This window comes from Acomys minous, assembly GCF_964271855.1.
Source record: "Acomys minous genome assembly, chromosome: 6".
NCBI classification, from domain to species: domain Eukaryota; kingdom Metazoa; phylum Chordata; class Mammalia; order Rodentia; family Muridae; genus Acomys; species Acomys minous.
The window spans coordinates 99,030,356-99,579,055 of NC_140487.1; the positions used below are offsets into that span (position 1 = coordinate 99,030,356).

Consider the following 548,700-nt stretch of genomic DNA (forward strand, 5'->3'; position numbering starts at 1 on the left):
TGCTGCTGACTTTTCCTGCTCTGGGCTGTTTTTATTCTGTCTGCATAGTGGGTCTTAACCCTGGAGGGGAAAGGCAGAAATAGATGTTTTGGGGCTTTAAAGAATGGTTTAATTTGGGGCCAGTAAGATGGCTTAGCAAGTAAAGGCACTTGCTGCCAAGCCTGAGGGCCTGAGTTCGATCCCCGGAACTCCCATGGCAAAAAGAATCAACTGCAAGTTGTTCTTTCACCTCCACACACTGTGCACTTGCACATGCATGCACGCGCGTGCACGCACCCACCCACCCACATACCCACATACCCCATAAAAAGTAAGAAAGGAAGGAAGGAAGATTCCTGAGTGGTCTGGGGATGGAGCTCAGTTTGTACTTAACAGATGTGCCTAAAGCCCTGTGTTTGGTCACAGGCATAAAACAAGGTCTGGTGGTACATGCCTTTAATTTTGTTACTTTCGAGGTGGACGCAGGAGGATCACAAATTCAAGGTCATCTTCAGCTACATGGTGAGTTAGAGGCCAGCCTGGGTTACCTGAGACCCTGTTCCTTCTACCACCACCACCACCACCACCCCAAAAAAAAGAAAGGAAAGAAAAAGGATTTAATTATGGTGGCAGGACTTAATTATTGTGGTGATGCACACCTACAATCCCAGCTCTCAGGGATGCTGAGAAGGAGGGAATGATGAGTGTAAAGCTGGCCCTGAGCAAAATCCTGTGTGAGAAAAAAACAAAAACAAACAAGAAAGGACCAGACCAGAGAGATGTCCATGCACGGAAAGCGTCTCTCCTCCCGTGCCCCATCCAGTAAGGCCCAGGTCTGAGGGCAACTTTCTGGGACCCAGTTAGGTCGGAGAGCCGGGGAATAAACCACGCTGTCCTCGTGTACGAGCATGGCAAGGGCCCGGTTTGTCCCTCTATCCCTGACCCACTCCCACAGCCATCTGACTTCAGGAAGCTAAGCCCTTCCCAGCCTCCCACAGCATCCCGGTCCTGCTGACATCATGCACACAAGGAAGAGAAATCTGTGAGATTCCAGCGGGGCCAGAGTGTGGGAACCAGGACAGATGTTACTGGCACTGCCCCAGGCCGAGACTACTCCAGAGCCCCTGGGTGCTGCCAAGGGGGCTCTGGAATGTGTCTGCAGCCTCTGGCTTCCTCCACAGAAGGCTGTCCCCGAGGGCCTGGGAAAGCTGGGGAGGTTCTGAAGGCCATTGCAGCTCCGAGCAGCCATTTCAAGACTTGTGTTATCTCAACATGGGAGTAGGGATGGGTGAGCATCCAGCAGCAGGGCAGGAACACTGCCAAGGGACAATATGACCCTCATGACCTCTCTAGTCCAGGGCTTAGAAAAAGTGATCAAGCCCATATTGTGGCCCACATTACAGGGAAAATAAGCAGAGAGTGTGTTTGTCTTTGTTCATGTGCATGTGTCCAGACAGACAAACAGACAAAGACAGATGGTCTCACTCTCAACCCCACCAGCCCCAGGGGAAGCTGTGCACCGCCTGTTCCACACATGTGGCTCCCAGCAGCTGCACATTCCATCAGTGACCAGCTGTGGTGGCAGGTGTGGAGGTGGGGAGTGAGCTCTGATGGGTCCCAGGAGGGAGGCGGCGGACGGAAAGGGCTTGAGATGAGCAAGGGTCAGGGAGTGAGACTAAGAAGCCCATCGCGTTCTCAGGCCCGGGACACAGCAGAAAAGCAGCTGCTAGGAAACTCACATCTGGGCCCTGACGCAGAGAGTCTAGAGAGGTCAGGGCAGCCCCCAGAATGCCCTAACTTGCGCTTGGCATGAGAGTACAAAGAGCTATGTGGGCCTGAATCTCAGGCCTCACAAGCTGCACGGATTGGGGATGACTGCCTTGTAGGAGGTGAAGCCACGGGTATGAATGAGTCACCTAGGGACAGGACAGAGAGACAAAGGCTGGCCGGAAGGTGTACCCTCTCTACACCAGGCACTGCCCTGTGTCTCAGTCATTTCACCCTCACAAGCCCATGGCAACAAGCGCTTCATCGCTTGCCCATTCTATAGGTGTGAAAATCAAATCACTGTGTACACTGGAAAGGCTCCTGACCCTCTGTGGATGCCAGTGCCTCAGACACAAAGGAAGCAGCAGCAAGGCCCTGCAAAGAGGCCACATGGCCCTAAGATGCTCCCAACAAAGGAACAGCCCTGGTTGTGGTTATGCTGTCTTCCCATGATCCCAGCGCTGCCTCCTCCACGGAAAAGGTGGAGACCTTCAGGGTCCCCCCAACTTCTGTCTTATCACTAGACAATTCAGGCAGCCTGTACCAAACACCTACTATGTGTCAGACTCTGCCAGACGGCGGGAGTTAACAGTGACAAGCCTGACACAGTTCCTGCTTTTATGGGGGATTCCAAAGCTGTCCCCAAGACAGACATAAATTATTGCACAATTCTTAGCTTACCAGCTGCTGCCAGAGCATCTCTCACACCCCACCCTGAGAGCCATTTCCTCCACAGCATGAGAGGCCCCGTGGTCAGCTCAGCAGAGGGCTCTGGAACGCCGCTGGTCCTGCGTGTAGCACACATGGAGGCTAACCATTTGGAGCCTGGGCCACAGCTGTTTGGCGATCTGAGAGAAGATGGAACTGACCTAGTATGGCCTCGGGGATTGAGAAAGTACAGTCAGAGCTGAAACCTGTCCCTGAATAACTCCTACTTGCTCAGGGCCAGAGTACAGTGACAAGGGAAGTGGGGAGAATGGCAGTCCTTTCCCTGTCTCCCTTCTCTTAGACTGGGGGTGCCTGACACTCCATCCTTCTCTTCCCCCTGGCTTAGTGTACTGTCCCAGCCAAGCTTCTCAAACTAGTGTTCTGAACGCACATATTTATTGCATACCTGTTACCTGCCAAACATGGCTGCAGGTGCTGGACACTCAGTAGTAGGCATAAGACACATGTCTCTGTCGTTGGTCAATTTACCTTCTTTTTTAAAAAAAAAATATTTATTTTAATTTTTATTATCATTATAGTTTTATTCACATTACATCCAGATTGTAATCCCCTCGCTTCTATCTTCCTGTTCTCACCCTGCCTCCTTCTTCTGCCCTATTCCCCTCCCCTAGACCTCTCACCAGTGGGGTCCTCTTCCTCGACCGTCTGACCACGGCCTATCAGCTCTCATCTGGATAGCCTGCATGCCCTTCCTCTGTGTTCCCACGGGGCCTCTCCGCTAAAGGGCAGTGATCCAATCATGCCCCCCCAGAGATTTTGTCAGAGGTAGTACCCTACTCCCCACCTTCTCTATGTGGAGAATGAGCCGTCTATTGGCTAAACTTGAACAGGGGTCTGGGTTCTCTGCTTCCATTGTCCTTGACTGGTGCATCAGTTTGTGCAGGCTCCCTTGGGTCCAGTTTACCTTCTTAAGGAACAGGGACAATATATATAACACATAATATATATATAACTATATATACTGTATATATATATGATGTAAATTATATATATGATGTTGATGCATGCTGTGAAAAATAATATGGAGAGGTAAGAAGGCAGAAGGCATAGACTGAGGCAGGGCTGGTGGCTACTTTTGGACAGTCAGGGGAGTCCTCTCTGGGGATGTGACAGCAAAGAACTGGATAGAGTGAGATCTGATAAGATCTGACGCAAGGGGAGATTCTGGGAAGGAAAGTCGGCATATTCAAGGCTCAGAGCCCCCGGGGGAGGAAGACAGGAAGGCTGGGGTCGCTGCAGGAGCGAGTCAGAAACAGGCCGGGGATGAAGCCAGAGAGACAGCTGGGCAGTCAAGTACTAACCAGGTGGCCACACCTCTGCTGTACCCTGGACCATTCGGGAATCAATACTAGAATTGTCTCCCTTCGATCCTAAAGATGCTGAGCTTTAGGTCATCAGTTACACACTTACCCCGTGCAGAAGCATGCGGAGCAGCTAGCAGTCGGCTTAAGGTGTGATGTGGCTTAAGATGCCTGCGGGCGATACTGAGCAGGAGGTGACGTGCTCTGACGACATTTTAAAGGATTACAGCCAAGTCCTGGCAGCATTCCTTGGGCTCCAGCTGTGCCTTCTTGGTCCTCCTAGCCTTCTGACTGTCTTCCCCCCTCCCAAGGCTTGCAATCTGCTCTGGTGACTTGTCTCCGGAGCCTTTCAGGTGCGCCCAGCCTTTTACATTACACATGACACTGTCTTCTACAAAGCTCACCCTCAAGAACCGTGCGATAGAGTTGTTTAAACACACAGAGAGAAACCCAATGTTTTAAGTAGGTTTTTGGTTTTGCGTTGGGTGCAAACGGCCCATGATCCGCAGGATGTACACGCCTGTGTGGAGATTCCTTAATGAGTACATCTCAACTGGGGGGCAATGTCTCCCATTTGTATTATCAGCAGATTTTTCTGGAAAATACTACTCACATCTTGTGGGAAGGGGCCAGTGCTTAACATTCTATGGGTCACAGAATAGCCCCCCCACGCAGCAGTTACACAGCCCCAAACGTTGGTAGTATAAAGGTTGTGAAGGCCTGTGGTGGGTTAGCACTAGCTAACAAGAGCATCATGGGAGCTGCAGATACAATTAAAGATGTTCTGGTAGCCACCATGGGGGTAGGAAAAAGGCAGGTATAAGGTACAGTGGCTCACACCTGTACTCTTGGTTCTCAGGAAGCTAAAGAAAGAGACTCCTGAGTTCAACATCAGTTCAACATACTGATATAGGACAGAAGAATAAGGTGGAGACGGGCGTGGTGCCACAGGCCTGTAATCCCAGCACTCTGGGAGGCAGAGGCAGGTGGATCTCTGTGAGTTCGAGGCCAGCCAGGTCTACAAAGTGAAGCCAGGACAGCCAAGGCTACACAGAGAAACCCTGTCTAGAAAAATAAAATAATAATAATAAATAGGGTGATAGGAAGGGAAAGAATGAAAGAAAATAGTTGAATTTATATATATATTCACTTCAAAAAAAAAGGTTCTGGGGCTGGAGAGATGGCTCAGAGGTTAAGAGCACAGCCTGCTCTTCCAAAGGTCTTGAGTTCAATTCTCAGCAACCACATGGTGGCTCACGACCATCTATAATGAGATCTGATGTCCTCTTCTGGCCTGCAGGTGTGCATGCAGGCAAACACACTGTATACATAATAAATAAATACATCTTAAAAGAAGAAAAAAAGAAAAAAAAAGTCTGGTCTGGAGAGATAGCTAACAAGTGAAGTTGCATGCTGTCAAACCTGACCACCTGAGTTGAAACCTTAGGACCCACATGGTAGAAAAGAGAAAATGAATTTCTACAATCTGTGCTCTCCTCTCTGGAGGCACCTCACACATGTGTGCACAGGCGTACATACATGCACATGCTACATACATAAATAGATGTAATTTTTCAAAATTCTGTTTGTGTTACAGCCAGACGTTGAAGCCAACATGGTTTCAAGTTCTTCGTGTTCTTTGTAGCCATGCGGCTCAAAGCCGACCTGTCGAGGGCACAGCACTAGGCTTGCCGCTAGACTGCAGAGCCTAACGTCTGCAAGCGCCATAAGATAGCAAAGCCGGCTTATTCGCCTCTGAAACCAAACTGCCTTGTGCCACCTCAGCTCTTCTCCCTCCGCCTGAGTTACTCTCCCCGTCTCCTCTTGTTTGGTCCGCTAAAAGATGAAATGAATTACAACTCACGGAACACTGAGAACAGTGTGGTTCTCAACCTGCTGGTCGAGACCCCTTTGGGAATTAGTTGAATGACCCTTTCCTGGGGGGGTCGCCTGAGACCATTGGGAAACACAGATGTTTACATTATAACTCATAACAGTAGCCGCGAAAATAGTCTTACGGTTGGAGGTCACCACAACACGAGGAACTGCGTCACAGGTTCCAGTGTTAGGAAGGTTGAGAACCGCTGCCTTGGGCCCTTTCCTGGTGCTGTGGGAAGTACTAGGCTCTGCGCTTCCCCATCCATTTTTTTTTTCTCCTCTCTCTCCCATAGCTTTCAAAGCCATCTATTACGTAGTGACTTTCAAACTTAGATCTCTTTCCCGAACCCCATATGTGACTGCGCAGTATATTTTGAGGGCCTGGAGCATCTCTGGTGAACATGCCTGCCACAGAGCCCTTGCCTCTCCCTGCACATCCGCCTGTCCTTGCTACCTCGGCCAACTACATGGAGCAAGTATCTGCCTTTCTAGGAAATGCGTACATAGTACATGCATTGTGCAACCTCCATGCTGGCTGAGGTTCCCACTGCTTTGGCATGTGCCCACAGAAATTATGTGAGTGCTGAGGGCATTTGGAACAGGAGAGCTGGTACATGTGGCTGGGGGGGGGGGGGGGAGTGGCCAGCAGGTTTTCCTGATGCCGACTGTTCTCGCCAGGCGTTATCTGTTGATCTGGCTGTGTGTGTGAGTTTCTGTACTTGGCCCAGAGGTCGTGTGTGGGTCTGTATGGCGAGAGACCTGTCCTTTCCCATCAGGAGGTGTCTGCAAGCAGATGTCACTATGCAGTGAGAGTTGCAGACAGTTTCAGCTGACTGGCCCCACTTTCCTACACCAAAAGCTTGGTGTCTTCTGTGCCCATCCCAGAGAGCAGGACAAGGGGAAAGGACTTTTCTGGTGCCCCACTCAACCCCCACCATCTCCCCCCTACCCTGCAAGAAGTTCACCTTGGAGGATTTGCCTTCAGGTTTCTACCCCGGCACACTGGGGGCTTCTCTGAGATCGTGACCTAGGAGGATAGCAGCCAAATCTCTAGGGACAGGCCCAGGAACTCTCACTGACTAAATGCTTTTGTCTCTTGTCAGACAGGCTCCCCCAGAAAGAGAAGCCGAAGGCTCCTTTCCTCTGACTCTCCCCGACAACGACGCCTGCCAGGACAGCTCTGTCATTAAGTGAACTGGGAACTGATTCCCAGAGACACCCCGCCAACCACCACCGCACCCAACCTACCTTCGCCCTTCCTGCACCCCCTCCTACAAGTCAGTACCTCAAAGACCTTGGCCACTGTAATGCCAAGCGCTTGGGATGTGGAGGCAGAAGGATCAGTAGCTCAAGATCATCCTCTGCTGCAGAGCAAGTTCAAGGCCACTTTGCGCTCCGTGATACCCTGTCTCCGAGCCTCCTCTCAAAAGCTTCCTTTGCCTGAGTCCAGCCTTCTCAGCTGGTAGGCAGCAGCCCTCCCTCAGGGGTTCACCACAGATCTTCAAGGTTCTGAACATTTGTGCTCCCTACTTACTTTTGTCCCCTATGGAAGGATGACTGAGAAACTACTAAGAGGTCACTGGCACCGCCAGTAACTTTTCCAACCTTATTTGCCTGCCCTGGAGCCCCTGGAGCAGGAAGGTGCAGGTCCTTCCCTTACAAAAAGCTGAGGTACTGCAGAGCGAAGTGTGTCGCACAGAACTAGGGACAGATCCGGAGTCTGGGCTTCCTTGTGGGGCCTCCCAGGGCACCTGCCCAAGGCCACCCAGCGCGCCAGTCCAGGCAGCGCCGGTGGAGCGGAGCCGGACCTCCCAGCGGCCGATGGGGGCGGTGACCGCCCGGGGCCTTCCCACGGTTCGGTGGCGCGTCACCGCGGGGGCGAGGGGGCGCCGGGGCGCCCCGGGCTGCGGTGCAGGAAAGGGCCCTGGGAAAGGGCGGTGTCGGCTCCCGAGCCGGGGCGGGGCCGAGGCGGGGCCCAACGACCAACTCCGCGGATCGCAGGGCTGAGACCCCGCATCCAGCTCTCGCCATGAAGCGGCCCAGGGCGCCCAGTGGCTCCGATGGCGAGTCTGACGGACCCATCGACGTGGGTCGGGAGAACGATCTCAGGTAAGACAGGGTGGGGCTGAGGCCATCGGGTGGGGCAGGGGGGGGGTAAGAGAGAGTCCAGCACACTCAGGTGTGCACCGCAGCCCGCAGGTATCAGCCAAGGTGCGGGGGCGTGTGCAGCGTCTCCAGTGTGTCCATAGCACCAGTGCGGCAGACTCCTGGGTACCCTGAACCAGTTAGAACTCAGGACGCTGGGATGCAAGGACGGTTTCGCTGGGGGATATTACGGATCCCTGGGAAGTTTTCCTGCAGACCTTAGGTACCACATTCCATTGCCCATACCCTGACTACGATGGAGACATCTTCGCTTCCCAAATTTTACCCTTCTTTAGGAGCAGTTTTTACATAGACCACAAAAGGATTGGGGGTGTCTTTTTCCCATTGAGGACAGTGGACGCTGGAATTTGGGTTTAGGTGCTGAAGAAGACAGTTAGCCAACTTGCAAGAGCCTAGACTCCAATCTTCAGCGCCCCTTCTACCAAACCACCCAAGGTGCCAGTGTTGTTCCGTGTTTTTGTTAAATTGTCTAATTTCTAACCTGTGGAAGAACAAACTGAACTTGCACAGTTCTTGCTACTTCTCAGCTCTATGACTCCATAAGCTTCAGTTTTCTGACCTGTAAAATGGGTATAAAATAATAAAGCCAACCTCATAGTGCTTTGGAATGGAAGAGCGTCTGCCAAGGGTTTGGCAGTAGCTCACAGTGAATGCTTAGTGTCAGGCCTACACACTGTGAAAGAGACTTCAGGCCTTTGCCACCCTAGCCCACATCTGCCACCAAGTCCCTTTCTTCTTTCCTTTCCTTCCCCTCCCCCCACTTCTCCTTTATTCAATGCTAGGGATCGGATCTAGAGCCTTGTGCATGCTAGCCAAGTACCCTATCACCATGAAGTTTTGAGCCTTCCGTTTCCCTGCCTGAGCCTATTTCCCCATAGGGAAAGGGATGAGAGCGCAAAGAGAAGAGAGAGCTCCTAAAGTAGCTGGTGTCTCCTGGTCTTCTAAACCATGTCTCTGACCACCATATACCTTCCCTGGCACATGTACACACACACATAGAATAATATTTTGTTATGGTTTTTTTTTTTTTAAGAGCTTCTCTGTGTAGCCGTGGCTGTCCTGGAGCTGCCTCTGTGGACCAGACTGACCTCAAACTCAGAGATCCACCTGCCTCTGCCTCCTGAGTGCTGGAATTAACAGAGTGCACAGCTATTTTATTTTTTTCCTTTTTAAAGCAGCTACAGCCAGCCATGGGGACACGTGCCTTTAATCCTAGCACTTAGGGGGCAGAGGCAGGTGGATCTCTATAAGTAGGTAGGGCTACTTTCTAACATAGTGAGACTCTATCTCAAAATAAAACAAAATAAACAAACAAGCAAAGCACAAGGTAGGAGACTAATGGCAATAGATCCCCCCCCTCTCTCTGTCTGTCTGTCTGTCTGTCTGTCTCTCTCTCTCTCTCTCTCTCTCTCTCTCTCTCTGTCTCCCCCCCCCCCCATCTTGCATGTTTGGTGTAGGGGTGTACAATATAGCTCCTTGTGTAAAGCCTTTAAAAATTACTTAGCAGCAACTGCTATTTAGAGAAATCATTCTCAGAAGCTGTGCGTGCTGATAGGGAGGGGCCTAGCGCCACATGGTAACGGAGAACAGAGGATCTCAAATTCAGTGTCATCAGGTCTCCCAGGACCAGAGTGCAAAGCCAATGCCAGAGAGCTGAGGTGCATCAGTCCGGCCCCCATCCTTCTTGAGTATACAGCCTGGGCAGTAACTGCCAAGGGACACAAAGATTCTGAACAGGATGATGGAAGAAGGATCAGAAGAGAGATCAGAGTGTGGCCTTTGAGGGCCCCCCGAGTGGGGAGAGGCCACTCACAGGCAGAGGCGATGAGTTTCCTGATGGTAGCAGCAGTGGGGCTAAGGTGTAAAGGGTCACGACAGGTTCCCCACCCCCCCCACCTCCCCCCGCATATCTTTTTGTCATTTTTAGCAGGAGCCCATTGTTAGAGACTGGTCTAGAAGCCCAGACCTCTCCAAGGAGGGAAGGCCAGCTGGACATCTGGCAGACTGACTTATAGATGCCTCTTTGTAGCACTTTGCAAAGGGCCCTCCCCCCCAGCAGATATAAATGCTTCGATTCAGACACCACTGAACGATGCCTGCTGTGGCCTAGACCCTGCGCTGGGCATCAGAGCCCAGATGTATCCTGCTCGGCTTCTGCCCTCAGGGGGCTCTCAGGGAAGAAGGGCTTCATGTACAAAGAAAGCCAGATAAACAGTGGCAGGGGCCACAGGCTGGGGCAGCCAGACTCTTGGGGTCAGAAGCAGTACACAATCCCTCACAATTGGAGCCATGAGACCAAAGGAGTGCGGTGTTTTCTGATGTCACCAAGGACATCTGCCTCGTGGTAGTAGCATCCCGCTCCATCCTTGGGAACCGCCCCGCCACCCCACCCCACCCCCGCCCCACAGAGCTCTTATGTGAATTTGGCTCCCTGAAGCAGTCTGGATTCACACAAAATAAAGCATCCCCCTTACTCATCTCCAACTATTTCATGAGCATCCACGAGCAACCCCCACATGTCAGCCTGGGAGTCAGGCCTGTGCGTTGTTCCTTTAAGATTCAAGGCACCTGGTAGTCTTTTTTTTTTTTTTTTTTTTTTTTGAGACAGGGTTTCTCTGTGTAGCCTTGACTGTCCTGGACTCACTCTTTAGACTAGGCTGGCCTCGAACTCTCTAACTCACAGAGATCCACCTGCCTCTGCCTCCCAAGTGCTGGGATTAAAGGTGTGTGCCACCACTGCCTGGCTCTTTCTTTCTTTTTATAAAATGAGTGTGTGCAAATATCTGCTTCTGAGGGTGCGGCTGCATCTACATACAGCACATAGCTTCTTGCTTTGACACAAAGTAACTCCTAATAAGTGCTGTCACCTTGTGGGGAGGTGCTACACTCATGAGGCAGCAAGAGTCAATGGAAAAACTAGAAATCTAGAAAAGGCTGCGTTGCTGGGCATGATTCTCAGCTCTGAATCTGTACCATCCCTCCCCCTAAAATGATTGCTTTTCCTTAGGTCTATTGTGCAATGGACCAGACAAATGGATATATGTACTGCTGCCTAGAGCAGTCAGGGCGGGCTGCAAGAGAGACATGGCAGGATGATGCATGTTCGGGATACACTGGCAAGAGCACAGAATTAAAAAGACAGTGGATGTGGGACCGGAGAGCTGGCTCAGCAGTGAGGGTGAGGAGCTCAGGATGAGTCTTCCAGGTTTGACATCCCCAATGGAAGCTCACAAGTGAAACCCAAGTCCCCGAGGATCTGCTGCATAACTCTTGCACAGACATACACGCAGGCAAAAACATCCATACATATGAAGTGATGCTTTTTAATAGAGCGGTAGATGTGACTCTGATCCTGGATCTTCCTCTTATTTGCTGTGTGGCTGCCCATCATTTAGAGCATTGGAACGCTGCCTTTGCTTGATACAAAATGAGTGGAGAAGCGTTCCCAGGTAGAGCTGGGACCAGGGATGTTCAGGGCGGCCAGGCAGGGCCATTTAGAAAGTCACACCACCGCAGCCCTGGAATTCCAGAGGGGGCTGCAGGAGGCCCATGGAGATCCTGGCGCCCACCTTCTCCTTTCTGGATCCGGGAAGATCTGCCTCAACTCTCAGAGAGAGGCTCCCAGCCCTCCTCCCAGTGTCAGGGCCAGCTCCCAGGCTGCGGTGAGCTCTGGCTGGGAGCCTTGAGGATAAGGGGATTGGAGGCCTAGTCAGGCAGACAGGAAGTCAGACTTAAGAAGGAAAAACAATGCTGAATTGGGAGCCAGCAGATAAGCTCCCATGCTGCTCTGCTCTTCAGCAGCTGTGTGGGGTGGGCAAGCCGCTTTGGCCCCTTGAGGTAGGGGTGGGGGTAGGGGTGGGGGTGAGGGGAGGATGAGCAGCCTCATCTGGAAAATGAACTCTTAAAAAACCCAGAGGAGAGAGATGTTTGGCGGTGGTGCCAAGCAAACTGTGAGGTGAGATTTGCCTGGGAAATTTGGAGGAAGGGGCAGGTCACGTTGGGAGAGGGTGGGTATTGACCATGAGACTGGGGAAAGGTGGAACAGTGTGCACTTGGCCCTGAAGCAGGGTGTTGCTGTGTCAACCTCTGACAGATGGTCCCTGAGGAGGGATCAGACTGAGAGGCAATGACGCGCACAAGGCTAACCCAATACCCGGAGAGACTTTATCCTGCCAGCGAAACAAAGGCTGTGTTTCTTATGTACCTTGGCTCTTAGAGCTTGTCCCCAGTGACCCAGGGAAGCTTTGTAAACAAGCTGCCCTACAGATCTCAGGCCCTGGCTCACAGGCTCCTACCTCCCAGGAGCTTTTACAGGCCTCTTAGCAGCTCTGTTTGTCCAGATGTGAGGGCGAGAGATTCCTTTTTCCAGATGTGCCTGGAACAAGCTGTGGGCATGTGCTACCTGCTCTCTCCTGAAGCCACCTTTCTATAAGGTGTTGATGAAAATGGTCCAACCTTGATAACTAACACATAGGCTAAGACTCTCCTGGAAAGCTGTACAGTCCCCATGTCCACAAGGGCCCAGAACGCATAGTTCAGTGGCATCTACATTCTCTGTGACACTAAAAGTAAGGATGGGAGTAAGAAATCCTACCAAGAGATCTGCCATGGCATGGTGGCGCAGGCCTGTAATCCCAGCACTCAGGAGGCAGAGGCAGGCGGATCACTGTGAGTTCGAGGCCAGCCTGGCCTACACAGCAAGTTCAGGACAGACAAGGCAGAGAACCCCTGTCTGGAAAAAAAAAAACAAAAAAAGGAGAAAGAAACAATAAGCCAGCATAAATGCTGTGGATGGAGGAGCCTTGAAAAGTAAATCGAAGGGGACATCTAGCAGACTAGTAATTGTAAAAAAAATTTTTTTTAAATAAATAAGTAAGTAAAAGGGGGCGTGGGGAGGTGCTCTTAAAGAAGGTGACATTTGAGTGACAGTCTGACGGGTGGTTGGAGTTGTTGGGCTTGTGTAGAGGAAGTGAGGAGACAGGCTGGACCAGAGACTTCTAGACCACGGAACACATACGCAAACGCAGCAGAGTTCGCGCATTCACAGACTGGAGCATGCAGAGCCAGAGAAATGGACTCTGAGAGGTGACAGGAACCAGCTGGACCAACCAAAGGATGGATCTAAAAACCACTGAGAAGCCACAGAAGGAATTTAAGATGACTAAGATCAAGTTGGCATCTGAATGACCACCCCGCTGGTCCTGGCAGTAAAAAGGGGTGCATAGGAGGGACCCAAGGGAAAGCGCTTCTTGTTGTAAGCTTGCTGGTGAGAGACAAGAGGACGGTGAAGATCAAGACAAATGAGTGCTGGGGCGGTGGTAGCACACGCCTTTAATGCCAACACTCGCGGAGGCAGAGGCAGAGGCAGGCAGGATCGCTGTGAGTTCGAGGCCAGCCTGGTCTACAAAAGGAGTCCAGGACAGCCAGGGCTACACAGAGAAACCCTGTCTCAAAAAACCAAGACCAAAACAAACAAACAAACAAAAAAGAAGACAGATATGAAACTATCTAGACATGGAATAGGTAGGTTTTTGACTAGTAGGGTGAAGACAAGAGAGGAACCAAAGAAAGTTCCAGAGAACTAGGAGCTGGGGGTGGCTTTTGCTGAGATGGAAAACCTAGGTGGCCGGGAAGCAGGTGCTGGGCAAGCTCATGGGCCCCGGCTGAGATGCTTGTTGGCATCCCAAAATGGCAGGGGAGGCACGTTGCCCAAAATTTGTGGAGCTAAGCATGGATAGGGTCGGGCCCTTGATGCTCTCCAGTAAAAACCTCTGCCTTCAGAGAGGGCGGCTGGAGCAAAAAGCCTTCCCGAGGGAAATCAATTGGGGTGATTATTCTGGTCAAAATCTGGGCAGGAAACTCCTGCAACTATTGGGTTCAAAGCAAACATCCATCTTCCAGCTTGGGCTGCAGAGGAAGGCATGGACACGGGAAGGAAGGATACAGGGATCCGTGCCTTCTGGGAGGCCAGAGCAATGTCCCGGGAGCGTGCGAGAGGAGCCTGTGACCCAGATGCCTCCTCCGCATCGCCCCCCGGCCGCGCCGCGTGGGAGGAGGCGGCAGCTGCGGGCGGGCGGCGGCGCTCCGGCCCGTGGGAAGCGGCGGCATCTGCGCTTTCCACGCTCCTTCCCAGCGGCTAGCTCTGAAATTCAACCCTCCGGGCCCGGCCCGGCCGCCGCTGGCCCGCGCCCTCAGTCAGCCCGCCCCCAGGATCGGGTTGCAGGGCCCCCGGGAGGGAGCATCTCGGTTCGTGGTTCCCCCGACGGCCTGCTGCCCACGGGGGCAAGGGCTAGACGGAGCTACCAACGGCCACCAGAGGCTAACAGGCCGGAAGCTGGGAGAGCACAGAGGACTTTAGCCCTGGAGAAATGGGTCTCCGGGGAGAAAGGGAGAGCAGGCAACCCCTCCTCATGCTTGCCCCTCGCCCCTTTCTGGCCTTGGAGAACGTGGCCACCTGGGAGCCCCGCCCTCTATGCACCCCCAGTCTTGGCCCGCTGCCAGCTGGGGCCTCCCAGGTCAGCCTAGGCCAGAGAGATGATCCCCTGGCTTTGAGAAACTAGCCTTTCTCTTCCTCCGCAGCCAGATGGCCAGGCCGCTGACCACCCCCAGCCCTTCACAGATGCAAGCCCGGAAGAAGCGCAGAGGGGTGAGTGACCAACAGCCTTTGGGAAGCCCAGGCATGGTGTGTACCGAATCCCAAGAGGCCTTGCCCCACCATTCCAGCCGAGTGGACAGGTTCAAACCCAAGCTCTGCCAGTTGTGATGCTGGAGGCTGGGTGTGCCACCTCCCATCCGATGCCTTGATTCTTCCTCTGAGTGGCAGGTAGCACCTACCTCAAAAGACCCATTTGTTGTTTGTTTTTCAACAACAAATAGCTGAGAATGCCCCCTGAATTTGTAATCCTGCTGTCTCCACCTCCCAAGTTGCTGGGGTAACAGGCACGCATCACTGGTTTTTGCAGCATTGAGGATTGAGTTCAGGGCAAGCGTTAAACTCTGAGCAGCACCTGACAAGAGGCCAGCGATACTTTCGTTGTAGTCTCCGCTCTCCTTATTTTTTTTCTCTAAACCCAGAACTTTCTTTTCCTCTGCCTGTGTTGAGCAGGGAGGTGTGCAGAGGGCTGCTCCCTGCTAACCGCTTTCTGTCTTATCTCAACCCACTTTTTCCTGGGGACCCAACCAGAGCCAGCCACTCACTCACTCACTGGGAGACTTAAGCAAACTGGTTTTTTTTTTTCTCCAACTTCATACTCTGACGGATTCTCATTTCTGCCCAGCTCTGAGGATTCTGCTGCCAGAATTGTAGGCGAGACAGTGGTAGGGTGAAGGAAGGCCTGTGTGACTGAAGAGCGCGAGACCCAGAATTCTTCAGGTGGCCTCATGATTCCATAGCTGACCCAGCAGAGTCCTCCAGGTCTACACCAGTGCTGTGTAGGCTGTGTCTGATGGGCACTGTCCTACAGCCTAGTACAGGAGGCCTGAGCACTTGTCCCAGCGCTAAGCTCTAACTATGAGACATTAATCAAATTATTGTCATTCAGAACTCTCATTCTTGTCCTTCATAATAAAGGATAGATTTAGTGCCTAGAAAAAGAATATCTTGAGGGGAAATATGAGTCAGTATCCACGAGGGCATACTGGAAAAAATGTGATAAAATGCCTACAGGGAACATCCTTTAAAAAAAAAAAAAAAGATATATTTATTTGGGCCGGGCATGGTGGCACATGCCTTTGATCCCAGCACTTGGGAGGCAGATAGCTGTGAGTTCAAGGCCAGCCTGGCCTACAAAGTGAGTCTAGGACAGCCAAGGCTACACAGAGAAACCCTGTCTTGAAAAGAAAAAAAAAAAGATATGTTTATTATGTATATAGTGTTCTGGCTGCATGTACACCTGAAGGCCAGAAGAGGGCATCAGATCACATTAGATGGTTGTGAGCCACCACGTGGTTGCTGGAAATTGAACTCAGGACCTCTGGAAGAGCAGTCAGTGCCCTTAACCTCTGAGCCATCTCTCCAGCCCTATTTTTTATTTTATGTGCATTGGTGTTTTGCCTGTATGTGTGTGTGTGTGATGGTGTCAGATCCCCTGGAATTAGAGTTGCAGACAGTTGTGAGCTGCCACGTAGGCGCTGGGAATTGAACCTGGGTCCTCTGGAAGAGTAGCCAGTGCTCTTAACCACTGAGCCATCTCTCCAGCCCCCTACAGGGAACTTCTTTTTTTTTTTTTTTTTTCAGATCATAGAGAAACGACGCCGAGACCGCATCAACAGCAGCCTTTCTGAATTGCGACGACTGGTCCCCACTGCCTTTGAGAAACAGGTATGTGACGTTGCTGATTGTGTCAGAGGAACTACCAAGTGGTCAGAAAGCAGGGTGTGGCTCTCATGGCATCGCCTACTGCCTGTGGGGCTATGATCCTTTATAAATAGCTGCCCCTGGGGTGTGGGAAGACGGCACAGAGGGTATGGAGAACTTGTTTAAGATCTGAGTTCAAATCCGCAGCAGCTACGTAAAAACTGGACATGGCTGTGCACACCTACAGCAGCAGCAGCGGGAGGCGAAGACAGGCAGTTTAGGAGCTGAAACAGTGTCCAGTCTGGACACTGTTATTATTCAAGGAGGGAAATGACACCAGCAAGCTGTCCTCTGACTTCATACACACACACACACACACACACACACACACACACACACACACACACAATTTATTTATTTATTTATTTATTTATTTAGGTTTTTCGAGACACAATTTCTCTGTTTTAACCTTGGCTGTCCTGGACTCACTTTGTAAACCAGGCCGGCCTCAAACTCACAGCGATCTGTTTGCCTCTGCCTCCCGAGTGCTGGGATTAAAGGAGTGCACCACCACGCCCGGCTACAATTAATTTTTTTAATGTGGGGCTGAAGAGACGATCCAGCAGTTTAAAGCATGTGCTGCTCTCCAGAGAAGGAAAGTTCAGTTCCCAGCCAGCAGCTCACTACTACATATAACTCCAACTCCAGGAGATCTGACGATGGCGTCTAGCCTCTGCAGGCATCTGTCGACACGTAGACATACATCCACACACATCCACACACTACATAGAAACAACAAAAATGTAAGAAAAAAAATGAAGCAATGGAGAATGATACTCTACATTATCTCCTGACCTCCACATGTGTGCACATGGACATCCCACATACACACACACACATGCACATATACAAGGTGTGCATAGGCCACACACCTGTGCACACACATAAACAAATATGTTTAATTATCACTGTCCAGGGGACAGGGGAATGGACGATTGTGCTTAGCAAGGTGTCTCTGATATGGTGGCTTTATAACTTGCATTCCTTTGGAGTAAATCCTGAAAGTGGCCCTGCAAGGCACGGGGTTATTCTGCATATTGCACAGGTGAGGAGAGTGAAGGACAGAGAGGCCGTGAAATGTCTATGGACTACGTTACACAGGTCACACCGCCTTTAAAGGTAGTGACTATCTGAGCAGAAACAGAGCACGTGACTGTATCACGTGTCCCCTGACATTTCCAGAGCTCTTTGAAAGTAAAACAGGCCACTCAGAGTGAGCACGTGCCGTTGAACATGGCTTGGGGGGCAGAGGCAGAGACTACAGTGGAGAGAGAAATGGTTGAATCAGGCTGGCCCAAAGATGCTTGTCCTATGCTCAATGCTCAGGTCACAATCATCTGCCTTCCCTTAGGCCAGTAAGCACAAGCCAGCCATCTCACTGGTGCTCACTGAAACCTTCTCAGAACCAGCCATGAACTAGACTTGGTCTCTGTGTTTAAGGGACTGGCATGGAGCCTTGGACCCTTCCCAGGGGAGCCAAGATTCCCTGGGGATTTAGGGAAACACTTCCCAAGAGAGAACAGAGGAAGGGCAAATACTTGGAGCTTAGAGGATGTGTCTGAGGAAACAGAAGTTGGGTTCCCGGGAGAGCAGGTCTGCCGGGCAGGTTGAGTCCGGTGATGGCGGACCAGGCCTTGGAGGTAGATGAACGTTTCCGGGAAGAACAAACAGAATCAGGAGAGAGGAGGGCCAAGGTTCACTGGGAGCCTTTCAGGAGACAGGCTCCCCAAGAGGCTAGGTGAAGAGAGGCTACAGGAGATGAGGTCTCAATGAAGGCTGTCAAGTTTGGGGAGGAGCTTTATGACGGCAGCCAAGGTCTGCCCAAGTGGTCAGGAACTCGGAGGAAACAGGAAACAGAGGCAGTGAGTGCTGATGGGGCCAGGAGGGTGGTGGGCAACAGCCATGGATTGCAGGTTGCAGCCTCTGCCTTTTCTACCCACAGGGCTCCTCCAAGCTGGAGAAAGCCGAGGTCTTGCAGATGACGGTGGATCACTTGAAGATGCTCCATGCCGCTGGTGGCACAGGTACCTCTGTTCTGCTCTCTTGGGAGTTACACTGCAAGTCCTTCAAAACTGGGCCCTAGGGACCAAAAGGGTGAACTCAGACTGGTGAATGAAGCAGGTTGTCATTGCCTTCTGCCTCGGAGTCTGTAGAAGGACTGAAGTAAACTGTTGTTTGTTTTGAGCAAAGTGTTTCACGCTGTAGCCCCAGCTGACGTCAGATTCACAAATCCTCCTTTGTCAGCCTCTACAGTTCAGAAATTACAGGCATGAGCCACCACACCCAATGATCTTTCTTCTTGCATTGTCTCCCTCACTACTTCCTGTGTCTCCCTTTATTCTAGCACTTTCCACAGTCTGGAGAGGATTGTTCTATTTAACAGGCTTCCAGAAGCTGCACCAGCAAGACCTGGCTAACGGGTAGCTTGGATAAGCAAAGTCTCACTAGAGCCCCCGTCTTCGGCTAATCTGAACCTAAGGAGGAGCCGCCTGAGATTTTTTTTTTAGCCACAGATATCTTGTTAGTGTGTCTACCCACTGGCCTAAGCTCTGGGCTGCTGCTGTATCCTCAGCAGTGCTGGGAGGCAGGCTCACAGCACATGGTAGATTATAGAAAGATATAAGCTACTCCATCATTTTAAGTTAGTGCCTTCCATTAAAATTGTGGCACGCCTGTGACTTTTACAAGACTTCCAGGTGAGCTGGGCGGCGGCAGTACACAGCTCTAATCCCAGCACAGAGGAGGCAGGAGCAGGAGCATCTCTGAGTCCGAGGCCAGCCTGGTCTACAAAGTGAGTTCAGGACAGCCAAGGCTACACAGAGAAACCCTGTCTCGAAAAACAAAAACAGAGTGAGTTCCAGGACAGCCAGAGAAACCCTGTCTCAACAATAATAACAAAATAAACAAAGTGCTTCCAGGTGAATGGATAATTGTCTCAAAGCTTCTCGGTGTGTTTGGGGACTTCGAGATTTGGTGACCTCCCAAAGCCTTCACATTCCACAGGCCTTAGCCACAAAGACTCAAATCCAAAGAGCAGGTTCGGCATCTGGAGGGGAGATGTGGCATTGCAAGTGGTCCAGTTTGGTGATGCTCAGCAGTAGCACCCGGGTGCAGGCAGCATTGCAGGCTTTCCTTGGGAGAGAATCAGTCTGCATTAGATTGTAGGAATTTGCAAATTTAGCAGACCTACCCAATAACTTTAATGCAGAAGTTCCTTTTGAGAAGTCTGTCCCGTGGGCTAGAAAGATGCCTTAGAGTTTAAGAGCACTGTCTGCTCTTCCAGAAGTCCTGAGTTCAATTCTCAGCAACCACATGGTGGCTCACAACCATCTATAATGAGATCTGGTGCCCTCTTCTGGAGTGCAGGTGTATATATGCAGGCAAAACACTGTATGTAAAATAAAAATTTTTTTTTTCCGAGACAGGGTTTCTCTGTGTAGCTTTGGCTGTCCTGGACTCACTCTGTAGACCAGGCTGGCCTTGAACTCACAGAGATCCACCTGCCTCTGCCTCCCGAGTACTGGGAGGTGTGCACCACCACCACCCGGCTAAATAAATAAATCTTAAAACAAAACAAAACAACAAAAAAGAAAGAAAGAAAGCAAAGAAGGAAGGAAGGAAAGTCTGGCCAGGGAACACATCCCTAACAGTGGCATCTAGTAGGGAAATGCTTCAAATGATATCCGTGGTTATCCTATTAAAAGGAAAATAGCGATTACATGTGGGCAGCGCTGTAAAATACATTCACTTATCTCACCTCCTTCTCACAAGAACCAGGAAGGAGGGGGGAAGGGGAGGGCTGTCCTCCCCACTCTGGCTCAGGCTGGTTCTGCTGTTTCTTAACTCCGTGTCTTGAGACAACTGGTTCATCTGCTCCTGGGTGTCTTCAGCTATAAAGTGGGTATGGGGTAGGAGAGTGTTTATAAGTAACAAATTAGACACTGCAGTGAGGCATGTAATAAGAACTCAGCAGACATCTGTTTAAAAGGAACAGCCCAGCCGGGCATAGCGAGGTGTGCGTGTCATCACAGCTCTCCGGAAGAGGAGGAGACAGGAGGACCAGGAATTGCAAGCTGGTCGTAGGCTGTGAGTCCCAGGCCGGTCTGGACCACATGAGTCATTATCTAAAAATTAACTAATTAATTAAGTAAGTAATTAAAAGTGTCTGGGGATGCTGTATAAACCAGGTATGATGGCACAGGCCTGCAATTCCAGTACTTGGAGTTTGGAGACAAGAGCATCAGAAGTTCAAAGTTCAGCCTCATGGTGAGCGGAAGGTCAGCCTGGACCACATTAGACCCGGGTCTCAAAGAATATAGAGAAATAAATGTTTAAGCCAGGCGTGGTGGCGCACACCTTTAATCCCAGCAGTTCTGGAGGCAGAGGCATGCGGATCGCTGTGAGTTCAAGGCCAGCCTAGTCTACAAAGTGAGTCCAGGACAGCCAAGGCTACACAGAGAAACCCTATCTCGAAAATCAAAAAAAAAAAAAAAAAAAAAAAAAAGGAAAAATAAATAAATAAAAGTTTAAAATGAAAGAGTACAGCCAACACAAAGAGATGAGGAGATCACACATCACAGAGCAGAGCAAGGCACAGCCCCAAACTGCTGCGCTGTTCTGCCCCCTCAGAGGGGCCCCAGCCACAAACCAATGATGAGATACTTGCTACCACAGTCAGGAGCCAGTACGGGCAACTCTTTCTCTGTGCAGAAGGTGGTGGGGAAAGGGTCAGGTGTGTAGAGGCAGCAGAGACTCTGATGCCTGTGTGGACAGCCCACCCGGCCCTCCCGTCGGTGACATCAAGCCTAGAGAGACCCCTTGCCTGCAGGGGGGTGAGGTGGGGGGAGTGGGGGGGCCCAGTACATCGCAAACTGTTTTCCAGAGCTGGAGGATGAGCTGATGCCGGGGCTGCTGGGCCAGTGGCATAAGTGGTAGCTAACTTTCCATTCAGGGAATGTTATTTTATTTCACCCTCTCTCCTCACTGCATCGGCTTCTGTTCCTCCCTCATTTTCAGCCTAAGGAAACTGAGGCTAAGGTAGGCTGACCCATGGTCAGGTAGCCAGCTTAAGTGGCAGATCTGGGATTTGAGCCCAGCTCTGGTGGCTTCTAGAGACCCCACCACCACGTAATTGTGCCTTCTCCGAGTGGCCTTCTACTCTAATGGCTGCTGTCGGTCTCTCTTCTCCCTCAGACCTGCCTCCTTTCAGCAGGCAAGGCTATTCTTAATCTTCTGTGTTCGCAGTCTTTTCCCAGGAGTCCACTTAGTGAAATCATTGCTGGCCGCAAGGTTTTCTTCACATTAATCATGAAGTGTGAAGAAAATACATTTTGTGATGCAGTGTGGTTTCTAGTGTTTTGTTTTTGTTTTTGTTTTTGTTTTTTTTTTTTTTTTGGTTTTTTGAGACAGGGTTTCTTTGTGTATCCTTGGCTGTCCTGGACTCACTTTGTAGACCAGGCTGGCCTCGAACTCAGAGATCCACCTGCCTCTGCCTCCCGGGTGCTGGGATTAAAGGCATGTGTCACCGTGCCTGGCTCTAGTGCTTTTTTTAACGACTGGGACTCAGAAGAGACAAGTCCAAAATCACTGGGTCATTGCAGGCTACATAGGCAGGGCAGGTCACATAGGGTATTGTCCCCCAGGCTCTGTGCTTTTCCCCCTAGCATGCCCTCATGGCCCCTTACTGTTTACTTTACAGGGTTCTTTGATGCCCGAGCCCTGGCTGTTGACTTCCGGAGCATTGGTTTTCGGGAATGCCTCACTGAGGTCATCAGGTACCTGGGGGTCCTGGAAGGATCCAGCAGCCACGCAGACCCTGTCCGGACTCGCCTTCTCTCTCACCTCAACAGCTATGCCGCTGAGATGGAACCCTCACCCACACCCACTGGTGCCCTGGCCTTCCCTGTGTGGCCCTGGTCCTTCCTCCATAGCTGTCCAGGGTTGCCTTCCCTGAGCAGCCAGCTCGCCATTCTGGGAAGAGTGCCCGGCCCTGTGCTCCCCAACGTCTCCTCTCCCACTTACCCCATCTCAGCCCTCCGGTCCGCCCCAGTGCACAGAGCTGCCGGTGCCATCCTGCCGGCCCGGCGGAATCTGTTGCCCAGTCGAGGGGCCACTTCCACCCAGAGAGCCCATCCTCCTGAGAGGCCAGCTGCCCCTCCACTCACAGCCCTTGGTGTCAGGGCTGCCAGGAGCAACCACATAGTCCCCGTCCTGACATCTTCCTCCCCAACAGCTCCTGGCGTTGGGAAATCTGATGACAGTGTGTCTGGTTCCGTCTCCAGTTCATCCCCTTTGGGGCCAACTGGGAGGCCTGCAGGAGCAGTGCTTTACCATTCCTGGGTCTCTGAAATCACTGAAATCGGGGCTTTCTGAGGAGCACCCCACAATCATCTAGGAATGAGGAAGGATCTTTTTTTTTTCCCCTCCCAGGAGCTCTGAAAACGATGCCACCTTTTCTGTTTTGTTTTCTAGAATGGCTTCTTTGCAAAGGCAGCTCTCCTCACCCATCCGGGCCCCCCTCTCACCATCCTCGCCGCCAACCCTGCTGCCCACCTGGCTCCTTTGCAGCCTTTTCAGAGCTCAAAGCCTTAGCCTCACTTCCTACTGGCACAGATGAGTTATGTGGTGCCTAGTGACCCCACCCCCACCCCACCCCTGTCCCACCCCCACCCCCACCACCACCCCACCCCAGGCACTGTGGACCTAGTACACACGTACTTTGTGTCTGGGATTGAGGCTTTAACGTAAAGGATTCCATAGCCAGAGGCAGGCTGCCCCCATGAAGAGGTTAGACCCTCAGTCAGGAGGACTAAGTGGCATTCAGCCGTCCCAGGCCAACGGGATGGAATGTACTGTCTCCTCCACTTCCTGAAGACAGAACCGAAGCGGGGGCTACTGAGAAGTCTCTGTTGCCCACCCCATAACAGTGAAACACAGGACAGATCTGTTCTCCAGTGCATTGAAGGCCTGCAGCTACCGTCATCTCAGCTCCAGACACCCACATGACCACCCACTGGCTTGACGTGCCAGGCCAGGAGGATGCTCCACAGCAGTAAAGTTCTGTGGTAGGGAAACCCTGACCACCAGGTTTCCACAGTCCTTCAAACAGGAGCCAGGGCTCAGAGCAATGGGAGAGCCCACACACACACACACACCCCGTTCCCTGTCTCTCGGGTACCATGCTCCAAGACTATGGCCCTTCCCACAGGGTTCCCAGTGTGGAGGACCTGTGGCCCTGACGGGGACACCCCTCAAGAGGCATTCTCTTGGGATTCAGTACAAAACATCTGAGCTGCCTGGTTTGTGTCCGGCTCTCAGAGCCCAGACTCCTGCCACAGCCAAGGGCTGTCAGGCTGGATAAAAATAACTTGGAGGAGGCGGGTGGAGAACAATCGGAGGCGGCTGGGCTCTTCAAGGTCATGCAGTGGGTTGAGGGCCTGAGAGCCTGCTCACCCAGACTTCACACAGCTGGCTCTGCTCAGAGAGCCTCTCACTCCCCAGCCCCGCCTCGGGCCACTTGCCTCTAATGGGAATAAACGGCCAGTGGAACAGCAGAGACTGAGCTAACATTTAGTGGACAGTGTGTGGAAACGTATCTGTCCTCTTTGGTGGACACCTGCTCCCCCATCCCAGTGTCCCTGAAGGCTACCCAACATGACATCTGGAAGCACCCTGGTCAATCCCTGCCAAAGCCACACCTGGGGGGGGGCAGGACCCAGAACTAGCTTTTGACTGCTGCTGGGGCCGCGCTGATCAGGAAATACTTTCAAGGTCACCCTGGAAAGGGCCTGCTTCTCCCGTTTCCCCAGAGCTGTAGGAAGGAGCCTGTGGGCACAAAATTAGAGTTTGCCAAAGCCCTAGAGTGAAAGGGTCAGTTCAGAAAAGTGGAACAGAGGGCAGAGGTCACCTGAGTGACCCAGAAAGCGCTTGTGACTAGGTCACGATGAGAGAAAAGACTCCCTTCACTCCTTAATGAAAGCAAGGGTTATTTTGTTTGGTTGGCTTTGTTTTCTAAGACAGGGTTTCTCTGTGCAGCCTTGGTTATCCTGGACTCGCTTTGTAGACCAGGCTGGCCTCGAACTCACAAAGATCCACCTGCCTCTGCCTCCTGGAACGCTGGGATTAAAGGCATATACCACACTCGCCAAAAGCAAGTTCTTTAATATTGCAGCTGTGTGAGACCCATCTGAGGGCATCTCTGTGGAGTGCATCACCAGCCTACTGAGGGAGACAGACACAGGGACAGCAGGACAGTCCCGCAGACTCCCGAGAGTGGGGCAAGGAGGTAATAGAAGTCCCCAGGTATTAGGGTACACTGCAGGCCTGTAGTTTGGCCATCTCCTAGCCAGGGGTTGAGGGTCCACTCGCAGCCTTGCTGTGGGAAGCGCATTTCCATGCCGCAGGTACTCGAACTGCAGAGCACTCTGTTGACACCATGGAAACCTGCCAGAAGTGGCTGAACCCTTTGAGCATCCATCCTAACTAGCCTTAAGTCCATTCTCCCAGGAGACTGGGCAGATGACACCTCCACCCAGCCGAGAACTCAAGTCCCCTGTCTGTAGTCCCAAGCCTTCCTGGTGGCCTCCAACACTCTCATCCCACCACAGGGTGTTGCAGACAAGCAACAAAGATGTTGACTTCTGGAAACTTCCTCCAAATTTTACTTCCTAAGTATTTCTGGAGACTCTGAACCCGTAGCTCCAGGTTTGGTAATGTCCCCTCATCCCTAGGTTATTGCCCCCCCCCCCAGCTGTCTTGCTTTGCTCTGGCTATGCCATCAGTTCTCAACAGCCACTGCAGGGAGTGTGGCCTGTGCAGGGCACATCATATCAACCCAGCCTGAAACCTACACACCCGCAACACCCTGTTACTCTGAGGATAAAAATCGGAGCACTTTTTTTTAAAACCCTCACCTGACTCCTAGCATTATTTCTTGCTGGCCCCAGACCTGTTCAGTGCTGATGCTACAACTGGCCTGTTCTCATATGCCCAGCAATCTCATCGTAGAGCTTGGTATATGAGGTCCCCAAGGTGCCCCTCCCTTCCCTCGCATGGCCTACTTCAGCTCCTTGGGTCTTGTCTTCCATTGTCACCTCCTCCTAGAGTGCCTTCGTGTAAAAAAAGCCCCTTTGTTCCCCTTCCTGAAGAGTGGGCCGATGCATACCTCCTTATGTGTTTACTTGGTTTGGGTGTATATATTCCCCACTGGACCTTAAGTTCCATGAGGCCAGGGGCCACGCCTGGCCTGTGCTGCCATCTGTACTCTGCACCCAGCACAGTGCAGGCTCATCCTAACTGTCCTATGAACTTTCGCTGAACAGCAAGATCAAGGAGGTGAGAAGGCTGCTGGTTTCCTGCCCACGGCTGGCACAGACCCCACTTGGTGGGGTAGGGGGTGGATTTCACCTCCCACTCCTGCTGGCTGACTTTGAGAGGAGACAGGAGAGCTAGGGCCAAAGGACTAGGGGTTCTGGCAGAACGGTCAGAAGGCCCTGGTCAGAGGAGATGCAAGCGTGTTGGCCCTGGAGTACACGCCGAGAGCGGAGCCTGCCAGCCGGTTTGTTCTTCACTCTTGGCCCGGCTCCTTAAACGCATCCAGCTCCCAACAAATCCAGCATTCATGGAGAGCTGCTCTGTGCCAGCCAGGCCCGGCAGAGCCAAAGGTAACAAACACACGGTCACTCAGAGGGCAGCATATCCTCTGCCTGGGTAACGTGGGCATGAGGTGAATCTCTGGGGAAAGCTGAGGGCTACAGAAGGGGCTGGGCGTGTCTGGCAAGGTAGGATTGTGGGAGGGGCCCTGGAAGGAAGCCCTGCTGGAGGAAGGCCAGGGGACTCCCTTACAGAGATCCGGAGGCTCACCCAGGGAGCTACAGAAGCAAGCTGTGAGCTAGCCTGAGCTCTGAGACTAAGCTTCCTCATTGTGCGCTTGTCAGTGAGAACTCGTTTTCTTCAAGGTCTTTGTCCTTCTTAATGTTTTCAACTGTAAAATGGCTATGAAGTGTACTGGCTACTCACATGCCCATATACGGATAAATAAAAATGTAATAAATTTTAAGGTAAAACAACTTGATGCCACTGAGCTTGGTTGCAGGTGTTTTCTTATCTATTTATTTATTATGTGTACAGTATTCTGCCTGCACACCAGAAGAGGGCACCAGATCTCATTATAGATGGTCGTGAGCCACCATGTGGGAATTGAACTCAGGACCTTTGGAAGAACAGCCAGTGCTCTTAACCTCTGAGCCATCTCTCCAGCCCTGAACCTCGTTTTCTTACAGCCCACAGCCAGTGTGCCAGCAAACCCGAATACTTCTGTCCTTGGAATGCTCTGGCACCCTGTTACACTGGCCCCTGCCATTCCTTGCAGGTTTGTACAGTCCTATCTTGGGGCTTTGGGGCTTTGGGGCTTTCTCTTCCCAGCGGCTCTGCTCCTACATCTCCATGTGGCGCCTGGAAACCCACACAGCTGGGTCTCTGTCTCTTTGGATTTTCTCAGTGCCTGTTTGGTATCAGCTTCTCCAACAACTCCCTCTTTAGTGAATGCTTCCTTAGCCCCTGTGTGCCCAGGTGTCTTCTGTGCTTTTTATACTACAGAGTGAGTCTCTAATAATAATTCCTACAACAAAATAAAAACCTAGATGGCTGTAATCCCAGCACTCTGGGAGGCAGAGACAGGTGGATCGCTGTGAGTTCGAGGCCAGCTTGCTCTACAAAGTGAGTCCAGGACAGCCAAGGCTACACAGAGAAACCATGTCTAAAAACAAACAAACAAACAAAAAAACCCTAGACTGGCGTGGTGGCGCACGCCTGTAATGCCAGCACTCAGGGAGGCAGAGGCAAGCGGATCACTGTTAGTTCAAAGCCAGCCTGGTCTACAAGCAAAACAATCAAAAACAAAAAAAAAAAACAAAAATGAAAACTAAAATTTTATGATTTTTATTTTTCAGTTTCAGGTGATAGGAATTTTCCTTTTCCTTTCTTTTGTTTATCTTGTTGTTCTAGGTTTTGGGGGGGGGGGATTTTGTTTTTTCATTTGGTATGGTTTGTCTTGAGTTTGATTTGTTCAAGACAGGGTTTCTCTGTGTAGCCTTGGCTGTCCTGGACTCACTTTGTAGTCCAGGCTGGCCTCGAACTCACAGAGATCCGCCTGCCTCTGCCTCTGGAGTGCTGGGATTACAGGTGTGTGCCACCACTCCCCCTCCCCCCACCTGTTGTTCTGTTTTTTAAGCCAGGGTCTCACTCTGAAGCCCAAGTTGTCCTGAAAGTTATTGTGTAGCCCAGGTTGGCCTGTCCTCCTGCCTCAGCCTCCCAAGCCCTGGGATTGCAATGAGTCACCAAATCCAGCTAAAGGAAGAGAGATGTGTGTGTGTGTGTGTGTGTGTGTGTGTGTGTGTGTGTGTGTGTGTGTGTAGTAACTGTATTAGAACACAGCAATAGTGTGCGATAGTACCAAACAATTTAGTGTTAACAATAAGTTATAAAAATGGGTTAAGGCTCAAACTCAGGCTTAGCAGAAAATCCTTTAAAACAACTGGAGCAGGTCTCACAGCCTGTGCATCTGTTCTTTATCCATTACTGCCCCCTAGTGGTCCATCAAAATAACATAATTGCTATCCAATTTATAGGCGCTCTTGGTTTATCCTGACGAATGCATTTGAGTGCACTGAGGTGCTTCACACTAGCAGAACACTGGGCACGCTCCTGAGCTCTGCTCTTCACCCTCACAGCAGGATGGATGGACAATAGCTGCAGCTCCCTGTTGTTGTCCAGCATCCCAAGTAACAGGCTGCACACAGCTAGGTCACGAAGAGATGAAACCTCCAAGAACAGTTTTAACTGAGTTCCTATCACCTTCGCATTATGGTGAAGTAGCCAGATATTTGTTCTGGAACTATTCTGGGTGTATCTGAGAGGGCTGTTGGTTTGGCTTTTTGAGATCAAATCTCTAGCTCTGACCGTCCTGGAACTCACTAATGCATAACCAGGCTAGCCTAGAACTTAGAGAGACATGCTCACCGCTGGCTTCCAGACACCTACACACATATGGCATATATTCACACAGATGCATACACTTATACATAAATAAAAAATAAAATCGGGCTGGAGAGATGGCTCAGTGGTTATAGAGGTCCTTCCTGAGTTCAATTCCCTGCAACCACATGGTGGCTCACAACCATCTGTAATGAGATCTGATGCCCTCTTCTGCAGATAAAGCACTCCTGTGCAATAAATAAAATAAATAACCCTATAAAAATAAAATCTATATGAGGAAATAAAGGGAGGGGCTGGTAAGATGGCTCAGCAGGTAAGGAGGCCTGCTGCTAAGCCTGACAGCCTGAATTTGAGTTCAATCTGCAGGAATCACATAGTGGAAGAGAGAGCTAACTCCCTTGAGTTGTTCTCTGGCTTCCACATGTATGCAGTGACATGCACAAATCACCTCAAAACAAAACAAAACATAAATGTAAAAAAATAAAAATTTAAATATGATTTTTTTAAAAAAATCAATGGCTGTTTGAGCTGCTGAGTAGAATTTCATTTTTTATAAAAGCCAGAGAGTTATGGTGCACAACTTTAACCCCAGCACTCAGGAGGCAGAGCAAGGTAGATCTCTGTGAGTTCAAGACCAGCCTGGTCTACATAGGGAGTTTCAGGACAGCCAGGGGTACACAGAAAAACTCTGTCTTAAAAAACAAAACAAAACAAAAAAAGTTCAGCCAGGTTGTATTGGTGTATAACTTTAATCCCAGCATTCTGGAGGCAGAGGCAGCTGGGTCCTTATGAGTTCAAGGACAGCCTTGTTTACAGAGGGAGTTCTGGGACAGCCGGGGCTATACAGGGAAACTCTGTCTTGAAACATAAACAAACAAACAAAAGTTCAATGACCTTTGGTTTGGGGTTAAGATAGAATTTCCAACAATTTCTGAAATAGCCCTAAACATATTTCTGCCTATGTGTATGGCATCCGACATCTTTTAGGGGGGCTGCTCTGGAGGGCTAGCCCCATCTCTCACTGGTGGCAGCACTCAGGAGAGTGGATTTGGTACCTCACCCAGGCAGTAGAGCTGGCCTTGGTGGTGGGGATGGGGGTGAGTGTGGGAGATCTGACCACGACACTTGTCAGCAGTGGGTGGCAGAAGCGCAGAAGTGACTCTCCTTCCCACCGTCCCCACTCCTTGCCACCTCCAGCAGAGCTATTTCTGCACCTTGCTTGGGCAGCACAGTAGAGCTGGCCTTGGTGGAACAGGCACAGGGCTCTCTCAGAAGATGAGAGCCCAGGAGAGCTGGCCTGCCATGAGGTAATGTGGTTTTCGGGGGAGGGGGATGCCCTCCCCGTCCCCGCCTCCTCACCACACCTGTGGTAGGTGGGAGAACTAGCCCAGAGGTCTTGAGAGAAAGAGAGCTAGCCCTAACCCCTCACTGGCTGTAGCACTCTTGGAGAGCCGTCCCTGCACCTTGCCTGAACAACACAGTAGGGGCTGGCCCTGATGGCAAAAAAGCAGGAGAGCTAGCCCAGCCCCTTGCAGGCTGCACCACTTGGGAGAGTGGACCCCATGCCTTGACTGGGGAGCTGGCCCTGGAGGCACGCGCGCGCACATGTGTGTGTGTGTGTGTGTGTGTGTGCGCGCGCGCGCGCCAGCCCCAAGGGCATGAGAGCAGGAGAGCTGACCTTGCCTCCTGCGGATGATGACACAGGGTGGCCTAGCTGGAGCAGTGATGGAAAGCTAGCCCTAGCGGGGTGGATAAGGGAGAACAGGTGTGCTGACCAGCTCAGCTACCACCCAGGCCCAGATCCAAGACTCTGAGTTCACCCACCCCCAAATCTATATCATCTGCAAACAGTTGGCACACATGAAAGGAAGGGCCAGGACAGCTGACCCAAAGCTGCAGGATCTCAATGACACAGGGCAACAACAGGACAACCAGGAAGAGTCCGGATGAGGAGCCACTACTGATGGTGTCACAGAAGCCAGAGATCTCAAACCAGAATAATGACTCATTGCAATGAACATTTGCCGGTGAGGATGTGTGGATAGCGGGGTATGCTATGGGACACACTGTGACACACTACAGCTTCCACAATGAAATGGTTTCTGTGCTTTGGGTTTTGTTGTTGCGTTTTTTGTTTTGGGGGGAGGTTGCAAGGGTGCTACAAGGTGGATACAAGGAGAGAGGGAGACAAATGGGACAGGGGTGCATAATAGGAAACTCATAAAGAATCAATAAGAAGTTTTTAAAAACTGGGACCAACCTGGTCTACAGAGTGAGTTCCAGGACTGCCAGGGCTATACAGAGAAACCCTGTCTTGAAAAACAAAACAAAACAAACAAAAAAAATCCTTTAAAAAATTGAAAAATCATTGGGCAGTGATGGCACACACCTTTAATCCCAGCATTCAGGAGGCAGAGGCAGGCAGATTGCTGTGAGTTCAAGGCCAAACTGGTCTACAAAGAAAGTTCCAGGACAGCCAAGGCTACACAGAGGAACAATGTCAAGAAAAACCCCCCCAAAAAATTGTTTTTTGAAAAATTGAAAAATCATTATTGGGATGGAGAAATTGCTCCGTGAATCAGAGCACTGGCTGTTCCTCCAGAGGTCCTGAGTTCAATTCCCAGCAACCACATGGTGGCTCACAACCATCTATAATGTGAGCTGATGGCCTCTTCTGGCCTGCAGGTATACATGTAGCCAGAGCACTATGTACAGAATAATAAATAAATAAATCTTCTTAAAACTCATTATTTATGCCGGGCGGTGGTGACGCACACCTTTAATCCCTGCACTAGGCAGGCGGATCGCTGTGAGTTCGAGGCCAGCCTGGTCTACATAGCGAGTCCAGGACAGCCAAGGCTACACAGAGAAACCCTGTTTCGAAAATAAAACAAAAACAGTGCATTGACGTCCTTCCATGCCATCACCAGGCCCCACCAAGCCCTCCAGACAGAGCATCTTGTGGACTGTAGCCTCCCCCAAGAACTTCAGGAGCTGTCCGGAAGCATACTGTCAGAAACCGAAAGCCAAGAAGAGCAAGCCTGTCCCACTAAAGCTGTTCACCCCCCCCACACACACCCCCCTCCCACCCCCACCCCCACCCCCGGCTTGTCAAAGTTTGAATGGAAACAAGGCAGCAGTAAGGAAAAGCAGGAAAGGAAGAGACTAATCCACAAACACAAGCGAGAATTTAAAGGCGCAGTCCGGGAGATCTGAAAGGACAATCAGTTCCTGGGCAGAATGCAGCTCTCCGAGATCATGGGACGGGATGCGGAAAGAAAGCGCAAAATAAAGCAGCTTTTCAACAGCCTGGCTGTACGCAAGAAGGTGAATGGAAGGCTCTGAGGAGGAAAAAGTTTAAAAAAATAGTTTTGTAAATGTAAAAAAAAAAAAAAGAAAGAAAGAAAACAAAACCACATTATTTATTTATTTGTATTTATGCACATCTGTGGAAGCATGTGTGCCATAGCACTAGTGTGGCCGTCAGGGGAAAAGTAATGCGAGTCAGTCACGTGGGTCCCTGGGATCACACTCAGAACACTAAGACTAGAAGCACGTTTACCCACGGAGCCCCCTTGCCAATCCTCCTCCTGGCTCTTTTGAGTCAGGGTCTCTCACTGAACCCACGACTTTGCCACTTAGGTCCAATAAGTGCTGTCCTATCCCAAGCTCGTCTCTGTTTCTCAGTGCTGGGGTTCTGGTGTGCCCCTGACTTCCAAGTGAGTGCTAGGGACCTGACTGTAGGCCCTCATACGAGAACAGCAAGGACTATATCGGCCGAGCCATCTTTCTAGCTCCAAATATATTTTTTAATTTTCTGTTTTATTGCTATGAGTAACGCTGCCATGAGCACACATCTGCTTTGGACAGTGGATTACGTGGATGCATGTCCGATTAGTTAAAACAAGTGACCCTGGGAATGAAGGGGAGTGAGCTGGCCTGGCCAGAGGAACAAAAGAGACTTCAGCTTTGTTTATTTTGTATTAAAAAAAAAAAAATGTATCTGAAAGGGCCAGAAAGATAGCTTGTTGCTCTTGCAGAGAACTGGGTTAGGTTCCCAGTGCCTACATAAAGGCTCACAATTCACTGGGGGATCTGATGCCCTTTTCTGGTCTCCACAGGCACCAGGAACACATAATGTATGCACACATACACACAGGCAAGACATTCATACCCATAAAAATAAATAAACATTAAAAAAAAAAGAAAACAAATTTAAATGTATCTGAATCTGGTCTTGGTAGAGCAGGCCTGAAACCCCAGCACTTGGGAGACAGGAACAGGTGGACCTCTATGAGTTTGAGGCCAGCCTGGTGTAGCCAGCCAGAGCTACATCGAGAGCCTCTGTCTCTCATTAACTAACCAACCAGTTAGATTCATGCCTATAATCCCAACCCTTGGGAAGCTGAGGCAGGAAGACTGCCAAGACCCTGTTTTCAAATAAAAAAAAACAGTAACTTGGAAGGCAAAGGAGAGAGGACAGCCCTAGGCCAGCCAAAGCTCCATAGTGAGATCTTATTTCAAAATAACAAACAGGACCAGTGAGATGGTTCAACGAACAAAGGATGCTCACTGTCAAACCTGATGACCCAAGTTCAATCCCCCTGACCCAGGTGACTCCTACAAGCTGTCCTCTAACCAGAATTCACACAGAAAAATAAAAAAAGGAAATATATATATATATATTGAGACATGGTTTCTCTATGTAGCCTTGGCTGTCCTGGACTGACCTTGTAGACCAGGCTGGCCTTACAGAAATCCACCTGCCTCTGCCTCCCCTAGTGCTGGGATCACAGGCATGGGCCACCTCACCTGGCTAAAATGTAATTTTTGTTTGTTCGTTTTTGTTTTTTTCAAGACAAGTTTTCTCTATGTTATCTTGACTGTCCTGGACTTGCTTTGTAGACCAGGCTGGCCTTGAACTCACAGCAATCCACCTGCCTCTGCCTCCTGAGTGCTGGGATTATAGGCGTGCGCTACCACGTCTGACTGTAATTTTTTTTAAATAAAAAGGAACAAACAAAAAAGTCAGATGTGGTGCTGTATATCTAAAATCCCAGCATTTGAGAAGAGGAACATTGGGAGTTCAAGGTCATCCTTGGATCTCTAGAAAACTTGAGGCCAGTTTAGAAAGGTGAGACCCTGCCTTAAAACAAACCAAAACAAAAGTAAGCAAGCAAACAAAACACAAAAAAATAGACATACACAATAGCCAACATGCTAAGAGTTAATTATTATATTCTAAACAATCAGCTCATATATCAGGTTTTTCTGATTTAATTTTTTTCTTCTGAGTACTAGGGTTACAGGTATGTGCCATCACATTTGGTGGGTTTTCTAATTTTAGATCATAATGAAAATAACAGTTTCTGGACCTAAACTTTCCTATAGCAAAAGTCTGGCCCCAGGGGGCTGTGATGTCTGGGTTAGGTGCTGTGGAGGTTCACTGGAAGAAGCCAATTCCGGGCCAGGGAGGAAAGATGTGGGGGTCTTAGAACCTGAGGCCTCAACAGTAGCTGGATGGCTCCCCTGGGGCCGCAGGAACAGGACCCACATCTGAGCTCCATGAGCCCTGTGGCAGAGCCAGAACCAGGTCCAAGTCAGAGAGTCTGTCAGATCGAATGTCTCCTTCCATCTCCTCACACAGAGCAGGGGGTGGGGGCACATGGGGGGGGGCTTAGGGGAGGGCGGATGTAGAGGAATGTTAATTCAGAACATGGCTGCTCTAGCAAGAGATCACATCCCAAGACCTTCTAGGGCTGTGTGATCCCCTGTAAACAGACACAGGAGTCAGAGGCATGTCGGTCTCTGATTCTAGTCAGTGCTGTTCGGTTGAGACAGTGAGTCCAGAGAGGCAGTGCAGTGGAGTGGAGTTCGTGGAATTCACAGGCAGTTTTCACTGGGGCAGTTTTACAGAGACAGGTCAGAGAGAGAGCAAGCTAGACATAGGTGAAGACAGAACGAGCCAGAGAACAAGAAGGAGCCAGAAGATTAGAACAGATTGCCAAAGTTAGCATGAGGCCAAGCAGTGGAATTCAGCCGGAAGCCAAATGAAGCCAATTTGAGTCAGTCAGCTTGGAGAGGCATTTGAGCCAGAACTGCTGAGTTGAAGCAGCCAGCAAGCGTTCAGAAAAAAAGCTGGGCATGGTGGCGCACACCTTTAATCCCAGCACTTGGGAGGCAGAGGCAGGCGGATCGCTGTGAGTTCAAGGCCAGCCTGGTCTACAGAGTGAGTCCAGGACAGCCAAGGCTACACAGAGAAACCCTGTCTCGAAAACAAACAAAAAAAAAAAAAAAAAAAAAAAAGAAAAGAAAAGAAAAATTCAGAAAAAGAACAGGAAAGGGTGGGCTTATCCAGCAGCGAGTCTCAGAGGCTGGGAAAACTCTAGGCCTAGATAAGATTGTGTGAAGGCTAGAACAGGTGGAAGCAGTAAGCCTCTGAGACGACAATTAAAATCCAGCAAATAAAAGATACTTTCATTGGGGGCGGGGACATCTCGGTGCACCATCATCTTCCTCTCTGTTCATCTGACACTGACCTCTACCCAAGATCAGACACATATACTTTTATTGTTGTTTGCTTGTTTGTTTGTGACAAGATTTCTCTGTGTAGCCTTTGCTGTCCTGGACTTGGTAGACCAGGGTGACCTCAAACTCAAGAGATCCACCTGCCCCTGCCTCCTAAATGCTGAGATTAAAGGTGTTTGCCGCCATTGCCACCACATGGCTTCAGATGTGTAATTTCCAAGGCCTCATTCAAATGCACAGTTGGAGTCTCTTGCTGGAAGCTGGCCAATTCCCAACCCACCTCCCTGATCCCACCCCCCCACCCCTCATGCCCCTCCCCAACCCACCTCCCTGATCCCACCCTCCACCCCCCCACCCCTCCTCACCCCCCACTCCCCCCCCATCCCACCCCCCACCCCCACCCCCTGCCCCATGCTAGACACAGATTCATTTGTTTGGCTGGTTGCTTAGTATGTACCTGGCACTGGGGCGGATGCTGGGCCTACGGTGATGAGCAAGACAGAGCCAAGCTTCAAGTCTGCACTCCAGAGCAGGCACCCATGCTGTCACAGGCACAGTAAGAGCACCGAGCCAGTGAAAAGATGGAGGGTGTAGTCTGAACATGGGGAGTGGGAGAACATTTTAGCAGAGGAGCAAGCAGCATCTTCCATTTGCAAGGCCAACATAGTTAGAACCAAAAAAGGAGGAGCAGAGAGTCCTGAAAAGGGGCCCACTGTCCTGAGCCTTGTTTAAGTGGTCACTACATGGGGTCCACCTGTGCTATTATTTCAGTAATTTTTTTTTCATGTCTTCTTGTTTTTGACAGGGTCTCAATATACACCTACAGGTGTCCTGTAACTGGCTATGTAGACCAGGCTGGCCTTGAACTCACAGAGATGCTCTTCCTGCCTTTGCTTCTTGAAGACATGAGTCATGACACGTTCCTTCCTTCCTTTTTTTGGTTTTTAAGGCCAGGGTTTCTCTGTATAGCCTTGGCTGTCCTGGATTCACTCTGTAGACCAGGCTGGCCTCAAACTCACAGAGACTCGTCTGCTTCTGCCTCCCGAGTGCTGGGATTTAAGGTGTATACCACCATGCCCAGCCTTTTTTTTTTTTTAAGATTTATTATTTATTTATTTATTTATTTATTATGTATACAGGATTCTGCCTGCATGTACACCTGCAGGCCAGAAGAGGGCATCAGATCACATTACAGATGGTGAGCTACCATGTGGGTGCTGGGAATTGAACTCAGGACCTCTAGAAGAGCAGGCAGCACTCTTAAACACTGAGCCATCTCTCCAGGCCCCTTCCTTCCTTTCTTACAGCTTATTTAGTGTGTGTGTGTGTGTGTGTGTGTGTGTGTGTGTGTGTGTGTGTGTGTGAGAGAGAGAGAGAGAGACTGTATGAGTTTATATATACCATATACATGCTGGAGTCCCCAGAGGTGCTGGGAACTGAACCTCGGTTCTCTGCAAGAGCAGAAAGTGCTCTTAACCACTGAGCCATCTCTTCAGTCTCAATTTTCATAATTTTTTCTCTGGGTCCTCTTCTAAGCAAAAATATTTTTGAGTTCAAAACACCATCATAGGAACTTGCAAGATGAACCAATCCATGGGTAAAATGCTTGCCCTGCCAGCCTGTCAACTTGAGCTCAGTCCCTGGAGCCCACAGAAGGGTGAAAGCAGAGAACTACTCCACAGAGCTGTCATTCACTTCCACACTCAGCCTGCGTCATACATAAAAAAAAAAATCAATTAAAAAATTTTTAATTTTGGGCCAGGCGATGGTGGCGCACGCCTTTAATCCCAGCATTTGGGAGGCAGAGGCCGGCGGATCACTGTGAATTCGAGGGCAGCCTGGTCTACAAAGCCAGTCCAGGACAGTCAAGGCTACACAGAGAAACCCTGTCTCGAAACCGTGCCCCCCACCCCAAATTTAATTTTGAAGTTAAATTTTAAAAGTTAAGTATAGAGCCCGGCGGTGGCGGCACGTGCCTTTAATCCCAGCACTCGGGAGGTAGGGGCAGAAGGACCTCCGTGAGTTCAAGGCCAGCCTGGTCTATAGAGTGAGTTCCAGGACAGCCAAGGCTAAACAAACAAACAAAACAGAGAAACTCTGTCTCAGAAAAATAAAACGAAAGAAAGAAAGAAAAGAGAAGTAACAAATGACCCACTTGCCACTGGTATTTCACTAAGTCACTCTGAAAATTTAAAACGTTCTGCCAGGCCCGACCTGAAATCATGCCTCGCCCCACCTGTTCGTAGGTACCGTTGCCAGCCCCTATCTTAAGAGCCGTGGGAAGCCTCTAGCCACGGTCCAGCTGGGGGAGGCTGGTGACTGCATCTCGTTTACTTTTTTGATAAATGACTCCGGCTGCCACGTGCAGCCTTCGGCAGGGGTGCGGCAGGAAGGCAGGGGAGGTGGCAGCAGTTGTTACATGGTGGTGGCGGGGCGTAGACAGCCAGCCGTGAGATCCTGTGTCGGGCTGAGGGGGAGCTGGCTGGGGGACCCCACCAGTGCCAGCCTAGGTCCCTTCTTTTATCTCCCTGTGCTGACGCAAGCCCCTATAGATAAGTGAAATTTCCTCAATCCTCCAGTCTCAGTATCAGCCCCAGGGCTGCCTGGATTCAGGGTGCTGTGTCCACTGCACCACAGGAGCCCAGCTCCCTGGCTACCTCAGGCTGAGCACAGAGTGAGAATTTCAGAATGACAGCCAGAGCTAGGCTCTGAGGTCTCTTCCACGGACTGACTTCCCATGTTAGGATACATGATTCATGTCACCTAAACACTGATGGCCTGTCCACCTAATGTGGCTGGAGAGGAAACATGACTGAGAACATTAAGAGGGTGTGTGTAGGAAGAAGAGAAATCTTTTACTTGTTGAAGTCCCTCTCGCCAACAAGAGTCAAGAATCTAACGCAATTAACAGCGTTTGCTGAGAAGGTTGCTGGCACAGAGACAACTTGCCTCTTATATGAGGATATTTCAAGTAAGAACATTGAAATAACAATGAGCCAATGCTTAAAGCTGAAGCATGTCTTTCCCCTTCCCCCAGATGTAAACCTGCAGTTTTCTTGGAATGCCACAAGCCAGGGGGAAAAGTCCATTTATAATAAAGACTCCCTCACCTTCTTGCAAAACCTCTGTGACTATTTGGTTTTATCTGATCAGGTGTGAATCGCATCCACCTTATATTAGGAATCTCCCTAGGATGTTCTTTACCCAAAAGAAGGAAAAATGGAGGGGGGGGGGACATTATGTTGTTATTTCTGACAGTCTCATGAGTTCCAGACTGACCTTAGCTTTACTGCATAGCTGACCATGACCTTGAGCCCCTATCCTCCTGCCTTTGCCTCCAAAACACTAAGACTTCCAGTGTGCACTGCCATGCCTAGTGTATGCAGCCCTGGGAATTGAACCCAGGACTTTCTGCATGCTAGAACTCCATCAGCTGAGCCACACCTCCAACTCAAAAACCTCTTAGCAACTCTTTGATCTAAATTGAGCGGCCACCAAAATCGCCTGTATGAGTATTGTCAAGGTATTCGGTGAACTGGAGAGATGTCTCAGAGGCTAGAGGCACTGGCTGCCTCCCTGGAGGACCCTGCTTCCATTCACAGCACCCACATGGCAGCCTATAACCACCTGTAACTCCAGTCCCAGAGGATCTGACCCCTTCTTCTGGCATGTAAGGCACTGCACACAAATGGTGCACACATACATGTAGGCAAAACACCTGTGCATGGGAGGAGACAAAGCCATTTAAGTGTGATTCTCTCATGAGAACACCAGAGCAACACTCGGGCATGGGAAGGTAGCCCATCCTTTCCTTGAGCGCCTCCCTTTTGTTGTTGTTGTTGTTGTTAATTCCCTGCTTAGATCCATGTGTAACCCTTTCCTTGATAAGCTCCAACTGTGGCTCATGATGAAGCTCTTTGCTGCCTCAGTCAAGAATCCTGCCCTGTCTGCGTGTGCTGACGCACAGGAGGCAGAGGCAGGCGCATCTCCGTGAGTTTCAGGCCGGCCTGGTCTTCCCGTTACTGCACATAGCATCATGGGGCCTTGGGCCCTGCGGCTCACAGCTGCTGACCAGGCCACAGAATGTGCACTGACTGCTTCAGGCACCCTTGTGACCCACCCTCTGGCCTGCCCAACCCCCAAGGTTCCTGTCCAGAAGCTGGTATCCTCCGTCGTGGCCTCCAGCTACTGTCACCCTAGGGAACGACACTTCCTCCTCATTGTTTCTCAACTACCACTGCTCTCCTCTCTTCCCAACCCTGTTGTTATTGCTGTTGCTTTTATGCTTGTTTGCACCCCTATGTAACTCAGGCTGGCCTCAATCCCACGATTCCCAAGTGCTGGGATTGTAGGTATGGGTCGTCAGTCAAACTTGGCTCCCTTTTGTTCTGTTTGAGAAAAGATCTTGGTGTCCCAGGGTGGTCCTCAAACTCGGGATCTTCCTGCCTCAAGCTTCTAAGTTCCGGAATGACAGGCACACAGCACCCCTGGTGCTAACATTCTGGCCCTTTAAAATTCCCACAAGCCTGCACTCTATTCCTCTACTTCACCGACCCTGTGATGGAAGAGATGAGTCAAAGGCATGCTCCAAGATGCTGGAGCTCAGCATGCCAAGGTAAACAAGACTGATGGGGAGGAGGGCAGTGACTCAGCAGGTAAATGTCTGCTGCCAAGCCAGACGTTCTGAGTTCGATTCCCCAGGACCCTTAGGATGGAAGGCAGGAAGCAACTCCTGAAACTCATCCTCAGACTTGTGCTTGTGAATTGTGGCCTGCATGCCCATACACAGAAAAGATGAAATATAGCTTGAAATGTTAAAAAAAACAAAAAAAACAAAAACAGTGATACCTGGCCTGGCCATGATACTTGTAATCTCAGCACTGGGGAAAGCAAAGGCAGGAAGAACTTTAGTTTGAGACCAGCTTACACAGCTGCAAAGCCAAACCTTATCTCAGAAATCAATAAGGCTAGGCGAAGGGGCATAGGCCTTTAACCCCAGCTCAGGAGACAGAGGCAAGCAGATCTCTGTAAATCCAAGACCAGCCTGGTCTACATAGTGAGTTCCAAGCAAAAGGCTACATAGTGAGACCCTGTCCCAAAAGCAAAAATTAATAAACGTTTAAAAAAAAGAAAGAAAGAAAGAAAGAAAGAAACCCTGACCCACCCAAGCGTTCTCCTGGGGAAGGAGGCAGCAGGCAGCTCTGGGGTCCACACAGGAAGACAAGAGGAAAGCTTTCTAGAAAAAGGCAAACTGAAGATTTCAAAATGGCAGAGCTGAACTGGAAGGTGGTGGGAGGGGCTGTGGGAAAGGAGAGAGGGAACCGCAGAGGCTGCTGTCCCAAGCTTTAAAATTTGTTCTGCAACAGTGTGGTGGTGAACACCTGGACTCTTAGCACGCGCAGGACAGGAGGGAAGACTGGAAGTTCATGGCTAGCCTCAGCTACAGAACAAGTCAAAGGTAAGCCTGGGCTACAGGAAACTTTTCTTTAAAATATACTACTTAGTGTGTGTGTGTGTGTGTGTGTGTGTGTGTGTGTGTGTGTGTGTATAGAGATGCATAGAACAGCGCCCACAGATTCTTTCTTTCCTTTTTGGGGGGGAAGGGAGCTGGCGGTAGTCGGAGACAGTTTCTCTGTGTAGTCCTAGCTGTGCTAGACTCAAACTCACAGAGATCTATCTGCCTCTGCCTCCTGGGTGCTGGGATTAAAGGCATGCACCACCGCCAACCTGACAGATTCTTTTTCAAAAGAGAGAGAGAGAGAGAGAAAAAACTAGCCAGATATGTTTGGGCATGCTTATAACTCCAATATTAAGAAGGAGGGAAAGTTCAAGGTCAGGCTAGCTTGGGCTACAAAAGACCCTATTATCAATAAGTAGAAAACAAAAGCAGAGCAATATAAGTTTATTATGGACACAGAAGCCATGAAGGAACTAAGCTAGGTGAACCCTGGACTAGATTTCCTATGGTGGGGGTGTGGGAACCACCAGGTAGGGTCAGGAGCTCTCAGCTGGTAGGGCGGCTGCACAGAACGAAAAGAGAAACAACCGGAAACCAGGTTCTCCTGGTTTAGGCAACTGGTGGATGCTGGAAACTGAGGACACAAAAAGGAATGGGCTCTACCAGGCCCCTAACAGAGCTTGCAAAGCCCATGACAAGTACGTGACAGATTTCTGTACGTGTGGGAAGGTAATGAGCAGAGAACACAGGCGGCACACTCGGGGACGCACGCGGCCTGAAGAGGAAATGTGGAATGGTGCCGGGTGTGGTGGCGCACGCCTGTGATACCAGCACTCAGGGAGGCAGAGGCAGGCGGATCGCTGTGAGTTCAAGGCCAGCCTGGTCTACAAAAGTGAGTCCAGGACAGCCAAGGCTACACAGAGAAACCCTGTCTTGAAAAACCAAAAAAAAAAGAAAAAAAGAAAAAAGAAAAAGAAAAAGAAAAAGAAAGAAAGAAAAGACAAAATGAAAACAAACAATCAGGAGATGGGGAGGACAAATCCTAAGGAGGCTAGACCCAGGACAAAGCTCACCTCCCCCACCCCCCCATCAAGATGGAAGGACCAGTGTAGTTTGGCAAGGCGAGGCAGGAGTTTGCGTTGCTCAAACTGGCCTCCCTCCTACCTGCATTTCCCAAGTGCTGGACGTGCATGCGCGCGCGCGCGCGCGCACACACACACACACACCCCTTTGTGCCTGGTTCCTGCTCAGGGCTTCAGGCAAGGAGCCTGGATGTCATTTTTGAGGGCCTCGAGGAAACACCTATAGTGTTGGACACACCAGGCCCCTAACTAGGGACCTGGACAAAGGCATGGGAGGGGCCCTGGCTCGGTCTGCGGCTTCACAAAATCGAGATGGCCTGTGATTCACTCTGGGTGGGTTGCTCTCCTTCAGGTGGGTCTAAGGTCGAGGGTGGAGCTGTCTGCATAGTTGCTCATCCAGGCCAGGTGAGAAGAGATCGGAGAAGTCAGACAGCAGGAAGTGAATACAGGCCCTGTGGGGGACCTGGAGCCTGCAATGGGATCACCTGAAGGTTCTAGGAAAAAACAGACTGTGGAGCTCCGTGTGCCCCACCCTCAGCTTCCAACTCAGTGGTTTAAGGCTGAGGCCTGCTGACTTCATTTATTTTATTTTATTTTTTATTTTTTGGTTTTTCCGTGACAGGGTTTCTCTGTGTAGCCTTGGCCATCCTAGACTAACTATGTAGACCAGACTGGCCTCGAACTCAGAGCAATCCGCCTGCCTCTGCCTCCCGAGTGCTGGGATTAAAGGTGTGTGCCACCACCACCTGGGGCTGACCCAGAGATCGGGCTTTAAAGAACCTTGATGTTTCATAGCAGGGAGGAGGGCCCAGAACCCAAGGATAAACAGAACCCTGTAAAGCAGACATTCTCTCAACCTATGGGCCATGGACCCCTTTTTTGCAGGGCGGGGAGGGGGTTGGGGGGGGAGGAGAAGAGTGTCAAATACCCTTCTCACAGGGGTTACCTAAGATGATTGGAAAACAGAGATTCACATTATGATTCATAACAGTAGCAAACTTACAGTTATGAGGCGGCAGTGGGGTCGTTTTATTGCTGGAGGTCACCACGAGGAACTGCGTTGAAGGGTTGTAGCATTAGGAGGGTTGAGAACCACGGCTCCACTGGATGGATTGGGCAGGACCAGCCGGTGAACGGAAACTGTGACGATAGCTCCATACCCATCCTCCCCCAGGAGGTTAGAAGCCCAGGGGGTCAGGGGTGGGGCTAATATTTCAGCCTCCATTGTTTTTTTCCAACACTAGTCCTGTCTGGGTTCAGAATGGGATGGAGAACATCACATCACACTGGCTAGCCCAGTCCCTCCATCCGAGTCCCAGGTCCCATCTCTTTTTCGTACGTCTTCATGATCTCCTATGGCAGCAAATGCCGAGTTGCTGTGTCCTGTGATAGATTCATGCTGCACGGAATCCAGCTGGTCCCACTGTGACTGTAGCCACGGCTCTGGCTCTGGGTAGTCCCTGGTCTCCATCACTGACCCTCAGGTGGGGCCACGTCTACCTTCTCTCCTTTGGTGGTCCCCTAACCCTCTGTGTGGCTGCTGTTTCATCCAGATAAAATTTCCGCCGGCAAATATCACACGCTATTGTGCTAGCAATGGGACCCCAGGCACACAGAATGGTTGCTGTCCTGACCGCACCAAGTGCGCACCCTACCTCAGAGCTATAAAGGACAGTGATGGTGACTTGGTGCGGTCCGTCGTCCAAGATGATGGATGTGTGAGAACTGACAGTGGTGCCAAGTGCGAAGGAGAAAAGCAAAGTGGTGTGACTCTCCCTTCAACAGGACTGCCATGAGAAGCCCTCAAAGGGGGGAGAGGGGCAGGAATCATGATCCTAAAGGGCGTTAGAAAAAGGTTCCAAAGCCAGGCGTCATGGCGCTTGCCTTTAATCCCAGCACTAGGGAGGCAGAGGCAGGCGGGTCGCTGTGAGTTCGAGGCCAGCCTGGTCTACAAAGCGAGTCCAGGACAGCCATGGCTACACAGAGACCCTGTCTAGAAAAACCAAAAAAAGAAAAAAGGGTACCACAGTCTGGGGAGATGTCTCGTTGGCAAAATGCTGGTTTTGCAAACATGGAAGACCCCAGTTTGTTTCTGAGAACACATGCCTGGGCGTGGTGGCCTGTGCTTGTGACCCCTGACCTAGGGAGGTAAAGGCAGGGGGAATTCCTAGCCAGCCTAGCCCAGTCTAGTCATAAAGCCCCAGGCCAATAAAGGAAGGTGGACAGTACCTACAGAAGGATAGGAAAGGTTGACCTCTGACCACGCATGCCCTCATGAGCACACCTGCTCCTACGGGAGAGGTCATTATTTTGGATTACTTTGCTTGTTTTTCGAGACAGGGTTTCTCTGTGTGACAGCTCTGGCTGTCCTAGAACTTGCTCTGTAGTCCAGGCTAGCCTCGAACTCACGGAGAGCCGCCTGCCTCTGCCTCCCAGGTGCTGGGATTAAAGGCGGGCACCACCACACCCGGGCTGAGGTCATTATTTTGATCTAAGCTCCTGGAGTGAGCTCCAACAGTCTAGACAAATGTAAAATGGACCACTCATGAAAAGGTCCATATCCCCAAGTTGAAAATAAGCTTTTATTTTTCTTTGTCTAAGATTTAAGAGTCAACAGCCAGCCGGGCAGTGGTGGCGCATGCCTTTAATCCCAGCACTCAGGAGGCAGTGGCAGGCGGATCACTGTGAGTTCAAGGCCAGCCTAGTCTACAAAGCGAGTCTGGGATAGCCCAGGCTAACACAGAGAGAGACCCTGTCTCAAAAACAAACAAACAAACAAACAAACAAAAAAGTGTGCACCACCATTGCCCAGCACAAGTAGCATTTGTTAAAATAGCCCATGAGATTTCATTTCTCTATAGATTTTATCTTTTTTGATAGCCCGGCTTCTTTTTTGAAATAAACAAAATTTGTTTATTATTTTGTGTATGGGTGTTTCTCTGAGTATATGTGTACCATATGTACCACAGAGGCCAGAAGAGGGCATCAGATCTGGAACTGGAGTTGCAGACAGTTGTGAGCCACCAAATGGGTGCTGGGAATTTAACTTGGGTTCTTTGGAAAAACAGCCAGTGCTCCTTAGCTGCTGAGCCATCTCTCCAGTGCCTGTATCTCAGGTCCCTGTAACTTTTATTTATTTAAAGATTCATTTATTTATTATGTGTACAGCGTTCTGCCTGCATGTACACCTGCAGACCAGAAGATCTCATTATAGATGGTTGTGAGCCACCATGTGGCTACTGGGACTTGAACTCAGGACCTTTTGAAGAGCAGCCAGTGCTCTTAACCTCTCAGCCATCTCTCCAGCCCTGTAACTCTTATCTTAAAAATAGGCTACAATGATCTTTACCTTTGACACAAAAGTTTGCTTTTGTTGTTGTTGTTATTTTGAGACAAAGTCTCTCTATGTAGCTCCGACTGTCCTAGAACTCTCTACATAGGACAGGCTGGCCTCTGAGTGCTTAGATTAAAAACATGAGCCCCTCCTCTGCCTCTGCCTCCCAAGCGCTGGGATTAAAGGCGTGCACCACCACGCCCGCCCTTTTTTTTTTTTAAACAGGATAGCACTCCATAAATGTGGCTGTCCTAAAACCCACTGTATAGACTAGGCTGACCTCGAACTCAGAGAGATCTGCCTGATGGGATTAAATGTATGCACCACTACATCAGGCTAGGATGTTTTTAATTTTTCTTTGTTTGTTTGTTTGTTTTTGTTTGTGTTTTTTTCCAAGGCAGGGTTTCTCTGTATAGCTCTGGCTGTCCTGCTCTCTAGACCAGGCTGGTCTCAAAGTCATAGAGATCCATCTTTTTCTGCCTCCCGAGTACTGGGATTAAAGGTGTGCACCACTACGCCCGGCACAAATGTTTTTCTTTTTTGTTTGTTTGTTTAATGTATACAATGCTCTGTCTGCATGTACACCTGCAGGCCAGAAGTGGGCATCAGATCCCATTATGGATGGCTGTGAGCCACCATGTGGGTGCTGGGAATTGAACTCAGGACCTCTGGAAGAGCAGTCAGTGCTCTTAACCACTGAGCCATCTCTCCAGTTAGCAATACAATACAAGACTCTGTGAGCACTTATCTCACTGCCAGTTCAGCAGTTCAAAACCAAATATATTGGGCAGTGGTGGCGCACGCCTTTAATCCCGCACTCCTGAGGAGGCAGAGGCAGGCAGAGCTCTGTGAGTTCAAGGCTAGCCTGGTCTACAAAGAGAGTTCAGGACAGCCAGGGCTACACAGAGAAACTCTGTCTTGGAAAAAAAAAACAAACACAAACCCAAACAAACAAAATCAAATATACAAAGACATACCTCCTTAATACTATCAGAGCCTACTGAGGCATTCTTTTCTCTGGACTTTTTTTTTTTTCAGGATTTGGGCCAGATTACGGGTCAGGAAGCTAAGCCTCCAGTCTGTAGCCCTTAGTCTAGAGCTGTGGTTCTCAGCCTTCCTAATACTGCTGCCATCCCTTCATACAATCCCTCATGTTGTGGTGACCTCCAACCATAAAATTATTTTCATTGCTACTTTAAAACTATAATTTTGCAAACCTGTTATGCTGAGTTGTAATGTAAAAATATCCGTGTTTTCAGATGGTCTGAGGTGAAAGGGTCATCCAACCACCAAAGGGCTCTTGACCCACAGGTTGGGAACTGTTGCTCTAGACTCCTCCCTCTTCTCTCCTGAAAGATATGTCCCTGCTTCTAGACACTAGTCTTTCATGACTGAGAGATCCTGTTCCCAAGGATTCAGGACCAAGTTTTTGAAGAAGTGTTCTCTTTTTGTTGTTGTTGTTGTTGTTGATTTTTGTTTTTCCAGGCAGGGTTTTTCTGTGTAGCCCTGGCTGTCCTGGACTCGCTTTGTAGACCAGGCTGGCCTTGAACTCACAGCGATCCGCCTGCCTCTGCCTCCTGAGTGCTGGGATTAAAGGCGTGCGCCACCACACCTGGCTCAACTTGAAATGCATTTGAGGATATAAATGTATTACCCACTTCAAGGCTGTCCTCTTGAGGCAAAACGGCTAAGACAGCAGCATAGCATATGGCAGGTGTGTTGGTTTGGATCCTCCTAGAAGCCAGCAATCACCTGGGATTAGACACGTGAGAGATTTATTTGAAGAAATGGCTTAGAAGGATACAAAGAGGTGGTTAGAAGTGAGTGGTGCACGCCTTTAATCCCAGCCCTTGGGGAGGCAGAGGCAGGGGGACCTCTGAGTTCGAGGCCAAGCCTGATCTACAGAGTGAGTCCAGGACAGCCAGGGCTGTTACACAGAGAAACTGTCTCAAAAAAACCAAAAAAACAAAAACCAAACCAAACCAACCAAATAAACAAAAAACCCCCAAAACAAAAACAAAACTTAAAAAAGAAGTGGGTAGGGGGAAGACTTCAGATCATGGCCATGAGTAGACCTGAGAGCTAAGCAAGGCAACAGGAAGAAGGAATTGGATACATCCAAATCTAACTCAACTTTGAGATTGCTGCAAGGAAGATGACGGAGTTCACAAGGAAGGCACAGCTAGTAAAAGAGGCCCATTCTGTAAAGAAAAAGCCCCATTCTTATCTCTGCTATGCTCGGCATGGGCTAAGGCAGGCTGGGGGAAGTGTGGCCTCAGCAAGGTCACACACACAGTCAGTCTCAGAAAAGGACAGCTGTCAATCAAGTCTACTCCCCGTGGCAAGTCTACTTCCATGACTGCAGCCTGTTTTCCGCCTGTTGCCTGCCGGTGGTCAGGCCAACACCCTGTTCCTCAGCCCCTTAAGCTGGGGGGTCTGTCCCCGCTGCACAGCAGCGATAACACGACACGCACTGTGCCTGTTGAGAGGATTCAGTGAAATGATGTGCGTGCGGGCGCGATAAATGTCAGCCGTGCTTATTCTTAGCATCACTGTAGGCAGCACGAGAGCAAGAGCTGGGAGACACTTAAGTCTCAGCCACTCTTGTGATCTTGGCCCGTGACTCCCCAGGCTGAGATGAATGCCCAGCATGTGGGCAGCACTCTATTGTCTTACAGATTTGTGTCATTAATTTCAAGGAAAAGGACTAGAGAAATGATTTCTAGAAATGTCATGCTCTAAGAGTGGTGTCGCAGGACCCCTAGGAGGTCTCAACTCTGCTTGGCAGTTTTCTGTTGCAACATAGGTAGGAATGCAAACAGAGAGGGGGGAGAGGGAGATAGCCCTACAGACAGACAGACAGACAGACAGACAGACACACACACACACACACACACACACACATACAGACACACACACACACACACACACACACACACTCTCTCTCTCTCTCTCTCTCTCTCTCTCTCTCTCTCTCTCTCTCTCAGGAGGCACCCACTGTTCCCCTGCCTCTCCAGGGTCCTTTTAAATTCTAGTCTTATTTATCCATTCACAGCAACCTTGAAAATGTTACATTGTAATAACCCAACATTACCCAACTGTCTTGGGAACGCTTACTGTGTGTGTCTGGGACTGGGTGGAGGTTTCCCATAGTCTCTCATCTTTTTGTTTTTTGTTTTTTGGTTTTTTTTGAGACAGGGTCTCTCTGTGTAGCCTTGGCTGTCCTGGACTCCCTTTGTAGACCAGGCTGGCCTCGAACTCACAGCGATCCGCCTGCCTCTGCCTCCTGAGTGCTGGGATTAAAGGCGTGCGCCACCACGCCCGGCACTCTCATCTTATTTCTACTTTACAGAGGAGGAAGTGGAGGCCAAGAACCAGGGAACAGCTTACATGGCTCATATACAGCTCAGTTTCCTCTGGACATCTGTGTGGAGCATCCCTTACCCATTTCATTTCCTTTTTTTAGATTTACTTATTTCATTTCACATGCCTAAGTATTTTATCTACATGTACGCGTGGTATCCACAGAGGTCAGGAGAGGGTTTGGGATCCCCTGGAACTGGAGTTCCAGAGGATTGTGAACTGGGAGAGCTGGGAATTGAGTTCTAGTCTCCTGGAAGAGCAGCAAGCGCTGTTAATTGCTGAGCCACTGCTCCAGGCCCTCACTTCATTTCTACCTTCTAAAATACTGTTTTCTGCTGTTTATTTTCTTTGTGAATTTTTGTTCATTACTATTGCGCACGTGTTTGGTGTCTATGAGGGTGCACACATGTGTGGAGGTCAGAAGGCGGCTGTGTAGAGTCAGTTGTCTCCTTGCAGCTCTCTGTGGGTTCTGGAGAGTTAGCTCCTCGGGTCATTAGGTTTGCATGGCAGGCACTTTCCCTGGGGAGCCATCCCTCAGCCTTTCTTCCAGTCTTTCTTTCTTTCTTTTCTAAATAATGCTGAAATGAACCTATAGCCTTCTGCCTACTAAGAAACCTTCCATGGTGGAGCAGTATGTATCTCTTTCTTTTTTTTTGTTTTTTGGGTTTTTTTTCTGAGACAGGGTCTCTCTGTGTTAACCTTGGCTGTCCTGGACTTGCTTTGTAGACCAGGCTGGCCTTGAACTCACAGAGATCCACCTGCCTCTGCCTCCCGAGTGCTGGGATTAAAGGTGTGCGCCACCACGCCCGGCTCAGTATGTATTTCTAACATAAATACACATAAATAAAGGTGGGTGCTGTGCACACCCATGGAATTCCAGCATAAGAGCCAAGAACACAGGGCCAGTGGGCGGAGGCAGCCGGATCTCTGTAAGTTCAAGGGCAGCCTGGTCTACAAAGAGAGTCCAGGACAGCCAAGATTACTCTGTTTCAAAGACAAACAAGCAAACAAACAAAAAACAAAAACAAAACAAAAAACCTAAATAAATAAATAAGAAATAAAAAGAAGAAGGAACACAGGGCTATTCTTTGCCCACTGTAACTTTAAGGCCAGCCTGGCCTACATGAGACTTTTTTTTTTTTTTTGGTTTTTTGAGACAAGGTTTCTCTGTGTAGCCTTGACTGTCCTGGACTCACTTTGTAGACCAGGCTGGCCTCAAACTCACAGCGGTCTGCCTGCCTCTGCTTCCTGAGTGCTGGGATTAAAGGTGTGCGCCACCACCGCTCGGCTGAGACTTTTAATAAAATAAGATTTTTAAAACATGAAAATATAGCTATTACCACCTTCTCTAGGCTGCCTTTCCCAATCATTACCTCTGTACAGATTACTTTTTCCTTTGCAGGAGGGCCCAACCTGTGGCACTGAACTCCATAAGCCTTGGTGACAGAGAGATGTAATGATCTGGTTATTGCCACTAGATTGTGTCCCGAGGAGGAGATGATGCTATACCTGTTTTGGCAGCCTAGGTCCAGCCTGGGGTCAGCCTGGGTCTCTTCCAGCAGGGGATCAGCAGTTATGAATCCCTTTACCCATGCCTTTGACCTCTACACATGATAGGTTTCACAGGCTACTTCTAGCTTTTTGTGTTTGTTTGTTTGTTTTTCAAGACAGAGTTTCTCTTGTGTATAGCCTTGGCTGTCCTGGATCTCTGTAGACCAGTCTGGCCTCAAACTCACAGAGATCTGCATGTTTCTGCCTCCCTAGTGCTGGGATTAAAGGTGTGCACCGCCATGTCCGGCTTTTTTTTTTTTTAAATTAAAAGCTTATTAAAGCTGTTAGCTTTTGATTGTCTAGTTTTTAGCCAGGTGGTGGTAGTGGTGCACACCTTCAATTCCAGCTCTCAAGTTCTGCTATGAGCCAGGCGTGGTGGTGCACACCTTTAATCCCAGCACAAAGTGATAACAGAGAGAGACCTTGTCTCAAAAACCAAAACAAAAACAAAAACAAAAACCCAGTTCTGTTATGTCTGGGAGAATGTGTTCATGAATGAGACTAGGAAGAAGTAGACGGGATGGCTACACGCAGACCTTTGTGGGTGATTTTGTTCCTTTGTTTTGTTTTGATTTTGATTTTGAGACAGGGTTTCCCTCTGTAGCCTCAGCTGTCCTGGACTCACTTTGTAGACCAGGCCTGCCTCTGCCTCCCAAGAGCTAGGATTAAAGGTGTGTGCCACCACGCCCAGCACTGCGGGTGACATTTATTTATTTATTTATTTACTTATTTTACTTAGAGAAGTATAAAGGCTTTGCCTTCTAGATTCATTTGCTTATTTAGTTAACACTTTTTGTTTGTTTGGTGGGTTGCTTGGTTGGTTGGTTGGTTTTGAGACAAGGTTTCTCTGTGTAGCCTTGGCTGTCTTAAGAGTCACTTTGTAGACCAGGCTGGCCTTGAACTCACAGAGCTCAGCCTGCCTCTGCCTCCCAGAGTGCTGGGATTACAGGGTGTACCGCCCCGCCCGGCTAGCTAACAGATTTTATGTGGCATTCTAAGGGCGGCGCCTCTGTGCTCTGAGTACTGAGGCTAGAGCTACGAGCCGAACACCTATAGTACAGCACGCCTAATGAGGAGACAGTAAAGAAACAAGGAAACACGTACACAAACTAAATTACAGGAGTGCCACTAAAACAAAGCACGGAGGGGGTGGTCAGGTTTTGTTTTTATCAAAGCTTTGCCAAGAGTCGCTCATCTTTTCAGAAAATAAAAATCTCACCACCTCTGAGAGCTCCATTATCTCTAATGACCTCCACAATCCAACCTCAAGGTTATACGTCCTCAGAACTTCCTTAGGTCCTGTGTATTCAGCTTGCCATTTAATAAGCCACCTACTAACTATAATTTAGCGTCCCTTTGTGGAGAAGTAGGCATTTCATGGATGTTTTTAGCATTATGCCTGCGCGTGGGTGTTGGGGAGGCCATGTCTCAATCCATATAACGCAGAGAGAGACTCTTACAGGTGCGAGCCGCCGGTCCTCCAAACGCTAGGGGACGCTGTAGCACCTTGCGGCCGCTCCAGGTCACTCTCGCGTGGCTGCCCCGCCTCGGGCCCCCGGGCGGAGTGGGCGGGTACGACTGCGCCCAGGTCGCGAGGCGCCCTTCGACCAGCAGCGCCCGGGGCGGGCGAGTATAAATGGAGCGGTGGCTGCTCCAGCCACCCCTCTCCGCCCCGGGTCGCAGCGGCCGGTGTTGCGTTTGGGCTCAGCAAGCCTGAAGCAAAAAAAAAAAAAAAAAGAGAAAACCCTTAAAAAAAATTTAAAAGCCTGAAAATTAAAAAAAAAAGGAAGAAAATAGAAAAAAGAAGAAAAAGAGAACAAGACAGCGAGTCCTGCTGGGAGCCCGTGGGGAAGTGATTTTCGCAAGCTTCCGGCCTGCCTGTCCGTCGGCGTCTGTCTGTCCCGTGGTGAGCCGTCCCCAGCCCGGCCCGCCCCCGCACGCCTCCGAGACGCGTGGCAGCCCCGCGCCCCGGCCGGCCGCACCACGTGTCCCTGCTGCCCTTCGCCGGCACCCGCAAAGATTTGGTTTCCCCCTTCCCGGGCCGTTGAAATTGTAAACCGCCGGGAGCCCGAGGCCTATATTTATCGAGAAACGCGTGTCCCCGAGGCCGCCGTGAGCGCAGCATCTGGCTGCCTCTTGAAAAATTTTTTTTGCCCCCTTTGCAAGGGAATTCCCTAGTTCAATTTTTTTTTAAACCTTCAAGCTCCAAACTAGGACAGCTGGAGAGTAGTACAAACTCCAGGAAAGGGCCATATTGTTTTTGAGGACCTTTTGTCTTGGAGCTTTTGCGGTCCCGAGCAAGTCGGCCCGCACTCCCCGTCCCAATTCGGGGCGTCCCTGCTCTAGCCTCTCCTGGTGTCGCTGGTGCCACCCACCTGTGCGCCTCGGCGTGAGCCACTGCTCTTTGGAGCCCCTTTTGTCCTGCTGTGAACCCTGTAAGAAGTCCTGGCGGGGCTCGGGGTGGTGGGGGCTGGGGAGATGAACGCTGCGGCCAGCAGCTACCCCATGGCCTCCTTATACGTGGGCGACCTGCACTCGGACGTCACCGAAGCCATGCTGTATGAAAAGTTCAGCCCCGCGGGGCCTGTGCTGTCCATCCGGGTCTGCCGCGATATGATCACCCGCCGCTCTCTGGGTTATGCCTACGTCAACTTCCAGCAGCCAGCTGACGGTGAGTAGAAGCGCTGCTCACACATGGGGGAGATTCCTGTAGGCAGAGGCCAAGAACTGCCAGGGCTGGGGGACAACATGACAGCACGCTGCCAGAGAAGCCTTAGCGGGAAGCAAGCTACAGTGCTTGAGAGCTGGGTTATGTGGTCATGACCCCGGCTCCAATCTGGCTTCCACCACTTGCTAACCCGATGACCTTGGACTACTGGGTGGGGGTGGGGTTGGGGTGTTGGAAATGGGGATCCCAATAAAGTGACTTGGCTAGTTTAGTCCCCTCAAGCAGAAGTGGGTCTGTTGTAGACCCTGGCAAGGACTGGTCCTCCTCAGTGAATTGAAAAAGCACCTTCTCCAAACGGGAGGTTGCAAAGCTGCTGGCCTTCCCTTACTGTTGGTTAGGGATGGCTTTAGGGCGGTGGGAAGCAAGGAGAGTAAGTTCATACAGTAGACTTGAGGGGCATTGCAGGTGTCCTAGAAGCTTCTGCCAGGCCAGACCCCTACCCCCACCCCGTGTCGTTCGGTATGCTGATTTGGGGACTTCCTCAGCTCTGCATGAAGCCCTAGGGCTGTGGACCTGTGAATGGTGCTTCATGCTTGTCAAAACCTCTTGTGAAGGAAAAAGAACCACATCAAGTTGGGCTCCTTAACCCCGGGTTCCACCAACCCCATATGAAGTGGAGGCTGCAGGCAAGCCACCAATAAGCCCAGAAGAAACCCAGTCAGGGCAGCACGTGACTCCAGACTTAAGTGGGAGCAACTTCAGGAACCAGTGGGGGGGGGGGTGGGCAGGACACCAGCCAATCTGTGGCAAAGGACCGCTAAGCCCCTACCTACTCTTTGGTTTTTGGAGACAAGATTTCTCTGTAGCCTTGGCTGTCCTAGACTCACTTCTGTAGACCAGGCTGGCCTGGAACTCAAGTGATCAGCCTCCCTCTGCCTCTCTGAGTGCTGGGATTAAAGGCCTGCGCCACCACGCCCAGCTTAAGCTCCTACCCTTGTCGCCATTTTGTTGACTGTCTATGAGGGAGAGGCATTTATTTATTTATTTATTTATTTATTGCCCAAGTTACAGCTGAGGTGGGAAAATTGGTCTAGTTGGGAAGCCAGGCATTTCTACTGCCAAAGTGGTGGGAGCCCAGGTCTGCTGGCCACAGGGACATGGCGACGGGGGAGGGTTGGCAATGGAGTCTCATAGCTGTAGCCTGCTCTCTTGACTCCTGAACAAGCCTTGTGTCTCTTAGAGATAGCAGAAGCCGGTTGGTCAGTGTGTCTGCCAACACATACCTCTGTAAGACTTCTCCCTGCTATAAATAAGCGAAGCCCGATTTGTCAGGCCAAGCTGACTCGGCTGGTGCTGTCTTTCTGAAATAGATCAGGAATTGTGTTGGGGAGGGTTCCTGTACTGCTAATATAATGGGAGAGTTTTGAGTTTGCAAACTGTCTTCACGCACAGGCAAGCTCCTACCTGACTTTGACCTGTCTGGTCTCATTCTCTGACCGGCCACGCTCCTCTACCTCCATGTGGACCTACCGGATATGCTGTGGGAAAGGCTGAGAGTATATCCTCTTGGCTGACTGGATAGTTGAATGTGTTGAGCAGTTTTAAGGAGCTTTTCCCTTTTCTTCCTTGGCAGTGCTAAGGATTAAACCCAGGGATTTAGGCATATTGGGCGATTGCCTGGGAATATGCCAGTCCCTGTCCACCTTTGAGGCAAGGGTGGTAAGGTGAGAAGTGGGCTCACCTACTTTGGTTTTTGCTGTTGTTGTTTTTCTTGACAGGGTTTCCCTATGTCCTGTAGACCAAGTTGGCCTAGAACTCACATCCGCCTGCCTCTCCCTCCCCAGTGCTGGGATTAAAGGTGTGGTGGCCCCCAGCTGTTAAAGAGCTTTCTTTAGGATGGAATGTTTTCATTGGCAAGAATTACACCACACTGCTGGGATTAAGAACTTTATACCCCTCAGGGTGGGGTGGTGGTGCACACCTTTAATCCCAGCAGAGGCAGAGGCTGGTGGATCTCAGTGAGTTCAAGACCAGCCTGGACTACAGAGTGAGTTTCAGAACAGCCAGAGCTGTTACACAGTGAAACCCTGTCTGGAAAAACCAAAAACAAAAACAACTGTGTAGCCATGGCTCTCTCTTCGACTCACTTTATAGCCCACGGAGCCTGGCACTGTGATCTTTTAGGCTTGTGCCACCGTACCCTCTTGCCACCTTTGACCCGGTTAGAATCTCCCCATGGAGGGTGTTTAGGTTGTGTCCTTGAGTTAGTGCAGTCACTGATGACAGAGGAAAAGTGGTCATCAGATCTGCACATCTTTGTTGCCATCAATGATGCATCCATGACTTTTCCTTTTGGTCTTCACATTGTCTCTGGGGCTTGGTGGGCTTGGTTGGGCAGTCAAGGAGCAACCCAACCTAGTAGAATTCCTGGGATTCCGTAGAGTTCCGGTTAAATCCCTGAAAGGCCTAGGTATCACAGGCAACAGGGCCTGTCTGTAGTGTCTGCCCTCAGGTAAAGGTGTGGCAGTTTATACTTCCACTTTGAGTTACCCCTTTCTTGTATAAAAATAAGCATGGTGTGGTAGCCCATGCCTTTTGGGGCGGGACTTTTCTAGACAGGGTTTCTCTATATCCTTGGCTGGCCTTGAACTCAACAGTGATCCACCAGCCTCTACGTGCACCACCACATCAGCTGTGGCCCGTGCCTTTCATCCTTGAACTCAGTCAGAGCTATGTAAAGAGACCCTGCCTCAAGAATAAACAAAAATATAAAACACTGGCCTCTGCTTCGTTTTTATTTATTAACTGGCTGCGTGGCCTGAACATGGCTGGCTATGTTAGCTCTGTAACTGAGTCAGGGTGGCTGGTGGGCAGCAAAGTCCCTTACATGGAAGCTTAGTCCATGGCCAGGCTCTTGGTGCCCACAGGACTGTTTTTGTTTTTGTTTTTTGTTTTTGTTTGCTTTGGTTTTTCTTTTTCCAGACAGTTTCTCTGTAGCCTTGGCTGCCCTGGACTCACTTAGGAGACCAGGCTGGCCTTGAACTCAGCCATCTGCTTGCCTCTCGAGTGCTGGGATTAAAGGCATGCGCCACCACACCCAGCCTTGTTCCCAGGCCATATTGATCCTTTTTTTTTTTTCTTTTTTAAATCAGGTATTAATAGTTCATTGATCTCTCTGGCATGGTGGCCTCATCTTAGTCGATGTTTAGCGTCTCAATTAAAACACATTCCTCTTTGACAGCTGAGAGAGCCTTGGACACCATGAACTTCGATGTGATCAAGGGGAAGCCAATCCGAATCATGTGGTCTCAGAGGGATCCCTCTTTGAGGAAGTCTGGTGTGGGAAATGTCTTCATCAAGAACCTGGACAAATCTATAGACAACAAGGCACTTTATGATACGTTTTCAGCCTTTGGAAACATCCTGTCCTGTAAGGTGAGCACCGACTAAATGTTTTTAGCCGAGTAGTTACGGGATCTTGAAAACAAGATAAATACCATAGCTGGGTGTGGTGTGCTCTCGAGGCCCAGCTAGGAGCTATCTAGGGAGTTCAAGGCCAGCCTGGGCAGTGGAAAGACAAACAAGATAGTATCAAAGGGAGGAGGGACGGTGCCTCACTTAGGAAGGGAGGCTATTGGGTAAGGTGGCTTTCTAGATGCCTTCCTTCAGTTCTGGGGACTGAACACAGAACCTGACGCGTGTGAGGCAGGTGATCTACCCCTGAGGGTGGCTTGTTCTGTTTATTTATTAATACATTTTAGTGACTTCTAATGGTTTCATTACGGCATTTTCGTGCATATACATAGTATATCTTCATTATATGTTGGCCATATCTTTCTCTTACGCTGATCCCCATAATCGCATACCCACTTCTTGCTTGTGTCTGAATTTGTGTGGGTCCCAGTGCATCTCATTAGGGTTGTTGTTCACACGCAGCCCCCCTCCCCATTGCTGAGTGAAGCCTGTGATAGGGTGCAACAAGCTATAGCCCCAGCCCTCTTTGCTTCCACCCCCCACCCCCTGTTTGTTTTTTTTCCAGACAGTGTTTCTCTGTGTGTAGCCCTGGAGGTCCTGGAACTTGCTTTGTAGACCAGGCTGGCCTTAAACTTACAGCGATACACCTGCCTCGCAAGTGCTGGGATTAAAGATGTGTGCCACCATGCCCAGCTAAAAGGGAGGGTGCTCACATAGCTAGTTGGACTTCCCCCCAACCCCCATCTGGAGAAAAGGAAAAAAAAGTGTGTAGCCCTGGCTGTCCTGGCATCACTGTAGACCAGGCTGGCCTCAGACTCACAGAGACCTGCCTGCCTCTTCCTCTGAGTTCTGGGATTGAAGGCCTGTCCCAACACACCCAGTGACTTTGAACACTATAGCTTGTAGCCAAGGGCCTTTTGAAAACCACCTGGGCCAAACAGGAAAGTCATTTGATAAAGTGCTTGCTGCGCCCGATTTTGGCCCCTAGAATCCATGTAAAGACTGGGCATGGCCGTGCATATATCATACCAGTGCTGGGGAGGCAGACACAGGCTTCCTAGGGTTTCCATGTCAGGCTGACCAAGAAACTCTGTATCCAAAAATCTACCTGAGGCTGGCCTGGCCAACACAAACACACTTTGGGATAGAAGTAGGCTGTAGTGGGTGCTTGGCAGGTGCTTGCTGCTGCCCAGTGTTGAGTCCAAGTTGGTGCACCTGGCCAGTGGCACCTGGGTGATATGCCTTTCCTTCAACAGGTGGTTTGTGATGAGAACGGCTCTAAGGGTTATGCCTTTGTCCACTTCGAGACCCAAGAGGCCGCCGACAAGGCCATCGAGAAGATGAATGGCATGCTCCTCAATGACCGCAAAGTGTGAGTGTCCCACTCTGGAGCGACAGCCATCGCATGAGCCAGCCATGGCCCCACCTCGGTATTAACTGGCACATACAAGGCGGCTACTGGTTCTCTCGGCCCAAGTGTGGCCTGCTCCTACCTCTCCACTCTCCAGGGCTGGTGAGTCTCCCTGCCCGAGCCATGGCAGCCCTTTTGACTTGCCGAGGTTGGCTCCCTGCCCGAGCCATGGCCTGCCTGCTGCCTCTCCCTTAAAGGCATTCGTCTGTGGGTTTTGTGAGCATCAGCACCTGGGGCTGGCGAGGAGACAGCTCTGAGCCCACTCTGAGCAGGGGTCTCGGCCAGCGGCAGAGTGGAGAGGCCCTGGGCTGACCAGGAGCTGGATACTAGCTATCTGACCTTGGCTTTCCTTTGATGGGGTCTGCCCATGGGTCTCCTGCTAGTTTTTGGCACCAAATTATACTCTAGTTCTTTCCTCTGAGCTGCAACAACAGTTCACTGTGTGTGTGTGAGATCTGCGCACGACATTATTTCACAGAATGCTTAGTTTGCACACAGTGAGAAGTCCAGCCCTTTGCAGAGAGACACCGCATGGCATCTTGTCATTATTGTGGAATGGGGACAGAGCTTAGTAAAACCATGTGGGGGAGAGGCCAAAGACCCGGTTCCATTTTGGGTGTTATAAGCAACAGTTGACCCTGTCCTTTGTGGTATGGATAGACAGGGCGGTGCTTATGTCTGCGTCAGGAAGTGTTTTTCTGCTAAGGATACCAAATGGTACAGCAGGGCAAGGAGGCTCACCCGACGGCAGCTGCCTCACTGCTAGACTAACCACTGCTAACAGCTTGGTTTGTGTCCTTGCAGACGTTTTCTATGCATTTACATAGATGCACAGAAATGAACGTTTTAAAAACATGGTCGTCAGGTTTCTTCACGAAGGCAGTGTCATGTGGTAGGAGGGCTCTGGTCTGAGCCAGGAGCCCTGGGGCTGCTCCGTGCAGGATAGTCCCGCCTCTTTTCTTTTTTCTCCTGGGGACTCGGGCCTCTGAGCTTGTTCTCACGGTGGATGGGATCCTGTATTTTAAACCTCTCCTGTCAGCTTTAATCTGCACTCCTTTGGGCCCCTGGAGATGTCGTTTTGTTCCTTCTGAGTAATCAACTGTTACTCATGGTTTTGTTTTTTTGTAGGTTTGTGGGCAGATTCAAGTCCCGCAAGGAGCGGGAAGCTGAGCTTGGAGCCAAGGCCAAGGAGTTTACCAATGTTTATATCAAAAACTTTGGGGAGGAGGTGGACGATGAGAACCTGAAAGAGCTCTTCAGCCAGTTTGGTAAGTGGTCCACTCTTGTACTGATCATCAGCTCAAGAAATGATCTGTTTTTACTTAAGTAACAAAGGTGCTCACCACAGGGTCAGAGGTGAATGCAGAAGCCAGCCTTTTCCCCAGGCTTCCTCCTAGTGCTTTGCCTTCTGGGTTATCCCAGGTGCTTGGTTGGATTTTTAAATTTTTTTGTTGTTGTTTTTTTTTTTTTTTAAATTTTATTATTTATGCTGTACTCTGCCTGCATGTGAGCCAGCAGGCCAGAAGAGGACAGCAGATCTCATTATAGATGGTTATGAGCCACCATGTAGTTGCTGGGAATTGAACTCAGGACCTTTGGAAGAGCAGCCAGTGCTCTTAACCTCTGAGTCATCTCTCCAGCCGCTTGGTTGGAATTTTTAGACCAGGCATGGTACCTCTTTCTGTCTCAGACCCATCTGGTCCGAGATTTGCTTCAGCCAGTTAGTAGCAAAGTCTTTTTGAGCTGTGGTAGACATGCTGACACTAATCCTTCCATCCTTTGGTGGTAGGTAAGACCCTAAGTGTCAAGGTGATGCGAGATCCAAGTGGGAAATCCAAAGGCTTTGGCTTTGTAAGCTACGAAAAGCACGAGGACGCCAATAAGGTGAGAGAGCTGTGTGTGAAAAGAACCTCAGATGGCACCTGGAGCACAGTGGGGGCTGGGGGTGCGCGGAAGGCAGTCCGCATTCAGTGGATCTGTAGCTGATCACCCAGCATTAGCTCGTGCCTGTTACCTCCTCGGCCACTGTTGGAAAGATTGGGACAGATGGTTCTTCCCGTTCTTGGGTAGGGAAACTGAAGCCTCCTGACTGGGGACAGCAGTGTCCCCGACCGTAACCTACAAAGGGACCTGGAAAGTTGAATACAGATAGAGCATCAGGCAGGCTCATGGCACATGCCTAAATTTATACAAGTATCGATCAGGCTTGGATCCCTCCCCCTAACTAACAAACGCGCGCACACACCCTGTGCCCAATGCACTTGAATCTTTCCCAGTCCTGCTGCTTGGTGCTGGCCTGGGGACAGAAGGTGCTAGAACAGAGCAGAGGAAATCCAGACGGGCTGTTTCCATTTGTGCTGGGGCCTGTCTCTACACCTCTGCCACACTTTTGAGAATGAGGGTGCTTTGAAGATGTTGGAGCTGGGGGTGAGAGGTAATAAGGAAAGATCCACCTGGATGCTAAGCCCACTTTCCAGATGAGCCTGGGATTAGTGTAGCGGCTTTCAGAGGTGGAATGAAGCACATTGGTTCGCGGCCCAGTGGGGAAGGTTTTTCATGGTGTGCTGGACTCGGCTCCAAAAGGTCATGTCCCTGCGTTGCATCTTCCTTCTAGGCCGTGGAAGAAATGAATGGAAAAGAAATGAGTGGGAAAGCTATATTTGTTGGCCGCGCACAGAAGAAAGTGGAACGACAGGCTGAATTAAAGCGGAAATTTGAGCAGCTGAAGCAGGAGAGAATTAGTCGGTACCAGGTGAGGCGGGATGTTTGCAGAGCGCCTGCGCAGTGCGCAGACCTGGAGACTCGGCATCTGTTACTAATTACTAACCTAATTACTGCTGAGCAGGGGTGATGATTCGGGCCTCTGTTCTGAAAATGTACACTTAACTACTCTTTGCTGTGTGGGTTCGTTTTCCTTACATTGATGCCTGATGCCCCTTTTGGAGCAGCGGCCCAGAGAGCCCTGGAGAGTGAGGAGTTGGCCAGAGCAGCTGTGGAGGGGGTGATGCGGCTGTACCCACAGCCCCAGCAGTTTCAGGACAGAGTTGCTCGGCTTGGGCTTGTATCAGAATCCTGCAGTGTGTGGGTGTGGGGTATGTAAGGCCCAGTACCGTAGTCCTTATCAACCCTTTCTCCTTAAAACACAAGGCGCTGGGCCCAGCTCCGGCCGCTGTTCTGGGGTTTGTGCATTTGATGCAGACCCTCACACACAGCAGCCCCTGGCTTGTGGCTTGAGGTTTTGAGTGGTTGGTTGGTTTGGGTGACATCCGCCTGCCTCTGTCTTCCGAGTGCTGGGATTAAAGGTATGCGCCACCTCCTTCCAGCTACAAGCAAGAGCTTTAACTTGACAGGTTCCTAAGTGTGTTGTGGGCCCTACACTTGGGCATGACTGTATAAAGGTGTAATTAACAGTAATCCTTTTTCCAGGGAGTGAATCTCTACATTAAGAACTTGGATGACACCATTGATGATGAGAAGTTAAGGAAAGAGTTTTCTCCTTTTGGGTCAATCACCAGCGCTAAGGTAAGGAGTATGCCAGTGTGGGTTTAGAAACAGTCTGTTGGGTTGTTGGTGTTAGTGAGTGCTGATCTTGAGTACAACACTACTCTGGCATCTACACCTCGGGTCAGAAGCCCCTGAGAGGCTCACTCTGGAGAAGCAGGTTTTGAGGTGTTTACTTGGAGTCTGACCCAGTTTCTCACTGTAGCCTCCACTGCACTTGAATCTTTCCCAGTCCTGCTGCTTGGTGCTGGCCTGGGGACAGAAGGTGCTAGAACAGAGCAGAGGAAATCCAGACGGGCTGTTTCCATTTGTCCTGGGGCCTGTCTCTACACCTCTGCCACATTTCTTGAGAATGAGGGTGCTTTGAAGAGTTAGCAGGCCTTTGACAAAGTTTGGCTGGGCAGCCATGGTTGCGTGGGCATGGTCTGCGGCGTGTCCTTGGCACTTCAGGAGTGTGACAGATGGGTGTCTAGAATGCGCTGACACAGTTCCTGCTTGGTAGAGGTGGCAGCAGTTGCCATAAGGCCTTTAGGTAGTAAGAAAGGAGGCTGGTTGCTAAGTAGGATTTGGTGGCCCTGCCCTAGCCTTTAGTGTAAGATGTTACCACAAGTGTTGGTGTGGAGTTTTTTGTTAGCTTGTTTTGGTTTTTTGAGACAGGGTTTCTCTGTGTAGCCTTGGCTATCCTGAACTAACTTTATAGACCGGGCTGACCTCAAACTCAGAGATCCATCTTCCTCTGCCTCCCTGAGTGCTGGAATTAAAGGCTCGGGCCACCACCGCCCCGCTGGTGTGGGGTTTTTGTTTGTCCAAGACCAGGTCTCTGACTATGTAGCCATGGCTACCTTAGAACTTGCTGCATAGACCAGGCTGACCTAAAACTCAGGGATCCTCCTGCCTCTGCCTCCTGGGTGCTGGGATGTTGTGTTTAAGTGATAGGCCTTTTGGCTTGCTGGCAGAGTGGCTAGTCAGGGTAGGTGTGGAGGTAACATAACTGCTTTGATTGTCCTGACACACTCTGGCTTCCCTAACTTCCTCTTGGTGTCACTATTTGACTGGCCCCGTTGCAGTGTCCCCTACAAAACCCTAGATTGTAAAGTCCCAGGTGCTGTTTTCAGGAGTATGGTGGGCTGTTCCACGGGTAGAGCATTGTAGTCCTTGTTGCTGGCTGAGGGTAATGACACGGAGGTTCTGCACCTGCAATGTGTTTGGAGTTGTCTTACAGAGTGTGGGAATTAAGGTTCAGGGGCCCTGTAAGGCTGATCAGCATCTGGGTCCTTGTCCTCAGGTAACTGCCTCCACCAGCTGGTCTTGAGCATCTGAGCTTCCTAAGTGCTGGCCTAGCCTAGTGCAGGTTTGGTGGTTTCGGTTGTGCCTTCCTTGCCACAAACCTTAGCAACCGTAGCAACCTTAGCAACTGGTCTTTCTCGGTAGGTGATGCTAGAAGACGGGAGGAGCAAAGGGTTTGGCTTTGTCTGTTTCTCATCTCCGGAAGAGGCGACCAAAGCGGTCACCGAGATGAATGGACGCATCGTGGGCTCCAAGCCACTCTACGTCGCCCTGGCCCAGAGGAAGGAAGAGCGGAAGGCTCACCTGACCAACCAGTACATGCAGCGCGTGGCTGGCATGAGAGCGCTCCCCGCCAATGCCATCTTAAATCAGTTCCAGCCTGCAGCTGGCGGCTACTTTGTGCCAGCAGTGCCACCGGTGGGTCTGCTGGGTATTGTGGCAGCTGCTTTGGTACCCTGCAGCTGGGGGAGGGGTTTTTGGGCACTGGTGTTGAAGTAAAGAATGGAGCTATCATTCGCATACATGGTGGAGGAGGTGGAGCAAAACCGCCCATTGATTGGCTTTTGGCTTTGAGTAGAGTGCCCTTCACCCAAATAGTTAGCCTAGTGATCAGTTGAGGGAACAAGACTGTGGGTACAGGCGCTTAAAACATTTGGGGTGCTCTTTCCCCCTCCAGGCCCAGGGAAGACCTCCATATTACACACCTAACCAGTTAGCGCAGATGAGGCCTAATCCACGCTGGCAGCAAGGCGGGAGACCTCAAGGTAGGTAGCGGGAAGTAGGGTTTTGCTCATCAGGGCACCCTACCCGTTCCACACACTTCTGCCCAACCCCTGGCTCGCCCTGGCCGGCCTATGACGCACATCCTTCTCTCTTCACCAGGCTTCCAAGGAATGCCGAGTGCTCTGCGGCAGTCTGGGCCTCGTCCGGCTCTTCGCCATCTGGCTCCAACTGGTAATGCTCCGGCCTCTCGTGGCCTTCCTACTACTGCTCAGAGAGTCGGTGAGCAAACTGGCCTGTAGGAGCCTGGCTGGGGAGGAGGGGATCAGGATGACTGGTCAGCCCGGGGCCTCGGGTTCTTTCCTAAGTCCCGGTTCTGTTTCCTTAGCTGTGTGCTTAGGTGGTATATGTCACCCATTCAGGAGGAGTTGTTGAGTCCTGTTGGTTACTTTGAACATGCTTTGCTCATCGGTGTCATGTGAAAGGTCAACCAGAAGTATTCTATCTGGATCACTATACACACAGCGAGCTGTTGAGAGGGCGGGGGACAAGGAAGCGTTTAGAGTATGTCATATCTAAATGCGCAAAGACTTCCGTGGTGTCCTTTGGCCCTGTGAGGGACATGTGTGATCATGTGCTGGAAATTCTTCTTCCTTGGGACGTGGCCAGTTGGGCGTCTGCTGCCGACACTGATGTGCATTTGCTGGTCTGTTGTAGGGTCTGAGTGCCCGGACCGCTTGGCTATGGACTTTGGTGGGGCTGGTGCCGCCCAGCAAGGGCTGACTGACAGCTGCCAGTCTGGAGGTGGTATTGGATGCACACAGAAGGGGGAAAGCTGGGGTTTGACGGGCCTTTGCCCAGGCTGATGTGCTTTAATTATGCTTGCTCTTTCCACAAGGCGTTCCTGCAGCTGTGCCAAACCTTGCGCCTCGTGCTGCGGTTGCTGCTGCTGCTCCCAGGGCTGTGGCTCCATACAAATACGCCTCCAGCGTCCGCAGCCCTCACCCAGCCATTCAGCCGCTGCAGGTGAGGCCCACCAGAGCCCTGACGGGGCTGGCTGTCCTCAGTTTTAAAGATGCCTTGTTTTCATTCCTCTTAACAGGTGTTACATGCCTGCTCTTCTGTGTCGTGACTGTCAGACACTGTCCCTGGGTGCGACAGCTTGAAAGCCTTCTGATTAGTGTTCAGGAATACACAGAAGCTGCTGCTGGCCCTTCCACGACACACTGTGCTTACTCAGCTCCCCGAGCCTCTGCAGCCCTTTCAGATCTGGTGACCTAACTGATCCTTGGCTGTTGCTCACCAGGCTAATTGGAACATAAATGCGACCTCTAACGGAAATAAAACTCAGCTTCAGGGCTAGGGACTGGCTTAAGCCTAGATGCCTATGGAAGGGCTAGGAAGACCTGAGTTTACCACCCAAGCCGGCGACAGTGGTGGTAATCCCCGGTGCTGTGGGGCCAGAGACAGCCAGATCGGGGCTACTGCGTGTGGCCAAAGTAGTGAGCTCTTGGCTCCATGAGGGGACCAAGTCTTAGGAAGTAAGGTGGGGTGTTAGACAGCTGACTTTTCCCTCTGCCATACACCAGTGCAGATGCCATATACACACAGCACAGAGAGGCAGGGTGGGCCATCTTTGTAACGGTCAGTGTGGGCATGGCAAACCTGGAGGATCCCCGAGGCTTGTTGGCTCGCCATCCTAGCCTACCGGGCAGATTCCAGACCAGGGAGACAGTCTTGTCAAAGAAAAAAGGTTAGTGGGGAGGCGCCTGAGGAACAAGCCAGGGCTGACCTCCCCCACATAGTCAAGTGCACACAAACGCCGGGCTTCCCAGAACCTTGGGGGCTTGAGTTGCCTGACTGTTTACTTCCGCTAACTGTGAGCCAAGGTGCTGCCAGTTTGTTTCCAAGCTTGGCAGGAGTCTGCTGTGGCTGTGCAGATGGCTCAAGAATAAGCTGCTTTGTGAATTCTTCTATGGTGTCTTCATTCTCCACATTCTCTAAAGTGGGGGTTTCTTGGAACTTGGTGCTAATGCGTGAGTTGTCTTTCACCTGTAAGGCCTTTAGGGCTCTGAGCAGCATTACTCTTGCATGCTAATAATCCTCAAGTAATCGCGAATATATTTAAAACATCTGGCCCAGGCCCCGATGCTGTAGGAAAAACTTAAGTTTAGCCAGGATGTTGGCATAGCACATAATCCTGGCACTGGGGTGGCAGACAAGAGGAAGGATTAGGAGTTGAAGTTCAGCACTTACTACACATTGAGTTCAAGGCCAGCCTGGGTTAGAGACTACACAGAAAGCCAAACCTCTGATAAGACGGTAATGAGGTGTATTTAAGACTGTTTTGGTTCTCACACTGGCTCCTGGCTTCACTGTACTGGAAATAACTTTATTTTTTTCCTTAAATGTAGAAGGCTACACGTGCAGACATTAATTTCAGCCCTTGGGAGTTAGAGGCAAGGGGATCAAGAATTCCAGGCCAGCCAAGACCACACAAAAAACACAATTGTTTCCTGTGGCCTGGTTTTTTCTTTCTTTCTTTTTTTTTTTAACTGCACGGCCTTGAATTGTCAGGCAAGTAGACCAGTGGTGAATGCTCACCCAGCATAGCAGGTTGGCTTGGTCAGAGGAGGGTGGCTGCTGCTCCTGATAGCTTGCCACTTGCAGCTAGTTTTTCTTCACCTTGTTCTGCTCTCGCTGTCCTTGTTCCCTAAGGACAGGATTAGGGACAGTTTCTCCCTTTTCACATGTCTTCCTTAGTGCTAACCCTGCCCATCCTGGTTCACAGGCCCCGCAGCCTGCAGTTCATGTCCAGGGTCAGGAACCCCTGACGGCCTCCATGCTGGCCGCAGCACCGCCCCAGGAACAGAAGCAGATGCTGGGTAAGTGTCCTGCAGAGGTGGGGAATGGGGGGAGCGCCAGGGAGTCTGGTGCTAGTTCAGGCTCGCCGGGATTGGACACTGTTGTGATGACAACTGTTCTGCCCACAGGGGAGCGATTGTTCCCACTTATCCAAACAATGCACTCAAATCTGGCTGGAAAGATCACAGGGATGCTGCTGGAGATTGACAACTCTGAGCTGCTGCACATGCTGGAGTCCCCCGAGTCCCTCCGTTCCAAGGTGAGCTGCTCTCTGACGTCAGGGAACGGCGTTGGGCTGTTCAGAGACAAAGGTCTACTCCACTTGGTCTGGGTACTGGAGAGACACTTAGCTCTCCTCGGGGTCACCGAGCACCTGGGGTCTTTCACAGGTGGATGAAGCTGTGGCAGTCCTGCAGGCTCATCATGCCAAGAAAGAAGCTGCCCAGAAGGTGGGCACTGTTGCTGCTGCTGCTGCTACCTCTTAGACAAGGAAAAAGTAAGTGTGCTTGACAGTTGTGGGTTTCAGATGGGTCTCACCTAACTGCACGCACACCCAGGCTGCCCTTCATTTCACTCAGCCTCCAGAATGTTAGTGGGATTATACATGGTATGGCGCAGTACCTACCTGAAATCCCAGCTGCCCTGTCTGAGCAGCATAGAAGGCCCTTAGCACCAAAACAACAAAAGCGCTTCCTTAGGAAGCACGTGATCGCACACTCAGGGCTCTCACAGAGCTCCCTTCCTTAAATAAGAGAATGCTGGACAGAGGTCAGAGCTGGGGGTAGTGGTGGGGGGAGGGGAGGGCGGCGGGAGGCTGCTAGTGCTGACGGAGGAGCACACCTCTGCTTCCCTAGCATGCTTGCTTATTTGTGTTCGTGCTTTTTTAGGAGTCAAAAGCCAAATAACCCCTCATGGCGTTCAGCCGAGGTCTGAGGACGTCCTGGTTTGTCTGTGGACCTTCACACCAGGAACCACACGCTGCAAATTCAATAGGTCATTTTGTATCCAAAGGTCAATTATGAAGCACCTAGACTTTTTCAATTAAAGAATATATTCTCTGGGTTTTGCTATGGCCCAGATGGTGGTAACTTTTTTTTTCTATTGTGGATTCTGATTATTTCCCCCTCCCAGATTTGGTTTTGATGTACCCAAGACTTAAGTTTCTCAATAAAGAAAATAAAATCTCTATAAAACTTGGTGTCTTTGTATGCTACAAATTAATATTACTTTGTAATGTTGGGCTCTTGCTAGAAGTATTGTTGGTCTCTGAATATTATATGGATTTACACTTCCTTATTTTTTAGAATAATTGTGGCTAACAAGGGTGCATGAGTTAAATGTGGGGCTGGGGTGGGGCTTGCCTGGCATAGACCGAGCCCTGGGCGCAAACCTATGGTCCCAGCTGGAGTCAGAATGAGCAGAAGTTAGAGGACAAGGATGCTCTCAGCTAAAGCAACAGAGAACACTGGCTGTGTCGCTGGCAGTCCTCACGCGCGAGTGAGTGGTAAAAGTCTAGGCCTCCTGGGGTTACTGCAAACCCTCCACTAAGGTCAAGGCTTGTCAGTCTCCAGCAGTTACTTCACCCTGTTCCCAGGCCAGCACGTGCAGGCGCCCAGTTCCTGTGCTAGCCAAGGTCAGTTGGTCTGTTTGCCTTTCTGCCTTTCCAGGCCTTCAGTAGGGCTATGGGTAGTTTCCCTTACGAGCTGGTCTCCCACGCAGGTGGCGGCGGCGGCTGGGCGGTGCACACGCCTGTAATTGAGCACCTTGGCCTCCACTGTAAAGTTTTAAAGGTGAAAACCATACCAAGAATTCTACATGAGGCTGGGCGTGGTGGCGCAGGCCTTTAAGGCCGTGGCTACTTCTCACTCCCTCCAGCCCCTGTGAGACCTGCGTTTGTTTTGTCGTGGATGTTAATTCAGAACATGGCTGAGACCACATCCAAAGAAAGACCTAGGTCTGTGTGATCCGGCTGGGATACAAACACGCAATCCAGGAGACAGGCATGCAGATCTGAGTTCAAGGCCAGCCTGATATAGAGCAAGTTTCAGGTAAAGAAAAGCTTAGGTCCAGCACCTAATCCCAAACGAGGGTAAAGTTAGTTTGTAGAAGGAAGCACCCGTGTTTTAAAGTGATGTCTGAGCCGGGTGTGGTGGCGCACACCGTTAATCCCAGCACTCGGGAGGCAGAGGCGGTGGATTGCTGTGAGTTCAAGGCCAGCCTGGTCTACAAAGCAAGTCCAGGACAGCCAAGGCTACACAGAGAAACCCTGTCTCAAAAAACAAACAAAAAAGGGCAGTTTTCAGAGAGAGAGGAGCAGTTTTTTACCAGGAAAGTAATAGATGGATTGCAAAGAGAACTCAGGTGAAGACGGAATGAGCCAGAAAATGAGAAGATTACGTTGTTTGAGTTAGTTTGAGGCCAAGCAGAGCAATTCCAGGCCAAGAAAGAAGCCAAATTAAGTAAGTCATCTGGGAGAAGAGTTTGAGCCAGAACATCTGAGTTAAACCAGCCAGCCCAGAGCTCAGAAAGAACAAGTAAGGGTGAGCTTATTAAGCAGTAAAGTCTCAGAAGCTGAAAACATTCTAGACCTAGGTTAGATTGCAAGGAGGCTAGAAGTTTCCAGGCCTAGGCCTAAGTTAGCAGAAGGAGGCTGTAAGCCTCCCAGACAACAACTGAGCCAGGAGAATAAAAGTTACTTTTACAGGTTTTTTGTTTGTTTGTTTTGTTTTTTTGTGTTTTTGGTTTTTTTGAGGCAGGGTTTCTCTATATTGGCCATCCTTTGGACTCAATTTGTAGACCAGGCAGGCCTCGAACTCACAGTGATCCGCCTGCCTCTGCCTCCCGAGTGCTGGGATTAAAGGCGTGCGCCACCATGCTTGGCTACTTTTACAGTTTTTATTACTTTTTTCATCACTGGAACATAATCTGTGGCAGGGTTATGTCGGGGGAGGAGGCTTTACTCAATTCATCACAGCAGGGAAGGCATGTTCACCGCACAAGAGTGTCTGGTGGGCAGCGCAGCATGAAGCAGGACCAGGGACAGACACCACCTTCAAAAGTCACCCCTAGTGACTCAGCATGCGGGGGTCCCCATACCCTAAAGATCCCCTCACTTCTTAAAACAGCCATTAGCTGAGAAACATGTAACAGGTGGGCGGGGCTTGCCATTCAAACTGTAATAACCAATTGGGCAAATCTTTTTGTTTGTATGTTTGCTTTGGGGTGGGTTGTTTCTTTTTGTTTGTTTTTTGTTTTGTTTGAAACTGGGTTTCTCTGTGTAGTCCTGGCTGTTCTGGACTCGCTTTGTAGACCAGGCTGGCCTTGAACTCACAGTGATCCGCCTGCCTCCCAAGTGCTGGGATTAAAGGTGTATGCCACCACGCCCCAATTCTGGCAAATCTTTAGGGTTTTTTTTTCCCCAGATACAGAAATATATCCTTATTTCTCCTCTATTGCATAAAACCTAAAATATTTTGAAAATATTCTTTTGGAACTTCTCTTTATTCGTGCAGCGGCTTCTAGAATCCAGCCAGCGTCAGATCCTAGGCTTCCTTGCCTTTTCCTAGTCTGTGGGTAGACCGGCCATCATTGACTGAGCTGGGACCCTGTGCGTGGTCTCGTAGGAAGTTTCTGTTATAGTCATGCTTAAAGGTATGAACTTTTAGCCAGAATTCTTCCCCTGAGGAGGCATGAGCAGTGTCCATTCTCTCCTCAAAAAGTTCCTAAACCAAAGGGAAGTAGGATTCGGCCAGTTCCCCCAGTGAGTTTATCAGGCCCCCTTACAGAGCCTAGGCGAGGGATGGGTGTCCCCAGGCAGCTGCCAAGGACTGGATACCAAACATGGACGGATTCCTCACAGCCATCAAGATGGAGCACCCCTCCCCTCTGATAACTTTCCCCAACCTGTACACTCTAGCACCTCTGAGCCCCTGAGCCCACAAGGCCACATTCAGACGTGCTAAAAATGATGTGTGTGTCTGTGTCTGTGTCTGTCTGTCCGTCTGTCCATCTTCCAAGTCCCCTCCAGACTCAAGGTGGCTGGTCCTTGCCACTGATCTGATGAAGGTGGCCGTTATAATGCATTCTCCAACAGTCTTCAGGGTGAATCCTTAGAAATAGAACTGCAGGGTCAAAGGGTCAAATTACTGTAAAGACGCAGGGGGTGGTGGCCCACGCTTTTCACCCCAGTACTCGTGAGGCAGGGGCAGGGGGATCTCTGATTTTCAGACCAGCCTGGTCTACATAATGAGTTCCAGAACAGCCAGGGGTACATAGAACCTGTCTCAAAAAATATTTATTTTCTGCCTTTAATCCCAGCACTCAGGCAGGCAGAGGCAGGTGGATCGCTGTGAATTCGAGGCCAGCCTGGTCTACAGAGCAAGTCCAGGACAGCCAAGGCTACGCACGCACACACGCACTCCCTTTGTAAACCAGGCTGGCCTCGAACTCACAGCGATCCACCTGCCTGCCTCTGCCTCCTGAGTGCTGGGATTAAAGGTGTGCACCACCACCGCCCCACACTTTTATCATTTTTTTAAAGACCTCACTGTGTAGCCCTGGCTGGCCCAGAACTCACTCTGCAGAACAGGCTGGCTTGAACTAACAGACATCTATCTGCCCCTATCTCCAGATTGCTGGAGTTATCACCACCTCTGGCTATTGCTTTTTTGAGATGGAATCTCATAGCCCAGGATGGTCTGAAACTCACTATGGAGCTGAGGATGGCCTTGAACTCCTCATTAGCTCACCTCCATCTCTTAATTTTCTGGGGCTACAAGTATGTGCCTCCATGCCTGGGTTTGTTTTTGTTTTGTTGTTGTTTGGTTGGTTGGTTGGTTGGTTAGTTGTTTTTTTTTCCCCGAGGCAGGATTTCTCTGTATAGCCTTGGCTGTCCTAGACTCACTTTGTAGACCAGGCTGGCCTCAAACTCACAGCGATCCACCTGCCTGCCTCTGCTTCCATAATGCTCTGATTAAAGGATTAAAGACACGGTGATGTTTTGAGACATACCTTGCAGTTTCCCAAGAAGCCTCTAGAGGGCAGTACGACCCCAGTGAGAGCCTCTGTCCCGTCTGGGAACCGTCTAAGTTGAATTTGTCTTCCACCTAATGGCTCTGTGCCGTCCTGCCCCAGCCCAGCTGTCTGTGGTCTTCAGTGGCTCCTACAAAGACCCCTTAGACTTCTCATATCAAAGCCACCCTGGTCCTCCTTCACACTTCCTGTTTTAGTAGACACTACCACCTAGTCAGCTTGAGGCTCAAGGTCTTGGGGCTCATTCTGCGCATCTGGGCCCGGCTGGCTCCTCGCCCTCCCACCTGACCACACAATCCTCCTAGGTACTCTTTCTGTCTCCAGGATGACCTCTGCTTCCTGGTAGTTTGGTCAGAGCCATCATTTTGTTGTTGTTGTCTGTGTAAACATAGGTTCTTTTTACGTTGTCCTGGCTAGCCTGGGACTTACTACATAGCCCAGGCTGGCCATGGATTTGTCATCCTACATCTACTTCCCAAGTCCTAGGATAACAGGGAAGTGCTATCAAGCCTGGACAGATCATTTCTCCTTCCATTTTAATTTTAATTTAAAAATATATTTACAGCTGGGTGGTGGTGGTGCATACCTTTAACCCCAGCACTCGGGAGGCAGAGGCAAGTGGATCTCTCTCTCTCTCTTTTTTTTTTCTTTCCTTCTTTATTGTTTTTTGATACAGGGTTTCTCTGTGTAGCCCTGGCTGTCCTGGAACTCACTCTATATAAAGCTGGCCTCAAACTCAGAGATCCACCTGCCTCTGCCTCCCAAGTGCTGGGATTAAAGGCATGCGCCATCATGCCTGGCAAGAGGCAAGTGGATCTCTGAATCTGAGGACAGCCTGGTCTACAGAGTTAGTTTCAGGACAGCCAGGACTGCATAGAGAAACCCTGTCTTGAAAACCCCCAAAAAAATTAAAAATTAAAAATATGTTTGATTGTTATTAGTGTATGTGTGTGTGAGGTGTGTGTGAGAGAGAGGGGGGAGGGAGGGAGGGAAGGAGGGAGAGAGAGAGAGAGAGAGAGAGAGAGAGAGAGAGAGAGAGGTACCAGGATAGAACTCGGGTCAGCAGGTTTACTCAGCAAGTGTTTTATTCTGAGCCATCTTGTCAGACCTGTACTTTGTTTTGTCTTTTTGTTTTTGTCGTTCAAGACAGAGTTTCTCTGTGTAGCACTGGTCATCCTGGATCTCACTATGGTGACCGGCTGGCCTCAAACTCAGAGATCTGGTTTTCTCTGCCTCCCAGTGCTGGGATTAAAGGTGTGCACCACCATGCCCAATTCAGACCTCTACATTTAAATTTCACTTTATTTTTGTTTTTGAGACAGTCCGGCACTCGGAGCTGCACATCTCCACCTCCTCTAAGAGTTACAGTCAGGGGCTGGAGAGATGGCTCAGAGGTTAAGAGCACTGTCTGCTCTTCCAGAGGTCCTGAGTTCAATTCCCAGCACCCACATGGTGGCTCACAGCCATCTATAATGGGATCTGGTGCCCTCTTCTGGTAGGCAGGTGTACATGGGCAAAATGGCATATACATAATAAATAAATAAATATTAAAAATAAAAGAAAGAAAGAAATAAAAAAGAGTTACAGTCAAGTGTCTGCTTTTTTCACATGGGTGCTGGGCATTCAGACTCCAATCCTTGTGCTGGCAGGCCAGGGAGACTTTACACTGACCTTACCCCGGTCTCTCTAAAGTCATCTTTTGGGCGACTCTTCCCCGCTAGGTTATGAGTGTCCCCAGGCTTGGCACCTCGATGGGAACTTCATTACCACACAAATAGCATTCTCTGAACAGCTGAGAGGAGAAACAGCCGTTAAAAGACTAACACAACCCTCCTTGGCCTGCTTCACGGGTGAGGAAGGACCAGGTGCCACACCTGTGAGGCTGATGCATGCCGGAGCTGGAGCCAGCCTACAGAAGGCTGTTGACAGTCTCCACAGACAGGCTGTAAGGGCTAGCATCAGGGTGCAGGGAGCCCAGCCCTCTCTTCAAGGCTGACTTGGTCCAAACACCAGTGACTTCCAGTTCTTTCTGACTTGTGCAAAGACGACAGACTGGATGATGAGCTCAGGCGTCTGGCATCATCTGAAGGTCTGGCTGCCTCGCAGCAGATGAGGTAGTCACCTGTCTTTGCCCGGCCTGGAAGCTTGTGCAGGGTCTGGAGAAGATGTTCTGTGGTCCAGTTCCAGTTGGAGGGAGGTGAGGCTGAGCCTTTGAGTCTCTCTTTGATCCTTAACTGCTCTGCCTACAAAGGCCCAGTGCAGCAAGGATAAGAAGCCACCAAGCAAGCCGGGCGGTGGTGGCACACGCCTTTAATCCCAGAACTCGAGAAGCAGAGGCAGGTGGATCACTGTGAGTTTGAGGCCAGCCTGGTCTACAAAGTTAGTCCAGGTCAGCCAAGGCTACACAGAGAAACCCTGCCTCGAAAACACAATTAAAAAAAAGAAAGAAAGAAAGAAAAAAAAAAAAAAAACAAAGAAAGAAAGAAGCCACCAGGGCCAGGTGTGGTGGTGCACACCTTTAATCCCAGCACTCGGGAGGCAGAGGCAGGCGGATCTCTGTGAGTTTGAGGCCAGCCTGGTCTACAAGGTGAGTCTAGGACAGCCAAGGTTACACAGAGAAACCCTGTCTCAAAAAACAAAACAAAACAAACAAACAAACAAAGAGAAGCCACCAAGCAGGTAGTCACTGGTGCCTGGACGGAGTACAAGTGATGGGGTAATGCTCTCTATGTGCCTCTGCCTTCGAGCCTTTGAGTTTAGGGAGGAGGGGTAGCCTCAGGGACACTGGTGTGAAACAAACCTGTGTGGCCTGAACCCTTCGCCTTCCTCGGGAACAGTCTGTGCAGCCTGGCCTGTTTTGCTCTGGGCACTTGCTCTTAGGTGTAGCTGGGGCCTGGGAGCCAGGACTGGTGTCCCCTCCTTACTACGGGGAGCTGTGCCTAGCCACCGGGCTCTCCCAGACATGAACTGCCACAGCCTGTCTTGGGCCATCAAGGGCCCCTGAGCAGTTGTTGTTTGTTTGTTTTTGATAAATAAACTGTGGTTTTGTAGTGCACTCCAGGTAGGTCCCAGAAGTGGCACCTGGGACAGCCCTGTCCTCCTGCTCTGTCCCCTGGAGGCTGAGACCTCGGGGAGACACCCCGAGGACTCAGCGCAGGAAGGCTGAAATCGAAAGCGGGCAGGAGCGCCTCTCTGTTCTCCTGCAGGTGACCAGCTTGGCTAGGCCGGTTCTTTCTCTCACACCCTGGTGCTGTGTTTAGTGGCTGTCTATAGTCGGTCTCACGACGCGTCCTTGCTTCAGTCACCCACTGACCTGCCCCAGAATTCTTCTCCTATGGAATGTCCAAGGCTGCTTCTTGATCCAGGTCCCATCCGGAACTGGCGAAACATACGCAAGTCAGATTTGTTCCTACGCCGTCCCTCCCGAGTCCTGCCTGGAAGTGGCAGTTTATAGCAGCCTACGGTAGGCTGGCTTCACTCACTACACAGGATTCTGGCCAGCCGTGCCCCACATGGCACTCCATGTGTGTAGAGGCTGAGCCCCATCGGTTACCGGGAAACCCTGCCCTTACCAGCTGCCCCCTGCCACAGTGTCTGCTTTGAAATCAAGAACCTGTGGGTAGGGCTGTTGCTCTTGGGGTGTGTTCCCATTTGGGGGTCATGCTCGGGATAAATTTGGAGGAAAAGGGAGGGGAAGAAGGAGGGGAAGAAGGGGAGGGGAGAGAGAGGAGAAGCATGCTGTTCCAGACCTAGCAGGGACCCGGCTTTTTGCTTGTTTGCTTTTGTTTTTTGAGACAGGGTTTCTCTGTATAACCTTGGCCGTCCCAGAACTCACTGTGTAGACCAGGCTGGCATTGAACGCAGAGATCTTCCTGCCTCTGTCTCCTGAGTACTGGGATTAAAGGCATGTGCCACCATGCCTGGCTCAACCTGGCTCCTTAAAAAGTTTTTCTTATGGCTGGTCAGTTATAGTGATCAAGGTGGGCAGCTGTGATCCCGGGTAATGTGAGCTTCTGAGGGCGAGTGTGTGAGCGAGAAGATTAGTATCAAGGCCTCCGAGATGCTGACTCCGGGGTGACGAGGCCAGGTAAAGTAGGTTGGACCAAGGCCCCCAGGAAAAAGGGTCGCACAGCCCTTTGAAACATAGATGAAAATAGGTAGTAAGGATTTTGTCTCAGGGTTTCCCTGATCGTCCTGGGGACGTGGGACTAAGAGACAGAGGTCATTCAGTGCTTCTCCAAGGGTTTTCCACTGGCCCACCTGTGACCTCTGTATTCTGAGGTGCCTGCTCTGTGCTGTTATCAGCTCCCTTAACAGAGTCCTACTGTAGCTCTGTGTGTGCCAGATGCTGCACAGAGAGAGAGAGAGAGTGAGCTCCTGGCCTCGGGATCCCTGGGCTTGTAGCTATCCTTGGTTGAGTCCACGCGGGACAAAGCCAAGGCAGCTGCTGCCTGCTGAGTATCCTGTCTTGTGGCGAGGAAGCAGAAATCAGGGCATAGACTGCTGCTAGAATTTGTTTTCAAAAATATTTAATATCATAGCATTTCAAAGTCCATCATATATTGAATAAATCAGTTCACCAGCAGCATACAGTTCTACCCTAACTTTGTAAGTTACCCACAAATCCAGAAAGAGACTGGGAGGATTATTAACCCTGGTTATGCAGGCGGTGGAATGATGGGATTTGTAGTCTATCCTTTTTCTTAATTTTAATTTATTAAAATTTATTCAGATTACATCCAGATTGTTATCCCCTAGGTTGTATCTCCCCATTCCTACCCTACCTCCCTCATGTAGCTTATTCTTTAAGGTGTTTCATTTTGGATTTGGTTTTGTGTGGTTTGGGGTTCTTTGTTTGTTTGTTTGCTTTGAGACAGGTTTTCTCTGTAGCCTTGGCTGTCCTGGATTCACTTTGTGGACCAGGCTGGCCTCAAATTCATAGTGATCTGTCTGCCTCTGCCTTCCTGAGTGCTGGGATTACAGGTGTGAACCACCACACCTGGTTTATCCTTTAAGTTTTTTTCTTTTTCTTTCTTTTTTTTTTTTTTTGTGGTGTGGGGGGGTTCTGAGACAGGGTTTCTCTGTGTAGCCTTGGCTGTCCTAGACTCACTTTATAGACCAGGCTGGCCTTGAACTCACAGAGATCTGCTTGCCTCTGCCTCCCGAGTGCTGGGATTAAAGGCATCCGCCAACACGCCTGGCTTAAGTTTTAAATTTAAAACTAATTAAATTTTTTTCTCCAGTATATATGTAATATTTCCTAAATGGAGAAGACTTTTTTTTTTTTTTTGGTTTTTTGAGACAGGGTTTCTCTGTTTAGCCTTGGCTGTCCTGGAACTGACTCTGTAGGTCGGGCTGACCTAGAACTCACAGTGATCCACCTGCCTCTGCCTCCCGAGTGCTGGGATTAAAGGTGTGCACCACCATGTCTGGCTCTTGTTTTGTTTTGTTTTTTAAAGGCCAAATATCTGCTCAAGCTCCCCTTCTAGCAAACAAACATTGAAAACCCCCTCACCCACACGAGGCCACTGTGGGTACACAACCACTAGCAAGACACAGGGGGGCCTCACCTGCCATCTCCTCACCACAGAGGCTCAGTGCCACAGCTTGGCCCTTCTCAGAGGCAGGAGAGGTGCAGGACCGCCCCTCACTCTGAGCTCTCTGTGGGGATAGCATAACTTTGTTGTCAATACAGCAGCAGCAGGGCACATTCTGGGAAAAGGTGGCATTTCTAGGAAGGCAGGCCAGGGCCACACTGCCAAGTCCTTTTAAAATGATACTGCCATAAATAAGTTATACAAGTTAATTGTTAGTTGACCATATGATGGTCATATCAACTACTAGTCTAGTTTTATACCAAGAATATACACTTTAGGTGCAACAGATAGATATGATTCTATAGAAAGACAAGGTAAAATAGTTAAACAAGGTCTTCAAGAACCTCAGAGACATACAGCATGTGGCATTTTAAAATGCTTTTTATTATTTTAAAGATTCACTGACAATGAGGCAGGTTAACTCCTGGCAACACACAGCCAACCTCAAAGAGGATGATGAGCATCAAAGAACCTCCTTATGGAGATGGCTTCAAATGTGGCAAACAAACTACTGGGCAAAATGCCCTAATTTCTACCACGGACAGAATTCTGCCTAAAAAAGGGCAAGCTTGGACGCAGGCAGAGTCGACAGCCAAATTCTGCCAAGACAGGGTAAACAAGTCCTCAATAGTTCCTGCCTCACAAATATGTCTGTTGGAAATATTGGGCCAGAAGGCTGAAGAAGATGCTCCAACGTTATAGAGAGTTTTGGGTGACTATTTAGGTAGCAAACTGTCACTGTCATCTTCTTATTTGGAAAGCCACTAACCTGCACTCCCAGCATACTCAGGTAATCAAGTTTATTCCTTCTCAAGTCTCTGAGGGAGTTGAAGACCAGGTTGCTTAGTTTTACAATGGAGCTTAGTTGTTTAGGGGTTAAGATGTTTTTAGGTCTAGATTAATGTTTTAAGTTGTTAATGACAAGATGTGATGGAGATTGATTTACATTCAGAATTTTAGACGCACCAAGATAATAGGAAAGATGTCTTCTTCAAGGCTGTCAAATACAAATAGCCAAAACACTAAGAATGTAACATTTATATAATTCCTGACTGTGTCATGGTTCTTCTTGCTATAGGTAGTTTATTGTATATATGTGTGATAATATAAACGTATATGTAAAAAATTTAAAAATGTAAAAAAAAAAAAGAAAAAAGAAAAAAATGAGAGACTGCCTATTTCACGCACCTTCACAGGCGGTGGGCGCTGAGTGTTCTGTGAGCACATCTGAGCCTTGGAGATGGCAGTTCTGCTCTGCTCCATTCCAAACCTGTGCTCTCTGCCTCTCTTCCTGTAAACTCGGGGCGTTTCTCCACCATGGGTCCCCCACATTCCTGCATCTAGGCACAGGAACAGCACTGTACCCAGCTGACATCCAGATGTGCTACACTGCAGCCATGAAGATGTCACCAGCCAGTCCTGTCTTTGTGTCCTTGGATGTTTTCTTATTGCTCTTAGGGGCCCTTGGTGATGGTCGTTTTTGCTTCTGATGTGTAACCTGAGTGGTCAGAGGTAACCAGAAAGGCAGATGGTCTTTGTGACAGTGTTGACACCCCTGGCGCTATGTATCTCTTTTCTCTAAGACCTTTCCATTTGGTGTCATTCATGACTGCTTGGGTGGGTGTCCGAGCACCGGGAAGCTCTGACTGCCAAGCATTTGCTTTGCCGTGGGAGGATGTCACACAGTGGCCCTGTGCTCCTACCCCACACTGTGGCAGTACAGAGGGCGTGTCTCCCAACACACAGGTGCCCCCAACCAAGCCAGGCTACGTGCTGGGCACTGGCAGGCTCAGACATTGATAGTTCAATCTACTGCTTGGGTGCTGGAAGTCTTCGCAATGAAGAAACACTGCTCCCAGTTGAGGAGGATATCCCCAGCAGCCTATGCATCCGAGGCTTAGTCCTGGGCTCGGTGCTGGTGGCGGCTGTGGTTGAGAAGGAGGTTTTCTGGTCCTGGGGGATGTGTCATTGAAGGAGAGTCTGGAATTAATCTGGTCTTTTTCTTTTCTTCAGCTTCCTGCCCATCACGGGATGAGCGGCTTTGCCCTGCCTAGCTCTTCACCACAATTTGTTGCTTCACCATCAGCCAAAAGCAGTGGGGCCAGCTAACCACAGACCCCTGAAACTGTGAGTCAAAATAAACCTTCTCATGCCTCAAATTGATTTTCTCTGGTATTTTGTTACAATGACAGAAAGCCAACCTCATGTTACAGATGGGACATTTAAAGCTTGGGTAAGAAAGGTAATTTGTCCAGACACTAAGCAAGTCAGACTTTGAAGCCAGAAGTTTAGTTGTTTGTTTGTTTTTTTTTTTTTAAGATTTACTTTTATTTTAATGTTTGTGAGTGTCTTGCCTACATGTGTGTCTGTGCACATATACATGCAGGTGCCACTGGAAGCCAGAAGAGGGCACTAGATCCTCTGGAAATGGCGTTACACACAGTTGTCAGCTGCCATGTGGGTGCTGGGAATCGAATCCTGGTCCTCTGGAAGAATAGCTGGTGCTCGTAACTGCTGAACCATGTCTCTCTCCAGCCCACAAAATCCTGAAGCCTTAGGAGAACTCACCATCTCTCAGATATTCTGGGTCCTCTCATTTGTGTACGTAGAAGAGGCCCCCTTCTCTGGCCTCACACAGGAAACCCTCCCAGGTCCAAGGGGAGGGGCTGCTGTCTGACAGCCCGGCCCCAGCATCAGTCACTCCCCCAGCGTCACTCCTCCGGCCTCACTCTGGCTGCTAGTCCCTGCCCTCCCTGAGGCCCATCCAAGGGTGAACTCTATAGAAGTGCATCCCTGGGCACCTGGGTGGGTCCACCTCCGCTGGGTGTGTCTCAAGATGAGGACGGGCCCAGGACCTGCTCTTAATGACACAGTTTGGGCAGCTGGACTCAGTTCCCGCAGGTAAATTACAGGCTTAGCAAGTCAGAAATCAAATAAACACTCCAGCTCCCAGCGCGGCTGCTCCAAGGAGAGCAGTGGTTTCCGAACCTCCCCACCCAACTCAGTCTAATTACCACCCGTCAGTCCCCTGGGACAGGGGCCTTTTCTTTGACTCACAGGTCCCAGAAACAGGATGGGGCTGCTGGGCCCCCAGGGTGACGCCAACTTGGTGACCAACCTGTTCTTAGTTCCCAGACATAAGCAAACACGGACACTCCTCCCCCTTCGCCCCACGCCTGGCTGGAGTGCTGATGGCTCTTCCTGGGGAACGAGGGACGCCAATCCTTTCCTGCGGGGAGCCGAGCGGCCATCCGCAGGTCTGTGCCGAGGATGCATGTGGAGGGCCTGTCCAGGTGCAGCGTGAGACATTCCGAGGTCATCAGCTAGTAGTAGAAGAGGTGGCATCTGACCAGCCACTTCAGCTGTGTTCTTGCTTCAGCTAAGAGTTCATTTTGTCCCAATGCCCAGCCCCAAACTTGTAAGCATCGTAGAAGTGGTAGAGGGAACTGGAAGTTCCCAGAGTCCTTTGCTTCTAGGCAGAAGGGCAGGCCCAGGACCCACGTACTGAAATGTCCCTCTCGCCTTTACTGGAAGCCATGAAGCCCGACCAGATAGTTCTTTTTCTTTTCTTTCTTTCTTTCTTTCTTTCTTTTTTTTTTTTTATGTCAACCTATGTGGCCTTGAACTCATGGAGATCTTTGGGTCTCCGCCTTTCTAGTGCTGGGATTAATGGCATACAATACCACACTTGGCTCTGATTGTTTTTCTTTTTTAGTTTTTTTTTTTTTTTGAGACAGGGTTTCTTGCTTTGTAGACCAGGCTGGCCTCGAACTCATAGTGATCCATCTGCCTCTGCCTCTGCCTCCTAAGTGGTGGGATTAAAAGGAGTATAGTACTGCACTGATCTAAGTGTGTGTATGTGTCTGTTATACCTAAAAATGTCCCTACAGTGAATGGATCAGAGCCCAGATCAGCCAGTTCCAACCTCCAGGGCTTCTTAGGCCATCCGGGGTATGCCATTCGGGCCTGGGGCTGGCCAAGGACCAGTCTTCCTCATGTGACTCCTCAGTGGTGACCCCGGACCCCTCTGTCAGCACAGCTCTGGGAAGCCCTGTGCATTCAGTCTGTGCTTGGGGTAGGGGACTGTGAGGGGAGGGGATGAGGCCACAGGCCCCAAGAAGCGGAAAGAAGAGCTGGGAAAGGACCAAAATTTTAGCAGGAAGTAGCCGGGGGAAGTGAGGTCCCCCCATTGCCCCTGGCTGAGCTATGATAACATGAGGGTTCCCTGCCTCTGGAGAGGGGCCTGACCATATGAACAAGGCAATAGAAGCAGGCTGTCAGCCGGGCCCTCAGTGGCAGCCGCAGGCCTTCACCACCATGTTGCGGTGCTTGCGCAGGATGACGTTGTTGCTGCTGTCGTAGTAGAGCACAGAGGTGGCACTCAGTTTGGTGGGAGCACAGCATGCCTTGGGGACGACATCCGGTTTCATCAGGTGCACCTGGCAGGGAGGTGGGAGACGCAGGCAGGGGCATGAACCTGGTGTCCTCCTCAAAGGCCTGCCTAGCAAAGCCCCAGCTCCCATGAGCTTCCTTTCCAGAGGCCCTTTGCTCCTTTCACCAGGCCATGGTCATTCTCTACCAGTGGCTAGAGGAGGTCCCTCCCTGTACATCTGTCCTGCCCACTGACCTCAGAGCATAGTCTAGGCACCTGGCTCTGCAGGCCTGACACATAAGCCTATTGGCATTCTTTTTTTTTTTTTCTAGACAGGGTTTCTCTGTGTAGCCTTGGCTGTTCTAGACTGGCTTTGTAGACCAGGCTGGCCTCAAACTCACAGCGATCTGCCTGCCTCTGCCTCCTGAGTGCTGGGATTAAAGGCGTGCGCCACCACACCTGGCAAGTCCGTAGGGACTCTTACTTAGTTCCTGGTCCACTGTCACATCTACTTCCCAGACACAGACAATCTTGCTGGTCCCTAGCAACTGGACACCGCTATGGTGCCTCTTCTGGGGCCTCACTGCCCCACACTGCTTGGTGCTCTACAACCCCAATAGGTATAGATCTCTCTCTCTCTCTCTCTCTCTCTCTCTCTCTCTGTGTGTGTGTGTGTGTGTGTGTGTGTGTGTGTGTGTGTGTGTGTCACACTCTGCAACATGGCTATGGCTTAGAAATACTCCTGGAGCCGGGCGTGGTGGTGCACACCTTTAATCCCAGCACCTAGGGAGGCAGAGGCAGGCAGATCTCTGTGAGTTTGAGGCCAGCCTGGTCTACAAAGTGAGTCCAGGACAACCAGGGCTACACAGAGAAACCCTGTCTTGAAAAACCAAACAAGGGCCGGGCGTTGTGGTGCACACCTTTAATCCCAGCACAGGGAGGCAGAGGCAGGTGGATCTCTGTGAGTTCGAGGCCAGCCTGGTCTACAAAGTGAGTCCAGGACTGCAAAAGAAAAGAAAAACCAAACCAAACAAAAAAGTGCTCATGGAACCAATGCTTAAGTTCTGGAACTCTGTCCCACTTCCTGTGGCTCAGCCTCATAGCTTCTGAGATGAGGCTGCCTGTGTAGGTGGTAGACAGAGACAGCGTAGGGCTCCCACTGGCTGTTTGACAGTGCCACCACATGAAACGGGTGCTAATCCAGACACCCTTCCCTTAAGTCTCAGCGGGGAACTGTTGTCAGCCTCTATACATTCTCATCCTGAGACTTGGCAGGACCGGCTGCAGTGCAAGCTGCACTCCTCTTAGGGCCCCCACCAGAGGGGAGGCTGGAGGGAATGAAAACCTACCTCCTCCCTCTGTGTGTGTGTGTGTGTGTTATTAGGCTTTCCGGCTCCTGGGAGTGGGGTCCATGTGAAGCACGCTGATGGGTACCCTCTTCCCACAGCCTGTGCACTGCTGTCCAGCTCTGACTAGGCTAGTATGGGGCAGCAGCTTCACTGAGGCCATGGAGGGAGGACAGGCCTCCGGGGTGACATATAGCCAGACTGGGACCTGGGGACAGGGACAGCTGCTCCACATCTCTTCATTTACAAACTCAGGTGACATACTAGGAGATGCTAGCTGTGTGTGTCTGTGGTGGATGGGTGGGGGGAGGCATGGCTGACATGGCTGGGGTCCAGAAGGGGACTTTTTTGAGGTGGGATCCTGGAGAGAGGGCTGTTGATGCCGTAGGACACCTCTTTCTCTCACTTGCCACAGCCCTAGGCTTCATCAGGTGAAGTGAGCGTGGAGAACAGCTTTTCATTCATTCAGCATCCACAAACTGACTCAAAGTATGCATGGGGCGATCTGCACAGTTGATTTTTTTTTTTTTTTTTTTTTTGGAGACAGTGTCTCACTGTATAGTGCTGGATGTCCTGGAACTTGCTATGTAGAACAGACTGGCCTTGAATTCAGAGAACACTACCTGCCTCTGCCTCCTGAGTGCTGGGATTAAAGGTGTACATCACTGAGACATCTGGCTTGACGCTTCTCCTCCTCCTCCTCTTCCTCCTTCTCTTCCTCTTCCTCTTCTTTGCAGGGGATCGAGGCAGATTTCAAGACAGGGTTTCTCTGTGTTACCCTGACTGTCCTGAAACTAGCTCTGTAGACAAGGCTGACCTTGAACTCAGAGATCTACCTGTCTCTGCCTCCCAAGTGCTGGGATTAAAGGAGTGCACCACCACGCCCGGCTGACTTTTTTTTATCTTTCTGCTGCCATCCTGGATGCTCCTGATGCAGAGGCACAAGCCAGGCTCCCTCAATTAGCAGTGAACTGCTTTCCCCTAGAACACATGGTCCTCCTCTTGCTCAAGGTTGCTTGGCTTACGTGCTTACTTACCACAGCCTCCCCAGGGCACAGAGACTGTCCTGTCTGCTGCTGGGCAGGTAGGTCATGAGCACTTACTTAGCCAAGTCATTGTCAACAGGGGAAACAGAGGCCAGAGAAAAATGGGAAGGCGACAAGACCCAGGAGAAGCAGGTGCACCCATCTGGCCAGGAGTGTGCTTGAGGACTAATGATTGCATATCTCCCTGTCGCCCTGGGCCACTCCTCCATGGACAGTGGCTCCAGAAGCCCAGCAAATGCCAGTGGCCATGGTGAAAGGGCTCCTTAGCATCAGCTCAAAGCAGCCCTTTTAAATTCATGATGTTCACCCCAGGGCATCACTTGGCATAGGCTCTTCCTAGATCAACACAAAGCCATGGGACACCAGGATTCCAGGAAGAATGTTCCAGAAGGCGGCTTCAAGGACAAACTCCTGTCAGCTCAGGCTGCAATGTGGCTCTGACTAGAACCTGCTTCCTCGCTGAGAATGGCCCAGAATCTAAGGCTCGCCAGTGCTACCCACTGAGAGAGCAGTCAGGGAAGAGGTGGGGGGTGGTGTGCCAAAAACCACGGCAGGGGCGGGGCTCTGGATAGCTCTCAGTTGGCTGTGTGCCTGTTTAGTGTGCGGGGAGCCACAACATCACACCAAACTTGGCCTAATAATAATAATGGATACTAGTAGCCCCATCACCCTGGACCATAGGCAGCGGGAGCAGAAGTTCAAAGTCATCCTTGGTTGTGTACCGAGACTTAAGGCAGCCTGGGCTGTATGAGGGAAAGGCATCAGGAATGAGCTGAGGGAAGGCCCACCTGCCAGGCAGGATGGATGAGCATACATGCACACCAGGGAGGTCAGGTCCGCCACGTCCATTGGGCGCCTGTGCACTGAGGTCACACAGGCCCCTGTGGGGTGCCCAGCTGTGGCATGTCAACACAGGCCCACGGGGTCCCGCTTATGCACATGTAGCACATGTCTGCTCATGTGTCTGCACATAGACGCTCCTGTGAGCAACAACTCTTTTTTGGGGGTGGGGTGGGGTTCATGACACGGTTTCTCTGTATAGCCTTGGCTGTCCTGGACTCACTCTTTGTAAGCCAGGCTGTCCTCGAACTCTCAAAGGTCCGCCTGCCTCTGCCTCCCGAGCGCTGGGATTAAAGGCGTGCACCACCATGCCTGGCCGAGCAACAACTCTTACGTTCAAGAATCAAACGCTGAAGCCAAGCCTGCCAGTCTGCAGGGAAAGTTCCTCTTTGCTGCTGGTCTTACCACCCCTCCCCCGCCTGTCGCAGCAGGCCACTGTGGTACTGACCAGCGACTGCAAGATGGCATGGTTGGTGGCGTTCATACACGAGTCCAGTGGAAAGGCACACTCCCCCTCGCAGTAATAGGCTGAGTAGCCCTGGGGGGCAATGACCCAGTCCTGTGGGTGGGAAAAGGTGAGTCACATCACTGTCCTCCCATAGACCATCAGCACAGCACCTGTCACAGGGAGACCTGAGGCCCATGTACTTGCACCCCCTCAGCGACCCTCAGTAAGCGAGGCTGGACCCCAGCTCCGTTCTTTACACTTCCCCCTCCTCTGCTGTCTCCTCCACAGCTGCCCGTGTCTCCTGCAGCAGCAGGCAGAGCCCAGAGGCCCTGCCCACCCAGCCTCACTTTCCCTCCTGGATTGCTGGCAGTTCACTGGGCAGAGAGGGCTCAGGCCGCCTCCGTTTTCATGGCTTCTCTTCATAACTAAAGGCACAGCTGCTCCACCCCACACACAGCAGGCTCTACAGGTGGCGTTCAGAGGAGAGGCAGGAATTACCAGCCAGCCAAGGTCCCGGAAGCTGACGTAGAGCTCGTGTCTGCGGCAAACATCTCTGCCTCGGGAACCGTGGCCATCATCTGCAGGGACAAGAAAGTGCACGCTCTATTCAGGGGTCCTGCTCTATAGAGTTGCCATGGGCACTCCCAGTGTGGGGGTGATGTGACAGGCACATTCGCAATGAAGGACAACAGGAAACTAAAGCATTGGGACCACAAGTTCCACTTCCAGATCCCTGCGCGCGCACATGACCCAGCCCAACAGTCCTCAGTGGCTCTCCTGTCACCACAGGGTCTGGCGGTTCAGCAGGATCTCTCACCTTGCTGCCTGGGGGGAGGGGGGCTCCAGACACCCCAGCGAATACCCCAGCAGGACCCTAGGGCGCACCCAGTTTCTGCTTTCCTTTGCAGACTGCAGCCCACCCTCCCTGCCAGGCACACCCCCCAAAATCAAGGGGCTCCCATCAGATCCATTGGAAGGCCAGCACGTTGTAAAGAGGTGTCGGAGGAGGCTCAACCCCACCCTCACCAAAGATCCCTGGGAGTTTGTTGGGGTGCGGAAGCTCGTTAGTTTTCTTTGGCTGCCTCCTCTTCAGTGGCCTCGCTGCCCGAGGGGCCCGCACAGGACTCAGGCTGGCCCTGAAGAAGGTGACCATGAAAGGCTGTCTGGAGTGTGGTGCGTGTTGTCCCAGCAGACCAGCCAGCCCAGGATCCAAGCTGTGACCTGGGGGACAGAGACGGAGATAACAGAGAGGAAGTGGAGGGGCTTGACTTGTGCTTGGTGGTGTGTCACCTGTGAACTCAGTTTCCTCATCTGGAGACGAACTCAAGCACTATGACCAGCAGGTCTGAGGTGACAGGGACCAGGACCTTGGTAGCCACAGGCATCTGCTGGTGATAACCTGACCCAGGCTTGGGAAACATTTGACGCATGTCAAGGGATTTGTCCATTACCTTCTTCCTTAGTCACTCACTGTAACCTCATATTTCATTCTTTTTCTTTCTTTCTTTCTTTTTTCTAGTTTTTCCAGATAGGGCTTCCTCTCTGTAGCCATGGCTGTCTTGGAACTCACTCTAGACCAGGCTGGCTTCAAACTCACAGAGACCCACCTGTCTCTGCCTCTTGAGTGCTAGGATTAAAGTCATGAGCTACCACCACTGGGCCCATATTTAATTATTTTTTGTTTGTTTGGTTTTTGAGACAGAGTTTCTCTGTATAGCCTTGGCTGTTCTGGACTCACTTTGTAGACCAGGCTGGCCTAAAACTCAAAGAGATCCACCTGTCTCTGCCTCCCTGAGTGATTAGATTACAGGTGTGCCCCCCCCACACCCTGCTCATATTTAATTCTTTATGGAAAAAAAAGTCGTAGGCACTCAGAGATGATCAGAGCCCACTGCTGGAGATGCTCAGGTCTGGGGCTTCCTTGGTCCAGTGACCCAACAAACACCTCTGGAGCCTAGAAGGTGTGGCTCATGACACACCAGCTCACGGCAGCCTCTGCAAGGACAGACATATTCTCCCAGTGCCGCAAGCTTGCTGATCCAAGGGTGGACACTCACTGCCCCTCTGATGCCCACACCAAGGCCACAGGCTGAACAGGGACAGAGGTTGGGACAGTCACAAAGCAGAAGGTTCAGTTCACATCATCCCGGTGGCAACTGTGTGTTCACAGCTTCAAGGAAAGGAGGGGCCTCCGAGAGACAGACCGGGGCCTTGCCCACAGGAAAAGTTTCACCCCAGATCCACTGAGGACTGCAGGTGCTCCCACAGCACAGTCAACCCAGGAGAGCAAGGCCTCCGCCAGCTGTGGCTTTGCTGGTGGGCCCTGCCAGTGGGGCCTGTCCTTTCTAACTGCAGAGGCAGTATGTTAAGCTGGTGAGGTGACCCACTTCTGCAAACCCAGCACTCAGCAGGCAAAGCAGGAGGATGAGGTCATTTGAGGTGATTCTACTCTACATAGTTTGAGGTCAGCCTGGGCCATATAAAAAGCCTGTTTCAAAAAACAAAACAAAACAAAAACAACAGCAGCAAAAACAAACAAAGCTTGGCATGGTAGCACACTCCTTTGATCCCATGCCCAGGAGGCAGAAACAGGTGAATCTCTGAATTTAAGGCGAGCCTGGAATACACATGTGACTTCCAGACCAGCCAAAGCTGTCTCAAAAGGAAAAAAAAAAAGCCTTACAATTAAAAATTAAAAATACAAATCAAATCAACCCAAACAAACAAAACCAGGGAAGCAGTGTACCAACCACAGGGCAGGAGAAGGGGTGGGGGTGAGGGTGGGGGAGCCCCCTTCCACCTAAGGAGAAAGGCTAACCATAAACTCCCTTCCTAGCTCCAGAAACTCCATCTTATATCCTGGACTGCTTCTGCCCTGCTGGTTTAACTTCTAACAATCCTTAGCACCGAGAGCACTGAAAACCTTTCCTGTTGTTAGAGTCAGTCTCCTGAATACCACCCACGTGCAGCAGCTCTATTGGGGTGGGTCACCTCCCATCAGGCATCAGGGGCATGACAGGACTCAGAACCATTTCCCTTTGTGCCTGGGTGAGATTCTTTACACCAAAGCCCGGCAATGCTCACTTCATACGTCATTAAACAGCGCCGTTGTTAGCTGACTTCTTGCAAGCACCAATGCGCGCGCGCGCGCACACACACACACACACACACACACACACACACACACACACGCATGCATGCATGTGCACATATAAACTCAGGCAGTTATGTGGCTCAGGGGACAGGGTCTTGCTTAATCTGCTCAAGGCCCGGCTTCCACTGTCATTGCTGGAAGAAATGTAAAAGAGCCCAGAGGGCTCAGGCCACGGCTCACAAGTAGAGCACTTGCCTAGTAAGTATGACGCCCTAGGGACAATCCCCAACACAAAAGCTAATGCAAGACAACACGCTCGTATGTGCATGCACACGCAGGTCTGTTTACTCTACTTGGACTCTACCAGGCTCTTCATTATACACTGAGGTCAGGGCCACGGACTCCTGTGGTGGACAGTCCACTCGAGTCAGCCCTTCAAGCAGCTGGCTCCATCCCAGGAGTCCACCAGCCACTTGAAAGAAAAACTCATCAATCTAACCTTTGACCTATGACTTCTTCTGCCACCAAAAATGTGTGGTAGCCCTGTGAGACTCCATCCCAGGACTGTGGCTGAGAGCTGTGGGGTGAGGGTGGGGGGTGGCAGGTGTACCCCTGGAAAAGACTCAGATGAGTCTGGCAGGAAGCACTTTACTTTAGTTGTGAGATCACAGATTCAGAAGGGCAGACCCCAGGGCTGCCACACTGGGGTCAGGGAGGCAGGCCAGCTGGACTGGCGGAACAGAATGTCAGTGTGGTGTGGGCAACAGGGGGCGCTGCATTTTACACGCCAAGAATCCATGCACGCCATTGGTTAGATCCTACACTCCACCTGCACTAAGCCCCGGCCTCTTCTGACACACACTGGGACTGCTTGTGCACAGTGGGTCTTCACGGTGGAGTAACAGCACCATCTTCCCAGTTTCATCCCACAGGAACATGCCTGCCTGCCTTCTAGGGACAACCAAGCTGCTCCCAGGAAGAAGTTAGGCACAGGCAGGATTCGGGGAAACAAAACTAGGAACAGAAACCAGGGGACCGGGCAGAGAACCCAGAGGGGCAAAGTGGAGTGAACGCCGCTTCCGGCTCGGAACCCACAGCACAGTGGCAGCAGGCGAGCTCTGGGTGGGCATCTTCCTGCCCTCATGGTTGTCTCTGCATTTCATGACTCAATTATGAGGGGCAGCACTGGCATTGAGACCTGCCAGGGGACCCTCTGCAGCCTTGTGTGCGACTGAGACAGAAAATGGGACAGGGGGAAAGTATCCTCAACGGTTTTAGTGGAAGTCTTTAGTTAGGCACAGGACACGCAGGCTCAACTTGGAGTTTTTAATTAAAATCACTTGGCTCTTGAGAAGAGACCATCGAGCAGCAGGAAGCGGGAGGAGCCAGTGGTACAATGGTCACACGCTGCTCAGGATGCCTCCCAGCTCACTAACTCCTTCATAAAGCAGCCCTGGTGAGAAGGGCCAGGGCTCTTCAGTTGTCAGCTTTGATCTGCTGCATGGGCTTGAGGTTGGGGGACACCTTGAAGGAGCAGGCTGTGGTGGCCTTGATGTCGTCCACCGAGGAGCCCTCCCACAGCTCCACCAGCGTCAGCCCCTTCTTGGGGTCCACGTCAAACACGGCCTTCTCGGTGATGATGAGGTCCACGCAGCGCTTGCCGGTCAGCGGCATGCTGCATTTGTCCACGATTTTGGGCTCCTTTGTCTTGGTGCAGTGTTCCATGGTGACCACCACTTTGGTCTTGTCAGCTGACACCAAGTCCATGGCCCCGCCCATGCCCTTCACCTTCTTGCCTGGCACCATCCAGTTGGCCAGGTCGCCATATTTGGAAACTTGCATGGCACCGAGCATGGTCAGTTGGATGTGTCCCCCGCGGATCATGGCAAAAGAGTCATCGCTGGCAAAGAAACAGCCCCCAGGAATCACGGTCACCGTCTGCTTGCCCGCGTTGATGATGTCAGCATCCACCTCATTTTTCGAGGGGAACGGGCCCAAGCCCAGGATCCCGTTCTCACTGTGCAGGTAGACGGTCATCTTGGGGCTGATGTAGTTGCTGGCCAGGACAGGGATCCCGATGCCCAGATTGGCATACATGCCGTCCTCGAACTCGAGAGCTGCGCGCTTGATGATGCGCGTCCTGGGTGTGTCCTGTTGCTTGCTCTTGGCTGCAGGCTTGCTGTCGCGCGTGGTCAGGCGCTCGATGCGCTTCTCGTACTTCGGCCCCTTGATCACGCGGTCCACATAGATGTTGGGGATGTGGATGTCCTCCTGGCGGAAAGAACCCACGTCCACGATCTCCTCCACCTCCACCACCGCTATGTCCGCGGCCTTGCACATGGGCACGTTGAAGTTGCGTGCGCTGCCCCGGAAGATCACGTTGCCCGAGCGGTCGGCCTTCCAGCCCTTGACCAGAGCGAAGTCTGCGCGGATGGCGTGCTCCAGCAGGTAGTGGCGGCCATTGAACTCGCGTACCTCCCGCGGCTGGCTCAGGGTGACCAGGTGGCCGTCAGGCGAGTACCGAATTGGGGCGCCCCCTTCCTGTACCAGCGTGCCGTAGCCCGTGGGCGTGTAGAAGGCGGGCAGGCCCGCGCCACCCGCGCGGATGCGCTCCGCCAGGGTTCCCTGCGGTGTCATCTCCAGGTCCAGCTCGCCTGCCATGTACAAACGCTCGCATAGCGCGTTTTCCCCCAGGTACGAGCACACCACACGCCTGACCTGCTTGGAGGCCAGCAAGATGCCCAGGCCGAAGTCCTCCACGCCTACGTTGCTGCTGACGATCTTCAGGTCCTTCACGCCCGTCGTCTTCAGCGCGCCGATCAGATTCTCGGGGATGCCACAGAGCCCGAAGCCCCCGAGCATGACGGTCGCCCCGTCCTTGATACCTTCCACCGCCTTCACCGGGTCCGTGTAGAAGTGGACGCGCCCGCAGTGGTCGCTAGCAAAGCGGCGGACAAGGCGGTGGGGCAGCGCGGGCCGCGGAAGCGCCCAAGCCAGATGCCTCAGCGCAGCCATCGTCCACGTCCACGGGCTACGGGGCTCCCAGGTGCCAGACAGAAAGGGAAATCCAGGGTACACCCTGTGAGCGCGCCTCATGTTACCTCTGCGATGCGTCATAGAGCAGGGAGGACACTGTCGGAGATCGCCATGGAGCTCACTCTGCTAAGGACACTCTTGGCCATGCCTGCACGCCTGGCCTGTCGCTCAAGAGCCTTGGACAGACACTCCTACCCTTGGTTAATGCTGCTGACAACTGGCAGTGAGTGCTGGGCCCCATTGCACCCAGGAGAGCTCACCCTGTGCCGGGAGGGCGTTTAGGATATCCCCCCACCTTGAAGGGCTGAAGTTAGCCAGATGTTTTAAAGCCACAGTCCCATCTGTCACCCCTGCTGTTAAACTGCTCTGAACTCTCCAAGCACTTTGCCAGATTTCTCTAACTCAGAGTGACATCTGCCATCTCTCTGGCCTTCTCCTTCCAAGTTATCCCTCCAGCCTCTTGCTGGACCCCAGAGAGGCCAGTCTCCTGCCCTGTTGTCCTTTCTGTCCTCACTGCCCAACATAAAGAAAATGTCCCAGAAAACCCCTGTGAGTGAAGCAGTGGGTGCCAACCTCTGTCGCTGAGGAGACTGAGGCTTAGGCATTGACTTCCAACCCTGCCCAGCTGAGACAGCCCAGGCCTGGCTGGGCTGATAAGACCCCTGAGCCTTTCTTCCTCTCAGAGTGAGGCCTGCTGCCCAGAGAGAGGAGCTTTTTTCCTGGAGAGGATCCCAGAGCTGGCTAAGTATGAGGGACAGGAAGGCATTCCTGGCTGGGGCTTCCTCCTGTCCAGGACCTCACCAGTCTGACCAGCAAGTCCTCAAGAAAGGCCAAGCATGCTCCTCCCAGCCCCCCACCGTGAGAGAGCGCTCTGTGTCCTAGCCTGGCAGCCTTTCCTGGAACCACCTCCCCAGACCCCCAGGGCTGCTCCTTGCTCAGTCCTGGAGCCTCACCATCCTCGGTTTCCACATAGAGGCGCAGTCCCAGGTCCTTGTTCTGGTTCAGCAACCAGCGGTCACTGGCTGCCGTGATGTCCAGCACCAGCCAGCCCTCGTCCCCAGACCGGAGCGTCTGAAGATCCAAAAAGAACAAGTCAGACTCCCTGTGGACATGAAAGAACAGTTAACCGAGGGTCGAGGTCAGCACAGCTGCCTGTATCCTGTGCCTGCCCTGGGGACCACTTTCAGAGCCTCTGCCCTGCCTGGCTCTGGGCTGGCCTCCTTTGGTACCACACTTCACTGATTACCAACCCCCGACGGGGTACTGTGCTCATGTGATGATGGGGACACTGGCTCAGTGGCTCAGTGCTGTGGCCATAGCCACAGCCACAGTAGCAGGACAGGGAGTTCCAGGCCAAACCCTTTCCTCATGACTGAGGCTCCTCTCCCAGGAGACTCCTTCTCCTCTCTTGGAAAGGCACCCTCTGGGCAGGACCCTGGCCAGAGCCTAGGCCGTGAGACTAGGAGGCGGGCATCTGGGCAGAGGGAAGGTACCTGCTGGAGCGCTCTTGGACCACCTCGAACACGCTGACATGGAGGGTGGTGTTGAGTGGGTGGGGGCTGGGCTCTTTATATATCCGGAACTCAGCAGCTGTGACAGCCTCCCCATCAGGAATCTGGCTTAGGTCAAAGCGGAATTCCTTCCAGTGTGGCTCCTGGTAGCCCAGAGTACGGTCACGCTCCACTGGAAGGCAAAGTGGGAGTGGGTCATCACCAGGAGCCAGGATGGCTTGTGCTCAGAGTAGGAGCCCAGGTGGCCTGGGTGTGGCCAGGTCCCACCTACACACACACACACACACACACACACACACACACACAAGCTTCTTCTGGTCTGCCCTGGGTGCACATCTGGCTCCAGAAAGTGGAGTAGTGGGAAACACAGCAAGTGCTCAGCAGGCCCAGGACCCGCGGATGAATCACAGTGCCTCCCAGAGCTTAGGCCAGCGGCCGGATGGACACAGGTCCCAAGGCAGAAAAATCACAGTTGGGGGGGGGGGAAACCCTGTGGACAGGGACATAATTGGATGAATTTCAGTGGGACAGAGGACTCCCAGAGCCTGCCCTGGATCTGACAGCTGAGCTGGGCTGTTGGGGCTGTGTTTACCTCCCCTCAGTGTCCTGGGAGAGGCTGAGCAGAGGGCAGCCATGTCACAAGGTCAGCAGGGGAAGGGACCTTAGGGGAATGAGGGACACCCAGTGCCAGCAACTAGAGGACACAGGGAAGGAGACAGGTGGAAAGCAAGTGGAAAAGGTGACACCTGACGGGATGAACAAGAAGGTGTCCTGGCAGTGCCCAGGCAATACTCTAGGTGCAGGGGAGTTGTCTGTAGACCCAGACTGTGGAGTGTAGCAGCGGCTTTGGCTGGAATCTGTGGCTGGGAGCAAGGCTGTGCTAGTGGGAGCCATATGGCCTAAGGGACCCCTGCAGGGTCTGCTCGAAGTGAGGGTAATGGCAGTCTAAGGTGACAGCTGAGGAAGAGCTTGGGCTGGAAGCTGGCCTTGCTCCCTATGGCAAAGGCCAAGGCTTTAGGGCATGTGCCCAGCTGCACGGATGTGCCAGGATGGGATATTTAGGGTGGCCTCCCTTCAGCCTCTTGTCACTTTCAAATGCCAGAAATCTGTGTTTCCGGAAAGAAGGGGTGGGGAGCCGCCCAGCACCTTCCTCAAAACCCAACAGAGATTTTAATTATATGTTTTAGTCTTTAAAAAAAAAAAACCCTGTGCGGCTATGGGCTCAGTGACCACAAGCACGGTTTAAAAAAGCGCTAGGCAGAGCGGATGTGAGGAACACTTCCTGTCCTCTCCCTAGAGTCCTAGCCCAGTGATGGATAGAATACAGATGTGTTGGGCAGAAGAAGGGACAGGCACATCTGGGCAGAAGCAGGTGGAACGAGACGGGAGGGACAGTGCCCCACAGTGCCTAAGGATGCTGGGCATGCAGCACATTCCCACTCAAAAGTCAAGAGGTGGCATGTGACGGGCAGGTGTTTGTCCCTCACGTAGGCAGACGGCATCAAGGGCGGGCTCTGAACCTTGACTTAGTGCCTTTTCCTTCTGTGAATACCTATCCTGATAGGTCCTCCCTCCTATACAGTACACACCCTCAATGTTGGTGACAATTTCAGTGGGCCCAGCAGCTGCACAGGTACCTCTGCTGCCATGACTGTGCAACAGACACTGATGTGCGGGATAAGGCTGGTTCAGGCAGCTGCCCGTAACAAGAGTGTGGGCATATTCGGTCCCTCAGGTACATCTTCCTCCCTACCTCTTTTAGGAAACAGTGGGGGCACACCAGTGCATCCTGGGAGCTTTATCTGAGGACTGACTGAGCTCTGTGGCCACCCTCCCTTAATGATACGTGTGGCCTCCGCAGGGTGTCTTGAAATACTCTCGGGTTGAACTGGCCTCCACGCCCGCCCAGACTTCTGTGCAATGGGGTCTGTGAAAGCAAGAGCCAGGGGTTCCAGCGCAGGAAACTCTGCCTTGGTTGTTCCAGACCAGCAGGAGAACCAAGAAGTTTCTAGGAAAATGGGTGTGATTTTCCTCTGCAGTGGATCAAAGGTCCACACATCACGCCACAACAGATGTCGCTGCTGGAGGTGGCTCAAGGGAGTGCCCTGTCCCTTTTCAGAATGGTGGATGTAACGTATGTACCCACTGGGGTTTGCAAAGTGGAGGGTTCCGCAGAGCAGTCTCTGGGGCCTTTGTTTTCCCTGTGGGGTTTCTTTTTTTTTTTTTCCTGTGGGGTTTCTTGAACAGCTGTCTCTGCTTTAGTAATAGAGGGGGACACCAAGAAGTGTAGGTCTTGATCCCTGCCATGACCTTGGCAGCTCCCAGGGTCACCCTCTGTGTGAGCATAGCATTTGTACCTGAGCAGGTGGGTGTCCTCTCCATGCAGGGCCACAGACGTGCGGGAGCTGCGGGACAAGTGACAGCCACCTGAGTTCTACACCCTCAACTTTCCCCGTGTAACAACGTTCAGAGAGCTCAATCAGGGGAGTGTGCCTGACGTGCAATGCCACAGAAGGGCAGAGAGACATTCGACTTTGCCTTTGTTCCTTCCTTCCTTCCTTTCCTTCCTTCCTTCCTGTCTGTCTGTCTTTCTGTCTTTTGCTTTCCTGTCTTTTTTGAGATAGGGTCTTACTGTGTAGCTCTGGGTGTCCTGGACCTAGCTATGTAGACCAGGCTGGCCTTGAACTCACAGAGATCTTCCTGCCCCTGCCACCTTAGTACTGAGATCCAAGGTGTGCACCACAACTCCCAGCTCAGTTTCATTTTTCTAAACGAAAGTATAGAACAAAGTGTGTCGTGAAAATCTATGTCAGCCCAAAGGCATACAGAAGGCTTCAAGGTGGCTCCTTTGCACCCGCCTGATGCTGGACAATGCACTGGGATCAGTGTCTGAGGCTTTGTAACGAGCCTCAAAATGAAGCCAGAAGAACATCATAACAACGTTTCCCTTCCCACGAATACCCAGCCTCACCTTCCCATAAATTAGGGTCTGGAATCTCCCAAAGATGCCGAGACTCCTAGAGGCAGCCCCTCAACAATGTTCTGGCTGGGGCAGAGCACTGTGCAGCATTTAGATGTTTCCATGCATATGGGCATGGGACCCAGGAATCCTAGCTCTGGGCAGGAGCTCCTTCCATCACAGCAGCCTAAAGGAAGACGGATGCCCAGGGAGCAGGGGCTGGGGGGTTAAATAAAAGCTGCTGAGCTTCCCGGCCACTAGTTGTAGAGTCCCCCGAGAGGATTTGGGAAACGGCATGGCCTGGCAGATGTGGTTTCTTGGGTTTTCCCAGTGGAAATCCTGTTGCTGGCTGCGATGCTGGCAAAACTCGGTCCCTGGTAGATTCAGATAGACTGGGGGGCACACTGCCGATTTCCTGGTGACTGTCCTGCATCCTGACCATGTAAGATATGCTCTGCTAGGCATTCTCTGAGGTGACTGGTGTCTGGAGCAAGGTCTCCTAGTAGAACATCTCTCTTTGCAATTAATAATGGGTAATTGGAGGGGGAGGTGTCCCAGAATCTCGCCTTGTGGGGTACGTAGGGGAAGGTGATGGACGTTTTCTTCTCACGGTTCTGACAGCTCCATAAAAACCCTTCAATTTCGCTGGCAAACCGGCTCAGAGGTTAAAAGCTCTTGCAGAGAGCCTGGGTACAGTTCCCAGCAGCACTGGTCAGCTCACAAGCGCCCGTAACTTCAGTTCCCATGAATGTGATACCCTCTTCTGACCAGTAGGCTGCAGGGCTCTGCCTGTCTCTGCCTCCCAGTGTTGGGGTTATAGCATCTTACCCCAGAGTGCATTGGGGTTATAGCATCTTACCCCTGAGTGCATTGGGGTGTTGAACGGGAACAGAGACAGGACAAGGGGTTGGAAAAGCAAGTCAGACTACTTGCAAGATCCTTGCTTTACACATTTCATGAAGATTTCACTAAATATGAAGCAAAACCCAATTTAAATACAAGAATAGAGAGCACACCTAGCCAAATTCAAAGCATAGTATTTGAACTAATTGTATATATTGAGTTTGTGGCTTAGTTACAGTGAGAAAAAAAAAACTTGATTAAAAACATCAGAACAATTTGACTATACATTTTTGTTTGTTTGCTTTTCGAGACAATTTGACTATACTTTTTTTTTTTTCCTGAGACAGGGTTTCTCGCTGTGTAGCCCTAGCTGTCCTGAACTCACTTTGTAGACCATGCTGGCCTCGAACTCACAGCGATCCACCTGCCTCTGTCTCCCGAGTGCTGGGATTAGAGGCGTGCGCCACCACACCCGGCTTGACTACACATTCCTAGGGAAGGAGTGCAAGAACAAAACAAAGGGGGCTGGAGAGATGGCTCAGCGGTTAGAGCACTCGCTGCTTTTGCAGAGGATCGACGTTTAGCTCCTAGCACCCCGATTGCAGCTAACAGCTGTCTGTAACTCCAGTTTTAGAGAGTCCAGTGCCCTCTTCTGGCCTCTCTGGGCACTGTGTGTACACGGTGGGCAGTCATACACGCAGGCAAAATATGAAAGCATTTTTTAAAAGAGTACTCAGAAGCCAACATTGAAAGGGCTTCACAGCAGCCAGAGGGACAAAACAAAAACAATAAGCCAGGCAGCGAGAAGGGCTTCTAACCTCAGCTCTGGAGAGGCAGAGACAGGCAGATCCCCCAGGTTCACTTGGCCAACCAACCAGCCTGGCTTCGTCAGTGAATTCCAGGCTAGGGAGAGGCTCTGTCGGAAAAAAGGAGCAATGTGTGACCTCTAAACACACAGGAGCACACGCGCATACATGCGCGCACGCACACATACACGCAGTGCAAACCATATGTTAACACACAGCAGATAAGCAGCTCAGACGTTGCTTGCCTCTCACAGGTGTCTATGCTTACCACTGCTGGGCATTCTTTGCTGTAAGCGTCATTCTTTGCATTCTAGGCTCTTAAGAGGCATCCATGGCCTCCTATCAGATGCTCACACAGACCCCTTCCCAAGCTGCAATGACTGACAATGACTAGATATTGCCCGAGATCCTCGGGGAGGCAAAATTGCTCCTGCTGAGAACCACTGTCTATAGGTGACCCTAGTAACCCACATGCCATTTTAAATCTTGGTGAGCCATGACTGTAGAAAAGGAACTAGATGAAAAACAAACAAACAAAAACCCAAAACCAAACCAAACCCAAAAAATAAAAAAACAAAACAAAACAAAAAACCAGAAAAAGAACTAGACCAATGAGATGGCTTTATCCACAAATCTAATGATCCCAGAACCCACAGTGGAAGGAGAGAACTGCCAAAAGTTGTCCCCTGACCTCCACATGTGCACTGTGACAGGTGTTTACTTGCACTCACATACACGTAAAAAGGTTGTTTTGGAGGGGGAGGGGTGTTTCAAGACAGGGTTTCTTTGTGTTGCCGTGGCTGTCCTGGACTCATTTTGTAGACCAGGCTGGCCTTGAACTCACAGCAATCTGCCTGCCTCTACCTCCCAAGTGCTGGGATTAAAGGCGTGTGCCACCGCACCCCGCTCACATAAAAAGATTTTTAATATTTCAAAAAGATCTGTTTATTTTTAATTATGTGCAGGTGTCTGTGTGGGAGTATGTGCACATGAGTGCAGGTACCCTTGAATGCCACAAGAGGGCATCAGATCCCCTAGAGCTGGGCAGTTGTGATCCACCCAACCTGAGTATTGGGAATAGAACTCAGGTTTCTACAGGAGCGGCACAAGCTCTTAACCGCTGAGACACCCCTCCAGCCCCAATAATAAATAAAAAATTTAAATGAAAAACAAACAACAACAACAAGCATTCAGAGAGGTGAAGGAAGAGAGCTGACCTAACAGAGAAACCCTGAAAAACACAGGGCCTGTGCGTATGAACCCTAAAGAAACTGGCTTGGCTGGAACTCAGTGGCAGGGGCTGAGGTACACAAGAGGACCACAAAACAACAGGAAAGGCCAGGCTTTTCACTGGACACTCCGTTCCTTACCTCAAATAACTCAGCACAGGGATCCCAGCCACCCTGCGACCTAGAAAGAATTATGTTGTTTAACTGTTGATGATTCCGTGACAGTGTGTGGCACTCAGGGGCAAGCCTGCTGCCATCTGCGAGCTATGTATGTCTAGAGTTTCTAGCTGTGGGATCTGAGGAGGGGCTCAGTGTGAACTCACAATCATGAAGACTGGTGTGCAGGTCCCCACAATCCACATGAAGGCTGGGCAGGCTTCTTGCCATCCCAGCACTCGTGAGGCAGAGAAAAGATGCTCAGAGCAGGGTGGCTAGCTAGACTAGCCGGAATTAGCATGTTCTCGGCCCAGGGAGAGACCCTGTTAATATGTAAGGTAGACAGTGATCAATGAACATACCCGATGTCAACTTCAGGCCTACACAAGCCACGCACGCATGCTCGCATGCCACGCACGCACACGCCAAAGAAGAAAATCAAGTTTCCAGCAAGGACTCTGGACAGGCAGCTCCACAACGCTGAGAGACAGGGGTGGGGCAGGGGCTCGGGCTTGGAGGTGGGCATTCTGCCCTCAGCAAAGCTATAAACAGGGACGCTGAGTTTACCATCTGAGCTGCCTGAGGCTTTGAGAAAACAACTCTAGAACCCTTGGCCTCCTTCTCCAGCCCCTGATAAAACCAGCTCCAGATGCCATGCTTTCAGAAAAGGCCCACTGTGGGCAGGAGGCGGCTTCCCTGACCACAGCAGTGTCCACATCCTGCTAGCCTACATCTGGGTTGCTGTGCCCAGCCAGCCAGACTACACCTCCACACGCCAAGCCCTGCGTCGATCAGCAGGACACTCACAAAACGGCCTTTCCCCCGCCCCTCCTAGACAAAGTTAGATTCACTCAGACAACCTAAATTTGTCCTGCTTCTGACCAGAAGTACCACCTCAAAAGTCACCCCTCTCCTCTGTTCCCAGTGGCTGGCAGGAGAAAGGGGTCTTCTGGCCAGGATGAAGCAGCCTGCCCCACCCCTTCACGGCCCCTCAGGGCCCATGTCCTGGGCTTTCCCCTAAGCTGTCAAGCCACCATAGCCTCCTGTGCCTTCTGCCTGAGACCCCCACCCCAACCCCCATGCCAGCCTCTTCTTTGTTTTTGATTTTTTTTTTCCCGAGACAAGGTTTCTCTGTGTAGCCTTGGCTGTCCTGGACTTGCTTTGTAGACCAGGCTGCCCTCAAACTCATAGAGATCTGCCTGCCTCTGCCTCCCGAGTGCTGGGATTAAAGGCGTGTGCCACCACACCCGGCTGCCAGTCTCTTCTTGAGCTTGTTTTCCTAGGTTGCTCTCTCCTGCCTGACACTCTTTCCCCTCAATCCAGCTGAAGAGTATCCTCAACTTCCTCCAGCTCCTTACACAGCAGGCCGTGGGTCTGCCCCGTCCCCTTGTGTCAGTGGGTTCTGTCCTGGCTTAGCTGCCTCTCTAGACGGTGAGCTCTTTGGGGCAGTAGCTGACCGTGTCTGGTGGGTGGATGGCCTGCAGCCACCTGCTCATCAAGGCCCTGTGTTTTGAGGGACAGAGGATGAGCTTAGGCTCAGTGCCCATCACTCACAGCTCCCAGGCCTAGGGTGCTGCTGCTGGTCTGTACGACCACGCTAGACACTGTGATGTCTGTGCTGGTCGTGAGATTTGCTTCCTTTTCTGATGTGGGTGGGGCACCCTTGAGGGTGAGCACAGGCTCCCCGGGTCCTGAGGAAGAGAGGCTGGGCCTGACAGCCCTGTGCTGGTGGCAAAGGCTGAGGAGTCCACCCTGGGCTCCTGCAGGACCTCAGAGGAGGGTGGGGCCCTGGGGTTGGTGACCTGTGCATTCTTCACCTGAAGGAATTTCTCCCACCAGGACATCAGCACTGTGGTGAGGCCAAGGCTGATCCTGAGGTATTTTCAGCCGAGTCTCCGCACTGGCTTTCTTCACAGGCCGTTTCCATAAACGGCTCTGCACACATAATTACCAGCCCAGTCCTCAGCTGGCTCCAGACCCCAAATTAAAAGGGAACACCCGCACAGGCAACCACATCAAGCCTGCCGAGGTAAAAAATAATTCCCAGGAGATGTGAGCAAGGGTGCGATTCCTCCAGAAGAAACTCAAGGAAGAAGGGAACGGTGGGAATGTTCCAGAAAGATGTGGTCATGATGACACACCCCGGCTTGCCTCCCTATCCCATGAGTCACTCTTGGAGAGACCCCTCCATCAATGGGCAGGGTGTGGGCACGGTTTGAGTCAGAACTGGAAAGGTCTTCAGGGTTGGGTTCAGAGACAGGGAAACTGAGGCCCAAAGGGGTTCTGGCTGAGGTCACACACGCACTCGAGTCCCATTCAAAATGGACTTTCAGACTCAGCCATGTGAACCGAGTGGCTCTGGGAGTTCAACAGGTGGCATATGGGATGGAGGTGACTCTCAACATGTTTTTTTTTCCCCACAAGAACCCTAGAATACTGAAGTCACCTTCCTCCCGCTGGGTCTCAGGAACCCGGGGTGTCAGGAGGTGCTCAGATGTGCTCAGTGCTGGCGCCATACAGATGGGGGTGGCTGGCGTCCGTGCCACCTGGTGCAGCTCCTCGTGCTCCCTGACTCCTGCTGGGCTGTCTCCTTCCCCTCTTGCCAGTCTGTCCAGTGCGCCCACCTGCACGCAGCAAGCAGCTGGGGCACGGGGCACATGGTGGGGCGAGGGCCAGGGAGAATCCCATATGAGCCATTTCTAGATTGTTTTCCAAGGACAAGGAGAAAGAAGGCTAACTTTGACCTCCCCCAAGTCAGGCAGAGAAAGCCATGCACCCTAGGAGATGTACCATATGGGCTGGGGGTGCAGCATGACAGAGCTTGCCTGTCAAGGATGGTCAGGTGTCTGAGCATCTTGCCCACCTCTTTTAAAGCAGGAGTAGAGTTTATCTAAAAACGGATGTGGGTGTGGGTGAAGGTCAGTGGTAGGAGCACTCACTTAGGAAGGAAAAGTCCCAATTCTGATGCCCAGGGCATGCCCGTGTATGGAAACACACACACATACAAACACGCGCACACACGCGTGCGCACACACAGCAGCAGTGGGTAAGAATGAGGAAATGTTTTTTAGCACTGGGGCTTGAACTCAGGGCCTAACACACTAGGCAAGCACTCTACCCCTGAGCTACATTTTCTGTCTCTTTCCTTTTAAGAAATGATTTTTACTTGGGTGTGGTGATATACACCTGTAATCCCAGCACTCAGGGAGGCAGAGGCAGGTGGATCTCTGTGAGTTGGAGGCCAGCTTGGTCTACAAACCGAACCTAGGGTAGCCAAGGCTACAAAGAGAAACCCTGTATCAAAAAAGAAGAAAGAAAGAAAGAAAGAAAGAAAGAAAGAAAGAAAGAAAGAAAGAAAGAAAGAAAGAAAGAGCTGGAGAGATGGCTCAGAGGTTAAGAGCACTGTCTGATCTTCCAGAGGTCCTGAGTTCAATTCCCAGCAACCACATGGTGGCTCACAACCTTCTGTAATGTGATCTGATGCCCTCTTCTGGCCTGCAGGTGTACATGCAGGCAGATAAATAAATATTTTTTAAAAATTAAAAAAAGAAATAATTTTATACTTTTAATTGTATGTATGCATGTCTGCTTGTATGTAGGTATGTGCACTTGAGCGCAGGTGCTCATAGAGGCCAACGGTATTAGAACTCCCTAGAACTACAGTAACAGGGCTTGTGAGCCATTTAACGTGGGTGCTGAGAACCAAATCGGGTCCTCTAGGAGAGCAGCAAGCTTTTTTGAACCCTAAGCCACCTCTACAGCTCTGATTTTCTTTCTTTCTTTCTTTTTTTTTTCAAGACAGGGTTTCTCTGTGTAGCCTTGGCTGTCCTGAACTGACTGTGTAGATCAGGCTGGCCTTCAGCTCACAGAGATCCACCTGCCTCTGCCTCCTGGGTGCTGGGATAAAAGGTGTGTGCTACCATGCCAGGCCTCTGACACACACACACACACACACACACACACACACACACACACACACACACTTTCATTCTCTCTCTCCCTCTCTCTCTCCCTCCCTCCCTCCCTTCCCTCCACCCCCCCCCCTCCAGGGTCTCACTGGGTTTCCCAGGCTGGCTTTGAACTCCCAAAATGTAAAGAACCACATATCTATCATGAATAAGACTGAATGCACGCAGGTCACTCTGTAGGGCCCCTTCATGGAACGCAGGAGCTGAGAACGACAGAAGCGAGAATGCGGATGACTCTTAGAGAAATGCGTTGCGTGAGAGTTTTAACAGGTGACACACTGGGGTGGCCACGCGCTGCATGACCCCACGTCTATGAAGCTCAGCAGCAGTCTGGAGGAGCCTTTAGAGATAGGAATCACAAAGCACATTTCCCAAGGGAACTAAGTCATTATCTCATGGCGAAAGGTCTGACTTGTATGCAATGAGCACGTGAACGTATGCGGGTTGGCAGCTGTACGGAGGGCATAAGCACAGGATGCCGACCGACTGCTGTGTGGCCTCGGGAGTGTCCCAGCCTTCTCTGAGCCTCACTCTCCTGCCGCAGTACTCGAGAATGCAAATGCGCGAACAGATCTGGGGGGCTGAGCACGTGGCCAGCCTGGTTATCATCTGACTCAGCCCTGGCAGCCCCTCAAGAAAAGCATCTCCATTTCCCAGAGGGGAAACTGAGGCTCATAGTCCGGGCCAGGATAGGCCAGATCACAGTGAGAGTAGGCATGGAAACCGGATGGGGAGTCTCTCTGTGTGAGCCCCAGGTCAGAAGTCCCTTGACGCAGCCCTTCTCAGGTCCTCTGGTGTCTGTTATCCCTGACAACCGCCCTCATGGCGCATGTACGTGTTCTCTGTCTCTCCTACGTGAAGGTCGCCTTCGAAAGGACACAGGCAGTGTGACATGCCCTGCCACCGGAACCAGGAGCCAGGCCTCATGACACACAGTAGGTACCGCATGACTGCTTGTGGGAGGAGAGGATGAGTGAGTGAGTGAGTGAGGAAAATGAAGGAACGCCTTGGGAAAGAGTCAAAGGAAGTGACCCTGAGGCCAGTGGTGAGCAAGTATCACTGTTCACAGGGCTGCCAGGGCCAGAGCAGGACCACGGCCATGTCTCTAATGCCCACAGTCTCATTCCCTCAGATCCGGCCACCACGGTTCGTTGCTGCCCCTGCCCTTGGGCATTTGAGACCTTGGGAACAAAAGCTCCTGGGCTGGGAAAGGGGCTGACGCAAGCGCACATGGCTCCATTGTGATCCTGCTTGGACTCTGCCTGTTAGTGTAGTTTGTGCCTCAGTTTCCCTCTCCAGAACAGAGCCACCTGCCTGTCCACTGACATGAGCACATCTGGTCCTTCTAATCTCCTTCTGCCCTTGGGAAGGACTGGAGGGCCTGAGGCCACCCAGCGCAGGGACAGGGCAGTGAGAGCAAGCGGGTGCCTCTAAAACGGAGCCAAAGACCAGGGCTGGGACACATCTCGTGTCTCAGATACCATCACTGCAGACACCGGCAAGAAACAGGACCACAGCAGGGAGGACACATGGCGGAGACAAGCAGGGACTAAGGGCAGATCCGGGAGGGGACAAGAGTCTGGGTCTGGTGCTGAGAGTACCAGCTTAGCTCAGTGTTCTCCATTCTCTGAGCACAGGGACACCAGGGACAGGGGTCTGCTGTCACATCTGCTCCACAGGGTCACAGCCATTGAAGTCACTGGGCTGCTGTTGCTTCACGTGGGGTCCTGACCTTCAGGCTCAGCCTGTGTGCGACACACGGGGCCGGTAATCACCAGGTAAGCAATTAGTCTAAGATAGGCATAGTAGTGCAAACCTTTAATCCCAGCACTCAGGAGGCAGAGCCAAGTGGATCTCTGAGTTCGAGGCTAGCCTGGTCTGCAGAATGAGTTCCAGGACGGACAAGGTTACACAGAGGAACCTGTCTTTGGGCGGGGGAGGGATCAATTTCTAGGTTTCAGTGTGCGCAAGACACAGACACACGGGGCTAATTTATCTTTCTTTCCTCCTTCCCTTCTCTCCATCTCTCCTCTCTCCTCTCCCATCCTTTTTCTTTCAACAGGGTCTGTTGTTACTCTGGCTGCCTTTAAAAATATGATGTAGCCCAGGCTGGCCTTGAAGATGTGGCAATCCTCCTGCCTCAGCCTCCTGAGTGTTAGGGTTACATTCAGGCTGCAGCTGGAAGGGCTGAGAGTCAGAAGTGGCCTAGCTCCAGTTCACACTGGGAGTCAGAAGTGGCCTAGCTCCAGTTCACACTGGGAGTCAGAAGTGGCCTAGCTCCAGTTCACACTGGGAGTTAGAAGTGGCCTAGCTCCAGTTCACACTGGGAGTCAGAAGTGGCCTAGCTCCAGTTCATACTGGGGAGTCAATAGTGTCCAGGCCTCCAGTTCACACTCTGAAGGGAGTGAGGCTGCTTTTCTGCTCCTGCTCATCTGTCAGTCAGTCATGTAGCCTTGAGAACAGGCCATAGGAGTCCCATTTATTTATTCATCTGTTTTCAGACGGCCTCACTATGTAGCCGTAGCAGGCCTGGAACTCACAGAGAAAGAGAGATCCACCTGCCTCTGCCTCCTCAGTGCTATAATTAAAGGTGTGTGTCACCACGCCAGGGCAAGAGTCCCATTTAAAAGGACAGATGTTTGGCTCAGAGACAACAAAGAACTTCCCACACACAGGAGCAGCGGGCAGCAGGCAGCCCTGATCTATTTACAGCAACAGTTTCCCACCAAAGCCCTTCATGTTTTGACCAGAGGATGGGGGCGGGGTGCAGAACACGGGCTGGGTGGTGATTCACCCTGATCAACAGCTCCTCTGGGGACACTGTTGGACAACTCTACCCTTAGTTCTTAGTCCTAAGCCCCGGGTCAGCCTGTCCTAAGGATGGAAAGGCAGTTACAGTGCCACATGTGGTCTGTCCTCAGTCCCCACCCTGCCCGCTGGCTGTAGTCCGTCGTGGTCCTGTGCTTTTGGTCCTAAATAGCTGCCTTCCCGCTGTCTTCTGCTCTACCTGGGACACCACCAGCTGTGGGTCGGGAGCAGAGGCTTGAGTGCCCTCCCTTCTTGCCTTCAGGTAGGAAAACAAGCGGCCGAGGACTCCGCACACCCTGCTGTCCGATCTCCTGTATTCTTCTGCCCCTATCCTATCAAGAGCTGTCCTCTGCAGCATGGCATGATGGTGTACTCCTTTGATCCCAGCACTTGGGAGGCAGATAACTGTGAGTTCGAGGCCAGCCTGGTCTACAAAGTGAGTCCAGGGCAGCCAAGGCTACACAGAGAAATCTTATTTCGGGGGGGGGGGGGGAACTGTCCTTATTTTGGAGGGAACATCACCAACCCGAGCACTGGATGTAGAGCTAGGCAATCCAAGTGTCTCCTGGGCTATTTCAGGGCAGTCACTGACTGTGTGTCCCTGCTCTCCCCTGGGCAATGCGAGAGTGGAGAAGCCTCCCTGCTCTCAGCTCAAGGCCTGGTATTCAGACCTGCCGAGACCCCACCAAGACCAGCAAAGCAGGCAGGGAATCTGACCAACAGCGGTGAAATCCTCTGGAAAAGTTCCTTCCAGCTTAGTAGGAGTTGGGGCTAAGAGCGCCTGTTGCTCGTGACTTCCTATAGTTTTTGACTCCAGTCCTGGAGGACCTGACACCCTCTTCTGCCCTCATGAGGCATGACATGCACTGGGTCCACATATCATACATGCAGGAAAAAAAAATCTCATATACACAAAAGACAAATAAAAACATAATTTTAAAGGTGGGGGAATGTAGCTAGAGAGATAGATGGCTCAGGAGTTAAGAGCACTGGCTACCCTTCCAGAGAGGCTGGATTTGATTTTTTTTTTCTAGCACTCACATGGCTGCTGGTGACTGTAACTTCAGTTTTGGGGCATCTGATGCTATTTTCTAGCCTCTGCCAGCACCAGGCATGAAGGTGGGTACATGGACACATACGCAGGCAAAACATACACATAAGTTAAAAAAAAAAAAACTAGTAGGAGAAAGTGGTCCTGAGGTCAAGAGATCCCTGGAGAAAAGAGGAGCCCTACTTGGGGAGAATGGACTCACAGCTGCCCCTTGGGTCATTCTCTGGCCTGAACACTTTCCAAGCCAGGCCAAGGTCCAAGCGCTGGGGCCCAGGCCCACAAGACTACAGTCATGGTCTGAGTCTGTCCACTCCACCTCCTGACAGTGCACCCCACCCACCCACTTCCTGCTGCCCAGAAAGAGCCTGCTGTCAGGGCGTGAGGGTCAGCTCTGGTCACTTTGATGATATGACCACAGGTTTCCACACTGAACTTTGTCCCTCTCTTCAGGGCTGCGGTTATCACAATGACAGCATCACAGCCTCTGTTTACTCATCAGTCTCGCCAGGACTGACTTTTCCGGTGCCACCTAGGGGACCTGGGCATCACCAGATTCCCACTCTTGGGCGCCATGGTGGGCAAAAACCCTGGAGGCCAGACTTACTCCGCAAGTAAGGCTACCGCACCCCTCCATCCTCTCTGCACTCACCCATGTTGACGAAGCTCATGACCAGGTCCGCGCGGCCCAAGTGAGGCTGCTGTTGCCCGCCGTCGTCGTCACCGGCCATGGCGTGGTACAGGTCCAGCATGAAGAGGGGCGCGGACGCTGGCTGCCGGGACGCGGCGGGTGGCGCACGGGGTCGGGGCCGCCCCGGCAGCCCAAGCACCGCCAGGATCTCGCGCTGCATGTCGCGGCGCTCGCGCGCTCCCAGGTGACGCTGGGGACAGGTGTGCGGAGGACGCGGGCCATGGCCGCCGCTCAGCGCGCACAGAGCCAGACCCAGTAGCCAGAGCGGCCCGGGACGCATGGCCATCTCGGACTCTCAGCGGACGCGCATACACCTGCGGTCGGCCGGGCCCGGGTGCGACGCCCTGACGGCGAGGACCCGACGCCTCAGCGGATCCTCTGAGCTCGCACCGGTAGCGGGCAGCTCGGCAGCGACTGCGCACCACGCCCTCGGCAGGCCGTCGGGCGCCCGTAGGTCCCTCAGAGCAACGTGGGATCCCCACGGCGCCGTCCCGCGAGTGTCCGAAGCAGGACCCGCAGTAGCGGCTCACAACCAGGAGCGCTTCCTAGGCTCCACCCATGTCCGGACCAACCAATGGCAGCTTGGGGGGCGGGCCTGAGCGCAGACAGAGGCCCGCGACACTTACACGGCGGGAACGCTTGGTGTGACCCGAAGGTGGGTACTGTCGGGCTGGAGAGAGGTCTTCAAAGGTGTCCTGGGTCCCCATGTCGGCTCCTGGGCGCACACCGGTCTCCAGGAGGAAACATTGGAGTCTCTGAAGCAGGCACCTGCGTCCTAGGGTGGGTGGGATCCTGAGTCCCCGGGCAGCGGTGGGAGCCGCAGCGTGGCCCTTCTGCTCTGGGAGTCTCCGCACGCACCCCTAATTCCGGCCGTCCGGGCAGGGCGTGTGCCCATAGTGCAGCGAGGGTGGCGCACAATCCCAGCCCCCGCTACTTCTCGGGTGCCAGTCGCCTTCACCGCCCGGCGGATTTGGTTGATGATCCAACCCGGGGTGGACTCTGGAGCCGGCTTGCAAGAAAGGGACCCCGGGAAAACTCCTTGATTGGTTCCCCTCTTTCATGCACTCCGGCCTCCCCTGGCGGCTGCCACAACACTGTCTCGGCTATAAAGGTGTCGGTGTGGCTTAAGTGGCACTGAGTCTGAGCTCCGGAAGGCTGGAAGGAGTTGACCAGGAAAGACGGAAGTCAGTGGGAGGAAAGTGCCCAGCAGAGGCTGGGAGTGTCATAATGGCAGGTAACAGCGCTTCCAGACCTATTCTTAGAATTCACAAGCCATTGTGGGCACACAGCCGCCTATCCTTTCTTTCCTTTCCTCTTTCTCTTCTCTCCTCTCCCCTCTATTCCCCTCCCCTCCCCTCCCGTTTTCTTCCTTCCTTTCTCCCCCTCCTCCATGTTTTTAAAGCTTACAGAAAGCAATTTATTAACAGAAAATAATTTGAGAAGTCCTGTTCATAGACTCGCGCCCTGCCTTTGAGTGCTGTCAACAGGGCATGGGGACGACATCCTCAAGCCACTCAGTCATTTTCCCTAAACAAGAGCTCTGAGGCTGGGCTCCAGGTTCGGGGGTGTCTTGGGTCTGCTTCCTCCCGTGGTTCGAAGTGTTATATGGAAAGCAGTGATGCTCAGCTCCTTGCTTCTCTGAACCACATCCTGGGCAGCCACATGGCTCGGTACGGAGAGGGCTCATCTCGGTCTGCCTTTACCAGCAGATCGTTTTCTTTTTCTTTTTCTTTTCTTTTCTTTCTTTCTTTTTTTGTTTTCTGTTTTGTTTTTCGAGACAGTGTTTCTCTGTGTAGCCCTGGCTGTCCTGGACTCACTTTGTAGACCAGGCTGACCTCAAACTCATAGCGATCCACCTGCCTCTGCCTCCCGGGTGCTGGGATTAAAGGCATGCGCCACCACGCCTGGCGCAGATCGTTTTCTTGCCAGAAAGATCAGTAACATAGACAAAGGTATCCTTGAAGGATGCAAAGATGTGGCAGACACCTAATACGTTCTCTGCTTCAGCCAGCCACTCGAGGTCCAAGCCTTGTTCTTCCTTCTTTCTCTTCCCCTTGAGAGGTGTCATTTTTGAACATCATCTCTAGACTCCTCCACCCATCTTTTTCTTTCTCTTTAAAAAAAAAATATTTTTATGTGTGTGCATTGGTGTTTTACCCGCGTGTCTGTCTGTGTGAGGGTGTTGGATCCCCTGAAACTGGAGTTACAAAAAGTTGTGGTCTGCCATGTGGGTGCTAGGAATTGAACCCTGGTCTTTTGGAAGAGCTGCATGTGCTCTTTACCACTGAGCCATCTCTCCAACCTCGCTTTTCTCCTCTTCCTTCCTCCTCCATCTCCTCTTCCTCTTCCTTCTTGCAACTTCTCACTGTGTAGCCTTGGCTGACCTGGAACTTGTCCTATAGACCAGGCTGGCCTCAAACTCATAGAGATATGCCCGCCTCTAGGATTAAAGCATGTGCTACTGTGCCCCACAAACCCTTTCTTTTTAACATATGGGGACACTGAAGGTTAAGCACTTTACCTGAGGCCACACAGCAGCAGAACTGGAGAGGTGGGCGTGGAGAGCGGCTGCAGGAGAGGCTTCCAGGAGAGAGACTACAGAGGGCCCTGTAGACGATGCTACATGAGGGCCTGGGCCAATTATTAATTCTCTAGTGTGGATTCAAAATAAAAATCCAAGTAAGTGTATAATGACCACGGAAATCATGGCGGTGTGATCCTTTCAAAGGTTTTGTTTTTCTTCCTTAAATGTGTGCACCCTCCTGCGTACCAGTGTCCTCTGATGTTAGGAGAGAGCAATGCATCCCCTGAACGGAAGTTTCTTTCTCCAGCCTTGTCTCAAAGTTTCAGTTATCAACTAAATTCTTCGGGTTATCATGTGCAGGTTATCTGTCTTTTTCCCAACAAGTCAATTTCTGAAGTGCTTGCAAGCCCCCATTAAGACACAGAACGACTGAGGTATGGGAGGACCACTGTAAATTCAAGGCCAGAATCGTTTACATAGTTTGAGACAGACAGCCCAGGACTAGTTTCATAGCTATAGTCAGACTTTGTCTCAAAACAGAATCAAATAGAACAAGGAGGAGAAGGAAGAAGAGGAGAGTAGGAGAACGGAAAGAAGGAAGAAAAGGGAAAAATTGCTGGGCTTTTCAAGGACGATGCTGCCAGGTAGGAGACAAATATTGTAATAGGGGAAGGGGCTGACAATGATTCTCTAATAGTGATGGGGTGAAAGTTGGGGGGCGGGGCGCTGAATCCACAGAGCTTGATGACTGAAGTAGAAAGCAGTAAGATGCTGTCCATATCATTTTTGTCCAGGAGCTTCTGAGTCTCCTGCCCACAGCGCCCCCTGTCCCCTCTGGATCCTGGGTACCCTCTGCACCAGACTTCACATCTTACCACCAAGAATCCCCACACTCCACCCACACCTCTAGGTAACGCTGGGCTACCAGGCTACCTACTACAAGCAGCCCAGCATGGGGCTGGTTCCCAGGGCTGGAATCATTCAAGTGAGCTTAAGAGCTAGCCACTTACACTCCACAGCACTTCACGTTCCTGTAACAGCGTTTAGCCAGACACCCAAGAGCCTCCGCCCAGAGTCAACTTGGCAACAGTCATGGCGGGCTGCTCTGCAGTCAACCCCACTCTAATGGGGCTGACTGATCATCTGTGAGCTTGGTCATTTCCAAAGGCAGAATGAAAGCTGCACCCCAGAGGAGCTGGTGAAGTTTCTGGAAGGGCAAAGGAGGGGTGCTGGCAAGAGGAGGTGGGTTCCTGTGAGTGAAACCCCAGAAGAGCAGAAAGACTGAGGTGGCTAAAGTGTCTTGGAGAAGGTCATATCAGACCCTGAGAGTTCTGGCTCACCTGCTCTGCCTTTGCTGAATTACTTAACTGTCTTCTCCACAGGAGCACTCAAGATGATAGAATTGGGATGTGCACTGAGATTTATCCAGGGTGCAAGGTCTCTGTAATGTATGGAATGCTGGGATGCTAGCTCTTGATGTGTTCTTTAAAGCCCCAGAAGGCACACAACCTGTATCATTCATGTGTGTGTGCATGTTCAATGTATGGAGGTCGGAGAACAACTTGTGGGAGTCGTTGGTTTTCTGTTACCATGTGGGCTCTAGCCTGAGCTCAGGTGATTGATTAGCCTTGGTGGCAAGCACCTTTGCTGAGCCATCTCACTGGCCTTCAGGCATGTGTTTTCCTTTTTGAATCATGTCTCAGAACTGTTATTATGGGGGGAGAGGCTCATGTAGAGGTTAAAAGATGATGTTGTGGGTTTTGTGTCCCATTCGTATCTTTTTTTTTTTTGTGGGTTCTGGGGATTATAGGCAAGTCTCCAGGCTTGTGTGGTCACTCAGAACCTTTACTGATGATCCCTTGTCAGTCTCTGTGGCCCTTTAAGCCTTTATCTGGCCTCTTTCCTTTGTCTTACACGCTTTTAATGTCAAACGCTTGTAATGCCATCTCTAGCCCCAAATACTTACTTTTAATTATGAGTATGCACAGCATGTGGGCATGTGCATGTGTGCACAGGTATCCACAGAAGCCAGAAGGTTCCCCTGGAGCTGAAGTTGCAGGTAGTTGTATGCCACCATATGGGAGCTGGGAACTGAACTCAGGTCTTTTGCAAGGAAGGGTGCAAGCATTTTAATGGCCGAGCCAGCTCTTCAATCCCACGTTGACAGCTTTTATGTTTCCACTTCCATGAAAAAAACGTGGAGACCACCAGGCTGCACACAGTCCCTTTAGTATGAACATTTGGCCCTGTTCACTTTGGCAAACACGCATTTACATCTCGCCAAATTCTAGAATTTGAGGGGCATGTGGCCTGAAGAGTAAGGACATAGATCTGAATTTGGACTCCTTTTTTTGAATTCTCATTATTCAAGTTGGATTCTGGTTGTTCCAGTCATGTCAGGGCCAGCTAAGAACTAGGGTAAGTAGAGGCAGACTAGCATGAAGTCCAAGACTCGACTCCAGAAGCATCTACCAATGCTTTCATACTGTGATCGTGTGAACACACCTTTCCTCTCCACCTGTTCTGCACACCGTTAATCCTAGCAGAGCCAGGTGGATCTCTGTGAGTCTGGCCTACAAAGTCAGTCCAGGACAGCCAGGGCCGTTACACAGAGAAACTGTTTCGAAAAACCAAACCAAAAAACAAAACGAGTGGAACGGACCACTCAACTTCACCTGACCCGTCTTCCCCAGCATTAGGCTGTTTTCCCTCATGGGTTTGGAAACGAGCGATAGGGCCCCAGGGAAGCAACACCCTTCGTGCCCTTGTCCACTGTGGACTGTGAAAGGAGGGCATGTGGGCAAACTACTAAGTTCAGGAATAGTGCAGGAAATGATTGCTGTTTAGATTTACAGAGCCGCAGGACACCTGTCTAGGGTACCAGGGGCCCACACACAACGCATGAGAAAGGGTGGGCCAGTCTGTGATCACCAATCTCCTGTATAACCTGCCTTGAAATCCTCTGTACGGTGCCATCTGAACAGCTAGTTCATCAGAGTAAGGCTCTTTCTACACCACGGCCTTGCCTGCCCATTGGTTTCCATCGTATATAGTATTTTCAAGGTTAATTCTGGCTGTTCTAGTCATGTCAGGGTCATAAAGACTGGGGGAAGAAGCAGCAGACTAGCATGGGAATCCAAGACTCAACTCCAGAAGGTCCATCAGATAACATAAATTTCAGCATACTGTGGGAGGTCTGCATGTCCCAACGTAAATTTCTCACATATTATCTGTTGAATCATGTAGGTGGACAAGGTCCCTACATGTCTGTGTGAAAACATCCTGCTTCTTTAATGCCTCGTCAAAATCAACAAGATTAAAATAAAGAAAAAAGTATTAAGTTCTTTTTTTCCCCCCATCAAGAAAACTCTTGTTGAATGATGTATTTAAGTACTACAACATTTTTATATCTTAGGGGTAACATTTCAATATAAAGCAGTGGTTCAGAATAAAGCCAAGAATTACAAAACATTTGTTACTGCAAGCAATTTTAATACAAAAGTGTGTCTTGTTTTTAAACAGTTCATTGGTAGAGCTTCAGTTTCTGCCTCAATTAAAACCAATTGAGATAATCACACAGCAACATGGTCAGAGCTGACAAGGAACAGCAGCGAAAAACCAGGAGCCTCAGACAGCCCCTCTTTGTGGTCACTTGGTCAGCTGACTTTATTACACACAGAAAAGACGGAAGCAAACGGGACTGGTGAACACGTGTGCTGGTGAACTCCATTAAAGGATGAGCAAGTGTTTGTCTTAGGTCCACATCAAAATAGGCTTATGGAATTCATTCCTCAGTTTGTGGGAGGTTGATCGACCATTTAAATAAATAGAAAAAAAAAAAGCAGATAAACAAATGTGTAATTCACAGTGCCACCAAGGAGCCCCCACTGTGAATTCCCAGGGGCCTGGGGACACAGGAGTCACTGATGGCTAGGTTGGACAGTTAACTTACAAATCAGTTTAAAACCCCAAAGTTCTGAAGTTTCCTTTTACCCCTGAATCCTAGCAGCTATGTGCCCTTTAATACCCAGTACTGAGACATTATTTTAAGACAGTATTGCAATGAACTCTTTGCTGTATCATGTGCAAAAGCTATCTAGATGAGGTTCTGTCTCTTTAGCTAAAATTACATTGACAGTAAAACAATGGAAATGCAAGCTTAAGTGCCCTCTCCTCAGTTCTTACTAATCGAGGTGTCTGTGATTTAAAAAGAAGAGTTCCTTAAACATCGCGGAATTCTTATTTTTTAATATAATTTATCTTGCTGATATAGCAAGTCAAGTTTATAAAGAAGATGCATTTAGGAATAATCCTAAAAGATAAAGCAGGTTTATAACCCTGCACCACATGAAACCCTATTTAGAGGCTTTTCTTTTTAATACACATTTGTGTCTTGACCTTTTGTTTTCCTCAAATATTTCATCTCTGGGCCCCATCTGTTACAGGGTTACCAGGAGGCAAATTTTATCTACATAAATATTCACATGAAAATAGTAACTTACAAAAAGGAAAAAAAATAAGGCAGCTTCATAACACAATTATTCTTTTACAATTTTAACAATATAACTTCTCCCATTCAGAATAAATATACACCCAATGTATGGAGCAGGATTAAAGTGGATAGTGGTGTGGGGTGCTTGTACAGTGTTATCGCTTGGGACACGGAGTCCTGGGGGAGGCAGTGGTGGTCTTCTTTGACATGGTTGGGATTTTGGAAGGCTTGGCGAGCCCTCTTCTGGAGCTGCCCTGGCCCCCTGCAGCACTGCTCTCAGAAGTATCTGAACAAGCCGACTGCGTTTCAAGAAGGTCAAAGTCAGAGGCATCGCTTCCTCGACGGCTGCTTGCTCGACTTCCTGCCCGACTCCCCGCACGACTCCCTGGACGGCTGGCGGACTTCTTAGGGTCTGGAATTTAAGAATAAAGCAGGGCACTTAATGGAGAAGGCATTGAAATGGAAACACTTGTGACTGAGGCCAAGGGGCTACTGCTAACAGCTCTTGATTTGCTGAATGGCCTTGGGGAAAATCACAGCCATTCTGAATACACACTTCACCATGACAGCAGGTGATGAGCCTTTTCTAGCTTGTGAGGCTACCTATGGTCCCTAGCAGAAAGCAGGTGCTGTCAGTGGCTGGACCACCTTTCAAAGCTTCGCAATCACCATGGCACAGGTGGGAGAACTGATGAGGTTGTAGCATATGTGAGCAGGTGCAGATGGGAGGGAGCCAAGTTTCAAGTTCCCAGGAGGAGTAGCAGCCAGCCAGCTCCACTTTCCCTGGTCACCAGCAGCCATAGAAGACATGGTGCAACAGGCAAGTGACTAACAAGCAGCTTGCTTTAGCTCTGAGCTGGTGCTTTCTTCCTTTCAGCTCTGATCACTTCTGATCCAGAACAAGGACTCCAGTGTTGAGTGTAGGAGGTTAGAGTTTGTTGCACTGACAAGAAAACCAATGGCTTCCTAAAAACTGCAAGTGTCTTTCTGGGCAGGACACCAAGTGCTCTTCCCAGCCCTGGCTCCTGAGAGGCCAATGCTTCCCCAGCTCATGGTAGCTGGGTTATTCCTCCCATCCTCGGCCCCACGCACTGTGGGTACTTACCTGCCCGGTTAGTTTTGGCACCTGTGGAAGCTGGGGACGAACTATTGCTGGTGTCGCCAGCAAGGGATGTTCGGCTAGAATGAAAAGTTGGTGTCGGTCGTTTCAGCTTGCTGCCTGTCGATGGAATAACCTTCAAAATAAGAAAAGATCATATTTACTTGATAAAATCTTTGATAGGTATGTAATTAAATTGTTTATTTAAAAGCCTCTTTATAGATAACCATTTGAGAAAGCAAATTAAAAGTCCAGGAAAACAAAGATTTATTTACAAAATGTCCTATATCATGGATTTTTAAAAAATATTCTCAAAAAGGTTTTACAGTCCAATTAAAAATGTCAGAGCGTCTCCTGACACCTGTCACGCCCTAGGGATGACAACCTTCCCATGTCTGTTGTCCTGTTCTACACCTCCCTAGAAAATGTGACATTTTCAGTAGCAAGACACTACGGTTACAAATGACTACAGAGATGGGCTCCAAGAAGGAGAAATCCAAAACCCCTATGTACCAATGTGCTGGGGTGGCAATGTAAAGCAGCTCAAGTGACATGCACCTGCCACCACTAAGCACACACAGCAACTGTAGTCAAGACTTCTTTATGAGCCAGCCTGTTATCTAGAGGCTTCATCCCAGGAAATGAGGGATGAATCCCGTCTCTCCACTTCTATCACACAACCCTTCCTATTAGGTAAACTGTCTGGACCTCCTTGCTGATTGCCCTATGGCCCAGGGAACTCCTGTACACTTCTTCTTACCTGAGCCCACACTGTGACTGTACAATAACCTTCCTCCCTAAACAGACAATGCTCAGCCCATGGACTGCAGAGGCTATGCTGACAGGGTCACCTTGTCAGAGTGGCACCATCTCTCAACACCACTTGAAGCTTTCCGCTTCTGTGTTTCCATTTTTAAGAACAGTACTTTTCATTGCCTGACATTTGTATCTGCTCACTGCCTCTTTGTCCCACATTAAAGCATCACTTTCATAAAAGCAGGAACTTTTATTTTACTGATGTACTCTCACATCTTAGCACGTAAAACCATGCGGCAGCAAAGGAGGAATACATGATGCATAGAAGCATGTCCTAACCTGAACAAGAGTTGCATTTTATGACTGCTTCTTCTGGTGGGAGCTATATTACCTATGTGATTTTATTTTTTAATATCATAGATTTGATGTAAAGAAAAAATATTTTAACATCTGATATTACTTATAAATGGTATACAATTCCAGTTTCTCTTTGAAATAAGTTGGGTAAATTGTTTTCCAGAACCTTTAAGATGCTTAGATAGAGAGTAAAGCAGCCTATCTCATTGTGCAGGTTCAATGTCTTCATAAAGGAAAAGCAAAAGCGACAGGAAGTAAGTGACACTCAAGCAGAACTCTTGTGGCCACCGGGGAGGAGAAGCACCAGTTCCAAGAGCTATCCGTCCTGAGCACTGCTGCCTGGAGTCCACCGCTCTGGGGCCTCTGGGATGCAGCCCTAAGCTAGGGCCTGGCCTGGCCACAGGCTATCAATGAGTAAAGAACTTGAGACAAAAGATCACATTGTAAAATAAAGCAAAAAGGCCCATCTCTCCACATCATATGCAATCTGTGTCATGATCAACATTGACAATTTTCACAGTGGGGATTTTTGGAGCGGGAGCCATCAGAAGGGAAAAAGTAAGGGCAGGTTGAATCTCAGGTTCTTGGGCAGTGGCTGGAGTTTGAGCTGGAGTGGGTTATGTCCACAAGTGTCAGCTCATTCACAGCCGCTGGCTACTGTGCCTCTGTGCCCTTCTGCAGCTGAAGCGTGCCTGACTGAAGGAACACCATGCTTAGAGGGTTAGAACCCAGTGTTCCCTGCAGGGGCTGAGAGAAGCTAAGTATGCCACTGTTACACTGGCTTCTCTGACCAGGTTTTTTTTTTTTTTAAATAATTTATTTTTATTTTATGTGTATTGGTGTTTTTGCCTGTTGGAGGTCAGACTGGTCTTGGAGTTATAGACAGTTGTGAGCTGCCATGTGGGTGCTGGGAACTGAACCGTGTCCTTTGGAAGAGCAGTCAGCACTTTTAACTGATGAGCCATCTCTCCAGCCCGGGTTTTGTTTCATTTTTTCCTTTTCCTCTTTTGAGACAAGTTCTCAATGCACAGCCCACATGGCTCTGACATCATGATCCGCCAGCCTCCACTTGTCAAGCGCTGGGATTCGAGGTGTGTGCTACAATACCAACCATGCTTTGTTTCTCTAGAACACTGTTCCTCCAAAAGTGCTTAGATATTTTAATGGCTGCACTTGGACATGCTTAACTGTTGGTACGTGCATTCAAAACAAAGCTACAGAAGTCCAGGTGCCTAGGACATGGAACCAAGAAGGTGGAACCGGAGCCCCAGAGCAGTGGTCACTAGTCGGGAAACTGTGCTGGGCTGAAATCGATAGCACCCATGCCTTGGCCCATGTGGCAGCTCCAGTCACCCTGAGGAAGGGTCTCGGATGATGTGGCAGCACCAGTCACCCTGAGGAAGGGTCTCGGATGATGTGGCAGCACCAGTCACCCTGAGGAAGGTCTCGCAAATCATCCTCTCGTTCTACACACATAGAACATTGGTGATCATGCATTGTGGTTTAATTTCAAGTGTTTATAACTCGTCTGTGTAGCTGGCAACTGGAGATTTCAAGAGGCCTAATTGCAAGTAATAACAAGTAAATGGCCAGGAATGACTGTTATCAATCATCCTGAACACAGGTCATGCTAAGAACTGGCAAAGCTTGTTTTAGGCCTCTCTTATTCATCTCCAGTTTTGGTGAATCCGAGTTAGAAACTCCTGAAAACACTTGACCAACTTGATCAATCAGCTGTGTCAGCAAGCATCCCAGAGATGGAAGAGACACTGGGCTCATGTCAGGAAGAAGAGCCGGGCAGGGTCTTGGCATGAGTGAGGGCCTCTTTGTGACTATGTCCCACTCAGCAAAGCCATACTCTACCTCAGGGCTGAGTAGCTGGAGGTCAGGACAGTGGCTGTCCCTGACAGGGGTGCCAGCTTTACTGTTTACCAACCAGGGTTTGTCATAACAGCGAGAGAACTGAAGTGGAGTCTGTGAAATGGAAATCCGAAGGGAAGGGCAGGAACAATTGAAAATGGAACAGAAGGGGGAGTAAATTGAAACAACAACAACAACAACAACAGTAACAACAACAAAATATACTAAATTTTAAACAAACAGAAAACAAATAAAATATATGTAATTCCAATGGGCCGAGGTGAGCGGTTAGAAAGGTACTCTTACCTGTACCACTGTGCCAGCTCATCTGTCATCGCTGGCTGCACAGACAGTACCTGACTATTCAAACCAGTAACCCTAACTCTGAACAAGCTCAGCCTCACCAGGTACTTTACTAAGTACCTCTGTGCACTGTGGGCGTCTGGGAAGAATTGCTCTGTCTGTTTGTATGTTCTTTTTCTTGCTAGTCTTTTCAGAGGCTGCCCATCAGTGAACAGATAGGATGGGGACGGACAGCATGGAGGAGGTCAGCACATACCTTGGTCCCGCTGGCAGGGGTGGCTGGAGAAGAAGGCATGGATGCACAGCTGTGGTTACTCTGACTAGCACTTGAGCTGGAGCGGGTGGGAGAAGCTGCCCGGGAAGACGGTTTGGATCTTCGACCCCGTGACCGGAATGGAGTCATCCCTTGGGACGCCCCTTCTGGCAGGATGAATTTTTCCCTAAGTTCTATGTTAGTTCTGCCTCGTGCTAAAATGAGAATGAAAAACATGCATGTTGTCAGTTATCTTAAAAATGTACCTTGGATGGTCATACAGCTGCTTGGCCCCATGGTAACAGTAAGCTGTGCACAGGCTCTATACCACCTATGGATTCTTTAAAAACAGCTTTGTCATGTTCTGACCCACAGCAGACACACTGGCTAAGAGCCTAGCTTGCTGTAACAAGCAAGTCTGGGAACAGATGACCATCCGTTCTGCTGTCATGGTCTGGCTTTGCTGCTGTCACCTGGGGCAAGCAAACTGTAGCTGCTCAAGGAGACACAAGTGCAACAGGATACAAGCCTCTGACCTTAATCAAACTTCTCTTTTCTCTCTCATAGACATGTCTACTTTTTGCTGGAATTTTGCAGGCTGTATGGTGATAATATAGTGGAGAAAAGCACATTAATGAAATCAAGACTCTTCCTTCTGCATTCTATCAATAACAATGCTAAAGGGGTCCAGGAAGCCAGGACAGTAAGGATGAGGACAGAGTCTTTAAGAAGTAAACATGTAGGGAGAGAGAGATCAACCCATGCACAAAACTGTGAGTGAGAATGTGTTAAGAAAAAAAGCTGGAAGCAGCCGGAAGCTGAAGGAGCAACTGCAAGTAGGAGAGGAATCGCAGTGGAAGAATCCGGGAAAGCACCGCAGGCCAGATAATGCTGCCTCGTGACTTTCTGGACCGGTAAGACCAGAACTTAAAAGTATGGATTTAATCACAGACCTCAAGTACAGCCAGAACAAATGTTAATGTAAGACACTGTTCCTCTGAAACAGAGCCTGTGATTTCTCAGTGACAATGCCCTACAGTAAGTATGAGCCTGAACATCCATTCTAGATTACATTTTAAGAATATACCAAACATATCTAGTGGTGGAGTCTCAAATGAGTAAACACTGGATAGTTGCTTCTAAACAAACTGCCTGAAAAACAGCAGAGGATATAAGAGGAACTCTTAGAAATGGCAACTAGAGCCAGGTGTGGCGGTGCACGTCTTTAATCCCAGCACTTGGGAGGCAGAGGCAGGCAGATCTTTCTGAGTTCGAGGCCAGCCTGGTCTACAAAGCAAGTCCATGACAGCCAAGGCTGCACAGAGAAACCCTGTCTTGAAAAACAAATAAAAACAAAGAAACAAAAAGAAATGACAACTAGTTATAGACAGCCACACTTAGAATGTTTCAGAGAGGCTACAGGCAAGTGGTAGGATGAACCAGCTACTTCAAAGCTGAAGCAGGGAGAATGTTTCAGCCCAGGAGTTCGAGACTAGCTTGGGCAAACAGCTAAATTCCATCTCAACACACATCCACACCCACACCCACCCAAAGAAAGAGGACCACCTGTAATAACAGAGGGCTAAGGCTGTGTTCCTCCCATATTCAAATTTATACAGTATGGCCACATGCAGCTCTATACTGGATTTTCATTGGTATCTCTATCCCATTAAGACAAAAGATGGAAGCACCTACAGAGACTGGTTAAGCCACACAGAGGTAGCCTGTCTTCCACCGTAGCTCATCTCTTTACCCTGCCTCAACTGCCATTCCTGGCCGTTCTCTCTATGGCATCACCCACATCAGTTTGTCTCCACTACTCCATGGTAATTGCTGGGTAAAGGCTTACTTCGTAAGAGGATCTTTTTTTATTTTATTTTTTGTTTTGTTTTTGTTTTTTTGAGACTGGGTTTCTCTGTGTAGCCTTGGCTGTCTTGGACTCACTTTGTAGATCAGGCTGGCCTTGAACTTACAGATCCTCCTGCCTCTGCCCCCTGAGTGCTGGGATCAAAGTCGTGTGCAACCACTGCCCAGCTTATTTTATTTTTTAAAGATTCATTTTCTTATTATGTATACAGTGTTCTGCCTGCATGTATATCTGCACACCAGAATCTCATTATAGATGGTTGTGAGCCACCATGCAATTGCTGGAAATTGAACTCAGGACCTTTGGAAGAGCAGCCAGTGCTCTTAACCTCTGAGCCATCTCTCCAGCCCAAGAGGACCTTTTAAATTTTAAAAAAATTTTTTGGTTTTTCTTATTCTTGGATTTCAAGACAGGGTTTTTCTATGTAGCCTTGGCTGTCCTGGACTCACTTTGTAGACTATGCTGGCCTCCAATTCACAGCGATCCACCTGCCTCTGCCTCCCTAGTGCTGGGATTAAAGGCATGTACCAGCTAATTTTTTGGTTTTTCAAGATAGGGTTTCTCTGTGTAATAGCCCTGGATATCCTGGACTCTCTTTGTAGACCAGGCTGGCCTCGATTTCACAGCCTGCCTCTGCTTCCTGAGTGCTGGGATTACAGGTGTGTGCCACCGAGCCTGGCTAAGAGGACCTTTTTAAAAAATCTTAGAACAGATGAAAACCACAAGAAAGCTGGCTTGGGAGAGACGGCTCATTGGGCATAAGGACCCAAGCTTGGATCCCCCGAAGCCATGTAAATGCCAGGTGTGGCAGTGCCCACGTGTAACCCGATGCTGGAGAGACACAAGGAGGTCCTGGTTAGCCAATCTTAGCCCAAACAGCAAGCTCCAGGGTTGGTGAGAGAAATGACTCTGCTCTCACTGTTCCTCTGCCGGGAGCAACCTACAGCATATCACAATGAACATATTAGCATATCTGTATTTCTTTGAGCAATTGTATATACACTTTTAGATACCAGATATTTTAATATAAAGAAAATATTCCTCTATCTCCTGTATGTCCCATGTTAAATTTCAACTAACTGTAAAGTATAAGTTTATTATATATGTATTACTTGACTGGTTAAATGTTGTACTTCTAACTTGTTTATAATTTTAAAAATATTGTATCCAATGCTATGATAACTTCTAAAATCTTGTACACATCCTGATATGTATTCTTTAAGATAAATTTCTATAAGTAGCTTTGATGTGGGAGGAAGAGACATCTTCAGTGCCTATGCTCCTTAAGTTAGCCTAACTAAACCCTGGTTCAATGCGCATATACATGCACAGAATCCTAAGCCGGTCTTTTTGCTTTTGTTTTAGATTTATGTATATGAGTTGTCTTATCTGCATGTATGTGTACATACCAAGAGTACCTCATGCCTGTAGAGGTCAGAAGAGGGAGTGGAATCCCAAGAAATGCAGTTAGGGATGGCTGTGAGCCACCAGGTGGGTTCTGGAACTGAATCTGCTATGTCCTCTGTAAGAGCAGCTCCTCACTGCTGAGCCAGCTCTCCAGTTCCTCATTTCATTTGTTTGTTTGTTTGTTTTTTGAGACAGGGTTTCTCTGTATAAGTCTTGCTTCTTATTTTTATTTTATATCATATGCATGTGAGTATGGGTGGGGGAGCAGGGAGAGGGGAAGGTGCTCATAGAAGGCAGAAAAGGCAGCTGTAAATCTCCTGATGTGGGTACTGGGAACTGAACTCTGGTCCCTTGCAAGGGCATTATACAGTCTTAACTGCTGACCTAGTCATTTCTCCAGCCTCCAAATCATCTTTTAAATCTCCATAAATGAAGATTCCTAGATTTTTACTATCCCAGGGAAGTAATGTCTAACCCTTTAAAATATACAAAGTACATTAGGCACAGGTATGTCCATTTTTAAAAAGCAGGGACATTTAAAAAATTAATTTACTTATTTTGTGCATATGTGGGTGGGTGCTCTGTAATGTAAGTTTTGTTTTTTTTGTAAACTCAGTTATGTTATGTAAATATGTTCTTGTTTTAATCCCAAGTGTAGGATTTTAGTTTAGGCTTTAGTATGCCCACAGCTAATAACTACTCTTGTGCAGCGTCGTCTAGGACTCTGAGGAAGATAAATACAGGGGCTTGGAGAAAGAAAAGTGTGATGTATGGCATGTAGCAGTTTGGTGAGACCAGAGTTGGACAGTATGCCGTGTTTGCTATTAATGGAGTTTGGTATTGTCTCAAAAGGCCAGGTGGTGGTGGTACAGGACTTTAATCCCAGCACTGGGGGGGGGGGGGGGCGCACAGAGATAGCAGGCAGAGGCAGGCGAATCTCTGTGAGTTCGAGGTCAGACTGATCTACAAAGCCAGTCCAGGACAGCCAGGGCTACATAGTGAGACCTTGTCTCAAAAACTAAAAATGGGTATTGTCTCAAAAGAACCCAACTGATTCTAAACAGCTGGGAGAAGTGAAGGGGTCTGTGGCCTCTCTTCCCTCTAACCTTTCTCTCTTACCCAGGGTTAAGGAGTCGGTAGAAGGAATGTAGAGGCGTTAATACCCCCAATAAAAGTTTTAAAAATGAGCATCAACAGTGCTCATGCCGAAGTGTACAGGTGTAAGTGAGAGCGTGGCTTGGGGAACTAGATCTCTCCTTCCACTACGGAGGGTCCAGTCATCAGGCTTGGCAGCAGATGCCTTTACCTGCTGATTCATCTCATCTCGCTAGGCCTAGAAGCACTGTGGGTTTTTGTTTTTTTGTTGTTTTTTTTAAAACTCCATCCAAAGCCTTATGTATGATCTCCATTGCCACAGATGAATTAAGAAAACAAATAAAACCCTCTGTGGCAGTATCAGAAAACTGTAAGTAGCAAGTCTATCTAGTGGAATATTATGTTTTACATTTGGCTAAAGCAGCACATGATTTGAGATCTTTTAGCATTTCAGTAGCTTTGTAAAGTAACAAATGAACGCTATCAATACTCTTGTCAGTAATTCTATGATGTCCTCAGTATATCACCTTCTATAGCCCACAGGCCCACAGAATACAACAGCAATTGGTCCTACAGAAAGGCTAGGGAGAACCTTATCTACTTCATCTATTTTTTGATGAAGGGTCTTACTATGTAGCCCAGGCTACAACTCTTGATCCTCCTGCTTTTGCCTTAAATAGCTGGAATTATAGGCAAATACTACCAGGCCTAGCAAGAAACTTGTATTCTTGGTGTTCATGTCCTTCCAGCTCACTGCAATGCACTCCAGGCCTTGGGTGCTCACTTCTAGCACTGTTGTGATGTGGTGGTAGTTACTGAAAGCTGCTGGTCAGTTCTATTCTAGCCAGCGGACGGAAGTTGGTTGCTGAGCTCCAAGAAGGCAACGCTGGAGAGCTGGGGAGTCTTACCTTTGCTCTGAGGGATGAAGAGGGCCAACAGCGGCCCACAGAAAATAGCCACTAGGCTGCCCTCCCAAATTTCCTTGGAGTTCCAATTTTTACAGAGTAAGATAAAGATAAAGCAGGCAGTGTTCTCGCCAGACAGCAGCATAATATACTTGTGAATAGAGCAGGCAACAAACAAGCAGGCAACCAAGGATCATAAATGCCGCATGCAGCATCGCTGGTGCTTATACAGGACAAGAAATTGGGACTGTAACGGGTTTAGAGAACATTTTGTTGTTGTTGTTCTTACAGAGACAAGGTTAAAAAGATGTTTGTGTTGCTACTTAAAACTGAAAAGATTTTTAAATCAAGAACACTGTTCATAATATGATTAAATACTAAAACTGATTAACTCCTTTTAGAGTTTATCATAAAAAGTATCATCAAACTTACATTTAAACACTTCTGATGGGAACTATTACTGTTTAGCTATATTTTGGCTTGATGGAGTAAGTGCAGAATGAATTAAATTTATAGATACGCCTAGACTCATGTGAGAACCACACTCTTTGCATCTCTGTAAATCCTTCAGAATGATTAAAAAAAAAAAAGCCACACACAAAACTTGCAAAGAAGCTATGTTACTGCACTGTAAACATTGATTTTTCCTTAGTTTATGAATAAGCTTTAATAACCTAATGCCCAGGCTGGACCAATGACACACACAGGGGACATCTGAGAGTATAGGGTGGTGGTCAGGACCACCTGCCTAAGAGCCTGGCTGGCTCTGACTTCAACCACTGCTTGGCTGACCCTTTTAAGTTATTTAAGATGTCCATACCTCAAGTTCCTACTCTATAAAATAGAGATAGCAGAATCTTTCCCTCATAGAATAGATATGAGATGCAAATGTGTTCCAGTTTTTAAAGTGCTTATGTAGAGGTATTTACTAAGTAGTATTCACATTCTGTGGATACCATTTCAATAGGAACACTTTATACCCTGCCACCATGGAGCATTATAAAAGCAACGCTTTGGCTATTTTGAGCATTCACCAAGGCAGCAGATTATCACAGAGCCAAGAGGTGTTACAGTTTAGGAAGCAAAGCCATTCTCAAAGGACCAGGGTACAGGGGAAGAGGGACAAAGCATAAAAGCCAACCTATGGGAGACTGACTGGAAATTGAAGAGCTGGAATCAGAGCGCTTTATTTTACTCCCAGGATGATGAACTGGAATAAAAAAGATGTAAACACAAAGACAGAGACAGAGTAGGAACCACAGAACCAGTCAAGGAAGACAAGCAGCGGGGGCCTCCTGTGTATCAGAAGAGAGGAGTGGATGTGGCTGGGCAGGGTGCAGCCGCTGGGATTTGGCCATTTGTCCCCTGCTGCAGCTGCAGCTACTATCTCCTCAAGCTAAGCTGACGGTGTTCTGTTGCCTGGGGTTGGGTAGCTGTTTTTCCTGTCTTGCTTAGGCAACTGCCTGTGGTCCTTTAGTTTTCCCCCATTAAGGAAAGTCCCTAGTCCTCTGCATGCTGAGTCTCAGCCACAGACATAACAGTCCAAAGGATTGAGGCTCTAAGAAAGAAGAACCTGAAAGTGTGCACAAGGCTTCACTCTAGCTTAGTGCTAACGCCACACCCCAATATAATGTCACACTAATACATTCTTTTCTGTCTTTGGAGACAAGGCTTCATTCTAGTTCATTCTGGCCTTGAGGATGTTAGGAACCCGAAGACGACTTTGAAATCCTCACTCCTGTGTTTTTTCCTGACAGCATCAGCTTCTTTAGATTTTTTACCTGAAACCCAGGTTCTAGTGTGTGCTGGATGGGAAGATATCAGACACCTCAACAAGACAAAAATCAGAAAGGCCCTCCATCAATACTTCCCAGGAAGTCATGTGGGCTGCTGATACGACATGCACTACGTCATACATGGTGAGGTGTTTCCTTACCTCGGCAGGGATCATTTTTCACTAGAAACTCATCCAAGGCCATCCATCCTCCACCAACACGGACCATCACAGTGCTGCGCAGAATACGGACCAGCCGCAACTGCTGAGAATCCCCAAACTGGAATCAAGGGGAAATTCAGTTAACAAGAACACCTTAGTGTACACTTACAACCCCCCCCCCCACCAATAAAAAGCAGACTGTATTCAGGAATGATGTGATAGTGGGGACGACTTCTGAACTCAATTTTGCATGTTTACGTTGTCATAAAAAGGTTAGCAAATAGGAGAGCAGAAAGACTGTGCTATGAAGCACTGTCGTGAAATCCTTCTGCTGGAGTAGTTAGCTCCTGACAGCCACACCCTGACTCCCACACCAAAGGCAAAGGAGGGAAGTTGGGCATGTATTTGTTGACTTGGATTCTTCTGAAGACTCTGCCCAAGAGAGCACCCTGCTTTGTTATGTTTATTTCCCTAAAGAAGGGTGTGTGTGTGTCAACTTCTGAATACAGTGTGCTGCAGAGTTAAGTGGACAGCAGCAAATACTAAGTCAAGCATTAGGGAAACTCTTGCGAAGCATCCTCATTACAAGCTTAAGGAAAGGCTGTGATTTTCTTCATCCGGTGCTCAGAAGTGTACCCTAAATGTTCTGATTGTGATGTCACCAAGAGAAAAAGTTTTCAAGCTGAACAAGTGATTAGGTAGAATTAAAATTTAGTTGAAGAAACAGAAGTTTTAATCTCTTATTGTGATTAGAAACTGTGCAATAATCATTCTGGACCTTAGCACAAGTATGATGAGCTCTTCATTGTCTTTGTTCCTAATCGCCTGCTGCCCAGTTCCACTGTATCACCTGGAGCTTCCCACTGAGTACACTGCCCTTCCCCCAAATGAAACAGCAACAAGACAAGATTCCAAAACAAATGCCAAACAAAAAGTTAGAGAAATGGAATTCCTAAGGTTATGAAGGAGAATGTTTGGGGGCAGGGAGGTAAAGAGAAGGACTTAACCACTTAATTAGGATTTTCAAAGTTATAGAACCGTAACTTTGAAACAGGGAGAAAAATGGAAACTGCAAGAAAGGATGTCTGAGGAGGACACACAACCACTCTCCTCAGTAACATAAGTGGGTGGCTATCTCTGTATTCCTCTGCTGTCTGACTCAAATGCACTCTACGCATAGGAAGGCGTCTGAAAGATGCAGTCTCTTCCCTCTCCAGCCATTTACTTAAAAAACAAAGTTTTACACCGTTTGTCTCATAGAGCATTTAAACATTTTCACAAAGTGGCCAGAGTGACAAACGGTGAAGCAGAAGCAGCACTTTTCACAGCTATAAGGACAAAGACCCTGGAAATAACTGGTGTGTCACCCGAACCACTGTTTTGGGTGAGGAAAGGAAAGGCTATGTACCTGTGTGTCTCCCAGAGTCAAAAGGAAAGGGTGGTTTAGGTTACTTTCTTCTTACACTACTACACCCTACAGTCTGTTATCCACTGATCTCATGGCTGCTTTTCCTTAATATCTCCCCAAAGCTGTCTAAAGGATTCTAATTTGTTTCTGTTGAGCTGCAGAGACCCACACACTAGCATTCCAGATGGTGTGAGGGCTGCATAGCTCTGGAGGCCTGCAGCACAAGGCTGGGGAAGAGCCACGGGAACTCAGACAGAGTCTCAACAGCCACTGTTTCCTTCTCTCACAAACGACGTAGGCTTTTATGCCATTAGATGTGAGTGTGACACGCGACCTCTGAGGCCTCCAATACTACATATATAAAATGGGCTTCCTAATTCTGCTCACAATATTAGAATGATTCATCAAATCCTCCCCAGGTTAATGGAGCAGTGGAGGAGGGTGTCAGTGCCCCATCAAAGGGACCCTAGTGGGTACAGTCAACAGGAAGTAGGTATGCTGGACACCTGACTACAATCATTGACTAGTTGTAAAATTGGGGACAGACTCCAGGGATGTGTAAGGCAAGTGCTGTTTTGTAGACCAGGCTGGCCTTGAACTCACAGTGATCCCCCTGCCTCTGCCTCCCTGAGTTCTGTGATTATAGGCATGCACTAGCACACCTAGCTCATTATTAGAAATTTTGAGACAGGGACTTGTTAAGTTTCCAAAGATGGCTTCAAACTTGCCTCACAAGGAGCTAGGACTACAGGTATTAGGAAGGTATCATGCCCAGCTTGTGATGGTTTATTTAAAGCCAGCTTGACTATTCCCAGTTTTATATCTTTATAGCCTTTGTTTTTCCCACTGGCCCAGAAGATTACCGTAGTTACTGATTATTGCAGTAGCTAGAATTTAACATTGACTGAGAACTTCAATTAACTTGGTGTTTCTAACTTCCGGTCAGACAGATGGATTTTACTCATGCAACTTCCTTCCACATTTGAGAGACAGCACCAAAGAACCCTCAAAAGGACCTCAGAGGTTAGAGTTGCCAAGTGGAGTAAACACTTTCCATATTTGTGCAAATCTGATTTGAGCATATTTCATATTGAATGGTTAGCTATAATCTGTTCCATACTTCTTAGGTACCTCTGAATTATGCAATGCAAATGTAAATGCCTGTATCTATTAAGTTAGTACTTAGATAATATTAAGATACACTCAGGATTTCTGACTCAAGTGTATATTACAAAATTTGTATTAACTGTTAAAAGACTGGTAATGAGTCAGAACTGTGCCAATGGTATTCTGACCCCAAATATAGACATGTAAGACTGTTCATTACAGGGGGAATGGGCTGATAACAGAGCCTCAATTTCCTTGAGTTGTAATAGTTACAACTTAGTGCAGAATAATACCACTGTCTTTAGCCAGCCCAATCGGGAATGATAAATTTCATCTTGTTATTATCTTTTTAAAAAAAATATAAAATTGTATCTTTTTGCTGTTAAGGTAGCTTTTGTGACAATAGTTCTGCTAGCAGTTTCTCCACTTGGTAAGACAACCAGATGTGACCCAGGCATGCTTCTGATTATGTCCTCTCCCCATAGCAAGGAACAGGCAACATCAGCTACAAAGACCACAACCACCAAGAAGGACATTGCAAGGCACACGGTACCTGATTGCCGAGGAAGAACTATAGACAGTAACAGTAAAGAATGCAGGGGAAAAAGAGAACATTTTTGTCAAATTAACACTATGAAACAGCAATTTTAGCACATTACCAGTCTAAGTATACACACTGACCACATTCTTACTGGGCATCTGCCACAGGACGATGAATCTTACACACAATGCCTGAACTCTCCATCTTGTGCTTCTTTTATAAACCCATCTCTCGTTGGTAATTAAACAACAAAAAATAAACAAGCAAAAGCAAGATCCAACCTGTAACAGAGAACTACCTGGAGCTTATTAAGACCTCTTCAACCTCAAAAAAGCATGGGTTTGGGGTATTTAAAGGACACCCCCTGTCTCAGTGCTGGTGGTGAGCCCAGGGTTCTGTACATGTTATTCAAGTACTTTCCTACTGAGCTACACCTTCAGCCCTGAGGACATTCTTGCATTGCTAATAGAACTTGAGTATTTCTGTGTTCCAATGGAAAGTGGCCATCTAATCTTTGCTAGCCACAGATTTTTTTTCTTAGAGTACTAGGATCTCTTGGCAAGCTGATGAATGTAGTTTAGGAGTCCTGGTTTAGGTCCCTACTACATCCCTGACTCTTGTCCCAGGCAAAGCTAAAATGCAAGTGTAGTTTACTATTACTTCTGGTCACACCTAACAAGTCTTTTCAGGGAAGGTCGCTGAGCCTGGCTCGCAGTGCATGTATCCCAGCTCAGCACAGGAACACTAATGTTGGTGTCTTGATGAATTGTCTTTTATGAGCATGGGAGCCACTTAAGCTTACAACAACCAGTTCTTGTGGCTAAATCATCATGCTTTTAAAAATGAAAACAACAAACAAACAAAAAACCTAACATCAACAAAAAATAATGAAAACTTATATGTGCACGAACACATCAGAGAACAATTTTGGGTGCATGTTTCTCCTTTCATCACGTGGGTTGTAGGACTTAAACTCAGGTTGTCAGGCTTGGTGGCAAGCACCTTCACATGCTGAGCCATCTTGAGGCCCTTCATGCTTTTTTTTTTTTAGTTGAGACATTTTTGTGACATAGTCCTGGTTAGCTGGAAGTCACTGTGTAGAGCTGGGGTTACAGGCAGATTACCAGAGTCTGCTTCATGAGTCATGTGATAAAACTGTTCCCAAAGGTACCTCACCTTCATTCCCCTACAGACTTTAGTCAGCAGTGAGATGAGTGCTCTAAAATGTTTTCTACCTTGTCAAAGATAACTTACAGTCTTCCTGGATAATGCTAAATTTTCAGATGGAACTACACAGGGCATAAAAGTTGACACTTGGGATGAAGGTCCACAGGTTCAGGCCATGAAGGAACCAGGAGTGAAAAGGCAGGACAGTCTGGTCTAATGACCCCACACACAGTTGGCTTTCCTCTTCCTTACCCGGTATTTATTCTCTCCGATCTGCTCCACCTGGAATCTTTTTGCACACTTGCACTGAGCCACTTGTCTTGTGACCTATTGGTTAATAAAGAGAAAGAGTATAAGGGCACAGAAGAACTTTGTTTTTAAAATGTAAACAGAGAAACTATTAATCATTTGTTTTTTAAACCTTTTTTTGCCTTTTTCTTTTGGAAACAAGATCTTACTCTCAAGTGCTGGCTGTCCTGGAACTTGTTATATAAACTAGCCTGGTCCCTAACTCAGAGAGATGTGCCTGCTTTTGCCTCCTAGTTGCTGGAATTAAAGGCATATGTCCAGTCTATTTTAGGTGTTTATATTTTATTTGAAATACCCATAACCTTACTTGAGGTAAGAGATGCTGAGAAAAAAAAAAATCCACCATCACTGCTTCAAATTCTTTTTTTTTTTTCCTTTGAGACAAGGTTTCTCTGTGTAGCTTTGACTGTCCTGGACTCTCTTTGTAGACCAGGCTGGCCTCAAACTCACAGAGATCTGCTTGCCTCTGCCTTCTGAGTGCTGGCATTAAAGGCATGCGCTACAACATCTGGCTTGCTTCAAATTCTTTAAAGGAAAGTGCTAATATGGATTTGAAAGTGCTAATATAGACCTATCAAAATCAAATGACCAATAAAGTAAATTATGAACTGAGCCAAATTTCTACCTGGAAGCCTGACATTCCCAAGAAATCAGTCTCTTTCCACATTTATGTGGTTCCAGGGATTGAATTCAGGTCATCGGGCTTGTAGGGCAAGTGCTTTTAGCCTTGATACAGCTCACCCCCTTATGCTACATCTGGAGCCCACCTGATCCCTATAAAGTCCCTCCACAGACTGTACAAGGCCAAGACTCATGTTGGACTTGTGCTCTAGACCAAGCTAGAACTCAGGAGTCAAAGGCCCCTAGAGCTTGATGAAACAGCATCCAAAGTCGGGTGTTGTGGCGCACGCCTTTAATCCCAGCACTTGGGAGGCAGAGGCAGGCGGATTGCTGTGAGTTCGAGGCCAGTCTGGTCTACAGAGAGAGTCCAGGACAGCCAAGGCTACACAGAGAAACCTTGTCTCAGAAAACAAAAACAAAAACAAAAACAAAACAAAAACCCAAAAACCCAGGATCCAAAGTCTGAACCTGAAACATCAACTCTAAAGGACTGCTCTTCCCAAGATGAGTCACACATCCACATACATACAGGACAGTACTCTACTCCAGACCCCATACCTCATCTTCAATCTTATCTGCATCAGTTGTTGGTCGATAGGCATCCTTGTTGGGATGGAGGGCAGCCACAAATTCATAGTAGTCAATATAGCCATCCCCATCTCTGTCAAAAATGTCAGCCACAGCTGTCATCTCTAATTTGGTGGTAGGGAACTCTGGGGAAAAGAAAACATGATTTGAAACATTGAAATATATATATATGTGACTGGTTGGTAATTATACAAATACCTTAAGAAAAAGAAATATATCTTGATTTTTCCCCCTAAAAAACAATATATTATCCACCCTGGAAAATTCAGAAGATAACTTTTGAATATACAAATCATTTGGCTCAGTGGTTAAGACTACTGGCTGCTGTGACAGAGGACTGAAATTCAATTCCCAGCACCTACGTGGTAGTTCACAGTCATCTGCAGCTCCAGACCCAGGGGACCTGATGGCCTCCTCTGACTTTGAAGGACAATCAAACATATAAAAATGTAGGAAAAAAACCTCACACATAACATCAAGTGAATAAATTTAATTTTTAAAAGATATAAATCATTTAAGCACTAGTCATTGTTATGATTTTTAATGTTTTTACCTATAGACACCTCATTATTTTTGAGTCAGAATCTCATATATAGCTTAGGCTTTCCAAGGATGACCTTGAACTTCTGACCCTCATGCCACTACTTTCCAAGTGCTGAGTACAGATGTATACGAGCATAGCCTGTTTGTTTATGGGGTGCTGAGGATCAAATCCAGGGCTTCACGCATGCCACTCAAGCATTTTACTAACAGAGCTATAGCTCTAGACCATCCCCCCATTAAAAAAAAAATCAGACTTCAGGTACAGTAAAAAAACAAAACCAAGCCAGGCGTGGTGGCGCACGCCTTTAATCCCAGCACTCGGGAGGCAGGGGCAGGCGGATCGCTGTGAGTTCGAGGCCAGCCTGGTCTACAAAGTAAGTCCAGGACAGCCAAGGCTACACAGAGAGACCCTGTCTCGAAAAACCAAAAAAAAAAAAAAAAAAAAACCAAAAAAAAAAAAAAAAACAAAACCAAAAATAAATAAATAAATAAACCCCTAAAACAGTATTACAACAATCCATAGATTTATCACTTATTTTAAGATTTATGCCATCATTGCTGGATATTTAGAATGATGTCATTACTCTAAAACACTGTTGCTCTGGAATAGTATGCTGTCCTGCTGACTTTACAGTCACATCTGAATTCGTTTTTAGTCCTAGCAAAATGAGATTCTTCCACCATAAAAACAATAGACCACACCCAGCTGGGAGCCTCTTCCCTTCAGACTGCAGGTCTTACTTCAGAAAGACTACTTTGCAGAATGTTGTAACTTCTACCAAGCATGAGGAATCCGGGTATGACCTGTGCATAGAATAAAATACGGACTTACTAGATGCTAAGATGCCATCGATAAATTCCTGACGTGTTATTTTCCCATCCTGGTCCTTGTCAATACGCCGGAAGAAATCCATGACTCGAGATTTTTTGTGATTCATCCAACGCATATACTTTTTCCTCCAGACATCAAAGTCAAAGTTGGCAAATTCCTTCAACTAGATAGAAGTCAGAGGTGTTATTAAGTCCTGCTGTTCTGGACACAGAGCATATGTACATTCTCAGACACTCAGCAAAGCCATGCAGCCTTCCAGGGCGCACCAACAATGCTATGTACATGTTGTCTCACTTGAGAAGGCACACTTTGCTTCCTTTATTTAAAGCCACGGTTGTTTAAACAAGCTGCAATATAATGGAGGAACAGGAGGAACAGTAACTGAAAAACAATTTTGGAAAATAAGGAGCACGCAGAACAAGAATGGGGAGAGCCAGTCTTGCTTTCTCTTTGGACTTTTCCAAGGATCATCTACTTAGATGTAAGGGATGGATTCTATCTCAAAGGGAAGGCCTCCGCACCTTGTACGCAGCCTGGAAAGACACTGTAAACACACACAGGACCCACGTCGAGAGGCTCATGTTTCCCATCATCTCTGAGATCTTAAAGATCGTGATGGAAAGCATTAAGAATGCAGCCCTACATCCAAGCATGTTTCTTTGGAATTTCACCAGAGGGAGCAAATGCCCACCCAATAGTGGTATTAAATAGTCGACTGGTGGAAAGCAGGCCTGCACAAAGGGGTTTTTAGCTACCTGCACCATGTTAGTAATTCACACTCAGAATGACTTTACAGCTCAACATTTTCCCCTTTGGCCTTTCAAACTCCAAAGTTGGAAGGAATGGGGGAAAGGTGGCAAGAACCAATGTGCTTAAAATGCAACTGACCTACGGAAGTAACAACAAAACACAGAACACTCACTTCCGGGCATAGCTGCTTTGATATGCACAAATAAAAGAATATAAAAGATATTAGATGCTTGTGTTAGAAAGGAAGTGCAGTACTATGCATCTTAGTAATGATACTTCAAAACTGATTTGCTTTTCATGATCTATTGAAGAGTAACAAAGAAACAAGATTATAAAGAATTGGTTTTCGGTGGGTGTGATGGTGCACACCTTTAATCCCAGAATTCAGGAGGCAGAGGCACACAGATCTCTGTGAGTCTGAGGCCAGCTTGGTTTACAAAATGAATTATGAGTTCCAGGACAGTCAGGGCTACATAGAGAAACCATGTGTCCAATAAACAAACAAATAAGTAAATGACGATTTCTTTTATAATTGTAAAGTAAATTATCGGTCTATTTTTACCTATTTATCTCTTCATACTACAGGATTACTAACTTTTTCTTTTTTTCTTTTTTGAGACACGGTTTCTCTGTGTAGCCCTGGCTATCTCAGAACTCTCTGCAGAACAGGCTGGCCTCAAACTTAGAGTCTGCCTGCCTCTGCCTCCCAAGTGCTGGGATTAAAAGCATGCACCACCACTGCCTGGCTTCTCTTTTATAAAAATGACAACCTCCTAAAGCTTTGTTTCTGAAATTCAATCACAGAAAGCTGCTGAGGAAATGCAGACCACAGGCCTTCCCCTTGTATGAAATGTCTGATTTATGGTTTTATACAACCAGATGGTACAGCCTCCTTTGTCTGAATATTTTCTTAAGAAACCTATCTTTTCCTATTCAGGGGCTTGAAGGAAAAGTATGAATGAATAAAGCGCTGATTTTACTTCTGAAGTAAAGGCATATAGGTTGTACTAAGAGTGCTTTAAACACTGTGTTTTGATTTAAAAAACAAACCAAAACCACTTGAAGGTCACTTGGTGGGCATTACCTCCTCTAGCCTGTCCAAGGCATCATTCAGCTTCCGCTGGCGCTCCAGGGCCAACAGCCACACTTGCTGCCATCGGGCAGAGAGCTGGTTGATTCGTGGGTTTTTTGCTTCAGACTGAGAGAGAATTGGCATGGGAGGAGGTGTGGGTTGATTCAGGGACTTTCCTAGATGGAAAAATAATCACAAGATTAGAAATGCTGGCTTTGTCATCCCTAATGAAATGGCTGCATGCTCAAGGTCATCCTTGGCTGTATACTGAGTTTGAGGATAGCCTGGGATATATGAGACACTGTCTCAAAATCAAGAAAAGAAAGCTGTATAAATATAAACTAAATTATTACACTAATATCTATTTAGTAACTGAGAAGAAACACAAGAATGGCAACATTTTGGTATAGAGGCATATTAATTCCAAAAACTATTGCCTCTCTTTCCAGCCAACCACATGTTTACCCAGATCCTACACATATTCAGTCACCGTGCCTTAGTCCTGAGGACATAGCAATACAAAAACAGCAGTAGAGTCCATAGGGAATGCAATGCAAACACAACAACAGGAAGGCCACTGCTAAGTAACAGAACAGGCTCCACCACCTTGCAGCTTCATATTAAGCCCTCCTCCAATACATATACAAAATACTACTAGTGATTGTTAGAAAAGTAAAGTTTCAAAATGAGAGATTGTGGTTCAGAGTCAATATGATTTGGGAAGTCGAAACATAATTCTCATGATGGCACTTTGTGGATTCCCATTTGCAAGTAGCAGGAGGGAAGCAACCTAGAATATTAGGCAGAACGTACTGCTTCCACCGCGGGATTTCTCAATGAAAGGAGCATGGGTAGGTTCCACATTCTTCCTCTTATACGTCTTGGTGACCCGGTCCACATCAGGTTGTTTGCGTGTCATCTCCTCCATAAATGACTGTTAAATATAAAAATTAGGAAAGAAAATTTAGAGTTTTTGTGGTCTAAAATGGAAAGTTCTTACTAACAAAGGACAGCCCCATGGCAGACTGCCCAAGTAAGAGACTGCTCTGTATATTTCTCACCCTTTAAAAAAAAAAAGATGGAATATAACTCAGTGGTAAAGCACTTGTTGAACACATGCAAGATCCTGGATTCAAACACTACACATACAGAAAGAAATAAGAGAGGAGATGCAAAGACTACTGAAGACCTGAAGGAGCAAGGGAAGAGATGGCCTCCGACTTTAAGGAACAAATAGCCAAGTAAAGAAAAGCAAAGATTCAAAGCTAAATGTTATACAGTTATGCAGAGAAGAACATCACAGCCTGAAATGAGAAATTAAGTGGTCTGAAAGGCAGGCAGATGTGTGAGTTCAAGGCTTGCCTAGTCTACAGACAAATGAAGTGCTCTGGAGCTGAGTTACTGAGGAATAAAGAACTCAAGAATGGGGCAGGGCAGAGGATACAGTCTGGACAGAACACGCAAGCCGGACAGAGCTGTGGACTAGGCCTCTTCATTTCATTTGCTGAACAGAGGGAACAATCAGAAGATTAGCAAGCAGTGGGGCTAGAGGGACAGACAGGCAGGAGATCCAGAAGGGCTCTGTCCAGCTAAGGGTTAGGATTTTACTGTGAGAGCAATAGGGAATAAGGGAAGGATTTTGACACAAGGAAGAGACATAATCGTCCTTCCTTTACTTTTGTATAAAAGGCAGCGATAGGAGATGGACTAGGAAATTCTCTCATCTACTTTTCCAATTGCTATGATAAAATGCTGTCAGGCCAACAGGCCTTTGGCTCTAGCAAAGGCTTTTAAGCTGGGCTCCAAGATTTCTACTTCTGATGAACTGCCTGTCAAACTGTGAGTAACTACTCCCTGGGTTACACTTCATCTTCTAAGACTTTCAACTCTTTCCGTAGTGGCTTCGAAAATACAGTGAGTGCTCCATGGCCTTAGTGGCCCCCAGGAGCTGGAGCCAGAAAGAAAACGGAGTTGTCAATCCTATAAATGCAAAAAAAACTAAATACTGTCCAAAAAACAAATGAACATGGAAGAGGATACTGAGCTCCACATGAGAACTGCAAACTATCGGCAGCACCTCAGTATTGAAGAAGCTGACTTCTGTCTGATGAAATCCCAATCAAGGCTAACACGTGAGAACTGACGCACAGAGCTGCTGCAAGCTGCTAAGTCTGCAACAATATGTGTAGTAAGGATGGAAGGGAATTTCCAGGTGACGGACGGGCACGTGGTCCATGACACACAGGACACAGAGAAGCAGGGTACCTGGTGCTCAGTGATAAGAGCTTTAACTCGGTCTATGTTCTGGGGGATAGGCTCCTGATCTCGCTGGATTAGGGTGGTCTCAGCCCACTGGATCCAGGCCAGAAGTTCTTCCAGGAGCTCAGCATTGGCCACCAGTTCTGACAGAGCTGCTTCCAGGCGTTGCTGGTGCTGCTTTGCCCATGTCAGGACCTGTGGAGAGAAAGACAACATGGCCCCTTTCAGAAAAGCACATTTTTTTTTTGCTTGTTTAAAAGTCCTTTTTATTTGATTACAAAACTTTACTCAGAAGAGAGACCAACTTAAGCAGCCAAGAGATTCTTCTGTGACTTCAGCTGAGAAAGCTCAAGTGAGAGGTACAACAAAGAGACATTTCCACCACAAGCAAATCTAGTGCGTTCGATTAAAAACAACTTCTCAGGAAGGAAGGAGACAAACACAAGGTGTCTGCAGGGGTGGCTAATCAGCACCTCACCACACTAGCACTGCTCACTCTGGCTATCATATCAGTTCGCTTATAGTGAAGGAAAGGCTCTTTATCTGATGGACTCTTGAGTATTCATTCACTGTGATTCCAACTTACTGGGTTTGTGGTGACTCACCTCCTCAAAGCGAGCTCGGATGATGGTGATCCAATGTTTGATGGTTGTGATGCAATCGGGGTGGCAGACAGCCAGGATGACTTCTCCCATTGCCACCGCTGTGTTCACATCCACACGTTTTTCTTCTACTTTCTTCATGAATTCCTAAGTAAACAAGAGCCAAAGCAAAAACTTGAGAAATCTATCTACCCATACTATTAGTTTCTATTAAAAGGAGAAACATTTCATTGTTTTCTTCCTGTGTGTTAGCAGACCTTGGAAAAGCCTGTATCTAGGTGCTGCTGGCATGATCTATCCAGTTCTAACAGACATGAGAAGCTAAGAATGATGCACTGTTAGAGATGACAACAGAGATGAAGGACACTGGTATGCCTCTATACCCTCTGCTCCTGTTTCTATTTTCAGTTTCTCCCTCCCTTTTTGTATTTATTTCCATTTCATTAAAACATTTATTTTATGTGTATGAACGTTCTGCCTTTATGTATGTGCTTGATACCAGAAGAGGGTACTGGATCTCCCGGAATGAAGTTACAGACAGCTGTGAGACACCATGTGGATGTTACCAACTAAAAGCCTGAAAAAGCAGCAAGTGCTCCTAACTGCTAAGCCTTTTAGTTCTGTATTTTAAATTATGTTTCCGAAAAATATGACAGCCATAAAACACTATATTTAAACTTTTCTATCACAATATCTGGATAGGGCCAGGTGTGGTGGTGCATGCCTTTAATCCCAGCATATAGAAGGCAGAGGTAGTCGTATCACTGTGAGTTCGAGGCCAGCCTGGTCTACAGATCAAGTTCCAGGATATCCAGGGCTACACAGAGAAACCCTGCCTCGAAACTCCCCCCCCCCCCAAAAAAACCAACAAAGCCAAGGAGTGAGTTGTGTAGATGAATGCTGCTGAGAGGCAGCACGGAGCGCCTGCTGCTGCTGAACACACACACAGCCCATTCCGGTTTTTCTTTTTTTTCATAAGAGGTCTGACATTTACAAACAAATTTTGCTTTTTGCTAGTGGTGGGGCAATTCTCAGCATGGTTGAGCAGCACAGATCACCAAACCTTGAGACTAGCTTACCTTATGGGCGTCAATGAGAGACTGTAAGGCCTCTGTGTCATCAGGAAGGGCCCCTCGAAAGCGAAGAGTTTGTTCTGCTTCAGAAAGCCACTCCAACAGTATATGGACCGCGTCCCGAAACTCTTCTGCCTAAAATAACCAAGCACAAGAGGAGCTGGCCCCGCTCTGCAGCTGAGGTCTAGACACTACAGTGTGCTGGGGAAGCATCCAGTAGCACATTCTACCGGAGCATACGATGCCCTTGCCAACGCCAGGTTTGTAGACCTTTGAGAACAAGGTCAATGACTGGTCAGAATCCAGTTAAATGTTCAGAATTTCAATGTAATCTTCATTTCAAGACTGGACTTCATGGTTATGGTAGAGAAACTAAAATCTATATGCTCAGGGCCCCAGACAGGGGTTGGCAGGTTTATCTTACCTGTTTTAAGGCCTGCTCAAGTCGGCTTTGCTTGGAAACAGAGAGTTTGCACACAGTATCCCAGCGAGTACTCAGTTCCTGGAGCTGCCCCTTTACCCAGGTCGTGTCATCTCGACTGTTCTCGATCAGCTCTCTGCCTGACCGCTTCAGGACCTGAACAGTGCCAGTTCGCTTTCCCAGTTCTTTTTGGAAAACCTAGTTAAAGAAGAAATGAGAATTTGGGTTTTTGTTTGTTTAATTTTTAAAGATTTATTTTATTTTGTGTGTGTTTTGCCTGCAGTACGTATGTCATGCAACGTGCATGCCTAGCAGTCACGGAAGCCAGAAGAGGGTGCTAGATCCTTTGGAACTGGAACCAGGGATGGTTGGGACCTGAACCCAGCTCCTCTGAAAGAACAAAAGTGCTCTCAATTGGTGAGCCATCTCTCTAGCCCTGTGTGTGGTACAGGTTTGGTATCAGGAGTAAAACTGCTGGGCACACGCCTTTAATCCCAGTACTCTGGAGGCAGAGGTAGGCAAATCTTTGAGTTTGAGGACAGCCTGGTCTATAACACTAGTCCAGGACAGCCGGGGCTACACAAAGAAATTCTGTCTCAGGGAGGGGGCACACCCTGAAAAAGGAGTAAAACCTCAGAACAAGCGATCTCCTTGGTAGGTTCTTATCAGATGTCTTATTTACCCAGAGGAAGGCAGGACGGTATATTAGAGAAAGCAAACAGGTGACTTTCTCAAAAAGCCTGAACCACGAACACCTTTCTTCCTCAGTTAAATCTATATTCAACCTTTTCTTTCTTTTTTTCTTTTTGTTTTTTAAAGAAACTTCAACTTGATTTAAAAATAAAAATCAGAAGCTACAGCTGTAAATGTCAGCTCAGGCATTCTGACCTGCTTGACTTTGGAAAAGGTGCTTATTTAACTTGAGTTAGTTTCCTAATCTGAGAAATGGAAATAATTACCCCAGCATTTCTAGAATTGAGGGATATAAGAAAGAACATAGCTGAAGTATAAAGAATGTGATCAATTATACTTAGTTCTGTTTTTGTTTCTATGTGAGGACAGGCATGGAAGTCAGAGGATAACTTGCTGGAGTCAGTTCTCTTCTTCCAGAATATGGGTTCCAGGGGTTGAACTTGGATTATCAGGCCTGGCAGCAAGCCCTGTCACTTGTTGAGCTATCCCACTGTCCCATAGAATGTGATATAGTTTCAAGGCAAAGTAGAAAATTTTGTGTTAAAACAGGAGAACATTATGTAGCTCGATACAACAGGTACAGGACAAATGAACTGGTGGTAGGATTGTTACTATACAAAGTGGTTAGGAAAAAATCCTCCCATTTCCATTTTAGGTGTTAGTGGAAACATTTCTTAACAGTTTCCCTCTGAATTTAAATTTCAGTTGAGACTCAACCAAAAGACAAACAGGAAGAACCTCTTCGCATGCTGCCACGTCTGAGTCAAACCAATTTTGGTAAATTCTTTGTGACTGATGCGAAATCCCATCAAGTTTGTTTGTTTTGAGACAGGGTTTCTCTACATATCCCTGGTTGTCCTGGAGCTTGCTAGGTAGACCAGGCTAGCCTTGAACTCACTGAGATTAAAGGCGTGTACACCTGGCCAAAAGTACAAAGAGCTGCTCCTCTAGAAATCCTCATTAGGCATGAATTCTTCTCTAGGTGGTCAACACGGAGCAGAGACAAGAAGACTCTGTGGCTTTGTTTCCCAAGCAGCCAATTCCTGCTCCTCACCTTATGGGCATCCATGAGGTTCATGACAAGGTCAAGGTCCCCATGTACAGGCTGGTCCTCAGCCAACTGTGGCTCCACCTTGTACAACCAGTCAACTAAGGCCTGCAAAGCATCCATGAACTGGCCTGAAAACAGTAAGGCTTCTTCCAACTTGTGCTGTCTGAGAAAGGCAGAGAAAACACAATGATTTTAATCATCATCATCATCACTGTCATCATCATCAATGCTCACAATTCTGACTATTGAAAGGGAATAGTACTTAAACTCTACACACGTAACTTCTGTTAGAACAGCTATAAATACGCTAAAGAGAAGTGAGAGAAATGTCCAGATGTTTTAAAGCAAACTATGTCTAGACTAGATTTATTTTATCAGTAGTTTGCCTATATTTTGTCTGCACACCTGTGTGTGCCTGGTGCTTACAAAGGTCCAAAGAGGGTGGTGGATCTCCTAGAATTGAGATTAAAGGCATCAGTCACTAGAATTGATCACAAACGTGAGCCACCATATGAATGCTGGGAACCAAACTTGGGTCCTTGCAAAAGCAATGCGTGCTCTTAGTCACTAAGCCATCTATCCAGACCTTACTCCTATTTACCCTAGTGACAATCTCTTACACACTTTGCCATGCCATATCTGTGTGGGTCTGTGCTTATAGAGGACACTCATGCTCACCGCTCCACAGACTTGCCACAGACAGTATCCCATTTGTCTCTGACTTCTCCTAGCAAATTGTCAAGTTTCTGCGTATCATCAGCAAGCAAAGTCTTTTCTTTTAGTGCTCTGCCAGTTCTGATTGTGGTATCATACACAGGCTGTTTACCACCAAGAGTTTTCTGAAATTCCTGTTTCCAGAAAGAAAGGAAAACAAACAATAACAATATACATATAATAAAAATCAAGTAATAATAGCCTGAGGTCCTGGGTTTAATTCCCAGTTCCCCAAGAGGTGGGATATGTCTTGATTTATAATCAATTTCTTTTTTCAAGGTTTAAAGTAATTATAGCATGAAAAACAAAACAAAACGAAACTCTAAAATTAACAATAGCTTTCCCACAAAAGAAATTTATAACTTTTGTTTATACCACAATATACAGTACATGGCAATTTCTAAAAACCCATACTTTGGGTTAGTTACTCACATGCGCAGTTTGCTCAGATATTACTCAAGAGTATGAATGTCATGTTATCTAAGTACCCCATGGACCCCTGGGTTGGTGAAAGCAGAGGCAGAACTGTCTAGCTTATGTGGAGCCTGAGTTCAACCCCAGCACTACAAAAACAAACAAACAAACAAACAAACAAAAACAAAACCAACAAAACAGAAAGGAAGGCTGATTTCATCATCTTTTTGTCTGTGGGCTCAAGCTGGCCTGGAAATCTTCTACTGAACCAAGGCTACTCTTTAACCTTCAATCCTCTTGCCTCAGCTTGTAAAGTCAGGTATTTGTCACCATTCCTGGCTTTCATCTTGACTTTGTTTTGGAGACAAAGTCTTACACATTCTAGGTTGACTGAATTTCCCATCTTCCTGTTTCTTGGGATTACACACAGTAGCCACCGAGGCCAGTTTACGAGGTGCTACGGAGTCAACAGGAGGCCTTGTTCACGCCAGGCAAGAGCTCTTACCAAATGATTTACATTCCTAGTCCCTTCTCCATATTTTAACACGATTTAACTGTTTGTTTTTGCTCTACTTTCTATTTTTAGCAAGCAACAGGCTTTGATGAATACCAAGCTTAGAACCTCACAGCAACAAATCACTTTACCTTATGTTTAGAAAGCTGAAGTTTGATTTTGTCTGGATCGTTGGAAATCTCCAGTTCTGAGTCCAAATGACTCTCTGCGTCTTCTAGCCAATCAATCAGTTTTTTCCAAGCTTCATAGAACTAAAATTAAGTAAGGTAAACATTGTAATAGAAAAGAATGTGTGAACTATACACCCGTCTATGCTCGTCATTTCAGAGGCTCAGGACTCAAGGCTCTTCATGAAGCCATGCCTTCTTTTATAACTTACTTGTTTTGCCCGCTTCCTGGCATCATCCAGTGACCGCCCCCTTTCAATAGATCGTTGGACAACCTTCTCCCACCGAGACTGGACACTGACTAACAAATTCTTGATCAAGACAACATCCTGTTTCTGACTAAGGAACTTCAATTGGTTCCCCGTTTGATCCAGCTCGATGATCTGGTCTCGATGAGCATTTACTTCATTAGCAAAAACCTGTGGGGAACACAGCACTCTTTTTAGCCATAAACAAGGTGAAGGAGCACTCCTTTGAATGACTCCTTTTAAGGGGAAGGTAGCATCATCTTAAGGCACAGTTACCTTGTGTTCTTCTATTTGGGAAAGAACAGTGTTCAAAATCAGGCTAGGCGGCGAGGCGATGTTTAAACTCTGCTCTGCTAGAGTAAGCCAGTTGATGAATTCTTGCAGGGAATTCTGGAATTCTGTTGCCAGGCTGAGGGCCTCTTCAAGCTTTGACTGAATTTTAAATATAGCACAAAAAAGCACCAAGTTCAGACACTTTTGACAACAAAGGCATGAGATGTATACCAGATTAAATGATCCTAGACAAGAAGACCCACGTAATGTGCCTCAAATACAAAAGACAGGAATTCTAAATGTTAAGTGTCTGAAGCTAGAACCCCTGGACAAGAACGAGGTAAATGAAAAAGGAAAAGACACAATTAGGGGTGAAGCTTTCTTAGCCATACTGTACTTCCTAGACCATTTAAGAGCACACTAAACTACTCAATAATTGTGAGTGAGCATGCTCTAGTGGTGGTGACAGCTGCAGGATCTAAATCCTATTCCTGGTTAAAAAACAAAAACAAAAACAAAATCCCCCAAAATCCATTCTTGCCAGGCATGGTGGCACACGCCTTTAATCCCAGCACTTGGGAGGCAGAGGCAGGCAGGTTGCTGTGAGTTTGAGGCCTGCCTGGTCTACATGCCGAGTCTCGGCTATACAGAGAAACCTCCTCTCCAAAAACCAACCAACCAACCAAGCAAACAAAATCCCCATTCTTTAATGTACATTTTATGGTATGGAGACGGTAAAGGACATGCACATAACTGTAAAGACGATGCAGCTGCTGTGGTGCCCTCTGTTTAAATACAGAGAGGAACCCCCATGGCCAGTCTATAAGGTGCTGGGAAGTCAAACACTTGTTCATGCCAGGGAAGAACTTTTACCAATTGATATGTTTGTATTAATATGAGGTAAAACATTATAATTAATATGTTTTATGAGCATATAGTACTAATATTATAATTATATACTAATGTGCTTAGAAAGCATAGCATGAAATAGGAGTCTGAAATGTGTGTTGATGCCATAGTATTACTGGAACACACCCGAGTATAAGTTTTTTAACCATTCTCATTTAACTAAGAATGGTAGAAAATAATGGCCCATTCGGGGCAAGTGCTAGTCTCCATTAGTACAGCACTAGTCCAGGGTCTACAAGAACTATTCTAGCTTTTTAGTGGACACCTGTGGCCATCCATTAGGCAGGCAAAGTAAAATGGGGATTTCTAAAAAGATTATATGCGGACTATATTAAAAATTGATATATTCAAAAAACTCTGCTCTGTTTTTGTACGCTAAAAATTTAACTGCTACTAACTGCAGTTGATTAGATTACATGTTTTGTTTTTTTCTTTTCTTCATCCTTTCAGGTTACTTTATAATGAATGTTCTAAAAACATACAACATGCAGTGGTAGAATGTCTGCCTAGTGAAAGTGAGGCCTACGTTCAATTTCCAATACTGTAAAAAAAGGATGAACCAATATAAACAATCAGGTGAACACTAATGTCTACCTCAAAGCTTTCAGACACATTTAGAAATTAATACTGAAGTCTACTCTTTCTTGCTTTACAGCCCACACTGCTCTTAAATTTGAGATTTTCCTGTCTCAAAATCCTTGCCAGGAAAATTCATTGAGTTAAGACTCTGCCTCAGTTTCCCTCACTAATTCCCCTCTGCCTCCTGTAGGGCAGAGAGCAAGAATCAGAACACAGGCTTACATTAGGTCCTTTTGGCTGGTCTTCACAGCACGAAATTATACAAACCTACGCCATGACAGTTTCACAAACTAGGGCTTCTCTAAAAATGTTCCTTAGTGTGTGTGAATATGCTTTGTGTTCTTCTGCCCAACAGTTCCAAAATGTTAGGGTGTGCTTGTTTACTCTTCCTGCCAACACCTAGCACAGTGTCCAGGACACACTTCATCCCTATTTACTCAGTAGACACGGCCAGTGGGTTTATTTGCATATTTTATACTGGATGTGACTAGCAGTGAAGAGAATGAGACTCTGTAGCCACAAACAAACACAAATCCCCAACTTTTCTGGAAAAAGCCTTGACTTTCACCCCCCCTTTTGGCTTATAAAAAGAAAGCTCAGTTTCTGAGATTCAGTGGGAGACGTCATAACTGACATCCTTCTGGCCTTCAGTAAAATTCCTTGCAGAAAATTGCTGGTCACATTTCTTTCACTGTCCTGTTCCCATCTTCCCAATACCATGCTATGAATTCCAGCAAAACTTTGTTTCTAAGTAGGAACACAGGCTGGAGATCACTGTCAGTAGATTAATAAGATTATGAGGGTAAGCTTTCTGATGTCACAGCACACCCATCTTGTGCAGACAGTAATGCCATATGGTCACCAAACATACTGCTCAAACAGTATTCTGCAGTGGTACCTTTCTCTCTTCCATCTTACTGCTGACCACATGCCACTTCTGTTCCAAGAGTGCCACGCTCTGTTCTGTTTTTGAGCCAGACCCAGAATCGCCACGGCTGAGGAGCATAAGCCTGCCCTTGTCAAGCAGCTGGTTGTAAGTCTCTTCCTTGGCTCTCAGCTGGGAATGCAGTTCCTATAAGAGCAGGCAGCAAAAGATATCAATAATATCTATGTCCCAGAAGAAGACCTTGTCTTGGTATGTCTCTTTCAGGGTCAGTTCAAAGTATAAGCTGTTAGTAAATAAAACCCACAATTCTTCCTTAATATGAAAACAATCAACCCACCAAGAAAATAACATTATTTTTTTTTTAAGGATCAAATATCTCAAAAGTAGTCTTTAATAATTTGTTTTTGCTTTTTATTAAGGATTTGCCCAGAAGTTATGTTGCCTTTTGTTCTCAGTAGGCTCTCTTAAAACATTGTCAGCATTTCTCAGATTTCTTTAAACCTTTACCAAAATATTGGTTATACTCTCACCTCTAGTCAATATTCAGGTGCCTACCAAACATATGGACTCAGTTTACCAGTTTACCAAGGCCTTTCTAACTGACTCTTTTCTTCACCACTGCTGCCCGAGTTAGGTTCTGTAGCTTGTAGAAGACCTGCACTGCTAGCACCAGAGCCTCCTGGTAAATAGGTCTTTCAGACATAGGATGCTTATGTGCAATCTGAAGAAACTGCTGTTACCATATGTGTATCAAGCTGTTCTCTAGCTGTCTCAGGAAGTCCTCCTGTAGGCTTTGATGCAGAAAGCTGGCTCTCCATTCTATTGAGTTCTAAGAGGAAATCTTCAATTTCACTGTGGAAACCCTGGGCCTTGGGAGAAAAAGACATATCAGCAGTATCAGTAAGCAATCAGCTGTAAACACAAACTTTTGACTGATCCTGATTACTGGGAGGATTCTGAAGCTGTTCTCAAGCAAAACACTTTTGTTTGTCTCTGGATTGGCACAATCTGCTTGCTTATGGCCAGAATCTAGCAAAGTCCTTCAGACTCAACACAGTGGAGATGCCTACTGTAATCTGATGAACGGACTAAGGGATTGCTAAATAGGAAGAGAAGCCTGACTTGCTATAGGAAAACCTGAATCTCAAAATAAGTTTGTCAGAGTAAAGACTGAATGAATGAATAGTACGTACACTCAACTGCAAACAAATCCCCAAAGAACCAGCCAATCAAAAGCAGCTCTATTTTTCCAATCCAAGACAGGGTTTCTCTGTGTAGCCTTGGCTGTCCTAGACTCACTCTGGAGGCCAGGCTGGCCTCAAACTCACAGCTATCTGCCTGCCTCTGCCTCCCTGTGTGCTGGGATAACAGGTCACCACACCCAGTTGCAGCTATTTTCAAAAGGGGCTCTACCGCAAACAGATCCTGGCTCTCCTCCCAATGCTCCTCCATCAAGACTGGATGGATGGCACGTACCTGCTGCAGAGTTGACTGCAGCTGCTGTTCCCTCTCCTCTGTCTTTTGCAGCACAGACTCCCAGCACTGGTTCATGGTTTCCAGGCGGCTCCTTAGGCTGCTGGCATCATCTCCAGCACTAGACTCAAGAAGTTCATTGCCAGCTTTGTTGACTGTTTCCACTGTTGCTTGATGAGCCAAAACATCATTTTTTAGAACCTAAAAAATGTTGAATGATATAATTTATCTCTTTTGATGCTATTAAGCCTGTCTCATTAAAGTCCACATGACATTAAGTTTCTGGTGGCAGTATCTTGTCTCAAACTGACAAAATTAGGTAAAAACAAAAAACTTACATGGTGCTTTGCAAGCTCAACTTCAATAACTTTTGGGTCTCCACTTATTGGTCTCTGAGCATCCAGCAACTCTTCAGTGTGAATTAGCCAACTCATTAGTTCCTCTAAGGCATGCTGGAACTGGCCAAGAGCCAAGAGAGCACCTTCTAGTTTATGCTGCTCACGACAAGACAAGAAACATTTGTTAGGAAATGAGAGCAGGCAGAGAGCAGTTCATTGACCTATGCTACCACCAGCCTTACCTGTCTATGGGCAATTTTCTCACCCAAATTCTCCCAGAGGTGTTTGAGTTCTGTCAGTGGTTCTCTTATAATGTCTCTGTCTGTTTCATCGGTAGCTTTCTTTAACATCAATTCACCCTGGTGATTGAGTTTTTCCATCTCAATTTGCTGTTGGTAAACTTCTACTTTGAACTCCTGCAAAAGATGTTCTTAACGTTAACATTAAACCAAGTCTTCAAGAAGCAACTCTTCTCAAAGCCATTCCTGCGTACAGACCTTCATCTCATTTAACTGATCTTTGACAGTGTTGAGGTCAGTGCCCACTGGGGGCATGGTGCAAAGCTTGATCACAGTGTTGTCTAGCCAGTCAAACATAGCCTGAAATAAAAACACACATACATAAAGGCAAAATGTGGGCTTAGGACCTCTAGCAAGCAATGACTTACATAGTCAGGCCAGCTTCACTGAATAGCTGAATGGGTACAAATATGACAAGCAGGCAACGACAATAAAAATGGCAGTAGTAGCTGAAACTTGGCTATATGTTGTAGCAACACTTTTCTTAACAGAATTGGGAGACTTAGGCCAGAAATGTGGGAGCAACATTGTTTTAGGTTTCAGAATGCTGCAGTACTGAGGGTGAGCCACTCTGTACCAGATTTAGAAAATGACAAAGAGAGACTAGAACGTACGCTTCCTTTGTGGGCATCTCCCAGCCTCTTCTTACCTGGAGAGTGTCCTGATACTGCACAGCAGCTTGCATGGCATCTTCAAGTTTTTCTAGCCTTTCTTTCCAAGTTTTGTTTAAGTTCTCCCAAGCATTATTCATCTATGGGAAAAACAGTGAATCAGACTCTTCTAGTCATGTTTCTGTGGCCCACCGCCACTATGCCTCCTCTGAACCCCTCCCCACTCTTCACACCTCATCAATGCTCTTCTTCACTTCAGGCTTCTCAGTTTCTCCACAGGCAAAAATCAAATCTGCTCCAAGGATTCTAATGAACTCCAACTCCTCATGCAGACCATCTGTTTCCTCCTTAATAGTCTATATGGAAAGGAGCAGAGGATGAGTCAGAACAGAAAGCAGACTATAACTTCTCAACCTTTGCAAATGCAACACAGATCCCTGCCATCAAGAGCAAGCCCTAACCAGAGCCTCAAAAAGTACAAAATGTTTTTAACTCTTAAGATATTGCTTATCCAGAGTGCAGCCTCATACCCACATGTGGTCAATGTACGTACATATTTAACAAATAAGTAGATCAAATATATTATATATGTAAGTCATAAGATATAAGCATATAGTCATGACAAAAATGGCAAGAAGAAGGCTGAAGAGATAGCTCAGAGGTTAAGAATGCTTCTAGTAAGTGCTTTTCCAGAGGTCCTGAGTTCAATTCCCAGAAACCATATGGTGGCTCACAACCATCTATAATGAGATCTGGTGCGCTCTTTTGACCTGCAGGCAGAATGTTGTAAATATAATAAATAAGTATTTTTTAAAATGGCAGAGCTGGAGAGATGGCTCAGTGGTTAAGAGCACTCTTCCAAAGGTCTTGAGTTCAATTCCCAGCAACCACATGGTGGGTCACAACCATCTATAATGTAACTGGATGCCCTCTTTTGGCCTATAAGCAGATAACACTGTATACTAAATAAATCTTTTTTAAAAATTAAGAAAAAAACTAAAATGGCAAGAAGAGCATAAATTTGGAGCTTGTAATGAGTTTTGATAATTTACCGGCCCTTCCTGGCTCCAAAAAAAAAAAGAAAAACAAAAAAAAAGAAACAACACAGTACAAGTTACAGATACCAGTGTTGACAGACCACGGTCACAGCTGGGCTACTTAATCTTAAGCACCATCAGTTCTTTGTCAGAGCCCAAAACATGGTTCACATACCAACAGAGCAGGGTAGAGGAGAAGAGAGCTTCCATATGAAACACTCACCACCATCTAACCTAAGATGGCGAGACAGGCATTGCTTGTGCCAAATAGATATCACGTGAAGTCCATCTAGTGACTACTCAGAAAGACTAGAAAAAGATATGCTTAAATAACTTGCTATCCCTGGATGATGAATTCAGATTTTTTATTTTCTACTATCTCCTTCCTGAAAGTGGAAAAAGTCTCACCTTAAAAAACGAAATAAAGAGCTGGAAAGTTGGCTCAGTGGTTAAGAGCACCTGTTGTTGTTGCAAAGGATCCAGGTTCAATTCCCAGCACCCACATGGAGGCTTACCACCCCATCAAGCACCACACACATGAAGGGAAAACTCTCATACACATAAAATAATAAAAATGAACCTAACAGAACAAACAACAGAGCCGGGCGTGGTAGCGCACGCCTTTAATCGCAGCACTCGGGAGGCAGAGGAAGGCAGATCACTGTGAGTTCAAGGCCAGCCTGGTCTACAAAGCAAGTCTAGGACAGCCAAAGGCTACACAGAGAAACCTTGTCTCAAAAAACCAAGGGGGGAGAAAAAAAAAGAACAAACAACAAAACTAAAGTTTCAAAACATTGAACCTGGCTAAACAGCTACCACAACATAACTCAGGCACCAGAGACCCAGTTCAGGGCACTGCACTTGCTTAGCATGTATGAAACCCTAGGTCCAATCCTCAGCATTGTACAGAAACATGAAAAAACCAATAAAAATCGTCATTATCACCACCACATACACAATCTCTCTCTCTCTCTCTCTCTCTCTCTCTCTCTCTCTCTCTCTCTCTCTCTCTCTCTCTCTCTCTCTCACACACACACACACACAGCAACCAACATGGATATGGTATTTTGTTAAAGGACACACATTCAAGATCACATTTTGTGGTTTTGTTACCTCAGCAGCTTCAACCTGCTGCTTGATGATGGATGGGTCAATGCCAGGGCTTTCCAAGTCATGGACAATGTCCTGCGTGTCTTTGATGGTGGTCAGGAGAGCTGCCATGTCATACCAGAACTTCTCCGCTAACTCAAGGACATCAAGGAATTTAATTTCTCGCTCTTCAGAGCGTGCTTTGATGTCCTCCCAGAAGAACACCATTTGATCCAGCTTGTCTTGGATTTCTGAAGGAGTAAAGGAGAGATGTGAACAGAACCTCTCTAAATTTCTCACTGAGACTCCTAATTCTGACATTACTTAGAATTCACCATAGGCTTATTACTATCATTTCTACATTATTTTTTTCTGCTTATGTTGCTCTCCCTCATAAAGGGACCACATAAGTTATCTGGAAATATCACACGAAATATCTGGTAAGACAAAAAGCCTCAACTTACAAAGGTCTGAGAAGGGAATGCTTCCTTCCAGGGTTCTTACTGAACTTTCTGTGAATTTCCCATGGAAAGTGTTACAAAAGGTACTTATGTTTGGCCCACTATTGATACTGTGATACTCACATTAGGGGTTAAAGGAGCATTTGTTTCCTGGCCTGGGAATCTAGCTCCCAATTGTAACCTTGTTTCAATAGGAAAGTGTGTTCTGAATTCTAAATGAATTCCACAGACTTTTTGGAATACTCATTACTTGAGCAGTGTCGCTGGGCAGGACACTGGAGATAGTCACTGCCTGGAGCTCATTCTATTGTCTTTCTTAAAACCCAATTAGATTCACTACGAACCTTTTGCAGCCAGATCCTTGTCTGCTCCCTGAGATCTCCCAATGAGTTCTTCTCCACGACGCTTCAGGGCCTCGAAGGATGGCTGCAGTTTTTCTAGCTCCATGGTAGCACTTTTATTGTCACTGATGCACTCTCTGATCTTGTCTACTTCAGCAGGGATTAGGGGTGGCATCCGCAGTCGAGAGGAAAGATTCTCCAGAGTCTCCAACATAGGCTCAATTTTATCATGAAACTAAACAGAGTTGAATTATTAGCCATCATAGCAACACTTCATCATACTGGAAGACATGTGAGGGTGTAAGGTCAAAGTATAAACCTGTTGTTTAGGATAGCCAGGGTTAGCCCTGGCCCAATGGCTGTTAAAAAAACCTGTTTTGGACATGGTACACTGAAGCTGACCCATCAAAGGGGGGAGAAAAAGGCAAAATTTATTTTGTGAGTCCAAAAATACTGTTATATGGCAAAAATCAACTAAAATGGTTAGTATGATCACAATACTTCTCCAACTCCAACTAATATGATGAGAAAGGGACAAGACTATAAAGGGACAAAACTGGAGAGAGTCAGCACTCAGCATCTCAGATGACAGATGCATGCAGAAGACTAGACCCACAAGTCAGATGCCCTCCAGGGCTGTGTAAATGCACAGGAACGTAACATGCTCACGTACTATGGCACGCAGTTTAACAACCCACAATGCGGAACCAGGAGAAAGGGAACACTGGCATGAGGAGAGGTAATAAGGAAGGTCAAATCTAACTACTGCACTTTTCTGGTCCTTCTAACAAAATTAACAAAATCATAAAATTGTTATTTATAATTTCATATACAAGTTGGAAAGCAAGAACAGCATAGAAAAGTTTTTTGTCTAAAAACCCCATCTAAAACCAACTCTGGGTTTAATAATTTAGGTAAGGCTCACCAATGTTAAGTGCCCTACAAGAAAAACAAATTTCTTTAGCAAAACCATTTCCCACCATTCTCTTACTGCTATATTCCACCCCAAGCAAAACGGCCACAGTTAACTTCCATAAAAGGCAGGGGAAGCCTTCTTATAGGCTTCCTCATCTCAGCTCTGTAAGAACACCGACTCCCATGGAGTGAATGGGTACCTTACCTCTGTAATCTGTAATGGTGGGCGCAGTCAACACAACAATGAAATGTGACGATGTGGGGAAAACAGGAGCAGGCAGCAACAACACAAAGTAACACATTCCACAATGTGAGTGAGATGGGACGGGAGGTGGGGGGAAAAACTTGAGTAAGTACGAGTATTAACCAAGAATATTGACTCAACACAGGAATAAAATACCCAGACATGACAAAAAGTACCACTAACAGTAATAAATTAGTTGAGAAGTGTGTAGTTACATGCTCTCAAGTCTACTGCTGGTGGGTTCCCTTCTCTTTGGTGTTCCTCTCCCTGTGGATGCATACGTTTTCTGAACTTAAAAAGTTGGCTGCTACTATGCAGTGGTGGCGCACGCCTAATCCCAGCACTCTGGAGGCAGAGGCAGGTGGATCACTGTGAGTTCGAGGCCAGCCTGGTCTACAAAGCGAGTCCAGGATGGCCAAGGCTACACAGAGAAACCCTGTCTTGAAACAAACAAGCAAACAGCAACAAAAGCTGGTGCCGAGTTGTTGTGCTGTTATTCTGAGTCTCCACACTAGGAGCCCCGACTGGAATTTGACTTTTGTTGACGTAATCACTGGTTTTAGATCTGTAAAATTAATTTATCCTCAAATCATCCCTGTTAAACAGCCACCACAGCATCAAGTTTTCAGTAAACAATACCAGCCAAGATGTACTTCACTTCTCATACAGTGTCAGTGTACCAGTGCTAAGAACAGAAATGCAAGGGGACAGTTTCCTGCGGTACAGATAACATATTTCCAGCATGGTGTCAGGTGCTCCAGTGCACAGAGGCGTAACTGACGGAGAACTCTTGCTCTGGCTGGTGGGCAGTTAAGAGTACTAACACAAACACACATACCTGAGCAGACTGGGACACAGCCTCATCCAGAGCCAGGGCCCGTTGGCGCACTTCATCTTTTATTTGGGCATACATGTTTTCTGCTTTCTGGTATTTTTCTTCCACCATCTTCCCTTCCTCGGGGTTTAGCTCCTTTAGTTGTGGACCTATCTTTAGTATCTTATCAATATGAGGTTTGTGTTCAGCAATGGATTCTCTTAGTTGCTATGGGAAGAAATATGAATTAAAACATAGTGACTGAAGAGAAGAAGCAATCAGCAACAAAAACAATGAGTGGGGCCAAGAATGTGGTTTCCTAGGTCACAACAAAGTGAGCATGTTTACACCAGTGTATTTAAATACTCTGATCAGAGGTAGTAACAACTTTGAGAGGAACAAACTGAGTTGTTAAAACCAGCAAGTTCTAGTGTCTCACTGTCTACTGAGAGCCTCCAATGCTACGTAATTCTCTTAATTTCCCAAACCAGATCAAACTATGGAAGTTTTCCTGGGCATATCCTGTCTCATTTCTACCCTGCTACTATGTCATGCCAGCCTTTTAAGTGTATCTTTGCATCACATTATAATTAGCATAGCTCAGGATGTCTATACTTCAGCCTACATCACCAAGCAGGGCAACTTGAGAACAGCAATCATTTGGTAGTACAACCACTCTGACTTTGCTGCTATGTCCTGTTTACACCTCCCACTTAAATATGGCACAGTACTAAGGAGGGAGCATAAACCAGAAATGAACACTTAAGTAAAGCATTATTCATGGGAACAGTTTTAGCTGATGTATCTATACATTTCTCTTTAGAACCGAGGCAAATACGCTCTAATTAATTCCTTCACAGCTCTCACCCTAATCAGTGAAAGAGCCATCCAGTCACACCTTAATAATAGCTGACCAGCCTCAGAAATATTTCAACTTTCTTTTGATTTTTAGCTAGTTCTTTCATTGTTTCTTATTGTACTTGGGGATCAAAATCTGGGCTTCAGGCATGTGACAAGTATTCTACCACTGAGTTATATCCCAGCCCTGGTTAGTTCTTTCTTTATCCCTACATACAAAAGTTGTTTTAAATATCTTTCTCTTTTAATTTAACCTTTTGAGACACAGTCTTGCTATAACCCACCCTGGACTAGAACTTTCTCTGTAACCCAGGCTGTCCTCTAGCTCATGACCCGCATGTCCAGAGTACTGGGACTGACACATCTATAATCTTATTCTTTAATCAATTAAACAAAGAAGAATAACATGAATTTTTATTGTGAAAAGAAAGTCTGATTAGGAATTAACTTTGTAAACAAAACTCACCCCACAGACCTAATAAGTACTGTTTTTCAGTAAGTTATATAGCCCATTTTCACTGAGCTGGAAGAAGCATGCTCCTTACCCTCATCTCTTCCTGCTGCTGCCTGAGTTGCTCATGATCAACAGCTGGTGGAGGCAGCTGTGCTATCAATGCCAGTGTTTCCTCAGCCCAAGGGCTGAGCTCTTCATATGTTTCCCAAAACTGGTTCACTAAGACCTGTGCCCGCTCTAGGCGAGCATAACGCTCTGAGTTAAGCAGGCTAACGGCTTCATATTGCTGTATTAAGCACTCGGTTTTCTCCTGTGAGGAAAGAAAAGAAAGAAAGAAAAGAGGGGGGGAAATTACTACTAGAAACTGTCCCCCCTTAAACAACAACAACAAATGTAGGTATGCATAAAGGCCTCCAACAAAATCACACCCACACACCCACACCCACACATACACACACCCACCCAAGTGTTAAGAAACACACACTAAATTAACAAAGATGGACTAATGAATAAGTGATTTGTAATCTCCTTATATTTAATTCAAATTTAACTATCACACATATGCATCATTTCTAGAATTTGGAAGTATGAATATAGTTAAAAAGGCAGTAAAACAGCACATGAAAGACATAATAAAAATAATCTAGAACTAGGCGTGGTGGTGATGAAGCAGAGCCACGGCATCTCTGTGAGCTCCAGGCCAGCCAGGACTCAGTTCCAAATGACAAACACACAAAAACAACAAAACCACAAAAGCCTAGCAGAGAGACACAATGAAACAACAGTATCCCGACAAAGCAGAGGAAAACTGACATTCCAAATCTTGCACTTACTTGTCAGATGCTTAGAAGGAATGGCTTAAGTAGTTTTTCCCACTGAAGAAACAGTACTTACCACGCACTCTGTGTGGTGCTTATGCAATAAGGTCAAATACAACTCAAACTGGCCTAGAACTTGAGGTTCTCTTGCCTCACTCTCTCAAGTGCTGGGACTATAGGCATGTGCCATCATGCCCTATCCTAACCATCAATAATCAAAAAGTATAGCAGGAAAAAATATTTTTAAAACATTATTTTATAGTTCCACTTCTAATTACCATGATTAAGAACAGCAGCATGAACAGTAGCTGTAACTCACCTGCAGTGCGGCTTTCTGCTCCTCTCCACACGTGCTGAAGATTTCACCGCGGTGACTGAAGAGCTCATCCATTGAATCTTTGTGTCGAATGATGTCAATGGAGAAAGCCTTTGAAAAGCGAACTACAGTTAAGTCAAGAAGGGAAGAGACCCTGCTCTGCACCTATACTAGTGAAATGTCAAACACAACACATCGGATTCATAGCTTTAAAAATGCATTAAAAAGTTTTCTTGAAGTTTAACTTTTACTCATCAGCAGTGCTTATCTTTAAAAGAAAAAAAAATGCTTTTCAATGCCTATCATTTTAGTTGTTCACAAATGGTTTTCCCTCCTAAAACACTCAGGAAATTGCTAACCATTCTTTCTCAGATTCAAAGGTCTACTTATTCTTTTCCACAAAAGGAAACAAACAAAATATATTTTCCTCACCCAACTGAAGTATTTATGGGTTGATTTCTACCATCATTTTATTAAATCATTCTACTTACTCAGAGAAGTCACAAGCTCCCCCCGTCAGGATGTGGGGAGCGCTTGGGCTGGTCTATCCTTACCTTCTGTACCTGCAGCTGAGCAGTCGTCTGGTCTTGTTCTAGACGGATTGGACCAAGAGCCATCAGTTTTCGCTTTGTTTCAGCAACCCAAGCTAGCTCTGCATCAGCAGCCTGCTCATACTAACAGAGGCAATAAAAACAAACAAGTTATATACAGCCAGTGTCTTTTTCTTCCAACTATAAATTACCCAACACAGAAAGGCCTGGATCTTCAGAAATATAGTTGTTTTGTTTTTTCTTTAAAGTGAATTCAGCTGGGTGGTGGTGGCACATGCCTTTAATCCCATTACTTTGGGAGGCAGAGGCAGGCAGATCTCTGAATTCAAGGCCAGCCAAGACTACACAGAGAAATCCTGTTTCAAAAACAAAACAAAAAAGTGAATCCAAAGAATCACAAAACAAGCTGTAGAGGGCTTTGTCCTAGTGGTAGAGCAATTGGTGAACATGCATGAGGCTGTGGACTCAGTCTGCAGCAGCATGGGTGGAGAACAGGAATAACAGCACCACATGATACTTTAGGCCAGGTGTGGTAGTGCATGCCTTTAACTTGGGAGTCTGATACAGGAGGCTTGAAAGTTTGAGGCCAGCTTGCACTACACAGGCATACCTTGTCTCACAAATAAAGTTTTCAAAAAATAAAATAAAATTACAACAAAAATGTATAAAAATTAAACTTCAAAAAAGAAGTTATAAAACTTAGTAGATGGTTGGTCCTCCATTAGAAATAGCAGTTGGAATCTTACAAAGTGTGCTTCTAATTAGGGAACTTTAATGGAGTGGCATTCTTTGTCAACTGTCTCCAATTCCAACATTAGACAGTAGTAGCTTTACTTACATTTGTTATTATTTATTTATTTTTTGGTTTGCTTGCTTTTGTTTTGTTTTTGTTTTTCAAGACAGAGTTTCTCTGTGTAGCTTTGGCTGTCCTGGACTCACTTTGTAGACCAGGCTGGCCTCGAACTCACAGAGATCCCAACTGCCTCTGTCTCCTGGGATTACAGGCATGTGCCACTACGCACAGCTGGGACAAAGTCTTTTTATATAACCCAAATTGCTTTAGCTTCAAAGGATTACAGGTGTGTGCCATTATGCCTGGATATAGGTGTTAAAATATAAATTTAAAATGGCCATAGACAGCTGAGTAGTGCTAACTTACAAGAACTTGCTCAGATGAAGGATGGGACCTAGAAGAACCCCAAACACAACCACAAAAACTAAGAACATTCTCTGTATAAGTGTTGATAAAATCTAAACTGAACTAACTTCTGTTTAGTTTAGTTCTCTTTATTGGAAATGCTTAGGGACAGAAATATTCTGAATTTTAGAATATTTATATAGACAATATTACTGGCTGAGCATCCTCTGGATTTTGAACTACTTTACATTTTTGGATTAGGGATGCTAAACCTATGTTTAAAGAAAAAAGTAATGAGCTGGACATGGTGGAGAAGACCTGTATCCTAGCACTTGGGATGTGGAGGCAGAAGAATTAGGAGTTCAGAGAATTTGAGTTGGAGGACAGATGAGGCACACCACAGTGTCTCAAAGTGTCTGTGTGCAGGATGTGTGTGTGAGAACTCAGTTTCTCAAGCATAATACACTGTAACTCAAGATAGCTGGCACTGATAAGGGATAGTCCTAAAGATAATTGGGGATGTAGCAGGGCTGGTGACAGTGACGCCTCAGGAAGATAAGGCGGGAGGAGTTTGAGTTCTAGGACAGTCTGGGTTACATAGGGAGATTCTATCTCAAAAAAAGAAAGGGGGAAAAGTACATATCTAGCTACAGAGAAAAGCAATATTGCTCCCCACACCAGAAGCAGAAGGAAAAAAGGGAAATACGACACCTGTGTTTACGAAAATTCTATTTTGGACGGTTGTGCTATTTTGGTTTGCATATTTGAAAATAATAATAGTTCTTGGTATCTTTCCTTTTTCCATCTAATGCTAAAATAGTGGTGCCGCACACCTTTAACCCCAACTTTCAGGAGGCAGAGGCAGGTGGATTTCTGTGAATTTAAGGCTAAGCTGGAGTTATACAATTAGAGCCTAAATAAGGGAGGTGGGGAGACAGGGCTAGAGAGGCACAGAGGCTCAGAGCACTTTCTCATCGGAGAACCTGTGTTCAGTTCCCAGAACCCATGTGGTAGCTTGCAACCATCTAATCCCAAGCCCTCCTCTGGCTTCTTTGGTATCAGGGATAAACATAGTGCACAGGCATAGATGCACATAAAACATCCATAAATGCAAGAGTAAAAAAATCTTTAAAAACAAAATGCCTCACGTAATACTCTTGCAAGTTTTCCTCTTTTCAAAGGGATTGAGTATTTTGGTTCAAATTTGGATCAAACCTCTTCCAAGTGTTTCCCATTATTGAAATATGTTTGTTCTATTTATTTTAATCTCATTCTTCTTCTTCCTGAACCTGTACTTACATAGGTTATAGCACCTACCCCATACATACATACCAAGACCTATAACACTAGTGCACAGCATTAAAACATTACCTGTTGTGATCTCTGTATAGCAGCATCAATTTCATCCACCCTTTGTCCAACAGTGTCACTGACCAGTTTGTACTGCTCGTTGGCATCAGACACAAGTTTATCCAGCCCTTCTCTGGCTCTCCAAGGCACCAGCTCCAGGAGAGCATGGCTCACTTCGTTCACAGTGTCCAGTACCAGCCTGTGCTCCATGACCTCCTTCTTCAATTCCTAAGGAGGGAAAGTTTTCAGGCCACACCTTGCTAAATTAAGCACACGAGCAGCAGTGCTCTTACAACACATCCCAGCAGGGCACTGACCTCCTTCCTTCAGCTTTTTTCCTTGCCTCACATTTGCCAATCATTTTAAATCCTAACTTTAGGTTTAGCTGCTGCTTACTTAGAACTGACTGCAAGATTTGAGCCACACTGTCTGTGGGCAAAACAGTGTTTCTTTGTTTCTATCCCTTAATGCTCTAATGAGGGGCATTTAACTTAACAAATACCACCCAGAATTTCTGTGCTACATTTGCTCTTGCAGCTATAAAGCACCTCCCCTTAATTCTTTTACTTGCTTTGCTCTTATTCTTTCCCCTTCCAGTGCCCTCATCAATGGTCCTTGCCTCCTTTTCACTTGTCTTCTTCCAGTCTCCAAATAGTACCCCCTTTTAGAATGAACAGTGGAGGTAAAGTATACATGACACAGCAAGCAAACTTCCTAGGATTTGGAAACTGACTTCTTTCTTCTTATACATGTCTTTATGTCAAATCTTATTGTCATGAGTAAACAAGAGAGAAAGCAGGCGTACATTTGGTTTAGATCCAAGGAAACATGATTCAGACAAAGATGACACCTTTTTCCCTGTTACACTGCAAAATGATGGCTTACCTTCTGTCTTTGCTGAAACTGGGGTATTTGCTCCCCTGTGGGAGACTGTCCTCCACTGGCTGCCAGCTCCTCCTCCACCTCCCTCAGCCACCCAGTTAGTTCTTCATATGTAGAATGGAACTTGGTGGCCAGCTGCCGGGCTTGTTCTAAAGTTCTGAGCGCCTTGGAGCTAGTGACCGTGATGTCTGCATACCGGGTCTTTATTCCGTCCAGCTTCTCCTGGATAAGCAGCACCTCCTCACCTGTGAAGAGCAGCACACCACCGTTCACGTGAGAGAGCTCTCAGGACGCTGGTGTCCTTTTAATCCTGTCTTTAAGTTTCATATCCTCTCTTGTTGTGTGCTGTCTTCACCTAATATCCCAAACTGAGGGTTACCTGGAAATAAGCCTTCAACCATATAAACCACTTCTGAGATTACGCTTTTAGTCCAACTGAAGACGTTTCAGATGTTCCCAGAACTTTACAGACAATGCTGATGTTTATTCAATGTATTGGGAGGCAGGAGGAATTGTCATGTATAACCAGGTTTAAGACAACCAAGTCTTGTAGCTTTCAACAGATTTAGCAGAAAATGAACATGTTACCAGCTTCCCTGGAGCACAGCAATATAATCAGTGAATATCAAGTTTCTCATAGACCAGGAGAAGTGGGGTCAATGCTGGTGCTTATGATCCTTAGAGGTGGGGCTGGTGAGATGGCTCCAAGGAACTGGATTTGTTTCCCAGAAGCATATGGGGGTTCACAACAATCTGTAACTCCAGCTCTAGGGGACCCAAATGCCTTCTCTGGCCTCTGAGGGCTCCAAATACACATGTGGTACACATACAGACATATAGACAAAGAACTCAAAATATAAAATAAAACAATCTCAAAGAGGTGCTAAGAGGTAAACTTTTCAAAGTACCTGTAGTTTGCTTTAGAAGAGCCTGACCATTTTTAATAGCTTGATCTACATTCTTCTTTCTATTAATAATCTCCTCATTTAAAGCCTGAAAGGAAACAATAGCATTAATTCCAAAACTATGGCATAACAAAAGGAAGAAATATGAGAGCTTAAAAAAAAGGCTAAGGAGATGGCAGTTCAGTTTAAAAATCAAACATTTGATTCCCTTATTATCTCTTTAGTTACTCTATTTGATTATTCAAGACATTAAGAAATGCTTTATAAGCAAGCTCTCTTTTGTGCTAGATGAGAAAAGATTTAGTATGAAATTAGGTTTACCAATCAATCAGTTTCAAACTTGAACACAAGAAGGTTAGAGATAAAATATAGCAAAATGCCCATTATGTCCAAAATAAAGAGATGTCATAAAAGCAAACTGAAACATGGCTGGACAGTTGGCTCAGCAGTTAAGAGCATGGGCTGCTCTTTCACAGAATCTGAGTTGGTTCCTACTACAACCACAAGGAGCTCATATCTACCTGTAACGCCACCCTCACACGGATCTGACACCTTTAGCTTCTGCACTGTAATGCACATATGCACACAGACACATAACTTAAAAGAAACAAAGAAAGAGCCGGGCGTGGTGGCGCACGCCTTTAATCCCAGCACTCAGGAGGCAGAGGCAGGCGGATCGTTGTGAGTTCGAGGCCAGCCTGGTCTACAAAGTGAGTCCAGGATAGCCAAGGCTAACACAGAGAGACTCTGTCTCGAAAAACCAAAAAAAAAAAAAAAAAAAAAGAAACGAAGAAAAGACAAGACTAAACAGGCATATTTTATAAGATGACACAGAATCCCTGGGATTTCAGAAATATTCTTAAATTATACCTATATGATGAGATTATGGATGCCATTTAGATATGTGTGGCTTTGTTACAGTATGCTCTAATCCACTCAAATGAAAACCTGCTGATACGTTACTCAGTGATGTAAAGCACAAGCTGCAATTGAGATGGGCCCTGACTCTAACCTGTAGGATCTTCCAAGAACATTAGCTCAGCTTGTTAAATACAAGTTTTTTCACGAAACTATCCAAAAGAATTAGTACTTGGCAACAATTCAATTATGCACTTATATGCATAAATATACTATGCATACAATAAAGAGGAAGTGTTTGAAATGAAGGGAGAAAAAGAAATTTAAAGAAAAAGAAATGAAAAGAAACATATCAAAATGACAAAATAATTTAGTAACATAACTGTAAGAATGAAAACACAAATACCAGGTGGTCGGCATGCTGTTTCTGCAGGACATCCTGTCTGTAATCCTTTACGAACACTGTACTGAGCTTGTCCTCAACCTCAGCCAGCCAATTGAGCACCTCCACTTCATCCTCCCCAAACAGTCTAGCGTTGAACAGTGCCTGCTCAAGCAGGGATGCCTTCCGACAGCACCGGTCTTGGATCTCACTGTATCGGGCCTGCAAAGAGTCTAGCTTTTCTGACATGATACCCTGTTCTGCAGGACATGTCAGGGAGGAGAGGGACTGCCCAATTTTAACTGCCTGGTGCACATCTGTTGCATGGTTTTCTATTTCTTCCTCTAGAGCCTGGAAATCCAGATGGAAAAAATGAGTAACGAAAAAGTAAATGAAAAGCAAACATGAAACAATGAATAACAAATAACAGAACAAATTAAAATAAAAATTCACCTGTTGCATGACAAAAATAATATGAAAAGTGGCATTTAAGCTGTTTTCTCACCTTTGATGTTAGCCTATTAGTAATGTCTACTTTTACTCCACCCCATGTAACTTTTGCAATTCATCATTTGACTTAAACTAAAAACTCTATAAAACATCTTCTAGAGAATGCTGCAGTTCTTCAGTTTTTACTTCCAGTTCAGTGTTTCATCTACCATAGTGCCTCCTACCTTGTGTCGAATGATCTGCTGATGTATTTTGGCAGTCTGAGTGCCAACAGGTTCCGAGTTAGCAAGCTTTTTCTCTGTGACAGATAAGAAGTCAGAAATAGGCTCAGCTGTCTCATGGAATTGTTTGGCCAGAACCAAGATATCTTCCAGCTGTTTTTGCCTACACAAATACACAGAACAAGTTGCTCAGGCAGAAACTCACAGTTCGAGTCATGTAGTATGAAACTCAGTAAAAGCAGTCTTTACCAGGCATGGTTTAAGTGCGAACAGTGAACAAAACACACGTTACTGGGTAGCACTACTTTGCTGTTATAAAAGTTTTCACAGCATTATTTTTCATTGACCTTCTTACGGTGGGCAGGATATTTATCCCGTGATTAAAACAAGAGAATGATAATCCTGATGGCTTAAACCAAGATTTCTCTAGTCACATCGTGAGCAGTAGCAGGCTGAGGACGGAAGGAGATCTTTTAGGACTCCCCCTTAGACCGCCTATCAGAAAGGAACGTACCACCTGAACATAGGGTCACAATAAATGCAACTTAAAGGCACCAAATCAACTGTTTTCATGTCTTACTCTATGCTTGCTATCTTTGCATGTGAGTTAAAAGAATATTTGAAAACCAAAGTAGTTTACTCTTAAGACCCCCGCTCCCCAGTTTCAAAAGTCCAATTAGGTTTCTAGCATTTTCAAACCAAATTTAAGACAACACACACACACACACACACACACACACACACACACACACACACACACACACACACACTTTACAGGTCATATAGAATCTTAAATTTTATATAATATCCACGTTAAGCCTGGGTTTTAAGTATAATATAAACTAGAAAGGGGAGAGGAAACCGCCTTACATAAAAAACCTGGAAATAACCAACAGACCTATATGAGCACCAAATCAGTAAAGAAAGGCCATAATGCTAGGTTTGTATACTAAGAACAGGCTGAATGCTAGCTATTTTAAAAGGCCTGGTACTGCTGGGGCATGTAGCTCAGAAGAACTTTTGACCAGTATGCATGAGGTCCTAGGTTCAATCCCTATTATTGGGAAAATAAATAAAAGAAGACGTTTTGGGATTACATCATTTGCTTCAGTAAAACTTTGCTAACATTTGCTTTATCCAAGTTACACTTATCAAGCCTATTTTATTATTTTACTTTGAGATAGAAAATACCTCTCTCTCGAAGGTCTACATATCTAAACTGTCACAGACTAGCTTGACGATGCAAAAATTCATCAAATATCAGTATAACCTAACAGAAAAAAGACATGTCAAGTTTCAATTCCAAACATGGTTTATATATGCAGGGGAGGTGGAGAAACCTGTCTCAAGAACTCAGACTGGCTGGGCGTAGTGACACACACCTGTAACCCCAGGACTTGGGAGGCAGAGGCAGGTGGATCTCTGTGAGTTTGAGGCTAGCCTGGTCTACAAAGAGACTCCAGGACAGAGAAACCCTGTCTTGAAAAACCAAACCCAAACCAAACTAAACTAAACCAAAACAAAATAAAAAAACAAAAAAAGTCAAGACTGTAAGTTGGCTAGATGACAAGGATTCTACATCTGTCCTTTGGGACATCAGCTAGCTCTGTTTCACAAGAGCCAACTCTCACACCAAGTACCTCTGACTCAGCTCCTGAGAGTGTATGTATTGTCTCTAACCATTTACCACCCATCAGTAAAAGCCACTGAACACCCTCCAAAGCAATACATGAGTTATCCCAGAGCTTGTAAAGCACTCCAGTCTGTAAACCAAACACAGGACAGAGCACTCCTCTGACCGCTCCTCAGAGCCCTTACCTGGATGCTGCCTTGTTGAGGAGTTGAGTCCATCTACTTTCAAGACTCTCCAGCTGCCCAGTGATTTTCTCTCTATCAGCCAGCTCGGCTGACTGGGCTATTCTGCCTCCTTCCGCCTGAAGCATATCCACTGTGGCCTTCCGGTCATCTAAGAGTCGCTGGAGCAACTGTGGCGTATATGTTTAAAGAGAAGGAAAGTAACAACAAAGGGTCATTTAAAAACAATCCAAGAGCTGGGTGTAGTGGCGCACAGGCCTTTAACCCCAGCGCCGGGGAAGCAGAGGCAGGTGCATCTCTCTGAGGCTAGCGTGACACACACAGTGAGACTCTACTTTTAAGAAAAAGAGATCAAACAACTTATCATGGAGAATCCGAAGCTTAATCAAGCAATGCATTCCTGACCCAAAAAAGTATGTGATACAGCGTAGTTCTTACTACCCCCACTCACTTCAGTTAAACAGTACCACGCTGTCATTATATTATTGACAGATAACTTTTTTTCAATTAAGGGACAAGTACACAAGCCCAGAGTGGTGGTGCAATACCTTTAATTCTAGTACTTAAGAGGCAGAGGCAGACGGATCTCTGTGTGCTCAAGGCCAGCCTGCACGCATGCATGCACACGTGCGCGCGCGCACATACACACACACACACACACACACACACACACCCCACACAAAATCACACAGAAAAAGTTTTAGGATCTAAAATAACAGATATGTTGATTAGCTTGATAGTCATTTCACAGTGTATTATATACATATATCAAAACATTACCTTGTATGCTATAAATATACACAATATCATTTGTTATATCTCACTAAAACTAGAAAAAAGACAAAACTTCTTTTGAGATAAACATGTTTTTTAAAAAGTTTTTCCCAGCCGGGCGTGGTGGCGCACGCCTTTAATCCCAGCACTCGGGAGGCAGAGGCAGGTGGATCGCTGTGAGTTCGAGGCCAGCCTGGTCTACAAAGCGAGTCCAGGACAGCCAAGGCTACACAGAGAAACCCTGTCTCAAAAAAACAAAACAAAAAAAAAACAAAACCCCCCCCCCCAAAAAAAAAGTTTTTCTCATTGGTATACATTCGTTGTACCTTTTTAAAATTTTATTTATTTATTTGTTTGTTTCTTTGTTTGTTTTTTGAGACAGGGTTTCTCTGTTTAACAGCCCCTGGCTGTCCTGGACTCACTTTGAAAACCAGGCTGATCTCAAACTCAGAGATCCACCTGCCTCTGCCTCTCAAATGCTGGGACTAAAGGCGTGTGCCATCACTGCCCACTGCACCTGGTTATTTTTTAAACATAATCTAAGTTATGTAGTCAGGGTTGGCCTGAAACTCTAAAAAAAAATCCTCCTGCCGTAGCTTCCCCAAAGCTGGTTTTGAGGGCAAGCCTGGCATTAAAACAAAAAACAAAACACAAAACAAAAAAACTGAGTTGAAACAGAAATTAACACTATAAACAAAGGATTGGGGAGATAGAGAGCTCAGCTGGTACAGGGCATAAATCAGGTGAAGTTTATTGGGATCCCAGCACCTGGGAGGTGGAGGCAGGAGGATCAGAAGCTCAGTGCCATCCTCAGCAACATAATGTTCCACACAAGCCTGGGCTAATGTGAGACCCCGACTCAAAACAGTAAAAGACTGTTGAGTTCCAAGCCATTATCCACCCTTCTCTCCCCAGGCTCAGGAAACACTGTGAAAGAAAGAAAGGAACAAGTATAAAACGTGTGTGTGTGTGTGTGTGTGTGTGTGTGTGTGTGTGTGTGTGTGTAATGCTGACGTCCAGACCCAACATGCTGTTTCACTAACAGTTCTCAGCAACTGTGATTACATGTACAACAGCCGTGTTAAGATGAAGCCCTGACACAGTGTCATAGAATGGGAAGGGGCTCACTGAGCCCCACCCTTTCCTGGAGATTGGATAGTTAACAGTAGACGGAAGGAAGACAGTTTTAGTAGTACAGCAAGGTATGCATACTCCTGTGAACAATTTTAGTGACACTCACTGTATCTCTCTCACACACAAGTAGAAGTAGGGCTGGGTGGGAAGAACAGGGACAGAGAAGGTAGTGGAAGGGTGAATGTGATCAAAACATATTATGACATGAACGGAAATGTCATGATGAGGCCCACTGTTATGTACAATTAACATGTTAACATTAAGCAAATAGGACAAAAATATAGACAACTCATACACAACGTACAATATTATTCTAAATATTGTTGATCTGAAAACACGACACATGAACAAGGGTATAACTTGCTCAGTCTAACAAAGGCCAAAGTAAAGCAGTAAAAAATCAATTTCCACCTTTCTTCTCTGGAGGACACAATGCATATTAAGTTCTATTGAAACTCTGGACTTGCTCTTAAGCTATAAGCAAATGTGTTGTCTGTCACTGTGTCCCTTTCAGCTCACTGTCTCCACGTTCCTTCCCACTTACCTTCTGTTCTTGGATCTGTGCTTTCACCACTTTATACTCAGCAGATGGAGGCTTCTGATTGGCTATGAGCTCCTCAGTGTCTGCCAACCAGCTGAGCAATGGCTCTAAGGCATCTTGAAATTTCCCACAGTGTAACAAAGCCTCCTGTAGTTGTGCAATTCTTTGTGCAACCTGTGTCACAGGTATAGAAAGCTCAATTTCAAGAAAGGACAGTATGTAGACAGCAGTTTAAATACTTTTTACCTTTTCAGTAATTATCGATGGCAATGGCTAAGTTTTGTTAGCATTTAGTTTCAAGGGAAACCTCAAGCGTAGCTGTCTCTCCTGCCCATTCCAGTCCCAGCCCATGTGTTATTCGCTCACCACTCACCTTTTTATTCAGTGTATTCCATCGTGTATTGATCTCTTCAATGTCATGTTCTAAACCCTGCACATCGCAGTTCTTTCCTGCACTCTGGATTAATCCCTGGCCCAGTCCATTCACCTGCTGCAATTTCACCTGAAGAGGATCCACTTGTTCTTTCTGAAACATCTGGACAATTGTAAAGCAAAGCAGATTTACTCCAATGGCATTAAACTTTCTTTTTGGCAAAACTTTCTATGCCACGGTATCTGGTCATTCTTGAGAGATTTAAGACAAGGAACAAGGAGGAAATGTGAGCATCAGAACTGTGAAGTCCCGAGGGACGCAGGGGCTTGTTTCAGGCGCATGCCTTCTAATGTGTCCTCTTATGTAACACACACCCGGGCACAGTTATAGCACTATCTAGGTCTTTAACCTAATGACTCAGTTTCTTCTTTCAAATCAGTTGCTTAATTTTTAATGCTAAAAGCTACAGGGAATAGTGAAGTATTAGCTTTAAAACACTATAAAATAAATGCAATGTACTTGAATCATAAAAGGGAAGATTGCTATCAAATTACAAGTACTTATGCTCTTGGAATAATACCCTAGAGAATAGGCATTTGACCGCTGACAACAAGCAATGTGCTTTTCTGGCTGGAGTAACTCAATCAGTCAGAACAGATCAACAGTGTGAAGAATACAAAGCTCATAGCTTAGTCCCCTGTGGCCATTTAACTTTCTTCTGTTTCAGGGCCACAGACCACATACAACCAACCATCTTGAAACAGTACTTCCTTGTCTACAAGAGGAAATGCACCTACAACTCTGATACAAGTACTGAGACATATAAAATACTTTAAAAAGATGATACCACAGATCATGTCCATCATGAAACAAACAAAAATTTAAAACAACAGAGAAAATATAGTAAGCAATATGCTTATTTTTTCCTCTACTACAGTTACAGCATAGATATTTCTAAATTGAACAGTCAGAAGCAAAACTTTTGAAAACTGGGCATAAGCCACCAAGCCTATAATCTCAGTCCTCAGGTGGTGGCAGAAAGGTCAGAAGTTTATGATCATCATCAGTTACATATAGAATTTGAGGTCTCTCTGGGGTTTGTGAGACCCTATCTCAAAAACAAAACAAAGAAATGCCAAGCCTTTAGTTTCACACACATTTACCAAATTCATAGTTTTCTTTTCTTTCTTTCTTTTCTTTTTTTTTTTTTTTTAAGTTTTTCGAGACAGGTTTCTCTGTGTGAGCCCTGGCTGGCCTAGACTTGCTTTGTAGACCAGGCTGGCCTCGAACCCACAGTGTTCTGCTTGCCTCTGCCTCCCGAGTGCTGGGATTACAGGCGTGCACCACCACACCTGGCCAAATTCATAGTCTTAAGGGAAAGAATGACACACATATTTATCCCTAAGAACTGGTTTCTCTTAATTACCAGAACATGAAATTAGCCATGTTTGCCATCCTGGCTATATAGACCCCTCCCCACCCCTTTCTCTTCTATACAAAATTCCTTCAGTTTCAGCAAGACACATGTGTCTATTAAAGACAGAGGATGACAAAAATCAGAAGAGGACAAAATAAATATAAAAGAGAATTGAATGCTTAAGTAAGACTAATTTTGTTCTACAACAGAGCACAGATCACACTGGAATCTAATTCCAAAGGAATGCCTATGATTGGGTAAGTCAATCAGTAGAAAGGGAAAAGCTCATCAAAAAGTTGAAAAAGGCCATGAAGGAAATCACTAGTACATTTCACTTTATACTGCAACTTGATCATACTGTATTTTGTTAGACAGCATTACAAAGAAATCAGCCACAGTTCCCAGAATAAACCCCACAAGTACCACATAGCTCTATCCTGGGACATTACCTCAATTTGAAGAAAAACCAACAAGAATGAGTACAGGGACAGATGAAGGATATTATAAGGACACGAGGCTTTAAAGTTTATTGATAATGGTGGGGATCAAGGGACAAAGGGGGAGAAAGCCAGCAAGACAGACAGGGAAGATATCAAGCCAACACTGAAGGTCCCTTTACTCAATCAAATCAAATACATTCAAGCTTCTTTTTAAAGGTTTGTTTTTATTTGTGTGTTTGTAGTTACTGGTGATGACTGAAGTTACTTTTTGGTGATTTTGCATTTTCCATTTGAATCCTGACTGATCTTTTTTGGTGGTTTTATTCTTTCTCCTCTTCTTTACCTCTAAATGGAGGATGTTAGTCCAAAGGCCTCCTTAAAAATATCATCCATCTATCTATCTATCTATCCATCCATCCATCTATCTATCTATCCATCCATCCATCCATCTATCTATCCATCCATCCATCTATCTATCTATCCATCCATCTATCTATCATCCATCCATTCACCTACCTACCTACCTATAAATGACAGACAAGCTTTACTATATATCTCAGGCTAGCCTGGAACTCACGATCCTCCTGCCTTACCCTACAGAGTACACTTCATCACCGTGCCTGGCTATCTCCTTTCTTTCTATTCTTTCTCTCTTTCTTTTTCTGAGACAGGGTTTCCTCTGGGTAGTGTTGGCTGTCCTGGAACTCACTCTGTAGACAGGGTGGCCTTGAACTCAGAGTTCCACCTGCTTCTGCCTCCCCAGTGCTGGGATTAAAGGCACCTGCCACCACTACCAGGCTTTCTTTCTTTTAATGTCCTTCATGACCAATTTAATCTATCATCTTATTATTAAGTGACAAATCCGTATGGTTTTCAACTTAATCTCTCTTCTAAGCTCCAAATCCACACATCCAACTGCTTTCTTACTACTTATCTGCCTACCAAACACATACAGGTTCCAATGCAATAGTGCCTCTCACTTTCCCATCCCTTCAAATTTATTCCTTATTAAAGCAAACCCTAACATTTGTTCTTGAAACAACAATTTACTACTGTCCAGTCTGTACTTAACTGTATAACCCAGAGTCCATGCCACCTGCATAAATGGCACACCTTCAACACAAAATCCATAAACAGTCCTAGTTCTACTTCCAAAGTACTTCTTGATTCTAAACAATTGTCCCCAAAAATCACTGTGTCACAGTTTATAATCATATATTTACAAGAGCCATTTCTGTGCTTCATGTCTGCCTCCCACATGCTACTGTAAGGCCTACAAGGGCAGGCACTGTGCCAGCCTCATTCACTGCAAAAGGCTAGGATCTGGCACAAAGCTGATACTCAGTAATTATTTATGTCTTGAATGAATGGCTCCTTGTATAGAAATTGCTTAAGGGAAAGCAAACAAACTCATGACAGATCTGCCTATCAGTTGGACATTCAAACACTGAATTAGTGTTGTGATGCCCCCCAATTTTTGCTTAAAAAGATTCCTTTGGCCAATTTTTATTGTACAGAAATCCTACTTTGTATAAAAGGCTGGTGCCTCTTCCTCTGAACTTTTGACTGTAAATAAGAGGAGGGAACCTATGGGTAGAGGCTTAAGTAAGTGGGGACTGCTCTCAGTAGCCTGGGATCACAACAGAGAAATAACAAATATAAACTGACATTTGCTTCTCCTTACCAAGCTCTTGTTTGTGCCTATTGTGAAGTTTATATTGTAATAAAGAAAAGAAAGATTGTATTTTTATCCACATGCTCTTGTACATAGATAAACACCAAGCTCTGAGGCATTTACTTTAAATCAAATTCCAAATTATGATCACTTGTTGAGTTCTAAGTATCTCTGCTTAGGAACAGTAAGTTCCTTTGCCTCTAATCCCCTAAACACCACTCAACAAGTCTGAGGCCAGACTGGACTTACACAGCAAACCCCATGCCAGCCAGAATAGGACCCTGCCTCAAGACCCATATGTGCCCCCCCCCAAAAAAAAACTCTCTAAAAATGTAAAAACTGGAATCTATACAACCTTGGAAAAAACACTTTTTCATTTCCGCAGTACTACAGATGGACCCAGGCTGTGTGCATACCAGGTACATACTCTACCAATCAGGCATGTCCAGCTCTGAAAAATTTCTTTAAAAATCCAACTAACAATTATTTCAGTAGTGTGTCTCTCCCTCTCTCCTCCTCCTCATAGCTCAGTGTAGCTCAAGTTGGCTTCAAAAATCCTCCAGTTCACCCTAGTGATGCTAGTGCTCAAATTGTAGCCATGCATTGCCACCCCTGGATTCAATAAATATATTCAAAACAACAGTGTGCTATGGTACACACCTTTAATCCCAGAGGCAGAGGCAGGGAGATCTCTGTGACTAGCAAGGTCTACACAGCGACTTCTAGGCCAACCAGGACTACACACTGATACTCAGCCTCAAATAACCCCACTTCAGAGAATGACTACTTTGAGGGGATGGAGGGCTGAACGGCACCATTTCCTTCTGTCACTTTATCAGGCAGTGCTTCATAACATGAGGATCTCCTGTACCTGGAGGGATTCTTGGAGATTATATATCCCAGAGACCAGTATGGAGGATTTCTCTGAATCTTTCTTTATGCTGATCAGATTGGCTCTTTATACATTTAATCCTTTCCCACTGATTGCTGCTGTAGGCTGTATACCAAGAGTATTTTCATATTTCAAGAGTGCCAGCACAAGAAATTGTTCTGTCACTGATCTAATGTTTTAACTTGAGAGGTGACTGCAATCTAATGATCAATTCCACATTCCATAAAACCTAAAACCAAGATCCATCAACCCAAAAGGCAAGAAGTCTACCCTGACAGGAAGCTACATTACAAGATAACTGTTGAGCCCAGAAGGAAACTACCATCACTCAGCAAAGCAGGAGAATGCAGCAAAGCTGGCATCTTAAGGGACACAATCAAATTATTTGTTGTGTGTCTAATTGATATTCTAACAAGTTACAGACGCTTTGGTAGGTTCTGCAATGAGGTAAATGAGAGAACCCACCTTTTGTAGTATCCACTGATATTACAGAAAGTTGATATTCACTATTTCATTAATAGCGAGTGGCTCACCAGGAAATGGTGGCGCACGCCTTTAACCCAGCCTTGGGAGGCAGAGGCAAGTGGATCTCTATGAGTTCGAGGCCAGCCTGGTCTACAAAGTGATTCCAGGACAGCCAGGGATACACACAGAGAAGCCCTGTTTCAAAAAGAAAAAGAAAAGAAGCACACATTCTGCCAAGTGGTGGTGGTGGCAGAGGCAGGAGGATCTCTAGGAGTTTGAGGCCAGCCTGGTCTACAGAGTAAGTGCCAGGATAGACAGAGCTATATAGTGAAACCAACCAAAACAAACAAACAAACAAACAACCCCCAAATCAAAAATAGCTACCTCTACCCCCCAATTTGTATATTTACATTGTATATTTCACCTGCTTCTGGGATATTGCAAACCTATTTACAGGATGAAGGGAGAGGATGGCCAGTGGTTGAACTCTCATGTGTGACACTGTGAAAGCACTATCACTTTATCCTTACAGTCCTCTCAGGGTTCTGCCTTACCAAGCGAGGGATCTGAGAGAAGACTCAGATTACCTAATCTGTCAGAGTGGTCTGAAGTGCTCAGGTCTCACTCAAAGCTCAGTGTACCTCTGCCTAACTATACATCACTAACAAACATGAACCTTCTTGATTTTATGAAACAGACTGGCTGTATTTTTTTCAAAAGAGAAATCACACTTTCCTGCTAACAATCTTTTTTAAAAAGCAAGCCAACATCTACGTACAAACATGTTACTTTGGCCTCCAATATATGTAAGTAAAAAATGAATTCAATTTTACACCAGAGAAGATTAAGATACATTTTTCTTCTATAATCAATAGAAAATCTAGAAATTACAAGCCCAGGGGCACAGAATTCACAAAAGAAAAGAGGACTATACCATTGCTCGTAATCACCAAGTGAGAGAACTTGCAATTCTCACTTTACTCTGTAAGCCTTTCCTGCCAATGAACTGAGCAACAATTACCTCATGTGAATTTAATCCTTCAGTTGCAGCCAGAGGCACTTTCCCATGTAGCACTGTGCCAGGCATCTCTTCTATTCCAAATGCTGAAGAATCAAGGCCTCCCTTGATCCACACTCCAGGAGAGGAAGCCTCCTCAAGAACAGGAGTTTCTTCCGCAGCGGGCACTGAGTCAGTGTGGACAGTTCCTTCCAGGAAGGGTCCACCAGGAGTGAAAATTTCCTCCACAGTAGGCACTGCAGTAGCTAGAGTGGCAGACCATTCTGGGATGGATACAGTAACCACCTGAGCATCAGGCTTCTCTGGGGTAGCAGAGAAGCTCTCTTCAGGAGCTGGAGTAGCAGACTCTTCTGGTACCAGGCCTGCAACAGGCACGGTGCTAGGCTCCTCTGCAGTAGACACTGTAACTGTTGGAGTATCAAGCTCCTGTGAGGTGGGCCCTGCAGGAGCTTGTGTGGCAGGTTCCTCTGGAAGGAACACTGCAGTAACCTGAGTGTCAGGCTCCTCTGAGGTAACATCCTCATCTGTGATGGGCACTGTAACAGTCTCCACTGGAGGCACTGCACCAGATAGGGTGGCAGCTTGTTCTGTGGCTGGTCCTGCCGCAGCCGTAACATCCTCCTCTAAGATGACCACTGAAGGAACTGGCATACCCTCGTCTGGGAAGGACACTATTGGAGTAGCTACAGCGGTTCCCTCCAAGGCAGAGGCTTTGGCAGCAGGCCCCTCTAGGGCAGGCACTGCTACAACTGGGGTATCCTTTCCTGGCATAGGTACCACAGGGTCTGGGGCATCCTCTACCATGGGTTCCACAGGATCTAGGGCATCCTCCACCATGGGTACCACAGGGTCTGGGGCATCCTCCACCATGGGCACTACAGCAGCTAGGGCAGGCCTCTGTTGGCTAGATGTCCATTCCTCTAAACCTGGTACAGTGTTACTGGCTTTGGTGATCTGTTCCTCTGGAAAGATGATCAGGGTTGAATGTAAATCTCTTATTTCCATTTCCCCTTCCTGTGAAGCCATACTCAGCTCAGGTTCTCCATCTTTCAGGGTTTCCTCTCCAGCTCCAAGTCTCTGTTCTCCAGGCAGAAGGTGCGGACTCAGAACCGCGGACTCTGGAGCCCTCCTCTGTAAGTCTCCAAGAAAATGAGACGGAGCTCCATTCCCTAAAAGGGTCAATCCACAATCCAGCTCTTTTGTTTCGCCATCCTTACCACAAACTTTCTCTCCAGGCAATTCACAGGGCTCCTCATTGCCCAGTGATGTCAGAATATTATCTTCTTGACTAAGTATAGCTCCTTTTCCACTTTCTAACTGAATCTCATCTGTTAATAAATTTGAATCAGATGATAAAACCTCTACTTCGGGTCCTGAGGTAACATCTTGTTCAGAGTTAAAAGCAAAACTGAGAGGGATTCTTTCCGTATACATCTCTCCAGTCCCCTTAGTCTGACTGCAGCCTACCTGGGACAAATTGCCATTTTCTTTGGCTAGCTCAGAAGCAATAAAGACTGGCAGTTTTTCTTCACAAGAGGCTCTGGGATTAGAGTTCAGCAATCCCCCTGTGTCCAGCTCTCCAAGTGTTTCTGGATCAGCCAGAGACTTAAATTCCCCACCAATCATGGGGCTAAAAGGCACTTTTTCACACTCCTCACTGACAGTGGAGGCGTCCCTCCTGCTGTCAGGAGGAGCACTAGGTTGAACAGCTTTAGGCACCTGAGGAGAGTCCAGGGCATTCCGATATTCACTATTTAATCCAGTGTCAGGGTCCTTTATCCTCACACTTAAAAGACCCACATGCTGATCCTGTTCTAAGGCAGCTCCTGGAAAATGACTACTTAAAAGTGAATCTTCTGCATCCTGGGATGGGGCCAGCCCTTCAGAAGAGGCCTGACTCAGCAGCTCAGCTGAAGAAGTTACTCCTTCTTCATATAAACATTCCTTCTCAAGTTCCAGAAACATTTGTACAGAATCTGTGTCAGAGAGCTGCTCTGTTTCAACAGGGCCCCGGAACCCTGAAGTCAGACCCTCTTGCCCCTGAGCACTTCTGTTTTCCATCTCACTGATAGCATCTTCACCTGCAGGCACACAGGTGCAGTCAGGAGGTGTGCCCTTGGGAACAGACGCAGGTTGATCCCTAGTCAGCTGCAAGTCAACAGAACAGCAAATCTGATGAAGGGCTAGGTGATCAGAAGTCCCCAAGACAGACGAGCAATCCTCTACCATTGCTACTGTGTTTGCTTGTTCTCTCTCTTCAAAAATGTCTGCCAAGCTCATCTTCTCATTTGCAACTAGAAGACTCTTTCTTCTCTCCAACAGTTTCTCTTCCTCCCACTCCTCCTCTGCCTCCATCATGATCCATCGCTCATCCTCCTCAAATTTTAACTCAGATTCTGTTTTTTCTCTCAGGTTAGGTGTTATAAGCATATGTAATTCTGGATCCAACAGCTCTTCACTGAGGCAAGGAGAGAGAGGTGGTAGTTCCACAGTGCAGGCAGTATCCCCAAGGGGGTGCTGCTTCTCACAGAAGCCTCCCTTAGAAGAACTTTTCATGGCCCTCGGCCAGGTTGCACTTGAGAATCTGTGTTCCTGCATTTCATCTGTGTTACCACTTGCTGCTGCAGCTTCTGACTCTAGAGGCTGGAATTCATGAGGAGAGCTCTCACTGTGTTGTTGGAATCTGAAGTCCTGGCAGTCTCGCAAGTTTTTTACATCTTGCACTTCTGGAATATCTACAGATTTGGACATGTGTTCCAGAGTAACAGACTCAGACTGAGGTTCCCTGTGGTCAAAGTGACCAGAACTTTCTGTCAATGCAGAACTGGATTCCTTTTTCTCTTGCAAGGAAGGATTTGAAGCAGCAGCTTCTGAGACTTCACTGAGAGAAGCCTCCATCCTTTCTGCAAATTCTGGGAAGCTGGCTGGCATGAAGGACTTCCATGATCTCCTGTTAACATTATCTTTTCGCTCTGCATTTGGCCGACGTCTGGGTGGCACTGGCGCTGACTTCTGCACATCACTGCTTAGCTTTAGAGCATCAAATATTATCCTCTCATCCAGCTTCTTGCCTTCTGGCACTCTAGATTCAAACACATTAGATGATGCTCCTAAGGTGCCATTGCTGGATATGGTACTTCCTTCCATCTTCTCCATGGTGCTTTTTGACGTCTGATTAAGTTTTGACCCCTGGTCAATCTGTTCATTTATCCTCATTGTATCATATATAGACCGCTGTGGGACATAGCAATCTTCTATATAGCCATCCTCATCTTCCCCTTTACCCAGGCAGGTGGGGTTCCGCCTTAAACAGTCTGGCCTGCTAAGTGGCTTACCCATACTTTTTCAAAAATGATGAACCATCAATCTTTCAAAGTTTTTTCCCCTTAGGTTCTCTCAAAACACATTCTACATGAATCGTAAGTCCTCTTATATGTCTATACTCCAAACCACCAATTGCATCTGCCTTCCAGAGTGATCTGGAAGTTCCAATTTGAAACCATTTTGGGAGAAATTCTAAGACAAACAAGTTTTTCCTCAGAGGCTAGTAGCGTCATATTTGCAGACAGATAAATGGTATTATTTAATCAACAATCATAAAATAATTACTTGTATGGCTTCTGATTTTACTTTTCTAAAGCGCGTTGCCCTTTCAAATTCAGTCAGCAAAAATAATTTGATATTGATAAGTCTTATTCAATATCTGGTTTCACTCCATTCTCACCGAAGCTGAGTTGGAAGCAGAAAATTTATACCAGTTATGTCCTTTAATAACAATGGCATTCCCTCTCTAGCCTTCAAGTATGGTCCAAGCTCCTAAGAATTCCTTTCATTTTATCCTGTGCTCAGCCCTGAAGAGTCCAGCTGGTCTGAATTAGCCATTCGTCCTCTCTAGTTGGGGTGTTTGCATTTGAACAGGGCTGGTCAGCGGATATTCCTGCAACTTTAAACACAGGAAGTCCTTCATTCGGGGCCAGCTTGGGGCTTCCTGTCTCCAAAACATCATGGCATTGTTGTGGCTTCCAAGCCAACACTGTATCGTGGCCGCAAAACAAGGCAAGCGGAGGCCCACTCTGGGCCTTTCAGAAGGCGGGCAGGCTGAGACAGCGGCCAAGGGGCTGTCGGAAGGACTCAATCAGCACTGCCCGCAAACCCGCGCCATGCCTCGCGCCCGGAGGGCCAGGGTCGCCTCACCGCAGCCTTGCAGGTGGCTCCCGGCCGCCCCGGCCTTGCGTCTCCTGCTCAGGAAGTTAGTTTGTCCCTCCGGCAGCAGAAAGTCCTGTGTCCTGTGGGCGCCTCCTCCCCGGCCGCCGCAAGTTCCCGGCCCCGAGTCCCTGCGTTGTGGGCTGCATGACAAGCAGTCACCTCTTTTCTCCACCACGTCGCCGGCCCTGCGGCCGTCCTCCCCGCCCGCAGCTGTCACGGTCCCGGCATGCAAACTTCTGGCTGGGAACAAAAGGCTCCGCTCCGGCCGCACGAGGGGGGGCGAGCCCGCCTCTCTCACGCCGCCAGGACCGCTCACCCGCCGCTGGCTGGAACTGCTCGGGTGGCGGGCGGCTCTCCTCCCCCTTCCAGCGCCGCCTCAGTCGCTGCCCCACCCGGGCAGCCCCCTTGGAAGCCCGGGAACGCGCGGCGCGGACAGCACGGGAGGAGGATGGGGGCGGGGCCAACAGAGAGCCCCGCCGGGAGGGGAGGGGGCGGAGGCAAGGATTGGAGGCCCAGGCGCCAAGGGAGGGGCTTTCCGGGGTTGGGGCGAAGGACCCCAGCACAGCCCGCACCCCCTCTAGCTCACTCCATCCACACCGGCGTAGTAGAGTCCCCGCCCGCGAGGGTAAGCAGAGAGGAGCAGAGAGGAGCAGTCCTGGTCACGCCGGGCAAATCCCTTGACAAAGGAAAGCCCCGCCCTCCTAGTACTGGCCTAGCCCCTCCGCCCCCGCTCCTCTCCGACTCGCGGGATTCGTGCCCAGCCCAAGGGCGAACCCAGAAGGGGCGCCCCCGCCTCCCCCACTGCCAGCCGGTTGTGGCTAGGGACATTGGGGGAGACCCATCTGCTGGTAGAGACGCACGGGCTGGGGTGGGCGGTCTGCAGTACCCTAGGCTCCAGATTTGCCGCCAAAGGCTGTCCCTGTATTTTCCAATGTCACCTCTGGCGCTGACCAAAGAACAGGCTAGTCTTAAACACAGTCTTTTCTTGGTATGCCAAGGAATTAAGATAGACTCAGAAACCAAGTTATTGGATAAACTCAGGGCACAGTTTCCCTTCTCAAGTATGTCAGATCTTGGCCCATTACACCACCTGGACTTCTCTGCCCAGACTTAAGTGGTCCTAATGACCAGGATGGAGTGCAGTGGGAACTCTAGCAGGAACAGCCCATGCCCAACACCTGGATTGCTTTTTTATTTCCACGCACGTCCAAAGAAACCTGAACCTCCTTGGGGCTAGATGAAAAGCATGAGTCCATATTTCAAGTCTCAAAAAAGAAAATATTAGAGCAACATGTTACACAATCCTGCAACACCACTTTCTGGTTTTCAGAAAGCTATCTAGTGACCCTCTAATTGTTTTTTATAAAAAGTACCAGAGGGAGGCAGCTGCATCTCTATGGGGTGCAGTACTTGACTCCCCTTCCTGATGGTCGCGTTGATTTTATTATATGCGAAAAGAAAGTCAGTTAAAATGTCTGAATTCCTGTTGGCCCATGTGATCAATATAAATGGTAAAACTTACATAAAAGTTCTTAGCACCCTCCATACAAAGAGTAACTAAAACCAGTCATTGGTGTGTGGAGAATCGGTAGTGAAACCTGGGGCTGAGCCTTAGACTTATTTGAAGAGCCAGAAACTCCTTGGCAAAAATGAGGTACCAAGTAAAAGACAACTTTGCTTGGCAAAATGTTTTACACTTTGTTTCTTACTCTGAAAGAAGCTGATCATTTCTACCCACTCAACTACAAACAGAAGGGAGTGCTAGAACATTCTAGATTGTATTGTTTTATTCTAGATACCCTAGTCCTTAACTTTAAAACTTTAAAAAGAGCTGTCTAGAATCATGCAACCTCCTGGTTCAATAGTGCAAGACACTAGAACACCTTCTATGAACACAGAATGAAAAGAATCAAGAATACTTGATCCAGAGTAAGTTCCAAGGCATATGATCAACACTAAGTATCTGGAGAGCTGGAACGTGGGAGGAAGGAAATTTGTGCTGAATGTCTCCTTAACTGGCACACCAAGATCCAAGGGCAGATTTCAAACCATCAGTTTTCTCACAGCTATTCAAAGAATACAGTGTCCCCTAAAAGAGTGACTTTCCTGATCCCAAAGGAGTTAGAGCAGAAATTTAAGCAGTCACGTGGCATAGCATTCGCAGGAAACAGATTCACAAATCTCGTAGTTTGCTCAGGATGAGCTTTAAAGTCCCTTCAACCCCTGGCACACTGTGATCCTAAGCAGATCAGCTTACAGACCTGATCCTTCACATTTCATGGGATCCAGGTTTTAAGTGCGCTTTAATTATTCAGGACAAATGGAAAACTCCCAAGAGGATGGTATTAATTCCACTAGCAACTCTTCCTGGCCACATACATTCACCAAGTGTTCAGATACCATAACAGACTTTTTAGCATGCCACAGCCCCTCTGCTCAGAAGAATCTGAGGAACTCTGGCTTTGGACATAAGGGTGGGTGGTTATTGTATTATAAAGAATGATCTTGATGTGGAATCACAACCTTCACAGACAGAGATTCCTTTCCTGTCTCCTTACCAAGTCAGGTGCCAATCAAGTCAGCATTTCCTAATTAGCCCCTCCCCACACATATCCACTGTTTACTCTCCTCATTAACGCTCAGATAAATAAATGGAACCAGCACCTGAGACTCAGATTCAAACTACTTATCACTTTTAGTCACACTCTATTTAAAGTGTTAAAATACCACAGAGAAACTTCCTTAAAGTTTAAACAGAGCCTCTAGGAAAGATTCCATAGGGCATGATGCATGTGCTTTTAACCCCAGTCCTCTTATTTAGGAAGCAGAACCAGGCATTTCTGTGAATTTGAGGCAATCCTGGTCTACAGTGAGAACCTCCCCATCCCCGACGCACACACACACACACACACCTCTTATACAATCCAATTGTCCCACCCTTTCAAAGATAAAAACAACCGAGAAGCCTCCTAGTTTTGTTCTTTTTATCACTGGTGTGTGTGTGAATAGAAGCAAGGAGATAAAGCACAAGGTCTCTCTCCTTTATGTCTTATTTTTTATCTGTTCCCGAGTTTCTCTTTAGTTTTGACACATGGAATTCTGCCAAGTAGCCAGTCATCTCAGTGGCTGAAATACCTGATTCCGTTTTCACTCTCTTGTTGCTCTGATGACTAAAACAAAAAAGGAATCTGTACATCTCACGCCCCACTAAGCTTTTTAAGGGAGAAACGAAGGAGCTCCAGACTACCTCTTCTGACGCTTCCCCACCCTGAAGCCACAAATGGATGTGTTCAGGCCACATTTCAAATTAGCGTCCAGTTAGTTGATTATAGAGTTCAAAGAATTCTCTACACATTTTGAAATTCCCAAGAACAGAATTTATGTCAGCTTTTCCTTCAGTGGACCTAGAAGAAAGGCCAGTGTTGACCCCTCTAGCTCCTCCCTGCTGTCTCCCTAATTCAAGTGAGCTGGGTGGAGTCCTCTCACATGCTCACACCAGCCCCTCCAAGTTTTGGATCTAGCATTGCTTTTGTCTGCCCAAGAATTGAACTGCCAGACTACTAGGGCAACCTAGCGACCCCACATTTACCACAACTGAGTGAATAAAATGCCTTTTTACCCATCTGACAGCTCCCCACCCCCACTCATTGAATAGAGGTGGATACAGAGGACTGGTTGGAGCTTGTAGATTTTAAATCTACAAAATGCCTTTCATCTTAACATATCTAGACTTCACAAGCGTTATTCAGAGGCAAGTGGAAACTCTACAGTATTAGGTCTGTGCTTGTTGGGTGTCAGTAACTACTATGCTTTGTGTTTTTGTTATTATAAAGATAGCTACAGAGTGACACACAGACCAGCATAGAATGGTGTGACTTTTATCTTAAATGGGACATGAAGGGTTTTGAAGGTATTTGAATTCCTGTGTACTCCTGAACTCATAAGAAAACTTCCCACACACCCTACAGGGACTGTCATGACCCTTGAAAACCCTTTGCTGCTTGTAGACTTTCCAAAAGACAGTGTTTGATTCCTTGTTTAGATTATTGGTAGTTACCAAGGCAGAGATGTCAACAAAGACAGGGTTAGAAAAGACCTGGCAGAAGGCAGGAGACAGGAAGCCAAGAGGCATCAGAGAAGGCTTCATGGAAGGAACATTGTTCATTAGGATATTTATTATTTACTTGTAGGCAGGGTCTCATGTAGTCCAGGCTTGCCTAGCTATGTAGCCAACGATGACCTTCAGTTTCTGATCCTCTTGCCTTCGCTCCTTGAGAGTGCTGGACTTAAATGTACACCGTTTTAACTTGGGGTCGGGATGGAAGCCAGAACCTTGTGCATGTTAGATAAGCATCTCACCAACTGAGCTGCATTCCCAGTTCACAAAATTGGAATTTAGACACACAGAAATGATAAAAACAAGTTATTCCAAATGAGGAGCTAGAGAAGGAACATTTTCTTCTTGAGATAGGTGTTAACACTAGGCTGCTTCTATTGACAATCTTCCTGCCTCATCTTCAAGTCCTGGGATTATAGTATGCTCTGCCATGCCCAGCAAATTTCAATCCAGAATGGCTTACATAGTGGTTGTGTATAAGGGGAAAATGTTAGAAGGATAAGATGCTCAAGCCCAGAATCCCAAACCAAGGACATGTATGCCTTATTCAGAAAAGCATCACTACAAGATTTAGTTAGCTGTAAGTCAAGTGGGGTGGCTCATGGCTGCAATTCTAACATTCAACAAGTTGAGACAGAAGGATTAACATAATTTGAGGCTAGGCTGGACCTCAGAATAAGACCTTACCTCAAGAAAGAAAGAAAAATTTAACAGAAACACGTGTGTGAGGCCAAGCATATTGGTGCATGCATTTAATCCTAGCACTTGGGAGGCAGAGGCAGGTGGATTTCTGTGAGTTTGAGGCCAGCCTGGTCTACAAAGTGAGTTCCAGGACACCAGTAATGTTACACAAAGAAACCCTATTGTGAAATTATAAAAAAGGAAAAGAAAGAAAACGGTGGGTGGGAGGGGGCTGCAGAGTGGGGGGTGCCACAGTGCGCATTCAGCTGGCATCTTGAAAATCTAAATCTTAGCCCGGCCTGGTGGCACACCCCCTTAATCCCAGCACTTGGGAGGCAGAGGCAGGCAGATCACTGCGAGTTCAAGGCCAGCCTAGTCTACAAAGCGAGTCCAGGACAGCCAAGGCTACAGAGAGAAACCCTGTCTCAAAAACCAAAAAACAACAACAACAACAACAACAAAATCTAAACCTTTAGCTTTTGAACCTCAAGGTAGTAAATATACTTGTATTTAAAAAAAGAAAAAGAAAAAGAAACAAAGTTAGTATAAATGAGGACAAATGAGGTAAAGGACTTTGAAAAAACTGACGAGTCAGATTTGGATGTGCTAAGTGGATAGAAAGTAGAGACCAGAAAGAAAATAAAGATAATGCTATACTATTACTCTGGGGTTACCAAGGGCAGGGCAGAACTTACAAAACAGTTGGAGGAAGAAGGTACTTGATTCATTCCATTTAGAGTATTCAAAGACAACTCACGCGGGGCTGTCTAGAATGGTCCCTCACGTAGGGGACTTCACCTTAGGGTAGAGACACAGATTTAGAAGCCTTTCTCCCTGGAACAGTGTGGGACTTGCTGTCTCAGCATGGCTGAATGTAGAGAAAGAAGAGAACAGATGACAGAACTAAAACCCCCATACTTAGGATGCAGGAAGACAAACCATCTAGAAAAGCTGGGCAGAGAACAATATCAAGAAAGTAAGTAGGTGCCAGGCATGGGAGCATACACCCATGAAGGCGAGGCAAGAGGACCAAGCATCTGAGGATATGTGCATGTGCATATACATGCACCTGGAGTTCATCCACTATGGTAGACTGACAGGCCAATAAGCTCTAGGGACCTCTTGTCTCTAAGTGGCCCCTTACCCTCACCCCCATCTTTGGGGTTATAGATGCATGCCACTGTGTCTGACTGCTTTTATGTGGGTTTTGGGGATCTGAACTTATGCTTGTGTGGCAACAGCAGGTTCTTTACTGACTAAGCTATCTCTGCAGTCCCTAAAACCAAGTTTTGTTTTTTGTTTTTTTCGAGACAGGGTTTCTCTATGTTATCTTTGCTGTCCTGGACTTGTTTTATAGGCCAGGCTGGCCTTGAACTCACAGTGATCCGCCTGCCTCTGACTCCCCGAGTGCTGGGATTAAAGGTGTGTGCCACCACGCCCAGCAAAAACCAAGTTTTTAAGACAGAAGACAATGAATTAGACAATGTTATCAGACTAGTCAATGACTATTTCTAGGGAAACAGTCTGAGCAGCGATGGGTGCCAAGTCAGACAGCAGAGGTTAGGAATAATGGGTGGGCGGAAGGAAGTGTTTGCCATCCCTCAAGATGCTCTTCTTCTGGTTCTCGTAGCACAGGTAATCATGCCATCTCTTTTCCAGGCAGTCCTCTTTTGTCTCTTTGGGCTCCCCAGCCCAGCCCTGTACTACTGAAGTTATATTCTTTGTTAAAAAACACAATAAACTATTTATTTTATTTTATGTGTGTGACTGTTTTGCCTGTATGTGTGCATGCCTGATGGCTGTGGAAATCAGAAGAAGGCACCGGATCACCTAGAACTGATTATGAACGTGAGCTACCACATGCGTGCTGGGAACTGAACCTGGGTCCTCTGCAAGAACAAGAAATGATCTTAAGTGCTGAGCCATCTCTCTAGTCTCCTTGAGGTTATATATTGATTTTCTTTTCTTTTTCAAACAATGCTGAGGGTTGAAGCAGGATCTTACACATGCTCATATCCTACAGCTGGGCTATACTCCTTGCTCAAAGTTTTATTTTTTTATATATTTTATTTGTTAAATAAATATTTATTGGTACCTACTTTGTACTCCAGAATATGTTAAGAACTGAGATATCTTTTTTGTTTGTTTGTTTTTTGGTTTTTCATACAGGGTTTCTCCGTGTAGCCTTGGCTGTCCTAGACTCACTTTGTAGACCAGGCTGGCCTTGAACTTGCAGCGATCTGCCTGCCTCTGCCTCCCAAGTGCTGGGATTAAAGGGAACTGAGATCTCTTAATGAGACATGGTCAGCACCTACACCATAGTAGCTAAGATAGGCACTTATTTTAATTGTGTGCAGACTCTGAAAGAAAAACGAACAGTGCTATAAAACATGAGTCAGGGGCTTAGAAGTTAAGGAGAAGCTTTGCTGGGTCAAATCACTAAACAATCTTATGGCAGGCATTGCCTCTCAAATATGAGAAAATAAGGTAGAACAAGAAAGACAGAGATTTCCGTAAAGCATTTCTTTAATTTTGTTACGTGGTGTATGTGGGGATATAACTGGGCCTTGTGCATCTAGGCAAGTGTGCTCCCTCTGAGGTATATCCCTAGGCCCTACTCAAGTAATTCTTATCTTTGATCTCAAATGAACAAATAACCATGTAGGTTTGAGGTTAAAGAAGTAGACCCAGGGGCCTGCCAGATGACTGGGTAAAGGGGCTTGCCACTAAGCCTAATGACTTCAGTACAATTTCTGGATCCAGATGGTAGAAGGAAAGAACCAGCTCTCACAGGGTCTCTGACCTCTACAAGTACCAGCTTGCCCTTCCTTTCTTCCCTCCTTCCCTCTACTCCTTCTCTCTATAAAAAAAAAAAGGGGGGGGGGACAAAAACGAAAACGAAAAAGAATAAAGAAATAGGCCCACAATAGATCATCCTTTGGGAATCAACCGTAAAATGACAGATCCTAAATGGTTCACCTGAATAACACTATAAATTCAAGTAGGATAAACCTATCTTTAGTTTCCTTAATTTTTCATCTTCCTTTGGATCATATATGCACATATTAGACCATTTTAGAAACTTGTATTTACTGAAACCATGAATAAATATTTCTTGTAAAACATCTCAGTCTAGGCTGAGACTGCAGAGAGAAGAATTGTATCTTTCTAAAGGCTGACTGTCTCTGGAACAAAGCTGATGTTTTTTCCTTTTCTGCTTTGATGTTTTAATTAAAGACGGATTAATATTAAGACGTGTCTCTCCTAAAGATGCTGACTTAGTAGTTGCCATTCACTGAATGGCAATGGAGGAAGGTAATGTGGTGGATGATGAAAGCTCAAGTTAATGAGGCCAAGGACTCTGAGATCATTAAAGCTGATCTGATGAGCAACCGAGAGGCTAGGGAAGTCACTGAGCTGGTGATATGTGTTCTGGCTAATTCTGGTTAATGATTTGAAAGTAATATTGACTTATGGAGCACAAAAGCAAAAGTCAAAATGGCCTTAGAAATTGGCTGGTATGGTTTCTACATAAGTGAATAAGCTAATGAATATATATCTATCTATACATATGTATCTATATTTACATGTATGATATGTTAAAGATTGTATTAGGGTGCCATGGCTAGCCAGGCACCATTGGGCATGCCTGTAATTCCAGCATTCTTGGAGGTAGAGGCAGGTGGTCTACAAAGTGAATCCAGGATAACCAAGGCTACACATCCTTGGTTTTCAACCTGCCTATGTATTGATACTTTATGGCCACAAGCAAGTCCCATGAGCAGTCCCCACAAAAACTGCTCATGAAGCTGGGTGATGGTGGTACACGCCTTTAATCCCAGCACTTGGGATACAGAGGCAAATGGATCTCTGAGTTCAAGTCCAGCCTGGTCTACAAAGTGAGTTCCAGGACAGCCAAAGCTATATAGAGAAATCTTGTTTTGGGGGAAGAAAGGAAAGAAAGAAAGAAGGAAAAGAAAAAAAAAAACAACCCTGCTGCTCATGAAGCCTGTCTATCCATCAGCTAGCACCACAAATTAAATTTTCTTTACTTTCATAATTGCTTTTCCTTGTTTGGTTGGTTTTTGAACAAGGTCTTACTATGGTACCTTGCCTGGCATTTGTTATATGGACCAACTTGCCTCAGACTCACAGGATCTTTCTGCCTCTGCTGCTGCTTGAGAGCTGGGACTGAAGGTGTGTTCCAAAATGCCTGTCCTCATAATCTGTTTTGTTTGTATGTTTGTTTGTTTTTAAAGAAAACTGAGTTAGTAAAATCTAATCCTTGGCCTTATGCCAAATCTAGAGAATGATCATTTCTGGAGGTAAAGAAGGAAAGCTGTTTTGTTTTAATTTTAATGTAGCCCAGACTCACCCCGAACTCAGTGCTGTATGATGCCTCTAAACTTGTGCTTGTCTTACAAGTATGTGTCACCAGGCCCAGTTTAGGCAGTGCTAGGGGTTGAACATAGGCTTCATGCATGGTAGGCAAGTAACTAAACAAAACCCCAGCTACTGAATGAGTTAGTGAAAAGACTTTACAATAGTCTGTTTGGCATAGTGGCTCATCCCAGTAATTCCAGGCCCCAGAAAATAAAGGACTGCTGTGAGTAAGGCGATGAAGGGTAGGGGATGGGAGATGGCTCAGGTATATGATCTCAATTATGAATGCAACCCCAAGAGTTCCAAGTTGTCTTCCGACCTCCACAAGAGTACTGAGGCACATGTGCATCCACATGAAGCCACATAAAATAAAACAGACTGTAAAAGGAGGTCTGGCAGCAGCAGCAGGTGTGGTAGTATACATGTTTCCTCCTAGTACCAGTGAGGCAGACACAGGTCTCTATTGAATGCAGCCTGGTTTACTTAGTGAATTCCAGGATGGCTAGGCTTACCTAGTATGCTCCTCTCCAAAAAATTTCACAATATTCTAATATTATTTCTAGATAAACATTTTTCCCTTTCGGCGCTCATGTTCTTTCGTTCCCCCCACACCCCCTCTCTGTGACAGTCTCTCTATGTAGTCCTGGCTGTTCTGGAACTCTCTATATAGACCAGGCTGGCCTTGAACCTACAGAGTTACCTGCCTTTACCTTCCAAGTGCTGGGATTAAGGCCTGTACTACTATGTCCAGAACACTTTTTTAAAAGATATTTATTTATATTAATATTAACCTAATATTTTTCTATAATACTTCCTTTAACTCTCATCAAGCCATCAAAGGAATACTTTGTTGTTCACATTTTATTGTCAAAGTAATTTTCTTCAAGGTCACTCAGCTTGTAAATGGTATCAGCTAGGATTTAAAGTTGAATATTTCTGACTTGAATTTAGAGTCTTCCTCCTCACACCCCCCACTATACAGGGCTAAATGAACTATGAAGACTCTCATTAATTGGCAATTAATTATATAAATGATAATGACTGTAAAGTGATTGGTAACTACATAAGACTTTGAGAATGTGGCTTTCTTGATGTGTGTGTAAAATAGTAATTTTTTTTTTCTTCTAGCTGTTTTGTTACTGAAATGAGATCATATGTTCTTAACATGTGCTAACCAGTAGAGAAGAAAGGAAGCCAGACCAAGACTATAAGCATATGTCTCCAGTCTTGCTGAGAGAGTATACAGCATTGTGTGTGTGTGTGTGGGGGGTGTAGACACAGTCTCATATGTAGCCCTGGCTGGCCGCAAATTCACATTCTCCTTTCTCAGCATCCCAAATGCAGGGATCACAGGTGTGTGCCACCAAACCCAGGGATCATTTTGAATCCTGGAGCTCTTATGGCTTATGAGAAATAAGCAACATCCATCTAATCAGTTAAATACTCACTTATCTTCAAGTGAAAGGCATAAACATAGCCAGGTACAGTGGCGCACACCTGTAGTCCCAGCACTCTGTGACGCAGAAGCAGGATCTCTGTGAGTTGGAGGCCAGCCTGGTTTATAAAGTGAGTCAAGGACAGCCAAGGCTACACAGAGAAACCCTGTCTGGGGTGAGGGGGGAGAGGCGTAAACATAGTTTTGTTGAAAAAAGGGATGGAAAAATAATATAATCACAAAGTACCCAAATTTGGTAGTTTTTAATAATAACATATGACCAAATGAGCTACAGTGAGCTAAGTGATTCAAACGATCAGGAGGAATATGCTGGCGAGGACAGGAACGCTTTGCAACACGAAGGGAGCTGAGCTATGACTGCCTAGTTATTTATTTGTTGTTGTGGGTTTTTTTGTTTTTTGTTTTTTTGTTTTGTTTTGTTTTGTTTTGTTTTGTTTGAGACAGGATTTCTCTGTGTCCTGGTGTTTTGTAGACCAGGAAGGCCTTGAGCTCACACATATTTGCTTCTGCCTCCCAAGAGCTGGGATTAAAGGCATGCGCCACCACGGGCAGGCCTGAGCTATGCCTTTAGAAGATCATATGTTCTTAACATGTGCTAACCAGTAGAGAAGAAATACAATAGTTCAAATGTATTAGGTATGGCTGGGATAAACATCTGGAGCGCAGGAGTCTATCAGAAACAGGACTGGAAAAACAGTGGAGCTCAAACTCTCAGTCAAAGACTGAAGACTGGGGCAAAGAAATCGATCAGTTCTGAAGGGTGCCACCACTTAACTCATCAGGTCAGATGGCTCACAAGTTGTTTTGGGAGAAGAATAAGCACTGAGCAAACAAGGGGAAGACAGATGTCCAGGAAATCCACCTGGGGACCCATGTTTTAGAAGGCTACAGAATAATTTACATCTCCCTTTTCCGTGGGAACCATGTGCGTACACACTGACTGTCCAACTGCAGCAGCTATCTCTCTAACAGGGAATCCTTTGTTCCAACTAGCGAGGCTGATAGAATGACACCAAGATCAGCACTCCCATCTGGTGAGGGGCTGATGCCATTCCTCAACACGCCCTACAGGAAGTAGCTCCAGATACACAGCTGATTGACGTCCACAGCGGGAGCCTTGTGGCAGGGTGGGGCGGGGACTGGTGTAGCACAGAGAATTCTTTAGCCACTGAGTCAAGTAAGTCCACAAAGTTCCTGACTGTTGCAGTCATCCCCGGAAACAACCCTATTTCTTAGCTAATTTTTCAAAAAGGTGAGGGGAGCCACAGCAGCTTCTCTATGCAGTGTTCCAAAACTATCTCCTCAGTTAACTTGAAGGTACTGTGGAATCTGAAGGAAGATTAAAAGAAAAAACAAACTAACAAAAAAGCAATCCCTACCTTTCTAAACATGGGTAAGTAATTTTCATTGTAAGGTCTGAGCAACAGTCAGCAGCAATCACTAGACATTAGCAGCCCCCTTAGCTAGTAAGGACAGCACTCAGGAGAGTTTGATGCCAGCCAGGGCTACATGGTGAGATACTATCAAAAGGAAGGAAGGAAGGAAGGAAGGGGGAGGGGAAAGGGAAAGGGAAGGGAAGGGAAGGGAAGGGAAGGGAGGGAGGGAGGGAGGGAGGAAGGAAGGAAGGAAGGAAGGAAGGAAGGAAGGAAGGAAGGAACGAGCACTTTGGACACTGTATACTAAGTAAGCCCTAAGAACCACTGGTGTAATTATAAATTTCACATCAAATGCACCTTTTCAGTTCCACTCAAAAGTTTATTTGCTATATTGCTTGAGCAATTCTTTTTAACAATAATTTGTTTTTTAAAAATTATGTATAACTCTGTGTGTTTCTGTGTGGGGTTTGTACATGTGAGTACAGAGCTCTTAGAAGCCAGAGGATCTCATGGACCTGGAGTTGTGAGCAGCAGGTGCTGGGAACTGAACTTACATCCTCTGAAGGACAGGACACTCAACTACTGAGTCTCCCCAGCTCCACTGAGTAAATTTCTTTTTTCTTTTTTTCTTAAACTCTAGTCCTCCCCTACTCCCCAGAGGGTTTCTCTATGTAGCCCTGACTGTCTTAAAACTCATTCTGTAGACCAAGCTAGCCTTAAACTCACAGAGATCCGTCTGCCTCTGCCTCCTGAGTGCTGGTATTAAAGGTTTGTGACACTATGCCCAGCTATGCAACAGTATTTTTATATTCAGGTCCAGTACTGGTGGAAAGAAAATCTCATGAGGGCCAGTAGTGTGCCTGATTAATCTTGTGGAGTCTTTGAACAGGACTGATTATGTCACAGCCTTAAGGAAGGTAAGAGGAAACACATTCTTTTTTTTTTTGGGGGGGGGGGTTTCGAGACAGGGTCTCTCTGTGTTAGCCTTGGCTGTCCTAGACTCATTTTGTAGACCAGGCTGGCCTCGAACTCACAGCGATCCGCCTGCCTCTGCCTCCTGAGTGCTGGGATTAAAGGCGTGCACTACCACGCCCGGCTATAGGAAACACATTCTTGTCATGGCTAGATTTTTCCAGTTAGGACAGCTGAGACTTGGGAAATATCCACATGGCAGGAGGCAGTCCTTTAGGGCAGTGACCTAACTGAATTGTCTGTGGGACTAACTTTTTCTTGGCAAAGAAGCCAACTGTACACCTGCCAGGCCAGAGCCGCTCTGTGTTCCCCACAGGCTCATGGCTTACTGCACATGTACTACTCAGCTAGCTTCAAAGTGCCCAGGATCTCCCATGTTGTCCAGGGTGGCCTCAAACTCCTGCCTTCAAGGAACGCACCTGCTTCAACCTCCTCAGCAGCCAGGACTGTAGACACACATCATTGCATCTGGCTCCAGCACACTTTTTTAAAGGTCAGGCTAAGGCTAAGACCATTTGCATTCATTCCTAGACACAGCAATGAACTGTGTAGTTCTGCAACTCTAATGGTCTCCATAATCCATGCTCACTTAATCAAATATTCAGGAATAAACATTTTTCTTGCAGAGGCTGCATTCTGGTTTTTTGGAAATAGATTTTATTTCTTTTTGTACAAAACTGTATGATGACTTATAGTTGGGAGTGCTTGGTGCTCAGTTCTTTTTCTTCGGTTGAGGATATATTTGATTGTTGTTTAAAAATCTTTTTGCTATAAAAAATAAGATCTATCAGCACTTCTTTTTAAAAAATTATTATTATTATTATTATTATTATTATTATTATTATTATTGGGGGGGAGGCTTGAGACAGGGTTTCTTTGTGTATCTTTGGCTGTCCTGGACTCACTTTGTAGATCAGGCTAGCCTCGAACTCACAGTGATTCACCTGCCTCTGCCTCTCAAGTGTTGGGATTAAAGGCATGCGCCACGACGCCTGACTTTATTTATTTTATTTTGCTTGCACATATGTCTGTGAGAGCATGTCAGATCCTCTGGAACTGGAGTTAGAGGCAGTTGTGAACTGTCATGTGGGTGCTGGGAGTTGAACTCAGGACCTCTGGAAGAACAGACAGTGCTCTTAACCGCTGAGGCATCTCTCCAGCTCCTATCAGCATTTCTTAATGGCATTCCATTTACTGAGGCACAAGGCTTCTTAGGACAATGCAAAGGTTAGGGGCCTCAGATTGTGTCAAGTGATGCTTATATTGAAAATACTAAGTGGCCATACTTTTTTTTTTTCCTTATTTTTGTTTTTTGAGACAGGATTTCTCTGTGTAGCCTTGGACTGGCTTTGTAGACCAGGCTGGCCTTGAACTCACAGTGATCTACCTGCCTCTGCCTCCCGAGTGCTGAGATTAAAGACATGAGCTACCACTGCCTGGCACGGCCATATCTTTTAAAAGATTTTTTATTAAAATTTATTTTTTGAGATTATAATATACTTAGATCATTTCTTCCATTCAACCCCTCCCATGTTAGCCTTGCTCTTTCAAATTCATGGTCTCCTTTTTCTTTAGTTGTTTTACATGTTCTCTCTCTCTCTCTCTCTCTCTCTCTCTCTCTCTCTCTCATTCTTAAATATATAAATATACCCTGCTTAACCTTTATAATGCTACTTGTATGTATATTTTCAGGGTTGACGAACAATTTAGTATTGGACCACCAATTAGGGAAGACCCCACCCCCACCTCCATGTGTGTCCGTATTCCTTAGTTGCCTGTAGTTCTTTGTTTAGGGGACAATACTTTAAAAAGAGAACTAGAGAGGGTTTGACATAATGCAAAAAGTTCCTTTGTCTCCTCCCCATTCAGTTGGTAGTTGGGGTGGGGAGGATTATTACAGTGCATTGGAATTCTAAGGAGTGAGGGGGTGGAGGGTGGTCACATAAGGGTTATAAATACCAGCAGCCAAACTTTGGGCTGGCTCCAGAGAACAACTGACACACTGCAATCTCCCTTTAAAGCCACAGGACAAGGAAGCTCCCTGAAATATTTCCACAAAGGAAGTTCCTCTTCTCTCTGGAAATGCATCATCAGCTAACATCGGTGTCGACAACTGTTTGTATACAAGCCTCACATTCCAGGAAAAGTGTCTGTGAGATTTTCAACCAGATACAGATTATCCTCCGAAAAACAAAGGCTCAGAGATGATCTAAAGACAGGCTCACTTAGAGGCATTGCCGCTAATACACACAGTCATAATCAGGTAACCAGGAGGCTGCCTGCAGTAGATTTAACTTAATCAGCTAGTACCCATCCCAACTGTGGCAATGTTTCCCCCCGAGCGTGAGTTCTACGGAGAGCATCTCAGCCTTCCAGGGCACCTTTGAATGTCAGGAAACACTGGTTCTTACACTGGAAAGTCACTTTTGCTAGTGCACACAGGTTGTTGATGCTCCTTAACACTCTCCAATTAGCAAGACAGCTTTCCACAGTAAAAACAGCCCAGCTTAAAATGTTAATGAGACATGCACCGTTAGGGAGTTTTCTTCTCTGGCCTCCAGCTGCCATGGAGTAGCACTGCAGTACTCTTGTTTTTTGAAAGAAAGAAAGAAAGAAAGAAAGAAAGAAAGAAAAAAACTCAAAATAGGGCAAGGTGCAGTTATCACTAGGCAAGGGAGGAGGCAAGAGGGTGGAGTATGTCTCCTGTAGGCTGCTCTACAGGGCTATCTAAACCTCCTGCAACAGACAGGTTTTTCCTGGTCTGAGTTCACTTCTCTCCTAAGGCAGGTATATAATGCTGACCTCATTTGCTTTATCAGCTAGTGACTCATCCTCAGGCAGTTGTACTAACCTTGGATGGCTGATAATGCCTTCGTACTATGGAGAAAGGAATGAACAAGTATCTTTTCAAATTGGCAGTCTCTCAGCACCGGGCTGGGCCTCATCATCCAAGGGTTTTCATTTATGCACACAAGAGGCTGCCTAAGCTCATTTACCATAAGGGGGAAGAAAACCCAAAGGGCTGTGACTAAAGAGCTTCTTGCTCTGGTTTGCTAGAAACCTATCAACTCTGTCAGAGAGGAGCTAAAAGTATCAATGACCCTAAACTCTGTTCAGCTTGGCTTAGGACAGTGGTTCTCAACCTGTGGGTCACAACACCCCCACAGGGGGGTTGGCAAAGAACCTTTCACAGGGGCTGCATATCAGATATTCACATTATGGTTCATAACAGTAGCAAAATTAAAGGCATGAAGTAGCAATGAAATAATTTCGTGATTGAGGGTCACTACAACATGAAGAACTGTATTAAAGGGTCACGGCATTAGGAGCCTCAGAACTACTGAGCTAGGAGAACAGTGCTAGAAAGTCTGCGGCTGCACCTACACCCACTAGCCAGCCTCTAACACAAGAAAGGGAGTCTGGGGATTGGTGGTCTAGCTCATGCCTAGCAGCACAAAGCCCTGGTTCCATCCCTAGCACTCCATAAAACTAGGAACAGAAGCTTGTAATCCTAGCATATGAGGCAGAGACAGGAGTCAGGCATGACTCCTGCTGGGGGAACAGGGGTGCAAAGGAGAGGTGGAGTTAAGACTCAGAATGACTTCAACTCTTGACAAAATCTACAGACAATTTGAGAACGAGGAAAGCCTCTTGTTGACCACCAGACTGAATAGTTTCTTGGATTCCCCCTACCCTTCCCAGGAAGATCACACTAGGAGAATTCTTTGGCTCAAGTCTCAGTGTTATAAACAAACACCTCTCCTTTCTCATTAATCTCCTGTTGGACATACACAATTCCTTTTCCTCAATAATCAGAAACGGAATTTCCTGAACAGATTAGCTAACATCTTTTCCACACCATTTTCTAAAAATACGGTACACAGTCCTGATTTCTGGAAAAGCGTCTTCCTTTCTCTTCCCCACAGACAGGAACAGAGCAGGGGCCTTGGTAACCACCCCAATGGAGGACTGGCTGAGGATTTTACCTGCTTAAAATGGGAAGACCTCTTCTGTTGGCATGTGAATGAGGCTCACTAGCCAACCAGATTCTACAAATTGTCGAGAGGTGACCAAAGGAAAACCTTCCCTAGGAATAATGACTTTCATTTTTTCCAAATCGTAGAAACCATTTCCCCCATGAGCTAACTGCATCTTTGCGGTTTATCAGCACTGCAGTCCCAAGTAAGCCTGAAAGCTTTCCACAGCCTGGACCCTGCCTCTTCCTCAGAGGAGTTAGCCAGTGCACTGCCTCACAGTTCTTATCTTCTCTCAGATTCGTGCTAGTTCCTATTAGAAAGAAAACTTTAAGCTAAAATGCTTCTTAATATTTATCTTCATCTGATTTTTTTAAACTGAAAATGATTTGCATCTGAAAGCTGAGCCATCCTTTATGAAGCTGGTCTGCTGTTGGAGCAAGGGAAGATTAGTCGACTGCCGAACTACAACACATCAATCCAGAAACTCCCATCGAAAATGACTCAGTCTTTAGACTGGGTCCAGAAGACCTTTATGCAGCTTCTAGAGGGCTGGGCAACTCACTGACAGCTTCCTTCTCCCTTTGTTTTCATTTCTCAAGAGCCCAGCCAAGTGTGGCCCTCCCTCCTGACCAAAGTCCTCTAGTGGGAGGAGGCAAAAGAAGAAGAAGTAGAAAGAAAAAAAAAAGCTTCCCTATTAGGAAAGTTAGTGAGCAGGATTCTGACTTGACCAACTTGAAGGAGGAGGGGATACTGAGCATTTTATAGTAGGTACCCACAGACTTTAACAAAGCACTCCGTCCCCTCCCCCTTTCATGTCTAGGCTTGCCATGTCAACACCCTCAGCCTGGAGATAAACACCCTGCCAGCACCCAGCTGACTGGTTCCAGCCTTTATAAGCACAATACTGAGTAGAAGGAAGCTTATGCTTAGAAATTAGCGAAGCTACTGAACTCTGAGGGAACTACCACGCTAGACATAGAGCAGTAATGCTCAGTGACTCTTCTAGCTTCTTCATCAAAATCCAGAACACCTCTCTCCATCAGTGGTCATGACTTCTTATGGGCTGTGTGTGGGGGGTGTCCAAATGACCCTTTCACAGAAGTAAGATCATCTAGAGATCAGATATCTACATCACAATTCATCACAGTAGCAATAATTCTATGGTTTGGGAATCACCATACACGAGGAGGTCTACTGAGGGGTCACAGGGTTAGAAAGGTAGAGAAGCACTGCTCTAAACTAAGGGGGGTAAAAGCTTAAACAGGCTTAGCAAATCCAAACAAAACTTATGGCCTCTGTGGGCTCTTTCTGAGACTTAAGTTTGTATTTAATGCTTTTTGCTTGCTTTTGAAATAAGGTCTTACTTATCTAGCCTAGACTGTCCTTGAACTCATGATCTCACAACCAGAGCCTCTCATGTGCTGTAATCACAGTCATGTGCCACCATGCCGGACTTAACACAACTTTCATAGGCTTGTTTGCTTCATTTTCTAGCTCACTGAAGATTAGACTGCTATGGGCAGACCCAGCAACTGGTGTGAAAGTGACAGCAGCAATATACTTGGTATCCTTCAGGGAATGGTTTCGGAACCCCCATGCTTACCCCAATGCATACATTCTCAAGTCCACTTTAAAAAGTGACAAAGTATTTGCATCTTCTCATCTGCTTTACATCATATCTGGGTCACTTATAATACCTAATGCAATACAGATATTTGTTATGTGATATTGTTTTGAAATTTGTATTATTTTTATTGTTATATTGCATTTTCTACTCTTTGGGATTTTTTTTTTCTAAAATATTTTCAATCTGTAGTTATTTGAATCCCTCTCTACAGGGATCAAAATGTAATTCCTAATATCATAGTAGTGGGGAAAAACTCAAAAACTATCTCTTTACTATATATCTCAATAGACAGCCAATTTGACTAGTACAACATTGTAGAAACCCTAAACAAGACCTTAACAGGCACTCTAACTGTAGTAATTCAGGAACATTTACTACAAAGTAGCTCCAAGTATCTCTTGAGTCCTTAAAAATACCACCATAAGAGAACAATATCTTCTAACATTAACTTCACTTCTTTAGGGAAAATGTATGCACTGTTAAGAAAATGAGGTGCCAGGCATGGTGGCGCACACCTTTAATCCCAGCTCTTGGGAGGCAGAGACAGGTGGATTGCTGTGAGTTTGAGGCCAGCCTGGTCTATAAAGCAAGTCTGGGACAGCCAAGGCTACACAGAGAAACCCTGCTCAAAAAAAAAAACAACAACAACAAACCATCAAACTGCCCCCCCAAAAGAGGCAAATTGGGGTTACAGCTCAGTAGAATACTTGCCTAGCAAGTGAGAGGCCAAATACATACATACATATAAACATTTTTAAGTAATTCTCCACAAACTAGGATCTGTTGAGATAAGACCACTTTGGAGCCTGTTGGGATAAACTTCAGTTTTCTAAAAAACAATCATTTAGCTAGTTAGATGGATAATTGTAAGAAACTAAGATCCTGGTAAACTGGAAAAATGGATACATACTTACACAAGTTTCTGCTTATAAGAACCTTCAAACAGAAAAGGAAAATATAAACATATAAGCTAACACAGGACAGACCACATTGTCAATGAAACAGAGGTATATGTGTCAAGGGCCTGAACTCTAAGAAACTCAAACATGATCATCTTTTTGTAGCTAAAAATTACATTATCTCCAAATGTGGCTTCTGCCAATATCATACTAGGATCTGGTCTATAATGTTGTAACCTTCCAGGGTCAGTGTGCCTCTGTTTTGGTGCCAATGGCCTCTTTCTCCTTTTTGAGATAAGATCCTGCTGCTGCTATACAGACTACGTGAGACTTGTCATTCGGCCTCAGTCACCCAAGACTGAGATTACAGGTGTGTGTTGCCATGTCCTTACTTTATATTCTGACTGTAGGAGTGTTATCTGTAGAAATAATTAGCATTGGTGATACAATGAAATGCATATGTATTATTTCCAAATCTATTCCATGTGCCATGAAGGGTACACCAGGAGAGTGGGACACTTTGGCACATGTGTAACTACAGGAACGCTTGAGCCAAGAGCCAAGACCCAACACATAAGCACCTGACCGCCAAACCCACACTTGGGGGCCCAACCATTTGATCACCTTCCATTGTTTTGATTTAGACTTGCAAAATCTCAGTACCATAAAATATAAGTGCAGTAAAGGACTTAAGCATTTTGCAACTAAGAACTCTCCAAATTCCCTTATAGGCAAGGAACTTATACTTAAGGAGTCCCAGGAGGAGTCATGGGCTGCCTGTTGCAAGTCAGAAATTTCTTTGATTCATTTCATTTAATAATTCATGAAAACCTTACATTGTTCATAATGTATCAATAAACTCTCCATGAAATGTGTGCAAAATTAACACTTCAGGAGATGGCTCATAACTCAGTTTGAAAAACAGGACATGGAAAACTTTCATTGCAATTACCAAATCAGTTAAGTTGAAAGTTCAAGAAATAATAAGGAGATTCTTATAAGAGACAAGGCTTAAGCACTTTCTTCCATACTCTTAATTGGCTGTAAAGATGGAAAGAAACCACAATAGAACAATGTTCAAAGCTGTCTTCTAAGACAGCTAAGACTTAGTCTCTACACAATGTGCTTCTGTGGTAATGCAAATGAGAATAAGGAAACCTGGGCTTACGTAAAAAAACACACTCTCAACTGGCATCTAAATCTTAACCATCGGTGAGAAAAAGGAAATAAAAAAGGAGGGTAAAACTTACTTTAAAATCTGCTAGCTGTTGGTTGATGACATCCACTTCAGTCCCCACAACCCACTGAAGAGCTTCTCCCTCCTCTGCGGCTGTGGTGGCATCGCTGAGGGCCTTCAGTTTCCTATAGAAGTCCTCCACCCGGCCCAGGGTCAGCTCCAGCTGCTCCTGGCGAGCTTTCCCTCTCTCTGTCAGTTTACCACACTGCTTGTTGAGAGCGTCGAGCTCCCTCTTGAGACCTAGTAAGTCCAAAGTCCCTTCTTCCTCCAGCATTTTTCGACACTCTGCTTCAGAGTCCTCTATGTCAAGCCTGAGGACTTGGATTTTGTTAAGGAATAGCCGTACATCCTCAATTTGTGACTGGAGGCTATCCGTGTCTCTACCAATGGCTCCCATGCCATCCAGCTCATCATCGAGGTCAGCCAACTGAGAAAACATTTCTCGGACTCGACAGTGAAACTGCCCAATCCCCTCTAGCTTGTTCTCCATGGTCAGGCAGCCACTGTTGACTCGTTGCTTCACTTCTAAGAACTCCTGCTGGGCAACCTCAGCTTGTTGCACGAGTGGGGATGCATCAGACCCGTCGGGAGCGTCTTCCACAAGCCCCTGAGTGAAGTTCCTCAAGTAGTCTACCTGAGGCTCCAGGGCCTGCAGCACTTCCTGCTGTGCTCGTAGCCTCTCCAGATTCTTGTTACTACAGGCTTGAGAGCCCAGAGCATCAAAGATTTCAAGCTGGTGTTTGGCTCCTTCAACCTTCTTTTCAATATTCTTAAAGCTTTCCTGAAACTCCTTGAGCCTCTGAGTCATTTCTTCTAGAGAGCCTGCTTTGGCCTGCAGCTCCTCTGTAATGGCATCCATGCTCTGGTTGAGTCCAGCCTTCTCGTCCCGGATCTCATCTTCGTCTATTTCTGAAGAGTTGATGAGAACGTCAGCAGCACTATTCAGTAGTTCTAGCAGGGAACGCCGTTTCTCTGCCTCATTCAGCATGGCCTTTGACCTCAAGAGGCTGGACTCCAGCTGCACTGGGTCCAGAGTAACCCGCAACTCAGACATCTTGGCCTTGCAGTCTTCTATCCAGGGTACAAGATCTTCGACGTGCCACTGGTACTTCTGAGCTTTCTGCATACAGTCCTTGAGCCTAGACTGTCTGTCTGCAGTTTTTTTACTCAGATCTTCCCAGTGGCTTTTGAGTTCAACCAGTTGGTTTTGTAAAGTCTTTTTCTCTTCTCCAGGAGGTACAGAAAGAAGCAGAGACTCACCCTCCGCCACAATCACCTCATAGGAACCACTGTGCTGATTAAGGCTCTTCTGAAACTCTTCGTTCTCTTGTAGCTGGGACTGGAGCCGCTCCAAGTTTGCAGAAATTGGGCAGTTTTTTGCTTGCTGGTTTTGTTTTTCATTCAACCAGGTCCTCAGCTCATCAAACATTTGCTGGAATTGCTGGGTGCTGGCAAGAGCTGCCTGGAGTCTGTTCATGCGATCAGCTGACATAAGAAAATGGATTTAAAGTCAATTAAACCTGAATATGAGATTTAAAATGTTTGCTAACACTGTATGTTCTAATCTTAATAAGAAACAAATATTGAGAACCTACCATAAAAATAAGTACAAAACCATCTTACTCAATCCTCTTCTCAATCATGTAACGTGACCTAACACATCTAAGTCAATTAAAAACTGAAAGTTGCGCTGGAGAGATGGTTCAGTGGTTAAGAGCATTGGCTGCTCTTCCAAAGGACCCGGGTTCAATTCCCAGCACCCACATGGCAGCTCAACTGTCTGTAACTCCAGTTCCAGGGGATCCAACACCCTCACCCAGACATATATGCAGGCAAAACACCAATGCACATGAAGGAAGAAACAAACAAACAAACAAATACACCTGAAAGTCATAACATTTCCAGAAAAGGAACAAATTAAGGACAAAATCCTTGCCACCCCCCCACCCCCACCCCAGAAAAAAAGCCAAGCAGTGATGGCACACGCCTTTAAACCTAGCACTCAGGAGGCAGAGGCAGGTGGATCTCTGTAAGTTTGAGGCCAGCTTGGTCTACAAAGCAAGTTCCAGGACAGCCAGGGCTATTACACAGAGAAACCCTGTCTCAAAAAAAGGAAAAAAAAAGTGTGTGTGTGTGTGTGTGTATGGTATAGAGATGCTCAACAGTTGGGAGCACTGACTGCTCTTGGAGAGGACCACCCATGTTTAGTTTCTAGCACCAACATGGTGGCTCACAACTCCTTATAACTCTAGTTTTAGGGGAGTAGGTACCCTCTTCTTGGCCTCTGTAGATATCACATGTAAGCAAATGATAAAAAATTTAAAAATCTCAAAAAGTGCAAAATACACTCTACTTTGCAATAATGGGGTCAGGGATATGTGTACCCATCAGCCATTTAAACCCAGAGCAAACATGGGCTATGGTTAAAGTGTGTATATAATTCCAGTGTATGTCTGGACATGGGTGCCCAGGTGCCTTCAAGATAGCTGATGTGTTAGAGCTTCATCTCCAAGAATGTGGGAAGTAACGTGAAGCTCCACGTCCACCAATGCTCACTGTTTACTGACCACAATTCTCACTGTGCCTGGAAGGAAGGATTATGCTAACCCCGAAAAGCTACTTAAGGGGCCACTCTAGATTCTCGGCCTGCCATGCCATTCCTTTTGCTTGCTAGTCTCACTTCAGCTCACCTGCAAGGTCTTCTAAGCCTTGGAGGGGCAGGGCGACGGTCTCCAAACGCTTCTTCAGCTCGTCCTTGAGGTACTGCTCACCAATGAGCAGCGAGAGCTCATCACACAGCACCTGAGCCTCCTTAATCTCGTTGTCTAACTGTCCCAGGTCAGAGCGAATCTCGCTGGTCTCCTCTAGCTGCTGCTTTACAGCATCAGGCTGGGTGCTGATGGCTGACTGGCTGCTCAGTCGCTGGCCAACTGCTTTCACCTTTTCTGATAAGTCCTGGAGCAGTTCTTGGTACTGGGTGCTTTTAACAATTGCTTGATCAATTTGGCTGGAACGGGAGTTAAGCTTGTCAGTGAGCTCAACCCATTTCTGATTAATGCTTTGGAGTTCTTTCTGAACTTGGCTGGTGGGTGGAGCGACGTCTCCAGGACCTGTTAGGATGCCCTGAGCTGCCTCATTCAGCTGCTCGTGCTGTTGCCTCCGTGCTTCAAATTCCTTTAGCATAAACTGGAATAGAAATAACACAGAGATGTTTGGACAGAGAGAACAGATTTAAAAGCAGCGTCAAAACAAAAACGGAGTTTGTATTGCTAGCCATTTTGAAAATAAGCCAGAAGACTCCAGGAACCAGACTGTATAATGTAGCATTATCTTTTTTTGTTTTGTTTTTCGAGACGGAGTTTCTCTGTGTAATAGCCCTGGCTGTCCTGGACTTACTTTGTAGACCAGGCTGGCCTTGAACTCACAGAGATCTGCCTGCCTCTGCCTCCAAAGTGCTGGGATGACCGGCTGTAGCATTATCTTTAAGTATTGCTTAATACAACTGTATTCTGAAAGAATCACTGTTTTTTTCTTTCTCTCTCTCTCTCTCTTTTTTTTACTTTGCTCTAGTATTGGCTGTTATGGTCACTGTAGACTGGAAAAATGGGCTAAAATTCACCAGCCATTTAATATTAGTCCTCTGAAACAGAGTGTAAACACTGGCTCCCTGTGTTAGTCACATTACTAACCAAGCTTGTCATTTTAATTGATATTGTTTCTTTATCGGAATTCCAGGAGCATATACGATCTAAACATTGTAATATAGCACAGCCAGATAAAGACCATCATTAAATCAAGGACTCTGTCTTTATTGAATTTATTTCCTACCTTGGCTGCTCTCACCACAGACATTGGAATTATAAGTGCTGATGCCCAGGTACTTGTGCCCTAACCCTCACTGTGCTACTCTAGCTGCATAAATCCTTAAGAAAGCTTCTCAAACTTCTTCAACCCTTAGCTCCCCTAGAAAGATGAGGACAGTAAATACTTATTTCAGCCCTTGTAAAAATTAAACAAGGCAGTTCATGGACAATACCCAATGTTTTCACAAAGTAAGGCATGACCTCAGGAAATGACAGCTGTAAAAAGTGAACTATAATAAAATATAATGAAGGTGAAAATGATAAAAAAAAAATGACCATGAATGTGAGACCTGTTGCCATGAAAGTGTGGAATAGGGGTGATTACATCTGTTGGGCTAGAAACAAACAGCCAAAGAGGGAAGTGAGGAAAGCTGCCCGAGCTGTCTCAATAAAGAATGAATAAGGGGCTGGTGAAATGGCTCAGCAGGTAAAGGTGCTTGCCACTAGGACTATGACTTAAGTTCCATCCCTGGAACCCATGTGGTGCGACTGAGAACCCACTTCGGAAGGTGTCCTCTGACGTCCACATGTGTGTGGTGACATACATGTCTCTGGGTTACTAAATCGGGAGCTGACTGTCAAAGGCCTGACTAGGCACTTGGACTTTGCTCAACAGGTAGCCAGGAGACACTGAGCTTCTGACTATACTCAGGTATGTAAACTGTATATAAGTGGGTGGCAACTGGGAGGCTGTTCTGATGCCATAGTCCACAGAGAGTTCAGAGCATGGAGAAGATATGGTTCTCAAAGGATGCCCCCAGGATCTGTTACAGTACCTAGGCTGTTGTAGAGTCCAGGGAATCAAAACTATTTTCATGCAGAAAGCTGAAGGAGGAGGATTACCTGCAAGCCTGAGGCCTGCTTGGGCAACCTAGTACATTCAAGGCCAACCTACTGTCCGTAGTGAGTCCCTGTCTCAACAAAACAAGTTCTTGTTCCCTCATGAATGTTTGTGTGGTTTTATGGAGCCTACCCAATGATTACAACAGACTGAATGTGGGACTTATGTTAATGTCGTGGCTTTAACATTATTTGAAAATTAAATATGAATATATATTGAAAGTATTGACTTGATAGAATAAATCAGTAAATATCATGAGATAAGCACAAGCTTTCTAAGATAGCTCTATAAGATTCCCAGTAATTTGGGGGGGCGGAAGAGATGGCTTAGTGGTTAAGATTCTCAGTCATTTTTAAGAGTTAAAAACAAACAAACAACAACAACCCAACCAAAAACAAAACCCAGGGGCTAGGGAGATGGTCCAGTAGACCCAGCAACCATAAGGTGGCTCAACACCTGTAACTGCATCTCTAACTACAGTTTCAGGGGATCTGATGTCTTCTTCTGGATTCCATAGACACCAGGCACACATATGGTGAACAGATATGCATGTGGGCAAAGCATCCACACACATGAGATACAATAATAAAATTAATACAATAATAAAATTAAACAAACAAATATGGACAAACATTGGATTAGAAAATTATCTGTGGGTAGACTAAGACACAGTAAGGCTGAAAGAAGAAGCTCCTTCAGAAACTCTTCTTAGAGCTGCTCTTAGAGCTGGCAGAAGGGAAGGACGGGACAGGAACAGAAAGGGGCAGGCAGAGCAAAGGCTCCAGGCACGCTTACACTGGAATGACCTTTCCACTTAATGGGCCGTTTTTGAGGTTTTAGCAACAACAACAAAAAATAAACCTCTGAGAGTAGCAGATAGATACACAATATATTAAGTAATGTGGACACTTGTCACTGGGGATTAAAAATAAAGTATGAGTTTAATTTACTTAGGAAACTATCCCATTTTCAAATTCATTCACTTTACTGCCTGTTGATACTGGTAAGAGTTTTGTTTATTACTTCACAAGCATCTTATCAAACTGAGAAAAGTGAACCTTGTCTGGGGTCATAATAAAATCTACTTGCTAGAAGGACCCCTGAAGCCCAGATTTCACGACACCTATTTTTTTCTCTAAGCATTAATCTACATTGCTCACCTGGACCTGCTGCTTCTGTGCATTCAACATGTTGGGGTCAATTGACAGGGGTCCCAGAACTCCCATCATCAGTTCCTTCTCCATCAGCCAAGGGCGGAGCTGGCACTCTGCAGCCTGGAAGCAGGCCAGATGGCTTGCAGATTCCTCTAGCTGCTTTTGGCGAGCCGCAGTGACCTCAGTGGCCTTTTCCCACCGGGAATCTGTTAAAAGGAAATGAGAGAATGAAGTTGGCCTGGTCCCTCAGCCATACTCCTTATACACTACAGGAAATGACACAAGGGCCATTATTTAACTTTCTTTTTTTTCTTTTTGGTTTTTCGAGACAAAGTTTCTCTGTGTAGCCTTGGCTGTCCTGAACTTGCTTTGTAGACCAGGCTGGCCTCGAACTCACAGTGATCCACCTGCCTCTGCCTCCCGAGTGCTGGGATTAAAGGCGTGCACCACCACGCCCGGCTTTAACATTTTTGAAAATTAAAAATAACCTTAAAACATTTAAAAACTAAGGTAATACAAATAGTTTTGTATCTTCATTAGGCTGGTAGTGACAAAAAACTACAGGTGATGAAACTTCATGGAAGCCCCTTCCCCTTCTGCCCCTCCCCCAATTCCCCCCATGCTCTATATAAGAAGGAATTACATATATTATTTTATAGTACTATTTTGAACACTTTTTCACAAAAAGAATTTTTTTTACAAATATTTATATTATGTGTAGTTAAATACTATGAACACACACTCATTTAATGTCTTTATTAGCTTATTTTCCATTTTCCTTCTAATTTAATTTTAATTATGCATGTTTGTGTGTGGATATGGGCACATGAGTGCAGTGCTCTTTAGAGGCCAGAGACCATAGAGCTTGTACGACAGAAAGTTGGGAGCTGCCCAACAAGGGTGTTGTGACTCTGGTCTCCTACAGAGGGGTCTGTGCCTGTAACCACTGAGTCAGTTCTCTAAGTCTAGGTGATTTTGCTGTTGTTTGGTTTTTTGAGACAGGTCTCACTATGTAGCCCTGACTAAATTGGAACTCAGATTACAGACAACTACCTGTTTCCACCAACAACTGCCAGATTCAAGTTACCACTTTCCATGTTCATTTTTATGTCTAATATTCCCTCAAGTTTCTGATCAGAGTAGACTGTTAGGTAGGCTTGCCCTAGAAAGCCAGATTTCTATTGACTTAAGTCCCTAATATTTTCCCTGTTCAGGTCATTTTCTAGTATCAGACAAAAAGTGAATTGAAAACAATTCCAGCTCTGTATGGGATACTGACATTTTCAATTTACTTTGGAGACAAGATTTTTTTTTTTTTTTTGAGACAGGGTCTCTGTGTAGTCCTGGCTGTCCTGGACTCTCTTTGTAGACCAAGCTGGCCTGGAACTCACAGTGATCCTCCTGCCTCTGCCTCCTGACTGCTAGAACTACAGGTGTGTGCCACCAAGCCAGGCTGAGACATCCCTGTGATGACTTACTGAGCTCCTCTCGCATTCTCTTCCAGTTTTCTGCTTCTTGTGAGTTGGGATATGTCCCCAGTAATCCAGCCAGGGCTTCCTTTACTTTTTGAATTTTAGGGGAATTCTGTTCCAATTCAGTCAGGAAAGCCTAGGAGAAAGCACATTATACATGCTATGAGATTCTGGGTGGGAAACACAGATTTGTGTGTGATAGAAATTTGGAAGACTGATTGGGTGGGAAGTTTCAATTCTTCTGACCCTATATCTTGTTCCATAACATTAATGCATATAAGTTCTTTGTTTTAGTATTTACTTTAAAATGAAATTGATGGGATCTGAACTCTTCAAGGACAACACATCAACAAAAGTAGAGACCCTCACTTATTAATTAGAAGTGCCTGGAGCTGGGCAAGGTGGAGCACGCCTTTAATCCCAGCACTCAGGAGGCAGAGGCAGGCAGATCGCTGTGAGTTCGAGGCCAGCCTGGTCTACAAAGTGAGTCCAGAACAGCCAAAGCTACACAGAGAGATCTTGTCTCAGGGGGAAAAAAAAAGTGCCAAGATAAAATAATGGCAGTATTTTGGTAGTTGGAGAGCTGCATGCCATGCTCAATTGGGACATTAAAATTTTTTAAGAAAACTTCTCATAAGAAGATGTCTGTGTTCTTGTATTTTCTGATAATTTCTCTAGTCCACTTATCATTTTTTTAAAAAGATTTATTTATTTATTATTATGTATTCCATGTTCTGCCTGCGTGTACACCTGGAGGCCAGAAGAGAGGATCAGATCACATTACAGGTGGTTATGAGCCACCATGTGGTTGCTGGGAATTAAACTCAGGACCTTTGGAAGAGCAGGCAGCACTCTTAACCAATGAGCCATCTCGCCAGCCCCCATATATCATTTTAAACATTAAAATTATTATGTGTATGAGCATTATGTGCTGTTTTTATGTGCACCACATGTGTACTTGGTTCTGAAGGAAAGCAGAAGAGGGAGCTGGGTCCCCTGGAACCAGTTATGGATGGTGTGGGTGCTGGTCACTGAACCTGGGTCCCCTGCAAGAGCACCAAGTGCTTTTAACTTGTGAGCCATCTCTCCTGACCCCTACACTTCAATCTTAAGAATAAATATATATTCACATATTTTAGGTCCCCTTAAGAGTTGCAAGATTCCTGGATAAGAAAGGCTTAGCTACCATCCAGCATCACATGGAAAATAAAATTCAGTTCTCAATGGGCTTATAATAAAGTGGAAGGAAGGAAGGGAATTAGTCTCTTTCTGAAAACATGCCCCACTTTTTGAATCTGAACTACAAAAATTAAAAAAAAATTTTTTATAGGTAACAAGAATTCTTAGGGGCTGGAGAAACGGCTCAGAGGTTAAGAGCACTGTCTGTTCTTCTAAAAGTCTTGAGTTCAATTCCCAGCAACCACATGGTGGTTCACAACTATCTATAATGGGATCTGATGTCCTCTTCTGGTGAGTAGGTGTACATGTAGGCAAAGCACTATATACATAATAAATAAATAAATAAATATATGTTAAAAAAAAAAGAATTATCAAGGAGCGTAGAGTGAGATATGGTAAAATCTGGAGGGCAAACATATCAGCAATCACAGTCAAGAGCTGACTCTAGTAGGCTCAGCCCTAGACTGGGACAGAGCACCTATAGGAGCCTCTTCCCCTCCTGCTGGCATGCAGCTCACTGTGCAAACACAGTACCTTGTTAGATTCCGCTTGGGCTTTTACTGTTTCTGTCTTGGTTGGAGACAAAGAGCCATCCATGGCTTTCAGAACTTCCTCTTTTGACTCTAACCACTGTAAGACAGAGTTCGCCTCTTTCTGAACCTCCTCCATTCTGCTGAGGACAGTCTGGAGGCTTTCCTGGCGTTCCCGAAGCACTTCTCCCAGCTTCTCATACTTCGAATTTACATCAGACATGTCACACTGGATCTCTGTAAGATCTAGCATCACAGAAACAACAGTGAGATAGGTAATCCTGCTCCCCTTCATTTTTTCAGTCTTAAGTGATCTGTCAGGGGTAAGCATCTCTCCTAATTGTTTTAGTCAACATTCCTCCAAATCACATCAAAGTTCCCATTTAAATATATAAAGTAAAACAAAACAAAACACTTATTAATCTGATTTCTGGCTTTGGCATTTTATGTACAGATGTATGCCATCAAATGCTGAATAAATATGGGCATAACAGAAGTGAGGAAGTCAACTTCAAGATGCCAACTTTAGCACACTGTTGGGATTAATCAACTTTGAACATTCTTCAGCTTCCTCTTCTTCAAAAACTACTGAGAAACAGTTTGGAGACCCTTTCAGGCAGGAGACTGAGGGAAAGACTGCTGCTGGACTAGCTGTTTTGTTTTGAGATAGTCTGATGTAGCCACGGTCAGCCAAAGCCCGAACTCCTGATCTTCTTGCCTCTCCCTCCCACATGCTGAGCTTGCTTATAGAAAACACCACTGCTTATGTCTTTAGAACAGCTTCTTGATAACTCAGAGATCGACATGCACTTTCCTGAAGGTCTTTTCTTATTGAATTAATCTGGTGGCCCAGTATGTTTGCTCAGAACCTTCAGGTCCAGGACACCAACCTGTTTAGCCTATAGCCAGCTAACAGGGAGGCAGGCACCACAGTTGCTCCTCTCCAAATTTTCACCCTCATATGCCTTCTAGCAGCTGTTATTTCACATATATTGAAACACATACATAGCAAACATGAACACTGCCGTAACACACCCAACAAGAAGGCACTGTTGAAATAGGGTTCTCACCTTTGCAGGTGTGGTATCCGTTTACACTGCCTACAGAGCTTCCTACAGAGGGTAGTATGGAACCTGAGCAGAAGGACAGGGAGACAAACAGGGCAAGACCAACGTGTTAGGAATACATACAGGCACAGCATTTTCCTTCTCTAGCTCTCATCATAAGCTTGGGTATCAGAAAGTTAACACAACACAAGACAACATACTCATGGAGAGACAGGTCACTTTAGCCTCCAGGCAACAAAGTGTCACTTACGCTTCAGTTTCTCTGCAGTAATGATTAGTAACTCTTTCTATAGAAATAACAATTCATCTTAAATCTTCACTTGGATTCCTTGGAGCTGTTTCTGATTTTGTGGAACAACTACTGTTAAAACACTAAGTCTTTAAAATGGTATTTGCCATATTTTGGAATGAGGATTTGTAATAGAGTTAAAACATTGTCTTTAAGATGAGTGGTGATGGCGCACGCCTGTAATCCCAGTACTCAGGAGGCAGAGACAGGTGGATCTCTGTGAGTTCAGGCTAGCCTAGTCTACAAAGGGAGTCCAGGAAAGTTAAGGCTACACAGAGAAACTCTGCCTTGAAAAACAAAACAAAACAGCAACAAAAATACATTGTTTTTAATATCAGAGTCTGTCATTATAAAAATAGTGAACACAAAGCACAATTAAGAACATAAAAAGTGAGCTGTAGAGATGGCTCAGAGGTTAAGAGCACTGACTGCTCTTCCAGAGGTCCTGAGTTCAACTCCCAGCAACTACATGGTGGCTCACAACCATCTATAATGTGATCTTTTGGCCTGCAGATGTATATGCAGGCAGAGCACTGTATACATAATAATAAAATTCTTTTTTTTTTTTTTTTGGTTTTTCGAGACAGGGTCTCTCTGTGTAGCCTCGGCTGTTTTGGACTTGCTTTGTAGACCAGGCTGGCCTCAAACTCACCAAGCTCCGCCTGCCTCTGGCTCCTGAGTACTGGGATTAAAGGCATGCACCATCACAACCGGCTTAATAAATTCTTAAAAGTAAAATAAAGTTAAAAAAAAAAAACACAAAAAGTTGGCTACTAAAGAGCCCTTCTTATGCTGTTCCTATAGGAAGCTGCTTATTATTTCTTCATGACCTCTTTTGACTCTACTTCCTCTACCAGAAAACAGATGTTAAGCACTGGAAAATATGGCTCATAAGCATTCTAAAAATTCTCCTTTGGGTATGTGGTCCTTTTCTAAATGCCAAACTTTCACCTATGTTCTTCTAAAGTTCCTTCCTTTTATTTTGGAGGGGTTTCTCGGTTAAGTATAAATCAGGACATGAACTCACTAAGATTATACAGAAATCAGAGAAATATCCATGACATAATTAAGTTGAAAGGATCAGGCTGGGATTATAATTAAGTGGCAAAGCACTTGTTTGGCACATACTCAGGTTCTCTGCAAGAGCAATAACCACTGAGACCACTCTATAGCACCACATTTATTTGTGTGCAGTGTATGTGCATCTTTGTTTGTTTGTTTTTGTTTTAAAGAGAAGCTCGTTGTAGCCCAGGCTGTCCTGGAACTTATTCTGTAGACCAGGTTGGCCTTGAACTCAGAGATCCTCCTACCTCTTTTTCCTGAGTGCTGGGATTAAAGATGTGCGCCATCAATGCCTGGCTCATTCAATGAATTTCAAGTTCAAGTTAGGACAGAAATCTGCAACAATTTCTGAAACGGCCATAAACATACTCTCTATCATTTAGTGTAACATATTTACATGAAATGGTGTTCTCAGGATTGATAGACATAAAATCAAAACAATTATCAACTCTGGTAAATGTTGAAGATATTTTATATCCTGCAATATTCAATATTCAGTCAAGATTTATTCTTTAAAGACTTATTAATTTCATGTGTAAATGTGTGGCATGTATCTGTGTATGTTCTGGCTTCTGTGCACACACAGAGGTCACAAGGGAGTTCTGTGTTGTGGCACACACCTTTAATCCCAGCACTTGGGAGGCAGAGGTAGGTGGATTTCTGAGAATTCAAGGCAAGACTGGTCTATATAGTGAGTTCCAGGACAGCAGAGAAACTGTTTTGAAAAGTCAAACAAAGAAACAAAAAGCAAAAGCAAAAAAAACAAACTACTACACACACACACACAAACAAAACAACAATGGCAGCAAAAAACCCCAAACCTACCAACAAATAAATAAAACCAACTTTAAAGTACTAAAGAAAAGCAGTAGTTCTTGTGATTAAAAAAAAAAAAAAGAAGAAGAATAAGCCTTTTCTTAGGTGTTTAACTATCTATAGCCTTTAGTCTGGCAATAAAACCTCTAAGATCCCAACTAACAATCCATAAATGACTGTGAACTCATACTGATTTTGTTTAAAAGATTTAGTTATGGCCAAAGATTATTCATGCAACTAGGCACAACTTTTATGTTCCCTTTGAAGAAGTGTGCCAGTCTCTGATGTACCAATTGGCTCCCAAATATCTAGGTTCTCCCTAAAGACGCACCCATGGCTGACCCATGGTTAAAATTAGTAACATACCTGTACCATTTACATGCTCAAAACAGAAAACTCTCCAAGATTCAAAAAAAAAAAAAAAAAGAAAGAAAGAAAGAAGAAAAACAACAAAAAACAAAAAAACAAACAAAAAACTAACATTCTTTGGCAGCTCTAAGTGGGCCCACTAGCTCACTTGTAAGAATTTTTCAAAATGGAATAACATTGTTTAACAAGGTAAGATACAGATCAGAATGAGAGAGAATATTGCTTTGTACATCTTCTTTCTTCCCACATTCAACTTTCATTTTTATTTTAATTAAACAAAAAGGCATCTCCAAAGGCCACAAGCAAAGAGTGGTGTATATATTCATTACATTTTGAAGAACCTGTACTCACCTGTCTTAGCTTGGGAATCAGGTGCTGTGATCTCCATGATGAGATTTTCTAGGGAAGTGCCCTTGCAGTTGATTTCTTCCACCAGAATCCCTTTACTTGCCCAGTCATCTAGAAGACCCTATTAAAAGAACCAAATCAGTAAATGTAACATCTGAGCCTTTTCCTACATCAGTAAATGTAACATCAGGGACAGCTGTTACAGACATAATCCCTACCACTTTATTTTATGTGCATGAGTGTTTTGCATGCATGTGCATATGTGTTCCATGTGCATGCCAGATGCCTGCAGAGGTCAGAAGAAGGATTAGATCCCCAGGGACTAGAGTTACAGATGCTTATAAGACACCATGTAGGTGCTGTAAACCAAACCTGGGTCCTCTCAAGAGCAATTAAGAGTTCTTAACTACTGAACCATGTCTCCAGCAACCCCCTTAAACATTTTGAAAAGAAGCTATGCCCATGGTAGGTATAGTGGGAGATGTCTTTAATCCTAGTACTTCGAAGGTAGAGTCGGGAGGGACTCTGTGAGTTTAAGGCCAGACTCGTCTACATAGTGACCAGTATGCAGCTATGCAGTAAGACATAAAAGGAAGAAGAAAAAAAATGAATGGAAAAAACAAACAAAAAAATTATGCTCATATATTCAGCCATTACAAGATACTGTTTAGTCAGCCAAAAAATGCAAAAAGGATACTTTAGAATTTTCAGACCCTTCTGTTTCATTTGGTGATATATCAGATACTTATTAATTCTTATTATTGGCAACACCTTAACATCAAGAACACAAAATAGAATAACTAGGATTATGGCATAGTTCTCACCTTTGACATATTTATTTAATTTTGTTTTGTAGGGTGATTAGTTGATTAAGATGGGGGTCTTATGTACTTCAGGCTGCTATCACTTTACAATTTTGCTTTTTTTTTTTTCTCCTAATGGGGTCTTATTATATAACCCTGGATATATAATACTCCCTGTGTAGACTAGGCTGGCCTCAACTCACAGAGATGCACCTGCTTCTGTCTCCCAATAGGGATCAAAAGTGTGTGCCATCTTACCTGGACTTATTGTTGTTGGAGACAGGGTTTCTCTGTGTAGCCTTGGCTGTCCTAGACTTGCTTTGTAGACCAGACTGGCCTCGAAACTCACAGAGGTCCCCCTGCTTTTGCCTCCCGAGTGCTGGGATTACAGGCGTGAGCCACAGTGTCCAGCTTGGTTTTGGTATTTAAGAAAGTCTCAGCTGGGCGTGATGGCGCACGCCTTTAATCCCAGCACTTGGGAGGCAGAGGCAGGCAGATCACTGTGAGTTCGAGGCCAGCCTGGTCTACAAAGTGAGTCCAGGACAGCCATGGCTACACAGAGAAACCCTGTCTCGAAAAAACAAACAAACAAACAAACAAAAAGAAAAAAAAAAAAGAAAAGAAAAAAAAGAAAGAAAGAAAGAAAGAAAGAAAGAAAGAAAGTCTCTTACTATGTAGCCCAGGCTGGCTTCTTTAAGTTTCTGCCTTAGCCTCCTAGGCACTGGGATGAGAGGCATGAGTCTCCATGCCTGATTTTATCGCATAGCTTCAAGAGTTTGAGTTATCAACTGTACTATCATGTAATAAATATTATTATAGAAATAGTGTATAAACATAGAGACTACACTGTGCCATTATCAAGGGAAGCTTATGTTGGGTTAGATACAGAGCTCAATAACCACAGGAAGCCATTAAGAAACAACAGCATCAGGTTTAGGACAAAAGGACCAGGCAATGCTAAATCTCCAGAATGGACAGCCTGCCACAGAAAAGGGCATTAAGCGGTCCAGAACAGGGATGTGTCTTAGCCTCAGCACCTTGCTCTGCAAGAGCACTGGGAACTGGCTCAGCTTGATTCTGATGCTAAGCTACAGCACAGCAGCAGGCTGAACACAAAGCCATTACTACCCAGCAAGCTCACACATAACTTGTCAAATCAGTCTTTAATCACTCCTTCAGATGCTTAGGGTTTCAGACTTAAATGATGTGTTGACATGCAGAATATTTAAGAATTCTCAGAGGAATGCAGTGACATTTGTTGGACATCATGTGAACAACAACAACCATTAAGTGTTTGGATCTGAGTACTTAGCATGTGGAATTATTAAACGGTACCAGGTTGCTTTCTTTTTTGTGAGGAGAAGGATGGATGGTCTAAAATTTTTCCTGAAACACTAAGGGCCCTATGAACTAATAAAGTTGAAGAATTTCTTCTTCCCTTGATTATCCAACCAGCAAATTCCCTTAGCGTCCATTCAGTGAAAGTAACCAGATTCTTCTCTTCCAACTGCTCTAGCTTCAGCTTGCTTCTCTGAGAAATGACAATTCTCTGAGGATGACCGTTATTTAGAGTCAGATGCTATGTAAGTATGCATCCAGTGGAAGCCTAGGTCCAGCCATGAAGGTGTCTTCCAATTCTTGTGCCCCAGCTGCCTGACCAAATGTCTACTCAGTGGCTCATAGGCAGCTGTCTAATTCTCAAACATGAGTGATAATTCTTAACTGAAGGATGAAAATGTAAACTTCTCAAGAAATGAACTTACACCAATTCTTTTTATGTTTTATTTTAAATCTCCTATCACATCATGAGAAGCATCTAAGAAGTAGCCTGTGATGGCTTTTGGAAGCCATGAGTCAAGTAGCCTAGGCTGGCTCCAACTTGATGCCCGGCTGAGGCTGGTATTTACTTCTCCTACTCCTCCTTCCTGCATTTTGAGAGTATAGGTGTGTACCACAATGCCCAACTTTGGTTTTGCTTTTAAAATAGGAGACTCAGTTCTGGGTAGGTCATATGAAATCACAGCAAGAAAGGAATTCTGATGTGGACAGATAAATGGGGTTTCTCATGCTACCTCCCTATCATACCAGGAATTTAGTTTGTATAAACTTTAAACTAGTCTCTGGCCAGATCCCTGGAGGCCTTTTTGTTTACCTACCTTCAAGTGTTCCACCTGCTTTTCTAATTCCTTAGCACTCACGAAAGTGTCTGCAGGTGGAACATTTCCTTCAGTTTCTTTCAGCCATCTATGGAAGGTTCTAATCAGCTTCCGGAATTCATCCAACTGCTCCTGGCAAGTTGATGCATCTTTCTCTCTGTGAACAAAGATGTTTTGTTACTCATCAGAGCAGATTTGTAAAATGGTCTTGAGCTAAACAGTAGGTTCATCCTGGGACTCTAGGCACCAATTTCTTAACAGATCCTGCCTTTCCATAGTAAGCTTGGCTGTATGCACAATGTAGAAAAGCATCAAACTCAAGAAATCTATTGCCCTTCTTTGGACATTCTTAGGGAAAGAAGTCTTTAAGCTTACTCTAGGCTAAAGTGAAAGTGAGGAAACTAAAGGGAGCCTGCTATTTAGAGACTGTGAGGCAATGGAAAGAATGCTGGCTTTGGACCGACAATCCAGCTCTGTTATACCTCGGGTAGTTGACTCCTTCAGACTCAACTCAGGGGCTGCAAGATGGGCCAGTGCTCACTAGCACTTACTGCGTTAGCAGACGACCTGGGTTTGGTTCCCAGTATCTACACGGTGGCTCACAATTGCCTGCGACTCTCACTCTAGAAGCCTTCTTTTGGCCTCTGTGGGATCATGTATGTATGTATGTATGTATGTATGTATGTATGTATGTATGTATGTGCTGCATAGAGACTAATGCAGGTGCAGGTACAGACACATACACACACACACACACACACACACACACACATAAACCAGCCTTTAAAAAACAACAAGCCTATCTTGAGTGCTGAGTCTGAGGCTCACAGAAGTTAGATGACTAGCCGTAGGTACACACACCCATGAATAAAGTAAATCAAAGAATGCCATATCTATCAGGCATCAATCCAGAGATCCTAGTTCTTCCTGTAGCTACAACAGTGAGGAGGAGAAAAACTAAGCCTTTTGGGCCTTTGTCTTCAACCAAACCACTCAATCTGCAGCTAAGTATCCAGGGTCTCCTATAGCCTATGCTGGCTTCAAACTTACTAGTTCGTTATATATGTAACTACATACATATGCAGCCAAGTTTGGCTTTGAATGCTTGATCCTTCTGTTTGTTCTTCCTGAGGGCTGGGATTATAAGTGCATACCACCACACATGGCTCTAAGTATACTGGTTGGAACAACAGTTTTCCTCTAGTTATCAAGGTGGCCACCTGATAAGTCAATATTGCAATTGCATCTAAACCAAGATAAGTAGTCATATTAATGATCTTAAACCCATGTGAGGCTTCTAATAGGAAACCATGAGTAACAGCAAACTAAAACCTGCAAGCATTTACCATACATTCCTGTGTTTGTGCTAAAAGAATCCAGACATTTCTCTTAAATAATGTTATCCAAAAGATTCTAGCTTGTACAGGTATGTACCTGCTTGCCTATATGTGCAGCATGTGTCTAAGGAGGCCAAAGAAGGCACTGGAGACCCTAAAACCACAGTGTGGGCGCCAGCAAATGCTCTTACCTGCTGAGCCATCTTTCCAGCTCACAAATGTAACATAACTCATAATCATACCTGGGACGTTTCTAGATTTTGTCTTTATATTAAATTCAGCTATAAACTTATTTACTGTCCCAAATTTGTTCTGTTTGCTTAGGCGACCAGGGCTTTTGGTCATTCAGACCTGATACTGAGAAGAATCAATTAGTAATAGAAAGCAATAAACATCAAGTGTATTGAGGAGCTTGTCTAAAGAGGTGCTATCAACCTATGGCTCAGTAGCCGCATCCTGGATGCTGCTTTTTAATGCCAAGGAAGTAAAGACCATCTCATCCTCAGCAAGACAGGAAAAATTCTGTACCAATGGCGGGCCCAGGTTGGCACTCACCTTTCCTGAACTGTCTTCTGTAGCTCTGTAAAGTCCTTCTTAAGGTTCTGCATCTTGTCCTGGTGCTGAGATAGGTCCAGCGCGAAGCCACAAGAGCCCAGTGCAGTAACTAGGTGCTCAAGAGTGTCTAGGTTCTCCTTTTGGTCTTCCATTTCCAAAGTGAGTTCCTGTTGAGCAAACAGATTAAAGGCAATATACTAAGTGATTGGACCCATTGTCTCATTTCATCTTTCTATGCACATGCATGTGTGCATATGGTGTGGTAGTAGGGCGTGTATTCTTGTGTGTGAGTGTGGGTGTGCACATACCACACTGGTCATGAGGAGGCCCTTGTTTTTTATATAGTTTGAGATAGGGACTTTTTTTGTTGTTCCCTTCTGCATATGCCACGTTAGTGGCCCATGAACTTCCACGGATTCTCTTGTGTCTACCTCCCATAGCCCTGTAGGAATACTGAGATTACAGAAGCAAACTTGTGTTCAGCTTTACATGCTAAAACAAACAAACAAAATCCGTCATTTCTATTTAATGTGCGTATTGTGGTAGAAATAGTAGCAGTGTTTCAAAATTCTTATATCTGGTGACAAAACAATGTCATCTAGTAGCTTATCTATTTTACCTGGTGTTCAGATTTTGTTTTTTAACTATCATTTCCTACCAAGAGCAGGGTTTCTTAGAGGAAAAACAAACAAACAAACAAACCAAAAACAAAAAACTGATTTCAGTATGGGATAAGGAAATTAGAAGGTACTCCAATGTTGATAAAAATATGCCAAAAGGACTATTTGGTGAAACTTTTGCATATTACAAATAATGAATATTGCTAATAATTAAACTGTCTAATATTTTTATAAACAGATAAAATAATTAGCAATTGGTGACTCTAGGAAAGACTATGCTATTATTTGTTGGCTCAGTCCTACTTTACTACAAAGTCTAAAATGACTCAAAACAAACTAAAACATTTGTCAGGGGTGATTGTGGCACACGCCTTTAATCCCAGCACTCGGGAGGCAGAGGCAGGTGGATCGCTGTGTGTTCAAGGCCAGCCTGGTCTACAAAGCGAGTTCAGGACAGTCAAGCTGTAAACTAGAATTTGTCTGGGGATAACGCAGGCAGCATTTCCCGCACTGCTAACAGTATTCTTTTTGCCCTTCCTTTTATTCTGCCAAGATGGTAGGTATGTATCCTCACCTGGATCTGCTGGGAGAAATGTGCAATATCTTGATCGGGCTGGTTCCCAGAGGCCAGTAGTCGACTTTTGTTTTCCATGAACTGCTGCAACTTGTTAGAGAGCTGCTCAAACGTCTCTGCCTGAGGAAGGAGCTTCTTTAGGTTCATCTCCTTCTCTTGCTGCTGGCGCTGGAGCTGCTGGAAGCGCTGGCTCACCTCTGCCAGTTTGCCCTGCAGCCCCGAGGCTGTGCTGCTGTCAGCTGTCTCCATGAATCGAGTGACCATCTCATGGGTAGCTTCCAGGCTGCTTTTTTGCCTAGCAATGTCTTGCTTCAGTTTCTGTCACCAAGAACAAGTCTGTCAGTTGGGGCTTACTTATGCTGATATGTCTGAGTCATCAATTAAAAACTTTGTAATCACTCCATGCTCAACGAGATTGGAGGACTGTAATTAAGCCTGAAGCATGCTACATCCTTTATTTAGTTCTCCATCCATTACTTTGCTCCCACCACTTTCCCTTGGGTTCAGTGGTGGTTTGGAAATTGGAGAGAAATGTTTTCCTTCTTTTCTGTGGTGCTGAGGATTGAACTCAGGATCTAGTCCATGTTAAGCATGTGCTCTATCACAGAGCCACACCGCCAGCCACAGTAGCACAGATGTCTACATGGACTAGTCATCATCTTTAAACCTTATTAGAAGATTCCTGGGCATGAATTATACTCTTTTACTTTTTCAAAGTTATGTTATTACAGAAATGGCAAATACCCTCCTGAGTGTAAGGTCTCACCATGTTGTTGGCCAGGGCTTCTTGGATGACTCCTGATGAGAGTGAGGCCACCTGCTCCCCTTCCAGACTTTGCTCAACTTCCCGCATGGACTGCAGCAGACTCTCCAGGCTCTCCTGAACACTCTGTGACTGAGCGATTGCCTTCTGTAGCAGAGCAGAGCGCTCGGCCAAGCTGCAGGAGAGACTCTGGAAGCGGCTGAATATAGAATCTGCAAAATCAAGGCCATGAGAAGAAACACTGGACACTATTCTTATAAAGTGTTTTTAAGAATAAAAATCTGGCTGGGCGTGGTGGCGCATGCCTTTAACCCCAGCACTTGGGAGGCAGAGGCAGGCGGATCGCTGTGAGTTTGAGGCCAGCTTGGTCTACAGAGTAAGTCCAGGACAATCAACGATATACAGAGAAACCAAAAGGAGAAAAGAAAAGAAAAGAAAGAATAAAAATCTGGGCATTTTGGGACATGCCTGTAGCCTTGGTGTTCAGGAGGCTAAGGCAGAAGGACTCTGAGGCGAGCCTGATTTACGTAGTGAGTTCAAGACTAGCCTAGGATTCATACAAAGCAAATCTCTGGTTCCTCAAAAAATAAAAATAAATAGAAAGAGAGAGAGAGAGAGAGAGAGAGAGAGAGAGAGAGAGAGAGAGACAGAGACAGAGACAGAGACAGAGACAGAGACAGAGAGACAGAGAAGGAAAGGGAAAAGCAGCTCAGTAGTCCATGCCTTTAATGAGAAGCAGGGGTGGTCTCTGTAAGTTTGAGGTCCCCTGGTCTATATAGTGAGTTCCCGGACAGCTAGGGCTAAATAGTGAGAACCTGCCTCAAATACAAAACAAAATAAAAACTCAAAGGAAATAATTATAAAGTAGTATTTAAATTGCACACATTAATTAAAAATAATTAGCATTAAAACAAATTTAATATTTTTTGAAGTATAATAGTCTAAGAATCAAATTCAATTAATTAGTTATTTGGTATTTAGTAAGAACCAGAAATTATCCAATATGCCAAGTACTAATGATAACTAAAATGAAGTCTCTGGTCTTTATAACGTTAGGGCTGCAAATCAGCATAGGTAGAGGAAACATAGCACAACTAACTGTAAACAAGGTACTAGAGGCATGTTCTAGAAAAATTTAAGATAATTATTTATTTTTGTTTCTTTTGAATGATAGGATGTAGTAGTTTGATGAGATGTTTCCCCATAAGTCTTGGGCATTTGAATACTTGGTTCCTAATTGGCAGGATTAGGCCCTGTTGGAGAAAGTGCGTCATTGAGGTTATTTAAGGTTTCAAAAGTCTCCTGCCATGCCCAGTGTACTTTCTCTGTGTATCTTGCTTTGGTTCAAAATGTGCACTCTCAACTGTTCCTGCCACCACACCTTTGTTCTGCCATCGTGACCTCTAACCCTCTAGAACAGGAGGCCCAGCTAGATGTTTTCCTTTATAAGTTGCCTTGGTCATGGTGTTTTATCACAGCAAAGTAACTAAGACACAGGGTTACTGGTTAGGATTTGACAAAGGCCATAAGCTCTCAGGTCTGTCTCCTTCCCCTTCTTCCCCCACCCTTGGCAAGTGAACCTGGTATTTATGGCATACAAATTCTATTTTAAGATGCACATATTAGGGAATAACTGCATCAAGTTAGTTCACATAGCACTTTGCATGGTAAGAACATTTAAAATCCATCCATTTAGCAAGTTTCAAATACATAATGTATTGACTGAGGCCACTGTGATGTACCCTTGACTAAATCTTGAAAAATGAACAGGGATTCATCATCACTCATGGAAAGCACAATGAAACAAATGTCAGGTAAGAAACAGGAGCAACTACAACGGCGGTAAAACTTGGGAATGACGAGTTCTGTAGAAAATTAAGGAAGCAAGGCACAACTAGACAACAGATACTAAGGGTTGAAAGTTTTTGAACAGTGTAGTACTAGAGCTTACTGGGAAGTGAGCTGTGTCAGAATGTCCCCTGCCCTTAGCTTAGTGCTCTGGATGCCTGTGGACTCGGTGTGCTATGTACTGCAAAACAAAGCTCACAGGAGACTAAGGGGGTAGGACCACTGCTGCCGCTTCATACCTGTAGTTTCTTGAATTGGCCCAAGGTCCAGGGCTGGCTCTCCCTCAATTTCCCTTAGGTCATGAGCCGCTTTTTGAAGCTTTTCTACAGGCACTTGGTGCTCAGCCAATTCTTCCTGTAATTTCTGCTTGTCCAAAACAAACAAACAAGACAAAAACAAAACAAAAACCCAAAGAATTTGAATCAGAACTTGCCTAAGACATCTCAACTAATATATTCAGTAGTATTTACTTTCATTAGTTCCCTCTAAGCCATGAAATATAAGACCTTGACACACCAGCATGGTCTGAATCTGCTTACCTTGGTTGTTGCAAGCTGTTGTTGCAGGATTCCAGGGTCAGAGGCAACAGTGTCTGAGAGGAGATTCTTCACGTTGGCCTCACAAGTCAACATCCAGGCCTGCAGGCCATCAGCACTGCTCTGGAACTGCTGATACTGGCTTAGCAGTATGGTCAGATGAGAGCCTAACCGTGAACACTACACCAAAGAAAAAGGAGAAGCCGAAGGTAGCAGCTTCTAGAATAGAGTCCAAAGGAAAAGTCTCGCCTGGCTACTGACTGCAACTTCACACAGAGGCTTGACTGTCTACAAGCAGGTTCACCAGCACCTGTAGTGCACTACTTGTCATATCTTTTAAGTCCCCAGGAAGACTTACTCATGACATGCCACCAAAGAAATATACATCAGACTGCAAGCAATAGTAAGGACTAAAAGGTAGGAAAAAAAATGTTCCTTTTGGGAGATTAGGGATATTGATAGCAAGATAAGGAGTGGTATGGGGGCTGGAGAGATGGCTCAGAGGTTGAGAGCACTGCCTGCTTTTCCAAAGGGCCTGAGCTCAATTCCCAGCAACCGCATAGTGGCTCACAACCATCTATAATGTGATATGATGCTCTCTTCTGGCCTGCCATGCAGGCAGAGCACTATATACATAATAAATAAATAAGTAAATAAATAAATAAATAAATAAAGGGTGTGTAGAGTCTAAACTTTAGGAAAACTCTTTTTAGGATTCATCCTAGAACACACTGTCTAGGAATAAAGACTGCAGCTGGTTTAAATTCTGCTGTGCTATGTCTCTTATAGGCCAAGATACTGGCCTTAAGAGGATACAGAAAGATGAGCGCCTCTATCTTCACGAATGATGTGACACATACTCCTAATACTGACAGGACTAAGTGTGGCCTCACACAGTTTGCTTTTTTTTTTTAAAATAGCTCATGAAACCCATTTGCCTGTGGTTCACACACATTGTGTCTTATGGCCCCTATTTTGAGCCTTAAAAATGACCATAGTCTTTTGAGGACTGCTGTGACTGTTCCTCTGGAGGCTGATGGGGTCTCCCCTTACCTTAGAGTGGAGCGTGGTATATCTTTCTGTTGCACTCTTCAGTTTTTCATTCACTAAGTTTCTGGTGGCTGATGGCTCCTGGCCTTCTTCAGAACGGGTTTCTGTGTCTAAGACTTTCTGTCCTGAGATAGTCACAAATCTCAAGTCTCCTTTGTGGGAAATGACATCCTCTGAGAAGCTTCCCTGCCGCTTTAGCAAGGAGTTCAGGTCTTCAAGGCTGTTGCCCCCCTTATGCATACTATCCAGCTCATTCTCAGATCGTTCTAGCCAGCTCTCAAATTCCCCGTGGTCTTGCAGGAACTTCTGCAGTTCATCTCGTAGAGTCTGTGTCTGCTTCAGCTCAGCCTCTGATTGGGCCAGGGAAGCTGCATATTGCTGCCTAAGTTCCCCTAGTTTCTCCTGTAGCATCTGTCGCTCCTCAGGTGCAAGATTGTGACCATGCTGGTCCAGGAAGGACTGAGCTGACTGGGTGGCCACAATGAAATTCTGTTGCTGAGACAGCAATTCTTGGTGACGCGCCTGGTGAATAAGCCACCCGAAAGACCATCAGTAGGAGAACGTGAACAATCTATGTTTACAGCTAGAGGTAGAGTGGTCTCTTCCTCTGTTTCAGAAGACCACACACTATAGGGCAGGTGTGGCTGCACATGCTTTTAATTTTTGTGAGTTCAAGATGAGCAACAGCTTCATAATGAGACCTTATCTTACAAAAACAAAACAAACAAATTTAAAAGCCCTACCACTGTAGGTAGACAATAGCATACTTAGGATGAAATATGTGAATGGCAAAAAGATGTTACAGGCTCCCAGTAAAGTTATATAATGAGTTAAGGGTCGAATATAACTAAAATCTATATTGAAGTCCCTAAGAACATCCTGGACGTGGGAGTGGTGAAGAAGTAATTTTAGAGGAGGTAAGCTCTAAGTAAGCTAGGGTCTGAAGAATAAACAAAACAAAACAAACTAACCAAGAGCCATGCCTTCCTTTATTTCTCAAAGTTAGGAGATCAGAAAATTCCAAGAGTATGCAAAAGTTCAGTAGAGTGAGAACACAGCAGCTGGAGGCTCAAAATGAAGGAAGATGAACGATGAGGCCAAGCAAGTACGAACAGATCACAGATGGGCAGTTATAAGTACAGTAAAACCATATTAAGAATTTGGACTTGCCAGGCCTGGTGGCGCACGCCTGTAATCCCAGCACTTAGGAGGCAGAGGCAGGTGGATCTCTGTGAGTTTGAGGCCAGCCTGGTCTACAAAAGTGAGTTCAGGACAGCTAAGGCTACACAGAGAAACCCTATCTCGCAAAAACAGAAACAAAAATAAACAAAACAAAAAACCAAACCAAACCAAACCAAAACAAAACAAAACAAAAAACCAAAGCGGGACAGTGGGGGAGAATTTGGACTTAATCTGTAAGATAAAAGAAAGTTATTCAGGGACACAACCTCTTAGAAATAAGAGAGAAATCTAGAAGGATTAGTAGTTTGGGCAATTAAATAGGAATGTGCAAAGAACAGGCTGGATGGGCGTGCAGATCACATCAGGTTGGAGATTACAGAAGACTTCTGTTTTCAGGTTGAACTATATGAGGTCACAGGAAGCAGATGGAGATATATATATATATATGTTTGATAATCAGTAATGACATCAGCTGAAGATAAATAGATATATGGAATGTGTCAATATTGGTAACTGAAGTTATGTACATGGACAAGGGTACAGGAAAAGCACTTTGTTTGGGGTATGTATGTGTACATGTGTATGCAGATGCAGCCAGAGATCAATTTTGAGCACTGTTCCTCAGAAACTGTGCACCTGATTTTTTCAGTTACTCTCTCCTTTGGACCTGGAGCTAGGCTAGGCTAGCTGGGAACCACCCCCTCAAAGGGGGCCCCCTTCTCTATCTCCCCCGTGCTAGGATTACCAGTGTGCACCACCATGCCTACCATTTTAGCATGGGTTCTGATACTTGTGTTCTCATACTTGTGCAGCAAATCCTTTAGCAACTGAGCTATCTTCCCAGCCCCAGGCAAGCATATTTGACAGACGAGAAGAGGGCTGGGGCCTGGGAGTATAAGAATATCTCAAAGAGTGGCCAAAGGAACAGAAGGATTATGGTGAAATAGTGCTACCGAAGCCAAAAGAGAAAGCATTTCAAGAAGAACAGTCAACAGTGTCTAAACTGCTGAGACACCAAAGACACAAACTAAAGCTGGGATCAGCTTTCTGGATGAGATAGGTTTCTTTCCACAACCATGGCAAAGACAAGCTCACACTTACCTTCATCAACTCATATTGCCTGTCCAGTTTCTCTGGTACTTGGTTCGCCTCCACAGAACCATCAGTGGCATCCAAGGCTCCCTTTTCCAGGTTAGGTCCGGAGAACTGCTCCACTCCTGGAAGGCTGGTCTGTGGCTGTCTATCAGATGACCCCACAGAAGCCACCCAATCCAAGAGAGCATCAATCTTTCTCTTGTTCTCGGCCAGCTCCGTCACTGCTTTACTCTGCAATCCAGAGGTATTCAGTGAGAACGCCTTAGACACTCCACTACAAGGCCATAGGTTAAAAAGCCAAAGTGGGAGAGGAGCTCTGTGCTAAAGAAAAAGCAATGCTCTATTCGAGTGTAAAATCTTCCTATATAAAAAAGAATTACTATCTATTAAAATCTGTGAAAGTAGTTATTTAAAATAAACTCCAAATTTCCCAATAGCTCACTGCTTAAAAATAACCCAAAACACCTCAACAAAACAAGCAATATGGGCAAATGTCAGGATTTAGAAATCCTGCTACACCTGCAAGGTTTCCTGGATCCCTCCTCACTATGCACAGCTAACACCCTGGAGGAGTAAGATATACCATAGACTTGGTCTTTATCTGGTGGTCCTTCCTTGAAGGGACAACAGACATTTGTCATCTTTATCTCAGCCAAATGGGACACTTGATTACTGGACTTGCCTCTCAAATTCTATTCACTAGCTCCTCAAGTATTTCTCTTACCCAGGTTATGCTAAGCTGTATACCTGTTTATTTGGATATTCGTCTTTGGGAAGCTTACTTCTCCTTCCCATGATCTCTACTCTCATTAGTACAGGAGTCCAAGGCTGAAGAAAGTATTCAACTCAACCTGCCAGTGCTGAGTAAAACCATTCAAGATCTCACCTTGTTTCGTTTTTCAGCTTCTCTTAGTCCCACAGTCCACACTCTAACTGTACAACTGCCTAGAATCAAGCCCATGCTCCACAAAGGCTCTGTAGATAGCTTTCTAATGCTCTTAGGTCACCAACCAACATTCATGCAAGAAACATACCATCTGCTTTTTCCTCTCCTGATTAATACCCTATCTAAGCCAAAGTACAAACTATAGAGCTAGGAAGTTTTAATTTTGTTTTTGGTAAAATACACTTTTTACCAACCACTTCTGACCTGAACTCCTGGATGTTTTTGGTAAAGCAAAGACTGACTCACAGACTGACTCCTAAAGTCCCCTTCTGTGACTCTAAAGACTCCTCTCCCACCTTTTGGGCAGGAACAAGATTTGGCTTTGGAAAAGCATCAAGTATAGCAGTCTGGCTACCTTCTCTGTCTCTTGCTGTAAGGCTGACGTCACTGCTTCCTCCAGCTCCTTCTGGGCCACCCGTGTCCGTTCCTGGAGAACCTCATACTGCTCCTTAGCCTGATGAAGCTTTTCTCGAAGAGCGGTCAGCTCCTGGGGACTCAGCTTGGTCTGGTTCTCTTCCAGGAACCCCTCAATGTCTTTGACAGCAGCGGCAAATGAAGTGGCATGATTCTGGATGTCACCCTGTAAATTCTTAACACAGAGAAACAAAGATGACTGTCTTTTATCTTTAGACCTTTCAGATCTTCTTCCTTTTTATTATTTTGTTTTGTTTTGTTTGTTTGTTTTTTTGGGTTTTTTTTGAGACAGAGTTTCTCTGCATTTTAGATCTTCATGGTCAACTATGACCTAAAAATATTATATAAAAATTTCATAGGTTTCACATCATGCACCATTCTGAATTAAATGATGGAGAATCACTTTTTTCCCCCCAAGACAGGGTTTCTCTGTGTAGCCTTGGCTGTCCTAGACTTGCTTTGTAGACCAGGCTGGCCTTGAACTCACAGTGATCTGCCTGCCTCTGCCTCCCAAGTGCTGGGATTAAAGGCGTGCACTGCCACACCCGGCCCTTTCAGATCTTATAATGGTATGAAGATGACATATGTATATAGCCTCTGACTTTTTGATAATTTATTTATGGTTTATACCAAAACCAAAGAAACAAAAAATTAAAACATTTAATTTTCTAGCAAGCATTCAGTGTTGATTAGCAGAGATCTTTACTTGGCAATGAGTTGTCTTCAAAAAGTGTTCTTTCTTCTTTTCTTTTCTTTTCTTTTTTTTTTTTTTTTTTTTTGAGACAGGGTTTCTCTATGTAGCCCTGGCTGTCCTGGAATAGAGATATGCCTGCCACTGCCTCCCAAGTGCTGGTACTCTAGGTGTACACCACTGTACCCAGCAAAGCATTCTTTCTATAAAATCCTACTGATTTATAAGTTCCAATTTTGGAACCCATGTAAAGGTGGAAGGAAAGACTGATGCTACATGGTTGTCACTGACCTCCAAAAGCATGATGTGGGGCACACAAGGGGGAAGGGTAAGAGACAGAGAGAGATTCATTTTCAATAATGATAAATAAAAAAGAAACTTAAGCTAGGCACTCAGGAAGGCAGAGGCAGGTGGATCTCTGTAAGTTCGAGGCTAGCCTGGTCTATACAGTGAGTCTAGGACAGCCAAGGTTACACAGAGAAACCCTGTCTCAAAAAATAAAACAAAGCAACAACAACAACAACAACAACAAAAAGAAACTTAAAAATGCTTACACTGGCAAGTGGAATAAATAAAAGGACAGTACTGTTCTAGCAGTGAAACCTGCCATTCTTTTATAGTAGACCAGCCAGACCCCACAGTTTTACTTTTCAAGGTTTTAGATCTTCATCGTCAACTATGACCTAAAAATATTATATAAAAATTTCATAGGTTTCACATCATGCACCATTCTGAATTAAGTGACGGAGAATCACTCTTTTTTTTAATTTTTATTTTTTTTCCAAGTCAGGGTTTCTCTGTGTAGCCTTGCTATCCTGGACTTGCTTTGTAGACCAGGCTGGTCTCGAACTCACCAGGATCCACCTGCCTCTGCCTCCCGAGTGCTGGGATTAAAGGTATGCTTCCCCACGCCCGGCTGAGAATCACTCTTAGTAGGCATAGTGGTAAACCTTTAATCCCAGCACTCAGGAGGTAGAGGCAGGCAAATCGTTATGAGTTCTAGGCTTGCCAAGGCACCTAACTCAAAAAAGAAAGAAAAAAAAAAGTGAGAGAGAGAGAGAGAGAGAGAGAGAGAGAGAGAGAGAGAGAGAGAGACTGACTGACTCAGCAGTTAAGAACATTTATTCTTGGGGAAGACTCTAGTTCTAAAAGATCTGACACCTCCATGGGCACTGTACAATGTGGTCATGTACATGCATGCATGTATGCAACATACATACATACACTCATACAAAGTAGAAAAGAGAATCCCAATTCATCTTGCTTTACTCAGTCTGAAATGTGAAGAGCTCCTTTGACCAGGGCATCCAAACTGTACATGCTACTTGCCTATTAGTCCCACAGTACATGTACATGCTACTTGTGTATTAGTCCCATAGTACATGTACATGCTACTTGCCTATTAGTCCCACAGTACATATACATGCTACTTGCCTATCAGTCCCACAGTACATGTACATGCTACTTGCCTATTAGTCCCACAGTACATGTACATGCTACTTGCCTATCAGTCCCATAGTATATACATGTGCAAGCTACTTGCGTATTAGTCACATAGTACATGTACATGCCACTTGAGTATTGGCTACATAGTCCATGCACATACTACTTGCATATTAGTCACACAGTACATGCACATGCTCCTTGTGTATTAGCCACATAGTCTTTGCTACTAGGTCATCTGTTGTGGTATTATGGTGCTCATATCCAAGAATCCTCATTTCAGGTAACAGCAGTCCCAAAGGACGAGAGTGGTGACCTTTATTACAGTATATTGTTATAATTGTTCTAATTGTAGTTATGATGCACCTTTCATTGTCTAATTTATAAATAAACTGTACTATACACATGCTCAAGAACAATAGTATATGTATACAGTGTTCATTGACCTCTGTTTTCAAGGACCGTCTGGAAGGCTTGATGTGCTCCTTTCTTTAGGGTTTAGCAGTCTCCTGGTTATCGTCTTTTCTCTCTAACATGGCCTCCAAATCCAGGATGAGGAGGGCGACACCCATGTCCCTGACCTCCACTTTCACTAGTCTTCCTCTTGTTCTCTGCAGCCCAGCGGAAAGGCCTGCTCTCAGCCCACCTTACGGCCGAGGCAGAAGCCTGTGTACCTTCTCCCCCCTACACCTCCATCGCTAACCCCTATGTAGACATGCCTCTCAGTTTAACTGACACTCTTTGGAGTCATCTTTTCTGGCACTATAGACTAGATTGTCTTTCTGGCATATGTTTTCACGTAACTTTACCTTTATGCATATAATGGGTAACAGTTAGATGTTCTTTTTTTGTGCTCATCTGTGTACTTGTCTATCTCTTCCACCAAACTATAAACTTCATGAGGGCAAGAATTGTCTGTTTACCACCCATGTGGCCACTAAGTACTGTTATGGAGCCCTGACAAGCATTTATTGAAGGAAGGACAAGGCGGATTTCATTCACACTGACCTTCAAGTCACTTTGGTTCTTCTGCAAAGCAGAAAGCTCTTGCTGAGAGGCTCCGCTCTGGTGCCTCCCCAGTGCTCTCTCTGCCTGTCCGACCCAGCTGCAAAGATCCTCCAGCTTCTTATGGCAGGTATTTTGCTGTTTCTGCAGAGTCTAATTAGAATGCAGAGGAGTCAAGAAATAATCAACTGTCATTATACAAATACAAGATAATTTTCTGAAATGTAAAACAGGACAATTATATATCAAAGATGAAAAAGTCGGTGGGAAACTGCAACAGAAAAAGGCACAGAATTCATATTCCGGATGCTCCCCTCATCTAGGCAGTCTGCTATGCAGTGTGCAGTTGGAATATTTGTAGGGATATTTGTAGAGACGCACTTCTAGTTCAGGTTTGAGTTTGGAAGCTCATTGGAAACTACTGTTATCATTTTTGGATTGGATAACATTGAAATCACACATGATTGCGGTGATGATAATAATTTGACTCTCTGAGAAGTTCTTCCTTTGAATAAAAGGATTTGCTATTAATCAGAAATGTGGAAAAATGGAAGAACTAGAATAGAAGAAAAAGCTCAAGAGTCTGGATAACTGATAAGCCAAATGAGATCCTTAATAATTGAGCTGACTTTATAAATCAGTGTCTCACAGCTGCAGAAGAACCATTACATGGAGCGATCATGTAGCAGGCTGAAGGAGTGCGGTGTGGCTATTTTGAGGAGAAAACTGCCCAAAAAGAGCAACTGTCTTGGTCTTCTGGTGTCTACACTAATACCATTAGACAAGTCAGGGCCAGAGAGAGGGGCAGGGGAATATGTTTCCATGCCTGATCCTTTTCCCATCTGTCATGTCAGTTCCATGACACCAAAGCATCCGACTGAGCAACGATTGAGCATGATGTGTTCTCCTGATCATCCTTCTGAAACAGTTCCCATCAGTTGGCCTTCTGATGGCACCGGCACTGCACTTACAGACAGATGCCCATGCTGGCCCTCACTCCCCCTTTTTATGAAAAACAGAAGGGCACTGGAAGAGAACTCATAAGAGCTTTTCAGCTGTGAAACAGGATCTTCATGGGTTAGGATGAGTGCACACTGAATCTGAAAAAAGCAAAGCAAACAAGTTAACGCACACACATTCAGGGCAAATACAGAGAGAGGCAGAGCATCTGACAAGGTTAATACACACTGTGAATTAATCTCATGCTCAGAATGTTCACATGCAAATTCTATCACCTGTTGCATTTAAGCTTAAGGTGGCTCAGACCAATCTGCTTTATTAATTATCCACATGAAACACTACACTACATAAATGACTTAGTAAGAGTATTGCTCAAGTTCAGGTTTGGAGAGTGACCTGAAATATTTCACCAGGATTTATTTCAGTTTCAACACAGTTGAAATAATTAGACAGCAGCAGGAGACAGAGGCAAGGACTAACTTAATTTTCTTTAAGTCTGACTCAAAAGCTCAACTATACTTTGCGTAATTCAGGAGCCCTTGAGATAGATTTTCTGAGGATCATGACAATTCTACTATCATTTGGCTGTATACTAATTTATTCAAATGGCAAAAATGACAAAAGCATTATTCAAGACAGGTTAAGGTTGGTGTTACTAGAAACTGAAGTATGTTGAATTTAACATTTCAGGATGAGAGCTATGGTAAGAAATGGTAGGATATGGCCTGGAGAGATGGCTCAGCAGTTAAGAGCACTGACTGCTCTTCCAGAGGTCCTGAGTTCAATTCCCAGCAACCACATGGTGGCTCACAACCATCTATAATGTGATCTGATGCATACTGTATACATAATAAATAAATCTTTAAAAAAAAGAAATGGTAGAATAGTCAAATATTAAAAAAGGAAGGAAGGAAGGAAGGAAGGAAGGAAGGAAGAAAGGAAGGAAGGAAGAAAAAGAAGAAACCATCAACCCTGTTTTTGTACACTGTGTTCCACAGTGAAAAATCGGGCACTTCAGCATGTAGAAAAGTGCTAGAAAATAGTAAGTTAAATATACCAAAAACAAAGTTAGGGCATGGTGGTTCACGCCTTTAATTACAGCACTTGGGTTAGGACAATGGATCTCTTTGAGTTCAACACCAACCTAGTCTATATAGTCAGCCTGGGCTACACAGCGAGACACGGTCTCAAAGACAAAACAAAACAAAATAGCTAAAACCATATTATTCTGATTAAATATTTTTGTCAGCTGTTTGTGAGTTACTTTTAAAGTTTTTAATAAAACTGATTCTTCAGAGCCATTCTTGTCAGGGTTCAGAGTACCTAGATGTCCTTCACAAGCTCAAGTGAATGCTAGGAAAGCATCAGGAGGAAAGGGCCAGCTATAATTTTTACATGAAAGTTGAGACAATGGGGCATAGTAAGAATAGAGTCTCACTAAAGTGAAAAACACTTGCACATGCGATTCTCACACAAACACATACATATATTTTCTCTCACACACATAAAAGAAGAAAAACATCAGAACAGTTAGCCCTCAGACCAGACATGAAAATCTGAAGTTGGTAACCCCGGGTTTCTGGAATCGTGGTAGTTGAAGGCAGGTCAGAAACCCCTGGAAGGGTACCCCAAGATAAACTGAGCTCAGTGTCTGGGTCAGTCTGACCTTAACCTGTACTTCTTGCTGGGTTTGCTGAAGACAGGCCTGCAAAGCACCCATCTGGGCAGTAGTGTGCTGCACTAGGTCCTGGAAGGAGCTCTGTAATTCCCTCAGGAGCTGCAGCGTCTGCTGGCTCTGCTCAAGAGACAAATCCTGTGCATGCTCAGAGATGAAGAGCTGAACGTCCAGAGCAAGAGCATCCAGCTGAGATTTCCTTTCAGCCATAGATTGTTTCATATCCTAAGACAAATGGGAAGAAGAAAACAAAAAACAAACACTTTTTATTTCTCTAGTCATGGAAAAGCTACTGGTGTTGAGAATTAAAGGTTAATACCTTATACTTTATAATCAGTTACAGGACAAAGGAGCACTGGAAGTCTCATATTTTGGTCCTTACAAATCCCTAAAACAAGGCACTAATTGCAAGTATGCTTCCATTACTGGGCCTAGCTTTATAATGCAGTAAGCTTTCAATTATTTATGCTAACAGAATTATACTATTGCTTTTGTGGGGGGTGTTTCAAGATGGACTATTGTTAATCTAAAATAGATATGATTTAATTTTCTTCTTCTTTATTTGGTGGACCTGGGGCCTGAGTCATAAGCTGGGCAGTATTCTTCCACTGCGCTGCATCCCCAGCTCCTTTTTTATTGTTTAAGATAGGGTCTTACTATGCTGTTCAAGTTGGCCTTGAACTTATTTTATAGCATAGAAAGACCTTGAATTTGTGATTCTCTTAGCTCAACCTCCCCAAGAAGCTGAAATTAGAGGCCAATGTCATCAGCTCTAACATAACTTAAAAAAAAAAAAGGAAAAATACATTAATTTCTGAACCAGGGCAGTTAAGAGCATGGGCTGCTTTTTCTGAGGACCCAGGCTCAAATTCCCAGCACCTACACAGTGATGACTCTACTTTCAAGAGATGCAGTGTCTTCTTCTGGCCTCAATGGGCACTACACACACACATGGTACACAGACATACATATGGGCAAAACAGCCTTAAGCTTAAGTATCTATTTTTATTTGTTCAGTGAGTAATGGGTAGAGCAGCACCAAGAAAACAGGCAACTTACTTTGATTCACAAAGATACAGCCTTGTATTTTTAGGTGGCTGAGGAGATGGCTCATGGTTCAGAGTACTGCTCTTCAGAGGACACTGAGAAGCTCAGGACCATATGGAACTCTAGTTCCAGGGGATTTAACTCCCTTTTCCGGTCCCGGAGGGGACCTGAACGTATGTGGTACACATACATATACCCACACATATACATAAAATTTCAACAACAACAAAAAAGTCTTTGTATAAAAAAGATTTATTTACTTTTTTTGTTTTTGTCTTTCAAGACATAGTTTCTCTGTATAGCCCTGGCTGTCCTGGAACTTGCCTGGTGACTTATTTACTTTAATCTTGCGTGTATGCTTGTTTTGCCTGCATGTATGTATGTGCACCGTGTGGCACTCAGTTGCCACAGAGGCCAAGAGAGAGCACTGGACCCCCTGGAACAGCAGTTACAACCATGTGGACACTGGAAACTGAGCATGAGACTTTAGAAAAGCAGTCTGTGCTCTTAACTGCTGAGCACTCTTAACTCTCTGGACCCCAAATAAATCTCAAAATTTATTATTATCATTATTATTGGTGGTGGTGGTGGGTGTATGAGAGAGAGAGAGAGAGAGAGAGAGAGAGAGAGAGAGATGCATTAATGTGGTTGTACTTATGCCACTGTTTGAATATGGAAGTCAGATGATAACTTTCTGGAATTGGCTCTCTCCTTCCACCATCCATCAGTTTTGGGTATTGAACTCAGAACCCAAGAACGCAAGGCAAAGGCTTTACTTGCAGAACCATCTTTCTGTCCCTGTTTGTATATTTAAACTGTGAATGACTCCTGTCAGACTCTTGTGTAATAATTATATTATTTTCTCCCTTCCTCCGCTTTTTGTCTCACTATGCAGTAATGGCTAGCCTGGAACTTGTTATGTAGACCAGGCTGGACTTGAACTTACATACATGTGCCTGTCACTGCCTCCTCAGTGCCACCATGTCTGATGTATAGTATATTTTTGGGGTTTTTTCCTTTTCTTTTATGTGCATTGGTATTCTGCCTGCATGTATGTCTGTGTGAGAATGTCAGATCCTGGAATTAACAGACAATTGTGAGTTGTCATGTGGATACTGGGAATTGAACCCAGATCCTCCCAACCACAGAGACATCTTTTCAGCCCCATTGTTTTTGATTTTTTGAGGCAGGGTTTCTTTGTGTAGCCTTGGCTATCATGTAGACCAGGCTTGCCTTGAATTCACAGACATCTGCCTCTGCCCCTGAGTGCCCCACCACTGCCTGGCATGACATATAGTATCTTAATGAACACATACAGTCTGACCCTCTCTCTCAGTGGTATCTTTGACTAGAGCACGAAAGCCATCGGAAGGCCAGCTCTTGCAGAATGAGGTTCAAGCACACAGCTGGCCACAAGAAAGCTGTTATGTCTACTTGGTCTGAGAGGAGGAAAGGAGAGGACAGAAGCTTTAGTTTCTTTTGACTTTCTAATGAGTTTAAAGAGAATGACATCTTTTTGTAACACAAAATTCATGAACAAGTATTAGGAGCTGATAGACTCTAGGATATAACATCAAAAAGAATAATGGAGGTGCACGCCTTTAATCCCAGCACTTGGGAGACAGAGGCAGGCGGATCGCTGTGAGTTCAAGGCCAGCCTGGTCTATGAAGCGAGTCCAGGTCAGCCAGGACTACAAGAGAAACTCTGTTTTGAAAACAAAACAAAACAAAACAACAACAAATAAAAAATAATAGAGTGAATAGAACAGTAACAAAAAGAACAGCTAATGAAAGAAACATATGTGGCACATCTGTCTATATAGGTGTCCTCACTGGCTAACAAGAAGAATCAGTTAGTTTGGAGCATATTAAGAAGAAAAGCATCTCTCTATATCAGGTTGTCTACAATTGTGACCTCCTGGCTAAATCTGACATGCAAAGCCTATGTTACAATGCACCTTCTAGACTACAGAAAAACCTTGCCTACCATACACTCTTAGGTTGACAATTAAAAGCTCTCTAGAAATTGTGCAAGATTGGATACCAGGCAAAGGAGAAACAAGAGACAGATCCTAGATGCTCAGTATAGAGGAGATATTAAGTTGGTAATATAAAGCCATTCTTTGGGTTCTCAGAGAATTACTGAGAGGAGAAATAGTCACAGGTTCTGAACCTCTAGGAATATAATAATCTTAAAATTAAACATAACTCATCTTATTTCTGAAAGGGAGATAAGTATAAAGACAGATTTGCCCATAAGGAAAATAAAAGCATTATAAGTCAAGGGATGCGGGTGGGAATGGGTGGAGAATTTACCTCATATTGTTGGAGAGAGTGGCTCAGATTGTCAGCATCAACTTCAGTGTCGTATCCCTTGATGTTCAGAGTAGGACTAGTGCTGCCAACCCAGGCTCTCAGGTCTTGAAGTTTGCCTTCTAGTTCCTTGTGCTGGTTTAACACTGTGGTCTAGGAAATAGACAGCAGGCCAAACTATAACTCTCCAGAGCTACCCAGACTTTGTGTGAGCCCTTAGGAACAGAAACAAAGGACTAGGGCTGGAGGGATGCTGGGGCAGTTAGAGCATTTATTGCTCTTGTAAAGTGCCTGAATTTGGTCCTAGCACCCACACCAGGCAGCTTACCACAACCTGTAACTTAAGTACCAGAGGATCTGGTACCTTCCTTCTGGTCTCTGCTGGCACTCACATTTACATGCACATAGCCTCCTAGTATACATATATTGCATATATACATAATTAAAAATAAATCTAAAAAAAATTAACCAAATAAAAAACTCACAACCCCACAACCAAGACAGTACCTTTTTCACTTCCATGGCATTCTGGAGGTGGAGAAATCTGGAGCTCCAGGAGTCACTGACTGAGCCTAGAGACTTCTGAAGGTTCTTGGCATCTTTCTCTAATGCCTTCAACAGCTGAGCAGGAACTTCTTTCGGCTGACTGACAACAATTCGGTCTACACACTCCAATTCCTGATTCACCACGGTGGACAGATCTTTTAACTCTCTGTCTAATACCTGAGGGAACAGAGTAAAGTTACCTACAAAATCAAGAGTAGTGCTATGCCTGGGGATTGGGTAGAGCATGTTCCTACCTCACTTGATGCCTAAATCGAATCCCCAGCACAGAGTAGCAATTAGGCCTTCTGGGAATCAGCTACAAACACATCTGTTAGCTTGTGTCATGTCTATACAGGACTGAGAGTTTAGAAATTATTTTTTATGTAGGTTCCTTAGTGTAGTCACTAATTTACTCACATTCCTCAGCATTGAACAACATGGATTGTTTTGTCTGTGGCCACCAAACTGAAATGGGTGAGTAGTCAGAACTTGGATCCAGGTTTCTGACTCAGTGGAGAGGACTCTGTCTACCACATCGTGACTCCTCTCTAAGACTGTCAACTTTCCTTTTTCCAGGCAGCTGACATGTAGACTTAGTGTGCTTCAAGGGAAATCAACCAAAAGATGACTCTTTCAATTCAAACTCTACAAGAGAAGAACCAAAGAACACAAAAACACCCAGAAACAGCCGTCCCACTCAGCTGCTCTATACTACTCTTTCTCCTCAACAGAGGGGCCAGCAGCGGGCGGCGGGAAGCGTGATAGTGTTTTGGGGCATAACCGTCACTTCCCTTTCAGCTGTTGTACCTGTACACGGACTGGATACTGAGAAGCACAGCAAACTTCTCCAGGCTCTGTCATCTTCCTTTAGCTTCCAATGTCAATGAGTGACTCATTTTCCTTTTCAAGGCTGCCTTTCTATGCTTTCTATGTTCTCAAGAGCCTGATACCATCTATGACCGATTTCTCCTACCAATTTTCTTCTCCAAAATCCACGGAAAACATTCCTTAGTCACTCCATGTCCTCTAGCTGGTATTCTGCCTCTTTTTTTTTTTTCTTGCAATATAAAATGCTTCTGGAAAGAATGTCATTCAGTAATCACCTGTCATCTAGCTTTTACCTCACACTCCATGGAAACCATTTTACCAGGTCATCTATGAATTAGTCTGCACTGGACTAAGCACTCTGCTCTCTGTTCTTCCTATAGGCATTTTTCTTTAGTTTTGTAAGGTTGGTGTTTCTTGATGTTCTTTTAAAGACTGAAACAGGACTGGGACTGGGGATATGGCTCAGTAGGTAGGAGCACTCGCTTGAGGAAGCATGAAGACCTGAGTTCAAATCCTAGATTCCCACATAAAAAGCTAGACATGGTCATGAACACATGTAATCCCAGCACTGGAGAGAGATGAGGAACAAGAAGATTTCTGGGGTTTACTGGCCAGAATCCTAGTTCTAGGTTCAGTGAAAGACCCTGTCTAAAGGGTATACGATAGAGCAGGACAATGGAATAGATGTCTATGTTCACTTGTGAGTCCACACAAACATGCACAACCACACATGTGCATTCACACATATACAAAAAAAATAGAAAGAAAAACAAACCACTAAAACCAGCCAATTAACCAATTAAATATAGCTGGATTTAGTTCTGAAATCATGAAATCAGATTTTGGTATAATAAACAAACAAACAAACAAAACAAAGCGTGTGCAGGCAAGAGGACAACCTGGGCTATTGTCTTCAGGAGTGCCATCTACCTCCTTTGAATCAAAATCTTTCACTAGTTGGAGCTAACTGCCTACTGAGCTGCTATTAGGAATTCCCCTATTTCTTCCTCCCCAATGCTGGGATTACAAGTGTGCTCCAGCCGGGCGTGGTGATGCACACCTTTAATCCTAGCACTCGGGAGGCAGAGGCTGGCAGATCGCTGTGAGAGTTTGAGGCTAGCCTGGTCTACAAAATGAATCCAGGACAGCCAAGGCTATACAGAGAAACCCTGTCTCGAAAAACAAAAAACAAAACAAAACAACAACAACAAAAAACCCCAAGTGTGCCCCAATGCCCTTGGCTTTTGTTTTTACAAGACTGGGTCACACACTATATAGTCCTGGCTGACCAATAACTCACTACTTATACTAGGCTGGCCTGCACCTTGTGGTGATTTTTCTGCTTCTTTCTCTCAGTGGAAGAATTACAGGCATGTACTCCCAGACCCGGCCACAAATGTAAGTCAAGTAGCCGCTGGTTTCCCTAGCAGTAAAACACAAGCATTATGGGGCTGGAGAGATAGGTTATCAGTCAGAGCACCTACTGCTCCTGGCACAAATGCTGAACAGCTCACAACCACCTGCTAATTCTAGCTCCAGAGGATCCTGGCTATGGCCTCCACATATGTACCTGCAATCATATGTACATACTCATACAGAGAGACATACAAGTACATAGCAGTAGAACGTATTTACCTCACACTGATGGAAAGAGGGTCCTTACATCTCAGTTATAGTTGTACCTTTTTAATGTTATTATTAATATTATAGTCACTGAAATAGTATTAAAACACATTTATTTTAATTAATTAATTTTGTGTGTGTGTGTGTGTGTGTGTGTGTGTGTGTGTGTGTGTGTGTGCTACAGTGCAAACACAGTGTGAAGGTCAGAGAACAACTTGCAGAAATTCATGTTCTCCTACTACACAGGTCCTGGGACTGAACTTAGGTCACCAGGCTGACAGCAAGTGACTTTATCCAGTGAAATGTCTCACTGACACAAATGGTGATTTTGAATTGCCTAAAAAGTTGATTATAAACTCTACATACACAGGTGGGTGTGATACACAGGCTTCACTGAGGCGGTGGGGCTGGGCTACACAGTTGGGAAACCACTCCTGTTATCACCATTACATCTGTGTTTCCCAAGGATGGGTGGGTCATATCATGGGAGGCAGAATGAAAACGAAGCCAGCATCAGTCACTTCCATCTAACCCTATGACATCAGAAAAGAACTCTTACCTTTAACTGTGCCACCCACAGAGTCTAAGCAGATGCTTTCTTCAGAAGACAACCTTTAGTCTTCTGTAGGTAGAAAGCACATGCAGTTACTATGCTTCTGAATCAAGCTTGTAATCTGCAGGCTTAACTGCTTCTTGTGCTTACAGCCCTGTTTGCATACATATATTCAGGTGTTTTCTGGTGCTACTATAAAGGGGGACTTTAAGGATTTATGCAATGTGACTCACTTTGCTGTTTAACTTCATTGAAGTTTGGGAACTAGTATTCTCCAGTTGGCTAAAATCAGACCTTTTCCTTCTTTTTAAGAAAGATTTATTTCTTCTTCTTCTTCTTCTTCTTCTTCTTCTTCTTCTTCTTCTTCTTCTTCTTCTTCTTCTTATTATTATTATTATTATTATTATTATTATTATTATTATTATTATTTGTGTGTGTGTGTGTGTGTGTGTGTGTGTGTGTGTGTGTGTGTGTGTAGGCCAGAAGAGGGTGTCAGATTTCCTGGAGCTGAAGTTACAGGTTGCTGGCTGTGATCCACCTGACATGGTTGCCAGGAACTGAACTCTGAACCTCTGTAGGAGCAACATGTGCCATCTCTCCAGCTCCAGCATTAAACACTCTAGTTAGCTGGAGCTCACTATATAGATTAGGCTGACCTCAGACTCACAGACATCCTCCTGCCTCTGCTTTCCAGTGCTGGGAGCAAAGGCATGATGAATGCATCACCAGGCCAAGCTTATTTCAACTTTTTTTTTTTTTAGGTTTCTCAAGACAGGGTTTCTCTGTGTAGCCTTGGCTGTCCTGGACTTGCTTTGTAGACCAGGCTGGCCTCACAGACTCACAGCAATCCACCTGCCTCTGCCTCCCGAGTGCTGGGATTAAAGGTGTGTGCCACCATGCCTGTCTCTTATTTTAATATTTTCTTAACCAATCACACTGCTTTTGAACTTAACCTCAATAAATCAAAACTCATATAGGTAGCACATGTCCATCCAAAGTATATTTATATCTGCCTCTTAAAAATCTCACGTGTTCTAGGCCAGCATAAGCTACAAATACCTAACAGGAAGTACAAGATTTTTTTCAGTGAGAAGAGAGTGAAAGGCAGGTTCTGTTAATCCTTGAAATCCTCAAGTTAGTGAGAGGCCATCTGTCATCCGGAAGGTACTGGGCATGGAGGACTGTCTGGGAACATACCTTGGCCTGACCCAGGAGATCCTGCAGCTCCACCACATTGAGCTCCAAAGGTTGAATCTGTTTGGTTCTCATCTCAATGTCCCGTAACAGAGACAGATAGGACACCAATTTCTCATCATGTTCTAAACAAAGCCGCCGGGTGAACACATTCTGTGGAAGCCAGAGTAAAACTCACTAAGTTCTGCCGTTCCCTTAAAGTCAGCTTTTAAAGTAGGTGGGCTTTTGTTAGTCAAACAGAAAGAAGCAATTTTCACTACACATAAGGCAGTATGAGATATGTACTTCTGTCTGAGCCATTTCTAAGCAGCAGACAAAAGTGATTTTTTGACTTGCCCAGAAAGCAGATGCTCATAATTATCAGTAAATAGCATCATTTAAAAATACTTCTCAAAGCCATTCTGATTTCAAGTAATATAATGCCAATATTTCAAATTAGCTTAAGCATTGGTTTTTAATTTTAGAACTCTCAGGCTGGAGATAGATCTTGGCTGTGTACTGATTACATAACAAGCTTGGGTCCAGGGCTAGGTACACAAAAATAAAAAACAGTGAAGAAAAACTGTTTCTGAAAGACAATATTCACAGGCAATGCCTAAATTCCCAACAACTATATTATAGATGACAAATGAATAATTTAAGAGATTAGCTAATGCCCTAAATAAATGTGTGTGCACACAATTATACACAAGTGACGTTTGTATTCAGTAAGAACTAGAACATCATGCTAGGGCTGAGGATGCAGCTCAGTAGGAGAAGCGCACTTGCCCAGAGAGCAGTAAAGCTACTCATACTTCGTTTGTTTGTTGGTTTGGTTTGGTTTTTCCAGACAGGGTCTCTCTGTGTAGCCTTGGCTGTCCTGGACTTGCTTTGTAAACCAGGCTGGCCTCGAACTCACAGAGATGTACCTGGTCTCTGCCTCCGCAAGTGCAGGATTACATGTGTGAGTCACAGTGCCCAGCTTGCTACTTACATCTTTAAGAAACAAACTAACAGGCTGGAGAGATGGCTCAGCGGATAAGAGCACTGTCTGCTCTTCTAGAGGACCTGAGTTCAAATCCCAGCAACCACATAGTGGCTCACAACCATCTATACTGGGATCTAACACCCTCTTCTGTTATGCAGGTGTACATGCAGATAAAGCATTCATACACATAAAATTAATTAATTAATTAATAAACCTGAAACAAACAAACAAACAAAAGCCAAAACTAATAACCCAGAAATGATGGTGTGTGTCAAATCCCAGAATGAGAGGCAAGAGGACTGGCACAAGTTGGAGGCCACCTGGGGATATAGCGTGAACACCAGGCCAGCTGGTGTCACATAGCTTAACCTTGTTTCAAAACAAAATCAAAACAAAACAAACAAAAATACTCCCAACCCCTCACCAAACAGAACCCAAGCCACTGGGATACTTGCCTGAGTTGCTCTGCAGGATGTTGGGTTTACGCCTTCACTCCCCTTCCCACCAGGCACAGCCATGAAGGGGGCTTGTTCGTCACTGAGGATCTCTTTGTGCTTTTCCTTAGGCGTCTTCTCAGCCATCTTCATTACAGAACATGGCAGGGACACTGACCTTTCTTCTCTGACTTCTGAAGCAGTGGGACTGATGTCAGCATCATGTTGCCCTATACTCTCATTCTGCACTATCGTTTTGGGCAGTTTCTCTGGAAGAAGAGATACCAAAACTCTGGGTCCTCTCTGACCTGCTCTGTCTTCAGAGGATCCTTCTTCCGGGTCTCTGACTATGGGATTTACTACTTCTAGAAATTTTGTTTGCTGAGTTGTTGCTATTTTAGATTTTTGATGTTCACAAAGCTCATGATTCCCTTTGCTATCCTCATGAAGACCTTTTCTATCTGAGGAATCTATACCACTGACTCCTGCTGTATCTGTAGTAGAAACTGTGGTTTCTTTCAATTTTTGAGCTCTTGTTGAGTCTAAAGGTATTTCTTGATATAATTTTTCTTTATGATCTCTGGATGGAAAAATCGTATCTTTGGTCTCCTTGGTTTTAGATGTAATACACAAGTCTTGGCCATCAGTAATCTCCTCTCTGGTGGGTCTTTGGGTAGCCATGTCTCTTTTGGAAATGTAGGGTATGTCTGAAACTTGGGATTCTCCATCTGATTTCTGGTAGTTTAGTCTTTCAGGTCTTGAGATCTCAGAAGAGAATGGCTCCTTCCGGGCAGTACTAGAAGTTTCTTGAGATAATTTTTCTCCTGGTTTTAAAATCGAGCAGAGGTTTGCAGCTTTCGTTTCCCCTTCGTTGAAGACTGTTAAAGCATCTGCATTTCTTAGGGAAGCATCTCTGGATGCCATCTGGGAAGGGAGGCCTTCAATTTTACAAGTAACAGAAAAGTCTATTTCTTTTCCCTTGTCATTTCCAGTCATTTTCATAGACTGGCTCTTTATGCAGGAGTCATGCTCATCACCAAGAGTCACTTCCTGGTCCAACTTTTCTTCAGAAAGAACTGCTGCTTTGCCCATTTGGACACTTCCCTCTACAGCCATATGCCTCTTTGCTTTCTTCCTAACCTTAACATTCAGTGACTGCTCACTCAACAATTTGCCTGGTGCTTCCTGATGAGATTCTTGTCCCTTTGAAATCATTTTCCCTTGACAGTCTCTTGCTTCTTCAGCATCCAGGCCTGAGACAGGCTGCTTTACATGAGAAATCATTTTTACTCTTGTCACTACTTTCTCCTGTTCTACACCTGTACATTTTCTCATGTGACTTCTGTGTACTTCTCTGAGTTTTGCATCAGAAGACTCTGAGCAGGGATGCGTCACCAAAACTTGGTGTGAAGATCCTCCTTTAAGACCACCGGGACTCATGATGCTGGCGGATACTTTACTGTCCGAAGAAGCTTTCTCCCCATCTTGACACTTGCCTTCCATCTCCTTTAATGAACTCTTCCTGCCCTTTTCTGCCTTTCCCCCATTAGAAGCCCTTACTTTAGCCTTTTCTTGAGCAAACTGACTTCCAACTTGTAACTCTCTTTCACATTTCTCTTTATCATAACTCTCCTTAGCAATCTTACTAAACTCAAATTTTAACTCCTTTCTTAGACATTCACCCTTCAGTTCACATACTTCAGTCTCGCCTTGCTTTACTGAGGTATCTACTTGGACCACAGCTGCCAGTTCAGAGTTGATGAGTCCTCTCTCAGCAGCATCCTCTAAAGTCAGTCTCTGATCAGTATATATATCAATAATTCCTCCAGTTAACACCTGATGAGATGCAATAATTCTGGCCATGTTTTCATCTAAAAGTTTCTGTTCCAAAGCTGATGCCAATGTCAATCCTTCTCCTGTGGCTGTATCTATGATTCCACCAGTGTTTGCCTGAGCTTCCAAAACCTTCAGTGTAGGTGCAAAGTCTACTTTTCCAAGGTGAACTGCTTCAGACAACGTCAGCACTTTGTTGCTCATCTCATCTCTAATATCAGAGAATGGAATAACTTCAAGATACCTCCATCCAGATTCAATGTCAATCTTACATTTCTTTACCAGTTCTGAGTAGGGAATAACTTTGCAGTTCTCAGGATCGACAACCCCATGCCTCACTCCTGAGGGTAATTCTGTTTTAGTAGCTAAGGATCCTTTGTTAGCTTCTGCCAAGGTCAATTTATGGCCATCAATGAGATCCCGCAAGTTCTCACTTAAGTCCTGAATCTCTTGGATTTCTCTTTTCAATTCTGGAGAAACAAGATCTAATTTTATGGCTTCTGAGAAGGAAAGAGCTTCCTTTGTCTGAGGATGAAAAAATTGATGATGGCTTAAATGCTCAACTTTTTTCAGCTGCCTGGCTAGATCTTTACCGATCAAGCCTTGTTCAAAAGCATTATCAACAGAAAGTCTCAAGCCAGATATATGATGGATGATGCCACCATCAAGCACTTGCTTAGTCAGCAGGTAGACAGCTTCTTCTCTCTCCAAAAGACCTTTATCAATGGACTGCACAACTGTTAATGGTGCTTTGCTCTCAGGGTCCCTAAGTCCTGTTGTTTCCATTTGTAGTCCAATTAATCTCTCCTTAACTGCTTTGTCAGCACCTCTGCCTTTGGTAGCCTTTTCCAGATTAATAAGTTCTGTCTGGTCAGCACTATCTACCAAACCAAGATTTGAGGCCAAAGTTACTGAAAGCTTTTTGCCTCGTTTCAGGTCAACAATTCCACCAGTTACCACCTGCCCCTCTAAAATTCTGGTGGCTGTCTCCTTGTCAAGAAGTCCAGCTTCCACGGCTTCCTTTATAGAGCACAGTGAGTGGGTTCTGGGGTCTAAGATACCACTTATAGCTTTGTCTGACATAAGGACATTACGTAATAATTTCTCATCCATCAAGCCTTCATTAATGACTTCTTCAGTTGTCAAAGACTCACCGGTCTGGGAATCAAAGAAGCCCTGAAACATGTTCAATTTTCCCATGAGTTTCACTGCAGTGTGGCTAGACACAAGGCCTTGGGCTATTGCTTCATTTAGTAAGAGTTTCTGACCTGTTTCTTCATGAAAGACACCACCATCGAGTAGCTGGGCAGATAACGTACTTAAGGGAGCGTCTTCAAGTAATTCAAAAGAATGGCTACACAACAAGGAAGGCTCATCACCATTATCCTCTGAATCAGTCTTTTTTAATACCACCATATGACCATCTGCAACACTCTGTGCTTCTTGGCTTTGTCTGTGGCTATACCTAACTGAAAGTGTTTCATTTAACTCTTTCTCCAAAGAATTAATATTCATGTCATGTTCTGACTTAAATTCTGATTTCAAACTCAGAGAAGTCTCTACCTCAAATTGTGATGTTTTGCGTTGAGACTTTTGAAGTGGTATTCTGGTTTCACTTGGAATGGATTCAGTTTTGACGGTCTTCACTTGTTCTTTTGGACATGCGAAGAGAATCTCTGTGGGAGCTTGCCATTCTGATTTCTCAGTAGGAAGGGCTTTGTCAAGCACCAAGGACATACCTTCAGATTCCTCAGGACGTCCCACAAGGAGGGGTTTTTTACCGATATTTTCCTTGCTAAACATTTCTGTTTGTTCTTCCTTTCTAGTACCTAAAAATGGACTTTGTAGCTCTAATTTGACTTTATTTATGACCTCTGAAGTGCCAACATTTGCAGTAATTGCTTTGTGTTCTCCTGCAAACAGATCCCTTTCAGGGCTCTCTACAGAAGAGCATTTTATTCCTACAACAGTCCTTTTGCCTTTTGCTTCCATACAGTTTTCCTGATTGGGATTGTCTTTATTCTGAGAAGGAAACTGGATTTCACAGTGCTTCTTAATACTCTTAGCACTAGAAATTTGGGAGATGGACCCACTATTCAATTCTTGTAGTTCCTCAGAGGTATCTGGACTTTGATGCTGAATTTCAAATCCTTCTGGAAGACCTGATTGACATTCATCTCTGAATGTTAGCATCTCCACCAGCTCTTGATCCAACAGAAGCAGCCGCTGTCCAGTCTGTGCATTAATATAGCTGTGAGTCATCAGGTGAAACAACAGGTTCTCTCCATGGCTTGCTACTCTCTCTCTTTGGCACGACAGAGGTGGTGTACCAGGAGCAACATCTAATTTGCTTTGTTCTGCAGAGTCTGCTAGTTGTACGTGGGGCATCACATCAGGGATACAAATTGAGCATAAGTTATTGGCAAGATTTTTATCTAAGATACCACTCTCTGTTGCTTTTTTCCAGGACCAAATCTCTGTGGTTGTTGGTAGAAAAAGAGCCTCAATTTGCTGCCGGTTACGGAGGATTTTATGTGCTAACTCAGTAGACACAATGCCTTGTTCTAGAGCATCCGTAATTGGGAGGATCTCTCCAGATTCAGGCCATAGCAACCCCATGAATGACCAGAGGGATTCCAGAATTACAAGAGCAATCTTAGGAGCTACTAGATTACTGCTCACTGCTTCATCAATAGTCATCCTATTCCCTGTGACAGTGTCAATGATGCCTCCTGTCTGAAGCTGCCTTATGAAAAGAGCACAGGCCATATCTTGGTCAATCAAATTATGCCTCACAGCCTCTTCTACGGTAAGCCTGTGCCCTGTTCTTGGATCTACTATGCCACCAGCAAAGAGCTGAGCTTCCAGCAGCTGGACAGTGACCTGCCTATCTATCAGCCCTTCCTGAACGGCACGGAAAATGCTAACCTCCCGACTTGATTTCAAGCTCACCATTCCCCCTGCCAACTGCTTGACAGGCAGTAATTTCAACCCTGACTCTTGGTGGACGATACATCTTTGCATCAGTTCTAGCAATCCAATTTTTTCAGCTGTGTTAGGGTCTATTAAATTCTTGGATGACCGCAGGTGAGACTGTAATTCTGAATGAAGCCATGGTGAAATGAGGCCTTGATGAGAAGCTTCTTCTAGACTAATACAGTTCTTGCTGGGAGGGAGACTAAAACCTCCAGTTGCCAGGTGAACTTCTAACACTTTCAGTCCAAGTCCCTTACTGATAATTTTCTTTTCAATTGCTTCCACCACAGAAAGGGGGCCTTGTGTCTCCGCAAGCCTGCTTATTAAAGACAGCGAATCTCGTAGCTCCAGGAGCTGTTGGTACATCGGAAGGTTAATGAGGTTTCTGGTGAGACCCTCTTCCAAAGAGAGCTTTTCACTGTTCTCAGGGACAATGAGGCCGGACATGATAACCTGGGATTCCAGGAGCACAAGGCCTGTGTCTTGGTCAATGAGGCCCTTCTGCATGGCTCTGAAGATGGGAAATACCTCCACTGTGCCTAGGTCAATCACCCCAGCAACTGCTCTGCAACCCTGAAGAAAAGAATTAAAGTGAAAGTTGAATTAGAATCAATGGTAAAAGTGTAACTGTTGGAAGAGAATCACAGTAGATGAAATTGTGATCACAGGAAAACATATCCTGAGTAAGCCCTAACCTGTATGAAGTATCAAAATGCAAGCTAGGCCATTCATGCTAGAAAATAGTTTTTCTAAACTGCAAAATGTTTAATAGAGCTAGAAGCTCACAGATTGCCTAAAATATGACAGATTGCATTAAGCATATCTGCATAACAAGCTTTACAAAGTAGCAAGCAGTAAAAGAAAGAGGATAGCTTTTTTAAAAAGTTTTTACATTACTTAATTATTCATTTATTTAGTGTATAGGGTGTATGCATAAGTATGCATGCAGGCATTCAAGAGCCAAAGGAAATATGTGTAAGTCAGAGGACAACTAGTGGGAATTGGTTTTGTCCTTAACATGTGGGTCCTGGATACTAAACACAGGTCATCAGCCTGGTGGTACACATTTTTACTTGTTGAGCCACATTGCAGCCCTTGGATGGCTGTGTTTAAAGATGTGATTTTTTACTTTTTAAAATTGTGTGTATATGTGTATATGAGTACAGGTGCCCTAGGACCCCAAAGGTGACAGATCCCCTAGAGTTGAAGTTAAAGGTGGTTGTGAACTGCCTGATATAGGTGCTAGGAATTAAACTTCAGGACCTCTGAAAGAACAGTAAATGCTCTTACCCACTTGAGCCACGTCTCTAGCATCTGGATAGTTATTTCTAAGATCAAATTATTACAAAGGTTCTTACAGACACATACCAGTGCCCAATATAATTTCTCAGTGTTGCAACCTATGCAGAAGGTTCTGGAAACAACATTTCTTTGCTGATAAGATAGCAGGATTACTATATAAGATTTAAGCTACAAAGTAGTTGTGCATCCCAATAAATGGGCCTGTGTGACTGAGAGCTAACTTCTTGGAGGCCAATGCTACTAAGGCCTGAAAGTAGCAAATCAAGGAAGAGACAGATTAGGGACTTTAAGATTGTGAAAGCTCTAGTACCACTTCTCCAGACTCCCACTTATATGTATTGAGGAAACATAGTTGACCCTCACAATGATCTTATAAAAGATGAATCTTAATTTGGAAGTAAGAACATGAGACACATGATAGGGAACTTGTCCAAGGTAACAAGTAAGTTCCAGAAACCAATCTGGACTCAAATCTTTCATTATTTCACTGTCTCGTTAGATAGTAGAGAGAAGCATGAAACAGTAAAGTGGAGTTAGTCTCTTCATTCGGGGAATAAAGTAAACCTTATACATTGTTAAAATTAGCATGCAAATCCTAGAATCACCTGCTGAAGAACTCTCAATTTAAAACCTTTTATTTCAGATCTTAAATCATTTAAGGGCTTAACCACATAGACTGCTTCATTACTTTTATCATACTCCATGTTTATAATTTCTTCCTTTTTTTTGTTTTGTTTGTTTGTTTGTTTGTTTTTTTGAGACAGGATCCCAGCATGAAGCTCTGAATCCTGGCATTCACTATGTAGGCCAGGCTGGCCTCAAACCTACAGACAGCAGACTCCTACCTGTGCCTCAAGAGTGCTGGGATTAAAGGCAGGCACCACAATGCCCCGCATTCATTGTCTTTGTTTTCTTTAATGACTTTATTTGTATGCTCTTTGGACAAGTATTACTTTTGGATTTTTAAAAAAATTCATGTTAATGTATCCATACTTAATTTTACTTAACTGTCAATCACTTCCTTGTCTACTAACAAGTGCGCATCATTTCTATTCTCAGTGAAAAGCAAACTATACAAAACTGTGTGGGAAAGACTGTAAGCTTTGTCACAGGTAAAAGCAGTCTTGGCAGGCTTTACCCTTGGACACTCCATGGGATACCTTGTGATAGACTGAGTGGAGCCATCCTGGGCCTGGAATTCAGGAAGAAGACCTGGGGACTCCACCTGGACTATTGTTTCTCTAATTGACTCTCAGTGACACAGGCAGGCAGAGAGGAGAGCGCAGCAGCAGGTACAGACGGGGCTTGAGCGCATGTGGATCAGCAAACAGGCTGGTTCACTCCTTTTTTCCCTTTAACCTTTTTTCCCTCTTGTGTAAGTTAGTTGGGTTGTATAATAAAGTTTAATTGTTAAGAAACACAGCCTACAAAACTGTTTTGTCCTTCAGTATATAGGAATACCATCTGCAATGCAGAACACTAAATGAATAAAGAGATTAATGTGTAAAGAAACTCGTGACACCATTAGGCTGTATCCTCCACTGCACAAGTGTTTCAAGCATGGTGACTGCACCTATGAATGCAGAATGGATAGCAAAGAGGGAATTGGCTCATTTCTCCACTTCTTTATATGTGCTCAATTGCTGGCTTAGTAGTAGCATAATTCTCCATGCTATGTAAAATATTATTTGGTATTCTTCCCAATCTTACTTTCTGTATTGTAGGGTCCAATTTGTGTAAGTGAAACACACATGTTATACAAATCTACTATGTATCTATTTTATAGAGATTGAAAAACTTGCTGGTATATGACTTTTGCGCTTTCTCCCACCCCCCCTTCTCTCTTTCTCTGTCTCTGTCTCTCTCTGTCTCTCTCTGTCTCTCTGTCTCTCTCTCTGTCTCTCTCTCTCTCTCTCTCTCTCTCTCTCTCTCTCTCTCTCTCTATATATATATATATATATATATATATATATATATATATATAAAATCTTTTTTGAAAATCCATATAAGGTGGGTGTGGGGGCCTTTAATCTCAGCACTTGGGAGGCAGAGGAAGGTGGATCTCTGAGTTCCAGGCCAGCCTGGTCTATACAAAGAAGCCCTGTTTCAAAACAACAACAAACAAACAAATAGAAAGAAAGAAAGAAGAAAGGAAGGAGGGAGGGAGGGAAGAAAGAAAGAAAGAAAGAAAGTTCATATAATGCTTTAAAAAAAAAGATGTTATGACAAAAGAGAAGACTGAACTTTTCTAATTTCTTCTGTAAGATTCATATTCTCAAAAATGCTGACATTAAAAAAAAAAAAAGCCTGGAGTTGAGCTAAAGAGAAAAGCTTTCATAATTCCTTCCAACACCCTCATAACGGAAGACAGGCAGGCAGCACTGAGCTGGGAAGTAATCCAGAAAAATCCAGTCTACCAAACATGGACATTCTGATGAGCAGTAAAAGACAGAAGGAGAAAAGGAAGAAAACATAAAAGGCTTCTACTTACCCCAAGTGCAGGGCACGCCTCAGCAGATAAGAAACAGAGCCTTATGGAGCAGCTCAGCCGTATCACATACACAGTGTAAGCTTGGGGTTAGCGTCCAGCATGCGACTGTTTGTTTTTTTTTTGCAAAAAAGAACCCCAAACAGGTCGTCCTCTTTTCCCTTTGTGCATTTGTGCTTAAACTCCAAAGGGTTAGTGAAACTTGTAAGCAAGGATGTCAGTTAATCAGAACAATACTTTACATGAAACACACACAGTACAGGGACACATCATGCTCAATATGGTGGTGCTCAGCAGCTTGTCTTTTTCTTTCTTTCTTTGCCCCCTACCCCTTTTTAACCTTTCAAGATGAGAACTGGATGTTCTCGGCAGGCAATTGTTAAAACTTTTCACATACTCCCTTTATAGTGAAGCAACAGCCATTAGAAGTGGGCTATCTAATCAAAAAATTCTGCACCTGCACATTCTTTCTGGAAGTGTACTGACAAAGCAGGGCTGGTTCTAGTCTATAGACTTTATGAATTTATAAACTTATATCCACCTTTCAGAATCGAAATATATTTTGTTTGAATAATCATTTGGTGCATCATGTAGACCAAATGTGATTTACCACATAATAGCTTTCTCCACATAAGCTGGCCATTGCTTCACAACATGGGAAATAAGCAGGCAAACACACATGTATATCCCAGAGACACATGTATATAATTTGGTTAAATGTGCACACACATAAAAGTATCCAGGAAGAACTTAAGACAACCAACAGCAGTTATAATGACTTTCATGTGGCACAAAAATGAACGTGAGGTGAGAACTGGTAATGGTGCTATGTGGTGGGATGACCGTGAATAGGTAGGTGAGGGGACCAGAGTCTCAGTCAGTGAAGGTCAGCTCTCCCCGGTCACTCTACAGAGAGAAGAGGGCTACAAGCATTTTCTTGCCTATATCCACAACTCTTGGCTATCACATCTTGGGTGACAATGTCACAAAGGAGTAATCTTATTGATCTGTGATCAGATAAAATACAGAGTTTAAGTTCTCCTTAACTGTTTTCTGATATGCAATAGTAAAGTGTGGGTGGAGGTGGGAGTGAGCCAGATCCAGAAGGTTTGCTGTAGGTGTGTCCTCTGCTGGTTTTGACTGACCAACACATCACGGAACCCCAGTAGAGAAACACATGACAAATGGCCACTAAGGTGAGGTTAAATATTAAGTCACATTGATCATGGAAAGCTAGTGAACATGACTTTCAGTCAGCAAAGCCACTTTCATACCATTTAAAAAGCTCCCATAATATGTGGAGCCCAAAACTAAAAATACCTTTTGTTCTGCCTGCTGAGCCAGCTCGCTCTGGAGCTGCTGGAGCTGGTTTGCAGAACCATCACAGAGGTCATGGTAGGCTTTGTTCAGGGCACTCAACTGCTCAGAGATCTGTTCCTTGTCTCTTTCTGAGAGCCTGAAAGATGAAGCATTGCATCTCTCTCAGGGGACAAAGTCTCCAAACTATATTAATAACTGCCATACTGTTGCCATGATTGGATTATCTGGATAAAGACAGTCTCCCATGCTCAACTTTGACATCTTACTCATATCCTGTGCATTTTCCCCAACTATTTATGGCCCCATACATTATTTGGTATACACATGTGTGCATACATGTGTAGGTCAGAGGACAAACTGGGGAGTCAATTCTCTACTTCTACCCTGCAGATCCTGGGGAATGAACTCAGGCTGAAAGGCTTGGTGGCAAGCACCTGTAGGTGCTGAGCCGTCTTGCTGGCCCTTTAGGCCCTCTGGAAACTTTGCCACTTCTGTGGTACAATACACTTCTTGCACTCATTATTTTGCACTTGCCCCTCATTCTCTATAACCCCCTCATGTCAACCATGTTTAAAACTCCTCTTTAAATCTGAGAAGGTAAAAAACCAAAACAATTCATCAGCGCAACAAGGCTCTTGTTGCCAGAAATTCTCCAGCCTAAAATCATGACTCCAAGATTGAGGCAGCTGAGAAGGGCAGACTCACTTATGACCATGCTTGGCCAGGAAGATCTGTGAAGTTTTTATGGCTTCAGAAACTTGTTCTTTCTTGGTTGTTAGCTCTCCTGCCAGAATCTAGTAATAGAAATTAAAAAAAAAAAAAATTTTTTTTTCAAACTCAAGACTTAAAAGAGTCAAACATGATTTCAAATAAAATTTCAAAAACCAAAGGAGAAAATACAACCTAGGTCAGACATTACAAATGGGCTACAGACGTTTAAAAAGGCAAGCGAACAAGTAAGGCAGCTGATGCTGCTACAAGTCTTAGAAGTCAGCCTTCTCTAAAGTAATACTTTTCTCTGGAGCCGCCACGGAATTGTCCACCTAGGCAGAGAGAGCTGAGCTCTGCACGCACCTGCTGCTCCAGGATGGCCTTTTCGATGTCTGTGGACGCAGTGGTGTGAGGTGAGGCATCTGTTGCCTGTATGTCTCTGGCCAGCACAGACACCCAGCCTAAAAGCTGGCTGACCTTCTCCACATGCTCTTGTTTTTCCTCTTCTACCATTTTCTACAACCAAAAACAGAAAGTCAGTACTGTGCTCAAAGTCTCACTGAGCTGACATGACTTTATGTTTTCAAAGCCAGATGGGAAATACAGTTCTTTACGTACAGAATCTTACTATTTTCATAAATTTTGGAGCCCTCAGTGAGCAGAGAGACTGCATGGAGTAAGCACCGACATAATAGGCAAAAGATCATGCATCACTACTTAATTCTCCCAGCATGTCTATAAGTATTTGAAAAACTTAGCTTACAAAGATGTTTATAATTACAAAAAGATTACATGCTTATTACATAGGGCCAAAACAGGAATGCATATTATATATACTAGACTTTATTCCTCAGAACTTTAGACACGAACACACTTCTGAAATTGTTTCTATGCCATGTTGTACCTTATTACATACATAGTTTTTACTGAGATCATTATGTCTAGTATAATATACTAATATATATTATCAATCGCTTTCTATGACAATTCAGTTATGTCTATTACATTGTTATTAATAGTACCATTGCAGCATCCCCTGTACAGATTATGGAGATTTCTAATATTTTCCTCTAACAAATTATACTTGCACCCTGTGGTGGTTTGAATAAGAATGACATCCATAGATTCATGTCTGATTACTTCATCCCCAGCTGACAGGTGTGGCTTTGTTGGAGGAGGTGAGTCAGTGGGGGCAGGCTTTGAGTTTCCAACAGTGTGTGCTCTGCTTCTTTCTGTCAGTGGATCCAGATGAACTCTCAGCCACTGCTCCTACATCATGCTTACTGCTTGCTGCCATGTTCCCTATCACTGATAACCACGGACTCTAGCCTCTGAAACTATGAGCCCCAAATAAACTCTTCTATAAATTGCCTTGGTCATGGTGTCATACCACAGCAATAGAACAGTAATTAAGACACACCCCTTTCTCTGATGAAGACACTTACAGGTGGAAGTGATAATGCATTTGTATACTCTATATTTAGAAAATTGTACCTGCTAAAATTTATTTTAAACTCCAAAAGTCACTCACGAATGATGCACTGAATAAGTTTAAAACAAAACAAAACAAAACAAAACAAAAAACTGTAGTTGCCCAATGCCCATGCCATTAGCTGAGGTTTTTGTGTCACACCATCTGGAGGTTTGAATGAGAATACTCCCCATAGGCATCTGAGCACCTGGTCCCCAGCTGGTGCTGTTGTTGGGGAGGTTACAGTATTTTTAGGAGGTGAAGCCTTGCTGGAGGGAGTATGTCACTGTGGGCAGACACTGGAGTCTATAGCTTCTCCTCACTTTGCATTCCCTCTGTTTCCTCTGTGTAGATGAATATGTGATCAGACAGCTTCCTGCTCCTGTCCCCACAATGGGCACTATTCCTCTGAAACTGTTAGCCAAAATAACTTTCTTCCTTATGTATTTTTATCACAGCAACAGAAAAGTACCTAATACTGTAAGCCAGCATACTTTTCAATCTATTCAGTGCCAGATTTTTCACATCTTTTGTGGGGTTTTTTTTCTTGATGACATCATCATTTAAGTAACTCTAGGCTAAAGTTGAAGTGCTTTAAGCATAAGAGAGCTATGATATGCCGAATGGATAAATCTTTTACTTTTGATAAACATTTTGCAGGAAAAAAGCTATATATAGTGCTTCCAAGAAACAATAATACACATAAAACCAGGCTGTATACGTGCTCTTAGACTTATGGAAAGTAACTATTTCCCCTAGACGCACTGGTTTAGTATTAAGCAACAATCAAACTTTCTAGAACATGATTACTGCAAATAAAGAAAATGACTGCATGAACATTACCTTTTAAAAGATGAAGCATAGGACTTTCGTTAGTATGTAGTGCTAGGCTCAGCTGGAGGACTTGGCACCTTCATTACTAATGAGCCACACCCTCTGCTTGAGGCATAGCTTTTTGTTATTGTTGTTTTATCAAGACAAGGTTTCTCTTGTGTAGCCTGGGCTGTACTCGAACAGAGATCAGCCTGCCTCTGCCTCCCAAGTGCTGGGATTAATCATTCTTCAAGAAGGGTTAGGACGCAACTATTCTCACCTCTTCCTCCTCCAAACGCCGGAGAGCATCGCTGATATATTTTACATGCTGAGTCGTTAATGTCACCAAAGCTGTGTATCGAGTCCTCAAGTCCATGAACTACAGTGCAGAAGAACAATTTAGGTAAGTTATCTGACAAAGAAGTAAAATTCAACAGTTGAGTAAGAAAGACAACAGAGAGGTGAGACAAGCAAGGGTTTCCTCCCACCAGCTCACCTCCTGTGTGATGGCGTCTGAAGAGGAAATCATGCGACGGCGCTTGCCAGGAGATTTCTGCTGCGACTCCACAAAGGCCTTGTACGTCATCAGCTGCAACTCATAGTCCTAAAAGAAAGAGAAATTTGAATACATTTAGGACTTATAGGAAACATATCACATAACAAAACCATAGCATTTTTGTTGCTAGATTATATTTAGTGTTTGTTCAGACTATAGGTTGGCAATTACTGGGCCATTTTTTCCTGTGAGAAATACTAATTGTCTCTATAATTGAGTGTAGCTGTTTATATTTTTACTTACATTAAAAGTTCAAATTCTTATCACTTTATTTATTTATTGGCCATGGTCTCATGTAGCCTAGCATGGTCTCAAACTCCTTGTGTAACAAAAAAGACCTTGAACTTCTAATCCTCCAGCCTATACCTTCTAAATGCTGGCTATATGTGTGTGCACTGCCATGTTTGGTCTTATGTGACATAAACCTCACGCTAGGCAAGCTCTTTGCCGACAGAATGAACTATGTCCATTGCCCAGTTCTTATCCCCTTTTTAAAATGTATCATAATAAATGTTTAAAGTTTTTCATTCATTTCTTGTTGGCCATACAAATGCGTGTGTGGCCTAGATTCAGTCTGTGGCCACTGACTGAAATCCTGAAACTCAGGATTCTCTGAAACCCAGAGTTCTCAGTCTGGGATTTGATGCCCACTTCTTTGATCGCACTTGGTGAAATTGAAGTTCAAATAGGAAAGTGGTTTCCCCAACTATTTCAGTACAGATTAGAAACTGTTTTCAAATCCTTCAGAAATGCTATTCTCATTTTACTATGTATTCTGTGCTTCCTCTGCAATCCGTAGAGTGTTTTACCCACCAGTTTCAAGTTTTCATTTAAATAGTCCCTTATTTATCTTATTACTTAAACTCTCATGGACTCATGATTACTTTTTCTAAAAAATAAATATGATCCATCAACTTGCTTCTCTGACCAAAAGCTTTCAGGGCTATAGACCCAGAAATGTGGAAGCAGATTCAGTAGTGTGAGGGCATTTCTAGCAGCATCTCAGGTGATGATGACACCGCGGCTCAGAGACAGCCGTTTACGGGGCAGGTTGGCCTCTAGAAGAGCTCTGCATATCTGTACGGAGAAGGCCTTACAGTGATGGTGTGATTTTCCTAAGCTAGAAGCCATTTACTCTTTCTGGGATATGGCATAGTTACCTTCACAATAGTGGAGTATTGCTGGGAAAATTTTTGACATTGGTCCAGTTTGGTCTGATTCCTCTCGATTTCTGCAAATAGTTCCTAGAAACCAAAGTATTACAACATAATTGATTACCATCAGAGTAAGCAGTGAGCATTTATTATAAGGCAGTAAACCTCATCACAGTCAGAAAGACCAGTTAAGACACAGACTGAAGGCCAGGCATGATAGTGGCGCATGCCTTTAATCCCAGCACTCAGGAAGCAGAAGCAGGCGGATCGCTGTGAGTTCGAGGCCAGCCTGGTCTACAAAGAGAGTCCAGGACAGCCAGGGCTACAGAGAGAAACTCTGTCTCGATAAAGCAAAAGCTTCATGTAATCCTAGAAATAACTTCAGGCAGGGTAAAGGAATAATAAACTATGTCTATTTTAAGGATAAGGAAGTAGAATATTGAAAGATAAGTAATTTCTTCAATGTTTTATACCTAGTAGGTACATTAAGCCAGGACTGTAGTCAAGACAATTAAACCTCAGACCACATATACTTAATGCCATGGTGTTAAACAAAACACCAACCAAAAATGCTTTAAATAAAGTAATTCTCTTCCACTCGGTTTTCCAAACTCCTACAGTCCAAACTTAGTGTAATAAAATATAATACCAAGAAAGAAAATGGAGATGTTTAATAGTTTCAATATATAGACATACATAAAACTCAGGATCAGAGGACCTAATGGGTCTCTTTGTGGCCTAAATGTAATATCAGTATCTTTTAAACACACACACACACACACACACACACACACACACACACATACATACACACACACATACATACACACACACAAACAACAGAGGGGGCTTAAATGCCTCACTGTCTGGAGGAAGGTTTAATTGCTGTGGCTCTGTCATCTGTTATGATGAGCTGACTTCTTTGCCCACACTCACCGTCTGCTGACTGAGCTGTTCTGACAGCACTCGGCTATCCTCTGCCTGGCCTGGCTTCATCATCTCCTGCTGGGCAGTGGTTTCCTCAATCCACTTGATGAGAGTTCCATGGCAAGCTCGGTAATCTCTCAGAACTTCCTGGATACCTTCTACCTCAGATTGGCTGAAGGAACAAAGGGAAGCATTGCCAGACATCCAAATGTTAATCAATAGAGTGCAGTTGCTCAGGCTTCCAGGTAGCCTCAACCATGGAGGACACAATTTTTCTTATGGAGTAAGTGATGCAAGGCTGAGTGATATCAGTGAATATACCCAGGGCCCTAATAGTCAATAGAAACTAGTTGTGTCCTGTAAGCTCTAAAAAACCCTGTGGAGCCAAGCATCTCCTAACAATTCCTGCCAATTTTTTTCATTTATGTCTTTATTTTACAGAATATCTTCCAGAGTACCAGGACTATGATTTATAAATCGCTGTAACTTCTTGTAGCAGCAAGTGAAGAAAGGTAGTAGTTAATATTTTAAGGTATCTGTCAGTCGCATGAGCTTTAGGGGCAATGCAGACTTGTATGAGCTGATTCAACTCCTGTCCCTGCATATTTTCCTACCCTTCTTAGCCTCAGAAAGGTCAATTGTCTGCCTTTTTAGTCATACCTCACATCTGAAGTAAGACCTCAAATGACAGAAGAAAACTGAATCCACTAACTCAGCAACTGTGATAAAGTAATAAATTCTATAAAGTCTCCTTCTGAAGATGGATCAAATTGCATTCAACCTAATAAAATAAGAACCCAAACCCAGGTTCTCTCCTCCAGGAAGGGTCACCATATAACAATTCAAGTCTATATGTTAGAAAACATGGCACTAGAGACATGGCTAGGTGGTAGCATGCTTGCCTAGCATGTGTAAGAACCTGGATTTAATCCCAACCACTGGGTGGGGCATTGTCATAAATGGCTTTACTAGAGAAGGAATGTCACTGCTAACAGGAGTATTCCTGCTATCTGAAAGCCAGCTTGGGGATATGACAGTGACCTGGCTGAGGTGCCTATCGTCCTGCTCGTTGTCAGGGTTGACTTAACTGATCTAGTTGGCTAAGGGAAAAATATCCCTTCCTTCCCTTACTGCTTCGTGTATGTCCCTCGCAAAGCCATGTTTCCCTCCAAAAAGTGCTTAAAAACAACAACAACAAGCTTTGAGCTAGGTTTGTACTCTAGTTGTGGAGCACATGTGTTAGGCCTCAACTCTGCTTATTACCGATGGTTCCAGTTTTCTGAAGCTTATCACCTTCAGAATTCATCCTGTTTTAACATTCTGCCCCCGGTATTAATTCCTACTTTTAAATATGAATGCTAAAATAGCTGATAGCTATTTTTGGTGAAGCCTTAATCTCCGAACCCTAAGTGGAGTCCCTCACCGGGTCTCCAGCTGGGTAATGACACGGTGCCACCGCTCCTGTAGCTGAGAACCCTTCTCCTGATAATGCACCAAGTCCAAGCTCTGCTCTGATGCCGGGCGATGCACTTGTTCTGCCACTTCCTTGGCCTTAGTGATTTCCTCATCCAGGACTGAGAACACTGAATTCTTATCCTTCACGTCACTAAGCCAGTGCTAGAAAAACACAAGAAACAGGTTAAGTATTTTCCTTGCTAAAAAGTATCTGCAGGGTTATCTGTGACCCAGGAACCAGGGCCAAGAAAGGCCTCTGCTAAAGAGAGCCTCTACTTTCCTGATGTATACTGGTCAGGAAGGGCAAAGGTAACATATGGGAAAATGGGAATACTATATGGAATACCATACTGGAAAATGTACTGATAGGTTTTCATGTTTGAAACCTGACTTTACTGCATATAAGCTATAAAACCAAGCAAAGTTATGTAGCTGGCTTAGGTCTTAGCTTTCTCATCTGTCAAGAGACAAAACTCCTCCTATTCACTTCTCACAGCAGCTGTGAGAGTCCAGTGAAATCACAGCAAAGCACTTTACAAAGTTTCTTTGATATAATTATTGGATATATTTTTGTCACTTTGTAGATCAGGCTGGCCTCAAACTCACAGCAATCCGCCTGCTTCTGCCTCCCAAGTGCTGGGATTAAAGGCATGCACCACTACACCAGCTCTGTTGGACATATTTAATTATGTCATAATTCAACAGGAGAAAATGCTTTTTTCTCTTCCCTTTTAGCTTTTTCTCTTCCTCTTTGATTAATACTATTAAAATACATTAAAATGCCACTCTGCCTAATTCAAGTGTAAACATGAGCCAGTGTCAAGTCATCCCACCCTGAATCCTCTGTTAACCCAAAGCAGCGGTCAATCAAGTCCTTAAGAAACCAAAGCAAGCAACCTGCAACGTGGCTCGGTGGGACTCCAGAGCTGAGAGGTCAGCTGGCACTGCTTCTTCTTGACTCAGCTTGATCTCATAGCCTTTGACCAGCAGTTCAGCTTCTTGTATGCTACGTATTATAACATCAATTGTCTTTAACCTGTGAGGATAAAATCAACTCCTTCATTAGCACTTGATTTTTTTCCTCCAAGCCAGGACTTCCCTGTATAGCCCTGGCTGTCCTGGAGCTCACTTAGAGGATCCTCTGAGATCCACCTGCCTCTGCCTCCAAGTGCTGCACCACAACATGGCCAGCTCAGCACTTGAGTTGATTACTTAAGCTCACAAAATACCATTGCCCAAACCAATTTTACCACATCAAATGATGACAAGCTTTTGTAAAAACACGAAAGCTGGATACAAATATGCCAGTTTAAGCTAGCTCAGAGTGAAATTTTAAGTGGCACTGGGATATGTCACCTTCGGTGGCAAGAAGGCATAAGGTCAAAATTCTACTTGATACCAAAGGATCTAAGATCTGTCATTCTTCAAAGTTATAGGTGGAGATAGAAGAGTGGGGAAAGAGCTTCAAACACTAACATGTGGTATAGTTTTAATCTTTGTCTCTTTCCGTTTTCCTTACTATCTTTAAGTTATTTCCAGAGGTGCCCAATCAAATACAAAGGAAGTAAGAAACAGACCTAACAATGTAAATGTATTCATCACCCATAACAGTGACATTTGTTATTGCAGTTCAAATAAATGTATTGCATGTTACTTAGGAACTAAAGCCAAAATTTCTCAGCATAGACATCTACTCTTCACAATTTTCAGCCTTTCTGGAACACTCATGGAACGATCTCAATAGAAGAGAACTGCCTTTTGTATCTAAGACCTCAGCTTACTCAGAATGACAGCCAGATCACAGAAATGGTATTCACTTCAACATAGATGGACAGGCTATAGTTAGGGTACTCACTTGTTCAGGTAGACAGTAGACAGTCCATAGACGTGGTCCATCTTCTCTACCATTAGGTTCAGCTCTGAGCGCAGAGCTGTGGCACTTGAGCCTGATGGAGACTGCTGGAGAAAGATGTTGCATTTCATAGAAATAGCATCCAGGTCAGATCTCAGATGCTGCAAATCCTCCTGTGTGTGCTATCAGGAACAAAATGCACAACAAAGATGGAGACAGAAATGAACAATGTTAGAAAATAGTCCTTATTTCCAATAGGAAATAGTGTAAAAGAATCAATTCAATAATTTATTTGAAGTTTAAATTCATCTTTTCCATAGAAAATGGCAGTTCTATAGGATACAGGAGTGGATGTATTCCTGAGTAGGACTGCCTTAAGCCTATTGCCCCACTTCTTAGAAGCCATACATGTTTGCTTCCTAATTTCATTCTAAAAGGATTTGTTCTTTCTCCTGCAGCTCACCTCCTGCTCTGCAATCCTTAATGCAATGTCCTGCCTGGCATCTCTGTCAGCCTTAGAGCTGGCTGGAGACTGAATCTGTTTGAGCAGTCTCTGTTCACACTCCTCCAGGCGTAGTCGGATATTCTTCAGTTCTGAGATGTACACCTTGGCCACAGTCTCTTCTTTGTCCTCTGTGAACACACAAGCACACAACACTAAGCTCCACCTGAGGCCAACAGAGCCTAGCTAAGACAAAGGGCTCTAGCAGATCAGAAATTTCACTGATGAGAGCAAGGTCTTACTTTGGAAATCTCCTGCCTGAACACTACACATTGGCATTAAGGTTCCAAAGAAATGTGACAGACTGATTATCATTAACAACCAAAGAGTATCAGTTTCCACGGTATGATTTTGGGAATTGATCTCTGTAAGATTTTCTGTATATGAAGGGCCTGTCAGCACCCTTCAGGGCTCTCCTTCTACCACTCTCTCTCCCTCTGCCTCTTGGACACACCATTCTCCATTGATTTCATCAGGTGCTGGAAGTGGGCTTTACAAGCCTCCACGTCCTCTTCCATTCTCAAGCGATCGGCTACTGAGAAGAGGGCAGAGTCATGACTGTCCTGTAGGAAGTCTTCATAGTGGGCCTGGAGGTTCTTCATGACCTGGTGGCACTCTCCTGGTGCTAAGGAACGAAGCTAAAGAAAACAGAATAAATTGCAATAGATTAGAAGCCACCACTTTCTCTCTCTCCTTTTTTTTATTGATTCTTTTGACTCTATACACAAATACACGAAAGTGTACAAGTCAGCTGGGCATAAAGACACATGTCTTTAATCCCAGAACTGGGCAGGCAAAAGCTCTGTGATTTCAAGAGCAGCCTGATCAACATGGGTTCTAGGTCAGTCAGGGTTATAGAGTGAGACCTTGTCTCAAATAAATAAAGAACATTATTCTAAGTATGTTGCTTTTCACTAACTAAATTTGTCCATATAATCAGCATTCTGATCTAAGCCACGTCAGTGGCAAAGTTACCCCAGAGTATCCCTCAAGCTCCACTGGATAGTGTTCTTTGTCCTCCCCACATTCACAATCTTACTATGTAACCTATGTTAGCCTTGAACTTATAATCCTCCTGTCTCAACTCCAGGGGCTAGGATCACACAGAGGTGCGCCACTAGTTCCAGCCTGGCTGTAAGTTAATAAAAATATACTAGTGTTCACCCACTCTATACCCTACCTACTCTTATACAGGGATGGTACCTTTTCCACACAGTAGAAAAGCGCCCTCTCATTTTCACCAGCCATTTCTTCGCCTCTCAAACTGCTGGTTGCTAAGGCCCTCAGGTCCCTGAGCCCGAGGTTTCAGGAGTGCAGGAGCCCCTCCTGACTGGGCTTACCGGCTGGTGGGAGCCAGCAGTAACAGCTTCCCATTTACCTTCTCTAAGTCCCAGGTGTGTACAAGGTCAAGATCCTTCCGCAGGGAGTTCCAGGAGATAAGGCTTTTGGTGTTAACATGCAGCTGGTGCCAAAGGGCCATCACCTTCTGGTAAGACTGTTCCACCCTAGAAACAGCAGGAATCATGGAGCTACATATTAGAGATGTGACTGCAGAGTGGAGCTGTGTGCTAAGACAGAAAAGGCAGCTAGTTCTGACAATGCAGGAAAATGTTACCTGAACTTAAAAAAATTACAAGAAGCCAGAGAAAAGAAATGGCAGAGAAAGCATGAATACAAAAGGATATGGATAAAATATCCCCTTTAGAATTGTTGAAATACTACATTAATACTTCTTAAAAGTGCTTTACTGTGCTAGAATAGTCAAAACATGCTGAAATAAAAAACAAAACAAAACAAAACAAAAAACACCTACAGCATGTGGGACTTGAGAAGTATACTGTTTTCTTAAGCATCCCATGCCTACTTCAACCTGAATCCTAGATAGCCTGCGGGTAAACACACACACACACCCACTCAAACCACTAAGTTCTCTCAGATGTCTTCAAAGTAAGAAGAAAATGTGAGATATAAAATATGAAACAGAAATTGGCATCAGGATCTCAGTTACACTTAAAAAATTAAAATCCATTAGCATATTTTCTGTTACCCCAGAAATGCCACGGGAAGTTTGTTTAAGTGGTAATCTCAAAAGAATAAAAACACAAAGAAAAAAACAAAACAAGACAGAAAACAAGCAGGGTGTGGTGGCGCACACCTTTAATCCCAGCACTTGGGAGGCAGAGGCAGGTGGATCTCTATGAGTTCAAGGCCAGCCTGGTCTACAACACCAGTCCAGGACAGCCAGGGCTACATAGAGAAATTCTGTCTCAAAACCAAAACAAAACAAAACAAAACAAAACAAAAATAAAAAAACAAACAAACAAAGAAAAAACAAGGTATTATAGAATGAGCCTGAGGGCCCCAGTGTAACAAATGGAGATTTTTGAGAGCAAAACAAATTAACCACCCACCTACCTAAAACCAGAGGGCAATATAGACAGAAGTGGAGAATATCATATTAGATTAAATAACTGAGCCCCACAGAAACTAGCATTACATGTGTATTCTCTCATATGTGGAAACTGGGGGAGCAGAAGATGTGATACATGAAACTGCATTGCTGGGCATGGAAAGGTAGTAAGAAGGGTCCTAGATCATCATTATGAAATGTCATCTGAAGCATCTTGCTCTGTATAACACATGCTATTTTTTTAAAGCAATAACTCAAAAAATTTTGATGAGATCTGAAAGAGTTCCCAGGATTTGTTCAGAAGATCAGAAAGAAGAGTCTAAAGGAGTTGTACCAGAGAATGGCATCCAAAACCCAGAAGTTTTAACATATTCTACATCATTATGTTGGTAGCTTTATTAGGGGAGAAAGGATTCTACTCAGAGAGAAGGGTCATGGAGGTAGAAAATGTAACAGTGTTGTGCACTTGTCACAGCTGCTTACTACAAATGGTACATTTTTGCTGCTATATACTTTTGTAAAAGAGAAACAAGGACACAGTCTTTGTCACTAATTTTATAGAGAACATGTTCTACCAAACTAGGGCGTGAGTCAATAAAAAGATCTGAACATAGGAATTAGAGGTTACAACTCCAAGGAGACATAAAGAGAATCCTTAGATGAAGAGGAGAAGAACGCTAGACTCAATCTAGAATCAGGCCTGCAGAACAGATCCAGATGGGAGAGGAGGACAGAATGGGCCAAAAAAAAAAAAAAAAAGGTAAAAGTTATCTGTGGCATTTGGCAATATTGAAATGCCTTAAAAAAGAAGGAGGAAGAAGAAGGAGAACTCAGAAAAGATAAGTCTCTACTAAGTGACAGAAAAATAAACAAATCCAAACAGGAAACTGTTACTGTAAGGAAACAATTGCTAACCACCTGTCTGCTCACCTACTCCTTCATTCTCATAATTTAACAACCTTTTATCGAGAATCCACTAGGTACCATGAATGGGTCTAAATATTAAACGTGCAAATATAAACAAGCAAACAAAGCTAACCTCTAATAGGAAAGAAGAAAAATAAAGATGAATAAAGGAGACAAAGTGGCCGGTAGTGGGTGGGACAGCGGTGCATAAGGATGATAAAATGAAGCAGAGGAAGTGAGGGAGTGACCACTTTTCTATGTTTTGTAAAGAGATTCCACTATGTTGTCCAGATTGGCTCCAAATTCCTGGGCTCAAGCCATTCTCCTACCTCATCCTCCCAAGCAGCTGGTACTGCAGGCACTGGCCACAACACTGGCCAGGTCTTATAAGCTTTTTAGTTGTGATGGCTATTCTTGGTTGTCAACTTGACTACTACATCTGGAGCTAACTAAAACCTGAAAGACTGGGCATCTGTGAATCTTTTTCTTAATAAAATCATTTTAATTGGGAAGACCCACTTCTAATTCCAACCTTTGAGGTAGAAAAATAAGCCTTTCACCCATATTGTCTAGAGTGGCAAGATCCACCTTTAGTCAGGGCCATATCCTCTGCTGGCAGCCTCATAAAAGACATGAAAGAAGGACGCTCTCTCGTTTTCAGTGCCTGCTTACTCTTGCACTAGCATTAAGCCTGCTTCTTCAGGATTCCAGTATATACTTAAGACCAGCTGAGACATCCAGCCTCGTAGAGTGAACTATTGGACTCTTGGACCTTCTATTCACCAGCAACCATTGTTGGATTAGCTGAACCACAGTCTGTAGGCAATTCTAATAAAGCCCCTTTATCTACCTACCTATATGTCTATACAGGTGGATTCATTCTATAAGTTCTGTTCTTCTAGAGAACGCTGACTAATACAGCAGTAAAACTAAACTTTCTAAAAATATGTGCATATATATAACATAAATTAAATTGGCTGCCACCACAAAAAGCATCCCTCTAGACTAAACGGTTGGTAATTTCTGACTTCTTTTTTTTTTTTTTTTTTTTTGGTTTTTCGAGACAGGGTTTCTCTGTGTAGTCTTGGCTGTCCTAGACTCGCTTTGTAGTCCAGGCTGGCCTCGAACTCACAGCGATCCGCCTATCTCTGCCTCCCGAGTGCTGGGATTAAAGGCGTGCGCCACCACGCCCGGCCCTGACTTCTTTTTAAAAGAATTATTGCTTAGTTATTTCACCTGAAGAACAGATTTATTAAAGATCTACCTGGCTGGCAGTGGGACACTGGATACCCTTGATGGGAGGTCTGTACTGAATAGCACACTTGCCACAGTTACCTGCTGGCCACCTCAATGGCATCCTTATTGGGAGGTGGAATGAGGAAGCAGACTGATGGCACCATTGCCTCGTTCCCTGTAGGGCTGATCACCTTCCATTTGGTCCTCTGAGAATTATCTTCCAGCACACATTCATCGTTTTTGCAAATAGTGATCTGGAAAGACAAAGTCACAAAATATTAGTATCAGAGAAACCAACAACTAACCATTACCCACCTGATCTCAATGCTACGACATAGCTAAAAATATTAAGAAAAACATCTGCAGGGCCATGAGATCAGTTAGTGGGTAAAGGTCCTTGTTGGCAGGTCTGATGAGCTGAGCTTGATTCCTGAAACCCACATAGTGGAAAATAAAACCCACTCCCAAAGGCTGCCTTCTTAAACACACACTGGAGCACATGTGCACTATGAACAAAACAGGCTCAGTGCATAAAGCATTTGCTGTGCAAGTTTGAGAACTAGAGTTAAGAGTCCTAGTAATACATGAAAGCCAGGTGGACAAGACAGGCCACCTGTAAGCCCAGTGATTGGAGGCAGAGGAGGAAATCCCTGGGCCAGCTGGCAGCCAGACTAGCCCAATCAGCAGGCTCCAATTACCAAGATCCCACCTCAGTAAATAAAGTGGGGGATAACAGAAGAACCTCTCTGTCCTCTACATGCACAAGCACCCTTCTGTATAACCTGTCACATAAACACATATACACGCATGCATACACACCATACATGTTTACATATGCACAAAAGAAAAGCTGTATTATCAAGGCAGTATTTTTGTCCACTGACCCTTCCAAGTAAGTATACTTTGCTCTTTGAAGGAAAAAAAAGGGGGGGGAGGGGGGGGGAGGGCCCTGAAATTTATAAATTCATGTTGCATCAAGTTAGACAAGGACAGGGGTATTTATCAAGCTCCTGCTGCGTGTGAGTTACGGGAGACCCGAGAGCCATCTCTGCACCAACATCTATGGAGTAAGCTCTGCTTCTATGATGCATCCCCTCCTTCCATGCTCTTCTACCAGGCTCCCGAAAATGCTTGATCATTTTGAATCACCAATCTTTTCTCTTGAGAAACAAATAGTTATGTGATTGTTTTAGAAACAGAAATGTTAAAACAACTCTTAATGTGTTCTTTTTGTTTTTACACTATACGGTCTAGGCAGGCCTGACCTTGGGGTGATCCTCTGCCTCAGCTTCCCTCCTGCTGGTACTATAGGTGTGTGTCATCACACTCATTTCACTCACGCTCCTGTACATTACTCAGTGCCTACTATGTGCCTGGATTTGTGCTGCTATCAGCTACAACACAGAGGATAAAAGTAGCACAGTGGGAAGCAAACAAACATGGTCTACATTCAAGTCACACTTGGGGCAGGGAGGCCTAGTATCATAGTACTGTGTGACAAACGCAGTGCCAGGAAGTGGTGCGGAGGATGACCCAGTCTTGGCTAGAAGTAAAGACATTATTTAGAACCTTAAAGCCACAATAGGAAGTTAAGGACTCTCCCCAAGAGCAATGATAAGTTGTCAGAGGACCTAAGCATGAGTGCAGTTTCCATAAGAAGATCAGGCTGGAGGAAGGATAAAGAAGGAACTAAATGAGAAAGCTAATAGAACAATCCAAATAAAAGAAACGTATGGCCTAATTTAGGCATAATAACAGCAGCCATGACAGCAGGTTTACAAGTTGGCATTGGCTTGTAGACCCTCCCAGCTGTAGGAAAAACTAGGACAAGAGAGATAAATCTATCTCCAAAGTGTAACAAAGACTGGCTCCATCAACATTTAGGCAACAAACAGATGGTGATGCCAAACACTAAGGCAAGGACCAGGTCAAGATTATGGTCTGGAGTTTTCGTTTTTTGTTTTTAATAATAAAAGAGATTTTGTAAATATCTCTTTAATAAGATTTTCTTCTTTTTTTCTTCTCTCCTGCTCCCTCTTTCCTTCCTCTCCTCTCTCCCTCCAAACACAGGATCTCAAATAGGCTCAACTGGCTTTAAACCCCATATCCTCCTGCTTTCGTAAGTGCAGGGCTTGCAGCTTATTTTGGTTTTCTTTTTCCTGTTAGTGTAACCCTAACTGAAGGTTTCCCTGTGGAGCCCAGGTGCCTGCCCCACTCTCACCTCAATCTGCCGGTAGTCACAGATGGCCTTCACAGATATAGTGCTCTTTAGCGCGTGCTCTGGATTGCGAGGCTTTAGCTGAACAATGGTTTTTGATCTCCCAACAAGACTGGCAACGGAACTCTTGGACTGTATAAGTTGCTCCTTTTCGTCCTATAAAATAAGAAAAATAAAAAGACATTGATGGTGGTACTCTCAGTCGCTAAAGCCAATAATCAAAATGCTCCATTCCTGGAGAATATTATTCTCAGGCAGGGATACTTGGTGGAGCTATCTTAGATAATGATATAGGCAAGGATAAAGAAAAAATGAGAGAATGTCCATCTTCTTTCAAATGCTTTTGTACACTAAATTTGCAGCTTTGTCCTTGTACTTTAAACAATGACCAATAAAGCCACATGCAAGAAATATACAAATAAAATGGATGTCTAGCTGCCAAATTCAGCTATGTAACTAATGATTTCCTCAAATACAGCTCAGAATGAATGCTGCTGGTGAAAGCATCATGACAAATGACTTAGGATTTTCCTTGCTGTGCCGTATTCATGTAAATTTGACTGGTTTGATGAAGTATCATGCAAAGTCAAAATTCTAAAATCTCTGTAAACCCAATTACCTTAAAAGCTAATGAACTTGTCAACAAAACTGGTAGCAGTATACTACCAATTCCATTGGAGATTAAATGATAGCCTTCATCTACTGGCCAGGGTGTCCACCCCATGGTGAAGCATGAAAGTCCCCGGAAAGAGGGCTTTCTTAGCATGGACAGGGATGCAACAAGAGTAAAGAGTTAATAATGTTGAGAAATACCATTAGAGAATTAAGAATATGCAGGGAAAGGAAAAGAAATTCTTAAACAAACTACCTGTGCCTGTCCCCGGGAGCATGATTGGAAGAAATACAACTTTAACTTATAGTTAAGAAAGAGGAATGGAGTACATCAGGGAGACAGGCGCACGTCCATACTTGAGAGCTGGTCTACCCATTCCAGTTTCCTTGCAATAAAGATGTCTAACCCACAAGCCAAGTATCTCTAGTTCCAGAGACCAAGTGTTCATCATGGTAAAAGCTCTGAAAAGCACCAGAGGCCAGGACAGGTGCTCTGGAAGCTGGTGGACAAGCTGAGGAACAGACCCAGGTGTGACTCCATGCCCCGATGACGCTGCCAACCCGACGTCCCTGACCTGGAGAAGAGGGAACAGAGTAGCGACCACCCTCCTCGAGAAGAGAAGATATGACAATTGCAGAGGAGTTTCCCTATGACCGGAAGGAAGGTACTCTGTGAGAGGGAGGAGATCAGAGCCAAGGATGACATTCCTCCTTCACACTTGCAGTACCTCCAAGAGAGACATTTTAAAGACAGTAACTGTAAAGTCAGGTTTTATTCTTCATTCCAAGTTAACATTCCATTTGCCCAAGTGAAGCACTGAGTACAAACCTACTCACTGGTTCACTATATTTGAAATCGTTATTTTAAAAAAGAAGAAGAAAAAAAAGAGAGAGAATGAAAAGAAAATCAGGCCAATGCTAACAGTGGTACAGCGCTTGCATGCCATGCACAAGACTCTACGTTTGAACCTCAACACCACAAAACTATCCTACTTCCACCCACAAAATAAATGAACTAATAAATAAATAAAGCTGAAGTGAAGCAAAGCAAAAATGGTTTGGGATATTCTGGTTCTGAGATGCAGTCTTCTAGCTTCTCACCCAGGAAAGGTAACTCCCCTGCTGCATGCATCCTGACATGCAGCCCAGCCCTGGCTTGCCAGTTCTGTACACTCAATAACCATAGAAGCTCTGTTACTGACTCCACAGCTGCAATTCACAAAGGAATAAGTCACTGGGGAAAATGAATCTAAAGTTGATTTTGATTAAAGCTAGATAAAGAACTATTTTTAAGAGTTAATATTACATTTTAAAACTGGACAAACATAGTATTACCTCTAAGTAAGATGTTAATGTTGCATTAGCAAGTAAAATCAACCTTCTAATAGCTCTTCATTACCAAAAGAAAACAGCCAAGAAGGAAAAACCTGGCTCAGATTTCTCTTTCTGTGTCTCAAAAGAGTAAAAACCAATCTATGTCACTTAATACCCTTCAACTTCAGCCTTAGACTCAATGACTGCAATAAAACAGAGATGATGCGGAGAAAGCACAGGGCGCTAAGTGGCTCGGGAAACAGTCACAAGGACTTTACTTCAGTAGCTTCCCCAAGAAATCCCACTAGCAACTTCTTCAAAGAAGGAAAACAGAAGAGATGATGAAACCGATTAGACAACTGGGATACGAGCCACACGTTGTTGTAGGAAAGGCACGCGGCCCTGGAGCTTTCAAGGATATGAGTCGCTGCAGCAGCTGACACAGTTTACTCTGTGTCTCAGAAGCAAAAGTCCCCACAAGGCAACACCCACCATGGAGTCCTGAAGCAGATCCTCAAGGCGGGACAGGCTGGTGTTGTGGTCACAGGTATACTTTCGTTTGATGGAGTCTTGGAGGTTTTTCAAGAATGACTCCAGGTCTCGGGCATCACTGAAGAACTATGGAAACATAAGAAAAGGGTGGCTCGTGCGCAGTGCCTCAGCACAGTAAGAGGTTCTCAAGGAAGGAATCTTGTATGCCAGCCTGAACAAAGCTGCTGCAGTCTCCTGGACTCAGAAGCGCAAACCAGAGGCGTTAAAAGACCATATCAATAAAGTGTAAATGATGCTTCCCACTAAAACTCACTAGATCCTTTATGAAAGGGAGCCTGGCTCACACTTCTTGATTTCTGTCTAGTGGCAGCACTTGGTCTGAGGCCTAGCTCATGAAATAACCACAAACTAAGTGAAGCAGTGTTTATCTCAGTGATGTGGTTATATGACCAAAGAGAGAGACTTAGAGAGAAAATAGCTTCTTTCCTCTTCCAGCCTCGCCTGAAGAGAAATGTACATTCTAAGATGTTGTGATAGGTAGGGGCTGGGGAGAATCTTAATAGTTTACAAATCTTCTCTTTAAGGGGTCTATATCTATGCCTTGTCTATGTCGTCTCCTCTTGAAGTTGGGCCTAACCATGTGGTTTGCTTTCACCAATGATAGAAACAGAAAAAAGTGTCCTCTTGTCGCCTGTATTACAGACACTTTGTGAAGAAGACTCCTGCATGCTAGAGCCAGGGCTTTCTTTGCATGCTGTGCCCTAGCCAACTTTTAGACATGTGAATAATGCCATTTGGGATAAAACAGCCCCCTTTCTAACTACAGCTACCTGCAGCCATGCATACAACAGGCAAGATGAGCAGAACCATAGAAGAGAAAAACCACTCAGTTGAGCCCAGCACAAATGGAACTCACTAATCATTAATAGTTGAAACAAGCTAGTTTTTAGAGTTGTTTTATATAGTAAAAGATAACTGATGGGTTTTTTGTTCGTTTTGTTTTGTTTTGAGGCAGGATCTCAGGTAGCCCAAGGCTGGCCTTAAACTTCTGATCTTCCTAATCTACCTCTTGAGCACATGAACTGCAGGTATGTAGCATCCAGTGTCACCATATGGATGTGTTGTTTTTGTTTGATTGGTTTTAGCTTTGGTTTTTCAAGACAGGGTTTCTCTGTGTAGCCTTAGCTGTCTTTTGTAGACCTGACTGGCCTCAAACTCATGGAGATCCACTTACCTCTGCCTCCCTGAGTGCTGAGATTACAGGCGTGCCCAACTGTGCCCAGCTCATATGGATGTATTTTTAACCTAACTTTTGGCATAAGTATGTACATGACCCCCACGCCCACCCCCACCAAAGGCCATACCTGAAAGTAAGCTGCATTCTCTTTCACATGTTGTTCAACACATAAGCACAGCTGCTTCATCCACTGTAATTGTGACTGGACAGCAGCACTATATGCCTGTAACAGCCAAGCATATGTGCAAAAGAGCATGAGTTTAACAGGCTCAAAATATATGTGTTAGGTGCTTTCTAAGTACAAGTCTGCTACTGATACAGAAGACAAAGGAGAGACATGGAGACAGCTGACTGACGACTGGGCAATGCTTCTAAGGAGAAAGAACCTTGCCATTCGTCCAGCATGGATTTGGTAAAATGAGTCATCCAGAAAAAGTGTCTTCTATACTTAAGTATAATTAAATGACCATGCCAGAAAAACCAGAGTATAAATAAATAAATCCCTCCCTGCTCGTCGGCTGCTTCTCTTCTCTGGCCAAGAGCAGTATAGCAACATGAAGGGGGATGTGGGACCAGAGGTGGCTCAGCGGTTAAGGGGGTTGGTGCTCTTGTAGAGGACCTGGGTTTGACTTCCAGTACCTGTGTAGTGGCTCCCAGATCTCAGGGCATCCAACACAATTTCTAGCCTCTGGGTATGCATGTGGTACACAGACATACATGGAGGCGAAACATTCATACACATAAAATAAAAGTAAATAAATGTCTTTTTTAAAAAGAAGTAAAACAAATTTGAACAGTTACTTTTAAAAATGATACAAGTACTTCCACTAATAAGTCATAAGTCAATGTCTCTTAAATTCACTTCTTAATATTCTTCTGAAACTATTAAAACCATTTGCAGGATTTTGGGAAGTACCAAACAGTCTGGGATACAAAAGATAATCTGCTGGGAGGTAGTGGTACACGCCTTTGAATCTAGCACTCAGGAGGCAGAGGCAGGTGGATCTCTGAGTTTGAGGTCAGCCTGGACTACAGAGTGAGTTCCAGGGCAGCCAGGACTACACAGAGAAATCCTGTCTTGAAGGAGAAATAGGGGGGAAAAAAAGAAAAAAAAGAGGGACATGATATGAAACAAATGGTGTGACATTTCCTCCAGGCCTTGGAAGAACAAAGCTCCATACTTCATTATTTTTATAAAACGCCTTGGACCTTCACACATTTAAAGATCACTAACCTCTACTGTTTGCTTAGCTGGGTGGTTCTCAAGTGACAACAGTTCTGCTGTATCCTGGAGAGAACGAAATACATCTTGTTTCCCTTCCAGTTCCATTGTCAACTCCTGCAAATTGAATTTAATTTTATGGAATAAATTAAGGAGGAAGAGGCAATAAAGAAAACACAGTGTTCCCTGCCTGACATTAAGGAGCCTATAACAGGATTGGTGCCAAAATGTGACGTATAAGTGCAAATGCCCAGGGATCTCAGAAAAGGGCAAAAATAATGGAATTAAGGGGAAGGGATTCACAAAGCACAGTAAGCCCCAGGCTAGCCCTGAGTTGACTAGGCAAACTCAGGATGCAGAGGAAAGAGCTGACATGGTTAACATGGCCAATTAGTCGGCACCACATAAGCACCCTGCACTGGTAGATCATGAACTGGCAGGCTTTGCTCAGCTATTCTCTCAGCTCAAAATGTCCTCTTTTGACACAAAATTCTATTAATACAAGACCCAATTTAAATGCTGGCTTTTCCATGAACTCTAACTATCAGATTTCACCTCTTCTCCTTTATGATTCAGAGCACTTTCTGTATATGTCTAGTGGCCTCATTGTAATTTTCAGACACACATCAGAACACCTAGTCTTTCCTTTTCTCTTCAGAGGATTCCTATGTCCTTCTCCAATCAGGCAACATTCACATTTTTTTTAAAAAAATAATTGTAGACTAATGGAACTAAACGAACAAGTGGGTGTTAGTAGAAGAGCTATCTGAGTGCATAAAGAATTATAAAACGCTTTAAAATTCTGCCTATGGAAATACTAAAAGTAGCAAAAAAAAAAAATACTACCTAATTGTCTACTTCTTCATTATAAAGAATAGAAGGCAGAGATGAAGAGATGGCTTGGCAGTTGAGAGCGCTGACTGTTCTTCCAGAGGACTGGGGTTCAATTTCCAGCACCCATATAGTAGCTCACAACTGTCTGTAACTCACACATGTGGTACACAGACACATATGCAAGCAAAATACCCATAAATATAAAATAATAAATTTTAAAGATTAGAGGGGAGAGAGAGAGGGAGAGACAGACAGACAGACAGACAGACACAGTGAAAGAGAGACAGAGACAGAGAGGGGAGGAAGGAGAAGAGAGTAGAAGGCATTGCCCCAATAATAATGGATTTTTCCTACCATTTTACACGTTAAGAGAGAAAGACCAAAATGTTAATAAAAATTCAAACTATCATAAAAATCTAAAAGTGCAACTCAGAGGCCGGGCATGGTGGCATATGTCTGTTATCCCAGCACTCAATGAATTCAAGGCCAGCCTGGCTGACAAAGCGAGTCCAGGACAGGTAAGTCTAATCAGAGAAACACTGTCTAGAAAAACAAAAACAAAATGTGCAACTCTCCTGCATAATAAAGCACTTTGCTTAGATTAGCTTATTAAGTTTTACTCAACTTTTTATACAAACCTTTCAAATAGTTATTATCTCATTTTTACAAGGTCCAGGAAAGACTAAATGCTTTGCCCAAGGTCACAAGGCCTTGTTAGTGGGCAAATAAGAACTTGCATTTAGATTCATCACACTACAAACCCTATAATCTTACCAACAAAGCTGTATTAATTTCTGAAATGACTCAACTTGCAGACTGGGTCGCTATCTACACGCCTTCCTAAATAAACCACTCAAGGGCTCTTGCTCCTCCATACTCACTTCTCACAGAACAGACGCGATAAGCAGAGACTCCATTTCCTTCTATCAATGTGTATCTCTAGAGCAGTGGTTCTCAACTTTCCTGCTGCTGCGCCCCTTCCTCATGTGTGGTGACCCCCAGCCATAATTTTGCTAGTTATAAATTATAAAGTAAATATTTTTAGATAAATATTTGTCAATGGGGTCTCGACCCACAGATTTAGAACAGCTACTCTCAAAGCACAGTCTTTGCAGATGGTTCTGTCTCCTGCTACTGCCATTAAACATGACAGCTCTGCTGTGTGAGACTCACAGAGAAGTAGGTTTTCTTGGCTGAGATATTGGGATTACTGTCACTCCAATCGCATGCTAGTTCTTCTTCCTCTTTCCCATTCAGCCAGATCAGTTCGGCTGTAGCTCTGGAGACAAATTTGTGCAAGCTCTGAAGGTGCCTCATTCGGAAGCTAGAAGTCTCCTGGACAAAGCAAGAGTTAAAAGATTAGGCTGCCAGCCTTCGCATCTGGAGAAGACAATACAGTGGCATCAGGAAAGAACGGCCCAGGAAATGCACTAAGACTAGTTTGTTTGTTTTAAAGTGCTGGTATTTGAACCTAAGGCCTTAGACATGCTAGGAAATACTCTACCACTAAGCCATACACACCCTAAGCCAGCTTTTTAAATATCCAGGTTATTCTATGTGGACTCAAGTTTTATACAGCTTATACAAAATTTCCAAGGTCACTGTCAATCTTATGTTGAAGCTATGACTCACAAGATTTTTGTGAGGGTTCCTATATAAAGAGTGATCTTGGCTCGTGCTACCACAGACAATCTCAATAGAAGAGAGTGAAAAAACAAAAAACGGGAGAAATTGCCCCTCCACCAACCTAAATATTTTAGTTATGGCATCTCAAGATACATATGGCCTTTGGTGAAAAACAGCTAAGATTTGTTTTACTTGTTTATCATTTTCCAGAGCAGTGGTTTCTGACCCTTTAAGAATCTGGAAGCTTGGGCTGGAGAGATGGCTCAGAGGTTAAGAGGACTAACTGCACTTCTAGAGGTCCTGAGTTCAATTCCCAGTAACCACATGGTGGCTCACAACCATTTATAATGTGATCTGATGCCCTCTTCTGGTGTGCAGGTATACATGCAGGGAGAGCACATAATAATAAATAAATAAATTTTTTTAAAAATCTAGAAGCTTACTGCGGTAGAATACAAGTATAATATTGGCATTTTGGAGGCTGAGCTGAGGTGAGGATTGTTCCAAGGCCAGCACGGGCTATGTAGGAAGAGAATATCTCAAAACAAAACAAAACAAACAAACGAAAAACCAAAAAAAAGTTAAAAGTTATAACCCATATGAATAATTACACAGTAAATATAATCTACTAAAAAGAAAACTAAGACAGACCCAAACCATGTGATTTCTGAATTGTGGAAGAGTGTTGTGTGGAGGAGCCAGATTCTCCACGAACACAGTCTAAATCAACCAGCAAAAGCTTACCTTTAGTTTACAATACTGTGTCTCCAACTTCCCAAGAGTTTCAACATAGCTGGTATGGAAATTCTGGGACATCTTCCCCTGACACGCATAAGGGAAATAAAAAGACATTAGAGAAACAGCGAGAAACCATGTAAACAAGATGCTGATACTTGGGTGAGGGCTCGCCTCTCTGGGAAACACAGGCCTGGACAACAGGAGTCTAGGTCAGACCTCATAGCTTAAGGCAGCACTGACTGGATAGCAATTTGGCAGAGCAACCAAGCCAACACTCCTAATGTCCCTGTGCTTCCAGTAATTCAGAGGCTTCTAAGAAAACCCCACACCTGATGGCTGCTCCTATGAAGCGGGAGAGGCGATGAAATAAAAACAAGAATCAGGAGCATTAGGTGCTGCTCAGCAACAGAGCACTTGCCTAGCAGACACTGAGCCCCTAAGTGTGGTCCACTACCACCAGACGCCAAACCAAGGCAAGCCCCTCAAAAACGAAGATAGAACGAAGTGATGGAGGGTGGGCCGAGGGAGCAGTTTGCTGTACCAGCTCTTTACTGCAGGCTCACAGCGAAAGGGAACAAATATGAATTTTGGAAACAGAGGCTAAGTTTAGATACTTCTATTTACTGATTCTGACTTTAGCTTTCAGTGACACTTTTTAAATTTTTTCATTTATTTTTTAAACGTGTGTGTGTGCGTGTGTGTGTGTGTGCGTGTGCGTGTGTGTTTCTAGTATATAGTGCAGGTGTCTGTATAGATCCTAAACATGCAGGCAGTTGTGAGCCATATGATGTGGATGCTGGGAATTGAATTCAGATCATCTCTAAGAGCAATATGGATCCTTAACCACTGAGCTATTTCTCTAGGCCCTAAGATCATGCTTTGGTTTTTAGTATAAAGGTATCTATTAGTTAAAATACATTTTTCACAAAGTTAGTTCAAAGGTTAATAGAAACACTTTGTATAAACTGGGAATTTGTTGTAAAGAATTATTAATTATACACTTTATTTTTCAGAACCTCCTCCTTCTCAAAATAGCAGTGTTGAACACACCTCCCACTACCTGCTCCTCCCCAAAACTCTCATAATGTAGATTCTGAATGCTATATACCTCATACAACCTAGCCTCTTTGACACTTGAGCCCAGTTCTTCCACACTGGTGTGGATGTGCTGTTGTGTTTCCAGCTGCAACTCCACACTAGGCAGATCATTACCCCACTCTGCTCGCTCCAATTTCATCTGAAAAAGAAAGCACAGATATGTCATAACTTACAGAGGAAGAGAAAGGGCTAAGAGTCAGCAGGTGAACGAGAAGACTACAGGTAACAGCCAGGTATAGTAGCACATGCGTGTAATCTCAGCGTTTGAAACAGAACGATTACTAAGCCAGCCTGTACTTTAAAGAAACAACACGGCTATGGGTAAGAATTGGGCATCTGAACAGTTTCTATCATACCATGGCTTCTTACAGGAAAATAGACCACAGCCGACCCTTGAGAGCAAGACTACAGCAGTGGTAGCATTTGAGAAAACAGCCCTAAGTTTATCAGTCAGGAAGGGCTCTTAATAGACTGAATGTTCAACATCCTCCTTTATAGGGTCACCAGACATGATGGTGCATGCCTTTGATCCCAGCAATCAGTAGGTAAAACCCGGCAGATCTCTGCATTTCAGACCAACCTGGTCTACACAGTGAGACCCTGTCTTAAACAAAACAACAAATCACTATGAGTCTCTCAATTTCAGAAGGTAGACAAAAGGGGGGGGGGCATCTAAAAACATTTAGTGTGTTCACAGCATCACCTACTAGTCAATAGAAGATTTCTCCCCTCCTCCCCCATCTTTGTCCCCCTTGAGATAGGGGTCCTATCATACAGTCCAGGCTGGCCTGGAACTTATCATCTGCTTCAGCCTCCCCAGCCCTGGGCTTACAGGCATTGCCTGGCATGGAATAATGTCAAATTTGAGTTTTAACCTAGAATATAGTTGAGTAGTGCCACTGGAATAAATATATCAGTCTTGTTTAAACTTAAAGAGGTATGACCAAAACAATAAAAACCAAAGAATAAACTCTTCCTTGAACAAGGAAACATCAAAAAAGATAACTGAGATATACAGATACTGCAAGTGTCCCACAAGTACCACTTAGGGCACAGTTAGCAGAAGGTAACAGATTCCCAAAGGGCTTCAAGTCAGAAAAGCCTATGAGCAGTGTGAGATTGCGAAAATCTATTTTGACCCTGTCCATTTAGAATATAAGGAGAAAATAATCAGGCATGGTGGCACATGCCTGTAGTCCTAGCATTCAGGAGGCTGGGGCAGGAAGCTAAGGAGTTCAAGGATAGCTTAGGCTATACTGGCCACGGTGGACTTCCAGGCCAGCATGGGCTAACTAGAAGAGAAGCAAAGGGACATTGAAGAAGGGAAATTTAGGTGCAGACAGGATCAGCAATTAAGGTGCTCTCTACCAGGATCACAGAACAACCTGGCCTTCTACGATGACTTTCTGGACAAACACCCACCTGCATCTCCTCTACCCAAGAGAGTAGTTCATAAACAAATCGGAGATTGCCTTCATCTTCAGAGGATGAGATAGATACAAGTTCAGTCCGGGTCATAGGTTTTCGAAACCAGGAGGTAGAAGAAGAATGAGTTGTCTTATTCAGAGGTTCTGCTTTCAGATGAGTAGTGGTTAAAGTAGAGGGTGGAACTGATTCAAGTGAAGTGAAATGGCCTTTCCGGTACAGATTTGTACACTCTAGGCGCAAGGTGACCAGCTCATCCTGCAGACGCATGACCCTGAAGTAGAAGAGGAGACTTAAATATGCTTAAAATAAAATCTTCATGATCTATTTAACAAGCACATGGTAAAAATAAAAATGAGACCATATCAGGAAAAGTGTTTTGAAAAGGTGTTACAGGAATGCAAAGTGGTATTTTTAACATCATCTAGTTTGGAGTTTTCAAGGCAAATGCCAAATTAAAGTGTTAATTGGAAGGAAGTAACATAGTATTTATGTGGCTCCTGAAGATCATAACAGAATAAATGCTGGGTTGCCATGTGACTTTAGACACTCTGCATCCTAAATGAGTTCACTAGAATAACAGTGTTTCAAAGCCAAATGTGCTAGCATACCTTTACAGGTCATTCTGAAATAGAAAGGAACACAGTAAGATGGCACAGTGATCCGGGAAATATACTACAGGCTCTTAGAGAGAGGGAGAGAGGGTGCAAAAGCAGGAACGACACTGGAAATTTCCTGCTTATAGTATGCGCATGCAGTATCCCTAGAGACACAGAAGTCTGAGAATCAAGTTGTAGATTCAGTGCCTGGTTCTTGTCTCAGCCTGAATCCATTACCTCATGGCAAGCAAGCCCTCCCTGGGGGCCCCCTTCCTCCTCACCTAAAGGCCAGCTCTTCTAACTGGTAGTAGTTCTCATCCCGTAGGATCTGGAGATCCACCTGCAGCTGCCTGATGAGACCCTCGCACTCATGAATGTACATGATGACATCCGACTCACACTGGACTGGCTGTCCTGATTCCAGGTGTGCAGCATCCTGCAACACAGAGAAAATGGGTGAGAAAACACAATTGCTCTCACCCACTAGGATTGAGAAGACCAAGAAGAAGGAAGTAACACAGCTGGATCCCTCAACTGTTCGTCTTGGCTGTTTGAGCAGCTGGGTGAAAAGTGGACCGCATGTAACATGAGATGGAGGACAGAACAAATACTTACAGCCTGCAGTGTATTCTTAGCTAGTGTCAGCTTTTCTTCACAGTTCAAAGCACCATTCTGTATTTTGTTTGCAATCTGCAGCAGCAATTCGAGCCTTAAAAAAAACATAAAAACCAGAATGAAGCACAAGGCTGGACGAAGCCCCCTAGGAATGTCAGACTACCTTCTGGACCCACCTCTCCACAGCTGGCCGGAGGGATTTCTCTCGCTCTAGCATTTCAATGATGAGTTTCCCCCACTCTTCTTCCACATGATTAGGGTGGTAGCCTTGAGGCAGCTTAATTCTGCCAAATTCAATCCACACCTGAAAGAGATACCTTTCAATCCCAAACCCCAGCTTTGCTCTCTGGCCTGTTTTCATCTATTACTTGTACTTTTTGTTTTGTTTTGTTTTTTTAAGGAGGGGGTCCTAGTCAGTCAGCAGTTTTCTCCACTATCTAATATAGGAAAACAGTAAAATATCTAACAACTTAAGAGCCAAAACTTTTGTATCTAAGCTCTGATGTGCAGAGACCACTTGTTCTAAACCCTTCCATGCCCTCTATCATTTCTAGAAATCGGTCTTCTAAATGAGTCCTGGCAAGGTTCAACTCTACAGCTTCAAATTCCATAGAAATCAAAATATGAATGGAAGTCTCCTTTCTTCTCATCTCAGGGAAATATTTAGTTTTCCTCTAAAAGCAAGGAAAAAAGATTTCTGAATAGAGATGCTGTTTTCCAACAACTCCTTTAATAATTACAGTTTGTTGGTACAAATTTTCAAGGTCCACCAAGGGTATACCTGCCAACGCAGGATAAAAGGAGAGCATGTGGGATCTACTAGGAAGCAACCATAGTACAAACCAGCAAACCCAGGCTTAGCCAAAGAAATGCTTCCTTACCTCTAATAATTTATATAACTCTTTGATTCTTCCTTTTTCTCTTTCCTTGGCCAGAATTTCTGTTTCTTTGAAGTGTATATATTGGTTATAAAGTGCCTAAAAAGATTAATATTTGATGAGTGAATTAATAGACTAAAGCACCAGGGACCAATTTTTCATACTATCTCATTAGAGCCCATAGAGAACTTATAAAAAGCAGCTTAAGTCCATGCTTTTACCTTTAGTTCAACAGGGTTCTGGGGGAAAGATTTATCTGACATCAAGATTGTATGCTGTCTGATCCAGGGAATGAGTGAGTCCACCCGGCTTTGGTATTCCTGCCACCTGGAGTCCACTTCCTATTGTCAGAAGGCAAAAATCACAGACCTGATTCCCATTGTCCAGCAGCAGCAGCAGCAGCAGCAGCAGCAGCAGCAGCAGCACAGGATACAGTATCTCAGGCCACTCCACACCATACAAAACCCTCTTCTAAACACCCAGATGCCCAACTTAATGCTCAAAGTCTCAGTCTCAAGGCTCCTCAAGGAATCCCAGGCTGGCATTCAATATCATGACAGGCAGAAAGACTATAAACCAAGCAACTACAATCAAGAACCACGATCATTTGCCAGGCATGGGGATTCTTCACATTGTAGCTACAACAGTGAGGGGGCCGAGACAGCAGGTGAGCCTAGAGCACATAGCCACAGTACCTAATCAAACTTATCAGGAGCCAAGAAGACATTGCTTCATTCTGAATTACAGTTGGGGATGGAAAGAACATTTTTTTGCTGGCATTTAACATAAAATGATGTATAACAAATGCCACAAAATTAGCAATGTCTAGGTTCATTCTCAGAGATGGCATCCACTATGACAGAGATAATGTAGACTCAGGCGGTCTTTGTGAAAGTCCTCTATGCATAAAAAATTAAGAAACATTATCTAAGCCGGGCGTGGTGGCACACGCCTTTAATCCCAGCACTCGGGAGGCAGAGGCAGGCGGATCGCTGTGAGTTTGAGGCCAGCCTGGTCTACAAAGCGAGTCCAGGACAGCCAAGATAACATAGAGAAACCTTGTCTCAAAAAACCAAAAACAAACAAACAAACAAACAAACAAAAAACAAGAACCATTCTCTAATAGAGGCATTCTACCTCTATAAATCAGTGTTTTAGAAAATTGTTCTTTTACCGTAGCACTGATCCCTTCTCCTCCCTCGGGGACTTTGGGGAAGGCATCATAAATTGAAGACACGTAAGTGATTACAGACTTTTCATCTGGAGATGGCACATCCACATCTGAGAGAACGATAAGGGTTTTGGGTCAGAACTGGTGAACCTGCCTGAAGGAATTATGAAAACATGCCAAATGTACTTAAAATCTGGTGACTCTCACCTTCTGCGTCCAGCAATCGGGTGACCCCAAGTCTCTCGGCCACTTCGAAAGCCTGTTCCAGATTCTCCCGGTTACTCTGGATTTGCACTCTCTCCATATCTACCAGATCCGGTCTGTAAAAATCCAGCAAGAGACATGAAAAACCACCATCTACATAGCACACAAGCTCACACATGAAGCTCCTAACAGTCCCCAGAACTGAAAACACCAAGTAAATCAGAGAGAAAACAGGAGGTAGGAGGATACTAACCCTGATCCTATTTTTAACTGCACACTAGGAGCCTAATGCTACCTAATTCCAAGCTTACACAAATCAATAAACTGGTTCAAAGTGAAAATTGATGCATATGTATGACTGTTCAGAGCTCAAATTATTTTTTTAAAGATTTATTTATTTATTATTTATGTATACAGTGCTCTGCCTGCATGTACACCTGCAGGCCAGAAGAGGGCACCAGATCTCATTATAGATAGTTGTGAGCCACCATGGGGTTGCTAGGAATTAAACTCAGGACCTTTGGAAGGCTCTTAACCTCTGAGCCATCTCTCCAACCCAGCTCAAATTACCTTTGAGGTTAAAATTCCTGTGTTCCTTCCTCCTGTCACACCACATCACCTGCTGCTCCTTACACTGACCCAGTCCCTCTCCAGGCCCTGTGCACTTGCTCTTCCACCTACTTGGGATGCTCTGACCCCAGAGTCTGTGTGGCTCACTTCTGACATCCTCATCTAAGAGGCTATCTCTGGCCATATTTGCCCAAATTACCACAACCCTGTAATTCTACTGTACCTGCCACTATATAACAACATGCAATTAGTTATCTACTTGCTGCTTGTTTTCCTCAAGAAAAGGTCACCTCCCCCAAAGCAAAACCTCTGACTGGCTCACTCCTTTGGCCAGTGCCTAAAACAGCAGGCTCAATAAAGACTGCTTTTCAAACAAATCAATGACTCAGAGTCTAATTCTTAGTGGAAGGGGAGGATGGAGTAACAGTTAATTACAAATAAGATGAGAACTCTACTAGCACTGAGATTCCACTGTCTGCACCTGTATCGGTGGATCAATGCATTGAACATTTTCCCGTCGCTCCAGCAGGAAGAAAAGTTGGTGCATTTGATTCCTGTGTAACCAGCTGTTACTTTCTGAGTCCACAAGAGTAGTTTCTCCTTGGCTGACATATCCCCTGATTCTCCACTAATGTAGATGTCAGAGATCTGCAAACAGACAGAACCAGAATAATATTCAGATAAGATTAAACCTTTTGTCTTTCTCTTTAGTATACATCATGACTTGTGAAGGAAGAGAGATGATAACGCCAACAAATATTCAAGCTCTCTGGCAGTCAGAGAAACACAATTAAAACCTATCAAAACCAAAAAGGTTGGTTGGTCTATAATGATAATAATCAGAAATCAGAGAATATTCGCCTTGGAACATTATCATGTGAGAGCATACTATGAAGGATATAAACAGCACAACTGTGCTGGATGTCACTTTTTAATCAAGTCTTAACGGATACATAAAAGTTGTTAGGAAATGATCAAGAATATGTACAATATAGTTTACATAAAAGTATTTACTGAGAAAAAATAAGCATAAGACAACAAAAAGTTATAAAGAACTTAAACTTCCAGTGAGAAATTACTGGTTACAAATTATACCACATACTCAGAACAAAAGTCTTTGTTGCATTAAAAAGGTATACTTTGGAAAACAGTTACAAGTTTTATAAAAAAGATACAAATAATATACACAGCTATCCTGATTTTATATAAAGATTAAAAAATATATCCTTTAAGTATATAGTCATGCAAACATGTGCACATACATGTATGTGATACAGACATGCGCATTCTCTATAGAAACAAACCTGGAGACACACACACAGCAAACTGGCGATCACATTTATCTCCAAATGGTAGAATTACATGTGATTTTTCTATATTCAATTTTTAGCATGTACATTTTTAATTTGGGGGTGAGGGGATTGAGGCAGGGTCTCTCTATATAGCCCCGGCTGTTCTGGTACTCACTTTGTAGACTAGCCTGGTCTCCAATTCAAAGGTCTGCCTTCTCTGCCTCCCTAGTGCGGGATTAAAGGCATGTGCCACCGCCTCCTGGCTTATATGTATCTGTCTCTGTGTGAGTATGTGCACATGGGTGCAGGGGCCCATAGGGGCAAGGGGTAACAGATACTCTTGAGGCTATAATTGCAGGTTGCTATGAGATGCCTGCTGCGGGTGCTGGGAATTGAACTTGGGTCCTCTGGAAGAGCAGTGAGTGTCCTAAACCACCTCTTCAGCCCTGTACAGTTTTATTATAAGAAACAAAGATATTTGAAGACATTTCAAAGTGCAGCAAAAGATCTATTTTAGGGATATGGTAAGGCAGCGTACGTGCGCATACCTTTACTTCCCCACAGACCCAAGTTTTAATCCCATCCTGCTTACCTGCAAGGTCAGTTATCACATCTATAAAATGGGAATGATAGCTACCCTCCCTTCAAGGGTTCTGTGATAAATGAAAGGATTACACACAATCTATCCCAAGTTCAGGGTTATGACAAAAAGGTTCCTTTTCTCTCTTCACTGAATAATGGTCGTCCTTCAGTTCTTGTTTAACTCCCACAGCCTTGGCAGCCTGTAATATCATTTAACTGGATGCTATTTTGTATTACTAATTATTAGCTCATATATTCAACCTGACCTCTTAAGGCTGTAGGTTTCTTGAGGGGTTGGGCACCACATGTTATCAGTACAACTCTCTGGAAATGAGGGTGAGCCCCTGGCCACCTGACAAGTCAGCAGCAGCTCAGTTGCTGGGAAGAAATAACCTCCAACTCTGAGGCTTTCTGAATAGTATACACACTGGCCTCATGTGCTGACCGAATAGTGGGGACGTTTTATATAATAATTATTCAGCTTATAATGAAATAGCAAGAATGAATAAAGGAAAGCATCCGAGGATAAAGTCTACCAAGAACCCAGCAAACAGCAAATTGGGAGCAGCTATAAAGTCAAGCCAGTTCAGTACTAATGGTACCCACAGTGTCTCCCAAGAAAGAGAACGAGCACACTTTGCTTTTGTACTAAAAACCATAAAATAATCTTGATTGACATGAAAAAGTACAAGAATTTGTTCCCAGACTACTCATGAAGAGAGACATTTAAGGGGACTGTGACCTCAGACAAATGGTTTATGCCTACTACACTCCATTGTCCCATGTAACAGAGGGCAGTATTTAAACAGATGAACTGTGGTGGTATGGGCAGTATCTAGGTAACATGTGCTTTGTAATAATAGAACATCATTGTGTTGTTGCCAGTTTTATGGCACACACCTAGACCTCAGCACTTGAGATGCAGAGGCAGGGGGCTCACCACAGATTCAAGGGCAGCTTGAACTACAGAGTTGCTTGCTAGCCAGAAGCATAGAATGTGAACCTGCCTCAAAGATAAGTAAGTAAGTAAGTCAGCATACCGAGAATAATTTTTGGTTTGAGTATTTGGGGCAAAGATGCCATGGGCATATCAATAGGACATTTGTCTCTTTGGTGTCTCCATCAGGTACACTGCCTCAAAGCAGCTAGTGCCCCAGTGGTGAATGCAAGGGCTACAGTCAACTACTGTTACACACATTCAGTTGAATAGCATTCAATATATTATATTGGTTACTAATTCAATAAATAATACCAGAGGCTTTGAATTATGTCAGATAACTTTGCTCAACTGTAGGCTAAGGTGCAGTTTAAGGTGGTTCGGGTTAAACTATGATGTTTGGTAGGTTACATGCATTAAATACTCTATTTCTCAGATTATCATTTCCTTTATCTTTGCCTTCTTTTTTGTTTTTGTTTCCTGAGACAGGGTCTCTTGTGTAGCCTTGGCTGTCCTGGACTTACTTTGGAGACCAGGCTGGCCTGGAACTCAGGGATCTGCCTCCTTCTCCCTCCCAAGTGCTGGCCTGGCTTAAATGCATTTTTTAAATTATAGTGTTAATACAATTTCAAATTAAATACATAAACCAAATTGGGATATAGCCCTGTTGTGAATCAGTGTGCTTCTATATATTAAAAATCAGCAAAATCAGGGCCAGAAACTTTAATACTTTATTAAGGATGAAAAACAAAAACAAAAACAAAAGAAAACCCAACAACAATAACAACAAAACAAAACCCTGCAGGCTACTAATGCTGCCAAGATGTCTGAAGGCAAGAACAGAGAAGCATGCAGAGTTTGCACGGAGCCTAGAAAACAAAACCCTGGAAGCCACATGTGTGTCAAGGTGAAATGGAATGGAAGACTAACCAGCAAGCTTAAGGGTGCAAAGTTCTGCCTGACAGATATATTTATACAAAGGAATTTCAGGTTATTGCACTTTGATAGGCCCTGGTGATGAGAGGATTCTACAAATCTTTTCAGCATTCACCTCCTTTCTGCTCTGACTCCATGTTCACCCGCCCTACAACTTTTAGGGTATGTATGTTTCACATACATACATACATACATACATACATACATACAGTAAAGCTAAATAGGTACTGCAGATACTCAACAATCTGGCAATTCAAAATCATTTGGTAAATTAATTCTGATCCATCAATCTCTTACAAATATAAATGGTGTAAAATTAAGCCATTAAATTCAATCAATTCCAAGTACACTGATTGAGAGAGCTATGAAGACGCGAGGTGAGGCCTCAGTAATACTACACTGTGCCCAAAAGCCACCATCGTATGGTTCAGTATAAACAGTCACTCCCTAAAGTCAACTCTATTTCTATTCTACTTAATGTATCTAGACTCTTGTTTAATGGATAAAACCACAAGGTACAAACATACACCCATCACTTTCACTGTAGTTGCTTCATGTACCTATTATGAAGGATCAGGAAATAGATTTGGTGAAATGATACAGGGAAAGAATTAGCAAAGAAAGCTGAACATTTGTGTTCTTTACCAAAAATTAATTCAACCAATATAACCACATCTGTCTCTCTAATGGCATCTCCTATGTGCCAATCACAGTTCCAGTCACAATGCCTATCAGTGCATTGCACTGAATCCACGTTACAAAAAGTATCTGTTATACATATATAAGTTTTTCCTGCATGTACTGTGCACCACATTCATGCAGTGCCTAAAGAGGGCATTGGAACTCCTAGAACTGAACTTGGGTCCCCTAAAGGCCACCCAGTGCTCTTAACTACTATGGCAATTTCTCCAGCCCCTGCATTAAAACCACTTCAGTGAACAGCTTTACTCTAGAACTTCAACATATCCCTAAAGGAAATGTTTGGCTCTCTCAGGGAAAGAAAAGTACCATACTTGGATACAACCCTTTCTAGACTATAAACCGGTTGTGAAAAATATGACTACATCACAAGCATCTCAGTAATTAAATTTGGCTTTTGTCCATCTCCTCTTGTGACACTCTCGTGGTGTGTACACCACGCACTGGGCCTGCAGAAGCATTCACCTTAACACTCGACTGCAGAGTCCCAGCTGCCATTCCAGGGCGTTACCTGCCCTATCTGAGTGGTGTGAGGATAGCCTCAGAAACACACCAGAGGCTGCCTGTGCTCCAACCTCCTCCTATCATATACTACCCAAAGCTCAGGTAATCCTTCTCTGAGGCATTCTCAGAGAATGTTTCCTAATAATACCATAAGCATTTACTGAACATCTTAACCCTATACCAGTCAGTACAGAGAAGAAGAGAAATCAGATGTTGTCTATTCATTCTGTTATTAGTTCCCAAGAAAACACTATGTTTTAGACATTCAACACAAAAGCATAGTTTCAGGCCTTGGGTTTAAGCAATTCAGTCAGGGAAACAATTTACAGAGAAAGCAAAATTGAGGCACAGGCAAACAAGTAAGCCCAACCAGAAATGCTAACAGGCTGCTCAGAGACCCCTGTGATGTTTTAGTAAGTAGAAGACAGATGAGTGGGGAAAAAAAGAGAAAACTCAAAATGAGATGCTTGTCCTCTAAGAATTTAGCTAAGTCACACCACTCTTAAGGCTATCCCAGTTACACTTCCAAATGACATGTGAGTAAACAGGCAGAGCAACCACTCAGATAGGGCAGATAACTCCCTGGAATGGCAGCTGGGACTCTGCAGTCGAGTGTTAAGGTGAATGCTTTTGCAGACCCCAGTGGGTGGTGTACACACCACGAGAGTGTCACAAGAGGAGATGGACAAAAGCCAAATATAATTGCTGAGATGCTTGTGATGTAATCATATTTTTTTACAACCAGCTTACAGATTAACAACATTCAAACATCCCCAGGTATCCACAGAAAAGCCTGGTGTAGTGGTGTGCTGTGGAAGTGAGACAGGCAGAGCCTTGGAGCTCACTGGCCAGCTAAACTAGGCACTAGTAAACTGCAGGTTCAGTAAGAAACTAAAAAAAAAAGGTAGAATGCAACTGAGGAAGTTGCTCCATGTTGTAAACCTCTGGATCTCATGTGTGTGGACACCTGCATACATCCACAAACCCTCCACAAATAAAATAAAAAGTAATAATGAAGTTAAACTATGTTACTGATTTAGCTTTTGTTTTTGGTTTTTCAAGACAGTTTTTCTGTGTAGCCTTGGTTGGCCTGGACTCACTTTGTAGATGAGGCTGGCTGGCCTCAAATTCACAGCAACCTGTCTGCATCTGCCTCTGAAGTGCTAGGATTACAGGTGTGTGTCGTCGCAGCAGGGATTTAGCATTTTCATGATTATACTAAAGTGCTATTCAAATGTCATCTTTGCTATCAATATCTTTTTAATTAGTAAAGCTACTTGATGAACATTTTTAGAAATATCAACTATATCTTTTTTAAAATAAAGATTTATTTATTTACTTATTTATTTTATGTATATAGGTACTTTGTCTGCATGTACATCTGCACACCAGAAGATAGCATCAGACAGTTGTAAGCAGCTATCCAAGTGCTGGGAATTGAACTCAGGACCTTCAGAAGAGCAGTAAATGCTCTTAACTACTGAGACATCTCTCCAACCCTCTTTTTGTTACACAGCCAAACTTTGAGTCTCCAGGAATTTGATTCTAAACCACGGGAATTCAGTTGTGTAACACTGGATTAGTGACCAGTAGGCCATGGATCCTTTATAACTAACATAAATAATTTAAATAGCACTAATGTGGACTAAAATGACTCGGTGGGCAAAGGACACCTGCCATCAAGCCTGACAACCTGAGTTAAATTCTCTCAGAACTCATAAGAGTACAAGTTAAGAACTGGCTGATCTCCACTTCCCCAGCACTGTGATTCCAAGTTACCATGCCTGGCTTTTTTATATGTGTGTAGTGAGAATTTTGGAGTTTTGGTTTCTTTTAAAAAACACAGCAGCATTATAAGAATATGTTTTCGTTTTAATCCCAGGTGTGGGGATAGGGGTCTGCTTCGCAGCAGCTGACAGTGATTTACTTCATACTCTAGCAGGGACATGGTTTTGCCAGCCACAGATAGTTTCTGTGAGTGTGTGATGTTTGGAATTCTGGTAACTGTTCAGAGGATATATAAATGCTAGCGCACTGAGGGGCAGTATTACTGTTGGCTGGCTGATGGTTGGATGCTTTTGATTGTTATTGGTTGCAGTATGTCAAGTAGTTGTGTACAAAGAAACAAGAAGAAATTAGGTATCCTGACAGTGAGGCCCAAACTTGTCCCAAGGAGCTCAATGCTTTAATCAGCAGGAAGTAGTCTAACAATAACGTCGTCCCCTTTCCCCTCTCTTCCTTTTTCTTTCCTATTTAGTGTTAGGGGTTGAAAGAAGTAAAGAGGTGGAGAAGGGGGGAAGAGGGAAAGGAAACCACAAAGTAGCAAAACGCCAGCTATGTATGTGGGTTCTGGGGATCAAACTCTGGTCCTCATGTTAGCAAAAAAAAGCACTTTATTGGGTTATCTACCAGCTTTTAAAAATTCACTCAAGCTTGTGTATGCGTGTGTGTGTGTGTGTGTGTGTGTGTGTGTGTGTGTGTGTGTCTTTAGGAGGCATCCATGCTTGCTCTACAACATGCATGTAGAGGTCAGAGGACAGCTTGGAGGAGCTGGTTCTCTGCTTTCACTATGTAGGTTCTAAAGATGGAATTCAGCTGGGCAGCAAGTATCTTTAGTCACTGAGGCATCTCTCTGTCCCTTTAAAAACATTGTTAATATTAAGGTTTACATCTAATTACAAGGAGAGTAACTAAACCTTTTTGGCTTTTTTGTCTCTCCTTTTCTTTAAGTGGATTATGTCACCTGATCACTACCCAAATTAGTACAAATTGACTTAGTACATGGTGACAATAGATTAATTCAATTATTATTTGTTTGGTTCTTTTTGTTTTTTGTCATGATCTGGCTATAACTTCTCATTGTGAGGCCAATAACAAAACTAAATAAAAACTCAAGCATAATAATAATTTATGCTTACTGAACTAGTATCTAGAGCTTAAAAGTTCATCTTATTTTTTTCATCTCTAAGAATACATGAAAGTTATATGTAACTTGATGCCCAATAAGGAATAATCATAGTAACACCCCAAAGAGAGTCTTAAGAGGATAGAAATGCACTGTGCTCTGGAGTGATCAAGATTTCTCAAAGAACATCCTTAAGAGATGTTACAGAACTCAAAAGCAGAAAGGAAAAAAAAAGAGTTTCAGAGTGGACACTGAGATTGAATTGTCATCTGAGGGCAATCTAGGCTATGTAGTGAGACCCTGATACACACCTAAGGGTGGGGGTAAATAAGAGGTTGATGGAAAAGCTTAAATGAGAAAAGAAAGAAGAAAAGGTTGGACATAAATTAGATTATGGAGGCATGAAATGCTAGACTGAAGAGCTGGACTTGTAAATCTGTATAAGCTTCAAGGAATGAAATGATTAGATGCTCTGAGCAAATAGGTAGTTGATTATGGTGCCCTGAATTTTCCAGCTGACCTCAAACTGCTAGACAGAAGGCATCACACCTTGAAAACTTTCATTCAAGAGGCAAGTGAAGGTCAGTGCATAGCTCAGCCAGGGGAATCTACTAGCAGCTGTGTATCTGGGGAGTAGAGAAAGGAATTTATGCCAGTATGAGAGGTCAGGAGAAGGCCTCTCAGAGCTCAAACTCAAAATCTTGTAAGGGAAGGGAAGTAGAATGAAAGGACAAGAGCATAGGGGTGGGCATTTTTATTTCAAATTACAGTACCAATTTATATCTGTCCCCCAGAGGCCAAATCTTCCTGTAATAGGGATGTTCAAGGTTTCTCTGCCTTGCATAGTATAAAATGGTTTCTTGATTTCATCAGCAGCGAGTCTTCTCATGTGTATGAGGCATCTGAAGGATTTGTGCCTAAGTGTGTGTGTGTGCACTCATGCACATGTAAACTGCTTATTCCTGAGAGTTTCTCTGTTTCTATTAGAGAATTGTCCTTTTTGTGTTATTTGTGAGATTCTTTAAATGACAGTAATTGCTAACTTGTAGTGTACTTCACATTCAACTCTTTAACTCTCCCTACCAAGTGCATGCTGTTATCTGCAATATACACATTTACAAGGTATACGGTAAGCCGCAGAGCTAGGGTTCAAACCCAGCCAACCCATTCCACGCATAACTATGTCGGCTGTACATTTCACACATTCCAGATTGTGGCCCCCTTTCGGTATATGCGTTATATAATGATTTTATCACTACTGTTGCAATTCATTTTCCTTGACCTACCATTTGAAATGTAAAATTTTAAAAACACACCAAGAGATAACAGTCAAAGCCCCTATGCACCCAGCGTCCAGCTTTACTATTATCATGGCTGTCTTGGTTCATCCATAGTGCCTACTTTACTTGTCCCCTACTACTATCTATCTATATAAACACCACAAATATTATTTTCTTCATCAACATTTTAATAACTGTCTGTTAGACCAAAAATAATAATCCTTATCAATGTTTTAATTAAATACTTTTAAGAGGAGGTCTCACATAGCTTTGCCTCCCAAGTGCTGGGCAGGTATGAGCCACTGTGCCCAGCCTTTAATTAAGTACATATTTAAAAAGAAACAAAATCTTTTCTAAAAAACAGTCCTAATCAAAGCTATCTTCTACACTCTTTCAGTAACATCGTGTTTAGTTTTGCTTTTTCTTACAGTACAAAAGCAGCCATAATTAAGGAAATGAGGAAAGGATAACTATAAACTGGAAAGGCTAATTAGGCCCAGAAAAGAGTATGCTGGCTGACCTCTTTCCCATCATTCTGGCCCCAGCCTTATATAACTACTCTCCCTGAAAGTGTAGGCGCTCTACGATGTGTGGAAGGACAATGCTATGAGGTTCATTTCCTCATGCAATGGGATCCAATAATTGTATGGGCAGGAGATTGGTGGTAGGGACCAAGATGGGAAGATGAAGGGATTTGCAACAATTTTCCTTGTTTAAATGAACCAAATATTCTAGATATTGATGGTACAAAGGAGTAAAGAGTCCTGAGAGAAGGAAGGGGCCAAAAAGGCCTTTGTCTGACATCAAAGCACACTGCTGCTAGCCTGTTCCCATGGAGTCTACGTAGCACTCTGGAAACCATGCTTGTAGGCTGCCCTCTATCATCCTGCTTCTACTATTTCCTGACAAAGGAAGTTTCAACTGTACCACTGGCCGAGAAACCAGACCACAGTTCCCTTCGATTATCTAAAGCATGCACCTTGCAGGACCAGGTATCAGCTACCATGTCTGAGAAGCAGCAACTGCACCCAAGGAAGGCTGTGTTGCCATAGCACCATGAGCATGCCCTGAGCCAATCTGCAGGAGACAGAACAAGTTATGCCAAGACAGAAGCCACTGTAACTCACATTGCTCTCTGAGATGTACTACTGCTTTAACACATTAGAAGCAAAACACCATAAAAACAAACAATACAGAGCCAGGAGGTGTGTGTATCCAGCCACAGCTGCTTTTCTCATTATGCCAGCCTCATGCTCCCTCTCTCTACAGAAGACACTCACACTCAAGGCAGATGCTTGCCCAGGAGTCCCACTCCACATCTATAAATGCCCACAGGGTGAGAACATGCTGCCCTCTCCCTTCCTCGCTGCTGCTGTCCTGTAGGCCTGTGAATAATAATTACCAAGTAGGGACAAGCTCCCTGAGCTTTAAGGGTTTTTATTTTGAAGAAATTTCACATTTACCGTAAGCAGTTATTTCTTAGGAAATACATGTCTGGCCATAGTCCCACTATGAACACAGAGTCTCAGAAGCATGTCAGATGCCACATGGAGACCCAGGCACTAAGTTTCTTACATTTGGCTCTATCAGAGTGGTCCAACTGAACTTGGCTGAGAGGTAGAAGTGATAGACAGCTGCTCAGGAAAAAAAAATCACATTACCAACTTGACTCACATACTGAATAACCAAAGAACCATCCTACTATTGATAATAACAAGGTACAGATCACTCCCAGCAATCTTTTAAGATTCTTCACAGAATTGTAAAGAACCTTTCCTGGAAGGGCTGTCCTGGAAGACTGCCCAAGGAGGTGCCATTGCTACCTAAGCATTGCTCAGCACCTAAGACTGATTTCCACCATGAGTTCTCCAATGTTTCCACTTCATCCTTTCTGAAAAGGCTTACACTTAGTTTGAGCTTTAATCCCAGCACTCTAGAGACAGAAGCAGGTCTGTGAGCTGGAGGCCAGCCTAGTCTACAAAGCAAGTTTCAGGACAGCCAGGGATACACAGAGAAAGCCTGGCTCAAAAAACCAAAAGTGAAAAAAATAAAAGTCTCATAATTGATTATGATCTTGTATCCACAGCATCAATTTTAGTGGCATTGCTTTTAAATATAAACCACTCCAGCGGCTGGCTTTACTTCAACCATCAGCACCTACTCCATTTTTAAAAAATAAATAAAAGTTGTCTCTAACATTTTATCTTACCCAATAAACCTAATAAATCCTTGCCTTCTTTCCTACCACATTCCAGGCAACAAAGCTTCAGCCTTTATTTACTTATGCTTTTTAAGTTTATTTGTTACTGTGTGTGAGCACACATGCCACAGAGCCGGTGTGACAGAATACAACTTTGTTGAGCACTCTTCTACTTTCACATCGGTTCTGGGGACCAAACTCTGATCATTGAGCAGCAAGTACCTTTATTTACTAAGCCATCTTGCCAGCCCTTTTGTTTTTAATTTTTGACTTTTTCCCTCCTTCAGACAGGCTCTCACATATCTCAGACTAGCCTTTAGCCAACAACTCACTATGACGTAGAGAATAACCCTGAGCTTCTGAACCTCTGAGTCCACCATAGGCATGATTACAGGCATGGACCTCCAAGTGCAGGGTACTTGGTGGTGAGGACTAAACTAGGGCCTTGTGTATGCTGGGCAGGCAGTCTCACGCTGAACTACAACCCCAGGCCAAGAGAAAGTTTTCAACGGCCTCTTTTCAGTACATTACTGGGGGGGGGGGGGGTCCTCCAGATTATAGTAACAGATGGTATTGAGATGGACCTATCCAAGAAGGAATTTATCACTAAAGAAGACATTTCAAAGAGCACCTTAAACCTTGAATTTATCCCTAGTCTCTTTCTGCTGGTGTGAAATGGGGAGGTTACGTTCATATAACAGGGCTGTCTTGTAGTTAGTATCATTTGTCCACAGCTTAGGAAATAAAAAAAAGTTTTGCATCTCTAAAGTTTGTATTTCAGCAGAGGCCTATGTGACAATGAAAGTTCAACCATATGCTACATAGTAGGCTACCAATAATCTTCCTGTGACCTTACTTGGTGTCCAGATTTCTAAATTCTCACCTGATTTTTGAACCCTGGAAATATTCACAGCAGTTACAGTTGCCTAGCAAGACATGTCAAAACTATAAACAAGTTCAATCACAAAATAAGCTTTGTAGTTTTGAGCTTTCAAACTGCCCCATCTCCTCCTCTCACTTTCCCTCTCTCTCCCCTTCCTCCTGCCCCTCCCCCATCATGTCTCCTGATCTCCTTTAATCTTGGAATTAGAAGCAAAAGGGGAAGAGTTGTCTCCTTTCATACAAATGCTCAGTGAGTGCTGTCATTAGATGCATCCTCACAGGGCAGTGATTACATCAGCTCCACTAAGAGCTCCACTCTCCAGAGAGAGCAAGCACCCTAAAGACAACTGCCTTGCTTCCCAAGCCTTCAAAATCCCTTGCTCCCCATATTAATTTTAGGAACTAAGCCAGGCTGCCCTTTATCCTTTGTGCTGCACCACAACCTCTTGAACAGGGTAAACAAACAACAGCCCTGGCTGAGGGTGAGGACTATCCAGCACTACTCCTTGAAAGATAATCCTACCAGTTAGCTTCAGCAATTACGCTGCAGGGACTCAAAACCTGGGATTCCCCAGAGCCAACAAGACTTGGTTTTAAGCGTCAAGGGACAGACTTGAAATAGACACTGCTTGCCAACCCTTAGCAATCATTAACTCACAATCCCCTGTGCAGGGGTAAGGCTGAAATCCACCAGGATCCTTCCTGCTTACCACACTCCACTTTAATATGCCTAAGAGGCAGGAATCCAAAAGACGATTTGATTACCTCAAAGGTACCACCCACCTCCTCCAGACCCCATGATCAGTATAGCTTGCCTCCAAAGACAGGGTACCATCCTCTTCTGAGAAGGGTGTGGCAGTCTTTTCGGGTTCTGTATCTTCAGGCCGGATCCCATGTGGGTGCAGCCCATCACTGCCATAGCCAGAGGAGGATGGCAAAATGCTCACAGTGAAGCCACTGACAGATAAATCACTCTGCGATGCAGGCATTACGGGACCCTTGAGGGACACGTGACCCACGTGGGTAGGTTCTGTCTGAATAGGGTCTCCTGACTGTTTTGGTATTGATGAAGCAACAGGACACTCGGCAATCCAAGACTGTGGTGGTGGAGGCGCACCTGGAACACTCTTGGTCCTTGCCCCCACACTCCAGCCCTCTGACAGCTGGTCTTGACCGCCTGTGTCGGAGGGGTAATCTGTCCCAGGCAAAGTGCTGCTCCGGAATCGGAGCAGAGTGCCTCCCTGCTCCACTGCAGTCTCTCCTTGCAAAGGCAGCAGCACAGCCCTGCTACTGCAGGATGCTGTCCGCGGAAACTCCACCAGTTGGCTCACAGACTTCTCACAGTTCCTCTCCGCTGGGTTATCCAGCAGGTGAGCAATGACTGTCATACCCTTTTCCAGGGAATCCCAGGCCCCTCCAACAACTGATGACTCATTCTCCAACAAAAGGTGAGCAGTTTGGATCTCTGCTTGGAATCTCTCCTTTACCTGCACAATCATCCCTTGGTCGCCCACCCCTGAGTTGAGAGCTGAGTCTGCAGGCAGAAAAATGTCTGATGGGGGGTGCTCTGCCCCTCCCACTCTGTGCTCCTTTGGGAGACTCGCTGTTAACTTCGTCAGGGTTTCAGTCTCTTCAATGACTTCAGTGCCTTCCGAAGGTTCCTCTCTGTGAGATGCTTCTGGGGTAGGGGTTTTCTTCCCTCTCCACTTCCTTTTGAACCGAACCCTCTTCTTAGGAGATATGGGAGCCTTCTCAGGAACAGCTATGGACTCTTTCGGCTCTTTAACACAGCCCAATGAATTTCCCATTTCTTTCCTCTCCCAATCTCAGAAAAAAACGCAGTTAAATCAGTCCTCGGAGCCCAGAGAAATTCCAATGTCGGCTTCATCGGACTCGATGCACATTCCAAAAAGACCAGAAACAAACAAACACAAAAAAACCACCATGCACTCTGCCGGCAATCCCTCCAATCCTTTCTCCCTCCCTCCCCGCCTCTCTGTGTCTCTTCCAGCCGCTCGATTCAGACAGCCATCTTACAGGCTCAGAGCTGCAACAAGACAAATTTCAAAGCATCTCACTGCAGTTCAGAAATCACTTGACCTAAAAGCAGACAGAAACCGGATTGGCTGCCGCTTCCTCTCTCCAAATATGAGGTAATTGGAGCACTGCCCTCAGTAACACAAACAGAACGCAAAAAGGAGCTAGAAACCAGGGAGAGGGAGGAGGAGGGGAGATCGTAAGAGTAAATGGGAAAGGGAGGGGAAAAGAAGAGAGGTGCTGTGGAGGAAGGAGGAGGAGAACAATATCAGAGAGAAGGGGAAGCAAACCAGCTCAGCTGGGACCAACCAGCAAGGGGAAGGGAAGGGCTAGGCAGACAAGACCAGAGATGCTGCAATTATGGCTCCCGTGCTATGAAACAAAATACGTTTTAATCACTGCTTCAAGATGTCCAATGGGAAATAGCAAGCAAGATATACACAGTCCTTCCATTAAGAAAAGGAACAGGGGCATGGACAATCTAGCCTCCTGTGGCATATATGGCCACCTCCAAAGAAAGGGAGAAAAACATCCATTAATTCTGATAGCCAGGAACACATGATTGTTAAAGGCCGATGGACAGGTGATCACTTGCCAATACAATATAAAAGTCGGGTGGCTACCAACTGTATTTGGCACAAATGTTCAACAGTAGTCATCAATGCTGCTTTTGCTACAGTTAGCTATCATATTTTGAACACTTACTATGTACCAAGGACCATGTGAAGATATGCATATGTGTGTGTATTATCCTGTTTAATTTTCACAGCAACCATGTGTGGTTGAAATTTTAAGTAAAGAAACTCAGATTTAAGAAAATGGATTAATTTGTCTAAGTTTAAATAAATGGAGGGGGGGACAAAGGGGGAGGCACAGTCCATTCAGACTTCATTTTAACCAGGCAAAATGGTCATGTCTGTAATCTCAGCGCTTGGGGGGCTCAGGAGGAAGCAAGTCTGAGTGAATGAGACCCTGTCTCAAAAATACCTGAAGAATAATAGACTTTTCATTTCATCTCCGTTTTAATTACTAGAAGGAGGAAACGCTGCTCTCAGCTGCATAAAACAAGAAGATATTCCCACAGTTCTAAACTAACAAATAGACTGCAGCTGAGCAACAAAGAACAAACACTTGATGCCAGCTGGGGGAGGGGCAGCTGTGGGACTGAGACTCAGGTGATTTTCACTCCAACTGAAACAGAATGAAGGCTGAACTCCGTTTAGTGAGACTCATAGGCCACACCCTGTGCTATCAGCAGGATTCCTCTACCCTACCGTTTTTTTCAGACCACTGAACCAGTATGAGAACATACCACAATCCAAAGGCTCCCTGGATGGAATGGAAGAAAAGAGGTATGTATTGTTTCTCCCTGTTGCAGCAGTTTACCCTTTTTGTTCCTGAGTGCCAGGAATCAAGTGGAGCGCCTTGTACATGCTAGAGGCAAGTGCACCACCACTGAGCCACACCCCCCAGTGTATGTGTGTGCGTGCACATGAATGTAGTCGGGGGATTGCTATGTTGTCCTGGGCTCAAGGAATTCTCTGCCATGCCAGCTCTATGTAAGCACTAGAAACTGACACCAGCACAACCCTCTCCACCTTTCCTAAAGAGCTAAGCTGAGCCTTCCTGAAAGGAAAGCTACAAGACACGCTAAGGCCCCAGCTCCCAGGTAGCCCTCCTGAAGCAGCCCCATAACTTACAACTACATCAAGTGCTTTGCCCCTAAGCCTGTTGCTAAAGAGACAGCAAAGCTGCAGCGCCATCTTATGGACACAGCAAAGGAGAGCATGGGAAACTCAGTAAATCAGTTCATCAACAAAAAACAAGACATTAGAATCAAGTTGTTGATGCAGCCAGCAAACCTTCACAAATCCAACGCCGAAAACAGAAGTAAGGTTTTCCTAAGCTTCATGCAGCAAGGGACAAGTCTGACTTTCATCAATGAACTAACAAACCCTGAAATACATCACCTGGGACAAGAGAGACAGCTGCTTAAGAATATAACTACTATGCTGTGGAGTTTCTTATAGAACTTAGCATATTTATTTCTCGGAGCCTATTCTTTTTTAAATGTCCATACATTAGTCTCATCGTTTTCTTCTGCTACAGAGAAAAACTGCTCAAGAGAGGAACAGAAACTTCAGTAGGGTGGAACGAGGTTCAAATTCCCACCTAAGCTAAGTGGCTTAACTAATTTACTAAGTGATTCTGGTTTCTTACCTGCAAGATGCAGACACTAACACCTACATAATGGGGTTGAAGACAAGGCTAATGATATAATGTCTATAAAGCATTTGGCCCAGTGCCTGATGTATAGTAAATCAATCTCTCTCCCCCCCACCCCCACCCCCACCCCTCACCCCCCCCCTCTCTCTGCCTCTGCTTCGCTTTTCAAGATAGGGTTTCTCTGTGTAGCCTTGGCTGTCCTGAACTCACTTTGTAGACCAAGCTGGCCTTGAATTCACAGTGATCCCCCTGCCTCTGCCTCCCGAGTTCTAGGATTAAAGGCATGTGCCACCAAATCTCTTCTACTCCCATTTATGCCTGGAGCTAAACGTCAGGAGCCATCCCATGGGGATCCCAGTACACTTTTTTTTCCCCTGACTGGATTTTAAGGAAGGTAGATAAAGTCTAAGATCTTCTTCTTAGAAGGGGCTGCTTCCACTATTTTACCAAGTTAACTCTGACCACAGGGCTAACCTTTCCTGGTATAGCCTATGAACACAAGTCTGTGCCTTCTAGGAAAGGGAACTTTTGGGATCTACTTAGTCTTTCCCTCTGGCCTTTTGTAGTTAACCATTTACCACCCACAGTTCTACTCAAGCGATAACCAGAGTTAAAGCGCGCAGTCACCCATTCACTCCATGAACATGAATGGCACCTTATCACACCCCAGGTACTATGCACCACAAAGCATATAAATTGCACAGATCAAAGGGTGGGAATCACCTGGCATGCTGCTGAGGTGGAGGCAAGAGGACAGCCGGGGCCACAGACACCTGCTCTGGGAGGGAGGGGAGAGAAACCAGAAGTCCTCAACATCTCAAAATGGGCTTGAGCCAAAACCACAGAAAATAAATTCTGTCGCTGCGATACAGACATGTGGTCACAATGAGGCCACGTGTTTCAATTTCCTCATTTTAACAATGCTTAATTAAAAAAAAAAAGTCATTGTAGCCCATTTTTCTGGTCAACCTACCTTCACAACTTTTAGATGATCAAATTCATGTAACAACCCATCATCCACTTACTGAGTATTCGTTGGGTGCTTATTTTATGACAAGCAAAGACAGTGAAGGCAACAAAGTCCTTGGCATTGCTAAACTTACTCCTAGTGAGGGCTCAAGTGCAAGCAAGCAAACATGCAATATGCCAAATAGTAATACTGCCTAACAAGTACTGTAAGTCATACAGTAGTTTTGAGAGCAATTTGCAGACAAGCTATAGGCAAAAAGAAAAAGGAAAGGAGCGTTGGTGAGATAGTGTAGTGGTGAAGAGAAACGCGCTGGAAGGGAAGCAGATCCCATGCTGCCTATGAGCTTCAGTCTCCTGCTCTGGTGGCAACGCCTTCAGCAGCCGCGGGGCACACACCAGTCCTACAACTTTGCCTTCATTCATCCATGGGACCCTTTAAATAAGTGAACAAAGGCTAGGAGTATAAATCAGTTGCATATGTGTGCCTGGTATTATAAGGCCCTGGATTCAGTCCTCAATGGCGAAAGGGGTGGGGGGAACTAAAATGTCTTAAGCTAAATCATCCAGACTGTCGTTCTCACCCTCACATCCTGTGACTGGGATCACCTGACAACACTGTAATGTATTTTTCAATGACGTGCCTTTCATAACTGACCAAATGCTGCCATGTTTGGCCCCTGAGTCAATAGAGTATATTGAAAATTTGTCAACAACAACAATAATAATAACAACAATAATAAATAGATGTATGTGCTGGGTAAGGCTATCCACCTATGTTCAATGCCAGGAACCCCTCCCACATAAAGGTGAAAGGAGAGAAGCAACTTCATAAAGCTGTCTCTGACTGCCACATACAATCTAGAATTCCAGGCCAAGTGTCTATTCCCAAACCCCTTTTCTTCAATGGCAAAGTCACATACACACACAGATGTTTACTGCAACAGTGAGCACGTTAGCCTATAATTAAGTAATATACTACAGCAATCTCAGTGTGGCACAGCTGTGAGGAGTACCACTCATATCACACTGTATAAATCAGTTCAAATGAACAAGCCAGGCCACCTTTCACCATTACCAACAAAACTCAGGGCTGGGTATTTGGCCTTACATACACAAAGCTGGAGTGGGCACACTGGAAATATAAAGCATACAAATACTAGCATATATTGTTATGATCCCAACTCTGCTGTAAATGCACAAAGCCGTATAAGGAATGATATGCGCCAACTTCAGAAAAGCATTTATCACAGAGCAGAAGGAGCAAGAAAACTGTATGACATGTTTTGTTTCTTTAAAGAAAGGATGCCTCAGAATCGTAAAGAATAAAACTTTTGTCTCATTTAAAGTGACTCTGCTCATAAGGATCACATATGCTTCTGAGTCCTTGGAATTTTCATAAGTAAAAACACAAGTTAAAATAAAAGAACTATAACCATTTAGCACATATTTTTAAAACATATGTCAAACGTATTTTAGAAACTCTAAGTCTCTCTATAAAGACATCGATACGACCAATCTCATCAGTACTAGTCAAGTCTTGACCTGGAGCTAGTCTCTATTTCAACAGACTTAATCTCTTTGAGATTAAAACCACCTTCATCGAGCCAGGTGGTGGTGTCACGCCTTTAATCCCAGCACTTGGGAAGCAGAGGTAGGCAGATCTCCAGACCCAGCCTGGTCTAAAGACTGAGTTCCAGGACAGCCAGGGATACACAGAAAAACCCCTGTAGATAGATAGATAGATAGATAGATAGATAGATAGATAGATAGATAGATGAATAAATGGATGAATGAATGAATAATAAATAAATAAATAAGACCGTCACCACCTACACGCACATAAACACCAGCGCTCTACTCCAACAACATCGACTGCAAAGACTGGCCAGAAAGACCATTTTGTTGATCTCCTAACATCTAACAACTCTAGCTATGGACATAGCTGCACATAGTTATATACAGTAACAACATATTACAGTATGTATGTATATGCCCTAATCTTTTTTTTTTTTTTGGGGGGGGGGGGGGGGAGACAGGGTTTCTCTGTATAATAGTATTGGCTGTCTCTGTAGACCAGGCTGGCCTCAAACTCACAGAGATCCGCCTGCCTCCGCCTCCAGAGTGCCACCACGCCCAGCTATATGTCATAATCTTGATGAGAACACCAAATATGAGTATATGCAAGAAAAACGAACTCACAAAGTTCAAGCCAGACAAAACCATAGCATGGAGAAGGGGACGTGAACACAAAATCCCATCCTTAACCAAGAAGCTATTTGCTATGATACGTGATCGACAGGAAAAAAGTCCGTTATCTGGGCATATACAGCAACCACACTCTAGGAGTAGGTGGCCAACACAAACTGGATTCCATGTTTGTTGTGTGTATGTAAGGTTTTGTTTTGTCATTTTCATTTGTTGTTTGTGGGTTTTTTCCACTGAGAGAGAAAGAACATGAAATTGCATGGGGAAGGAAATGAGAGGAATCTGGGGAGGAGAAATAATATAATCAAAATATATTGTATTTAAAAACTAAATCTTTTTTTAAGAAGAGAGATGAAAGCATTACTATACAAAGACTATTCTAAAAACAATCATGTATGAACAGTGCGACAACTTGGTGGCTACAGATGAATACTGGCAAGTAGGTGGCCTGAGTTCAGTGCCTGCAAGTTGTGATCTAACCTTCATAGGCACACGTGTGTGACATGAGTATGAATGCACATACATGCACACAAAAATAAAATGTAAAAAATAATTTAAATCACATCGTTATCTATCATATTCCCACATTCAAAGTGAGGGTGGGGGAAACAGGTGGCCCCAAATGCCTATCTAATTCTGAAGGAAAAAAAATCTGTAGTATGCCCTATAACAAAATACTAAATAGTAAAAAGTTGACATATGCTGCAACACAGGTGATGCTAAATGAAAGAAGGCCAGTGTTGTGGCACATACTTGTAATAACATTGATGCTTTTATTTATGTATATTATATACAACATATAACATGTATGTGTGTGTAGAGGGGAATAATTAAATTACTCTTTTTTTTTTTGGTTTTTCCGAGACAGGGTCTCTTTGTGTTAGCCTTCGCTGTCCTGCACTCGCTTTGTAGACCAGGCTGGCCTTGAACTCACAGCAATCCACCTGCCTCTGCCTCCCGAGTGCTGGGATTAAAGGCGTGCACCACCACCACGCCCGGTTAAATTACTCTTGTTAGATCAAGAATTCCAATGCACCAGACATAGTGGCACGCCCCTTTTATCCTAGCACTCACAAGACAGAGGCGGGGAGTTCTCTGAGATCAAGGCCAGTCTGGTCTGCACAGACAGAATTCCAGCCAAAGCTACGAAGAGAGAACTTGTTTCAGCAGGGAGGGAGAGAAAAGAGGAGAGAGGGAGAAAGGGGGGAAGAAATGAGAACGTTCTAAAGCTGATGCCGTTTTTGTTCAGGTTTAGATCCAGGCTAGCAGTTTATAGGTAACACAGGATTAAAGAATGTTGTTAGAAGACACTAAAGGGATGCTGTCAGCATCTTATTAACTTTATAAAAGTGTTGTATCTTTCAACAAACTGTACAAGGAATAGGATTTGATACAATATATTTGTATACCTATTTTGGATTCTGAGCCAAGCCATTTACTTTTTAAAAGTGTGATCACTGAGCACATCATAACATTGATCAGGCATGTAATAATTTTATTATGTATTAAATTTTAAGGCATGAACTTAGTGTGGCTCACTTAAACAAAGGGACCCACTCTTTCAGAGATAGACACCAAAATATTTACAGATATAACTATACAAGATCTAAACCGAGGATTGAGCAATAAATTATGCATTAAATGTATTATGCAATGAAATTATAATTATTGAATTAATAATTCTTAAACTAGATGGTGGATAGTGCGAATTCTTTGCTACATTTTCCTTACTTCCATAAATGTGTCAACTTTTCATAACAAAAAACGTGTTTGTGGAGCTGGAGAGATGGCTTAGGTGTTGGGAGCACTGACTGCTCCTGTGGAAGAGCCAGGTTTGATTCCCAGCATCCAACAGCTGCTTATAATCATCTCTAACTCTGGTCCCAAGTAACTCAACACCCTCAGACATGTATAGGCATTTATGCATATAAAACACCCACAGACATAAAATAAATAAAAACTTAAAATTAAGGAAAGTGTGTTTGTAGGGCTGGGTATGGCGCACACAGCCTCCCGTCTGCATACCAAGCACCTGCCACCCAGCTAGACCCTCAGCACTGAAACATCTGTAAACACGGGGAAAAGACAGCTTCCTGGTGTGGCTGTTCAGGAAAGCATCACTCCATTATGCTCACCTCTTCTATTGCCACAGCTTTGACTGAGAGGCAGTTTTTAGTCTATGGCCTCTAAGTTTCTCCATTGTAAAGGGGATTTAGTTGCGGCCAAGCTAAACAGAGACATAGTAGGTATTACCTCATACCTGTGAATATAGAATCAGGTGCTCACACTGAGGCACTTCATGCCAAAAAGCAAAGTCCCACACACCCTCAAAATCCTCTCTGCTCATGAGGGTCTCCAGGAGGTAACTGCGGTCCTGCTCTGAAGGTAACGCTTTCTTAGCTCAGGTTCCTAGCCATTCCTATACGCAAACCTTGCCTGAAACACCCTGTAGTTCTTCAAAAATACACACTCATTCCAAACCCTACTCATGCTGCAGAATGCCAGCATTGGCTCTCAACCAAAGTTCCAAGAAACAAGCCTGTGACTTCAGAATTTTTCTCAGGGCCTAAAGAATTCTGAGATGTTTGCTGCTCTGCTTTCAACCAGAAGGTGGAGCAATCTCTCCAACTAGGGTGCCATGCAGGCCTCACCCCTGTGCCGTTTCACACCTACTGAAGCATGCTCCCCTCAATCAATCATCTCCACGCAGCAATTGGATACCAGAGAGCTGCCTGGGAAACAGCTTTGTTAGGCTGACTGAAACTGACGTTAAACGAACACTCTTTCTACTACAAGTAGGGTGCTCTTTTCTAACAGCAGTCCAGATGTTAGAAGAATGTGTGCCAACTTAGAAAGAAAAAGCACCAGGAAGGCCTTAAGAGCATGTAAACATTTCAGGATGCCACTGGCTCCAAAAGCTGCTACAGGCTGTGCTCCAGCACACACACAAACAGCAGCTAAAGGGCTGTGATTAACTGGCAGTGCTTAAAGATCCGATGAGAAGAGTCTTGTCAGACGGTTAGACGCTTCATGCACCCTAATGGATCAGAACCAACATCACCCTGCCTCTCAAACCGAGGCCCGAAAGAGCCAGGTTCAACTTCACTGAGAGCAGACTTCTAAATCCAGAATTCCAGGCACAAGACCAAACCACAGAAGAGCAAAACTCCCTCTATTTTCATAATGCAAAAATTATGTCTCTGGGGGATACAGAGCCTTGCCTCCAGGCGTACCTTAAATTCTCCTTTCCAATTCCTACCCATCACTAATAACTCCAAATACAGACATCAATTCTGCAGCAAAGGTTTTGAGGCCATGTACGAACAGAACAAAAAGAACCCCAGACTTTACCTGGAAGTGCAAAATGATGGTCCAGATCAGGCCTAGGGTTAGCTTGGGATTGCCATCCGTGATGTCGTCATTGCGAATATTCACTAGCTTCACCTGAAAAAGAAAGGAACGCCAGTCTCAGGGCTCAGGAAGTTTCTTTTCTGGATTGAATTTTTTATTTATTTTCGCTATTAACATACAGTTAAATTAATTTTTGGCTAAAGAGTCTATGAGATCTAATACTTTCTTTTGTTTTGTTTTGTTGGTTTTTTGAAACAGGGTTTCTCTGTGTAACAGCTCTGGCTGGGAACTCAGAGATCCACCTGCCTCTGCCTCCCAAGCGCTGGGATTAAAGGCATACGCCACTACCAGCTTTTTTGTTTTTGAGCTCTAATACTTTTATAGCACCATATAAAGCAACTCTAATTATTCCAAAACAGGCCCTGTGATGCCAACCTTCAAACAGCTGGGTCCTGCCTCTTTCTGAGGTCCTGACAACCACTGGCTTCTTTTTTTTCTAGAATGTAATATAAATGGCATGTAATCTGTGATCCTAGGCTGCTTTTTCCCCCTCTGCAGAGCACAATGTTCTTGAGACTCCCATCCAGGCTGCCATACGAATTGCTTGTTCCTTTTAATTGCCACGGGGTACTCTATTGTACAGATGTCCTGCTTGCACGCTTGCCCACTCATCTACTCAAGGGTTTATGGATTATTTCCAGGTCTTGGCACTTCTGAGTAAAGCTCCAATACTCTAGCTCAGACTGTTGGGTGGACATATGTTTTCATTTCTCTAGGGTAAATTCCTAGAGATATATAGATCTTTATAACAAACTGTCAAATTAGTTTCAGAGTAGTTGAACTATTTTCACTCTTACCAGCAAAGCAAAACTGTGAGAACATTGCATTGCAAGTTGCTTCATTAGTCAGAATCCTGACTTGCTCTTGTCTATGGGGGTTAAAAGAGATGCCATCTCTCCCTCACCACTCCCTGCTTCTTTTCCTTTTTTCTATAATAGACCTCTCTTCTTGATATAACACCATCTCAACTTTATTCCTAAAGCCCGTTCCTCGGTATAAAATCCCATTCCAAGAACACAATGTGCACAAGCCCATAGACACCCCCTTCCCTTTGGTGAGCAACTCTCTTACTTTGCAGCAAACTGAGAGGTTTTGGTTTTCTGGTTCTTTGAGACAGCATCTCTCTATGTAGCCCTGGCTGTCCTGGGATTAAAGGTGTGTTATTTACTTATTTGTTTGTGTGTCTGATGTCCACAGAGGCCAGAAGAGGGCACTGCATCTGCTGGAACTGGAGTTAGACAGTTGTAAGGTGGCATGTGGGTGCTAGGAACAGAACATATGTCCTCTGTAAGACCAACAAGCACTCTCAACCACTGAGCCATCTCTCAGGCCTAAAACTAAGATGTAAGCTTTTAAAACTGACAGTGTGCTGAACAAGCCACTCATCTACTTCAGCCTCACTGGGCTCCTCTCTAGTTCTCTTGCAGTTCCTGTCACTTGTAACAAGCTGGGCGGGAAGGCCGTGCTCCTCTCTTCTATTAAACTATCTGTAGAGGATCCCTGACCTCAACTCGGAGATTACACTAAGGCGCAGCTGGGAAGTTCTTCCCTTTCCTGTATCTAGGTTCTAATCCCTGGGAGAGTGTCCTTCCAGTCTGGGAATTCAGTTTCCCTTGTCCCCAGTCACTGACCTAGAGCTGGAGTAAGCACAGTCCCGGCAGAGTTCATTCTCCCCAGGCCCAGCCTTTCCCTGGGAGGCTACCTCCCTTGAGCAGATTACCTCCCAATCATTTCCTCAATGGCCTTAGCACCTGACCCTGGCTTTCTTTTCCTACCTCACCATCTGCCATCCTTCTTAGAATCTTAGCACTCATGTCGATGGTTCAAATGTCACCTTACTTGGAGTCTGCTTGACTTCTCAGTTCTGAAGACGTTCTCGTCACCCGCATAGCCACAGCTTGGGCCTCCGCGTTACGAGGAGGAGCGCTAGTGACCCTCCGCCCTTCTGAGTCTATTACGGTTATCATCTGCCCACCTTTCCCTCTATCATAGTAATCGACTCTGTTCTCAGTCCGATCTGCACTTCTGGCTCATCAATTCTTATTTTAGCTTGACTGCTGAGACCCCTTTACGGTTTTTCTAGTTCAACATACAGCCTGCCCATGTGGCTTCCTCATAAATATCCCAACAGCCGCTACTTCTCCTACCATGCGTTATTAAACGATTTAAACAAATATATCTTTCTCAGTTACAGACCACTTGATATGATGAGCACTGAAGCTATAAAATGTTAAGGGCGTGTTCCCTGTCCTTAGAAAACCTGCAGCGTGCTGGGGCAAATGGGGAGATTAATAATATAGTAATAAATGTTATATTCACACATTATTGCAGAAGCACTAAGGACATTTTCCCAAGTTAATTAGACTGAAAAAAATACACATACCATATAATGTCACGTTGATTCTTACCGTTGCTAGGCAATCCTAGCTACACCAAATGCTTTTCTGTACAGCTCACGGGGGAGGTGGGCCCTCTGACCCACTCATCCCCCTTCTTCCCTACCACAAGCCAGCAACATCGCCCCTCCTTCTGTCCTTCTCCCTGTATTTCAGAGCAAGAGGTAGGTCTTTTCCCTTTCAAAAACAGCCCCATCAGTCAGGCTTGGTGGTACATGCTCTTACTCTCAGCATTCAGGAGGCAGAGAGCGGAAGATCTTCATGAGCACAAGGAAGGGCTGGACTACGTAGAGAGTGACAGGTCAGCTACAGCTACACAGTGAGACCCTACCTCTAAATTAATGTAATTAGCCGTACATATTGTGCTTAGATTCTTATCCCTTGTTCCCTGGACTTGGTCCCACTGACTAGGAAACCCTGACAGGTCAGAGGGTGTAGAGAGCAGCACTGACAGGAGGGCACTTACCCACATGTCAGGAGACTGGTGTTCAGGTCCTAGCTCTGGTCTAACTTCTGTGATCTGGGCCAGGCCACTTCAGATAACAAGATCTTTTTCTCTTTCATTCAAATCAGTAAAGAAATTGGATTCTTGGATCTCTATCTTATCTTCTAAAATGAACATTTCGGGACTCTTCTACCTTTCTGATTTATTAGGTTTTGTTTTGTTTTGTTTTGTCTTGTTTTGAGTTAGGGTCTTACTATGGAGCTCAGCTTCTGCTCAAACTCATGACCTCCTGTCTCGGCCTCCCAGCTGCTGCACTGCAGACAAGTACCACACACAGCTGGGACTCTTAGTCCTTCTGATACTTTTCGGTCTTTTCCCTTTTACCGGCTCCTCCTCCTTTGTCTGAAAACCTCTTGCTGTCTTCCTTATGCAGGAAGAGAACGTCTTTTCCCCTCTGATATCTAGGTCTACTATACTCCAAATACTTTCCTACTCTATTAAAAACCTTTCTCTTGGCCAGACTTGGCAATGCATTTCTATAATCCCACTACTTGGTGGGCGGAGACAGAAACATCTAAAGTTTGAGACCAGACTGAACTATAATGCTTGACTTTGCTCAAAATAATCAACGAGCTGGGTGTAGTGGCATACATCTTTAGTCTCCGCACTTTGGAGGCAAAGGCAAGCAGATCTCTGCAAATGTGAGGCCAACTAGAGCTTCTTTCAAAACAGAAGAGGGAGTAATGAGTGAACACATACATGACTAGCCATTCCCTTGTCACTATGGGGAATGTCCTTGCCTAGGGAGCATATGGCCTTGGGCTCAATCCTCAGAGCCACATAAGTCATCGCCACATGAGTTGGACCTTTTTCTCAGGTGTGACCTGTCTGAAAAACTATCCTGAACTTTCCTAGTCCCATTTTATGACAATACAGCATTCTGTTGTACTGTGTGATTTTCTCCATCCTCTTTACAAGTTTTCCATCTTCATTTTTGCCCACACGCCACCCCCTAACCAGGGTCTATCAGGCATCACAGTCTTACCTGCCGCTGCTTTAGGAAGTCCAGGGCGATCTGCACATTCTGCAGCCTGTGGAAGCGCATCCTGCCCTTCTCCCGGGGCTGCAAGGAAGAAAGGGGATGCTAGTTTTAGCTATGGTAATTTACTTCTACACAGCCTTTCTCTTCTTTCACTTCAAGGACTAAAAGACCACACAAGAATTCCTCATGGCTGAAGCCAGGCGTGGGAGTGTAGTAAATGAAGCACCTTTAAGAGCAGGGCCTCCACATATAGACGAGGCTGTCAGCAGCTTACAATGCCTTGCACACCACTCTACATCACACGAGCTTATCTGAGCTCCAATGCTACATCAGTGTTGCCTTCTACACAGGCTCTTCTATGTGTGGCAAAGCTTGATTTGAGGTATGAGGTTAACAAGAACATAGAGTGTAGGCCTAGAACTCCTAAAAGCTCAATTATCCACAATGCAGAGGAAAGGCAGAAAGTCCTAAGTGCATAACTCAGTAACAGGTGAACCAACCTTATCATAAACCTGCCTGACAAGGAAGGTAATTTTTAAGTACAGAGAATGGAGTTACTGATACTTAAGTGAAAGAATTCCAAAATGGGTTACAAAATCTAGGAAGTAACCCATCTCTCAATGAGGTGAGTATCACTGTAGGAAAGCCACTCATCCCCAAATTAAATTCTCACAGCAATAAAATTATAATGGTGATGATTACTTAAGAATCAAAGAAAACTGTTTCTGCCACTTAATCCTTGGGTCATACAACAAAGCAAAGAAAAGCCACTTCCATCTAGTGACTGTCACCCTGCCCAAGGCTCAATAAGGCCTCCGAGGCCATGACTAAGGTATGTCTGCCCAGCAAGTGCTATAAGAACAAGCATGTGCTCTCAGATTTCCTCACACGCAGGGCTGCTTTATTTTTCTAAAGCTAGAAATGAAACATCACATTCATCAGATCACATGCAATTCATTTGTAAATATTAAATTGAGACTGCTAATTAAAGACTAAACAAATATAAGGCAGTTCTGTGGTAGAATCTGCAATAAGGAAATGTGGTTTTGTTTTTTGTTTTTGTTGTTGTTATTTTTCGAGCCAGGGTTTCTCTGTGTAGCCTTGGCTGTCCTGGACTTGCTTTGTAGACCAGGCTGGCCTTGAACACTGAGATCCGCCTGCCTTTACCTCCCAGAGTGCTGGGATTACAGATGTGGGCCACTGCACCTGGCAGGAAATGTTTTAACAGCTCAAAGTAGCCCAGTACACGGAAGGGAATGAGATGTCCATCCTCGTATCCTCCAGCATCTCTAAACAACATTCTCCAAATGGGATAATCCGCAGAGACACCAAGGCCTCTCTGTGCAACAGGATAACTTCTTCTGTGAAGCTTTAGGGAATTTTATTTTCCAGCAAGAACTTTCTCAGTCGTTTCAGATCAATGAAGAATACAGCTTAGAGAATGACAGTCTAAACAAAACTGTGAGGCAATGGGGAAGGGAGCTGGGAAGATGACTTTAAGAGGGCAGGGCCTGAGGGTAGTGTCCTGTTTCTGGAGAAAGATTATGGGTTATAATTTAGGACTTATCAGCAGGAAACGTTCCTCCTACAAACACTAATCTCTATTCCTAATGCACCATCTACCAAAAGTAATCAGCCCGAGAACATGCAAGTTAAATCTCTGCTCCTTACAATAACTTGCGAGATTACTGACCAAGGCCAGACTATCTCATGCAGTGAGTTTGCAAACAACACTCTACTTTGAAAACAACCCACACGTGCTTGGTGAGAACCCAGAGGCTAGAAGTGGAGAGAGAATGCCTGTTAGTTTATATTGTGGAATTGTGAGCTATTAATTTTCATGCTGTCAGCTAAACTTTCCACAGTTCTGTAGTCAGATTCAGACAACACAACAAAGCCATCAGAAAGCCATAGGTCTCCAGGTCACAAAGGGACTTGGCACATCCAGGTTGTTTTTGTTCCAACCATTCTCAGATAAGCAAAACAATTCCCACTTCTTAGACACAATTAGTTGTAACCAGTTTCTTTGGGACTCATATTCCCTGGTAGAAAGAGAAGGCAATTGGTAACCAAGCTACTTGGAGACCTTGAGAACTTTGGCCTCTCTGATGGCCCTATAGTGCCAGCTAGGATGCTGGCACCCCCCAAAAGACCTACTACATCATCATCATCTTCCTCCTCCTGATCCTCGCTGTTTGTATGGCGCCAGGAGGGCATGCTCACGAGACGAAGGGTCTTCAGCCCTGCTGGCTCCTTTGGCCACCAACCAAAGAAAACACAATAGAGAAACAGAAAACACACACACACACACACACACACACACACACACACACACACACACGAAAGAGAAATGAATAAATGGTTCTTATCTAAAAGTAAAAACACCTCCCACCTCCAAAAGAGAGAGAGAAAAAAAATCCAATCAGGAACAGCGCAGATCACCCTGAGTACTTCTTATTCCGAGGACATCTTCAGTTCTCCTTGTCCACCTACCCTACATTTGTGAATCTGCTATGGGAGGAAAACGACAGGAACAACTCTGAAAGGCATTAGATGTTGTGGTGAAAAAGATGACGTGAGTATCTCCATAAACACCCGCAGGTCTTCACAGGTTAGGAACAGATGTTAAACTGGAATGCCTTTACCCTGCTTTGTAAGCAGTATCATCAGAAAGGATGATGTTCCAATATGAAAACCACTGTAAATTTGTCAGATACACCAATCAATTGCATGAGAGATTTTTGAATGAGTACTGAAGAATAAAGACCAGCACAGAACAATGGAATTCTGATATCCTACTATATTAATAAATGAAGGCCAAAAGAGAACCAGGAATTACACTGCTAGCTATGCTAACAAAGGCTTATGGCAATTCTAACCACTAAAATGCATACAAATAAATGTACTGCCAAATTTTTTGCCTTTTGTTTTCAAAGTAAACCCAAACAAAGGGCTCAGGGAAGCCAAGCCCCAGTCCTAGAAGGAGTTGAACATCATATAAGCAGTGAAATCTAGTGTGCCAAATTCTATTCTTTTAACACAACAAACAGTGACTAAGAATCCACTGGCGGTGCTGAGTGGGCTGAGATTTAGACTGCTTGCACTGTGTGCTCCCCACAGATGCTTCCAATATTCAAGTGTGGATGTTTCCAAATGAAAACTGCATTGCTTCTGGCACTAAAGAGAAAGACACTGAACCACAAGGGACACTCGCTTCCATTAGGCTTAGATAATTGAAACAATGACCAAAGGAATGCTATTTTAATTCCTCAAACAAAGCAAGTGTAAGAGCTATCCTCTGACTAGCCCAGGGGCTCACTCAGCCAGGGTTCCCTTTTAGATAGGGAAGGGTTTCCCACAAGTACTGTTAAACAGGCTCTGGGACAAGGCACCTGGGACAATTATCTAAGGAGCCCATCGGCACTGCTTTATAAGACTATGCTCAGGCACCAACTCCAGCAGCATTCCACATCTGTGAGAGTCAACAATCAGGGAAGAGAAACTCCAAACACCTGGGTTTTTAAAGTGACCTTCAAATGCTTAGCTGAATACAGAAAATTAGAAGAAAAAGACAAACTAATAGAGACATGGGGAGTCTATACAAACTAGAAAAACACTATAGGAAGAAAAATGCAATTTATTTAAAAAACCTTTCAACATGAATATAATGTTCCTGAAATATTCGTATCAAGAGAATGATGAGGAATGGCAAAGAAATCATCGGGCAGTACAAAATATAATTATTTCCTATTGAGAAGGATGTTGAGACAGAGTTTCTCTGTGTATGTAGCCATGGCTGTCCTGGACTCACTCTGTAGATCAGGCTGGCCTCAAACTCACAGAGATCCGCCTACCTCTGCCTCTGAGTGGTGGGATTAGAGGCCTCTGAGCCCAGCTTAACTATTTTATCAAAACATGAGACCTAAAAGTAGAGACATAATTTAATTGTACAGTGTGTTCTAGCAGGTGTGAGTTCTCAGGTTCAATCCTTAGAGCTTGGGATAGAGGGTCTTCACATGACAATACACAATGCATAAATTGAGATGATGTCACTTGTAAATGATATGCTTGAGTTAGAAATAAAGTGTATCAATAATCTCCTCCACTTTTCCCTCCCACCCAATGAAGCAAGCAGTAGGGCTGCTGCTGCCACAGACCATCTTTAGGGACTGCCCAGTAACCCCGTTCACAGGACACTCATTACAAGAAAGGAGCTCACCAGTTTGATGCCTGAGAGGACCTCCAGCAGGGAGATGAGGTTGTGTCCATCCCGAAGGTCTTCATACAGATCATTGATGTGCTTGCGAACCTGCAAAGGAGAGTACGACAAGCCAGTCACGGCCTGATCTGGGATCATATGATCATCCACCAGAGTGCCTAGTTCTAGATTAATTTTTGAATTAAAAAATGTGAATCAAGAAATAATAACAAAACTTGGGAACTTCCCAGTCCCAGTTAAATCCATATGAATAATAGCATTTATCACAGCCATGTGTTTCTCACAGCTTTCTGAAATGAAGCCAGGTCAATCACATACTAAACTACACTGGGTAATATTCTACAAAGTCTGGACAAGGAGATGGGGACTCAATTATCCTGAAAACATTTCAAGAATGATTATGGACTAAATGTGATTGGTGGATGGCTAAAATGGGCAAAGTCCACACAGTGTCAGAAAACCCTTCCAGGGTGCTAAGAAAAATCCAAGGGCAGCTGAGCAGCAGAGGAATGCAGATCTCTATGAGTTTGAGGCCAGCCTGGTCTACAAAGTAAATCCAGGACAGTTAAGGCTACACAGAGAAACTCTGTCTAAAAAAAAAAACAAAAACAAAAAAGAAACCAAGGGGTAAGGCACCCAACATTTCACTGAGTATACTCCAATTTGACCCACTTCTTCCACATTATTTCTAATAATGAACTTGAGATTTATCTTTAATTTCTAAATTTAATTGAAATAAATTCAATTTTATAATTAAAACTATGGTAAAAACAGATCTCACTTTAGAAAACTGTAGTTGGCATCAAACATGATGCAAACTGCTTTCTATTTTATCTCATCTATCGCCCACATCTGTGAGCACTGTCATTGTCATGCCTGTCTTATACATGAGGACTCAGGACTGCCAATGCTCAGAGTGGAAGCTTTGGCTTCAGTCTGATCTTTCTGGGTTAATCTTCCCTGCTAAGCACTAGATGCATGCTTAGCCACCATCTTGTTGTTGTTGTTGTTGTTGTTTTTTAATATTTATTTTAATTTTATGTACGTTGGTGGTCTGATTGCATGTACATCTGTAGGAGGTGTCGGATCCCCTGGAACAGACAATTGTGAGATGCCACATGGGTACTGGGAATTGAAATCAGGTCCTCTGGAATAGCAGCTAGTGCTCTTAACCACAGAGCTATTCTTCAGCCCCACATCTTGTTTTCTTTGCTTAATCCCAACAATTGTCTTGTAAAGTTAATTGTTCCTATTGCACAGAAGGAATGGGGAGCTGAGGCCCTGAGGAACCCAGGTCTCACTCACAGCTGAGGCTGAAAATTAGCACAATCTCACCAAGTGACACTAAGAGAAGACTAGTAAAAATAGGAAGAAAATAATTTCTACATAAATAATTTTTTGGCAGCAAAAGACAGGCTCTTTTTAGAAGTAATGAGTTTAAACTAGGCATGTGGTGGATACCTGTAACCTTAGCACTGACATGATGAAGACTGTTCCGAGCTGTCCTGTGCTAGAGTTCTCATTGACTCAAAATAAAAAGTAAGCTGGGAGTTAGTTAGAGAGGTGGCTCAGTCTATAAAGCATCTGCCTTATGAGTATGAAGAAGTGAGTTTGACCCCCAGCAATCATATAAAATGCTGGCTACAGCAGCAAGCACTTGTAATCACAGTTCAAGAAGTTAGACATTCTTGCTGGCCAACTAGCCTAAATTAATTAGAAAAGCCCAGATCCAAGTGGCAAACGCTGTCATAAAATACAAGGTCTGTGGTAGCCTGAAGAGGAACACCACCAGAGGTTGTTGTCTGGTCTCTACACACACACAAACACACACACACACACACACACACACACACACACACACACACACACACACACAGAGTCTAGACTGGGACTGTAGTTCAGTTCAGGGATTTCTGGCTGCTAGGCAAGGACCCCAGAAGCACATAAACAAGGCGAATGACATCCACCTATAATCCTAGCATTTAGGAGGTACACACACAAGAGGTCCACATCTTTAATCCCAGCACTCACAAGGCAGAGGCACGCGGATCCCAGTTTGTTTGAGACCAGGCTGGTCTACAGAGCAAGTCTGAGGACAGCCAACGCTATGTAGACAGACACAAGACACAAACAAGAGCTTAAAGGCATTCTCAACTAGTGAGCTTGAAGCCAGTCTGAGCTATGTGAGAAGCCTTTTAATCCCAGCACAAGGGGGGCAGAGGCAAGCAGATCTCTGTGAGTTCGAGGCCAGCCTGGTCTACAAAGTGAGTCCAGGACAGCCAAGGCTACACAGAGAAACTCTGTCTCAATACCCCCCCTAAAAAAACAAATTGGGGTGGGGTGGGATAAGGTGACAGTATGATTGTAGTTGTAGAAACTGATGTACCATGAACAAATACCTTTCAAATAAAAGAACTTTGTACTGGATCTAGGCATGAACACTTTAAAATTTATTTACAATATGACATTTTCTCTATCGCTGTCTGTAGTCTAGACAATGAACCAGCCAGACACCTGGTTCAGATTTAGTAGTACTGCTGACTTCCACGGTAAAAAAAAAAAAAAAAAAAAAAATGTTTTCATCACATCTAATTTCAAGCTGTCATACTGAGACAATATTTCCATCATAGAAATACAGCAGACATAATTAACGTGAAGAATAAAATTATTATGAAGCTAAAAACTTAAGTATGTATGAATTATATATAATTTTTAATTGTAAATTTGTAATCAGCTTACAAAACTGCTGAAAATTTAACATTTGGCTCTCATGAGTCTGCAGAGCCAAAGCAAACCAGCAGCTTCAAGATATCAGCATTCTTCCCTCAGATGACTCAAGGCTTCAAGATTCAGTACTAGATCATGAAGGCTAGAAGGAAAAGCAACATTAGAGGAGTTTCACTTTAGAAGTCATATGCCTTGAGGCATCAGCTAAGGATGGGAAATACTGGGATTTTAAAGATAGGGGGAAAAAAAAAGAACAGAGTACTAGGGATGGGACCTCAGGGAGAAGACAAAATTAGAAGGCAGGACATGGAAAAGCAATCAAAAACATAAAGACCAGGAGGTGGGGGTGGGGGATGGGAGAGAGAAATGAGCAAAGAAAAAGCAGAAACAGGAAAAACAACAAAGGCCTACCAAGACCCAGGCGGAGGATCACTAAACTGTTTTAGGATTTTAAAGCCCATGTCATCAGGCTTGCACAGCAAGTGCTTTTTACCCACTAAACCATCTTTCTGGCCCTTAAAAATTTGTTTATTCCCTTAGCTAGGCATGGTAGCTCACACCTTTAATCCCAGCACTCGGGAGGCAGAGGCAGGCAGATTGCTGTGAGTTCGAGGCCAGCCTGGTCTACAAAGTGAGTCCAGGACAGCCAAGGATACACAGGGAAACCCTGTCTTGAGAAAAAAAAATTGTATATTCCCTATAAATTAGTACAAGTTGTTAGTTTGTGTGTACATGCATACAAATGAGGGGAGTGTTCAGTCCTGGGTTCAGCTCTCAGCACAATGAAAAAGCAGGATTGGAAAACCTAAACAAGTAAAAATACAGGAAAAGTGAGGGTGAGCCTAGTAACTTCAGATGGATTTCTGGATTAGCAGGTCTCTAAAGTGCAAGAGGGTGAGTCCATGTTGATTACTTAGGTAAATTTCTCTTTAAGGCACAGTCTAACACACTAAAAAATAGATGACAGTTTACTTTCACCCAGAAAAGACTTGTGCTCCACAGAAAGTCCAGGAATCCCTACAGAAGCAGCAGACTGAGAAGTAGAGCAATCTCTCTGTGACTGGAGCCCAGCACAGATGTCCACCGCTAGTAGTCTCAGCTACTCAGGCTAGGATACAGATGTGGGATTTTTTGTCTGTTTTTCTTTCTTTCTTTTTCTGAGGCAGGGTTTCTCTGTGTAGCCTTGGCTCTAGACTTGCTTTGTAGACCAGGCTGGCCTTGAACTCACAGTGATCTGCCTGCCTCTGCCTCCCTGAGTGCTAGGATTACAGGTGTGCACCACAATGCCCAGCTCAGATTTTTTTTTTTTAAAGATTAAAAAAAAAAAAAATTGAGGCTGGAGAGATGGCTCAGTGGTTAAGAGCACTGGCTGTTTTCCCAAAGTTCAAATCCCAGCACTCACATGGCAGTTCACAATTGTCTGTAATTCCAATTCCAGGGGATCTGACACTCACACACAGACATACACAGAGGCAGGACACCAATATAAATAAAATAATAATGAAAAATTTGAAAAGTCTCCAATACTGGACTCTAAATGGTAATAATAGTAGTCAATTTTGATTGATAGAGGTTTGATGATGATGATGATGATGATGATGACAACGATGACGATGAAGGTAGAATCCACAAAACGCTCCTTAACCACTGAAGAGACAAGCGTGAGGGATGGGGGTGGAGAATCTGTAACACAGCCCAAGTTTATTACAGGCCAAAACTTGCAATGAGCTAAGTAAGACCCATGTAACATGCGATCAGCCCTGAATAACCAGCCCAGGCAGAGACGGCCACATCAACTAAGTCACACTCAGGAAGCAAAAGCAGTGTTCCTTTCCTCAGTCTAACGAGGGCCTACCTCCTCTGATCCTCTCCGCAGACGGAAAGAGGGAGAATGTGAAAATCCATGTGCCATTTGGAGAGCAGTGAGCTGTCTTCTCAAGTAGTCTGAGCAGGGGCTGCATTCCCAGCAGCGCTAGGAATCCTTAGTGCTACTCTATCTTCAATGGGGTCCTCAATTATACAGGGAAGTCAGATGTGGCATCTCACACTAGTAACCTCAGCACTTGAAGGACTGAAATAGGAAGCAGGTAAGTGTGAGGCCACCCGGGGCTGGAGTGAGACTCTGTCTCAAAAACCAAAACCACACAGAGGAAAAATGAGGGGAGAAGGGGAGAGGAAGAGAAGGAAGGGGAAGGGAAAGGGGCAGAAAAGAGAGAAGGAAAGGATGAGCTGTAAACGATAGTTAACATTTGGAGATTGAAAATATTTGCTACTAGTATAACTGGGATTCTTACTAAAATCCCAAGGCTAATGGCTTCTAGACTGCCCACATGAATAAAAATGAAAAGAGTAATTCTATCTTTTAGAAAAACATTTCTGCTCCTGGGGAAACATAATCTCTCTCTCTCTCTCTCTCTCTCTCTCTCTCTCTCTCTCTCTCTCTCTCTCTCTCTCTCTCTTTCCCCAACAGTGACTTCTTTGTAGACCAGGCTAGTCTTGAATTCATAGCAACCCTCTCAGCCTAAGTTTATAGCACACCAGGCCCAGCATCCCATCCTTTTCTTAAGAGTCTCTTTGGGAAGATCTATTTCATCAGCTACTAGAATTTAGAGACAATCACTGTTTTATCAATATAGATATAATTTAAATATGGCCTGAGTTTCCTTTTTTGATAGTTCTGGCACAATGAACAACTTTTATTTAGGTTTGTGGGCTTGCATTATAAATTAAGTTGTTTATACATTTCAGATGCTTATATTCCTAATAAATATCTTCTAAGATTATAATTATCTTACTCTAGACCAAACTACTCCCCAAGAGGATATTTGGGAACCCAAGGGATTCCATATCAAGTAAATACAGAATTTGAGAGCTTTAATTGGTTTTGATCTTACATTGGCCAATTGGCCAAAGAAAGAACTAATCTGAGTATACTTGCATAGCCAAGCAAAAGATACCTGAGTTTCACAAAACAAATTTTGTTACCTAACTTTTAACCCAAAGTTCAAAGAATTCAATCTAAGAACAATAATTCTGATAACCAGTGGAGACCTCTCCCTCTCCCTCTCCCTCTCCCTCTCTCTCTCTCTCTCTCTCCCTCTCTCCCTCTCTCTCTCCCTCCCTCTCTCTCTCTCTCTCTCCCTCCCTCTCTCCCTCCCTCTCTCTCTCTCTCTCCCTCTCTCTCTCTCTCTCTCTCTCTCTCTCTCCCTCTCTCTCCCTCTCTCTCCCCTCCACCCATCCTTCTCTCCTTCTCTCTCCCTCTGGCCCTCCCCGCCCCCACTCTCTCAATATCCCAAGATGAAAAGGTGCGGTTGGAACTATGAGTCTGGCAGCCTGGAAAATGATGAAAACTAGCCAAGGGTTTAGGCAAAGCACTGGCTGGCCTCCAATGTCTAACAATGCTATGGTGTGTTCCTCCAGTTTCCCTCTCCCGGCCTCCTGTCATCACACAGCACTGAGGCAGAAATCCACCAGGCAACATCAGCTACAAGGAGCCATCAACGAGCAAGAGTGTTTGACTCCAAAAACAAAGCTTAGTGGTACTGTTTGAGTCAGAACATTTGGCTCGTGCAACTGTCAAGACAGGTATGAGGTACTGAGGCCATGTTTAGAAGAAAGACCTAGTAGTTTTGGTCATGTGACTTATGAATGTCCTTTACTTCCACCTGTCATCTTAGAGAAATCATTTAACCTCCCTAATTTTCACCCTCTTTCGTCACGAAAACTGAGAGAATTATAGTCTAAAATCCCCATCCCCAAAAAAGCCTCACTATTTGGCAGGAACCCTCTTTGGAGGTTACTGTAAAAAAGCAAATCAGATAAAATGCACTTCATGTGCTACAAAGCACAACTACTATTATTTACTCAAGATAACAAATATTTATTGGATATCTCTCATGTCCCATGCTTGCAGATAAGTAATATTATACCGTCTCCATGGACACTCAAACAGGAGACAGTATGCAAACACACAGGCATCTGTCCCAAATGACATGGCATAGAGATAAAATTGTCACTGACTTAGTCTAAGGAATGCAGGTAAGAAGATTAGGAAGATTATATCCTTCAGCCAAATATGGTCAGTAGGCAGTAGCCAAGCATAAAAGACTAGGGTGTATGTTCTAGGAAGAGTAACAAAGAAAACAATATAAAAGTACAGAGAACTCAGGGAACAGTGAGTTGTTGGTGTGACCACAGCATACGTTCCATAGAGGAGGCTAAAGCTGGACAAGCCATATCAGAAGCAGGTTGAGAAGGACCCTGAATTATGACAGAGGCATACCATCCCTATCAATTAATTAGAGATAACAGGTAATCACTCTTGGAATTTATAGCAGCAAATCTTCTGGTTGCAGTCCTCCCTCCACCCTATCTCTCTCCTGTCTTTCTTTGTTCTGATAAAAAAACAAGACACATGATGGTCAGGGTTAATTCTCTACTTGACACACTAGAGAGAGAGTCTCACTAAAGGTCGACTGGACCAGGCTGCCCTGTAGGCATGCTTGTAGGGCTTTTTCGTAATTGAGTTCACTAAGATGGGCCCTGAAGCCGGGCGTGGTGGCACACACCTTTAATCCCAGCACAGGGAGGCAGAGGCAGGTGCTGGGTCTCTGGGAGTTTGAGGTCAACCTGGTCTACAAAGAGTCCAAAACAGCTAAGGCTACACAGAGAAATCCTGTCTCAGGGGGAAAGGGGGGGGGGCTGAACTATTTAAAAGTAAGCACACATGAGTTTATTTCTCTGCTTTTTTTGTTTTGTTTAATTTAAGTTTACATGCGTTGGTGTGAGGGTGTCAGATCTTGGAGTTATAGACAGTTGTGAGCTGCCATGTGGGTGCTGGGAACTGAACCTCGGTCCTATGGAAGAGCTGTCAGTGCTCTTAATCACCCACCAAGCCATCTCTCCAGCCCCTGTTTCTCTGCTCTTTCTGCGGATGCAATGTGACCAACTGCTTCCCTGTCTTGACTTCTTACACTAACGGACTGTGACCTGGAATTGTACTCAGATAAACCATTTCTCCCCGAAAGTTGTTCTGTCAAACTATGTTATACAGCAATGGAAATAACACTAGAACAAAGAAACAATATGAAAACAAAGGAATACGGGAGGGGGGGTGCACAAAGGAAAGGGCAGTTGATTCTATATGGGAGAGTCCAGGAAAATATTTATTTAAGGATATTAAGTTGATAGGCAAAACAGCCAGAGGGGAGAGCAAAGCAAAGATAGAGAGAAATAAAATCGCATGCCTCACAGTTCAGCAAGAGCTTTAGATAGGAGAAGAATTTGGCACTATGGGGGTGGGGGAGTGGACAGTGGTCCCACCCCTCCTCAGGCTGACAGGCAGTTAGTTCATGGCTGCTCCTGAGGAAGAGACACTTTCTTCAGTAGCAGCCACTCTGAAGTTGAGAACTGAAATTAAATTAAACTCACTGATCCAACCCCCAACCCCAACCCCACCAGAGGCAGAGTCACTTTTACAGGTTAAAAACATGTGTTATAAACTTCAGGTTGGCTGAGGTCTAAATTGTCCGTTTACTTATTTTTAGCAGTGTGACTTCGAACAAGCTGCACATCCTCCTCAACCTCATTTTCCTCACTGATAAAATGAGCTTATTAATAGAACATTCAGCCAGTCACTGAAGGACTGTGAGCTAAGCCATGAGGACTTAATATAAAACACTTATGGAAGCATCAATAACTATGAATACCAATAGTTATCAGTACTGTTACAGACCACTTTGTTTGGAAACTGTTATGGTGGTCAAGGAAACAGATGAAGAAGCCCTGGGCAGGACAAAAGCTCTGTGGTGAACATAGAAGCAAGCCACATTTCTGGACCGAATTATTAGATTTGGAAACAAGGGACAGACAGATTGCTGCTACTGGCAGTCCTGAATCAAGTACGATTCTAGGCTCCGGACCTGGACAAGCAAAGGCATTTAGCAATTTGAGATGTGTCATATAGAGGACAGGCCTGGGCAACATCTAGCTGAATCTGTCAGGCATGCCTCGGAAAGATACACTTGGGCTTGAGGAAAGTGTGGGAAAGCTTCTTGTCATCCAGGTCTTGTGGTTTGAAAATCATCCTCACTGTAGCTGCCACTGAACCAGTGGCCCTAAGGACTACATTTAATTCTGTAACCACCTCTTGGTCCAGATTCCTAAACAACTGACCCAACCGAGAAAAAGAAAACCCAATCAATCAGATTTTGTTTGTGTCTTTATAGCCATATGTGTAGCCAGTCTTCGCTACTTTGTAGGTTCTTCTTTTTCCCTGTAGGGGTTTCACCCCTATCACTAGATCAGAGAGAAAGAAAGGGGGGGGGGGAGATCTGAAACTAATTTGTTTATAGCTGGTGTTTGCTACTTTGTGGGTTCTTCTTTTTCCCACCCTTTATCCCCACAGAAGGATAGAGAGAAGAGAGACAGAGATCCTTAAATCTCAATTCTTTCTTCTTGTTTCTTTTCTTTGAGCACAACTACTAACAAACCACAACCAACCCCCCTGAACGACCAACAATGCCTATCTATTGGGGCCCTCACATTCACATACCCTCTGAAAAGTTCCCAGAATTTCAAATGTCACACACTAGCAGAAACTACCTGCAGCTGGCAAAACCATGCTCCTGCTAGAGCAAGCGGCAAACCATAGTCAGTGGCTGCAAAAAGCCCAATATCCCCACACCTGGGATTAAAACAAAAAAACATTCTTAAAATACTAGTGTGTAGGCCGGGCACGGTGGCTTATGCCTTTAATCCCAGAACTTGGGAGGCAGAGGCAGGTGGATCGCTGTGAGTTCGAGGCCAGCCTGGTCTACAAAGTGAGTCCAGGGCAGCCAAGGCTAAGACAGAGAGACCCTGTCTCAAAAAACAAACAAACAAACAAACAAAGATTTACAAAAGGCTCCAGTCCTATCCTGATATACATGATCAGATTTCAAAATAAATGCCTTTTTTCCAGGTATAGTGGCACATGCCTACAGTGCCTGCTACTTTGGAGACCAAGACAGGAAGGTTGCCAGCTGGGCAACACAGGGAACCCTTGTCTCAAAATAATAGCAAAAAAAGTGTTGGTAGAGCATTTGCCTAAAGCCAGGGCCTGGGTTAAACCTCTAGTACTGATGATGATGCCAATGATGATGGGGTTTATAAAACAACCTTTTAAACATTAGATTCATGTATTTGTTTATTCTACGTGTATGAGTGTTTTGCCTTCATATGTGTTTGTGCACCATGCGTGGACCTGTTGTCTGCAGAGGGCAGACAGAGCATAGGAACCCCTGGAACTGGAGCTATGGATGGCTGTAAGCCACCGTGTAGCTGTGGGGCACCAAACCCAGGGCTTCTGCAAGAGCAGTAAGTGTTGCCAACCTCTGGGCCAGCTCTCCAGCCCGATACAATAACTTTTAAAGTTAGAAGTGGTGTTCTCGTAAGTACATGTAACACTATTGGTTCCACACTTATACTGCACTTAAAGTGCTTGGAGCCTGGAATTCAGACATACACATAAATGCTGGGTGGGAACAGTGCCTGTCTGCAATTACAGTCTCAGAAGGCAGACACAGGGGATCCCCAAAGCAAGCTCGCTAGCAAGACTAACTTTATCAATGAGCTCTGTCTTAATTAATAAAATGAAAAATCAATCAAGGATGACATTTGACATCAAGCTCTGGTTTCCACATGTACAAGAACCCACATACATGCAAAAACATGCTTACATGCACACACGCACACACACACACACAGAGTAAGAAAAGCTAGGGAAACATATGAAAGAATCCTACCTTCATCAAGTGCTTGTTGACCCACTTGGTGAATGTTTTCTTTTGCACCCGGTCCCGCTCATCTGCAAAAGAAACACAGAAGTGGTGCTGACTTTAGTGCTGTGGAACAACAAGTTCCCACACCTGTGGCCTGTCTGCATCCCAGTTTCTCTAGAAGCAATACAAAATGTTGACTTTGGGTATAGAACCATGGGACAATGACTTGTTAGGAAGATCTAGCTCATTGAAATATCTTTTATTCTTTTTTTATTATGACCTTTTTGCCACTTATAGATTAGACAGAATCACATGACTCAAAAATCTCACCATAGCAATGTCTCCTCAGCACAAGAACTTGAGTAAAGCAGGGAACACAGTGACCTATCTCCTGCATCCCTCACAAGTTCCAGCAGGCTGAAGTTGTCATTAGTAGCAAGAGTGGGGAGTGGCACCTCGGGGCACAGTACAGATACTATAGTCATTAAATCTCTCTCCCCTGCGTCATGTTGCCCACCTGCCACTGCCACCTCCTCTCATGCCCAGCGCTCCATTCCCATCCTTACCAGCCATTAGTATCCAGCCATCCACCACCAAAGCCACCCAGGTTAGCTCCCCTGCACATCTCTCCCGTCCCCCTTCTCCCAAATCTTACAAACTCCTCCTCTTTCTCACAACCACCCACCCCCTGTAAAATCTCTTTAACAGAAACATCAAATCTGTCAGTAATTGACAATGACTGTCCCACAGACAACCAGTCCTGTGGAAGATTCGCTTGAGGCTCTTCCCCAGAACCAATTCCAGGAAACTGAGGGACCAGCTCTTACTCTTTCCTATTTATCTAAAGCCTGTGCCACCCATACAGCACTGTATTCAATCGTCCTCACTGGGTGACCATGAGTAAAATACATCATGTGCATGTGTGAAAATATAATGAAAACTATCTCTTGGTGTTTTGTTGTTGTTGTGTTTTTGTTTTTGATTTTGTTTTTTTGAGACAGGGTTTCTATGGGCAGCCTTGGCTATCCTAGAATCTCTTTGTAGACCAGGCTGGCCTCGAACTCACAGTGATCCACCTGCTTCTGCCTCCCGAGTGCTGGGATTAAAAGCATGCGCCACCATGCCCGGCTGAAACCCATCTTTTATACAATGAATATGTTAATAATTATTTTAAATTTTTATTGCATTTGTGTGTGTGTGTATGTGAGAGAGAGAGACAGAGAGACAGAGAGAGACAGAGACAGAGACAGACAGAGACAGAGACAGAGACAGAGAGACAGAGAGAGAGCATGCCACAGTATGTGTGTCTTTCAGGTCCAAGGACAACCTGAGAGTCAGTCATTTCTCTCCTTTTATCATATGGGGCCAGGGATTGAACTCAGGTTGTCAGATTTGGCAGCAAACACCTTTTCCACTCAACCATCTTGCCAGCCCCGAATAATAATTTTTAAAAGGAAAAACAAAGCACAGCCATGAAATAAATCATCCTAATTGCTACTGACCATTCCCTGCTGTGCACTGCTGCCACATGGCAAATCTCAATCTTTCCTAGAGATTAGATTTATCACACACACACACACACACACACACACACACACACACACACACACACACACACACTTGAATATATGGAGAGATAGATAGATAGATAGATAGATAGATAGATAGATAGATATAGAGATGGATGTTAGTTTGAATGTTGACTGTGTATCTGAGCCTACTTGGCTCCGCTGAACTTCATCAGCAATTCATCTCCAGCCACTAGCCCAGATGATTGAGATTATTCAGTCCTATCCCCATCTGCTATCCTAACACCTTTGTCCCACATCCAGAGTGAGGCCACACTCTGAGGCCTGCTCCTAGGTTTGGCCCCCAGCACAGCATAAACGAGCATGGTGGTGCATGCCTGTAATTGTAGCCCTGGGGAGATGGAATCAGGAAGACAGGCCAGAAGTCCAAGATCACTTTTGGCTACACAGTGAGTTAGAGTGCAGCCCAAGATACGGCGGGCCTTGTCTCAAACAGAAAAAACACAATGCCTTACACCCAGTAACTATTCTTTTCTGTGGGGAAGAACATGCTAGGGTTTATATGCAGAGTCTCATGCATGCTAGATGCTCTACCACTGAATTATTCCCCAGTCTTCCCCATTACCTATTATTGACCTGCAGTTATTCTTATTCTGCCCTATTCGTTAGGAGTTCTGAATGTTAGCCTTCCCCTGTGCTAGACAACATGATTGAGCAATCTCTGCCCTTAAGGACTCTCACTGCAATAGCACTACTTGACTCTTCCCGTTTCTTTCCCAGGTTAGAGGATTTCAAAAGAAAGGTGTAGGTTTTTAATGAGAGTCACTAGTGTTCCAAACTAATTTCAGATGTTTGTATGAAACTCTCTCCACAAGACAAGTTATTCTCTCACAGAACCCCCTAGAAAAAAGCCACACTGTACCATACCTACTCCACATCTTACTTTTCTGAGTTTGTATTGCTTCCATTTGAGAAGCAGTCTTTCTTTTCCCATGACTGTCTTCAGAGCTTTCTTAGATCGAATCCTTTCCTGCTTTGCAAGGAATTAAGTCTCTCCCTATTATATGCCACAGAATTAAGATATAAACCTCCCAAGTTACTTATTCTAATTCCCTTGTAACCTTGTACTGTCCAAATCACACACAGGCTTAGGGTACTACAGAGATGATAAGAGCACCCTTTATCGCATGACACAACATAACAGTTTATGTTCCATAAATACAGTGCCAGGGTCTGTCTGCTTCTGCATGAATTCTACCTTCTGGCTCTTCCTTGGGACTGTCAGAGAGTTATTTGGTTTTTTGTTTGTTTGTTTGTTTGTTTTTCTGAGACAGGGTTTCTCTGTGTAGCCTTGGCTGTCCTGGACTCGCTTTGTAGACCAGGCTGGCCTTGAACTCACAGTGATCCGCCTGCCTCTGCCTCCCAAGTGCTGGGATTAAAGGCGTGTGCCACCACGCCCGGCTATTTGGTTTTAACTTCATAGAGTCATCCAAATGTCTACAGCCAGGATTCTTATTAGACTTGGTCACTGTAAGCCAACACTTCTACTTCTTTTCCAGCTGGCGGTTTGGTCCAACAATCACCATCCTTTTCAGTCCTCTCAGCTTAAGCTAGTCTCCTCTCATCATGACACTCATGCTTTTTATACTTCCATCTTGCAGTAACTCGCCAAAATGAGGAACACGCAGGGAAAGAGGAGGGGCGCCTGCTGGGTGTTCTCCAGGCCTTTTAGGAAGCCCGGAGCTGTTCCTTTGGCCACGTCCATGCGAATCTACAAGAAGGGGGATATTATAGACATCAAGGGAACGGGCACTGTCCAAAGAGGAATGCCCCAGAAGTGTTACCACGGCAAAACCGGAAGAGTCTACAACGTCACCCAGCACGCTGTGGGCATCATTGTGAACAAGCAGGTTAAGGGCAGGATTCTTGCCAAGAGAATCAATGTGCGCATTGAGCACATCAAGCACCCTAAGAGCAGGGACAGCTTCCAGAAGCGCGTGATGGAGAACAAACAGAAGAAGAAGGAAGCCAAGGAGAAGGGCACCCTGCTTCAGCTGACATGCCAGCCTGTGCCACCCAGAGAAGCACACTTTGTGAGGACTAACGGGAAGGAGCCTGAGCTGCTGGAGCCCATTCTGTACGAATTCATGGCCTAATGTGCAAAAGGAAATAAAGCACCTGGACTGGGGGGAAAAAAGCTTATTTTCACAGATAGGATTAGATCTTTGCTAGCTAGCTATACAACAGAACAAACAGCATCTTGACTATTTGTCAGATTGTATAGCCATCAACGCACAAAGAACTGGGAAATATACAGTACATAATACTAGTATGTTTAGAGCCATTTCAGAAACTATTGAAAATTCTGTCCTAATCCAAAGTGAAATTTTATTAAATATTTTAAATTATTAATTTATTTTTTAAAGAAATTCAAGTCTAAAAAATTCAAATAGCAATTGGGTTTGGAGAGAGGAGCACCAACTGTCTTCCAAAGGATCCAGGTTCAATTCTCAGACCCACATGGTGGTTCACAAGCATCTGTAACTCAAAAAGCAAATACTCTAGGACCAGAAAGAGGGCTCAGTGGGTCAAGGCACTTGCTATCAAGCCTGAGTTTGATTCCTGGGACCTATGGGTTAGAAAGACAAAACCAACTCCATAATTTGTCTTCTGATCTCCATTTGTGCTCTGGTCCGCGTACGTATAAACACACATAAATAAGTTAAAATGCTTAGCAACAACAAGTGTTTTACATCATAGTCTAGCTGGGCATGTTGGTGTATTCCTGTAATCCCAACACATGGGAGTTAGAGACTAGAAGAGCAGAAGTTCAAAGCCCTTTTAGGTAATATAGTAGATTCAAGGCTGGCCTGGGATATAAGATTCCGTTTTAAACATTCAAATAAATAAAAAACTAAAATCAAACCTTCTAATACAATACAAAGATATCCCAATTTGATACATACTGGGGAATGATGGTATAAAACATTGTCTATTTTCTGTAAGTATATATTTCTATTAGAACAGAAGATTTATATGTAAAGTGAGACACTGTGATTGATAGCACACATTAAGTCTAAATCTGAGCTGAGGGGTTTCAAGCAGCAGGTTTGGTATTGCATTGGTGTGTTGTATACACAGCGCAGAGTTTTTGTGGTGTGTGATCAGACCAAGGCTACAGCAGGAAAGTCACATGATGAAACACAGGTAAGCACTGCCAGAAACTCCTTAGATTCCTCACATTTTACTTTTAATTGACTCTTTTGTTCACTGTAGGAAAAACCCTTTTTGTACATTACCAAAAGTTCCCCAATCCCCTAAAGGGTCTTTAATTCCCCAACCCAGAGTTTAAGAAGCTGGAGCTCAGCCTACCCAAGTGGGGAAGGAGAGACGTCACCGGCAGTGCAAGGTTTTAGGGATGTGAGCCTCACTAGCCTTAGAAAACAACTGCGAGCCGAGGGATTGGCTCGGTGTAGAAGGAAAGAGAAGTGAGGTGGGGGACACAACGAGCGCAACGACAGCAGATGACAACTAGCATAACTTCAACTGACAAACAAGGACTAGAGACTGGCAAGTTGCTACAGCAGCCACATGTCAACTCAGAGACAAGGTTAGGATGGAGCTGATCAGAACTAGTGGTGGTTGAAGGGACTTTACTAGACAGCAGAGACTTAAAGCTGACAGGCTGGGGCTGCAGAGAGCACGCTGCTCTACAAGAGCAAGAGCAACAAGCGCTTGTAGAGGACCTGAACTTCGTGTCTAGCGCCCACATGTTGGCTCAAAGCCACCTCTAACTCCAGTGCCAGGGGATCCAATGCCCTTTTCTAACCTCCGTGGGCAACAGGTACACACATGGTGCACATGATACAGACAGGCAAAATATTTACACACATAAATAAATATTTGGGGTTTGTTTGGTTGGTTGGTTTGTTTTGTTTTTCAAGACCAGGTTTCTCTGTGTAGCCTTAGCTGTCCTGGGCTTGCTTTGTAGACCAGGCTGGCCTCGAACTCACAGCAATCCACCTGCCTCTGCCTCCCAAGTGCTGGGATTACAGGCGTGCACCACTACCGCCTGGCTTATCTTTCCAGTTTTTACAGTGCTTCCTGTGCTGATCACTCCACAGAGTTCTGAACTTTTCACATGCTTTTCTTTATATTGCTAGGTAGATACATTAAGTCTTTACATTAATTCTTTGAAGATAGAGACCAGGCTTTACTTTTTTTCCCTTTAAAATTCCTAAACAAAAATCCATGATTATGACTAAATAAAGCAACAGGAGCTACATGTAGTGGGCACCCCACATGAGATCAGAACCAAACTAAGTTCTATGTAAGAACCCAACTTCATACATAAACCTCCTCAAATTTCAATAAGTATCAGCTGTATGACGGGACATACAGCCACAATGGAAAAATTAGAGTTACCCAAATCCGAACACTACACTTTCACTCATAGCAGACTCATTTTGCTGCACTATATTAATTGCCCAAGATCAGTCTGATTCTAATTGTAAAAATTCTTACTCTGAAGACACATGTCTTTTGTTCTTTGCTTTTTAGAACTTTTTTGTAAAAATTATACATTCAGAGCAAGGTATGGTGGCACAGACCTGTAACCCTAGCATTAAGGAGGTAAGGCAGAGCCAGGCATGATGGCACAGGCCTTTAATCCCAGCACTCAGAGAGGCAGAAGCAGGCTGACCTATGTGGGTTCGAGGACAGCCTGGTCTACAAAGTGAGTCCAGGACAGCCAATGCTATACAGAGAAACTGTCTCAAAGAAAAAAAATAGGCAGGCAGGCAGGCAGGCAAGATGAGAAAAAGAGAGAAGCAGCAATGGAATGTTACTTTTTTTTTAAAGATCTATTTCGTATTTTAATTATGTGGATAAATGTGTGTGGCTGTGTACTTGTATAAGTGCAGGTGCCCACAGAGGCCAAAAGAAAAGCAGTGTTGGATGCCCTGGACCTGGAGTTACAGGCAGTTGTGACTCCGCCTGGAAACAGACTGTGGGCCGTTAACCACCGAGCCATCCCTCCAGGCCCTAAAGCTCTTTCCTTCTCCTTGTTTTTAACATGTTTCCCTGCTCTAAGCCATCCTTCTCAAAGCTGCCTACAGTATTTCTACCATGACTCATCTGTTACAGTTATAACTTAGTGGTCAGAAGTTGGGTGTTATGGTCACACATATAACCCAGCACTTAAGAGACTGGGGCATGTTCAAGGATGTTTGGAGTGACAGAGTAAGACTCAAAAACAAAACAAACCTTAATTGTAAGCACCTACTGAATACCTACTTGCATAAGCTAAGCACCTCACAGACTCTTTCTGATGTTCAGCAGCTCTATAAAGTGGCTACTATGCTAATTTACAGAACAATAAATCCCAGCAACAACAAGCAACTTGCCCAAGATCACAGGACTCACATCTGAACCCAACTCTACATAATGCCATAGCCTGATAGTCCCACTCAGGATAACATTCAAACCTTTCAGCTTAGAATCTAAAGAGCCACTATTATATGATCCCTGTCTGTTATTCGTTCCTTTTCGCTCTTCCATAAAATTTCCATCCCCTACTTGTTCTCACTTATATTCCAGTAATGCTCAGCAAGCCTTATTACTTTTTCCAAAGCCACACATTAAGAAGTAGAATATGAATGCATGTTTAATATATTCTAACTCATTGACTTATAGCTACTACGCATATTGTCTCTGTGGAATTGTTACAAGCAGGCACAAGGGGAAAGGAGTAATGTGAACTATCATGACGCTAGGGATTCACAAAGAACACATACTATCAAGGATTAGTGAGGCCAAGAAGGTCTCCATGGGGTTACTTAGGATTTTAGGGAAATGACAATCCTAGAATCTTCAATGCAATGTTAAATTTTCCCTATTTTTAAAGAAAGCTTTATCTGTACTAATAAAAATTGTTTGGACTACTGGAAATCAGAAAGTACAGGACTAAAGTTAGTTAAAGAAAAACAAGGAAATGGCTGAGTGCAAGCATGAAGACCTGAGTTTGAATCCTCAGTACCCACATAAAAGCTGGACATGGGTGCTTAACTGTAATCCCAGCACTAGGGACAGAGACAGGTATATCCCAGAGCCCCTTGGCCAGCCAGTCTAGCCAAAACTTCAGACTCAATAAGAGATCCTGTTTCAAAAATAAAGTGAAAATCAATAAAGAAGACACCTACCATCCTCCTCTGGCCTATAGATGCCTGTGGGGGGTGGGGGTAGACACACCCACATGCACATATACCAACACTACACACACACAAGCCAAGATAAGTGTATATAGCTCAGTGGCAGAATTTGTAATTAGCATGCTTGAGACCCAGTCTTTGATTTCTAGCACCTCCCACAAAAAAAAAAAAAAAAAAAAAAAAAAAAAAAAAAAAGAGGAGATGGTAGGAGAGGGGACATGGAGATGGAAGGGGAGGGATGGATGGAAGGAAGGAAGGAAGGAAGGAAGGAAGAAAGGAAGGAAGGAAGGAGAGGGAGGAAGAGAGGGAGAGGGGCACCAAAGCTGGAGGGAGTAAAACAGACAGGAGAAAGGAGCAGTGTTTTCTAGACTATTAACTGAAGTATAGCATTCATGAATGCTAAATATTTATAGATACAGAGACACTGTTTTAAGATTCTTCAAAAAATATCTTAAGGAAATCAAGATATGATGGGGCTGCAGAAATGGCTCAGTAGTTTAGGGCACTTGTTGCAGGTTCAATTCCTGGTGCCCACATGGTGGCTGACAACCATCTGTAATTCCAGTTTCAGGAGACCTGGTGCCTTCTTCTGGCCTTTGCAGGAACTAGGCACAAACATGATACACATACATACATTCACACATACACACAAACACACGTGAATGGATGGATGGGTGGATGGGTGGATAGGTGGATGAGTGGATGGGTGGGTGGATGGATGGGTGGATGGGTGGGTGGATGGATGGGTGGATGAGTGGATGGATGGATGGGTGGATGGATGGATGGGTGGATGGATGGACAACTTGAGGTAAGAAATTGAGATAGAAGAGTAGACAAGACCACATAGGGGCAAGTCTGTAATCTGCACTTAGTCTCTGGCCTGGATCTTTTCTTCTTATGATACTCTTCCCTGTTTTGAGCTTAAGAATAAGCTATAAATGAGGAGTTCAGACTAAGCCAATAGTTGCTAATACTTGTCTGAACCAGTCATATTAAAATCATCAAGAGAACTTTAAAAAATTCAAATTCAGGGCTGGGCGTGGTGGCGCACGCCTTTAATCCCAGCACTCGGGAGGCAGAGGCAGGCGGATCACTGTGAGTTCGAGGCCAGCCTGGTCTACAAAGAGTGTCCAGGACAGCCAAGGCTACACAGAGAAACCCTGTCTCGAAAAACCAAAAACAAAAAAATCCAAAAAAAAAATTCAAATTCAAGCAAACTGACTAAGGGCCATAGCTCACCTCTAAGAAAACCAAAGTGATCCAGGCGTGGTGGTGCATGCCTTTAATCCCAGCACTCAGAAGGCAGAGGCTGGTGGATCGCTGTGAGTTCGAAGCCAGCCTGTTCTACAAAAGCTACACAGAGAAACCCTGTCTCAAAACACACACACACACACACACACACACACACACACACACACACAGAGTCAAAGTGCTGCAAATCGAGCTTCACTTCTGAGAAGAGAGCCACAGGCGTGCGGGTAGAGTTAGGACTGGCTTAGGGGAGAGCTATTTTCTCTAGCTACCAGGCACTCTACCCAAAGAAACAAACAGCATCCAAAGTCATCTTCACTGCAGTGCCCAAGGTACAGTGGGAAGCACAGACTTATCACACTATAAACATTTCACATCTTACCTCAATTACCAACTAGTATTTATGAGTGTGTATGGAAGACACTAAGCTAAGAACGTTAGTATCATACACTCTTTATAACTTCTCTATGAACTAAGACTTGTTTCAATCCCCTCTTAACAATGAGGAAATCAGGGCACAGAAAGATTAAGCAATTTTCTTAGTTTATGCAACCATTAAATGGCAGAGCAGCAAGCTCCCGTAGATGACTGTGACTGTGGCTCCTTTTCTTAACTATTAGGCTACAGAGTCTCTGTTCTCAACCTGTGGATCATGACCCCTTTGGGAGTCAAATGACCCTTTCTCTCTCTTTTTATTTATTTTTTGTTTGTTTGTTTTGTTTCATTGTTGTTTGTTTTGGGGTTTGTTTGTTTGTTTATTTGTTTGAGACAGGGTTTCTCTGTGTAGCCTTGGCTGTCCTGGACTCACTTTGTAGACTAGGTGGCCTTGAACTCACAGCGATCCACCAGCCTCTGCCTCCCGAGTGCTGGGATCAAAGGCGTGCGCCACCGCACCCGGCTAACTGACCCTTTCACAGAGATCACCTAAGACCATCAGAACACAGATAGTTACATTACGGTTCATAATTGTAACAAAATTACAGTTAGGAAGTAGCAACAAGAATAATTTTATGGTTGGGGGGGGTCACCACAACATGAACTATATTAAAGGGTTACAGCTAAGGTCGAGAATCACTGCTCTAGGGAATTAAGGGATGGAAAAGTAAAAGGTTGTGCCTTAAACCAGTGAAGATTCTGGCCTTCCTTGCATTCCTGTTAGTTACAGAAAAGGGAACTTTGGTCTCTGAGCTTATCTCCAAGCACTTTCAAACGCAGACCATTCTTCTGAGGCTCCAAGAAGGAATTCTCCGGGAAGATAAAAAGGCTAGACACCTCGGCAATACGCGCCTAATACTGCTTTTCCTTGTCCCATAACCGTGGTACAGTTTATGCCTCAGTCTTTGGGGGCACTGACCCTGAAGGCAGGAGAGACCAGAATCTTGCCTCTGTTCCTCTCATCTAGATTTCTTCCCAGGGTCCCTCTGGATCAAACCACCAGCAATTGCAATTTCAATATTAGGAAAACCAGCCCAATCTGGATCACACTTTTGTTCTGTTTTTAAAAAACCAAAAGTATAAAATGAAAAGACACACTATCTTATTGACCAGTAAACTCTCCAAATTAATTAGATTTAACCTGGCCTGTGGTGGCACACACCTTTAAGCCCAGCACTCTGGAAGCAAAGGAGGGCAGATCTCTGTGTTTAAGGCCAGCCTGTTCTACAGACCTCCGTTCTAGAACAGCCAGAGCTACACAGAGAAACCCTGTCTCAAAAAACTGAAAGCAGATGATTAAGACTATCTAGAAATTACCATCTACTAACAATGTCTTCATAAAACAAAGGATATTTTAATGTAAAGAGTAGGAGGACAATTTCAGCGTAAAGGACAGTTTGGGCTTGATTTGGTTTGATTTTGTAAAGAGCGTTAGTTTAGCTCTATGAAATACACAAGTTTTAGCTCTCTCATCTCACTGAGAATTGAGGAATTGCTGTCTAGCCAGCACCAGTCTCTGTATCCATTGGTATAACCAAAAAATCTAGACTGCTTGGTCAAAGTCACAAAACATTTAATGAACTCCTCTCCATAGCCAAAGGACCAAAGCAAAAGCTAACAGGCCTCCTCCCCTGACCTCCAACAGATTCTGTTCCCAAATCATCCTAAGTGGTTTTCTCTAACTTAGCTAGAAAGGAATATGTAAAACAACTAGAAATAGGCCCCAAAAGAGGAAATTTGGGGCCTGACTCCTCCCTCTCCGAGAGGTGAACTCCCTAACCAACCAACTTCTGCTAAAAATACCCTGGCTTTCAGCTCTCTGCAGCATAACTAAAACTGGCTTCCTGACACAGACAAATGTGTGACCATGAGTGCACACTCTATAAAACAGCCCCACACCCAAAGCTTGGGCTCTTAATTGCCTTACATGCCAAAGACGTCCCCAGGAAGTAGGGAACCCAGCTCCATTCCACCCTACATTTCAAAAGCCCAAAGGTTGTGTAACGCCTGCAGGGCTTCAAAGGAGGTGCATTCCAGTGAGTCAAAGAGCACAAAGCTGTAAGACAAGAAAACCCTTCGGATACTAACCCATGCAGCACATGCGGCAGACCAGGTGGGCGTTGAACTCATGTTCATCTTGGTAACTGGGCCACATGGCTCCACTGGCCCCACCTAAGAAAACCAGGTCCCAGAGGACTTCCAGCTAGTGGCCTCTGCGCCCTCTGCAGCTCCTCAAAATGGGCTTAAAGGTGAACAGAATCAGATAGCCAAGGGGCTATGCCTCCCGCGCTCACACACAGAGAGAAGAGCAGAGAAGTGACTCCACCCACAACTTCCTACTGACCTCCTTCTTCCCTTGAGGTCAGAGAGGAAGCTCCTCCCTACATCACTTCCAAAGGCTGGGTCCAGGTCTTCAGGTAGCGATCATACAATTCAAAAGTGGCACCAAGCCACTATTTCTAGACCTACAGAGCATGAAGAGGTGGGAGCTTCATAAGCAAAACTCCAATCAAGGTATTAAATAAGCCTGGGCTGGCCTTTGAATTTGCAGAGCAAAAGCCTGTGACCTGGTGCATCTTAGAGAGTTGCAGGTGAGCTAAATGGCTTACTGCCCAGTCAGGGACAGTGCATCCATTGCCCAACGACTCCTCCTCGGGCTTGCCTCTTCTCGGGAAGAAGCACATCTAAATGCTAGCCAGCTGAGAAAGTCACTGACAAGAGTTCCTAGGTTTCAAGGGAGGGAGACTCATTCCCCCAACTTACGGTTGCCCAAAACTTTTGATTCCACCTTCTTTATAAAACAGCCCAGCCCAGGCTATCAGCAGACTTCATCAGCTTCAGACAGAATTTGCTTGCTGTTCCATTCCTTTCCCTCATCCAGGCAGAAATGACATCACAGAGCCTGGGTCCCTTCCCTATATCCTCTCACTTTTTCTTCACAGTCAGTGCACCTAACTCGGTTGTGCCAGAAATCCCTCTATCCATCAGTGGAAGGCTGCTTGCTTTGTTTGTCCAACTTGTTTTCCGAGTCCTGACTAATTGTACCAGACACTGGAATGTTGAAAAAACACAATGAATGGCTTTTTCATTCAGATGGCCCAGCCCATCTTTGCCTCTTCGTACTTCTGACCTTATCCCTGCAGTGAGTGTCAGGAAACACTCCAATTCTGCCCCTCACTCTCTGAGGCAGGCTTCTAATCACTGCCCTCTGCTCCAGCTCCCTAAATAGAACAACTTCTTTAGGCTAATGCTGCTTTCAATCCTGTGCCCGAAGACAGGCACGGGGGAGGGGCTGGCAACCAGGACAGCAAAATTATAGAGGCTCCCAAAAGACCACAGGTGGAAACAGTAAACAGTTTTCCTATTGGGCCATGCCGTCTGAATAGCCCTGTTACCTCCTCAGTCATCTGACACGTTCCTTCACTCCCACCTACAAACTGGCAGCTAGCTCTATCCCCCCTCAACTAAGCTCTTGGTCACCTTCACAACCCGTGACGGTGGTACTCAGTGTACGCATGCCCCATCTATACTCCTTAGCCTAGGAGAGGAAGAATCCTCCTAGAAGGTACCTTGTCTTGGGAAAAAGAAATGTGTAATTAGGAGATTGGAAAGAGAAAAAAGGGAATATTTTCTGAGTCATACTTAGTAATCTTTTCCTCTGTCAAATCCAAATTACCTCTGAGCCCAAAGGACTATCCTCCATCTTCAAACTCCAGTCTCTAGCAGCTAGAAAGTATTTGATAATCTATGCTAAACTTAGCTGACCACCTACTGTAACTAAGTCATTACGGATCATGAATGGGCTAAAAGCTTTAACTTCATCTAACCACATAAATAATTCTCTAAGAAAAGTACCACTACCTAGCAGGCTACCAAGAAGAGACTTGATACCCTATGAACATATACAAAGGGAGGAGGTTCCCCTCACTCACAGTCATAGGCAAGGGGAGTAAGGGGAAAATGGGACGGAGGGAGGAATGTGAGGACACAAGGTATGGGATAACAATTGAGATGTAATATGAATAAATAAAATATATTTTAAAAGAAAAACAAAAACAAAGCTAAAAAGAAAAAAATGTGTACTCAAAAGTAAACAAACTATGCTTCTGGAAAAAAAAAGTACCACTACCATGTTAAAGATAAAATATACTATGACGTAAGAGGTTAAAAAGCAAATACATAGTTTATCTGTCCAGCTACAAAGCTGTGCCTTTTATTATACCTGTTGTCTCCAAGAGGAACCAAACCAGAATAACTAAGGAAGTAGAATATTCCTCAGGAAATAAACAAATAGCTCTAAAGCCAGATAGATGTGGTGGCACATACTTATAATCCCAGCACAAAGGAAGCTGGAGCAGAGTAACTGCTTCAAGTACAAGGCCAGCCTAGACAAAAAAGTGACACCTCATCTCAAACCCTTGCCAACAACAAGAAAGTATGGCTGACTGGAGATTTAGAGCACACCACAAATATTTTTGCAGTTTCCAAAAATCAACATAACCATCAGTGTTGGAAACAAAACTTGCCATCTCCTCATGCCCCTGGCATCCTGAAGGACTGAGGGCATTGAAGACAAGTTTTCTTCACGTTTCTAACACATCTCAGCTACAGAGAGGAAGATGCTATGGACAGGAGAGGGCCGGGCTATTAGGACAGTCGGCTCTTAGTCATCAGTGGACAGCAGCTGGTAGAGTAACCCAGCCACTCTCATCTTTTCACGCTAAAGGCAGGAAAGGTGAACTGACTGCTACCTGTAGATTTCACAAAGGCTCATCCAGCCCAACATCCCCACATGTGCCTAGAAATTTTGAAGATGTACAGCTGCTGGCTTTCTCATACTAAGTACAGAAAACTGAGCCAACATACATATTTTCTAAAACACCAAAATTGCCCAATTGTGAGTGACAATGATTCTTTTGTTGTTGTTGTTGTTGTTGTTGTTGTTTTTGTTTTTTCCAGACAGGGTTTCTCTGTGTTGCCTTGGCTGTCCTGGACTTACTTTGTAGACCAGGCTGGCCTTGAACTCACAGAGATCTGCCCTACCTCTGGCTCCCAAGTGCTGGGATTAAAGGTGTGCACCACCATTCTTAACCACTAACTTTTTGAATGATCCCTTATTGCCATTTATTTGTTTGTGTTTAAGAGACAGGCTCTCACTGTGTAGCCCCAGATGGCCTGGAACTCACTACAGACCGGACTAGCTCACAGAGAGTCCCTGCCTCTGGCTCCACAGTGCTGGGATTAAAGGTGTATGTCACCACACCTGGCTCTGTTAAATTCTTTGACTCCACACTAGAATGTATTTTGTCCCACCAACACAGAGCAAGGTACTGTCTCTAATATCTTTTGTGGGAAATTTATAATAATGAGAGGAGACCATTTCAAAGCCCCTATTATTGGCTGAATGTGTTTTAAAAACTACTATACACACACACACACACACACACACACACACACACACACACACACAATTATCTTGCAAATAAAACACCAGAGACAAACTAAGGCCATCAGCCAGTAGGGAAGAACCAGATAAAAACAGTGGACACCAGGGGCTCCACATGTTCTCCCCACAATCCCAGACCACCTCCACACTTAAGCCAATTACTGCAGAGCCAGAATCATACAAAATTAAAAACTTTAGTCTGCTTTTACTTCTCAGAGATAGAAAACTGAAGTTCACCATCACAAATAGAATGTATCACACTGCCACAAATCTAGAAAAAGATAGAAAACCAACCCAAAAAAGTAATTCTAACTTGGATAAAACATCTAATGTTGAGGCTAATGAGACGGCTCAGAGGTAAGAGCACTTAGACACATGAACAGGAGTGGCTCCTGCCACAGCTTATAGCGACTACTACCTTAATTCTCTCAGGAGTCTCTCCCTGTACCATTTACTGACACCTATCATGTCTCACACAGCTGAGATACTGAGATGCATATCTTCTCAAAGGTCTTACAGTCGAGTAGAATCTACATAGTGGGGAGAGAAGCTAATCAAGATGGCCATGTAGATTTAAGTAAATAGTACCCAGAGTGCCACTGGAGCACAGAACAGGGTCACTCTTACTTTATTCCATTCAACAAAAACTACCCAGGGGCTGAAACTGCTTGTTCTTGAGGTTAAGTATCAAGAAAACCAGTTGAAAAGAGAAGATGGGCACTAAAATTTTTAATTAACTCTAGAGTATTAGGTGCTTGTTAGAGTAATGAACAGGAAGTACCAAAAGAGTGCAAATCACAAAAACTTTTCATGTCATGAATTTCCTTCAAAAGCAAAGAGGAAGTCTAAATAGATTTTAAACAGGAGAGTAACACAGACAACTCTGCATCTTAAATTGATGCTGATGATATGTATGATGTGCGTTGCCATGTGTATGTCATGGAGTGCATGTGGTCCCAGGGGACATCTTTGTGGCAGTGGTTCTCACTTTCCACCTTTGCGTTGACTCTGGGAACCACTCAGGACACCAGGCTTGCGCGGCAAGTGCCTTCAGTTGCTGAGCCATCTCCAGCCCAGCTATTTTAGAAAGCTCATTTGGGGTACTAACATTAGGACACAGAGTAGAATGGAACTGGCGAGGTGAGGACTCGTGGTGGGGTGCACTCAACTGGAGGAATAACAGAAGACTCAAGGCACCAGTAAAGTTTGAGAATAAGAAGATATGTGTTGACAGGATGTATTAAAGTACTTAAAATACAACTACTGAAAAATATTTAAAATTCTAAATACTACTTGAATGTTTGCAAACTGTCATTGTCTTCTTGTATCTTGTCTGCATCTGCTAAAGAGACGGTGACTTAATATTTATGTCCTATAGCCAGATCTCACTCCAGTGACTCTTCCCTGCCTTCCTGCTGTACTCCACCACCACCACCCCACCCCACACACACGGTCTCTCTGTGTAGCCTCGGCTGTCTTGGACTCTTTTGTAGACCAGGCTGGCCTCAAACTCACAGAGATCCTGCCTGCCTCTGCCTCCCCAAGTGCTGGGATTACAGGTGTGTGCCACCTCACCTGGCTATATTTCCTAATTATTTGGTATTATAGTATTCTTTTTGGACAATTAAGTTTATTGTTTTTACTTTGAAAATGTGATGGCTCTGTGTGAGCACACAGAGACTCTGTCTCGGAAAATCAAATAAAAATAAAAACAATAATGAAATCACACAGCAATAAAAAGGGAAGGTAGATGGGGCTGGAGAGATGGCTCAGCGGTTAAGAGCACTGACTGCTCTTCCAAAGGACCCAGGATTAATTCCCACATGGCAGCTCACAACTGTCTGTAACTCCAAGATCTGACACCCTCATACAGACATACATGCAGGCATAACACCAATGCACATAAAATAAAAATAAATAAATTTTTTAAAAAAGAGAGAGAAGGTAGTAATTTTCAAATATAAACAAGCCTGACACTTAAAAGAGGAAGCAGATGATCTTTGCTAGGAAGAATTTGAACTAAGAGGCTTAAGTCAGAGGAACAGCTGTCTACTGTGCTAACACAATAGTCCATAGGTTCCATGTTCTACAGTCCTATCTTCAAGCAAAGATGAAAGCTGCCTTAGTTACCATTCCGCTGGTGTGAGGAGAGACCACAACCAAGGCAGCTTTTAAGGGAAAGCCTTTAATTGAGGCTTGCTTACAGTTTCCTCAGGCTAGTCCTTGACCATCATGGTGGGGGGCATGATGGCAGGCAGGCAGGCATGGCTGGAGGAGTAGCTAAGACCTCACATCTGAGCTACAAGTCACAGGCAGAGGAGACGGAGCAAGACTGGGCCTAGTGTGGGCTTCTGAAACTTCAAAGCCCACCCCTAGTGATATACCTTCTCCAACAAGGCCTCACCTTCTAATCCTTTCTAAGCATGTCTACTAACTGGAGACCAAGCACTCAATATCTGAGCCTACAGAGGCACTCTCATTCCAACCACCATGAATGCCTTATGACAAATGTAAAGCAAAGGACACTGTATCTGTTAATGTATATGAACCCTAACACTCTATCCACGCTAAGGGTCTGTGAGGTCAAAGACACAAACAATGAGGATTTAACAGGACATGGGGGCTAAGAACTGTAATGCTGAAAGGAACTTTACAGACTAGCCAGTCCAGCAATATTCACGCCTGACACATTATTTTTGTTTGTTTGTTTTGGGTTGTTCTGTTTTGTTTTGTTTTGTTTTGTTGAGACAGAATCTCATTCTGTGGCTCTGGTTGTCCCAGAACTCACTAAGTAGACCAGGCTGGCCTTAAATTCACAGAGATCCACCTGCCTCTGCCTCCCAAGTGCTGGAACTAAAGACCTGTGCCACCACCGTCCAGCTCCAATATAAAATCTTGAAAGAATGGAATGTTTCAAATGTGAATGTCTTCAATAGCTAAAACCATGACCATTATTTATGCTGTGTAAATATAAATACGAAACTGAAACAGACAAGACAAAGAGAACCCTCCATTTACCCTCAATCAGTTATATCATCACACAACAGTGTGTCACCCATACAATTATGGACTAAATTATCTTATCCATACAACCAAGCCCTGTCTGGAATTTATTAGGAACAGAACCTATAGGCTGGGCGTGGTGGCGCACGCCTTTAATCCCAGCACTCGGGAGGCAGAGGCAGGCAGATCGCTGTGAGTTCGAGGCCAGCCTGGTCTACAAAGAGTGTCCAGGACAGCCAAGGCTACACAGAGAAACCCTGTCTCAAAAAAACCAAAGGTGGCGGGGAAAGAAAGAAAAGAAGCAGAACCTATTAAATAACAAAAATAGACCAGGTCAAAAAGACAACATTGTACCAGATATGTGACACACGCCTATAATCCCAGCATTTGAAAAGCGGAAGCAGGAGGGTTTTTAATTTTCAAGCAGAGACAGAGACAGAAAATGAGAATTTTCATTATATATGCAATACAAGTATACAGGGAAAGGGATAGTGAAAAAAATTTTATTCTGATCATGTCCATTTGGCAAGTAATAGAGTATACACATTATTTTCAAAAAGCATTTCAACAGACAAAATACATATTAAAGTTAAAATGATAATAAAATTGGTCCACAATGCCCTAAGTATTTCCACGGATGATTTAATGTCCATTGTTTCTAACCAAAAAGCCATCATCATCTAATTTTAAGGATAAATCAAACAAAGTGCATTCTCAATACAGGTATTAGTACAAATTCCATTTCACTTAAAAAAGGCTTTACAAGGCATTTATATTCTTTTAATTTCAATGTATTTTATGGATGTTGGTGAAGTTAATATTTTGAAACATAAAAACAAAAGTACTTAAAGAGGGTCAATGGCTCTTAAATTCCATTGAACATCCTATACTGAAAATAAACTTTATAGCTATTAACCAATCTCATTACCATAAGGAGAGCAGCAGACTCCATCTAAATGTTATTTTCTTTATATAAATTATAAATCATAGGCCCAAACATTGACTACCCTTTTCTTTCTATTTTGCAGTGTGAGGGACTTGAACCCAGGGGTTTATATAGGCTAAATCCTGCATCTGTGGTTATTCTAAGACAAAGTCTCACTATCTCCCCACTTCACCTTTCTTAGTTCTAGAATTGCAGAAGTGTGCAACTGGGCCCAGCCACCCATTTCTTTCTAAACTAAAACACAAAAATGTCACTTTGGGGTACCCCCTTAAACACAGACCATATAAGCACACGTAATTGTAAAGGCATCTTTCTGCAATAGAGCCACACAATAAATCCGAATACTTAGCCAAAGCTTTTTTGGGACTTACTGGAAAGGACACTGGGGAATGACAGGCTCTAACTCTAATTCTGCCAAGCATTCACGAACTTTTAATAGAAAGATAAGTAATAGGTCATCAAGTCCCCATCTTAGCTCATAAGAGACCAGTAACAAGTACCCAAGTAGTCTAGCATGAAGGTAGTGAGCTGGCCAAAAGTGACACAAGGTGCAATTAAGACTTGTAACCCTCACAATGAAGTCTTACAACCCTCACATACAGCAACCCAGACTCAGCTGATCCCCACGGTTGGCAATTAGAAATCAACGGAGTACAGCATAGCTAACAGCAATAGCTGAAACAGTTTAATGCCATAGTTATCTGAGCCTGATTTCCTGGGGGGGAAAAAAACCCACCACCATCGTCCTAACCTGTGTGGCTTAGGTTTGACTAGTCTGTGAAGTGTCCCAGAAGGGAACAGCATCAACTTCAGCAAGGAACAACAGAGTGTACCTCAGGAAGGACACCAGGCAGCCCTCTCCTTGCAATGACCCTCCTCTTTGCCTTAAATACACCAATCCTAAACCTCAGAAGATGGTGTCAGGGGTCCCAAACTCCACTTGAAGATTAAGAAAGCAAAGCAAGGAAAGATTCGATCCTCTGATGAGGGACACATTTTAGAAGCGTGGTCGCTTCCCTTCAACTGTGAAACCAAACATCATCTACCCAGCACCCTTGGCCAGTGTCACAGAACAGGAAGGTGTCTGGGTCCCCTAGATGACCCAAGACAGCCAATTCCTAAGTGTTCTCCTCCCCTCTCCCCTTTTCCCCTTCCAACCTTCTCCCCTTCCCTTCCCCATCCTGCCTCTGCCCCACCCAGTCCTGGCAGCACAGCAGCTGAAGGGTGCACTGGCCCTTTAAGACAAAGGGGCAAGCAAGCGGGAAGCTCTTAGTCATCTACCACACTCTCAGAGCCCCACAGAAGATTAAAGAAGGGAGGGGCACCACTTAGTTACCTGCTCTGTCTCTGGCACATCTCTTCCAGTATAGAACACCAGCAATTCCAAGAATGTGAGTCAAAATAAAGATGGTTGGTGGCAAATAAGATGAATCTAGAAGAGGCATTTCCAGGCCAGTCCTTTCTCCTCCCTTGAGTTAGCCACAGGCGGGGCCCAGCGCTGCCTCGGGATGCCTTTCTCCTGAGGTTACTCCGGCCCCTTACTATCAGCTCAGCGGCAGAGGCAGATGCAGAGGCTTAATGTGGTCAAAAACTTCCTGGCAGCTTCTTCCATCTCGCCTCTGCGCGTTTTTTTCAGCAAACTACTGGGACTAAAACTACACTGTGTGTCTCGGACAAAGCCCAGGAAACAACTGGTTGTTGGGGGGAGGGGAAAGGGAAGGAGGAGGAGGAAGAGTGAAAAGGAGGCTAAAGTCAGTGTCAAGCTGACTTAAACCTCTATCTTTGGCATCCTCCAGTCAGCTTAAACAAACCTCAGACCTTTCTACAAGAAGGGAGGGTGTCAGAGGACCAGAGGACGTCACACTCTGAAGTACCCATTCCCCGCCTGGTAGGAATACCAGACTTAGGATGTAGCCACAAGTCACAGAAGCACTGGAGAAACTGTGGGAGAGAGGAGACAAAGTATACAAGCCTCGGCACAGCCGGGGAGCAGCCCTCCAGCAGCTGAACCGCTAGCTAGAGGAGAGCACGGAAGGAAGACTACCCACACCCCAGCTCCCCAACCTGAGCTTGAGGCATCCATGGTGACAAACTGCTCTGCAAGCATAGCCAGGGCACTTTTCAGGAGTCCAGGAGAAAAAACAACAACAACAACAAAAAACAAGCAAACAAACAAAAAAACCCTTGCATCAGCTGGGGGTTGGGGTGGGGGGAAGGCACAACAGAACAATCAGGAACTAAATTATAGCAGAAAACCAAACCTGCCACCAAACTAGGACCTGCTTGCAGGCCTGATGTGGGTACTGTGGCAGCAACTGAATCTTTACCACTGTTCGCACCAGCCAGCATGGCTCAAATGAATCAACCTGATGATGCCAAGTTCTGGCACAAGGATGGAATAGACTGGGGGAGGGTATAAACTACTTCAGAAACGACTTTGGCAAATTCGTATGCAGTTAACCACACAAATACAAGCAACCTCGCCGAGAACAGTCTCACCAAATGAAAACAGAGGCCCACACAAAGACGTGCGTATGAATGTTAAATTACCAACATTATGCAAAATAATAACTCAAGTGTTTATCAATTGGTGAACTTTTAAACAAAGTGTAGTATGTCCATATATAGAACCACTGCTCTGCAATAAAAAGAAGAAAGGTAGGGAGATGTTCAGGTTCTGTAAGTATAGATGAAAGAAATCAAACACAAAAGATTACATACAATAGGAAAACAATAGAGATAAAAGCAAAAGGGATGGGGGGTACATTACAAGAGCTGGCTCAAGAACACTGTGGGGTTCAGGAAGTAGTCTACATATAATAGCAATTCTACTCTCGTTTGTCCAAATGTAGTAAATTGCACACCAGAAAGGGTGAATGGTGTTGCACAAGTTATTATTTGGCAAACCTAATTTTAAAAAGCACATTTAAAGACTAGTAAGGAGTTTACACACTCTAAATGAATGAGCTACCACTACCTCTCTCAAAAAGGTACTTTACAAAGTGCAGCGTGGACATACAAAATCGCAATCCCTCCCAACAGCTGAGAGCAGAGCTACAGTCCTCTTTGACACTTACCACCCTCCTCTCAGGGATGGTAAGAATCACAGATTCATTCCTACCAAACTGGTACTTTGTGTACTACACTGTGCTCTCATGAATACTAAAAAATGCAAATTAGTCAAGGGTGGTGGTACACACCTGCAATCTCAGGATACATAACTCTGAGGCAGGAGAATTAGGAGTTTACAGATCCCATTTACTTAAAAGTGGGGAGGGGCTACTTTATACATCTGTTGCCCTATTATTTCCCTAGTAAAAGGAAAAGATTTTAATCTATTGCCTAAAATGATAATAAATGCACTTTGTGGAGGAATAAATAGGAGCTTTTAAATCCAGCAGCATCTACAATTGTATGCTCCTCTGTACTTCTCCACCTAGTGTGGTGCTTCATGCCTGAGTGGGGTGGGGATGGGCTCAGTGGCCATGAGGGTGTACTGCTCTTGCAAGGTCGGTTCTCGGTGGCCCCATCAGGTGGCTCACAACCACCTGGAGCTCTAGTTCCAAGGGAATCAGATGCCTTCTAGCTTTCATGGGCACTATACACATGTGGCATATACATCAATTAGTAATAAAATAAAATTTTAATGTATATTGATGTTCTGCCTCCATGTTTGTCTGTGTGAGGATGTCAGGTACTCTGGAACTGGAATGACAGACAGTTGTGCGCTGACCTCTGGGTGCTGGGAATGGAATCCAGATTCTCAGAAAGACTAGCCAGTGCTCTTAACAGCTGAGCTATCTCTCCAAACCCAATAAAATATTTTTTCAAGGGGCTGAACACTAGGAAGATAGCTCAGGGTTAAGAATGCTTGCTGCTCTTGCAGAGAACTGGGGTTCAGATCCTAGACCCATATGATGGCTCAACACCATCTGTAATTCCAGTTTCAGGGGAAATCAACACCTTCTAATCTGAGAGCACCAGGCGTGCACGTGATACACAGACATACTTGCAAGCAAAACCTTCATACAAACAAAATTAAAAATAAATATTTTTTTAAGCTGCCAGGATTTGTTGAAGAACTGAATATGGAGAAGGGAGGGGGGGAAACAGACTGAGGGTCTTGAGGGCAGAGCTGTGGCTTCCTGCAGTGCTAACTGTCAAAAAAGCAGAGGCTGTGTGCAGTTGGGAGGTAGCTGTGGTTGGATCTTCACTGTATAGGAGGTAAGTGTGTAAAATAGGCTCCTTTAAATATCAGGTTTGAAGTGTCTACTAGATATTGAAATGACACATTGAGTAGAGAACTGAACATATGAATCTAGAGTTCAGAAATGCTCATTCCTGGTTTTTAAAGCCAGGAGACTGTATGACGACATTTAGAGTAAACACAGAGAAGGGAAAGATCAAGGTCAAGGGCTAATCCCTGGAAACCCTCCAGCATGAGATGTGGAAGAAGAAAAGGAGTAAAAATTGGAAGAAGAGGAGCCAGAAGTAGAAGAAAAACAAAAGGGCATGCTGTCCCAGGAGCAGGTGAAAGGGTGTTCTAGAAAGTTGCAATTAGCCATGTTTATGTGAGGTAAGGACTGAGAACTGTCTCTGATTTAGTGGAGGTCACTAAATTCTTTAACAAGGGTAGTGTTGCTGTGGTGGAGAAAATACCTAATCAGAATAAACTGAAAACAACTAGAAAGAGAAGAATCAGTGACAGCAAGTAAAAACAACCCTTTCAAGCAATCTTGCAATAAGGAGGACATGGTATAAAAAAAGAATTCTTCCTAGCATGTGAAATGCAATGAAAAGTAACAGTGTTTGTTAAAGGGAATAAATGCTGGAGAATAAAAAATCAGTGGCACAGTTCAGTGACACTAAGCTGGGCTCCTTTTTTTTTTTTTTTTTTTTAAATAAAACAGAGCACTTCATTCATCAGTTTAAAACTGGGGGGTTCCCTTATGAAACAGTGTTTCATTCACTCAATAAAAAAACAGACATATGAAAGATGTCCTGGCTACAAAGATAACTGTGCACTCCCCACAGTAGAGAAGCAAGCAGAGAAGCTCCTCGGCTATGGTGCCCAAAAATGGATATGCTTAGATGAAAAACTAACACGTGTTACGCAGCTACTATAAAGCAACTTCAGGTCCAGGTGTGGTGGCACACACTTTTAATCCCAACACTGGCAGGCAGATCTCTGTGAGTTAAAGGCTAGCTGATCTACATAGTGAGTTTCAGGCCAGCCAGGGTTGTATAGTGAGACTCTGTCTCAAAAACAAATACCTTCATATGTTATTTCATTTACTCTCTATAAATATCCTTAGAAAAATATGATCTACCTTAAATATATCACGTCTCTACATACAACAGGTAGACATCTTGTCTGCAGCCTTATATATATATACATATATATGCTTGAAATATATGCATAGTGAAGGCAAAAATGAAAAGGGAACTGCTTTTGTGAAAATAACATAGATGTTTCACTTGGTGAAACTATGAGATCTGTGTTCTGTCACTTACAGGAAGTGGTTAGAGGCTGGCAGAAGGAGAGGCTAGTTTTCTTTTTCTCTTTTCTTTTTTAAAAAATTTTTATTTAATTAATTTATTCAGATTACAACTCAATTGTTATCCCATCACTTGTATCCTCCCATTCCTCCCTCCCTCCTGCTTTCACCCTATTCCCCTCCCCTAGGTCTATGACCTAGGTGGACCTCCTCCCCCACTTTATGGTCATAGGCTATCAAGTCTCATCTTGGTAGCCTGCTTATTCTTTCTTTGAGTGCCACCAGGCCTCCCCACCAAGGGGAGGTGGTCAAATATGACACACCAGAGTTCATGTCAGAGTTAGTCCCCACCCTCCACATAACTGTGGAGAATGTCCTATCCATTGGCTAGATCAGAGTAGGGGTTCGACGTTTACTACTTGTACTGTCCTTGGTTATTGCAATAGTTTGAGCAAACACCCCCCTGGGCCCTAATCCACCCATCACTATGTTCTTCTTGTTGGTTTCTAAGACCCTCTGGGTCCTTCTATTTCCCCATCTCCTATATTTCTCTTACCTAGAGTCCCAATAGGATGTCCTCACATCTATCCCAATCTCCTGGTAAGTGAAGACTTTTATGGGACATGCCTTTTGGGCTAGTGCCCAATTATAAGTAAGTATATACCATGTGAGTCTCTCTGCTTCTGGGTTAACTCACTCAGGATGATCATTTCTAGTTCCATCCATTTGTCCACAAATTTCAGGAATTCCTTGTTTTTAATAGCTGACTAGTATTCCATAGTGTAAATGTATCACAGCTTCTTCATCCATTCTTCAACTGAGGAACATTTAGGCTGTTTCCAGGTTCTGGCTATTATGAATAAGGCAGCTATGAACATGGTTGAGCATATGTCCTTGTGTAGTTTTCTTTTTAGCCACTTAAAGTCACATTTAGCACCCAGAATATTCCTTGCTAACAGCAAATGGACAGGGCCCTATACCACCAAAGCTACCTTCTGGAAGAATAGTCAGAAGAACTTCATTAAGATTGCAGACCTGTCTCTTGGCAATTACATCATTCACAGGAATATAAGATGGTCTCCCACAACCATTACCCACAAGAAATCTCAACACTCAGCAATACCACAGAATCTCTTCAATGGATGCAAATGAGTCAAAGCAAGCCAGTAAGGAGCTATGCTGTGTAGTTTATACATGCTGTTTTGTTTTGTTTGGTTTTGATACAGGGTTTCTCTGTGTAGCCTTAGTTGGCCTGGACTCACTTTGTAGACAAGGCTGGGCTCAAACTCACAGATATCCACCTGCCTCTGCCTCCTGAGTGCTGGGATTACAGGCATGCACCAGGTTTACATGCTCTTAAAGCATTCTGACGGCTAAGGATAAAGACTAAAAGTTTAAGACCTAAACTAAACAATCAAATTGACAATCACACATCTACATCCAAATATACCAGCAATTATAAACTTTGTAGAAGAAAAAGCATATTACAGATAGGACCAGAAACCTTAAGTTTCCAGAACGGTCATGATCCAGACACCAAAGCTTGGTCCTGAAGCTCTTGTCACACACATTTTCCCATGACTGTTTCACATCTAGCTGGCAAAAGGCAGAGGATGTGATCTTCAGACAAGTGAATTATGAGATATCTATGACTGCCTTGTGATACCAAGACAATAATAAACACATAAAGTCCTAGAATGTCTATAAGTATTCACTGAATATAATTAAAAACATTTCCTGTTTCTTATTAGCAAACCTTTGGCCTTAGCATTATCATAGCCAAATGGGCCTACCTTCACATTTAGATTGTTATCCATAACATTTAGTGTTTATGCACAATTTATTCAACTTAAGAAACTCTCCATTTCTTTATTTGTAAATGATGATAACAGAACATGTCTTAATAAAGTTATATGAAGGATTAAGTTATTTGATGCATTTAAGGTGCATGATATATACCCAATAATCAGTGGCCATTGGTGTCAGACTGGTAGCTGATCACATTATCACCTTAATAACCTAACCTATCTAACTCTAGTCCATCACCGACTAATCTTGCCCTCGTTTACCACAAGCTTAATTTCTCTGGTACATGAAAAATGACCAGTACATCTTAAATGTGCCATACATCCTTATTTGTAATCTTTAAGGATTTTATGTGTAGGAACGTTTTGCATGCGTGCATGTCGTGCACTACGAGTATGCAGTGCCTTTGGAGGCCAGAACGGGGCATTGGATCCCCTGGACTGGAATCACAGAGGGTTGTCTGCTGTCATTTGGGAAATGAATCGAGTCCTCTGTAAGAGCAGCCAGTGTTCTTAATTAATAAGGCAGTTCTCGCCAGGCGCGGTGGCACACACCTTTACTCCCAGCACTTGGGAGGCAGAGGCAGGCGGATCGCTGTGAATTCGAGGCCAGCCTGGTCTACAGAGTGAGTCCAGGATAGTCAAGGACACACAGAGAAAGGAGAAACCCTTGTCTAGAGAGAAAAAAGAAAACAAAAACAAAAACAAAAAAACAGGCATTTCTCCAGTTAGTCTTTGTAACTTTTTCTAAAGCTTCTGATTTCTTCCTGCCAGGAAATTGAGCCCCAAACTCCCTAGCTTTATAGTATTCTTCTAATCTGCATTGCAATATTCCTCCTTTCCATCACTACACATTAAACTGATTTTTAAAAGGTTTATTTATTTATTTAATGTATATGAGGTCTCTGTCTGCATGAGTGCCCACAGGCCAAAAGAGGGCATCAGATCCCAGTATATACACATGGTTGTGAGACACCATGTGATTGCTGAAAATTGAACTCAGGATCTCTGGAAGATCAGCCATTGCTCATAACCGCTGAGCTATCTCTACAGTCCTAAACTCTGATTTCTGTTAACCATCCTTTTTTTTTTAAGATTTATTTATTTATTAAGTATATAGTGTTTTGCTTGCATGTATGCCTGCAGGCCAGAAGAGGGCACTAGATTTCACTCTAGATGTTTATGAGCCACTATGTGGTTGTCGGGAATTGAACTCAGGACCTTTGGAAGAGCAGACGGTGCTCTTAACCTCTGAGCCATCTCTCCAGCCCTCTATTAACCATCTTAAGGCCAATACTTCTACAGAATTTTCACTAGTCCCTCCTTCCTTTCTTATTTTATTATGCTTTATCTGTCTTTCATGATGTTTAATACTTTATAATACAGTTAAAAACATGTTTTAAACTCCTCTCTAGATATTTTTAAAAGAATTTTTTGAATGTATACAAGTATTTGCCCAAATGTATATATCTCTATAACATGCTTAGAGCCCAAGGAAACCAGAAGAGGGCATCAGATCTCCGGAAGTAGAGTTACAGATGGTTTTGAGTCACCATGTGGATGCTGGATCCTCGGCAGTAGCAGCAAGTACCCAAACCAACGAGCCACCCCTCTATCCCCTGATTTTGTTGAAGCTAGATGAACGTCTATGTGTTTTTCATAAAATCTTAGTAACTGAATATTTGTGGAGTAAACAAATAGATATTGAACAAAAGGATCTAAAAAGTACTATATAAGAGCTGGGTGCAGATAGCTCTGTGGCAGAACACTTTACCTAGCATGCTCAAGGCCCTGAGTTTGACTTAGTAACATGGAAGGAAGGAAAGGAGGGAGGGAGGGAGAAAAAGAAAAGAAAAAAAGAAGCCAGTTTATTAATTCAGAAATTCTATTCTGGAATTTTTTTTGGATATGGATTATACCTGGCATCCAATATCTGGTCACCTTGCCCAACTCAGCAACTAAGGTTCTTAAGAAAGGGAAAAAAGCTGGGCCATGGTGGCTCATACCTCTACTCCCAGTACTCTGGAGGCAGAGGCAGGCAGATCTCTGAGTTCAAAGCCAGCCTGGTCTATAGAGTGAGTTGCAGGACAGTCGGTGTTTCACAGAGAAACTTTGTCTGAGGCGGGGGAGGGGGCAAAGGTAAAGGAATGGAGTTTAAGATACTCTGGGAAAGTTCTCTCTCTGTCTCTGTCTCTCTCCCTCCCTCTCCCATCCCTCTGATCAAGACTTTAAGTTTAATATGATCTGTTAACCAAATCTACATTCAAATTCTGGCTTTATACTGGGTAAGGTAGCTTTTGCATGTATCCAGTAGGCTGTGAGGAGGATCCAGAATTCAAAGGCCTTCGCTACATACTAGCTGGCAGCATCCTCCTTACACAAGACCCTATCCCCCACCTCCCCAATACCAAGTTCTTGATTCACCATCACTGGTTCTGTATCTTCAAAGCAATTATTTGCATTCTTTAACCTTTGGCTTTCTCTAGGGTACAATGGCAACAACAGAATTACCTCAGATGTATTACGGATCAGCAAGGAAATACTCCTTTTTTTTTGCATAGATTGCATAAATTATTGAAAATGCAGCAAATATTAATTGTTAAGTACTATTATCATAACAACACAAGAGCACTTAGGGACTACAGAATATCAAGCCATCTTCAATGACTAATGCTAGGAGAAATGGCAAGATAAAGTACATATTTAATAGCTCCAAGCTACCAACTCAATAAATCAAAGTATGTTTCCACAGCATTTCTTCAAAGAGGAAAAAAAGAAGAATCTAATCAGTAGCCACAGGACCATTTTAAGTAATGTCCCTCTGGAATTTTGACCATTTCCCTCAGCAAAATAATAAGAGCTAGCTATTAATTTTTTTATGGGAAACTCTGGTAGTCAACATCATACATACAGAGAAAAGAAGACACAAGGAAAAGAAGCTGCATCTATGAGGACTGAACTCAATCTTGCCACAAATTGTCACTTTTTTCTAGAAACATTTTTTTATTCCCTTGGATGTCCAGTAAGGGGGAGTCCACATCTTACCACTGCCCAGCCTAAATGCACTTCAACAATTCTTTGCCAAACAAAATGAAACATAAACATCAAGTGGAAATATTTTCAGTGTGCCCTGGCTAAGAACAGATGATGGATCAAAAAGAAAGAAAGAAAATAAAAAAAGCTAAGCAGTGGTGGTGCATGCCTTTAATCCTAGCACTTGGGAGGCAGAGACAGGCCAATCTCTGTGAGTTCGAGGCCAGCCTGGTCTACACAGTGAGTTCTAGGACAGCCAGGGCTACACAGAGAAACCTTGTCTTGAAAAACCAAAAGAACCATACCTTTAACATAAGAAGGTAGTACAATTTCCTGGAAGTTTTGTTTTGCTTTGTTTTTTAGTTTTTCAAAACAGGGTTTCTCTGTGTAGCCTTGGCTGTAGACCAGGCTGTCCTCGAACTCACAGTGATCCATGTGCCTCTGCTTCCCGAGTGCTGGGACTGCAGGCATGCGCCACCACACCCGGCTCCTGGAAGGTTTTCATCTGCAGTAGGCAGACATGTTCAACTCTCAGAAAAAGAGCCCAGCCCAAAACTAGGCTTTGCACACACCAGCTAATTTTAGGTCTGTCTAGCAGTTTTCCAGACACTGGCAGCAACCCTAAATGAAAAGGAAGAATTTGCCAATGAAAACAAAGATAGACTTGAAAGTTTCTTTCAACCTACTGACCTCTTGGGACTGGTCAAGACCCAAAGGTAAGCTAGGCATGGTGTTACACACCTTTAATCGCAGTAGACAGAGGCCAGCCTGGTCTACACAGTGAGTTCCAGGACACTCAGGGCTATACAGTGAGACCCTCTCTCAGAAAACCAAAAATACCTAATTCGCCACATTAGAACTATTTCAGTCTTTATTGAGAATTGACCACTACTCTGCTTCTAATTAATAAAACCTTTGCCCTGATACCCTGACTAGAGTTCAAGGATCAAAACAAAATGAAATGTAGCAATAGGTACTCCCCCACCAGTACAATTCGTAATTATGGGGTCCCAAATGAAGCTACTTATTATTTCTGTACTTTGGATTCAGAGGGAGGAAGGAAGGGAGGGAAGGAGGGAGGGAGAAAGAGGGAGAGATGGAGGAAGGGGAAGAGAGAGAGAGAGAGAGAGAGAGAGAGAGAGAGAGAGAGAGGCTGTTTTTTAGAATAGCCACACAAATTAAATAAAGAATGCCTTCATAAGCCAGGTGTGGTGGTATCCGCCTGTAATCTCAGCCTCAGATATTTAGTGCCAGAGCAGCCAGGGCTGCATAAATGAGACCCTGTTTCAAACAAACAAAATAACAACAAAAAAATTGAATTTAAAACAAAAACAAATTTACCACAGCTTTGGTTTCAATCTTTATGATTCTGGCTAGGCACGGTTAGTACATGCCTGTAACTCCAGCACCTTGGAGGCAAAAGGAGGAGGTGCACTGGCACGCAGGAGGCAGAGATCGGCGAATATGTGTGAGTTCGAGGCCAGCCTGGTCTACAAAGTGAGAAAGCCTGTCTACACAGAGAAAGCCTGTTTTCAAAAAAAAAAAAGGTAGGAGGTAGGTACACTTGAGTTCTGGGATCTGAGACTAGCTTGAACAACAAAGCAAAACCAAAACAGAACAGAAACACTCGCTAAACCCACAGAGTTCTTAACACAAGTTGCCATCTTTTGCCAATGCTCTAATGTATATGTATAACACGTGTGTCATTCCTGTGCTAACGTGTTCAATATATAACGCTACCTAGAAGAACAGGCACTCTAGTCTACTACAGCATTAGTGAGTCTCATCCCCCAGTGACCCCTACTGGACGAAAACTACATTGTATAGCTAAGACAAAGATACCCTGTGTTGCACTTATTCTAGTAAATACACACAGAGTCTCAACCGCGCAAGCTCAAGCTTATCTCAAACCATACACCCACGACAAAGAAGGAAACAGTGCTAGTTCAGTGAGCTCAGTCCTTTCATAGGAAACAGTATCACCATGAAGCTGGCTAGTCGGCTGGCTGCCCTCACTGGAAGCCAGTGTCTGGGCTTGTGATGAGTCCTTTGAGAGAAAAGAACAGAGAAGGCATAGTCACTGTCTCTGACCCCCTGACTGCCCCTTCCCACTCCTGTGGTGACCGCTGCTGTCAGGGCTGCTCTGCATGACTGGTGAGTAAAGCTTCCCCAGCGCGTCCTCCCAACTGCTCATGACTGAATAAGTCATAAAAGGAAATCTGGGTAACAGTTTAAATTTTAAAGAAAACACAAGGCCCATCCTGAAAACAGTGACAGTTCTCTAAATAGTTCCTTTCAAACACTGTAGGACTTAGGACTGTAGGGAATTCACTCTACGGTAGCTGGTGGAAACGCAGAAACAGGCAAAATGCAAAAATGTCAATGAGCAAAACAAGCCCTTCAGAGTCTGAAAACTGGAGGCCACAGCTTCTAATTTGCATAAAACCAAAAGCAATGGGCATGAGGCAAAGCAACTCAATGGCTTTGTCCAGTAGGGATGTCACACTAATCCCATTATCACACTCATGGTCTGGCATCACAGTGTGAAGGCAAGGCCTTGGTGTTGTCATTTCAGAAGAAGAGAAAACCGTTTGTGTGCCTGCCACCCTCAAATGCCCAAAGGAGAGTTAAGAAAAAGAAAAGGTGCCAGTCCATCAGTGAACAACTGGCATCTTGACACTTAGCATCTCTTATTTAGATGACAACTGAAGCTCAACTGTCTTCCAACTGATGTATCTGGGATTCTGACTCCCCATTAAACCATGGAGCTTACTCTAACCATCTCAAAGAGCTGTTAGACAGGTGAGAGATTTTATGGCTAGTCTTTTGTCAGTTTACTTCAAAAATACTTGCTGGAGAGATGGCTCAGCAGTTAAGAGCACTGGCTGTCCTTCCAGAGGACCAGTTTTGATTCCTGGCACCCACATGGTGGCCCACAGCTGTCTGTTATGCCAGTCCCAGGGGGATCTGATGCCCTCTTCTGACTCTACAGACAGCAGACACCCAGATAGTGCACAGGAAAAAACACACATACACATGAAAGAAAAAAAGAAATTTCCATAATCTCCACTGAACAGTGAAAAGTTTTTAACTAGAACTCAAGAAAGTTACACTTCATTATTATATACACAAAGTCAATCATCTCAAAGGCTATGTATCACAGAGATTTTGTTTTCTTGAAATCTAGCACTTTTAGTACATATACTTACATTTCTCCCTTAGATATATTCCTTGAGTCTTAGATGGTCATTTGTCTTACAATAACACTATTATCTAGCTTTTTTTAAATAAACAAAACAAAATAATCAAGCTCCCAGTTGGGAGCAGAAAAGAAAGAAAGGAGAGAATTCGTATTTACAGTGTACCTAATTACTAAAGCTAGTAAGAATTAAACATAAAGTGCCCTCTGGCTAATCTTGGATTAATCGGAATATTAATACACCAGATCTTACGGATATATTTACCAAGCTCAAGAAGGAGTTTATGTGTAGCTCTGGTTCTACGCCTAGCTTATGGCATGACTTTCAACCACACTTGATCACAGGGTAAGTTAACACTCTAGCTCTCTAAATTCTTTTGTAGTTCTATGAAAGATTTACTTCCTAGGTACTACATTAACTATTACTGGTAACAAAAAAGACAATTATAGCTGGGTGTGGTGGCGCACGCCTTTAATCCCAGTACTTGGGAGGCAGAGGCAGGTGGATCGCTGTGAGTTCGAGGCCAGCCTGGTCTACAAAGTGAGTCCAGGATGGCCAAGGCTAACACAGAGAGACCCTGTCTGGGGGTAGGGGTAGAAAGAAAGACAACTATAAAACCAGTCCTATAGTGGGAATCCACTAGGGAAATAACATGTATATAAAGTAATTTTAACACAAATTAGTATGTGTTCTCTCTGAGGATGGCAAGACTACACGAACTCTGGAAGGGATTTTTAGAAACTCAGTTGAAGGCTAGAAGGTTGGTTCAAGGGTTAAGAGCATTTATTATTCTTGCAAAAGACCAGAGTTTGGTTCCTAGCACCCATAGAGTAGCTGACAACTGGCTGTAATTTTAATTTCAGTGTATCTGATGCCCTCCTCTGACCTCTGCTGTCATGTGTGTGTACATGATCTATGTATAAGTAGAGAGAAGACAGAGAACAATCTTGATTGTAGTATGTTTTGGGGAGATAGGTTCTCTGGCTTACAACTGAAGGACTCAGCAAGCAGTCTAGGCTGAGTGGCCAGACACCCCAGAGCCTACCTGACTCTGCCTCACTAATGCTGGAGTTACAGGCATCCTACTACAGCCAATTTTTTTTCACATGTAGGCATCCTGGTCTTTGCACTTCCAGAACAAGCTCTTTACCTAACTAAGGCATCTCTGAGCTCTGGTTAATTAATTACTCACCAATCAGCTTCTTTAAGACCTAATGCTAAAACATAAAATACTAAGCTGGTGTGTGTGTTGGGGGAGGGAGCACAGGGGAGAATGTATTTTATACAGCCCAGGTGATCCTCCTGAACATTTTATGGGCGATTCTAATATTATTGACAGCAACAAACCAAACAATCGGAAAGAACTTACATGAAAAACAAGCAATGGTGGAAACCAATTAAATTTAAAAGCAAACAAACAGCAAAAAACCCGATGAGGAGCAGGGGAGAGTAAGAGACAGACATCCCAACTCACAAGCCAGCAAGATGGCTCAGCAGACAAAGGCATCTGTTGTATAAGCTTGACAACCTAAGTTTAATAGGGGATAACCCCCAAAAAAAAAGATGTCTGGCGTGGTGGCACCTGTAATCCCAGCACTCAGAAGGCAGAGGCAGGAGGATCACTGTGAGTTTGAGGCCAGCCTTGTCTACAAAGCAAGTCCAGGCCAGCCAGGGATAAAACAGAGAAACCTGGTCTTAAAAAACAAAAACCAAAGCAAAGCAAACAAACAAAAGGGGTAAGCAGCCTCAGAAAGGGCTCCCCAACTTCCAAATGAGAAGGAGGGGCAAGGCAAGGGACTTAAGAGTTGACTCCCTTACATTGTTTCAAAGAACCATCCTGAGTGCTGAAAAGATGGCTCAGCACACTGGGTACTCTTCCACAGGCCCCGGGTTCAGCTCCCCGCTCCTACAAGGTAGCTTACAACCATCCATAACTCTAGTTCTAAGGGACCCAATGTCCTCTCTGACCTCCACTGACACCAGACATGTGCATGATGAACATACATAAATACATGCATGCACACTTTCAGACCAAACACTCATGACATAGAATAAAAATAAAAATAAATCTCTATATATTAGAAAATAAAACACTGGGAAGAGCACTAAGGGATACAGGAAGTTTGCCTAGCATTCTGGAGGACCTGGGTTTGAGTTCTAATACTGGAAGGATGGGGCCTGAGCCACGGGTGGTACAACACAAAAGAGGACTACAAGGCTGGGCTACAGTGAGAATTCCAGGACAGCTTTGAATACAGAGTGAGACATCACTTCAAAAAAATAAAAATAAATAAAATAAATAAAAACAAGGTTGGGCTAGATTGTTAAAAGTCTTAAATGAGAAGTTTGGCCAAGCATGGTGGTGCATGCTTTCAATACCAGCACTTCTTAGGCAGAAGCAGGTGGATTGCTGTGAGTTCAAGACCAGCCTGGTCTAAAAAGCAAGTCTAGGACAGCCAAGGCTACACGGAAAAACAAAAAAGATGGAACAGTTTGGCTTTTATTCTATAACCCATACAATATTATCTAAGGGAGAGAGATCTTTATAACACCCTGGCTAACTGGGGTTTCAGAATTCTCTATTACCAGTCGAGGCCCCACCTCTGTATTACAGACCTTTAGTGCTTTTCAAGGGGGAGGATGGCCTACACATCTATGTGCCAGGTACAAGAACACATGAGCTTCCAAACTGTTTGTGCTCAGATGCATCTGAGCTGGTGAGTCAAAGGATGACTTGTAAAACTTCATCACAAGAGTACCTTTGGGGAGCTGCCAAACTGAACTTGCCCCAGGGAGCACTTCTCCAGGACCTTTGGCACTTCAGGTTAGAGCTCTGTTAATGATCTGTTCTTTCATGGGGAGAGACAAGGAGAAGAGCTGCTGGCAAGGGGTGTGTTGCTGAGGCCCAGGAAGCCAGCGCCCTTCTTGGCAAGGTACCTTACTCAGTTCCTCCTGCCTCGCTACCCTCCACCACAGTGATCAGTTTTCACCTTACAGTGTGTGTGCCTTCTAGTTCTGTCTAAAAGCAGGGTTCGTGACCGACCAGCCAGGAGGCTTCAGGTAAAGACATTCAAAAAAAACAAGCAACGTTTCCCCCCTAGATTTTAAATTGTATTTTTCGGCTTTTTTTTTTTGCTTGCTTATGATATGCCCTCAAGAGAAGCAGTGCCTTCTAGTTTTGGTGGTGGCCGGTGCAGCCTATTCACCTTCAGATGAAAGAGGAACAGCAATTGATACTGCCACGTCATCTCACTCAAGACCTTCCTTAAAAGGCCTAAAATTAAAACAAAACAATACATACCTCTTTCCTTTCGTGTAAACTGATTTAACCTCTAAGTGTACAATCATATAGACCCTGGCAATTGTTAACACACAGTAGTGACTAGGAACACATTCTTATAATCCTAATAGTAGTCTGAGTACTAGTGCATGGTCAGTCTGAAAAGTACCAAAACTCATCTATCCTTCTTAATAGCTTTATCCACATTAACCACTGGAGGGTGCTCTATTCAAAAAAAGGAATGTGGGTAGGGAGACAGGTTAGGGAGCCTAAAGATCAAGCTCTGGAGGGAACCTGAATACTTTGGACAATAAATTAGCACCCCTGACTTCTGATGTCATGTCAAGTTTCTGTATTTATGTAAAGGAAAGTGCCACACCTCTAAGTTAACCACGGAAGGTATGTGAGACTCAATTCCAAGACAAAGACCCGACTAGCCAGAGAATGATGCTGAGTGAAAGAAACCACATGAGATTACAGCATGTGGAAGAAGTCCATGACTGGCACAGGATGTCGTGGGCAATCGTAGATACATACACCCAAGACAAGCACAGACTCGACCCATGCTCTGAGGGCACATGAACAACACTGCCCACATGAGAGTTTCTGAGAAGGTAACTAAAAACCAGGTGATGTTTCCTATGATCTACGCCAGTCAGTCATTCTCACTGCCCAGGCAGCCACTCCATTCAACACTCAAAGTTCCTGTCTCCACCTGTTCCTGACATCATCCTGTCATTATATTTTCTTTGAAATTCCTTTGATGAAAAATGAGTCACCTTTTCCTGCCAACACAAGCTGGAGCCTGTGCTGTGCTGTTCTTTTGGGGTGTCTGGGGCAAGGCGCCACCCAGCGGCTCTTCCAGGCTTTATTTCCATACAACCTAGGGAAGACGGCTTCAGTACAAGCTCCTAGAGGAAGCGGCTCTCGGTGGAGCTGGGAACGTGGCTGGGAAGAGAATACCAACTGGCCACTCCAGTGGGACATACAGCGGAGAGAGTGACGTAAGAAGTAGGACAGGACACCGTGACCTGGAGGTAGCGAACCACCAGCCCCAGAGTTTCTATTCCAGCCATCAGCTACTCTCAGTGAAGAAATGGTTGCAAACCTGTTTGGAGCAACAGCAGCTGCCCAGTCCTCAAGACAGCCATACTCTAGCAGCACAGCACAATGGGCCTAATGGGCAAGGTAAAAACTGACAGAATGCTATTCAGACATACAAATCACCCACAGATTGTTTTACTTGCTTAATTTACATGTTTTTATTTATTCCCTGTGTGGTGGAGGTCAGAGGTTTGGGAGTCAGGTCTCGCCTTCCACTTGGCAGCAGGCACCTTGGACCAGCTGAGCCACCCAATAACAGCTCTACTTTAATAAATTTAACAGCACCGTCACTGAGAATTAACACAGTGTGCAAGTCACCATTTTTAAAGTCTACAATTCAGAGGATTGTTGTATATTCACAAAACTGTGCAACCATCTCATTTTAGGACATTTCATTATCCCTACCTAAAATGAAGCCATACATCTTATCAGCAGTCATTTTCAGTTCTCCCCCTCTGGATTCTAGCAGCCATTAATCTACTTACTGTCTCTGGAGATTTGCCTCTTGCGTATAAACGGAATCTACATTATGAAGTCTGCTATCTCGGGTGAACCCATGTACTTCTCAAAGTAAACCCACACTCTTACTGATCAGCATTTTGTTCAATTGACAAAATATATTCTATTGTATGGCTAAATTTGGTTTAATCTACTCATCAGCTGATGAATACTCAGTTTCTGTACACAGTTAACATATGCTGAGGCATGAACATTTTTATATGCTTTCTATAAAGTATGCTTTTGATTCTCCTGGATATATTTTTAGGAGAACTGCTATTTATTTACTTTTTAATTTTTTTATTTTAGCATTGGTGTTTTGCTTTCATGTATATCTCGGGGTGTCAGAGCCCCTGGAACTGTTAACAGTTGTGAGCTACCATGTGGTTGCTGGGGATTGAACCCTGGTCCTCTGGAAGAGCAGCCGGTGCTCTTAACCCGAGTCATCTCTCCAGCTCCAAGATCTGCTATTTCTAAAGCAGACACAATATTTCATATTCTCTTCAGCAAAATATAAGGGTCTCAATTTCTCTACATCTTCGCTGTCTATGTGTTTGTTTTGTTTTGTGCCTGACCTGAATTTTCCAGTAAGTTTCCTGCCTCTGACTCCTAAGTGCTAGGATTATAGGTTAAAGACTCCAGGCTCCGGGCCCAGCAGTTTAATGGTCTCGGGTTGGTTTTCCAGCGCTCATGTGGCGGCTCACACCATCTGAAGCTTTAGTTCAAGGGGATCCAATGCCCTCTCTGGCTTCCTCAGGTACCAGTCACGCCACACCCACATCAAGTGGCTCACAGGTCCAGAGGGATCTGACACCTTATTTTCAAATCTGTTTGCTATCCTCCCATAAATTTCCCCCCTCACTCACTCACACAAATGTAAATCTTAAATTAAAAAAAAAAAAAAAAAGCCCAGGATCACTGTCTTGCTATAGCAACTCTGAATATGAATATGAAGTTTGTATGTCTCATTTTTTTAAGGCCTAGAAACGTGGAACATTTTTCATGTACTTACTTGCCATCTGTGTATTTGTTTTGGAGAATGGCTACTCAAATCCTTTGCCAGTTGGTTTAGTTTTTGTTTGTTTGTTTGTTTGTTTGTTTGGCTTTGCCTATTTTTTTATTGAGTTGTCATCTTTCTGTTGAATTCCAAGGTTCTTCATATATGTTAAATATAAGTACATTATTAAATGCATGATTTTCAAATACTCTCCCATATGTGGAGTGTTTTTCACTTTAAAAACATTTTTAACTGGGCAGTGATAGCACATACACACACACTCCCGACACTCAGGAGGCAGAGGCAGGCAGATCTCTTTGAGTTTAAGGCCTGGTCTACAGAATGAGTTCCAAGACAGCCAGGGATAAGCAAAGAAAACCTGCCCAGGGGGTAGGTGGGTGAAGCACATGATACAAGCAAGCAAACAAACAAACAAAAAAACCTATCTTAGGGTTTCTATTGCTGTGATGAAACACCATCACCAAGCATGAGCAAGTTGAGTAAGAAAGAGTTTATTTGGCTTACACTTCCACATTGATGTTAATCACTGAAGGAAGTCAGGACAGGAACGCAAACAGGACAGGAACCTGGAGGCAGGAGCTCATGCAGAGGCCATGGAGTGGTGCTGCTTACTGACTTTCTCAGCCTGCTTTTTTACAGAACCCAGGACCAACAGCCCAGGGATGGCACCACCCACAATGGGCTGGGTGCCCCTCCCCATCACTAGTTAAGACAAACTCTTACAGCTGGATTTCATGGAAGCATTTCCTCAGCTTAGGCTCCTTCCTTTCTGGTGACTCTAGCTTGTGTCAAATTGACATAAAACCACAAAGTACAAAACCATTTTTATTGTGTATATTCATTGTACAGGGTACTGTTATGTTGGGATATTTTCATTCAAGTTATGTTTTCTCATTTTCTAGATACTATCATTTGAAGCATAAATCTTTTCTTTTCTTTTTTGGTTTTTTTCGAGACAGAGTTTCTCTGTGTAGCTTTGTAGGCCACGCTGGCCTCGAACTCAGAGATCTACCTGCCTCTCGCCTACTGAGTGCTGGGATTAAAAGAATGTGCCACCACACCCAGCTCTGAAGTATAAATATTTTCAATTTTGATATTCCTTTCTGTCTGTGTGTCTGTCTGTCTGTCTGAGACAGAATCTCAGCTAGACTCCAGACTACCCTAGAACTTACCCAGGCTGGCCAGTATAGCTTATTGAAAAGATCATTTGTTCTTCGTCTGGCTTGCTCATTTAGTTTTCTCATACTGCCCAGCCCTACCTGCTTAGAGATGACACTGTCCATGGTGGGCTGTACAAATCACTTAAAAACTTTGTCGCAAACAGGGCCACAGCACAGCCCAATCTTGATCAAGGAAATTCTTCAGTTGAGATTTCTCTCTTCTCAGGATACTCTAGGTTTGTGTCACATTGACACCAGAAGTTAACTATGACAGCAACCTTTTTTTTTTTTTTTTTTTTTTTTTTTTTTTGCTGTTGTTTTTTTCGAGACGGGGTTTCTCTGTGTAGCCTTGGCTGTCCTAGACTCACTCTGTAGACCAGACTAGCCTTGAACTCACAAAGATCTGCCTGTCTCTGCCTCCTGAGTGCTGGGATTAAAGGCATGCACCACCACACCTAGCTTGACTGTAACACTTTTTAAACAAGTTTCCAAAACAGTCCAGCATCACAAGTCTAAGACTCCAGGCATATAGATTCCGCCAAGCATGGCTACAGCTGAGATATGCCAGGCACTGCAGGACTTGGCTTATTTCACCTCAGTAAAGAAGCAACAGGGTAGCTGTGCCCTACTTCTCTACCCAAAATCCCTCAGGAATTATAACTTTTGAAATCTGTTTTAGTTTACAAAGTAGCAAGTTTCTTTATGGCTGTTTCATGTATACTTAGTTTCGGCTAGTTCCCCTCCCCTTCCAGGAATTATGTATTTTTGTATATAAATATCTACAAATCATTCCCAAGTGAAATAAATCTTTGCATGAGTACTACAGTAGGATGACAAGTGTGAAAAAGGCTTGTGTGTGGCAATATGCTTGGGAGAAGCAATCACAATAACACTAAGTACTGCATTCATATAGCGCACTGCTTTCTTCGCTTTGTTTACTTGGAGCAGCTTCAGGGTGGTGCTAGAGATTACAAGGCTAAAAGGCCCCAAGACCCATGGTGTACTACAACTACTTGGCTCTAACAAAGACCAAGAAAGGTACAGTTTCAAACTATGGCATATAAACTGTGCAACTCACCCTGTGAAAGGAGGCAAAAAGCTAACCAAGAGCAGTCTAAACCATCAATTCAATCTTCAACCCACAGCAAAGCTATTCAAAAATGATTAAATGCTTAATATGTGTGCCAGGCAATATTCTTTACATATATAACTTGAATCTTTCCTACTTCTATTCATAAAGGCAGAAGTCCCTACTCCCACTTTATATAACCAGAAAACCAAGACTTACAGAGATGAAGTAACCTGTCCAAGGTCACACAGTGCTGCAGGAACACAGCACGATGCAAAACCAGCTGACTTCTACTCCCACTTTGGTCCTTCTCCCACCAATTCCACAGCTGTCCAATGGGCCAGCCCTACCTATTCTTCACCCTAAGGCCTTCAAGAACCACACACAAAGAGCAGCTGAGTCCTTCCTAAACTGTTCCAGGTGGGCTTGGTTTTCTTAGAACAATTAGAGAGGTGGAAGAAGATGAGCAGGAGGAATATGTAGACAAAGATGGACAGCAGTCAAGACGGCTATATGGAAGTTCACCTTGCTGCTAAAAATGAAGCAGAGCCACAGCAGGCAGTCCTGGTAAACAAATATATGAAAACTTTCTTTCGCTGGTGATTTCCAATTGTTCCCTGTAAAGAGAAGTTATCCCTACTCACTGTTTAATCATTCTCTCCAAGTTAAACCATGGCTTAACTCCGTATGTTCCATCTCTAGCACATTCCGGGGAGACCCTAGAATGGAGTAGAGAATACAAAGGAATAGCCAGTGCTGGGGATAGTGGTGCACACATTTAATGCCAGCATTGGGAAGGCAGAAGCAGGAAGATCTCTGTGAGTTTAAGGCCAGCCTGGTCTACAGTGAGTTCCAGGACAGCCAGGGCTGCATAGCGAGACCCTCCCCAAAAGGGGAGGAGGGCAAGCAGACAAGAAAGCTGACGGAAACTGTTAAGTATAAATCTTCAAAAGTACTTTCCAGTTTCAGGTTAGAGACACAGCCACCTGTTCCTCCAGCTTCTCAACTGGACACCAAATTCATGCAGTGGCCTTGCTGCAAGCAGAGATTCCAGAAGAGCATTTCACGCCTGAGGGCCAGGCCTTAAAGGGTCAGTGCCTGGTAAAGAGGGGAAGTCTGGGCAGCTGGCAGCCTCCACAGGGGAATTCAGTGAGGCCAGCTGTGTTCCCTCAATCAGGAGGCGAATTTAAAAATAAACTGCAGTGGCCCTCATGCATCAAGAATCTTTTGGGGAAGAATGTTGAGAATTCCAGCAAGTATCTGCCCCAGTGGAGTGAACTACAGAAAAGGAAAAAGAAGGAAAATGCTGAGTACCCACTCAAGGAGTATGCCAGGACAAAACGACAAAGAGAAACCCAGACTGGCCTTGCCAGGAGCAAAATGTAACACATATCTATTTCTATTTTCATTTTTCAGATTTTAGGAAGAATTTAACACAGGAATCCTCGGCAGTATTAAGACTGTGTTCAATATATTGAAATGTCTCTTAAAGGAAAGCTAATAATGGAACAGTCAAGTAGTTCACTGGCAAGCTCTGTGCACTTGCCAAACCTTCCTTCCCCAGGACTTTGTAAATAAAAGCCAGTAGGGAGTAACTGTTTCCCTGACAGGGTCCAGCAGCCAGCCTCCATTCTGTGGAAAACCCCACTCAGCATCCCCCACCAGTGCCCATTTCTCAACCTGACTGAAATAACTACCACACAGCTTCTTGGAAATTGCCATTTACTCATTCAATGGGGAGCTTTATTGCCATAGCAGTACAGCTTTTCTTTGGAACCGGTAACTACTGGGTTTTAGCATTGTGTTCATTCAAATGATTCTTGGGGCTGAGGGTCACTGAGAGCTGCCTACGGGCACTTTACAAGGCGGCGGTGCTCCCATTTTCTACAGCTGCTGGTTCTGATATCAAAGCAAACAATGCTGAGCAAAAGTGAGACACTTCCCCAAAGTTATCTCTTGGAGCTGACTCTGTCACTAACATCAAGTGACAATGTGCATGAGTCAGTGGTAGAATTTCCACAGCATGTGTAGGCACAGGGTTCAATGACCAGCAAGGGGGAGGGGTGAGTTTTAGAGTCCTGTCTTCCTCTATGAACACAAATAGCTGTGCCACCACCACTACTTCCTGAATTTAAAGTGTTGTGAATGATGGGTGGGTGGCTCCTGGGAAGCTCTTAGGGACTAAGGCAGTCCTCTACACATCACTGTCCCTCTGGAAAGCTCCCAGAGATACATGAGCTGACTATGGGCAGAAGACTCAAGGGCAACCTAGAAAACTGACAAGACACAGCTAGACCTGGTGGCAATCATTGGGCCCAGCCTCAGTCCTGAGGATGCCTACTTTACCTTCTGAGAAATCTCCTCTTACTTTTGTGGTGGGGGAGGGTAGGGACCCCTCCTCAGTACTGTGGCTAAATACTACCCTTAGTACTCATCATTGCCCTCAGACAAAAAATGAGAAAGGAATTCTGGTTATGGTGGTGCACACCTGTAATCCAACACTCAGGAGACAGAGGCAGGTGGATTCTGAGTTTGAGGCCAGCGTGGTCTACAAAGAGAGTCCAGGGCAGCCAAGGCTACACAGAGAAACCTTGTCTCAAAAAACAAACAAACAAAAAGAGAGACAGAGAGACAGAGGAGAAATAAGGTAACAAGTAGATTACAGCTGCAGGAACTGATTTATCATGAAGAACAGCTTTCAAATAAAAGAACATTGTACTAGATACAGCTATAAACCTTTAAAATTTAGGCATAATAGTAACATAATAATATAATAATTTTCTCCATCACTGACTTTAATTTAGAGAGAAAGAGAAAGAAAATAAATGAACTTTATTCACAACCTCTTCCATTCTGCAATTCTCAAAAACTGCTTTCTGCAAAGAATAAATTCTTCAGGCTACATGAAACCCTATCTCAGAATAAAACCACACATGCGCACGCACGCACGCGCGCGCACACAGACACACACAGACACACACAGACACACACACACACACACACACACACACACACACGCAGGCATGCTCAGCATGCTTGTAAGGTAGGTAGATAGATAGATAGATAGATAGATAGATAGATAGATAGATAGATAGACAGACAGATAGATAGACAGATCGATAGATAGATAGATATTCCCTATGGGCTCTGATATAAAGATTTGTGCCTGATGAGATCATATAAAACACAAAAACCTGATTTTGTTAACTTTAGAAAGCCACACTTGGAATTACCAATCAGGAAAATAAGATGACACTGGTAGAGGGGTACAGCTAGCTGGTAGCATGCTTGCCTAGCCTGTGTGAGGACCTGATCTGGATCCCCAGTAGTGCTTAACTAATAAACTAATTAATTGATTGTATACTCAGTATCTGTCATAGGTAGTAATATTAATTTTTGCTGCAATGAGTACTTAGTATATGCGAGGCAATATCCTCAGCCCTCCACATATCAATTTAATTTCAACATAATTCTATTTTTTAAAAAATTGTACTATTGAGCCAGGCGTGGTGGTACACACTTTTAACCCCAGCACTTAGGAGGCAGAGGCAGGCGGATTGCTGTGAGTTCAAGACCAGCCTGGTCTACAAAGCAAGTCTAGGACAGCCCAGGCTAACACAGAGACCCTGCCTCGAAAAACCAAAAAAATTTAAAAAAAAAAAAAAAAAACAATGGTACTACTGTAATTACCACACTGTAACCATGAAACTCTGAACTAAAGATTAAATACATCAGGGCTAGAGAGATGGCTCAGCACAGGCTGCTCTTCCAGAGGTCCTGAGTTCAATTCCCAGCAACCACATAGTGGCTCACAACCATCTATACTGTGATCTGGTGCCCTCTTCTGGTGTTCACCATATGTGCACACAGAACACTTATATATAATAAATAAAAATAATTTACAAAAGAATAAATGTATTGCCAAAAATCACACTAAGTTTTGGTACTATGTGCCATGGTACAAGGTCACATCAGTATTGTACGACCCAAGGGAACTACTTTCTAGGGTAGACTTCCTGGGCTGCAGAAGGACAAGAAGAAGCCAACATCAAGAACCTGCTGCTGGGGGCTGGAGAGATGGCTCAGAGGTTAAGAGCACTGACTGCTCTTCCAAAGGTCCTGAGTTCAATTCCCAGCAACCACATGGTGGTTCACAACCATCTGTAATGTGATGTGATGCCCTCTTCTGGCCTGTGGGTGTACATGCAGGAAGAACACTCTACACATAATAAATAAATAAATAAATAAATATTAAAAAAAAAAAAAAAGAGCCTGCTGCTCAGCAGTGAAGACTCTGTGGAGCTCTCCTGCCTTCCCCGACTCCCCTCAAACACAGCACCTACAGACACTCTGAAATCTTCCCACAACAGTGTAAGGAGAAGAAAGAAGGAAAAGTAACTGAGAGAAGGCATTAATCAAAGGCCCTTTTCTTTTGGCAGACAAAGGCCTCGGTAGTTCAACAAACAGGCCAGCAATCAAAGATTCTTTGGCACAGAAAAAAAATATGAAAATGTTAGGCTTGTGGAAATGGCCTGTGCTTTGAGCCTTTGCGACCTTCTCAGTAAAGCCAGCCCACTAGAAAACAAACACAGCCTCTGTCTGTGACATGGGCCTTTAGTAACCCTAGGATCTAAAGACTGAATCTCCAGACCCTACTCCCGGCTGGCTGTCCCTTTCCCAACACCCTTCCTGTAACTGTTCCTTTGTGTAACAGGGACTTTACCAGCTTTAAGTACACAGAGATAACAGATCTGAAGGCACAGAACAATCAATGCTGACACTGTGTTGTTATTAATACAGTGTTCAGCTTGCATGTACACCTGCATGCCAGAAGAGGGCACCAAATCACATTATCAATGGCTGTGAGCAACATGTGGTTGCTGAAAATTGAACTCAGGACAAGACCTTTGGAATGGCAGTCAGTGCTCTTAACCTCTGAGCCATCGCTCCAGCCCCTCAACGCTGACACTGAATGAAGGAAAAAGCAACAAGCGGCAGGTGGAGAAGGCAGCCATCAAGACTAACTCCTGGTGTTCTCCCTAGCTTCTCACCCCAAATCAGTAATAACCTATTTTAGCATTTTCCTAAGTTAACACTTAAAATTTGCCAGTTGTTCCAGGGCTTTCTCCACTTAACAGTGTGGGTTTGGAGGCATAGGGTGGTGCTTTATGACCTTTGGTGGTGTTCATTTTCCCAGAAATACAGAGAAAATTTTAGTTTTTTTAGGCCAGGCCTGATCTTAATATAGACTACCCACAAGATGAAGGTTATAAGGCTATTTCAAGGTCTGCCTGGAACCCCATTTCAAAATTCTTAAAGAAAAAAAAAAAGTGTGCCAGACGGTATGGGCGCACACCTTTAACCCCAACACTTGGGAGGCAGAGGCAGGCGGATCACTTTGAGTTTGAGGTTAGCCTGGTCTACAAAGTGAGTCCAGGATAGTCAAGGCTAACACAGAGAAACCCTGTCTTGAAATACCCCCCCCCCAAAAAAGGGTTTATTGTAAATGTTTTATTATGTATAGTGTTCTGCCTGCATGTACATCTGCAGACCAGAAGAGGGCACCAGATCTCATTATAGATGGTTGTGAGCCACCACATGGTTGCTGGGAATTGAACTCAGGGCCTTTGGGAGAGCAGCCAGTGCTCTTAACCTCTGAGCTCTCTCTCCAGTCTCGTTTATTTGTTTGTTCATTTGTTTGTTTTTGTAAGGAGGGTGTGGTCCAGGCAAGATGGTGCATGCCTTTAATCCCAACACTCAGGAGGCAGAGGCAGGATGATCTCTGAGAGTTTAAGGCCAGCCTGGTATGTATAATGAGTTCCAGGCCACCCAGGGCTATATAGTGAGACCCTGTCTATGATACAAAGATTAGATTACACAGACAGACAGACAGACAGACAGGGCTGGGGATACAGCTCAGTTTAGTGATAGAGCTAAGCAAGGCTTTAGGTTCAATCCCCACTACATGGTCAGAGGGCTGTTATTTTATTAAATAGGTCAATGAAAGAAGGCAGAGAAGAAATAAACAACCTGAAGACAAGGTCACAGAAATAGTGATCCTAAATTTACAGTCTGTGACACTCCAGCCCCACCCCTAGTGAACACTATAATATTACTATTAAGAAGCCTTTATACCCAGCCAACAAGCACCCTCCCCTTTGCTGCTCTGACCGGAACGTGTGAACATGTTCAGGAGGCTACAAGAGCAAGAGCAAGAGTAGCAGCAAAGGCTTTCAGTGGTCCACAGATCCAGGACAGCTACACAGAGAAGCAAAACAAGCAAACAAACAAAAATGGAGGAGGGGATAGAGAGAAGGCTCCGTGGTTAAGAGCACTCACTACTTTTGCAGAAGACACAGTTTCAGTTCCCAGCACTCACATGGCAGCCATTTGTAACAGCAGTTCTAGAATATCTGACACCTTCCTCTGGCCTCGGAGGACACAAAGCACATACATGGTACATATACATACATGCAAATAAAACAGTTATATACATAAAAATAAATGAATCTTTAAAAATCTAATAAGACTGGAAAGCACATACACATGTATTATAATAGTAAATGTATTATAAAAGTAAATATGGATGAAGAAGGAACACAGACAAGTCCTGTCTTTTAACATCTGTTAAAACAAGTCCTTTAACATCTGTTAAATTAAAATGGGGCCTTGTTAGCATCTGGAGAGGCAGCTCAGCAGTAAAAAGCACTGGCTGTTCTTCCTGTGGACCTGGGTTCAATTCCCAGAACTCAGACAGAAGCTCATAAACATCTGTAACTCCAAGGGACTTGACACTTCTTCTGACCTCTGCAGACTTCTACATGTACCTGAGTATGTGCACGCACATACACTCAGGCACGTACACACAAAATGAAATATTTAACAAATAAATAAAATAGGGCTCTCTTGAACAATGCTGGACATTAAATAAATATCAAGAAAACAAAAGGCCAAAATCCCATAGACAATGCTACAAGTACAATCACAAGCTTGCAAACAAAATACCAAGGGGGTGGAGGTGGGGAGCATGTTCCACAGTTTATCAAGGCCAGAGCAGCAGGTGTGTGCAGCGGGCCCTGAGCTGGGTCTGCCCTCCTCACTTCTGTCCTCTAACCCCCTCACACCCCCTCTAAGGCAAGGAAAGCACCTATTTCAGTACAACCTAGAGACATGGCTCAGATTAACTCCTTCACTGCTGACCTAGGACAGGCTTCACTTAATATTAGAGCCTCCTTTTTCCTAAGTGACTCTTGGGATGGAGAGGCAGGTGGCTTGGATGGTTAAGGGACCTTTGTGCTCCTCCAGAGGAACTGCATTAGTTCCCAGAAGATCACAACTGCCTGTAACTCCAGCTCCAAAGGATCTGACAACCTCTTCTGGCCTCTGTGGTCACCTGAAGACGCATGACACTCACAAACACACAAATAATATACATAAAGTTAAAATAGTACTAAAAGTAAACCTTTAAAATGCTAAAATCTTAACAGAACAAAGGTCTACATGAAAAAAATACTGGTCCATCTCTAATACCTATAATAAACTATCAGGGTTTCCTGACAAATTACTACTAGATGGGCTACTAAATCTCTCTTTCCTAGAATGATTGTTTTATTTGTGCCTTACTTTCTAAAATCCTCTTCTTGTCATTTACCCTAAGAATCCTGCCTAGCTTCCTCAAGTCAAATTTGCCAACAAATCTTTGACTAGTGTCTACTTATGCTGTAAAACTAGTCTTGTTACTGAGTTGTTGGTTGCTGGATGAGGCCTCACTATAGGTGATTCTACATAGCTACTGAATGAAACCAAATCATTGACTTTGGCCACTCTGCCCTATGATGGCTCATGTATGAGCATTTAAACTGAGCCAGGTACTACTGTGAGTTATAGGAACAGAACTCTGGAGTCTCCTGTGAAAGAAGTAAACTGTCTCCTCCAAGTTGTCCTCCGACCTCCACCTGTGCACCATGCCTGCACATGTACAATAAACAAACAAACAAATGTGATTTAAGAAAGGAGAATGGATAAGGGATACGGGGTGGATAGCTAGATGCTATTTAAGAAGGGAGATTGGATAAGGGACATGGAACGTAATGAGATGGGTTTAGATGGGCTGCAAGTATACTCTAGGGAATTATGTGAGGTAAGGCTGGACAAGTGGAGACACAAGAAGTCTTCAAAAACAAAGCAGAACACAACAGGAAAGTGGCTGCTACAATTAATCAGAAGGAAGAAACAGACACAAGAAACAAAATTCAAGGCAGTGGCTGTAACTCAGACTTGTGATGATTAGAATCATGGCAAAGGGACCAAAGAGGAAAGGGCAAATCTGACAAGCATTCTGATGCAACAGAAGAACTCAACGGCAGACTGAGGAAGAGGCTGCTGAAGGGGGAGAGTCCACACTGTCTCCAGGGTTTCTCGTCTCACAGGCTACAAGAATGTGAAGACAACTGTCAAAAATGGAGACTAGAAAAGCCAAGTCTAAGCTTGGCTTTGAAAATACCCAGTTCAAGAGGCTAGGGATATAGCTCAGCAGTAGGATGCCTGCCTTGCATGCACAACACCCTGGTTACAATCCCTAAGCACTGGGCAGGGGTGGGGGGGCGGGAAGAGAAGAAGGGACAGAGGGGAGCATATCTACAATCCGAGCACTCAGGAGGCTGAAGAAGGAAGACCTCCTTGAGCTCTAGGCCACGCTGGGTTACATAGTTAGACGCCACCTAAAACAAAAACCAAAAAGAAAGAAATATTTAAAACTTTTAGAGATTTTAAACAGTAGAAGATAGGCATGGCAGCCTACAGGTTAAGGGAAAAGTTAAAGCCACAAAATCTAGTTAGAGAAAGAAAGGATGATCAGGGACAGCATCTGTTCCAAGCTATCACATATCAGTGTTTATGCTGCAGCCCTGAGGCAGAGACTGTGCCACTTCATTCAGTCCTCATGGCTCACATATAAGAAAGAAACATAAGCAACTGGCCCAGGTCACTCAGCCAATAAAGCTAGAACCCAAACTTATACACAGGCCTGCCGACATCATCAAAATACCTTGCCACTTAGGATGCTGTTATGGTTAAAGTCAGAAGAAAGATGTACTAGGGATAAGGTTCAACTGCATGGTATTGCTTAAATGTGCTGAGCCCTAGGTCCAGTCACAAAGAAACAAACAAAGCAGAGTTGGAGAGACAGCTGAGCGGTTAGGAGCACTTATGACTCTTGCAGAGAGCCAAGGCTCGACTCCCAGCACTCACAACCATCCTAACCCCAGGCCAAGAGGACCCAATCCCTTCTGACCGCCACAGGTATCAGGCACACACACATAGGACACAGACATACACATGAGCACAATAATAAATACATCTTTTTTTTAAAGAAAGAAAAAAAAAATACTCAACAAATTAGTTTAAGTAAAAGAAATGTCCTCATTAATGCTAAAGGAAGAGAATAATTTTAAAACAGGGATATATAAGCCAGGCGTGGTGGCGCACGCCTTTAATCCCAGCACTCAGGAGGCAGAGACAGGTGGATTGCTGTGAGTTCGAGGCCAGCCTGGTCTACAAAGCGAGTCCAGAACAGCCAAGGTTAACACAGAGAGACTCTGTCTCAAAAAACAAAACAAAACAAACAAACAAAAAAACAGGGATATAAGAAACACTACTCAGAGTCAGCACTCAACACATAGCGAAGTCAAGCAGGGCATGGTGGTGTACACGTTTAGTCTGGCACTTAGGAGGCAGAGACAGGCAGATCTCTGTGAATTTGAGGCCAGCTTATGTACAGATCTGCACATGCAGAGTTGGTCTACAGTGAGTTCCAGGCAACACCTGCAGAGTAAGGCTGACTTTAAAAGAAGGGGTGGGAGGAGGGCTGGATAGCTGGCTCACAGGTTCAGGTCTCAGCAGCACGTGGTGACTCACAGCTATCGGCAACTCCAGTTCCAGGGGACCCCACATTCTCAGTAGGCCTCCTTGGCACTAACACACCTGTGGTTCTCATACATACCCTGAAGCAAAGCACTTGTGATGGCTGCTCTTGGTTGTCAACTTTACTACATCTGGAATGAAGCAAAAACCCAAGCATCTGGGCACATCTGTGAGGGAGTTTTCTTGATCGGACCATTTGAGGTAGGAAGACACCCACCTTCCCGTGTGGACCATTTGAGGTCAGAAGACCCACCCTACATCTGGACCACACCTTCCATGTGGTCCATGGAGGAAGAAGCTTTCTTTTTGCCTTTTCATCCTCATCTCACTGGCAAGTTCCAAGTCCAGCTGCTAAAGTGTTCCTTCACCCCTTCGCAGGTACTGCAGCCTACTTCTTCAGGTTTCAACAGATGCTGGTGAGCAGCGAGACATCTGGCCTTGTGGATTCGTGGATTCTTCATCAGGAGACAGCCACTATTGAACTGGCTGGACCACGGCCTGTAAGCCATTCTAACAAATCACCACTTAACATGTATAGACTCATTCTATCAGTCCTGTCCCTCTAGAGGAGGAGCTCTCAGCCTTTCTGATGCTGCCACCCTTTAATACAGTTCCTCATGTTGTGGTGACCCCAAACATAAAGCTATTTTTATTGCTACTTCATAACTGTAATTTTGCTACTGTTATGAATTATAATATAAATATATGTGCTTTCTGATGGTCTTAGGTGACCTCTGTGAAAGGGTTTTTCAAGCCCCAAAAGGGTTGACACCCATAGGTTGAGAGCCACTGCTCTAGAGAACCCTGACTAATACAAGACTTCTACACATAAAATAATAAATGATTTTAAATTAACAATAAATAAATAAATAAAATAATGGGGGTTGCTGGAACGGTGGCTCAGTGATTATGAACACTTGCTGCTTTTGCAGAGGGCCCAGCTTTGATTTGCAGCACCTACTAGTGGTTTGAAGCCACCTGTAACTCAAGTTTCAGAAGATTCAACACTGTCTTCTGGCCTTCTTCAGCACTAGGCACATACACACCTGTTAGGAAAACACTCATAAATGCCTTTAATCCAAGAACCTAGGAGGAAGAGGCATCTCTGTAAATTCAAGGCCAGCCTGGTTTACAAAGTGAGCTCTAGAGCAGCCAGACCTACAGCCAGACCTACATAGTGAGACCCCATCTTACAGATCTCTGAGTTTAAGGGTAACCTGGACTGCAGAGCAATTCCAGGACAGCCAGGGCTACACAGAAAACTCTGTCTTGAAAAAACAAAAACAAAACAAAACAAAACAAAATCTCTTTGATATACACAATGTTATAACCATCTCCAGTTTTAACAGGCTCGAACAGGTGAGTTCAAGGCCAGCCTGGTCTACAAAGCAAGTCCAGGACAGCCAAGGCTATACATAGAAACACTGTCTTTAAAAAGGAAAGAAGGAAGGAAGAAATAAAGGAAGGAAGGAAAACTCTAATCCATATAATCCAAACCTGCACCAGCCATGAACTTGTACTAGTGACCATGCAATAAACCTAAAAAATATGTAATTAAGGAAAGAGTAAACGTTAGCACTATAAAACTGCCAGTCGTTCAAACAAGTACATGGTCTTGTAGCTGCCTAGTTCAGTAAAAGGTGTTGACAAGCCTCACCCCAGAAGCACGCAGACTCCAGAGTCCCTGTAGTGGAGAGAATCAAGTCATTGTGACAAGTTTGCTTAAGGGCTCTGGGAATGGGAGGGGCAGACAGTTCTCACTGGGAAGGATGCAATACTGTCAGTGACTCAAGCCATCCTCCACTACCCTGGCTGCTGTGGAGGTTCTTATTGACAGATGACACAGAGTCCCACACATATACGTCCATACCTTCTTTCAAGCAGACCTCATGTTAATTACCTACAGCTAAAAACCTAATTTGTCATCATTCCTTCCCCACTTCCCCCCCAAAAAAAACCTGCTACAGGAGATCAACTCTAAGGCAAAATAAAAAATATCTGTATGTTCATCTAATGTCTAATTCTACTTTAAAGCTACTGGTCATAAGAAACAGAAGTTGGGGGCTGGAGAGATAGCTTGGCAGTTAAGGGTACTGGCTGATTTTGTAGAGGTCCTGAGTTCAATTCCCAGCAACCATATGGTGGCTCACAACCATCTGTAATGGGATCTGATGGCCTCTCTGGGTGTGTGGGAAGACAGATCAGTCACATACATAAAAATAAATATTTAAAAAATAATAATGTTTTTTAAAATGCTAAGTGGTGGTGGTACACACTTTAGTCACAACACTTGGGAGGCAGAGGCAGACAGATCTCTGAGTTTGAGGACAGCCTGGTCTACAGAGTGAATTCCAGGACAGCCAAGGCTAAACAGAAACCCTGTCAAAAAAAGAAAGAAAAGAAAGAAACAGAAATTGAGCCAGGCCCAGTGGCGCACATCTATAATCCCAGCACTTGGGGAGGCAGAAGCAGGCAGATCACTGTGAGTTCGAGGCCAGCCTGGTCTACAAAGCAAGTCTAGGACAGCCAAGGCTACACAAAGAAAGAAAGAAAGTAAGTCAGGCAGACAGAAAGAAGGATGGATGGATGTTGATTTGTACTTGAGTTATAACATGTTGATTTAAACACAAAACCAGCCCGTTCATGTGCAGACAGGCACCTATCACAAACCATAGTGTTGACACCATCATCTGTCCATCTATTACATCAGGCAAGCTGGCCAATCTTCCCAGCTTTACTAGGTGTATGTTCTGTGGACATACAAAGAGAACCCTGTGTGGGCTTTCCACACAGCACTGACTAGGTCTTTCTTGGTACTGCAGCTTCCCACTCAACATCAGGGGATCATTCCCAGCACAACAGAAAAGGATGCTCAAACTGGAAAGATCACTGAAGCTTGATAAACGCTGGGAGCTGCTGAGAGCAAACGTCAGAGTAAAACAGCACAGTGATATGATGGTGACATGTGGAAGATGCTAACTAAGTGAGAAACTTGGCACTTGTCCCACTGTGAAATTAACTGGATAATAAAACATCTGAGCCAGCTCATCCCTAAGCCTGAGGACAGGACTCTCCCTAGAGGGCAAGAGACTGGAACCCATCAGAAGGTACTCAGTGTTACAGATATCCTGTTCTTAACCTTTCAATGGCTGTTAGTAAAATAAAACTAAAAGCCAGCATCCAGAGCTTTGGATTAAGGCCCAATAATTCCATTCTGCAAATCTGCCCAGAAGAATAACAAAAGGGAAACATTAAAAAATAATTTACAAGGATATTCATTGTCATACTATATTTGTTTTGAGATATATTTGTCTTGATATATAATTGTCCTCACAATTGAGAAATGTTAAATGAAAGTTACCCTGCCATTTGGCATTTAAAACGATACTACAAGGCCAGGTGTGTGTGGTCCACATGCCTTTAGTTCTAGCACTTGGGGGACAGGGGTAAATAGATCTTTGTGAATTCAAGGCCAGCTTGGTCTACATTATTGAATCCCAGGTCAGCTGGAGCATCACAGGGTGCACACACTTTAGAAAATAAAGGCATAAAGAATGCTCACATTTAAAACAATACATAAAACACAACATTCTATGTATGTATGTATGTATGTATGTATGTATGTATGTATGTGAATAGAGAAAAGACTAGATGGAGATGACAACATATGAAGACAGTAACTGAAGGTGTAGAAACTTGATGACTCTTACCTATAATCTGTTTTGTTCTGAGGTTTCTTATTAACCATGCTCTTTCTTTACTTTTAAAAAAAGTTAATATTAATCATACTTTAAAATGTTTATACATTTATTTTTATTTTAGGTCTATGTTTTACCTCTGTGTGTGTATGTATATTGTGTGCAAATGTTGTCTGAGGAAGCCTGAAGAGGGCGCCAGTTCCCTAGGAACTGTAGTTAAAGGCAGTTGAAAGTCAGCATGTGGGTGCCAAGAATAGAACCCAGGTCTGCTAGCGCAGCCTCAAGTACTCTTCACCACTGAGCTATCTATGCATCAACTGTTAAAGAAGCAAAAATGTATCCATGTGTGGTGGTTTTAATCCCAGCACTCGGGAGGCAGAGGCAGGTAGATCTCTGAGTTCAAGGCCAGCCTGGTCTACAAACTGAGTCCAGGACAGCCAAGGCTACATAGAGAAACCCTATCTCAGGAAAAAATAAAACAAAAAACAAAGCACCCTCTCCTTTCCCCCCAAAAAGAAGGAAAAACTTCAGTACATGGAGGAGCCCTAAGGCTTGTCCTGATTGTTCAAAGGTTGCAACAGAAGACAGGTTTCTAGGTTGGTTGGCAGTGGAAATGCAAATTGTTATAAATTAATAAGATAGGTCATTTGACAATTTATAGCAAAAGGAGTAACACTAAGAAAAGTCTATGTTACTTCTCAGTAGTCACTCTTTAAAACTCCAGTGCTGAGTTTGTATGCAGGCCTCCTCCATTCCAGGCAAATACTCTGCTCTATACTGCACCCCAGACTGTGTACTCCACTCAGTCAACAACATTGCTGCTATTGAAATACACGTTTTTCTCCTTGTTATAGCTACATCTGAGCAGGACCATATTTCCAATGTGTTCAGTACCAGTGTATTTTCCTACTTTGAAATAGGATTTTATTCTGTCTTGAGTAATACCATTTTTGTTTTGTTTTGTATAAGACAAGACCTGGTACCCTCTGTTTAGACCAGGCTGGCCCCAAATTTATAGAGATTCGCCTACCTTTGCCTCCCAAGTATGAGGATTAAATGTTTGCACAACCAGGTCACACAACTGATACCATTTTTGACCAAAATTACTTACAATTACTAAATGACAAAAGAGTTTCATGAAGGTCAAAGTCTGGCAATGAAGAGGGTGAGGAGAAAGGTGCCAGGCATGATGGTCTCTATACTGAGACCTTGTCTCAAACAAAACAAGAATGAAGGTATAGCAAGCACTATGCTGGGAAAGGTGGAAGGAAGCCTCATGCCTATTCTATAGCCCCAATATGCTTAGCAAACTCTAGAGAGAACATTTTCTTATTGTTCCATCTTAACTATCTCTCTGTTTCTTTAGTTAATCTCCAATTATAAATCAAGTCACAGGCCTGGGCTGAGCTAAGGGACAGGACTTGGGCCAACAATTCAGCTTATATATATGAGAGTAGAGTCTTTCTTGGTAGAAACTACCTCAATACATAGATTGTGGCAAATGAGAAATGTAAGTTAAAGTCCTTAAACAGTGGGCCAGACAGTGGTGGCATATGCTTTTAATCCCAGCACTCAGAACACAGAGGCAGGTGGATCTCTTGAGTTTGAGGCCAGCCTGGTCTACAAAGCAAGTTCCAGGGCAGCCAAGGCTACACAGAGAAAATCCTGTCTCAAAAAAACAAAAAGCAAACAAACAAAAAAGTCCTTAAACAACAGCAGCAATAAAATATATTTCAATCCAATGCTGGGAAAGCTACAAACACACACACCACCACCACCATCACCACCACCACCAAAGAAAATAGGAGACTAGAACTTCATAATAACATCAACAGAGCTCCCTTCAACAGCTATCCACTACATGGGAGAATGGCTGCAAGCTGAATCATGTCCAGAAAAGTAAAAGTCAGCAACTGAATGTGGAGGAGAGCCAATTACTTCTTTTGGTCAGCCCTTTAGGAATACACAAAGGAACCAACCGTGTCCCATACTCAAGGGACACAGCAGGTCAACTTGACAAAGGCAGTGGTTTGCATCCCACTCTAGGAGAGAAGCTGCTTTTTATTATATAGTTTATGCTATAAAAATTATTATACCATGCATATGCATGGTGTGTACATATGTGCATGTGCGATCGCATGTGTGCACACATGTATTATGTGCATTTAGCAAATGCTAATGACTGAAAGATTAGAGACAGAGTTCAAGGTAAGTAGCATGGGGGAAAAGGGTGTTTTTTACTTTTCCTCCAAAGCCCCATACTCTTGGCAAGAAAGGTGCCCACATTATATGCATGCACTTGTTTAGCAATGGCATTCTTGCCTACTTCACATAGTCAACAACACAATAAATAGCAGCCATCTTCTTGGCTGGTATACTCCCAGGTCAACTGTCAGCATCTTAATAGGTTGAATGATCCTTGTCCTGAAGTTAGCTAAGCCACAGATAGGATAAATTAATTTATATAGCCAGGTGTGGTGGCACATGCCTGTAATCTCAGCACTCAGGGAGGCAATGGCAGGTGGATCACTGTGAGTTCAAGGCCAGCTTGGTCTACAAAGTGAGTCCAAGACAGGCAAGGCTACACAGAGAAACCCTGTCTCAAAAAAATGTATGTATGTATGTATGTATGTATGTATACACACACATATAAATTAATTTATATAAAGCATTCATATCAAAGCCACTGACACACACTAAGTGCTCAACATTTCTACCAGGACCACCAGTGCTGTGGCCACCTAACCTCAATCATCCTAAAGACATACTGAGATCAAGAAAGACCTGAAGCCAAACATGGATAACAGCAGCCTAGAACTCATGATGTGATCTGGTCTAGTTCATCCTGGACCCAAACAGGCACAAGAATTCTATTATCCAAAGAAATCCCTAAGGGCTGGAGATGTAAATCAGTTGGTAGAGTACTTGCTGAGTGTGGCTCGCAGCTCTGCCTAAACCCATGTAATAACGTGTGTTAATCTCAGCACTCAGGAGGTAGAAGCAGGAAAATCAGAAATGTGTGGTCCTTTATATAGGGAATTTAAAGCCAATCTACCTATCTTGATGGAGGGAGGGAAGAGGGGAGGGAGGTCAGCCAGCTATGCAGCCAGCCAGCCCCGAGAGAAGAGAGGAAAAAGAAGTTGTAGAAGGGGGCTGGAGAGATGGCTCAGAGGTTAAGAGTACTTTGCTGCTCTTCCAAAGGTCCTGAGTTCAATTCTCAGCAACCACATAGTGGCTCACAACCATCTATAACGAGATCTGGTGCCCTCTTCTAGCGTGCAGGTGTACATACAGGTAGAACACTGTATATATAATAAATGAATGAATGTTTTAAAAAAAAGTTGTAGAAGGAACATTTGGTGAATCCTAACATGAGCGTGTGTCTGTGTGTGTCTGTGTGTGTCTGTGTCTGTGTGTCTGTGTGCATGTATTTAATGCCCATAGCAATCAGTGCTTCTGACTCCATCTTAGAGAGAGAAAGCCAGTGAAAGCACAAGAAGCTGTTGCTGCTGTGGTCTCTTCCTTTCTCTGACTTCATAGGACACTCCCTAAGACAGGTATAACTCATCTGTTGCTCATTCATTCCTAGCAGTGTTACTCATTCCTAGTACAAATGGGCTAAAGGAAGGGTGGCAGGGGGTGCTGAGAAAGCATATGCTTTCCAAGCTTCTGCTGAGAGCCCCACTCTTACTTAAGTCAGGGTTTCTGTTGCTGTGATAAGACACCATGACCATAAGCAACTTGAAGAGGAAGGGGCTTATTTTATCTTACAGTTTGTAGTCCATCATCCAAGAAAGCTAGAGCCAGGTCTCAGGGCAAAAGCCTGGAGGCAGGAGCTGAAGCAGAAGCCATGGAAAGGGGCTACATACTGGCTTGTTTCTCATGGCTTCCTAAGCCTTTCTTCTTCTAACACCCAGGAATACCAGCCCAGAGCGGCACTACCCAAAGTGAGCAGGCCCTCCCACATCACCCATCGATCAAGAAAATGCCCTCCTCTAGCTTGTGTCAAATTGACAAACACTAGCCAGCCCACTAACAAATATGCTTGGGGTTATTGCTAAACCTGAATCACAAAGCCATCCTAATGTGATAACTATTCCTCTAATTCTTTGGCAGAGAGAAGAAGCAAAAACTATGCCAGGCATGGTGGTACACGCCTTCAATTCCAGCACTTGGGAGACAGAGGCTAGCAGATTTCTGTGAGTTCGAGGCCAGCCAGAAATAAATGTAAAACTCTGTCTCAAAAATAAAAAATAGGGGCTGGAGAGATGGCTCAGCAGTTAAGAACACTGACTGCTCTTACAGAGGACCCGGGTTCAATTCCCAGCACCCACATGGCAGCTCACAACCATCTGTAACTTCTGTTCCAAGGTCCAAATGCCCTCACACAGATATATATGCAGGCAAGATACCAATGTCCATATAAAAATAAATATTTAAAAAAATAAAAATTTGAAAGTTATATTCTCCAATTCTATGAACAAGTGCGTTTCCTATAGTTTCTGACCATGCCATCACAGGCCCATGTTCAGATGCCTTTTAATTACACCAACAATAGCAGGCAGAAGAGCTATACAAAATAGCTCAGGGCCCAGGAGAGGCCTGGGATTTCTACTCTGAGTCTCTTCTATTCAGGGAATGTGCACGTGAAGTTTGATAATTCTGTCTGAGTTTTGTAGGAAAAGAGAAGGGTTGGGGAGTGAGGTTCCTGTTCTGTCAGGTAGATTTCATGCCGAGAGATGTAGAGAGAGTCCTCTGCGACTGATGGGAGGGCAAGGGGGTTTTTGTACAGACAAAGATACATTCTCATACCTTTCTCTGACAAAACCCAAGACTTGGGAGACCTGCTAGGAAGTACCACTGATTTCTGTCTCCTCTTTTCAATGAGACTGGATTAAGAATCCAATCTTTCTACCCTTTTAAATCTTCCTTTGAAGCAGGCATGGTGGCTGGTTTGTACTATAGAGGAAGGCTGAGAGGAGGAGGCAGGATCACAAGTGTAAGGCCAGTCTGGGGTATGCAGTAAGACACTGTCTCAAAAACAGAAGCAAAAGACTTTCTTGGACACAGAAGCGAGAATAATTAATGTCACTCATTTTTTTTGTTGTTATTTTCGAGATAGGGTTTCTCTGTGTAGCCTTGACTGTCCTGGACTTGCTTTGTAGACCAGGCTGGCCTTGAACTCACAGCAATCTGCCTACCTCTGCCTCCCAAGTGCTGGGATTAAAGGCGTGTGCCACCACCACCCAGCTGATGTCACTCATTCTTGCTAAGACCTCTCCAATATATGATAAAACTAAAAGGAATTGACTCAAGCTACTGAAATTTTAAAGGAGGGGGGAAAAATAGTTGCATGGGATACAAGGAAAGAGTAAGAGAAAATAAGGCCAAGAAAATATGGGTTAACTACCTTTTGTGTTGAAATGCTTGGAACAGTGTTGCAGATTTGATTTTGTAAAAAATATTTACATACACTTTACCAACCAAGCACCCAATGATCCAGCCCACTCTAAAATAAAAGTGTTGAGTGTTGACATGGCACTTGACATTTCAGATTTCAGAGCACTTTAGGTTGGAGATCTCAATCCACCCATCCCTTTAGAGCACATAGCAGCTCTCACATGTTTCCTAGACAGCCCATAAAAGAAGGTAAAATGTCTACCAACCCTGGCAGGAAAGGGATTCAGTTTCCTTGCTCAAATCCTGCCTGCCTGCCTGCCTGCCTGCCTGCCTGCCTGCCGGCCTGCCTGCCTGCCTGCCTGCCTCTGGTTCCTGAAAACGCCCCTCTACCCTTTCCCTCCCTCCAGTCTTCCTCCTCCCCACACACACTATTCTGAGTCCAGAATCCTGACTGAGGGATGGATGGTTCGAGCACCCTTCTCAACACAAGGAAATAGAACCATCTGGCAACTAGAGAGGGAGAGAGAAACAGTTCAATCATGTTCCTCCTCAATAGCCAAAAGAACCCTGTATTGTCATCTCAGGGACTCTGGGGGTGGGAGGTGGGGAGGAAATGGGATAAGAACTTACTATGTCGTCCTGACTGACCTAGAACTCTAGGTTGGCCTCACTCACAGAAATCAGCCTGCCTGTCTCCTGACTGCTGGGAGTGACAGTGTGCCCTACCACGCTGGCTGCATAGATTATTTCTACCTATGGTCAGGGAAGAGTTTGTCAGTGGTGCAAAGAAACCATCATTTTCTTTTAAAATATTATTTTAATAAAAAGCTGACACCTTCCAAATCACTGATTTATACCTTTCAAAGTCACTGTGGGCCATCAACCCATATTCCTCCCTCAGCCACTCTTCCCACTCCCTGTGTCCTCTGCTTGGGGTAGAAACCCCGGCCTAGGAGACCTAGCTACAGCTAGGGGAGAATGGCAGGGCCAGGTAGAAGAACCTACACCAACACTAGCCAGCACTCTCAGTGAAAACAGGGAGTGGCCTGAGTCCTAAGGAGCTCAAGAAGAGTAGGGACAGTTCTTAGACACACACTCAAGCAAGAGAGCAAGCAAGCTGCTGCAGAAATGCCTCCTGGCATTCTCTCTTAACTTGGGAGTGCATTTACAAATCATTCCTTCCACCTAAACATAATGGTGGCCAGCTCAGGCTATGAGGGCTTCCCAAGCCTGTAAGAGAGGTTAGGCAGAAAGTAAAGACACCCCACCCCCACCCACCCACAAGCACACTCACTCCACTAGTGTTCACACAATCAGCAAGGGCAGCGTGAAGTCTTGTAATACCTCTAAGGTTGTTGAGTCCCTCCAGGAACTTCTGGTACTTGTAAGCATTCATGTCCCAGCCCAGCTGCTGTGTTGTTCAGTGGCTGGAAGTAGGCACCATGGTGCAGAGACAGCTGAGAATGAACAAACCAACTGAACTCTATTCCCGGACTACAAGCTCCCAAGAACTGGACTTTGACCACGAGTGCAAGTGACATCACCAGAGAAGCCTCATTAGATTACAGTCCTTTGTGCAACCCTCATTTGTTGCAGTGAGCGGAAATACCTCCCAGGAGAAGCTAGCCCCTCCTTTGTGCAAAAAAGTCAGAAGACCATAACCACTCCAGCCTGTCATTTGCCACCTCATCTGCACTTCACTCTAGGCTCTGCTGGCATGACTGCTCCTCATGCTTGTGTTCTAGAGATGCTTAAACACTCTTCAGGACACCAGTAAGGTCCATCTAACATTGGAGAACAAAAATTTTAAAGGGCCTCGCTCACCACAGAAAAATAACAGAAACCCTGAGGCAAATATCACATGGTAAAGGAGTAGATTTCATAAAACTAACAACTGTGCACTCCTCATGGAGGCCATGTTTATAGACTGGAGACCACACAGCAACACAACATAGGAGACTGCTAACCAACACAGTCCAGGCAGGAGGGAAGGCAGCAGAAAATGCCAAGCCTGTTCCCTAAATGCTTCTAGAAGCACAATCAAGGAGGCAGGACCCATTCAAACTGTGGCATAATTTACTCAATAATCTGTTTTAAAGTTGCTTTAATGTGGCAGTAGGTATTGCAAATTTCTTTCTATATCACTAGTCTAAAAAGAGGGCCACCCTAACTGTCACAAGCTCTTAGCACTAAATATACACATTATTACAATTACCTGGGTAAACCCTCACATTTCTATTGTATTGTTGTTTTATGGAACTCAAAGTGGCTTGTCTGTAGCATTAGCGTCATCTTTGAAAACACTTTTGTTAAATAGCTGTAAGTTTTCATTTGCACACTCAAAGCAAACAGGTTAAATAACCTGTGCTAAAGGCACATAGGGCCAATGAGCCAGCATAAAAGAACTTAGCTTCCCAGACCTGAGATTGGACCTCATCCCTGCTCATCTAACAAGAAAGCCTTGGCATCCTAAAAAACCCAGGAGCAACTACTGGGCGACACGTCACTAACAATCCACATCAGAGACTAATCTGTTCAACTTCAACCCTCCCTACAGGCTAAAGTCTTCCAGATAACCTGGCTCACAAATTGCCTTTCAGTTGTCCACAGTAGAACTCAGTTTGCTAAACATAATCATCTGAAAAGCCTCCAATTACACAAACTGGGATATATGCAGAGAAACTGCCCCATTGCACTGTGAAAACATGAGCTGGAGAGATGGCTCAGAGCACTTGCTGTTCTTTCTGAAGCTCCACTTCCAGCACTACATCAGGCAGCTCACAACCACATAATAATCCCCAGATCTGATACCTCTGACCTCCAAGAGCACCTGTACACATATACAATTAAAGGTAATAAAAGTAGATTTAAAAAAAAGAAGGAAAGAGAAAATATGTTCCATTAGAAAAACCAAACAAAATAATTGTAATAGCTGCTGAGATAGTGCAAATGGGGGGAGGGGTGTAAAAGACAAAAACCAACCCCAGCTTTCATGTCTTCCAATGCTTCTTGTTAGCAACAGTAATAACAAAATCCAGATGTGGTATCTGCCACTTGTAATCCCTGGATTCAGAAAACCACAAAAAGAAGATGGTTGGGCTATTCAATGAATTTGAGGCCAGCTTGGAGAAGACCGTGTCTCAAAATAGGGGGGTGGGGGTGGGGGGGTGGGGGAAGGGTCTTGGTTGGCCCATGCCTTTAATCCTGGCACTCAACAGGCAGAGGCAGCCACCTGCCTCTTCTGTAATTTCAAGGCCAGCCTGGTCTACACAGAGACCCTGTCTCGAAAAAACAGGGCTCAGTGGGTAAAACAGTTGCTAGCAAGCCTGTTGAGTGGAGTTCAACCACAAGGCTGACTCTCACCAGTTGTCCTCTACATGCTCACACACATGGGCTCATGCTCTCGAGCTTTCTCAAATAAACAAACAAATAAATGTACTTTAAAAGTCTTTTTACATCCCAGCAAGGTAGCCAACCACTTGGTAGGAAAGCATTAGGACTCACATCAGGGAAAACATAAATGCATGATTCCTTGTCAAAAAACAACTTAGTGGACAAGATAAATAGGAATTTAATACTTTAAGATGAGAAATCAAGCTGGGCATGGTGGAGCACGCCTGTAATCCCAGTACTCGGGAGGCAGAGGCAGACAAATCACTGTGAGTTTGAGGCCAGCCTGGTCTACAAAGCAAGTCCAGGACAGCCAATGCTACACAGAGAAACCCTGTCTCAAAAAAACAAACAAACAGAAAAAGATCAGAAATCAAATAGTAGGAAACAGGAAAAAAAGATAAGTATAGATTTTATGATGCACTGGATTCCATCTCCAGCACTGAAAGACAGACAGACAGACAGACAGACACACACACACACACACACACACACACACACACACACACACACACACACACACACACCCCACTGTCTAACAGGCAAGCTACTTGATTCACCTCATGGCAAGTGGACTCTTCTCCTATAGAGGCAGCTGTGATCGTGATCGTGTTGGATCATCTTCCTGGAGCTATTCTACTGTTTCTCCAGGAAAAGAATAGACAATAGCATTTGGGGGGGGGGGGAGGTGTTAATCTTTAGCTTCAGAGTCAAAATTTAAATTCAGAGACTATCTCAAGATTCAAATTTGCCACTAACTAGCATGAACAAGAGTCCTAAATGCTTAAAAAATGCTAGTTCTTAATTTTTTTGATTGAAAATTGCACCAAAACTGACAAAAACTAAGGATAGTCTTTCCTGGGGGGGGGGGGGGGGGACACATATTCACCTCATTTCAAATCTTTGTTGATGAGTAGAGAGGGGTCAATGAACCTCAGGTAAAGATATCCTGAGCTGATCTAGTCAATCAATTGGCAGAGTGAGATATAAATATAACTACTAAAATGAATGAGGTATAAAGTAGATCAACCAGCCAGAGAAGAGCAGAGTCCTTCTGGCCTAAGTCTACTCAAGACTCCTCCCACCTCGGAGAAGCCCAGACAGCATCTGCCTGCAGGAACAGCAGACTTAAAATAGCCCCTTGACTGAGTGCATTTAAAAGACAACATATGCTGCCTTGTCATTTCCTCTGCGTGTTGCACCATAAAATTGTTTAACAAAATTTTATCAGATAAAAATTAAACAAAAACAAGGATGTTTGGAATAAGCCTATGAGTGGTGGTTCCAATTAGAGGCTCTTTGGGGGTCAAGGTGAAGTGGTCTGGACTCCAGTTGCAATCTTGGAGACAGGAACCTTTCTCCCCAGACCAAGAGTTTCAAAGTACAAGTTCCAACCACCTCTACACACTCCATGGCTGTCCTGTCCTCTCCACCAGGTCTCACGAAGGTGGAGTTGTGCAATGAGAGTTTAGCTCAGGGGTAGGAGAGATTCTGCCCTAAGTTTCAGACACAGACAGACAAATGCAGATGGCTTCAAATCTGGCAATGTAAAGGCACTGACTAGCCAGCTGCTGACAAAGGGAAAAAGGCCCTGCTGTCTGCCACAGCCCTTACAAAGGCACAGACACCTAACAGCGGAGTGCAGCTTGACTAGACACAGCCAGATCAGGAAGGGTAGAGCACAAAACCCAATGTGTGGCTTCACTCTGGGTAATAAGGTGACTGTTGAAAAGGAATGTCTTGTCCTTCCTTCAAGACGGCTGGAGCCAGAGGCCAGGTGACATGAAGCCCTGAGTCAAACTGCAGATACTGCTCCTGAGAAAGTAGCGCAAGTGCGCCAGCAGAACTGAGACAAAAAGAGAAGCTTTGGGATTCTGAAGAGAGAGCCAGTCCTCCTGGACGCCACACAGCTTCTTAAGGCTCCTTTGTAAATAAGTGGCTCTATTAACTCCCTGAAGCAATCCCCTCCCTGAAAACAAAGATCTTTGTCCCACAAAGAACTTTGCATATCAGGTCAGTAACACTAAAGCAGGATGGCTGGGTTAAGGAGTTTATCCCACCCTTTCAGTCCACTCATTTTTAATGCCCACCAGGTACCAGGCACTGACTAGGGGCTGAGGACACAGAAAGGAAGGAAAAAAAAAAAAGGGAGGGGATCATGGTGTCATTAACTTGAGGGTACAGGTGACTTCCAACTGCTCACTCTCCATACAAATAAGAGGTTGAGGGACACAGGAAGTAAGTTCCCTTGTGTAAATACATGGATTTTCTTTGAAGCAGAATTGAAAGATACCCTGACAGCCAGTTGCCACCACTATCCCAAAGCAGCTGCTGGCCCAGGGAGAGAACGTTTCCAGTGACTTCAGGGGCCAGTAATGAAAACAGGTGCCAGGTTCAGGGTCTTATCTGGAGAGCAACAAAGATCACTTTCTTCGTTGTTTCCTCATGTAGCATATTTGAGAGTGAGAAGGGTCGTCCAACTGGCTTGCTAGAGAGAAAATTAGTTTGCACTCTGAGAAAAGGATTGTCCAAGGGCCAAAGCTGCCTCTCCAGGGATGATGAGGAGAAGCCAAAGGAAGTCAGACATCACCCTCAGACAGACGACACTGACTGAGTAAACCAAAGGAGCAGTCAAAGAGAACAGGTCTAGCCAAGAGAGTGCAAGGAAGCCAGCCTACCCTGTGCCCAGCCCAGGCCTGAGGAGGTACTTGGTGTGGCTTAGACACAAACTACAGGGCCTGACAAAATGCTGTCAAAAAGATCCATGAAGGCCACACACCTTCAAATCAGTTAAAACGCCTTGGTCCTTGTCTTAGCCAATGTTCTACCGCTGTGAAGAGACACCATGACCAAGGCAACGCTGATAAAAGAAAGCATTTAACTGGGACTTGCTTACAGTTTCAGAGATCAGTCCTTTATCACCACGGGAAAGAGCATGGTGGCACAAGAGAACGCATGGCACTGGAGAAGCGGCTGCCAGCTTTGCATCCTGACCCGCAGGCAGAGAGAGGGATTGGGCCTGTCCTGGGCTTTTGAAACCTCAAAGCTTACCAGCATTTTCTTCCGCAAGACCACACCTCCTAATCTTTCTAATCCTTTTAAACATTTCTACTCATTGATAACTAAGCATCAAATATGAGTCTATAGGAGCCATTCTTAGGCAAACCACCACAGTCCTGTTCTTTTTCCACGAAGAAATAAAGGGTTGAATCCTGAGTCCTTCTCTCCTCACACTACTACAAGAACCAACAAGGTTAAAAAACAAAACAAAACAAAACTCTAAGCAACTGGGAAAGACGGCAAAAATACCTGCCCTAGGGTGCTCCTACTCGACTTCAGATGCAAGCCCTGAGTTTATAAAATCATAAAACAACTAGAAGAAAGCTTCGCTGTCAGGCACTATGAGGACCTAATAAGATCAGAAACAAGATTCACTTACCACTAAGAATGAGTTTTTAGACCTCCATCAGAGATGGGAAGGAAGGAAAGCCTATTTCCTTCAGGAGTTAAGAGGAGAAGTCACTTCCTCTAAAACAGTTTCTATCATCACTACTGTCAAGGCATGGCAAACACAGTGGCACTCAAGTCGGCTAAAGGTAGGCTACAGCTTAGAAAAAACCGCAATTGGTTATTCTAAAATTAAAAAATAAAATAAAAAATAAAAAAATAAAACCAAAACCAAAACAAAACAAAAAACTAGAAGAAAGGTGTTTACTGGCTCAATTCACCTGGGTGGGCCGGCCAGAAAAAGCAAACAAATCTACAAAAAACACTGGCTCCCAACTTCAGTAGCATTCTTTTGTTACCTTTGAACTGAGGAAAGAGACAAAATAAACATTTTTAAGAAGTTAGATTCCAGACACTGAATATAGTATAATAATATTTTCCCTTGGAACAATGAGGCTAAATTTAAAAAGAAATCCCAGGACAGGGGGCATGGTGGTGACTTCAGCACAGCACAGCACAAGTTCAGAGAAATGAGTAAGCCATCACAAAGTTAAGTACCTTATAAAAGGTCAATGAGAATGTCCACCTGCTTAACAAATACTAGGAGCATCTGCGTCTACTGTACTATGGTCTCTGACTATAAGACTGAAACACTGTAACAAAAAGTTTCAAATGTAGCAAAGGATCAGACTAAGCTTACTATTGGTCCTTTGTCCCCACAGTTTCAAATGGCCCATGCCTATAATCCTAGCACTCAAGAAAGACAGAGGCAGGCAGATCTCTCTGAGTTCGAGGCTACCCTGGTCGACAAAGTGAGTCCAGGACAGCCAGGGCTACACAGAGAAACCCTGTCTTGGGAAGAAAAATGCATATATGCCTGAACAGATGACAGAATCTGCCTAAAATCCTAGCAATCCGGAGGCTGAAGCAGGAGAGTCAAAAGTTTGGAGACAACTTGGACCCCATCTCCAAAGGATAAGAAGTAAAACAGAACAAAGAAAGTATGCTATTATCTTCTTGTGTATGGGGTTTTTTAGACCTGTTGATTTTTATTTAATGTGTATGGTTCCTTTGCCTCCATGTATGTGTGTGCACCATGTCCTGTGGAAGCCAAAAGACGGTATCCGATCACCTAGAACTGGTTAGAGATAGTTGTGGCCACCTGAATCAAGGTCAATGACTGCTGAGCTCATGGTTTGGGGAGGGGAGGTGGGGGTAGGGGGTGGTTTGGTTTGGTTGGTTTGGTTTGGTTTTTCAAGACAGGGTTTCTCTGTGTAGCCCTGGCTGTCCTGGATTCACTTTGTAGACCAGGAGGCTAGCCTCAAACTCGGAAATTCACCAGCTTTTGCTTCTGCCTCCTAAGTGCTAAGATTAAAAATATGTGTCATGGATTTGTTTTACTTTTGAGAAAGAGGCTCAGCATGTATATCTGGCCTTGAATTTACAGAGATTAGTCTGCCTTCTGATGGCTGGGATTAATGAAGGCATGCAGCACTAGACTGGTATGAAATGTATTTTTTTAAATACAAATTTATCCATTCACTATTTATAATACCAAATAACTCCAGACTCCTTTAAAACTACAATAATAGGAGACTTGTACAAGAACAACACATCTGGGGGCTTAAGAGATGGCTCAGTGCTGGGAATTGAACCCAGGACCTTTGGGAAAGCAGACAGTGCTCTTAACCAGTGAGCCAACTCTCCGGCCCCTTTTTTTTTTTTTTTTTTTGGTTTTTTGAGACCAGGTTTCTTTGTGTAGCCTTGGCTGTCCTGGACCCGCTTTGTAGACCAGGCTGGCCTCGAACTCACAGCGATCCACCTGCCTCTGCCTCCCGAGTGCTGGGATTATAGGCATGCGCCACCATGCCTGGCTCTCCGGCCCTATTTTTATTTTTAAAAGATCAATACATATAGGAATCTTAATAGCCATTTAAATTGATACCTTTTTTTTTTTTTTTTTTTTTTTGGAGACAGGATCTTTCTACTTAGCTCTGACTATCCTGGAATTCACTATGTAGACCAGACTGGCCTCGAACACAGATGTCTCTGCCTCCTGGGTGCTGGGATTAAAGGTGTGCACCACCATACCGGGCACCAGTTTGTAGTTTTTGACACGGAAAAAAATTCAACATTCTGTAAGTAAACATGCTATAAACAGCATTTTCCTTTTGCGAAATAAATAATTGCAACAAATTTGGAGCTCAAGAAGCCCCACCCCTAGCTGCATAGTTAGTGGCCACTGATGAGGGAGGCTCCTGGTGAGGGAGAACCATCTTCAGGGGTGTGGACTCTGAGCAGCTTGCCCATGCTCCAACAGACTGTCCTACACCCATGTACATTAAGTGGGTTTAAAAGAAGTGCACACAAAAGCAAAGCAGGGTGGGGAAGAGACAGAAGAAATTAGAGAGGAGGGACAGGAAGCTGAATTTGATCAAAATACACTATATGCATGAAATTTTCACAGAATAAAAATGGAGAGAAAGAAAGAAAGAAAAAAAATATATCAAACTGTTCCTAGTAGGCTGGCTCAAAATCCTACACCACAATTTTAGGCTGCTTTCACTCTACATTTTTGTTCATTTTATACTTTTTCTAAAATAAACAGGGTTACTTTGTGAAAGAAAACGAAGAGAGGTGATTGTACTACAACTTAACTAAACACCGAACAATAACAGCTTTTTCAGATTTTTCCAAGCATTCTTTATCTGAAGATAGGTGGAAAAGAACAGACAACCCAACAATACAAACAACTGCTACGGCATCAACAAACAGATGAAGACAGTACAGTCTGCTCTCTCTGAGCTCTCCGTCTTAGGGAGACGGACAATTAAGAGGGAACCGCTAATAAGAGGACGAGTACAAAGACAAGAGAGCATACAAAGCACACAGGCGCCCCACAAGCAGCTTACTTTCCCTGGCTGGGGTAGATGGTGAGAACTCAATACACTAGTTACTTTTCATCTGGGACAAAAGATTACTATATAAACAAATGTTTGTGAAGCAGGTAAAAAACAAAGTAAATTCAAGGAGGATCAACAAGGGATGAAACTGATAATCCTTTCCAGAGATGGGACATGAATATAGAGAGACTTCGGAGGCAATTGAGGGCCTGGGATAGGACAGTGGGCTCAACTAGCTAACGACAGCTGTCAAGAGAGACATTCAGAAGAGACTGGTTTAAGCAAAGGAAAGGAGGAGGGTGGCAATGGGCTCGGCTTGGAAAAGGGCACAGACTTTCTGTAGACTTCTAAGTGCAAGGTACAGGACACATTTTACACACAAGTACGCATCACTTCTCAATATTCTAGTTAAACTCAAGAACATACATACAAATGTCAACCTGGGGGAGGGGAACTCGAATTCAGAGATTCTGATTTGAGAACCATCATTCCATACACAGATGAAGTTAATAAATGAAATAAGCAGAACAGGTAAATTGATATAAAAAAGCAAAATGAAGTCTCAAATTACCAAAAGCTGTTAAGAAGACCAAACATCACAAGAATGGAAAAGGGGCCACTGAGTACTTCAAGTAGGTCGTGTAAGAGAGAGCAATTGCAGTTGTGATGACAGACTGGAGATGCTTATCAAGGTGACTAAAGAAATATGAAGAGAGGAAGAAGATAGAGAGGGAGGGAAGAGAGTCAAACTTATAGAAATTTTACTTAGGTTGGAGAAGAATTTACAGGCTTACTAGAAAAGACAAATTAAGAACATATCTAGTGGGGCTGGAGGGATGGCTCAATGGTTAAGAACATGCACTGTTCCTGGAGAGGACTCAGCACCCACACCAGGCAGCTCACAGCTGCTTGTAACTCCAGCTGCAGGGGACATCCCTAATTTAAGCATATGCACATATACAGACATACACATATGTACATGTAAATAGAAAAATTTAAATATATATCTAGCACCTTGCTTCTGAAATCAGGGAAGGAGGAGAAGACCGGCAAAGACTATAAATGAAATGAAAAGTAAGTTGTGGGAAGTAAAAGCTGAATGGCGGGGGCTGGAGAGATGGCTCACTGGTTAAGAGCACCACCGCCTGCTCTCCCAAAGGGTGGCTCACAACCATCTATAATATGATCTGATTCTGTCTTCTGGTGTGCAGTCGTACATGCAGGCAGAACACTGTATACATAATAAATAAATAAATAAATAAATAAATAAATAAATAAATGACAAACAAACTCCAAGAACACATACTTTTATGTTAAAAAAAAAAAAAACTGAATGGCTGGAAGGGAGTTGACAAGGTTGGGTGGAGCTGAGCTAAGGGCCGTGAAGCAAGTCTAGAATAGTTGCTGCAGGGAAAAGGAACTGGAATCAGCCTGATAGAATTAAAAGATTTCAAGGCAGGAGTGGCAGCCAAGTGGTGGCATTCATGAATCAGTAGAGGAGTCAGTCACTCAGAGAAGCTCAGCAGAGAAAATGACTCAGGGCCCAACCCTGGAGAATGGGAAGGAACAGGCAAGACAGAGAGACCAGCGGTGGTCTGTTAAGTGCTAAAAGGCTAGGTTGGGGAAGTAGACACCATAAACAAAATGGCAGACTGGGCAACAGCAGAGACTAGGTTTCTCAGGCAAAAAGGAATAGGAGCAGCAGGAAGAAGGGTGTGTCAAAGCTCTGGGATCAGGTCACCCATAATCTCCTCCCCCGAAGAAGAGGCTACCCACCTACAAGACTCAATACCAGGCTTGCTTCCAACCTCTGCTCTGGTGTGGAAGTTGCTCTATATAGTGGAGACTGACGCTTTAAGCTTGATGAAGGGAGTTCCAATGGCAGGTGCTCTACCCTAAGCTTCTTAACTCTGAAATGTGACCTGCATTGCATGCTGTAATAATGGTGTTTCCTTCCTTTTTTCTTTCTTGCAGTGCTGAGCATCAAACTCAGGGCCTCAAACATGCCATGCGATGCAAGAATTCCACCACTGGGCTGGGGAGATGGCTCAGCAGTTAAGAGCATTGATTGCTCTTACAAAGGTTCTGAGCTCAATTCCTAACAACCACATGGTATCTCACAACGAGATCTACAACGTGATCTGATGCTCTCTTCTGGCCTGCAGGTACACATGCAGACATAATAAATAAATAAATCGGAGCTGAAGAGATGGCTCAGGTTAAGAATGCTGTCTGTTCTTCCAAAGGTCCTGAATTCAATTCCCAGCAACCACACGGTGGTGTAGAACCATCTATAATGTGATCTGATGCCTTCTTCTGGCATAGAGGCAGAGTAATTATATACATAATAATAAATAAATCTTTTTTTAAAATTACTTATACAATATCCTGCCTGCATGTATGCCAGCAGGCCAGAAGAGGGCACCAGATCTCGTTGTAGATGGTTGTGAGCCATCATGTAGTTGCTGGGAATTGAACTCACAACCTTTGGAAGAGCAGACAGTGCTCTTAACCACTGAGCCATCTCTCCAGCCCAATAAATCTTTTTTAAAAACAAAAATAAATAAATAAATCTTTTTAAAAATTCCACCACAGAGCAGAACATCAGTCTACTAGCTATAGTATCAATACCTTGTTTGGTTTGGTTTTGAGACAGAGTCTCACTGTTTGGTCGTGATTGGTCTGGAACTCACTACATAGACCAGGCTGGCCTCAGACCCAGAGATCAGCCTGCCTCTGGCTCCCCAGTATCAGATTTATAGGCTGTGCCATCACACCTGACCCACATGTAACTTTAAAAATAACTTTTCTTTTTTTTTTTTTTTTTTTTTGGTTTTTCGAGACAGGGTTTCTCTGTGTAGTTTTGGCTGTCCTAGACTCACTTTGTAGTCCAGGCTGGCCTCGAACTCACAGCGATCCGCCTGCCTCATAACTTTTCTTTAGTTATGAGAAACCATGGGTTGTTGGCCTATGTTGTTGATGAAAATAAAAGTCTAAGAAATGCCTCCCTGCTATTCACCAACTCCCTCTGTGCCTTGCAGGTAGACAGTGTAGGACAAGAGTCGCCATCCTTAGAGCCTTGGATCCTCATCCACTGCTAAGGCACAGCCCCAGCATAATAATTACACTCAAAAGGGAGAGGTAACAAGGTAAGTGAGGTCCAGGGCTAGACTGAGAAAATGAGCTTCCTTCCTTTCACTGTCAACTCAAAGTTGAGGCCAGGCATATAGTATAGCTTAGTGCCTGCCTAGCTGGGTACGATGGAAGCCTTGGGTCCCGTCCCCAGCATCGGCAAAAATAAAAGTTTGGTTTTGGTAGTTGAATCTATTTTTTAATACTAATTCTTGCTGAGTTTTCTAATTTATTTATTGAAAGTTTAGACAAACTATTTGTCAATCTCTTGCCTTTTAAGGAAAGGACAGCCTAAGCAAACTATTTATTCCCTAAAGATCCAGGCTCCTAGCTAGCTTATTATTCCAGTCTGGGACAAAAAGAAGAGACTTGAATCATCTCAGAGATGCTACAAATTAATCAAACGTTGTCACCTAAAGGTACTGCTGCCTCTTAATGGCCAATTTTCTTCTTTCCAAATATTTTTCTAAAAAGGCAATGGGTGTGTAATCACAAAAGAAAGCTTCTAATATTAGAGTGTCCTGACAAGACAAGAATTCAAGAGTTGGGTGGCCGTCTGAATAAGCATCTGGAATCTGGCCCCCACTGGCCTGGTCTGCCATTCCGTTTGGACTGATACAGGCCTTGATGTATGAGATGGAAAAAGAAACTCCCACTGTTTGTTTAATGTAACTCTAGTTCACCTTCCATTTGGTCACCGCCTTCCTTTGCTCACAAACACTTAATTGTCCCTGAAAAGTAGGTCAGTGCCTACTGGAACAAGCTGGAGAGAAAGCTAAGTCCCAGCCCATGAGTCGAAGAGCCTGAAGAGGTCCAATCTGTGTCTAGGAGACCAACACCAACAGTGCAGGATGCCAAGAGCCCTTCAGGTACTCCAGGCAGCAACCTGGCTACTGCCATTCCTAGCCATTCCTAGGTGGTGACTAAGCAGCCTAAGAGAGTAGAAGACGCCCAGAAAAAGCAGCTGGGGCTCATGTGCGTCTAGGGAATACTTTTCTCCTGGTGCCTCACAAGGTAGCCCTATTGATCCCTGAGTGAAAGGCGAACAATCAGAATGCAGACTTCTTCCCACCACCTCTCCAATGGCCCCTTCTTGGAGAATACCAAGCGTTGCTCAGCCATAAATGGAGCAGTATAAACATCTCCCCACTCCTTCCCCCGAATATCTTATTTAGGATGCCCAAAAATAAACACTGCCTCTCACCCATGGACCAGAGGTGCATCCCTAGCACTGTAAATGGTCATTTGAGAATGAGAGGGTTAAAGTCTGGGTACAGGATACATCTTGTCCTTGGCTCAAATACTCCACCCATGGTCTCCCCTAACCTTCTAACTGTCTAGCTCACTAAATATAGACTACGGTTCCAAAGTAAAATTTAAAAAAAATAAGGAAGGGGAGGGCAGGGAGATGAGGTGACAGAGGGCTGGCAGTCTGCAAAACAGCTACCAGAAGGTCAGCTGTCCAGCTGGCTCTGGAATCTGAAGACTTCCAAACCTAACAACTGCCTTTCTCAGCAAGAATCAAAAGTATGTGCAGCAGCTGCGGAGGATAAAGGCTGCTGAGCCCAGCCAGAAGCCAGCAGCAAACCATTTCCTTTGCCATTGTTCTCCCCAAGAAGCAACTGCTGACAGTAACCTTAGACAAGATACCAGCTCTGACCGGCTGAAAGGAAGAGTAGGTTATCTCTGACAAATTGTGTGCCTTGCTCTTCCCCCTCCCTCCTTGGGATCTCGGTCTTTAATACTGAAACCCAAACCACTAACAGTTCCACCTCACGGCCTCCCCTGTGCTGCAATATATGCACACATCAGCTAATACTTGGATTCATATTTTTACTACTTATTAGTCTAAGAACTAGACCCTAAAGTTTACAGAACAAGGACTGTATCTCATCAGCACTGTAGCACTGGCTGCACACTTCAAGCTCTTTTTTTTTTTTTTTAAAGATTTTTACATTTATTTTTATGTATACAGTGCTCTGTCTGCATGTACATCTACAGGCCAGAAGAGGGCATCAGATCACATTGTAGATGGTTGTGAGTCACCGTGTGGTAGCTGGGAATTGAACTCAGGACCTCTGGAAGAGCAGTCAGTGCTCTTAACCTCTGAGCCATCGCTCCAGCCCACACTTCAAGCTCTCTACACATACTGTTTCCTTCAGTCTTCATATCCTACAATGCAGGTGCCATGAGCAAAGCATTCTATAGATGAACCAAGGCACATGAACGACTGAGCACATGCCCAAGTTCAGTTCGTAAGTGGCAAGGCTGAGACTCAGACCCCAAAAGCCTGACCCCTGTCCTAACCTCAGTTCTCCTATACAGTGGTCCCATCTCAGCTCAGTAGTCTATGCCAGTGGTCCCCAATTAGCAGCACCAGCATCTCCTGGGAACTCACAACAGACACAAATTCTCAAGCCCCACCTGTGATCCTATGCACACTGAGCCAGAACCAGGGTGGGACCTGGCAATCTGTCTTAACAGGCCCTCCAGGTAGTTCTGATGCTGGTTCAAGGGGAAGAGCCACAGGAGAGTCATAAACTATGCTGCTTTGGCTTGTCTGCATCTGAGCCACACCCAGGAGAGAAGAGGAGTCCAGGAAGAACTTAATAACGCAAAAACACCCTGAACAACTGACTGCAGCATAATGGTTACCAATACAGGCAAATAGTACAGACAGACTGCCTGCCTGCCTGACAGCGGAATACCTAGCTCTGCTGCCAACCAGCTGTGTGTCTTTAGGCATGCCACTACGTCTTTCTGGTCCTCCATTTCAAGTGTGAAATGGAGCTGAAATGGGAAACTATAATTATCACTGTCATCAGGACCTAGCAGCCTGGCCTGAAATCTCAACTACTTAGGAGACTGACACAGGAAGATTACAAAGCCATGGCCTGCCTGGGCCACATGGCCAGTTCCAGGCCAGCCAGGGATAGATGATGAGACTCTGTCTAAACAAACAACTAAATAATAAATAAATAAGTTTAAAGGGGGGAAAGAGATAGAACTGTGGCTCAGTGACAGAGTACTTGGCCAGCATGTGTATGACTCTAGGCTCAATAATCACTAATAAAAAGTGAAAAGGTCTAGGGCTGGAGAGATGACTCAGTAGTTAAGAGTACTGTCTGCTCTTCCAAAGGACCCGGGGTTCAATTCACAGCACCTACATGGCAACAAACAATGTCTGTAACTCCAGTTCCAGGTGATCTGACACCCTCACACCAATGCACATAAAATTAAATAAATTATTTTTTAAAAATTAAAAATTAAAAAGTCAGAATTGGGGACGATGGTTAATGAAGAGTGTTAGCCAAGATCCTGGACACTAGAAGAAAAAAAAAATAAGTCATATAAAGCATCTGATAAGCCAAGCTTGAAACTGAATAAATGGTATATAAATTGTTTCTAACTACTGCTCATGTATGTGTGACAATGTACTAGGCACAGGCATTACACCTTCCTTTAAAGGCATAGAAAAGCAGTAGGCTAAACGTGACAAAAAAAAGTAACTACACACAGCATCAAATGTTAAGAATCACAAAAAGGTAGGGCATGGTGGCACACACCTGTAAAAACCAGCATGGGGGGGGGGGGGGGGCAGGGGGAGTCGGGGAGCGGAGGCAGAGGCAGAAAGGTCTCTGAGTTTGAGGCCAGCCTGGTCTCTATAGTGAGTTCCAGTACAGCTGAGAGTACATAGAGAGACTCTATCCAAAAAAAAAGAAAAGAAAATGAAAATGTTTTTGGTTGGAAAGAACATGAGGTATTTTTGTTGTTTACTTGTTTTTTAAATGGGACCTCATAGGGCGACAGTGGTGGCACACACCTTTAATCCCAACATGGAGGCAGATGCAGATGGATCTCTGAGTTCGAGGCCAGCCTGGTCTATAGACTGAGTTCCAGGACAGCCAAGGTTACACAGAGAAACTCAAAAAGGCCTTGAAAAAAGCCAAGATTGGGGTGGGGGGGGAGGAGACGTGGGAAAAGGAAGAAGAAAGAAAGAAAGAAAGGAAGGAAGGAAGGAAGGAAGGATGGATGGATGGATTCACAGGGTTAACCAATTTTGCCAGAAACTTGCTATCTTACCTATACTGGCTTCAAACATGAGATTCGAAATTAGAGATTTAGAAGTAGCTATGCCAAATGTTGTAAAAAGCTATGCCGGCCTGAGTCTACAGCACAGTGGTCCCTGGGTTCGATCTCTAGCACTAAAATGTGGGGGAGGGGTGGGATGAGGACGCCTGTAAGTAGGTACAAGGGAGGATCCGCACATGTTTAAGGCTAGACTAAGTGGTTACATGGTGAGGTCTAGGGTGGCCAGGGCTACATGAGACTGCTCACAATCACCTGAAACGCTAGTTCCAGGGATCTGACACACTTGACTCCAGTGGCACCTACATTTCCACCTGCATATACCCCCAACACACACACACACACACAAGTAAATAAATAGAAAAAGAATCTGTTTATTTTCCCCATAAGCATCATAACTCAAGTCAGCGAAAAAAAACAACTGGCTAAAATTTGTTTTAGGAGCTGGACATGGTGGTGCACAATTTTTATGCCAACACTCAGGAGGCAGAGGCAGGCAAACATCTGTGAGTTCAAGGCCAACCTGGTCTATAGAATGAGTTCCAGGACAGGCAGAGATACATAGAGAAACCTTGTCTTAAAAAACGAAACAGCAACAACAAAATTGTTTTAGGACTGATCTGTGAATTGAAGTATTCAGCACACCATGCACTCCACTTCCTTGAGTAATTAGAAGCCAGTCATATTCTGAACATGGAACATAAAACACCTATAATTATGTCGTTTGTGTACAGGCCAACTTGAAAATTATATTGTTATTCCTCATCAAAGCTCTCACTGGGAATGAGAAAAGATAGTTTCTAATAATTGTTTTGGCCTTTAGAACTTTCAATATCATTAAACAAGATAGCCAGGAATTTGTTATCTTACCTAAACTGGCCAGAAACTTGCAGTCCTCTCTTATTAGCTGAGTTCAACCCTTTCAGCCATTTTCAAGCTTATGAGACTTCTATTCAAACACAATAAGAAGTAACCTCATAATTCCATGTTTGCTTGCCTGGGTACTGCCTTGCCTAGCCTTGCCTTCCTTCCTTTCTCTTTCTTTCTAAGACAGGTTCTCATTACACAGGCCTGACTGGCCTGGAACTTACTCTGTACACCAGGCTGGCCCTGAACTCACAGAGATCTGTCTGCTTCTGCCTTCCAGCACTGGAATTAAAGACATGTGCCACCAAGCCTGGCAGTCTGCTTTCTTTTATTCACTATTTTGTAAAGGAAAATACTGCAGTAGATCTTTGGCATACAAACTAGAGAAATACAAATTGCTAGTAGCAAAATTAAGATAGATGGGGTTGTAGCTAACTGGCACAGCACTCACCTAGCATGTGCAAGGCCCTGGGTTCATTACTACCACATACATACATACATACATACATACATACATACATACATACATACGCACGCGTGCACACACACACACATTAAGCTTCCTATAAACATTGTAGGCAAATTTCTGTTTTATATGTGGAAGTAGTTGAATAAAATAATATGATTTTTCCCCTAGTACTGGGGTTTGAATACAGAGCCTCATGCATATGAGGCAAACAACCTACCACTGAGCTACGATCCCGGCCCAATATATATTTAACTAGTAATTCTTACTTGCCAAAGAGCATCAGAAAACTCTCAACATATTTTGAAGAAGTCCATTATTACTAAACAGAAAATAAGTAGCTCAATCGGGTCAGATATTTTATATAACTTGCAATTTTGCATAAAGAAAGTTACATAAACAAAAAACAGCATTCATTTCCCAAAGAACAAGTCAGAATCAGAGGCCACGTTTCAAGGGGAACATGCTTGTGCTTATCTTTATTCCACTGTCATACAAGTGCCCCCTACTGTCCTCTGAATTTAATCTGTCAGATGAACCCTTCCTTTGCCCTCCCCAGCTGTGTGAGCACGCATGTCTGCATGAGAACTAAAGGCATGCATTACCACACCCAGCTTTTTACACAGGCCCCGAGGGGTCAAGCTCAGGGTCTACTGCTTATATGGCAAACTAAGCATCTCCCCTGCTTATTAAAAAGAGAAAAGAAAAAAGAGGGAAAGCAAGATGGCTCCAAAGGCAAGCCTGATAACCTAAGCTCAACCTTCAGAATAGGGGAGAACTGACTCCTGAAAGTCATCCTCTGCCCTGTGCATGATACATACATACAAACATACAAACATACATACATACATACATACGATACTCATGCATACATATACACACAACAGTAATTTAAGATTCATTTTTAGAACCTCTCTTATAGTGTCCTTAAAATTTTTTTTTCAGTATGTAGCCCAAGTTGGTTTTGAATTTATGATCCTCTTGCCTTAGTCTCTCCTTTCAAATGCTAGGATTACAGGCATGTACCTTGCATGTACCAGGCATCACACCTGGCTAACGCAGAGACTAATAATAATGCAACCTTAGCAGGTGTGATAACATCCACCTCCCAGAGATCCACCTCCCTTTACCTCCTGAGTGCTGACATTAAGGCGTGCGCCACCACCAATACCTGCTGACACTCACCTTTAATCTCAGTACTAAGGAGCCAGAGACGAGCAAATCTCTTGCGAGTGTATGGCTCACCTGGTCTACACCTGGTCTACAGAACAAACTGTAGGCCAGCCAAGGATACATATTGAGTCCTCTCTCAAAAAAAAAGTGCCCTTTGGGCTGAAGAGATGGTTCAGGGATTGGGAGCACTGTCTGCTCTTCTGGGGAGCCCAGGTTCAATTCCCAGTATTCACATGGCAGCTCACAGCTCTCTGTAACTCCAGTTCCAAGGGATCTGACACATTCACACTAAGGCACATAAAATTAAAAAGTAAATAATTATATTAAAAAAATCTTCAGGAAAAAAAAGTGCCCTTTACTAATTTGCCATGTGACTGATTCACTCATCCCACCTGGACAGCAAAAAAACTACCCTGAGCAGCACTTGAGTGGTGAGTGGTACTAGACTCCAAAGGCACAACAGCCGTATTCCAATGTGCATAAGCTGAGTGGGGACACAGCACACACTGAGAAGATGTATTCTTTTCTTAAAGATTTGGTTTTTTTACATTATATACCTGTTTGTATGTATTTGTACTACATGCGTGCCTGGTGTCCTTGGAGGCCAGAAAAAGGTATCGATCCCCTGGAGCCAGAGTCAGATATTTGTCAGCAGCCATCTGGCTGCTGGAAGACCAACGCAGGTCCTCTGCAAGAGCAGCGGTGCTCTTAACTGCTGATCCATCTCTCTAGCCTTGATGTAGTCTTTATTCATGACTCAGTAAGCAACCCAATGACACCAGGCCTGATGATAACACCTTTAATCTCGGCCAGCGGTTGCACGGCAGAGGCAAGCAGATCTCTGTAACTTCCAGGTCAGTCAGGGCTTCATAAAGAGTCCCTGTCTCAAACAAACAAAGAAAACAAAACCCAACATGAGCACTGCAGTCCTTTGTAACAGAGGCTGATCTCCCTTAAGTACTCGTTACAGACAGATCCACCCACGTGGCTGAAGGAGCTACCTCCGAGTCTCACCTCACACCTGCTACGAGCTCTCAGACTTGTCCAGCTATCTCTAGACCTGATAATATACTAGGCAGAAAACTCAAAACTGGATCACAGTCTTGCTTTAGAATTTTGATAAACACTACAAATGACACAAAAAAGAAAAGATGGGAAGTTAAGGGGACATGAGAAAGGAAGGGAAAAGGCACTTCTCACCATAGAGCCATAAGCTCAAAATCTGCAAATGAGATACAAAACTTCAGCACTGTTAAAATTTGCCTGGAAGGAGAGCAGGCGGATGGCTATGAGTTCAAGGCCAGCCTGGCCTACAAAGCAAGTCCAGGACAGCCAGGGCTACACCTAGTGGGGTGGTTTAGATGGCATGTGGCTGGCTACCTGAGGCCATGGAGCCAGTAAGCACTGAAACCAGAACTCTAATTCCCTGCAGAAGGCTGCTTTCTACCCAGAGGGTAAATGTATCTGATACTGTGACAGTTACAAAAAGAAAACCCCTGGGGAAAGGAGGAAAGGCACCTGAGAGCCAAAGAGAAGCTAAGAACTTTCTGCTGGTGGGGTGGTACAGCACCTACAGCAAAACCCTATCTCGAAAGGGAGGTGGGGGGACAAATGCTCCCCTCCCTCTAATGATATCTATGAACTTTTAAAATCCACCAATTAACTAGGCAGGAAAAATCCCCACAAACTAGAAAAGGCTGTTTAATACCCATAAATCCAAAAATGAATTTTTTCCTAACCTCCCTGGTGATTTTTTTTTTTTAACGAAGAATTTATGTGGACTTCTCTATGATCCAGAAGAAAAGAACATCTGAGTTAATTTAAAAACAAAATCTAAGCCTGTTTTTAAAACTGAGTTGGGGGCTGGAGAAACAGCTCCATGGTTAAGGGAGAGAGGCTAAGTGGCTGCTCTTCCAAAGGACCCAGGTTAACTCCCACACAGCAGCTCACAACTGTCTGTAACTCCAGTTCCAAAGGATCTGACACTCTCACACCAGTGTACACAAAATAAAGCTAAATAAATTTTAAAAAATAAATTAAGCCAGGTGTGGTAGCGCACACCTTTAATCACAGCACTTAGGAGGCAGAGGCAGGCGGATCTCTGTAAAGTCGCGGCCAGCCTGGTCTACAAAAGTGGGTCCAGGACAGCCCAGGCTAAATAGGGAAACTCTCTCTCGAAAAACCAGTAAATAAATAAATAAATTAATTAATTTATAAACTGAGTTAGTATGTTGCAAAATGAGACCCTGGATCCCCAAACAGGAAAAAAGTTCCATCTGAACCTAAGGGGGTCACACTCTCCCGGCCTGAACCTTCTTCCCAACTCCTTGCTAGGCTTTCCATCCAGACAGAGCAAAAACTGGCCAGACTGGCTAGGTGGCTCTTGGGTAGGAGCACATGAGCGGCCAGGCAGGCCCACAGGTGGCGCTGCTTATTAACTAGCAGCTCCCACTCCCTCAGGGGAAGGAAGCTGCAAGGTCAGCTGAAGAGAAGGCAGGAAATCTGGACACCCAGATTCCAAAGGAGTCTGTGTCCCTCTGTCAAGGCAAGGGACATTCTGCCAGGTTCCATTCCAAAGGGTGTTACGTCCAGCAAGGTCTAACAGGTGCTTCGAGGACAGAAAGGTCTGCCCAGAGAAGGGAGCAAGGGTGGAACCTGTGGCATGCAGGTCCCCACAAGGAACTGAGTCGTTATGGCCAAAGTCAGAGAATGAGGAGATCTAACAGCCCAGAAGAGAGACTCAGATAGTCCTCTTAAATCTGTAACTCTTCAGACAGGATGAGAAAGCGCAGACGCACTTTTTTTTTTTAAAGTTCCTCAAATGAAAACTTCTGCTGAAAACAAAGCGGCCCCCTTCCTTCCCACTCAACGCCCAACTGATTTATAGTCACCAAGTGTCTCCTGGTATTCAACAAAATATGCTATCAAACAGGAAATGAAAAAATATCCATTTCTTTCCGAAGGAAGGGGAAGAATCACATCACATCCCTACAGAGACAGGAAGTCAGCTGATCAGGGTCCAAACTCAGCTCAGGGCACTACTGTTCCCTGAGGACTGCACCCTTCTGGTACACAGGAACAGAAGCTAGCTGCTCTTGAGTCAAGCCATCTTGTTACAGGCAAAAGAAAGCGCCATGTGCTCTAATGCCAACCAGAACCACATTCCACAAATATCCTAATTTTTGTTAATAGACAGAGGTAAAAGAACTCAAAAGTAGTGCTTATAAAATACTTAAAGAGACAAAAAGGACCTCTGCTAACAGCTACAGGTGACCCAATACTTGCCTGGATCCACCCAATCTGAGGCTGTAACTACTGGGCATGTGATACAAGGCCGAGCAGCTTATTGAAAATTCCATCTCTGCTAAGAGCAATCATGGTAATAATAGCACAAGGGCACAGCACTGGCCTTCCCAACCCAACATATTCCTGGCCCCTCCCTCTGCTGAAGGCTATTCCTTGTTGAGAGGGACAGGTTATCTTTTGTCCATGCTACAAAAAAGGTCACAGAAGTCTTATCCAAGGCCATTAGCTAAAGAGAAGGAGCTCTCAACAACTACTAATGTTCTTTCACAAACAGAGCTGCACAATGGATTGCCAAAAAACTCTCAACAAAAACTCATCCCATCTAACAAACAAAAGGCCTCTCCCTCCCTATCTCCCTTTTCTCCTAGTCTCTCTAAGTTTGCTATGATACGCATGTACCTCTCTGCAGTCCACGCACATACAGCATCCCTCCACTATTCAACTTAACATCTGTTTGGTTTCTCTTTTTCTGTTTTGTCTTGTTTTTTGAGACAGGGTTTCTCTGTGTAGCCATAGCTGTCCTAGACTTGATATGTAGACCAGGCTGCACAGCAATAGGCCTGCCTCTGCCTCTCCAGTGCTGCGATTAAAGGCATGCACCACTACACCTGTTTTTTTGTTTGTTTGTTTGCTTTTGGTTTTGGTTTTCCAAGACAGGGTTTCTCTGTATAGCCTTGGCTGTCCTGAACTAGATTTGCAGACCATGCTAGCCTCGAAATAAACAGCGATTCACCTGCCTCTGTCTCCCAAGTGTTGGAATTACAGGCATACGCCACCAAGCTTAGCTCTATTTGTTTGTTTTTTTGAAACAAGATCTCACTGCATATGCCAGACAGGCCTCAAACTTACATAGCTGAGGATAATTTTGAACAAAAAAAATCTTCCAGCCTCCACCTCCAAAGTTTATGATTGCAGGCATAAGCCACCAGGTCATTCTGTGCTTGTTGTTTGTTTGCTTGTTTGTTTGGTTGGTTTGGTTTTTCTTTTCATTCTTTTTTTTTTTTTTTTTTTTTTCTTCCCTGTGTAGCCTTGGCTGTCCTGGACTCACTCTGTAGACCAGGCTGGCCTTGAACTCAGAGCAATCCACCTGCCTCTGCCTCCTGAGTACTGGGATTAAAGGTGTAGGCCACCAAGCCTGGCTTGGTTTGGTTTTTCAAGACAGGGTTTCTCTGCATAGCCCTGGCTATCCTAGAACTTTGTAGGGCAGCTCTGTAGACCGAGCTCATGCCTGTGACTCACCTGCCTCTATCTCCCGAGTGCTGGAATTAAAGTATGTGATACCACACCCAGCAACACTCGGCTTTCTGGCATACATTTAGGAATTCTTACTGAGAAATGAGCACTGTGCTAAACATCATGTGCACAAAGATGAATGAGATGCCGTGCCAGCTCTCAAGATGTACAGACTCTTACAGGGGACAAAGAGGTAATAACTGTTATTCAGCAGGATGGGCAACATCAAAAGAAAGAGTGCAGGCTCTCTACCACATCTAGGAACACCCGTTTCACCCAGTGAAAGGAACCTTCCAATCAAGGGTCTCTGAAAATATTCTACCTTCCTCGTTCCCAACTTTACACATCCAAATGCTACTGCCCACAGTTCCAACACTGTCAATTAGCACAGCATGTAAGAACAGGAGCCGCTCCACAAGGGAAGAGAACTCTTGAGTCAGCTTTCAGAGGAAGTTCCACAAGACCACACCCAGAAAACCTGACCTGAACAATTCCTATTGTCCGCCCCTCCCAGGGCTAGAGACTGGACATGTAGGAGGATTTATTTGAAGAGAAAGTAGACATGAAAACCCACATTATTCCCAGGGACCAAACGTCTCTCCAAGACAGACTCAGTAACTGTCATTTAGTTTTGCTCTTCTCACTATGTTAAATGGAAGCTTAATCATGCAGCAAGGCATCTAACTCAAAACAACTCATTAAAAAACAAAAACAGAAACATACGCTTAAAAACAAAAACCCAGTCATTAGAAATGTGTTAAGGAGCCGGGCGTGGTGGCGCACGCCTTTAATCCCAGCACTCGGGAGGCAGAGGCAGGCGGATCGCTGTGAGTTCGAGGCCAGCCTGGTCTACAAAGTGAGTCTAGGACAGCCAGGGCTACACAGAGAAACCCTGACGCAAAAAAACAAAACAAAAAAAAAAAAAAAAAAAAAAAAAAAGAAATGTGCTAAAGGTCTTGATTATATTCATACTTTGATCAAAGCATCACTAAGTCTTATCTTTTGATAATAAGATATACACTAATGGGTGGTGAGCAATCAAACCTAGCATAGTACTTTCTCTGGGTTCACACTACTGAAAGTAAAAGAATGAAAAATAGTGAGATCTCTCTACCAACAAGAGTAGACTGTCTTATCAGGAGACCCAATACAGGTGTTACAACCATCACAGGCTATTTTCTCTACTTTCCTACCATCTGAGGGAAAGAGAGAAAATGGAAAAATGGAACAGACTCAATCATCAGTAGATAAACCGAGGAGGGTCCACTGCACACCTTCTCATCTGGGATAGAAATGTTGGCCCATCTAGTATTCATGGTGGAAGGCTATCAGGAAGACAGATGGGGCAACCCTGCTATGAAACTAGCAGACCAAAACCAAGAATTGTCATTACCAACTCATACTGCTAGATGCAAGAGATCTTGGTTACCCAAAGGTTTAGGGCATGTTAAGAAAAGTAAAAGAAAGGAATACCTCACTCCCTGCACACATTGACTATGTTGCCTCCCATGTATTTCCAAATTCAAACTCAAGCTTCTACTCCAGACTCATTCTAATGAGAAAGAAAGTAAGTGACTGGGTGGTATGGTTTTATTGCAAAAAATAATAATAAATGGCAATTAATAACTGGTTTGTACCAGAGAAGCCAGTTTGTCAAATTAGCCAACTGGTTCTAAGAAGCTCCTCTTTGCATTACACCATCCCTTTATTTATGGTTTTAATAAAGCCAATCCCCACATCTAACAATGTGCTATCCTCCCATCCATTCCCTTTCCAACCCTCCTCCTACACCTACTGTCTCTCTGCCCTGACTCCCTGAGCCTGAATCCCTGCAGCAGAGGAGGAAGCACAACCTGAAGCACAGGTATTTCCTCTGCCGACACCCCTCTCGGGCACACACCCAGTCCTGTCAGGCAGCCAAGATGATGTCAGCCAGCTCAGTGCTTCTTTAGGCTTCCTGTTCTAGGCACTTTCTTTGAAAGGGTGTGAGGTACTAAGGCAATCTAATCACATCAACATTTGTTTGATGAATACTTGCTGAATATAGGGCACTAGGCTAAGCAAAATGGAAATACAACAAATCATAACCCATGAGCCCCAGCACCATCTAACTGGACAAATATATGAAATCATTAAGTAACAAAAGTAGAAATGATGGCTAGGATATGGCTCAGCTGGTACAGTGTCTGCCGAGACTGCACAAAGCTTTGGGTTCAATCGCCAACAGCACCAAAATCAGATGCAGTAGGATACTCCTACGGTCATTCCAGCACTCAAGGGAAATGGGGGCAAGAGGATCAGGAGTTCAAGGTTACCCTCAAGTTAAAAAGCAGCCTAAAAAAAGACTAATGGTGATACACATTTCACAACTGTCAAATGAGTGGTAGAAATTTGGAAACCCAGTGAATGAACACAGGTTAGAATGGTTTGAAAAAATTAATAGAAAGGGGAGGATTTGACCTGAGCTTCCGTAGCTCAATCTCTAGGCCTCACACTGTGGAGGGAACCCACTCTCCCACGCTGTCTCGTGATCTCTATACCTACGCTGTGGCATGTTCCAGAAAATATGAGTTATAGAGGCTTGAATGCGAACAGACCCTATAGGCTCATATGTTTGAATACATGGCCCCCAGTTGGTGGAACTGTTTGGAAAGGATTGTTGGAGGAGGTGTGTCACTGGGGTGGACCTTGAGATTTAAAAACCCATACCAACCCTGTCTCAAAAAACAAAAATAAATAAATAAATAAAAACTCATGCCAAAGTCGGGTATGGTAGCTCACATCTTTAATCCCAGCACTCAGGGGTCAGAGGAAGGTGGATCGCTGTGAGTTCAAGACCAGCACGGTTTACAAAGCGAGTCCAGAACAGCCAAGACTACAGAGAGACCCTGCTAGAAAAAAACAAAAACAAAAACAAAAAACCCCATACCATTCCCAGTTAGCTCTCTCTGGGCTCCAGGCTTGTGGATGAAATCTAAGTTATGAGTTACTCTTCTAGTGCCATGCCTGCCTGCCACCCAGCTCCTCACCATGATGGCAATCCTGGCCAGTGGACTAGGTGGAGAAAAAGAAAGTAAAAAAGAAAACTTGCACTTTACTTTTATTTACTTAGATGTATTATAATAAATGACTTTGTAATAAGAAAACCTGATAGGCCTATGGTTTTCCTCTTACGTTTTACAGCACTCTTTCTTTTTCTTTTTCTTTTTTTCTGTTTCGTTTTGTTTTTTGAGACAGGGTTTCTCTGTGTAATAGCCCTAGCTGTCCTGGAACTCTCTTTTTAGACCAGGTCAGCCTCGAACTCACAGAGATCCGCCTGCCTCTGCCTCCTGAGTGATGGGATTAAAGGCCTGGCATAAGTACATCACAATCTCTCTCGTACCTGACTAAGACTTGCTGCCAACATTTAAACCAGTAGGTAGAAAGTGACAACTCAAGTCATACTTCTTTTCCTACTCACACTCAAAAAGTGCTCACAAATGTTCAAGTAAATGTTGCTTCCCTGACACCCTTTTGGTAACAAGATTCCAGAACCAGGGGGGGGGGGGGGTTCAAAAGAGACTCCGGCCAGACAGCTCTATCCTAGGGAGTGATGGAAAGTTTAACACAATTCAACTGCCCATTCTACCATGAACATGGTGCAACCTTGAGCAAGCTGTTTTCTGGCTGAGCCACACTTTCTCTTCTGTAAAATGGTGACAATAAAACCTATGGGGAGGTGGGAACTAGAGAGACTGTTGAGAACACATACTGTTCTTCCACAAAACTGTAGCTCAATTCCCCACATCAGGAAATGGCCACAATCACTTGTAGTTCCAGCTTACCTCTGCAAACACCTGAATTCATGGACACAGACATTTATGCACATGCACACAAACACACATAATTTTCTTTTAATTAATTGCTAGGTGTGATGGCATATGTCTTTAATCTAGCACTGGGGAGGCAGAAGTAGGTGGATCTCTGTGAATTTGAGGCCAGCTTGGTCTGCAAAGCAGGTTCCAGAACAGCCTGGGCTACACAGAGAAACCTGGCGTGAGAGGGGTGGGGAGTTAATTATCTATAAAGTTGTTATGAGAAGTAAATGGGGAAATCCATAAATTTCTTTTTTTCATAAATTTCTTAATATAGTCTCTAGCACAAAGTAAAAACTCAAGAGGAGCTATTAAAATTATTAATCTAATCAGCCCAGAAAGGGAAAGCATCTCCCATCCAAACTGCCAATCAGTGCCCTCTGAGTACTTCCTTAACCCTGACAATGCCAAGACAAGGTGCAAACCTAGGTGGCCCTGGTATCCACACTCTTACTTAGTTTAAACAAAGCTGCTGAAGTACAACCCCTATAACTATGAAAATGATTTGTCTGTTTCATGTTTTGAGATGGGGATTGTCCTAGCTAGGTTATACTTTTATTGTTTGTATGGATTGTTAAGAACAGTGCCCTAGAGCTGATGTGAAGGCATAGAATATATATCATCTACAGATGCCACGAAACACCTAAGGCTTCCCTAGAAGCAAGTCACAGGGCAGGTTCTTCCTTAAAAATCTACTCTCCCAATAACCACAGAAGCATAAAACAATGGGACAGGGAATATAGCTCAGTTGGTAAAACCCTTGCCCACCAACTGCAAGGCCTTAAATTCTATTCCCAGTTTTTGTTTGTTCATTCGTTTTTAAGTAAAAATAAAAAGAGTTCTTTAAATACAAGCAAAACTAATCCCAGAACTTGGGAGGCAGAGGCAGGTGGATCTCTGAGTTTGAGGCCAGACTGGTCTACAGAGCAAGTTCCAGAACAGCCAGAGCTTCACAGAGAAATCTGTCTTGAAAAACTAAATAGAGCTGCGTGTGGTGGCGCACGCCTTTATTCCCAGCACTCAGGAGGCAGAGGCAGGCTGACAGCTGTGAGTTCGAGACCAGCCTGGTCTACAAAGTGAGTCCAGGACAGCCAAGGCTACACAGAGAAACCTTGTCTCAGAAAGAGAAAGGAAGAAAGAAGGGAAGGAAGGAAGACTAAATAACAAATAAACAAATGTGCTTTGGGAACAAATTTTAACGTAAAATCAAAAGGTAATTTAAAAATCAGACAGACGCTAGGGTATCTCCCAACAGTGAGTACTTCCCTAACGCTGACAATGCAAGACTTTGATAGAAAGACTGCAGGACCTATAACGAGTCAAAACTTTTTTGAGTTTCCTCTATCTGCTTCTCATCCATCCCTTGGAGAGATGGAGAGGGAGAAAAGAGAGGCCATGTAAAGTGACTATCCACTGGGTGAGAGTAACACACTATCTTATTCAAATCTTACAGCATCCCTGCAAGGTATGAACTATTCTTCCCACTCCTAATGAGGAAATCAATGTTTAGAAAGGCTAAATAAGTTGCCCAAGGTTATGTACCCAGGAAGTAGCTGAGCCAAGGTTCAAACACCTTGTTCTTAATTCTACCAACCTGCTTGAACAAGTAATTTTGAACCAACTCCTTAGATATAACTATCTTCCAAACTTTTGATTGAAACCACTAGGTGTTAAATGACTCACCTGGGAGATCTTATAAGTACCAAACTGCCTTCTAAAGTCTTATGTCTGTGCCCTACACTACACTAATGCAGCCCTAGATCCTCATCAGAAGTTTCATTGTGCAGTGGATGATGCTTGGCCGCACATGGGACATCTACATAATAGCCATCCCTACCCTCTGGAACCATTTCAGAAGCAGTGCAAAGGCTGTAAACGGCAGGACTCAGGAAGAAGCAGAACACTGACGTGACCTCACAAACTCATGGAAGCTGTGGTTTTCTGCACAAGGCCTGTACAAGATCAAGCCAGGAACATATTAGCATGTGAGTGGGGAGGGGCTCATGAGCCCCAACTTCTGAGTAAGGCACTGTAGCCAGCTGATGGCTTCTGGGAGAGGGAGAGTCAATTTTCTTTTAGGGTGTGAACCCTAATAAGTGGACCATGCTTCCGTGGATAGTCTCAGGCCCAAGAGGGTAGCATGAATTTGACTTGGCAGGTAAAAGAATTAAAATTGGGAGAGGTGGGGAGGCAGAGGTGGATCTTGGAGGTCAATATGATCAAAATACATTATATAAAATTTTTGAAGAATTAATAAAACTACTATATTAAAATTTGAGCCAGGCATTACAAGCACACGTTTGATCCCAGTACTCAGGGAAGAAAAGACAGATGAATCTCTGCAAGTTTGAGACAAGCCTGATCTGCACAGATATTTCCAGGCCAGACAGGGCTATATAATGAAGCCCTTTCTCAAATGTTTTTAATTATTTTTATTTTTAATTATGTGTCTGTATATATGCTATCTGTATAACATACGTTTTTTTAAATATTAGAATAAAATAATTATGAAGACCTTATTTAAAACAACAACAAGGCTAGGTGTGGTGGCAGACACATTTAATCCCAGCACTCAGTGGCAGAGGCAAGTGGATCTCTGAGTTCCAGGCCAACCACGGCTACATAGTAACTGTCACAAAACCAAAAGACAAAGAAGAGAACAGATCTTATAAATATCACCTTATTCCAGTTTTATAGTAAGGAAATAAGCACCAAGAAAAAAGTTGAAACCAATATTTTCTACTTTCTAGTATACCACATAAAATTGAGAGCAATGAAAATAGAAGACAGATGGACAAATCAGACCCTCTCAGATTACTTCTTGGCTCATTTACTGGCTAGGTGAGCATGTTCATTTAACCTCTCTGCTCTGTTTTTTCTTGTAAAAACAGACACAATTCTTAGCTCACATGGTTGCTCTCTGGGCTGAATTGATAAATACATAAAGTGCTGAGCACATTAATAACTGTTGTATGTTTTAACTGCTGTAGCTACCACAACCAGCATAATGCTAGGGAAAGGCTAAAGAAATGGCTCAAAGGTTAAGAGCACAGGAGGGCCAGGGTTCCAGCAGCAACCCACATGGCCACTCACAGCCTTTGTAACACCAGCCTCAGGGGATCTGATGTCCTCTTCTCACTGCCCAGGCACCAGACATATGTTCATGCAAAACATTCATACACTTAAAGGTTGTTTGTTTGTTTTTGGTTTTGAGACAGGGTCTCTCTGTATAGCCTTGGCTGTCCTGGACTTGATTTGTAGACCAGGCTGGCCTCGAACTCACAGCGATCCACCTGCCTCTGCCTCTCGTGTGCTGGGATTAAAGGTGTGCGCCACCACCGCCTGGCTGTTTCTTTGTTTTTGAAACAGGGTTTCTCTGTGTAATAGCTCTGGCTGTCCTGGAACTCACTTTGTAGACTAGGCTGGCCTCAAACTCACAGAGATTCACCTGCCTCTGCCTTCTGAGTCCTGGGAGCACCACCCTTGGTGGTAGTGCATGCCTTTAATCCCAGCACTTGAAGGGCACTAAACAATTAATCGTAAACGTGTTCTTTCTCAACCCTTACTGTGCACAGACTCAGTCTCTGGAGAATCTTTCTATAGTGAAGACAAATTCAACAACTTGCAGTGAGGCCACAGACTCTGCAGCTCTAACAAGCTCCTGGGTGTTGCAAGTGCTGCTGGCTCTTGGCCCACTACTACCTGACCACCAGCCAAAGCCAAACTGCTCTGTTTCTGTGACTCCTCCTCCTTGTCCTGAGTCTCTACCCACACCCTGATCTATGTGATCAACTAATGAAAATCTCCAAAGATAATGAGAGTGGCCTAACCCCACCCCAACTCTCAGCTCAGGTCTCTGAGCAACACAGGTAATTAGGATCTGCCTACTTACTCCCAAAACAGCTAGTTTCAACCGAACTCAGTCCTTTCCCACTCTACCTGTTCCATATCTCTGACACCGCACTTGTTGAGCCCTTGCTGCTGAAGACTCACATTCAGAAGTGGCTCTGCGCACAGGCGTGTGATAGCAATCACTTTCTATAGCTGCTCTGGGCCCTGGTCTAAAAGGAAGCCTCCAGTTCAGATTGTGCATACGGTAACTGAGTGCAGGCGTGTGCAGCAGAGATCGTCTTCTGACTCAGGAGCACTTAGTCTCCTCTCTACAGACCTACTGCTCCATAGGGTTCTCTTAAAGTAAACAATTCCTGCAGGTCTACTTTAGTAGTTTTCAGGTCAGACTATTTTCCAGAGTTATCTGACATGAAAATCTAAAAGCAGCTCAGACCACAAATCCAAAATATATGCTGTGACTTAAGGTAAAAGAGTCCATTGCCAAGTGGAGTTAATCCCTCCGCCAGTTCAATCATTAACTAGCTGTGAGACCCTCAGGGAAGTTATTTAGGTTCTTAACCTTATTTCCTCAGCTGTAAAACCTACTATATCAGTGGATTGTCACAGAATGCGGTTTGTGATGACTAAATGATAGAATATCTGTCCTCAGTCAGAATTCAACTCACAATGGCTTCTACCTTTTCCTTCGCCCTCTCTTGCTCATTGGGCTATAGCCATAACACACATTAATACCAAGTCACATAAGGAACTGTGATTAAACACAGCTTCATTTAAAAACAAAAACAATAAAACCACTGAGCCAGGAAGATGGTTGAGCAGGTGAAAGCATTAGCTGACAAGCCTGACACACAAGTCCACTCTCCAGAACCCCCGTAAAAAGTCAGATGTGGTGCCGCACATCTATAGTCACAGCACCCCTAAAGCCAGATGAGAGATAAAATCAAGATAATCACCCTGGAGCTAGCAGACCTGCTAGCCTGGAGTATGCAATAAACAGAAACAAAACAAAGATATGGAATGCACACCACATTCACACACACACACACACACACACACACACACAGAGAGAGAGAGAGAGAGAGAGAGAGAGAGAGAGAGAGAGAGAGAGAGAGAGAGAGAATGAGAATTTTTTTATATTTGGTTTTTTTCTCTCTTAGGAACTTTTTTTAAAGTTATATTTATTTTTTATTTCGTGTGCATGAATGCTTTGTCTGCAAGCATGTAAGTACATTGCACACATGCCTAGTCCCCAAAGAGGCCTGAAGAGAATTTTGGATCTCTAGGAACCAGAGTTATTCATAGATGTAAGGCACCATTAACTTGGGTTCTCTGAAAAAGCAGCTACTACTCTTAACTACTGAGCCATCTCTCCAGCTCCATGAGTGTGTTGTGTTTATTTATAGCAAGAATAGCCACCCACCCTGGCCACCAGACAGGGTCTCTCTGTGTAGCCTTGGTTGTCCTGGAACTCACTCTGTAGACCAGGCTGGCTTCGAACTTCTTGAGATCCACTGGCCTCTGCCTCCCGAGTGCTGGTATTAAAGGCCTGTGCCACCACTGCCTACCCAAGAACATTTCATTATAACCTGCTTACCAGTCATCAGAATGACGGCTGTGCTGGAAGAACAACAAAACCAAACTTCTGACGTCATCTTAGACAATACCTGAGTTCTGGCCTTCTATAAGCTTTTATTTCTTACTTCAATGTGGGCTTGTTACTCAAGTCTTAGTCTGACAAAACAATTCATAGAAGGCATTGCAAAGAATCCTTTCCTGATATACACTGCAACCTCCTGGTCTGGGGGATTTGATACGAGATGCTGCGATTTAATCAGGCCACATGAATAGGGGAGGGGGGGAGGGAGAAGTGGTTGAGGGAGGGAGGGGATGAGGGAGGGTGCTACAATCGGTATGTAAAGAATTCAAACTGCAGAACAAGCAGGTAACTTATATTGCTAATCCCACTACATGGGAACAGCTGAGACTGGCTGAGACATGAATGTCTGTGCATAGACAAAGCTTTCTGTTGGTCACAGAATCCCTGTGACTTAGTATTAGGCTCCATTCTTCGGATGGCATGAATGAAGATGTACAGATGTCTTTCTCCTGCTCTTACAAAGAGCAGAGAACCAGCCTTAATTGTTCTGTTCATCCCACACACCTCATACATTTATAATTTTAGGACTGTATAATGCTTGTGAGAAATTATATGCTTTCAGAATAAAAGAACCGGACACTGACACTGGATCCGACCTGACAGGATTCTTCCCCTTCAGCATGCAGGACGCTGACACCCTGCACCCTTCATGTTCCAGCCACAAGCACTTCAGGTGCTGTTCCTCATCAGAACAGGACAGCTCCCAGGACAACATCGAAGAAAGCTTCAAATCCCAACTGGTCCAGCATTTCAGATTTTTTTGGGGGGGTAGGGTGGGGTTTGGGTACCTACAAAGGTATTATTCGCCATAAATCAGCTGGAAGAAACCTTAGTAGAACAATACCCCATTTCCCTTAAGGGGGGGTTGGGTAGGTTTTTGGTTGCTCTCTCTCGGGCTACAAATGTTTATTTTCATTGAGAGTTATTATTGGTCTTATTGGTCTTATACAGAGAGTCCAAAATGATACTGGACTCAGGGATGTCTCTCTTTTCCTTTCTCTTTCTTTTGTAGGTATGAAGATAGGGGTTGAAAAGAAATAAAGAGGAATAAAGAAAAATATAGGGATGATAGGACAAAAAGTAGACTATTGAATCTACTCCTCAACTTAAGGCCTTAATTGTTACTCACAAATAAGGTTATTTTTAATTCATTGATATAGTTTTGTTTGGTTTGGTTTGGTTTGGTTTGGTTTGGTTTGGTTTGGTTTTTTTCAAGACAGAGTTTCTCTAGCAGCCCTGGCTGTTCTGGACTCCCTTTGTAGACCAGGCTGGCCTTGAACTCACAGCAATCCACCTGCCTCTGTCTCCCAAGTGCTGGGATAAAAGGTGTGCGCCACCACGCCCTGCTAGAATTTTTATATTGATGCAAAATAAATTTTGATGCATTGGTATAGAATTCCAATGTAAGATTATTCTTCACACACACACACACACACACACACATATATTTCTGCTCTAATATGAGCTTTGTACCCATACAACTCAATCATAATACAGAGTTTCCTCCCAACACTTTGAAAGTGCTATTGCAGGCTGTTTAGGATAAGTAAGTAATACAAGCTGATTGCTAGTTGATCAAATCATGGTCATGTCAATAACTAGTTTATTTTTATCACAAGAATATACATCCTAGGTTTAACAGATATGATTCTATAGATACCTAAGGTAAAATAGTTATATAAGGTCTTCAAAAGCCTCAGAGACCTACAGAATATGGCATTTAAAGATGTCTTTATTAAAGATTTTTTTTTGACAAGACAGGTTAACTCCTGTCAACACCCAGCCTACCTCAAAGAAGATGGTGAGCATCAAAGAACTCCCTTATGGAGATGGCTTCAAATGTGGCAAACCAGCCACTGGGCAAAACGTCCTCATTTCAGCCACAGACAGAATTCTGCCTAAAAATGGGCAAGCTTGGATACAGGCAGAGTCAATGGCTGAACTCTGCCAAGACAGGGTAAGCAAGTTCTCAATAGTTCCTGCCTCACAAATATGTCTGTCAGATATAGTGGGCCAGAAGGCTGAAGATGATGCTCCAATGTTACAGAAAGCATCTCTGTCATTTTTTCATTTTGGAAGCTGCCAACCTGCACTTCCGCTTTATTTGGATAATTAAGTTTTATTCCTTCCCAAGTCTCTGATGGGGTTGAAGACCAGATAGTTTAGTTTTACAATTATGCTTAGTTTAGGGGTTAAATGTTTTTAGGTCTAGATAGATTTTTTTCTTTCTTTTTTTTGTTTTTGTTTTTGTTTTGTTTTTGAGACAGGGTTTCTCTGTGGCCCTGGCTGTCCTGGACTCACTTTATAGACCATGCTGGGCTCAAACTCACAGCGATCCACCTGCTCTGGCTCCCGAGTGCTGAGATTAAAGGCATGTGCCACCACACTCAGCCCTAGATAGATGTTTTAAAGTGATGGAGATATGATAGATATTGATTTACATTCAGAATTTTATGACTCAGTAAGATAGGGAAGATTTTTTTTCTTCAAGGTTACCAAATACAAATAGCCAAAACACTATGAATGTAACATTTATATAATTCCTGATTGTTTCATGGTTCTTCTTGCTATATGTAGTTTATTGTATTGATATGTAATAAATAAATATATGTGTAAAAAAAAGAAAAAATTTTAAATCCTTTTCTGCTGTATTTTTTATTTAGGCACCAAGGTAAAAACCACTGCTTGAATTTGCACCTGATGATTTGCCCTTCTCCAAACACCAGGTCTCCCTTTTTCTTGTCTAGTCATAAAGCACCTTCCCTCTCCAGGACAATTTATCCAAGGTATCCATGAAGTCAACCACCTTTTCCAAACACTCTGGACTCAGACTGGCATCTCTGCTTGGCCTCCAGCTCTAGAGTGAGAAGCGTGTTTCTTTCCTTTAGTAGGACACACAAACATTTGTGTGGATCTTTATTGCTTTTGTTCATTAGCTGCTGGAAGGTTCAAGAAGCTTCAAATTTGACTTTTTCTTTTTCTTTTTCTTTTTCTTTCTTTTTTTTTTTTTTTGGTTTTTGGTTTTTGGTTTTTGGTTTTTGGTTTTTCAAGACAGGGTTTCTCTGTGTAGCCTTGACTGTCCTGGACTCACTCTGTAGACCAGGCTGGCCTCGAACTCACAGCGATCCACCTGCCTCTGCCTCCCAAGTGCTGGGATTAAAGAAAGGCGTGCGCCACCACGCCCGGCTCAAATTTGACTTTTTCATCCCAGTTATTTGAGTCATCAAAAAATTATTCTAGAGCCGGGCGTGGTGGCGCACGCCTTTAATCCCAGCACTCGGGAGGCAGAGGCAGGCGGATCGCCGTGAGTTCGAGGCCAGCCTGATCTACAAAGTGAGTCCAGGACAGCCAAGGCTACACAGAGAGACCCTGTCTCAAAAAACCAAAAAAAAAAAAATTATTCTAATCCTTTCCTTGACAATATTGTATGGCGTAAATTACAATGGAGTAAAGATGTGACATTTGGTGTGTTCTTTTGGCTTTTTGTTTATTTGTTTTTTGTGACAGGGTTTCTGTGTAGCCTTGGCTGTCCCAGACTTTGTAGACCAGGCTGGCCTCGATTTCACAGAGATCCGCTGCCTCTGCCTCTCTGAGTGCTGGGATTAAAGGCAAGCGCCACCTTACCACTTGGCAAACTGAAACTCCAGGACAGGAGAAACCCTGTTTCTAAAATCAACAACAAAATTACAATACACAATCCTCACAATCTCATTATTGTTAGGCTAACGAAAATTTCTTCTATTAGCTAAACATAGGTTGAACAACTCTACTTAAAATCTGTAAAGTTGGTGGTGGCACACGCCTTTAATCCCAGCACTTGGGAGGCAAAAGCAGGCAGATCACTGTGAGTTTGAGGCCAGGCTGGTCTACAAAGGAGTCTAGGACAGCCAAGGATACACAGGGAAACCCTGTCTCGAAAAACCAAATAATAATAATAATAATAATAATAATAACAACAACAACAATATCCACAGACCTCATGTGAGAGAGTGCACAAACATGGTATGTTAAAGCTACTTTAGAATTAAGAGGCAGACTTCATGCTTTGCATGCCTGTGCTCAAGCCCCACCCACAAAATAAAAGAAATCTTAAAACTCAAAAATATCAAAACACTTCTGGTTCCAAGCATTTAGGATAAGGAGCATATTTAATCTATACTACATTCTTATTTTAGACAGAATTTTACTTAGTGCAGAAATATTTGTGAGAAATCTGCATATACAGCATTCATGCATCAGCATGTTCACTGCCCCTGTATATGCTAAATACTATGCTAAGCACAGCTAAGGAACAAAGAGCTTAATCAGAAAATACAACCATATAAGCAATCAAACCATACACAATCTACAGAGAGGAAAAGAGAGGAACACTTCCTAACAGTGACTGTCTGATTACTGGGCTGTCTTACTTTGGTTTTTGGCAATACTGGGCATTGAACCCAGGGTCTTGGGTATGATAGACAAGTACCCTACCAATGAACTATTATCCCTAGCCCTTTTGGGTTCTTTATTTCAAAACAAGGTCTCATTAAGTTGCCTACCTAGGTAGGCCTTGAACTATTACTCCTCCTAGCCCGCATCTCCTCAGTAGCTGAGATCACAGCATGTACTACCAAAGCCTAGCTTGAATTGTGCTTAATAATTTGCTGACAGGTTAGTTTAACAGGTACAAAAAAAAATTTCAAGAAAGAGAGAGAAAATTATAAGCAAATCAAACCACAGTGATATTCTCCACCCCAGCAAGCTAAGGAAGCGGAATGTGGCTTCATGTGAGAGAGAAAAAAGCAAGGAAGAAGTCACAGAGGCTTGCAGAGGTTAGACACCACAGATTTTGTTGTGCGCTTAGGCATTATCATATAGGCAATGGAAACTGTTGCTAAGGAAGCTTTTGAGTTTGTTTGTTTTTGCACTGGGTACTGAATCCAGAGACTCGCATATCTAAATGAACACTGTCTGCCATGAAGCTACACCCCCAACCTTTTACATCTCTTTTCTTTTGTACAGGTTGTAATAGATCTCACTAAACCTTCCCCAGGCTAGACTAATTCTGCTTCTTAGGCAGGCCTTAAACTTGAGATCTTCTTGGATCTGTCTCTTAGGTAACTGGAATTTAAACTACACCATCTGGCTGGGTCCACTGCAAATCTACCTGATTAATTTTGTATTTGTTTTGTTGAAAATGGCCTCAAATCCGATGCCATCCCTCTACTCCAGCCTCTCAAATGCTGGGTGGCTACCAACACCCGGCTGCTTTCATACTTTTGAGGGGTTTTTTTTTCTCTGATATGAATATGAAAGGAAGCGTGATGAGGCCGGGTGTGGTGGCCATGCCTTTAAACCCAGCACTCAGGAGGCGGAGGCAGGCAGGTCTCTGTGAGTTCAAGGCCAGCCTGGTCTACAGAGTGAGCTGCAGGACAGGCAGGGCTGTCATGAGGGTGTGGTGGGGTGGGAGTGCTGGCACTTCAGTTTGCTCTTAGCATATATAAACAAAGGCAAATAGCAACACATACTACTTTCTACCTCTAGTAGTTCCCTTTGTCTTTCTTCCCTAACACAAAACCTGAGCCAGAGCTACACCAGAACTGGGCTCACTCCCTTCACAGAGACTAATTTATGCCAGAGCCTAGACTGTTTCCTCTACCACCTTACCCTTTCCTAGAAGCCTATAGAAGAATCCAAGAGAGAAGGACTGAGAGATGGGAACTTACTCTCCCTCTGTCTGCTTCTCCCAAGTGAAAGCTGGAGGGATATAGGTAAGTTACAGCCCTTGGCATTTCCCTATTTTTCCTGATAAAGGCACTATTATATGAATGCTGTCATTACATAATAATAATAATAATAGTACCAATAAAGAAATAACAAGCCAGTCAGTCTCCTGAGACATATAAGGATCTCAAATGGCCAACTAAACTAGTCTAGTCCCTGTTTCCTTTTTTCCTATAGTACATTTACTTATATGGGTGCAGGCACACAGCACAGGTGTGGAGGTCAGAGTACAACTAGTAGCAGTCAGTTCCCTCCTTCAATCATGTAGGTTCTGGGGTCACACTCAGGACAACAGGTTTGGTGGCAAGTGACCTTACCACTGAGCAATCTCACTGGCCCTAGTCCTTGCTTACTACTTGTGAAAAGAACCGGCATTGACTGGAACTGAACCTGCTCTTTGCCTGGAGGGGTGGCCCGGGCCAGGCCAGCTTCTTCTGAACCAACAATGACTCAGGATAAGGTAGCCTTCACTGATCCTCAGCTAGGGGTGTTTGTGAGCACACACGTGTTTATGCCAGGTCTAGGATGATCTTCCTCATGTTACAAACACGATTATACCAAAGAAGCCAAGCACTCCAGGTGTTCTCCCTGCTGGAAACTGGAGCCTATCCCTTCAGCCACAGGTCACTGTAGAGTAAGAGCCTCACTGAGATCCTGCCCCAGCAATATAGAAAAAAAAAGTTTAAAAAAAAATATATACACACCTAACAGGTCCTAAAAGGACATTACACAGAGCTATGGGTTAGATAGAAGATGCTCTTTTTTCTGTATGTCTCCCTGTTTAACTAAGTCTGTGTTTTATGTTTTTGTTATGTATTTGTGTCTGTGTCTACCTATTTTTATATGAATGTGCATGTGTGTATGTTTGTGTACATGCATGTGGAAGCCAAAAATTGTCATCATGTGTCTTCTTTTTTTCCCAATATTTATTATGTATACAATGTTGTATCTGCATGTACAACTGCACACCAAAAGAGGGCACCAGATCTCATTAGAGACGGTTATTAGCCACCATGTGGTTGCTGGGAATTGAACTCAGGACCTCTGGAAGAGCAGCCAGTGCTCTTAACCTCTGAGCCATCTCTCCAGCCCCCAATCATGTGTCTTCTTCAATCACATTCCACCTTACTTTTTGAGACAAGGTCTCTCATTTAGGCGGGAGGTCACTGATTCAGATAGACTGGCTGGCCAACGAGCACTAGAAGTCTTTTCTCTGCCTCCCAGTGCTCAATTGCAGGAGTGCTACCACAGAGCCTGGCTTTTTACATATATAATGGACATTAAACTTAGCTCTCGTGTTTGTGTGACCAGTTTACTGACTGGACCATAACCCTAGATCCCTATAGTGTGTTTCTAAGCATGGCAGCTAAGTGAGGGGTAGCCATCATTTGCTAATCTCCTTACATGGTTATTATTTTTTGTCACATTAACAGCTATTGTATACTATAATATACTATAAACTATACTATACACCCCTTGAGGCAGAAAAAGGGTTTATGAACCTTACTATTCAGTGTCATATGCTAAGTTACATCTAAGACACTCTTAAGAGAGTTCTAGTCGCTGACTGTGGTAACAGGAGCTCTGCGGGAATCTAGATATGCTAAGTGCTATCTCTGCAAGTAGATCACCTGCAACCACACATGAAACCAGAGCAAAGGACACAGGTGCATACACACCCCTCTTCTAGGGCAGAAAGTCAGCAGGATAAGCCAAGCTAGAGACCAAACCAAGATCAAAGATTCTCTCAATTAGTGGAGACATTACCTTCCACTCCCTGGAGTGACTCATGTCAGCTTTATCTGATACAGAGTCCAAATTTACAAAATAAGGTGCAGAAAACAAGCAATGCTGTGGAGAACACGCCAATTGACAGGCAAAAGTCACAAGATGTGCCAAAAGTGATTGAGACTTAAATGAAATAGGCATAAAATAAAATACCAGGAAATACCCTCTATACCAGACTAAAGGTGGAAAAAAAAAATACAAGTAGAAGACAGGGGAACCTGATACTTCTCTTGGATATAAAGGTCACATCAGCTGAAGGACATCGGCAGCACCTGAAAGGTAGTGATTATACTTGCTAAGGTACAGCACAGAGCTTTGAGTCACAAGAACAAACCATCACGTTTGCTGCCAGCCTGCCAAAACAAACAAGAAAGGAGCTGTGTCTTCCACAATAGCCCCTCTGTCCAGTCTTGCAAAGAACCCAGGTCTTCAAAAGGCTGGTTCAAATGGAGTGGCTATACTAAGGCCTTAATCAGCATACAGCGCAAATCCCCCCAGTGTTTCTAAACTTAGCAACATGGGTAGTGAGCTAGACTATAAGGGCTATGTAGAAGCTGGAGGTTTCCAAACCAACCAACGCTGAACTTCCTGCTCTAGATGTGAGCGGGGTTAAAGAGCACAGGTGACAAGGGCTCTTCTTCTCTGTGTCAAGAGCAAGAAGTTGGGGCTGGAGAGATGGATCAGTGGTTAAGGGCACTGTCTGCTCTTCCAAAGGACCTGGGTTCGATTCCCAGCACCCACATGGCAACTCACACCTGTCTGTAACTCCAGTACCAAGGCATCTGACACATTCATATTCATGCACTTAAAAAAAAAAAAGGCAAGAATCTTTGTCTGGGAATGAGAATACAGTTCAGTGACAGAAGGTTCCCAGAACTTACACAGGCCATGGACTGAACCACCAGCACCTCAGAAAGGCAAACAAAAGCCCCTATCCACCAAATTAACTCATACAGAAATGGTTTCTATCTAGCACTTCACTGGCATAAAATACAAAAATTACATATTTAGCTTCTTCTCAGAAAGAGCAAACCATTTTTGCTGAAGGTACAAATTACAAGCCAACCAGAAAGCTAGGTGCTAAGGTTTCTCTTGTGGAAAAACAAGACCAATCCCCAACAGGTTTTTTTAGACAAGAACCCTTTATTTATGCACCAAGCATATACTGGAAGGTGGAAGAGATGGCTCAGCAGTTAAGAGCATGCACAGCTTAACTCCAGTTCCAAAAAATCTGACCTCCTTCTGGGTTTGGTGGACACCTGCATTCATGTGCCCGTACCTACTTACAGACACACATATACTCATAGTTAAAAAAGCAAGACTATGCTAGAAATCTCTCTGATCCTGGAACAGACTACTTGTTTCCCTCAGTATCTGGGATAAAATGCTTCTGCAGCTGGAGAAGGTGTGGGGGGGAGGGGGGGAAATATATATCCCCAACACCTTTGTCTCTTCTTTTTTTTTTGGTTTTTCGAGACAGGGTTTCTCTGTGTAGCCTTGGCCATCCTGGGCTCCCTTTGTAGACCAGGTTGGCCTCGAAATCACAGCAATCAGCCTGCCTCTGCCTCCCGAGTGCTGGTATTAAAGGCATGTGCCACCACGCCCGGCCCTTGTCTCTTCTTGATTCTCCCCATAGGTGGCATCAAACCCCACTTCTCAGAGAATATCAGTAGAAATTCCCTAAAGTTCTTACCCCTCTTACCAATCAGTTCAATCACCTGCATTCTTACATCCATTTGATCTTCTAAAGGCATATGTGTGTGTTTATGCATATATATCAGCTTTATTTGTTTTGTTTTATTTTTCACTAGATTCTATGCTCCAAGCATGTCTCCCTACTTTAAATATTGTTCAGTCTCTCCTTCTCTACTGGCTCTTTCTAAACAGCACTTGGGCATTCTCAAGCCTCACCAAAGTTACAATAAAAAAAGCCAGGCAAAGCTGGGCATGGTGGCACATACAGAGGAGGCAGAGGCAGATGCAGGTGGATCGAGATATAGAGGATAGACTGGCCTAGAGAGTGAGTTCCAGAACCAGGCGTGGTGGCGCAAGCCTTTAATCCCAGCACTCAGGAGGCAAAGGCAGGCTGCAGGGTGAGAGTCCAGGACAGCCAAGGCTACACAGAGAAACCCTGTCTCAGAAAAAGAGAGAGAGAGAGATGGGGGGGCAGGGGGAGTGTGTGTGTGTGTGTGTGTGTGTGTGTGTGTTCCAGGATAACCATAGCTACATAGAAAAACCCAGCTTATGGTGGGGGGTGGGGTGGCTAATGCTTGTAATCCCAATATCCTAAGACAAGAGACCACCGCAAAATCAAGGCCAGCTTGAGCTACAGAGACTTATTGAAAAGTAAATAAGTAGATCTCTATCATAATCCACCTCTTTTAAACGCCACTTTCCTCTAGTTCCCTCAAATCCCAGTTTTCAAAGCTCATCCCTTCTGCACTCACTTTCCAGACCTCCATTAAAAATACTTGAGTAAAAGTGACCTGTAGGCCAGGTGTGGTGGCACAAGCCTTTAATCCCAGCACTCAGGAGGCAGAGGCAAGCAGATCACTGTGAGTTCGAGGCCAGCCTTGTCTACAAAATGAGTCTAGGACAGCCAAGGCTACACAGAGAAACCCTGTCTCACCAGTCAAGGACAATACAGGCGGTAAACCTTAAACCCCTACCCAGATCTAGCCAATGGACAGAACACTCTCCACAGTAGAGTGGAGAGTGGGATGTTACTTTATCACATACTCTGGTGCCTCACCTTTGACCATGTCCTCTGGAGGGGGAGACCTGGTGGCACTCAGAGGAAGGACAGCAGGTTACCAAGAAAAGACTTGATAGCCTATGAACATATACAGGGGGAGGTAATCCCCCTCAGGAACAGTCATAGGGGAGGGGAATAAGGGGAAAATGGGAGGGAGGGAAGAATGGGAGGATACAAGGGATGGGATAACCATTCAGATGTAACAAGAATAAATTAATAAAGGAAAAAAGATTAAAAAAAATAAAAATAAAAATAAAAATGAATGCGACACCAAAAAAAAAAAAAAAAAAAGAAAGAAACCCTGTCTCAAAAACAAACAATAACAACAAAATAAATAAAGTGATCTATATATTACACACCTACAATTCACCTCTGGCTTTAATCTCTACATAATCTGACAAGGAGAGACGCACCCTCCACAACATATCCTCCTAGAAACTTCTCTTTGGTTCCTCCTAATTCTCTGGCCTCTCCTTTCTTGCAGACAATTTCTTCCCAAGGACCTCTGCTCCAGAAAAACATCCTCCTTATAGAGGGTGTTTTCATCTCAACCTCTTCCACTGTCTACCCACCCACTCTCAGGTGACTTCCCTCTGTATGCTAGAAGCTTTGATTAATCTGACCCTGTACTGCCTCATTCCACATTCTAGACCACCTATTGACTGACTGCATGGCGGCCACAACCCCTCACAAACCTTGACCTCAACTGACCCCCTCAGGACTCAGAATCTTCTCCTGCACCTTTGCAGCCACCATTTAACTACAACTAACCACTTCCCTTGTACTCCCTATTTTAGTTTGTGAGAACTACCCCCCAGATATCCAAGTCAGGAACCCACAAGGTAGCCTAGGTGTTTCTCTTTCTCTATTGTTACCACACTCAGCTAGTCATCAAACACACCGGCCTGACCTTGAGCATTCCTGATTCCTCTGCTGCATCACTCTCTGCCTCCACTACTGTGGCAGACTCCAACTGGCTTGTCCTACTCCAGTCTTCCTTCACAGTGCTGCCAGGAAAGAAGGGTTTCTAGAGCGTAAGCCTAACACCACCCTTGCCTAAAAGCCTTCGATGCTCCCAGGAGCCTTTACAACAAAGTCCAACTACAGTGTGGCATAGGAAGCCAGTCGATATTTTAGGCCTTCCCATGTTTCCCACTCATCTCATTCTTCCATCACACCCTACACTCCAATCCCACCCATATCCTCTTCTCCCATTACGCTCTTTCACCCATCTCTCTGTGCATGATGCTCAGAATGCCCTTTAGCCAACCTTTCTGCCCAAAGAGACTGAAATCCTTCAGGTAATACCCAGCTTGCACTCCCTCGGATGCCTTCTCTGCCATCTTACCTTGGCTACCCTGGGCACCACAGCACCACAGTATCAGCAGTATTTATATCACAGCCCGCCCTGTACCAGTGCTGCCCTCCTTCCAGTGCCTCCCCCCCTCGACTGTAAGATCACAGAGATGCAAGCACAGTGATCTTTGTTTCCTCGGCACTTCCTCTACTCCCTGGTTCAGAATACAAGGTCAATAGATATTTATCAATGAAACAAGTCCTCCAAACAAATCCCTCAACACTCTCGGAAATTAACTAACAAGTCGGGGTAGAGCGGAGCCAGCCTGAGCTGCATAGTGAATGACAGGCCAGCGTGAGCCACACAGCTACAGCATGAAACCATGTTTCAAAGCAAACAAACAAAAAGAAAAGAACAGAAAGTTACATTGGAAACTTAGTAGGTTTGTATATAATTCTTGTTAGTTATTTATTGTTAAAATCATTACAAGAGAGTTGGTGAGATGGCTCAGAGGTTAAGAGCACTGGCTGCTCTTCCAAAGGTCCTGAGTTCAATTCCCAGCACCCACATGGTGGCTCCCAACCATCTATAATATGATCTGGTGCCCTCTTCTGGCATTCAGGCAGAATACTATATGCATAATAAATAAATATTTAGCCCGGCATGGTGGCCCACGCCTTTAATCCAGCACTAAAGAGGCCCAATCCCATTCCTCCTCCTTGACCCCCCTCAATTTATTTTTATTGTATGTGAATGTGTGAGCATATATACCACCCGCAGGCCTGGTGCCTTTGTTTTAGATCCCCTGGAACTGGAATTACAGGTGACTGTGAACAGTCTCTCCAGCCTCTCCATCACCTCTTAATCTAGTTTCATGACTCAACTGCAACATCAGCTTCTAGACTCTAGTATCAAGAGTGACTGGCTCCTTACACTCTCATCCATCACTTACATGACATGCACATCACTCCTGCCCAGAATATGAAACACAAGCATTCACATTTCACATTTGAGAGTCTCCTCCCTACTCCTAACAATCTTTCTTTTTCTCTCAGCATATTTCTCTGACTGTCTGCATCTGTATGTGTGTATGTGAGTGTGCTTGCACACCAATGTTATATATTTACATTTGTGTTCAAAAATGTGTAAGTACACATGTGTATACATGTGCACTTGTAGAAGCCTGACATCAGGTGTCTTTATCAATCACTCTCTACCTTATTCACTGAGACATGTCTCTTACTGAGCCCAGAGTTCAATTGAACTAACCAGCTTGTTCCAATAATCCCATCTCTGAACCGTAGGCAACCCGTACACATTTGTGCACTGTGGGCATTTGAAGCTGTATCAAGTGTCTTATCAGTAGAAATTTTGTTTTACTTGTTTCTCTGTTTAGTTGTTTGGGGGCTGTGTTTGTTTGTTTGTTTGTTTGCTTATTTGGTTGGTTAGATTTTGGTCTGGTCTGGTTTGGCTTGGCTTGAGGACAGGGTATCACACACCCCAGGCCGACCTGGAACTTACTATATAGTTAAGGATAACTTAAATTTCTGATCCTCTTTCTTACAACTCCTAGGTGCTGAGATTACAAGCATTCAACACTCCATTTATGAATGGCTGGGAAGCAAACCCAGGGTCTCCTGCACGCTACAGGTACAACTGAGTGAACTATGTCTTATTTTGTTCCATTGAGACAGAATCTTTTTATCTGGCCTAGGCTGATCTGGAACTCTGTTATTTAGTTCAGTTTGTCCTCAGACTAGGGTTACTCCTGCCTCAGTCCCTTTAGTGCTCAGTTCATAAAGCTGAACCACCATACAAAGTTGGTTTTTTGGATTTTTGGTTTGGTTTGGTTTGGGTTGGTTTTGGTTGGGTTTGGTTTTTGGTTTTTCAAGACAGGGTTTCTCAGTGTAGCCTTGGCTGTCCTGGACTCACACTGTAGACCAGGCTGGCTTCGAACTCACAGGGATCCACCTGCCTCTGCCTCCCGAGTGCTGGGATTACAGGCACGCTCTGCTGCTACCAGCACTGGGCTTTGTTTTGTTTTTAAAGACAGTCTTTCTTATGCAGCCCAGGCCCACCTCAAGGCCTCCCTCCTCAAGCAGCTGGAATTGCAGGCATGCACCACCGTGCCGCACATCTACTCCTAATCTTAGTCTCATTCTCTCCGTGCTTCTAAGTATTCCATCCACCTCCCAACACCACTTGCTCCAACACAGTATCTCTTACAGGCACTAACAAAACATCTCAGACCGTGGGCTTATTCATCGCTGTTGACTGACTAAAAAGCACAGCCAAAGAAAATTACTTCCTATGTCGCAATCAACATACTCCTTTGGATTGAAAACTGTCTGAACTCCAAAAGGCAATTCAAACAGGCTTATTCTTTGCATTAAAAAAAAAAAAAAGCAATCTGTTTATCCTTCTGAGCAAAAATTTACTACAGAAACGTATTATAGCAAGACGGAACCCAGCAGTTCAGCTAGCAAAGCCCTGTCCAAAACATTATGATGACTGGCCAATTAATTAACTTGTCTTAGGTCACTGGCCAAATCATTCCTGATAATTAGAACATCCCTGATGACTGACACACCGTCATACAAACAAAGCATTTTTGAAAACAGAAAGAAAAATGGATGCTTATACCAAGAGAGATTTACACAGTAACCAAATTGTATACAGCCAGAAGTGGAAAAGTATTGACTATTAAATTTTGTCCTTGAGCACCCTACTCTCTCCTAGGCACAATGTCTATCTGTTAGGTCCTATACACACTCAAAAACTCTATGTACACATTCCCATATGTTATCATTTTCTACATTAAATATCAAAAATAAGCCAGGCGGTAGTGGAACACGCCTTTAATTCCAGCACCCGGGAGGCAGAGTCGGGCAGATCTCTGTGAGTTAGAGGTCAGCCATCTACAGAGCAAGTTCTAGAACAACCAGAGCTGTTACACAAAGAAACCTGCCTCGAAAAAGCAAAAAAAAAAGGAAAGAAAGACCAAAAATACTGCTTCTGTAAAATGAACTTTTTTCATGTTTATGTGTATGTCGTGTCCATGCTTCACACGTATGTGGACAAACCTGTGTATGCAAGTGCCCATCTGTGTGCATGTGACATGTGGAGATCTGAGGCTGCCACTAGGAGTCCTCTTCCATGACTCTCAACTGTACTCACTGAGGCAGGGTCTCTCAGTTGAACCTGGAGCTTACCAATAAGGTTATCTAGCTACAGCTTGCTCCAGGAATCTCCTGTCTCTCTCTACCTCTGGAGCACTGGAATTATAGTAGGGCACCACCACACCAGAGTGAGATTGCCATGGGGCCCATGGGGTTAAGCTCTGGTCTTCACACTTGATGTTTGTGAGGCAAGTGCTTCCACTACCAAGTCATCTCCCCAACCCAAGCTGAGCACTTTTACAGAATATAACTTGAAAGTGCTATGACTACCCCTTCTCTTAAGAGAAATTCCTGCCAATCAACACACATTGAAGAAATATACAAAGTCCCTAAGAAAGGGGTGGCTCTACAACCCCAGCACCACAGAGGCTGAAGCAAGAGAAGCAATGAGTGCAAGGCTATATGTTGAGGCCCTACCTCAGAAACAAACAAACTTCCTACGTTAGGGGCTGGGGTGTAGCTCAATGGACGTGCACACAGATGATACCATGGGATGACACAACTACAAAAACAGAACCCTTAGCACTTTTACACTACAGAACACTGTTTCACTAAGGAGACAATCCTAAAAGGTGTGGAACAATGCAAAAGTGTGATGTGAACATTGTAAGACATGAAAGAAGGAAGCCATCGATGAATGGTAGTAACAGGAGAAAATGGCATGAAAGATGCAAATGTCATGTCATGCTTTAGATTTAATAAAGGGGGTAAGATTCACATAGCCAGAAAGAGGCCATTATAAGAAGAGGGAACCTAACCGTGTAATGGTGGTGCACACCTGTAATCCCAGCACTCGGGAAGCAGAGGCAAGTGGATCTCTGCGAGTTTGAGGCCAACCTGGTCTACAATGTGAGTCCAGGACAGCCAAGGCTACAGAGAGAAACTATGTCTCGAAAAACAAACAAAACAAAAAAGAGCTGCTGTGGTCACGATGTCTCTTAACAGCAATAGGAACCCTAACTAAGACACAAGCCATCTATAGTGTCACACAACTATAACGTCACTTAAAATCTCCACACTAGGGATACTGAGGCAGAAAGATGGGGAACTAAAGGCCAAGCTGAGACTATATCTCAAGATAAATAAATATTAAATAAAAATTATTAAGGCTGGAAATGTAGCTCAAGGGTATATGACTTGTGTGGTATACAGGAGGTCATAGATTCAATCCCTGGACATTTCTCTTCCCCGATGTACACTCTTTCTTTCTTTCTTTTTTTTTTTTTAAAGACTTGTTTATTTTGTATGCAGTGTCTGCCCACGTGTAGGCCTGCATGCCAGAAGACACCAGATCTCATTATAGATGGTTGTGAGCCACCCTGTGGTTGCTGGGAATTGAACTCAGGACCTATAGAAGAGCAGACAGTGCTCTTAACTGCTGAGCCATCTCTCCAGCTCCCTAGCTGTATACTCTAACGGTTCTTTCCACCAAGATCTCTGAGGCCTGGAACAGGCCTTGCAAAGCAGCAGGATAATAGACTGTGGCTATCGGATCCCCAAGGCCTGCGTTACGTCACTTGCTAAGCCAGACCAAGGCCACGGCAGTGGTTCCCATGAGCACTGCTAGCACATGCACACATTTTATTATTTCAACAGCGTGCCGTGGCCAAAGCTGGTGATTTCCCAGCAGATGGACTTGACTCACTTTCTAGGCTAACAGTATCTGCGTCCAGAGACAGCAATTACCCCATTGTTCTGTGAGAAGCGTCCATTCCAACACCAGGACATTGTTCTAAAAGGGAACTTAAGACCGGAGTTTACTTTTAACCAAGGGACTCTTCAGAGCATTACTTGGGTAAGCAATCCCAAATCCTCAGTCTACCCTTTCCACTGTTGGCCAAGTCACATCATTCTGCAATATATTCTCTGTATAAAATTCTCAGGGACTTACATATCACAAAACTTCCCCATAACTAGGAGGGAAGAAAGGCGCACATCTTTTTTTTTTCTTTTTCTTTTTTTTTTTTTTAAATACTTTTATTTTATTACATATTTATAAAACAAACTACATACAGCAGGGAGAATCATGTGACAATCACGAGAATAATGAGTTCTATACATGTTACATTCATAGTGAATTGGCCACCTGCATTCGTCCCATTTGAAGTAAGTGTCTTTCCTGTCTTGTTGGGTCTAAATTTCCGAATGAAATTCAATATCTATCCTATCTCAACTCTAATAGCTTAACTTCTTTAACTTAATCTAAGACGATCTTGTCCCCTAATCAACTAAGCTTGGCTGTAAAACTATACTATCTTGTCTTCAATGCCCCTCAGAGACTTGAGAAGGAATAAAACTTAAATTCCTGAGTGAACCAGCAGTGTGGGTTTAGCAGCTTCCAAAATGTACAAATTGACTTAAGACAGTTCACCAAATACACTTTATAACACTGGAGCCTCATCTTCAGATTTCTGGCCTAATATCTCTGCCAGACTTGTTTGCAGGGCAGGAACTATTGAGGACTTGTTTAACCTGACTTGGCAGAGTGCGGCCGTTGACTCTGCCTGCATCTAAGTTGCCCATTTTTAGGCAGATTCTGTTTGTGGCAGGAACGAGGACATTTTGCCCAATGGTTCGTTTGCCACCTTTGAAGCCATCTCCATAAGGAGGTTCTTTGATGCTCATCATCTTCTTTGAGGTTGGCTGGGTGTTGTCAGGAGTTAACTTGTCTAGTTGTCAAAGAAATTTAGGATTGTAAGAACAACTTTAAATGCCATATTCTGTGTGTCTCTGAGGTTTTTGAAGACCTTATTCAACTAATTTACTACATATATTGACAGAGTCATATCTATCTGTTAGACTTAGGATATATATTCTTGTGTTAAAATCTGCCAAGTATTTGATGACATGCTCATGTTTTGTAACAGTATACTAAATTCTGTAGCAATGACTTAGATATAACCTTCCTTATAAGTAACAACTAAGGCCTTGAGCTGTAGGTCCAATCATCTAGCTTTTGTTCTGTCCTCCCTCTATGTTCCTAAATCTCTCTTTCTCTCCTTTCAGCTCCCATCTCCTTGCCTATGTATGCAAGATAAAGGCAAAGAGAGACATTCCTGCATTTCCCCTATTTTTTTCTCTGTATAAGACCAATAATGACTTATGACCACCTCTCAATGAGAATAAGCATTTGTAGATCAAGCGAGCAAACTCTTTTTTTCTTTTTCAAGACAGGGTTTCTCTGTGTAGCCTTGGCTGTCCTAGACTCACTTTGTAGACCAGGCTGGCCTCAAACTCATAGTGATCTGCCTGCCTCTGCCTCCCGAGTGCTGGGATTAAAGGCATGTGCCACCCACCCAGCTGAAAGGCGCACATCTTTAATGCCAGCATTTGGGAGACAGGTGGAATTTTGTGAGTCTCAGCCCAGCATGGTCTACATAATGAGTTCCAGGCCAGACAGGACTACATAGCAAGACTCTATCTCAAACAAACAAGGGGAAAATAAATTTCCCACAGTTCAGAGCTATATAATTGTAAGGCACTTGAGTGTGCGCCTGTCCTTCAGAGGCTAGAAGCCAGCAATGACACTAATAGTAGCATTTTACTAACATTTTCACAAACTACTTCAACTAATCCAAGTTAGTACTCTGATTTTACAGTTCCTCTGTGACAATGTAAAACCCTCGTACAGAGCTCTGAAACCTGTGCTTGGGTAAGGCCCTGTGTTTAAATTTTCCAATCTTAGCGATACTACATGTATAGGATATTATTATGAATCTCAAATAAGATGAATATGAAGTGGTTTTGAAAATATTATATACAGGGCTAGAGAGATGGCTCAGAGGTTAAGAGCACTGTCTGCTCTTCCAGAGGACCTAAATTCAATTCCCAGCAACCACATGGTGGCTCACAACCATCTATACTGGGATCTGATGCCCTCTTCTGGCCTGCAGGTGTACATGCAGGCAGAGTGCTATATACATAATAAATCTTTTTTAAAAAGAACATGTTATGAACATGAAAAAAAAAAGTAAAAACTGATAGCATAGTGTATGCCAACACCTCATCTATATTCTCATGAATACCAATAAATCACTGACAGATTTAGTAGATGAAAAATCTAAAGATAAGAGTGAGTCAGCAGTGTTTCTAGGGGGATACCCCAGAAGTGCAAAGCTAGACTAGAACCCAAATCTGAAATCTAATTGTCTTGTCAGGGTGTGTGTGTGTGTGTGTGTGTGTGTGTGTGTGTGTGTGTGTGTGTGTGTGTGTGTGTGTGTGTGTGACGTAGCCCTGTGCAGTTACTTTCTGTGGTAGGCTGAACATACCTATCTAGTTGCATTCATCCCTTGCACCAGGTGAGTACACCTAACAAGAACTCCAATATAAGTCAACTCAGAAGTTTGTAAGTGCCACACAGTCAACACTACCCATGTTGAAATGTGATTTTTTTTTCTAGTCCGGGTTGGCATAAGAGGACTTTAATTGTCAAAAGTTTGTGAAAACACACTTTTCTGAACTTGCATGGTAGCACTACCTGTAGTCCCAGCACTTGGGAAACAGACAGTAAATTTGGTAGTTCAAAGCCAGCTTCAGCTATACACCCAGCCTAGGCTGAAAACCTATCTTCAAATCAAGTAACTAACTGATATTAAAATTAAAAGCTGGTATGGTGCTGTCAGGGTTATACAGTAAGTAAGACCAGGAACAAAACAAACATAAGGACAAAGCCTGGGCTGGAGAGATAGCTCAGTGGTTAAGAGCACTAACTGCTCTTCCAGAGGACCTGGGTTCAATCCCCAGCACCCACACAGCAGCTCAGAACTGTCTGTAACTTCTGTTCCAGGGGACCTGACACCTTCACAGACATACATGTGGTCAAAACACCAATATATGTAAAATAATAATAAATAAATAAGGACAAAGCCCAACCTCAAAGAACCCTAGAGACCCTCTTTGTCCTTGTGTTTCCCGGGCACTCACCACCATCTCATAATTTGTTACTATGTATCTTTGTTTGCTAGATGTGTGTAACAGGGCAGAAGCCAGGCCTCAGTCATAATCCCAGCATCTCCAGTGCCCCACACTATCACCCTCAACAGAGATTTAGTAGTCATTTGTTGAGGGGTGAGAGGTGTTCTCTTGGTTGCTGAAACATCAGCATCTAGTTACCGAGTTATCTTCTTGCTTATCAGCCAGCTATCTGAAGCAGCCTTTGGGATACTTAGGAAGTAAGGAGGGCACTTCACGTCCATGCTGAATCTTCTAGCTCTGCTAAAACCATGCTCACAATCAACACAGGGTAACAGTTGCCAAGCAGTTCTAGAAAATCCTGACAACCATTCCTAATAAAACTGCTTTAATTGCCAGGTGGTGGCGGCACACCCCTTTAATCCCAGCGCTCAGGAGGCAGAGGCAGGCAGATCGCTGTGAGTTCGAGGCCAGCCTGGTCTACAAAGTGAGTTCAGGACAGCCAAGGCCACACAGAGAAACCCTGTCTCGAAAAACCTTTTTTAAAAAATGTTACTTTATACACAGCTCTGTTCAGTCCACACTGCAAATGCATTATTATTTGTTGCTTTAGTCCCTTCTTGGGGTAATTTATATAACTGAGAACAACAGATCTCCCTCTCTGTATGAAAATCCTACTTTATTTTGCATAATAATTCTTCAAATCATTACGGTAAAAATGCAACTAACTCGGAGGCCCATTAATGAAGGTCTAGAAACCAGCAGTAATATCAATTTCCCTCATTTCTCTCCAATGGGGAGGTGGGGTTGAGACAAGGTTTCTCTGTGTAACAGCTCTGGCTGCCCTGGAACTCACTCTGTATACCAGGGCTGGCCTCGAACTCACAAAGATCCGCCTGCTCCCGCCTTCCAAGTGCTGGGATTAAAAGGCATGTGCCACCACCACCCAGAAAAGTCTTTATTTTGAGACATGGTCTCAAAATGTAGCCTTTGGCTAGCCTCTTACCACCCAGGCCCTGAAATTAAAGGCATGCGTGCATGCATGCATGCATGTATGCTGTCTTTAAGATTATTTGTTTATGTGCACGTGTGCTTGCATGAATGCATGTGTGTAACAGTTGTGTCTAGTACATCCCCTGGAACTGAAGTTACAAGGGGTTGTAGCTCTCATCTGTGGAATCCTCTCTCCAACCCTAAGGCCATTTTTTTTTTTAAGATTGATAGGATGGAGACTGGAGAGACTGCTCAGCAGTTAAGAGCACCTGCTGCTCTTGCAGAGGACCTAGGTTGAAATCCCAGCACCCATCTGGTGGCTCCCAACTATCCATAACTGCAGTTCCAGGGGATCCAATACCCTCTTCCGCCATCCTCCGGCACCAGGTACACATGTGGTGCACCACCATACATGCAAGCAAAACACTCATACACACAAAAAAAAATAATTTAAAAAAAAATTAAAAATTAAGTGCCTTTAAGAAAGAGGGCCTGTGTCTGAGAAGAATCAAATTCGGACACACTGTAACAAAGTCCAACAAGGGAAAACCAAATTGAATGAGGTGGCTGGAAGTCTGTACACCACTTGCCCATCCAGAACAAGCCCTGCTCCCTCTGTCTCAAAACAGGGGAGCCCAACTTCCTTTCAACTAGGAGCCACGGACTAGACCCAGGGAGGTACTGAGATTTCTTCCTATTTGTGCTTGAATTCTGCTGGTTGGAAGCCGGGCGGGCGGCGCAGCCAGGGACAGCCCCAGCATATCACCCCGCTGCGGAGTGCAAAGCAAAAGCCAGTGAAGGGAACTTAATGGAACCATTCAGGAGCAGCAGTTCTCCAGTGAAGTTCAGCAGCCCACCCTAACCTCTTTGTGCCTCGGAATAATCCCCATTTCTTAAAGGAAGGACCACAGGGGCCTGACAGAAAACTCCCTGCAGACAGGAAAACTGGGCAGCTTACAGGAGCTGATGCAGCATAAACAAACAGAAGCCCCAGCGGGTCCCTTTACCATTTCATCCCTCAAGCTGCATTCCCAAGTAGAGCTCTAATGTCACCAGGAAAAAAAAGGGGGTGGGGTGGGGGGCGAGCTACACTTTGTCATTAGTTTCCCTTCACTGGGTAGGTGTGGTGAACAAGTATGCTGGCCTCAGTCATAAGAGTCGAAGATTTCTGTCCTTCAGATGGTAAGAAAAGTCACAAGAGCCCCAGCTTTAAAAAAAAAAAAAAAAAAAAAAAGGAGAAAAGTGCTGTCTGTTAAGTTTCTGGGAAAAATCAACATCTCCGATGAAAGTGCAAACTGAAGTCCAGAGCACACTGATAAATCAAAGCTGGGGCTCCAGAGCCACGTACCCCCTTGCCTTCCACTTGGGGCACCTTAGGGCGGTTAGGGAAAGGCTGCCCCTAGCCCTGCTGGCCTGTCAAAACTTTCTCTGCATGCACTCATAGAAGATTAGGCATTAACTCGCTTAACCGCTTCGCAAGACAGCCTCCAGGGGCTGAAACCCGAGACCAATCTTTATTTCTGAGAGGAGGGGAAAAAAAAAAATAATAATAACTAGACCCTTGCCTCAACCAGGCAAGCCCAGACATGGAGGGGGTTGGCGTGGGGGTGAGGAGGCCTGTCCACCGAAATCTGCACACTCACGAGCCACGCAGCCCACCCGACACTCCCCCCCCCACGACCCCCAAGGGTGCTCGACAACCTTAGGCTCCCGCGCGACACCCCTACCCCACCCCCGAGAGTGAGGGAGACAAAAGCGGGCGGGCGACCCCCCGGAGAGCCACCGCAGGGAAGCTCGCCCGGGGAAACCGATTGAGAGCGTCTTCTCCCCCGAGCCCCAACTCCTCCTCGGCCACAGAGTCCCACAGCAGTCGGTCTCCGGGGCCAGCTTCCACGTCTCTCCTCCTTCGGATCCGGCCAGATAATAAAGCAAACAGTGCGACTGGAGCTAGGAGAGCGAGCGCCGAGGAGCGCCGGCCGGGGAGCGGGGCTCGCGAGGTTTATCTCAACTCCACAGGAGCCGGGCCCCCCTCGAGCGCCGGCCGCAGCTCCCGGCCCAGCCCCGCGAGGGTGGGCGCGCCCCCCGCCCGCCTCCCCACCTGCACCCGGCCCCGCGGCGGGCAGCGAGGGCCAAGCCGCGGGCCTCGGGCTCCGGCCAGCGCCGGCCCGGCCTCAGCCTCACCTTTGTAGCGCTCCAGTACATCCTCGTACGCCTGCACGAACTCCTTCTCCTGGCTGCGGTTGGCCGGCTGCTGACCCGGCACGTAGCCGGCCATGGCTGCCCGCGCCGCACTCTGCCCGGGCCCCGGGGGGCGCCGGCTCCAGGCCCGCGCGCTGAGGCGGCGGCGGCGGCGACGGCCCCAGCCTCGGCCTTTGTGCGGTTCGGCGGCGGCAGCAGCGGCGGCGACGGTACCCTCGCTCTCTCGCTCTCCTCTCGCTCTCGGCTCCGCGTCCGGCTCGCCCGGCCCGGCAGTCGCGCGCGCTCCGCTCCTCAGCCCGCTCGGTCCCGGCTCGCGTTTCCGCCTCCCCACCCCTCGGCTCCGCTCCTCCCTCAGCCCGCCCCGGCGCGACGGCGGCGGCGGCGCCTCCTGTCAGGAGCGCCAGGCCCGGCCGGTTCCCCGCCCCTCAACCCGCCGCCTCCGCCGCCGCCGGGCGCGTCCTCAGCCCCGTGGCTGCAGCTTGCTGGGCTGGGCCGGGCCGGGCGGGCGAGCGACCACCGCCCGGGCGAGCAGCGGGCCGGAGCGGAGCCCAGAAGCGGCCGGCCGACGCCTGAGGCCTGTCCCCGCACCACACGACAAGAGGCCCGGCGGGCCGCGGCGACCGGGAGACCCCCGCGCCGACCCGGGCCGGGCCGCAGCCCCACTCAGCGCTGGCCCACACCGGCCGCCGGGACAAAGGAGGGAGCCACGGGCTGAGCCTGTGCGGCCGAGGGAGAAGAAGGTTCTAGAGAAAACCTTGAAGGCAGGCGGGGAGCAAAAGACCAAGATGCTTCACATCCAAGGCCAGACAGTTCCAGAACCGAGCCGAGGAAGGGCAGGACCCGGCCAGGACGGCCGTGTGAGGCCGAAGGGGGACAGTACGACCACAAAGAAGCCCGCGAACAAAGGGTTGTCCCGAAACAGACGAAGCGAGGGGGACAGAGCCATCACCACAAAGTAAACCAGGCCAAGGAGCAGAGCCTGAGAAATGACAATTGGGAGAGCAAGGAAAACAGGATTGTGGCTGCACGTGGGGGGAGGGCATAAATCCGGGGGTGGGGGGGAGACCCAATAGGATTACTAAACTGTGACAGCCTTCTGAACAGCGCGACTTAGATCAAAAGGGAGAGAAATGTGGGAACCCGAGGCTGCACCAGGACTGTCAGGGAACAAAGAAAAGATTCTGGAAGCAAAACTGGTTAGGGCGACACGAGGGAAGCCCATCGCCAATTATTCTCAGCCCTGGAGAAAGGAAAAACGGGAAATGTAAATACGGGCAGGGATTTACTTGGGGGCCCTTCTGTAGAAGGGTTCCCAGCGTCCTGGGGTTCCCTGTTCGGTTGTGTATCATTCAATCCCAATATTCACGGGTTGACTGGAACCAAGAGCATTGAGTGGAGGATTCCGACCTGTGATCCTAGCACGCAGGAGGCCGGAGCAGGGGAACTGCTACAAGTTCAAGGTCAGCCTGGGCCACAGAGTAAGACCCTGTCTCAGGCAAACAATTTGAACTTTGGTAACCGCAGATGATACTTTGAACCCACTTTTCGGCCCATTCAACAACCGTCGTTGACGTGTTTTTTAGGGAATGGGGAAATGGTTGTAATAACTTACACCAGTAACTATCACAGCAAAGGCACATGAGCAAGTAGAAAAAGACTTCCCGTGACGTCGAGCAACCAAAGCTGACACTTGGGATTCCATTTCAGTTCTCATTCTTAAGAGTCTGAAGTAGGAGCCTCTTACCCTAGAGCAAGGGCTGGAGCTTTGTACCTTGTGAGTAATGTCAAGTATCTGGTCAGTAACTGCTCAGCACAGAAACAGAAATGATGCTTTTCGCTAATAGGTGCAAGCATAGCTTTCCACATTGCATCACGCGCAGAAAGCAGGTGAGCAAATAATTAATCATATCACTTCCCACCCATTTTTTGCTGAGTTTCCCAACCTCTGTACAGAGAGGGTCTGGAAGAGGACATGGAAGATCCTTGGGGCAAATACTCATTTTTTTTTCCAGTTTTACTTTGTGCTTTAAATAGAAAAAAAAATTCATAGTTCACAGATTGAGGTCAGCTGCTAATGAGTTCGGTCTTAGGTATATTTCTCTTAAAGAATAAAAGGCACTTAGCAGGGAACCCAAAATGAAGGAGTTGGTGTGGTACTCGGCCACAGGCACATTAAAAAAAAAGGAAAAAAAAATAGAGGATACAGAATCACTAACTCTGGAGCCTGTAAGTGCTGAGTCACGGCATTTTCTATACTGTTTTATGCCAGGAGGGCTAAGAAGGCCTGGATGCAAATACACATCCACAGCCTCCACCCTTACCCACTCTACAACACCCACCTCCTCAGTTCATTGCAGCCAACTGGAAAGTACCCCCAACTCCTCCTAGGCCTGCTACAGGCACCAGTTTGTGAGCAGGTTCCTCAAGAGTCGTGACTGATACTTGCCAAAGCTTGGGAAATAACAGAAGGAAGAGTCTACTGCACTAATCAGGTTCTGTGGGAAACCAGGGAGCTAGGGAGCGGGCGGCAAAGGGCTGAGATTCCTATTAAGGAACACAGTAAGAAGCCAGGCTTGGTGGTGCGTGCCTTTAATCCTGGCTTTCAAGGGGCAAACGTGAGAGGGTCACAGTGAGTTAGAGACCAACCTGGTCTACACAGTGACGTCTAGGCTGGACAACTACATACTGAGACCTTGTCCCCCCTACCCCACCCCCACCCCCACCCCCAACTGGGGGGAGGGGGACGCACGGTAAAGCCCAGGAGTGGTGGTGCAAACTTGCAACCCAGGCATTCGGAAGGCTGGGGCAAGAGAGCTGTAAATTTGAGGGCAGCCTAAACTATATTTATATATAGTGACACCCAGCCTCAAAAGAGGAAGAAAAGGAAAGAAACCTGGTGATTAGGAAGCCCGGCTCTGGTTTGCACCGTGGCTAGAGCGCCTCTCTCCAAACCAAGTGGCTTTCTTGGTGAAATTTGCATTTAAATACTCCCCTGAGAGTTTGAAGTAAAGCATTCTTCTAATGAATGGGAAAGGGGAAGTCCACATGTTTGGCTGATGTTCCTGTTTTATACAGAGAAAATTTTACTAGGCTAGAGGGAACAAAGCTTGGGGGGGAGGGAAGAAAGCCTACCAAAGTGAGGGGGCTTTTTTGTTTTTGTTTTACTGGTTTTTTTTTTCTTCCAACCAAGAGTCTTAAGCTTATTGCCAAACCATACAATCCAGAAAGCTCTAAAGCTCTCTCCGAAAGGAGAAAGGCTTGTGGGCCTGCTGTTGAATTTCTAAAGAGGTTATGAACCTGGGAGGACATCTAGTGGGAGACATCGGTACTGCAAGGAAATAAAACCTTTAGAATCCTTCCCTTCTCCCAAATGCCCTGACACTTTTTGGGGGGACAAGTTTGGAGACAGGGTTTCTCTATGTAGTCTTGACTGTCCTGGACTTTGTAGACCAGGCTGGCTTTGAACTCACAGAGATCTGCCTGCCTCTGCCTCCCAAGTACTGGGATCACAGGCCTGTGCCACCACCGCCTGGCTCCTTTTTACATTTTTAAGGGTGTGTGCGTGTGCATGTGTATACATCAGTGTAGGTGCCTGCAGAGGCCAAAAGAGGGTACCAGGTCCCTTGGAGATAGAATTACAGGCAGTTGCCAGCAGCCCATCTTACCATATTCTTCGAACCATAAGAGGCACTTTTCCCCCCCAAAAAATGGGGGGAGAAATTAGGGTGCATCTTATGGTCTGATTGCTGTTTTTACTGTTTTTCTTGTTTTACTGCTCTAAAAACTGGGTTCCTCTTATGGTCAGGGGTGTCTTATAGTCTAAAAAATACGGTATATGCTAAGCACCCCACTCTTGTCCTTTGTAAGAGTTGTAAGTGCTCTTAACTGCTATCCCCTCCTTTTACATTTCTGTTTGTTTGTTTGTTTGTTTGTTTGTTTGCAGTACAGTCTCTCTATGTAGCCCTGGCTATCCTGGAGCTCTCAAATGTAGACCAGACTAGCCTGGAACTAACAGAGATCCACCTTTGACTCCTGAGTGCTGGGATTAAAGGCATTTGACACCACACCTGGCCTCCCTTTTACTTTTGTTTTGTTTTGTTTTGTTTCAGTAGAAAGTTTTACTATAGTCACTGATAGTTTCTGAGCCTAAGCTGTATGACAAGAACAGGTCCTAGAAATAAGATGCCATCAACAGCTAAGTCAGGGCTTCTTAAGGGATTCACGGTAAAACCTGGGGTGAGGTATAAGAGGGTGAGCTAGATGCCCCACCCACGAGGTGAGCTTGATCACAACCATCCTCAAAGACAGCTTCCGGGCAGGGCGAGAAGGAACCAGAAGCTCTTCGGGCTTCCCTGGCCTCCAGCAAGGGCATTCCTAGAGCTGTGGCTCTGGGGTCCCTTCCCTGCCTGGCCAGTCTGTTTCCTGTTCTCACTGCAGTCAGATGTTCTCCTTTGATCTGAAGTTGCTCAGCCTTACTGGATCCCTTTTTATTTTTTTATTATGGGACAATCTCTCTAAATTACCCTGACAAGCTTTGAACTTGCAATTCTCCTACCTTAGCTTCCTGAGTACCTGAGACTAGAGGCCTGTGCCACCATACTGTCTCCCTTTTAATTATTATATTTTTATTTATTTTTTTGTGCATGGGGGTGTGTATGCATGCCAAGGCATAAAAACAGAGTTCAGATAACAAAATGTGGGCATTGATTATCTACTTCAACCCTTATGTCTTTGAGACAAGGTCTTTATTGCTTTTTCCTTTGAAAGTTCTCACTGTGTAGCCTAGGCTGGTGTTGACCCTGAGCTCCTTTTGACTCAGCCTCAGTTATAGGCATGCACTGCCATTTTACCTTTTTATGTTTTAGTAGGGTTTTTTTTTTAATGTTATATGCAGGAATGTTTTGCTTACGTGTATGTGTGTGTACAAAACAGTGCCTACAGAGCTTTGGATCCCCTGAAACTGGCAATGTAGATGTTTGTGAGCCACCATGTGCACATGGGAATTGGAACCAGGTCCTCTGCAAGACAAGCACACATTTAATTCCAGGACTCCCGAGGCAGGCCATCTCTGTGAGTCCGAAACCAGCCTGGTCTACAAATTAAGTTTCAGGACAGTCAAAGCTGTTACACAGAGAACCCTACCTCTAAAACCAAAACAAAACAAAACAAAAATTCATTCAGGAGTTGGGCGTAGAGGTGCATGCCTTTACTCCAGCACTCCCAATCTGATCTACATAGTTCCAAGACAGCCAGAGCGTCATAGTGAGACCTTATCTCAGGAAAGAAAGGAATGGAAGAAGGGAGGAAAAAAGGAAGGGGGAAACAAAACAAAACAAAACAAAAAAAAGCAAGAACAAAAATAAAACAAAGGTTAGGCATGGTGGCGCATGCCTTTAATCAGAGCACTCGGGAGGCAGAGGCAGGTGGATCACTGAGTGCAAGGCCAGCCTGGTCTACAAAGTCAGTCCAGGACAGCCAGGGCTACACAGAGAAGCCCTGTCTCAAAAAACCAAAAAATGAAATAAAAATAAAAGAATAAAACAAATATAAGACAAAAGCCAAGGGCTGGAGCCACTTCCTATGCAGACTGGAAAGTCTCCTCCTGTTGCTGCCCCTTCCCAACCTCTAGGAGGTTTTACTTCCAGCCTTTACTTCTTCCATGTGGCTTAAGAAGCTCTATTTTCTATGTGTAAATTGATGTAAATACATTTGCTAATAGCGTGTGTGTGTGTGTGTGTGTGTGTGTGTGCGTGTGCGCGCGCGCGCGCGCGCGTTTCCCTAGTATTCCTCTTTTCAGTACTATCTGCCATGTCTTGTACATTCCCCTGTAGAAGCAGGCATGCAGGGGCTGCTAGGTCTGACCGGTCGGTTAGAAGCAGAATTGCCAGGTTCTAGCCTGTCTCGTTCTTGGGCGTCCTGCCTCCAGGGCCAGCCCCTCCTCCTTTGGCCAATCCCAGGCAAAGTTGCTTGCTGCCTGGAAACCTAAGTTTTTGCCCTGAGTCCTTTAGTCTGCTCTGGGGCAGCTAACTGCCTGCTCTTGTGCTACCCTCTTCTGCCCTGAACCTGCAGTATCCCTCATCCCAAAAGCCTGGATGGTGCCAGCCACCCAGGAAGGAGGTTCCCTGCTACCCAGCAGCCCATCACCATAGCAACCCTCAAAATGGTTACCCAGATGGCTGGGTAACCATAGCAACCGGCCAAGTCTCACCACCTTAGCTACTTCTCCTTAGGCCTTCTCCTCTGGCATCTCAGAGCCACTGGCATCCTTACTCCAGAGAAGGAACAGAAGGACCCTCAACAAGTAGCTGTCCCCAAAAAAGCATGGAATGCCTCACCTGCACCGGCCTCTCATGACATAGTGCATACAAAGGGTGTGAAGGCTCTTGTGAACTTTGAAGTGCTACACAGATGTTAGTGTCATTATCTTTTTTTTTCCCCCCAGACAGGGTCTCTCTGTGTAGCCTTGACTGTCCTGGACTCACTCTTTAGACCGGGCTAGCCTTGAACTCACAGCGATCCTCCTGCCCTCTGCCTCCCAGTGGTGTCACTATCTTACTGTGCTCTGTAAAGGCAGCAGGCTGCCTTAAGCAGAGCTAGAGTCCTTCCAAATTTGGCCCCTTACTGGTTGTGAGACCTTAGGCAAGGTACTGAGCTCTCCAGGTGTCTGCTTCCTTTACTATGGAAGGTCTGCTTCTTAATCACTGGGGTCCCAAACAGCGTGTAACAGTCAAAGCACATAGCCTGGGATTCAGAACGCATCCGTAGCAGTTATATTAGACCTGGCTCTCCACTAACTCCCAACCTCTGTGTGAAAAAAAAATTGAATTCTTTTCCCTCTGGAGAGAATCAAACCTCCAGCACTTGGGAGGCAGAAGCAGGTGGGTTTCTGGGAGTTCGAGGTCAGCCTGGTCTACAAAGCAAGTCCAAGACAGTCACAGCTACACAGAGAAATCCTGTCTTTAAAAAAAAAAAAAAAAAAAAAAGCCACACTTTTAATCCCAGCAATTGGGCAGCAGAGACAGAGGAGTCTCTAAGTTGGAGGCCAGCCTGGCCTACAAAGTGAGTCCAGGACAGCCAGGGCTACACAGAGAAACCCTGTCTCCAAAAATAAATAAATGCCATCTTATTTTATTTTTGGTTTTGCTTTTTGAGACAGGATCTCTCTATGTAGTCCTGACTGCCCTGTGTTTGCCAAGTGCCTGGATTGCAGATTTGCACCACATTTACTATGTTTCTTTTCTTTTCTCATTTTTGGTGGTAGGAGCAAAAGAGGGTCTCACTATGTAGCCCTACCTAGCCTAGAACTCACTATATAGACCAGGCTGGCCTCTCATTCACCAGAGAGCCATCTGCCTCTGATTCTCAAGTGTTGGGATGAAAATAATGAACCACCACACCAAGCTCAACCTCCAACTTTCCCCCCCCCCCCCCAAGGCAGGGTTTCTCTGTATAGTCTTAGCTGTAGACCAGGCTGGCCTCGAGCTCACAACGATCCTCCTGCCTCTGCCTCCCAAGTGCTGGGATGAAAATCATGTACCACCACACCCATCTCAACTTCCAACTTTTGAGATTGAGTCCTCAAAGTCCATTTATGGGATGCTCTCTTCAATTGCACTGGCAGAGTTCTGATTAAAGCCAGTGTCCATGGGTCTTAAGTGTTACAGGTACAACAGATGGCACCTTCAAAAACCAGCCTCCAGCTACAGAACAAATAAATGCACCAAAGCCTCACTCTTTTCTTGAGTGTGAATCTTGTCTGGAAGGGTCAGGGTCCCAGGTAACACTAAGGGACACAGTGCCCTGGTAGTCAGCACTGTGCCTCCTGAGGCCTCTGGGCAGTGGCATCAGCTCTCATCTTCAGATGTCAACTCTGATGTAGATAAATATATTCAAAACTAGAGTAGAGTAGTGGTGAGGTATGGTGGTTGAAAAGTGGGGCAGGAGACTGGCATGTGGCTCAGTGGGTAGACTGCTTCCCTGGCATGCATAAAGTCTTGGGTTCACTTCCCACCACTATGGAAACATGGTGTGTAATCCCAAAACTCTTAGTGGCACACACCTTTAATCCAAGCACATGAGAGGCAGGGGAAGACAAATTTCTGTGGGTTCAAGACCAGCCAGTCACAGCTACATAGTGAGACCTGTCTCAAAAAGGTAATAATAATAATAATAATAATAATAATAATAATAATAATAATAATAATAATAATAATAATAATAATAAAATAATTAATAATGCAGAAGAAGAAGAAGAAGAAGAAGAAGAAGAAGAAGAAGAAGAAGAAGAAGAAGAAGAAGAAAGAAGTCCCAGAACTCAAGATGAAGACAGGAAGTTAGACAGCCATTCAAGACAGGCTTGTGCCTATGAGACCACCTCAAAAAAGAAAGTGAAGGAGGCTAGAGAGATGGCTCAGCAGTTAAGAGCACTGGCTGCTCTTCCAGAGGTCCTAAGTTCAATTCCCAACAACCTCACGGTGGCTCACAACCATCTATAATGAGAGCTGGTGCCCTCTTCTGGCCTGCAGGTATAACACTGTATACTTTATATGTAATAAATAAATAAATATTAAAAGAGAGAGAGAGAGAGAGAGAGCACTGATCACAGTGACAGATGTCTTTAACCCCAGCACTCACTTGGTGGTTCACAACTCTGTGTAACTCCATTTCCAGTGAATGTGATGCCCTCTTCTGGCCTCTTTGGGTACCAGACATGCATATGGACATACATGCAGAAAAAGCACTCATACACGCAAAAATAAATTGGTTCGTTGGTTGGTTTTTTGAGACAGAATTTCTCCGTGTAGCTTTGGCTGTCCTGGACTTTTGTAGACCAGGCTGATCTTGAACTCACATTGGTCTTTCTGCCTCTGCCTCCCAAGTGTTGGGATTAAAGGCATGTGCCACAACACCTGGTGCAAAAATAAATTTTAGAGATTTTTTAAAGGTAAAAATTGGGGCTGGAAAGATGGCTCAGAGGTTAAAACACTGCCTGCTCTTCCAAAGGACCTGAGTTCAATTCCCAGCAACCACATGGTGGCTCACAGCCATCTATAATAAGATTTGGTGCCCTCTTCTGGTGTGCAGGTATACATATGGGCAGAACACTGTGTACATAATCAGTATATAAATAAATAAATCTTTTTAAAAAACAAATAATAAAGGTAAAAATTTCTGACATAAAAGAGGCCCTGTGTGTGATCTCCATCAGTACAAAAATGTAAGAATTTAAAAATACATAAAGGCAGGCATGGTAGTACATGTTTTAAATCCCAACACTTGGCAGAAACAGGCAGATCTCTGAGAGTTCAAGGCTAGATTATTGTACATTGAGAATTCCAGGACAGCCAAGGCTACATAGAGAGATTCCTGTCTCTAATAATAATAATAATAATAAATAAGATAGGCCAGGCAGTGGTGGCACATAGCTTTATTCCTAGTGCTCAGGAGGCAGAGGAAGATAGATCTCTGAGTTTAAGGCTAGCCTGGTCTACAAAGAGAAACCCTGTCTCAAAAAACCAACCAAATGAGCCAGGCGCGGTGGCACATGCCTTTAATCCCAGCCCTCGGGAGGCAGAGGCAGGCGAATCGCTGTGAGTTCAAGGACAGCCTGGTCTACAAAGGGAGTCCAGGACAGCCAAGGCTACACAGAGAGACCCTGTCTCAAAAAACCAAAAATGAATAAATTAAAAAAAAAAACCAAACAAACAAGAAATATAGATAGATAGATAGATAGATAGACAGACAGACAGACAGACACACACACACACACACACACACACACACACACACACACACACACAGAGTCAGACTGACCTTGCTTTGCCAGGCACGGTAGTACATGCCTATAATTTAGCATTCAGAAGACAAAGGAAGGAGGACTATCAAGGGGTAGGTAGTGGCACATGCCTTTAATCCCAGCACTTGGGAGGCAGAGAAGCAAAGCACCAGAGCTATACAGAGAAGACCTGTCTCAAGTTTTTAAAAAAGTCATTATTTTATACAATAGATATATGCTAATAAAAGTGAGTAACATTGGGAGGGCAGGGAAAAGTATGTCATTGTCCAAATTTTCCTTTTTAGTATTGCGGACTGAACCTAAGGCCCTTTTCAGGCTTAGTCTACCTTTGAACCATGTCCCTAGCTACCTTTTCTATTTTTACTCGGAGACAAAGTCTCACTAAAGTTCCTCGGGCTGGCCTTGAACCATCAATCGTCCTGCCTCAGCTTCCTGAGTAGCCTGCTGCACCAGGCCCAGCTCTGAACTTTCTTTTCCATAACTGTGGAGGCACGATAGAGCATATGAACAGGATAAGACCGTCCTTATTCTAAATTCATCTTTTGAGGCAGGGTCTTACTATGTAGCTCAGGCTGGTCTAGAATCCACCCTGTAGACCAGGCGAGCTTGAATTCGCAGAGATCCACCTGTGCCCGCCTCCGGAGTGCTGGGACTAAAGGCATGTGCCACCAAGACCAGTTATGGTTGGTAAATCTTGTTTCTGGGTGATGGGTATCCAGAATACCCTTCTCTCTGCTCTTGTATTTGTTGACACCTTCTGCAAAGAACATTGGCATCCTCAGGACCGGAAGTGCAGTGCTGAGTAAACTCCATGGGAACATCCTGCCTGTGGGGCTGCAGCGACCCCGTGCATACTAAAAAGCTGAACCCTGGCTTTCCACTAGCTTGCCAGACAAGCCCAGACAAGCTGCTTAGTTGCTTTTGTTGCCAATGGCAGTGGTTTCCCAGGGTTCTGTGGGGGATGAAATGACACGTGTAAGGCCTGGGTACACATCGAGGACGCAGCAACAGCACAGCTGTGACTCTGGGGTGCCCAAGCTGGGTCGAGACTTCCCTCCCTAACCCACCCCCTGTGTTAAAGTTTTCATTGTTCCGGGTCCCAGATGGGCAAGAGGGGGGGGTCCTCCCCCCTCAGAACTTCCACCAAATTGTTCCAGCTTAAGTTCAACACAGCTCGAGCTGCATCTTTGCTACTTTCCTGGGCGGGAGCTGGACCCTGAAGCCCAAACTGAGCCTTGAACAACATAGCTAAAGGAATGTTTATGAAGGCAGCAAACACATGACCAGTGAAAGAGTAAGGGGGTAAATCAGCACATTCATAGACCAGTGACAAAGTGTGTGAGGGAACTGATGATGTGTAGAGGCTTAGCCAGTGTAGATCGAGGGCCGCCTGCAGAGCAGACACGGGCCCAGGCAGCTTACTTACTCCCGTGATCTCACTCAGCCCAATTTGCAAGACTCCGAAGCAGCTCTCTCGCTCCCCAATTTTAATAATGAAAAATGTGGGGCCCAATCAAGTGAGTAACTTTTCAGGGTCCCCAACTGAGATGTGCAAAGCCATTCCTCTGCATGAATGAATGGAAGAGAAAATAACTGTGGAAATGAGCAAGTGAAGGAGAGAGCATGCGCAGAGACGACACACTCACAGAGGCTCTGAACAGAACCCGCCCCTTGACCACAAAGGAAAAACTCCTGGGGTGGGAGTAGGGCACAGCCCATAATCATTCTTCAAATTACAGGGGCTTCTCGTCTCTCTAGCAGCAACCTTAATCCGATGAGAGATCCCAGCGAGGAGGGTCCTTTCTGTTCCTACAGAAGGTCAAAGAAGAGCCAGGAATCTGGCCTGCTTCTGCCCTGATTGCTACAGGAAGTCTATAACGCCAAACCACAGCAGGTCTCAGCTACAGCAACTATGAAAAAAAAAGATGCCAGACGGGCTCAGTGTAACACTCGGGAGATGGCGGCTAATTAAATCTCACATCCAGGTGTGATCACTGACCTTCCTGAGCTGGAGAGGCGGCAAGGCAGTCCTACCTGAATCCTACTTCAGTCAGTTTTTCTAGTGGCAAAAACAACAGCCTTCCACAGTCCCCAAAACACCCAGCTCCCCTCTGCACTCCTAAGCTTCAGAGCAGCCAGCCACAAGGCAGGCTGCCATTGCTCTGTATTACCTGCAACTCACTGGAAAAGCATGCCGGGAACCCCAATGGCATAAAGGCAGGATTGTGCGTTGCAATGTAGTAATCACCTCCCTCACCAGCTGGGGTCCCGGAGGGACCCTGAGCCTCAGAGCAGGGACAGCTTGGCTGTCTTTTTTTGCCGCCTGCAGAGAATTCTGCCCACGTGGTCATTTTCTATCCCTCCAGCGAATGTGACCCAGATTTACTTTCAAAGCGCTGCAGCTGAGCTGGCGCTGTGGAGCGGTGTGGAGCTTCCGTCCACTCTGCCCCACTTTCCCGGGCCTCTCCTGCTGTTGGAACCAAGCTCCAAGACAGAGCCAGGGACTCACATCCCACAGTTAGAAGGAGCAAGAGAAAGTGGGCAGAGATGGAGCCTGACTGGGGGGCAAAGCTCCAAAGTACTTGGAATAAGAAAGATTGCCTGTCCAGGAATATGGGTCCTCAGTAGGATTGTTCTCTTAGGGTCCCGTTTCCTGCTTCTATGGCCCTTGATTCTATCTATGGCTTGGCCAGAACAAATTGTTTCCATCTGCTCTCTGACAAGGCCTTGGAATGAACAAAAGAAAATGACAGAAGTAAGCAAGCTCAGGCCCCTTCCTTGCCGGCCTAGGAAACTGTGGGCCTCCCGCAGGCTCCCCTGCCTCTTTTGGTTGCTATCCAAGCCATAGGAAAGGCCACACTAAGTGCAGTAACGGGCATGGAAACCTCATCAGTCAGTTCTGGTCCCTATCCCTTCAACCCTGGAAGCAGGTACCATGGCAACCCGTAACAGAACTGAAGCTCTACAGGGTCAAGTCATTTGGCTAGAGGTCCTGACTCTGCATACAACCGTCAGCGTAGCTCCTTGTACATAGCTGGGGCTCAGTCTTTTTATTGACTGGATGAGTGGATGCATAAATGGAGAAATGGAGAAATGACTAAATGAATCTGCTGTCCTGGAGAAGAGCACCACGGGGTTCTCAGAACTGTCCGCCCAGGGTCAGAAAAGCAACATGAGACTCCCGATTATAACACGGTCCACGTCTGGTGTGAACAGTGAACCTGGGAACAAAGCTTGACCATAAGGACCGAGAAGCGTTAGGAAGAGACGCTACGTTGTCTGACAGGAGGGATCAGACGCGGCTTCCTGGAGGAGGCTCCAGCGGAGCAGATGTTGGGAATGGGTCACACGAGTGAGCAGCGCTTTCTGCTGACTAACCAGGGCTGGGTGCATCCTTAGCCTGAGTTCCTGCGTGCCCAGCTTTCACAATGTTAGCCAGTTTTTCCTTTCCTTCCATCCTCTCACCTAGACTGAATTCCACAAAGCGAGGACCACCTCTTCAGCTATCTTTGAATATCAATGACAAAAACAAAAAGGAGGGTAGCATGGGAAGTGGCTGCAGATTGATTTAGAGTCAGAAGCCACAGGGAACACGTGTCTTGGAAATCAGAACGAAGGGCAGTTTCCCGTTGGGCCACAGACACATAGGTTCGGCTTCCTAAGTCCTCTCACTTAGGTTTGTTTGTTTGTTTCTTTCTTTATTTCTTATTTTTTAAATATTTATTTATTTATTATTTATACAGTATTCTGCCCTCATGTGTGCCAGCATGCCAGAAGAGGGCACCAGGTCTCATTATAGATGGTCATGAGCCACCATGTAGTTGCTGGGAATTGAACTCAGGACCTCTGGAGGAGCAGACAGAGCTCTTAACCGCTGAGCCATCTCTCCAGCCTCGAAATGAAATAGTCTTAATGTAACTGGTAAGGCTTCAGAGCAAAGCTGTGTAATTCAGCAGCGTCACAGATGAAGCTACACCCTAGGCACAGACCCACAACCACAGCACGGGCTGTGCGGCCGGCCTAACCCAAACAGCGTGGCATTGTCCGTTGTTCTCCTCCTCCAGGCAGCTTCGGAGACTTACAGCTTGCCTGCCCTGCGGGTTTTCTTGTAGATTCTGATAAATAGGTTCTCAACCCTCAGAAAAACGTAACAGAACACACAAAAAGGCCAGGGTCGGTGACACATAGTTGAACTCTATCTCTTGGTAGGTGGAGACAGAAAGATCAGGAGTCAAAGTCAGCCTCTGCTACACAGATTGTTCAAGGCCAGCCTGGGCTCTATGAGACTCTGTCTCAAACAAAGCAAAACAAAACCCAAGAAGGGCCTAAATGCGCGACGTTAGATGGATGAATACCTGATTGACGGGTGGAAGGGGAATCCCTTTGCAACAGCCCTGCCTTAGTCGAAACAAGACGCTTGACCCCGTATCTGCAAAAATGTAGTCAGAACAACTATATAAACCCATAATGCAACAGATGAGAATGGTGCCCCCTAGCATTGTGTGGTTGTAAAAACACACAGCACTTGTCTTTGACCATTTCCTTCACCTGTTCCCCATAGGCCTCAAAGAACATAACATTTAGCCAGGTGGTGGCGTTGGCGCACATCTTTAATCCCAGCACTTGGGAGGCAGAGGCAGGTGGATCTCTGTGAGTTCGAGGCCAGCCTGGTCTACAAAGCGAGTCCAAGATAACACAGAGAAACTCTGTCTTGAAAAACAACAACATTTTTACTGCTCTCCCTTTCTTCTTTGTTTTTTCAAGACAAGGTGTCTCTGTGTAGCCCTGGCTGTCCTGGAACTCACTCTGTAGACCAGGCTGGCCTTGAACTCAAGAGTTCTGCCTCCGCCTCCTGAGTGCTGGGATTAAAGGTGCACACCACCACTTCCCAGCTTCACTTTCCCATTTCTTACTCTATGTGGTTGCTACCTTGTTAAAATAACTTCCCCAGCCCCTCCCCCACTTTCTTGTTGACACCCCCTCAACGAGTAAGGATAGTTATTATGTCAGAGGGGAAGAAGCAACAGAAAAGTCTCAGGTATAAAGTCTTGGGTTTTTTGTTTTTTGGGTTTTTTTTTTTTTTTTTTTTTTAGTTGTTTTGTTTTTTGATTTTTCAAGACATGGTTTCTCTGTGTTAGCCTTGGCTGTTCTGGACTCACTTTGTAGACCAGGCTGGCCTCGAACTCACAGTGATCTGCCTGCCTCTGCTGGGATTAAAGGTGTGCGCCACCATGCCCGGCTTCAGGTGTAGAGTTTAAGGGAGATGCTGGAACACACTATTGGTTCTCTCCATTTTTTGTCACTGCCCTCTCCTTTTTCTAAGGGCCAGGATCTCAAGGCTGCTCCCGGCGGGGCTTTGGAGATCACGGCCAGCTACTTAAATTGCCACCTGCACAAGAGTCCGGCTCGGCCTGGCTGCCTAAGAAATGGGGATAACCTCATGCTCGGAATAACCTAGATCTGTACCTGCCAGTCCCATGGGATTCCAGGCAGTTTACCAAGTCCTTAGGGCTTTAGCCTAGCGTGCATCCTGACTAGCTCACAGCCTTTTGAAATCGCTGTACAAATCCTAAAGCTCTCACAACTAACTGACTCTTGTACACCTCAGAGGTGTTAGGCTTAGGGAGTTGAGGAAAGGGCTGGCAAAGAGGGAAACAGCAAGGGGACTGGGTGGAAGCATCTGGGAGGTTGGCAAGGTGTGTGTGTGTGTGTGTGTGTGTGTGTGTGTGTGTGTGTGTGTGTATGAGTGTGTGTCTGTCTGTCTGTCTGTCTGTCTATCTTGTGAAGCAGCTTTCTCATCCCTGGCTTGCCACTCTTTGACATGGGTGACCAGTTAAGGAGTTCTCATTAGGCCCCTCAAGCAAAGTGGGGGTCCTAAGACCTGCTCAGGACACCATACCGGGCTGAGGCCTGGAAAGTCTCTCCATTTGATGAGACTGATTCTGACACCTCCCACTTAGCTTCGTAACCCAAAACCTGAGGGAGGAGAAAAATTACACAGGACACAGCTGCTTCCAGCGTGAGCCTGACTTCACTTCCTTCCAGAAGGTAAAGATCTGCTCTCGGGAGCCTCGGAGCATTCAGGGTCTCCCAAACATGCCTGCACCTACATGTGGGAGGCAAGGCTGCCTGCTTCATGACTCTCGTGGAGCCCCCACAATATTCTAAAATCGTATGGTGACTTCTGCCAGACGCTAAAGTAGCAGTCTCGCTTGTCTCTGGGGCCTCTCTTCTCTCCAGCTAAGGAAACACACCCAACTGCAGCACATTGCTATTTTTAAACATGGCAGTTCCCCCATCTCCAGCCTCAATTGGTCCAGCCCCCTCCCCAAGACAGTCATTGTCGATGTCAGCATGATGCCAGGAGCAAAGCACAATAGCACAGCCCAGCACCTACCCAGCCCTTTGCTCAGCTGGCCTGGCGGCGGCGGGAGGTGGGGGGGCTGGGGGGGAGGGGGTTGGGGGTAGGGGGGGTTGGGGGTGGGGGTGGGAGTTCTGAGGGCCTTTGCCTGAGGTTCAGGCTCCCTTGAATTCCCTTGACTAGAATCGTAAACAGCCTTCTCAGAGAAGACCCGGGAGAAACTGTCACAAAGCCATCTAGAAGTGAGTGCTGGAGGATGGGTTAGGAAATATAAGGAAGGGAAAAGGAGGCACTCACTCTGCCTTCTGGGGAACGAGAGATCTGGGGCTCAGAGGCCCTTGAGTTATGCCCCTTTAAGGCTGGGACCAGGTAAATCCTTTCCTGCATCCTAGAGCCTGCTCCAAACTTTGCTACTAGCTGATGTTCCAGGGCCAAAACACTTGAGAAGGACTCCCTCCAAAGGCGCTCTTTTGCCCACCCACAGTTCAAACGTGCAGCCTACCTGCCACGGGGATTTGCGGTCGGTCGGATCCTCTAGAGCTCACTCCCACATCTTTCCTGACTTCTCCTTACAGCCCACTGCCTGTTCCTCATCACAATCTGCTGCGTATTAGCCCCTAAGTACTTCTTGCACTCCTGTGGTCGGTCACTCCTTACTTGATCCCTCGCACGCACAAGGCCCTGCGTGAGTTACTGAAGGTCAGCACGTAAAATAGCTCACAGCACTGAGGGGCTCACAGTCATGAGGGGGTGATGGGCTCCCCCGTGGGTTAACTGCTCTGCACCAAGGGAACACGCTGGAGGAGAGAGAGCCATAAATGGAAGAGTGGAGGAGGAGGAGGCTTGGGACACCGCTGGGGGCAGCAGGGCTAGAAGGGCGGGTACTTAAGAGTGGAGGGGGAACCGCCAACATCTTGCCGAGAAGAAAATTAAAGCCTCGAGGTTTGATCCCACAAGCCTCTTACCTTGAAGGGCAAGCAAGCTAACTGCACGGTGCTGCAGGGAGGGGGGAAGCTGGTGGAGACAGGATGGGGCCTGGTTTGAGGTGGGTCTCTACACTGAAGCCTTTCTTTCGCGGGTAATGACAAGCCAAAGATGGCTTCTAAGCATCGGGTAATAGGAGCAGGTTTGTGCTTTAAAATAAAATGTTCTAGCGGTCACAAGGAAGGAGGAGGAAAAGACTGAGGGAACCAAAACTGTTAGGCTGATCAGAAGGTCCAGGTGAGAGGAGGTCGGCTGAAGGAGGCCGGTGTGTCATCTGACTGACCCAAAGTGGGCAACAGGACCATCCTTGGCAAGGGACTTGGCTGCAGACTTCACTGCATGAGCTAGCTGCAACACTAGTCTTTCTACCTGCATGGTGACACCAATGTCTGCTGAGCACACCTCAGGGAGAAGGCTCTGGGTCCCTTCAGTGAGGCAGCTCTTTCATTAAGTCAAAAACTACACTGAGGCGGGTGGAGAGATGTCTTAGTGGTTAAGAGTGCTGGCTGCTCTTCCAGAGGTCCTGAGTTGAATTCCCAGCAACCACATGGTGGCTCACAACCATCTATGATGTGATCTGATGCCCTCTACTGGCAGGCAGGTGTACATGCAGTCTGAGCACTGTATACATAATAATAAATACATTTTCTAAAAAAATTACCGTGAGGGCTGGAGAGATGCTCAGCAGCTAAGAGCACTGGCTACTCTTGCAGAGGACCCAGATTCCACTCCAAGTGCCTACACTGGTGGCTCATCACGACCTGTAGCTCCTTGCCTCTTCTGAGACCAAAGCCTACACTCCTAAGCACTACACTGATGCTTGGAAAGGGCAGGCAGGCACCTCCTGACAAGGGGAGGCAGCTCCTAGCCCTCGTGCAAAGTTCCTGGAGAACCTACATACAACCCTCAAAGGGCTATATGAGTAAAATCAGCTTCTCCAAAGACTTCCTTATAAGGAAATAACAAAGCAGAAATCAAATGTTTTTATTCCTAAACATGATCATTATAGCACTGTCTACTACAGCCAACCAATGAAAAGGGAATAGGACTCAGAAAAACCACGAAATATACACAGACTTTCATAATAATGATAAAGTCTGAGTCACGTGTGGCTGCACACACCTCTTATCCCAGCACTCGGGGAGGCAGAGGCAGGTGGATCTCTGTGAGTTCAAGGCCAGCCTGGTCTACAGAGTGAGTTCCAGAACAACCAGAACTACATAGTGATACACTGTCTGGAAAAAAAACAAAAATACATTAAAAAATAATCCATAAAGTCTAAGATGTAAACCAGAAGATCTTTTTAGGAGTAAATGAAGAAACAGATCCACCTGGAACACAGACCATCAAGGTGAATATTACATACATAAAATAAAGCTGAGTGGGGAAAACACAGGTAGAAAGGTACAGAAACGAAAGACTAGGCCTCATTTAGCATGGGGGGCGGGGAAGGTTTTCTTTTTTCTAGTCTTTTTTTCAGGTTTCTCTTGAATGCTCTTTCCTCATCTTCGCAACAAAAATAATCGTAACAACAAATCAGATTCCAGCTGACTTGGCTCAGAGGAATTCCTAGCTCCCCGAGATGCCAGTGTGCACCAGCCCACCACACTCCTCCCTCAACCGCACAGCTGGAGAACTCTCTTACCAGCGACTCTGACCACGGCACGTTCTGCAGGGTCCAGCACCGAATCTTGGCTTTTCCGCTTCTTCTGCTCATGAAGGGGCAGGTTCCAGGGCAAGGTGTCCCCAGGGGGACAGGGAGACAGGCTCCCTGACCGCTCACTCCGGTAAGATCGCTCGCTACGACATGACCGCTCACTCCGACAGGATCGCTCACTGAGCGTCTCTTCATCAGAGGAAGACATGGTCCAAGCAGAGGTGGCTACAGGAAGGACTAAATGTCCTGGGACAAGGGATCTGGAGGAGAGAGGGAAGAATGTGAGCACAATAAAGGGTCACACAAAGAAAACACACACGGAGACTTCGGTCCCAACTCCCGCCTCTGCTCCTGACTTGACCTCTTTAGACACCTGAACCTCAGTTTCTTCATTTACAAAATAAAATAACACAAGCCGGGCAGTGATAGTGCATGCCTTTAATCCCAGCCCTCGGGAGGCAGAGGCAGGAGGATTGCTGGGAGTCCGAGGCTAGCCTGGTCTACAAAGTGAGTCCAGGACAGACAAGGCTACACAGAGAAACCCTGTCTCGAAAAACCAAAAAAAAAAAAAAAAAAAAAAAACCAACAACAACAAAAAACAAACAAACCAAAAAACCAAAAGAAAATAACACATGCCAAGACTAATTTATATAACTTAGAGGAAAATTATATTAAGTATTAGATAGATAGAGAGACAGATGGGCAGACAGAGAGGCTGAAGACAGACTGACCGACCTATTAGGCCAGTATGTAAGAGATAGAGGCAGGAGGACCAAAAATTCAAAGCCAGCCTTGGCTACATAGTGAGTTTAATGATTTATTTATTTAGTCATTTATTTATTAAGTATAGTGTTTTGCCTGCATGTATGCCAGCAGGCCAGAAGAGGGCACCAGATCTCATTACAGATGGTTGTGAGCCACCATGTGGTTGCTGGGAATTGAACTCATAACCATTAGTAGAGCAGGCAGTGCTTTTAACCTCTGAGCCATCTCTCCAGCCCTACATAGTGAGTTTAAAGCTATCCTGGGTTACATGGAATCTTGTTTCAAACGAAACAAAACAAAAAGCCAGGCATGATGGCTCCTGCCTATAATCCCAGTGCTTGAGAAACAAAGGCAGGGGTAGGGGTGGGGTGCATGCTAGGGATATGGCTCAGTGGTTAATAGCACCAGTTACTCTCCCAGAGATCCTGAGTTCTATTCCCAGTACCAAACTGGGATCTGATGCCCTCTCTTGGTCTCTGCAGGCACCAGGCATGTACATGGTACAAGGCATGTATGAAGATAAAACATGCAGACACATAAAAAAAAAAAGTCAATAACTTTCCTCTTTAATTATATATTTTGCAAGCCCGGCATGGTGGCCCAGCACTTGGGAATCAGAGGCAAGTGGATCGTAAGTTCGAGGCCAGCCTGGTCTACAAAGTGAGTCCAGGACAGCCAAGCCAAGGATACACAGAGAAACCCTGTCTCAAAAAACAAATAATATTTTTTTTCAACACCCGGAAAGCAGAGGCCAGCGGATCACTGTGAGTTCGAGGCCAGCTTGATTTACAAAGTGAGTCTAGGGCAGCTATGACTACACAGAGAGACCCTGTCTCAAAAAACCAAGCCGATGTGGTGGTGCATGCCTTTAATCCCAACACTCAGGAGGCAGAGGCAGGTGGACCGCTGGGAGTTCGAGGCCAGCCTGGTCTACAGAGTGAGTCCAGGACAGCCAAGGCTACACAGAGAGACCCTGTCTCCAAAAACCAAAAAAAGAAAGGAAAAACCAAAACCAAACAAACTAACTAATATTTTTTTTTAGTGAATCCAGGAGAGCCAAGGCTACACAGAGAGACCCTGTCTCAAAAAACCAATAAACTTGCCATGTAGACCAGGCCAGCCTTGAAGTCACAGTCAGCTGCCTGCACAAAGGAGGCAGAGGAGCCTAGTCTTACATGGCAAGTTCCAGGCTAGCCATGGCTACCTAGTGAGATCCTGTCTAAAAACAAACAAACAAAAACGCTGTGTGAATGTTAGGCTAGCTTCTATTACTAATAGCCAAGCAGAAATGTGAGTTCAAATTCTATTGCATTATCTATTAGCTGTATGACCGCGGAGAAGACATTTAATCTTGTTACCCTCAAACGTTCTCATCTATAAAATGGAGATGATGCTAGCATCTAACTTCACAGCCTTTTGTTGGCAAGAAGTAGACAAGATCCTGCCATTTGATGCTAGGTACCTCATAAGCACTCAATACGGAATCTATTATTATATTCCTCTTCTTCTTCCTACCTCCCAGGAATGCTGTAAGGATAAAATGGGACACCAGATGGGAAGTAGTCTCTAAAGCTAACGTGCAATCTCACGGGCAGGCATGAAAGGAAACGTGAACTACAGTAAGTGGAAGTTCCCGATTTCTCCAGCACACAGGTTAGACACAGCACTAAACCAAGACAGGCTTGGTCCAGTCACTCACAGTTGGTGAGAACAGCGTCAAGCCCCTCCGCATCTTAGAAACTCAGTTTCATCGGCTGCACGGTCGGGGGGAGGGGGGGGAGGGACAATACGTCTCCTCAGAGGATATTTTAAGGACACCCGTGAAATATGCGTGTAAACTTAGCTGGTGCCATGTATGTCACACAGCAGGCATTAGATAAAATATTCATTGGCTCATTCCGAGGGCTGTGTGGGAATACATCACACGGCGCGCGGGGCAGGGGTGATGGTAAGGACTGTCCGTTTTTCTGGTCAGTACGCTAGCGGAGCGAGAAGAGTGGAAACGCGATCATTCCAAGCCAGCTGGGCTCCACCAGCCAGACTGGGCAGCCTTCCCTCAGCCTGGCCCCAGCTCACTGCCCAGAACCATCTGCTATGCATGGCCCACCACCCCAGGAGCTCTCAGAGCCAAGATGGTGCATGCCTTCGGCTGTCAGCCTTCCTATAAGGCCCCACATCTAGCCCAGGTAGGTAGTTCTGTTGGGGAGTCTAGAGTCCAGGGGATGACAAGAGCTGTCAACGTTTCCTTACGGGGAACAGGGGAATTATCTGCACACAGGGCTGTGCAGAGCAGGGAAGTGGCCTAAACTGCTTGGTCTCTGGTGAGGCTCCTCCTGGATTCTGGGAATCTCAGCTTAGAAACAGCAAGAGGCAGAGACTGTCTCCTGGGTCAGTGACATCTCCTGCAAAAGCACAGAACTCAGAAAACAAAGAACCATCCTCACGTTGCGGGGGAGCTCTCTATGTTGAAACGCGGGCCAGACAGAACAGCCCTGTAAGGGCACTCCTGTGCCAGCAGTGTGTGGATCTTCCCAAGGCACACCAAGACCCTAGCCTACCACCGAAGGAGTTGAAAAGACCCAAGGACGAGCAAAGCTTTGCCCTTTATGGTAGCTCTTGGCCCTAGTCTCACCATCACCTTCTAGTACCTACCTCCCACCTTTTTTGTCCGATCAGGTGCTGAAGCGACAAGCCCCAACCTCCAGGAAACTCAGCCTATGTACCCTCAGCGCTGGGCAGGAAACCGCTCCTCCTCTCGGACCACCTGCTTAATTCTAGAGCCGCCCATTCCCCTCCTAGACGCCCATTTTTACTACAAAGGCCGGCAAAAGCAAGGCCTCTTCCGCGACAGCCAGGCCCTCCTGGGCTCTATCCTAGTCATGACATTCCTCGGCCTTTCACACACACACTCACACCTGTGTGACCTCCGGGCTTCCGCCCTACTCCTCAATCGCTTGGGTCACTTCATCCATCCCGGGTTAGCAGGAACCCGAGCCCACACCCCCAACGCATCGCGAAGGTCCCCAGGCCACCCGGGTCCGCTACAGGCACCGGACCCAGCACTGACGGGCTGCAGCCCTCCCCTCCCTTCCCCTCCATCCCCCCCCAAGGCCGGGGGGGAGGGGCATTCCCGGGAGTCGGTGGTGGCGCGGGTGGGTCCGCGTGCCTGCCGCGCGTGGCTGACAAAGAGTGGGGACGCGTGACCGAGGATCGGCAGGGCGTCAGTGCCACCGGCTGATCTCGGGAACCCGGAGGCGAATTTCCCTGGCCAGCCCTGCCCGCTCCTGCAGATCCCTCTCCTGTGCCCTATTTTTCCGAGGAAACACGCCTCCCTTTGGCCGGGGCAGCGGCCGCCGGAGGGAACCCGGGCTCCGTGCGCCCCGCACTCCCCACACTCCCTGAGCTGCAGGTGCCGGGGCCCTCACGGCAGCGGTGCCGGTGCCTGTCAACCCGCATGCCAGCAGCCCCGCGTCCGGGGCGCGGCCGCCTCGCTCCAAGCATCGCCGCGCAGCCGGCCGAGGAGCCGGGAGCTTCCCGAACCCGCCCCGCGCCTTACCCTGTGCACGCGAGGAGGAGGCCGGCGGGCGGCTGCGGCGCGGCGGAGGGGAGCGGCTCCCACAATGGCCGAGCTCACGGCGCCGAGCCCCCCGCCCCCCGCGCCCTAGCGGCAGCGGCTGAAGCGGAGCCCGCGCAGCCGCCCAACCCGCTCCCCACCCCCGGCGCCGGCGCCGCCCCCCACCCGCCGCCCGCCGCCCGCCGCCCGCCGCGCTCTCCGCCCTGCACCCCGCCCGTCGCGCCCTGCTGGTCGGCTGCCCCCCGCGCCCCTCTGCACTGACCCTGCATCCACTCGCAACGGCACCGGAACTCCCCGGGGTCAATTCTCACCCCTCATTCCCCGCCCTCTGCGCGAACGACCTCTCCGCCCCAAGCCCGGGGCCGCTCGCTGACCCTGGCCCGCCCCTTGGAGCTCTTCTCGGTTAGTCCCAGGATGACTCTTCCAGGCTCAAGCTCCCTACCCGGCCATGGTTCTGGAATAACCCCGGCCTGCCCTCCTGCCCACTTCCTCTAAAACCACATTCTGTCACCACTCCTGGGGCCCCTCTTGGAGAAGGCCCTGGGGGAACTGAGTCCAGGAGGGACTATGAGGCTCCATTTCCCTGAGGGGTAAAAAGAAGAGAGGAACCAGGCCCTGAGAAAAGAATCCAGATTCTTGATTAATTAGAGACACTTATAGACAGCGCCTTGCTTAGAAGAAGCTTCTTCCACCGATAAGACATTTATTAAGCTCCTTCTGCATGCGTGAGCTAGCGATGTAGGAATGCCTTTTTTTTACTCTGTGGTGCAGATTAATGAATATGCCTAGAGTATTTCTACATAGGAACAGCCACCATACGGGTATGTCTTCTGGTTAATGTACAAAGTGCTTTACCTGGTTGAGGTCAAAGGTAGATTTCTTTTCATTCATTCATTTGTTCGACAAGTATGTTTTGGACGTCTACACGCCAGTTATAAAGACACGTAACTGAGCGGAGTGCATCTGATCCCCGCCCACTGACTCCTCTGGGTCTACAGTCCAGCGGGCGAAACGAAGAATCATAAGGCATCCCAAGTGATAGCATTATGATCTTTCACTTATGAATGCAAAACTAAAATCAGATTATTTACTCAAAGGTCCTCCAGGGAGGTAGAGTGTAAAAGTGCGAAGTTCAAAGCTAACAGAAACCTTGCCAGAAAATCAAGCCACAGAGGACACAGACGTGGAGGAGAATCAAGGATCAGGGTTCAAGATGAAATCCTGGCTCAAAGAAAAACCAAACCCCCAAACAAAGAAGCCACAACATACTGTAAATGCTAACTAGATATAACATTTATAAATCCTAAATAATTAAAAAATTATTACATATGTGCCATGGCTCACAGTGTGGAGGTTCAAGGACAGTTTGTGGGAATTGGTTTTTTTCTACCATGTGGCTCTGGGAGACCAAGATGAAAATAACTTTATCTGCTGAGCCATTTCATTAACCCTACAAATAAGTCTTTAAAATAAGAAACTGCCTAGTGTGGTGGCTTGTGGCTATAATACCAGCATGTAAGAAGCTGAGGCTGGAGAATTACCATGAGTTCAAGAAAATCCTAGGCTACATAGTGAGCACAGCCAGAACTGTTGTAAGAACTTGTCTATAACCAATATAAGAAACAAAGTTCGGCAGGAGCCAGGCATGGTGGCGCACCCACTGGGGAGGAAGAGGCAGGCGGATCACTGAGAGTTCGAGGCCAGCCTGGCCTACTAAAGCAAGTCTAGGACAGCCAAGGCTACACAGAGAAACCTTGTCTCAAAAAACCAAAAATAAAATAAAATAAAGTTCCGCAGGGCATGATGGCCCATGCCTTTAATCCCAGCACTCCAGAGAGGATCTCTGTGAGTTCAAAGCCAGCCTGGTCTACAAAGAGAGTTCCAGGACAGAGGAATTCTATCTTGGAAAACCAAAAAGAAAGAAAGAAGAAAAAGAGAAAGAAAGAGAAGAGAAAGTTCTGCAGATGCCCCTGCATCCATCCATGCATATGCAAACAGCACCAAGTGGACTCTGTGGGCTTAAAACAGACACATCGTAGGTAAAGAGTACTTGAACCAGGCTCAGTTCTTAGTACCCACATGGTAGCTTACAACCATTGGAAACTCCAGTTCCCAGGGTTCTGACAGCCTTTTCCAACCACGCGTGCATGTGGTGCATGTACACACCTGCAGAAGAGACAGTCATAAACATAAAATAAAATAAGTCTAAAGAGAAAAAATAAAATAAGCCAGGCGCAGTGGTGCATGCCTGTAATCCCAGCACTTGGGAGGCAGAAGCAGTCGGATCTTTGTGAGTTCGAGGCCAGTCTGGTTTACAAAGTGAGTCCAGGATAGCCAGAGCTATTGTGTGGAGAAACCTTGTCTCAAAAAACCAAAAAATGGAAAAAAATACAATAAAAACAGCACATGATGGGAGGGAAAAATGGGGGAAGCAGGAAAGGAAGTAGAAGGGAGGGAATGGGGGTGGATTTGGTCAAGACACGTCAAGTTGATATGCACATATGAATGTCTTTAAAAAGAAAATGTTCAGCTGGGGATGGTGGTGCATGCCTGTAATCCCAGCACGTGGGAGGCAGAGGCAGCCATATCTCTGAGTTCAAGGCCAGCATGGTCTACAGATTGAGTCCAGGACAGCCAAGACTACACAGAGAAACCCATCTCAAAAAAAATTAAATTAAATTAAATTTTAAAAAGGAAAGAAAGAAAAGAAAAGAAAAAGAAAGAAAGAAAAGGGGAAAAAAAGAAAATGTTTGGGGAAAGTTAACTGTTACTATGGTCAATAATGCCTAAGATAAACACCAGATCATATTTAGATCATAAAGCAATAATAAAATAAAAAGTTCTATGAAGCACAGAAACATCAAGCTTAAAAGTCCTTTTACAATTTAGAAATGAGTGTCTCTGTGCTTGCCCAGTGAGACAAGGCTGTGGACAACAGGGGAGCAAGCTGAAAACATAGGCAGCACTCCCCCACAGGGCCAGGGGGCTGTGGGCAGCATCTCCACAGGCAGGGCCCACTTCAAGGCTCAGGAAGAGAACTGCCAGAACCCTGCAGGCCCAGCTTGTCCACCTAGAGGGCATCCTTCCAGCCCTCAATGACCTTCCCAAATGTGACCACTAGTCCAACCTTGAATTATTCATGCTGCAAGCTGCCAGAAGGTGGAGCTTCCCGGAACCTTCTAGATTCAGGACGTTCAGCTGTGAATCCCTAGGGCTATGTTTCTAGGTCCAATTGTACTACCCTGAGATTGAGCTACTGGTGAAATATGCCAAGATTTTTTTTTTTTCAGCTGGCAGTGGGCCAATGACCTTGGGCTACTAGGCTCCAATTCATTTCAGCAATCTTTTGTTGAGGAATGCCATGTGCTGGGAGGGTTTGGGGGCTCTTTGGGGAATACAGAGGTGAATCCAATCTGGTGCTTGTCCTTGAAGATTGTAGAGGTGTCAAGGACAACAGAGGTGGGCAGACACTTGAGAGTGATTGTCCTCCACTGCTCCCCTCCACCGCGTCCCATTTCCAAGCAGGCCACTGTTGATTCCCTCAAATGCACTCAGAGTCTCACAGCCCGAACACCTAAGCTGGGTCATTTGGGGGCCTTGAAGGAGCCCAGCCAGCTTCTTACCAACATGACAATTGCGAGCCCTGACTTTTGTTCCATCCACACTTGGAGCGTGACACCCACTCAACAAAAGTAGTCAAACACTCACCAGGACCAGCCACTGAGCTTTGTACCTGAGGCTGGAAAAGGGCTGGAGCTGGGCAGTGGGCACACACTTTTAATCCCAGCACTCAAGGAGGTAGAGGTAGAGGTAGGTTAGGTGGATCTCTGTGAGTTTGAGGCCACCTTGAAGTCTAGATTTTTCTCTCTCTCTTCTCTCTCTCTCTCTCTCTCTCTCTCTCTCTCTCTCTCTCTCGCTCTCTCTCGCTCTCTCTCGCTCTCGGGTTTCCCTGTGTAGCCTTGGCTGTCCTAGACTCGCTTTGTAGACCAGGCTGGCCTTGAACTCACAGTGATCCGCCTGCCTCTGCCTCCCAAGTACTGGGATTAAAGGCACGCGCCACCACGCCCAGCTTGTTTTTGTTTTTGAGACAGAGTCTCTGTGTGTAGTCTTAGCTGTCCTGGAACGCCATATGTAGGTTAGGCTGAACTTGAACTCACAGAGATCGTCTTGCCTCGGCCTTCTGAGTGCTGGGATTAAAAACACACACCACTGCACAGCCTTTGTTAGTGTTCTTACTGTTGCTGCTGCTGCTGGTGGTGGTGGTTGGTACTTAAGATTCAAACCTAGAGACTTGCTCAAACAAGGCAAGGCCTCTGCCACAGCTACCACCCTATTCTGATTCTTGCCGTATATATAATGATGGCATCTAGATGTGGGTCACATCTGTATCTCCAGATGTCACCTTTTCCTACTTGGCTGCCTGCTTGACACCCCTAACACCAGTTAGATGGCTGGTCTAAAAGACATAGTAGAGAGAAATATTGGAAAGATTTAAAATGGTGAGGTTCCTGAAGAGGCACTCGGGACCTGGCTGGAAAGAAAAGACAGGCTGGGTGTTAACGCAGGCATATAGATGTGGCTGGGGCAGGCTCTGTTAAGCGTGTTCCAGGCTTCCATAGTCGTTTCTATCACCTCGGTTGCTGCCTGAGTGCTGCTTAAGAGCCAGGCATGCTTGTCATCCTAGTACTCTGGGGGTAGGAGAAACAAGAGTTGAAGGCTAGCCTCAGCTACATAGCATGTTTGAGGTCAGCCTGGGAACCTGTCTCAAAAAGCATTCCCGCAACAAGGACAAGAACAAAAGCTGTGGAGGAAGGACCTGGGCCTACTTTGTCTCTGTTTTACCCCTGTTTTCAAGAATGGGCTTAATGAATATTCCCTAATTAGATGAATGAATGAATGGGTCAATTATAGCCTCTGAAGGCCAAAGGTATGTCAGTGAAAGTTGTAGAATCAGGCACAATAACAAAAGAGAGACCAAAAGTGTGGAATTAACCCATGGTTAGGCTTGATTGTATGAAACAGACATAACACCCAGTGTGTGAACCTGACAAAGTGTAGAGTCACCTAGCTGACTAACCTCTGGGCATATCTGAGAGGAAAAGGCTGGAAAGATTGTATCTAATGGGGGTGGGGGTGGGATTCATTGAGGCCGGAAGATCCACCCTAAAAGAGGGAGGCACTCTACATATTGTGGTCCTACAGTGAATAAAAAGGACAGAACAAGCAGATACCAAGCTCCATGCTTCCTGGTCTTTGCTGGAAGATAGTTAAAACTGTGTGTGAAAAATAAACTCGTTGTTTATTTAGTTGCTTTTGTCAGATACTTAGTTGCAGAAAGAAGGAAAGTAACTAAAGGGTCTCAGATTCAGGGTTCTCTTTTAAGAATGCCGCAACCACCGGGCTTGATGGTCTTCGCCTGTAATCCCAGCACCCGGGAGGCAGAGGCAGGCAGATTACTGTGAGTTCAAGGCCAGCCTGGTCTACAAAGTGAGTCCAGGACAGTCAAAAAACCCTGTGTCAAAAAAACAAAAAATGAACAAACAAACAAAAACAAAACAAAATTTAAAAAAAGCTCTGTCCTGCAGCTCACAGTCTCTTAAACAAACAGGATATAAGAGAAATAGCAATCCACATGATGCCGCATCGTTATTGCCTCTGGTGCAGACTTCCAACACTGGTGTCCTGGAGGGATTTGACTGCTGGATGGTGAGGTTGCAGCCTATGGTTGGCTGGTTTTATGAGCTTACTCCAGCCTAGAGCCACATATAATGGCCGGAGATACGTCAGCAAGATACTATCTAGATTATTCCACTAGGCTGCAGGTCAGTCCGTCTCTTCTATTGCAGTGCTCAATGTGTGATAAACATTTACATCCAAATGGTGATTTCATATATATATATTTAAGACTTTGAGCAGCAAAGGATAAAATATTCCAGTCTTGGGCTTGGAAAACTCAGGCTGGAAACGCTGCTTTATTTCCCACACAAACCTTGATGGTTGGTTTTATTTTATTTTATTTTTTTAACTTAATTCTACTTTAGCCAGGCATGGTAGCACACGCCTATAATCCCAGCACTCAGGGAGGCAGAAACAGGTGGAATCTCTGTGAGTTCGAGGCCAGCCTGGTCTACAAAGTAAGTCCAGGACAGCCAGGGCTACACAGAGAAACCTTGTGTTGAAACTCACCCCCACCCCCACCCTCGCCCCAAAAGTCAACTTTATTAAGGTAAATTTGGATGGACAAAGTGATGTTTATCTGCAGCCCTAGCATGTAGGAGTCTGAAGCAGGAGAATCACAAGGCCAAGGCCAGTCTGGGTTGTTTAGTGAGGTCCTGCCTCTAGTATGCAAGACTACACATCTTGGGGCTAGAGAGACGGCACAGTACTTAAGAGCAAGTGTTGCTCTTCCAGAGGACCTAGGTTCAGTTCCCAGCACCCACATAGTGGGTCACAACTATCTGTGGCTCCAGGTCCAAGAGATCCAATGCCCTCTTCTGCCCTCTACAGGCACCAGTCATGCAAGTGGCACACAGATATGCATGCAGACAAAACACCCATACACTTGACATTTTGAATATTTTCTCTTTAATTAAAAACAAAAGGCCAGCCGGGCGTGGTGGCGCACGCCTTTAATTCCAGCACTTGGGAGGCAGAGGCAGGAGGATCGCTGTGAGTTCGAGGCCAGCCTGGTCTATAAAGCGAGTCCAGGACAGCCAAGGCTACACAGAGAAACCCTGTCTCAAAACAACAACAACAAAAAAAAAAACAAAAAACAAAAACAAAAACAAAACCCCAAAAGGCCGGGCATGGTGGTGCACTGCCTTTAATCCCAGCACTTAGGAGGCAGAGGCCGGTGGATCACTGTGAGTTCAAGGCCAGCCTGATCTACACAGTGAGTCCAGGACAGCCAGGGCTATACAGAGAAAGCCTGTCTTGAAAAACCAATAAAAATAAATAAATACATTGGAACTTGAGTTACAGACAGTTGTGAGCTGCCATGTGGGTACTGGCAGAAGAGGGCACCAGATCTCACTATAGATGGTTGAGAGCCACCACGTTGCTGCTGGGAATTGAACTCAGGACCTTTGAAATAACAGACAGTGCTCTTGACCACTAAGCTATCTCTCTAGCCCAAGCTTCTCCATGTGGTTGCTGGGAATTGAACTCAGGACCTCTGGAAGAACAGACAGTGTTCTTAACCTCTGAAACATCTCTTCATCCCCCAAGTTTTTCACTCTTACTCAGTCCAGTTTATCTTCTTTCTTTCTTTTGTTCTAAGAAAAGCTCCTTATATAGCCGCAAACTGTCTTCAAACTTGTGTTCCTCAGCCTTTTAGTTATGAATGTGCATCATCACATCCTGCCTTCCTACCCCCACTCCTCCCCTGCCCCCCCCTTCCTCCACCCATACCTACCCTGCCTCTTCTCTGTCTTTGATTCTGTTTTTGGTGTATGTCTGAGAACTCTACTGAGCCTGAGGTCCTTAAGCTATACTATGCTTCTTTTCTTTCTTTCTCCTTCTTTTTTTTAAAGATTTATTTATTTATTTATATACAGTGTTCTGCCTGACCGCCAGAAGAGGGCGCCAGATCTCACTATAGATGGTTGTGAGCCACCAGTGCTCTTAACCCCTGAGCAGTCTCTCCAGCCCTACTAAGCTATTTTCTAAGTACTTTGTATTTTTCACATTGAAGTCTGTGTTCCCTTTTGAATTAATTTTTTGAGGGAGTTTTCTGTTTTCTTTTGTTTTTGAGACAGGGTTTCTCTGTGTCACCCTGGCTGTCCTGGACTCACTTTGTAGACCAGGCTGGCCTTGAACTCACAGCAATCTGCCTGCCTCTGCCTCCCAAGTGCTGGGATTAAAGGCATGTGCCACCACGCCCGGCCTGGAGGAGTGTGCTTCTTACTGTCTTGCTCCTCATGCCTTGCTCTGCTGGCTTGCTTGTTTTCTTCCTTCCTTCCTTCCTTTCCTTTTTTTTTTTTTTCCTTTCTACTTTCATTCTTTGTTATTGTTTTGTTTTGTTTTGAGACAGGGTCTCACTTGTGTAACTATGGCTGTCCTAGAACATTTTGTAGATGAGGCTGGCCTCAAACTCACAGAGATCTCTTCCAAATGCTGGGATTAAAGACAACCAACCAACAACCCATCTCTATCTGGTGTTAGGATTCTGTCTGCTTCAATCCACCTACCTGTGATGTCATCGCTTTCCTGCCCCAGGGAGGGGGGGAGTAAGACAGACCTTCCACATGGTCTCTCTACCCCCCCCTCTCCCTCTCCTCCCTCTACCTGCTCTACTCTCTTCTTCTCTCTCTCTGGGGTACCCCACCCCTTTCCTTCTACCCCCCATGTTCATTTAATATATACTCCATATAACATAACATCTACTGCCTGGTGCATTCTATCTATCATCTGCCTTAAATTTTATATATAACATATGGGCTCTAGCATTTATAGACCCTCTGAAAAATTCCCAGAATCCCAAATGTCACACAGTCACAGACACTATCTGCAGCTGCCAAAGCCATGCCTCTGCCAGAGCACGGGACAAATCATAGTCAGCTGTTGTGAAGCAGCCCCAAATTCCCACACCTGACATTAAAATGAAACATATTCTCACAATATTTCTGTGCTTAAAGAAACCAAAACGCCGGAATTCTCACTACACACACACCCACTTCAGTCATTAATCAAGACAGTACCCCCAATGACTCATTGAAAGATAAGCTTTTTGTTAATTTATTTTTGTTTTTTGAGACAGGATTTCTCTCTGTGTAGCCTTGTCTATCCTGGAACTTGCTCTGTAGACCAGGCTGGCTTCAAACGCACAGAGATCTGCCTACCTCTTCCTTCCAAGTACTGGCATACACCACCACTGCTGGCAGGACAAGCAAATTATCTAATTTTATTTTATTTTTGAGACAGGGCTACTCTTACAATTCTGGCTGTCCTGGACTCACTTTGTAGACCCGGCTGGCCTCCAACTCACAGAGATCCGCCTGCCTCTGCCTCCCAAGTGCTGGGATTAAAGATGTGCACCACCACGCCCGGCTTGGACAAGCAAATCTTATTGAGACATTTTTCTCAATTAAGATTTTCTCTTTTGGGGGCTGGAGAGATGGCTCAACAGTTAAGAGAATTGGTGCTCTCCCAGAGGACTGGGGTTCAATTCCCAGCACCCACATGGCAAGCTCACAACTGTCTGTAACTCAAGTTCCAGTGTATTTATTTATTTATTTATTTTTATTGGTTTTTCAAGACAGGGTTTCTCTGTGTAGCCTTGGCTGTCCTAGACTCACTTTGTAGACCAGGCTGGCCTCGAACTCACAGCGATCCGCCTGCCTCTGCCTCCTGAGTGCTGGGATTAAAGTGTGCGCCACCACACCCAGACCTCAGGTTCCAGTGGATCCAACCCCCGCACACATTCATATAGGCCAAACACCAAATGTACATAATAAATAAATATTTTTAAAAAGATTCTCTCTTTCCAAATATCTTTAGGTGTCTAGGTTTCTGTCAAGTTGACAAAAATCAACAAGCATACCTTCAACCGCTTCTTTACCTCACTCACAGAGCAACGCAGGAGGTCATCTTAGAGAAACTGGGCCGTGTGACATTTTCTCTCTCTCTCTCTCTCTCTCTCTCTCTCTCTCTCTCTCTCTCTCTCTGTGTGTGTGTGTGTGTGTGTGTGTGTTATCTTGTCCTGGACACTGTAGACCAGGCTGGCCTCTACAGGCGTGCTCCACCATGCCCTGTGTTTCTTTCCTTTTTGCTTGTGTGTTTGCTTTTAGACAGGGTCTTCCTAGGTAGCCTTGGCTGGCCTGTTACTGGGTTCAAAGGCCAAGTTGACCTTTAACCTGCCTCTGCCTCCAGGTGCTTTGGCTTCTTAGAGTTCCTGCAGTCCACTGGCAGGGTGTGCACAGCAAAGGCCCTGGGGCTCTTCTGTGTCAGGTAGAGCTCAAAAGACCTCAGCTTGTAGCCAATAGCCCTGCCCCTAAGCCAGACAGTCAAACTGCCCTTAGACACCCTGGAAACTTGGAATGACTTCGCCTCCTTAAGGAAGCAAGTTCTTTTAGGCTCCTTTCCAGAACAGAAAATTCTCACCCGTGTTCAAGATTTGCTCTGGCAACTACTTTTCTTTCTCAACCAGTTTATCTAGAGTTTCCAAAAACTGCACAGCAACCTTCTCACTGGCACTTAGATTCATCACTTGCTTCTACACTGTGTGGTGGATAAAGATTCCCCAGGGCTTTAATGTATGGGTGACAGCAATGAACCCCACATCGCAGTCAGATCCAGTATTTTCTTTCAACTTTGCAAACTTTCAGCTTTGGTCTAGCTATCTTAGTGTTGGAAGGGATGTGCTCTGTGTGGGGCAATCCTTAACACAGAGAGACCTTGTCTCAAAAAACAAAACAAAGAAGAAGAAGAAGAAGAAGAAGAAGAAGAAGAAGAAGAAGAAGAAGAAGAAGAAGAAGAAAAGAAGAAGAAGAAGCCGCTGTGAGTGTGTGAGAGCTTGAGTGAGCAGGCACATGGTGTTGAAGTCAGAGGACAGCTTTTGGAAGTTGCCTCTTGCCTTCCACCTTATTGAGACAGGATCTGTCTCTGTCTGTCTGTCTGTCTGTCTGTCTGTCTGTCTGTCTGTCTTTCTCTCTCTCTCATTTGCTCTGTAGACCAGACTGGCCTCAAACTCAGACATCTGCCTTCCACTGCCTCGTTTTTCTTTCCTTCTCCTTCCTATCTATCTGTCTGTCTGTCTAGGTCTTTTTAATCTGAGACGGGGTCTTTGTAACCCTAGCTAGCTAGCTAGTGTGGAAACTCTCTGAAACTCTCTATGTAAACCAAGTTGGACCTGAAGTCTCAGAGATCTGCCTGCCTCTGCCTCTAGAGTGTTAAGATTAAGGGATGGGCCACCAAGTCCGCAGCTCCTCTTTTAGTTGCAGGGCTGGAGAGATGGCTTGTCGGTTAAGAGTGTTTGTTGGTATTACAGAGGGCTTGGATTCAGTTCCCGGTACATGGCAGCTCACAACCTTCTGTAACTCCAACTGAAAGGGATCCAACTCCCTCTTCTTCTTGTCCCTAGGGCCTGACATGCAAGTGATACACAGGCATACATTCAGGAAACACACCCATACACATAAAATAATGTGTAAATTAAAACTGCTTGCAGCCAATGATAGCAGGACTGTCTTGCACTACCAGCTTCCAATAATGACAAGGAGACTTCAAAACTTGCATCTTAGCTCAGGCTTGTTCCTCAACTAGCTCTTTTTTTTTGGGGGGGGCGGGTTTCGAGACAGGGTCTCTCTGTGTAGTCTTGGCTGTTCTGGACTCGCCTTGTAGCCCAGACTGGCCTCGAACTCACAGTTATCCACCTGTCTCTGCCTCCTGAGTGCTGAGATTAAAGGCGTGTGCCACCACTGCCCAGCTCCTCAACTAGCTCTTAAGTTAATTTAACCCCTTTATATTAATCTACATTCGGTCACATGGCTTGTTAGTGCTCCCGGTATAAGCACCCGTTTCTTCCTCTGTCTGTCCGGTGGCTCTTCCTGCCTCAGATTTATTCCCAGAGTTCCTATCTCTATTCAGAAGTCCCATCTCCCATCCTGCCTTTTCTTTCTTTCTTTTTTAAAGATTTATTTATTTATTTATTTATTTATTTTGGTCTTTGGTTTTTGGAGGCAGGGTTTCTCTATGTTATCTTAGCCATCCCAGACTCACTTTGTAGACCAGGCTGGCCTGGAACTCACAGCTATCTGCCTGCCTCTGCCTCCCAAGTGCTGGGATTGAAGGCGTGCACTACCAAGCTGGGTTTATTTATTTACTCTATACACAATGTTGTGCCTGCATGTACACCTTCAGGCCAGAAGAGGGCACCAGATCACGTTATAGATGGTTGTGAGCCACCATGTGGTTGCTGGCAATTGAACTCAGGAGCTCTTGAACTGCAGCCAGTGCTCTTAACCCCTGAGCCATCTCTCCAGCCCCCTTACCCTACCTTTTCTATTGGCCATTCAGCTCTCTATTGAACCAGTCAGAAGGTGAAGTGAGTTTATGTTTATACAACATTGAGACAGGTGGTGTTTAATAATACCAAAGTCCAGCTGGTACTCAGCTCCCTGCTGGTACAGAAATCAGCATTTGAATATACAAACAACCTCTATACAGTACATGAAAAGATAATCCCAATAAATTCATAAGTAAATAAGTAAGTAAGTAAGTAAATGGAGGGCTGGAGGGAAGGCTGAACAGTTAAGATCATTGGCTGCTCTTCCAGAGGACCCTAGTTCAATTCCCAGCACCTACACAGCAGCTCACAGCATCTGTATCTCCAATTCTAGGGAATGTAATGCCATTGTTTGGCCTCTGTCAACACCAGGAATGCCCATGACATACAGATATTCATGCTGCCAAAACACCTGCACATATAACATAAATAAAAGAGTAAAAATATAAGCCAGGCATGTACCTGTAATCTCAGCACTTGGGAGGCAGAGGCAGGCAGATCACTGTGAATTGCAGGCTAGCCTGGTCTACAAAGTGAGTCCTAGACAGCCAAGGCTGAGACAGAGAAACCCTGTCTCAAAAAACCAAAACCAAAACCAAAATACCAACATCCAAACCAACACAAAACAAAAAAACTCACAGAGAACAGCTCAGGGTCACAGTCTTGGTTTCGGAATCTACACTGTGTCCCTACATTGTGTCAGTCTTTGCTAAACATTCAATAAGCTTTCTCTGATCTGAGTTTGGTGTCTGAATGGCCAGTCGGCGTGGGCTGCTATCCCTGAACCCCAATACTACTAGTATGGATCATTAAGCCTCACTTAAAGTGTTACACTACTTTCACAATCCAAAATCCCAAAGTCCAAATTCCTCCAAACGAAAGCATGGTTAGGCCTAACACAAGTTGGAAGCCTGACAGGGAGGGGTGGGGGTGGGGAGGTGTTATCTATATTTTGTGTTTTTCCTTGCTCAGCTTCCTCCTTTTCATTATAAAAATGCAAACAACACAGTCAATATTAGGCTCTCTGGAAATTTTCTCTTCCAAAGCTGTTAATCCATAACTCTTCAACTTAGCCTCAGGCAGATTTCTTTGAACAAGGGCAGAAAGCGGCTGCATTCTTAGCCAACACATTTCAAGAACGGTCTCTATGCTGGGCGGTGGTGGCGCATGCACTCGGGCGGCAGAGGCAGGCGGATCGCTGTGAGTTCGAGGCCAGCCTGGTCTATGAAGCAAGTCCAGGGCAGTCAAGGCTACACAGAGAAACTTTGTCTTGAAAAACAACAACAACAAAAAACAAAAAATACAACAACAACAAAAGAATGGTCTCTAGGCTACATACTAATGTTCTCCTCTGACACATATTGAGGTGGGCCTCCAAAGTTCAAATCACCCTCAGCGCCACCATCTTCCATGTCCCTACTGTTGAGACCCACTTTAGCTTTTAGCATAACTATAGTCATTTTACTAAGATCCTAGTGTGCAATTCAATACTTGCTGCTTTGACTAGAATAATAATAGATAATGAATGCATGTTCTGCTTGAGTTAAGTACATGTTCTGGCAGTGTTAATCCATAATACCCTGCTGTGCTCCTTCCTCTCAGGAAAGATAAGGAACTGGAAAGTCCTCAGAGGGGACTGGAACGCTCCCAAGCTCTCCTGTCCCTATATCCTAGCCAATCAGCTGAAAATGCTTTGTCTAGCTACCTAGGCATAATGTACCTTGAATAGAATTTATTCTTCCTGTTTTGTAATTTTTTTCCCCTTTCTTTCAAAAATTCATTCTGAGAAGCTGGGCATAGTGGCACGCGCCTTTAATCCAAGCATTCAGGAGGCAGAGGCAGGCACTTTAATCCAAGCACCCTGTGAGTTCAAGGCCAACCTGGTCTACAAAGCAAGTCTAGGATAGCCCAAGGCTACGCAGAGAGACCCTGTCTCAAAAATCCAGAAATTAATTAAAAAGTAAAAGAAAATTTAAGTAAAATTTTAAAAAGAAGCAAAGTGTGATGGTACTCTAATATTTGTGTCATTTTAGGGTTAATGAATTATTTTTTGTTTCTGGTTTAACAGAGCCCTGGCTGTCCTGAACTCGCTTTGTAGACCAGCCTGGTCTCAAACTCAGAGATCTGCCTGCCTCTGCCTCCCAAGTACTGGGATAACAGTTGTGCACCACTGCACCCAGCCCAGCTACATTTTATCACTTTTTTGTTTGTTTGGTTTTTGAAACAGGTTCTCTCTGTGTAGCCCTGGCTGTCCTGGTCTCACTTTGTAAATCAGGCTGGCCTCGAACTCACAGTGTTCTGCTTGCGCGTAACACCTGCAGGACAGAAGAGGGCACCAGATCTCATTATAGACGGTTGTGAGCCACAACGACGACGACGACGACGATGATGACTTTCCTTTTCCCCGAAACAAGGTTTCTCTGTGTAGCCTTAGATGTCCTGGACTCACTTTATAGACCAGGCTGGCCTCGAACTCAGGCCACCATGCCCAGCCCATGACAACTTTTATAAAGGAAAGCGTTGAATTGGGGCTGTCTTACAGTTTCAGAGGTTTACACTATTATCAGCATGGTGGGAAGCGTGGTGACACGCAGGCAGGCACGGTGCTGGAGAGGGAGCTGAGAGTTCTACGTCTTGATCCGCAGGCAGCAGCAGCCGACTGTGAGCCACATTACACATAGCTTGAGCAAATGAGACCTCAAAGCCCGCCTCCACAGTGACATACTTCCGCTAGCAAGGCCACGCCTACTCCAACGAGGCCACTGTGGGGGCTGTTCCTGTTGAAACCACCACAGCAGGGAAGAACCTCAGCTTGTCCTGCTTGGGGGTCAGCACCTTTACCCGCTAAGCCTCCCCCTTTCCCTTTTTCTCAAGTTAGAGCCATCAGGTTCTTGGTATGAGAAGTGGTTTTCGTTTATGTTTGTGTTTACTCCTCCTCACACGGCTCTGTGGGAAGAACAGGGATGGCGTCTCCTCATGCCAGGAGGCCAGGAAGGTGCAGAAGTCCAGGGTCTCCCTTGGGTCTCCACTGGCAGCTAGAGCTGGATCAGGAAGGGGTGTCCTCCTAACCACCAGGCAGTTTCTGCGTTAGGCCTTTACGACACTGCAGCAGCTGGGTGTGGGATGGTACCTCTTTCTGTGCTCAGGTGGTCTCCACTCCTGTTGTGGAAAGACATGGATGGCCTCGTTGTTGGCTGATGTCCTGAGGGAATCTCTGCTCACCGGGAGGGGAGGAGCAGGGGCTTCATCACAGTTAGAGTAGCCCACACTAGGCTTTCTACTCAGTCCGTTGATGGAGTGAGAATGGGGCTGGAGTCAAAATGATGCTGTCCACACATTATCTGACTTTCTAATACCTTTCCTGGTCCTTTAACTAAAAGAAGCAGGCCTTCCTCAGGACCTTCATTTGTCACCACTATTGGCAGTTTCGGGATGCTCGGTGTGCTCTGTATCCGTTCTGACATATGTAGGGTTAAAAAGAACACTCCTCAGGAGATAGCACCAGGTCATTCTTTGATCCCCAAAGTACCTACGAGAGCTGTTTTGTTTTTGTTCAGTCTGCCTGTTCAGCTTATGTACAGTGTCCAGCATTTAGCTATACAAAGCAGGAGGACTCAGGAAAAGCTTGTGTACTCTCTCCTTCCAGAGGCAGAAACTGTCCTGAATACTTAAAACAAAACAAAAACTTACCCAGGAATAGTGGCACAGGCCTGAAATCCCAGCACTTGAGAGGTGAAGGGTTTCCCACATGACGAATTTGGAGTTGAAGGCCAGCCTAGGCTACACAGTGACACTGTCTCAAAACAAAACTCAAACTTAGCATTAAGTAACAACATACACTTCTGTTAAAAAAAATGTAGGTTTCTAAGCTGGGTGGTGGTGAGTTCAAGGCCAGCCTGGTGTACAAAGGGAGTCTAGGACAGCCAGGGATACACAGAGAAACCCTGTCTAGAAAAAAACAAAAACGTAGGTGTCTGATCTCTCACAAAATACTGAAAGATGTCACTATAGTCCCTCGCTGCTGTCTGGAAACAGTGTGCCATAGCCAGGTACCCTCTCCTATCCATGGGGATTCTGCCTGTGCCAGCTTACCACCTCACACAGCCTCTCAGGGCCCTGCAACTGGAGCTTGATGCCTGTACTAAAACCTGTGCCACTCCCAGGAAGCGGTGGCCACAGTAAACAGTGACTGCAGTGTGAGGAAGGGGGTTTTCCTGCAGGATCCTTACAGACTCTCTACATCATTGCAAAAACGTTCCTATCTCCCTGTATAGAAACTACTGCTGGCTAGTGGTGGCCCACGGCTTTAACCCAGTACTTGGGAGGTAGAGGCAGGTGGATCTTGTGAGTTCCAGGACAGGCTGGTCTACAGAGTGAGTACAGGACAGCCAGGGATACAAAAAGAACCTTGTCTTAAACACGAAAGAAAGAAAGAGATGGGGGTGGGGGTGGGGGTGAAACTCCTGGGCATAAAATGTTTTGGGGCAGTTACCACTTTTAAAAACTATTTATTTATTTGGCAGTTACAATTTTTAAAAGTACCCTTCTCTTAGGCTGGAGAGATGGCTCAGAGGTTAAGAGCACTGGTTGTTCTTCTAAAGGTCCTGAGTTCAATTCCCAGCAATCACATGGTGGCTCACAACCATCTATAATGTGTTCTGGTTCCCTCTTCTGGAGTGCAGGCACACATGCTGGCAGAACACTGTATACATAATAAATAAATGCTTTTTCTTTCTTTCTTTTTTTTTTTTTAAGTGCTCTTCTCCCACTTAAGGAAAGAGCTAGCACAGTACTGTGAAAGGAGTTAAGTCTCCAGACTCAGATACAAGGCATGACCGCCACACCCTTAAAGGCAGTGGTTATGTTCTCAACCTTTCTAATGCTGTGACCCCCTTTATAAGGTTCCTCTTGTTGTGATGACCCCCCAACCACAAAATTATTTCCATTGCTACTTCATACCCGTAGTTTTGCTACTGTTACAAATTATAATGTAAATATCTAATATGCAACCCCCATGAATGGGTCATTTGACACTCCCCCTTGCCCCCCGCAAAATGTTCAATATCCACTGGTTGAGAATTGCTACTTTAAGGCTTTCTTCCTCCTCCTTGCCATATAGGATTTGTGTTTCCCTGGTAGGGCTGTGTGAGCTATCTGCCTGAAATGATTATTTTACCTCTATTTTACCCTGACTGACAACGACCACTGTTGCATCTGCCATCTTGGTTCTTCCAAAAAGTGCATCTGAGGGTTAAACTTAGTTGTGTGCCTAGTGCTCCGCCTTAAATGACAACTATGGTAGACACATGAGAGCAGGCTGGCATTCCTGCCTCAATATACCTTCGTAAAAATTCTGCTGGGGGCTGGGAAGATGGCTCAGTGGATGAAAATTCTTGCCAGGAAAACATGAGAAGCTGAGTTTGAATTTCCAGAACCCATTGGAAGCCTGTTCTTCCCTCATTCAATAGTCTTGGGTGTCCTGGCCAAAACCCAACTGATCACAGCTCTACGGGAACGTGGATTCTTCTCTACTGAGCTCCATCTATTTACGGCGGAAGCACACCATCTTGACGGCTACTGATCTGGAAGGGAGCTCCCAATCCAGGACCTCTGAGTCCTCTAACCACACTATTCATTTTTGGTGTTTTGTTTTTGTTTGGCCTATTCTGGGGTCTTTATACTCCTATATGAATCTGAATATGCTTGTTGATTTCTACTAAGACACTAACTTGGATTTTGTGAGAGTATATTGAGTCTGTTGAATACTTTTAGAGAATATGGTCATTTTAATACTATTTTCTTTCTTTTCTTTTCTTTTTTCTTCGAGACAGAGTTTCCCTCTGTAGCCTTGGCTGTCCTAGACTCACTTCGTAGACCAGGCTGGCCTCGAACTCACAGTGACCTGCCTGCCTCTGCCTCCTGAGTGCTGAGATTAAAAGTGTCCACAAGTACTATTTTTGGGGGGTGGTTCCACAATAGCTTCCTATTTGTTTTGATGGTCTTTAATTGCTTTCACCATTGTTTTGTTTTTAAGCTGTATTTATTATGTTTACAGTACTTTGCCTGCAGGCCAGAAGAGGGCACCAGATCTCATTACAAATGGTTGTGAGTCACCATGTGGTTGCTGGGAATTGAACTCAAGGCCTCTGGAAGAGCAGCCAGTGCTCTTAACCTCTGAGCCATCTCTCCAGCTCCCAGCCCCTGCTCTACAGTTTTCTTTTCTATTTTTATTTATTTATTTAATATAGATGAGTACTCTATCTGCATGTCATTTTAATACTATTTTCTTTCCTCATGCTACACCTGTATGCCAGAAGAGGGCATTAGATCACATTATAGATGGTTGTGAGCCATCCTGTGGTTGCTGGGAATTGAACTCAGGACCTCTAGAAGAACAAGCAGTGCTCTTAACTGCTGAGCCATCTCTCCAGCCCTGTTTTGTACTTTTCAAGCTACTTTTTTTCCCCCTGAGGCACGGTCTCTCTGTGTTAGCCTTGGCTATCCCAGACTTGCTTTGTAGACCAGACTGGCCTCAAACTCACAGTGATCCGCCTGCTTCTGCCTTCCGAGTGCTGGGATTAAAGGTGTGCGTTACCACAGCCTGGCTGAGACAGGGTCTTACATGCAGCTCAGGTTAGATTGAATTCCAAATCTTTCTGTGTCAGCTTCCTAAATTTTGGGATTATAAGTGTGTTGTACATTATGCAACCTGGTTTATAGGGTTTTTTGTTTGTTTTGTTCTTTTTTTTTTTTTAATAAAAGACTTATTTATTTATTATATATACAGTGTTATGCCTGCATGCTTGCCTGCAGGCCAGAAGAGGGCACCAGATCTCATTATAGAGGGTTGTGAGCAACCATGTGGTTGCTGGGAATTGAACTCAGGACCTCTGGAAGAGCAGCCAGTACTCTTAACCTCTAAGCCATCTCTCCAGCCCTGTTTTGTTCTTAAATTTACTTATTTTGAGAGAGAGTCTCCTGAGCACCAGAATCATATATGTGTTCCACCACAATGACTTCTTACCTATTCTTTATAACTTTATGTATTTATGAATATGTGTGTGTGTGTGCTGGTGTAAGCGCTGAGAACTGAACTCCAATCTTCTGAAAGATTAGTGAGCTTTCTCAGCCACTGAGCCGTATCTCTAGCCACTACCCACACATCAGGTCATAGGTCAACACTCCCTAAATATCCCTGCACCTTATTTTTTTGAGACATTGAAGCTTACTAATTTGTCTAGAAATACTGGCCAGCAAACCGCAGGGACCCTCTTGTTTCTGCCTCCTAGTTTATAGGTATGTACCTTTTATGTTTGTTTTTCTTTTTTTCTTTTTTTTTTTGGTTTTTCGAGACAGGGTTTCTCTGTGTAGCCTTGGCCATCCTGGACTCACTTTGTAGACCAGGCTGGCCTCGAACTCACAGCGATCCACCTGCCTCTGCCTCCCAAGTGCTAGGATTACAGGCATGTACAACAGGCTAAGGATCCCTCTCTACGGCCCTGGCTGTCCTGGAACTCACCATATAAATCTTGAACTCACAGAGATCCACCTCCCCCCAGTGGGTGTTGGGTATCTGAACTCACATCCTGTGTTTGTGAGGAAGGATTTTTCCAAGAGAACCACAGCTCCAGGCCCTATTAATCCCAGAACTCAGGGAGGCAGAGACAGGTGGATGGAGCTCCCGGACAAATAGGGCTACACAGAGTAACCCTGTTTCGGAAAACAAAAATAAATAAATAAAAAAGTAAAGCTTTTCAGCATTAAATTCAGAGGAAACATCATCCCCAGCACTATGAAAATTATAGCCAGGTGTGGTGGTGCATGTCTTTAATGCCTGCACTCAGGAGGCAGAGGCAGTCAGATCTTTAAGGCCAGCTAGGGCTGTTACGCAGAGAAACGGTTTCTCAAAAAATACTAAATAAAAATAAAATAAAATTATAGAAAGACAGCCTGGTGGTTGCCAGGGATCCAGGGAGAGAATGGGAGCTACCCTCTAATGGGGCAAGTTTCCATTCTAGAAAGGAGAGTCCTAGAGATGGATGGTGTTGCCCTGGTGATGGCTCTGCAGCAATATGAATGCACTTACTACCAGCCAGCTGCACATTCAAGGAGGAACTGGGCTGGGAGAATGCCGGGATTGGACCTGGCACACACTAAGCAAATGCTGTACCAGAGAACTACATTCCCAGGCCACATTCTTTATACGGACGGGTGTTTGGCCTGCAGGTACGTCCAGGATATGCTGCTAGGAGGGGGAACTGGAGTTATAAGCTGCTGTGAGCCACCACATTAGAGCTGAAAATCAAACCTGAGCTAGAGTGCTCTAGAGTCCTCTCAACTGCTGACCCATCTCTCCAGACCCATATATATATATCTGAGCTTGAGTGTGTGTATATGTATGTATGTGTTCCACAAAGGCCAGAATAATGTGGAATCTTCTGGAATTAGAGTTACAGGAAATTCTGACAGCCTGACATAGGTGCAAAGAACCAATCCAGATCCTTCACAAGAATAGCAAGTATCTATTCTGCTGAGCCATCTCTCTAGCCTCACAACTGCAATTTCTCCCCCTGAGACAGGGTTTCTCTGTGTAGCCCTGGCTGTCCTGGAACTCACTCTGTAGACCAGGCTGGCCTCGAGCTCACAGAGATCCACCTGCCTCTGCCTCCCGAGTGCTGGGATTACAGGTGTGCGCCACCCTCCGAGGATCAGCCTGGTCCAGAAAAGCAGGCAAGGCCCAGCTGGTAGTGTATGCCTAACACGTAAGTTCTGGGGTTCTGCATTTGGGAGTTGGGGAGATGGTTCAGGGATTAGGAGTAGTTGGGGATTTTGTATAGGACCTATGTTCAGTTCTCAGTACCTACATGGAGGTTCCCAACTACCCATAACTCCAGTTTTAAGGGGATCCAGTACACTGTTCTGCCCTCCTGGGCTACTAGGCACTCACACTGTACAGATATATACATGTAGACAAAACATATGTAAACAAATGAATAAATCTAATTTAAAAACAAACAAAAAAACGAATCAAAAGCATTGGGTTTGATTTCTAGCACACCAGAAAACTAGGTGTAGTGCATGTACTGTTGATGTTTTTGTGCAATAATAAAAATAAGCCTTGTGCACATTGCACTCAAATGTTCAACTGCCTTGAGTCCCTAGTCCCCCAACCCTGGCTTCTTGCTTCAGTTCTTTAGGCATAAATCATGAAAGATAAACAAGACAGACAACCTTTCCCCACTGAAAAGCATGACCCAAGAGAAAACAGGGCCAATTAAAAAAAAAAAAAAGAGAGTGAGAGAAAGAAAACAGACTAAGATTGAGCAATTCTTTATTTTTACATACTTGAGGCACCCACTTTCATTAAATACTCTTTCCAGTGGAGACAGAGCATGAGAAGCAGCTTCCAGGTGCTCTGCTCAGGGCCGGGGCTCCTCCTTGGCCGAATGGTGAGGTGGAGGGGTGTATTTCCCCTCCTTGACTAGCTTATCTCGCTGTCGCTTGATCTGATTAATTCGCTTTATCTGTCAAGAGAAAAAGAAAGCATCAGGGTAAGAGTGAAGGCTGGAGAAAAGGCTAGAGATTAATGTTACTGTTAAACTCAGGAACACCTTCACACAGGAGGTCCTACTTCTGTTGTCTGTTTTTAAAAATTCCTAGCCGGGCATGGTAGCGCACACCTTTGATTCCAGTACTCAGAAGGCAGAGGCAGGAGGACCTCTGTGTGTTTGAGGCCAGTCTGGTTTATATAGCCACTTCCATGACATCCAGTACTACACAGAAACTCTGTCTCAAAAAGAAAAAAAAAAAAAAAGAAAGAAAGGCAAACCAAAGAGCTGGGTGTGGTGGCGCATGTCTTTAATCCCAATGTGATGGCACACACTAGCAATCCCAGCACTCAGAGGCAGGCAGATCTCATTATTGGAAACTGGTGGTCCAAGACAGTCCTGCTATAATTGGCTGCAAGCAGTTTTATTAATTTACACATTATTTTATGTGTATGGGTGTGTTTCCTGAATGTATGCCTGTGTATCACTTGCATGTCAGGCCCTAGGGACAAGAAGAAGAGGGAGTTGGATCCCTTTCAGTTGGAGTTACAGAAGGTTGTGAGCTGCCATGTACCGGGAACTGAATCCAAGCCCTCTGTAATACCAACAAACACTCTTACCTGACAAGCCATCTCTCCAGCCCTGCGACTGAAAGAGGAGCTGCGGACTTGGTGGCCCATCCCTTAATCTTAACACTCTAGAGGCAGAGGCAGGCAGATCTCTGAGACTTCAGGGACAACTTGGTTTACATAGAGAGTTTCAGAGAGTTTCCACACTAGCTAGCTAGCTAGGGTTACAAAGACCCCGTCTCAGATTAAAAAGACCTAGACAGACAGACAGACAGGAAAGAAAAATGAGGCAGTGCAGGCAGATGTCTGAGTTTCAGGCCAGTCTGGTCTACAGAACAAACGAGAGAAGAGAGAGAGAGAGAGAGAGAGAGAGAGAGAGAGAGAGAGAGAGAGAGAGAGAGAGAGAGAGAGAGAGAGATCCTGTCTCAATAAGGTGGAAGGCAAGAGGCAACTTCCAAAAGCTGTCCTCTGACCTCAACACCATGTGCCTGCTCACTCAAGCTCTCACACACTCACAGCTTCTTTTTTTTTGTTTTGTTTTGTTTTGTTTTTTGAGACAGGGTCTCTCTGTGTTAAGGACTGCCCCACACAGAGCACATCCCTTCCAACACTAAGATAGCTAGACCAAAGCTGAAAGAAAGTTTGCAAAGTTGAAAGAAAATATTGGATCTGACTGCGATGTGGGGTTCATTGCTGTCCCCCATACATTAAAGCCCTGGGGAATCTTTATCCACCACACAGTGTAGAAGCAAGTGATGAATCTAAGTGCCAGTGAGAAGGTTGCTGTGCAGTTTTGGGAAACTCTAGATAAACTGGTTGAGAAAGAAAAGTAGTTGCCAGAGCAAATCCTGAACATGGGTGAGAATGTTCTGTTCTGGAAAGGAGCCTAAAAGAACTTGCTTCCTTAAGGAGGCGAAGTCATTCCAAGTTTCCAGGGTGTCTAAGGGCAGTTTGACTGTCTGGCTTAGGGGCAGGGCTATTGGCTACAAGCTGAGGTCTTTTGAGCTCTACCTGACACAGAAGAGCCCCAGGGCCTTTGCTGTGCACACCCTGCCAGTGGACTGCAGGAACTCTAAGAAGCCAAAGCACCTGGAGGCAGAGGCAGGTTAAAGGTCAACTTGGCCTTTGAACCCAGTAACAGGCCAGCCAAGGCTACCTAGGAAGACCCTACACACACACACACACACACACACACACACACACACACACACACACAGAGAGAGAGAGAGAGAGAGAGAGAGAGAAAATGTCACACGGCCCAGTTTCTCTAAGATGACCTCCTGCGTTGCTCTGTGAGTGAGGTAAAGAAGCGGTTGAAGGTATGTTTGTTGATTTTTGTCAACTTGACAGAAACCTAGACACCTAAAGATACTTGGAAAGAGAGAATCTTTTTAAAAATATTTATTTATTATGTACATTTGGTGTTTGGCCTATATGAATGTGTGCGGGGGTTGGATCCACTGGAACCTGAGGTCTGGGTGTGGTGGCGCACGCCTTTAATACTAGCACTCAGGAGGCAGAGGTAAGCGGATTGCTGTGAGTTTGAAGCCAGCCTGGTCTACAAAGTGAGTCTAGGACAGCCAAGGCTACACAGAGAAACCTTGTCTTGAAAAAACAAAACAAAACCCAAAACAAACAAAAAAAAACCAACCAAATAAACAAAAAAGGAAAAAGAGAAAGAGCAAGGAAGGGAGAGAGGAAGGAGAGAAGAGAAAAAAATGGCAAAGATGGCCCAGTTTCTCTAAGATGACCTCTTGAATTGCTATGCTAGTGAGATCAAGAAGCACTGTTGCGGGGGCTGGAGAGATGGCTCAGCAGTTAAGAGCACTGCCTGCTCTTCTAGAGGTCATGAGTTCAATTCCCAGCAACCACATGCTGGCTCACAACCATTCACAATGAGATCTGGTGCCCTCTTCTGGTATGCAGTACATGCAGGCATAATACTGTATATACATTAAATAAATAAAAAAAATTTTTTAAAAGAATACTTTAAAAAGAAGCACTGTTGGAGGTATGCTGGTGGGTTTTTCTCAACTTGACAGAAACCGAGACACCTAGAGACATCTGGAAATAGAGAATCCTTTTTTTCCTTAAGGATTTATTTTTTTATTATATAACACCAGAAGAGAGCACCAGATCTCACTATAGATGGTTGTGAGCCACCGTGTGGTTGCTGGGAATTGAACTTAGGACCTTTGCAAGAACAGACAGTGCTCTTAGCCTCTGGGCCAGATCTCCAGCCTAAAAGAGAGAATCTTAATTGAGAAAAATGCCTCAATAAGATTTGCTTGTCCTGCCAGCAGTGGTGGTATACACCAGTACCTGGCAGGAAGAGAGAGGTATGCAGATCTCTGTGAGTTCAAGGCCCTAGACTGGTCTACAGAGCAAGTTCCAGGACAGCCGAAGCTACAAAGAGAAATCCTGTCTCAAAAAACAAAAATAAATAAATAAATAAATAAATAAATAAAAGATTATCTTATCAATGAGTCATTGGGGTATTATCTTGATTAATGATTGATGTGGGTGTGTGTGTAGTGAGAATTCTGTCATTTTGGTTTCTTTAAACACAGAAATATTGTGAGAATATGTTTCATTTTAATGCCAGGTGTGGGAATTTGGGGCTGCTTCACAACAGCTGACTATGATTTGTCCCGTGCTCTGGCAGAGGCATGGCTTTGGCAGCTGCAGATAGTTTCTGTGACTGTGTGACATTTGGGATTCTGGAAAAATTTCAGAGGGTCTATAAATGCTAGAGCCCAGATAGATGGGTTGTTGGTTCGCTTTTTTTTTTTTTTTTTAAGATTTATTTATTATGTATACGGTGCTCTGCCTGTATGTACACCTGCAAGCCAGAAGAGGGCATCAGATCACATTATAGATGGATGTGAGCCACGATGTGGTTGCTGGGAATTGAACTCAGGACCTTTGGAAGAGCAGGCGGCGCTCTTAGCCACTGAGCCATCTCTCCAGCCCTGGTTGGCTGTCTTTAATCCCAGCATTTGTAAGAGAGCTCTGTGAGTTTGAGGCCAGCTTGATCTACAAAATGAGTTCCAGGACAGCCAAGGCTACAGAGAGAAACCCTATCTGAAAACAAGGAAAGAAAAAAAAAAAAGAAAGAAAAAAAAATGCTGCCCCAGACCTAAAGTTTGTCACTTTCCAAAGCAATTTTACTATTTATCAAAGTATATTTGTGTGCATGTGGATGACCACAGAGGTGAGAAGAGGGCATTGTAGCTCAGAACTGATGAACAGGCTTACTGTAAGCTGCCTGATATGTGTGCTGGGAATTGAATTTGGATTCTGGAAGAGTAGCACGTGCCCTTATCTGCTGAACCAACTTGGCATCCTACTAAATTACTCTTTAAAGAACTAACTGAAAGCTGGGTGTGGTGGCAGGCCTTTAATTCCAGCACTCGGGAGGCAGAGGCAGGTGGATCGCTGTGAGTTTGAGGCCAGGCTGGTCTACAAAGCGAGTCCAGGACAGTCAAGAATACACAGAGAAACCCTGTCTAGAAAAACAAGAAACAAACAAACAACAACAACAACAAAAAAAACTGGAGAAAAAAAAAAAAAGAAAGAAAAAAAGAAAAAAACCAATTGGAAACCACTTTCAACTTTTAAATAATCTAGTCAGTCAGTCAGTCTGTCTCTGTCTCTGTGTCTCGGAAGGTTTTTCAAGATAGTGTTTCTCTGTGTAGCCTGGGCTGTCCTGGACTCACTCTGTAGACTAGCCTGGCCAAATTCAGAGCTCTGCCTACTCTTGCCTCCAGAGTGCTGTGATACCACACCTTACTGAGATTTCTAATATATATATATATATGTATATATATACATACTTGAAAACTAATAATTAAGACATTTTCAGCACATATAACAAGTTATTGCAGTACTATTGAGAGTCACGTGCAGGCTTGTGAGCTAGTGCAGTGGATGAAGGAGCTTGCCCGGGTAAGCGTAAAGACCAAAGTTCAATTCCTGGGACCCACATGGTAGGAGGAGACAATCAACTCCACAAAATTGTTCTTTGACTTTTGCACACATGTAGAGGAATGTTAATTCAGAACATGGCTGCTCTGGCAAGAGATCACATCCAAAGGCCTTCGAGGTCTGTGTGATCCGGCTGGAATACAAGCACACCTTTAATCCAGGAGACAGAAGCAAGCAGATCTGAGTTCAAGGCCAGCCTGGTGTAGAGCAAGTATCAGGTAAAGAAAAGCTTAGGTCCAGGCATGGTGGTGCATGCCTTTAATCCCAAACAATGAAGGTAAAGTTGGTTTGCAGAAGGAAGCATGAATGTTTGAAAGTGATGTCTAATTCAGCAGAAGAAAAAGAAAGGGATGAATCAGAGATCTGACAGAATAGGACATGTCCAACTCTCCAGAGAAGAAAGAGAGAAGGGAAGCTACTTAAGAGGCAGTTTTACAGGGAAAGGAGGCAGTTTTTACCAGGACAGTAATAGAGAGATGGGTCGCAGAGAGAGAGAACTCAGGTGAAGAAAGAATGAGCCAGAAAATAAGAAGCCAGAAGGTTAAAGCAGATTGCTGGAGTTAGTTTGAGGCCTAGCAGAGCAATTCAGGGGCCTAGAGAGAAGGCAGATTGAGTAAGTCAGCTGGGAGCGGAATTTGAACCAGCCAGCCCAGAGCTCAGAAAACAAGAAAAGGTGAGCTTATTAAGCAGTAAATCTCAGAAGCTGAAAACATTCTAGACCTAGGTTAGATTGTACAGAGGTTAGAAGCTTCCAGGCCTAGGATTAGGCTACCAAACAGAGGAAGTAAGCCGCTGAGACAACAATTGAAACAGGAGAATAAAAGTTCCTTTTTCTTTTTTAAAAATTTAATTACCGTGCCGGGCGTGGTGGCGCATGCCTTTAATCCCAGCACTCGGGAGACAGAGGAAAGCGGATCACTGAGTTCGAGGCCAGCCTGGTCTACAAATCAAGTCCAGGACAGCCAAGGCTACACAGAGAGACTCTGTCTTAAAAGCCTCCCCCCCAAAAAAAATTTAATTACCTTTATTTTATGTGCATTGGTGTTTTGCCTGCATATATATCTGTGTGATAGTATCAGATCTTTAGAGTTACAGACAGTTGTAAGCTGCCATGTGGGTGCTGGGATTTGAGCCAGGATCCTTTGGAAGAGCAGTCACTGCCCTTAACCACTGAGCAATCTCTCCAGCCCTATAAAAGTTCCTTTTACAAACAAACATGCACACACAGAAATCAATATATTTGTACATACTAAAGCACTAAAGGCCATGCCTGTTAACTCAAGTACTTACAAGGCTAAAGAACACAAAATAAAGCCTGGTTGGGGTGCACATCTTTTATCTCAGCACTCATGGAGGCAGAGGCAGGCAGATCTCAGTGAGTTAGAGGTCAGCCTTGTCTACAGAGTGAGTCTAGGATAGCCAAGGCTACACAGTGAAACTCTGAGTTGAAAAAACCAAAAGAACACAAAAGAAATAAGATTAAACAAAACAAAACTTAGCTAGACGGTGGTGGCTCATATTTTTCTTTAACCCCAGCACTTGGGAAGCAGAGGCTCGCAGATCTGTGAGTTCAAGGCCAGCCTGGTCTACAGAGAGTGTTCTAGGACAGCCAAGGCTACACAGAAAAACCCTGTCTTGAAAAAGCGAAACAAGGCCGGGCGTGGTGGTGCACGCCTTTAATCCCAGCACTCGGGAGGCAGAGGCAGGCGGACCGCTGTGAGTTCGAGGCCAGCCTGGTCTAAAAAGTGAGTCCAGGACAGCCAAGGCTACACAGAGAGACTCTGTCTCGAAAAACCAAAAAAAAAAAAAAAAAAAAAAAAAAAAAAAAAAAAAAAAAAAAAAAGAAAAAGCGAAACAAAACAAAACGCATGTCTATGTGTTGTGCAATTCATTCAGCTAATAACTTTTCTTCCCTGTATCTTTGGTCAAGTTTACCTAAAGCAATGTCATTCACTGTGCTAGAAATACAGGGTTTAGCTGGTTCTCCAATGATGATGGCTCAATGACTGTGAAACAGTTCCACCCCAAATTTAAAAAAAACTCCACCCCCTCCCACAGGGTTTCTCTGTGTAGCCCTGGCTGTCCTGAGCTCACTGTAGACCAGGCTGGCCTCAAACTTACAGAGATTAAAAAAAAAATATTTATTTATGTATTTTTTTTGGTTTTTCAAGATTGAGTTTCTCTGTGTAACAGCCCTGGCTGTCCTGAACTCCCTTTGTAGACCAGGCTGGCCTCAAAACTCAAGAGAGCCACCTGCCTCTGCCTCTGCATGTGCCACCGACCCTGGCCTTATGTAGATGAGTGTTCTATCTGCATGTACACCTGCTTGCCAGAAGAGGGCATGACATCACATTACATACGGTTGTGAGCCACCATGTGGTTGCCGGGAATTGAACTCAGGACCTCTGGAAGAGCAGACGGTGCTCTTACCACTGAGCCATCTCTCCAGCCCTGGGTACCCTTCATTCTATAGACTACTGACAAGACAAGGCCTAAATCACATGCATTTCCTGGGTCTAGCCAAGGGCAGGCTGAGAGGAAGAGGAAGGATGCTAGGGAGGAAGGGTCCTCCTCAGGTCCAAAGGCTCTCAACTGTCTCATTACAAAAGTCTTATTAATGTGAGCAAGCCACTGTCCAAAGACCAACTGAAAACGCTGCAGACTTACCTAAAATGCGCAAAGCCCGGGATTCAATCCCAACTATGACCAAAACAGGGTGTACGGGGGAGGAGAAGTGAAGTAATTCGGCTCCCATACCCAGTATCTCCTCACCGTTTTGTACCGCAGCAAACACTCTTCAAAATCTTCAAATTCAATCTTGCACTCCTTTTCAGCCCGGGTAGCGCCAATGCCATGTGCACACTCTATCCACTCCTTTGAAAAAGCATGGCACCGAGAGGGAATCTTGAAGGGCTGCTCAACACTCTGGTGTGTCAGGTGACGGTCTAGGCTAATGCCCAGCTTCTTCTGCACATCAAGGAAAGGCATGGCTGTGACAGAAAAGTAAAGTAAGAGTGGGATAGAATGAGATGTTTCTGAGAAACAAGACAGCCCACTGCGAAGTCCTAGTCCCCAAATTTCTTCCCATCAAACTTTTTTTTTTTTTGAGGCAGCATCTCATCTAGGCTAGGCTGCGTTTAAGTTACTACTGTAGTCAAGGAAGGTCGCGATCTCCCCATCCTCCTGCCTCCATCTTCCAAGTGCTGGAATTACCAAACTTTTTTTTTAATTAATTAAATTTTTTTTGTGATTTTTTTAGAGACAGGGTTTCTCTGTGTAGCCTTGGCTGTCCTGGACTCACTTTGTAGATCAGGCTGGCCTTGAACTCACAGTGATCCGCCTGCCTCTGCCTCCCGAGTGCTGGGATTAAAGGCGTGTGCCACCACGCCTGGCTTTTTTTTAAATTTATTTATTATGTATACAGTGCACATTAGATCAAATTATAGATGGTTGTGAGCCACCATGTGGTTGCTGGGAATTGAACTCAGGACCTCTGGAAGAGCAGGCAGTGCTCTCAACCTCTGAGCCATCTCTCCACCCCCAAACTTTTTTATTAGACAGGTCCTCCCAAGTAAGTAATTTGGAGGCTTTTACAAGAAAACTAAAATTAAAAAAATATTTACATAAAGACATTTTTGTCAAGGATGGAAAAAATTTGTGTTTCTAACAAAACAAAAAACTCCAACAACAACAAATGTCATACATGAAGTAAGCACACACGTCATCAGTGTTTGCTACTTTACGGGTTCTTCTCTCATCCACACTTCTCCTTCCACCCTTTTCAACCTCCTAACACTAGATAAGAGAGAAAAAGGATAGAGAGGAAAGGAGAGAGATCCTTGAATAAACTCAGGGATCAAAGGGGGCAAGAATATTGTTGGACTAGTAGTTCCTGCTGATTAGGGGCATTGAGTTCCTTGTCCTTGGGGTCAGTTTGATCTTCCCTGACAAAATATCTAATTTCTTCTTTTTGTTTTTGGCAACAGGGTTTCTCTGTGTAGCCTTGACTGTCCTGGACTCGCTTGGTAGATCAGGCTGACCTCGAACTCACAGCGATCCACCTGCCTCTGTCTCCCAGGTGCTGGGATTAAAGGCGTGCGCCACCACCGCAGGGCTAATTTCTTCTTTGTTCATGACTACTTAACAAACAGAGCAACAACAACCAAAAATACCCTCCCCACACACACATCACTTTGGGTCCTAGTATTTATATACCCTCTGCAAATACCTCAGAATTCCAACCATTACACAACTGCAGAAACTATCTTCAGCTGGCAAAATCATAGTCAGCTGCTGGGACACAGTCATATCCCCATACCTGAGATTAAAACACATCATTATATTTCTATGTTTGCTTTTTTGTTTTGTTTTTCAAGACAGTGTTTCTCTGTGTAGTCCTGGCTGTCCTGGGCTCCCTTTGTAGACCAGGCTGGCTTCAAACTCACAGAGATCTGCCCACCTCTGCCTCCCAAGTGCTGGGATTTAAGGTGTGCGCTACCACATCCAGCTAGTTGTATTTTTTTAAAGAAATCAAATTCTGGGGGCTGAGGAGATGGCTCAGGTATTAAGAGCACTGGCTGTTCTTCCAAAGGTCTTGAGTTCAATTCCAAGCAACCACAGAGTGGCTCACTGTAAGAGAATCCCATGCCCTCTTCTGGGGTACATGAAGACAGAGTACTCATATACATTAAAAAAGAAGTCTTAAAAAAAAAAATCAAACACACATTATTTCACACACTGTTTCCATCCCAACCCAGATGATACTTCTCAGCAGCTCTCTGGACTCTAGTGTCTCTCCTTAAATAGAGGTCTGTCCTAGGCTGGAGAGATGGCTTAGTGGTTTAAAGTGCATGCTGCTCCAGCAGAGGACTCGAGTTTGATTCTCAGCAGCCATGTTGGGTGGTTCACAGCTAACTATAACCCCAGCTTCAGAGAGAGATGATGCCTCTGGCCTCGTGGAGCAGCCACACTCACATGCCCATAGTCACCCATCCACACATAACTAAAAACTGAAATAAAAAAAAAGAACTTTGTCCATTGCTGTAACAGACTATTTACTTGTATGTTTTCCCTACTGAATTTTGCTTTGCGATCAAAATCGACCAGATGCTAAGTAACTGATAGAAATAAATGAAAGACAAAAACAAAAAACAGGACATTTCAAACAACTTCTATGCACAACTATAAGGAAATGAGTAAATTCTGGTGCTCAGTTGAATAGAACAGACTTTGAGAAAAAAAAATATATGGAAAATATATAAGAATGTTAATAGAGAACAAAATAATTCCAAATGGTAAAATTGCTTGACTGGAAAGCAAGCATAGCACACACAACATCCTGCAGGCAGAAATTCAGTGGTGTATTTTAATTTATAAAGTTCCTTCCCATTCTTTCACTCACGTATTGTGTATGCTACGGCCAAATAGGGGAAACATCATCATAAGCACTGGTGATCCACACTAAGAACTTGGGAAGAAACCTGAGTGTAAGAATTCAAGGAAGGAGGGCTGGAGGGCTGGCTCTGTGGCTAAGAGCAGTGCTCTTCCGAACGTCCGGAGTTCAATTCCCAGCACCCAGACGACCGACACACACACACACACACACACACAGACACACACACACACACAGACACACACATCCGGAGTTCAATTCCCAGCACCCAGACGACACACACACAGACACACACACACACACACACACACAGACACACACATCCGGAGTTCAATTCCCAGCACCCAGACGAGACACACACACACACACACACGACGGCGACAGCTGAGCCAAGTGCACAACAGGAAGAAAGCAAGAGGGTTCAGGAACATGGGGACCGATATCACTGGGGCTTTACGGATCCAGCTAAGAATCTGGTGTAGCCTGGGTGGTAGCGCATGCCTTTAGGAGGCAGAAAAAGGGGGATTACTGCGTTCGAGGCCAGCTTGGTTTACAGAGTGAGTCCCAGGATAGCCAAGGCTACACAGAGAAACTCTGTCTCAGAACAAAAGAAAGAAAAGAAAAAGAAAAGAAGGAGAAAAAAAAAAGAAAAGAAAAGCGGGATGTCAGGGTATGGGGAGAAGGCCACGGCAGGAGTCCGGCAGAGGGCGGAGTTAGCCTGGAGGGGCCGGCGGGGACATAGTTGTCGGGTGAAGGAAAGACGGAGGACGCGCGCAGAGCCTTGGCCACCCACAGCGAGAGGAAATTTGGCAAGGAGACCTCCTAGCGAAGCTCCTCGGCTGTGCAGACACAGCAGCGCCTACCGCACCACAGCAGTGCCCTTGTCGGCTCCCTGGGCGCAGTTCACGACCGCCGGATTTGGGGAGACGCGGACGCCTGCCGTAAAGGACGACCGCGGCGCGACATCTACAGCACGACGCCGCAAGCCGACTTGCCAGGGGAGGGAACAGTAGAAACCAAGCACGGCGATGTGCGCCTGCGCATCCAGTAGCCCCGCCTCCAGACTATGACAGCTGAAATTTGTCCGCTGAGCCGGTAGTGAGTTTTCGCTCCCTGCACTGTCACCGACAGCTGATTGTTGTGCTACTTGACCAAGGTCACACTCGAGAAAAAAATATTGCTTCCCTCACCCCAAGCACATGTAGTGGTTATGCCCGTGAGCCGCGAACCCACAACGTGTGTGTCTTTTTCCTATAACCTCACCTTGCTTGTTTCTCTTTCTATTAGTAAACGTTATACCCGACTGGAGAGACAGCTCAGAGGTTAGGAGCACTTGTTTCTTTGGCAGAGAACCCTGGTGTAGCTCTACATTCAGGGGACCCAACATACTCTTCTGACCTCCGCAACACCAGGAGCACAAACGTGGTGCATAAATATGCCGGCCAAACACTCATATGCATAAAGTAAATCTTAAGAAAAATAATAGTGTCTAGCGTGGTGGTGCACGCCTTTAAATGCCAGAGTTGAGAGGCAGAAGTAGGTGGATCTCTATGAGTTCCAGGGCAGCCGTAGCTACATAGTTGCAAACAAACAGCTATAGAGTTGCTACAGGGACTGATTTATACTGTGACATGATGAAAAAAGTTTTTTGGCTGGATACGGTAGCACACTCCTTTAATCCCAGTACTTGGAAGGCAGAGACAAGTGGACCTCTGTGAGTTCAAGGTCAGCCTGGTCTACAAATAGTTACAGGACTGCCAAGGCTGCAAAGAGAAACCCTGTGTTGAAAAAAACAAGACAAAACAAAACAAGAGAAAAGAAAAAAGTTCTTTGATGTAGCAGCTGACATCTGCATCAAAGCAATCAGAAAGCTGATATCCAGAGGGTCTCTGGTAAGATCAAGGCCAGCCTGGGTTACAAATTTTTTTTTTCTGGAGAAAATTCCCAAGATCCATGTGGTGCTTTGAGTAGGAATGGCCCTCCTAGACTCAAATGTTTGAATGCTGGGCACATAGGGAGGGGCGCTATCAGGAGGTGTGGCCTCCTTGTTGGAGGAAGTATGACACTGTGGAGGCAAGCTTTGAGGTCTCACATGCTCAAGCTAAGCCTAGTGTGGCTAAGGGAATATAATATTCCCTTAGGCTGGGAATGACTTGGTTTGTAGAATGCTGGCCTCCATCCCCAGAGCCACACTGGAAAAATAGTGTGGTATTGTGGTGATGCAAAACCTGTAATCTCAGCAGTTGGGAGGTGGAGGTAGGAGGATAAATTCAAGATCATCCTCATCAGGAGATCAGCCTGGACCACAGAAGACCCCGTCTGAACCCCAAGCTGCCTCTTGACTTGAAAAATTAGGCTTTCTAAAAGGTAGTACTATGAACCAGGCTTGGTGGCACACGCCTTTAATCCCAGCACTCGGGAGGCAGAGGCAGGCAGATCTCTTGAGTTCGAGGGCTAGCCTGGTCTACAAAGTGGGTCCACGATGGCCAAGATAACATAGAGAAACCGTCTCAAGGTACGAGTACACAAATAAATACAAATTACACTGATACATCCATTCTCACCATAAATTAACACACTGGAGTCTGGTTTCATAAACCAAAATAACTTTATTGCACAGTCAGATCATTAAAACTATCGCAGGGACACTGCCGAGGCCGACGAGCCTTCCCTAGCACACACACTGCTTTTTCCTAGAGGACCACACCACATAACAAAGCAGGGAACTGCTGCTGTTCTGTTCACTAGACTGTGAGACAGCCTAGAGAGGGCTTCATGCATTTGACCTGGGGGTGAAGGGGAGTCCTAGGTTGGTGCTGAGTAGAGATGTACTTCAGTTGAGATGAATAGGTCATAGTGACACACAAAGAGTTCAGTGTAGTAGTGGAAGAGTCACCAAGACAAGTGCATTACAGGATGTTATAGAAACAAAATGAAAAGGTGGGTACTGCGTGTGCAGTACATCTCAGAAGTGTGGGAGTGATGTTTGGTGCACCGGGTAATTATCCTTGGATGCTGATTCCTGTACCCGGAGAGCTGAGTACAGGCTGGACTTCGGTACTGTCATTATTATAAAGCATCACCTTTTGATTGGTCAAATAAAGAGCTGAACTGCAATAGCTGGGCCGGAGAGTTAAGGTGGGACTTCCAGGCCCATAGAGGGAAGGGGTCTCAGGTGGGGACCAGAGAGGACCCTGATGAAGCAGCAGGTGCCCGAACAAGATGGCAGGTAATGGCCACGTGGCGGGATGGAGTCCAGGCCAGTATTTTTGGTTTAGAATAGCTGAGTAACTGCCCAGACATATAGTCCAGAAGTGGGCACAGAAACTGCCTTGTGGTTACACAGAAATCATTACAGTCTAGTTGAGGAATGCAGTTACTATCCTTACCATTTTATTCCACTTTAAATCTTTTGTGTGTGTCCACATGTTCGGGTGTGCACACACATTGAGTCCTAAGGATGTAGAGTGTTTTCCATGGCATGTTCTCACTCTCCACCTCAGAGCAGTGCTCTTAACCTCAGAGCCCCTCCCCAGGCTCTTACCAATGCTTCTGAGAGCTTTGAATAACTGACAGGCCTTGAGCTTGTGGTAATCGTCTTGCGTCTTTCTACTACTCCAATGTTGGGTTCACAAGTGCAAGCAACGCTGCTCAATGTATATAAACCATTTCTTGCATTAAAAAAATAATCTTGGAGGCTGGATTGTCTCTTATTTTAACTATGTGTGTCTACGTGTATGTGCCTGTTGTATGGGTACCTGAGGCATCAGATCCCTTGGACCTAGAATCACATGTGCCCCAGGGGACCTGTGAATGGAGACCAAAACAAAATTATTAACTTAAAACATTTAAGAGGCAGCTGGGCGGTGGTGGTGGTGGTGGTGGTGGTGGTGGCGGCGGCGGCACACACCTTTAATCCCAGCACTTGGGAGGCAAGAGGCAGGTGGATGGCTGTGAGTTCCAGGACAGCCTGGTCTACAGAGAGAGAGTCCAGGACAGTCAAGGATACACAAAGAAACACTCTCTGGAAAAACCAAAACAAAACAAAATAATTTAAGAGGCAGAGCTTGGTGATGCACACGTTTAATCTTAGCATTCAGCAGAAGAGTTCCAGGCTGGCCAAAGCCACATAAGGAGACACCTGGGGGTGGGGGGAAAGGGGGACACCCTCAGCTGGGCTGTGGTAGTATATACCTTTAATCCCAGCAGAGACAAGAGGCAAGCGGATCTTTGTGAGTTCCAGGCCAGACTACAGAGTGAGTCCAGGACAGCCAGGGATATAGAGAGCCCTGCCTTTTTTTGTTTTGTTTTGTTTTTTGTTTTTCGAGACAGGGTTTCTCTATATAGCCTTGGCTGTCCTGAACTCACTTTGTAGACCAGGCTAGCCTTGAACTCAGAGATCCACCTGCCTCTGCCTCCAGAGTGCTGGGATTAAAGGCGTGTGTTACCGCGCCTGCCCCGCCCCCCCCTTAGTATCTTGATTGCGGTTCTCAGGCATGAGCTTAGTAGTGACAATGTTGTATGTCTCAAGGTGAGAAGATATGCAAATACCTTATGTTTTGAACAGACTGGAGGCTTCTGGTTTAAGCTTTTGGTTCTGGTCCTTTATGAGGTGAGTATGAGCCCAGATAGTTGGGACATCAGAACTGGATCTGCACGCATCTCGGCATACCAGCCAATGTCCTGTTCTGATTTTCAGTTGACTTGAAGCTTTGCTTCTAGAGTACAGACCAGGGAGACAGCGCAGTCCGCAAAGTGCCTGGAACTTGGAACTCACATTTAAAAAAAAACAGGTAGGCCCCAAACTCCTTTCTCTTTGAGTTCCTCAAAGTGGGCTCTGGGAATCACTTGGGTCCTCTCCAAGGGTAGTACATGCCTTTAAGCAGAGCCATTCGCAGCCCTTACTTTTCAGACCAGCTCTTACATAGCCCAAGCCCAAGCCCTAGAAGTCAAAGTGAAGCTAAGAAAGTATGTATTTATGTTTACACACTACACACATTCATATTCTCTCTCTCCCCCTCCCTCTCCCCTTCCCCCCCTCCCTCCCTTCTGTACTCACAGTCTAGGCTAGCCTTGAATGCTATGTAGCTAAGAAAAACCTTGAACTTCAAAGAGCCACAGGCTTCCAGGTCCCCAAATGTGTCGCCTCAATTCCCCTAACGCCAACCACAGTGGTATCAAACTCAGTGGCCCCAAAGAGTAACCTAAAACAGCCTGCAGGCACTGCTAGCGGTTGAGAGGGTGACATGACTACTAGTCACGAAAGCCACCTCTAGCCAGAAGTCGCTCGCAGGACCTTCTAGGAGGAGGCACACCACAGTGGTATCTCGTAGGCCCTGGGTGAGGAGCCTTCAGGACTTGGCAGAGCCACTCTACCAGAACCATGCCTATGGCTCCTCTTTAGGGAACAAGCAACTACCTTAGAGAAAGAAGAGATGGACTAAGCTGTCCTTCAGGGAGTCAATCATCCTGTAATTACTAAAAGGGCAATGGCAGGCTCTAAGAGTGTAATGTTGATGAACTGTGGAAAGGATTACAGCAGCCTTACAGCATTCCCTGAACTAATACTCACCATCACAGTATCAAGAAGGCAAGGTAAACAAATAGCTTAAGTACTTTATTTGTTTGCAACTAAGCTTGTTAACACTATATAATGAAAATGTACAAAGAATAACGTTGCAGTTTTTTGGTTAGATTTAAGTCAAAGACATTCATTAATAAGGAATCTTCACATGTGAATACCCCAGAAATGTCTGCAAGCCAGCTGATCTCAACAACTGTCTCTGAATATCACCTTACTTTGGAAGGTATTGGCAAACATTTGAATTAAAACTCAAATTTCCAAAATAAAGCCGTAATTAATAAAACTATTCTATTTTCAAATTAAAACAGTTCTCATAAAATTTTCCTTTCCAAAACAATAGTAAAGGAAACAAGGCATTTTGTAAAATGTGGTCCTGACAAGTCACAGATAAAATAAATGTACGTTTAACTCCCAGCTCCTCACAACACAGGCTGCTTTCCGCTCAGAGCCTGGGGACCAAGGCGAAGAACAGCCAATAAGCAACTTCAGGCAGGGGTTGCCAAAACCAAGCTCTAACAGTTGAACATGGGCACCTCAGGAGAGTTTGGGAGAACCTGGACAAAGGATCCAGATTCTATGTTGAAACTGATGAGAAGGCGAGTGGCTCCTCCCAAGTAGCAGTGCTGCGAGCCTGGCCCAGCCCCGCACTCCCCTGTGGTACGTTCCGAGCACACCTTCACGTTCCGCTCCAGGGGAGATCTTTTCCCTGTAGAAGTTCAGCATCCAGGGAGCTCCGTGACTGTATGAATGAGGTGAGCTCAGACTCCACAGGGTATTTTAAGGCTTGGAGTCAAAGTATTTTTCCAGCACAGCTAGGCAGAGTCCATGTGTTGATGGGCGTCTCCCACACATCTGCAGACTCAGGACTGCAGGCCTTCCCTCTATCATCCTAATCATCACGCCTATCGTCCACCCTAACTTATCCAAATTCTGTGCCTGGAAACAGTCCCTGTATTTAACGATAATAATACCTCACATAAACAACCCACCGTTACAACTTCTATGGTCACCAAACATTAATGATCTTCTCCAGACCAAGAAAATGCTTTTAACCATAATTGTCGTGCATCAAATTCACAGCCAGAATCCCCAAGATCAAAAAAGTTTTACACAATACAAATAATAACTTAAAACACACACATGCACGCGCACACGCACACACACCCCCCACACACTCACACATGTCTCACAGAGCTGTGCTTGGGGAAAATCCACGTGTTGAGTGCCACTAAAGGCATTCTTTGCTAAACTGCTGCTCCAGGTACTTTCGTTTGGAAAACCTATCACAGTAGAGCACAGCTGTTTAGTGGATGAGCAGAAAAGAAAGATATGCTTGTGGCAACCAGAAAGTTTTAAGGTCTTTCAAGTTGTAGAAATGGACCTGCAGAAACATTTAAGTGTTCTCAGGATGCGAAGTTGGAGCTGAAATGTGATATCAAACCAGTTGCAAAAAGTATACAGCAGCCATCTCTTGAGGTCACACCTGGTACCCAGATAGGCAAGAAGGCTTCAGGATACATCTGCAGATCAGACAATAGAAAGAACAACCAATGCAGTCTCATGCTTTTTTTAAATAGGTTGTTTGAGACAGGGTTTCTCTGTTAACAGTCCTGGCTGTCCTGGATTCACTTTTGTAGACTAGGCTGGCCTCAAACTCCCAGTGATCCCCCTGCCTCTGCCTCCCAAGTGCTGGGACTAAAGGCGTGCCCCATCACGCCTGGCTGGTCTCATCCTTTTTAAAACATAAAGTAAACAATCAAGCAGGTGAGTTACCACTTCAATGGCACTACAAAGAGACTGGTGTTGAGTTAGATGACTGTAGGTAGCAATCGAAGTACAAACTTGAATAAATAATTTAACATCTCTTAAGTACTGTCCTTACAAATAAAATGGGGTTAATATTAAAAGTTCTACCTCATAGGATATTATAAAAATTATGTAAAATTAGGACTTGTTGGTTTGACATTTTGCTGGACAAAATATTTACTCTCTCTCTCCCCAAACAGGGGTTCTTTGTGTAGCCTTGGCTGTCTTGGACTCACTTTGTAGACCAGGCTGGCCTTAAAATCACATTTTATAAGGGCCTTTTAAAAATTATTTTTTAGATTGACTTATTTTATGTGTATTAATGTTTTGTTTGTATATATGTTTGTGTACTGCACGTGCCAGGTGCCCTTGGAGATCAGGGAACTGAGCCTGGGTCCTATGCAAAAGCAATGACCAAGGGCCTTTTCCTCTCAGGACACAGAATACTCCTAAGCAAAATCTTGTTCTTAGGACTTGGAAATTTTAAAGAAAAACTTGGTATACTTACAGCTTGTTGGCCTTGTCCCATATCGCCGCATAATCTGATCATGTGTGAATTTCACAAAAGATTCATACTGTTCTGTGAAGATAGAATAAAGTGTATATACTCACCCCAGAAGCCCACCCCTCAGGCCATTTAAGAAGCAGCATGGCATCTGTCTGCCTTGTTTGCATTCTCTACTCAAATATTCTTGTTCCTAGCCTGTAATTTTACCCTCCACCAGTGACCTTCCAGCATACAGATGAGGTTGGATCTCTCAAGTCCTTTTGTTACTATAAAATAAAAACATGAAGCCAAGCGTGGTGGCTCACGCCTTCAATCCCAGCACTCGGGAGACAGAGGCAGGCAGATCTCTGTGAGTTTGAGGTCAGCCTGGTCTACAAAGAGAGCCAAGGCTACAGACAAACCCTGTCTCAAAAAAACCAACCAACAATACCCCCTACCCCCAATAAAAACAAAACACAAATGGGAATACAGTGGGATCGGTAACAGAGGGCTTGCTTAAGCAAATGGGTAAGGCAGATTCTCAACTAAGAAAGCAAAGAAAGCAGGATACAGTGGTGCACACCTATAATCCTAGTACTCGGGAGGCAGAGGCAGGCAGTTCTCTCTGAGCTCAAGGATAGCCTGGTCTACAGAGTTGAGTCTGTAAAAAGCTGAGCATGAAAAAAAAAAAAAAAAAGCCGGGCGTGGTGGCGAAAGCCTTTAATCCCAGCACTCGGGAGGCAGAGGCAGGTGGATCCCTGTGAGTTCGAGACCCTGGTCTATAAAGTGAGTCCAGGACAGCCAAGGTTACATAGAGAGACTCTGTCTTGAAAAACCAAAAAAAAAAAAAAAAAAAAAAAGCAAAAAAGCTGAGCATGGTAACTCATGCTTGGAATTCCATTTCTTTTCTTCTTCTCTTCTTCCTTTTCCTTTTTTGTTTTTTTGTTTTTTTGGAGACAGGGTATGTCTGTGTAGCCTGGGATGTCTTGGAACTCACTCTGTAAACCAGGCTGTCCTTAAACTCAGAGACCAAACTGCCCAAATGCTGGATCAAAGGTGTGCACTACTACCACCCGGCTGGAATCCCCCTACCTTTTTATTTTGAGGGGACTGGAAACAGGAAGATTGATCACTGTGAGTCTGAGGCTACCCAGGTCCAGACAGTTTTTATTTTTATTACTGTTTACATTATGTATATCTATACATACGTGCATGTGTTGATATGTACATTTGAGAGTGTAGGTGTCCTTGGAGTCCAGAGAGAGTGTTGAATCAGCTGAACTGGAGTTACAGGTGGCCTCAAGCCACCCAGCATGGGTGCTAGAGCAAGAGCTCAGGTCTTCTGGGGAGCAGGAAGCACTCCTCAACTGCTGAGCCGCTCTCTAGTTCCTACTACTATTCTTTATCAGAGAAGGCTCGACTTGTCATTACTAATAATAACCTGCTTTCTTTAGCCTCAGCTGACCTATTTCCATCATACCACCCAAACCAAAGAGTGCTGCGCAGCCTCTACATCACAAAGTGACTCGTGTGCAGACATTTGAACATGCTGGTGACACTGCACCAAACCAATCCTGACACCTGTTAGGAAATCATTACAACAGGCCAACCACCTGTTTGCTAGCTAGTGGCCTAGGTCCATGCCTGTACCAATGGAAGAGTCTTACATGAAAAGCTTGGATTTTGAGCCAAGTCGTGGTGGTACACGCTTGTAATCCCAGCACTCAGGGAGGCAGAGGCAGGCAGATCTCTTTGAATTGGAGGCTAACCTGGGCTATAAAAGAGCCCAGGACAGCCAAGGCTATACAGAGAAACCCAGTAGAAACACCAAAAAGAAAGGCTTAGATTATCTACTTTTGGAAATGCAAATAAGTTCTTTCATAGGATGTATAAATAACACCTGTGACACAACCAAAGCGTAGCTTCAGTGCTCACAATCCCGTACCCTCTCTTGCACGAAGCCCTCTTTTCTGAGTTACATGAACAGCATCAGCACCCCACACCTCAGCCTACCTGCCAGTTTGGTGCTGAGGATCTGCTCGTATTCCTCCCGGACTTTATCTTCATAGTCTTTTAAGAGGCGCTCACATATTATCCCCACTTGTCGAAGGGTAAAGGTGGGCTGGTCCTTCTTCATCCAGGAGGCACCTGGCAAGGACATAAATATAAGCCGGTGCAAGCGCACCTGTCTACGGCCCAAATACTCTAGAGGCAAGAACACGAGAAACTTAACAAGACCGTCTGTAAGTAAAAATAAAAGATGGGTTTATCTCAGTGATAGAGCATCTGCCTAGTACAAGCTCCCACGCAGGCCCCAGTACTGTCCATCCCCACACGACAGAGCTTCTTTACACACCATTCAGCTCTGTGCTTCAGAACTAGCCACCTTCATGCGAGTACTCCTCCAGCTACATAAGAACTGCAGAAAGGCTGGCCTGGCTGGCCAAGCAGCTCTAGGGAGCTTGCCTATCTCCACCTCTAAGAGATAAGATTACAAAAGTAAGCTCTTATACCTGCCCCCCCCCCCCCATTACTCTGTATACAGAGCCCCGGCTGTCCTGGAACTCAAAATCAGAGAGAGATCTGCCAGCCTCTGCCTTCCCAGTGCTGGGATTAAAGGGGTGTGTGTGTGTCCATGTGGACATCAGATTGGGTATGTCTGACTGTAAAACACTAAAAATACACTTTCTGATCATTCTATAGCAGGGCCAGGCATCTCCTATGTTTAGGATTCACAAATGATTTTATAAGAAGCAGGAAGTCTGAGTCTCAGGACCATTAGATTTGATCAACAATATAAAACAAGTCACTGACAGTCACCCCAGAACACTTCCTTTTGGAAATGGTCTCCAAGAAGTCCAAGCTGGTGGGGCATGGTGATGCACATCTTTAATCTCAGCACTCATTCGAGGCCAGCCTGGTCTACAAAGGCTCGAAAAAACAAAAAACAAAGAAGCCAAAAAAGTCCAAGCTGGCCTTGAACTTGTTAGTAACCCCAAATAACGTTTACTTTCTGATCCTTCTGCCGCCACCTCCCTGACTGGGGAGGTGTTACTTGGTGCTGGGGATCCCACCCAGGGCTTCATGCCTACTAAGCCAGCACTCTACCAACTGAGCCACAGTTCTAGCCAGCCATTAACTCCCGCTCCCTTTGTGATTCCGACTCCTGTAAGCCAGCACACTTCAAGGTGGAGGCGTGCGGCCATGAGTCTCCTATCTAAAGGCCTTTCTCAGTTTTCCTTGTCATTTCCTCAGCAGAGGCTGTGACCATCAAAACTGTAACGTTCAGCTTCTTGGGAGCTAAGATTTCAGATGTGAAGGGGTCTTATCAGTCAAGTTCACTCTAGAGTTTTCCACAGGACTTCCTGCTGATGGTGAAGCAGCAGCCTTATAAATCAACAAAAACATCCAGCCAGAGCCTCACAAGTCAGTCTAGAATCATTTCCTCATTCCTGTCAGTGTTTAAGCTACTTCCCACCCTGAAACAAATCTTTGGTTTTTTCCTCTTAAACTAAACAAAACTTTTTTCCCCCTCTACAAATAAAACATGACCAAAACATCTGGCCACTCATTACTTGTAATCATTCTCTGTTTTTACTAGTTAAAATTACTGGCCAGTGAGATGGCTCAGTAGGTGAAGGCACTTGCACCAAGCCTGTCGACCTGAGTCTGAGTGAATCCAGTGTCGAAAGAACCAGTTCCTTTAAGTTGTCCTCTGACCACCACATGCATGCCATGGCATGAGTACATCTTCCAACCATACAAATAAACAAACCAATTCATGTGTACTTACATTTACATATTTATTTCCATGTTGGTTCACTAAGACTCCAGATGCTATGGAGGAGGAGACATTTCCAAAACAAATTTTGGGCAACTTAGTAAGATTCTGTCCCCAAATTAAAAAGCATAAAACAGCCAGGCGTGGTGGCGCACACCTTTAATCCCAGCACTTAGGAGGCAGAGGCAGTCAGATCGTTGTGAGTTCGAGCTAGCCTGGTCTACAAAGTGAGTCCAGGACAGCCAGAGCTATTACACAGGGAAAGCCTGCCTCAAAAAACAAAAAATAAATAAATAAATAACAACATTTGAGAGGCTGGAGTAATGGCTCAACAATTAAAAGCAATGGCTACAATTCTAGAGGCCCTTGGTTCAGTTCCCAGCTCCGGGGACTCTGATGCCCTTTTCTAACCTCTGCGGGCACTAGGCACTCACAGTTCATAGACACACATGCAGGCAAAACACCCACACACATAAAGTAAATTAATAAAAAAAAGTAAAGTAATATTTGAAGGGAGGGGGAGCCGGCAGTAGTAAAAAGTTCTGTACAAGGCTCGGTGTTAAGAGTTATTTTTAAGTGCTGGACGTGGTGGCACATGCCTTTAATCCCAGCACTTGGGAGGCAGTGGGCTGAGAGTTCGAAGCCAACCTGGTCTACAAAGTGAGTCCAGACAGCCAAGGCTACCTAGAGAAACAGTGGGGGAGGGGGAGAACGAAAGGGGGGGAAAAGAGTTGTTTTTTACATTGCTGTGTTTATTTCGCAGTTTCTCACTTAACCCAGCTATCACACAAATAATTGAGAGCCTATTATTTTAATAAGCTTCACAACATAATAGCCAAGCAGTTATTAATCTATTCTTTATTTTGTTTTTGTTTTTTCAAGACAGGGTTTCTCTACGTAGCCTTCGACTATCCTTAATTTGTTTTGTCTGACTATTACTTTATTCTTTTTGTTTTGTTTTTTGAAAGAGGGTTTTTCTTGTAGGCCTGGCTGTCCTGGACTCGATTTGTAGACCAGGCTGGCCTTGAGTTTACAGAGATCCACCTGTCTCTGTCTCCGAGATTTGGGATTAAAGCTGTGAGCCACCACCACCTGGCTTGTTTACAGTTTCTTAAATGTGAGAGCCTTTCCACACCTGCTTCCCAACCAGGTGATTACGGCACACGTCTGCAGTCTCAGTATGAGGGAGGTAGAAGCAGGGGAATCAGGAGTTTAAGGCCAGCACAGGCTACAGTCTCAAAAAAAAAAAAAGAGTGTGTGTGTGTGTGTGTGTGTGTGTGCGCGCGCCTTTATTCCCAGCACTCAGAGAGGCAGACTGACACCTGTAATCTCAGCACTACAGTACTCAGAGATACTGAGTTCAAGGCCAGCCTGGCCTACAAAGTGAGCCCAGGACAGCCAGGGCGACAGAGAGACCCTGTGTGGAGCAGGAAGTCCAGCCCCATTCTCTCCTACTCATGACTGGCTGTAACCTGCACTGCTGGCACACCAGGGGACACCTGGGGATCATCAGTGTTTACACAACACTCAGACAGGAGATTCAGCATTTGAATCACACAATGACCATAGGCCTACAGCTCTGCATTTGATCCTCAGCACTGCAGAGTAGTTCATGAGACTTGGAATTACCATTTCAAATTGAAAAACTCAGTGGCATTCAATATGGTCATGACGCTGTGCAACTCCCTCTAGTTGTAGAACACTCTGCCATTCTCAGAGTAAAACCCGTCACCTGCTCAGCGGCTCCTCACTCTTCTGCCCACCTAGACCCTGGCAAGCACTATCGTGTCAGGGCGAGCTTCTCCTTTACTCCCCTTCTTTCTACTGCCCTTAAAAAAAAAGGCCTCTCTACATAGCCCTGGCTATTTTGGAACTCACTATGTAAATCAGGTTGGCCTTGAACTTGCAGCTATCAGCCGGACACTGCTTCCTGAGTGCTGAGATAGCCAGGTCCCAGTCAATAACTTTTAAGAAAGATAATTTTTAACTTTAGACTTGTTAAGAAATTGAGTACGTTGAGGAAACAAGCTTTTCTGCTGTGTTAGGACACAGAGGTTAGCAACACTGGCCTGCTGACTATGTATAGCGACAGCGGGCAAGTCTAGTTCACTAAGTGAAGAAGCCAGCCTCAAATCCTGAGATTTAGAGCATAGCCCACAAACCACACGACAAGGTTACAAAGCAGGGCTGCCCAACAGAACTTCCGAAAGCAAAACTTCTTACAGTTAGCTGCATGCCAACAGAGCACACATGTGACTGGTATTCATGAGCATAACCTGAAATATGCTTAATGCATATGAACAATGGACTTTTTGCCTTTTATGAGTGTAGACAACACACACGAAGACTGCCACAAGCTGAAAGTCAGCTTGGTCTCCGCCCCGCCCCCCCCACAGGGTTTCTCTGTGTAGCCTTGGCTATCCTGGACAGTTCTCTAGACCAGGCTGGCCTTGAACTCACAGTGATCTGCCTGCTTTTGCCTCCCAAATGCTGGAACTGAAGGCGTGCGCCACCATGCCTGGCTCACCTTGGTCGTTATAATGAGTTCCAGACCAGCCAGGGACACATACTGAGACTTTGTTTCAACAAAACAAGGGACTAGGCATGGTGGCACACAACTTTAATTCTAGCACTCAGGAGATAAAGGTAAGAGGACCTGTGGGAATTCCAGGCCAGGCAGAGTTATATATGAGCTATTATGTTTTTATATCTTATAAACAACTTGCCCAAGCCAATCACAGAACCTCAAAGCATACCACTAAAAAACAAAGCAAAAAACAAAACAACAACAACAACAAAAAAACCCCACTTAATTAGTAAATTAAACAAGAAATAGCCAGGCAGTGGTGGCGCACACCTTTAATCCCAGCACTTGGGAGGCAGAGGCAGGCAGATCGCTGTGAGTTCGAGGCCAGCCTGGTCTACAAAGTGAGTCCAGGACAGCCAAGGCTACACAGAGAGACCCTGTCTCGAAAAACCAACCAACCAAACAAAAACAAAACAAAACAAAAACAAACAAACAAAAAAGAAATAACTTAGTTCCATGTTTTGTTTTGAATCTAGACCACCCCCACAACCCATGTTTTCAGTGCTTGTTTCCTAGCTTGTGGCATTATTTTGAAGGCTCTGATGTCTGTAAAAGATGAGGCCTGGCAGGTGAAAATAGGTCACTGGGGCAGGTCTTTGAAGTTTGTATCTGCATCTGGTCCCATGTCACCCCATTTCCTGGTCTGTACCCATATGAAGAAAAAGCTAAAAGCTCATTGCAACTTCACCATGAAGCCAGAAGCTCACTGCAGGGACCGAGGCATGTCTCCATGCCTCTGCAGCCATGAAGGACAGTACCATCTGAAACCATAAACCTCCCTGCCTGAAGTGCTCCTGTCAGGTCCACTGTCACAGTGGTAGGAAAGTAAGACAGCACAGGTGGCTAAGGACACAAGGACACACTGACATTAAAGAGAAGCAAACTGTACTGAAGCAGGGTCTTGCTAGACATCACAAGTTGGTCTCAGATGTACAATCTTGGCCCTAGCCTCCCAAATATCCTAGGACTGCAGGTGTGTACCACCAAACCCAGCTCACCAACACCAAAGTACACTTACCTGGAGAACTTGGTGCGGTGAGTACGGAGGAGGGAGGCTGGCTCTCTGAAGCACAGGGTTCGCTCTGACTGAGGACAACTTCTAAATGTCTCCATCGCTGATAACGACTATATTCTTGTTTTATGTTCTGAAAAATTTGTTCTAGTAAAAAAGAAAATTCAGCTGAGCATTCATTTTTATGGTCATTTCTTCAAACTTCCCAACCACAAACTTTTTTTTCCCCTTCTTTTTTTGTTTTTTTTTTTGAGACAGGGTCTCTCTGTGTAGCACTGGCTGTCCTAGACTCACTTTGTAGACCAGGCTGGCCTCAAACTCACAGTGATCTGCCTGCCTCTGTTTCCCAAGTGTGGGGATTAAAGGTGTGCGCCACCACACCCCACTCCACAAACTTTCTTGAAAAGATACACAAGAAAGGCCTTTAAGCCATCATACAGTTCAGGACACATTGTTCTTATTCTGTCTGAGGGGCTGGTGGTGTGTAAGTGTTTGCTGTGCAAGTGGTACACATAAATGTAGGCAAACACATATATTCACAAAAATAAATCTAAAAAAATGTTTAATTCCTAAAATAATAGCTATTTTGGTTAAGCCATTTTCCTTTACTTTTTCCTGTGGTAAGCAAGCAAGTCAAACCTGAGTTTTGCTGGATTCACCAGTACAATTTAGAGTAAACTAAGCCACACTGTTATTTTTATCTGTTTTGTTTGGAGACACAGTCTCATGTAGCCTAGGCTGGCCTTGATCTTGTGGTATAGTTGAGACGACCAAGGCCTCCTCCTGATGGGCCGCTTCTCTATTTCCCGAGCACTGACATCTAAGGTGTGTGTCAGCAAGTCTGGCTTTTTTGAGAAATGGTTTCAAACTGTGGCCCACATTGCCTTAAAAAAAAAAAATCACAGGAATCCCCTTGTTTTAGATCAGTTAGGTTTTACATTTCCACAAAACACAGTGTTATGGATGGTTTTCTTCTCACTGAAGTCTTTTAAAAAACAATGAAGCTTTTGTTCCATGAGACTTTAAAGATCTTTGGAGAAGATGGTAGATAGTAAAAACCATTATGTGCAACAGCTTGGACACAGACAGGTGGAGCTGGGGCTACTGTTTGGGATTAACAAATCTCATTAAGGACTGGAGGGGTGGCTCAGGGGTTAAAAATCACTGCCTTCTCTTCCAGAAGTCCTGAGTTCAATTCCCAGCAACCCCATGGTGTTTCATAAGCATCTATGATGAAATCTGGTGCCCTCTTCTGGCCTGTAGGTTTAATACAGGCAAAACATTATATACATGATAAACAGCTCATTAAAAGTGTTTCTCAGCTGTGTGTGGTGGCACATGCCTTTAATCCCAGCACTTGCCAGGCAGAGGCAGGCAGACCTGAGTTCAAGGCCAGCCTGGCCTACAGAGCTAACTCTAAGACAGCCAAGGCTACAGAGAGAAACCCTGTCTTGTGTGTGTGTGGGGGGGGGGGGGCAGTATTTCTGAGAGGGTCAGAGGGAGGGCTCTGATATTAAGAAACACTGTTTTTCCAGAGGACTTAAGTTCAGTTCCCAGCACCCACATTAGGCAGCTCGCAACCACCTACAACTCTAGTTCCAAAGGATCCAAACATCTTTGCAGGCACCTGTACTCACACGGGTATATATACACACACACACACACACACACACACACACACACACACACACACACACATAATTAAAAAGAAAAACAAATTCTTAAGAGAAAAAAGTTTTTAATCTGGGCATGGTGGCAAGCCCATGCCTGTCATCCCAGCACCTGAACCGTAGGAGGTAAGAGAATCAGAAACCCAGAGTCATCTTCCATTACACACTGTGAGAGAACAGTCTGCGCTACATGAGACAAACTGGGTTTGGTAGCCCAAGCCTGTAATCTCAGTGACTGGGAAATAGAAACAGCAGGATCACTGCTAGGTCAAGGTCAGCCTGGGCCACACAGTGAGTTCCAACACATCTTGGGCTGAGTGAGACCCTGTCTCAAAACAAACAAATGTTCTGGAACCAGGCATGGTCTCAAACCAAAACATTTCTGCACTGGGACCAGTGATGCCAACCTGTAATCCCAGTTTGTCTGGAGGCCAAGGCAAGAGGATCCAAAGATCTAGGCTACACTGGAGAATAAAGGCGAAGGTCAGTTACCTCAACAAGAGGTAGTGCACTCAGGAGGCTGAGGCGGGCAGATCTCTCTGAGTTCAAGACCAGTCTGGTCTACAAAGTGAGTTCCAGGTTAGCCAAGGCTACACAGAGAAACTCTTTTGTCTTGAAAAATTAAACAAAACAAAACAAAAAACAAAGTAAAATGAGGGCTGAGGATACAAATCAGTGGCAGGACACTGGCTTCATATGCAATCTGTGTTCAATTTCCAGCACTGGAAAAACAAAGGTATAACAGACAATGCTTGCTAGGACTCAGATGATCATTGAGTCAGTCATCACAAACTGAGTTTGCCAACAAGCAGGAAACACCAATTAGCAACTCGGAGACTACATTCCTGGAGACAAGCATCTAGAAGGAAGTGGGTTTCAAGTTTTTACACACAGTGGCATAATACTGTATTCCTTCCCCAGATAATCTAAAGCCCCAAATAACAAAAGCAGAGACTGTATCATGGTGATGAATGCCACCTATTCCCATCCAGGGAGGTGGAGGTGGGCGCAGAGGATCCTCCAAGTTCAAGGCCACCATGGCCTATGTAGCAAGTGTCAGACCAGCCAGTGCTACACAGACCTAGCTAAAATCCAGGAAATTGTATCCCCCAACCCAAATTGTTCCAGTCTATCCTTTGCTTTAACCATCTTTGTCAGGGATGAGAGGTGTTGACAATGGTATTTTGTTTGCCATGAGCAATTACAAAAGTCATTCTGAATCTTTAGTCTAGTTATTCAATATAAATGGAAAATGCCTATCTGAACAGGCAATGAGAATCAAAACCAGGGAAGTGGCACTGATGACAGTGACAGTATGGTCCAGTAGCTGCACACCTGGGTAAACTAACCCTGCTTAAGTGCTAGAACAAGCGCAATGATGGCTTTAACAAGACCATGAAACTCGGCTCTGCATCCCTGTGTGTAGGAATGCTGATTTTTTTTAAGGCCTCCTCTTCAAGTGCATACATGCCAGATTCATTCAATATAAGGGTGTCAGCAGCTGCTATGAAACAAGAAAGGACAAGCATGAGATGAGAAGGCCTCTGATGGACTCCAACTGCCTCCTCAATAACAAAGTGAACAATGGAGCTACACAGCTGCCAGGCTAGTAGGACCCATACCAAGTCCAAAATTCTAACCACACTCAATACAGGAGGAAAACAGATGCGGATTTCTTCCAAAGACCACCTAAAGAAAGGATGTAGCATTTATTTCTTAAAAATGCAGATTTCTTTGTAACAATTATGATTCTTTTTTGTTTATTTGTTTTGTTTTTTGAGACAGGGTTTCTAGGTATAGCCCTGGCTGTTCTAGACTTGCAGCCCTGGCTGTTCTAGACTTGCTTTGTAGACCAGGCTGGCTTTGAACGCACAGCGATCCATCTGCCTCTGCCTTCCGAGTGCTGGGATTAAAGGCTGCGCCTGGCAGTTACGATGTTTTTAATCTTTGATTCTCATTATTATCTAGCTTTTAGTTTCCAGGTTATTTATCAGACTAATTTCCTCCTCAAAACTCTTTAGTGTTTCTGGGCGACCACAACCAAATGTCTTTAAAGACTCAGCCCTATATAGGGTGTGGAGGAGTGCACCTCTTATCCAGCGCCAGGGAGGCAGGGGCAGGTGGAGTTTTGTGAATTCTAGACCAACCAGGGTTGCCCCAAAAAAACCTGTCTCTCTGGGTGGTGTTGGCACAAGCCTTTGATCCCAGCACTCAGGAAGCAGAGGCAGGCAGATCTCTGAGTTCAAGGCTAGCCTTGTCTACAGAGCTAGTTCCAGGACAGCCAAGCCTACATAGGAAGACCCTGTCTTGAAAAACAAAACAACAAAGAAACTTTGTCTCAATGGCCCCCTTCCCACACTCAACCCTTAAGCAGGCATAGAAACAGGAGTCTGTATCTCACTCAGTGTAAGAGAAGTAGAGGTGGGAGAACAGCTCAAACATCCTTGGTTACATAGAAATAACAAGTGGAAGGGGGGTGGGGGGTGGGGGGGATAGTGGGAGAGTGGGGGGTGGGGGGGATGGGGGGTGGTGGTGCAAGCCTTTAATCCCAGCACTTGGAAGGCAGAGGCAGGTGAATCGTTTTCCATTCAAGGCCAGCCTGGTCCTCAAAGCGAGCCCAGGACAGCCAAGGCTACACAGAGAAACCCTGTCTCAGAAAACCAAAAAAATAAAAAAGAAAAAAAGAAAAGAAAAAGAAAGAAAAAGAAATAACAAATGGAATGCTACTCAAATAAAGTCAGATTGCCTCAATATGCCTGAAACCCAGAACACAGTAGGCTAAGGTCATCCTTAGTTATCTAGTGAATTCAAGACCAGCTTGAGCTATATGTCTCTTCCTCCCTCCTGCCCAAAAAAGGGAGGAAGAGAAGGAAGATAAGAAAAATCAGATTGTTAAATTCATTTTCCCCTTGTGAGCATCACTGTTTTTTTGTATTCTGAGACAGGTCTGGGTAAGTCCTGGATAGCCTGGCATTGACTCTGTAGGTGAGGCTGGCCCAGAGCGTGTAGCAATCAGGGTCTGGGTAAGTCCTGGATAGCCTGGCATTGACTCTGTAGACGAGGTTGGCCCAAGGCGTGTAGCAACCCTGCTTCTGCTTCTCAAGTGCTGGGACTACAGTACTTATTCTACTGTAGAACAACTGATAACCTCTCTCCTGTTTTATCCTTGAATCCACATACTATGTTTTACTTGAGCTAAAGCATTAAATAATGTATTAATACATATTTCTTTCATGATGGACACAATCAAAATCCAGTATTTAGAAACATGAGTTTGGGTGAATTAAAGTTTTATAAAATGGAGGTGGGCATGGTAGCACACACCTTTAATCCCAGCATTCAGGGAGGCAGAGGCAGGTAGATTGCTGTAAGTTCGAGGCCTGCCTGGTCTACAAAGTGAGTCTAGGACAGCCAAGGCCACACAGCAAAACCCTGTCTCAAAAAAACAAAAAGAAAAAAACCCAACAACAACAAAAGTTTAAAAAATGTAAGCAAGTTCTGGGCATTTAGTTTTCCCCAGAACATGATTGAGACTCTGGGTTCCAAACTCAGCACCCCCAAATAACAACAAAGGAGGCCCCATTGCAGATCTCTGCCATACTCAGTCTTCTGAATACATTTAACACTGATCATTAAACAACTGAGGTCATCTGAGCCACTACACACATGATATAGAAAGTCAGTACTGAAAAAATAACTGTGAGGTAAACAGACATCTCTGCCTCTGCCTTTCTGAAATGCTGCCCTGGCTGGGGTGGAGTTTCTAGGCTCAATCTTCCTGTCTCAGCGCTGCCTGCCCCTGCTTTTGGGCCCTTCACGAGACACTTCTCCGTGTTCAGTCATTATGTGTGTGAGGCTGTATAGAACATTAAGTCATCGGGGACTTAAATGGAAAAGATTGCACTATGGGTCAGACCAGGTAATGATGTGACACTCTATTTAGAAACGATTATTGGAATCAGACATGATGGGTTACAAGTTGTAATTCCAGTACTTGTGAGGCCGGAGCAGAAGGACTGCTGAGTTCAAGACAGGGCTGGGCTACACTGGGGGTGCCAGCGAGACACTGTCACAAATCAGCAAACACTATTGAGGTGAACAAATTCAGGGAAAAAGACACAGCTAAGTGGGTCTAGGGGAAAGGATTAGAAAACACAGTTTAAAGAAAATGTAGGGCATTTCCTTAAATTCTATGATTAAGAAGTGAATACAAGTATGGAGTTAAGCTTGAGAGCGGTCTGCTGGAGGCTGCAGTACCCTTGAGTTGGATAAGGAGAGGAAGGAGGAAACGAAAACTAAAGGGAAAAAACCTGATTTAAAGGGATTACCGGTTTTGCTAACGCCTGAGGAACAAGAAAAAAAAAAAGACAAAGAAACGACTTGCCCAAATCTACTACTGAGGGCTCATTTCTGGAATCCCTTTAAAATTGCTGAATATTAACGCTGAAGCACTTCCCTCCTCCTCCTGGAATATGATAGGTATCTTTACTGTCACATGAGGCCTTCCGTTTGCCTTGGCCAAAATAAAGGGCTTTTACTCACGTCCAGTCACTGCGTTAGGTACTGAATTTTTAGTACAAAATCTCTGTATACTGAGGGACTGTCACACATTAGCCAACCCGACTACCCACTTCAAAGCCACACACGAGACAATAGTCACACAATAAAACATGGCCAGTCCCTCTAAGAAATAGCCGGGTTGAAATCATACTCCGTGACTACTGGTCCCTAAAGACTTGTAGAAATCAAGTCTCCCTACAAGCTCCAGCACTGTGCGGCGCCGCATACACTCAACGCCCCTTCCCCTCTAATCCGTCGCCCGCCCCACTCTCAAGGCTGGGTTCGTGAGCAGAATCCAATTTTCCATGGCCCACTGGATCTGCTGGGAGGTTCCGTACAGCGGAGGCAGGAGGGGCTTCAGGGGCACCAAGGGCCTTCGGCGGCCCGGGGTATCTCCACCTCACCTTGCTGCCCACTCCTCTACACTCTCCCAGCTCCCGGAAACCCGAAAAGCGATACTCTGGGGCCACTGCCCTTCCCGGATGTCTCTCGTCCCCGGAAGCCACTGGGCCCAGCAGCACCCCAGTTCCTTTTTCTCCCAAGGCCGATATGGGGTGCTGAGATGATTTCGGCCGGCGTCTACGACCCCCGCACCCTCCCCACCCCACCCCACCCCACCCCCACGCCCCGGCCTGGCTTCCTGCCAAGTCCGCAGCAGCAGCGCAGGTTACCGGGAGTTGGAAGGCGACGCTCGCTGCCGGGCGAGACGGGCTGCTGAAGACTCGCCGGCGGCGTCTGCATCTGAAACGGCGGCGGCTCGGCGTCCGGGGGCCTGAGGCCCGGAGTGGGGCCAGGAAGAGGGGCGCAGCGTCGCCGCTTCGGGGAACCGGGGCTCAGCAGCGCCGCTTCGAACTCCATAGGGCGCTTCAGCGTCGCCCCGCACGCCATCCCGCGGAGTGGCCAGAGACCAGACGCAGACGCGGCACCAACCACGGACTTGGACCCAACTCCTCAGCTGCGGCTCTCAAGCCAAGCCGGCTCCAATGGCGCCTCCGGCACCCGGCAGCCGCGTTGGCCCCGCCTCCCGTGACGTCACGGGCGTGCGCCACCGCCCGGCGGAGGGGGGGTAAGCCGGAACAGGGCCGCTCCAGGAAGACTCCAGGCCTGGGCTCTGCCCGCGGCGGCCCCCGCGGAGGAAGTGGGCCGGTCTGGGCGGAGAGCGTGGTCGCCTAGTAACACTGGGAAGGCCCGCGCCCCCGCCCCTCTCAGGGCCCCCCTTCACCGGCTCTGCCCTAGTGGCCCAGAAGGTCGTTCGCACCTGCGCGGCTGGGGATAGGAGAGACCTAGGGAGATCCGGGGTTCCCGGTAGCCGCATGACGGAAAAAAAAAAAAGGTGATTTTTAAAAGGGCTATCAAGGGCTTTTCTCTGAGTCCCGGGTCTTCACAAACATAGCCGGGTTATTTAAGGATAGGCTTTATTTAATCCACAAACCCTGTGCAATCATGGGCAAAATTGGAAGAGGTGTGTTACAAGTAAATGTATTTTGGGGATAGATGACCCGGCCATTAATCAGCTCACTAAAATGGATGTGTTATGCAAAAAGGAGAGAGAGAGAGAAGAGAGAGAGAGAGAGAGAGAGAGAGAGAGAGAGAGAGAGAGAGAGAGAGAGAGAGAGAGAGAAACCCAAAAGACTTAACAAAAAACTCACTGGCTTAAACCCTCTAAGCAAATGGTACCAGTGTGTCAGGACTTCCCCTGATAGCTGATTTGGCAGTTGGCTTCCTCATCCGACTTGGCAACTCAGGCAGGTTCTTTCTCAGGTCCATCTAGATGCTCTGCCTCACTACTTGCTGGCTGGAATTTTTTTTTTTTTAATTCTGCAAAATGAATAAAGCACTGGAAGATTCCGCTTTTAGAAACTGTGTGTGGTTGCTACTTTCCTGAGGAGTAACTCTAGTGCTTTCAAACACATCAATTGAGTGATCAAAACCCACCCCATTTCTGTAATTATTCATATATTAGTGGCTGTGACTCCTGTAATCTGGCTTTAACATATCTTGAACAGTCCAAATTTGAGATACTCATTTCTAATAGCCAAGATGGCTCTCAAAGTACGTCAACACTTGGGTTAGAGAATAGAGGCATACTATCTCCAGTCCTCTGTGTCTCCTGCCCCCCCCCCTTCCCAAAACCCGGGTTTCTCTGTGTAACAGCCATGGTCATCCTAGACTTGATTTATAGACCAGGCTGGTCTTGAACTCACAGAGATTCCTGCCTCTGCCTCCTGAGTGCTGGGATTAAAGGCATGCGCCATCACTTGAGGCTTGCTTTTTCTATTCTAAAGTCCTTTGTTTGTTTGTTTGTTTTTTGAATCCTCTTCCATTTCTACAAACTCTTTAAAGATCATAACATAGGCAAGACACAGTGGGACATGCCTGTACTCTCAGCACTTGGGGAGGCTGTGAAGATCTCTGTGAGTTCGAGGACAGCCTGGTCTACAAAGCAAGTCCAGAACAGCCAAGGCTATAAAAGAAATCTGTCTCCAAAACCCAAAATGATGATGATGATGATGACGATAAAATAAATCATACAAGTCATGTACTTTAGCATTTATTTTTGTAAAATATTAGAAACAACTCTAAGATGGCCCAACATACTAAATGCTGATTTTCTGTTTGTTTTGCTATATCAGGGTTCAAGCCTCACGCCCCCCAAAGCATACTACACATGAGCTGCGTCTCCGGCCCCTGTTGAATTTATTTTAGCACTTTCATTGTCTATATATACGTAAAGGTGGGTTAAACTAAAATCTAGAAATAAAACAGAGCTTAAAAAAAAATTCCACAAAAAAATAAAAAATAAAATAAAAAATAAAAAACTCCACAATTACCTTGGCATTAAATGACTATAACTGAATTCAAATTTTAGTTCTGAGTTTCTTGGATGCCAAGGAAAAATGAAACCATAGCCATGCCAAATAGATGTGATCTGAACGGAATCAGTTCACCAGAGGACAGGACCATCGTTTTATGTGTCAATTAGTTCTATAGGTAGATTCTCACGTCTTTACTGGGAAACAGTGAATGATGTAACAAACTCTTCAACACAGCGTGTATGGCTGTTTCTACGTTCAATAAAAGCCAAGAACATGAAAAGCCACTTAAGAGGGTTGTTTTTTTTTTTTAAAGGGGACTCCTTTAAGAGCTCCAAGCAAATTGTTTTCTTGTGGTATAAACAGGTCCAGAGTGAGAGATTAGAAGACTTGAAAAGGGTGTCCCTTGGGTAGTCATTCTAAACACACCTCTCTTAGCTAAGGCTTCACCAAGGGCTTTGATAGTCACTCTGTGATCTCTTAAAACATCGAGCGTGCCTTGGAATATTAGTGTTTTAAAAGAGGAGGCTATCATTTGCATCTGTGTCTTACTGTGCTTCAAAACCATACATTTCTTGAGAATAATAAGGAAGCCTTATTCATTTGGGTTTCCCCGTGACTAGCACAGTGTTTGAATGCAGCAGGAACAGGCACAGAATAAATATTAGGCAAACGAATAAATGGCAATTATTATTCTATCTCTGAAAGTTGATAGACCACATTGCTGAATGAGGGTGGTTTCAGATGATTCAGAAGCCAAGCAAGTAGGTGGTATATCCTATTCCATGTTGCAGATGACAGCAGCCCAGAGAGATGCCTTTGAGGGAGGTGCATGGGCTGCTTTGACAGGATGGAAACTCAGTCCTTATGAGGTCACCACACTCCAGGTCAACTTTGTTTTAACTTATACAGACACTTGGCTAGGCAAGTACATACACGTACCCAACACACGGAATTGAGTATCTCCATCTGTAAGGCATTATAACATCAAGCTTTTGGTTGCAGATACTCTGGTATGAAAAGAAGCTTGCTTCCTCCCCTCCAAGGGTTTCTGGTCTGCTAGAGATGACAGACACTGGACCTGGAGAGATGGCTCAGAAGTTAAGAGCACTGGCTGCTTTTCCAAAGGTTTCGAGTTCAATTCCCAGGAACCATATGGTGGCTCACAACCATCTATAATGAGATCTGGTGCCCTCTTCTGGCATGCAGGCGTACATGCAGGCAAAATATTGTATATAGAATAAATATACTAATGATACATTCACAATAACAAATAATCTAATTACAGTCTGGGACAGGGACTAGGAAGGAAATGAGGAAAGTGTACAACTGGGGGTCTTAACCTGTCCTGGAGCCGATGAAAACTGAAGAAGCAGGTTTTGAGTTAAGAGCTGAAAATGAGAACCAGGTAAATACGCGGCCGAGAAGAGGCAGCATATTGAAAAACCTATGGGAGAAGGAATTCAAGCCAAAAATGTTGGAGAAACCAAAGAAGTCTCAAGTGACTGTGGTTCTGTAGGCTCAGTTTTCTTAACAATTATACTTTATTATGAACTTATAAACCCAGAGTACCTCCCTTATAACCCGACTAACCCAAACAATAGGAAAAGGAGATTAAAGAACACAACAATGAAACCTTAAGGATATCAGTTCCGAGGAACGATGCTTCTGGCGTGGTCAGCAGGATCTCAGCAAACCCGCAATTCAACCAAGGTTGCTGCTGGAACCTGGACAGCAGCTGAGGCCCAGAGCCTCAGCAGGAAGCCCAAAGCCTTGAAGCCTTCCCTGCAGCAGTTCACTCTAGGAGCGTCTCTCTAGGAGCATCTCTCAAAGTGTTGATGAATAGCCAAAACAATCCCAAGTCCTCTCTCAAGCCTCCTGTTTTTTTTTTTTTTTTTTTTGTGTGTGTGTGTGTGTGTGTGTGTGTGTGTGTGTGTGTATCTTCTCTCAGAGTCTCTACTAGGATATTTTTAGCTGGCAACATCCAAGCTCCCCAACGAAGTGGTTCGACTTCGAAGGGGATCAACATCACCTGCTCTCTCACAAGTCTGTTCTTCATCCTACACTGGGGATCTAAACAAAAACATGTTTGTTTGTTTTTTTCATTTTTCGAGACAGGGTTTCTCTGTGTAGCCTTGGCCATCCTGGACTAACTTTGTAGACCAGGCTGGCCTCGAACTCACAGCAATCTGCCTGCCTCTACCTCCCGAGTGCTGGGATTAAAGGCGTGCGCCACCACACCCGGCCTAACAAAAACATGTTTTATTTCTCCTTCATGGTTCAGAGCATGGATGGATTCAGAGAGATACAAACTAGGAGGAGTTTGTGGTTAGATTTGCATTTGAAAAGATTCCTGGCTGCACTATGGAGAACAGTTTGGAAGAGATGAGAAAAATACATGAAAGCGATGATAAAACAGTTCTGAGAGAAGGGTATTAAAGCCAGATGTAGTTAGTAGACTGGCAGAGACAGAAAGACCAGAGCTACCTCTGCTGTGTGGCGAGGTGGAAGCTCTCCTGGACTATTAAGACTTTGGTTCAAAAAAACAAAACCGAAGCTCCTTACACCTGTACTGTGTTCATCCCTTCCACTGTACTAAAACAAGTACTGACCTGCAAGCTACTACAGAGGAAAGAGGCTACAGATAAGGAGAAAAGACAAGGCGATGGGATCTTCTCAGTGAATCTCAGTGTGGAGGTGAGGGGTGCCAGGGTTTACAGGTGGTTGCTCGGCTTTTTTATTTTCTCAGAGCTATTTCATGTGGGTACATGCATGAACGTGTACACACAACAGCCACAATACACAGAGGACAATGGAAGTAACTGCTCTACTTCTACCACGTGGGTCCCAGGGGTTCTCTAGTCAGGTTTGCTGGCAGGTGCCTTTGCCCCCTAAGCTATCTCACCAGCCCCTTTTTTCTTTTCTTTTCTTTTCTTTCTTTTTTAAAGATTTATTTTATTATTATGTATACAGTGTTGTCTGCATGTACACCTGCAGGCCAGAAGAGGGCACCAGGCTACCTTATAGATGGTTGTGAGCCACCATGTGGTTGCTGGGAATTGAACTCAGGACCTTTGGAAGAGCAGGCGGTGCTCTTAACCACTGAGCCATCTCTCTAGCCCCTCCAGCCCCTTTTTTCTTGAGGCAGGGTCTCACTAAATTGCCTGGACTGCCACGCGTGGAGGTTCTCATCTGTAATCCCAGCACTTGGGACAGCTTGCGACAGCTGGGAGGACAGGGGATCCAACAGATCCAGACCAGCCTCAGTTAGACAGCGGGTTTGCGGTCAGTCTTTCTTTTAGTTTTTCAAGACAGGGTTTCTCTGTGTAGCCCTGGCTATCCTGGACTCACTTTGTAGACCAGGCTGGCCTCGAACTCACAGCGATCCACCTGCCTCTGCCTCCCAAGTGCTGGGATTAAAGGCTCACGTTGTTATTTTGTCTTTTTTTTTTTTTTTTTTTCTTTTTCAGGACCAAACCCAGGGCCTTGCAGTTGTTAGGCAAGTGCTCTACCACTGAGCTAAATCCCAAACCTGCCCTGGACTGGCCTTGAATTCACAGAGATCCTCCGGCCTCTGCCTCCCAAGTGCTGGGATTACAGGCATGCGCCACCTTGCCTGGCTTGCGGTCAGTCTTGGCTGCGTGAGACCCTGACTCTAAACAGAAGCAAAACTTGTCCCAAAATTGGGCCTGAGCCCACTCTGCAGTCTACACAGGCCTTGAACATGATACTCCTGTCTCTGCCTCCTGAGTAGAATCTGTCCTGGCTGGCTTGGCGACAGCTTGACACAAGCTAGAGTCATCAGAGCGGAAGGAGCCTCAGTTGAGGAAATGCTTCCATGAAATCCAGCTGTAGGGCATTTTCTCAAATAGTGAGCAGTTTGGGAGGACCTGGCCCACCGTGGCTGACTGTCCCGGGAGGGCCCGGCCCATTGTGGCTGACGGTCCTGGGTTCTGTAAGAAAACACGTTGAGCAAGCCAGTGAGCAGAACTCCTCCATGGCCAATGCATCAGCTCCACTTTTGACTTCCTGTCCTGACTTCCTCCAATGGTGGACTATGACCTGGAAGTGTAAGCCAAATAAACCCTTTCCTCCCCATCGTGGTGTTTTCCTCACAGCAGTAGAAACACTAAGACAGGAGCTTAATCCACAGGCTAAGCTGATTGCGCCCCCCCTACCCCCCCCACCCCCCCCACCCCCCCATCCCCCCGTCCCACCTCTCTCTCTCTCTTACTCTCTCTCCCCTTTCTTTCTGAGACTAGGTCTTGCTATTTATCCAGGGCTAGCCTAGAGCTCACTATCTACATGTGACTAGCTTTAAATTTGAAGTTATTTATGGATCAGCTTCTTGAGCAATAGAGTCATACTATGCCCAGTGTTTTGGAGGCTTTTTGTTTATTTGTAAGGTTTATTTATTTTTAAAAAATGTGCAGCCGGGCGTGGTGGCACATGCCTTTAATTAATCCCAGCACTCGGGAGGCAGAGGCAGGCGGATCGCTGTGAGTTCGAGAACAGCTTGGTCTTCAAAGCAAGTCCAGGACAGCCAAGGCTACACAGAGAAACCCTGTCTCGAAAAAACAAAACAAAAAAAAATGTATTATGTGTGTCTGTATAGCTGCCATGTTTATGTGGGTGCCTATGGAGGTGAGAACCTGGTGCTCTTAACCACTGTGCCATATCTCCAGTTGCCATCTATGAACGTTAAGTAAATAAGATAAAATACATTGGGTGTCGCACGCCTTTAATCTCGGCACTCGGGAGGCAGAGACAGGCGGATCTCTGTGAGTTCGAGGCCAGCCTGGTCTACAAAGTGAGTCCAGGACAGCCAAGGCTACACAGAGAAACCTTGTCTTGAAAAACAGAAACAAGATAAAATACATTTGACTATAATCAAAGGGTGGTGGCTTATACCTATAACCTCAGCACTTGAGTCAGAAGGACCATAAGTTTGAAACTAGCACAGGATACACACAGACCCTGTCCCAGACCACACGGGATGTGGTGGCACTTACTTGTCGTCCCAGCACTTGGGTGGTGAAGTCAGGTGGATCAAGAAGAGTTCTGGTTCATTCTCAGCTACATAATGGGTTTGAAACCAGCCTGGGCTACGTGAGACCTTGTTTCAAACACAACAAAACAGCCTGGGAGGTTGGAGGACAGGGCTCAGCTGGTAAAAATGCTGCACAAACATGAGGATCTAACTGTAGGTTGTCATCACCCACATAGCAAGCCTGATGTGCCTGGGCGATGGTGGCGCACGCCTTTAAATCCCAGCACTTGGAAGGCAGAGGCAGACGGATCGCTGTGAGTTCGAGGCCAGCCTGGTCTACAAATCGAGTCCAGAACAGCCAAGGCTAACACAGAGAGACCCTGTCTCGAAACCCCCCCCCCCGCCCAAAAATAAAAAATAAAAAAGACCTAATGTGGACACCCATGAATGTAGTGGATATACACATGTTTTTGTTTTGATCCCAAGTGTGGGATGGGGAACAGACTTGTGAAAAGAACAGGTGATGTTTATCCACTGGAAGATGAACTACCTCATGTAGGGGCTTGGTCTTTGTCAGCTGAAATACATCTTAGTACCGACTCTGAGAGGAGATGCATATATGAGCCCCAAAACAGGAGGCTGGGGCTTTTGGGTCTTGGTATTGTCTGGCTGTTCATCACTCCACACCAAGACACTCCTAGAGAGACCACTCCAGAGAACGCTTCTGGACTCTGGGTTCCAGCTGCTATTGCAGGTTCCAGCAGCAACTTTGGCTGAGTTGCTGGTCTGCTGAAATCCTGCTGACTACGCTGGGGAATCTGAGGAACTCCCAGGAACTGAGTCCAAAAACGTCTGCTTCTCCTGTTCCCATTAACTTCTTTTCTCTCCTATCTAGGTTAGGTGGGTTGGAAGGGAGGTATAAACATTAAAAAAAACCCAAATTAGTAGGTTTGGAAAGGGTCAAAGCCTACACATGAGTCTGTAATCCCTGTGCTACAAAGGTGGTGGTGGCGGCGGGTGGGCATTAGTGGAGACAGGAAAATGCCTGGGGCTTGCTGGCTGGCCACAAGACTATCTCCAAGTTTAAGGTGTTTGTGTGTGAACACACACACATACACACCCCACAGCACAATTTTTTTTTCCCTGAAGACAAGGTTTCTCTATGTAGCTTTGGCTGTCCAGGAATTCATTCTGTAAACCAGATCAGAGAGATCTACCTGCTTCTGCCTCCCAAGTGCTGTCTCAAAAAACAGAACAGAACAAAAAGGAAGGAAAGAAGGAAGGAAGAAAAAGACTTGGAACACAGCGATAACCACACCATGTGATCTTAGCTGCCCTTTGATTTTAGCTACAGGGCTGAGGCAGCTGGAGTACAAACAAGTTCGTTCATGGCCTTCCTAGACTAAAGAGGAAGTTCAAGACCAGCCTGGATAACTTATCAAGCCCTTTCTAAAACCAACAGTGACAAAAGTAGGCTTGGGATACAGCATCAGTGGTGGAGTAATTGCTCAGCAGGGTCCAGGCCCTATTACCATAGAGACAGAGAGGCAGAGCAGATAGAGGCAGTTGGAGCCCACCTGTAATCTTAACACTAGGGAGGCTGAAGCAGGAGGATTGGGAATACAAGGCTAGTAGTGGGCTACATAGCAAGACTGTGTCTCAAAAAAAAAAAAAAAAAAAAGTTAAGGGCTGGAGAGATGGTTGAGCAGCTAAGAGTGCTGACTGCTTCTCCAGAGGATCTGGGTTTGAGTCCCAGCACCCACAGGGCAGCTCACAGATGTCTGTTACTCCAGTCTGTGAGAATCTGATGCCCTCTTCTGGTCTCAGTCGGCATAAGACATACATGTGGTGAGCAGACACATATGCAGGAAAAACACCCATTCACATAAAAAAATTTGTTTTTTAATACAGGGGTTCTCAGTGTAGCCCTGGCTGTCTTGGAACTCACTCTGTAGACCAGTCTGGTCTCAAACTCAGAGATCTGCCTGCCTCTGCCTCCTGAGTGCTGGGATTAAAGGCGTGCACCATCAGTGACTAGCTAAAAAAAAAAAAAAGAAAAGAAAAATAAGTTAAATAAATATGTAAGCAAGGACTACATGGCAATACAAATGCAGGGAGAGTCAGAGAGACAAGGCTGAGACTAAATTGACTAATGAGGTAATAACAGAGGCATAACTTAAGAACTTTTAATAGCCATTCACTAAACAAATGACAGCTACACACATTAAAACATTTTACAAATATGTAAGATGGCTCAGTGAATAAAGTTGCTTGCTATGCAAGCCTGATGACTTAAATTTGATTCCTGGCATCCATGGAGGAAGGAGAAGATCAATTCTCTCTCTCTCTTTTTTTTTTTAAAGTTTTTTGAGGCAGGGTTTCTCTCTGTAGCCTTGGCTGTCCTGGACTCACTTTGTAGACCAGGCTGGCCTCAAACTCACAGAGATCCGCCTGTCTCTGCCTCCCAAGTGCTGGGATTACTGGAGTGCGCCACCAGGCCCTGCTGATTCTCCTAAAATTTGTCCCTTGACTTCTGCACATGACTGCGGTATGCATGCATCAGCGCTCACACAGATGCAGCGTACACTCGAGAACTAATAAATGGAAAGTAACAATATAAAACAAAGAAATTAACTGAAGAATACTCCATAACATGCGTTTTAAAAGGATGTATTAATTTATTTTTACACTTGTTTATCTAAGAGGGTCATTGAATATGTGCATGTCATAGCAGGTGAGTGAAAGTCGGGACAATTTGGGCTAGTCAGTTCTCTCCTTTCCCTATGTGGTCCGTCCCTGGAGATGGAATTTACGTCATCAGGCTTGGTGGCAAGGGTGGGTATTTGCTGAGTCATCTTTTTAAAAAATTTACTTATTATGTATATAGTATGTATCAGATCACATTATGGATGGTTTCGAGCCACCATGTGGTTGCTGGGAATTGAACCCAGGACCTCTGGAAGAATAGTCAGGGCTCTTAACCCCTGAGCCATCTCTTCAGCCCCCTTGCTGAGTCATCTTAATAGTCCAAGGGCAGGATTCCTTGTGAGGTGAGGGCTCCACCACTGAGTCACATACAGACTTGTATGTCACCTTTGAGATGAATAAGCGGAGAGTTAGCAAACGATGCTAAGTAAAAGAGAGAAAAGACAAAATAAAAACAAATATTGCTGAATGCCATGAACGCTCCAGAAGCACGGAGCAAAGGCAGAGTGACGAAGGACCTGGTATCAGCTGAGCTGCCCTGCCCTCCATGCCTCCTCCCTACTGTCTACAGTTAAACCCACTGCTTCCCAACCCCCAGCGTGGCACAGGAGTGTAGCTTTTCTTAGGCCAGCAGAGGTCACTACACCTCCCTCGGTTACTGGATACAGAACCCTAGAGTGGGACTAGGTGCCACGGGCCTCTCTCCACGCTGAGCTGAGCATGTTCTGCGCATGTTCTCCTGAGCTCTGCTGGTGCGTCTCCTCTCACAACCGCTGCTGCTGGTGGCTCCTGAAGGAGTTTTCTACCATGCCCGGGAAGCTGGCTCCCTTCTGCCAGATGGCTGAGCGATGTGGCTCAAACTCATATGAAGGAACCGAGCAAGTGTGGATTCAAATGCCAGTCCTGTTAGGCGCTATTTTGTGAGCCCAGGGTGGTCAAAACCTGTCTGAGCTGCACTTATAAAAAGAGCGTGGGACTGGAGAGGCGGCTGCAGCAGTTAAGAGCGCTGGCTGCGCTTCCAGAGGAAGAGCGCATTTGGTTCCCAGCACCCGCCTGGCAGCTCCCAAGTATTTATAGCTCCAGTTCCAAGGGCTCCTATTCCCTCTTCTGGAACCAACCACACACCAAGAAAGCGCAGACAGACATGTTTGCAAAACACTCATACACACAAAATAATACTAAAAATAGAAAACAATGAAGTCAAATGAGCCTGCATCGCCAGTTAAGGGTCAGAGTGACGGGATGGTGTATGCCGGATGGTTAGGATGACTCATATTGTCTTTATCTGTTCTGGAATCGAACCCACGACCTGTGTACACTGAGCAAGTGCTCTATCCCTGAACCTCGTTGCCAACCCCTCTGCTCACATTACAAACTGAGCAAGAATGTTTTTTGCACAGTCCTGACACAATTAGTTAATTCTTCTCCTCTTCCTCTTTCTCCTCCTCCTCCTCTTCCTCCTCTTCCTCCTCTCCCTCCTCCTCCTTCCTCTCCCTCTTCTCCTTTCTCTCCTTCTCTTCCTTCTCCTCCTTCTTGGCTTTTCAAGACAGGGTTTCTCTATGTAGACTTGGCTGTCCTGGACTTCCTTTGTAGACCAGACTGGCCTCAAACTCAGAGCAATCCCCCTGCCTCCACCTCCGGAGTGCTGGGATTAAAGATATGTGCCACCACACCCGGCTTCCTTTACTTCTTATTCCCCAGCTTTTTTTTTTCTTTTTGGTTTTTTGAGGCAGGGTTTCTCTGTGTAGCCTTGGCTGTCCTGGACTTGCTTTGTAGACCAGGCTGGCCTCGAAATCACAGTCATCCACCTGCCTCTGCCTCCCGAGTGCTGGGATTAAAGGCGTGCGCCACCACGCCCAGCTCCCCAGCTTTTATATACTTTTTTTTTTCATCTTGTATCTGTCAGCAGCCTGCAAGTCACTCTGTAGATCAGGCTGGACTTGAACTCACAGAGACCTACTTTCCTCTGCTCCCAAGTGCTGGGATTGAAGGCATGCACCACCACATCCAGCATTACACACACACACACACACACACACACACACACACACACACACACACAATTTAAAAAATTAGAAAGAAGACCGAAAATATAGCTTACTGGTAGAATGCTCACCTTGCAAGCAGGAAATGTTGACTGTAACCCCCAGTAAAGAGAAGAAAAAAAAGAAAAAACCCCTGAAATTTCCTCATTCACATCATAAGGTGTGGGACAGACATTCATACTCCCAAGTTTCTCTGGATCCATCAGTTTATTGTTTTCACTTGGTTAAAGGGAATTTGGGCAGGAGGCAGGCAGGCTTTCAGAGCAATGTCATACACTTCTCTGCTGATGCCATGATAGCAGCAGAAGTTGTAAAACAGGCCGGGTCTGACTGGAACCACGATTGCTCAAATGACCAGGCCACATTGCACCAAATTCCCCAAAGGTGAGGAGCCTGCACTGATGGTAAAATCTCAGGAACCACCTGGGCAAAAGCCACACTGAAAATACACTTGCTGGCATGGGAAGCCCTTGACTGCATTGATTGGTCCGGACTTTGGAGAGTACCTCTCTGCACCTGCGGCTCCCACCTCTAAGATCACCTGTGGTGATAGCCTGGCCATGGCTATAACGCTTGCCAAACATGCAGGAAACCATGTGCTCAGTCCCAAGCACTACAGAAGCTGGCTATGGTAGTACATGCCCAGAGTCCTTGTACTGGAGAGGTTGTGGGAGGTACAGCGGAACTTCAATGTCACCCTCAGCTACATGGGGAGGGGGTGTGAAGCCAGCCTGAGCTACAGGAGACTCTGTGAAAACCAAAACAAAGTAAAATAAATAGAAAACAAAGCCTACCTCAAAGAAAACCATATTTGAGTGGAGAACTGAACAGAACCATGATATGTCTGATTTGTTAGAAGCAGTGTATAGTGATTTGAATGAAAGTGTCCCTATAAGCCAGGAGTGATAGTGCCTGTCTTGAAAAACCAAAACAATAAAATAATAATTAAAAAGCCAGGCGGTGGTGGTGCATGCCTTTAATCCCAGCACTGGGGAGGCAGAGGCAGGTGGATCACTGTGAGTTCGAGGCTAGCCTGGTCTACAAAATGAGCCCAGGACAGCCAGGGCTACACAGAGAAACCATGTCTCGAAAAACAAAAAACAAAACAAAACAAAAATTAAAAATGTCCCCATAGGCTCATAATACTTAAATACTTGGTTCCTAGTTGGTGGGACTGTTTGGAAGGGATTAGGAGGCGTGGCCTTGTTAATTATATCACTGGGAGTGGGCTTTGAGGTTTAAAAAGCCCACATCGTTCTCCATTGCCCACCTCTCCCTGCCTCCTGTTTGCAGATCAGCTGTGATGACCTCAGCTTCCAAGCTTTCTGCAATGCACGGCCATGGACTCAACCCCTGAAACTGTAAGCCCAATAAATTGTTCTGTCAGTTGTCTTCATCATGGTGTCTTAGCACAACAATGGAAAAGTGACTAAGACAAGCCTGGCAGTGGTGGCACACACCTTTGATCCCAGCACTGAGGAGGCAGAGGAAGCAAGTCTCTGAGTCTGAGGCCATCTTCGTCTACAGAGTGAGTTCTAGGACAGCTAGGGCTACACAGAAAAACCCTGTCTTGAAAAAACTAAGAGAAAGAAAAGTAGCTAAGATGCAGCAGTCCTTTAAAGTCTTTGAACTTATAAAATACCCCTCAGTCACTCAGTTGTATTTTTGTGTGTGTGCGCATACTTGTATGGAAGACAGAAGTCAACTTCAGTTTTGTTTTGTTTTGCTTTTACTTAAGTACCTTCCTTCCTTCCTTCCTTCCTTCCTTTCTTTCTTTTCTTTTCTTTTCTTTTTTTTTTTTTTTTTTTTGAGACAGAGTTTCTCTGTATAGCCTTGGCTGTCCTGGACTCACTTTGTAGACCAGGATAGCCTCAGACTCATAGAGATCTGCTGCCTCTGCCTCCCTGAATGCTGGGATTACAGGTATGTGCCACCATGCCTGGCTCTTTCTTTCTTTTTAAATTAATTTTAAAATTATTTACTTACTCTATTTTTATTTATTTATTTACTATTTACTTATTTTGGAGACAGGGTTTCTCTGTGTAGCCCTGGCTGTCCTGGAACTCCCTCTGTAGACCAGGCTGGCCTCGAACTCAGTGATCTACCTACCTCTACCTCCAGAGTGCTGGGATTTAAGGAATCTAGAACAGGGCATCAGGGTTCCTGGAGTGGAGTTACAGATGGTTGTGACCTGTCAGGTGGATACTGGGAATGAAATCCTGGTCCTCTGGAAGAGCAGCAAGTACTCTTGATTGCCAAATTATCTCCAGTTGCCACTTTGGGATTAAAGGCGTGCGCCACCACGCCCGGCTACCATCAATTTTTTTTGTTTTGTTTTGTTTTTTTGTTTTTCAAGACAGGGTCTCTCTGTGTTAGCCTTGGCTGTCCTGGACTCGCTTTGTAGACCAGGCTGGCCTTGAACTCACAGAGATCCACCAGCCTCTGCCTCCCAAGTGCTGGGATTAAAGTTGTGCACCACCATGCCCGGTGCCCCAAGCCATCAATTGTATACATGTATTTGAGCTGTAATCTAGGGTACTGGTAACATTCTATTTATCATCCAAATCTGGGAAGTGAATAAACCTGTTTTTTTGTTTTTGTTTTTGTTTGTTTTGTTTTTAGACAGGGCTATCCTGGAACTCACTATGTAGACCAGGCTGTACACACACACACACACACACACACACACACACACACACACACACCACATGCTTACTTGGAACCCATGGAGAACGGAAGACATAGTTGGATCTCCTGGAACTGGAGTTAGAAGGTTGTGAGTCATCACATGAGGGCTTGGAATTAAACCTGAGTCCTCTGGAAGACAGCTAGTGCCTTAACCATGGATCCATCTCTACAGCCTCAAACTCTATCTGATTACAGCCTGTGCTGTCACGACTGTTATAAGGATTGCCATCCAAACCACTCAAGCACCAATCTCAGTGAGATACTGATGGTTTATTAGCATGCCACACTTCAGGACTGACTATGACCAAGGACACAGTGGCCTCGGGAGCTGTACAATGACGTCAGTCGCCGTCATCAGATGTTTTCGGTTGTGAGCCTAGCCTTTAATGGTTGAGGCATCTCTCTAGCCCTGTTGGCCGTCTTCTGAGGCAGGCTTTTGTTTTGTGATTTTTTTTTCTCTTGAGACAGGATTTTTCTGTGTAGCCTTGCCTGTCCTGGACTCCCTCTGTAGACTAGGCTGGTCTTGAACTCACAGTGATCCACCTGCCTCTGCCTCCTGAGTGCTGGGATTAAAGGCATGTGCCACCGTGCCTGGCTCTAAGGCAGGCTTTTTTTTGTTTTGTTTTTGTTTTTGAGACAGGGTCTTTCTGGGTAGCCTTGGCTGTCCTGGACTCACTTTATAGACCAGGCTGTCCTCGAACTCACAGTGATCCACCTGCCTCTGCCTCCTGAGCCACCACGCTCAGCTGTTTTTGTTTTTTAAAATAGGACTTCTCTCCAGGACAGCCAAGGCTATGCAGAGAGACCTAGTCTCGAAAAACAAAAACAAAAAAAGACAGGACTTCTCTGTGTATCCTTGACCTAAGGCAGGCTTTTTTTTTTTAATATTTATTTACTCATTATGTATATAGTACTCTGCCTGCATGTACACCTGCAGGCCAGAAGAGGGCATCAGATCACATTATAGATGCTTGTGAGCCACCATGTGGGTGCTGGGAATTGAACTCAGGACCTCTGGAAGAGCAGACAGTGCTCTTAACCGCTGAGCCATCTCTCCAGACCCCTTAAGGCAGGCTTTTTATAAGAAAAACCTTAACACGGCAACAACCAGGTAACCAGGTAGAAAACAAGGGGGAAGGCAACATTAACATCATTTTTGATTAATTAAACACAAGAAGAATTGATTTTTGTTCTGAGCGCAATGTCCAGGTAGCTAGACAAAACATTTTAAGCTGATTGGTTAGGATACGGGCATGGGGACGTTTCAGTTCCCCATCGTTCGGGGAAAAAGAAACATAGCAGGGTATTGTGGTTTTGTTTAAGTAGAACAGAAATCATTAATTCAAGCAGAATGTTCAGCAAGTATTGAGTTGTAAGTAAAAGGCTGTTCAAGCTCCCAGGCAGGCAGGGCCTGAGAACATAAACTTAATTTTACTTTATGATCAAAATGGAGACTTGGAAGCAAAATGGCTTCTGATGTGCTAACAGCAACTGCAGGTGTTAACAGAGGAGCCACAGTTATGTTGACTTGCGGCAGATGGATCCAAGTCATTCTTTGAAGCTTATAAGAGTCTGTTTTAAGTTTACAAAAGGAGACAAGTTGACAAGGAGACAATTTGGAATCTAATTAATGTTAAAGCTTTGAGCAGCCATAATATAATAGTATCTTAAATCATTTATTAAACACACACACACAAAACTTAACTAATTATTTTCCATAAGATGTAGGTGGTTGTTTACCAGGAACAATAAAGCGAGTTTCTTTCAGTTTTGTTTTTTGTTTTTTGTTTTTATTTTTTGAAACAGGGTTTCTCTGTGTGGCCTTGGCTGTCCTGGACTCACTTTGTAGACCAGGCTGGCCTCGAACTCAGAGATCTGCCTGCCTCTGCCTCCCAAGTGCTGGGATTAAAGGCGTGCGCCACCACGCCCGGCCTTCTTTCAGATAAAGGAACAGTAAGTAAAGCGTTACTTATTTTATTAATCTAGTCCTGAGAAAGATTAAGTTATAGCAAGAAGTATTTTAAATATCTTATGTGTCAATTAATATGACAGAGGCTTACCCACTACCCAGATGGCCATCCATTAGGCTCCTGTGAAGTTCATGACTTCATTAGGAGCATAAGTTTCACTGCAGTATTAGTCTTTGGCTGCCAGGCCTGGCAAATCTGAGATGGGGAAGAACATGGGCGAGACCGACCTCATCTTGTCTTAGGCAACATGGCACAAGTAATTCTGCAAGTGTCCTCTTTGTCCATAGTTTAGGCTGGGTCCTAGCAGCAGGTGAGGCATTGGGGCGGCCTTACCCAGTGGTTAGCATACAGAATCCAGGGGGAGTCATCAGTGCCCCATGTGTCATCTTGGAGATCTTAGGGTCACCACTAAGAGCAGCTGGGTCCCTGTCATAGTAAGCTTCCCCCCCCCCAACCCCCCGAGACAGGGTTTCTCTGAGTAACAGCTCTGGTTGTTCTGGGCTCTCTTTGTAGACCAGGCTGGCCTTGAACTCACAGAGATCCGCCTGCCTCTGCCTCCCAAGTGCTGGGATTAAAGGTGTGCGCCTCCATGCCCGGCCATAGTAAGCTTTTTAAATTAAACACTTAAATGTCATAGTTAGAAGATCTCTGAAGTGTCCAGGGACCATCATCTATTAAGTACCGTTGAGCCAAACAAACTGTGTTTATATTTAGTCTCCCATCTGGGCTTAACCATGAAAACATAAAACAAGAGTCCAGATGCAGCTTAATATTGTAATTAACTAAATCGAATCACATGCCTGTGATCCTAGCACTTGGGAGGCAGAGGCAGGAGCATCTCTGTGAGTTCGAGGCCAGCCTAGCCTACAAAGTGAGTCCAGGACAGCCAGGTCTCCCTAGTATATTCTCCAGTTCATATGAATTAACTTGCAAAAAGTAAGATAAAATTTGTGTTTATCCAAAAGGTAAACACAGAGATGCAGACACTTACTATAGGAAGTTGAGGGCGGCTCTTTTCAGACAAAGTGGATCTAATTTGCTCTGGAAAGGAAAATCCTAACCACTGCCTCATTGGACCCGCACCCCATAAAGACCTTCAGCAGAGGGCTGGAGAGATGGCTCAGCTGTTAAAGGCTAGGCTCACAACCAAAATATAAGAGTTCAGTTCCCAGTACCTACGGCTGTCTCTCCAGTCCAAAACAAAACAAAAACTTTCAGGAGAGAGAGAGAGAGAGAGAGAGAGAGAGAGAGAGAGAGAGAGAGAGAGAGAGCGCTTTTGTCTCCTTTAGAGCCAGCTTCAGTGTTTTGCTTTTAAAATATGTGTCTGTATATGTGTATGTGCAGTCAGGACCCATGGAAGCCAGAGAAGAGCTGTGACTCCCTGGAGCTGGAGTGACAGGTGGCCATGAGCTGCCAGACATAGGTACTGAGGCCCCAAGTCAGGTCCTCTGCAAGATCAGCAAGCACTTGTCTCCAGACCTGATTTGTTGTTGTTGTTGTTGGCTTTTTCTTTGTTTTTTTTCGAGACAGGGTTTCTCTATGCAGCCCTGGCTGCCCTGGACTCACTTTGTAGACCAGGTTGGCCTCGAACTCACAGTGATCCACCTGCCTCTGCCTCCCAAGTGCTGGGATTATTTTGTCTTTTTTTTTTTTTTTTTTCCAGAGCTGAGGACCGAACCCAGGGCCTTGCGCTTGCTAGGCAAGCGCTCTACCACTGAAGGTGCTGGGATTAAAGGCATGCGCCACCACGCCCGGCTTGTTGTTTTTAACTGTGTCTCCTGTAGCCCAGGCTAGCCTCAAACTCACTTGTAGCCAAGAATGATCTTTGATTTCTGACTTCCGTGCCTCTGCCTCTCTCATCTCTGGAATGCAGGTGCAGGGACTCTAGCTGGCATGGCAAACCTGGCCCTGGTTGGCCTTGCCCTTCTCCCCCATTCCCTCTGCCTTGCTAAAAACTGTTAGATGACATTCCTAAAGCTGGCCACCAAGGTCCCTTCCCTTATTTGGTCACTTCCTCCTCCCGAGGCTGACTACCAAAGTCCAGCTCTCAAAGTATTGAGTCCTGCAAGCAAAAGCCCCCTTTGGCTCACCTAATTAGCAACCCCGATTAAAATGAGTATCTCATCCTAATACAGGGGCTTCTCCTTTTACCCGTTATAAGCCGACATTTTCCTATGTGCCACGTCTGTCTCCTCTCTACCTTTGTCCCCCTCTGGGACAAATATCCCTGTCCCTGTCCCTGTCCCTTGCCCCCTTTCCCTTCTCCTCCATCCTCCACCCCCTGTTTTCGTCTCATATTCCCTGCCCTCTGTGCCTCCTCTGTGCTGAGAACTTGGTCTTTGGGGTCTTTCATATACACCACCACATCCTGGCAAGGCAGCTTTGAATGAACGTGCTTTCCTTCCATCAGTGTTTGACTCCTGGCTCTTCAGTTGTGTTTAACTGCAGTAACAGCCACGACCCGGGAACACCTAGTCAAATTCCTATGAATGGCATATTTTCCCACCAAAAAGATTATATGAACCTTTCCCACCTTTCTGCAAAAGTCTTTGGCAAGTCCTGTACCACTGGGCTATACACAAACCCTCTACTGCAGTCACAGAGCATAGAAAACCACAAATCAGCCATGCATAGTGGTGCACACTTTTAGTCTCCACACTCAGGCAGCGCAGGAAGGCAGATCTCTGTGAGTTTAAGGTCAGCCTGGTCTACAAAGTGAATTCTAGAACAGTTAGAGCTCTGTCTCTAGAAAAAAAGAAGAAGAAAACCACAAATCAATATATTTACCACAGCTGGGTATGGTGGTACATGCCTATAATCCCAGCACTTGGATAGATAAAACAGAGGGTTACCATAAAGCCAATGTAGGCTGTGAGGTAGTTCAAGGTCAGCCTGAGCTATAGTGTGAGATCCTGTCTCAACAAACAAACAAGAAAATTCAATAAATCCCTTGGTGAAGGCACAAGGTAGACAGACAACATACCAATGCCAGATTCCTTACTACAGGTTTCAGACACTATATATACACACGTGTGTGTGTGTGTGTGTGTGTGTGTGTGTGTTGTGTATTAAAAGTTTTTAAAATATCTTATAAAATTTATAATGAAATAAGTATATACTTTGTTATCTTTTAAAAACTTGCAAATAAATAATATCAGATGCTGTTTTATAGGATTCTTGGTGTAGGATTGGTGAAGGGTAGAGATCTGGGAAGTTTAACTCTACATTCCAAGAGTTTTACCTCGCAGCCATGAGACGTGACATCAACTACAGAGACTGCAGCAAATGCCTATTAGTGGGACTTAGGCCAATGTAAGTTTGGCTTCCAACCTACAACATTCCTCAGACCAACATCAACATGGTGTTCTACTCAGCCAAGGTCAATCTGTGGGATCTTTAATACAGTCATGGCTTCTTCGGAGAACCCCAACCCCATACGTACTACTAAGGAGAAGTTTGATACATCCGACCACATTACAATTCCTACATTCAGGGCCAAGCATAGCAGCACTGCCTGCAATCCTGGCACATGAAGGTGGAGGTGGGAGGATCCTCTAAGCTCAAGAAATTGAAAGTGGTCCAGGCAGCAAGTGAAACCCTAGCCCCACTGCCTCCCCCAAATTAGCATCTTTGGGCTGGGGTGTGCCTTAGTGGTAGGGTGCTTGCTCGGCATGTTGGAGGGCTTATGTTCTATCTCCCACACTACAATAGAAAAAAAAACACCACATATTCATCAAAACATATCAAAGAGAATTTGGAAAGACAGCCAATTAAAAAAAATTTTTTTTGGTGGGGTTGGAGAGATGGGTCAGCCATTAAAGGGTAGGCTCATCAAAAAAAAAAAAAGTGTATGTGTGCATGCCTATATGTGTGGAAGTCAGAGATAAAGCTCATCTACACTTTTTGTTTTTTGGTTTTTCGAGACAGGGTTTCTCTGTGTAGCCTTGGCTGTCCTGGACTCGCATTGTAGACCAGGTTAGCCTCGAACTCACAGAGATCCACCTGCCTCTGCCTCCCCAGTGCTGGGATTAAAGGCGTGCGCCACCAACACCCAGCTTGTCTACCTTTTTGTTTGTTAATCAAGACAAGGTTTCACAATGTAGCTCTGACTTACCTGGAACTCTATGTAGACCAGGCTGGCCTCCAACTCGCTGGGATCCAGGTGCCTCTGCCTCCTAAGGGCTGGGATTAAAGGTGTGAGCACCTAGGTGTAGGTACCTGCAGAAGCCGGAAGATCCCCTGGGAGGTGGTTATAAGCCACCTGACGTGCCGAGAACCGAACTCCAGTTCTCTGCAAGAGCATCAAGTGATCTCCCCTCCTCCTCTGTGTAATAGCCCTGACAGTCCTGGAACTCTCTTTGTAGACCATGCTGACCTCCAACTCACAGAGATACGCCTGCCTCTGCCTCCCAGGGTGCTGGAATTACAGGCATCCACCACATCAACCTCTCTCCTTTGATAGGTGGGGTCAATGCCACACAGCCTGCTCATCCCACAGCCCTGACAATGGCTTCTTGTTACAGGAGCAGGTCTTAGTCTGGAGACACATTCGAGGATTTTTCAGAGTTTTTTGTTTTTCGAGACAGGGTTTCTCTGTGTAACAGCTCTGGCTGTCCTGGACTGTCTTTGTAGACCAGGCCAGCCTTGAACTCACAGGGATCCACCTGCCTCCGCCTCCCAAGTGCTGGGATCACAGGCGTGGGCCACCATACCCAGTGGGAGAGAAAACAGTCTTTAGAATTTGTCAAGATTAAAGCAAAGACTAGGGAAAAGGCCAGGGAAAGGACGGTTAGAGCAACATAAGGTTGCTGAACTTCGCATGCTTCCTATAACTTGAAAATGGCTTTCTCAATATTTATCTGTGTGTGCACAGGTATGGATGTAGAGGTCAAAGGTCAAAGGACAACTTTCATGAGTCACTTCTTTAGTTCCACTGTGGGTCCCAGGGATTAAACTTTGGTCATTAGACTTGGTGATTTGGGTTTGTTTGTTTGTTTGTTTTTTTTTTTTTTTCCAAGACGGGGTTTCTCTATGTAGCTCTGGCTGTCCTGGACTTGATTTGTAGACCAGGCTGGCCTCAAACTCACAGAGATCCACCGTCTCTGCCTCCTGAGTGCTGGGATTAAAGGAATTCAGCACCACACCTGCCTGGTGACCTGCTGAGTCATTTAGCCAACCTTCCTACAGTGGTGTGCGTGCATGTGTGTGTGTGTGTGTGTGTGTGTGTGTGTGTGTGTGTGCGTGCGTGTAGCAGGTAAAATTTTTTGTTTTTGTTTTTGTTTTCTTGGTTTTTCAAGACCAGTTTCTCTCTGGAGCCTTGGCTATCCTGGACTCCTTTTGTAGACCAGGCCGGCCTCAAGCTCACAGAGATCTGCCTGTGCCACCATACCCAGTTAATAGGTGAACTTTAACTTATTTATTTAGGGTTTTGTTTGTTTGTTTGTTTTTGTTTTTTCTTTTTTCCTTTTGGTAGACCAGGTTATAAACCAGGCTGGCCTCACAGATATCTGCCAGCCTCTGCCTTCCAAATGTTAGGATCAGCCTGTGCCATCACGTCCAACTCTATGTAACTTCCTTATACCCAGCTTCTAAAGCACTAATTCTTTCTTTTACAGTCATTTTTGTTTGTTTGTTTGTTTTTGGAGTGCTGGGGATTAAGCCAAGGAATCTTATGCTGGAAAGAAACGGTTGAGACGTTGTACCAGACAGAGGAGTAAAGTCTCCATGAGAGAGACTTCACACGTTCTGACAATTGTCAAGCCATCATGTATCTCAGATGAGGAGGAAGAGGCATGGGACCATGCTTTGGCCAGGACTGCTTAGGTGGGCATAACGTTTTGCCCTTGGTTTAAACTTGAACCTCATGTCAGAATCCTGAGGATGCATGGGGAGGGCAAGCAATGTTCCCTTGATGTTCCTCCCCCCCAGTATGGCTGCATTTGTTTTCCACTACTGATACAGGGGAAATCAGTCAGGGTCCCCTTTTGAGATTCTTGACCTCATTGATAAAAGAATTTTTAAGAATGGGCTCAAATAGAAGCTCAAGGATAATTTTATTAGGATTTTAAAGACAAACCCCCAGAGCACGCCAGCTGTGAGCCACAGCAGCTTGCCTGGAAAAGGAGGATGGAGGAATGAAGTGAAAAGGCTGCATCTTAGACCTGGCACGGAGGCCAGACGTATGGTGGACAAACAGCCACATGGCAGAGAGGGGGGCTTTAAAAAAAGAACAATGAAGCCCAAAATGTTGAGGTGTGGGGAGCCCAAAGTGTTAAGGATAACATCCTGTTCCCAACGCTAGGGAAGCAGAGGCAGGTGGATCACCGTGAGTTCAAGGCCAGCCTGGTCTACAAAGCAAGTCCAGGACAGCCAAGGCTACACAGAGATACCCTGGATACCCTGTCTCAAAAAAGCTAAATAAATAAATAAATAACATCCCAAGAGAAAAAAGAGAAAGGAAAGGGGAAGTTACACTTTTTTGCATAATGCAGAAAAGGTGTCTGATTTAAGACCCTGACTTAGCAGCCCTGAGCTTGCTTCTGCTCTAGGGAAGGGATTCCTGACAGGAAGAGTACAGTATCAGGACTAATTACCTGTCTGTCTCCACAGCATTGCTTAAAGTGAGCCCACCTTAGCCACAGTGATCGAACCAGCCCAGCTGGAATGTCAAGTCTCCACTCAGGTCAGACATTTCAGTCTCTGGACCAGGAGTTTTTTTCTTTTGTTTTTCTTTCTTTCTACTCTGACACTTGTCTGTTTGGTTGGCCCATTGAGAACGAAGGGCCAAACCTAGCTAGTTGGGCTGCCAAGGCTGAGGCTGTGCCCCCAATAACCTTTGTTTTTTTCTCTTTGTGTGTGTGTGTGTGTGTGTGTGTGTGTGTGTGTGTGTGTCTGTGTGTGTGTAGTTTTTCAAGACAGGGCTTCTCTATGTAGCCTTGGCTGTCCTGGACTCACTTTGTAGACCAGACAGGCCTTGAACTCACAGAGATTCACCTGCCTTTGCCTCCTGAGTGCTGGGATTAAAGGCCTGTGCCAACACCACCCAACTTGTTTTTGTTTTTTTCAAGACAGGGTTTCACTGTTTAGCCCTGGCTGTCATGGCTCTGTAGCCTGGCCTTGAACTCAGAGATCTCCTGCCCCTCTATCTCTTGAGTGCTGGGATTAAAGGCGTACATCACCACCACCCAGCCAATGTCCCTAAACAGAATTCTCAGCAGATAAGGACTTTTGTTTTATTCTACTCGGATTCCACCCCAAATGAGCTAGCCTAGTGACCTGCACTACTAGGTTAGGTTGGACTGGGGGACACTGAGGCAGACTGTTCCTTGGGTAAGACATTTGCTAGGAGAGTTAGTAATGACACAGAAAGCACTGTAGGGCTTCTGAAGAGAATTGGGGGCCCATAAGACAAGCTAGATTTCTCTTCTTCTAAGGTTGCTGGGAAGAGAGAAGGCCTAAGTCCTCAGTAAGTACCCTTGCTTGTAGTCAGTTTGCCTTCTGATTGGTTGGATTGGGGTTTCAGGGTCACAGCAGGTGTTGCCTGTTATCTCCAGAGCAGCATTTCTCCCTGTAGGGGAGAGTGAGACTGTGGGGTGGGTAGGATGTAGGGGTGGTCTGATTTCTTCAGGGCAGCAGCATCTGCAAGGTTGATGATCACCCATTACTTTCTTTTGTTTTTTGTTTTTGGTTTTCGAGACTGGGTTTCTCTGTGTAGCCTTGGCTGTCCTGGACTCATTTTGTAGATCAGGCTGGCCTCGAACTCACAGAGACCTGCTTGCCTCTGCCTCCCAAGTGCTGGGATTAAAGGCATGTGTTACCATGCCTGGTTTAGGTTTTTTTTTTGTTTTTTTTGTTTTTGTTTTTTTGTTCATTCATCGTTGACATTACTTTTTGTGGTGGGAGCTCAACTTTGAGTTCACTGTATGCTTCCAGCTCTGGAAGACTCTGGCTTCCCTGTCCTCTTCTCTCTTCCCACAGCCTAGGAAAATGCACTGAGCCCTTGGGACCCTGCTGTGTTTTCGGAGCAAATCTGCTTCTCAGCAATTAACTCCTGTTTTCTCCTTTTTATTTCCCAGGATTCTTTACATTCTAGCAAAAACCATTCATAAGTCAAAAGAAAGTCTTTTTACATTTTGCCTTTCTTCTTTGTCTTCCTCCCTCTGCTCCTCCTTCCCTCCTTCCTTTCTTTCTTTGAGACAGTTGTAAAGCCCCCACTGTTCTCCAACTCTCTATACAGTTGCGGAGAACCTTTATCTTTTGATTCTGCTTCTTCCTCTCCCAAATGCTGGGATTAGTGTGGGCCGGTAGCGCTGAGACTGAATCTGGGGCTTCCAGATTCAGAAGACAGTGTTACTCCTCACTCAGAAGTGGCAAGCCTGGGCTACATCTTCCCCTGACTCTCTTCTTTCCTCTTTTTTTTTTCTTCCCCAAGACAGGGTTTCTCTGTGTATCCTTGGCTGTCCTGGACTCACTTTGTAGACCAAGCTGCCCTCGAGGTCACAGAGATCTGCCTGCCTCTGCCTCCCGAGTGCTGGGATTAAAGGTGTGCGCCACCTCCACCCAGCACTTTCTTTCCTTTTTTTGTTCTTCTATACTGTGTGTGTGTGTGTATGTGTATGTGTGTGTGTGTATTGTTAATATGTCACAATAAACAGAATGTCTTTGATCTATATATGTATATGTGCTACAACTGGTTTGGCAGAAATGAAGATGTTCTAGAGACATTTGTGTCTCTTGGTCTATCAACTGTTAAAGCAGTCGATCTCAGGGAAATGGGAATTCCCCCAGAAATCTCATGATGGAAGAAAGAAGGGGCCCCAGTCAGGGGTCAGGTTGTCTGCCAGAGAGACTTTTAAACAGTGCCAACAGTTTGTCATGCCATCTTACAGGATGAGACTGGAGCCCTAGCACTGTGGGTCAGTGGTGGGCAGGACCACACTTTGACCAGGACTCTCCTTAGATGTGCATATCCATCCCTGGCTCTCCATTTAATTGTATTTTATCTCACTTTAGGAGGTCAGAAGACTAGGTGGGTGTGGTGGCACACGCCTTTAATCCCAGCACTCAGGAAGCAGAGGCCAGCCTGGTCTACAAAGCGAGTCCAGGACAGCCAATGCTACACAGAGAAACCCTGTCTCAAAAAAACAAAACAACAACAACAACAACAAAAAGTCAGAAGACTTGAGAGGGGTTTGCTGGGTCTCTTTGCCTCTCTTCCCAATGTGCCCACTTTGAATAAATTCAAACACCAAATAGTTGTGAGAGGAGACTTGAACTTTGGGTTTGAAACCATTCCAGCTCCCAGTGGGGAACACCTCAGTAGATGGTGTTGTTTGATTCAGTCTGGGGCTCAGCTGCATGCAGAGAAGGCTTTGCTCTAGAGAAACACATAAGGAGCTGGGCATGGTGGCGTATGCCTTTACTCCCAGCACTCGGGAGGCAGAGGCAGGCAGATCTCTGAGTTCCAGGCCAGCCTGGTCTACAAAGCAAGTCTAGGACAGCCAAGGCTACACAGAGAAACCTTGTCTCAAAAAACCAAATAAACAAATAAGAGAAACACATAGGGTCCCTATCTTGTGTGTGCATTGGCTGTGGGCAGATCCTTCTTTGAAATTACACAATCAGCTCTCTACCAGGAAGTAGCCTGTTCAGCATGACATCCTAACAAGAGTTGGCTGCTGGGCGGCATAATGGAAGCCAGGACCCCTCATACTAGATTGATGGAACAACCTTTATCCGTTGCCTCCCGGCACTTCCCTGGCTGCTGATAGGTCCAGAGAGATGCTAAGGGGTTTCTCTTCCCACTTCTCTCTGGCGAATGAGATCGTGGGATGGTGACTGAAGTGCCTTGCATAAGATCACAGTCTGATAAGGTCACACCATGTGTCACAAAGCTTGCACAGGCGGTTAAGGCACATCTTTAATTGTATAGGCTTGTTTGTGAAATTCTTTAAAAACAGTAGGTTGACATCTGGGAGAGGAGAAAGACTGGATTGGGGAAGAAGGCTAGACCGAAGGAAAAGGACCTACAGCGAGAGGAGGAAGGGTGTGTGTGTTTGAGCCTTAAGCATGGTTCATTCTTGTTTGAAATGTTTGCATGAAAGGATTATTATCTCTATAGGAAGCTGTCACAGCAAATGTTAACTGTGCTGGAACTTTGACTCTCAAGATGCTAAGAGACTTGAACTGCGGTAAGGATTCCTTTTTCCTTCTCCTAGTCCCTAAATTTTCTGCTCTTCAAAGCTTCTTCTTCTCTTCCCCCCCTTCCCTTCCTTGGTTTCCTTCCTTCTCTCTCCTTTTCTCCTTCCTCCTTCTTTTCCTTTTCTTCTTTCATTTTCCTCTTTCTTTTCTTTCTTTCTTTCTTTTTTTTTGTCTGAGACAGATTTGGCTGTCCTGGACTCACTTTGTAGACCTGGCTGACCTCGAACTCAAACTGATCTGCCTGCCGAGTGCTGGGACTACATGCGTGTGCTACCACACCCAGCTCCGGAAACATAATTTTGTAATTTAACAAAACTAGTATCTAACATGACTATGAGTTTGTCTGACTGTTATACATTTCTTACTTATCCTAAACATTTCGTAATAGTAGCTTTCAAAAAGACTAGAATTTAACCTTGCAGTTTTAAGATTTTCATAGGTGTAGCGGAGCGTGGTGGTCCACGCCTTTAGTCCTAGCACTGGAGAGGCAGGCAGATAGCTGAAGTTCATGGCCAGCCCGGTCTACAAAGTGAGTTCCAGGACAGCAAAGGCTATACAGAGAACCCCTGTCTTGACTCCCTCTCCCCCAAAAAGAAAGCTATCTGTAACTTTTGCTGTCTACTCTCTGCATGTGGATAAATTTCTGAGCTTAATTAAAGTCCTGACTGGAACATTCTGTGATTCTAGTTAGCTGTTTCGAAATTGTACCAGATGGGGGCTGGAGAGATGGCTCAGAGGATAAGAGCACTGACTGCTCTTCCACAGGTCCTGAGTTCAATTCCCAGCAACCACCTGGTGACTCACAACCATCTGTAAAGTAATCTGATGCCTTCTTCTGGTGTGCAGGTATACATGCAGATAGAGCACTCATACACATAAAAATAAATAAGTATTTTAAGAAATGAAAATAAAATCTTTCAGCCGGGTGTGGTGGCGTATGCCTTTAATCCCAGCACTTGAGAGGCAATGGCAGGTGGATGTTTGTGAGTTTGAGACCAGCCTGGTCTACAAAGTAAGTCCAGGACAGCCAAGGCTACACAGAGAAACCCTGTCTTGAAAAACAAACAAATAAATAAATGAAAAGAAAAGGAAAAAAAAAGAAAGAAATTGTCCCAGATGAATATTTTCCAAGGAGCAGCTATTGAAACTGTGAGGCAGATTCTTCTAGGTTACTTGTCTTTTTTTTGTGTGTGTGTCTTGTCTTGCTTTTCAAAATATATACACTTTCAAAGGTATTATACTTTTTAAATTAATATATGTATGGGCTGAGCACTGAGCATAGTTCAATTAAAGACGATTGTTTGTAAAACATTTTTTTTCTGCTTTTTTTTAAAGGCAACGCTTCTCTGTTACAAAGAACCCTTTGTCTTGCTTTTCAAAATATATAAACTTTCAAAGGTATTATACTTTTTTTATTAATATATGTGCAGGATGAGCACTGAGCATAGTTCAATTAAAGATGATTGTTTGTAAAACATTTTTTTTCTGTTTTTTTTAAAAGGCAACGTTTCTCTGTTACAAAGAACCCTGGCTGTCCTGGACTCGCTTTGTAGACCAGGCTGGCCTTGAACTCACAGAGATCCAACTGCTTCTGCCTCCTGAGTGCTGGGATTACAGGTGTGCGCCACCATGTCTGGCCTGCCCTTCTGCTTTAGTACCACCTTTTAAAAATTGATGTTAGATCTTTTCATAATTGTTTAACCCATAGTATTATAAGCTATATCTTCAGCAGGTTTCATGTCATAATGTCTAAAAAAAAATTGTTGTACTCTGTTTGACATACATGCAGAAGCACCAACAGCCTCAATTTGGAAAGGCAACCCCAAGACAATCCCCATCTCTAAAATGGTTATTGTGTAGTTTAAATGCTGATTTCTGTCGCAATGTTGTATAAACACTGCTTCCCAACAGTTTCCTAGTGTGCCTATAAAGCAGCTTACAGCCAGTCATCGAGCAGAGGAGAGAATAAGGCTGGACTTCCTGTGAGGTGGGGGGGGTAGGGGGGAGGGGAGGAGTTAGAGGAGGAATCAGGGGATTCAGCCATGGCTAGAGGTCCAAGAGAGAAGAAAAAGATTCAGCTGGAGCAAGGAGAGGACCAAAAAGCAAGTAACTTGGGGATTTTTTGGCAAAGATGGAGTCAGGATAGCATAGAGGGTTAAGAACAGGCTCAAACTGCTCAAGATTGTGTTGTAAAGTTTTATAAACAAATATAAAACAGTCTCAATTCAGCCAAGACGACATAGAAAAACCCTGTCTCCAAAAAGAAAAAGAAAAAAAAAAAGTCTTAACTATTTGCGTGGTAGCTGGGTTAAGAGAGAAACTAAGAGAAGCAAACACAGTTTTATAAAAATATCTACAACAGGGTGTTGAGTGCTACTCCCTCGTATGGAGGTATACAATCTTTGCAAAAAGCCACAACCTAGCTGGGCGTGGTGGCGCACGCCTTTAATCCCAGCACTCGGGAGGCAGAGGCAGGCGGATCGCTGTGAGTTCGAGGCCAGCCTGGTCTACAAAGTGAGTCCTGGATGGCCAAGGCTACACAGAGAAACCTTGTCTTGAAAAAAAAAAAAAGCCACAACCATCTGCCTCTAGTGGGCAGAGCAGTGCACTGTGTGGCCCTCAGAGTCCCGCCTGCTGTGGGCGGGTGCTGACCTCTGGCCTCTCCTCCAACTCTCCTCTGCCATGTTCCCGACATGCTCCTCGTTGGTATACCTTAGAGTCCTGTCTCAGATCCTCTTTTTTTCCTCTGATTTCTCTGTCTGTGTGACCTCATCTTTTTCCATTGCCACTTGTACACACATACACACACACACACACACACACACACACACACACACACACCTTGAGATAAACCTCATAGCATAGCTTTCAGTGGGCTGGAATTCACTGTGTAGACCAGGCTGGCCTTACACTCAAGGAAATCAGCCTGTATCTGTCTCCAGAGTGCTGGGATTATAGGATTATAGGTGTGTGAGACTATACTTTCTGTAACCCTCAAACTCTCTGCTTTTGTTGCCTCTTGAGACTCTGTCCCTCCCCCCCCCACTCCAATCCATTCCTATGGTGTTCTGTGGGATCCTGCTGGTTAAGGTTGAAGTCTGACGTTTCTGGATAGCCACAGAGCTTGGTCTTCAGTGGGGGACTCCCTTTCTCAACAGGGTTCTCTCTTCTCCTGAACTGGGAACTCCCAGATTCTCCAGAAACATCGTGTAGCCCTCAGGGAAGATTATAGGCCTGACTCTTTCCTGGTAGAATCTACTTGGCAAGCACCTGGGGGTTCCTGGAGTTAACCCAACCCTGTGCTAAGGAGAGCCTAACCCTCAGCAAATAGCCTTTAATCCAGGTTCTTCCCCCACCCATAGGATAATTAAGCACTGTCTTCTCCTTCTTGTGATAGGACCCAGTGCTACTGCATGTAAACGAGGTACTGCACCACTATGTGTAGATTAAGTGTCCTGGCACCCCTAGCCCCCAGCACATCAGACACGGTCGCCCTCAAACCCCTCCCCAACTGCCCAAGATGTATAGATTCCTGATTCACAAAAATAAAGCTTGGCTGGCTTGCTCTCTCACTCTACCATGACCGCCTGGGATTTATCATTTATTCCAAGGAAGGAAGGGACTTCTGAAGAATCTCACCGAAGGTGACAAGCTTCTGAAGAATCTCACCGAAGGTGACAAACTTCTGCACCGCCTGACCTCCTGTGGCTTTCTTTGTTTGCCACCAGCCTGGGGAACTGTCTTGCAGCAGCCGCTGTGGCCCGCTCCACCCAGGCCAGATCAGTGCCAGTGAAGCACTGACCCAGCTTTGGGACCCGCCTTCTGGGGCTTCCACACGCACCCCCCTGTCCTGCTTAGCACAGCGGCTTAGTCAAAGGCCTTTCGAATGCTCCGAGTTTCCACTGAGGTCTGATGCCAGAAGTTTCATTCTAAAAGAGCTAACCTATAATACTCCATGGGAAAACGCTTTCTACACCCTGGCCTAGTGCACAGGCCTTGCCCTAAAGTGCTCTAGCCATTTCTGAGAGAAATGGGACCTTTGACCTCGAGGTCCCTCGGTCCTCATCTGGAAGCAAGCAGCACCTGGGCGGGCCTGCCTCACAAGGAACCTGGGCCACCTGCTGAACAACAGTCCTCTGTGCCTTGGGGAGCAGTGGCCAATGAGAGGAATGGGGGGGCAGGAAGGAGGGAGAAGGAAGTGGTCAGGGTCCCCGATCCTGCCCACTCCATCAGCCACTGTTTTCCTCTGCAGCTCCCCTTACAACCCTGTCACCCAACTCTACTTCGAAGTGAATTCAGTAAACACTGCTGCCTCGCTGTCCCTGGAGACCCAGAGGTGGTAAAGGTTGTTTCCTGGATCTTTCACAGCTCTCGGCTCTTTCCTTCCCCTTTTTAGGACTCTGTAAATAGACTTTTATTTCCCTCTCTTCATCTATTTATTTTATGTAAATAGGCTTTTAAAAAGAGTTCTTTACTTATGCATGTGCATGTGTAGCTGCATGGTTATGTGCATGCAGGTTCCCTCAAAGGTCAGAGGGCATCAAACCTCTTGGGACTGGAGCTACAGGTGGTTGTGTCCAGTCTGGTGTCCTAAGAACAGAATCCGGTTCTTTTTTTTTTTTTTAATTTATTTATTTTATTTATTGCTTATGAGTGCTTTATCTGCAGAAGAGGGTATCAGATTACATTATAGATGGTTGTGAGCCACCATGTGGTTGCTGGGAATTGAACTCAGGACCTCTGGAAGAGCAGGCGGCACTCTTAACCACTGAGCCATCTCTCCAGCCCCCCAGAATCCGGTTCTTTTGTATGAGCAGTAGCATTCTTTCCCACGGAGCCAATTCCCCAGCCTCCAGCCCCCGTAACAGTCTTACTCACTAGTTTTCCCTTCATTCTGACTGAATGTGTGCTCTCCTACCTGTTGGGCCCCTTACAGATCCATGGGCTGTCTTTCTCTGGAGCAACTGCTTCCTAGATTCTTGTATTTTGTACCAGGATTTATTTGTTTGTTTTGTTTTTGTTTTTTCAGCACAGGGTTTCTCTGTGTAGCCCTGGCTGTCCTGGACTCACTTTGTAGACCAGTGGCCTCGAACTCACAGCAATCCACCTGCCTCTGCCTCCCGAGTGCTGGGACTAAAGGCGTGCCCGGCTTGTACCAGGTATTCTTGAGACCACAAATCCAGAATCAAGGGGCTCGAGGGATGGCCCAGAGGTTAAAAACACTGTCTGCTCTTCCAGAGCTCCTGAGTTCAATTCCCAGCAAGCATGTGGTGGCTCACAACCATCTATAATGTGATCTGATATCCTCTTCTGGCATGTGGCTGTCCATGCAAATGCATAAAAATAAATATATTTTTAAAAAAATCCAGAATCAATGGGGCTGGAGAGATGGCTCAGTGGTTAGGAATACAGTTTGTTCTTCCAAAGGATCCAGGTTTAATTCCCAGCGCCCACATGGCAGCTCACAACTGTAACTCCAAGATCTGACACTCTCACACCAATGCACATAAATTAAAATTAAAAAAAATATTTTTTAAATCCAGAATCAATTTCCTTTCCTTCAGCAGTGCTTTCTTGTCCCGGTCTGTGGGATCATCAACGGGTACCTGTGGAGGGGGTAGACGAGTGGGGGGGGGAGGGGGGGACAGGAGACACGAAGAAACAATGGCAAGTCTGGATTCTAATTAAGCCCCATTTATTGAAAAATTTCACAGGGTTTTTCTAGGCATGGAGGCATGGGTACTTGCATAAGCGAGGGTTGCTATGGATACCTAACTCTGGAATGCTCCAGCAGGTGTCTACCTTTACAGCTGCTATAATCACAGAAGGGGAGAAATTCCAGGGAAAGAGGAAAATTGTAAAAGATCTAGTTAGTCAGAAAAACGTTCCCGGAACTGCTGCTCGTGTGCAGCTGGGCTTTAATCTGCTTTTACCAGTAGTCTTACTGGAAAAGCTAGTTTATAGCCAGAAAGGAGTAGCTCTTACTATGAGCTCAGGGGTCTTAGAATGACTATCCCCCACAATAAACCACAACAGGGTGGCTCCATCTTAATCTTTAGTCTAACTGCCGAACCACGACAGGGTCAGCTGGTTTCTGGTAAATGACAGACTGCTGGAGAAATAGAAGCCTAAAGGTGCAGGCTCTGACAAGATGGCCGAACACTGGCCATGTGGCCTACTGTCCCCAACACTTTCTCTGTGAGAACCATAGAACCTGGTTAGTCAGGTTCTCTAGAGTAATAGAACTCATAGAAGCAATCTCGCCCTCTCTCCGTATACATACATGTCTGGTCCATTAGAATAGCCTACAGGCTGTGATCCAAGAGATCCAACAACGGCTATCTTTGAACAGAAGGTCCAAGAATCCAGTAATGGTTCAGTCCACAAGGCTGGAGGTCTCAGCTGGTCTTCAGTACACACTGGAATCCTGAAGAAGGCGGCTCTGGTGCCAGTGAAGGAATGGACTGTGGTGAGGGCGAGGGCGAGGGCGAGGGCGAGGGCGAGGGCGAGGGCAGGGGCAAGAGCGAGCAGGTGAAGAGAGAGGCTGCCTTCTTCTGTGCCCTTCACACAGGCTTCCAGCAGAAGGTGTGGGCCAGATTAGAAGTGGGTCTACCCACTTAAGATGATTTAATTGGGTAAAAATTCCTTACCGGTGTGCTCAGCCATTATTGGGTTTTAATTAATTACAGAGGTAGTCAAGTTGGCATTCACCCTAGCACACCAGACTCCTCCCTTAGACATTAAGTTCATCAGAATATTATTTATTTTATCTGTCTGTCTGACCGTCATCTTTTATTTATGTGTACTGTGTTTGGCTTAAAAAAGACTTTCTATTGGCTTAAACCCATGTCCAGACAATCTTCTCTGGTGGATACCTCATAACACCAGGCATATGCTGCCATATTCTGCCTTCCTTTTAAGACCTCTGATCTGTCCTTTCCTTTCTACACCCTGGTCAATGCTCTGGAATTAACATCCATTATCCTGGGAATCCAGTGTCCTCCTCCGGCATCTGGCCTCTGCAGGCACATCCCCTCCCCCTGACACGGTCGGAATACAGGTAAGCAGGCACACACAAAGACACATAAAAGTAATTAGTTAAGGGCAGGGCATGGTGGCACACACCTTTAATCCCAGCACTCAGGAGGCAGAGGCAGGTGAATCTCTGTGAGTTTGAGACCAGCTTGGTCTACAAAGTGAGTCTAAGATAGCCAAGGCTACACAGAGAAACCCTGTCTCAAGAAACAAACAAACAAAAAATTAGCTAAAAACCACAGTGCCACCTGAAGCTGCGGGTGTAACTCAGTGCTAAAGCAGTTGCCTGTCCTGTGTGAGGCCCTGGGTTCCATCCCCAGCACGGGACATACATAAATACAATCTGAGTTTGACTTCATGCATACGTTCTCTGCCTGTCTCTCCATGTCTGGAGCGTAAACTCTGACTGTTTCTCAGCAAGCCTTGTAAGGCACTTCCTGGCCTGAACCTCCTTGCTCACAATTCTGAGAGCTTTTTCTAGAAGTTTCCCGTGCAGCCAAGTCCTCCCTCTTCATACTGCCCTGTCATCTTGGGCAGACCTTTAGAGGAGTGCTTTATTCTTTCTCCTGCTGTACATTAGGAGCGCAGGCATCAGATTAACCTACTTTTCCACTCTCAGGACCTGGCACAAGGCCAGCCATCCTCACCATACTTTAAATGGATAGTCAGAGACTGGCAAACCCAAT

General features: G+C 45.2%; 9 protein-coding genes and 2 long non-coding RNA genes across 42 annotated transcripts; 6 read left to right on the forward strand and 5 right to left on the reverse strand.

Moving 5' to 3' along the window:
• The first annotated feature begins 7,545 nt into the window (after positions 1-7,545).
• Positions 7,546-26,257, forward strand: HEYL (hes related family bHLH transcription factor with YRPW motif like). Its single transcript, XM_084785851.1, has 5 exons — positions 7,546-7,763; positions 14,400-14,466; positions 16,057-16,140; positions 18,119-18,200; positions 21,875-26,257. Exons 1-5 carry the CDS (start codon positions 7,684-7,686, stop codon positions 22,546-22,548), a joined length of 987 nt encoding a protein of 328 aa, XP_084641977.1. The 5' UTR covers positions 7,546-7,683; the 3' UTR covers positions 22,549-26,257.
• A 24,814-nt stretch (positions 26,258-51,071) lies between these two features.
• Positions 51,072-66,610, forward strand: PABPC4 (poly(A) binding protein cytoplasmic 4). Of its 6 annotated transcripts, none has more exons than XM_084787127.1 (16): positions 51,072-52,157; positions 55,396-55,589; positions 56,885-57,000; positions 58,168-58,307; positions 58,829-58,923; positions 59,654-59,791; positions 60,466-60,561; positions 61,972-62,244; positions 62,504-62,591; positions 62,710-62,829; positions 63,265-63,351; positions 63,446-63,573; positions 65,339-65,432; positions 65,541-65,671; positions 65,802-65,914; positions 66,300-66,610. In XM_084787127.1, the coding sequence occupies exons 1-15, from the start codon at positions 51,965-51,967 to the stop codon at positions 65,895-65,897; spliced, it is 1,989 nt and encodes a 662-aa protein (XP_084643253.1). In that variant the 5' UTR covers positions 51,072-51,964; the 3' UTR covers positions 65,898-65,914; positions 66,300-66,610. The 6 variants fall into 6 exon arrangements, with proteins under 6 accessions (XP_084643253.1, XP_084643252.1, XP_084643251.1 ...); XM_084787126.1 differs by having other exon boundaries at positions 66,303-66,610; XM_084787125.1 differs by having other exon boundaries at positions 65,802-65,908.
• Positions 66,611-72,953: 6,343 nt separating this feature from the next.
• On the forward strand, positions 72,954-78,199 carry LOC311600450. The gene is made up of 2 exons (XR_014780253.1): positions 72,954-73,159; positions 78,054-78,199. It is a non-coding gene; the product is annotated as an uncharacterized lncRNA (long non-coding RNA).
• Positions 78,200-79,595: 1,396 nt separating this feature from the next.
• On the reverse strand, positions 79,596-106,847 carry BMP8A (bone morphogenetic protein 8a). Its single transcript, XM_084787132.1, has 7 exons — positions 106,203-106,847; positions 91,716-91,905; positions 91,176-91,324; positions 85,119-85,313; positions 84,591-84,670; positions 84,093-84,203; positions 79,596-80,479 (listed from the first exon to the last, which is right to left on the reverse strand). Exons 1-7 carry the CDS (start codon positions 106,525-106,527, stop codon positions 80,330-80,332), a joined length of 1,200 nt encoding a protein of 399 aa, XP_084643258.1. The 5' UTR covers positions 106,528-106,847; the 3' UTR covers positions 79,596-80,329.
• Positions 88,479-91,094, reverse strand: LOC311600437 (succinyl-CoA:3-ketoacid coenzyme A transferase 2A, mitochondrial-like). The gene has a single exon (XM_084787131.1). It carries the CDS (start codon positions 90,301-90,303, stop codon positions 88,663-88,665), a length of 1,641 nt encoding a protein of 546 aa, XP_084643257.1. The 5' UTR covers positions 90,304-91,094; the 3' UTR covers positions 88,479-88,662.
• A 5,301-nt stretch (positions 106,848-112,148) lies between the features above and the next one.
• On the reverse strand, positions 112,149-460,624 carry MACF1 (microtubule actin crosslinking factor 1). Of its 25 annotated transcripts, XM_084787103.1 has the most exons (103): positions 460,563-460,624; positions 456,230-456,501; positions 321,708-321,769; positions 311,197-311,286; positions 309,135-309,230; positions 306,981-307,058; positions 303,035-303,127; positions 280,511-280,677; positions 279,463-279,575; positions 279,259-279,365; positions 278,306-278,425; positions 278,088-278,183; positions 277,383-277,510; positions 277,207-277,300; positions 276,873-277,027; positions 275,990-276,266; positions 274,578-274,706; positions 273,476-273,553; positions 272,279-272,440; positions 270,284-270,388; positions 269,177-269,272; positions 267,813-267,938; positions 265,398-265,550; positions 263,276-263,430; positions 260,003-260,129; positions 259,079-259,262; positions 258,586-258,755; positions 258,126-258,304; positions 257,168-257,306; positions 256,239-256,432; positions 254,825-254,987; positions 253,895-253,978; positions 252,675-252,782; positions 252,459-252,557; positions 250,258-250,410; positions 249,889-249,977; positions 249,184-249,319; positions 239,286-244,646; positions 237,867-238,016; positions 233,627-233,842; positions 233,123-233,272; positions 229,751-229,984; positions 227,128-227,277; positions 223,927-224,160; positions 222,632-222,856; positions 220,352-220,870; positions 219,302-219,478; positions 219,002-219,125; positions 216,918-217,126; positions 216,152-216,469; positions 214,958-215,124; positions 213,066-213,222; positions 210,110-210,227; positions 207,226-207,288; positions 206,160-206,401; positions 204,453-204,582; positions 202,981-203,180; positions 199,807-200,302; positions 197,130-198,601; positions 166,279-166,440; positions 165,909-166,079; positions 163,460-163,626; positions 161,645-161,804; positions 160,995-161,321; positions 159,734-159,818; positions 158,829-159,070; positions 157,965-158,171; positions 155,459-155,578; positions 154,908-155,015; positions 153,862-154,080; positions 152,483-152,686; positions 150,489-150,720; positions 149,708-149,934; positions 147,791-147,913; positions 147,596-147,697; positions 147,145-147,246; positions 146,890-147,063; positions 146,648-146,803; positions 146,313-146,510; positions 145,577-145,705; positions 144,849-145,022; positions 142,466-142,621; positions 142,154-142,360; positions 141,906-142,025; positions 140,811-140,980; positions 140,136-140,295; positions 138,392-138,586; positions 137,974-138,102; positions 136,898-137,041; positions 136,299-136,487; positions 134,847-134,967; positions 134,046-134,209; positions 133,134-133,145; positions 132,212-132,374; positions 130,807-130,961; positions 129,571-129,645; positions 128,164-128,181; positions 125,096-125,213; positions 124,301-124,369; positions 117,889-118,100; positions 117,333-117,443; positions 114,363-114,492; positions 112,149-113,669 (listed from the first exon to the last, which is right to left on the reverse strand). In XM_084787103.1, exons 2-103 carry the CDS (start codon positions 456,447-456,449, stop codon positions 113,413-113,415), a joined length of 22,701 nt encoding a protein of 7,566 aa, XP_084643229.1. In that variant the 5' UTR covers positions 456,450-456,501; positions 460,563-460,624; the 3' UTR covers positions 112,149-113,412. The 25 variants fall into 25 exon arrangements, with proteins under 25 accessions (XP_084643229.1, XP_084643230.1, XP_084643234.1 ...); XM_084787104.1 differs by lacking the exon at positions 309,135-309,230; XM_084787108.1 differs by lacking the exons at positions 456,230-456,501; positions 460,563-460,624 and adding an exon at positions 382,531-382,718.
• On the forward strand, positions 324,871-325,381 carry LOC311599860 (large ribosomal subunit protein eL21-like). Its single transcript, XM_084785910.1, has one exon. It carries the CDS (start codon positions 324,886-324,888, stop codon positions 325,366-325,368), a length of 483 nt encoding a protein of 160 aa, XP_084642036.1. The 5' UTR covers positions 324,871-324,885; the 3' UTR covers positions 325,369-325,381.
• Positions 437,517-446,602, forward strand: LOC311600443 (uncharacterized protein). Its single transcript, XM_084787147.1, has 2 exons — positions 437,517-439,330; positions 445,718-446,602. The coding sequence occupies exon 1, from the start codon at positions 437,518-437,520 to the stop codon at positions 438,400-438,402; it is 885 nt and encodes a 294-aa protein (XP_084643273.1). The 5' UTR covers position 437,517; the 3' UTR covers positions 438,403-439,330; positions 445,718-446,602.
• A 21,274-nt stretch (positions 460,625-481,898) lies between the features above and the next one.
• On the reverse strand, positions 481,899-493,079 carry NDUFS5 (NADH:ubiquinone oxidoreductase subunit S5). 3 transcript variants are annotated; one of them, XM_084787156.1, is made up of 3 exons: positions 492,944-493,079; positions 489,461-489,678; positions 481,899-482,108 (listed from the first exon to the last, which is right to left on the reverse strand). In XM_084787156.1, exons 2-3 carry the CDS (start codon positions 489,674-489,676, stop codon positions 482,004-482,006), a joined length of 321 nt encoding a protein of 106 aa, XP_084643282.1. In that variant the 5' UTR covers positions 489,677-489,678; positions 492,944-493,079; the 3' UTR covers positions 481,899-482,003. The 3 variants fall into 3 exon arrangements, with proteins under 3 accessions (XP_084643282.1, XP_084643281.1, XP_084643283.1); XM_084787155.1 differs by having other exon boundaries at positions 492,900-493,037; XM_084787157.1 differs by having other exon boundaries at positions 492,874-493,007.
• A 4,603-nt stretch (positions 493,080-497,682) lies between these two features.
• Positions 497,683-514,601, reverse strand: AKIRIN1 (akirin 1). Its single transcript, XM_084787148.1, has 5 exons — positions 514,239-514,601; positions 507,344-507,484; positions 501,971-502,105; positions 499,979-500,050; positions 497,683-499,184 (listed from the first exon to the last, which is right to left on the reverse strand). Exons 1-5 carry the CDS (start codon positions 514,453-514,455, stop codon positions 499,174-499,176), a joined length of 576 nt encoding a protein of 191 aa, XP_084643274.1. The 5' UTR covers positions 514,456-514,601; the 3' UTR covers positions 497,683-499,173.
• Positions 507,494-509,055, forward strand: LOC311600451. The gene is made up of 2 exons (XR_014780254.1): positions 507,494-507,643; positions 508,768-509,055. It is a non-coding gene; the product is annotated as an uncharacterized lncRNA (long non-coding RNA).
• Positions 514,602-548,700: the final 34,099 nt, after the last annotated feature.

Excerpts from the sequence above, each read along its gene's own strand:
- HEYL (XM_084785851.1), top strand. The coding sequence starts at position 7,684 with ATGAAGCGGCCCAGGGCGCCCAGTGGCTCCGATGGCGAGTCTGACGGA. Across the intron at positions 7,764-14,399 it reads GGTCGGGAGAACGATCTCAG|CCAGATGGCCAGGCCGCTGA; the intron begins GTAAGACAGGGT and ends CTTCCTCCGCAG. Across the intron at positions 14,467-16,056 it reads CCCGGAAGAAGCGCAGAGGG|ATCATAGAGAAACGACGCCG; the intron begins GTGAGTGACCAA and ends TTTTTTTTTCAG.
- PABPC4 (XM_084787127.1), top strand. The coding sequence starts at position 51,965 with ATGAACGCTGCGGCCAGCAGCTACCCCATGGCCTCCTTATACGTGGGC. Across the intron at positions 52,158-55,395 it reads CTTCCAGCAGCCAGCTGACG|CTGAGAGAGCCTTGGACACC; the intron begins GTGAGTAGAAGC and ends CCTCTTTGACAG. Across the intron at positions 65,433-65,540 it reads GGAACAGAAGCAGATGCTGG|GGGAGCGATTGTTCCCACTT; the intron begins GTAAGTGTCCTG and ends TTCTGCCCACAG.
- LOC311600437 (XM_084787131.1), bottom strand. The coding sequence starts at position 90,303 with ATGACGCATCGCAGAGGTAACATGAGGCGCGCTCACAGGGTGTACCCT.
- BMP8A (XM_084787132.1), bottom strand. The coding sequence starts at position 106,527 with ATGGCCATGCGTCCCGGGCCGCTCTGGCTACTGGGTCTGGCTCTGTGC. Across the intron at positions 91,325-91,715 it reads GTCCAAGAGCGCTCCAGCAG|GGAGTCTGACTTGTTCTTTT; the intron begins GTACCTTCCCTC and ends TCATGTCCACAG. Across the intron at positions 80,480-84,092 it reads ATGCCATCTTGCAGTCGCTG|GTGCACCTGATGAAACCGGA; the intron begins GTCAGTACCACA and ends CCTCCCTGCCAG.
- MACF1 (XM_084787100.1), bottom strand. The coding sequence starts at position 294,054 with ATGGGAAATTCATTGGGCTGTGTTAAAGAGCCGAAAGAGTCCATAGCT. Across the intron at positions 145,023-145,576 it reads AACAGCTTGATACACATATG|GAACTGCATTCCCAGCTGAG; the intron begins GTAACAGCAGTT and ends CTGCTCTTATAG. Across the intron at positions 129,646-130,806 it reads CAGATAAGATTGAAGATGAG|GTCACAAGACAAGTGGCTCA; the intron begins GTATGGGGTCTG and ends ATTAACCAATAG.
- LOC311599860 (XM_084785910.1), top strand. The coding sequence starts at position 324,886 with ATGAGGAACACGCAGGGAAAGAGGAGGGGCGCCTGCTGGGTGTTCTCC.
- LOC311600443 (XM_084787147.1), top strand. The coding sequence starts at position 437,518 with ATGGCTGCCCGCGCCGCACTCTGCCCGGGCCCCGGGGGGCGCCGGCTC.
- NDUFS5 (XM_084787156.1), bottom strand. The coding sequence starts at position 489,676 with ATGCCTTTCCTTGATGTGCAGAAGAAGCTGGGCATTAGCCTAGACCGT. Across the intron at positions 482,109-489,460 it reads GTTTGCTGCGGTACAAAACG|ATAAAGCGAATTAATCAGAT; the intron begins GTGAGGAGATAC and ends TTCTCTTGACAG.
- AKIRIN1 (XM_084787148.1), bottom strand. The coding sequence starts at position 514,455 with ATGGCGTGCGGGGCGACGCTGAAGCGCCCTATGGAGTTCGAAGCGGCG. Across the intron at positions 507,485-514,238 it reads GCGTCGCCTTCCAACTCCCG|AACAAATTTTTCAGAACATA; the intron begins GTAACCTGCGCT and ends CTTTTTTACTAG. Across the intron at positions 500,051-501,970 it reads CCTCAGCACCAAACTGGCAG|AACAGTATGAATCTTTTGTG; the intron begins GTAGGCTGAGGT and ends CTATCTTCACAG.